The following is a 576,716-nucleotide window of genomic DNA, read 5'->3' as shown; positions in this document are numbered from 1 at the left end:
CAAATAATTCTGTGAAATATTGTCAAATCTGACCTTGTGTATCCTTTCAATCTATTACCCTTTTTCATTTGCCCAGATTGAGATAAAATTTAAGAATAATATTATACAATTTCCCAAACCCAGAAATGAATTAATAATTAAAAAAAGAGAATGAAGGAAGTCTGAAAAGCATATGGGGTTAAATATCTTGTGGCTATATTTCTCTCAATAGCTATTAGGGCACAAATCCATTTTGCTCTGTTTTGTTTTAAAATCAGTAGATAAAAATAGAGAATGCTAAATATTTAATATAAGTTGAGTTAACAAAATAAAATTTATCTTACAAAAAGAATCCTGTTAGGATATTTAAACAATATAAATGAATTGAAACTAAATTAGTGATTTCTAAAGGCTGTGGGGAAAGGAGACTGGGAAGTGACAGCTAATGGAAATGGGGTTTCTTTTCAGAGTGATGAAGATATTTTGGGAATTAGATAGTAGTGATGGTTGCACAATCTTATGAATATACTAAAAGAAACACTAAATTGTACACTTTAACTGGTAAACTTTGTGTAAAGATATGTGAACTATATCTCAATTTTTAAAATAATTCAAAAAAAGTAAATTATTATAGAACTCTCAGATGTGAAAGGCAACACAGACCACAGAAACAGAATTTTGGAGCTGGGATCAATAAGGGAAACCTACCTAAAAAAAAAAAATCATGGAGCCCAGTAAATTGGAAGAATATAGTTAATTTATGGCTACTCATGATTCAAGGGCAATCTACTCAAAGTGACCACATTTTCCAAAACAACAAAAAGGGCAGTCTAACAAAGTACAATGATTGCCATGGTTCTTTATGTACAACATGCTATTGAAACGCAGTTTGGAGATCCAGCTGTTGAAATTGGAATATCCAGACTTCAAGTACTTAGGGACACACAGGACAGAATGTTTAGAACACAACTATCCTAGAATGTCCAAAGTTATGGATTCATAGCTCTCAAAATTCTTCTTTGGCTGGAAGCAACTATAAAAAAATCAAGCAAAAACAAGCAAACAAAAAGATAGAGAAAACATATGAAAGAGCAAACAGTATTAAAGGAGAAGCTGAAAAATTAGTTCTCAGGAAAGAGGGACCAGGGAAACTCTCAGGTGGGTGTGCCCTGGGAACTAATGGAGAATTTTCTTCATGGACATAGCTCAGATCCAATCACCTCCCTTATAGGTGCCACTAAGCTTAAGCTTTGTATTCCTGGAGGAAAGGGCATTTGACTATCATTTAGTCTTAGAGAAAGTGGGAAAGTACCTGGAGTGACAGTTCCATATTGATGGCACACAACGGAAGAGTCATTTCCCAAGGAACTCATCCTAAACAACCAATGTCAACCAGAGCCACCAATCTTCAAATAGGTTAAAATAACCTGCTAGTATAGTATAGCAGTTAAGAGTTAACCTGCTTGGGTTCAAATTCTCGCTCCTTCTCACATAAGCCATGTCACCTTGGGTAAGTTATTTAACTTCTTTTTACTTTAATTTCCTTAGTTATGACATCAAGGAGATAATATTATTACCCATCTCTTAAGGTCGAAACTTAGCCCACTATCAGGTACACAGTAAAGAGTTTATATTTGTTAGCTATGACTATCACTAATATATGAAGAACATACATAATCCATTTATATAAGTATTTGCATTACAAAATACCCATTTAAAAGATTAGGGGCCGGCCCAGTGGTGCAGTGGTTAAGTTTGCACGTTCTGCTTCTCGGCAGCCCAGGGTTCGCCTGTTCGGATCCCCGGTGTGGACATGGCACGACTCATCAAGCCATGCTGTGGTAGGCATCCCACATATAAAGTAGAGGAAGATGGGCACGGATGTTAGCTCAGGGCCAGGCTTCCTTAGCAAAAAAGAAGAGGACTGGCAGTAGTTAGCTCAGGGATAATCTTCCTCACACAAAAAAAAACGTTTAGAGGATTGTGGAATAGCTATTTCTTGTCATTAGATGATAACAAATCAAAGTGATTTAATTATATTCATTTAACAAAATCAGTAATTTTATCCTAAATCAGATTGTGATTCTCAATTTACACAAATTAGCCAGCTTTTCTCGCAGTTCTATAGAGAAGCAGTATTTAAAGTTGTTCTCTTTTTTTAGAAAGGTCTTAACTAAATTCAAAATGCTTACCTTATTATCTATTTTTTGAGCTGATGTTGATTTAGTTCAGAAAGCAAACTCTATAGCATCAGCATTTACACAATCATTTATAGCCCAAAGAATGCCACACAAAAATGTATCATACTTTATAAGATTTAGTTGGGTCTTACTGTGTTAGCCTAGTAACAATAGAAATCCATAATTTCACTAGAGTCATTAATCATTCCTGCTCTTTTAACAATAAACTTGACAGAATGGATTGTCATATAGGAGTCAATTTTCAAATAAACATGATTAAATAAGCAACACAAAAAGTGAGTAAAGCACAGTAAACAACCTGTAATCTTCAGTAAGTTTATTCTGTTGAATGATCCTTTCTGAGTAAGGTCAGTGGAATCCTTACTTCTGCTCTTGCAAAAGTAGTCTCCTTATGGTGGCTTCCAAATTCTTAGCCACAGCTGAAGATTTTAAGTGTCCTTGCAGAAACAGAATTGATCACCTCTCTCTAGATTTAAAGGACTAACAAAAACACGACCATATCTCCACTTTCTGACTCCTCCCCACCATACCCACAGAGACAGTACTTCCAGCTACTCTTCCTTCCATCCAGAAAGGTAGCATTTGGAGGAGCCGCATGGGGTGGTTTTCGTTGAGCTGCTTGCATCAGTTAGGGTTCACTCAGGGAAGCAGAACCACCATGAGTATTCTAGAATAAGGAATTTATTATAAAAAGTGGACCCTCCACAAACAAAAGTCAAAGAAGAGTCCACTAACCAGCTTCAGCCCTGGAGAACAAAATGAAGCAGAATAAATCCATGGGGAGAAACGAATATTCCCTAACACGTATATAAAAATAAAGCTTCAATAGTTGAAAAATATTACCTATATTCCAGAAGTAAAGGTTGATTTTAAAATAGAAGCTGGTAGCTCTAAATAGCTACTATAATTGAAAAATTATTGTTTAAAAACAGTTATAAATAGGTGTGATTAAAATTCAAACCTGAATATTCTTCCTAACTTTTGAACAAATCTGAGGAGTGCGATTTTTTACAGTATTCACTAATTTACAGGTACAAATTGGGAGATATAATGGTAAAGGAATCTGGCTGTTCATACATCTTCCCAAATCATTCCTGTAGCCCACTACAAAGTTTGACATTCTTCTGTGGGGTCTCAGATGTTCGTAAAAAGTCAGCTCCCACCAGGTGCTACTGCTTCTCTGCCAGTTACACACTGGACTTTGTTGTGTCTGACGAGTATTAGCCATCTTACTCCAGGCACCTACAGAGACATCCACATCCAACAGGTTCCCTTTCTTGGTGCACAGAAGACCTGAAAGAAGCCTTTGAGATGCTCAGTTGCCCAAATTGAGGTGAAAAGACCTCCTCACTCTCATTTTGTCTTTTGTGTTGCATTCTGTGAAAGTGTTTCCCAAGCAGGGATGACTAGGTCCTCAAGGTTCCTCATGAAAACTCGCCTTTCTGCTCCTATCTCTAGTTCTTGCTCCACTCAGGTACCAGAATAAGGGGATGAATTTGGAGACAGACCACATAATGTCCTCTTCATTCTATACTCATCTTTCTCCTGGCATCCCCTCTGCCAGCAAGGTTTAATTCTCCGAAGCAGCTCAATCCAATAGAAATGGAATGTGAGTTATATATGTAGTTTAAATTTTAGTTTCTGAAGGTTTAACTTTTCCCTAAAATTGTGAAGAGGATCAAATGAAATTAATTTTATTAATGTTTTATTTAACTCATTATATCCAAAGTATCATTTGAACATTTACTCAATATAAAAATTATTAATGACATATTTTACACAGTACTAAATCTTTGAAATCTAGTGTCTGTTTTATACCTACAGCACATCTCAGTTTGGACTAGCCACATTTCAAGTGCTCAATGGTCCCACACTAGACAATGCAGCTCTAAAGAGCCAAGAACCCCATTCCACCTAGGAGGATGCTAAAACAATTTTATTTTCCCATCGTAAGTACAATTTATACAGATTGAAATAGCTGAGCAATTTCTTGAAAAATAATTAGTAAATGATTACCACTTAAGGTAGCTTTCATTCTTCAGATAGATAGATATTTCACTTTCTCACTCTTACACTATTGCCTTTGATACCTATAATTAACATTAATAGATTAAATTCAATGCTTCCAGAGTCATAGGACAGAGAGACCCTCAGCTGTAGGAAGTAGCTGGGTCCCTTTGTGATTTTCTTTGAAGGGTTGAGTCTAAAGTTCTTCCTACTCAAAATTTCTCATCAACGATATGTTAAAAATGACAATATGTACCGGTGCTACAACATTATTTTATGATAGGGAAACAGCTCCACTGACCAATCTCAAAATATCTAAGCCTTATTTTTAGACATTTATATCTTGTTCTGTATGAGCTTAATCATTTATTTAAATTCCCAATCTTCCAGCTAGCTGAGAACTAATTTTTTCCATGAGATGAGTTCAAATATGAGAATGACATTATAATTTAAATAAGGAAGTGAGGCCTTTAAAGTCACACTTTTAGCATGACTTTACAGCTATGCCTGTTGTCACTAGGTCATGCTGAATGTTAATGATTTGTTGTATCCAAAGTAATGACCATCCCCTTGTGTATAAGCTGCAGATGGTGCAATGAAGGGAAGGTGTCAACTCAAAGACAGAACTTCAGACTTTCCAATAAGTGATTCTTAAAGAGACATATGTTTGGCTTTTTATCTTAAACGTATTTTTTAAGGAGGATGGAATCCCTAACCTTAGCGATTTAGCACTTGTTTGGAGAATTATATGGGAGAATTTGTAGAAAGCGTCAGAGATGCCTTCCCTGGACATATGATCTGGGCCTTTAAATTCAATCTAAAGAAATAAACACCCAGAGAAGTTTAGTTCACGTCCTACTCATCTATGGTTTACTCGCATTGCACAGAAAAAGACTTAGACTGCCAGCTCTTTCTGCAGTAAGGAGCAAGGTGTTTGCATCTTGCGAGGTGATTTAATGGTCACTAAATAGCAGGAAAGAGTGCTCATCTCAGCAAAAGATGGGAACACAGAAGCTAAGTGCCATTGTTGAGTGCGGCTAAGTGGTCAGGACATTGGCCAGTAATCACTAGCCAGTTCAAAAGAATGAATTCTAAATTAGAGGATGAAAAGACCAAGGCCTTGGGGACTGGGTTTTCAGACAGAGTTAACATAAATCGAGAGACAGGTTTGGTTTGGCGAAAATACAGGAGGAGATATATTTCTAAGCTTCTGCTGTGTGAACCTTAAAATGTCTGCAAAAGCACTTGGATGCATTTCCTCCCAATTTCTTCACAGCTCCAGTGTGCTATTATTGCCATTGTTAACGGTAATATTTTCCACAGCACCTTTCTTCTGAAGTCTTTAGGACATCAGGCAAAAGCTTCCACATCCTTAGAATAACGCTTACCTATTAAGCATTACGAAATGTCAAATTAATGAAAAAGCATAAGCTGTTAGCTTGTGAGATCATCTCATGCGCTTCCCATAATAGCTAGTAAACATAGCAGACAAATCTACACTCGTTTGGCCAAGCTTTTCTGGAAAAACTTGAACATGCTACTGAGCAGTCATATGTGAAAGCCATCACACAAGACCTCTTAAAATGAAAAGATGTAACTGTTCTTATCTCCTCTTATTCCAAGCTCTGAACTTAGGCCAAGTATTAAAGACACCATAACCATGAGGTAAACTGGGAGGGAACTGAGTGCTAGAGCTCTTCACGTGAAGATGAAAGAAGGTCTAAAAAAAGAGAAAACAGACAGAAGGAGAACATTTCTTTGAAGAAAGTCGTTGCAGCTTGTATTAGTGTTTGCCCTGGCCATTTGACATTGACTATTGAGGAGCTACCTGCTTTTGTCACTGCCTTAATTTTTAGATTTCTGAGACTGTGCTAGATAGTAATAGACAACATTTAATGGATGGCTACTCCATGACAGGCATTTTTCTAAGCACTTTACTTGAGTTATTAATTCAATATCACAGCCTCATGAGGTAAGAGGCATTATTATCCACCCCATTTTTCAGATGAGGAAAGCCAGGCACCTAGAAGTTAAATGACTTACCCAGCACCACATGGCTAGCATGTTGTACAGCTGGAACTTAAGTCTAGACAGTCTGGCTCCAGGGTCCATTGTTTAACCACTACACTACTTTGATGAAAGTTTTAATGAATTTGCCAGGTACCAAGGAACCACAAATGGTTTTGCTATAGCTTTTTACAGATGCTGCACTGGAGAAAACAAAACAATCTATACTAGTCTCTATCTCAAAGAAATAAAACTCTATCTACTATCAAGGTCAATGACATCCCATTTGCATTCCCCTCTATCCTTCCTTTTGGCAATGTTTGCTTCTTCTTTTCCATTTACTTTGAATCCTGCTTCACCTCACATTATGTCTGCATTCACATGAACTCTAAGTATCATTCAATTGTATCAAGTCACATTAAGTCCTTAGGCTAAACTGAACATATGATACTTAAAAAAAATGATTTCCAAAACCAAATAGAAATTAATAATGTAAAAGTCTTGCAGAAATATCTATACTAAGAGAATCTTATGCTCTAATATCTAATGAGAGCATCACTCAAATGAGGTTTGCCCAAATATCAGGCAGTTTGACCCAGCCTATGTCAATTTATTTTCACAATTCTAAATCATCTTATTGTTGGCTTAAATAATTATCAACTTAGGGACAAGAAGAGTTTAATAGAAGTTTGGAACTCTAGCAATCAATACTGGTTGGCATAAAGTCCCACTGGGGAACAATGAAAAATGTACTTGCTGGATTTCTAACAATAGGTCAGGTTATTCTCATGGCATTTCTGAACAATGCAGTTGCTTCTGAAATATATGCTCTTCTTTCTGTAGGACAGTTGTTTTTGTTTCTTTGTTTTCTCAACATTATTTGGGAAGAAGGATAGGAATTAAAATTAACAGCTCGTAGCCTATGTTTTGACTTCCTTCTTCTGGTTAAGCTTCTTTATTAACAATAATTAAAAAGAATATGCTACTTTCTTAATGAGCTAACATTTTCTGTTTGGTCCAACAATATGGAAATACAATACAAGAAAATGAGGACAGGAAGAGTTGGGGTAATTAAATATTATCCCAAATTTACTCAAAGATATCTGGAAGTTATGGTTAAATATTAGTAAAGAGAATGTTAGAATGTGCCAGTCTACATCATGTGAATATTAAATACAAAGCTTCAGGTTTTAACTCCTGTCTCTTTCAGAATATTCACAGGCCAGAGGGAAATGGATCGGTGACGCAATAAATGGCTCAGAAGACTTTTTACACTTTTTTCAGGCATTGTGGAGTCACTGAAAGGTTTTAAACAGGGGAGTTTGGGTCCTAAGTTAACTTTGGAAAATTCACTTTGGTGGAAGATGGATTGGAGAAGGTTGAGGCTAACAACATGGAAACAAGTTAGAATGCAGTTGTATTAGTCTGATCATTCTCGGCGGGGCAGAGGGGGCAGTGATTTTGCCTCACTGGGGACAATTATCAACATCGAGAGATATTTTTGTTTTCACAGTTGTGGGTGAGCTGGCTACTGGAACCTATTGGGTAAAGGCCAGAGATGCTTCTAAACATGCTGTAATGCACAGGACAGCCTGCCACAACAAGGAATTATTCAAGCCAAAATGTTAATGGTGTCAAGGTTGAAAAATCCTGGATTAGTCCATGCAAAAGATAATAAGGGGCTGACCCAAGGATGTGAAAAGTACAAGTAGAACTATTTTTAAGACGTATAATCAATCAAACTCAGTGACTAATTAAATGCAGTCAGTGAGAGACATTAAGTGGTTTTGTAATTGGTATTAGGAATGGGTATTGGAAGACGTGTGTGGGTAAATGGTACTTACATGCAAAAGAGCAAGGGAGTGAATATAGAGAGAGTGTTTCAATAGAAAGTAATAGGTTGGGAACAGGACATTGAATTTGAGGTGCTTGTGAGACATCTCACCTGCTTCCCACTAAATTTTACAAGTCTGGAGATCAGATAGAAGTCTATTTTGAAGATACAGATTAGAAAGATATCAACAGATAGCAGTTGGAGTTGAGGGAATAGATAAGATACCAATGAGAAAGGGTGTGGGAGTAGAAAAATAAAAAATATTGAGGAAGAGTGAATGGAAAGGCATAGTTAAGTCTGAGAAGACAATCTGAAGATCTGGAAGAATGTATTCAGTTAGTACATCTCTGCCAGTCATGAATAGCCCCCAACTTTGAGCATCCATGGCGTCCCTAAGTCCTTGTATTCTTAGTAATTATTAACTACACAGGAATTCCCCTTATGTGAAAAGGGGAAGCAGAGGGATGTAGAATTGTTATTAGATGGACATTTAAAAATAAACAAATATTCAAAAGAAATGAACGTGAACATTCTTTAATAAATGAAAACACTTGCTACTGAAATTTCAGCAACAACTTCTAACTGTCAATAAAATGATTAATTGTGACCTGTAATCATATTGATTAATGATAACTTGTAATATAAGACTTGGTAAAGTTTCATGATTGAATGTTAGATTTTAGTGACTTTTTTTATAAAGCCAGCCCCTGTTTTTAGGAATGCTGACTTACTCACTCTAAGAAAAATCTCCATAAATTATTGCAGAAAAGATATAAAGTCTGGTAGAGCATTTAAATACTATTTCGTATCTCTGACCCAAAATTAATTTTCCAATTACTTTAGCAAAATAGTCAGGAAGTAATTAAGGATATGACAACATATCTTGAATTAACATCTCTTGAAATAGTAAATATCATGGTAAAAGATTGATCTCGATCAGTTGTACAAGCTGTATTTATCTTCTGTCACGGTTATTATTCTCTATTTCTTAGTAACATCTATCTTACCTGAATTTATTCTCTAACAAGTCAGACAGTGATACTTATTAACAATAAATAGGTTAGCATTGTTATATATAACTCAGCTAAAAAAGAATAAGCATCAAATTTGCTATTTTGGGCATCACACCCTAGCACATATTTTGCATGCCTACTCTTGCTTCCAAATTCTAAAATGTGAGTTTAAACAAGTGATTTAGATCTTCATTTATGATAATAATTCCATCATCTCTGTCATTTATGAGTCTGTTTTTATTGTTTAATTTTTCTCCTGGTAATGGGTCATGTTCTTCTTGCCTCTTTGCATTCTTATTAATATCTTATTGGATGCCAGATATTATAATATCACATTATTGCATGTCTGGAATGTGTTGCTTTCTTTCAAAGAATATTGACATTTATTTAGCAGGGAGTTAAGTAATTTGTGGATCTGCCTGATATTTCTGAGCCCTATTTCTGCTTTGTCTTGGTTGTTCTGGTATAGTTTTACTCTAGGGCTCTCCTTTAATTCCACTACTAAAGTATTATTCTTCAGGAGTCTATACTGAATGCCCTGAGTATTCAACAAGATCTCTCCAATCTGCCTTGTTGTAACTTGTGTATCCCCAAGTCCCATAGCCTCTGATAATTGTTCAGCTTATACATGCTTGCTGATTCTTCGCCAACCAGGTGGAATTTCATTCTATGCCTGTGAAGATTAACACTCAGCAACAGACTCAACATGACTCCTATGCAGATCTCTGGAGCTACTTCTCTGCATATCTCTCTTCTCTTTTCATACCTGTCCCGCATATTCTAGCCACCTTAGCCTCCATGAGCTCTGATTTCTGTCATCTCATTTCAGCAAGAGTGATGTGCTCTGCTTGAGAGCCTCTTCGTGGGTCATGATCGATAATACGCCTGCAGGCAGAAAGCTGGGGAAATCATAGTGCCATCTTGTTCATTTCCTTTTCTCATGGATAACAGCCCTGGGCTGCCTGTTTCCAATGTCTGAAAAGAGTTCCTTCCTAAATTTTATATAGTTTTCTAGTTGTTTGTGGTTGGAGGGCATGTCCAGGACCGGTTACTCTCATGGCAAGAAACAGAATTCAGAATTGCTTTCTAAGAACTTATTTATGAACAGAAATAAAGTAAAAGTAAAACTACATTTTTCTGGGTACAAATGGTAAACAGTAGCAGCTACAGAAATATCAGTTAATAGTTTTATGAATGATCTTATGAAAAATAAAATATACAGTGACATGTTCAACTTTACTGATGTCACCACAAATTTCCAAATAATGAAATGCTCTGCTGACAGGGAGAAATGATAGCACTATTTTGTTTTCACTCTAAATAACCTTTCATGATGACCTGATTGCTCTCGGGCTCTCTCTCCCTCTCTTTTGGCGCTTTCAAGAGTATACACAATATAATCACCTCTTTATTAATATGTAGATGTGGCAGGGGGTAGGGAGGCAGATTGAATAATGTAAGGAAAGCTTTAGCAACTTCTAACACATAAATTTGTGGAAAACAAATGGATCATAGTACCAGGACCATGGATAGCAACTCTAGTCTTTGTAATTCACCAACACCATGAAAATTGTAGTCACATAAAGTAAATATCGAGTCTGCCTCCTAGATGTCTGGCCTATTACTCACCTACCAACAACATGTAAAAGAGGAACTGGGGTAAGAACCTGGTTTAATGTTTGTAGGTTTTCATTTAAAAAAAAAGAAAGGCAGATGCCTACTTATTGGAATCTGAATTAAAGGTAGAGAATTAGTAGAAATTCTTCCTTGATATAGAGAATATCTATTTAGGCAGCTTAAGTTTTTTTTGCCTACCATTGGGGTTTAAGTAGCATGAGTGCTGTGAGTTTGACAACTACAAAAAGGAAATTTGATTTTCTTTTGTACTAGCATTTTCATTTGGACAGCTGTTTTGAACCCTGGTTACACATTAGAATCACCTGTTGATCTTTTTAAATATACTTATATCCTGACCTCTGCTCTTGGAAATTCTGATTTGACTGAACTTGGATGAGGCTCAGGTACAGGTTTTTTTTTTTTTTTTAATCTCCAGGTTATTCTAAAGATAACATAGATTTGAGAACCTCTCAAATTGTGTTCCATGGACCAATTATAACACTGGCATTAACGGTGAGTTTTTCTGAAATGCAAAATCTCAGGCCCTACCCAAGATCTACTGAATCAGAATCTTTATTTTAACACTCTTCCCAGATGATTCATACGCACAATTAGGTTTTGGAACTTTCTTTAGTTGACAAAGATATATTTTTTAGCTTCAAGGAATGCTGAATGTAAATTGTAGAGCATTTAGATCTGTGATAATGTCAAATTAGGCCTAGCACTAGAATCATATGCTTTTTTTTAAGAAATGCAGATTCCTAGGCTCCCGTGCAACTTTGGCCAATCAGCTCCTCCAAACATGGAGCTTGGATATCTATAAGTTTATTACACATTCCAGGTGGTTCTGAAAACTAGAGAAGTTTGGGAAATAAAGTAAAATAAGGACTTCATTTTTCAATATTTTGCCTCTACCAAAAGTCCTAACCAGGCAAAAAAGCAAGTTCTGTCACGAAAGTAATAAATAACGGTAGATGTATTATTTTCTGATACAGAAGTTGAGGATATTGTGACAAAAACAATATGAGATATATTTCATAGTTTTTTGTTAAATAAGTTTTATGCTTTAGATATTTTTGCTATAGGTACAATGAGGAAAAATATATGTACCTGGCCATTTAAAGGTTCCGTCATTTGGGGATTTTAGGCCATTACTATGCAATGCAGCAGGCAGTCTAACAGAGGCTGGGGAGTGAAATGGCAGTCTGACAGGAATCTCGGAGAGAAAATTGACAGGTGTAGTGAGTGTGAGGATGGTGTAATGCTGAACAGGCTGTTTTGTAACAGAAAAAAGAGAACATTTCAAAACTAGTTAAGTTAGTTATGAGACTTTAACTAGGTCAAAAACTTATGAGTATTTGTGAACACTTTTAACACTGTAAAGAGTGTCAAAAATTTATCATATGGTTAAATCTTAGGCCTCTGAATCATGGAGTCTGAGAAAATTCCTGGTTGAATAGAGAAAAGTAGATGAAAATACACCAAAATGGGCAGACTTTTCTCCATATAAATATGTTTTTATAAAAATTTTTAACATTTTAAGTTAAACTATAGATATAGAAATGGCTAGAAGTCATGAAAACTCTTTTGTCAGGTCTCCATACTCAGTGTATCCAGATACAAAACATGAAACTGGAATTAAGAAGAGCTGGGATTGACTTCTAGCAAAAGTACTTAATACGCCATTTATAAAATCACTTAATATTTCTGAGGCCCAGTCTCCTCATCTCTAAAACAGAAATAATGAGACCTCTCTTGTTGGGACAACCATATGTCTGATACCTTCTATCACTCACGGACAACAATCTGAGGATTATGATAAAACCTTTAGCTAAAATCTCAAAATAAATGTAAAGGCCTCACAGTTCAATGGAGTTACATATCACAAATAAATGTTACTGAATTTGTTCCTAAGGTAATAAAAAATTAGATACACCAAACTGGTGATATAACACTCAAGTAAGGTTGCAAGCACGTTAATGCCATGATGCCTGGCATACTGTGAAAGACGTACAATTTTGGGCATATTATGGTAATGTACAAAAAGAATCAGGTTAGTTCTTAGTTTAATTTTTAAGCTGCTAAGGCTTTATAGATATTTTTCCACAGTAGCATATTTTGTTTGATATTAATTGATTCACTCAGTCATTAGTTCAACAAATGCTATCTGAGACCATATTATGTGTCAAGCAAGAAGTGAAAGATTCAATGGTCAGGAGGACATTTAGGTGGGAAGAACAAACAACAAATGAACAAATAAGATAACACAATACAATGTTGTATAATAGCAACATAATATGGTGTATCACATACCACTGTGGATTGTGTACATGTTGTGAAGAAAACGAACAAGGCAATTAACTAGTAATGTAGTGTCATCAGAGATGACTGTTCAGGGAGATATTTCTGAGCCAGTGGCATTTGAACTTCCCTAATCTGAAGGATGGAAATATGTCAGCTATGAAGACAGGTGCCAAAAAAGTATTTTTAGGTAGAAACAGAAGTCCAGTGAAGTTAGACTATGAGGGAGAATGGTATGAGCTGAGTTTGGAGAATTAAGATACAGATCCAATATGCGGGACCTTGTAGGCTATGGAAAGTAGTTTGGATTTTTATCTAAAAGCAACGAGAAGCCATTGAAGGATTTTAAGTGGGAGAAAAGCAATAATTATAAAGCAAAAGACCAGACACAATCCAAAGAATCATAAACAGGTGATTGATTCAAAAAGTTATGGTATATCCACAAAATAGAATACTATGTACCTCTAAAAAGGAAGGAGAAACATCTCTATAAGGGCTATAGAGTTAGATCTAGCATATACAATAAAGTAAAAAAGTAAGGTGGAGAAAAGCATGTACAGTATGCTATCATTCATCTTCAAGCAGGGAGGAAAGCACAAATGCACACACATGCACACAAATATGCCTATATTGAAAAAGGAGGATAAACTAATAACTAATTTAAAAAATAGGGTACCTAGAAGGGGAGGAGGCGACGAGGGTGAAGGGGATTGCATTGGAAATGAGACCTCTCTGTACCTTATTTCGTAGTTTTGATTTTGGAATCATGTAAATGCTTTTATAATAATACAACAAAACAAATGTAAGCAGAAAGAAATCCTTAAGAACTGAAAGCAAAATAAAATAAATGAAATGAACTGCATATTAGGGCCTAAACCACACAAACAGGCTTTTACACTTGATCTTATCCAAAAGGCTGAGAAGCAATTATATCAAGTGATTTTAAAACATAGTAATTTATACATCTCCAGTGGGGTATAGCTTAAAGACAGAACACTGCAAAGATCTTAGACCATTTCTAGTAATTAAATTGTTATTCTATAAATATTTGTCTGTGTGCTTCTCTATATTTGACAAACAAATCATTTATACACACACATATGAGGATGAGAAAACAGTACTTACAGTACAATTATTAGGATCCAAGATTTTCACCATAAAAAAAAGATATGCAAATATAAGACTAATAAAGTCAAATTAGTATTGGAATTAGAAATTTGAATATGAACTCATGGTGTATTTTATCTTTATTTTTTTCCTAGTATCTGTCCAATGAGAAAGTCTAGAAACATGGACCAACACAGAAGCCATGAGCATCATTAGCACTTAAATTAGGGTCTTTAGATATCATTTCCCATTTAAAGGAATCAGAGTTTGGGGAAATTAGACTGCTTCTAGGAGCAAGCCAAGAAATGTACAAGAAGATTGTACCAGAAAGTGTAGAAGCATTTAGGTCATGTCATCAAAGCTCATGATCCAATCTGAAGTGTTTCATCTGGCCAAAAAAGGGATAATTTGAACAATAGCAATAACAATTGCAAAAAATACGTATTTAAAATATTATATTAGAATTTATAATTTCATAATAATACTCAATAAGAAAAAAATCTATCAGTCACCTTGAAGATGCCAGAAAACCAATCCATTCTTCTAAAAGTCTATAAATAAAGGGAAAGATTTCTCATTTATCTTATATTTCCTGTATAAACTCATTTGAGCATTAAAAGCTAGATAGTAAGAAAAAATTTTTCTTTATAGACACATTCCAGCAAATAAATGAAAAAATAGTGTAAAATTAGGATATAACCATTTTGTAACTCTCAAGAAAATAATGGATTGAGGCTACAATCATCAATAATAGCTAAAACTACTAATTGAATTATGGGTGGAGAACACTATTATAAATGCATCACACTGACAACATCTGAACCTGAGGATCACTTTTAACATCTCAAAAAGAGACACAACCAGAGATTGTGCGATTTTTAATGTGTTGCACTAGGAAATACAAATATCACCTATGAACTATTCTTGCCATGATATGAACCTGAATCTCATCTAGTCCCTAACGTAACTACCAGGTTTCAGAAAACATGAGTCAGAGGAGAACGTTAAGAGACTCCATGTTAGAGGGCATAGAATTATAAACATTCAGTATGAGGGGCACTCTACAGATCAAATGACAGGTCTATGCAACAGATAATTTGGAAAAAAGGAGAAAAGGGGAATATGTAAATTAAAAAGAGACAGGAAATAATCAAGTACATGTGTGAAACTTATTTGGAATTATTAAATAATGTTTTAACATAATCATGAAAATTTGAACACCGAATAAATATTTAATATTATAGGATTGTTTAAAATTGAGTCCAGGGTCCAGGCCCATGGCTGAGTGGTTAAGTTCGAGTGCTCCACTTCGACAGCCCAGGGTTTCGCTGGTTCAGATCCTGGGCACAGACACGGCACCGCTCATCAGGCCATGCTGAGGTGGTGTCCCACATGCCACAACTAGAAGGACCCAGAACTAAAATATGCAACTATGTACTGGGGGGATTTTGGGAGAAAAAGCAGAAAAAAAAAGAAGATTGGCAAGGTGTTAGCTAAGGTGCCAATCTTTAAAAAGTAAATAAATAAATAAAATAAAAATGAGTCATCTTTCAGCCACACATACTGACGTATTCACAGATAAAATAATATCAGGTCTGCGATTTGCCTCGAAAATATTTCAGGATGTGTTTGGAGAGGGGAGTTATGTGAAAATACAGCTAAAACGATTGATAATTGATAGTTATTGAATTTGGATGGTGAGTACACAGGGATTCCTTATACTATTCTCTCTACTTTTGAATATATTTAAAATTTTTCATGATGACATTTACAAGGAAAAAAATAAGAGGTTTGTGAAGCTCTCACTTGCATTTAGAAAATGTTGAAGAGCAGCATGGCTGAAAGCAGGAAGACCAGTTAGGAGGTTATTGTAGTGAGGCAGGAAAGAGATGATGGCAGATTATACTAGAGTGGCAGTGAAGATTGAGAACTAAGAAGATTTGATATATGTATAAGAAATAGAGTCAACGGTACTTCTAGTTGTTTGGATTGGAGGTTGAAAGAAAGAAGCCAACAGGAATACCTCCCAGGATTTCTGTTGGAGATCAGGGTAGCTGGTGATGTCTTTTGCTGAGACTGAGAACACTGGGAAGTGGAGGTTGTTTACATGGAAGTTTGAGCTGAGAAGTAATCAAGAGTTCTGTGTGGGGCATTTTAAATCTGAGACATCTATTACACATCCAGATGAAGATAGAGCACAGGGGAGAGATCAGTCCTCGAGACACACATTAAGGAACCATCAACATATAGATCGTGTTTAAAGGCAGAGGACTAGATAAGAACACCTAAGGAGAGTAGAAACAAAGGAGAAAAGCCAGATGGCGCCCTGAAGGAACAGCAACATTAGATGTCCTGTAGGGCAGAAGGGACAAAAAAACCAGGAAACACGGAGGGTACAGAATGAAAGCCGGAGACGCAGCTCAGTTTTCTTGTTTTAGTTGAGCTGTATTTCACTACTCATTTGTAGGAGGTGTTCTAATAACTGGACTTACTTATAAATAAATGAGCCCCGCTCCTTCAAAACCCCCCTGCAGGGGCCGGCCCGGTGGTGCAACAGTTAAGCACGCGGGCTCTGCTTCGGGGGCCGGGGGTTCGCTGGTTGGGATCCCAGGTGCCGACGTGGCACCGCTTGGAAAGCCATGCTGTGGTAGACATCCCACATATAAAGTAGAGGAAGATGGGCACAGGTGTTAGCTCAGGGCCAGTCTTCCTCAGCAAAAAGAGGAGGACTGGCAGCAGTTAGCTCAGGGCTAATCTTCCTCCAAAAAATAAAAACAAAACAAAAAAACAACCTGCAAAGGCAGCGCACCACACAAAGGTCTATTTAATGATGCAAATGTAAATCTCTTGATTACCAAAAAGAAAACCAAAATCAAAACAAAGAAGTCTTGGAATGTGACCGGGCAATAGTCATGCTTTGTAACTTGACAGAGAGGCTGAACATGACAGAATTAGTTCCCATTGGGGTACATATTTATTTACATCCAGCTTATCTAAAGTCTAAGCTAGTAAATCTAAAGACATTGAGCACTGAGTTTCCCTTATATTTCCCTGAATTCAGCAAGAACTGATTAACCCATTTAGAAAGAGCTGAACCTATCTTTATATGTAGCTAATTATGTTCTAATGCATACATACAGCAATGCCATGAGGCTGTCCATCTGCAAACTGCCAGAAATAAGCTGTCCAAATTCAGAGAACAGCTTATTTTAAGGCTTAAAAATGACACTGATTTAAAGATTACTTTCGCTGATTTGATAAACTGTAAGTTGAAACAATTACATTAGTGTAGCACGTCTTAATGCCAAAGATTTTTCCAAAAAGATGAAAGAAAGAAAAGAAAAAAGTAATGGCCTTTAAGTTGTATGTGTTAACAGAACAAAGGGTGATTTTGAAAGTCAGTTTTTTGACCGTCTTAAAAGTGCTGTGCCAGAATAAAGTGGATGGAAAAGAGAGTCTTAACTGTTAACCTCACCTGGGTGAATGATACCTTCCAGGACAATGTGTAAGAAAAAGACGTTCCAAGGATTGGGAAAGAAAAGCCATTTTTCAAGTGGTCTGCGGCAGACTTCTCTTTACCAAGAGTTGGTAAAAATAGCAAAGGAATAGGGGCACAGTTCAAAAGTTAGGGTAGTCAGTCTGTACAAATGACCCAAGTGGGAGGCAAGACTGCACTGAAGACAGGGCAGAATCCATCAACGAGGAGCCCAGGAAACAGAGAGAAGCACAAGGCCATGAAATAAGGCAGAGGAGAGATAATTTTGAGAATTCTGAACCTTTTCCAGGGGAGTCCTTTGACAGGAGGCCTAGCTTTATCCCTCAAGGGGCTGAGGACGATCAGATGCTAATGGCAAGTCCATTGCCCTCTCTGGGCAGCCAGCCAGATTGGACCAATCCATTCCCCTAATAACCTTCCTTTTTCTTCCTCCCAACCTTCCACCTTCAGAACCGGCCCTTCTGTATTTCCCTAGTGTTCCAAAAATGGGGAAATATATAGATGGTGTCATTCTTTCTCAATTTATACCACAATTTCAATCTTGACTTCACTAGAGTGTCCTCTTGTTGTCACCACCACAACCAGCAGAAATGAGAAAAAACACAGTCTGTCGATAATTCATATAATGGTCAATCCTTGCTTAACAGATTTTAATTTTAAAATAGGTTCAACTGGGCTGGCCCCGTGGCCGAGTGGTTAAGTTCGCGCGCTCCGCTGCAGGCAGCCCAGTGTTTCGTTGGTTTGGATCCTGGGTGCGGGTGGACATGGCACTGCTCATCAAATCATGCTGAGGCAGCGTCCCACATGCCACAACTAGAAGGACCCACAACGAAGAATATACAACTATGTACCGGGGGGCTTTGGGGAGAAAAAGGAAAAAAATCAAATCCAAAAATAAATTCTAAAAAAATAAATTAATTAATTAAATAAAATAGGTTCGATTACTTTTTTCATTTTAAATGAAATTTTTTTGGCAATAGGTAGATCTAACCTGAATCTGTTGGGTTCTGTATTTTTCAAGAATTCTGACACATTTTCTTTATTTCTTTTTATAACACATGCTGAGTGGGAATGGATCAGGGCCAGTCCTAAAATACAGGATTGGGAGCTCTTGGAATTTCAAAAGCAACATAGTCATAGCAAGGTTTCTAATAGGGTGAACATAAAATAAGAGATAAATTTTATTTTTTTATTATTTTTAAAGTTTTAATCACAGAAGGGCTGTGTTTAAATAAATGTAAATAAATCAAAATAGGGTATATTTCTGATTTGAATAAACACTGCAATTTAAAACAACAAAAACTCCCCAACTGGTGAAACAACTCACCCTAAAGTGCCCCAAAGAGAACTCAATGATCAACAATAATTGTTCTTTGAAAAAATTCTTGAAGTATAATAGTTCACAGTACAAAATAAATGTAAGATACAAAATAGCTTTACTTTGAATTTTCTAGCCTTGGTCAAGTTATTCTTGACGTTTAATTACATCTGAATCATTAAAGCTTAGAATATTTTTTAAATGGTGAAATAAATGATAACCCAAGTCCCTGAGTGATATCTGGCAAGAAGATGTGCCAAATAGTCATAAATTGGAGCCATGGCATTTCAAAAAAGAAAAAAAAATTGGAAACAGAAATTTTGCTGTTTGTAAGCACATTCACGTTGTTGGGTGGCTTTTTGATGGCTGCGAAAGGGGTGGTACATTTGTAGAACTTTAGCCTTGAAGAGAAGAGCCTTGGGTTACTTGAACTGACATACTAATGCTAAACAATTCTTTTCACCAAGCCATCATGAACCTCACATCGAAGCTAAAAACGCAGCAGGGTGCAGCCCACAAACAGCCTGGTGTTGTCAAATTGCAGGTAACCCAGGCAAGGTTTTTAGTCCTCTAATGCGTTCGCTTCCACACAAGGAACTGTAAAATAGGAGCTCTTGGATGCATTAGACGGGACCTTTCTCCTCTCAGTGAATAGCACTTTATCTTGCTTCATTCAGTGATCCAGGCAGCTCCACTTTACTCCCATTGCAGCTTTTCGTATGTAACACTATTTTTTTTTTCAGATGCATCATCTAAACAGTGCAAACCTATACATATTAACATTTCTGAGTAGCAACTCTGAGAAGACTTTCACCCTGACCTTTTCTTTCCCTGGCACAATCTCCATCAGGGTTTCCATTTCCAGGTTCGTTTTTGATATCACAGGAGAAGGTGTTGCTGTGTCAACCAACAGGTTTGCCTTTGGGTGTCTCTTCTCAGCTCTAGAAATTGTTCCTCCTCTCACAACTGATGGAGTGGAAAGGCTGTGAGAAAACAGACATCAGCCTAGTGAAATTTTTTCCTGCTTATTGTATTGCGCAAGTGCTGAAAGATCAAAATATAAGTTTAGGAACAAACCTATATTAGCTAAAACCCTGCATTTTCTACAAAATTCTAGCTTTCCTCTTATACATACCTCAAAATTACACACATGGGTAGTTTTATACTTCATTAAGAAGTGTTTTCTATAAAATTTCCTTTATTCAATGGCACACAGTAAAAGGAACTTGGCGGGGGGCGGGGGGTGGGGGGCGGAGGGCGGGGGGGACCCGGAATATCCATCCACAGCAGAGTGGGTAAATAAATGTTACACTCGTACATAAAATAGTATGCAAGACGAAACATAACGTGCTATACTTTCTCTTAATAAAAGATTTTCAAGATATATTAACTAGAATAAACCAAAGAAGCAGAATAGAACGTATAGCATGCCACATATTATAGAAATAATTATGTAGATATTTTTATATATATAATCTGGCAGATTAATTAGATGTATCTAAAAAGATACATAAGAAAATTCAGTTACCTTCTGGAAGTAAGTATAGGGAGCACAAGTTATGGGTTATTTTTTATTTCAATTCTTTCTGTCTGGCCTCTTTAATTTTGTTTGCCTTATTCCTATATTACTTATTTTAGAAATTAGAAATTTAATTAGAAATTTAAAAGAAAGCTATCTAGATCTTCCGAGCATTCTGACATCCAGGTCAATTCCACGGTTATTGAAAAGTAGTGGGATACACCGGGTACAGTATGCTATAACAGAAAGAAACTCCAGAACATTAGATATCAGTGAACATATCATATTATGATCATGTGTAAATCGCTCATCTACTGTACTCATACCTAATTTGCTTCATCTGTAAAATGTGAAAAAGTAGCTCCACCTATTACACCTTTCATTTAACACTCAATGTTATGATGGAAAGAAAACAACAGATGAAAGCTATTTATGACTCGTGTTGGGCTACAGAATACAGATGTGAGATTTTGTGATAGGGATCTGTTCACTTTCAGAGCTCACATTAACTGAATCTGACTTTATTCCAGGAGTTTCACATTTGTTCTTACTTGGTATTTTTCAGTGGGAAACTGTATTCCACTAACATATGATTAGTAAGAGGAACCACCATCACAGTAGTATATGCTCATCTAAAATTGAAAACTTTGGTAACAAATACATAAATGAATAAACTATATTAACTTAAAATATTGTAGTTAATAGATACATGACATTGTAATCAATTCTCTTCTAATCACAATAGAAGTTGTCATTTACTAAATACAAAGCATAGTCCAGGAACTTAACTGTGTAATATTCATTACTTATTTCTCATGATCACATTGATAGATAATTATTAGTAGTATCATTGTATGAGTAAAGAAAATGAGACTAAATAATCTTAATTTTCTTGTCCTGGGTCAGACACAGGTAGTAACTGAAGTCTGATTAAGATTCAACTCTGTCTAGATTCAAAGGCTAATCTTTTCCCATCCTAAACTACCAGGCACTGTGTTAGCTTAAACCAAATTTCAACTCAAACCAAATTCTCCACCTCCATTATCTGTTAAACACCACCAACAACTATGTGATGTTTACTCTAAGGACAATGATCTATTTTTAGTGGGACTATAAATTGGTACCATCCTTATGGAAACCAATTTGATAGTCCTTTCCAGGAATATTATTCATACTCTAAGAGCAGTGTTCATACCAAATGTTCAAAGATGGGAACGTGACTTTATACTCAGAGATGCTCATTGCACCATCATATACAGCAGCATGTTTAAAGAGAAAAAACTGGAAGCAACTCACATGTCCAACACAAATGTCTAACTACATAATACATTTTGGAATTGAAATATGCATGGAATGATAGGCAGCTTTTAAAATCATTCTTTTGTAAAACATTTAAGGATATTAGGAAAAGTTCACGATGATGCAGTAAGTGGAAGAAGGCACAAATATATCTGTGATAGGAGATATCCACACAAACATATGTGTGTATAAAATAGAAAAATGAAATAACCGTGAGCCCCCATGCTCCTGCCGTCCAGCCCTGCTGGGAACTTTGCTATAAACTGAGAAGGATGAAAAGAAGCACGAGGTAGACAGGAAAGGGAGGCAGGCCAGGGGTCCTGGGGGAGGGTTGGGGCGACCACTAGAAAGTTAATCCATCCTGAATCTGAACCGCTTAAAGAGTAATCATGCAGATGGAGCACTGCCTGATAGGGATTTCAAAGTTCTCACCACTTAAAGGGCTAGGCTCATGATTGAAAGAGACACATTCTATTTAAAGGCACAAGTGTGATTTTAAGGGGACAGTCTATTCCAAATGTATATCTTCTGGTAGAAGAAAAAGGGGAAAAGGAAGGAAGAAGGCTCCCTTAGCAATTGGGTGGTGAAGGAGAAGGAAAGATACAGGAGAAAGTTTTTAGAGTCCTGCCATACCAAAGTGTGGGGACATGGATTTGGCCACCCCGAGATATGTCTCTTTGGCATGATGATTATTTGAGGCTCGTTACTTTGCAGACAGGAAAGCAACTGAAAAGTAGAACTTACTTACCCTTTGTAAGAGACATTTGCATTGTAAAGGAATTCTCCATCTGTAAAGATATCTCCCTCTGTACCAGGAAGAAGGGGAGATGAGCTTATCTCTAGAAACTCTTACTCAATGGGGAAGGCAAGGACTTAAATCTGCATTTGGTTATTGTGCTTGTCTGGTAACCTCCTGTAACTGACTTCCCTCCCCCTCCCAACGTTGGCATTCCCTTAAGGATTAAGCATCTTTCCTTAGGCTAGGAACTGATTGCTCTGCTCACCTGTGACCACCCAGCTCAAGACAATCGACTTGCCTCCTGCTACGCCCTCCACGATAGCAGACCCTCTACCTGCTGTGTCCATCAAGCGCTGTGCTGACAGGGCAATCTTGTGACTATTGTGAAAGGGACATTTCAGTCATATGTGAAACACCCTGTTTGGGGGTATATCACCACTCTGTGCACGCCACTTCTTCGGTGCCCTTTCTTCCTTCGAGAAGAAAGGCCCCAGGCCATGGTCCTCATAAACCTTTGTTTAATTTTCTCCTACTATTCTGTCTCATGTGAATTTAATTCGTTCTACAGCCAGATGAACCCACATTAGGTAGAGGAAAAGTCTTCCTCCCCTACAAAAGAAAATCAAAAAATTCGACACTCTCCCCTCAACAAAACCAACCAAAAAAAACAAAAACAGCTACTAAAGCTACTGAATTTCATTAGACCGACAGAAAGGAGTGCCATTAAGCTAGGAATCTTATAAAACACCTCAATGTCATGAAAATGAACAGGAGGATAATAAAATCTATATAGAACTATGGCAGAAAATGAGTAAATGAATTTTAACACAAATTACCTGAATAATCCTTCCCCTCTCTCCTCTCAAAAACCAACAACCATGGGGCTGGCCCGGTAGTGCAGAGGTTAAATTTGCATGTTCCACTTCAGCAGCCCAGGGTTCGCTGGTTTGGATCCCAGGCACAGACCTACACACCACTTGTCAAGCCATGCTGTGGCAGGTGTCCCACATATAAAGAAGAGGAAGATGGGCACAGATGTTACCTCAGGGCCAGTCTTCCTCAGCAAAAACAGGAGGATTGGAGGCAGATGCTAGCTGAAGGCTACTCTTCCTCAAAAAAAAAAAAACCCAAACCAACAACCATGAAGCAGAAGAAGTCTACGCTCCAAACAAAATTAGTGTTTGAGAATGTAACAAAGACATTTTATGTCAGAAACTCAAAAACTAAGAACCAAAATAGATAAAAAAAACAGGGGGAAATGAAAAAATGGTTTATTAAAATCGGGAAAGAGAGAAGAAAAAGATGAAATTATCTCAGAAATGAAGAGTAAATTACAAGGTGCCCAAGAGAGAAAAGCCTAAAATGAAAATTTACCAGATGACACCCATAAGCAGGAAAACAACCAAGAGAATGAAAATGGTGTAAAGAAAGAAGTGAAATACACCAGAGAGAAAGTAGTAGAGACAGAAGGCCACCTGTAATCTAGTTAGCAAAGTGTTTCTCAAAGGAAATGAGCAATTCTGAAACTATGTGTTTACCAGATATGAACAAATTAGCAGTTCCATTGTAGGCAATGGAAGCCAGAAATAAGAGAAAGAAGCCACAAATCAAAGGAAGTTGAGAGGCTAAAATGAGGTGTATGGTGTCAGTTTAGAATGAGAAGTATCAGTATGAACTCATAGTTTTTTGTGTGCATGTACAGATAGATAATAAATAATAAATTAGACTTTGTGAACCACAAATGATTTATGTTGTATATGTGTCTGTGTATGTATACACACACATTTGTATGTAGACATGTGTGTATTTGCACATAAATATATGTGTGTATATATATACATACATAAAATCTTTTTCCCACCCGTTCTCAGCTCACTAGCCACACATGATAGGCCTTGGGCAGATCCCTACTGTAGGCCCAGAAGTAACACTTCACTTTTGCTTTTCATCTATTAGTGAGAACAAGCCACATTGACCCTACTAGATACAAAAAGACTAGGAGACATGGTTGACTTGCATGCTCATTAAGAGAATGGAGTTGGCCCACAACTCATCAGTCCTGCTGTCCATACCTTTGCACAGCTCTCGAGGAGATTTCCTTCGGCTTTACTTAGAATTCTTATTGGCCTTGGTTTACGCTAGGACTCCCACTTAAAGACATGGTATCGGAGGGTCCTGACATTTCATGATACTTTTCCTTCTATCACTAGCTAGTAAGGGGGGAAATGATTTAGTGACATCCTGGAGGGAATTACTATAATCCAAAAGGTTAAACAGACTTCATGTTTAATCACTTATTTCAGTGATTGAAAGAAGAGGGTGAACGAATAAATAGTTTAAGGAATCCACAGGTCTTAATCCACATTCAAAAGGGCACCAGTAGTGTTTCCTACCAGGTGTGGAGAAGGGTCTCCAGTCGGAGTATCAAGGAATCAGGTTTATTACACAGCTTTGAATTTTTATTCTATTTTTCCACCTAACAACCTGAGGGAAATGAGCAGATTTTGCATAATTGTGGCAAATAAATCCTCACCAGCCTCTGAATTCAGCAAATGGCAAGGTTAAGTAAAAAATAGAATACATCTAGATAATAATTTCAGTATATATGAACGGATAGATTTCTAGAATAAAAAATCAGCTGAACTTTTTATAAATAAATACATAGTTATTTTAAAGGAATCAGTAAAAATTTAAATTTCTATTTATTTCTATTTATTCACATCTTAGTAATTTCAAAGATGAAAGTAATTTTATAGAACAGCATTGGGACAATTACCAGAGGGGGAAATATTTGAAGAAACTGACAATCACTATGTTTGTTCTTTTAAAAAATGCCATTTGTTTTCTCCCAAGAGAACAAATGTTTGCTGATTTTTTGCTGTGCTGTCACAAGGTACTTTGTACGTACCCTGCAATCCCCAGTAAATGCCAACTGTATGATCTCCCAGGGAGATGAATTTAATTCCGCCTCTGTTTCTAATTTCCTCACCAGCCAATTCTTAATAGATAGAAAGTCTGAGCTTTAATAATGCAGGGCTATATAGACAGGAACATTATACAGCCTTCCGTAGAGAAATTGGGGGGAAAAAACTTAAGAAAACGTAGTTTAATTTCTTAGGGCTAGATCTTTGCTGTTCTCTGCTTACTTTGAGACTGGGAGTCTAAACCAACATTATTTTTTTGAGAGTCTTGGATGACTGAGCTCATATTTCTCCATACAGCTTGCCATCTATCCTCCTATAATCTTTTTTTTTGTTTTTAATTTGGTTACATCCTAAGAGAATCCTAATATTTTCGTGTCAAAGGTAAACTATAAAAGCTGCTGCTTGAGGGCAAGGACTGAGTCTTGCATGCATTTGGCACATTAACATTTTCTAGTGCAGTGGTTTTCACATAATGAAGGTGTAATAAAATGAGGCTGATTTCTTTTCTTGTACAAGATGCTTTAAATTGAATCAGTGCTCATGGTTATTGTGCTGTAATAAATTTCCTTCCCATTCCAAAATTCTTATCTTAGCTCTCACCATTCACCCCACTGGGAATATAACTCATGCTCACCTACGCATCCGGTCCGAGCAAAGCTGTACTTCTCTTTTGAGTGAAGTATTTAAAGTTGTACAATCAAAATTTCCAATAGCTTTCTCTTTCCCTAAAATCACGTTGTCCTTAAATATACATGTTTTTATGAACGTTTATATTGTACGTTGGATTTTTGTGGTCCTATTTTCTTCCAATTGACCATAAAGTCCTTAGAGAACAAGCATTAGTCAGTCTGTCTTCCCAGAGCACCCAGCAACAATACTTGCACATAAATATCCTACAAGCATTCATTCTGAAAAAATTAAATGACAAACATTTTCCCTTAATTTATTTCCCAAAGTGGAGATTAAATATTTGAATGATTATTTTAGTAAGGTCTAAAAATATTATAAAAGCTGAGATGTACAGACTTCTTTTTTCTTTCTTCTTTTTTTCTCGGGCATGACCACCGTGAACAAAAATGAAAGTGCTCTCCTAAAGATTAGATACTACATTAATTACTTCCAAGCTCCAAGATCTGAGGCTTTAAAAGAAGCCTTTTAATGAAAATGGTGCGTGCCCTATCTTCTTCTGTTGCTGGTCACTTTTCCCCTCACATTTCCTAAAAATATTTACAGAATTTAAAAAGATGAATAAATGAACATCAAGTAAAAATCTCTTCTAGCCACTCTTGACCTCAGACAGCTTGATCACAAGCTCTGGAATGAGCTCTGCTTCCCTGTGTGCATCATCCTGGCTGGTTAGGTGGCCGATAAAGTACATTGAGCCCTTGTCCTCAAAGGTGCATTGCTCAAAACCCTATGTAAGTGAAATAGCCAGACAAAGACAAATACTGCATGCATGGTTTCACCTATATGTTGAATCTAAAAAAAAAAAGTCAAATTTGTAGAAACAGAGAGTAGAAAAGTGGTTGCCAGGAGCTGGAGAGTGTGGGAAAATAGGAGTTGATAACAAGGTACAAACTTTCAGCTATAACATGAATAAGGTTGGAAGATTGGAGGAACTAATGTGTAACGTGGTCACTATAGTTAACTATAATTAACGCTGTATTGTATAATTGAAATTTGCTGAGAGAGGAGAACTTAAATGTTTTTACCAAAATATAAATATACAAGGTGACCGATGTGTTAATTAAATGGGAAGAATCCTTTCCCACTGTATACGTATATCAAATCATCATGATGTACACTTTAAATATATTAGAATTTTGTCAATTATACCTCAATAAAGCTGCAAAAAAGACAAACCTAAGTCAACAGGCCACCAAAGTCACTGAAACAAGAGGATGTCATCATAGGAGAAAACAGTAAAACTTGTCTCTTTTCAGTTCAGTGGTCCATCTTCAAAGATTATCCTCACGAGATTTCCCATCTCACTGCCTGGGAGGTACTGGAAGTTCAAAGATACCAAAATTCTGACCAAACAGAAAAATACCGCCTCTAAAATAAAAACACAACCAAAATAGTAAATGTGTTCTGGATAGGTCACTGAGTTTCAGACTTTCTCTACATTTATTTTATTTGTTGACAATTCAGTTTTCGTTTTTGTTTTTGTTTTATAATTTGCATTCCTCTACACAGAGATCAGGAAAGCAAGCAAAACACCTTGCCAATTCTAATTACTGAGGTCACAGCATGATTTTAGGAGGACTGGAGATGGCAGTTAAATTCTAAGATGACCTTGGTACCTTATATTATAGGAACTATGTCTTCCAAAACCTTGAAGAACTACCTAACGTTGAAAGTGATGTAAAGAGGTAGATTACGACTAAGAATGAATAAATATTACTATTATGTTTAAGTCCCAAGGCATAGTTATCGGTTAGAGACTTTTGCTCAGATACCACTATAATTATAATTTTTGTGAATTAATTTATATCTGCATAATACATATTACCTGTTAATATATATTATTTATATCTTAAGTGGGCATTTTTCCAATAAATTTGTAATTTCTGAAATGCTTATAAATTTGAATATTACAGGTATTACCTCAGCAAACAATTCCATCCATAAACAGATGAAAAAATATTGAGAGCCACAGGAAATAGTTTCTAAATGGTCAGAATTGACTGCCTATTTGTAAGTAGATACCTATTCCAGTGACTCTTGTAATATCAACATTCCTTATATCTACATAGAATAAAGCCCCTCATCGTGTTATCAGAGACACAAGTTCCTTCCACCTTTTTAAACCCCTGTAGCATATGAAGCTTTCTCTTCAAGGCTTCTATTTAAAGTCTTTTCTTTATTATGTTTCTACAGGGATTTCAAGGGCTGCTTCTAGATCTCTTTCTTCCTACTTCAGTTTTGAAAAATCCTACTGGGGTTTCTATTTTTGTGTTACTTCACCAGATGTCCAAACCATTTAAGACATGGCCTCTAAATCCTTGACAGCTATTTGAGGGTGTCAGTATGTTCTCAATTCATTTCATTTTTTGTCTGAGCTTGTCTTGCATTTTACTGGGGAAAGAATAAAACAAACATCTAAAGAGTGTCAACTGGGTACAAGTCACTGTGCTAAGCACCAGGGGATGATAATAATAAGACTTGTTTCCTACTCTTGAAGAACTCAGACAAATAGAGGAGGGTGTAATTTATGAGCATTTGCACAGAGTCTAAAAAATTAACCTCTACATTTTAGTTTAACTCTTCTCTCCTTTCTGAATTCCTGCTAGTCCATTCAGTACTAATGGCTTAAGGTATTCTTGCTTTTTAAAATTCTTTCTTCATTTTGCTGCTCCCTCTGGGTGAGATCCATTGTTTTGTCTTCCAGCTTGCTGATTTGTGCTTCTACCTCATCCATTCTGCTGTTGAACCCCTCTAGTGTGTTTTTCAGTTCAGCTATGGAATTCTTGTTTGTAACTTTTATGTTTTCTGCCTCTTTGTTGAAGTTCCCACTGTGTTCATCCATTCTTCTCCCAGGCTGGTGAGCATCTTTATGACCATGACTTTGAACTCTTTATCAGGTAGATTGCTTATCTCCATTTCCTTAAGGTCTTTTTCTGCGGATTTGTCTTGTTCTTTGATTTGGAACATACTCCTTCGTCTCCTCATTTAGCCTAACGCTGTACATTTGTTTATACGTTTTCGGGGAAACAGCCACGTCTCCCAGTCTTGAAAGAGTGGTCTCCTGTAGGAGATGATCCACATGGCCCAAAAGTGCAATCTCCTCTGGCCTCCAGAGCCAGAGGCTCAAGTGGTATTCTTTGGCTACAGTGCAGGGTGGGCGGAGCTTGGTGAATTTGCCCAGCCAGATTGTGGCATCGTTGCTGGGTTGGGGGGATGGGGTGCGGAATACACTCATACATGCGAGCAGGCTAGAGGAAGGGCATCAAAAATGGCACTCACCAGCTCCATCACCAGCAAGTTAGAATGAGATTGCAAAAATGGTTCTGCTAGCATTTCTGTCCCCATAGAAATTCACTGCAGGTTCCTGTTTCTCCAGCCGCTCCAGGGTTAGTAAGTGGGTCTCTCTCACTTATGGTCTAGGCACTTTTCAAACTGTTGCTTTGGCACTGTATCTCAAGGCAAGTAGGTCAGCGTGTAAGCCCTTTAAGAGTGGGTTCTCTCTTCCTTGTACTTCTATGTCTCCCCCTCAAATTGGTCCCTGTTGATTTTCAAAACCAGACACTTTGGGAGCTTGTGTTTCGGGTACCAGACGCAAGGGCTGGGTGCCTGATGTGTGGCACAGTCCCGTCGCTTGTCGAGGGCAAATTCCGTATTTGGGGCTCCATTCCAGGTTGTGGGACACCCCACCTGGGCAGAGTCGTGGGCAAGACCCAGTCTTTGCCTCTCCTGTCCTTCTCATGCATCTCTCATCCTTTCTTGTAGAGGCACTGCTCCTCCAGTTCTCAGGTCCTTTTCAGAGGAAAATTATCCGATAGGTAGCTGTAAATTTGTTGTGTCTATAGGAGGAAGTGATTTCAGGGTCTTCCTACACTGCCGTCTTGGACTCAGTCTCCTTATTTAAGTTATTAATTCCTACTTCACATCCTTTCTTCTAAGGATTATGAATAGTATATCTAAGCTGCCTAACACAGTGTCTGATTAATAAATACTAGTTCAGTTATTTTAATTAATTTTTATTTTAAAGACAAACACCATTTTATTTTTAATAATGTAACTATTTGTACACAGTACACACTATTTTGCAACATAGTATTTTTGAGTGAAACATAAATATAAACATCAATGCATCATCATAAATTATTAGCACATTAGTTCTAATAAATATTTTGATAAATTAAAATGTTAAATATCAACATATATTTAAAACATAAATTTTAAAACAAAGCATTTCATGTTTATCTCAGCTAGTCTTAAACGATATCAAGGAGATACTAATAGCCTTGAGATAATTCTTTTACATTTAACTGGTCACATCTGGTGGCTTTGAATAATCTTTCTATTCTATTAAATAAGTTACACCTCTATTTTTAGCTTGCTACTATTCAGAAATTTTGAAATCATTGTATTTCATCCTCCATGTTCAGTGTAGTGCCATGTATAATGGTAGGACATATTGTACAAAATCATACGAACACATTTAATAATAGACTGAACTTGAAGTACCTTTTATACAATTAACTTGAATAAAGCATCTCAGCATTCTGAAGAGCTAAATAATTAAATATGTCGGTATTATTACCCCCATTTTATAGATAGAATCATAGGTACAAAGATATTAAATAATTTGCTGGAGAACATAGATTTAGTCAATAGGGGGGCTAAATTGAGAGTAATACTCAGAATTTGCATTAGGAGAAAAAGTTCAGCAGAAATTTGTGCTACATCTGTATTCTACATAGGAAACTAAATTGAAATTATTACTGCTTTCATTATTAATATTCATTCAGTATCAAAAATATGCTAGGTACTATAGTATACATGAAATGAGATAAAACCCCCTAACCCCAGCCCAACTATATATCTAATCCTCCCAACTTATTACGAGTACATCCAAATGGATGTTTTATCACCTTAATTATTTTCAAGAAATGACACCAATAGCAAAGAATCTTATGAGTTTAATTGCTAAAGATAATACAGCTCATATTCATCCAAGTTGTACCTTTTCCCTTATTATAAAAATGAAGGCAGTATTTGAAAATGCATGATATGCTAAAAAAGAACAAAGGACACCATCTAAAAGCTGGATAGCCCTATTAGTCAAGCCATTAAGTCGAGTTGTGTTCACACATCAAGGGTAAATTTCAATCACCATTTTAAAAATTTCTTCTTATTCTGTATGGGTGAGGTACTGCGCTAGCCACATTTCATTCACTGTAAACAATCATCATAAACACCTGTGAGGTATGTATTATCCAGAATGTACAGGTGAGGAAAAGAAGGCTCTGAAAGGTGAGGAAATACGGCTAAGGACACATGGTTTGATGGTAAGCGGCACAGCTGGTCTTTAATCCAAGTAATTCCAGTTCTGCCCATTTCAACGTAATTATTGTCCTGTTGTATAATTTTGGAATAGTCTTAAAATAAAATATGCTTAAAATCCAAAAATATTTGTACATTGTCCATTTTTAGTTTACCTGTTAACATTTAATAAAATTATTGATATGCTTAGATATATTTTTACAATATTTATTTTGTGTTTTCTACTGGCAATTCTTTTTCTTGCCTTTTTTGGAAGAATTTTTTCTTAATTACCTTTCCTTTTCCTTCTATTGGTTTGGAAGTTATACATTCTTTTGCCCTTTTTTGGTGGTTATCCGCCAAATTTGTTAATGTATAATTAAAGTATAAATTGAAAGCTAATCAATGTCCCTTTTCTACTATATGAATATATCAGGATTTATTTAATGATCTATTATTAACTTTAGATTATTTTCAGGTGTTTAGTATTGTAAGAATTCTGTAATGAGCATCTGTCTATTTGTATAAATATATACCTATATGTTTGCACACCTGTGTGATCATTTCTGTAGTACAGACCCCTGACAATGTAATTATTATGTCAGAAGTTATATGCATTTAAAATTTTGATAGCTGCTTCTAAATACTATACAAAAATGACGAATAAAGTTATACTCATTGCTGGATACTTTATTTTAGCCTTTTAAAAACTGTCAAAAATATGCATAATATTTATCATTTTAACCATTTGTAAATGTGGTTTAAACATTTGTCAAGGGTTTGCATACATTTACAATGTTATGTCACCATCATCGCTATGTATACATAAAACTCATTCATCATTTCCAACAAAAACTCTGCAGTCATAAACAATAGCTGTCCCTTCCATCCCTCAATCTCTGGCATGGTAACCTCTGTTCTACTTTCTGTCTCTATGAATTAACCTGTTCTAGGTATCTTATAAAAGTGGGAGTATGCAATAGTTGTCCTTCCATGTCTGGCCTATTTCACTAAGCATAATTTTTCAAATCCTTCCATGTTGTAGCATATATCGAAATTTCCTTCCTTTTTAAGCCTGAAGCATATTTCATTATATGCATAGACCACATTTTGTTTATCCACTCATCTGTTAATGGACACTTTGTTGTTTCCACCTTTGGGCTATTGTGAATAATGCTGCTATGAACACGAGTGTACAAATATCTGGTCCGGATGCTGCTTTCAATTCTTTTGGGTATATACCCGGATAAGGAATTGCTGGATCATATGGTAATTCTATATTTAATTTTTTTCAGGAATTGCCATACTATTTTTATAGTAGTTCCACCATTTTGCATTCCCACCAGCAGTGCACAAAGCTTCCAGTTTCTCTATATTCCCACCAACGCTTGTCATTTTCTGTGTTTTCGTTGTGGTGATGGTGGTTTTGAAACAGCCATCTTAATGGATATGAAATAGTAAATTTGATTTGCATTTCCCTAATGACTAGTGATGTTGAGCATTTTTTCATATATTTATTAGCCATCTATATATTTTCACTGGAGAAAAGGTGTGAGGTGGTGTACTTTGTCAAATTTTAGAAGGGGATCTTTTTTTTTTTTTTTGAAGGCTTTTTTGGTGAAGAAGATTGGCTCTGAGCTAACATGTGTTGCCAATCTTCATCCTTTTTTTTTCCTCCCCAAAGCCCCAGTATGTAGTTGTATATCCTAGTTGTAAGTCCTTCTAGTTCTTCTACGTGGGATGCCGCTACAGCATGTCTTGATGAGTGGTGCGTAGGTCCGTGCCTAGGATCCAAATGGGCGAACTGCAGGCTGCCGAAGCAGAGTGCGCAAACCTAACCACTACACACCTAAAAGGGTTTCATCTTAAGTCAATATCTTTGCAAAATAAATTTTTAAGCAAATGTAAGGTTTTATCACAATTTAAAAAGTTTTAACAATAGAATAACTTATAATAATATTAAATATGAAATAGCAATTGATACTTTTTTAGCCCAGCACTTTACCATACTGAATATAATATACAAACAACTGAAATGGCTAAAGTTAAAAAGAATGATAAAACCAAATTTTAGTGAGGATGCAGAGCAAATCAAACTCTCATAGATTTCTGGCAGGAATGCACAAGTGTATAGTTACTTTGAAAACTGTTTGGCAGTTCCTTATAAAGTTAAACATACACATACAGCCCAGCAATCCCACTCCTAGATATTTTTCCAAGAGAAATGGAAACATATGTTCTCAAAAAGACCTTTGTGCTGTTTTTTCATAACAGCTATTTTATTCATAATAGCTAAAAACTAGAAACAACCCAACTGCTCATCATTTGATGAATAGATGAAGAAATTATAGTATAACCATACAATGGAATACTAGTCTTTAATAAAAAGACAGACCACTGAAACACACTACAAGCACTGATGATGTTCAAGTCATTATCATAAGTGAAATAATGGAGAGAAATTAACATATAGTATACGATTATATTTATATGAAATTCAAAAAAGGCAAAAACAGTCCTGAGAGAAGGCATATTGGTGGTTGTCAAGGAATAGGGGTTATAGGGAAAGCTTGACTGAAAAGGGACAGGAGGAAATTTTTTAGGATGATGGAAATGTTATAATGATTTGGTGTTATATAAAAATATATGTTTTTTCAAAGCTTCTTGAAGTATACATTTAAAATGGATGTTTTAATATTTGCAAATTCTACCTCAATAAAGCTGATAAAAACAAGCACTTCTAGAACATCTTCAGACTTTTCTCCAGAAAAATAACTGCATACTGGGTAGACATGGGAATAGCAAGAAATTTAGTGTTTACACAATATTGCACTCTGTTTAGTACGTTGAATGTTCTAACCCCAAGCTTCCCAGGAAATTCTGCGTTACCAGTAATTATGGAGTAATTCCACAGATATATGGTGCTGCTTACCATCAATCTAAAGAAAGCAAGTGGTGGAATGGTCATCTTCATTAATTATTCCTTCCCAAATTCTGCAGCGATCCATCAGTGCTGTGTAACAGGCATCCTTAGGTGTCTAAACAAGGAGCTAGCCATTCTTACATTACACCCAATAGCTCTCTCAAACTTATGACACAGAGGCCAAATTTGTTTTCTTTGATCAAAACAATTTTTAAAAATTAGAGTCAATATGTTTAAATTAGGAAACTTCACGTACAATTTTGCCTTCTCGAAATAATAATGAGTAGAACATTGTATACCACTTATTTTCTATGGGACTACACATACTGTTGTATGACTATTTGAGTTTTTTCTTTTTTGAATCACCTCATGATGTTTTTATCCAACTCAACGGGGTCTTTTCTTACTGATAGCTAAGAGCTCTTGATGTAGGAGACATTAGTTTTCTAGTCTTTTACTTTGTGAATATCTTTCTCAGTTTGTTCTTTGAATTTTGCCTTTCTTCATTATTCAATTGAGGTTTTAATCTAAATGTAGTCAAAACATTTTTTTAACTCTAGTTTCTGAATTTTGTGCCATCGCTATCTCATCCTGGACTCAGGAGTAATAACATAATCTATTTGTATTCTTTTCTTACATTTTTGTGATTTCAGTTTGGGAGTTAATCTTTATTTAATCTGGGAATCTTTAAGGTAAGGAGGGAGGTAGAGAGCTGAATTCTCTGCCTCCCATTGTCAATTGCTTTTTATCTTTTGTGGCTACAGGGACCTTTGTCTTAACAATATTTATTGAATAATTCAGTTTTCCCATTAATTGGAATTATCGCCTTTATTATATACTAAATTCATAAATATGCTTTGGTTTCTAAATTCGCTCTTCTATTCCTATAACCTGTCTCTATACCAGTATCATATTCTTTTAATTCCTATCTTTTTTTTATAGCCATTCTAACAAGTATGAGGTGATAACTCATTATGGGGGTATTTTTTTATGCTTTTTTTTTTTTTTTTGGTGAGGAAGATGGGCCCTGAGCTAACATCTGTTGCCAAACTTCCTCTTTTTTTTTCCTTATCCCCAAAGCTCCAACACATAGTTGTATATCCTAGTTGTAGGTCATTCTAGTTCTTCTATGTGGGATGCCACCACAGAATGGTCTGATGAGCAATGTGTAGATCCACACCCGGGATCTGAACTGGCTAACCCTGGGCCACTGAAGCAGAGCACATGAACTTAATTACTGGGCCATGGGGCTGGCCCAAATTCCTGTATCTTAAAATTGTGTTAAGCATCTAGTAGGGCAAATACTCATTTATATGGTTGTTTCTCAAGATTTTCCATGTATTCCTCTACATGAAATGTTGTATCATTTTATTAAGTTCTCTACTAAAAACAAATTAGCAAACAACAACAACAAAAAGCTATTAGTGCCCTAATTATGTTTGCAGTAAATGTTTCAAATAACTTAAGACACATCAATATCTTTAAACTCTAGATACGTAATGTTTCCTAAATTATTTGATATTATTACCGTAATGCCAGTTAAGACGCCCTAGCCCCAAGGGAAACCAGAGCTCTGAGAAGAGCTGTGTGAATTAAACCAGGCCTGTTACTTGAAGACAGCTAAGATCTATCACAAATATAATACTAATTTTTTTTTAAAGATTGACACCTGGGCTAACATCTGTCGTCAATCTTCTTTTTTTATTTTTCCTTTTCTTTCTCCCAGAAGCCCCCCAGTACATAGTTGTATATTCTAGTTGTAGGTCCCTCTGGTTGTGCCATGTGGGACACCGCCTCAGCATGGCCTGATGAGTGGTGCCATGTCCGCGCCCAGGATCCAAACCCGCGAAACCCTGGGCCGCTGACATGGAGCATGAACTTAACTGCTTGGCCACGGGGCCAGTCCCTAATTCCTTCTTAAAAGTATATTTGTTTTAAAAAATTATTTTTTAATATCAAAGGCAGTATCCTTATTTCCTAGTTCCACTGAGTTGGTATCTGTGAGTCCAGTGAATTTATCCCCAAAGTTTTGGCTCTCTGTAGGGGGGACATCTGTCTCAGAACTCAATGAGGCTGCCCCCTCAGACTCCCCGTCACTGGACTTTTCTGCTCCATAATCCTGCCGGTTTCTTTTGTGGCTGGAATTTTCATTCTGGTTAGAGTGATAATAATTATGAGTCCTGGTAGGGGCAATTGGATGCTAGCGTTACATATGTTGTTCCAATGGAAAGATCTGGGACTTATTCATACTTTGAATGAATTTCTTATAGCCAGGCATATATGTAGCTAAGTAGAAAAACCATGCTTTAGGAAAATCCCTTAAAGACATTTGTGAATGTATGTAACAACTATTAAGAGTATTTTTTCTTGATATGTATTGTAGAAAGTTAGAAGAAGAGTTGCATTTCTGTAATAAAATGTAATCGCCTTAGCAGTTAAAACTGTAACTTTGTGTTCCATCCCATTTTCAACGAAAGAGTCAAGCATAGAATAATTACCATGATTATTCATTTTTGTTCAACATCATCCATGTATTCTACTCAAATTTTCCTGATTTAAAACAATTGCTGAAGGAGACTTCCTAAACAGATTGTATTTCATTGTGAAAAAGATTCTATTTCTTCAGTACTTTAAAATACTCTATCTGACACTGACACGTCTTTTAATTCCACTTTGAAATGCTTGCATTTAAATCACATGATACAAAGAAGAATGTTGCTTCCTACCTACTAAGATATGCTCTGTAAAAGAAAATATACATTCTATCTTCTAAACACATCAATAAACCTTTGTAAAATCAACGTGAACATTTATGTATGAAATTTCACTTCTCAAACATGTTCACACTAAGGAGATTTTAAAAGCAATCATAAATGCCTGAGTTAGGAAGAAAATAAACTTTCTTTCCCTGAGAAAGTAATAAGTCAAGGGATTAATACTCACCTCTAGTCACAAGGTTGAATCCAATCCGGCTGGATATTGATTGGAAGTTGCTGCCATCTGACAGCTACACTGTGACCTATGTGAGCTAAGTTGCTGGTTATAATCTTAATAAAGGAGAGTCTTTACAATCTCAATAAAGAAGGCATCCTAAAAGCTGCTGCTACAATTAGAATTAATTGGTGTCCTTAGCTGCATTGGCAGAATATTGGGTTAAAATGGCCTCTTTTCATTCTCTCAACCTAACTAGTTGGAGAAATGTGATGAAAGTGGAAAGCACCATTTTCTATTCTGAGAGCAACAGAAGGCCAAAAAATGAAGAAAATCACCTCACCGAGCATGCATACATCCATTAATTCACCAAATCTTGGGCCACATGCCATGGTCATGAGAGAAAGAGGGAACAGAAAAATGGAGCAGTTGCAGGCCCTGTTTTTTGAGGGCTGATAATCTAGTAGGGGAGATAAAAGAAGCGCACAGACTGTATAGAACAAGGGAGAAAGATACATGTGCCATAAAAGAGAATAAGTGAAATGCTCTCCCCAGCACACACAGCAGGGAGCAATGACTTATGTCTGTGAGGTATGAGGTGGGGGATTTAGGCAGATGAAGAAGTAAAGAGGGAACACAAAAGTGAACCCAAAAATCCATTTTTGTTCATCTTTCTCGAAAACCAACAATTCATTCAACTCATTAATTCTTAGTCTTTGCACTATTAAACTCATGTCATCAAAAATCAATACACCACTACATTTGATATACTATTTTGAAAGTATGCCTCACATTATTAATTATGGACTTTTTAAAAATAAAAATGTAAGTATTACTGATTCACGTTGTCATTCCACATGATCTTCCAAAAAGAAAAGAAACCAGTTCACATAGAAGCTAGATTCTAACAAATATAAAATGATAACCTTTAGATCTTATAGCTAAAACACACACACGCCAAAACAAACATATATTATATAAAATATAATTAAAAATCATTTTCACTCAGGGCTGGCCTGGTGGCATAGTGGTTAAGTTTGCACACTCCACTTCAGCAGCCCGGGGTTCACAGGTTTGGATCCCAGGCGCGGACCTAGCACCTCTCATTGAGTCACGCTGCGACAGTATCCCACATAAAATAGAGGAGGACTGGCAACAGATGTTAGCTCAGGGCCAATCTTCTTCACAAACACACACACACAGGTCATTTTCACTCAACATCACTTTATTTTATCAGTGGTATTTTGACAAATACTAGTGTGTCATGAAGATCAAAATGATGGTTCATTTGCATTGTGTGCCACTCAAAACATTGTCATTAGTTGAGTGACTTTCTCATGATAAAGAAAAACAATTCTTTTCCACAGTAAATCAAAACATATATTTCAATTTGGATTAAATACTAACTCTTAGTAATCAAAAGACTATAGAAGATTAGCCAAATGATTTTTTGTAATCAAAATACAAAGGCATTATCTATTTCATAAACAATTACCATAAGATTAAATAGAGTTAACAAAATACCTTAGAGCATATGTAAACTCTCTTTCTTCAGGTAATTAGTTTGTCCCCTGGATAAGAAGTTGAAATATACTTTCATTGTTCAACTAAATTAACATGCAACCAGAGGCAAGAGATCTAACCTCTCAGAGACTCAGACTTTCATCTATAAAACTGAGTGAAGGGGTATTGTACCAGAACAGCAGCTTGCAAACTTTATTAAAGTAGAGCTCATTTTTTCACAAAAAGATATAACTCAAATCCCATAAATATAATTCTGATAAACATGAAGTGTCCATAGTTTGAAGGAGAAAGGGTACTTTCTAGGTCCTGCGCTCTCCCTATGGTATACTATCACACTGAAAATCACTACTCAAGTGGGCTTTTTTTAGAAGATTTAATGAAATAATATATGCAAAATACCTAGCATGGTGCTTGGCAAATTGATGGACCCTCAGTCAACAATTAGTCTTTTCTCCCTTCTCCCTGAACGCATCTCAACCACATCACTCCTCTGCACTATCATAATTTGTACAAGATTTTCTACATGCAAGTGACAACATCTTTCACCAGAAAACCAAAATCATGCATTCTCAAAGGAAGCAATATTGCCCTAAAAGGGCAAAATTTGGTTCTTGATGGGTACAAATAATTTTATACTTTTTATGTATAAAACATAGATATACATATACTGCATAAATAGATATACAGTATACCTGTGTTGTTGTTATTTCCTGGAAGGATAACTAGAGAAAACATTTCTAAGTAGATTCCTTGGAGGGTGACCATGAAAAAAAATGTTGAAAAAAACCAAGCTAACCTTTAAAAATTACATTCAGCAAAACTCAGAGCTGATCTTTAACCGGAGGAACATTTCATACACTTAATAATATCTACTAATGTATAAAACAATATATTAGATATTGTAAGAAATAAAAAATATGTAACACAGTCCATGAGCTTAAAGCACTTAGAATTTATCACCAAATGTTAAATTCATCACCACCAAATTTTATAAGCACCAAGTAGTACAAAGTTTCAGGAGTTCAGACAAGGGAGATTTTTTCTTGCTGGAGTGATGAGAAAGTTTTCAAAAGAGATGGTTTGTCAAGTGGTCTTTGAAGAAGTGTATTTATTCACATGAGGAACTGGAACATCCCAGATAGGGGGAATGGCATGAGCATGGTCTAAAAGTAAGAAAGGGCAGGACAAAAAGTAACACTGAAAGATGACTGGGAATGATATAGAAGGATGCCAAGCTGAAGAATCTGGATTTTATGTGATAGAGAATGGGAAACCAGTGCAGGGTTTTAAGGAGAGGAGTGACTTGATAGGAATGACAGCTGTCACCAGGATAAGTTAGAAGAGAAAGAGACTGGGCCTAGGAGACAATTAAGAGGCTACTTCTGCAATGAGTATGAATCTAGGAATGAAACAAAAATTTCTACTCAATGATGATAACAATGGAAATACCGAAGGCTTAGTAGAACTTACTGGTCCATTAGACGTAGGGGTGAGGAGGAGAAGAATGAAAGGTAGAAATCAAAGGACTTTAATGTTTCAATTTGGAATGACTAAGATAAGGATAGCATCACACTTTATGATTCTTTACAGTTTATTGCTCTATTCCTATAACTAACAACCTGCTCCATTCTCAAATTTGAAAAAAAAAACCGATTTTTTCTAGGTCAATGTCTTAGTCTGTTCAGGCTGCTATACACAATAGTAAAGATTGGGTGGCTTATAAACAGCAGAAATTTATTTCTCAAAGTTCTAGAGGCCGGAAAGTCCAAGATCAAAGCACTGGTAGATTCTGCATCCAGTGAGGGCCTGCTTCCTGGTTCATAGATGACCATCTTTTCATTGTGTCCTCACATGGCAGAAGAGGCAAGGGAGCTCACTGGAGACTCTTTTATAAGGGCACTAATTCTATTCATGAGGGCTCCATCCTCACAATCTATTTGCCTCCCAAAGGCTTCATCTTCAAATATCATCATATTGGGTATTAGGTTTCAACAAATGAATTGTGGGGGTACAAACATTGTCTCTAGAAGTCAGACAAGACAACTCTACAAATCATAGCAATTGTCAGCAACAATCATTATTTCTATCTACACAAGTTCATGTCTGAGACCTAAAGGAAAATTTCAGTGCATCCTATAGAAATACAGTATTTTCCTTTTCTGTTACTCTTGAATGGATTGCTTTTGGAATTTACCTTTTGGAAATGAACTCCTGAGCTAGTATTCACACTTTTTTTAAAAAGTCGTTTGATTGATTTGAAAAAATTAATGATGAGATTTAAACAATTTAAAAAAATGACCAAACTTCATATTATATAACCAGATTAAAAAGATATATGGTGGTATACATACAAGAATGAGTTTCCCTCGGCAAGCATTTGCAAAATTCATGCCTTGTATCAAATTATTTAGGGAGTTTTAAACTGAAAGACTAGTGAACAATGACAATAAAGTCATCCATTTAATTATTTTATATGAGTGCTGTCTGAATTACATGCAATAGTAAAATAACGTCTTACTTGTTTCCAGATACAATAATTTGTTGAAAGAGGTAAGGTTCAAGGGATAATAAATATGGGCTAAAAATGGAAATCATGGGGAGATAGAAAATATATCTTAGGTCCCAAAATTATTGGAACCAATCTACAAGACAGTTCTTCTACAGTTTAGATCATGAAATAAGGCTGAAAGAAGTAGATGACTGAGTTTATTGCCTCTCAAAATATACAATGAAGCAGCAACCTGAAATGAAAAAGTGGCAGCAGATGGTTCCAGATATACAAAGAAAAATATCTCAAACTGGTGGGACATAAATCCCTTAAAGATGACAAAGAAAAAGACAAGAGTTAAGTCTCATTTGCTTTCTCATCTCATAATATCATTCTATGCATTTTCTCTACTAACTAAAATATGATGATATTTGAATAAAGCAACACAGCATTTAAATGTATGCTTCCATCATTTTTTCTTGATCTTTGTTAGTAGAAAGGTAGCAAGTATCGCTGAAAAAAAAATATAGAGAAAAATTACTTCTGTACCAGCCATCATGACCTAATGGTGGATAAATCTTCTGTCTAGGTATGCAATTTATTGGATGTACAGAAAAATGAAATAGGTTTACTCACAGGTGTAATCATGAATATTGACACTGATCTATGATGTGCACCTGGCATGATTCTCACAGTCCTCTCCTTCTGGAATGACAAATCATAAGTTCACCTTGTAATTTATAACAGGCCAATTACTTCTAGTCCTGTCAGTGCCGTGAGCTCGGTGTGTGATACTCTGCACACATTGTACATTGACAATCAGCTTTCTGAGGACATGGGAACTGTGAAATATGCCTAGCAAATAAAGGTGATTTTGAGACGCCGTCAAGCTTTAACCTATGGCCTAAACTCAACCCCTTTTTCATGGAATATTTAACTTTTCACAAGAAATTGTGTGTCTGTATTCTTAATTAAGGCCAAAGCTGACCATCCTTGAGTCATTTCTCTGTTCACTATGAGAAACAAAATAGATACAATCTGTGCCGAGTTGATCTCCCTCTCCAACCCCAGTCTTTGTTGGTGGAAGAGTTGCAACTACCTGCTCTCACTCAAAAGGACAGACGATGTTTTTCCGTCAGCAATTTGCTACATAACAATTCAGCACTTTCCTTGCACATTGACCTTCCCACTTATGTCCAACCAGATAGTAGCAACTCCATCTAACAGTCTCTTGTTTTTGCAGGGATGTTGAATGGAGACACTTGAGGATAATTTAAGCTCCAGTTCTATTTTTTAATAGCCTTTGGTCTATTTATAAAATTGTATGAGCTTAGAAAAAATATTCAATCATTTCTAACTCAATTTCTTCATCAATGAACTGATAATACTGGGAAATAAATTTTTTAAGATTTTCTTTTTCTTTTTTCTTCCCCAAACCCCCCAGTACATAGCTTTGTGTGTGTGTTTTCTTTAGTTGTGGGTCCTTCTAGCTGTATGTGGGACTCTGCCTCAGCATGGCCCGATGAGCGGCGCCACATCGGCGCCCAGGATTCGAACCGGCGAAACTCTGGGCGGCCACAGTGGAGTGCAGGATCTTAACCACTCGACCACGGGGCCGGCCCCCCTGGTAAACAAATTTTTTAAAACTCAGCTATAAATGAAGCTTACATGAGAACTTTATAAACAATAGAAGAGACATTGGAAATAAGCAGGGAAAGAAAGGATTATTAAATAAATGGAATTGACAATCAGCATTTGATAAGAAAAATATATACCTTACAACAATAATAATTAGGATAATAATAACAAGGTAGATACTTTGAGAGCAGAATAAATGTTCAATAACATTTGAAGTTGGTGTTATGATTTTCACATATAGAAAATGAATAGTAATTTGGCATTAACAATTATCCAAGGAATGATTATGAAGAAAAAATAAGACAGCAGAGAGACTGGTATGGAATTAAGATTTCTTACATTTGTTTATATTGTTGCTTACCAGCTGTGAGAAAATTAATTCCATTTTCATTGAAGTGAAATATCATTTAAGCAAAACAAAGTATTTTCTTATAAAAAAATTTATTTCTGGAGTTTTCATATATATTCTGAATTCATATGAATGTGTTCCTTGGAGAGAAATATTGAGGTATACAGTCCACTAGCATCTCAAGAAAGAAAAAGAAATCCACTTAGTACAATAAATACTAAATCAATGTACTTAAAGACTGGTATTTTTCATTTTTTTGTCAGGAAGGTTTCAGCTCGAAATCTGTAAAAATGAACAAGTTATTGCAAAAGTGAAATGTGTCATGTTAAAAAAAATCCAGAGCTCAAGGTGCAGTACTCCTAAAAATAGGATTAAAACCATAAGAAGTGCTCAAATAGCTTCAAAGAATAATTTAATAGCTTAATAATACCCTGAATTAGATCATATTCTTCCAACTCTATTTTGAATGAAATATGACCAGGCCTAAAAAGTTGGCAACCCTGAACTATTGATGGACAATATAGCAGATAACTGACATTTCATTTCCACCATGGAGCTAACAACCTTCTCCACTCCGTATCGTATATATCTTTCATAAGGCCAAAACCAAATTCATCACTGTGAATGAATACTGTCATTATGACATTTACATGTCAAGACTTATTCAAGCTTGACTAAATCCCACAGTCCATACTAAATTTGTTGACCTCTGTTTACTCACTTTGTTTGTTCTAATTCAAGTAACTCTTTGCTGGAAAAAAAGGTATTGTAAAATAATTGCAAGATATAAAGCCCACTGGTAAACTTCAAAGATACCGTATATGTGTATCATTAAAAAATTTATAGTAGATGTGACTGCCATTTCTGAAGTATTCCAAATTCTGTATCTAACAACATGTGTTTTACATTATCAACCTTATGAGTCAATGGTCTTCCTTATTTATTTTGTTGTAGTTTCAGACAAGCATATTTCATCGTGGCTCACAAATTCATAAAAGTGAAAGATACTCTAGAAATTATCTACATTAAACAGAATAGATTAGGTAGTGCCATGGTAACAAATTACAGAAGAACCTCATTGCTTAACACAGTGACAGTTAATCATTCAAGTAAAGCCTAAACAATTCCCCAGCACAGCTGTCAGCCATGAGGTAGTTTTGCATTTCAGGTACCTTCAATCTTGTGGCACCTCCACCTTAATATGTAGTTCCCACAATCTCTGTGGACAGGAAGAATAGCATGGACCAAAATTGATACATGTCACTTCAGCTCTCCTATCATTACTTGAGTAAGTCACAGGGCTACTCAACTTCAAGGGGACATAATTATATTTCAGAATAGGGCAAAATGCAGAAATATTAGCAAGCTCTAGGAATGTTTACCACATCATCTAATCCACCACTCTCATTTTGTGGCTAAGCAACCTGAGATCCAGACTAAGGTCACAAGATTTGCAAATAGCAAAAATGGAACCATAACATTATTCACTACTAATTTCATCAAACTAGAGAATCATGAAAATTATGGCTCTTAACCTGGATTGATAGTGGCAGAGAACATTTCACTTTTTTTTGACTGTGATACTAAAGTAGAAATCCAAAATGAATGTTTTGGAAGTGAAGATCATTCAAGATGATGATATCTTCCAGGTAATCCCAGAATAGCTACCACTATCACAGGTAATGGTAATTGCACTGGAATAAATTAATAAATCTCCAATGGATTATATAAAGACAGTGCCCCTCTTTCTATTATAAAATATCTTTTCTGTATCCTAGAGCCAGACAGGGTCCTCGATGACTAATTGTGTATCACTCAGCCAAACATTCTTAATACTCACCAGATTGTCTCCTGAGAATAGTACATAAATACTAGAATTTCCAGACATAATGCAGGCTTTTAGGTCTTTAGAACATTATAGATGTTTTGTTTACTCTGTAAGCAAAATCTGGTGGTTATGGCGATACTTCCATTTCCTTTGCATAAACATCATAAAACTATTTAGATTTGAAATTAGTCTGAATAGGATGAGCTGATCAAACCTAAACTGGATACACCTCACAGACAATTAAATATTGTCATCAGTGGCCAGAACTAAACTTTGGCACCTGAATTCTACTCTTTCACAACACAAACAGTTGGATAAGGAACTAAGAGGTCCTATTAAGAAATTAAGTGCATTCTTTAGATGAAACTGTCATCATAATGCTTTCAGTCTGTGGAAACAAAGTCATAAAAATGCTGCTCATCCACTTATATTTGTTTGGTCAATTTTGCCAGTGTCCATTAACTTTTATTCTGAAAATCAAAATGCAAAAAAAAAAAAAAAATCACAAACAGTGAATTCCAGAAAGATATCTGTTTCTTAGGAATAAGAGCTCTCAGTCTCCCAAGTCAGTTTTGGAATCCCAAAGTCATTATAGCATAGCGACGATATGTATGCTCATAATGGCAAGTCTATAATGATGCAAAAACCTATAGAAACATTTGGAAAACTACTGCGGTTAACAAATGTTATTGGAATGTTGTTGTCAGTGAAATACCATTTTCCTTTCATAGTCCCAGGCCCTGATATTTCATATAAGTCTGATGGATCTAAAATGATGTAATAAGCATTATGGAAGGTAGTGAAACAAGTAAGCTATGACACCGAAGCTTCAATAAAATATAGGAACATTAGTTCATAATTTGTGATTAAAATGAAAAAAAAATGCACAAAATTTCTGCTTAATTCTTAGCCAACTATTTGTTGTTTTGTTTTAACTAAAATAAAAAACTTTTCTCCTTCTAAAAAAGGTTGGGGATCGCTATTAGCTAAAAATCTAATGCATGAAATTACAAATAGTCTGCCAAAACTGCATTTTGGTCTTTCTGTAGCAAACAGAGTTGCTATTTGACTCCAGAATGTGTCCCTTTCTTATTCTTGGCCAATCAAAGAGGCACAAAGTGGCTGAGACAGAAAAAAGGAAAAGAATTAAAAGCGTTCTGCATGATAATGTGAAGATCTGAATTTATTGTGAAAGTGGCAGCCTTGTAAATTATGGAGGCAATTAGGAATATATTTCTTTTCCTCCTGTGGGTTTCGAATGTACTGTCTCTGAAAATAAATGTTTGTCATTTGGGAAATGTGTTTGGGTGTAAGATTCAGCAGTTCCCTTGTACACACTTGATGAACAAAGAAGCATGTCTGAAACTCATGCTAGCGGTGAAAACTCTAAGAGGAGTGGACTTGGAGTGCCCACGCCCACCCTGGACTGTTTCAGGAACTGTGCTTATGTTGCCAGACTGTCCCTAGAGAGCCAAAGCACTATTGACTGAATACGCTAACTTGGAGAAATGTACTCCATACTGATGATGGGTTTGGTAAGGGAGCAGGGTTGCTTACAAAAGGAAGAACAATCTTTGAGGATAAAGGGTAAGTTTTCCCAAAAGGAAGACAATAACAACAACCATAAAGCTCAGGGCAACCTGAGGAAGAAAGGGAGATTTTTGTTGTTTGTTGTTGTTGTTGCCATTGTTATTTTTGTTTTCTAGATGCATAACTGAATACAGGAGAGAGAAGATGTAAAGTGAGGCATGCCTGAGAGTGGAACTTCTATGGGATTGTGAAGACGCCTTTCTCTTAAGTTATTGAGAAAGTCCTATTTAGGATATAATTTATAGTTTCCTCCTCTATGTTATGTTTCTTTCTTTTGTTCAAGTTTGCATTTTATTTAAACTCATATTGCTTTAGTTGTGCTTTTGTAGAGAAAAAATAGATGGGGAAGTGTAAAAACAAAAATTGCACTGGACTAGTTAAACAGGCCAGGAAGACTTTCTCCCAGACTATTGCAGCAGGGAAAAAAGACTATTGTAATAGTGGGGAGAGACTGAACTCAAGTCCATTGAAACAAAAGGTGGTAGAGTTTTGACCCGCTGGGGTTGGCTAGTTGGAAAGTGCTGGAGGACATTAGCTGGGAGGTTGGTCAATGTGAGAAGGCCATCAGTGTTTGCTAATTGATGTTTATTGAAGTTAGACTCCTACCCTCCCACCAAGACTAGCAGACAAGGGGCGCTATCTTTCTGAATGATCAAATTTCAAAGGAATGGTTCCCAGGTTCTTTGAGAAAAACATTCCTGGGTTGTAGAAGATTTACATCTCAAAGGAGCAGAGAAAGAATTTACAATTGCAAGTTTTCTAAAGTAAATGCTGTAAGAAGAGAAAAATCAGTGCCTAGAGTGAGGAAGAAATTTTTCTAAAATTTAGTCAGGCTGAGGGGAACCTTAAGGCTATCTTGGTCAGAAGTAAGGGGAGGTGTGACACACCTTCATATACCTCTCCTTTTCTGAGGTGATTGAATCCAGAAGTTGCAGGCAGTAGCTAGCAGCAAGGTGAGTTTTTCTTAGTGAAATCAAAAGCAGTAAGGAAGCACCAGAGGATGATGACGTAATATTTCTTATGTACCCTGGAAAAAGCATAAAATAAATTCTCTTCTTCCTTAATATTTTCTAGAAGAAAATGACTCTTGGAAACAGTATTGCAGAAGGCTGAGAGTTAAGCTGTAACAAAATGCAAATCTTTTTCTGATTATGGCAATAACAGTGGTACCCTACAGGGAGGGAGGGGTCTGCCCCAACAGAGAGGAGCATTTCATCATGACATTGTTTACAAATATTGGTCTATGGTGATGATAAGGAGTAAAAGAACTTTTGGTTGCTTTTATTATTTTATCGAAATTATCTGCAGACATACATTCCTTATTGCCTGCACCAGAGACAGACTTCCTTACTCTTGGTTCCTCACTGAGCAATAACACAGGCATTCATTCAAGAAATAGTTATTGAGGTCTAATAGCTGTCAATCTCTGTGTTGAATAGAAAGGATGAAAGAATGACCATGAGAAACTCCTCAGTAAGTGAACGATGAAGGAGATTAGAGAGGAGTTAAAGGGGGTTACAGTACAGCATGGTAAGTGCTGTGGTGAGTGCTCTGGGAGTACACAAGAAGATAGAGAGAGCATCCTGAAAGAAATAATATTTATTTTCAGTCACAAAAGATGAGTAGGAGGTAGGCAGTTAGAAGAGATAGCACACATACTCAGAAAACCATACATATCAAAAAAAGAAAGTAAATAAAACCACCCACAACCAAGGTCTATAGCATAAATAGGAGACAGGCATTATTACAAGCACTATTTACATGTAAGTGGGAGGAAGTATGTAAAGCAAGCAGATCCATATTTGGAGTCTATAGCTGAGCAGTAAGACAGGTAGAGATATCCCAGGCAACAGGAGAGTGCATCAGGATGCAAGAGGGGTGGATCACGGAAAAGAACTCCCCACTCCTAGTATGGAAGCACTGCGCTGAGATTAGATCTGAGATCTGGATAGTAGGGAGAAAGGGCTTGAACCTGTACAACCAGACATAGCCATCTTGGCAAAGGCACCTCTTCTGAAAAAGAAAGAGGTAACTTGGAAAGGGGAGGGTGTCCCTAAGAAGTTTAATGGTTCCGCGAAAGAGGAAGCAAGATCTGAAAATTAGAGCCAGCCGTGATGGCCCAGTGGTTACAATTCGGTGCTCACCACTTCAGCCGCCCAGGTTCAGTTCCCTGTCATGGAGCCACACCACCCATCTGTCAGTTGCCATGCTGTGCTGGCAGCTTACATAGAAGAACTTGGACTTATGACCAGGATATACAACCATACTCTGGGGCTACGGGGAGGAAAAAAAATAGAAGGAGATTGGCACAGATGTTAGCTCAGGGCGAATCTTTCCAAGCCCCCAAAAAAGAGAAATATATAAGCAAAGGGGCAACGCAGAATTCAAAGACAGCAATACCCCACCCTCCACCAAAAAATTAAGCATCCATCCAAGACACCACACTCATTGTACCAGCAGTGGGCGCCCTGGAGCTAAGTTAGCTGCCAAAATCCACCTCCACACACCAAAACACCTGTTATTACTCGTTCAGAAATGTTTTAAGCATCTAAAATGAACAAAAAATTTAGGAAATGCTATTTATCCTCTTCTTACAAGGTACTTAGAGCCTTGTGTAACTCCATCTCAGGTACACAGACAAACGATTCATGGATAAAGCGCCCCGTACACTAACTCCTTACCTCACCAGATATTCTTTTAAGCATGTGCACTCTGTCAATAAATATAGCAATATTTGTAATATGTTCATGAAAATGATAGTTGATAGCTCATTTATAAAATTCTTGGAGTATTAAAAAAAAACTCCTGAAAATGAGATCTCCCAAGCCCAGTTGGTTTCACTGGAGAGTTCAACCAAAACAACACCATTCTAAAATTTATATGGAATTTCAAAAAAGCTAGAATAACTAAAACAGTTTTGAAAAGAACAAGTGGAAGGAATCAGCCTCTCCAACTTCAAGACTTTTTATAGTTACAATAATGAGGATTGTATGATACTGGTGGAGGGATTGACACACTGAAAAACGGGACAGAATAGCAAATCATAAATAAACCCACATAAATATGCTCAGTTGATTATTGAAAAATGTACACAAATGGTCCTGGACCAACTGGACATTCACTGGCAAAAAATAAATAAAATTAAGAAGTGAACTTTGGTCTAAGTCTTACACTTTATACAAAAATTAACTCAATACAAATGGATCATGGACTTAACTATAAAATGCAAATTGTACTACTTTAGAAAAATAAGAGGAAAGTTTAATTATATCTGTTAAAAATATGCATTCCAAAATTATCATTTTTTTAAACTTTTGATTTTTGTTTCCCCCATTCCTTAAAGGGGAAAATATAAATTGAAAATAGAGGTTTCACTTGCAGATGGGGCTGAATTTTATTTAGTTCCTACATGGACCAAAATGGCGAATGGATTGCGTTCCCTTATCATAGACTTCAATATCTAGTTACATAAATGAACACACAAAAATTTGCATACCCTAAGAATCTATGTTTTGAATCACATTTCAGTCAAGAAACAAAGGCATTTCCTGTTGACCTCAAGTTTACTGACCCACTGGTTTGTTTTAGGAACAGACGAAATAGACTCAAAAACCACAAACTATCAAAATTTACTGAGATGAAATAGATAATCTGAATAGCCCTGTGACTATTAAGGAAATTAAATTGACAATTTTCACCTTCCCCTAAGAACTCGTTGGAGGTTTTCATTTACTGCTTTAACTATGGTCCTCAACCTGCTATTCCTGCCTCAGCATCCAGTTCACCTTCTTCATAAAAAGTCATGATTTGTAATTATGCTTTTATTTGTTTAAGTTACTAAAGTCTCCCTTCCACAGGAGTGCAAACATGATAAGGACAGGGACAAGAAGCTCCTGGTTTTTATTCAAAACCATATCATCAGTGCCTAGAACAGCATAAAACAAAGAGCAGACGAGAAGCAGTGAAGAAGTCAGAACGCATAATGCAAATTTTCGGCTTTTTCTACTGTATTACTCTTGGAACCTGTAAATAATCCTTCAAGACATCTCCTCTTCGTTATTAATGCTTTATCTCTCACTTGCCGAACTGATTCTTTTCCATCTTCCCTCTTTTCATTTAACTTTGAGGAGTCTGTGCAGAAGGAATAGAGGAATCAGCCTTATGTTGTAAGCCTTAGTGGTGTGCTGGAGCCCAAGCCCACCAGCCTGCAAGAGGGGATTGTATATATGTCTTCCCAACTCCTCCTTCAGTGACATCACATTGGTAGCTTCTAATTGGCCATGGTGGGAGTGTTTATGCCACAGAAACTCGTAAACACAACAAATCAGGACTCCTCCCCACCAAAGAAAAACAGTTGTTAAACACTTACCAGCACACCTCTGAAACCTCTGACCTGTAGCTAGAAATCAAATAAAAAGTTTTATATAAAACAAACTTGAAAGAGAAGGAGGAACGGGTTGGAGAAGACTGGAGGAAAAGAACTAACAATTATTGAGCACCTCATATATTTTCTAATTTAAACTTTCCAACAACCCTGAAAAAATAGGTGTTATTATTATTATCCCTAAATAGAGATTGGAAATCTAAAACTCAAAAGGAAAAACATTTTAAGGTTATAACGAGGTAGATGATGGATTTCAGATTTGAAGTCAAGTCTTTCTCTCTCCCACGCCTTTGATTTTTCCATATATTATGCTTTCTAAGGAAGTACTCTTTGCTATTTGAAAATACTTAAGGGATACAAATCTCTAGATTTACTTTTTTAAAAATTAAATTCAGAAATGTTAAAATAATCCATTCAATATTGATAAATAAAGCAAACCATTTACAGATGCCAAATGCATGGTTTTTTGTGTGTTATTATGCATTATTATAATTTAAAGAAAACAAAGAAATCTCTAAATCCAATTTGAAAGTTTTAGATGCTCTAAACCTGCTTTCTTTTTTCTTTTCTTTTCTACTCTTTTCTTCATCATAGCTGCACAATAGTCCGATATAGGAAACTTGATTTGAGGTTTGAAGATACATAAGTGATGATGAGACATGACTGAAAATTTCACAATTCAGAGAAATGCAGCCTTTCACAGAAATAAATAAGAATACACAAGTTAGAAGAGTAAAACCAAATCACAGAATCTGAACAAAATGACAAAAGCTAGATAAAGACCAAATTGAAGCTATTGGTCACACTAATGAAACTTTGATATCTCAGTCATAAAATACATAATTTAAATCAATCAATCATAAAATACAGGTTGAAAACTATGGTAGGGTCAGAGAGAAACCTGTCCGTAAGAACATCTAAAATATCAATAACTTGGCAGTTACACATGAAGGAAGATACATGGTGTTGACCACGTTTCATGGAGTTTAGTTGACCCACCACTAAGTTGAAGTTTCAGAGTTTTATTTACAGAGTGAAAAAAAATCAATATGTTTCAAACATTGTGATGGATGGCAGTAAACAGCAAAAAGAGAAACCTGTTATTTCAACCCATTTATTTTCTTTAAAATGTGGCAATATTAGACTGAATGAAGAAAAATTATAACAAAAGTTCTAAAATTCTACTACAATAAGACAAGTCTAACATAAACAACCCCTCAAAAAATAATCTCAAAGAAGAAAGGCTGAACTATCTCAAAATGAATGGAGCTGCTTAAATGATAAACAGTTTTAAAAGTATAGTCCACAGTGATAAGAAAGTTTAGTAGGCCATTCATAAGCTGAAAGAATACTCTTAATGTCAGGGCAAGCCAGGCAGTAGATGAACATCTGTTTAATGAGAAATGGCAACTAAGTGATATAAACTATTGATCAGATGGCAAACTGGTCTGAAAGAAACTCATTTCCATATATCTCACTCCTCAGATAAATCCAGTGCTGAAGAATGTCAAAGCAACTAAGCTTACTGGCGTATGTAAGTAGCAAAAGAATAAAACGACCCGGGCCAATATCCCAGTTATAGGCATTACTCCACTTAACATCCGTTCTTCAGCTTTTTAATACTGGTCTCTGTACAAAAAGGTGTTGCCAAAGAATGATGTTTATGATCCAAAGAAATTTAAGCTGATATCCCAGGGTACTCTTATACATACATTTTATCTTCTGTTTCCTAAAATACTTAGTACCAAAACACACCTAATTCAGCCAGGCAAAACTTGTATTAGCCAAAGATTTTTAAAAAATACTCAGCATATGGAAAATGAGTTTGAGAGAGATGGTGACAGTTGCTGTGTTTGTAGATTTATCAGCAGCATACAGCACAATAAACCATCTAAACTTATATGCCAAAATTCTCTGATATGATAAATGACAATCATTTAGTAGAGTTAACGTAAGATTTTTTTTAAACCAAGAGAAGAGCAATAACTGGCACCATCAGTAAAGAAAAAAAACTTGTAGCAATCTATAGTCTTCCCTTCTTTCTTTTCTTTTTTTCATTCTCCTCTCTCTCTCTTTCTCTCTCTCACTCATTTTTTTTATAACTCAAGTTTGAAATAGCAGCATGTTAAGAGCAGAATTTAGATGTTCATTTACATACATTTGCATCATTGGGGAAGAATTTTGCTACCAAATCAACAAATTAATACAATATTCTCCCTATGTTGTATGCTAGAATAAGAATTTATATTATAAGATTAAAAAAAATACCAGGAAGAGTCACTTAATTGAGTCACTGACAAATCAGTTAGAAACTTAACCCTTATTATGCCCAAATGTGAATCCTATAATATCCTGTTTCCCCAAGTTTAACACAATGGTGAGAAGTTTTAATCCAACGTCAAATCAGTTAACAAGATGGAATTCCCAAGACAGAAGAAGATTCCAGCATTAAGGGAATCTCTGACATTCTTTTGTGTGCTTCTGTGGTTACAGAGGCTATCTGTAGAATGTGAAAACGAATTGCAGATACCAAGAGAATGTCTTATGTTTTGTCGGTTCTGAAATGATCATCGCTTTACACCTCAGGGGATAATCCTAAGTGACACCTTTATGCCATATTAGTACATTTCCCGAAAAGACATTTTCTGGTAGTAATAAGAAGTTCACAGAAATCAAATTGATAAAGATTTGCTGCAATTCAATTCAGTTGTTAGTCCAAATGACAGACTAAAAACAATATGCCATTGAATTGTTGGGACAATTATTAAATAGCTCTGGATTTTAAATTTTAACACCAATGTTGAAATGCGATTGATGAGGTTTTCCTTCAAATCACATAATTAACCCTTTTTCATTAGTCTCATAACTTTTCCAGAGGAAGAGGGCAGAAAGAGGAGAGAGAAGAGAGTTAAAACATTGTTCCAAACATACAAATGGACTTGAGCCCAGAAAGCAAGAATCATGGGTTCAAAATCTTTCTACCACAAGAATGAAAATAGCTCTTACCTGGAAAAAGTGAGGTATTTGCAAAGCGAAAGGCAAAACAGAATTTCTTCATTGTGCAGCTGCATGGATCTGTGGGTGATAAATGGTTGGCCCTCACCAAATATCCACACGCTACTCTGTATTTCTCACCATCCCCATCCCCGACCCCTCTTACAGTTAGTTTGAGATCATATGACTAATGCGGGGTAAGGATAGGTGAATGGAAATAAGGTTTATGTCTTGCAGCCTGAGGCAATTAAGAACTAGTGTGCTTTCTCCTGCTACTTCTGTCCTTCACCAGCAGGAAAGAGGGAAGTCTACGTCTTTCCTGTTTCCAGTGGTGTAACTACAAGATGGAGAGGGCTGCACAACCACGTCAGATTCTACTCAGAAAGAAAAATACATGCTGATTAGGTTAAGTCACTGAGATTTCTGGGTTTATTTCTTGCCACATCCTACACCAGCCTGGCCTAATACAGCCTGAATAATTTGAAACACCTGACGTGAATCAGTCCACAAATTTAGATGTTGAAGAAATATAGCTTTATTTTTCTATAGCTTAGTTTATGTTCAAGCTCCCTGCCCATCATGCTGGGCATGTGAGAGACTTGAATATCAGTATTTCTTGACTTTCATCTCCCCAACCTCACCACTGCCCCACCAAGGCTTCTATTAAAGTTATTTGGGCTTGCAGTGGGTAGAAGTTACCTAGAACTTAGTCCCCTATCGCCCCAGGCTACGTCACAATGTCCAGCCTCGAAGCCAGCATAACATTTCAGATCCAGATGTCCCCTCCCTGTTTGTTATTTCTTTTGTTTGTTTGACCACATTTGACTTTTCCTGTTAGGTTGTCCTGATCCTCTGCTGGTACCCTCTGCCCCTGGATGTTCTGATAGTGATAGGGTTTTCTCTATGGGATCATGACATGTCCCAGACACACCTGTCAGTCACGTGTGCATGCCCCCTCTCCCTGCCTGTCTTCCCTCTCCGCTAAGTGTGGGAAAAATTTATACCTTGCCCAGGAAAAGTTATTGTCTTTTTATGACTGAACAAGACACATTATCCGTTCACCAAATTGTCTCCTTACTCAACTCTAGGATTTAACATTTCGAAAACAAAAACAGAGCCAACTGCTTGAAAGCAAGGAAAGGAAAAGGGTAGAAAAAGCAGCTGGGGGAAAAAATAAACAAACATAGATTGGGATTTCTAAAAATGTTATGTTGCTGCACAGTTCGTGATTTCCTTCCTGTTTCTTATTTCCTAGCAGAGATTTCTGTGTTAAATGCATATGTGACATGCATTTTGGCCTTAATATATGTTTTGAGTCTTAATCTCACTCATGCCTTTCACCTGCTTACAATCTAGCCAAAATAATTATTTCATCATTTCATGTAAGTGCCCTCTGAAAAAGCCCCGTCGTCTTTGCTCATGTTGACCCCTCCCCATTCCAAATGTATCTATACTCCAAGGTTCAACTCAAAGGCCATCAGCTCCTACAGACGTTGCCTGATATCCTCTGCAAATGGAAATAGCTCCCTTTTTGAACAGAACACTTTGTGTTTTGAATGTGTGCCAACTGAGTGACAACGAGCAAATGGCTTCCTAATTCCTCATTTGTAAAAGGTGGATAATAAACATCTACTTCATGGGATTAAATAAATAGGGGCTTATTGTTTGGATGCTCCCTAGACTATGGCAAGCATTCAGTAAATGGCAGTCATTAATATAATATTAATAATGTTAAATGGTATGTTTTATAGTATTTATCTCAATTTTTTGTTGTTTGTTTTTTTTTTGAGGAAGATTAGCCCTGAGCTAACATCTGCTGCCAAGCCTCCCTTTTTTGCTGAGGAAGACTGGCCCTGAGCTAACATCTGTGCTCATCTTCCTCTATTTTATGTGGGATGCCTGCCACAGCATGGTTTGACAAGTGGTGCATAGGTCCACACCAGCAAACAGAGGATCTGATCCGAACCGGTGAACCATGGGCCGCCAAAGCAGGATGTGCACACTTAACCTACTGTGCAACCAGGCCGGCCCCTATCTCTTCATTTTTTTTATGGTGAGGTTTCAACCTTTGAATTTCATCTCATAGAATTTGTGCTCTCTAGGGATGTATATTCTCATGACTCTTAACATAGCCATCCATAAGTGGTTATTTATTGAATCAATGAATCAATGAATGAATAAATCAAGAGGACAATTCAGTGATGGGGTTTAGTTCTGTGCTACAGTGTGACTCAAAATAATGGCACTTAGGTCTCTAGCCAGTTCGTTTTTCCTGTGAGATAGTTCCTTTCCCAAAGCATGATTAGCCACCAAAATATTCATTGTCTCCAATCACTGCACAATCCTAGTTGCCACAAAATCTATAGTTTTGTATGAAGGCAGCCATCCACCTTGAGGTATTCAACCCCCACATCCTCTACTCTATAGACCTAGTCATCACCAGGAACCCCAACCTCATAGAGACCCTTCACCCTGTTCTATGCATCACCTAAAATGACCTCATTAGGCATTTATTCCCCAGCTCTCAAGGCTCTTGGCCATCTTTTGAAGCTCTCAAGCTACCACTAACAAGTGTGCCCATCCTCTCATATTCTCAAACTGCTCTTTAAATAGTTCCTTCACCTTCTGATTCTAACAGAAATGTGAATGTCCACTGAGGAAAGTGACCTCACACACCCTTTAGGTAAAGGTGGGTTCCCCCCCTTATTCTTACCCCATGTACTTCAGGGAGTAGGAAGGGTATGTTTTTATTGAGGTGACCATTTAAAACTCAGACTTTTTTTTTCCTGAGGAAGATTCACCCTGAACTAACAACCACTGCCAGACTTCCTCTTTTTGTACGTGAGCCACTGCCACAGCATGGCCACTGACAGATGAGTGGTGTAGGTCCATGCCCGGGAACTGAACCTGGGCTCCTTGCTGAAGCAGAGCACGCAGAACTTAACCACTAGGCCACCAGGGTTGGCCCAAAACTAGGACATTTTTAAAAGTAAAAAGGGATGCTAAAAACTATACCAGGACAACAGGCATAAACTATGACTGTCTTGGGTAGTTATCCACCATTCCCACTTCCAAAATATTTGTCTCCTTCAGCTTTCAATAATTGTATTTTCTTGGACATGTGTGACATCATATTTTGACAATCCTTTACCTCTCCTGGTTTTTCTCTTCCTTGAAACTATCAGTTTTCTCTTCCTTTAATTATTCCCTGCACTGGAATTCATCAATGACTTCAGCAGCTCTCTGGCTGCCTTCCTTTCCTCCGGGACTCCTGTCATACTCACAACACCCTGAATTCCAACCTCCTTGACATCCTTATCTCCACTGATCCTTTTCTTCCATTCAACATTAGCCTCCCACTCACATGATCACTCTAGACCTGGAATTCACCGATAACACACATGAACTACAGATACAGATTTCAAACGACCCATTATCCTCCTATTCTTTCTGACGCTTACTCTAGTATTCCTGGTCCAAGAATTATCTAACTTTGTGAGAATTGGAATCCACTGACCATTTTTCCAGTATCCATCAACATATTCATTTTTGTACTTCTTATCTACACTGGTTCCATGGTCCAGCATCATATCAACTCCTTCGTAAGTATGTTTAACCAGCTCATCCTTCTTTTCCTCTGTTGTGCATTCCTGGAAAATTCTCAACACAGATTAAGTTATAAAAACCTATTTATCCTGCTTCTGTGCTCAAGATTCTGAAAATAGATCTAGAAAATCTAAAAAATTCTGCTGATAGATCTTCCTTCAGATTTATGAGCAAAAATCTCAAATGGACACCCAAACTTTGACAGTCCTACAATATATCCTTGATAATTCACTCTCTCGATCATGATTATTTCATACTCTCCTCTCTCCTCAAATCTCTCACAATTCCATTACTGACTCTTAGGCAATACCCTTACAGTAAACCTCATAGGGAAAATCTATTCAATACCTCATTTATTTTCTTTACTAATTACCATAACCCACCTCATAGTCTCATATTTCACTCTTTCTACTAAAATGGAAAAATCCTGCTGACATTTTCTATGACTCTTATTTTATTGTAATACTTTCTTTCCATAGCACGTTGTCAGATTTCATCCTACCTCCCTGGACACTCCACAGTTTCAGGGTCTGGACCCTTGACGTCTATATCAGCTTTTAAACCTCGAAACATCCATGGGCTCTTTTTTCAACCCTCTTCTCCACCTATCCCCTTCTCCTAAGTGGTCTCATTCAGTCTACACATACATTGAGGACTTTGAAATTTTTATCTCTAAAAACGCTCCTGCCTCCATCTCTATGCCTCCAATGCTTATTGCTTACTTTGCAAAATAAATTTGCAATATAAATCTTCATTTGGCATTAACACCATTGCAAACTTAAAACAGCCAGAATAGAACTGTTGACTCTTCTCTCTCACCTTGTGCACAATTATATGCCACCTCACACTCAAGCCTTCTTCATTGTTACTGAATCACCTCCCAGCCAAAAACTCAGCCGCAAATCTAGATTCATCCTTGATTGCTTTCTTCACACCTTATTAATATCTTACCCACTAATAATTCTGTCTAGTTTATCTTCAAATTGTAATGCCTCTTTGACTTCCTCTCATTATTTCCACCATTAATTCTTGCCTGAAATATTAAAACAACCTTCTAACTGGTTGTCATCCTGATGCCAAGTTTGACACTATGTGTCCATCCCAATGGCAGCCAGACTGATTTTTCCAAGTGTAAATCAGAACTTCTCACTCACCAACAAAAAACCATGGAAAGCCTTCCCACTGCAATTAAAATAAAGTCCAAATTCCTTTCTCATCTACCTTGCTGGTTCCATTTGCCTACATACACCATCTGGGTTACCATGCCCCATTCAAAATAGCAATATTTCTGTCAATTTAAAAGCCAGGCTCTCCCCCTTCCCTCACTGTTCCTTCCTCTTGCTTTGCTCTCCACAAGATCCTTTCATAGCTAGATATTTCACATCATTCAAATCTCATCATATTTCAAATGCCAGTCCCTCAGAGGGGTCCTCCTTATCTTCAGCTTCCTCTTGTCTCACTATCACATTTGCCTGTTTTGCTTTCTCAATTGAACATATTAATGTGTCATTTTAATATATATGTATATGTTTACCTGTTTATTGCCTATTTACCCTCCCCAATAAAGGCAAAAAAGTGTTTTTCTTGTTCTCTTTTTTATCTTCTACCCCTAGAAGAATGTGTTACATAGTCAGTGCTTCAGAAATTGTTTTTGATATTAGAATTTTTTTTAACGAGCTGGGAGTGATGATTTTAATGGAAATGTCAGAGAACTATACCCAAAGTAACAACAATAACAAAAAACCCTCAATATTCAGACAACAAGACACATGGGGAAAGGTTTGAGCATGAAACTGTAATTTTCCTAATTTGGAGACAAATATATATAAACAGTAGAATATTTTAAAGAAGAAAGAATGTCTAGAAGGCATATGTATTTTATAGACATAGAGATCCATGGACAAGTGACTCAATTTCTCTAATTTTCAATCTTCTCACCTCTCAATCATTTAACAAACATTATTGAGTATATACCATGTGTCAGGTACTGTTTTAGTTGGTAGAGACACAATATAGTTAAAACAGACACAAACTCTTGCCTTCCTTGAACTTACACTCTGCTTTTGCTTAGCGTCTCTCCAGCTGATTGGAATGTAAGCTCCAAGAGAACAGGAACTTCATCTATTTTGTCTACTGCTGTACCCGGGCCACCGGCACAAAGTCAGAGCTCAGAAAAATCCGCTAAAGGGTAAATACACAATTGTTGTAAGGTAACAATAAATAAGGCAAGTAGACTGTTGAATACAGATCCTGCATATTTTATGAATTTTGAGTAAGCTGAGTAACGGTAAAACACTCCCTGCCTTCTCTTCCCCCCTCAGCAACTGAAGACAAGATGCTACTCAATTGTTTTGAGAGATGCTATTTCTTTCGCCTCAAAATTATACCAGGGTCACTAAAATGAATAAACATCTACATCATAAATATGTGAAAAACTTTTTAAAAGAGTTTCACAGCTTGCTGTCCAGAAGTATTGTCACCTCACTCTACCCACACTTACCCAAATGACGCAGCACGCCACCTTCAATTAATGCCCAGGGTTAAATGTCAGTTGCATAAACTCTCTAATCTGTTATTTAGAACAGTTGGGACCAGTGGAACAAATGAACTCCTGCCTCTAGCAGCCCATAAGAAATGTAGTCTCCACCTCCTCATTATGGGACAGCTCGGTTCTTTGCCTCTGTAAACTGAGCCCACTGAGTGACAAATCAGAATGATTTCAAAGTTGGCTAGCTCACTGGCTTTATAGCAGCAAGCACCACAGTGCACATAAAAGACAGAACTTTTCCTAGACGTTACCTATGGTGGAATTCTCTCCAACTCTTTTCCGGAAAGCAAGAAAGAAACAACACACAAGATTAACCTAGATGCAGAAAGAGCAGTAAAGGATTCTGGCAATGCAGTTGGCTCTTGCAGGTTCGCATCCCCATGAGCAGAGGGCTTGCTTTACTGCTCCCTCTGGAGCACCTCTTACATAGGGTCCACACACTGTGAGTCCAGGAACTGTTTCTCTGGCTATATGTGGCTGACTGGTTATTTCACTTTCTTTTTGCTCTTCTCATCTTATTCTGTATCCCCCTGTGAGGTGAAAACAATCCAGATAGAACTAGACGGTCTTACAGGACTCATTATTTCATTTCCTCTTTCTGAATAATTCATAAAGAAAATCTTAGCCGGTTGCTCTTCCTGTGAGGTTGCCGCACATCCAGATTTCCCACACACAACATCTTCCTTCTGTAAACAAGAGAGCTCTGGATTCCAGTTCACCTCTTGACTCATCAGGGATGGACACGAGGTTTGAGTGTTTGTTACCAGATACTTCTACTTTATCCAGGCTGTCGACTCATAGCCTGGCAATCATCCCACACTTAGTTCTCCCTCTGCACCATTGCTCTTGCCTTACCTGGACTATTTATCTTCCTCCGTCGCCACTGTCCATCTCACGTCCTACCAACTGCTTGAGTCTACCTCAGCACTTTCTCGCTCTCGTAACTCTTCCACTGATTTTCAGTCAACCCCACTTATTTGTCTTAATCTCATATTACCATACTATATTCTTATATCCTTGTTAGTTTTTAACTCTAAGTATCCAAATAGGTATTTGTCCCATATTTCTAATAACCTAGTATACTATTTAGGGTTCTCCAGAGAAACACAACCAGCAGGGTGTGTGTGTGTGTGTGTGTGTGTGTGTGTGTGTATACACACACAGAGGGAGATTTATTTTAAGGAATTGGCTCATGCAATTTTGGAGGCTTGGCAAATCAAAAATCTGCAGGGTAGGCCAACAGGCTGAAGGCTCAGGGAAGAGTTGCAATTTGACTTCAAAGGCAGTCTTCTGGCAAAACTCCTTCTTCTGGCAGAATTCCTTCTTGCTTGGGGGAGGTCAGTCTTTGTTCTACTAAGGCCTCCAACAATTGTGTGAGTGGAAGAGACTCCCCCAACACTGCCACCAAATTATGGAGGATAATCTGCCTTACTCAAAGCCTGCTGATTTAAGTGTTAATCAAACCAGAAAACACCTTCACAGAAACATCCAGAATAATGTTTGGCCAAATATTTGGGCACCAAGGCCCAGCCAAGTTGACATATAAAATTAACCATCACACCTAGCAACAACATTTGTATAAAATAAGAAGTCAGTGTGTTGAATGTATGTGTGAATGGCCATTTGGGATTAGTAAACTAAATTCCTACAGGGTTTGACACCTAGTCATCCTTCCAGAGGGGACTCTCAGGAATGTACAGTATGTATAGATCAGATGCTCTCTCCTCTTCTTTTCACCTAACTCCTATTCATCCTTCATTCAATTGTAATTTTCCAAAGAAAACCTTTCCAGACCCTCCAGACTAATTTAGTTTCTCCAATCTTTTGTGCTCATAGTATAGAATACAATAGTTTTTGTAGCACTTAATCAAATAGTATTTTTCACATTTATTTGTTTTACATTATTTGATTGTTTGTCTTCTATATTTGTCTGTAAATTTCATGAGAAAAGAGACTATGTCCATTTTTGCTTACATTTCTATTCCCAGATTCTAGCAGAGTGTCTGGTACATAAAAAGTGATCAATAAATTTTTGTTACTTTTATTAAATTTGTATTAAAATGAATTTATAGCCAAAGAGATTAATGTTGCTTCTCTTATAGAAAGGCTTCTAAAAAGGCGGATGGCAGCCACACACTGCTAAAACAACCAAGCCAAAACAGGGGAAAAGTGAAGTTATAATTAATTCTGTATGAACAAGACTAACTCATCAGTCTATCATCTGCCTGAACTGCCTGTTTATGTTGTTACAGGCATGATAGCAACAGAAGAGTAACGTTACTGGCCTTGCAGTATCGGATAAAGCTAAGTATTTCATTAATTAACACAGGTGGAGATTATGCTACTTGCAGCTGAGAGAGAGACACAGAGGTGGAGAGAGACCTTAATTTTAAAGTTGTTGGGGCCAGCTCCGTGGCCAAGTGGTTAAGTTTGCGTGCTCCGCTGCCGCAGCCCAGGGTTCGGATCCTGGGCGCAGACATGGCACCGCTCATCAGGCCACGTTGAGGCAGCGACCCACATCCCACAACTAGAAGGACATGCAACTAAGATATACAACTGTGAAGGGTGAAATGGTGCACCTACAACACGAATGACAAACATTAATGTACAACTGAAATCACACAAGATTGTAACCTATCATTAACTCAATTTAAAAAAAAGATATACAACTGTGTACAGGGAGGGTTTGGGGAGATTAAAAAAAAAGCAGGAAAAAAAACAAACAAAAAAAGAAATAAAAAAATAAAGTTGTTGATCATAGATATAGTTTCCAGGCATCTGTTGCTCACTGGTATACAATTAATTAGTGATGTACGAATCAGTAAATATTTTGGAGTCAAAATTTTTAACACTTTTAAGGTTGGATATTCTGATTAGCATCCCACTCAAAAAAATTTTTCAGTCTTTGAATACTTCAAACTGTTTGCATAAATCATCCATAGAAACTTTCACTCTAGACAAAAATTTCACATCAGTTTCAACCTGGTCATTTTTTGTCCCTTTTCAAGATTGCTGCCTATCACTATTCTTCACCTCCTTAACAGCTGAAAATGGAAAGATTTGCCTATTTCAAACCTACCCAGTTTTGATTATTTTGTACACAAGGTAAAGTAGAATAAATAAAGCAGCTCAATGTCCCACTCTAATATTTTGATAATCTCTCACATCCCAATGTTTTGTTCCCTTACTCAGATTTTATGTTAAGTAGCTATTTCATTGCTATGGTCAAACTAGCTGGTTAACCTCTGTGGGTCTTGATTTCTTCATTTTAAAAATAGGAATAAAAAGAATAAATAACCACAAGGCTATTCTGATAATCAAGTAAAACTCTGTACCTAAAAGTCCCTTGTTAACTAAACAGTACTTTTTTAATTGAGTTATATTATTTCAGGTGTAGGGCATAATGATTCAATATTTGTATCTATTGCGAAATGATCACCACAGTAATTCTAGTTAACACCCGTCATCCCTATAATTACAAACTTTTTTCTGGGATGAGAAACAGAAGTAAACAGTGCTTTTCAAATAGCGGTATGATTAGTATAAATTGAAATATTTTAAATGATCCATTTGATATGTAATTGTCCAATCAAATAGTTATGAACATGCCTAAATAGCAACAATATTCAAAAATGTTATGTCTAAATTATCAGGCTATTTATCACCTCATAACCCCTATACGCTACAAATTCTTCATCTTAAACACAGTCTGTTCTGCTCCAATAAGTATTTCTTTAAAACAAATTGCTGTATCACTGATCAATAATACAGAAATAAAGTTAGTCAACAGAAGTTGACTTGATCCACGTGCACCCTTCCCAGGCACATTCATATTTTGCTCCAATAATAACTGCAGCTGAAGGCAAAGAATATTAACACACTGGAAAACAGGGAGCTGGGCTGGAGGAACACAATACAGTGTAAATGCCCTACAAGTGATCAATTTAGCAAACATACAGTGAAGACTTGTGTGTTCTCACTGTTGCATAGATATTGCTAACTAGAGAATTCCTCCATATATTCCTCAAGTCTAACTCACTTCTGTCTCACCTAGGCTCAGTAACACTTTTTACCTTCTATTCTACTCAATTTAACCAATCCCTTCAACAACCCTGTTAGTCATTCTCCAACCTTAGTGATAACAGCCATGCAGTTTTGTATTAAAGCACAGGCTTTAGAAGCAAACAGACTTGAAAGAGAGCTCTAGTCCCACCACTTGACCAATCTTGGGTGAATTTCTAACCTCTAGAAGCCGCCATTTGTTCATCTGTACAATAGAGCTAACAATATTATCTGCCCCTGGTGCACTGTGAGGATTAAATGACATAATTCTTGCAAAATATTATGCATCATAGCTACTGCATTTAAATTATTGTTGAGACAGAGTAAATATTAACAGTGTGTGTAGTTATTTTGCTGCTAGTAGTTGATTTCCGGTTTCTAGTTCTTTGGCTTTTTCTATATAACGTAAAGTATTTGTACACTTTAGGTTACGAAAATAAATGCCCTACCCCTGTGTGAACAAAATTCAGTTCATTGATTTTCATTCTATTTGCTGTGTTAAATAAAAAGTTCGACCTCAGTTATCTGCATATTATCTGCATATTTAAAACGGAAGTATTGCCTGATAGGGATTGCCATTCTAGATAATTATCTCAGCTCTTCACTTCACATCTATGTTTAGCCTTAATATCTCAAACTTCCTTGCCATACTATACTTAATTGTGATTATGTTCCACCATTTATCACTGATACTAAAAGCATCAAAGAGTGGATATCATTATCTTCAAGAAGATTTGAAAGCGTGTCCCAAACCTGATGCTTAGATCTAAACCACTCAGCATGTTTGGCAAAATACTCACAACACAGCTATCTGTTTTTGGAATAAGTGCCCCTCTCCATTCTAGTTAATTGAAAACAACTCTAAATTGCCCTCCTGAGCCTAAAGAACCAGGGATTAAGATATAGTAGCGGAAAAGTATCAGGGTTTTAAAGACTTATATAAACAACACAGTTGTTTGAGCGGGTGACAAATAAATTCAAGCTCCCCAGGACACACTTGTTTAGGATTTTCCCAATTAGGCATTTTATTTGATCTTCGGGTCTGGGTGAGCCACAATTCTCTAGAATTGAAGAGGAGATTAATGGACCAGAGACAATGGCTAATTCATCTCCAGGGCTTTGTTCATTGCTTGTCTTTGCTAATTTAATACTGTTATTTCCAAACTTAAATAAATCAAAATGAGAATTGGGCTAGGGCAGCACATCCCAATGAGCTACACAATCACAGGGTGATTCTTTAACACCCTCACCTTTACATTAAATATCTTTACTTGAAAATAATGCTGTCTTTTTGGAGAGGTGTAAATAGTAGAGGAATAACGCTTTGCATATTACCTCGATTAAGTCTGCTCATTGGTGGCAAGGAAGATGGAGAATGACTTTACGTATTTACAAGAAACTGAAGACACAGAAATTTCAAAAGGGTTTCAGTTTGGGGACCTGATCGCTCACAATAGCTTAGAGGAGAATAAGTACAATATGAGGGACAGATAAAGGAAGAAGCAGGTGTTTTTTAATAATGGCTCTAGAGTCTAAAATGGAGCACAGCAGGTTGCGATACCCTGCAGAGATTTTTTTTTTAAGTACATCATATCTGTGGACTAACAAACTTTGTTTTCTATTCTTGCATGCCCTCATCTTTGAATTTGGGAAATATTCATTTTGTAAGTGCACTTTCACTAGAGGGGAAATGATGCTTTTTCTATCCTGTTGGAAAATAAATTAAAATAACTTTCTTATCGTACCCCAAATCAAAAGACAGTAGCTAATTCTTAGAACCTCAGCAAATCAGTTCAGCAAGACAAAGAAAAGAAAAAGGGTGCTCACAAGAGCTTTAACTTCTAGTCCTTTCACCTTTTCTTCCCCAGAGTGTGAATTCTGAGCTAAGATGTTGCCAGCTGAACGCTTAGTCATCTTGAGGTATCACCGTTTTAAATCCATTTGCATTAGTCAAAAAAAATTTTTTTCAAGCTCACTAACCCCTTCAAAAGCTTCTTAGCCACGAAGCACTGTCTTTGGAGCGATATGGAAATGTATGGCAAAGTCCTCATAATTTTAACTCAAAAACGCTGTCCTTGTCATGCACAAATGGTAGGATCAAAGCTAAGGTTTTTCTTCTAAACATCTAACAAATGCCTCTATTTGCTTGTTCATGAAGTCTAATGGTTATGCAATGATTGAAAATAATTTAAAAGCAATCCATCTCCAATGAAAGAAAACATAATGATAATAATTAGAGTTTATTAGGTTTGTAGAGAATCTAACAGATTATCTCGTTTAAAAGCACTTTAAAAAAATGTTTAAGTTTCCCCTAACATATGGGGAAGGGAGAAACAGCTCCTCCATGGCCATGAAGCAAGTCCATAGCAGGTCTAGTTTTCTTTTTATTACTTTGTGCAAAGATTCTCATAAACTCTTAGTTGTAAAAGTTGTGTTTTTCTTTTCTTTTTCTTTTTGTTGTATCTAACCACAGAGAGAACAGCCTGGAAATCGAATATTCTTTTGCCATGCTCTATCCTGAGTACCTAGTCTATACAAAGTATGTAACATTCTGATGACACTTAAACAACTGTGATTTGATTAATCTTCTCTCAGTCCTATTTCCCTTTTTTAATCTTAACTTTCAGTTAAGTTCCTGTTTTTAAAATTTCCATTCTCAGGCAACATTCACACTTCATGAAAATAGCCCTGCTTTCCAAGGTCTAATTGAAACTCTACAGCTTGTATTACATCTTTTAGCAAAATGATGAAATTATTTTATTTTAGAAACAAGCAATGGAGAATTTCAAAGTTATCAATTTTCCCAATTAAATAAAGCTTACAAACACCCATAAAAATGCATCCCTTCTTGTATGCACGAAAGTTTATTGCACACCTGATAAATTATGAATTATTGTGGAGGTAGATACAAACTGTGGAAGGTATTAATCAGGTATGAAAATTTCTCCTTTGGGGATTTAGTAAAGATGATATTGTCTTTACAAAAATAACTAAAATAGAAAGCAGAAATGTCCATGCATTTTGAAAGGTGCAGAAAAATACTATGGGACTTCAGAATAAAAATATTTAACATATTTGAAATACTTACTAAATGCCAGGCAATATTCTAAGGGCTTTACTTGCATTAATTTCTTTAATCTTCACAACAGCCATGTGAGTATTCTTATTTTTATCCATGTTGTACTGATGAGAAAACTGAGGGCCAGAAGTAAGTGGTGGATTCTGGATTTTAACTGAGGCACAGCAAAATTATGTAAAGAACTAACATAATATATTGTCTCTCTTACAATAATGAAATATTATAGCTATTCTAGTTATAAATAAAACCAAAGAAAGCTGTGTGTCAACAGCTTTTGAACACATTATGTTTTCAGATAAACTATAAAATCACAAGGAAGTCATTTATTGCTTGCCTTGGAGTAGCTGGGAAACAAAACACAGTTGTTATCATTATTTGTACTCAACAGCAATTCTTTTCTAATCTCTACAGCATTTAAATACACATGAAACACTGTAGAAATGGGCCATATTAGTGGGGAAATTAAATGGGAAAAAATACTTTACAGTTTGTAGGAAATTCAAACAATAGCAAATACCTAATGGGGTGCAACACCAAAAATATATACATATCTGGAGAAATATCAGCATCAAAGTGATTTTTTAATAAATAAATAGAATAGGATAAGAATTGTGTTCAGAGTTCAATCATATGAAGAAACATAAGACTAAGGAGGGACATTTGAAACTCCCTCTGCCATGGTTTTTCTTTGTGTGGAAAAGAAGTCATTCTTTAGGTCATAGATGGAAAGAGTTGAAAAGTATACTCATTAGACCAAACATAACTTTACACCTAACTAGCTAAACTCCACAAACAAAAATACTAGTGTTCAAAATTGATCATTTTTATCTTCTTCTTCATTTATTTGTATATTCTTTTGAAGATATCCCTTAATAAAATTCAAGATGAAAATGCTGTCCACTGTTAATTATATTACTACAGTAGATCAGACTTAAACTATTTAGTAAGTTCAATATTTCAAGAACAAATTGAAAAAACCTTGGCTCAGATAAATTGTGTCTTTTCTCTCTAAGACCACCTGATGAGGATATGGTCTAGGAACTGATTAAAATTTATTTATACCCAAAGAAACAGTTTTCTTGATTAAGACTTTAATATTCTGTCACTCTTCACCGAATCTCTATAGAAACTACTGCTCTAACTTTTATTTTTTTGATCCCTGCTATTTCCGAAACTTAGGTAATTAAGCAGGAATCAAGTTTTGTAAAACAGAATTTTGGACAAAATAGATTTGTTCATTCAATGAAAATGCTGGATGTGTGCTGGAGACTGAGAAAACAAATACGAATTCAAGAAACAGGACATTCAAACTGGGCAAAAGAGAAGAAATTGATTAAGGAACAAAGGATGATGTAGTGCCCCGTAGCTATAAATTGTGAGGCACTCTTTCTAGCCCTCGCTCAGGGGACCAGAATCTAGGGAGCCCTGAATGGAATGGATCACCTTTCAGGAGCCAGAAAATCAATCTCAGTCTCACTCTGTCCCCACCCCGTGATCTCCTGCTGGTACCTCCCACCAGTTGATCCCAAGCAGAAGCCTCCTGGAGCATGGAGTAGAATGGAAAAGATAGAGATTGAATGTGGAGAAGCTAAAGAAAGATGTCCAGCACAAACATAGTATAGTAGTTTATGGATAATAAGAAGTAGATTATTGGATAACAGGAAAAGACAGACTGATAAACAAATTAAGACAATTCGGTATTACTGGTTCTGTAGTAGTATTGAACTGTGCACTTGACGCTCTAGGAAGCACTCAATCCTCACATTGCCTTCTTGCTATCAACCTACGTAATAAATACCCAAGAACCAAAGACACTGAAGGTATGGCAAGGACCCAGTGAAGAAGGATAAAAGAAAAGCAAGAAAAGCGAAGAAAGCTAAAAACACAAGAAAATGTAATGTTTGGTTTCCACGTGGAAAACCAACAGGGTAGTAAAAACCTCCCCTAAAAGTAAGAGCAAAGAATGCTTGGTTATTGACACCTCAGTCTGGGGCTGAATATCCATACTCACCCACAAAGAAATAGTCATTGTTCAACAGAATCGTCAACATTCAGAAAGTTGGAAGGCATCTTAAGAAAAAGTCTTTCTTTCCTTCCTTTATTCTTTCCTTTTATCCTCTCTTTTCTCCTTACGTGATTTTAAACATTTATAATATAGTGTGCTCTTTATAAGGCACTGTGAATAAAAGGTCAAACAAAGTAGACATACTCTGTGACATCATAAAATCTATATTTTCCTGGGCATAGCTGACTTGAACCAAACAAACGTAAAGTACAAGATAAAGTGTTTAATCCTATAATGGAAAAGTAGGGAGAGACCTGAAAGAGTGTAAGAGAAAATGACCAACCTGGTCTCGGGTGAGAGAGTAGGGAGAGGTGCATTATGGAAAACTTCTTATTCCTATTTCTATTTCCTGAGATAGCAATGTTTGAGCTGTGAATTAACCAGGTGAAGTGCTGAGAAAGAAGAAAGGAAAGTCAAATGTACATGTAAACCTAATGAATCTCAAAATCTGAACATTTCTGTGAAATATTAGAGAATATTGATATCATAAAGATATTTAGGAAACTATATAAAAATAAATATAAATATATATATGATATATATACAAATTTACTTACCTCTACATACAATTTTTCTGTGGGGGAAACTAAAAACAGTAGCTAATTTATAGGAATAAAGAGTCTGGAAGAAAAGGATAAGAAGCATGGTGAGAAATTACTTCAAGGATATTTGTAATATTTTCTAGAGATATACAACCCACAATACTAAAGCAAGTGGAGGATTTTTATTTCAGTCAGAAATTGAAGCAATTAGTAAAAGTGTGAAATCCATAATCATTTGTTGAGCTGCTTTTAAAAGTGTTTATCATCACATTTAGTAAATTTCACTATCATAATTGACCATATTCTTCTCTCACACATGGCAGGAAGAAGCACACATGCTCCTTATTGATGCCACTGGAAGGCACATGCACTAAACCCCAGGAGCAAAATTTAACTTCACTGCATATATAGGAAAATCACTGTACTCATAACTATGCACAAGTATAATTACTGAACAAGGATGAAATGGCATGCAATTAAGTGGAATACCCAGGGATCATCCAGGGCATAGTTACAGAATAGAGGAGACCAAAGGAATAGCTGTTTAGGGAATAGAAAAATCATCCAAGAACAATGTTCCTTTTCCCTCGTCTGTTGACTTCTCAGAGGAGGCAATAAATATGTCCTCATGGATTTAGATGAAGAACTACTGCCCTCCCAAACCCCTCTCTCCTCTCCATCTGATGACATCTAGATTCTCTCTAGTAGTAGACATTTAAGGATAAGAAACAAATCATCATAACAAAAATATGGGCTAGATTTGTTATGGCATTTCCAGCTCCCCAAAGTTGTATCTTGGTGATCACAGTATCAGGAGGTTAGGTCTAGAGTCACCAAGATGGTAGAAATTGACACACTAACATTATGTGTGACTTGATTACATAGCTATGCTATAAGAATGGTGACCATAGGTCCCAGTTTTCCCAAATGGTGTCAGTTTATGCCTATTGCTTCTGTGTAATTACTAATAGTACCCACTTTCATTTCCAAAGGTGTACCAATCCAGATGATAAATTAAATAGTCACCCTATCAATAAGGATAGTATAAGAATAGCATGCTGGAAAAGTATGCTATTAGGGTGAATTAGTGTTTTCAAGAGGATAAAATTAAATTCAAATGAATTCATCTACATTTTCTCTGTGCACTGCTTGGCAGCAAATGTGAATACCACAAGGAGAGATATTGAACTAAAAATTTGATACAATCTTTTATAAACTATAGATAATGAACAAAATTCCACTCTTCCTTTGGAATAGTAACCAGTTTGTTCCCCAGCAGCTTGAGAGATGAGTGCCATTTCTCAAACTTCTTAATCAAAATTTTAACTTGTATCAGATCAATTGGAATCATTGTGCAGTTTCATCGTTACACTTATCTTTATATGTATTGACTTGTTTCCTTTCCAGGGTCAAAGATGTTCTCATAGTATGCTAATATACAACAAGGAAGGCATATGACCTCCTTATCCCAGTGTTTAGTATAGCATGCCTAATCTTCTTCTCTCCGTGACACCTGAATAGACTTACTGGAATTCATGGGCATTTTAAGCAAATAACCATGGAAGAGGAAAACATTATATCCCACCTCACTAACTGACTTTCTATATAGACTATACTTGATTTTTGTCTTAATATACTTCTTTAAACTTTTTAAATTTTGCGCTGACATTTTTGTGAAGATATTGTGTTACTCATGTAAGATTTCCCTTGAAAGTTGATGTCTTACTGATATAACTCGTTTCATAAAGTAGAAAGGAAGTACAATTTGAACTTTAGAGGAAGAAGACAAATCCTCCACCTTCTGGGTCCTTCTGGTTGGGCTATGAATTAAATTGACATGAGACAGAATAACAGGAGAAAATCAAGCAAAGCTTTATAACATGTATAAAAGGGAGAAACCCAGGAAAACTGAGAAAATCCACTGAATGGCCAAAGCTGCCACCTTAAATATCATCTTCAGCTAAAGACAAAGGAGGATGTTGGGGATGGAGGGAGTCAGTTATGGGACATTACCAGAAAAGCACAGTAAACAACAATAAGGTTATTATGCAGATTTAAGTCCTGGCCTTCTTCATTGATAAGAGTTTCTAGAGATAAGGTCATCCCCCTTTCTTCCTGGTACAGGGAGGGAGTAGGTTTACAAATGGAGGTTTCCCTTACAAAAGTACAAGTCTCTTGTATGAGGGAGCTAGGGCTGATGCAGGTTCAAATCCTGGAATGGGAGCCGTGACTGCTGGCTGGAAGGATGAATTCTACTTTTCAGAGCTTCTCCCATGTCTGCAGTTTGTAAAAGTAACCAGCCCAAAGTAATCCTCATGCCAAAGAGACACATTTTGGAGTGGCCAATTCTGATTCCCCCACAAAACAAAAAGTGGCTAAATATCCTTACAGATCCATCTATTTTGTCCTGAAAATCATCATCTGTTCTTCTCTAGCAGGAACTAATAAGGAGATTTGAGGGAACTAAAAACTTATAATAAAAGAAAGTATCTGAAATGCTTTTTACCTACAGCTTAAGAAATAGCAGCTGAGACCTGGCATCAGCAGATCAATTCAACATGGAGATCTAAGGTGGGGGAAGCATGTGATTTATTTAAATAATATAGTATTAAACTCTGCATTTTATTTCACCCAGATAAATCAATGGATCAGATGTAAAGGGAAAGAGTGAATCAAGTTTTTCCTGAAACATAAACCAAGAAAAGAGTAAGACAAACAAAAGTATAGCTAAAATCTCTCATCATGGGGGGTAACATTTATTTCTAGGTAAATACGCCATGGTCTTTGGATTTGACTCCAGTACTTATTTATGTAGATGGAAAAAGAGAACCAACCAAATGTCCCCCTTCGCCACTTCCAGGAGTAACTGCTGAGAAGAAGCAATTACAGTCAAATTGCTTACACCTTAAACCCCAGGTGCTCTAGATGGATGGACAACCTCTACAGTGTGAGTCTGTCGCTCTGAGACTCAGGGGAGTGGAGGAGGCAAAGCCATGACAGATGTGTTTTGTAGGAGAGAAAGCAAAAAGACCTTCAAAGTTAGAGAACTCAAGGCCTGTGGGAGTGGGTAAGAGCCCTATTTCAACAACAAAAGTACATTTTCAAAAAAAACCAAACATGCTTTTGTCAGGGTAAAATGAAAATACGAAAGAAACAAAGGATGTGGGAAGGGAAGAATATTATATAAATGAAAAGGATGAGTCATTGTATGTACAAGTTTCCCAGCTGGACTGATGGTTATATATTCAGAAAATATTTTTTGAGAAATTGTAATGCACAAGGCTCTATGAGGAGCCAAATGTGAATCAGACACATAAGCACCCTGCCCTCATGAGCGAACTTGTAGAAGAAAAATGATAGCTAGCCTATAAATAAACAACAAAGGAATATAAACACATTAGTTGAACAACTAGCTCAAGAACAGTAATTGTCTTCAAGCAAAGACGCAGTGGTTTGAGAATTCTGGGATCACGCTCGCTGAGTTTAGATTCCTGGTTCTACCACTAAGTAGCTGTATGACCATGGGCAGGTCTCTAAAACTATAAAATGAAAATCCTGAGTATGATCTTCACATGATTATGCTGAAAATTAAATTAGATAGTGTGCATAAAGTATCTAGTGCCCTGAGTAGCTTGAACATTCATACAGAAGTGGTTATACTATTTGTCCTGACTGTTCATGGGGAAGCCTCCTATACCCCCAAGAGTGTTGATTTTATTATTTGAAAAGTTGAAGCTGCTAATTCCAACACATCTTACAGGACTCTAGTGTAAGGGAGGAAAAATAATTTTGCCTCCTCCCTTCTGGGTTCTTGGCTGATATCCCCCTGTAATAAAAGACAGAATAATAGGAGAAAAACAAACAGAAGTTTAATGACACGTGTACCTGCTGTATACATGGGAGATGCCCAGGAAACCTGAGTAACTCCCCAAGAGGGCCCAAGCCACCACCTTAAATACCCTCTCCAGCTAAAGACAAAAGGTCTTTTTAGAGGGTGAGGGAGCCAGTTATGAAAGGCCCTCAGGAAAAGCACAGTAAACAAGGATAAAGTTGTTATGCAGATTTGGGTCTTTGCCTTATCCAATGATAAGAATTTCTAGAGATGTAGTCATCCTTTTCTTCCTGGTGCAGAGGGAGACACCCTTACAAATGGAGATTTCCTTTATAAATGTAAATGTCTCCTACAAAAGGGTAACTTCTATGTTTTTCAGAGCTTTTCTTGTGTCTGCAGTTTCTTAAAAATAACCAGCTCAGATAATGCTCATGACAAAGAGGCATATTTTGGGGGTGGCAAATCTGCTGCTTTTCACTAGGAAGGTAATAAGTGATGTATTACAGATGATCTTTCCATTGCACTTGTTCAGATATGTTGTGTTATCACTACGGAAAAACAGGTACACACATTATATGAAATTTTTGGTGATAAAAATTTCCCAATACTAGTCAGTGTTTCTTGGATAGAGGTTTTTCTCCACCAAGATCAACCCCATCCTTGGATTTTTACAATAGGTTTTCGTTGTTTGCAAGGTTTCTATGCAAATCTCTACTGAGGAAATCCCAAACCGGCTATGAGCTGGTGTGCCTTGCCCTTTAATTGATTTCCGGATAGAGAGCACTGCCCAGGGAGTCAGGCAACACACACTCCTGTTGAGCCATTCTCCTTTATCTAGATTACCCTTGATGTGTTATCAGGAAACCCCACAGTGCTCTCTCTCTTCAGGGGATCATTTTTTCCTTTGGGTGGAGATGCCAGGGTTTTATAGATAACACAGTTGGGGGTTTTCATGGCCATACCTCTTACAGTCACAAACTGAGAAGCAAAATCTCTCTTGCAGCTAATATGTCAGTATCATAAATTCTAGAAATATCCCATTCAACAAAATATATTCTTTTAAATAAAACTCTTTTTAAAAAATTTTGTTTGTCAACACACTGTTTGATGCCCCGGATGATTTACTCAAGAGCAGATACTATCAGATACCTGTGGTTTCTCTGTACTTCCTCAGGGGGGCTTCAAAACCCGCCAGCTCAGATCTCAGCACTTCAAAGCATTTCCCCTGAAGCCGTGTTTACAGCATCAGCTAAAAAACAAGGTCCTGCTTTCCTTCACACACCTTTTCCCACATTAAAATCCGAGCTGCACCAAAATAACAACTCTCTCTGCATCAGCTGGTGGTGGATTTGAGAGTGACTGCCATGCATTTTAACTTTTTAAAATCGCAAACCACGAGCCAAGTGAAAAACGATCTAAGTGGACCTTTGCCAGATCTTATAGCCAATACTTTTCTCTCGATAGGATACAGCTCCACCTTATGGCAGGAAATTATTTAAAGAGGAGACAGGACCTGGAAGGTATAATGGTGGCACGCATTTTTTTTTCTCTCTAGAATCATACTTTTCCCTTCTCTTCAGGCGCAACTGCAGGTCTACATACAGAAGAGGCAGAGAAGAAGTTCTCTTTGTCATCCTTGGAGATCTGTAAACACCCGGCACTAAATCTAGTTAACAACTGCTCTGAGCACAAGAGTGGTTAAGGAGACAAAGGCAGGATGGGTTTATAAAGCTGCACAAGAACAAAAATCACGTACTTTGATATTCTGGTTAAGAGCACTGTATTAAGTTTCTCCCTGATACCTTATCTCTCCATTCACCTGTTTTTTGTGTCTTATCCATCCTTCCTCTTTGCTTGGTGCCAGTGTCTACATGCTAACTCCTGGAAACCAAGAATCATTTACTGCTTTCCTAAACAGTGAGTCAAGTTTTCTTTTAGACTCTTCAAAACTTTGCCATAAATACTTGCTATTCCTATATCCCATTCCTTTACAGCTGTAAAGTGTAAGCTGGCTAATATGATTAGTAAGGTGACAGCTGGTGAATTTGATTTTTTTCCAACTTTGTCATTGAGTATACTAGATACGCTAGAAATATTTTAAAATCTCATAGGGAACTTCTGAAACTTCATTACATTTATTCAAAGAGCTCTGTATTTGAAATTTTGGAGAAGAAAAGGGTATTAACTTTCGCTCCCATCCTTTCCATGTACCTGTTACTCTACTAGGCATTAAAATGAATTTTATCTGACTTAAACCCAGAGCCAATCTTCTAAAATATTCACATTCCCAATATACCTATAATATTCAAGTGATTTTTCCCAATGTCAAGCAGCTAATAAATCTTGCTACAATACTACACCACATTTTTCTACCACACCAATTGGCTGAGCCTTTGAAAAAATAGTTTTATGGTGAGTGAATATTTAGCATCTTTCAAATCCCATTGAAAAGATCACTACCTTGCCTATAAGCTTTCCCAGGGCAATAAAGTTAGAAGGAATCTTAAACAGAACCTCATATATCTTACTCTATCCAAATAGTAAGCATTTATTGAGTACCTGCTATAGGTAAGAAAGTATACTAGGTATTATAAGAATATAAACAGAGAAAGGATATGACTCCCCTCCTCAGTGATGCTAGTGAATTAACTCATTCAATAGACATTGATAAACAGCAGTCGTGTTCCTGGCAATGGGAGAGAAGCTGAGGCTACCTCTGCAGAAGAAGGCAGGTGTGTCAACGACTTCTGTTAAACTCACTACTAACTATCACACTCACGAGAGAAAGGATTCCATGGTCTCTAGGTGAGAAAGGGCAACTGGAGCTTTGAGAACGCTTCATTGGGGAGGTCCCCCTGGAGCTGGATCTTTAGGGTGATTCCCTCAGATGTCTTATTTCACATTACCGAGTATCCAGTGGAATAGCTTCATTCCAAATGGGACATTAAATGGGATTATATATGTAATCTATTTTCTGCGGTCATTACCTCAAAATATCTAGATTAGCATAGCACAAATCCTTATCTTGTAAGTTGGAGAAGGTCCAACAGCTTCTCTACACAACTTCTCTACGATTTCTGCAAATTCTCAGAGCACTTACTACCATCTCCTGGTCAGCTTTAAATCTAAGCTCCTGCTTCCACTCAGGTAGTTCGTTTTTGGGACAGTCTCACCGTCCTATGCTTGCTGCTCCTCCAAGATATAGAATCCAGTTTTTCCCCTTATTCCTATTATTCCCCTGAGGAATTTGTGAGTACATAATGCACACTGAGGAATGGAAGATAGGTTTGGGGAAATTAGAGGGAATTGATACATAGATGATGATGATGGTGATACATAGCTGATAGACGATATAGACAGACAGATCATCTCACAAAAATGCAAAAAGCCTTTAAATTGAACACTAGATATTTTGTAATTAAAAGTTTTCTGGGCCATTTCCAAAATACATCCTCTAAGTTCCTGCCAAACTGCTCAGACTTTCTTTCTCTTTCTTACCACAACTCTCCTCATCACCCACCAGAATTCCAAATTCTTCTCTGCCTTTTCGCAGGAAAATGTGGCAATTACTTCAAACTCAGCACAGTCTATCTTTACAAATTCATCCTTATCAAAGATTCTCAGAACACAAGAGCCTTTATTTTACACAAGCCATCAGCCTTATTAGGCAGACTTGGTTTTAAATAACAATATTTATTTTCCTCAATTGCATTTAAAAAGGTCTGTTCAAGATAACACAACAGGCCCCAAATGGAGTTGCTTATGCCAAGCACTACATCACCAAACTGAGGCTTAAGTTAATGACAGTTTCAGCTCTCCCAGAAATGGAACCTTAAACCAGTCAATCGGGAATTGCCTGATCAACATTAATTAGGTAATCTGCCTGATAAACCTCTGCCATCCCTTATAAGGAAAGTATTGTTGCAATAACCAGTCTGTTTTTTTGCCTAGTATAACTTCCTTGTTTCTGCTCCTCTCTGCCTATAAAAGTCTTTCACTTTGTACAGCTCCTCAGAGCTCCTTTCTGTCTGCTAGATTGGATGCTGCAGATTCATGAATCACTGAATAAGGCCAATAAGATCTCTAAAATTTATTCAGTTAGATTTTATTCATTAACAGGTCACAACAGTGTGTAATACATAGTAATCTCTTAGTAAGTGGTAGATATTAATAAATGGGTAAAATTATTCAATTATATAAGAATTATCATGATGATAATAGTTAAGACATACATAATCAAATGGATATGAAGAAATTTATGTTATACATTATGTCATAGACCTGCAATTATAATTTTATTCACCAGAAGACCTAATTTATCTGTCTGAAATTATATTTTTAATACTTAACGTGATATTGGATGTAGCACTTTGAAGCATGCAGCTGAACATCTTAGCTCCAGGAGTGAGGCACAAGCTGAGAGTGGCTACTTGCTAGACACAGGGCAATAATACCCCTTCCAAATTATTGACAGGATAAACATTTCCATCTTTACAATGGATGTAATTACTAAAATAATTATCTTTCTATCCATTGATTATCCATCTATCTATATACATTGTAGAGGAGGGCCAAAAATAATGTGGACTTGATCTTATTTAAAAAACAAAGTAAACATTAGAAAGACATTATTTCTCCTCTCTGCTCTCTTTTAGACCCTTAATGACATCTTCATTTTTACCCTCCCTATGTAATAACTTATATCATATACAAATCTCACTCATGTTTTGGCATCGAAGTCCAAGGTCAATTCTACTTGTGAAGTCTTCTTTATTGTTCCACATACATTGTTCATTCCATTTTCTGAACAACTGTAATCCTGGTTTATAATGAAATTTGGTAGTGAATCAAATGCTATCCTGTATTACTCAAAAATTGTGCCATGTACTTTAATTTTTTAGTTGTTACCAGTATGGAAACTCCAAGAGAGTATTTTGCTTCTTTTATATCTATCTCTACTGTATCTTGTTGTTTAGTTTTGTGATTGATAACTAAATAGTACTAAGTACACAGTAGCCTATGTATTTGATACATATAATAATAAAGTCTTATAGAATAATTTTTCAAAATACCAATTTAGAGAATAGGGAGACTTTTTCTCAATAATATCTCCTGCAGTGCTTTGAGAAAGCGTGGGTTAAAACATAGAACTAGCACGCCATAAATTCTTACTGAGTGTTTCTTGATTTTGAATTTATATTTAGAGTTCTGTCATATCAGCCAGGTATTTCCATGATGGTCTGCCTATTTATCTTCAGAGGTCCACTTGCTGAACACCTGAAGAAGTTATTCTGTGTGGTCTCAGGGCACAGTACTCCAGATAAAATCTTCCATGCTAGAGTCACTTTTCCACTTTCAAATCGTGCAAGTAGCATATGTAAACAAAATGCCAACAAACAAACAAATCTAAGAAAATGGTTAGAAAATTATAAGGAAAAATTCTCAGAACCAAATAATTTAAATAATTCATTTGCACATTTTGCTATTTTCTTAATTTAGAGAACCATTTATTTTGCAGTATTCAGTTAATTAAGTGGTAAATAGAGACCCAAAAAATGATATGTTTTAGTTTGTAGCTTAAACCTAATAAAATTCTTAGTCAATAATCTTTCAGGTAATAGATTAGTCAATAATCTATCAGGTACTACAAACTACATATTCTGTGATAAATAAGTATTCACATAATGGAAAGAAATAGAGAGAGATCTTTAAAATCTGTTTAATTTGATTTGGAATGTGTTTTGATTCATGCATGTCAGTTTCTTGACCTCAGCACTATTAACATTTTGGACTGGACAATTTTTTGTTGTGGGGGCTGTCTTATACATTGTGGGATGTTTATCAGAAGCTCTGGCCTGTACCCACTAGACCACAGAAGCACACCCCTCAGTCGTCTCCAAAAATCTCTTCAAATATTGCCCAATAGTCACTGGAAGGGTAGGGAGCAAACCACCTCCAGTTGAGAACCACTGATTATACAAATTTGTTCTGTTTTGTAAAGATTCACAACATTTCCCTTTAAATGACAAAGTCATTCTGAAGAACTCACACAACTTGAGTGATGTGCATACCTTATCAATGTAACCCAAATAAAACTGGACTACTTGTAGGCCAGGCTAGATGGGTAGACTGACAGACAGATGGATAGATAGATAGACAGACATACAGACAGACAGATAGATAGCATTTTGCACAAACTTTGCAAGGAAATGTAGATATTTACTGACAATTGCTTAAAGGACATTACTTAAAGTTTACTTGAAGGCTTTCAGGATTAAAAATAATGGTAGATCCCAGGATATGTGTCTTTTACTTGGCAGGTTCTATTTAGGATTTTTGAGGAAGCGTGTTGTTCTCATAACATATGGAAAGTTATTTTCTTCCAGCTTCAAGGCCCTAAGACAATTGCATAATGTAAGTACAATTCCAAAGTGGTTACAGGTCCTAACTAAAATGGTTAGCCCAAGCAAGCTCAATAAAATAAATTTATTTAAAGTTTGTTCTTAAGAGAAGGTCCTGTTCTGCATCGTCATTTACTTCCATAAATTCCTGTTATAATTCCATCTGAAAGTATTCAATATGCAGTTTTCCACCTTAGAAAGGGTAACCTACAACTCTTGTAAAAATAAAGGCCCAGTTGTTCATTTAATGTGCCTTCAAACTTTGATGTCTTTCTACTCAAGCAACTAAAGGTTTTGAGCTCTCGTTGTTATCCTTTACGTGAGAAGCAAGGAGATTTTATGCTTAACTCTTGAAGTATTGATTATTATTGAACTCTTTTTAATCTCATTCAAAAACTGCTAAAAATAGCAGGACTCTTCAGACCTTTGATTAACTTTACATCTGCCTTTGATTCTGTGGATATGTTTCTTAAGCTCTGTGAGTTTAAGGTAAGTCTCCAGTTATTAATATGCTTGCAAAATCTACATCTGTGGTATCATTGCCAGGATCAAGCAAGACAGCAATTTAAATGTATAAGAGAAAAATGAGGCTTGGACATTTTTTTACTTTCAAGCTAGATATTTTTATATTCTTTTTAAAGGAATTGGATCATTGCCCATTTGCAAGAGTGAAGAGGAAAATAATTACCCTTCTCTATAATAAGGTCATGGTTTTACTGTCATGAATCATGACAGACTTTAGAAGAATTATGAACTTGACAGTTATCAAGAAGAGGCGATTGACATTAATTATGATGACACAGGTACTTATTATTCTAGAACGGCTAAATAATTCTCCAATATTTAAGTGGTTAATATTAACTAATTCCATTCAGCAGAGCACTTTGTTCTGTTTTTGTCAACAATATTTTGAATTTTGTTAATGACACACTTGTAAAACTATCAAGACGTCACTATCTTAATAATGACATGATCTATGAGAATATTATACGGGGCTTTTTTAATGACTGTTTTGGAAAACTGGCATCATTTGCTCTGATATCTTTCAATAATAGAATAAGACTTACCATTTGTTTATTTTGTTGCCAAAACAACAGTTTTGCTTTTAATTAGCAGTATAGAATACTATTAGTATTGGCAATAACAATTAATTAATAATTGTTTACTAACAATTAATTTAACAATTAATTAATAATATTTACTAAGTAATTACTATGTGCCGGAAGCCTTTATCTTATTTATTTCAAGGCAATATTTTGAGAAATGTATTATCTTTTGAGATAGAGATGATCACTCCCAGAGATGGGCAAATTTCAACAACAGAGAGATTAAGTAACTTGCCCAAGATCATAAAGCTAGTAAATGACAGAGCTATGGTGCAAACCCAGACAACTGACTACCAAACCGCTGTAGTTTAATCATTGCTAATTACGTTCCCTGAGCTTTAGGATCCCACCAACAAATATAAAATTGAATCATCTAATATCCATCTCCTATCAAAAGGCATGTTTAGAAAAGAAATAAGGGAATCAAATAAGTGTTGCCTAACCACTCTCTTCTGTCCAGTCTGGGCTGTATCTTTGAGTCAAATCAGAACAAGCATTTGAGAGTTTTTCATGTTCTTGCATCTATGAGTCATTCCTAATCCTAAAGCATGGACTTCTGGGTTCTCAATTCACACCTAGAGTGTTCAGTCAGATCTCTACATTTTCACTGGTCAGAAATACAACATCTCCTAGCACTGTGCAACCATTAGAATCTCTGTTCAGCAGTGGAGTGTTTACCCAAAGACCATATGCAAACCTCTGGTGTTCCTTCTCTGCATTGGGCTCTCCTTTCTATTACTATACCTGCAAATTCTAGTTGACTCCGCAGGACCAAACTCTGATCTCTCTCTCCTCTGTAAGAACACTGGGTCCCCTCTCTTGTGATTCAGTTAAGAAAGTTCAGAAAGCTGTGGTGAATGCTGAGTTAACCACATTCACCTTCTCTCAAGCCCCACTGCCTTACATTGTCTATTGTCTAACACCAAAAAATCGTTGCTTTGTATGTTTTTTCCATTTCTTAGTTATCTATGGGAGAGAGTAAGTCCAATATCCATTATTCCTTCATGGCTGGAATTGGAAATCACTTTATTTGTTTTGAATCACTTAAAGAACTAATAAATTATCTGTAAGCATTTAAACAATACTGAAATAAACAGGCAATATCAGCCTGGCATTCTACTTTTTTTGTGAAACTACACGTAAAGAAATGGTCTCTATAAATTCGTAACAAAATTTAATGCACATTTGTTAAAGCGTTTGTTTATAGAAAGCAACCTTGATTGTGAAATAAACTCTAATTGTGTTAAATTTACCTGGATATGCTGCCTTTTCAATTTTGTTTATTATCTATGGCTACCCTACAGTTGTATATAATGAATATAACTAAAAATAGTGAGACACAACACAATACATATTGCATATAATCTATTAAAATTCACATTTTTAGAGTATTACATGATCAGTTGAATGAAAAAGATAATAAATAAGGAAGTACCAGCTGCCACTGTGAATTTTTAGCCTTGAGATTGCTTTGATACTCCAGGTATGAATAAGAAAATACTACATATGTACTATAGTTTAGGAGTCAACATTTATTTGTTCTACACACTTCCAGCTGAACCCCTGGGTCTTGTGAGGAATGAGCAAAGGAACTGTCTCCTGGGCTTAGAAAGCATCTCCCAGGAAAGCAGGGAGATGGAATGCTGAGAGATTGTGGTTTGGAGTCAGACTAATATGGGCTTAAATCTTTTATTGAGTATGTCACTTTAAACAAATTTCTTACTTCCCTGTGCCTTATCTTCTTTTTTCACATAATGGAGACAAAATTTCCAACCTAAATAGATTGTTTGAGATTTACACGATATAATATATACAAAGAATCTACCTCAATCCTGGCGCATGCTAGAAGCTCATTTGCTAGACGTTTTCTATTCTCTCCCCAGTCCATCACCACTGCTACAAAAAAAGTATATGTATACACACATACACACACATTATATATGCACATTTATAATGTGTATATATATAATATATAATGTAGATATATATTTGTAGAAGAGAGAGTTGGTTTTAAATCACATCTCTATGCTGTGAAACAAAATTAACCAACTTAGTGCCTCAATTTTCTAATCTGCACAAAAGATGTTATGTTCAGCTGCTCAGGAATTTTTTGAGGATGTATTTCCTGTCTGTAGGAAAATAGAGCTTTAGGAAACTGGGAGAAAGGAAAAATGAAGTTCTGTGAGATAATCTATTTGTCGAGGGCTTGCAGAGGAAAGGAAGGCTTTGGAATCAGCTTTAGCTGTCAATTCCATTTCCCTGAGTCTTAAATCTGAGTTTCTCTAAAAACCAGAAGCCCAGTATGTTTTTGTTTTAAAAACAAAACAAGTGAAAATCTTGAATATACAGAACCTGTGCCCACAGCCAGCGTGTGCCTTTTGGAAGCAACCTCGTGTTTTCACTCATTCTTACAGAATGTCCTGACACAGGAAATGTTTAATCTAAACTGTAATGCCTTTGAGGAGAGTGTCCCTTTGGAAGCAGGGAGTCCAGTTAGGCATCAATGTGAATATTGTCATTGTCGTTGGCAAGATCTTCTCACCTGATGGATCGAGGTGACATGTACACACTGTGCCTTTCAGCAGGAGTGCTCTTTGGAGCCGTAACACCCAAATACCTGAAATCTGATGACAACAAGCACAAATAAATATCTTCTCCTCTCCTTTCCTGCCTGATTCCCTGCTTTAGTCAGAAAGAAGGAGGTACTTTTAAATGAATGTGGGCAATAGTGAAGTTAAATTCTTGGTTAAAATGTTTTGATCATAAGATTGCATCATGGAAATGAGTGTGTGCACTTCAGTAAATATATAGCATTATCACAAAAGGCCTAAGGGAAAAAATATGCAAAGCAATAAAGTGTGTATCTCATGGGGGGCAAAAGCACAATGGAAAAATAATACACTTACTTTTAAACTGAACCCAGAGGTTAAAATTCGCATTCACTCTGAGTTGCCATTTAGCTGTCTTCAGGGCCCACACTGCAAGATCATGCTAAAGGATTACCAAGAGGCAGTGGAAGGAAGATTTGGAGTCCAAGAGACCTCAGATCAAGTCCTGGTTTGAGAACTTAAGTGTCCCTAACCAAGTTACTTAACCCTTTCCGATCCTCTGTTCCAGTGTCCTGAAAATGGGTGTATAACAATAATTGTATCTCACATGGCCCATAAAATGAGACATGATAATGGTTAAACAAAGACAACGTAAACTTTTTAACAGTACAAAAGCTAGTAACTCTTGTTTATGTGTACGCAGTACTAAACTTTAGAATATTAGCCATGTTAGATTCAGCACACTCTGAATTCCACAACAAAGCAAACTACTTTAATGTCCAGTTCACAGATGATCTTTAAAATATTTTAGTTTCTTAGTATTATTACAATTTAATAAAGGGTCTGCTTTACATAATTTATTGACCAAATTTCTACCACTAACCTACTACTTAGCACATCTCCTCCCCCTTTCCCGCTAACTCCTAGAGTTGGATATCTTTTATAGGATTACGGTATCTCATAAGAGTACTAAGGAAGATGTATATAATGAAGGGGTTTTTAAAATTCTGATTTGAAGTTTAAGAGGTAAAGTTTTAAGATTACCAGCTTCGTGAATTTTCTTATGGGTTTCAAGGCACAAATGAACACCGATATTGATTAGTGGAAGAATATTTCTTTCTCTCACACATATCCTTCCTCTACCTCCCCACATCCACCAAAGGCCTAACTTTCAAGTCTTTTTTTCTGTTGACTCTGTGGCAAAATAAACACAGAGTTCAGTAATTTATTAAACAAAGTTTCAGAAAATGTCTTTTGAGCTAACGTATCAAAGAAAAGAATCTCAGATCCCAAAAGTCACCCAGCAGAAGACAGAATTACCTTTACAAACTATGGCTGTGTGTAGGTGTACTTGATAAAGTGGTTTGGTTACAATTTTTGCAAAATAGAGAACCCCACTAGTACTATACCTCCAGGAGTTAACTCCACGACCTCAACACTTCCTTTAGAGTTCTCAAGCAAGAAAGACTCTCTTTGCCTATATTATTTCTACACCATGCAGCTAATCGTTGATGACACAGAGTGACATTTTACCAATCTCAATAACACCTGGTAAGTGCTTCCTGTTGATAGTAGTACTGTGTTTTAATGAACAAATAAATGGCTTATCTACCCTTCTTGGCAAGAAACTCCAGCTATTGAGGCGAAGCATCAGCTCTCCCTATGTTACTTGAGCTAATTGACTCTTTGGATGAAGTTAAATCACACTTATCCCCAGTGGGATGTATGTTTGCCAGTAATCAATAGCTCAACAAGATCCACATGGCAGGTAATTAAGTGGAAAGTAATTAATACCCATCAAAGGTTTTATTAACTGTTTGCCATTCCTTCACTCAAAAGTCCCACTGTACTGTAAATAAGAGAAGAAGAAGCAAGAGGAGAAGGCAGGGGGACAACTAGCTTTATTTTGTAGGAAACCAAATAATTGCACTTTTCTTCCTGGGTTAATTCGATTTTGAGGCTGGGAGCTGCTCCCCAAATTATCATTGTATTGGCTTGTTCTCCTTGTTCCATTTTTGCCATTACTCAAGGAAAAAATAGGACCTCAAATAAATGCAATATTGTAGGAAAACTGTTTTATTCTGATATTATGAAGAAAGGGGAGAAAATAAGATGCCACAACATTAGAGACCTGTGTGTTGAAGAAACTGGGTACTGATAGATGAAAGTTTGGAAAAACAACTCTACTTAAAAGGAAAGAGAAAGCTGTTATCTTGGTGAATAGAATGCTCTAGATGTCTTAAATTATTTTTTGTTGCTATCTTAGATTCTTTAGTTTATATTCATTAGTTGAAAATATTTTATTTTAATTGTTATTGAAATAAATTCTGCCTCCAAAACCTCAATTACATTAAGAAGGATTTTATGTTATGGGCTATTATCTTTTTTTAAACCTACCATTTGTGCCAACACCTTTTGGAGGAAATAGTCAGAGGACAAGAGTCTTTTCCTTATATTTTTTCTTCTTGTCCAACTTTTTTTATATGTGTGAGGAAGATTGTCCCTGAGCTAACATCTGTTTCCAACCCTCCTCTTTTTGCTTGAGGAAGATTGTCACTGACTTAACATCTGTGCTGATCTTCCTCTATTTTATGTGGGATGCTGCCACAGCATGGCTTGACAAGTGGTGCTAGGTCCAGGCTTGGGATCAAAACCTGTGAATCACCAGGCCAGCGCCTTCTTGTCCATCTTTTGATCTGGGAAATGAATTGAGTCAGTTCCCAAAGAAGTCCTGACTGTAAGAGGGACTCGAATAAGGTATGAAAATGGCATGAGAATGATGGATAAGTTAAGACGCACAAAACAAATTAAACCACTGGGGAGGCAGTACTTCATTTACTTGGAAATTTCTCAACTATTGACTTGATAAGACTTAGAGTTTTAAGGCCTGTATCATTGTACTTTCAACCTCATTTAGTTATAGCTGAAAAAATGTGGTGGCATATGTTAATGATAGACATGAGGAGAAGAGATTGTTCTCAAATTAATCTCTGTTACCAAACCTCTGTAACATCATACTATCTTCCCTTTCTTTTAGTTATTGAGACCCCAAAACAACTTTCTTTGGAAGTAGTAAAAGTACACACATTCAGGATGACAAAGGCTACTAAACACATGAATTCTTGACACCATGTTAGGGGCATATTTTACCCTGTTAAAACAGTTCTATGCATGTAGAATTTTATATTTCCAAACTAAAAAGAAAATGTTCTTTAGATATGACACTATTTTATTCATGAAAATGAGTATTTTATTGTAAGTCTGAGGGGATAACTGCAACTAAGCATGTCTGTCCTTGTGAAGTTGCTCTAGAAAGGGAGCTAAAACTATAGATGCTTTGAGTATTATCTAATTTTTCTATATATTACTTTTATGTTCAGAAAAATGTTATTTAACTTAATTTAATGTCATTTATATTGCTATTATTGAAATGTTTTTATAGGTATTCATACATTGATTACATCTATATAATATCAACAAAGGAATAATGTGGTCATATTATAAATGGTTTTTTACAACAAATGAATGTTTCCCCTTTTCACTTGAATTCTCAGAGCACTCATTTATTATTTTATGTACATGTATATGTACAATTACATGCATAAACATACATGTACAGTTATGCATTGCTTAATGACAAGGATACTTTCTGAGAAATGCATCGTTAGGCAATTTATCACCGTGCGAACATAATAGAGTGTACTTACACAAACCTAGATGCTATAGCCTACTACACACCTAGACTATACGGTAGAACCTGTTGCTTCTAGGCTATAAAGCTGTACAGCATGTTACTGTACTGAATATTGTAGGCAATTGAAACACAATGGTAAGCATTTGTGTTTCTAAACATATCTAAACATACAAAAGGTATAGTAAAAATATGTTATAAAGATAAAAACTGGTACACCTGTATAGGGCACTTAGCATGAAAGGAGCTTACAGGACTGGAAGTTGCTCTGGGTGAGTGAGTGGTGAGCGAATATGAAGGCCTAGGACATCACTGTGCGCAACAGTGACTTTATTAACACTATACACTCAGGCCACTATAAATTTATAAAAAAAATATTTTTAATAGTAAATTGACCTTAGTTTACCATAAATTTTTTACTTTATAAACTGTTTAATTTTTAAAACTAAAGAGTTTTTAAGACTCTTTTGTAATAACTATTGGCTTAAAACACAAACACATTGTACAGTTGTACAAAAATATTTTATTTCTTGTATCCTTATTCTATAAGATTTTATCTAATTTTTTTTTACTTTTTAAAATTTCTTGTTAAAAATTAAGATACAAACACACACATTAGCCTAGGCCTACACAGAATCAGGATCATCAATATCACTGTCTTTCACCTCCACATCTTGTCCCGCTGGAAGGTCTTCATAGGCAATAACACACATGAGCTGTCGTCTCCATTGGTAACAATGCCTTCTTTTGGAATATCTTCTGAAGGACCTGCCTGAGGCTATTCTTGAGAAGGTATCAGTCTTTTCAGAAATATGTTCGTTGTGGTTTGCTTGGTTTGTTCCTTTTTCCATCACACATTTGTTTGTAAGCAAATGATGCACCATGAACATTCCTCTCCATTAGTGAAAACCTTTCAATGTTGGGGTCCATGTTTTCAAGCTTTTTAAGGAATTCGTTGAGGTCTGCAAAAGTTTCTGCTAAATCTTTCACTGTGAATTTTCTTGGGGATTCTCCTCCTGCAGTTTCCTTTTCTCTTACCTTTTCTTCAGCTATGCATTCCTGTTCTAGTTCCAACAACTCCTCATTAGTCAGTTCCTCAGGAACCACCTCTAGGAGCCCCTCAAGGCATACTCATCCACATCCAAGTTAAAGTTGTTTGCCGTCTCAACCAGTCTTGATTTTTGCAACCTCCTCATTCTTGGTAAATCCTTTGAAGTCATAGACAAACTTCAGTATCTTCTTCCAGATGCCATTCATACACTCCTTGGTGACATCACCCCAAGCCCAAGCTGCTGCAGTCATAGCTGTTGTAATCCCAGAATTGCATCCCTGTCTTCTCAGTGTCTTCCTCAGTTGCAAGAATAGCCTGAGCAAAGTCCTCGTTGAGTAGTAGGCCTTAAAAGCTGCTATAATTCCTTGATCCATTGGTGGGATCAAAGAGGTGGTGTTTGGAGGAAGAAGCACCACGTTGATATTGGGATGAAGATCATCAGTAAAAGGAGGATTTCCGGGAGCATTATCAACAATAAGCAAAACCTTGAAAGATATGTTACTCTCCAAACAGTACTTCTCCATTTCACTGGCATAGCAATACGGAAGGGCATCTTGGAGGAGGAGCTGGGTCATCCATGACTTTTACTGCTCCTGGAGTACACTGGCAGTGTGTGCTTTTTGATATGCTTGAAGGCCCTGGCATTCTCTCCCCCAATCCTAATCAAGTCCCTGCATTGATAGATCTATTTTAAATCAGACTTCAAAAACTCATCAATATCCTGACTGGGGCTGCCTCTCTCTGAGATACCAGTAGTCTTTATCGAGGCAGTGCTCGCCTGTATTGCAATAAGCAGTATACTTGGCTGTGTCTTACCTACAGGAGGTTTTGGTAATATTTTGCAAAGCCAGTATTCACTGGAGGAGCTTCAAAACTTCTTCCCATCGGAAGTTAACTTGACCCATTTTGCAGACAAAGGGACAGATGAATTCTGAAAAGGGACAGAATTTAAGTGACTTGCCCTATATCAGTCAAATAAGGTGTAATTTAAGCTAGTGAAGGATGAGGTCTTAAAATTTTGTCTTTTGCCACCAATATGTTTCTAAGAATCTTGTCAATATTCAGGGATAAGCATTGCCTTCCAAGACAAGGATATGGTCCCTTCTCCTAGGCATATTTTCTATGAATTCTGATATTAGAAGAGAGAGCTGAAATGTTCTTAGTTTGACATGCACCTCACAGCTTCTCAGGTATAGTCTGTACTCTGTCAGCAGGGAAAAACACATTTAGAGGACTGCCTTATAGTTGGAATACTCAAAAGCATATCACAGGGAAAGGGAAGATATTCAGCTGACTTCTTTATATAATTTTTCCCATTTACTTCTCACCAAAAAATACCTAAGAGCTAGCTAAGATTACAGTCATTGCGTAAACGAGAAAAATCGATGCTCCATGAAGCTAAGTAACTGGTCACTGCTCATGCAGCTAAGGAACAAACTGGAACTGCAATCCAGATGTATCTGCTCTTCTGGAGTTTATCCTTGTCCTCTAAATTCTATACACTTCAAAGGAGAAACCAAATATCTCTGTTAGACTCATAAACCCTGTCTAATGGAGACATCCATAGACAACATGTTAATATTCTTGATGACTCTAAAAGTCCCTGTCTAAGTTCCAGAACCAGAGTTTCTGTGAGGCATCTTATTCACTCTCACCTTCTGTATTTCCACAGAAGAAGGCTGTGAGCAGGTCAGTCGTTGACCAGCCAAGATTCTCAAGTTGTGCTTGATCTGTATCCAAATTTGTTTTTAGCAGCATGGAACTCAGGCAACTTAACCAATGAGTAGGAAACTCAAGCAGAGGGAAAGGAAGTTCAGCTGAATAGACAGGGTTTTAAGAACGTGCAAGAAGGTGAACTCAGACAAGAAGATTTTTAAATGTCTTCAAGAAAATAAAATACTAACTTACATGCTGGCTTGTATTAATATTGAGAAAACACACTGGTAGGATCTCAGGTCTGCAGTGAGAAGGTAACATACTATAACGAAAAGCAATTTAGGTTCTGAATGACTGATTCATTCATCACAATCACCATAGTATCATTTCAGCTCCTATTTTTCACACTTATATTACTCTGCAGCCAGAATTTATTCCTTTGATAAATCTTCAAGGGGTTGCAATTATTAACCCCATTCTTCAGCTAAAAAAACTGAGTGTTGGAAAGACAAATTTCCCTAAGCTCATAGAGCTACTAAGTGGCAGAGCCTGGATTCAAGGTCAAGTCTTTAACCGTCATGTCAGAGTCTAAAAAGAAGTAAATCCTAATATATGGATTTCCACAATTAAATAATTTTAAAGATTGAGAGTAAATCTAATGCCCAATATCCCAACATTAGACTTCTGATAGGTAAAAAGGAAAAGACCCTGCTACCCTGGTCTAATTGTAAGCAATTACCAGTACAAAGAGAGTATTCCGCTGAGCTACTTATATTGCATGCTGCATAGTGTTAAAGAGGAACGTGGTTCCTAATACACCCCAGCACGGGAGCCACTCTATAATTACACTGCCAGCAGCCCTGTAATGAGGACTTTCTTTTTCCCCTCCAATCAATATAAATGCCTATCAATGTAAAATAACCACACAGCTTTCTACAATCTGCAGAGTAAAAAGCAATCCCAGGCTGACATGGTATCTATAATATATCTAAGCATATTGCTTTTTTTCAATATGCATTAGTGGTATTATTTAACATGCATTGAGGATGGCCAGCATGCAGGAATAATTAGAACAATGGACACCTCAAAGGGAACACATAGATGCCCCGCTGTACTGATAATGAAAGGTGCTATCAGAGGCAAATCACACCCAATTAAGACATAAAAAGGAGACATTATTAATGCTTAATTCTGACTGTGTCAAGAATCTCTGTTTGCCTTCCCTTATTGCTGATAGCAGCATTGCCTTGACCTTCCTGCAAAATTAATGGTAGGCATTACATTGCGTTATATTCACTGTAACCTACTAGAAATTTGTGCGTGTGTATTTATTTATGTGCCTTGTGATTTGTGTCTTTATCTTGACATATCACTTCACGTTAGCTTTGTTCATAATTCTTTTAAAAATGCAAAGCCTCAGAGCAAAACCAGAAAAAAGTCTTTTCATAACATTCAAAACTATTCAAGACCGGCTTAATTTAAATTTGTGTGAGCTGTATAGACTCGTGAGCTGAGTCTTCATTTGGTTTCTTGTGTTTTAAACTGTACCTTCTCACCTCCAGCCCAGTGTCCTCTTACCAATGTCTTCTCTTCTACATTCAGTCTAAAAGAACATCCTTTTGAAAATTAATTCATGCACATTGACTATGCCGAGAGTACACAACAATTTGGTAGTTATACACATTAATTAAATCAAATTCGTATTTACTGTGTTCAAAGCTATTAACATCAAGAAGCATAGAAATAGAAACTTCTCTATTTTTTCTCCCCTCTTCTTCAGTCTCATCTCCACAGTCTACTGACCTTCAGAACATTCTCCCAACATGCAAGGACTCAGTCCATGATGCACACCTTTATGTTTACACTTCCAATCATTCCCAGTGTTGGAAATACTTGAAAAATACAAATTTATAACCCTGTAATATCCTAGCTGCACAACTTCTCAATGTTAACAAACTTATTTGCATTCTTCCTTTATACATCGAGGTGTGGCCATATTGTGCCTCCTGTGTGTTTTGAATCTAATCCACCTACAAGATTTCAAACCCTGTAACCCTCTTTCCTAAACAGTTGCCATCCTTCCACTCCCCTCAGTTTGTTTTATGACATGCTAACTTGACTTATAATTACTTGTATTTATTACCTATCTTCTCTAATATATTGTAAGTTTCTTGAGAGAAAAATATACCATTTTTTTCTATTTATCTATGAGGTCTTATGCATAGGAAGTGGTATTTTAATATATGTGAAATAAATCACCATCTTGGAAAATTATATGAAGAGGTATCTTTCTGTATCCCTTGAATATTATTTTGGGGCTTATTTGCATGATCTGTCCCTAAGATAAGTCCCTAAAATAAGTCTATGCCATTTGATCGCAGACCTGCATTTTACCAGTAGTGTGTTTTGTAGGAAAGTTATTTAATCTCTTAGAGCCTCATTTCTCGTTAATATAGAAGAGACAATCTTTCCAATATTGTTATGAAGTGATAACAACAAAAAGCACCCAGTACAGAGGTTCAGCTGCTATTCTACTCAATCCTCTCAGTATATGAAGTTTCTTCTCAAAAATTTGAATACATTGAATACATTTTAATACACGAGAGATTACTTTTCTCCCTCATATTGTGAAAGAGTAAATTTGTTTTTTTTTTTAGTGATTGGCACCTGAGCTAACAACTGTTGCCAATCATCGTTTTTTTTTCTTTCTGCTTTTTCTCCCCAAATCCCCCCAGTATATAGTTGTATATTTTAGTTGTGGGTCCTTCTAGTTGTAGTACGTGGGACGCCACCTCAGTGTGGCCTGATGAGTGGTGTCATGTCCGTGCCCAGGATCCGAACCAGAGAAACCCTGGGCTGCCAGAGTGGAGCACGCAAACTTAACCACTCAGCCACGGGGCCAGCCCTGAGTAAATATTTTTTGATAATGCCTAGTTTTTATGAGAATATAAGGAAACAGGTCCATGCTTATACATGCTGGTGTGAGTGTAAATTAGTGTAAACTTTTAGAAAAGCCATTTGGCAATGAGAGAAAAGAAGATAAGAAAAAGAGAAAGAGGAGAGAAGGAGGGAGATGGAAAAGAAGGGAAATAGGAGGGAATGAAGGAGGAGAGAAGTCAAAAAAGGTTGAGAGAAGAGAGGGAAAGGGAAAAGAAAAGAAGGGTTGGAGATGGTAAAGAGAGTAGAGAGAGAAAAAAGAGAGAAGGGCAAATAGACGTAATGCCATTGACGAGCAAACGCTTCAGGATGGAGAAATAAGTGAGCCCGGGGTGCTGAGCCCTGCACCACACTGGGCAGTTGCTTCTCCCTCTCCAGCCGTCTCCCGTGCTTCTGTTCTGCTCTTTTCCCTGATGTCACCATCTGGCTCTGGTCCCAAAGAGGGGAGAACATGCAGGCACGTTCTCACAAAATCTTCTGCCCTGGGCTTTGTTTTCCCCAGCCACATTTAATATTTTTCATATTCTTTTGATGGTTACATGGGAAATGTAGGATCCACAGAAATTAGATAGCCAACTTCGTGAATATCAGAAAACAAAATAGAAACACTGTATGCTATTTTCTTATTCATTCCACACAGTGATTCTCAATGTATCGGTCGGTAAACCTGGCTGGCCCCATTTTTGCCACTACTTCTCTGTGTGCCTTGGGCTCGTTTTCCCTTTCTCTGTCTCGGTTTTCTTTCTTTCAACTGAAGGAATCAGTAGTTTTACTTTGAAATCTGAGTTTCCCAGAAACTCGAGAGTTCTGTGGTTCTTCAGGTAAAGACTGAAGTCAGAGACTCTTGCAGGAGGTGAGGGACAACCTAGTAAGCAGGGCTCAACAAAGTGGCTCTGCTCTTTCACATTCCATGTCTAATTTCCACTGAAGAAGACTTCTGCATTTTCTAAATCCTCGTCTACTGAGTGGTGACATGATGTGTCCTGTTGGGCAGAGGACATCCTCATAATCCTGTCCATCTTCTCTAACCAACCATATATCCACAGCTTAGCTTTCACTTGTGTCCACAGTTTGTCCAGCTCTCTCCAGCTTGTAGGTACTAATGGGTTCACACTGACTCAAAAATTACAGGCCTCATTGGTGGATGCACTTACCCCAATCAGGGAGCACCTCTGCTGCCTACAATTCCCTTTCCCCAAATTTCTCTTTGCATCCTCACTAATTATGTGCTTGGGTTTTTCCTCCCAGGCTGCTCCCCTCCTTCATATCTGCTACCTCTAAAGCCATATGAGGTCAGCCATCAACTCTGCCTGCAAGAATGTGGGACTCTATCAGTGCTCCAGAAGCTAAACTTTGAGTATCCAAAACAGCATCACATCCCCCACAACCCTGAGTGCTTGGAGTCATGAGATATTTTATGCAGAAGGGAAGTTACCACTCTGCCCCCATCCTGTGGTGCATTTTTTCCTCTGTGATTAAAATTATGTTTCTTGTACTTCCTAGGTCTTCTCTTTCTGGGATTAGTTCCTTCTGATTCTGCCTGCATCCTTTCTCTGCAGAGGACTCAGGCACAAACTGTGTGATGGTAATGGCATAGTACCAACCTCTGACCTAGATACCATGCTGTTTTTCCCATCCACCCCATCTTTCACAATGAAAGCAGTGCCCCCCAGAAGCTTCTTTTCCCAGGGGACTCATCACATGAAAGTAGCTGCCTTGGGACGCTAGGTTATCAAGCTTTTAGACACTTCCAGGCCCATATGAATCCCAGAAATGCCTGAAACCCAAATGTATCCAGGAAGGAGCTCACATATTCCCATTCCTTCAAGATTATACTCTTTTCAAGTTGGTGAAGGGTGAGTTTGATGGTGCTCTTCTCCCCATGATTGAGTTCATATACTATAAAATTCCTTAGAAACTTTCATGGAAGAAATAGACAAAGTGAAGGTTGGTGAGGTAGGCAAGAGGTGGAGGAGTTTGGGAGAGTTTGGATGCATACGTATATGTGAGTCCCCTTTTGTATGTACATAAATAAACATCAGTGACCTACGTCCTATGCAAATATTTCTACTTACTGATCCACCAAGGGAATCAATTTAGAGCACTAATATGAGAAAGTATAAGAAAGCTAGAGCTTACTGTAACATGAAAGTAAAAGTCTGAACCAAGACCCCCAAAGAATCATGAGAAAGAAAGACAAGCAAGTTAATCACGTCCCTGGCTTCCCATTGGCTGTTAAAAAGGCTTTAGAACTAGTTTTGCTATTTTCCTGAAGCAAATACCCTTGGTGCATATTAAACCATTTCCTGGGCATATCGTCTCTCCTAGGATGACCTCATTTCATTATTGTACGTGCTTTTTAAAACTGGATTAATTACTTTGTTAAATTATTAAATTTTACTGTGAAATATATAATAAACACAATTATATACATATTCACATGCAATTTATCCATGTGTATGTGTGTACAGAGCAAAAATTTTAAAATATTTTTAGAAGGATTGGATAGATAAAGTACGTTAGTTTAGCAGAGGAATATATATCAAAACCAGAATAATTTTTGTTGCATGCTTATCATTATTATCAAAATTGTCTAGGTGCTTAGAATTGTGCTATACAAAGCAACTAAAATGATTCCACATCATCTGAAAATAAAAGGTTTATTTTTAGGAATGAAGTTCATATGAGAAGATGTGCGAACAAAGAAACAAAAATGAAAGAAATGAGGTGAAATTTTAGAAACACTGAAGCTTACAAAATCCACAGGTAAATTTACCATAATATTTTTAAGTATGCAAGTACAGGAGAACTCATAGAACACCAACTCCAATCCAAGGAATATTGCTCAAACACAATAATTTTATGAAGTGTTCTAGTTGGATGGCAGGTAAGCAGGCCTACATCAATGTTTTGGAAAATATGATTAAGGCCCTCATTGAGTCATGACATCAACATAATATATTAGAATCATTTTTAATGGAATAGAATAGAACAAAACAAAATAGAAACAATAGAAAAGAAATGATAATGTCCCCGTATTGTCCAAGGCAAAAGTGCCTTTTCAAGAAACTTTGTTTCAGATGTATACATGTATGGAGATAGATATAAGATGTGTTTTCTCCTGTGGCCACTTGCCTAATGTTTTGATACTTCCTACTTCTTACAATATGAGTGAAAAACACTTTGCGTGACACCAATGAGGGGATATTCTACTTTGGAAGTGTTGTAAATTGTGACCTTCTGCTAGTACAAATGACAAAGCACTTCACAAATAAAACCCTAGAGTTGGAATAATCAACATGAAGTGATGATGTGGGCGAAGAAAAGGAGGAGAGGAAAGAGTGGTGGGGAGTGGCTGGCAGTGATAAAGAGCCACTTCAATCTATCATAGAAAAAAATGCAGCTATTAGATTAGCTACTGTCCACAACCAGTGGTTTCTTCTCCACTTCCACATCCCATACACGCTTTTTTCAGATGTGTGATTTCTCAGACAATACAGATTTTGACATTTCCCATAATATAGACTGGCTCAAAAATCATTACAATCAACAATCATTACAATCAACGGGGTGAAATGGCTGGAAGATGCTTAAATGCCCTTAGTGCAAGCTTCTCACTCATTGAAGCAGACCTCAGACCATCTCTCGCCGCTGATTAGGCCATCACTTAATGCATTGTAGCTGGGACTCTGACTTACTAGGAAAAGAGGAAAAAGGAAAAAAAGGAAAAGGTTGAATGTTTGAATACGAACTGAAAGGTTTCCTTTTGTCTGTCTATATTCTGTACCTTCACATCGCCAATATTTTCCTTCTAATATGCTGACAAGATATTTTTTGGATTCTACATTAGGGCAGGATTATACAGACATGGTGGTTGGCTTTTCAATGACAAGGGATGACTAAGCATGAAGTTTCCCACAAATGTGTATGATTTGAACATTTATTATGGAAATGAGCTATATGCTCATCTCAAAGGAGATCTGGAGAGACCATGCCGCATAGTGGGAGGAATCCTAGACTGTGAGTCAGTTCACCTGGATTCCCTAAATAGCAGTATAAAATGGACACCTTCTTGAATCTCTCTGGGTTTGGCTTCCTCATCTGTAAAACAAGGAAGGAACTTGGCTAAATGTTATCAGAGATTCCTTTCATTTTAAAACTCCTATAATTTCTCCCTAAAAGCACGGAACAAATACAAAAACTACTCACCAAATAACACATATGTTTCTCGAGGTTTCCCAGCCTCCTTTGGACTTGGATTGGACCCACATAGTAGTTCTAGCCACTGGGTTGTGAGCAGAAAAGAGGTACGTCACTTCTAGGCTTAGACACCTAAAAGCAGGTTTGATTTACAACTGCCAGATTTAGCAAACAAAAATATAGGATACCCAGTTAAATTTGAATTTCAGATAAACAATAAATATTTTTAGATAAGTACGTGCCATGCAATATTTGGGGCAAATTAAAAAGTTATTTATTCTTAATCCAAAGTTCAAAATTAACTGGATGCCCTATTTTATCTGGTAACTCTAGTTTGAATTTTCAAAACCTCTCCTCCTCTGCTGAAGCCACCCCAGAAGACACTTGTTGATCTGGAAACATCACTAGTTGTAGGAAGATGAGATTCCTAAAAAGCTAGGAGGAAGATAATTGCCTTGGAGAGTCCTACACAGAGCATCAGAATTCACAAGAAAAATAAATAAATCTTTGTTGGGTTAAGTCCTTGCAGTTTCAAGGTGTATTTTTTTCCCAGCTTTATTGAGATATAATTGACGTATTACATTGTATGAGTTTTAGGTGTACAACCTATTGATTTGATACATTCATATATTGCAAAATGATTACCACCATATCATTAGCTAACGCCTCCATCACATCTCACAATTACCATTTCTTTTTTGTAGTGAGAATATTAAAGATTTACTCTCTTAGCAACTTTCAGGTCTATCATATAGTATTATTGACTATAATCATCATGCCATACATTAGATCCCCAGAACTCATTCATCTTATAATTGGAAGCTTGCACCCTTTCACCAACATCTCCCCATTTCTCTCATCCCCAACCCCTGGTAACCACCTTTCTACTCTTGTTTCTGTGAGTTCGGTTTTTTAGATTCCACATATAAATGACGTCATACGGTATTTGTCTTTCTCTGTCTGACTTATTTCACTTGACATAATGCCCTCAAGATCCATCCATTTTGAGCAAATGGAAAGATTTCCTTTTTCCTCATGACAGAATAAAATTCCGTTGTGTATACACACCACATCTTCTTTATCCATTCATCTATTCATGGACACCTAGGTTGTTTTCATATCTTGGCTATTGTGAATAATGCTGCAATGAACATGAGAGTGCAGATATCTCTTTGAGATTCCAATTTCGTTTCCTTTGGTCATATACCCAGAAGTGGAATTGCCAGATCATTTGGTAGTTCTATTTTTAACTTTTTGAGGAACCTCCATCTGTTTTCCATAGTGGCTGTACCAATTTACATTTTCACCAACAGTGCACAAGGGTTCTTTTTTCTCCACATCCTTGTCAACACTTGTCATATCTTGTCATTTTGATAATAGCCATTCTAACAGATGTGAGGCGATATCTCATTGTGGTGCCAACAGGAGATTGTTTTCCTCTAGATAATTTTCTCCAATAAAGAGGTCTAGCACTCAAAACAGTTCAAAACGACTCTCCATCTCACCTTGGGGTGAGCAACTATATATATTCCAGTTTATTAAGTGAGAGATTCATATTTTAATCTGCTCTGTTTATCTAGAGTTGGAAAACTCAAATGTCTTCAGGCAAAAATAGGGATAATGTAAATCGGTAAAGCATTCCAGGAGTTAGAGACATAGGAAGCATGCACAGAACAAAAGACAGGCATGTGACCCAATTCCAATCAATTGCCCAGTGGGAATACAAACCCAGTGCTGCCAGAGATTCCTATTATTCAATGGAAGCCAGAAATTCAACAGCAATATTGTGTGAAGTCACCTGATAATATATATTGAGACTTGTTTGTTTGTTCATTTAAGTGCTGAGCCATGATACTACCGACTAAATAAAATATGCCTGTAGACTTCTATTTAGCTGCAATCTCTTGTTAGTTGTTAAAAATCAGAATAATCCTAGGAAAACTATATGATTCAAGACAGGAAAAAGAATTTTTTTAAATAAAAATCTATTTAAGATACTACCAAGGAAGGGATCTCTAAACATGTGCCTTTAGGAAAAAGTCATAATAGTAGAAAATATATTCTATTTCTCCAGTGACTGGAGATAATCAACAATGCATTACCTGAACACAGTCTGCCCACCATAATTCTACTTGAAAAAATGGCTGAGGAAGATTGTGAAGAAAAAGTGATTGTAATGGGAGAAAAAATTAATAAGCTTGACCCATAACATCTCCACATAAGACCAATAGAATTCAGCCTCTTTACTTCCAACTTCTCCCCTTGGACTCCATTCCGGCCACACTTATCTACTTGTTCCTTAAACATAAGAAGCCCATCTCTCATTCAGGGCCTTTCCTCTTGCTGTTCTCTCAGCTTGGAATTGCCTTCTCCAGATACATCTGTGAGCTTCCTCTATTCCCTTCATATCTTTACCTGAAAGCCACCTTGTCAATAAGACCTGCTCTGGCTATAATATCTAGGTTTTCAACTGGCCTTTGTCCCTCCACAGCCCTCCAACCTTGTTACCTGATCCTCTAGCATTTAAGAGTAGAGGATTTGTAGAATCATTTAGTACTCATTAGAGTCATAATAATATAATTTTCTTATTTCTTCTCTCCTATTCCAACTCTTTTCCTTTTTAGCTAGAGACACTAGTTTCTGACGAGTATCCTCAACTTATTTCCCAGCCCTTCTATTGATTTTTTATTTTCTGCTATATTTTTTAATTCCAAACACACACTTATTGATTTTAAATATTGCTTTCCTAAAAATAGCATCCCAGTCTTATTTCAAGAATCCAATATCTTATTTCTCTGAGAATATTAATTACAATTTTCTTTAATATTTTAATATTTTCTTCTGCCAATTGCATTTGTGTTTGTTTATCTTTTGGTCTTGGTTTTTTATCTTAGAGGCCTCCTGGCCATACTTGACCATCTGCTCATATTTAAACTTGAGGCTCTGGAAATCGTGATTGGATTCTCTACTTTCCCATACTTGGCTTGTCACCTGTGGGCTTCATTGGATGGGAATCTGAGTGGTCAACATCATTCTAGCCACCCTGTTTGTTGGGATGGTCAGTTTCCCACAAAGCGATCTTCCCATCCCTTGCTGGGAGGTACCAAGCCCAGCTGCTAGATGCTGAGTCAAACATAGGAAGGCAGGTGGCTAGTGTTTCACCATTCAGTAGGTAACCTTTCTTTCAAACTTCTGGTTTCAATTCTGCTTGCCCAGGCTTCTTCTGTGATTGGGATGAGATGATAGGCCAATGCAGTTGCCCAACTGTAGAAAAAGTGGACAGAGATGTGGGAGTCTAGTCACTGCTTACTCAGACTGTCATCCAATCATTGTGTTCAAAATCTATCTTTACCAAGACTGTCAATTTCTGAGCCTGTCTAGTGTTTTACATCACAAATCTGCTTGATTTTTGGCTTCCTTTCTTGCTAAATTATGTCCATTTTTTGTTCTACTGTTCTACCAGACCAGTTTCCACTCATCCCTCTGCCTCACAACTTTTCTCTCCTGTCTTTTGTTTTTATGGAATTATTTTGTTATTCTTTTAGTGACTTTCCTCTTTTTCATTGAAATTTTGAGAAACACAGATTTTAAACCTGGATCTGTAAAACTTAATAGTCAATGTACTTTACCATGAGAAACTATTGCCCAGCACAACTTTGGTGATAAAATCGGGACCCATAAAGAAGTGTTGACCAAAAGAACAATAACTTTGACCCAAAGAACAACAACATAGTACTTGGATAAGATGTGGTTTCAACTAGGAAAAAAAACTTCAATATGTCAGTTGCAGAGCTGCAATGACATGGGACATTGTTAGTCATTTGGGAGAAATTGTTTCTGAGGAAGGGGGAGGGAACATCATCTTTCCTGCAGAACATACTTCTCAGGAGGGGCTAGCAGAGAAAACAGGCGTGGTGGTGATACAGTATTCAGAGAAGGTCCTTTTAAAGATTGTCACAGGGCGGGGCCAGGGGGCGGGGGTGATAAAGACATGAAGGAAATCAAGAACCCAAGGTTAACTTCCTTAGGATGTTGAGAAAACTCCTGAGACTGAATGAGACTCACAGGGTGTGGAAATAACTGAGCAGGCAGTTGAGAGATCTGAGTTTGGGAATAGCTCTTATTTTAACCTGTTTTCCAGCTAAGGTTTGGTGTGGGGTGAGGGACTGGGTAGCATGAAGAGGCTAAATGTTATTTTGTTGGCAACTTTAAGCCCACACGTTTCCCAGTGAGTTAAAATTATGGTGCAAATGACATTAAGTGGTACAGAGTTGAGTACTGTTTTAGTTTAATAGCAATATATTTAATGTTTATAACCTGTATATAAAAACATGAATTTCAAAGGTGTGGTTACTTAGAATGTTAAAGGAAAATAAGTAATTGATTTCAAGAAAATACACAGTGAAAAATTATATTTGTGATAGGAAGATATAGCAAACATCTTAAAGGTGACCCATGAATGGGCCAAGTGCGGGAAACACTTGACTTTCTAACTTCCTGTCTCTGTGTGTATGTTCTGATTTCATGAATGCTTTCATTTCTACTTGTTTTTGAGGGCATTTGAGAAGACACGTTTTTAAAGTTGAAGAATAATTCAAAATACTAACATGAGCTTCCCATTTGTTTTAAGGGAGATTTTCCCCCTCTTAGAACAAGAAAAATAAGGCGATGTACAGTTTGTTAAGACCAGGGATCTTAGCAGAAACGGTTTGCTGTAACCACTGTTGAAACAGATTGGTTATAGCACCATGTCTAATAATACCAAGGAGAGCAAAACTATGACAGGTGTCCAACTTGGCAGCACTTCCCCAGAAAGACCATTTAGTTTTTGGCAACTGAAAAATAAAGCTTCATCAGATATACATAAGAAGTGATTCATAGCTCCTAATTTCCAGACCTTATTTTTCTTCCTCCCAAGGAGACAGGGAAGGCAAAACTCTACCTGTAGAGACAGCATTACAGGAACATGTTTTCAAAGCACTCCTCCTAGTCACTAATTCCTACGGTTTGGAGAATTTTCCTGTTTCTTCAATGGTAATGAATAACAATGTTAAGACAGATGCTCTCCTAGAACATCAGGTAGACATCAATCCTTGGTGATTTTAGGTGAAAATGTAAATTCTCAGATATAGCACTATTATAGTGATTAATCAGTTCAGTAGGGCCATAGAAATTACTATAGGCACTAAATGTGCTCCTTTTTCTGTTGTTGGAAAATGGCCAATCTTGAAAGGGACATTCTGTTATTTCAGGGCTATAGTACACAGCACTGGTTTGGGGGTCGTATCTAACCTCCAGCTAGTTAGCTGTTTGACTCTAAGAATGATGCTAAACTTCTCTAGGCTTCAGTTACCTACCTGTAAAATGAAATAATAAGGGAATCCAACTAAAAGGTATATGTAAATACTAAAAGGTATTGGAAAAGCAAGCAGCACATTTAAGATTAAAGGCATTATTTTTGCATTGATCTTACACATACACATTCCAAAGTCAGTCTGGTACTATAGTTAAAATCTGGAAATGTCAGATTTTCTCACATAGCCATGGCTTTATTAATGTCGCTTATTAAATTTCCACATTTTTTTCTGTTTTTCTCTATTTCATCCTCTATTATCTTCTCCTAAGACCCTGCAGTTGGGCTTCCATTGTTTCTCTGCACAGTGGAGGGTGATGGCAGGCTAGGTTTTTGTTATATTTCATTTTCAAAGATGTGTTCTCAGACCCTTAGATGTGGCACTGCATCTCTTTCTTGTATTGTCAACTTTTTAAAAAGCTTGATTCATTTAGCTGTGCATGGGCACGTTGCTAGAACGAGGCTCTCACAATCCACTTGGGAGAACAAATAAAATCTTCCAGCCTGTGCTGATGCATAATCAATAAGAACCTGGCCACTTGAGATTTTACTTATCTTATAGCTACCTCTGCAGCATAAATGGAGATTAGAATACTCAAGGATTCTGGGGGTATTCATAAACTTTGCTGAGGGGTTTTGGCTTCAGACTTAATGGAACCACCTTGAATTCTTTTATCATTTTTCATCAGAGGAGATAAATTCTCAGTCTAAGTTCCCTCAAGACGTCCAATGTTAGCACCCTGATTTATTCTTAAATTAGTAGGTTCACATCCTTCTCTCATCCCTGTTTCTGAGCAGTGCCCCTGAGAGGATATAAGAACATGGAAGTTTCCTGATTGGACAATTGGTGAAGAGTGCTGAAAACTTCTTACTATATTAGTTTATCTCTTCCATTTAACAAAACAGATGACTCAAGTGCTAACTGGATTTGTTCCCTAGGGCTTCCATAACAAAGTACCAGGAGCTAAGGATTAATTCGTGCCTTAGACAACAAAAATGTGTTGTCCCCCAGTACTGGAGGCAGAAGTCTGAGGTCAGTGTGTTCACAGGGCCACATTCCCTCTGAAGCCTCCAGGAAAGGATCTGTTCCAGGCCCGTCTTCTAACTTCTGAGAGTTCCTTGGCTTGTGGCAGTATGACTCCAATCTTCACTTGGCTTTCTCCCTGTTTGAGTGTCTGTTGCTGGCTCCAAATTTCCCCTTTTGATAATGACACCAGTCATATTGGAATAGGGGCCCACCCTACTCTGGTATGACCTCATCTTAACTAATTACATCTGCAAATAACATATTTCCAATAAGCCACATTCTGAGATACCGAGAATTAGGACAGCAACATGTAAATTTGAGGCGTGGGTGGACACAATTCAACCCATAACACAATTGAACACATAACTCCGTTTATGAGTTAATTACTTTATTCCAAGACCTAACCTCTAATGAGAGCTTTTTCTCAGTTGGGTCCCTGGTAGATGAATTGATAGCACAGGACTCCCAGGGATTTCACTCAGAGTACTGAGTGATAGAAACACCTGGAGGAACATAAGGATGATATTTGTTGACTCTGAGCTGACTGTACAGGTCGAAATAGCATATATCATTTCAGTGTTGTGGCTGAGGTTTACTGGGTATGATGTCTTAGCAATCCCAAAACACATACAAGCAAAGCACGTAAGGTTCTTACGTACAACTCAGAATCACAAAACAATAACACACGTGAGTCAGTAAAAAAGTCTAGATAGACCACTCTGTGAATGAAGATGTAAACTGAGGCGTAAAATTGTGAACGTGCTAACTCCAATTCAGATGAATTAATCATCAGTTGTTAAATCCTCTGATTCATATTTCACAAAAGATGGAATTTGACATAAATTTCCATCTCTTCCTCCAGCCCCTTTCACATCTTTAAACTTACAGGGAAGACTCCTCACCATTCACATTGGCGTATAGAATTTAGTGAAAGGGGCATGGATTTTTGGTATGCGTTTTACATACAGTCACAGAGATTTATTTGAGAGACAGTCACTTAAATAATTCCTTTCAAGGACTATCATTTACTGAAAATGATGTTTATGCCTAACAGAGTGCTTAGCACACAGTTGTTGCTGAAAAAAGTATTTGTTGAATGAATAAAAATGATTTACTTGTGCTACTTTAAATTTATTCCATAAACATTCATTCACTATGGACAAAATTTGAACTGGAGACTAAGAAAAAAAGAGAATAAGGGAGAGAAAAGGCTGAAAACAGAAGAGTGGGAACAATGACCAAAAAAGGAGGGAGGAAGAGATAGAAGGACACAAGGGGGATTAAGAGGAGACTGCAATTCCTCTGTTCTGTGCATTACACCGAGTTGCTCTTTGAGAGGTCATTCTTTTTTTTTTTTTTTTTTTTTAAAGATTTTATTTTTTCCTTTTTCTCCCCAAAGCCCCCCGGTACATAGTTGTGCATTCTTCGTTGTGGGTTCCTCTAGTTGTGGCATGTGGGACGCTGCCTCAGCGTGGTCTGACGAGCAGTGCCATGTCCGCGCCCAGGATTCAAACCAACGAAACACTGGGCCGCCTGCAGCGGAGCGCGCGAACTTAACCACTCGGCCACGGGGCCAGCCCCGAGAGGTCATTCTTACCAAAATATACTTATACTGTCAAACAGTACTTGGAATTCGAAATGGCTTTCAAAAATTCAACATATTCATTTAATGTTAAAAAAAAAATTCAAAGAGGCTGAGTCACGGCAAGAAGGCTTAACTCCTATTGGCTAATTTTGATTGCATTTGCAAGTACCTGATGAAAATGTGCAAATCAGCTCATCTCAGCGTTTCAGGCTTCCTGTTGATTGTGTGACCGAGTTGCCAGGCACATAACACATTTGTTTTACAGCACTGCGTGATACGCTCACAGTGTTTTACCTCCAGGACTGAAAGTCCTTAATTTGTTCTTTGAGGAACAGTCTGTTTTCATCAGGAGACACGCTTTTGTTGATCAAGCAATTCTACAGAGAGTGACATTAAAGAAAAAGAAGCTGGGGATCAGGGTTAGCGCGCAAGTATCTGCCGAGTGCCCATGAAAACATAGCAGTTCTTATTTTCCAATTAAACGCATTTATTAATTTTTAAATGAAGTTTCCAGAATATGCCTACATCCGGCACAACAGCAATCTCCAGGGCAAAGAAAAAAATGAAACAAAAGCAATGAAAAACATGATAAGTGAATTTGCAGTGAGTGCTCTGTTTAAGGGAAGTAATATAAGTGTCAAGGAGTATATAATATGTTTAAATATAGTTTTGGTAAAACATTACTCTCTGCTTAAGAATCTGTTATCATTTTTCCAAATCCAGTTTAAATATGTTGTAGGATGAGAAAACTATATGTACAGTAGATAGTGCTTTTCCAGTTGGTATTAGAATTCCTCTCAGGGAATACCTGGATGTATTCATTTGGTACATATATTTTTATTTGTCTCCTACGTATCAGCCACCCACCCCCCAACTCTACTCTCTGGAGACACTGGAGATTCACGGGTGAAATGACAGATGCTCTTCCTCCCCGTATACGGTCTACATTCTAGTCTGAGCTTATCTTGACAAGCCACTAGGCATGAAGGTGAGGTTCTAGGGGCTTGGGGAAGGAAAAAACAAAAGAGATTCATAATGTGCTCAAGATAGGAAAGGAGCAGGAATTTGGGGATAGGGGAAAATCCAAAATCAAGTAGAATGTAAGGGTTTAAGGGGAAAGAGAGGACAAAGAATATGGTAAAAAGCTTAAGCCTGAAGTAGTGAAAATGACTGAAAAACCAGATTGTCTAATATCCAATTTAAAAATATCTGTTGAGCAGTACCTGGTGTGAAAACCTTCATCATTATCTGTGAATAACCAGAACAATCCACTACACACCTGGAACTACTACCAGGCATGGAGTAGAGAGCTGACATTCAGAAGAAGCTAGACATGAGCAAAGATGTCTAGTGAGCACAGGACCACTCAGGGAAATCTTGGGTAGGTCAGAATTTGAGCTGAAAATCTGAGCTAATCTTAAAGGGGAAAGTGGGGCTACAAATGAAATCCATTACAGAATCTCTCCCTCTCTGTCTTTATGTGTGTGTACATGCATGTGTGTATTTATTTATCATATATGAACAGTTAACTTTAAATGAAAATTTAAATTTGAATCCCAAAGTCAGCAGCCAGCTATTTCTATTCAGTTTCCTTTTTTCTTTTTCTTTTTTTTTCTTTTTTTTGGTGAGAAAGATTGGCCCTGAGCTAACATCTGTGGCCAATTTTCCTTTATCTTTTTTTCTCCCCAAAGCCCCAGCACATAGTTGCCTATAAGTCCGTCTAGTTCTTCTAAGTGGGATGCTGCCTCAGCGTAGCTTGAAGAGTGCTGTGTAGGTCCATGCTCAGGATTCGAACCAGCGAACCCCAGGCCACCAAAGCAGAGCACGCAAACTTAACCACTACGCCACTGGGCCAGCCCCTATTCAGTTTCTTAAGTTGTAAAATTGGTCATGCTTTGCACAATCTGATTTCACAGAGCCTCAGTGTTCTCATCCATGCAACAAGGGGTTTCTCTTTCTATTCCACATTTCAGAAAACTAAATTTAACAATACACATTAACGGGGTCAGCCCTGTGGCTGAGTGGTTAAGTTTGCTCTGTCCACTTTGGTGTCCCACAGTTTCACTGGTTCAGATCCTGGGTGCGGACCTAGCACCATTCATCAAGCCACGCTGAGGTGGCATCCCACATAGCAGAGCCAGAAAGACCTACAACTAGAAGATACAACTATGTACTGGGGGGCTTCAGGGAGAAGAAGAAAAAAAAAGAGAAGGAAGGTTGGCAACAGATGTTAGCTCAGGTGCCAGTCTTTAAAAAAAACAAACACACATTAAAGCAATTTATAGATTGTTGCCTGCTAAACAAGTAATGATAGTAATAAGCTTGTATTTGTACAGCTCTGAACTCTTTATACACATGTACATCATCTCTTTACCATACCTCATCTTTTCTATTCACAACCACTCTGTGAGAGAGACCTTATTGATCCTATTGAAAGACAATAAAACAAAGCTCCGAGAGGTTAGTTGAGCATCTCAAAGTCACACAGCAAGTAAGTGACAGAGAGGCCACTTCCTACTTCAAGAGCAGCACTTTTCCACATCTGTTTCTTTGTGGCTATTTAATGAGACATCAGATATTCTGCAGTAGCATCAGCTTCACCTAACCCATCTTGCCTTCTGGTCACAACGAGCCAGCTGTGCAAATTTGTACATTATGCCAAAGATCCACTGTCAGAGATCTTGAACTATCCAATCTTGCTGTTTAGTTAAAAACAAATATCCAGAAGTATGGGGAAGGTAGACTAAAAAGAGGGAAACTGGAGAAGATGTTGAGGTTTCAAACAGAGCTCTTATTGTGCTGGGTAATTGCTTTTCATAGGTTTTTTTTTTTTTTTTTAAGCAGAAATTATAGATCCATAATATGCTAATGAACATTCACACTCACAGCAGGGGCCGTAATGACTCCGGTGGAGAAGCACACAGCTTCCATTCAGTTCTGAACAGGCTGCCAAATGAGACCATACCTAGTTTCAAGCAATCATAGATTAAATCATATCATCGGTAGCTTACTTGAAAATACACACACCCCCCTCACCACCACCTCCATAGACTAATATTTTAAATTACAATAAAGTAGAAATACAATCAGAGAGGAAAAGGAATCTTTAGAGAAAATGGTGAAATTGATCCCAAAATTAATTTTTAAAAGTTAAACAAAACAAAATATTAGGGATCTGATGGAAATCTCATTTTCAGCCAAGTTTACCGTCAATTACAATTCTTAGAAATGCCAGAACCTGAGAGACATAATGTCAGCAAAAAAAGTTACAGTCATACTGAGCATGAGACGGTCCTCTTAACACTCTCCCTAGACCGATCCAGCCTCTGTCTTCCCCAGAATGGATGGGTTGGAGTGCGGGTGTGTCTTACATACGTGTGAATAGAGTATCCAGTTCAGCCCCTGCCACCGTCCCCCCAATAATATAGTTGCCAACATTTCAGATCTGAGCACACCAGACTTAAACAATTTACTAAATGTCTCTCCCCATCATTTTGCCAACTGATGGGAGAAAACCCAGACTCAGTAAGTAGCTGATTATTTCTGCCCTTCCTGTGTCTCGGCTGTGTGACTGCAGGACAGGACAGCCGTGATTTCATGCAATGCTGTCAGAGCTTCCTTCCTCTGTTTGCTCTATTTAAGACTGAAATGGATTTGGCTACTTGTCATAATTTGAGTCTATATTGTTAGTGCCCTTCCCAAAGATGAAATCCTTTCTACTCCCTCGTCCCTCCTTCCTAGGAACTCCATGCAAGGCTGAGACAATTCTTTCTCAGGCCCAGATATATACATCTTATTTATCTCCCCAAATTAAGGCAGTTTTGTATTTATGTGTGCATAGATGTACAAGTGAATGCACATATGTGTCTTAGTTTGGATTCCTCCAGAAGCCAGCCCTGAAATAAGGATTTGAGTGCAAATAGTTTATTTGGAACATTATCCCAGGAAACAATAGCGAATAGGTTGCATTAATTTGCCTATACTTTCAGATTGCTGTGCAAAAGGGCAGATCTGGCTCCAGCTATCAAAAAAGCTATTGGGCAAAAAGGAGCAGAGTGTGGCATTTAGAAGTCACAACTCCATGCAGTAGATGGTAAGGTCCCAGGGAGTATAATGGGGCACAAGCAAGCAGCATTTACTACAGGATAGATACAACTCAAATGGGATAATAATGAAACCCATGTCATCAAGGTGCTATTAGGATGAAAAGGATACATACATATAAACTGCGTAGGGTCTATGTGGGATAACTATTCAATAGGCATTATTATGTTATGGCTATGGCTATAATTATCATGATTATGATGATATATATTTTATCAATTTGTTGCATATTCATTTTTATTCCCTTAGTAATCATTCATCTCTGTGCCTTTTTTTTTTTTTTTTTTTTTGAGGAAGATTAGCTCTGAGCTAACATCCGTGCCTATCTTCCTCTACTTTATATATGGGACACCTACCACAGCGCGGCTTGCCAAGCAGTGCCATGTCCGCACCTGGGATCAGAACCAACGATACCCAGGCCGCCAAAGCAGAGCATGTGAACTTCCCCACTGCTCCACTGGGCCGGCTTCTCATTTTTAATGTATCCCTTGCCTATTCCAGAAGTTATTTTAATGAAAAAATTTTAAATGTGGAAAATAAAAAGATAGACACATTTGGAATTATAGAATAGATTAATGAGAGAAACTGAAAACACATATAACAATGACCTGTACATTTGTCATGACTGGCTAGACACTTGTCTGTAAGCTGTTGAAAGGACAATGTAAAAAGAGCAAGACTGCAAGCCCGAACTGGCCTCTTGTTTAAGCTGAGCAGAGACGCCAAGGGAAGAAGTGGGAACCACTTCTGAAGTCAAGGGGCCTCACTATTTCAAGGTCCAAAGACAACATATGGAAAATTTGGGCCACATTTTCCCTAAAAATTACATTGTGTTACCAGAAATATAGAACACATCAACATATGATATGTTAGTCATTTCTACAGAAAGGCAGTGTGTGCAGTCTTGTGAGATTTCTCTTGCTTCTGAAATTCTGAATAACTTTAGTCTGCAGAAGGTAGGTCTGTTCTTACAGACTCACAGTCCACAGACGTTACTCATGGAAAGGCTGCTGTCATCAGGTCACACATGAATTTTAAAAGAAGAGGTAGGATAGTGGTTCTCAAACTTCCTTGGTTCATGGCACCCTTAATGTTTCTTACTACTTCTATGGCACCGAGACTGGAATTAATAGCTCACAGTTCCATTTATTAAATAGTTAGGTTTACGCAAGTGAAAAACTATTATTTATATATAATAGTTTTATATATATATAGTTTTATATATATAACAACGTAGTAACCTTTGAAAAGAAAATAATACACACAAATTTAAAGGAAAAATAATATTTTATTTATTTCTTAAATAATACTTATAATGGGATGTGCTTTCTGTTGGACTCTGCACGCTAACTCTACTTCCAACTTCCAACACTTGCATCCCTTCGACTGAGAATAATCTCTGGCCTCAGGGCTCATGTTTCTCACTTGCAATGGCAGGTGAGAAGTGCTAGGGAATTAACGTCCCCCAAGAGCACTCCCAACCAACCAGAAATAAGAGCTGGTGTACAAATACTGCAGCCCCCTTAGCCATTAAGGAGCGTAACTTTGAGGTGTTTGTTCTAGTCTGTCTCCCAGAGTTCCCCATTGGGATTAAGCTCTAGTTACCTACAGTGGGACTCTGCTTGATAATGTACCCTTTTATTGGCTGCCTTCCCTTCTCTGTCTAACTTTTCTATTCTCCTTCTAGTATTTCCCGGAATCACCTCCTAATCAATATACTACTGTACTTGAACCCTTGTCTCAGGAGCTTCCCCTTGAGGAAATCAAAGTAAGACAAATGAATTAAAGATCCACCATCGTTGCACCATGTGCTAACAATTCTTTCTTTATAAAGTTTCTTACTCTTTTCCTTTGCTTTTTATCCCAGATGCTAACCTGGAGTATTATTTATAATGACAGACATTGAGCTAATCATTATATTCTTACAGTGCCTAATCATACAATGCATCAAGCCCTCATGTTTTATACACTGTACTCAGTGCTGGAAATGCCGATATAAATAAGACACACAATGCCTTCTTTCAAAAGCTCACAGTCACCAGAGGAGAAAGACTTATGAACTGATGACTACTAATATACAGTGAATGTTCGAAAGCCCTCAGTAAATAGTTCTTGAATAGCCAAATAAATAGACATCTTTCTTGTCCCTATAATATTCTTTACTTTTTTCCTTGTATTCTTCTTTATCTCTTTATACAGCAGTGTCAGAAAAGAGTAAAAGAAGTAGGTACAGGTCATAAGTCACACGTTAGGACAATTCTCTTTGGTCATCTTTAGCAGTGAAAGTAGGGTCTATTTGGTCCATTTGGTTAGAATAATACATTGTGAGACCAAGATTATAAGTCTCACCTTGGGAAGACATATGGAGAAGACAGCATGAAAAGTTCGAATTAACACAAATTCATCACCACTGCTAAGGAAACAACCTAAAATTATCACTTGTGGTCAGATAATAGCATCATGCTTATTAGGAAAGGAGATTGATTCATAAGAGGAATCATGTGGAAATCTTCCCCTTCCCAACTTATTTCCACTCATTAATAACAAAGGTCCCTTGAGACAGTCCCCTTCAGTGATCAGGGATCAAGAAAGTGTTACCTAGGTCCACATGTGTTAAACTGAGTAGTACTTTGTCATATTAACCATGATTCCTCAGGAAGAATTAGGTTAAATAACTACATAGATAGATAGATACACACAGAGATGTGTATTGAAGGATATAATGAATTCATAATTTCTTGCCCACTATCAACAACAAAAATCAAATAAAGTTATTTTATTTTTTGGTGAGGAAGATTGTCACTGAGCTAACATATGTCCCATTCTTCCTCTGTTTTATGTGGGATGCTGCCACAGTGTGGCTTGATGAGTGGTCGATCTGTAAACCCCAGGCCACCAAAGCAAAGCATGAGAACTTAACCACTATACTACTGGGCCAGCCCCCCAATTTAGCTATATTTTCACCAAAGGTCTATGGTAGGTCTTGTTAAGGGAGTAGAAGGAAAATAATTCTACTACTACATACAATGACATAAAGCAATTTATAATGTGACCATGATCACAACTCGTGATCACAATTTGTAGACATCAAGTATCAGGAGCCAGGTGAGAGGGAGAAGACAAGGTGGCTGCCACTATGATGGCTTGATAGGAATGCCATATTTCCCTTAACCAATTTAATACTCCATTAGTTAGATATAGCTTACATTTTCTACCCCTGGGATTAAAGGAAAGGAGATTTAGAACTCAACTAGGAGGTTCCTTGAATGAGTCGTTGATAAGGAGAGGTTGTGCTTGTATGGCTATAGTTGCCACGTTGCTAGGGCAGCCCTCTCTAAATGATTCACATGGAAAACAGGAAACTCTTCATTGCCCATCCATCTCATTCAGCTTTAGACAGCAAGAAAATTGAGTTATCTACACCCATGCACACATTTACACACACACACACAAACAGGCAAAAACATTCTTAACCCCTTTACAAAGCCAGACATGGCACTTATGTCTCTGTCAGTTTTCAAAGACAGCCACTTGTTAAATCTAGGGAATTGAGTGAAGATGAAAAGTGTATTAGAATATATTCAACTTCTATGCATCATTGCCAAGGACAAAAGGATAGGAATCACTTTTTAAAAGTATACTTTAATTTTTTCTTTATTATTTAGAATGACCTTTCAGAAAATAGTAATAAAGTAACTGTCCCTTCTACCCCTTTGTTAGACTCAATATACCAAAATCGTAAACACCATACATTTTCCATTTTGTAGTATCTTCTGGTAGTATTCCTAAAAGGAAAGAGATGTAGGGTTTTATATGTTTGTATAATTTGGGGGATTTTAAATGTGCATGTTGAAGCAGGGGGAAATAAATAATAGGTATAGAAAAACCCTCCTATTTTGAACTAAGAGGGAAACTGCCTGAATTAATGACTATGTTGAAGTCAATGCTATCTTTTTCCCTCCTATGTTCAGTACCTCACACTAGGCTAATAAAATGTTGCCTAGAAGCAGTCATTAGAGAAAGTACTTTACTAAATAAGAATGAGTCACAATTTGTAGTGTATCTATTGTTTTAAGAGAATATTCCAAAGCACAATTTACATAAACCAATTAAAGACAACCCCAACAAAGTTGTTTACATGATAAAATCAAGCCATGGGCTCCCATAACTAAAGAACTAACAGTCCAAAAGTTTGTAGACATTTATACAGCAAGCCTAATACAAATGTTTCATTGCGATAAACACTATACATCCACAATTCTGATACTACACCCATTTTACCTATATTGGACAAAGAAAAGAAGCATTGGCAACTCTCCATACACAGATACACGCATACACTCACCCCTTGTTGATGTTTAGCACAGAAGAACTAAAAACCTCTTCTATTTTTTGCCCCTGCTCTCTAGGACCTGTAAGGATACCCTAAAGGGTGAAAAGTAGAACATCTAGAAAAAACAATCAACATACTGATCACAAATAAATGGCTTCTCTGGAAACAAAACAAAATAAAATATAAACAACGAAAACACTTCTTTTTTCCCCCGGAGAATAATTTGAAATACATTTTTGTTTTGAAGATGTAGAAATCATGACATCAGAGAACAACAACAAAAAAAAACTGTTGCAATTATAGTTATGGTCAAACGCCAATGAGTTGATTCAAAGTAGAACAGAAATGAGAAGAGAATTAAGACAGCACCTTTAAAAACATGATTCTACTAATCAAACTGGGAGACGAGACAGCAGGCAAATGCCAAGAAATGAGGGTCTGATGTCTGCCCTTTCCAGGACATTTGTGTTAAAGAGCAAGGGAATTTTTAAAATATGGGAGATAACAGTGCTTAGTCAAAGGAATCAGTGCATTTAAGATACGTATTGAAGAATTTTCTGTGACAGACAGGGGAGCAAACACTGTCACCAGACTGATTCAAGATAACTTACCACCAACTCTATAAAAGCTAAGTTTTCAAAATCATACAAAGAATATAGTTCTTTGTTTTAGTTTTGGTTAACTTCTAATCATCAGTTATCAATAAGGAAAACACATGAATTATTTTCTATTATTAAAAAACACTTAAATTTTCTCCACTTTGTTTCCTTTACCATTTTAATTTGGATTTCAGAGGATCATATGCAGCAACCAAGCCAACATCAAAGATGCAAGAGGTGAAATGGTCTGCTCAGTCTCATAAATGTTTGGAAACTGGACTTCAACCAGAATGGGCTATCCTGTTTGTATCTCTAAGAGAATTTAGCAGAGTGAATGCTTCTTTGATGCAGAGATAGAAGAGTAGCTGAGAGGGACATAAGAAGCTCACATTTCCATTTTTTTTCTCATCAGTGTCACAGAATCATCAACAATTAAGTGTCCTGGTACAAACCACATTACAACAATCAGCAAGCCAACAAAATGGGTCTTTTACTAAAATGGAGGTAGTCTGAGAAGCATGTTTTTCAAGCATTCCAGGGTAGTTAGCCCTTGGCTTCTCTGCTAGCATGGGAAAGGAGAGAGCCAGCCTTTATTATTGTCAACTCTGAGAAAATTGCTGGAGACATGGGGACCTCAGTTGTTGAGAGGTGGACTGAGTCTACCAATTCTTTTTAAACCCACATTTAACAAAGCTTTCTGAAAGTATTACATATGGCACTTATCAACCTATGACATGTGGCCAATAACAACAGATATAAATTTAACTTAGGAAATTAGATATGAAAGGCATACTAATCCATTAATAATTTGTATTATTCAACTCTAGAGACAATGCACAAGTAATTAGGCATGACATGGTCAGTGGACAGTTTTGACCACCAGCGCTGTCATGATCAAGGGTGCAAGGCAGGAACTTACAGGGAGGTAGATGGAGGAGTACTTTTTAGTTGTCGGGGAAGAGTCTTCAAAGGGACTTGATATTGAAAGGAAACCCTCTTGCATACATGTCAAGGTTACATAGGAATAGAGATGGTGGTAGCCAAGGAGAAAAGAGCTGCATTGCTGTTGAGAGATACATTTTCATCAGAAAAGAAAGTCAACAGTGGTTGAATAACATTGTTGAAGGAGTAATAATGTTGTCAGCTGCTAGAACTTGTTATCATTAGTAGGCAAAAGGCCCGCAGTGAATAACATAGAAGGGAATGCATACAAATAACAATTACAGTCTTTTCATCAAGAAACTTATGTACAACTTGAGACACCCACAAACAAATGAGTCCCTAAGAATGCATAGCAAAATACGTATAGTTACCAAAAAAAAAAAAAGTATGGAAGGTAATTACCATTATTGTTTAGAAAAGAAATTTAGCATTAACAAGAGAAGAGTCAACAAAGGCTATAAGAGTTATAAGAAGAGCCAGTCAATTGAATTTCAAAGTGAAAAAGGAGAGAAGTACATCCAGGTTGTGTGTAAACGTAGGTGTAAGCAGGTGTGATCACACTCTTTTAGAAGGATTTTGAGTGAATAGATTGGACTGAAGCACTGAGTTCTAGTTCATGAACTTCTTGACGGCCACGCTGAAATTGACATTATGCTCTAGAACAATATTGCCCAATAGGACACTCTGTAAGAAGGGAAATGCATTATATTAGTGCTGTCCAATATTGTGGGCCCACGTGGCTACGGAGCCCTTGAAATGTGGTTAGTGCAACCGAGAAACTGAATTTTAATTTTATTTAATTTTAATTAATTAAAATTTAAATTTAAGCAGCCACATGAGGCTAGTGGTGTCAGTGTTAAGCAGCACAGCTCCAGAGAGTAGGGAATCACTGTAGGTTCTAAGCAGGGAATGACAAGATAAAAACCATATTTTAGGCAGTTTAATTTGGCAGCATTGTTTAGGAAAGTTAAGAGGAAAATGAGTAGTTCTCTGGAGATTTTACTGAGTTTATAAATTGATCTAGGAGAATTGATGTCTTCAAAATATGTCTTCCAATCATGAATATGATGTATTGCTCCATTTATTTAGGTTTCTCAGTCTTTAAATGTCTCTCAACAGGTTTTACAAACTTATAGCAACATAGTTCATGATAATAAAAACATGAAAACAACCCAAATGTTCATCGAAAATAAAATGTGTAAGTAAAATATAATGGAATATTCTATTACAAACAAAATGAAAGAGCTATAGCTACGTGCACATTAAGAATAATATTAGATAAATGAAATGACACAGAATGATACACATAGTATTAATCCATTCAAAAAAGATACACTAGCAGGTGAAACAAAATTGTATTACTTAGATATGTAGTAAAATCATATAAAAAGCAAAGAAATAATTTACCATAAAAATCAGGATAATGATTTTCTCTACAGGGAAGGGATGAGGTTGCGAAATGGAGGGTTTCTAGGGTTATTGTTAACCTGGTTATTTCTCGACTGGGGGGTAGCACTTCATAATTACTCACTAAACTTTAAATATATATTTTATGTATTTACCAGTATATACATCACAATACACAAAAAATAGAAGATTAAACAAAATTTAAAGAGAAGTGAAAACAAAACTGAAACTAGCAAAATGAAACAGATGATAGTTTGCAAAAACCACCACAAATTCTTTGTAGTTCTTCCCATTCAAGGGGTAAGCTCTCTCTCCACTTGTCGATTCTAGGCTGGTCTGGTGACTTACTCTGGCCACTAAGACATTAGCAAATGTGATGTAAGCAAAGGCTTGAGGAGTGCTTTCCCTTTTCTTGCTTGTTTTAGAACCCGGCTGCCATTTGAAGAGGCCCCAGCTGGTCAACTAGATGCTGGAGACACATGGCCGACTGCAGCAGCATGAGGGAGCTGAGGCAGGACCAGTGAAGGAACCGACCAGCTGACCAGAGTTCAAATTGGCAAACCACGGAATCATGAGCTAACAACAATTCTTTAAAGCCTCTAAGTTTTGGGGTGGTTTGTGTTCAGCAAAAGCTAGTTATCAAAGCAGCAGACTATGTAGACATTCCCAGGGTCCAAAACAGAGCACCTTAGTACAATTGGGCGGTGATTCTGAATTTAGTATTTTCACAGCAAAGAGAAAACAGACCACACGCTGAAGCACAGTTTTCATTTTCTGATCCACCCATACCCACCAAAGGCAAAGAATACCGTGCTACTTTCCACCAACTGCAGGCATAAATTTATCACACCGATTCTTTCAAAACGACATTGGGGAAAGAATGGAAAATATAATTACCCACAATTTCACAAGTCATAGAATAGTTATCCAAATTAACTACTTTTGAATCACTCTCTGTAAAGACAAAAAGCATTATAATAAATAGTAACTTAAGAAAGACATTTTAGGACAGAGAGAAAATACGACCCAGATAATTTGCTTTCTGATAGTGTACTTTATTATAAGGAAAACACTATAGTAATTTTTAAATGAATATTTATTGTGTCCATTTGAATATCACTTTCAAATATCAATGTCTTAAGGCAGGCTTCTTAATGTGCTGTGTTATAGGCAATTCATGAGTAAATCTTCTAGAAATTACCAGTACTTCAGATAAGATAGGCTAGACAGTATAGTTAATAAACTGAGAGCTCTTTCCTTTAGGTATAAGAATTGAGAAGGACAAATTGTCTTTCTGAAATATACTCAAAATCCTGTACCTAATTCTCTTTACTTCTTTATACTTTTCTATTAGCTAATCTTACTATTACAGTTTTTAACTTTTACTTTTATGAAAATAAATTTCTATATCTATAGATATCTATAGCTCTACTCTTAATTTTCTATTTCAAATCAATTTGCAGCTATCTTTTCAATGTCTCTACCTGGATACCCCATTAATATCTTAGGCATGACATGTAATAAACTGAAAACAAAATTACCCTTCTGCACACATACCCACTAAATCAATCAGCAGCTATTTCTGAAATTCCTCTCTAGGAAGATTTTTTGTTAATTTCTTTGCCTAGGAAAACACTTCTAATATTCCAAAGCCCAGCCACTCCTTCTTTGAAAATGTGCCTAAATATTATTCTCTCTCCCCTCTACACAATTTTTAAAAAATATTTTCCTTTGCTCTATTATAGTCATTGCATACTTTTTTAATTCCTCTTAGCTTATCTTGAGTCTTTTGAGGGCAAAAGCTGTGCCCTACTGTTTGAATTCTCCCCAACGTTCAGCACCTTTCACCCATAGGAGGGGCTCAATAGACGTTTGTTAGGTTTAAAGTTTTAGATTCAGTCTTATATTTTCACCCAGCAGAAGGTCAACCTATTCCAGCATGAGCATGTGTCTGCAGATAGAAGTGAAATTAACATTTGGTTAAAATATTCTGAAGACTGTTGGCAATGTGGGGGTTAAGCTTCAAAAGTTATTCATGCTGAAGCTCTCATTCTCATATGGAATCTATATCGAGTTTGAGTAAAATGGGCTAAGTCGGTGGCCAAAGACTAATCTGGGGAAAGGAAAGAAAATGAGCAAAGAGTAGTTGGAAGCGAAGAAGAAAAATCTAAAGGAATTTAAAAGGGAAAAGAATATTTTAAAAACTGAGATTCAACTCATGTTGTCAAATCTGCAGAAGGACCGAAGAGAACAAAGACTGAGGAAAGATAGGAATGCACATAAGAATGTGCAGTGCTTTTAAATACTAACAACTACACAGACATTATTCTTTCACTTTAAAATATTGCGTAATTTCAGATTCATAAAACTGAACACTTGAGATTTGTGCATCTTATTGTATGTAAGCCATGCTTTAAAATCTGCTGTGTATAGTTGTTCAGCTAATATTTCCTTGATTTGATTTTCACTAATTTCTATATTTTCCTATAAGTAAGTAGATTAACACTTATTTGGACAAAATGCATTTTATTTAAAATAAATGAAGCCAAGAAAACTGAGTTTAGTATTCAATGTATCAATTGAGAAATAATTTCCAATTATTCAAGGGACCAAAAGGAAAGGGGGAAAGAGCAAGTATAAAGTGAAGCCAGTGATTCCTAAACAATAGCAATAGGATTTTGGTGTCCATTAGTATTAATAATAGTAATAAATCAAGTAATAAATATATTCTAGAGATTCATAAGAAAACTCTATTCTGCCGTATCATTTGAAAGAGAATGTTACAAGAACTTAATTGCCTATGAGAACAGATAAATACCAATATGAACCTATTTTTATATTAAATTTAGAAGTTTATTGGTTTGTTTTAAGGGCAGTTTCATTGCATGTATTTAGAGATAACTAAAGGCAGAGTGGTCATACAGATAAAGTTATTATTTACAAGCAAAATAAACATTGTTCAAATGGTTTCCTGTAATTGTACACAAAATTTCTATGCTATATAAACTTATCAATTTTCCTTAATATTATTACTTACAATGGTGTCAAAGGCTATAAATATCTTATTTATATTTTAAAAATCATAAGGTTTAAGAAACTTTGCTATACATTGGTTATAATTTATCCTGCTTGACAGTCTTTCATCATCCTATTTCACACTTGTGTAATTTCATATTGATGATGAGCTATACTTATTGGTTGGTATCAAAATTTCCAATATTGATAAGATTCTGAAATATGGTGAGCTTGCTAAGACAAAAGTAATGATATTTGCAGAATACCTGATTAATAAAAGGAAATTTTCACCTCTCCCCCCCAAAAAAAGTACAAAAAAATAAGATTTCAAAATAAATATACATATTAAAAAAATAGAGAATGCTTACTTGAGCCAGGGTCCAGAGTTCCTTGTATTTTGTAAATTTCCAAAGAATACATGTGAAACTAACATTGGTATATGTCACCTAGATGGTTTAGGAAATAGTATAGCAAATAAAAGAGAGATTGAGATTTTTAAACATTCTAAAATATGAATACAATAATCTCAGGGGCTGATAGAGGATTTAGAAGAGAAATCTTGCCTGCACTCTCTGAAGTTTTCTGTTTTTCATATTTAGTCACTCTCAGATTCCTTTAAGTGCTTTTCCGTGAAAGAATTAAAAGGGAAGATTATAGGACTGTTTGGGGAGCAACCAGGGGGAGGTGGGGATGTTGGGGAGCTGCAGCGTCTTGAGAGAGAGAAGGAGAGGCTCCTAAAGAAATGGGGACAGAGCGATTACTACCAACTACGGAAAGAAAATAGACATATTCTGATTATCAGAGGCCTGAGCAAAGGATATCTTGGAGAGCTCTTTTTTCTGGACCTGAAAAGGGAATATGGGTCTGACAAGCCAAAGGCTTGTGTGCAATCTCCTGACATGTAGGAAAACTGCAGTGAGAGTCCACAAAATAATTAATCCTGGATGCTGAGAAATAGGTTCACCAGAAGAACTTGTCTTTGCTTTATTCTAGATTCTGAGTCTGAGCTCATGGTCAACAAAAGCATCTTTCCCTTCGGTCAGTAACACTTAGCATACATCGAAAATGTTGACTCCTTTCTGTTTATGTAGCTATGAACGTGTTACACGTGTCTTTATGTAGTTAAAAACAAAAACAAAAACAACCCTTACCTTTACGTCAAGCGACGTTTTCGTAAGAATTTGCATTGTGTCCTTGTTAACTTCTCTACCAACATTAAGAAGTAAAGTTGTACCTATCAGGACTTCGTGGTGTAAAATTTAGGCACCAGAGTAGAGTGTATAGGCCCCCTTGAAAGCTTCTCCCTTTTTTGCCTCCACTAATGGATGTAGCATCATTAAAAGACAGGACAGAAAGGTGCTGTTTGACAAAATGAACGTGGTTATTGGGAAGCAGCCCCGAAGCAGTACTTCTGAATTGGGGGCCTTGTGGATGTCTCCATCATGCAGATGAAACTTCATGATATATTTAAATCCTTTTCCGCAAACATTTCCCTGATTCCTTGCCAAACCGGCACTGAATTTAGTAATCCGGACAGATTACCATTGGGGCTCTATTTTTAGGGTCCTTCTGTTACCGTGGCAGTTGCAGCTGATCGGATTACAGCTCTATCCTACCCATGTAAAATGCATCATTGCTTCAAGAGAAACCTGCACTCCACTCCCGTAATTATAATGTCAGCCTCATCGCTGGATATTTCTCTGAATTTATTTTGTAGTTCCATTGTGGCCAGTCAGTTATTAACTCATGAGATGGCGTGTTGTCTTTCGTTTTGCTGTGTGCCTTTCAACACTAGTTCTCTATTGTGTGTATGTGTGTGTTGGGGGAGGTTGGGTGATGGAAAATGCATGTTGTGGGTCACAGAGGACATATATAATTTCTCTGATTCTGAGGGCAGAGAAATATGTAACCCAGGCCCCACGCTCTCCTATAAATGACAATACCTCCATCTAGTGGTGAAAATGAGCTTAGGCGTCATTTTACCTTCCAGGAAAGAGGCAATTTACAAATTTGTCTCAGTGTAATTTGTGTTTTGCTTTTAGAATACAAAAATTTCCCTAAAAAGAGTAGATGTCCACCAAGCCAAACTGCACCCTTCCTGCAGTCTTTGCAAAGGCAACATAATTCCGTTTACTTCAGAGAAAGTTTGGCTTCCAGAACCGACTGTCCCTTAATATCTAGGTGAACAAAGTTTGTCAGTAACCTGTCATGATTTTTCACAAAGCATTGGAAGGGAGGCAGTTCTAAAGTGTAATGAAATAACAAGTTTAATTAATTTCTTATGGATTCTTGTATTTGGTCTAAGAAGTAAATTACCCAACAGATTTCTCATCTCCCATAAAACTATCTTTTATTAATTTCAGAGTATTTATGAAATAGCACCACACTGAAGCAGCATACATTTTACACATATAAATAAGTAAATTACATTATTTTCCTTGAAGGAATAGTGTTAACAATTTCCTATTTCATAAGTTATCGCAACCTCAATCAGATTTTTTGCAAAATAAGCCAGTGATTTGACTCTTTTACAAAGTTCATGATTACATTATTGTTATTTGTTCATGCAAACTCAGGATTTTTTTTAACTGATCTTAGAATTCGTATCAAGTTATACAGTTTGTAATAACACATTTATTTACATTAAGTATAAATACGTAGCTATCAGACAGAAAACCAAGATGCCTGTGAGATGACCACTGAGCTTGCAGCAGAGCCCCACTAGGTGGCAGCACTCATGGGCCCATGTTCCAAATCCCGGTTCTTGTACTTGAGGTACCCAAATCCCAACTTTGTGGTGTGCAACAGATATTCGGTCTTGGGAAAGACTGAGTCCCATAACTCAATACAAAAGAATCAGATCTTTTAAGTCAGAATGCCAATTGAACTCGTGTAAAATTGAAGATACTGCTTTCTCGTAGCTGTGATATGGAAATACATAGAGAGCGACATGTATAGCAATAAATACAGACATACGGGCATAAATGCTTATCTATTTCTTAGCCTTGTGTGCTGAGCAGATCTTGCTTCTTAAAAATCATTCTCCCTTAAAAGGAACCAGGGCTCTTTGGAGAAATGAGTGATTCCAGGGCTCGTATAGGGAAGTACAAGATGAGCCAGAAAATATGGAACTTCTCAGAGAATGATGGAGATATGTCAAAATGACACAAGAACCAGCCCGAAGAGGCTCCCACAGTCCAACTTCAGACAATATGCACATTAAAATAAATTTTGATATTAATGGATTATAAGATGCCAAGGATATGAATATCAAAGATAAACTGAGGAACTGTTTCAGAGTAAAGAACACTAAAAAGACATGACAGTTACACACACTGTGTGCTCCTGGATTAGACCTTGAGCCAGATATTTTTGGGTGGGGTGGGGTTGGTGGGTGACTATAAAAGACTATTGGGACAATTGTAAAATATAAAGTCAGTCTGCAGATTAAACAGAAGTATGGATCGATGTTCATTTCATGATTTTGGTAATTATACTACGGTTTTGTAAGAAAATATTCTTGTTTCCAGCCAACACATGCTGAGATATTTAGTGGTAAAAGCTAAAAGTTACTTTCAAATGTATCAGAAAAAAGTAAGTGTGTGTTTGTGTGTAGAAAGAGAGAGAGAGAACAGAAAAGAGGTAAAATGTTAAAAGCAGGGGATCTGAGTGAAAGGTACATGCAAGTTCTTTGTACTATTCTTACAACTTTACGGTAAGTCTGAAAATTTTTTTTAAAAATTTAGAAATTTAGTTTTAGAAAGCAATATTGACACAGTTCCTGGCACATACAACTTTCATAAATGTCAAGCTTAGAATTTATAGTTTTCACAGAATATTGTGAATTAATCACTTGGTATGATAATCTAAAGTAATGTTCCTGCCATTCAATGTTTAACGATTCACAAGGTAAAAAATAAAATATTTGTGTGTTATGTTTAGGTTAGAGGAGACACTTTAAAATGATGCTTACAGACTTTTAGTTCAAAAACTGAAATGAGCACAGAATTTTTCTTTTTTCCTTCTTATGATCTCCCTGAAATAACAGTAAATATACATGAGAAGCATAAATTACTTACAGTGGTAACGGCAAGAAAAGATGTCATCAACCACATAAATGTTGCATTACTGTAACATAGAAAGCTGGTAAAATCCTGTGGATGGATAAATCCAACTAGAGAAAACAACTGAAAACATGAGCAAGAGAAAGCTGAAAAAAAAGATAGGAATAATTTCTTTCTACAGAATCCCAAAGTGGCCAAGCCCAATATTGTCAAAAATGGAGAGTATAGTGCAGGCAGGGATTGTAGTCAGAGCAATTAGTAAAAGACTGAATATAGAGTGGCTGAGCCTCTGTGTTTACAGCTGGCTGTGCTATGTACCCCCAAATAAGGGCACAAAGGGAGAAGGTAATCTTGTGGATCCACCCTTCTCCAGCTCACTCTTGGAGTACAAACAAGTCAGGATGTTGGGCACAGAGGAGAAGGCCAAGACATTGAACATTTGTTGTCTGGTGGGCCTCTTGGCCAACCCTGGGGCCATGTACCTCTACACTTCTTGCTATGAGCAGAAAATAAATGCTTACTTGTTTAAGCCATAATTCATCAGGTTTTCTTTTATCTGGAACCAAAAGCATTCCAAAACTGATCCAATCTTCAAATGCACCAATGCAATCATTAGAAAAACTCAAAAAAATGATGTAATTAACATACATTTGTAGAAGTGGGTAAGACTGGGGAAATTAAGGAAGATACCTTCATCTTTTGCAGGAGGGATGTTAGTAGATACTTTCTAAAGTTAATAAATTAAGAAATAAATGTATAGGTTTATAATAAGAATTATTGAGTTAAAACATCAGAAGAAGGAAAAATACATATTTTCAAATGGATTGACCCATAGAGAGCAGTGCTTCCTCAGACAACACAAGAATAAATTAGGAAAAAAGACTTAAATGCCACCATTTTAAATAAAAGCAATGCAAAATGATATACGTTGAGAATATAAGATGAGAATACTTATTTGTACAAATAAAAAAATGCATAAAGAAGTACACACAATGATTTAAGGTATTTCCTAGATGTCTGTTTTGCAATTTGTTCTCAAGAATGGGCACAAGAAAACCAAAATATATTTTTTTATCCTCTGCACAGCTGAGAAAGAATAAAATGTTCACAGTGTAAAGCAAATAATTTACTTAGTCTTTAGGAATAGATTTAAAGATCCCTGGAAAGAAGTAATTGAATAATTATCTGATTTCATATGCTGTCAATGGGTGCTCTTTTTTCTCCGTTACATTTCCATTTTCAATATTCTCTGTTCATCTCTTCTCATTGTGTCAGGTACATAACCTCAGCTTGATGCTAATGGTCTTAAACATTTGAAAATCTCCCTTTAGAATGGGACTTGACTTTGGCAATCTGCAATAAATCCAAGAGTCCATTTGCACAGCACCGAGGACAAGAAGCAAAGATTATTTAAAAGCAAGAATCATTCATCCAAGAACAGAGATGCTGTGTCCCAGACTTCTATTTTCAAATTACTGAGTTCTAATGGCAGTTGTTCATTCTTTTTTTTTTTTCTTTTGTTGCTTGAGGAAGACTAGCCCTGAGCTAACATCCATGCCAATCTTCCTCTACTTTGTATGTGGGACACCTCCACATCATAGTTGATGAGTGGAGCAGGTCCGAGCCGGGGATCCGAAACTGTGAACCCAGGCTGCTGAACCAGAGCATGTGGAACTTTGCTTGGCCATTGGGCAAGCCCCTCAGTTATTCATTCTTATTGATAGTTTACAATGTTAATAGCCAGCAAAGTGTTTCTGCTGATAAACATTACCTTTATCTTTTGTTTGTTTGTTTCCACCCCAGTGACAAGCATTGGCAGCAATCAGTGCCCTCACTCCATTTCTATTTGTTACCATGTAACCACGGACATTAGTTACCCTGGGGCCATCCATCCAGGTGTTCAACAGGTCACTAGATGCGCAAGACTAGAGCTCTGGGGAATCAGTGCTCACACATTAGATTTGCAGGTCATTACAATATGGATGGAAGATAAAAACATATATGTGGATGATATCATGTGACCATTAGTGAGCCAAATATACTACCTTGGATAATACCAATGCTATCGACTGAACGTTTGTGTCCCCACCCCCACAATTCACACGTTGAAATCTAATCCTCAAGATGGTGACATTATGAGGTGGGGCCTTATGGCTGAGGTCATAAGAGCAGAGCACTCATGAATGGGATTTAGTGTTATTATGAAAGAGGCCCCAGAGAGACACTTCACCCCTTCTGCCATGGGAGGTTACAGCAAAAAGACCGTCCTCTATGATCTAGGAATGGGGTCCTCACCAGACACTGAATCTAGACTCCTGAGCCTCCAGAACTGTGAGAAATAAATTCCTGCTGTTTGTAAGCCCCTCAGTCTATGGTATTTTGTTATAGCAGCTTGGACAGACTGAGACAACCAACAGCACTTAAAGAATAGACAAAAGAAGAGGAATCCACGAAAAATGAAGAATGGACAGAGAACTAGGAGACCCAGAGGACCAAAGGCATGGAGGAGGGGAAAACAAAATAGAACATGTCAAATGCAGAAAAGCAGCCAGGAAAATAAGGACTAAAAACGGTTATTGTGTTTATCGATGAAGTCCCTACTGGTCGGCCAAGGTCATTTCAGGAGAGAAGTGAGGAATAAATGGGAGTGAAAAGACAAACTATCACTGAGAAGATACACTTTCAGGAGGTATGAACGAGAAGTGGGCCAAGAACAATTTGTGTGATTTCTAAAAATCTATACTCCGTTAATCTCACGCAATGTACAGCCGAATTAGGAAAAATGGATGTCGGCTTTCTAAAGCCTCACTTCACCTAAAATTGTATAAAATCATTACTGTGTTACACGTGTAGTGTACACATGCAGCTTTTCTCCATTGTTGATGATTTGTGTTCTTTCATATTCCTTTAAAAGAGTTTTTCCAGGGACTGGCCCCAAGGCCTAGTGGTAACAAGTTCAGCACACTCTGCTTCTGTGACCTGGGTTTAGTTCCCAGGCACGGACCTACACCACTCGTCAGCTGCCATGTTGAAGCGGCAACCCACACGCAAAATAGAGGAAGACTGGCACAGATGTTAGCTAAGGGCCAATCTTCCTCAAGCAAAAAGAGGACGGTTGGCAACAGGTGTTAGCTAAGGGTGATTCTCTGCAGCAAAAAAAAAAAAGTGTTTTTCCATACGTTTCATGCCTATGGCTTATGTCTCATGGGCTAGACTATAAACTCTATGAAGAAAGAGAACATGCTTTCTAGTTCTCTTACGTTTTCTTATACCTAAACAGTTCTTTGTACACGTTAAGAGGAAGTTTCTAAAGCCATCACTAGATGGCGGTAAAGATCAAAAGTTGAGTGAAACCCAGGCTGAAAACTTCAGAGTAATAATTTTGAAATAAATTATGGATCTGAGTATATGAACTTAATATATGTTATATTTCCAAGTACTATAGCTAATACATATCTGAAAAAGTGCGCTGACATACTGTTAGTGCTTAAAAAGCAGATTTTCTTGGGGAAACAATGGAAATATTGGAGCCAAATGTTTAAAACACACAACTTAATAATCACACGCCTGTTTGTATGCCTGTGCCCTCCACAACTCCCTAGAGACAAACTTATAAACCTTTTACACAATATGAGAATATTGCCTAAAATATTAAAATCCAATTCTATGCCTTCTCTCAGAAAATATGCGCTTGCCCAACAAGTAGAGAAATTGCTTCATTTAGTATTTTAGCATTCTTCATTCCAGCATTTTCTTCATTTTTCAGGAACAATTGGCTAATACAAAAAGTATAAAACAGTATTAGGATGGTGCATAATTATTCTCATTATATTTAATGGCATAGAGTTTTTTAAATTTAAAATAATTTCACATTTCCTAATCTTTTTGCCAGCATTTTATTTTAGAAAAGCTATAGTCTTCTTTGCTATCTTTAAGCATATTTATCATTTTGCTTCTTTGCATAATGTGCATAATTATGATAAAACATTTGCATTATGAAGGCTTTGTACTCTAAACAGCGCCTTCGTGCCCTTTGATCAGAGATCAAGGGAGCCTCTAACACTTGTGTGGGCGTATTCATTCACCTCCAAAAAAGAGTCACAACAGTAAGATGGTTCAGCGGTTAGTCCAGTGGATCCCACGTTCCTCCTCTCAGCTCGATTTTGAGGTCATTATTCACTAAACGGCTCATGTGATGATCCATCCATTGCTTAATTGGAGTGCGTGGCTTATGCTTATGGTGGCACCAGATGCCAGGGGCAGTCACTGACACAAACGCTATTTTTGTTTTCACTTTGTTTTGTTTTTTAAGATGGAAAATTCTTGAATCTTTTAAATGAAGATGGGAAAGAACGAGTAAAGGGAAAGATTTAAAATACAAATAAGCAATAAGGAGGCCCAAGGGGTATAAAGACTTCCTTATTGGATGCATTTATGTGTCCTTTCCATGGAATCCATCAAAATACCAAGAAACAAAGAGAAACACTGGGCTAACTGTGTCCACTTAAAAAAACTTTCACTTCATAAGTGGTTTTACTGCAGTGTTCCTTTACATAGGAAGTCAAATTTCTGATTTTAAATACAAGTGGGATTTTTTGGTTTAATTTTTCTGTCTCAGAAAAAGACATAAAACTCACCCAAAACATAAATCAATATTTATTTGTAAGTTAAAGAAAAACCTTAGAAAAACTATCATACATGACAAGGTCACAATTTCCACATGAATCATAGCTTAGATGTAGAGCAATGTATAACCCCTTATTTTGTCTCTGGTTAGTTAGATCTTTCTTGCAAATTCCCAAATGTTGAAAGGAAAAAAATAACTTTGAGTCTTATCTTGTTTAAAATCCAAGAATGACAGTCCTTCTAGGAACAAATGGCCAGTCTCTCACATGCTATGTTAACCAGCTACAGACTTTGGCCTCCGATGTCAAGTTCCCCCCACGTAAATGAGAGATGTTAACCAGCAAACAGACGTGCCAGAGGACAGTAGGCCAGAGTCCTCAGTTCTTCACTGGACAATGACTTCTTTCCCCCCAGTACACCTACAGAGTAGACAGAGGAAGCAGAAGAGAAACTGAGGAAATAAGCTCTTTTTTCTAGACAGACGGGGGAGTGTCTAAAAGCAGATTAGCAGGCCAGACTAAAATTCACACTAGATGGCACTGAAGTTCATTTTTCTCCCTTAAACTAAGTACCAGGGTTCATGAGGAATAGATTATTTTTAGATAACATAAAGGAGCTACATTCAGGGTCGGCTTCATGGGCATACAACCTGTGCAGTCACACAGGCTCCCCCACCGACCCCGTCCCCCCTTCAGAAGAGTCCCAAGTCTGGTTTAAGGGTCTGCTCTCACCATCTTGAAATTCTTAATAATTTTGGGACAAGGACCCCCATTTTGTCATGTAGCCATACTTGGCTATATTTTCTCTGCTCCTTCAAATTATAATGTGACTTCAATTTTTTATTCCACTAGAGATAAGCCAATAACTTTTTCTTTTTTCTTTCTTCTCTTTTGAAAATTAACATAGAAGTTGGTTTTGCCATGACTATGCAGAAAAATTTTTCATATGTTTCTCTGATTTTTTTCCCCCTATGGATATAGATTTAGAAAGACAAAAGTAGAGAACTGAACATAGAAAATTTACAAAGAAAATACACAGATGCTAGATAAACCAGCATAAAGATATTTAAAGTACTATAAAAGTTGAGACATTTGAAATCAGTAGCTGGTTTGCCTTCTGACAATACAAACTTTCCAGTGGTCACAATCTTCCTGAAAATGGACCGACAATAATTGTTTCCAGTTAGAAGCAAGAGATTAGACACTTATTTCCAATAGACTGGCCAAAACAAAACAGTCTTCTTTCCAGATGGATCGTTTGGTAGATCACTCAGCTTGGCATTAAGCTTGAATTTCTATGGGCTCCTGTGGTGGGGCCTAAAACAAACACTGAAATTCTTGATGTGCAGATATCAAGCCATTTGATATGGCCAAGTCATTTTCATTTCCTTTCCTTTCTCTCGTATCTAATTTTTTGCATTCTACTCTGCTCCTTTTCACAGACAGTTTTTCTACTTTTACATTGGGTCCATTTGTAGTTCTGTATTCACAGAAAAAGACAGTCAATAAATAAGCTTTCTACTACTTAAAGGGCTGGCACTACTGAATTTAATAATCAGCAGTGAGACAAGAATCTGAAGAATATAATCCATTACTTAGTTTACCACATGCAAGAAATATCGCTCCATTTATCTTTGCAGTAGTAGTAATGATCTAATATTTCCGATAATATAGGATATTTCTTAATGCATTATCCTATTAAAGAAGCTTTCTTTGTTAGAAATGTATTGAAAGCTCCTCAGAGTAGCAGCAGTTACTAGGTATTTGTATGTATTGACTGCTTCATGTGTGCCAGATGCTTATTATCTCATTTAGTTTTCATCACAACCATCAATATACTTATTTTACTAATAAGCAAACTGAGACATGGAGAAGGTCAGACTTGACCAAGCCCCGCAGTCAGTGAGTGGTGAGGCCGGGATTTGAATCAAGCAGCCTGACTGATTCTGAATTATGTTTGTGAAGACACTGACCTCCTCTGAGTCAGTCTTCAGAGCCAAAAAGTAAACAGTGATAATAATTGCAAGAAGTTGCATTGTTTCCTCGTGAAACCTAAAGAAAGGATTTGGAAGGTGCATCGCTTTGCCTCCTGGGTCAATAACCCAAGTTTCTACCACTGAAGCTAAGAAAAGGATCTTTTCCCTTGACTGCATTTTGAGTTTCCAGATGCATTTTGAGTTTTCAGCCTGAAGCAGGTACGTAAACTCCAGTACAAGGATTTCTTTTCAGACCATTCCATTTTTTCAAGTCGTTTCAGTTTGGAGCTAAGAATTAACTTAATCCGGGTTTAATCACCACAAGATCTAAATCATCTACAGCAAAAGAGATGGATAAAAAAACAAAAATTCATTCAATCCTATCAACTGTTTGGCCTATCATTACCAATTATCTTAGCATTTGGAAGCAGTGATTTTTTTTCACTTTCTCTTAGGTGGTTTAATGTTAGCAGTCCCTCCAGTTTCTCATGTACCTATTAAGCACCAGTCACTTTAACTCCATTATGTCTAGTCCTCAGAGCAACTCTGTAAGGCAAGCGGTCATAATATCCTACTGATGAAAAACTGTAGCTTATAAAAGGCAATTACTCTCTTCAGAGTCACTTAATAAGTGGTGGAGGCTTCATTTAAATTCAGATGTCTCCGACTCCTTCTGTATCACACTGCTCCCATATTATGAGGAACGCTTAGCAAAGATTTACAAATGTCTTCTCTTCTCTCATTTCTTTGCTAGCAATGTTCCATGACTTTCACAAAGAAAAAAAAATCATAATTGGTCTCAACCTTCATTTGCTGAGTGTGATCTTTTGAACTATGAAGTAGTAATGCCAAAAAATTGAACATGTCTTGTCAGCACCTCCAAAAATATTTCCAAGCTGGTTATATATTTCTTGTATTGAAATAATCAGAATAGGAGAAGCACGCTTTTCTTTTTTAAAGCAATGACCATTTGTGGATTTGCATAGCCACTCTGTGGAGGATAGTGCAAACGATGCCACACGGAATGTAATGACATGTTATTGTCCTACATGTGGCATATTGTCTTTTCCAAAAATGGTTAGCACCTTATCTCTATTCTTCCCTAAATCATCTAGGACCTACCTTCCCACTTCCCTTTTAAGATGTGAAGTATAATTACTCTCCCCTTGAATCTGAGCAGGCTTGCGGCTTGCTTGGAACCAAAATCACGGGGCAGAAGGAATGTATGATTTATGAGGCTAGATGGTAGAAGATGATGGAGCTTCTGCCTTACATGCCACTCAATAAACAAAGGATGAAATAGCTTTGCTTAGATAACATTCATCCATAGAACTGTTTGTGTGTCGCAATTAAAACACAAGTAACTATAACCCTCAACTTATGGAAGTCATGAAAGCTTCATCTTTAGTTCATGAATGAAGAATAGAGCCACGTGCACCAAACAGCAGACACAGGTGACACACGTGGTCTTAAAGGAGGTGTAGGATTAGTATTAGATGAGTGGTTCTTTAAATCTAATGTCCCAGTGACGTAAGAGAGAAGTCTCAGGAATCAGAAGAAAACTGTGTCCGTGATGCTCCCATGATGCTCTCCTGATCTTTCTGGCACTATTTACTCTCCGTCGATCTGTCTCAGGTGAGCCTAGATCTCATCTATGCCATTCTTTCAATAGTGTTTACAAATCGTGCTCATTCAGCCTATCTTACAATTTCCACTCTGAAACCAAAATCCCGCATGTCAATGGAAGCTATTTTCCTATAGTAGAATCACTCCATTCCTAAGGAAATCTTACCAGAAGCACACCAGGCCCTGAGGTAAAGCAACTTTGCTGCTGTGGTTGCGGCCACGATGGCTTCTCTAGAATGAATCTGTTTCCCAAGAGGTTGGAGTGACCCAGAAAAGAGAACTAGAGAGAGCATACGGCATGACAATATTCTACTATTTGACATTTGAGTGCAACTGATTGAGGCCCACCAAATGCCTTACAAGTGAACAATAAACATTTTGAGTTAGCGTCTAACACAAACTGTCATTTGTTGTCATAATTTTACTTAGTGTCAGAAATTTTACCAGACAACAGCAATACAATGAAAAGTCAAGGAAAGAAAAAGGAAAAAGAATAGTCTCTGCCAACAAGTAGCTTGTGTTCTAGAGGAGGTGACTACTATTAACTGAAGATCACTTAAAACCAATGTAAAATTACAACTTTGGCATGTACTATAGTGCAGAGGTATATAGTGCTAAAAGCATCTGTTGGGTATTTAAACTGATAGCTGTAGGATTTGTCAAGTTAGCAAGGACGGGATGAGAAAAGATAGTGTTTAGGCTCAGGAAATACAAGGTCGTTGAGGCAGGAGGGAGCATAGTAAGAAGTAGGGATTATAGAAAGACAGCATGGGTGGAAAACAGAAAGCATGTTGCCCAAAAAGGAAGGGAGAGGTGGGTTGAAGCTGGGACATGCCAGGTCCTGGCCTCCATAAGAAGCCTAGTCTTTATCCTAAAAGCAATGGAGTTTCAACTGTGCATGTGTTTGAGTGTGTGTGTGTGCGTGTTCCCACGCGCACGTAGATGTGTGAGATGGTGGTGGTGATGATTGATTTACCAGTTTTACACTTACATTTTGCAATTTATTTAATATTGTATTTAATCATGCCATTATTATTTTATGAAAAGAAGTACAAAGTGGAAAAAATGAAATGCAGATGCTAGTGGGAAGTACACATCTCATAAACTTAATCCAAGGGAAACAGAAATTCTTAACTTAGTCCAAAGTAACACATCTTTGGGTTCAACCAGGTTCTTGTTGAACGAAACGCAGTTGACTTGTGTTTAATTCTGATAATAAATGTCAAAAACTAAAAAAAGTATGAAAAAATATGTGATTAGAGGTAAACATTTAATGCATGACAATGGTTATTTGTCTATGGAAGGAGAGAAAAGAAAGAATGAGATATGGAGATAAGAGTTTTATGCAAGAGATTTATGCAAAATAAACAATAAACTAATTTTCAAAAATGTTGTAACTAACACAAAGAATGAGTAGAGATATGTTTATAACAGTTTTAGCTTCTAGGATTAGATCCCCCGAAACACCATAAATGTAAGATACTGTTTAATTTTCCCTCACTGGGTAATCCAGAATACAAAATGGACCAAAGGATTCATCTAGCTTTGCGTGCCCAGCATCCAGGCATTGATTTACACCAAGGCTTCATGGCTCTGGCACTATTGACACTTCAGGCAGGATAATTTGTTGTTGTGTAGGGCTGTTCTGTACACTGTAGAAAGTTTACCAGCGTCCCTTGACTCTACCCACTAGATGGCAGTAGCGCACATCCCCCAGCTCTAGCGATAAAAATGTCTGAACATTGTCAAAGGTCTTCCAGGTGGCAAAGTTTTCCCTGGTTGAAAACCACTAGCGTAGAGCAGTCATGATACTCTGTCCCCAATCTGACCAGTGAATCTTAAAATGAGTCTGCTAAGGTATGGATGGGAAAGACATTTCTAGAAAGGAAAAAGATTAAAAGAAGAAATACAATTGGTACTACCTCTCTTTGTTCTTCTCTTTCTTCTTGCCTTGAACCCAGACATTATGTTTAGAGCTCTGGCAACCACCTTGAAGCCATGAGGTAACCATCATAAGGAAAATGCCAAATTATCACAGAATTTCCTGATATCATTCAGTCTCTGACCCAATTCATATAGCAGTCTTCCTCTAGACTTCATGTGGAAAAAGAAATCCTGTTTACTTGGTAGCCATTTGTTAATCATCTTTTCTGTGAATTATAGAAGACCACAAAATTAATTGATACATATATAAAAACTGTCCCTATGTATTCTATATGAGGCATATAGGAACATGGAGAAAAGAAGAAGAAAAAAGTCTAAAAAGGAAGGATGCTCAAAGAACTTAACCTATATACTCTGGTGACAGGTGTTACCAGAGGGGTCACACAAGATACAAAGTGACTGTGATGATTGTTTGCTTTATTATTTAATAATAAAAAGAAAAACAAATGAGAATAGATAAAACTAGTTAGAAGCAAGGAGTAAGTAGCTTATGAGACATTTTAACCATGGATGAAGTACTTAGAGCATGTGTGGTAAGCCTAAATAGGAAGGGATGCAAGACCAATTAATACATGGGGATGGATGGCTGTGCAGTATTCAGTATTTTCTCTTATGTACTGTTTCTAGATTTACGTAGTCGTTGCAATATCTTTGCTATATTCTTTGAGAAATTGATCATTGACAGTATTCAGTGTATAGTCTCTGTGCTCTTCCATGCTGAAGTCAACGAGTGCTCTGTGTATGTGCGTGTGTGTGTTAACAAAATCTCTATAGGTTACAAAAACTCACGTATCAGGCAAAAAAGGAAGGATAAAAAGTTTTTTTGCAAATGCAAAATGCTGGCTACCTGCTTTTTGTGTTTGTTCATTGATCTGTGTATTTAAAAATCTAAGTGTATAGCAGCTATTAGGGACTGAGTCAGGAACCAGAAAATCACCAACAAATAAAACAAACACAGTCCCCGCCCTTCCGAAATCTGGAGAAGCATGAAGGCAACTGAACAGCAGTCATAATGCAGCGTTATGGGAGCACAGAGGAGGCAGAACTAACTGGGATTTTGGGTGTCAAGGAAGACCTTTGAAGAAGAGCTGAAACATTGGTGTAAGTTAGAAAGGCAAATACAGGGAATGGGGAGTTTTCCTAGCTTTTGACCATGTCATGCACAATATTGTCCGAGGTTTAGCTTAACACAGCAGTTTACCAAGAAAAATATCTCACCCACATGGAAAAGACTTATTTCTTAACACTGGGTTTAATTTCAATATTTTGTTGTGGAACCTGAGACTATATCTTTTTCTTCCTCTTTTTCTCATAAATCTTGACAATAAGTGCATTTATTTCTAATAGTTGATATTTAAATCTCTCAATTATTTTTACTTTAAACCTGGCCATTAAAGGAAAATGTACTATGAAAAAGGAAAATTGACAAGGTAAAATTGCCTTTCATAGACAGGTTTATTAGATTTGCCAATGCCCCCCAAATCACTTTATCTGTAAGCAACAGGGGATATTTTGATTTTTACTTATCATTAAAATAGCATCCTTGTCAAAACACCTGGTGCCCGGAGGAGGTTCTCATTCAGCCTCATTCCTTCCTTGTCTTGTCTTCCCATAGGTAACTTTGGTGAGATGGTTTGGGGTCAGAAGACTTGTGGTTGAATTTATGTTCATTCATTTACATACTGTGTGAACTTGGGCAAGTCAAGTGAACTTTGGGAACTTTAGATTCCTCATCTGTAAAAAGAAGATAACACTTTACTCACAGCCTTGTTTAAGGACTGAATTAAAAAAACTTTAAGCATATAAGAATAGTTCATAACAATGATAGATTCTCAATAAATAAAAGTTTTCATTCATTCAACAAGATGAAATTCCACTTAATTCTTCAAGTGTTCTCCATTTTGTAGCTTTTCCTCATTCTGTTATTCTCTCGTATTTTGCTAAAGTACTTCGTATATGTCTGTATTATACCCATTATTACATTATACTGTCATCTTTTGCATGGCTCTTTCTCTCTAGACACATTATAAACTTCAAAAAGTCAAGAACTCTTTTTTAGATAGACTTTATTTTTTAGGACAGTTTTAGGTTTACAGCAAAATGGTACATAGTTCATATACACCATTTTTTTTCCTATCTCACAGTTTTCCTATTATTAGCATCTTGCATTAGCTGGTACATTTGTTACAATTGATGAACCAATATTGGTACATTATTATTGACTAAAATCCATGGTTCACATAGGGGTCACTCTTTGTATTGTACAATTCTATAGGTTTGACAAATGCATAGTGTATATATCCATATTACAGTATCATTCAGAAAGTTTAATTATCCTAAAAATGTCCTGTGTTTCACATATTCATCCCTCCCTCCCTCCTCCTACTTATCTTTTTACTGTCTCCATAGTTTTGTCTTTTTCACAAAGCCATATAACTGGAATCATGTACGTAGGCTTTTCCAGTTGGCTTCTTTCACTCAGCAATATGTGGTTAAGTTTTCTCTATGTTTTTCTTCCATATCTTAGTAGCTCATTTCTTTTTATGGCTGAATAATATTTCACCGAGTGGCTACACCACAGTTTGTTTATCCATTCATCTTTTGAAATACATCTTGGTTGCTTCCAAGTTTTGGAAATTATGAAGAAAGCTGCTTTAATGGTTTGTGTTTAGGTTTTCATGTAGCCCTAAGTTTTCAACTCATTTGGGTAGGCACCTAGCAGTGTGATTGCTGAATTGTACAATAACACCACATTTAGCTTTGTAAGAAACTGCCAAACTGTCTTCCAAAATGGCTATACCGTTTTGCATTCCTATGAGCAATGAATGAGAGTTCCTATTGCTCTACACGGAATGGATTTTGACTATTCCAACAGGTGTATTAGCATCTCATTGTTGTTTGAATTTGCAAACCCTTAATGAAGTATCTAGTAGTTGAGTATCTTTTCATAGGCCTCTTTGCCATCGGTATATCTTCTTTGCTGAGGTGCCTATTCAGATCTTTTGCTCATTTTTAAATTAGTTTTTCTGTTTTCTTATTGTTCAGCTTTAAGAGTTCTTTATATATTTTTGGATACCAGTCCTTTGTCAGATATTTGTTTTGCAAAGATTTTCTCCCAGACTGTGGCTTGTCTTTCATACTTTTAAAGGTATCTTTTACAGAGCAGTTTTTCATTGTAATGAAGTCTAATATCAATTTTTTTTCATGAGTCATGGAGATCTACATATTTTTATCTTCTAAAATTCTTTTATATCATTACTTACTTACTACCCTCCTATTGAACTGTGTAACAACCTACCTATCCTGGTGTCTGGAATTTAGTCAAGAGCCTCTCAAATAGTTTTTGATAAAATAAGTAGTTTAGCACCCTTGGAAAGTATTATCAGACAGGGTCCTAGCAGGAAACTGCTGGCACAAGAAGCCAGGAGTTTTGGTGACAGTCCTAATTAAGGGACTGTTTATAGAGGTGTGAGCAAGGTAGAGGAATTGGCATGGAACAATGCAGCATCCAAGAAGCAGCCCCAGGGCCCGAGGGGCAAGGAGAGGAAAGCGTTGAGAGCTGGAGCCATTGACAAGAAATTGTCACTGTAGAACAGAGATGCGAATAAATCTCCATAGAATCAGGGAAGGAGAAGGAATATCCCCTCCGGATCTCCCATCTTCTACCAGGCCCTTTCATGGGCTGAGTTAACCCGAAGTGAGAAATCAAGAGGCCCTGCATGATAAGGTCTTCAGATGTTACCTTCTAGAGAAGAGCAGACAATGGGCAGTGATGGAAAGGAGGGCCAAGAGAGAACGCACTTAGGCAGTTTCTTTCAAATTATTTGGAAGAGGAAGAGGTGTGGAGGCAATCTTGACTGGCAGAAATAGTCATACTACCTTGACGCTATTTTTAGAATAGTGCTGACAAAAATGTCTTGATAAATCCATCCTGCCTCCGCGTACCAGCCCCGGGGTCCCTCTGATTTCCCGCTCAGGTACTTCTTCTCACACAAGGGAGGGATCTTAGGTGATAGCAAAAGAATTAAAAACTTCAGAGACTGTAATAAGCAGCCTATCTGCCAGCCTCAGCTTGGCTGGTATGTTATGGGCCAAGTCATAGCGATTGTTCCACAGGATCCATGGGACAAGTGTATGGGGAAGAAAGTGGAGGACAGGGATGAGGGTAAATAAAGCCACAATCAGACGAATGCAGCTGGGATGGTCAGAAATTCACATACCCAACTCAATCCTTTTGAGGATGCATAAATTAGATTACCACTTATGTGGTAAGAATAATCGCAGAGGAAAATAAACGATTTTTTGCCAAAACTGCACAAGTAATTCAGTGGAGGAAGGATAACTTTTCATCAAGTAGTGTGGGAGTAATTAGACATCCATAAGCAAAAAAAAAAAGAACTTTGACCTAAGTCTCACGCTTTACACAAAAATTAGCTCAAAATGGATCACAAATTTAAATGTAAAACAGAAAACTATAAAACTTTTAGGAAAAACAAAGGAGAAAATTTCCAGGACCTAAGGTTAGGTAAAGAGTCTGTAGACATGACACCAAAAGCACAATCAATAAAAATAAAAATTGAGGGGCTGGTCTCATGGCATAGCAGTTAAGTTCAGCACGTTCCACTTTGGTGACCCGGGTTCGTGGGTTTGGGTCCCAGGGGCAGACGTACATCACTTGTCAATCACACTATGGTGAGGAAGATTGGCACAGATGTTAGCTCAGGGCTAATATTCCTCAGCAAAAAAAGAAAGAAAAAGGAAAAATTGGACCTCATTAAAATTTAAAATGTTTGCCCTGAGAAAGACTCTATTAAGAGGATAAAAAGACAAGCTATAAACTGAGAGAAAATATTTGCAAATCAAATATTTGACATGGACTAGTATCTAGAATATAGAAAGAATTTTCAAAACTCAACAATGAAAAATAAACAATGCTAAAAGACAGAATAGTGACAATACCAAATTCGGCAAGGTTGTGGAGAAACTAGATCACTCATGCATTTATTGTGGAACAGCTAAAATGGTACAGTCACTCTGGAAAACAATTTGATAGTTTCTTAGAAAACTAAACATGCAACTATCATTTTTTAAAAAAGAGAGCAATTTTTATTGCTGTTGCCATTTCATCCTTATACTGGTTCATGAAATATAGCAGAGTGTCCAGTGGTTACAATGCTGATGCAATAAATCCATTATTATACAGAAACACTCTTTCAATAATCTGTACCCAGATGATAAAATGTATGGAGCCCATTTTCTAACTCTGTGAATATTTTCTTTAATTTAATACGGAAAATCTGTCTCATTAAATGATTATAATTTAGGATTCAGGCTCCTATCCCTTGATACCAAATTAAACCACTGCATTACACACCAAAGAAAATCAGAATAGAAGAACCAATGACACACCAATTGTCTTATAAAATCATTTTATTTTCTGCTACACAGACATCTTTCGCAGCTAATAGTACCAGAACAACCTGTTTATGGGGTTTGATAGTTTGGGGTAAGTATATTTTTTTAAAAAAAAACTTATCTCTATCATACAGAATCGTGATATAAAAGTGATTTATAGGCAATTTTTTCTAGAAAGAAGTTAGCTAGACTATAATCCTGTTGAAGAACTTTCTTATTTGTCTACGATATGGAATGAAAAGATAGGCTTAAAAAGTCTTCTGATGAAAATGCTTGAGAGCGTGAAAGGAACGTTTAGTCTCTTCCACAGAGAGCCACCAGGATCTTTTCGTAATCTCCCTTGGTTTCATCCTGTTGATTAAAACATAGAGTAGGCTTAATCCCACCTGAAGCCATTAATCAACATAAGGTATTTTTAATTATAGAAGAATTTTTGTAGTGGTAGATTAACAGTTGTAGTACATACATCACACTACCTCAATTATCTAGAATCTTTGATAAGAATATCATTTATTAGATTAAAGAATATAATTAATATAGCTGATAACTGATATTTGTTCATCAATTATTTTTTAACGTTATAACAAGATAACTTGAACACGCATTTTATACATTTTGTGTATAAAAAAATTAAGGAGAAACTTAGAATAATAAGTTCCTAATCCTCTGATCAATGTTTGATACAAATAACTCAGTTATTTATTAATATTTCTCTACTAAATATTATCAATATTTCTCTACTGAAATATTTTGGTTGCTAAATATATGTATGGGAAACAATATTTCCAAGACTGCTAGAAAATTTGTGTAGTTTTTCACTACAGAACTCACTGGTAAATTTTACCAGTGAAAGTTCAATTTACTTATAAATTATGTATCTTAATATAACAAACTAATCTTACACACAAAATTTATAGATATGGTAAGTCAGCCTTTCTCTTTGAAGAAGTTGCAAAAAGGATAGCCATTTGTGGGGGTAACGTTATGAAAATCACAACATACCAGGATGGCTTGGCAGAGTGAGATACCATACAACTTCTGATAGCATGCTTTGATATCATTCATGTCGACTTCAGAACGGGACACCATAATCCTGATCAATATCTTATCACGAGTTCCAGCACCCTGTCCAGAACAAATAAATGATGGTAAGTGTCTCTCATATCCAGAAACATACTCTTAATAAAGCAGGATATAGGTTTGAATGTGAAGCTCTTTTGCTCACCTACGTAGTTTCCATGGAGAAATTATCTCCACAGTGGAATACACACACATGCGCACACGAATGCACTTTACGCAAGTGGTAATAAAATGACAAGAACCCAACTGCTACATTAGCTGTAGGTAAGAGCTTCTACAAACTCCTAATTGGTCTTCTACTGTCTAGTCTTTCCTCTTTCTAAATTATTCAATAATTACAAATAAGCGAACTTTCTAAATTACAAATCTGATCATCTAATTTATCTATTTAAGGCCCTTCAATGGTTTCTGTTGCTTTTAGGAGGAAAACCAATCATTTTATCTGGGCTTACAATGCCCTGCCTAATTCTACAACCTTTTCTTCCCCCATGCACCACCACTCTTTATTTATTATTTTTAAAGGGTCATGCTACCTCCTCTTGCTGGACCAGGCTTGTTTTATCCCTCCATCTCTTCCACCCCTCCTCTCACCTGGCTAATTCCTATTCAGATATCAGGTCTCACTTTGGCTGATAGCACGGCTACATCGATTTCCAAAGTCAGGGGCACAGGTCCCTATTCTGCTCTTCTACAACACGAGGTTTCCATCATTACCCATCTAATTACCCCACTAGATAACAGCAGGCGTGGGGTCAGGGACTGCACTGCCTGCTACTTAATGGTACAATCTCTATCATTGCATAAGACCTCTTTCCTGTTAATTGCATGATTAGATCTCTCTCTCTCTAAAGACTTCCTTATTTTGGATTTGCAAAGGAAAAAAAAGAGACAGCTTAATAACTTTTCTCAATGCAAGTATACAGTTCACATCCTATATAATATGATGCAGGCTAGAGAATAAAGGTAAAGGGAAGGGGTTGAAGTGGCTCAGATGCGTCTTAATACTTCAGTAATCTTAGAATGACATTTTAAAGTCTTAGAATGACATACTAATCCATGGCGTGGAAGACCAAATAATAAAAAATACAAGTGAAACTTAGAAAGGGAGAGATGGTAAAACTCAACCTTAGCAGAAGTAGGTTACTAAAATCACTCATTAAAAGCAAAAGTAATAACCCTCCCTCTGCTGACTGAAGTTTTATGCACATCAAGAGTACCCCACAAATTACTTACAAGCTCACCTTACTATCTTACCTATAAAAAGACACAACAAATCTAACAGAATTTTATTCCAACAGGGAAGTGTATTACCACTTGCATTGGATGGAACAATTCTTTTTAATGGGAAGATAGTAAAATGCGTGATTTTCAAACAATATGAGCTTTTCTGTTCTCTTCACAAACAATAGTTTTGCCCCCAAGCAAAGCATATAAGTAGAATGTTACCTTCATGGCGTTATGAAGCTTCTCAGCAAAGAACATTGGTTTGCTTGTCGCACACTTCACTGCAAGAGAGGCACATTTTAGTTGACATATTTACCACAAAAGAAGAAAGACGCAGATGAAAGAAATAAGAAATACAGTTTTGCCTGCAAGATTCTATTCTCCACTCCTGTTCCTTACCTTCCTCCCAGTATAAGCTATTTGGTTTATAGGAAGCTATTCTGTAGATGGTAGTTTTGAAAATTCTTTCCCCTGATAACATCACCTGTCTCCTACTATCCTAAATCCATCCAATAGCAATTTCAGTAGTTCATGCTATTCTGAGTACACTCTTCTTGGGCATGGGGAAACCAGTGGGTGCTAAGGGCCAAGTGGGCATACAATAAACTTTTCTCATGTTATAATAAAAAAATTTTAAAAAAAAGTGGAGTACGATTTTCTTTAAATGTAAGGCAGCTGCCAAATAAAATACTAACAGATGTGTCAATTAGTATGAGTCTCTACCTTGCTACTCAAAGTGCGATCCATGGACCAACGAATTGGCATCAACTGGGAGCTTGTCAGAAATGCAGAGTCCCAGGCCACCCCCGACCTACTGAATCAGAATCTGCATTTTAACAAGCTCTCCAGGGGATTCGTGGACACAGTAATGTTGGACAAACACAGCTCTAGAATGCAGGTTCCCAGCTCTGACTGGTCATCCGAATAACATGGCAGAACTTTAAAACCTTTTCCTTCTGAAGACCTTTTTAGCAGCTCCCGGAGACCTACAGAATCAAACCCTCTGGACTTGTCCAAGATTATTAAATTAGCAAGTGACAGAGCAGGATTTGAATCTGCATTTATCTAATTCCAAATCCTCTGCTCTTACTGACTGTTCTGACCTTTCTCCTGCCTGGTGCATCGCTTGGCATAAGTAAGTGCTCAGTAATTATTTTCCACCTGCCTGTCTTTTTGAAAAAGGAAATAATATCTGCTATTATTAAGAAAGTCATTGTATACCTCTATCTAAGTTTTCATTGCCATTATCTTACATGTTACCACAATCTGAAACACAGATGAACTATATTTGAGGGGTTTTTTTGCTTTTTGTTTGGTTTTATTTTGTTTTATAAATTACGGGACAGCATTGACAATGCACATTCAACTTGGAGAACTCTTCCCCTCGGGGACCACATACCAATAGCTGTGAAGCAGTTCTCGACGTCCCCCTTCATCTCCAGGTCCAGAACTTTGTTCATGTCATGCTTACTGTACTTGGTGTACATCTGAAACACTGAATATTAAATTTAAACTAAGAGATGTACAAAACATTCTATTCTCTAGCAAACATTAGGAAAATCAGGCAACTGACTCAAAGTATTCCTTGGGGTGACTGAACTTCAAAACACATTTTAAAGCTCATTACTCAGCTGAGCACAGTTTGTATGCTTCATCTTCCCGTAGGAATGTAACTGACATGACTATTTTGGTGCTCCGGTATATTTTGGGGGAAATTTTTGCAAGTGTTGACATTTATTAGAAATGGCATGTGATTGACAACCATGACACTTACTTCATCAGAGCTAAGTGCCACAGCAAATGGATCTTCCCTTAGATAAAGATCTGGGTGGTAAATTTCCCTTAATTTTAACATTAGAAATCAGTGTGACATTATAAGGTAATGAACTTTAGGTAACGATCTCCACTTTCGCTTTGCCTTGGCTTCCAGGAGGCTCAGAACTAAATCTTGTGCTCAGAGGTAAGAACTCTTTGGTTTTTGTTTCAGGATCATCTATACGCTCTTTTCTTTACTTAGCCTTTTTGTTTTCTTCATTGCAATTTGGTTTGATGTGTTAGATATTTTGTCACACCTATTCCAGATATTTGAGGGGAACAGAAGTAGTGAAAATAATGAAATAATGTTCTACGTGCCCAAGTCACAAAATGTGTTTCCAATACTCTAACATGATGGCTATACAAAGTTGCATAAATGCACCAATAGCAACAAAGAGTCAGGAGTGCTACATCCATCTGGTACAGGATGACGCTGATTAAGACTTCTCGCTTTCCTTTTTCTTATTTGTAGCAAAAACAATTTGCACTTTCCATAACCAGTTTCCAGGAAACCTTTGTCTTTCTTCTTACCTCTGCGCAGATGAGGATAGCTTCTGGTGGTCAGAATGGTATTGAACACGTTCACATCTGTCCCTTTTCTCCTTTCTCCTGCTTCGTATAAAGCCTGTCAAAACACAAAAATAATCACTTGACTATCTACTGACTTGATAGCTGCACGAGAATGTTAGATCTCTTCAGAGATGTTCTTTCTAGGCAACTGCTTTGTGTCAAATACGATCACAGCAGGCAATGCTAAGGATGCAAGTTCCTCAGAGATAGGGACCTTGTTTTGTTTGTATCTTCCACAGTATCTCTCGAGCTGCCTCACCAACACTGGAGACTGAATATATGTTTGCAGAATAATTGTATGCTGAATTAAATTGCTTCAAGAATATGCTCTACATCAAGACAACTCCAAGGGGCTCTCTAAAAAAAAGAATTTTTTTAATCTTAATTGTTCAAAGTAATTATCAGCAAATAGTACTAATAAATCAATAATTCAACCATAACCTAGATCTTAAATTTTGATCTTAGAATTTGTGGATTCAAATTCTGACTCTGCAACCAATTCTGACTCCACAACTTAATAGCTCTGTAACCTTATATAAATAATTTAACCTTATTAAACTCCAGATTTCCCTCTTCCGTAAATGAAAAAGATAATCCCTGACTTGTTGTCACAAGCAGGCTCTGTTAACTTTGAAATGTTAATTACCATCATCCTCCTGGGTCACACTAATCCATGGAGATGCCATAAATACACATCTAAGAGCCCAGAGAGTCTTCAGATGGAAAGCAAATTCAGAAATATCGCAAGCAAATAAGAATAATTTTATTATGGGCAATTATTCAAATACTAACTTTTATTTTTTGATATGCTTGCACAATTTCTATTAAAATGGTCAAACTTCCAATGGACATAAGAAGTTATTTTGGGCTTTTCAAGCAAACTGATCTGACATGTATGCATTTATTCGACAAATACTTAATGAGTGCCTATTATGTGCAAGATAATATAGTGGTACAGTGAAGGGAGTGGGGATGGACAAATACATTTCCATCCTTACTGACGCACTGTGATGAATTTATAAAAAGAACACTATCCCCCATGAGGAAGGCATATGCAAATAATAGTTGCCATTTTTTTTTTAACAGCAATTCCAGGCCCTAAAATGGCAGGATTTTTCTAACTTTGCCAATGGCTCAGTGTATAAATAACCAGCAACCTCACTGAAACAATATGTAACAATATACTTAAAAGTATACAAATGTTATCATAATTTTTTAAATAATGATATCACTGCCATAGTATTTTCACAATATAAACTTACATGTATAAACTGTTCCAATGTTCACTGTTAAAACAATGTTAGATGTGCTTACTCTTTCTACTTCACTTAATAAAAAATTACTTTTCCTTATCTTATATCTGGTAAAATAAAAATTTGGACTTTTCTCAATCAGACAGTTCTTGGGAATGACAAATCAAATTCTCATTGTTCTCTTTCAGTGCTCTCTGGCTTTATGAATATGGAGATGGAAATGGAATAAGGAGATGGAATAAGAAATATGGAAAAGATGAAGACCACATTTTTCTTTCTTGGGCTGTTTAAGTACAGGACAGTGTGCATCACTCAGAGAATGAATATGAAGTGCCATTGGCATCAAGGAGGCTCTCAGATTCGCTTTCCTGTGGAGGCCATCAAGTGACAACCTCACCTAAGGTAGGACTTATGTGAGGTAGGTAGGTTGATCCAGGAGCATTTGTAAGCACTCACTTACCCTGGCATCTGAATCAGCCAAGTCATCATTCACGCCAAAATCCTCAGATCGGTCACCCTGAAAAAAATTCCATTCTCTTGTAAGTTGTTTTCTTATATGTAATCAGATGATTTACCTAATTCCTTTAAAATCAGATGAATAATATCCTCGGAGAAAAAGAGAGTCAATTGCTCATTTCTAGAGAGAGATGAAATCTAAGAGTTTACTCTTCACAAAAGAAGAGGCATCTCCTGAACTGAGTTATACCTTAGCAAGAGAAAGCAAAGCCTTCTGGAAATCTCCAGATGTGTCTGAGGTGATGTCTTTAGCCAGATCTCTCTTCAGTTCTGAGAAAGAAGAAAAGCATATTCTGTAGTAAACTAGTGATAAATAATGGTGATAAAAATAATTTCTGACATCTCTATATTGGCTCACAATTTGCAAAGCCAAATGTTCAATGACTTACAGGACATATTTCAAATATGGTTTTTTAAATAAAAATAGAGAATTCAGAGCAAGTAAAATTTTAGATCATCAAATTTATTTCCTATAGGGCAATGAGAGCAATTTAAATAATACTGTGAATGAAAATCTACAGTCTTAAAGATTTTGCTAGCAGGATAGATTGCATAAGTATACATTATTAATTAATTCTGAAAAAATACATGTCAGAATTTAAGCAAGGAGATGAATAGAAGACATTTAAGAAAATAAACCAGAGGCACTTGCTTGAACATGGATGATTTACTTTAAAAACTATAAATATATTGTATATAGTATAGTTTAATTATGTGCATATATGTGTACGTACATATAGATATAGATTTAAAACTTTTCTTTATCTAAACACCCTTCCTTAACTGTGCAAAATAATGCTCAATTAGAAAAAAATTAATTGAATTTATATTTGACTAGAAGACAGGGCAATTTAATAAGCTATCATTGGACTATATCTTGGATGTAATAGAGAAATAGGACTTTAACCCAGCTGTCTTATCAAACAAAAAACTAATAATAATGCCATTCTTGATTATTATCACTGATAAATGGATCTAAGATAAATATTCCTACTGAGATAAGAATTGCAGAAAATGAGGTTAGAAGCTTCCTTATTCTGATTTCTTTGAAATTCCTCTGAAAACAATATGCAAGGGCTGTTGCGTTCTGTGCTTGGTGTGAAAATGAAGCAGAAAGATCCTTTATGAGGTCACATCATCATAAACCAGTAAAGCTGGGGGCTCAAGAAATTAGAAAAGAAAAATAGCAAAAGACCCAGTACTGCCCAGGACCCAGTTGCATCTCTCTCTACAGTGTTGATCATATCATTTAAAGGAGATGTTTCACTGAGTAGATAAGGTGAGCCATGGCTGGTCTATCATCCCCACGACCTAATTAGAGATAAAGAATAAGTCGCCATTTATGTTCATAATGGTAAACTTAGTTTCCAGCAGAAGATTATAAGCACCTAGTTCTTTACCTTTTCAAGGACAAATGGAGAATATTTTGTTTGGAGATTTTTATTCTTTTGTTATCTTTTCAAAATAAAAGACAACAGGACATTTCTATGAAATAAATATCAGAATAATAGGAAATGTTTTTAGAAAATTCTTTAAATTTGATGCTTTCAATTGACTTTTCCATTACGATACTGTGTGGCCATTTGTCCTGGAGGGACATTTTCTTTTAAGTGCAAGCTTGATGAGGGCTGGGACATCATCTCCCTGATCAGCAGCTGGAATGCTGTCTAGGAACGGTGTGTGCGTGTGGTAGACACGTACCCAACAATGAAGATACATTTTAATATAGAGAGTTTCCAAAGCCTCCATAATTAACATCCACATTCAATTTTAAGAAAAGTATATCAGATTTCCTTTCCAGCTAAGGCCCTTGGACTGTTGGACATGAAAACTTACCTTCTCTATAGACTCTGTTAATTTCCCTAATTTCTTTGTTAGTTCTTGATGTCAAAATTTCAATCAGAGTGTCTTCATCAGTTCCAAGGCCCTGAATTGAAAAAGATGAGAAGAAAAAATGTACGAAAATCTTCATTCAAGAGCACCAACTAGTTTTTTGTGTCCCAAAATTTGTTTGAATCTGGAACTTAGTCAATTTCCCACAGTATTTAGTAAATATCCACAATATTTAATAATTGCAATAAGCTCTATCTATTATATTGCTTTAAAAACAAAATGGATTTAAAGCTAGTATTTTGGACAAAAGTTTAAAAAGTAAGTTTAAAAGTCCTTCAGTGACATCATTAGGAAAGTAGAAATAACACAGTCGTTAACGCCAACATTTGTTCATTCATCTATCTATTAATTAATTTATTCACTTTATTTCCATTGATTGACAGGCCATGTACTAGATGTTGAGGATACCATAGGAGGTGTATGTGGACTTGACCTATACCTTCTCTTGAGGAAGGAAGTTTGTTTTGTTAAAAAGAAAAAAGAAAAAAAAAGCAACAGGCCCAGGGTGGAGTCACTTGCCCCCAGACAGCAAACCAACACTTAATTGCAGTTTCAACCTCTTCCAGGAATGTGACCTTAAACTGATCAGCCTGGAAATTCCTGATCTATGCTAGTGAGGTAATCTGCCTCATAAAACCCCTGCCACTCTCCCCACAAAGAAAGGGGACCTTGTCTGAGACAATCCTTTCTTCTCTCTTGTTAATAACTTTTTTGTCCCTCCCAGTTTCTGCCTATAAATACCTTCCATTTTGTACAACTCCTTGGGGCACTTTTCTATTTACTAGATGAGATGCTGCCTGATTCATGAATTGTTGAATAAAGCTAATTAGATCTTTAAATTTGCTTGGTTGAATTTTTATTTATCAACAGCTTAAATCAGGTGATCTACCTTCATGGCAGCACGGAGTTCATCAGCATCAAACCGGGCTGGTGTTTTTAATAGAGCCAAAGCAACATCCTCCAGGTGACCTGTAAGGGCTTTCTTCAGAGCTTCATCCAGGGGCTGAAGAGATTAGAAATCAGAGATTAGAATCAGGACTTCTAATTAGTAACACGCTAAGTGATACAGCAATGTGGTGTGACCTGACCTGTGGGTACTCTTACTACTAATTGCTAAAACAAACATCTTATAGAGCTCCTTCCCTTTAAATACAAGAGTACTGAATATTTAGAATTTTATCTTTACCTTTTAGATCTATAGAAATTCGAATGAAATTTTACTGCATTTATTGATAACTTCTTAAAGGACAGGGTTCTCACTCTTTTACACAGGGAAGACATCACAAAGCTCAAAAGATAAGGGACTGTGTATTAACAGTATCAGTAGTAATAATACTTTTAAAATCATGTATTAATATGTTTTCCAATCTTTGATGTTTGTACCACTCAAATAAGCGCAATAATCAGATAGGGACATTATATAGTTTTTTACTTGCACTCCTTAAGAAAACTACCATATTTAGTATAAAAAATATAAAGTTTACTTTTAAAGTAGAACTATATGTATAAACTTTACATTTAGACTTTAAACAGTTCAGCTTAAACTTTAGCAGAAGATACATTTTAATCAGAACATATTCCTTACCACCAATAGTAATCTTAACGTTTATATTCACATTAAAGATTTGTCTCCAATACAGAACACAACATCTGCAAAGACCCAAGATGACCAATGTATGAAACCAGTAAATTTGCTAGAATTTATTAAATTGCAACCAAGTGAATAAATACTGTAATCCCAGTCTTAGTTGTAATAGGAAACAGCAGTTAGAGATTCAAAGACCTAGGTAACTGCTTCAAAACCTACTTTTAAACATAAATATAACTGAAACTAAATATCTAAATTTACCACTCCAACCTACCTTTCCTTTTTCCTGGAGATATGCTGCTTTGATCTGTTGACGCTGCACATTGTTTCTCTTCGTTAGAATCTCAATGATGGTTGCTTCATCCACACCTGGAAGTAAAGGACCACTAGGCTTTTAAAATCAATTCTCTTCATCCTCAATAACTGACATAGGATGATTCATTATCAAGATGCTCCAAATGAAATTCTTAGCAAACTAAGAAATATAAATTATATCAGCCAGGTTAGAGATGTGAGGCTATCTGTCAAAGGGAAGCACTTCAGATGACATTCCATTAATTCAAATGAGAATGGAAGAGGAAATTTTCCCTGGTCCTCAGTCTTGCAGTGTTTGATCCTAGTTCAAAGCCTATGAGCAGAAGTGTTGATTTCAGCGTCAAGTTTCTGCTAGAAATGAGCTGGTAGGGATATCTGTTGTAACGCTAGAGATTCTACTGATTTGACTAAAATTTCCTGAGTGCTGAGAAAGGAAATAAATCTTCATTTGACAAGTAAATCTTTTTATCTTCAAAACAAAACAGACTCCTTGCATTGCACATATCTGTTTTCCAATAGCCATTCAAACAGCCATTCTGAAATGTCCAGGAAGAGACTGTTTTGGGAAGACATAATTAATTACCTTTCACTGTGATCGCTTTGTGCAAGGCATCAACATCCGAGGACGGATTGAAGCTGGGATAGGGGCTCACTGCTGACCCAGGACCACCTTTGGATCCTTTCACAGCTTTCTGTGGAAGAGAGAGAAAGAAATTAATGCCTATTCACTCATATTGGTTTCTATTTTAATATTTAACTAAGTTATTTTATTGTCACTTGACTTACAATGTATTCCTGCTCTTCATTTTCAATAAACCAGGCCTGCTTGAGGAATGCTGATACCATTGACATTTTTAAAGAAGTATCTGGAAATAAAACAGGCAGATGCTTTTACAAAACACAAACCCACCACAGATATACACCACTCCACCCTCTCATATACACAAGACGTAGAGTAACCTTGACCTTACTTTCCAGGATTACTCTTAGAAGCATAATAAAATCCTAGATGTAAGTTTTTTAAAAGGAACGTCTTACCCTTGAACAGAAGCCCCTAGCCTCCACTTGGAAAGTTGGCTCTTTCTTGGCATATCAGCCCTAACGTTTAGGGATCAGAAAATTTCTACAAGTAAGCATGTAGGCTGAAGGGAGGAGCTGATGATTCACTTCATTGTTCTACGTTTACAGACCACCCCCTATATGTCAAGCACTGAGGGTACAAAAACACTGAAATATCGTCCTTTGCCTCAAAGAACTTAAAGCTAGTGTGTGCTCTCAGGAGGAAAACACAAAAGTTAAGGAAATCTCTCAGAGGAGGTGCTGGCTGCTCTGATCCTCTCTTGAAGACTAGAGATTAACCTGGGAGAGAATTTAAAGACAACAAAACTGAGAGAAGCTTGTTATATTGAGGAAGTTGAAAGAAGTTTACTGGAGCAAGAAATGTTGACAGAAGCCAGAACAAAGAAGTTTAAACGCATCCACAAAGCTTTGGGAAAATATTAATGGATTTTTTAAAAGAAAGCGGCATGATTCCACTTGTATTTCAGAAAGACCGTTCATCCCGTACCATAGAGAATGGCTAAGAGATGGGCGAGATGGAAGACAGAGACCGTTTAGTAGGCCATTAGAGAATCTATGCAGGATTAATGAGAGTCTGAACAAAAGAAAAGGCTAGAGAAAGAGCATAATGTTTACACTTATAAGGAAAATAATCTGTGACAATCTGTAGGAGTGGATTCAGACTCAAAATTTTATCTATAAAAAGATATTCAGATGATATTTCTCCACCGAATAATTATTTCCTTTTCCATTCCTTGGTATACAATTATTTCAGCATCTGCAGTAATTGTTCTCCTCACATTTCTTCCTATTTGAGCTGTCTAAATACTAGTCCTACCTGTTTTTCCACTCAACACAAAAAACCCAGAAAGGGATTACTTTATATGAGGTTCTTTGCTCTAACAGGAAGCATCCAGGTGCAATTGCAACATGTATGCCCTCTTTTGGTAAACTCTTATCTGAAAGAAAATTTCTTGAATTTCTATCATGGTTTAACAATATTTTTATGTAATAAACTATGCATATTTTTAAAACCTGAAGTATGTTAAAAAAAATTAATGTGTTCACTGTTCTATCCATAAAAGAAACCATCAATGATCCTTTTTGTCCCGGCTGTGTTTTTAGGAGGCCATGCTCAGGGTCTAGTCTGATCTATCCCTCCGTACCCTTTTTTGATCCCTCTGGAGACTACGCTCATGAATACATGTGAAGGAGATGGGAACGAAAGCACCCAAAGTTTTAAATTTTTGATATGAAGCTAAATGACTCATGGGAGTAAAGCCTATAACCTGATTTCTTAACAACATGTTCAGACATAGTATTTCACCACACACTTGCTGAAATGAACTGCAGTTCCAAGTCAATGAGATTAAATACATGAGGGAAATAATACCCAAATCAGAAAATATCTCCACTTAATTATCATGGGGATTGTTCAAATTACTATTCTGTCATCTGTGAGAAGAACCAATATATTGTGCAGTCAATCTCTTCTCCCATCAATTGGTAAATCTGAAGTTGTTTCCTAAGGTAAAGTCATGATGTGCAATTTTGGGCAAGATTTTCGTTTCCATTACAGTCATCATCTGGTGCAGTTTCTGTTGGCATGTGGAGTTTCACTTCCTATTGATTAATTGGCACACACAAAACTTCCAGCAATTTCTGGCGAGCTATCAGGGATTTGAACTTTCCATTCTATCATCTCATCCATGCCCTTCATGAAGTAGAATCCTCAAAATAAGTGATATGATCGGTCACCTAGCAAAGTACTTTTCCATCAGTTATAGAAATACGTGTTCCAATATTTCACTCTTTTTAATTAGAAAATAAAAACTTCAAAGGAGATCAAATAAGAGATCAAGGCTATTGTCAAGTGTAATTTTAAAAATGAGTCTCATAACTTCAAAGTAAATTTTATGAAAACTTTACTGTATTTCACTCATTTTTTTCATTTCTAAAAAGTGCCTATAAAATGCACCAATTTCTTTAAAAAAATAAACTTCAGAAAGCCTGGGAAAATGATATCGCTCTATTAATTACATAACACAAAATAACAAAAGTAAAGGGGTTGAATAATTTATTTGACACAACAGTGTCCACAGAAGAGACAGCTTTGTAACATAGCCTCTGAGTTCTAGATTTTAGTCTGAAGTAATTTGTCTGAAAGCATGGCCTGGAAAAGAAAAGGGGTTGAATAGAACCTGCCTCCAGAAAGCAATTAGAGGAAAATGGAATCTCAGTTCAGCCAAATTATATCTACCAACTCTTAGTAAATCTTAAAGATACAAGGATCGTGGCAGGATGTAAGGAACTGCTCTAGAAGAAATAGATTTTATCATGTACTGCCAGTTAAGGGCTCAGAGTCAACTGCATGTATTAACAGAAACTCAAGGGTTGCAACACACCTTACAAATACCACAGCAAAAATATTTTTGGCCAAACTGTAGTGCTAAACCATTCTGTCTGTTCAGTATCTATCCTCCGCATGAAAACTAGCACTTTGTACTTGATAAAACCCATTCAATAATTTGAAGGATCTCTTGCTTAACTGTAAATAAATAATGCATGCAAATGTTTTATAGACTGCCAACCATTTTACAAATGTCAGATATTATTACTATTTAAAGAATAATTTGGTCTAGAAAATAGAATTGTACAGTCAATAAAAATAGTTTAAATAATTTGAGTTCACAAAAGGTCTTTTTTTTTCTGTCTTTCTTTTCAGTTGCAATGTTTAGAGCATGCGCTGAGTATTTAAGACTTTATTTTATTAACTCACCTTTGCTCAATATATATTTAATCTGGCTACCAAAGAGCTCCAAAACCAAGTTTAGCACGGTCCTTAACATCGTCTAATTTGAAGATGAAACTGGCTATTTATACATAGGCTGACCTATATGGAAATTAGTAATATTCCACAGTTCTTCTAATAAATGATCTTTTTGTGAACAAGCACTGCCTACCAATCTCAGGTTATCTGTGGATGAATGTGTAGCTTTTCCAGGGATTAGCATTTTTTGTATATTTATGTCATAAGAGAGCTCTCTTCATCTTATGCAGCAAGAAATTAAAGAAGGTAAATATGCATAAAAATTATGTCCAAGATGTTAGAGAGAAAGCTGTAAGGTCCAGGTATTCCAGAAATGGTACATTAGCAATTGTACCAACTCGACAATTTGAGAACACTGAAGCTGTTGTATCAAAGTTAATTTCCTGATTTTTCAAAACTGCACTGTGGTTGTGTTCTTTATTTTTTAATATAAATACACAGAAGTATTTAGAGGCATAGGGACATCATACCTGCAGTGTTCTCTCAAACATTACAGAAAAAATAACTATATAAAGCAAATGTGGTGAAATGCTGACAATTGGGGATTCTGGGTTAAAAGCATGTAGTAATTCTTGCAATATTTTTGCAACTTTTCTGAGGGTTTGAAATTATGACAAAAGAAAAGCCTAATTTTTTTTAGATTGTAATTTGTCTCTGTCAACCTCATGAAAGTCTACTTCCAGAAGCTGTAACAGAGGAAGCCAAATTTTGTGGTTTATCACGCCTTCCTGGTGACAAGCTAGAACGATCAGAGTTCTACAATGATAGCAGCAGCAATTAATCCTTGCATAGGACAACATCTTTATCCCACATTTTCTATCTTGGAAAACAGAGTGTAGTCTTCTGGCAGTTCTAGAGATTAGTGGCAAGCATCAAGGCATACATAAATCCATTCCTTCTGATTCCAAAGCATTGTAGACTCAAGATCAATGTTATTTTTAATGCTCGTACTTCAGAAGCAAATTCATTAATGGTTAACCCAAGGGCACTGTGGCAGGTTTCACCCCAGCCCTAGGGAGTTTATTTTTCAATGCTTTGGCTGATGCTCAGTTTTTTCCTTGAATGTGTATTTCACAAGTCCCTCCCACACCTACCTATGCGAGAAAAGGCAATTAGACTGTACAACGGTGTGACTTGTGAAGAACCACTTTATGAAAGATAGTCTCGTGAATGCTCTGCCCTTAGGCCTCTGGATAGGGTGTTCCCTTTGCCTACCATGCTGTTTCCTCCTCCCTGTCTACTTCCCTTTGAAGCTTCCGCATGGACCTCATGACATCCTCCAGAAAGCCTTCTTTGACTCAACACTGGGGTGGATGACTCTGTGGTCTCCCACAGCATCCTGCGTTTACCCCTACACTAGCCCCTACCATTCTGTATCAACACTTTCTCTTATCTATGTTCCCCAGCAGCATGCTCTGAGGGCAATGCTAGTCTATTCATCCTGTACCTCCAATCCCTGTCAGAAGGCCTGGTGTTTAGCATGTTAAGTATCACTGAATGAATAAATAGCACATCAGTGCTAATTATGGAGGAAACATATCTATACTAATTTAACAAGTATTTTCTACCCACAACTATAGGATATAAAAATGAGATATAAAAATGAAAATCAGAGTTCTGAGCCCTATTTTGATTCTCTTTAACTGACTATATGACCTCAAGAAAACATTTAACTTCTCCAGGGGTGGTCTTCATTTATAAAAATGAGCGTTAGAATAAGTAATGTCTAAGATCCATCACATCTCTGAACTGCCAATCTTAAATTTCACCTTAAGTGGATGGAGGTAGAGACAATTAGCATAATGAAGGAAGGTATTATATAAATTGTATCTATTCTGATCTTTCTGATAAAAATCTATCCCATTTTAAAGAAAGAGAAACTCACTCCAAAAACTGAAAACTAATAGCTCCACTGGTTTAGCTCTGATTTTATATATAAGCCATAAATTAATGAGTCTAGAGAGAGTCAAGAACAACCAGTTCAGCAAGCTATCATCACATACAGAAGTCAACCGTTACAGATCTTTTGATTGAAAAAACATTTAATAAGCAAAAAATTAGCTGTTTCCTTAATGTTATTATTAACTATTTTTGTCAACATCTGTCAAATGTAGACTATCTGCCAGATGTGGTTGAGACTGGGGCCAGGGTAGTAACAACTTCTGGAGAAGAGGCCATTTCAGAATTAAGAAACCAGCTTTTTACCACATTTGAATCATTTTGCAACATGCCTTCTCTTCCAGCTACCAAAAAAGCATTTCTGCGGGCAGAGGGGAATATTACGTTTTCAAAAACCATACATAATTTTTGACATAAACAAGGCCAGAAATAAGTACACCTTTCTTAATTAACTAGTATTAAAAATTAGATATTAGGGCTTTTAATTTAACATTCAAAATGGGCTAAGAGAAAAATTCTTGAAGGAACATTTGTAATGAGCAATAGCCAGATTCAAAATCTCTTACCATTGCACATATTTCCAACACCAGTAAAAACGCTACTTTAGATTCACTTGGGGCTTTTCAAAAGAGTTTTATGGCCATTATCTCAATCAACGATCAAGATACTCTTAAGTAGAATAATTTTCAGAAGGCCCTACTGGCATTCCAAAGGGATAACTTATCCGATACCACCCAGGAAATATTTCCTTTCCCCTTAAGTTTTCAAACCAGTACTTGAAAATCCTGTGTATGACACACAGACTACAGAAAAAAGAATGTGGCCACACCCTCTTGAAATGAAAAGATTAAAAAGCGGATCCTCTTTGTTTACACTGCATGAGTAAACTTAACATTAATTTCAAAATGTTAATTACAAAGGGCATGATTACCACTATGAGGTCTGAATCTATTTACTTTTCCTTACAAAAGAAGAAAATAAATTGTGTAAGCCCTGCTATTTTGAAACAGCACCCTGAAACCCACCTCTGGGGCACGTCTGTTCTTCCGGCCTGGCCCCCCACCAGCACCCACCATCCACCACGATTTCCATGGAGGAAACTCACAGCTCTAAGAAACTCATAACTTGGAGGAGGAAAACAATCTTTCTTTTCCATGGTAACTCGCCAACAGTAAAATAAGCTAGTCTTAAGCAAACTTTCCATTATTTTTAAAATTGTCTATCTTAACTAAATAAAACATTACAATTTGTGATTCCAAAATGTAAATTCCCAATGTAATCTTACAGAAAGATGTATCAAACCATATCAAATACAACTAGCCTTAAATCCTACAGAAGGAGTAACATTAAACATTGTGATGGGAAAAGTTTTCAAAACAACCAAAACTAACTAAAAGGAAAACCAAGACTCACATTTTTTTCCACCGTCTTCCAAAGAACTGAGGAGAGGTTCTTCTCTGAGGGTTTCACACTACAACTGGAGCCTTGGGCTTCTGATTTTATAGAATTTGAAAGGAGGCCACACCTAGCAACCAGAAGTTAGTAACAGGCTGCCTTTTGTTTGAAATACAGGACTCCGCCTTGGCCAAAACAAAGTGAAACAAGTCTTGCAAAACTACTCACTCAACCGACTCTTAGCTGACGGCACAGAGGAAATGAAAGGGAAAGGCAGATTTTTTCCCCCTCTTTAGTTAGCACTGTTTTTTCCAGAGGGGATAAAATGCAGCAGATTTTCAAGTACGCAGTACTATCCTCCCCAATCCTGATACCAATGATTGGCACACTTTTTTAGTTAAACAAGTTATGAAATGGAAAATATATACACTTCAAAACAAAACAAAAGAGGCAAAAATCCCCCTTCGGTTTGAATCCCAGCCCCATCACTTGTGACTATGTGACCCTGGGGACATATTGAATTTCCCTGAACCTGTTTCAACTTTTGTAAAAATAGGGATAATATTATGTAGGTTACCTACCCACTAGAAATCTTGTGACAATTGAGAAATGAGGTACATTGGTAAATTTTAACATTATGCAGTGCTAAATAATTTTCTATTTGTATTTAACCATCGTTTTTCCCACCTTCAAAATAAAAGACTTTTTGTACTCAAGTATAGCTTGTTGATATAAATAAGAAATATAAAAGAAATAAAGCTCTGGATTGTCTCAAAATTTTAAACAAAGTTAATGTCAGAAATATGATCATTATGACATTCAAAAAAAGTATTAGCATTAGAGAAAGGCCTATCTACATTAATTCTTTTGTTTAGAGTCAGTTATATATAAATAGTTATAGATAAACAAAGTGTAATATAAGCGTTGACATTGTAGAGTAGTTGAACAGTAAATCAGAACTCTAAATTGAACAGATGAATGGGATAGCTGCTATTATGGAACAGGTACCATAAAAAATTCCCCACCTGATACAAAGAAAGAAAATTTATTCTGGTAGCTCAATGGTGATTTATTTTTATTCTTCATGAAAACTTACAAAAATTTTTATGATGTTTCCATTGAACTCTGCATAACTATGGACTTTCATAGCATTATGGTTCAGTTTATACTGCTTTTTTTTTTTTTTTTTTTTGGTGAGGAAGATTGGCCGTGAGCTAACATCTGTGCCAATCTTCCTCTATTTTTTGTACTTGGAACAACACCACAGCATGGCTTGTAGGTCTGTGCCTGGGATCCAAATCCACAGAGCCTGGGCCACTGACGTGCAGCAGGTGAACTTTACTATGCAATCATGTTGGCCCCAGTTTATGCTACATTTTAGTGGTTTATTCTTTTTCCTATTTTCCTCATAGATATCTCAGGTAATTGTATACATATATATATATATATATATATATATATATATGTATATGTCAAGTTTAGAAAAATCAGTGAAACTACTGTCTTAAGATTGTTGGTTTTTATAACACATTCTAAATTCTCAGTACTAATGTTAATGAAGTCAACACTTCCTGAAGTAGGATGATCATCTAATCTAAATATTTGAGAAAATGCCAATCTATATTTTTGGCATCTACCATAAGTATGTGTTGAACTAATTAATTAGCTACTAACTAATTAGTTGATTGATATCACTGCAAATCAATCTTGACAGATGTAGATCAGCTTTCTAATACTACATCTATTTTGTCAGGTAAGAAAGGAATAGATATTTACATAAAATTTGTTTTCCTATTTGTATTTATATTTCTAACTTTGGTAATGGAAATGTTGGAACATTTCTGCACAGTGACATTCTTGCAAAATGAAGAAAAAAGTCCATGTACCTTTTATAAAATACAACTATCTAAAAGAAACATATTCTCGTTTTGTTTTGTGTTTGTGCTTACCAGTAGCATAAACCCAGAGGAGTGGCTTTATATATTTGGATTTGTAATGCATTGGGAAACCTATAATAGCAGCAGTAAACGCGAGACTTGTGGCAGAATTAAGAAAAAAAGTTAGAACATTTTTCCAAAATTAACCTCCAGCTGTAACTCTAAAGGCAAAGAAACTCCCAAATATAAAAAGAGAAGAAAATCACTAGTCATAGAGGAATCTTTCTGTGAATAATATGTTGGAAGCTTTTCTTTCTCCCACACAATAATACTGTCAAGTGGATTTGTGAAAATAAAACATCATATATGTTACCATTAACAGCTAAGGGATAATCATGGGTTAAATGTTTTCTGAACTTGAAATGCCACGTACTACAGCTCTGGAGAAATGACTCACCCCTCTTGCTGTTTCTAGAAGATGATGATTCATCAGCTCAGTTTACTTTAGAGTGAGAGCGCAGAAACTAAAGGAAGAGAAGAAAAGAAAAAGAAGATAGCTAAAAGCAACCACTGCAGGTTATATTTTCACAGCATATTAATTTCTACTCCTTTGATGTGGACCTGATAGTGAAGAGGAAACAAATCAGTGAGACAACACGTGGATCTCTCACACATGTCATACTTAACAGAGCAAAAGTGTTTAGTAAGACTGTAGCAAAACATCTGATTTTAGGAAGGCGTTTCCCCCACCTCTCTATATCTAAACAATACTTTTCATTTGGAGAAAAAAGTATATTCAGGATCATCAAGAAGAGCATTTCGTTGAAATTCCATAATTTCTCTACAGCTTCCTCACACCCACTATCCACAGCTGATGAAAATATTGTTTTAGTTTGTATTTCTAGTGTGTTCACAGGTTAAAGTATTTTGAGAAATAGTGTTCTAAATGATTATCCCTTTACTTTTAGATAAGTCAAATAATTATCTCACACAGGTGCACGCACACACTGAGTTACGTGGATTACTATTATTATTATTATCATTATTACTCAGTTATTCCCAACATCACATGAAATAGAGAAACATTTTTTCAAAGTAAGGAAGTTAATGAAGTGGTCAAACAGATGGCGAAGGTGAAAGGTGGGCGCCTTCGTTGGACCTCACTTAATGAAAAATAAACAAAATTGTCCTTGTGTAACAAGTGGAAGGAACTTCATTTTTAACACATCAGAATGGAGGTGATTGGTTGAGAATGTGTCGGATTACCATTTTGATAAATTATCTTGCTTTCTTGGTATAGATTCAACAAGAAAGAATGAGATGTACCACTGTTTCCCAAAGAGTAAACTATGATTGGAATTTCCTGAGGTTGGAATTTCCTTATCCCCATGGACTTTGGAAGGAAAACAGAAGTTTCTCATTAAGTCAGGCCCCAGTAAGACAAATTTTTGGTTTTGAGGGTCCAGATACATCTAGAGCAATGTGTTTCAAACTTTTGGTCAAAATCATTTGAATTATGAAGTCAATTTACTATGTACTGACCAACATTTAAAGAAATAAAATAAAATGGAACAATACGGAAACTATCAGAGTGTCTCACGTATTACAAAGTGAGTCTTATTTTCTGAAACTTTGGCTTATAGTGTTATGTGTATGCATGTGTGTGTGAATGTAAGGTGTAAAATATAAACGTATTCCAACTGAAGGTTGTATTTTTAAACGTTTGAGAAAGACTGAAGATGACTACTAAAGTAGATGTACCCAAGAAAGGTGAAGAATATTGTATCTTCCTAATGATATAATCTAAAGAATGTAATTGTGTCATAGGAATCATACGTACATATGAAAATCAAAATGTTGCTTGTATTATCAAAAAATTGAAAATAACCCAGTTATTCATCAATAGAGGAATGGATAAAAAAGTGATATAATATGAATGAACTAGATATAAAAACATGACATGCTGAAAATATATGTTGACCAAATAGAGCAGTGGCAAAGAATAAGTATGATACTACTTAAGAAAAATTTTTAAACATCAAAACAATGGTATATATTTTAGAAATGTTTATGTCTGAAATAATATCATAACAGCATGATTGAGAAAAAAACTTACTAATCCTGGATAAGGGTTAACCCTGAGGAGAAAGGAAGGTGAATGGCCTAGAGTGTGGGTTTTTCACCATACCTACATCTTTCTATTTTTTTTTTTAAATAACATTCTGAAGTAAGTAATACCTGTTAAACTTGAGTATTGAATACAATGATGTTTATTATGGCCTTCTTTGGAATTTTCTGTATGTTTAAAAACTTCAAAATTGTGTGTGATGAAGGAATCAGTCATTATACCTGACTTTGTCATTCAATATCATATTTGTACGATTCATCTGTATTACTGTTTACTTTACTATTGTGTACATTATTGTCTTTTCATTATTCTCACTGCTCTATGGTATTCCATTGTATAAATATATCACAATTTTTTTTATCCATTCTTATCTTGTCAGATACTGGAATGTTTTTAATTTCTGGCTATTGCAAAGTCTGCTGCTATAAACCTTCCTATGCATATCTTCCAGCACTTTTGCTAGTTTTATTGGGTATGCGTACATTCAACTTTAGTTAACAGTGCTTTGCTGAAGTTGTGTCAAGTTACACTCCAAAACTGCAGTAAATGAGAAATCCAATTATTCCTTACTCTTCTCAATATTTGATATTGTCTTTTTCATTTTAGCAATTCTGGTGTTGTGAAGTGGTATATTACCATCGAGTTTTAATTTGCCTTTCTCAAGTGACTAAGGAAGTTGAGCACCTTTTTACATATATATTGGTCATTGGGTATTCTCTTTCTTGGACTGCCAGTTCAAGTTTTTGGCCCATTTTTCTAATGGGTCATCTGCCTATTCCTTATTGATTTGTAGGAGTTATTTTTATGTTCATATTCCTTTTTATTTTCCCTGCTTTATCTCCCCAAATCCCCCCTCTACACAGTTGTATATCTTAGTTGCATGTCCTTCTAGTTGTGGGATGTGGGACGCCACTTCAACATGGCCTGACAAGCGGTGCCATGTCTGCGCCCAGGATCCAAACCCTGGGCCACCGCAGCAGAGCGCAGGACTTAACCACTAGGCCACGGAGCCGGCCCCTATATTCATATTCTTTATACAATGTTCACAAACAGGAAAAACATCAATTTTAATTTTCAAGAGTTTTTGATTCTCCCGAGCATATAGTCTACTTGAATTTACTCAAATGCCTCTGTGTTAGCATGGTCACAGAAGGGGCTGCCTTTCAGGTGCTGACTTCATGGGACATGAAAGAAGTCAGCACCGATTGCCATGTTCTTGGGGCCTTAATGCAGGTCCGTGCTACTGAGCTGGTCATCAGCAACTGAGATCATTGGAATCAAGAACGAGGTGGGGCCTCTTCCCATTTCACTAGATTTTCTGAAACCTTGTATTCTGGTGTAATCCGAGGATAAGAGAAAAAGTACTGAGCGCTCACTCATATTGAACTTGCTGCTATTTTCAGGGTGTGAGTTTTGAGGTAAATGTTAATTTGATTATATTTCTTCCATCCTAGTGTTATAATTCCAATCGCTATCAAACAAAAACAGCTAATATACTTGTGCTAAGATCTTCCGTCTCTTCCTCTTTACGTTTTCTTTTGTGGGTGAGAAATCTTCGATAAGAGAGAAACTCAAATTCAATGGTGGCTTAGTATCTACCACTGTGTGACTTAGGAAGAGTCAGTGAATGATTTGATGAGTCAATTCTTACACTCCTACCAGCAGAATCATGTCAGGATTAGTAATTTCACGTTTTACAAGTTTTTTTAATCCTTGAATATGGTATCCTCATTCCTCTCTATATTATCCCTAAAAAAGAGAATAAGGTAGTCACATTGCCTATTGTAACTAATTTTATCCCAATAAATTTTCAAGAAGTTTTGGGGGAGGAAAATTAAGATGTATGTTAAGGTCAAGATGTCACACTCTGCTTTCTAGGTTCAAGGAGAGCAAAGGAGCTATTCAACTGCCAAGTTATGAAATCTCAGGTTTCCTAATGCCAGGTTAACTACTATACATTTTGCAAACAAATTCATCTAAAACTCTTAGTAATTTGTATTCTCACAGCAATTTTTCCATTTCTGTCAACCCACTTGTAGCAAAACTTTTCTGATAAAAAAAGAAAAAATATATAAACTCAATTCATGACAATATTTGTTCGAGTAATAGACATTATTTGCTCAAAAGCCCAACTGACAGGAACACTCGTTGATTGCTGATAGGAATGCAAAGTGCTACAGCCCTTTGGAAGACAGCCTGGCAGTTTCTTACAAAATTAAACACATAAATCAAGCGATTGCACTCCTAGATACTTACTCAAATGAGTTGGGAAACATGTGTCCACACAAAACCTGCACACAGATGATTATAGATTTAGTCACAACTGCCCGAAATTGGAAGCAACCAAGATGTCCTTCAAGAGGTGAGTGGATAAAAACCAACTTTTGTACGTCCATACAATGGAATTTTATTCAACAATAAGAAAAAATGTGCTATCAAACCAGGAAAGACATGAAGGAATCTTAAATGTGTATTGCTAAGTGAAATAAGACTATGAAAATGCTATAGACTGTGATTCCAACTTTATGACATTCTGGAAAAGGCAAACTCTAGAGAGAGTAAGAAGATCAATGATTGCCATGGGTTAGGGGGAGGGAAGAGGGAATGAACAGGTGGAGTACCCACTTTGAGAATTTTTTTAGGGCAGGGAAACTATTCTGTATGATAGTGTAGTGTTACGTACAGGGCATTATGCATTTGGCAAAATCCCACCGACGTGTACATGAAGAGTGAGCCCTAATGTAAACTACGGTATTAGTTAATAATAATGTATCAGCATCAGTTCACCAATTAAAACAAACATACCACACCAATGTAAGATATTAATAATAGGGGAAACTGAGGCCAGGAAAAGAGGAATATATGGAACTCAGTTGTTCTGTAAACCTCGAACTGCTCTAAAAACTAAATTCTATTAATAAAAAAAGCCCAGTTGACTATATAAATCCTAAGATTGATGGACTAATTTAAAATCATTATATAATCAAGATCAAAAAAAGTCACATGTGTATTTTAAAATACAGCAAGTCTTCACATAAGTATTGTCAATCCCCATGGGTTTACGACATGAACAAAAGATTCATATTCTTAAATTTAATAATGATATTACTTTCAACTTCTATTTGAACTTAATAATTTAAGGCAATTCAATGTGGGAACAATTAGAAAAACTGTATCCCCATTTTATGCTACATGAAAAATACATCCAGATGGATCTAAGATTTAAATGGAAGTAATTACATAAAAGAAAAAAAAGTTTTTTCAAGATGTTCTATAAATACGAATATAATCTCTGGGTTGGGAGACTATTGTCCATGGATGGAAACCTAACATTAGTAAGAGAGAGTTGTTTTTAATACAGACAAATAAAAATCCACATGTGGAAAAATATAAATAAACAAAATCAGTAGGTTCTCATTTTAACTTCAAAATGTATTTTCATGCATTAATGAGGGGGTGATATCTACATTATACGAGGAGTTCTTATAAATTGCTGAGGGAAAAAAGCAAGCAACCTAAACAACAACAAGAATGGGTGGAAAACATTACTATTCAGAGAACAAATCCAAATGGCCAAACAGGAAAAGTCATTCGAATTTACAGTAGTGAGGGAAATACTGTTTAAAGAAAAAATTAATATCTATACATACCTATCAGACTGGGGATAGTTTAAAACTTTCTATGACATCTTAACCAGTGAGACTATTAGAGAAAGATTCTTGCATGCATTGCCAGCGCTTGTGTGTCTGGAAAGCAATGTGGCAACAACTATCACAATAAAATGGATGACGAAGAAGATATTCCAGAAGGGCTGAAAGTAAACCAGGGGAAAGTAATTCTGAAGAAGCAACAAAAAGCAGAAGGAGAAAGTGTCAGGAAGGAAGATGCAAATACTATTGCTGAGGCTACAGAATGGTCGTGAAGGAGCATTAAAAATGGACCTTGAATTTGGAAACTCAGAGGGAGATGGTAGCCTTAAGGATAAGAGTTTTGGAAATGTGCTGGAGAGAAAGTGGTTTGAGAAGATCATAAGAGCTGAGAATGTGGAGTTAAGTTTAGGCAACTCTTAGACAGACACATATACTTTCATGAATGGTGGGGAAATGGAGAGCAACAGGGTATTAATTGTGAGGCAGGATTGGAAAATCTGAATATGTTTTTAATGGAAAATAAATTATTAAAGAAAGAGAACTGAAGATACAGGAAAAACAGGGTAGTTAATAGAACAAGTTTCCAGAAGATTTGAGAGGGCAGAAGAACCAGTGCAGAGAAAGAGTTACTACCCTTAGGGATGAGGGATATCTCTGTCACTGAAGATCTCCTCACATCCTCCTTTTCCAGTTGAAAATTTGATGGGAGGAAAGAGAAGAACAGCTAGTCCTCGGGTGGGACAGATTTACTAATTCTGAGGGTCAGAGACAGAAAAGCAGTGGCAGGAAACCTCACCCATGTTCAGAGGGAAGACAATATGAAGACACAGGGAGAAGGTGGTCATCTACAAGCAAAGGAGAAGAGTCTGGAACACATCCTTCCCTCATGGCCCTCAGAACGAACCAACCCTGACAACACTAGGTCTTGGACTTCTAGCCTCTGAGAACTGTGAGACATTACATTTGCATTGGTTAAGTCACACAGTCTGTGGTACTTTGTCATGGCAGCCTTAGTAAACTATTACAGATTTATTATTTAACTAAGGACACCCTTACTCAAATGCCCCTGTGTAGGCTTAAAATCCCGCTAACACTCCATATACAATTAATATTTTTTCCTTGTAGAGAATTAAATGGATTAGCAAATTGTGAGTGTTGACTGCGATTTTTAGAATTCCCACTAAATTCGTGGGCCCAGTTTCCAGAGATAATTTATACATATAATCGAGAAAAGATGTAATGTATGACAGATTCTTGTGAGAAATCTTTCTCTTTCTGAAAGATGTTCCTCCTTGCCTCCTTATTCCTATTTATTCCTCTCCATTGACCCTCCCTCCATGATTTAATAGAGTTGGGACTACACATTTCCATGGTCTTAGGGGAAGCAATAGGTCAGCATGGCTCTCTCATGAAGCAGGTGCCCTGTCATATCTGCAGAATTGTAGCTAAAGATCATCAGCAAATCCCTTGGTGTGCACCCCCAAGAACACGAGGGCCAGAACTTCTTGCAGTTGGAAAAGAAATTTCTCTCGCCAATGGAGAATAAAGATAAATTTCGTTTGCACTATTTTGGACAAATAAGCGGTAGACAGTAAAATAACCCTTTGGCTGATGTTTGTCTCTTGATGTCCTGAAGTATTGATTATTATGAAGAATTTTAAAAATATCTGGTCTAGAATATATGGTTATCTCTGATTTTGACAATGCCCTGGAGCAACCTATTTCACTTTCCTACTGCAAGACAGATATGACTATGGTTTAAGAGTAACAGACAATGCTTGAGCTCTGCAACAACACATCACAATTTTTCTACACGCATAATGATGGCATGGGATTTGAGACCAATTTTAGTAACTGAATGATCCAAATGTCTTGCAATGCTATCGTTGTACAAAAATGTTGGAAGTGACTGCTGTGTAGCTAGCTAGTATATAATAATCATTCTCTTAATTTTTTAGATATTTTCTGTTTTTTATACTTCCGTACAAGTATGGAAGGTCATGAAACTAACATAAAATAAGCATCAAAATATAAGATAAAAAAGGGGGAGAAAGCTGTACACTTTTTATAACCAAGATCATCTTTAAGCTCAAAGCCAAACATGCAAATTCTAACATTTTCTCTAAATCTGCTATATAACCAGGAGTCTTTTGAAGAAACTAAAAATAAGCAAAATTTGAAAAAGAAACAATTCTAAATTCCACATGTGATAGCCAGGTTCTAAAGAACCCCAAGAAATTTAAATTTCACTAATGGGTTTACAGTGGACAATCCAGAGAATTAAAGATCCCAAGCTTCAGCAGCAGCTCTTCTTTCTATTTGAAACTATATCCTGTTGCTTGGTTAAGGTTCTGCATTTTTAAGAGGCTGTGGCAGGTGCTTGCAATATGCACATTTCAGTTTAATTTCCATCTGGGTGAACAAGAAGTCAGCTGCCTGGAGCTGAGGCATATTTGCTGTGGACACAGGTAAATTTGCTTAAAGCACTCTATGTGTAAAGAGAATAAAGGCTTAGTTGGGTGAAGAGGGAGCAAAGAAAAACTCCCTGGGATTAGAAATGATGGGTTAGGCAAATATTCTTTAGAGTATTTGATATTTGCAATATGGAAATGAAACACAGCTCAGAAGAACAGCCTCAGGGACTTCTCAAAATGCAGTGTCTCCTAAACTTCCTTCAAACTGAAACATCCAAGTTACATTTCTATGTAGCTTGAGTGTACTAAGTTTAATATCGCTAGGAGATATTTCTAAAAACTCTATAGATGAGGTTTTGTGAAAGCAAGCAATGCATTGAAGAAAACTATTGCGTGGTGAATGTCACTACCTTAAAAGAGAGCTTCTAAGAAAAGGAACGAAGAAGCCATTTTGTGAACAAACTTGTTTTGCAGAAGGAGTTAGCAAAGTTCAGGATGTCTAACTGTGGTTTGATGAATCATGGCTTTAAAATTTGCCCCAGAGTGGGGGGAGGGGGAGGGACATTTGCAGTCCTGTCAGAACCTGAGTAGTGGGAAAATCGTACCGTTCCTTTCCTTGAAATACCTGTATTTTTCTTTAATAGGCAGTTCGACTTTAACATGGCAGATGCTTAAAACCGGAACATGAACTTTAAAAGAAAACGAAAAACAAACAGAAGAAGCTTTTTTCAAATTACTCATTTCACTTTAAGGAGAAGTGGTAGAAAAGCCACATTTTTCCCCCATGGACTGGCACTCAGAACTCCTTAAAATACTTGTGTCCTGAAGACACTGCAGTGCTTAATAAATTACACTCAAGTTATTTCAGCTACTGAAATATATTATTTTTTATTTCTGCTGGTCTCATGGAGGCTCAGAAATGACTATAAGACTTCTTTCTAGGGCAAGGCATTCTCTGACTTGGAGCTTCTCTCTGTTGAAATCCTATTCATATTTTAAGACCCAGCTCAAAAGCCAGGCGCAACTTCAAATCTCTATAGAAAGATGTGCTGCTTCTCTGGGAAGCAAACAGCACATTGGTTGGATCTTGAATACAGAATCATTTCACTTGAATTTTCAGTGTAACTATTTTATATTGTCTCTCTCCCTTACTAGACTAAATTTCTTCAGGACACATTCTTATTCATACCCAAATTGTCCACGGCGACATTGGCCACTCTGCAAACTACAGGAGAATATACACACAAAATCAGACATTTATTCAATTATTTAGCAAAAGATTCAGCTCTACCCAGTCTCTATGTGTTAGTTCTCCAAAAGGTGTTAGCAATCTCATGTGCTAGGTGCTCTTCCAGGTACTGGGGACTCGGTGAAAAACAAGGCAAAAAAAATCTATCACCCCCAAAGAATTTACATTCTAAAGACACAAGTTGTTGCATTATGTCAGAGAATCCACTCTGAAAAGAAAGCTTACTCTTTTTCTCTCTATGGAATTTCCAAATGGTCTACTCATAAATAGGGCAGACTTCAAAATTATATTTTTGCCTTTTGAGGTGATTGCAGCCAACGGATCATAAACGGAAGATTGATAGCTAGTCACCCTCTTATAAGCACAGCCAACGTCTTCATTTTGAAAAACAAACTAAAGTAGCTTGATAACATAAGGCAATAATGGTTCAACCTTTGAAGGTATCTAAATTCAATTCTCTGCCCCTTGTGGACATGCTGTGAAGAAGTCATCTACCTCTCCGTAGCGTAGGTCAGTAAAGGGCTAGGGGAAAAGAAGACCTTGAAAAAGCCATTATCAGCATTGTGTCCAAGGGTGAAAGTCAAATTCAGGAGGAATAACTTGTCGTACATGGGCCAATAAAAGCAGGAGCACACAAGAGGAGAATCAGAAGACAAATCAGCTAAAGCCACTATAGTTGTTCTCAACAATAGAGTGGTAAGAGGCCAGACTATTAAGTTCTATGTAAAGGACCAGTACAGGATGGACGGTAATAGGGAATTACTAATACTTACTGAGTTCTCGCAGTGGGCCAGCGAATGGCAAGTAGGCTTTACTGGGGAGAAGGATAGAGGAATAGACTCAAGACAGAGAGGGAAGATCTTGGGAAGGTAAGCATCACAGGATCCTCAGCAATTCACCAGGGGAAAACAGCATTAGGGGCAAGGGAAGTGTTTCAACTAGCTTGTCATCATTTTACAACTTAATTAATCTCTCCTTAATATAAATAATATCTGTGGTATTGTTGATTAGTGTTTTTAAACATAAGTCCCCTGAATTAGTCAGGATTGCTAGTGCAGAGGTTGAACTCGAAGAAGCTTAGTCAGAAGGGGAAAGTGCGCGAGAAAGGTACTGGGCTGTCTTACATAACTGAAGCATAGATCAGACACAGAACCAGGAATCTGAGTGTTGTCAGAAATTTCTTTCTCTTTCTCTTATCTCTGCATTAATCAAATTATTTTTGCTCCTAATGGTAGGAAACGTGACAACCAACATTCCTGTCCTTCACACTTCTCACTGCTTCTCTACCAGAGAAGCATTTTTTCTTCCACTGTTATGGAGGAGAAAAATCCTAGAAAAGTGTTCTGATCGCCTAGTTTAGATCCCTGGCCTATACCTACAACAGTCCACCATAGACAGAGAGTTGATGTGCTATGATTGGAAGACTTTACTAGAATCAGTTGGTTGGTTTCACCCAAAAGAAGATAGAGTTGTTCTAAGCATCAGGAGGGATGCTGCTTAGACAAAATAACAAATGTTCACAGCATTCTTTCAGGAATGCAATCCACTGTCTTCCTCGGTACCTCCGCTTCCATTGTCTGGAAAGGTTTAAAATCTTTAACCTCGTGTCTAAAAGTTATTGCCTTTATTTTCCACTTGGTATAGCTGAAAAGTCTTTTATGGTTTATACAGTGATTTATGGGTACTATGGAATTTAAAAAGTATGTTAAATTTCTGTACTTTGCTCCTATCACGTAACAAGAGACATGGAATAAATTCTTCTTTTGGTACTGACTTAATCTGAAAAAAAAAAATCAAATCCCACTTTCAGTATAAATATCTCATTATTATTCTATCATCAAAGTTAATTGGTTTAAAGCTTTATGCATCCGATGTTTTTGCAAAAGTGGTATAAATTCTGCAACTACTTGTCATGAACAGCTATAACGTGACAATATTAGAAAACATGTAAATAAGGCCTATCTTCTTTTTGCAATTGTCATAGAACTTCATCTCATTTGTTCTTTATTTTAGTGAAATAGTGTGAAGATGGAGCAAATATAGTCTCTATCAGTGTGTTACCATCAACATGATCTTTTCATTGTTCTTTCATTTTTTACTCTGATCACAATCTTTTTCACTTACATAATACATCATTATTTGCAAAGCCCCGTTACATAATTCTTCCCATTTTATCATGGTTGACTGCCTTGTACTTTCTTAGCTCAGCTCAATGCAACATAAAACAGCCTTCAGGCTAGAGATTGATTGACTTCGAATAAAGTATGCTTTCTTGCATAGGTATAGACAGAAATAAAACAAAGATTAGAACTGAATTTTCATGACCTTCCAAAAGATGTACATAGAACTCAAAGGTAGCAAATTTGGGATAATGAGAGCTTATTAAAAGCATGCTCTTTGTTAGAAATTTTATGACTGGTTTGTAACTCCCCCAATCTCTGCCAGTTTACTGCTTAGCTTGGAGGTCCATTTGTAGTCAGAGCGGACAAGAAATACCCAATTAAGGTTTACAATCTACGTCCAATTCTAGAAGATCCATCCTAATGATGGAGACAGAGTACTTAGGAATGTCTATCATTTTACACTTAGGAAAAGCATTACTTTTCTTATGGAATCTGAAATTTATGTTCAGATGAGTTTTTAGAATCCACACTTAAGCCAATGGTGTATTTGCCAAAGGGACTAATTCAAATTGTTTTATAGTTATAACTCTAAATAATATATTCGTCATTGATCACTCCAGAAGAAGGTTGGATTTAGCTCCTGGAGAATAGAAAGCAATTGTCCAAAGCTTTGGAAGCTTGGTGTGCAGTATTAAATTTAGGTTTTCTTTAAAATAAAAACAAAATCAAAAACTTTTATTTTGTTTCAAGAAATAAAGAAGATATTTTCATAAAAAAAGAAAATAATCTTTTTATGAAGATTAGCACTTTGCTTTTTTTCTTTTTATAAATTGCTAAGAAGATTAAGCAACATCTCTCATTTTAAAATCTTCTTATTCTCCTGATGGTTGATCTTTTCATGTTGCTTTTTGTGTGTGTGTGTGTGTGAGGAAGGTTGACCCTGAGCTAACATCTGTTGCCAATCTTTCTCTTTCTGCTTGAGGAAGATTATCACTGAGCTAAGATCTGTGCCAATCTTTCTCTATTTTATGTGGGACACTGCCACAGCTTGGCTTGACAAGTGGTGATAGGTCTGCACCGTGGATCTGAACCTGCAAACCCTGGGCCACCATAGCGGAGCACACAAACGTAACCACTATGCCACCAGGCTGGACCCCCATGTTGCTTTTTTGATGCCTGAAGTATATGTGTATATATATCATACATATTCCATCAGTGCTGAGCATACATATAAAAATATGTATAGTGAAATAATAAAATCATTCCTATTTCTAAATGACCAGTTTAAGCAATTTCCATGTTCATTAAGAGCCTGTTCTTGTCCTGGTTCTGGATTTATCCTTCAAAGAAATTTTATCTTGCATGTTCAGGGAGAAACTCTTTCCCTTAATATCATTTCTGAGGAAAACACAGAACACATTTTTATAAAGTAAAAATATGCATTTCACGTCTTGCTTTAATGTCTAAAGAGACCTAAAAATGGGAAGATAATGAAATGGTTAAATATTATTTTTGTTTTATTTTATTTTACTTTTTCCCTTTTTCTCCCACAGTTAAGCACTAAGGCCCTGATGACTTGCCTCTTCATCTCCCATCCTACGTCCTCAGCTTCACATGTATCCTCAGCCTAAAAAGACCAGTTTTTCTACCGTTTCCCAAGTAACCTTGGTTCCTACTCTAGCACATTTGCTCATCCGGTTCCCAGTAAAGACACTCCCCTTTTCTTTTCATAAATCTTTGCGTTCTTCAAAGTCCAGCTGCAACCTACAGTATATACTCCTTGACTATCTAATGCAGTCCTTTGAGCAATCAATCATAGCCTTGTTTATATTAGTACTTAATGTTTCCATAGTCTTAGAAACTCCTCTAGAGAATCCACTGTGTTTTTAATGCCTCTTTAATTTAAACCTTAAAAAAATCCTGTTATAAATTATTACCATCTTTATTTTTCTGTTGATAAAAATCAGATGAGGCTCACAGAACTTCAGACATGTTTTTATCCTAAAGGAAAAGTGAATTAAGTGACAATATTGAAAGCAAGTCAGTTTGTTTGGGACTACAAATGACATATCTACCCACCACCTAGAAGTGAGCTTAATGCACAGTAGATGTTTGAGCTGTTATACACATATACCCATTCAGAATTAGAAGAAAAACATTAGAAAACTATAATTATGACTTAAGAGGAGGATTGCACTGAACTTCTTTTGAATGAATTTGGCGTAAATATATAGTTATTTGTATGGTTATCTATGTAATTGTGTGTTTGATATCCATCTCCCCAAACAAATCAAATTCTTTGATTTATTCCTTATTAGTTCCATTTCCTAGTACAGCGCCCGACACATAGTAGGCACTAATAAATTTTTGTTAAATGAATAATGAATTATGAGGTATCTCTATATTAGAATGAGCTCATTGGTCCAAGGAACTTTTTAATAATAAGTAATCAGACAGGACAATCTGGTTTATCCTCCGTGATTGGGAAGCAGATAATATTCTCTTACAGTAGCCCAAAGGAAATCTACTAGCAGTGCTTGGATGGAAAAAGGTGAGCCGATACTGACTGTCACATAATACAACACAGGTCCTGTGATTGAGCAACAGATGTGGAAAAATTTGTATCTGTGAAATCAATTCTAGTTTCAGTTTCTGCATTCTAACATTCTTTTTTAATCCCTTTCTTCATCATAAGATGAAATCCTTCACTGTTAATTAATGATATGGTAACAATGAAAAATGGCTTTCTTATTTAATAACCTATTGTTGACATGTCATTAACTGACAAAATTTGGAGTGACCAGAATGGTATTTAAAATGATTTCATTGTAAGGAAAAATAAATATTATTTGGGCATAATTTTAAAAGATGGGACTGGGAGGTGGGGAGGCTGGAGAGGAGCATACGAAGGGTGAAGCCAACTAAGAGAATCAAAGATAAAAGAAGCGCTGTTAAAACCTTCCTGACTTGGATCAGTGCCTGAGTAAATAAATACTTTATGTGGAACCAGTGCAGAGCTATTAGACATCGAATGAGTAAGGAGGGAATTCAGTCCATCATGGCAAACCTGAATTACCACTCTTTGTTTCTTTAATGCTCTAGCTGGAACAAATGTCCTTAAAACTGAAGTGTGCATTTGATTTTGTTTTTAAAACTCCATATATTTCTAATAATTTCTGCTGATATAAAGTATGTCTACTATCAATCAACAGTCTTTATGTACCCATGACTCTGAAACTCTGAAACATAAAACTTTACAGGGCGTTGTGCCTCAGTGAGCAGGTGGCAAGGTAACGAGGTGATTGTGTTTATGGCTGACCAGCTGACTCCTTGTGGTTTAAGACTGAAACTCAACAGATCCAACCCTCTAGTGTATGCTCAGGCACATATTGAGATCCCTGAGGCACACGAACTTTCCTCAAAAGTGCAAATGGAAACCAAGGAGGCTAGAGTGGGATGTCAGCAGCCCCGTGCCTGTCCCTGGTAACTTGCAGAGAATAAGTAGCTCTCATTCTCTAAGTTTCTTACACTGAGTGATCCACTCTGCTGTAGTTTTACATAATTAACAAGTTTTGATTATTTAAGTTATAAAACTGAATCGGTTCTGTTCTGATGTATTACAGAGAAATGGCGTGTGTGTGTGTAAGATTTACACGATGTCAAGGTGCTTCGATGGCAGTAACTTATATTTTCTCACTATTTTTGACCAAGAATATTTGACAGCATTTCATTTGCAAAACACATTGCAATGGTGGCCTCTGCTACTTGAACTGGATTACAGGAAACCACAGTTACCACATTATGTTCATTTTACTCTGATGCCTGCATAGCAGCTTCATTGGCCCTTCACTGAACAACATTGTGTAGACTTTTCCGAGAAGAATAAGGCAAATATTGATTCAGGAAGATAGGTCTAATGATGTGATGGTGTTTATTTATAGTTGACCAGCTGACTCCTGGTGGTTTATTTAATTTAAGGCCATTTTATTTAGAAAATACAACATTACAACTGTGCTTACTAAAACTAGAAAGTTATCTATTATTAATTCGCTATACTTATAAGATATATCAAACAAGGAGTGCTCCAAACTACTTGGTTGAATGGAATATATATAAATTTAGGCTTACTTTTGAGTATACATGACGAAGTTGTCTTTGTGCCAAGAATTATGTCACTGTGCCAACGAAGTATATCATTGACCACCTGGAACTTTATCTTCTGACTGCCTGATTCTTGAGCTGGGACAAAACTACCCCAAAGGCAGGGACATTAAAAAGTGCATAACATTTTCTTCTCAAACGTGTAACTATAAAGTCTTTTAAATCAAAGAGATAGAAATGAAATCTCATCTGCTACATCTGTCAAGGATGAAACTTTCAATTGATTTAACACTTTAGTGCTTTCAAGACTTTCTCACATACATTTATTCCATCCTCACAATTGTACTGTGGGAAAGGTAGGGCAGGTGATATTATCATTGTACATGTTTCAAAACTGAAACTCAATGAAGCTGAGATTTAGCAAAAGTCAGTGATTAGTGAATAAGGGAGTCACGACTAGAATCCAGATCTTTTACCTTCTTTGAGCGCAGACCTTGGTTCCCACCTTAGCTTAGACATTTAGAGACATAAAATTATCTAAAATTCTAAACTATAGATTGACAAAACATTATAGAAAGCAAAATTATAGATTGATAATAAAATCCAAAGCTGAGACTGGAATGTGAGGACTTTAGTGACTATGAAGCTATCTACATACACCTTTTAATACTGAAAAGTCACCCAGTAAACTCCTGTGTCTATATTCCTAACCTCAGAGTAGATAGAACCACAGGCATCCACTTTTTTCCCTCTTTGTGGGAGGGTATGGGAACCTCAAAAGGACTCGTTTCTAACTACTACATCATTATTCAATTTCCCATATGAATCTTGAAAAACCAGCTCTTCTGGAGTTAGCACTCATGATATATTCATACTTTTCAAAGTTTTCTTTCTTTTTGAAACTTTTGTCCCTCTCAGTAATTTTTCATACCTGACAGTTGAAACAAAGCTAGGTGATGAAACAATGAGACAGTTTGATTTACTCGTTGTCTTCATAATGACAGAATGAGATGCAAAGGCCTCATGCGTGCCTACTTTTTGTCCATTCAAGATCTTTTCTCTGCGTTGATTGTTCTTGAACTCTACAGTTTTTCATAATTGTCTTTGACTTAGTATCTGAAATTCTTTCGTCCTTGGATTACCTTTTACCCTTCAGTTCCTATGTCGAAATCTTCTTTATTTCTTTGCTTCTATTCACTGAAATCATTGACTATGAATAAATGCTTATGTTCCAATTTTCTGAGAGTTCTTCAGAAAAATACATAAGTAAGCTGACTCTCCAGATAACTTTCTTTGTATTTTTGGTTTCAAATAAGTTATAACCCCTACAAAATTTCCAAGAATAACTTCTATTGATTACAGCAAATGTAATACAAAATGCCATTATTCCGTCCTTGAAATAAACCAACCAGAAAAATGCCAAAGCATGAACTAAATCAAATATATAGATATCCTGGTTTACTCTGATCTCACATGTATAGGAGAGTAATCCAACTAAATGAACTTCTAAACACTCTGCCACTGTGTATCTGAGAGGTATTTAAATAATTGATGATACTATTGCTGAGATTTTTTTTTTTTTGAGGAAGATTAGCCCTGAGCTAACTACTGCCAATCCTCCTCTTTTTGCTGAGGAAGACTGACCCTGAGCTAACATCCATGCGTATCTTCCTCTACTTTATACGTGGGATGCCTACCACAGCATGGCTTGCCAAGCGGTGCCATGTCCGCACCCAGGATTCGAACTGGCGAACCCCGGGCAGCCAAGAATCGAAACGAGCGAACTTAACAGCTACACCACCCAGCCGGCTGAGAATTCATGTTTTATTCATCTTTCTAAAAATTTAGAAAATTTTGTGATGTAAAATACTTTGCTCACGTCAATGACATGAGTGATACAATTTAGGGGAAGTATTAAAAAATTCCATCTTCAAGATCCTGCTAATTATTGAAGAGCAAAAAATAAATTATTCGATTTTCATCATCCTCAAACTACTGATTGTAGATATTTTTTTTAAGATTTTATTTTTCCTTTTTCTCCCCAAAGCCCCCCCCGTACATAGTTGTGTATTTTTAGTTGTGGGTCCTTCTAGTTGTGGCATGTGAGATGCCACCTCAGCATGGCCTCATGAGCAGTGCCATGTCCACACCCAGGGTTCAAACCGGCAAAACCCTGGGCCGCCGAAGTGGAGGGCGTGAACTTAACCACTCGGCCATGGGGCTGGCCCCAGATTGTAGATTTTTTAAAAAAATCATCAAGATGATGACTGCAAAAGGAAACTAACTTACAATTTCTACAGATTCTGGGCTTAATAGAAGAATGATTTTTAAGAACCAAACTTTAGGAAATCCTGTATTTCTTTTTAAGGAAATAATTTTGGGAAAGAAAAAAAACCCAACCAATCTACTATGAGTTCATCACTTTCAAAGAAGATTTGGAAATTTCTGATGGGTCACTGGCAGATTTTTTTTCCTTAACAGTGTGGTCACTGGCTTATATTTCGGCATAATTTCAAGCAGAGGCGAAATGCAGCTAAGAAAGCTTCCAGGAAATCTCCTGTGCTATGTCATATGACACATGATTGATGTGAAGATGAGTCTTCTCTGAGCATATAGCAGGACATATGCGGAAACACAGGGAGTATCAGCCTGGAATTACCTTTTGAAAGTATCTGAATTGTGGATGGTATTTCAAGTGTCATGAGCACAGTAAGCTGCTTTCGTGAGCAAGAGGCAGAATGCATTCTGAATACGAATACTGGGCTTGCTACAACTGGCTCATCAGGGTGGGGCCTTAAGAAGGACCAAAGAAAAACATGCACAAAATGCAAACATCAAGTCAGTTGTTGGCCAGGGTCCTGAACGTGTTATTAAGAAATAAATCTCTTAGTTCACTGTAGGGTGTACAATGTGAATAACAAATTCTCATCAGGAGAGCTAATTTTTATTGGCACTATGTCAATTTTGTGTATTACTGATAGAGTTTTAAGTAGAAAGGCTGCTAATATTCCTTTACTATTTTGTGTACTAAATTGGACATTCACAAAAACTCATACATTCCAGTAACTATCTTTACCTGAACTCCAATGTAATGAAATGTTGAGTTCTGAAGTTTTCTTTACTAAACTATTTTTTATCTAAGCTATCTATAGTTTAAAATGTTACATAAAAGCTAGAAATAGTAAGAAAGCAGAAAGAACCTTTCACAAAAGTAAAGGTCATAATCCAATATTACAGAATCAGTTATTACGGAGTAAATGTACAGGTTACAGAATAAAGCAAGAGCATTAGATGAAGATTTAAGGCTAGAATTAATTAAACTGCTTCCGATCCTGCTTATTTATTTCTCACTCTGTGATTTTCCGTATGTCTTATGCGGCGAACCTGAACATTTTCCACAGAGAAATCCTCTTTTCCATCCAAAATCAGCTGTCATATTTTTTCTATCTTCCAACTTTCCTTCAGCCTATCTTAAGTAATAAAGGTAGAAGATAACATTTATTGCTCACATACACACTGTAGAGCATTATGCAAAAAGTTTGTAACATATAATACTGGAGATAATTCTCATAGCAGCCTGTGGACTGAATACCGTTATCATCCATACCGTACACGAGGCCTCACGTTGGTTAAATCACTTGTTGAAGGTCTCACAGTCAAAGCAGGAGAACTTGAACTTAAACTTGGAGCAATTATTCTCTAAAGACCCTGATCTGAAAAACCATGCCATGAGCAATCCAAGTGCAGGCTTCTTTTTTATAGAATGCTACTTTTATTTTAATTCTAATATAGTTTAGGGTTAAGTGAGCTTCAAAATTAATCAAAAAGTTAATCATACCAGAGGAGTGAAAGTGTATGTTTAATACACACACAATTTTTTTCTGTTGTTACCATTTATTCCAGAAGTTCTTGGGCAAGAGACTTTATGTCAGCTCCCTCATCTATAAAACAGAGACGGTGTCACTTACTTTTTTGTACCCCTCAAAATTATGTGGAAAAGAATGATGATGTATAGTTTAAGGATGATAAGATGACGAGAAGCAAGATCACGTAAGAGCTAACAGCAGAGGTTCTGGACTCTAATTGCTGGAGAACAAATCTGGTTTGATACTTACTAGCGATGTAAATTTTAACACGTTTCTTCATCTCTCTGTGCCTTGATTTCCCATTTGTAAAATACACATAGCAATTAGTATTCCATACAGTTGTTAGTGGATTATATGAGAAAATATGTGTAGAAAATTTAGCACAATATCTGATACACAGACATTTCTCAATAAATATTCATTTTATTTCCTTACAACAAATGAACTGAAGACCAGATTAAAAATAAGGACAAAACTAGTCCCTAATTAGACCATATTAAGGAAATAATTTTCCAAGATAAAAGTGAGTTGTAAAATAAGACAAGTTTAAGTTTTCTTTTGGAAATGGTTATTTTACCATTTGCCTTTTTTTCATAGTGAAGTTATTTGGGGAAATGGATTCATTTTTTGCATTTCTTTGACGTTCTCTGGACTTCTTTCTATGTTTTAAAAGACATATGATACTATTTCCCTAAGAGTTTGGCCCTTCAGGAAAATAGATTGGAAGAGATCCTAAGAAGCTGAAAGAAAACAAGTGAATTATTTATTATTGCATTTATCCTAATTGTGTTTACGAGCTGCCATTCAGAACAAGCATAATGTGTAGCATTTTACTGTCAGAAAACTGCATGTCATAAAACAGGAATGAGGGGAGTGTTATAAGCCATTTGATGAAAAACACTGAAGGAAAAGAAGCAGCATGTTAGAAAAAATTGCCAATTCTGCTGTAGACTCAGAAATACTGCTAATCCTAGGAACCAAGGTGGAGAGAAGGATGCGAGGGCTTTTGCCGCTGTAGAGTTTAATACTGGAAACTCTAGGAGATACAAAGTCCCAAGGCTGAGCTTGGAGCCTGTCGCAGCTTGTTTTTCTTCAGAGTCTGTGTGCTGTCAAGGTCCTTCCTCGGTGGTTGCTACAGAAATAATTATACTTCCGAAATTTGAGACTCCGAAGCAGACAGATGTTAACCTAGAAACGCTGTCCTTTTTGAGTGCTTGCTCTAATATCTTTAGGATTAAAAAAGAGATAAAGGGGCCGGCCCTGTGGCTGAGTGGTTAAGCTTGCACGCTCCGCTTCAGGGGCCCAGGGTTTTGCCAGTTTGGATGCTGAGTTCAGACCTACACACCGTTTATCAAGTCACGCTGAGGCGGCACCCCACATAGTGCAACCAGAAGGACCCACACTAAAATATGCAACTATGTACTGGGGGGCTCTGGGGAGAAGAATGAAAAAAAACGAAACAGGAGATTGGCAACAGATGTTAGCTCAGTGCCAATCTGAAAAAAAAAAGGGAGAGAGATAAAAACAAAAAGCATCATTATTTGAACTGAAAATTTAGAAATGTGGGTTTCTTAGTTTGACCAAGTATTCTATTTCAGCACAACAAAACAGTTAAGTGAGGGCTATTTCTGAAGCCCTCAGAGTAATCAGCAAATGCTAAAGAAAACAAGAAGTAAGAGGCCTTGTCAAGTGGAAAAATGTCTGATTTTAACCAAGAAGCTGAGGATAAGTATATCTTTGAAGGGATGATATCATACTGTAAATGATCTTTTAATTTTGTAGTACATGCTGGAATGTCACTACCTTGAGAAAAAACACACACAAAAACACTATATTTTGGCTAACACCATATTCACTTTGATTCTTTCTTTTGAAAGTTTTTTCTTGTGAGATTTACCTTATATAAAGGAGATTTTGTAAGCTGTATACATATGTGTGCATGCGTGTGTATGTGTGTGCCTGTGTGTATATAGACAGATAGATGCCTTTCTATTCTTTCTCTTCTATTCCATCTATCTTTTGGTCTTTCCCTTAACCAGTACCACAATATCTTAATTTCTAAAGTTGTGTAATGAATTTTTATATCAGATAAGGTAATCCCAACATCTTCTTCTTCAAGACTCTCTGGGCCGAGACATGATAATGATTTTCAGCCATTAGGAAACAGCTAGGCACATTTCCCATTTTGGCATGATAATTTATGGAAGGATCCTGTGATAGCAACTGTAGCTTTTTGGTCATTATGAGGTAATAGATGACAGAGTTACAAAAGGACCTAAATTGAAGACTGTGCATCTGTTCTACACTGCCTATTAATTTTCCTTTGACTCATCTGTTGTTGGAAACTTACAATTCCAGCTTAAAAGAATTCTGAGTTTAATCTACAGGTAGCCCCAAATTAATCATTCCATATTTAGTACTCTTACCTATCTCAAGGATTTCAAGTAATTCTGCCAATTAAGAATCTAAGACAAATGTATGGGTGTGATAATATTTGCATTTTATATAGGAATAAACAAGTCCATTTCTAGTTCAAAGGATGCAAGAAATTAAAATGCTAAATGCAAAATTCGATTAAGAATTTGTTACGTATACAGCATTGTAATAAGTTCTGGGTTATAAGATTAACCCTATTTGCAAGGATCTAAGTATCAAGTTGGAAAAATGGATTTTTCTTTATACAAAAAAATTTCAACAACCATTAAGACTGAATACAGTAAATGTTAAATGAACAGGATAGCTGTTTAGAGGAAGGGGTGGCTCCCAAGAGATGGAGGTCATTGGGTGAGGCTTTATTGAAGCCTTAAAACAGAGTAGCACTCACATGGGGTGAAGATACAAAAGGGTGTTTCAGAGATGAGAATCACAGTTAGCCAATACAAAGAGACTAGAACGTGCACAGTGGGCTTGCTGATTGCAATTTCAGATTATAAATGAACTATATGCAAAATATGTCAAATTATATTACAGAAATCTCTACACTATATGCTTGTGACATCCTTCTGTAAGTCTGAGAACTAGCTCAGGTTTTTAAGCTGGGTGAGAGATGGATATTCCGCAGGCACTAATAATACCAGGCTTCTGCTCATGCAATTTTAATCATTGTTTATTAGGTAAATCAAGTCATGCTCCTGTCGGTTGTCTGTCTGTTTTTTCTTTAGAAACACGTTGGTGTATTAACCATCACCATAGATCCCTAATGGTCGAGTATTGTCACTTGACCCCTGTTATTCTGGAGTGTTGCCCTTCCGACTGACAACAGAGAGAATAATATTATAACAATATTGCCTATCATCAACCCTGGTCTGGTCACCACTGAGCTTCCCAAACGTGCCAGTACCTCCATCACTAGCACATTCCTTATAAGCTTAGCGATGAAAGTGATCTTCGGCCCTTCCAAAGAAGGTAGTCGGTGGGTAGGCTCTCAAGTGTTATACAACAGAACCATTCTAGCATGCTTACTTCTCTGACCCTTTTGATCCCTTCCTCAAAATTCTGCCAAGGCAGTTCTATCATTTCTGCTTAATTTGATATGAGCCTTTTGTTGCCCACAAGCTTCCAGTAACCATCCCAGCAGTATATTAAGATTATGTCCAGGTACTCTTGCAAGGGAGTTTTCAGTAGTGAGAGAATGCTCCCTTGTTGGCCAGTTCTCCTTTATGGAGTTTATCTTCCACCACCCCCACTGCCCGCCCCACTCCAACACTATCAAGATCTACTTCCTGGCATGTTCTTCCCACAGTTTCTCTTGCTACAACTAATCACGTCTTGAAGTTCCTTTTGAATGATACCTTTTTGCCTCTAGCATGGAAGTACTTCCCTAGTTGGTCCATGCTGAGACTTGACCCCAGTTACATAACGAGAAGACAGGAGAGGAAGTAGGGTCAGACTGTGAAGAGAACAAATATTATCTTCCAAGGCATCCATCTCTGTGGAGGTTTTGGCATGGTCTTCAGACAAGAGAAGACTATATTCTCGAGCAAAACAAAGTAGGCCATGCCTGCAGGCCCAGGGCTTCAGAGGAATCTGGGTATCCCGTGTTCTTGAGCACATCCACCCATATGTCCTCATCCAGTCACGCCCCACTCCTTCCCTATCAGGGTTCTGATTTTAGCCTAAACGGCTAACCAAGGCTGTGAATTCAGCCTTCATTATAGTTCTGCTGCATTTACAATAAAGTGCAGTATCCAATCTGCAGTTCAGTCTGTCTTCTAGCTGCAGAAATTGTGAAATCTCTTTAAATACTTCCCTGGAGGACTTTTAACTTTCACACAGTGCCTTCTGCATTAGTTTCCTAGGGCTGCTATAACAAAATATCACTAGGTTGGTGGCATAAAACAATAGAAATTTGTTGTCTCACACTCCTAGAGTCTAGAAGTTCAAAATCAGAGAGTTGACAGAGTTGGTTCTTTCTGGGCACTCCAAGGGAGAATCTGTTCCATGCCTCTCTCCTGGCTTCTGGTGGTTTGCTGGCAATCATTGATGTTCCTTGACTTAGAGATACATCACTCTAATCTCTGCATCTATCCTCACATGACATTCTGCTTGTGTGTCTCTGTCCTTGCTTCTAAGCTCTCCTCTTTTTCGAAGGACACCAGTCATATCGGATTTAGGGCTCACTCTAATACAGTTAAGCTTGTCTTAACTTCAGTACATCTATGAAGGACCCTATTTCCAAATAAAGTCTTATTTAAACGTTAGGATTTCAGCGTATCTTTTTGGGAGACACAATTGAACCCACAGCAGTATCACAAAGACAAATAAAGACAAATTTTGGGATGAGAATTTGTGTATAAATGATTTATTAGGATATGACCCCAAGAAAAATACAGTAGGAGAGTGGGGAAATGGGGATGGTAAGGGAAGAAGACCAATCAAGGGTAATCAAGTGGTATCCAGCTGAGGATAATTTTTGCTCAACCCAGCCATGGATTTCTGCGGACAGTATAGATCATAACTCTGAGTTGGAAACCGAACCTCCTGACACCTTAATTTTGGGCTTCCAGCCTCCAGAACTGTGAGAAAATAAATTTCTATTGTTTAAGGCACCGAGTCTGTGGTATTTTGTTTTGGCAACCCTAGCAAACTAACGCAGTAGCCATTGACAAGCATACTGATGCTGGCTCATGGAAGTGAGAGCACGCTGGGGGCAGGTGTGCATGGAGTGGAAGAGGAATCTGAGAGAATACAGGAAGATATGCCTGGTGTCTGCTCTGGTCTTGACCCTTCATTTCAAGTGAACCATTTCTAGAATGCGTGCTTCTTGTCTCCACAACTTCAGCCTTTGCTCCATTAGACATTCAGATTTCCAGGTAGGCCATAATAAGGGTTCCACTGGGACCTGAAGCTGTGACTCATACTTTATCAAAGTGGGCTCTGAAAAATTTACCACAGCTCACTTTTATTGTTTTATTTCTTTTTAATAACTTTTTATTAAGGCTTGCTTTTATAGAATGGAGGCAGAAACAAGTGTGTCTGGGTCTTGGGTGATTCATTTGGTTGCATCTGATGTTTCTACACCGTGATAACAGTGAAAGGGTAAATGCAACAATTGCGGTAGAATGAGGACAAGGTACCAAGAGCACAGGCCCTTCAAGGCTGAGGAAATGGGCCATTCCACAAAGTGATCAACTTAGACCAGGCACAATGTTAACCAAGGGTGGGGAAAATCTAAAGTAGCTAATGGAGGAGTGAGAAGAACCCTTATTTGATTGGTTACTATCGAAAACTCTTTGCTTAGTTCAGTTTATTTTAAATTCTATGGTCATATCTGCACTCACAAAGGGTTTATATCACAGTCCTAAAAATAAAATTCATAGCCAAGTTTGAGGAACTGTTGTCTATAGATGGGAAAATATACTGAACAATCACACAAATGGCAGAACTTCTTTGCTTCTATAAAGGACTAATTATGAAACACAGTATAGTCTATTAGGTTAAATCTGATTTTATATGCTTTTATGTTTCCAAACCTAATTAGTATAACGTCTCAATAAACTGGTATTCTACTATATAATGCAATGTTAAAGTTGATTGTACTTTAGTCGTTTCTTTATCATAACTCTATTGTTTTTACAATTTTTATCTTTACTTGGGGTTATAATTTTATATGTTCTTTACCTAAAGAAAAGATTTACTGTGGATCTGTAACTCACAAATTAGTATAACAAATGTCTTTCTTATTATACACTTAAAGAAAAATGTCACAGTAACAGTAATTCAACTTTCAAACTTTTAAGAATAAAATATAGAGATGCAGTTCTAATTTTAGAAAAAGGAGCAGAATGATAAATGTGATATTACAATGTGTTTTCAAATTATGAATACTTTGTGTAAATATACACAAAAATCAATATTTTCATTCTGTCAAACATGGCAATAAATGTAAAATCACTTAGTACTATTTTTAATAATGGAAATTGACATTTTTGCACGTGATTCTTTAAGATATATAAGAAAATTATAGATTATCTATAATAGATGAATCCATTTGGAAGCATTATTCATAGCCATAGAAGGGAAAATATTTCAAAAACATTTCAACTGGTGGTAGAATTATCTTCAACATTTTTTAGTGCTGAAATTAACATCTAAATAAATCTTACATTATGTTCTGTATGAATAATTATTTTGATGTTAGTTTCACAAATGCCTTTTTCATACTCTGTGTTAGTTAACTTTTAAATCTATTAATTAAAACAGCAGAGTCTCACCTTGTAATATAAATAAAGGGACAACTTTCTTCCCAGAGACCCAAGCTAAGTTGGTATTCAGAGCCCAGAAACAGAATATAGATAGAATATTAATCTCCCAACTCAGCCAACCTCCAATGAACATTTGCAAGAAAAAGTGGATTAAACAAAATTCTTAAAACTGAATAGCTCTGTGCTTGCAGTGCATTAGCTCATGATGAAAGATGGAACAAAAATTACATAATTCTTGCATAATTGGACACTGTTAATAGATGGTGGAAATATTTTGTGAAAACACAAATTAGCATATATTCTAATATTATCTTATTTAAACCTATTCTTACTCATGTATCTACCATCCTCCTCATTTTCTCTGACCTGCAAAATCTTTCTTTTCTTCCTCATCCCTCAATATCCCTGATTGTCTCCAGAAAACCAAAGAGACCGAGAATAGCTACTTGGAAGACATCCTACCTGCCTTTTCATCTAGGCAACCAGTATCAATGGAACCAGTCAGAATGTGAGGGACTGAAGATATAGGAGTGAATAGAAGTCCGTATACCTGTCAATCAAGCCATAAACAAACTAAAAAATAAATAAATAACAATCTTAAAATCCTAAATCTTCTTACTCCACAAGCTTGAGTAAGTTATTTTACCTACTAAGCTCAGATTTTTTTAAACCTATAAAATGGGAATGATAAATTGCTTACAGATGGGTGTGTGCGTATATTCTTTGAGAATAAATTAGTCTTTATTAAGAGGGAATTATAAGTCACAATTAGACTTGGCAAGGAGACTTATGTAGACAGAAATCAGACACATGAAACTAAACATATACTTTACTCAGATTTTTTGCTATAAATTGATTTTATTGACAAGATTACATATAAAGAAAGATATAAATTATGATGATCCAGTGAACAAAGAACCTTGTTATCTGACTGCTTGGGCTGAGGCACACATGCCCCAGAGAAAATTAGAACACGTCCTGTTCTTTATCATAACTTACAGGCTCTTTCTCTGGCTTTCCTGACATTCACGTAAAGATGGTAAAGACTCTCCGACTATAAAGTCATTTTACCAAAAAGACCATCATTTTGTGTTAACTTCAAAATTTAGAAATCATAGTTTAAGAAAAAAAGAGTACTGAAATCGTAACTGTCTAGGGTGTGAAATGATGTTAGTTCACAGATTTTTGCCTTTTATTATCACTGAGCTTGTAAATAAACTGAAGAGTTCTTTCTTTCTTTTCTTTTTTTTGATCTTTCAATGGATCTGAAACCTCTTACAGGAGAGAAAGTTCTTTCAGCAGCTGCTTGCTCAGGCTGCTCATTAAAGTCGGCTTTTGTTTGCATGCTGACTTTAAACACAAGGCAAAGTTTGTTCCTTCCACATTACCTCATAAGCTTGTTGTGAAGTTAAAATGAGATCATCCATGCAAAACTCTGCACATTGCCTAGTTTATAGTAAATGCTCAATAAATGTTAGCTACTTTTATTATCTGATCCCTTTCTCTATCCTCCCTGGGCTTACAGAGTTTGGAATCCTAATACTTTTTGCCTTGTTATATTTGCAATAGCCTCTCAAAAGGTTTTCCCATATCTAATATAACCTTCCACCACCTTTCATACGTATTATGTATTGCCACCAGATTAAATGTTCAGATTAATAAATCTGGACCATTCAGGTTTCTGATCAAATGTCTTTAATGAGTTCACACCTTAATCAGGTATTCAAGACCTGCCACTGCTTAGATCCATTCTAATTTTAGTTCCCCTTATGTGCCATAATGAACACTATATTCTGGTTGAAATAACTCGTTTGCTGTTCTTTTAAGTGACCCAACATTTCCTTTCAACCTGGAATGCCCCACTGCCTGCCCCACCCCCAACAGGCCGTATCCACACACCCCATCCTCATTATTCTCTCAGCTGAGAGCGTGTCTTCTTCCTCCTCTTACTTTTCTCCTGGTCCTTATCACTTTCTACCTTCTACTTCTACCATTGTTATTTGTGTACCTGCTTTATCTCTCCTAATAGGTCCTTGAGTAAAGAATCCATATCAGGTCCATGTTTTTTTCCCAAAGTATCCACAGTGAATAAGTATTTATTGACTAAAAGAATGAATGAACTTTTCAAATCCTTCAGAGCAGAAAAGGGAGAAGGTCGAACATGAAGCCCAAATCATGTTTTACTACAAGCCTGGTTTCTTAAGCAGAGAGGTGCTGATTTAATTTATGAAAAGATTTCTAGAGAACAAGGGAGGTAATTCTACCCTAAAATATCTTCCAACCTCCAATATGCTACCAGCAGAAAGCCACTAGAAGTTGATTTCCTTCGTCTTCCTATTGGCTTAGGTCAGTTTAGGTTTAAAGAGACACACCCTTGCTAAATAAAGTTGCTTGCTAGGTTACAGAACATGAAAGAGACAAGGAAGGGTAAAATGACACCGAAGGTGGTGGAGAATATGGCAGAAGACACACTTTGCCAACATTGAACTTTTTAAACAGATGATCCTATTTCAGTATTTGGCAGCAATCTAATTTTTTGGTGGGATGTGTCATAATTTACCCACCATGAGGCAGACTGCCTATTTCCAAGAACCTGCCAGGGGGCAGAATCAGAGGGTGTGACAGAATCTGGAGATAATTTGAGGAAGTATGAAAGCAGACAAGAGGTGATTTGAAGCTCAGAATGGCAGGGCAAGGAAATAGAAGGTGATGCTTGAGCAGTTCATGTTCTTTCACCCGTGCAAATTCAGAAGGCACTGCTGAGTCATACCAGGTATGGGCAGTCATATGGAACCCTGGGAAAAGCCAAGGAAGCAATTATGTTAAATCGAGAAGAGAGAGTCACTAAAACAGGCTCAAAAGGGAAACGACCCATGTCAAACTAGGAGGAAGATTGGCAGTTGCACAGCAGCACAGGAAACGCATGAATAGGACCCACACGACCTTGTGTTAGACACTGCACAGCTCCATGCCACTTGTATTTACATTTATCTCATACAAAAAGGTCTTCGTCATGTCTTCAGAACTTTTTATATTTATGACATATTATTCATGCTGCCCAGATATCTCAGATTTCATCAACCTGAGACCACGAAGTACGTTCCTTTTATTCCTAAATCATCACGGCAGCAGTCCCTCCACCTCCTTGGTAGAAAGTAATGACCACGAAAGTGTAAGGTCACCTAAGGTGTCTCTCCAGTCAGTTTTCAGGTACAGTGAGGATATGGGGTCTGTGACCAATGCTGTGCTGGAGTGGGTTCCCACAAGCTCACAAGAGCCAACTGTACACATCTCTTCCCAAATCCATGTTCAGTGAATTTATGTTGGTAGCTTGAAATTGGCTATGGTGGCAAATATTACAAGCTAGGGCTTTTTCTCATCCTTGGAGAACTGGCTGTTAAATATTACCAGCGCGCCTCCAGGTTTGCCCCAGTCTTCCTTTCCACAAGCTCTCACTTGTGATTCAATTCTACTGCCTATGAAGCCAAGTGGAGAAGCCCCACCATTGCCACTCCTTGCCCTGAGTTCAATAGTAATCCCGATAGTATTGTTTCCAGATGCTTCCAAAGCTTCCAATCTTGGGATTACCAGAACATCCCCGGATTCCATGCAAAGATGGGGAGGAAAACCTATCTCAGCTCTTCATTTTGTCACCTTGGCTCTAAAAACACTTAGTATTCCTGTGGTTTGTTAGTCTACCTTATTGACCTCTTCACGGTGTCTCAAAATGAATCCGACAAACTGTGTAGGAGATAAGCATTATCACAACCTTCTCTGACTTGTTTTATTTCTTAAGAGCCTCCTGCCAACTGCCAAAATGTGTTTCTCCTTCCCCAGGGACAAAACAAAAGCAAACATATATATATCAGTAGATGCAAATAACATGGGATGTGTGAGGCTATGGGAAAGGAGAGAGGAAATCTCTGATGACAGGAGGTACAGATGGGGTCCAGCTTAGTCAACCAGAAAGCACGTATGCCATTTAAATTTATTTTTAAAAGTTATGCACTAATTGGGCTAGATATATCTCTTTTGCCCCCTTTCCCAGATTAACTCTCCACCATTTTCGCTCTGCTCTACGCTCTGGGAAATGAACACCTAGGGGCTGCCTCATTGGTTCCCTTTCCCTCTAGACTCCTGTTGAGTTTGGCCAAAGGAAGATACTAGCAGGACTTGTTCTTGTTGGATGGTCTTCTCCATGTAGCTGCTTTCTCTGGGTTCTCATGACTGTTCTCTCCCTGGTCCCTCCAGTCTAGTGGTAGAAACAGCTCCTTGTTGCTGCTAATCCCAGGGTACAGCACCATCCCTCATTGTTTTCCTAAAATCTTACTTTATACTTTTTTAAAAAAAATTTTCTCTATTAAAATCTCATCAATTACCGTTTGAATATGCCATCTTTTACTCTGCTAAGATCCTGGGTGCTATGCCAATTAAACCAAGTCATAGCCCACGGAGCTCAATCTTCTTCTCACTAAATTTCTATTTAGTATGTTTATGAATCATATACTCGTGTTGTTTCAACAATTGAAAAGAAAAGCCCAAAGAATCATTCTGCCAAAGGCGATTGTTTATTTGAACTTAATTATTGTATATCTACACTACCTGGAATTTTATGAGATCTTATCAGAGTTTAGCAATTTTTTTCTGAATGCATAACTCCACTTGACGTAAATAGGTATTGAGAAAATCAAGGATAATGGAGGAACATTGAGGACACTGAATCTTTAATACATGTAAAATTTTTTTTTTTTTTGAGGAAGATTAGCCCTAAGCTAACTACTGCCAATCCTCCTCTTTTTTGCTGAGGAAGACTGGCCCTGAGCTAACATCCCTGCCCATCTTCCTCTACTTTATACATGGGACACCTACCACAGCATGCCTTTTGTCAAGCGGTGCCGTGTCTGCACCGGAGATCTGAACTGGCAAACCCTGGGCTTCAAAGAATGGAAACGTGTGAACTTAACCACTGCACCACTGGGCCAGCCCCTGTAAAAATATTTTTGATGTATATTGGCATAATAAAAATCCAGTGAGCCAGCCCTGATGGCCTGGTGGTTAAAATTCAGCACGCTCCACTACGGTGGCCCAGGTTCAGCTCCTGGGCGTGGAACCACACCACTCATCTGCCAGGAGCCATGCTGTGGTGGCAGCTCATGTAGAAAAACCGGAAGAACTTAGAACTATATGAAACTATGTACTGGGGATTTGGAGGGGAAAAAGGAAGAAGGAAAAAGGAAGAAAGAAAAAGGAGGAAGATTGGCAATAGATAGCCTAGGGTGAATCTTCCCCTGCAAAAAAAAAAAAAAAGAAGAAGAAGAAGAAGAAGAAAGAAAGAAAAATGAGATATTTCTCTATAACAAAAAGAAGAAAAATCCAGCAATTTAATCAGAGTATTAAAAATACACTGATGAATTGGAACAAATAGGTTCCATCTCAAGAACACTGTCTCCGAGTTTAGTTACATTAAAGCGAAAATCTGGTGGTGTAATTTTGGTTTAATGTAGGGAAGTGTTAGAAAATCCACTCTGATGTTAACAGGATCATGACTCTCACATTATTTGGTTGAGTAGATTCCAGAAAAATATTTTCCTACTCATATATTCTCAGAAAACCAACAATTGGAATAATTCAAATCAGGAAGTAACTAGTATACATTTTAGGCTGTCTAACCCCTTATCCTCTTGGCCATCTCTGAGTCAGTCATCAAACTAGGGAGCTGCTCCACAGATAAAGCAGTCTCTAAAATGAGAAAGACAGGGCACCCTTGCCCTGACCTGCAGGCGGAAGACTAGGAGAAAGGATATGTGACATGACTGACTCATTGTGAAAATGTGGGAAGGAAACACTGTTTCATTTTATTGTATCCCAGTGACTACGTAGTTTGTAAAACCTATGGATTGAACCAAATAAGGTTACGTTAGCTTAAAATTTCCTCTCCTTATGATGTAATTTATACTATCTTATTTAATGGTTCTAAACAATGCACTCTTGTAACTCTGTGTGTAAATGTAAATAAAAAATAATGTGATAAAAGTGGGGGAAAACCCAAGAACAAAAAATTAACAAGATAAATTAAAAAAGAAAAAAATATATTTAAAAAATACTAATGTGAGTGCTTAAAGGGAAAGACCTAAGTTATTACCTTACCCACCTCAACCTCCTAGGGGCCTAACGTAAGGATTTGAACATATAAGGATTTCAAGATCCACTTTTTAAATTTAATGCAAATATTCAAAATAAAATTAAAATCAGACTGGCTGTTTCTGAAGAAGTTCCAAACTTAAGCATTTGGTTTTCTTTACACATAATGAAAAATTCATCTGCTTACAGAATCTTGGCAACTCCAGGAAATTCAGTGAAACTCTCAAGGTGCTGAAGATTACCGAAAAAGGATTGTCATCAGAGCCATCACACAGGTAGTCATTGTCCCTGATGCTCCCCTGACTGGAATTGCTCCTGATGAAATGCAAGCTCATCCACCCTGTGTGACTAAAGGTATTAAAAGCTATGAAGAATATGGACAGGGTAAGCCATGATTAATTGCTTAGTGCAATGAAACTAATCCAACATATACGCGAATCTTAGTATTTAATGCTCAGTATAAAAAAGGAACTTGTGATGTTTTAACACACCTTTAAAACCGTTTATGCAAATACAGTCATCCTTCTGAATCTGCAGGTTCCACATCCCTGGATTCAACCAACCACGAATTGAAAGGACTGCAATGGTTGCGTCTGTACTGTATTATCTTGTCGTTATTCCCTAAACAATACAGTGTAACAACTATTTACATAGCACTTACATTGTATTAGGTGTTATAAGTAGTGTAGAGATGATTTAAAGTATATGGGAGCATGTGAGTAGGTTATATGCAAACACTACACCATTTTTATGAGAGACTTGAAAATCTGCAGATTTTGGTATCCATGAGGGATCCTGGAGCCAATCCTTCAGAGATACCAAGGGATGACTGTATATTCTTTTACCTTCCTAAGAATTTCCACTCATGAGCTCTCAACTCAATAATAACGGTATTCTAGAGAAATTAAACAATCTAACTTAATCAGATATAAACTTTCCCAGGTTGTCATTTATCTAGCATGAACAGGTTTAACGAGATCTATTGTACTGCTGTTTATTTAGAGCTGCCCATAGGTCGATAGGTTAAAATATGTTCCTGTTTCTTTTCAACAAACAAGGAAACGCATTCACCCATACAGTAGTCTTCCCTCACCCACCATTTCACTTTCCGCCAACAACTGCAGTCCAAAATATTAAAGGTAAAATATTAGAATATTAACTGGAAAATTCCAGAAATACACAATTCATAAATCTTAAATCATGTGCCATTGCAATGAAAGATTGTGCTGTCCCACTCCATCCTGCTAGGGACATGAATCATCCCTTCATCCAGTGTACTCATGCCATATTCACTAAACACCTGTTAGTCACTTAGTAGCTATCTGCGTTATCAGATTGACCATTGAGGTATCGCAATGCTCGTGTTCAAGTACCTTTATTTACTTAATAATGGCCCCAAAGAACAAGAGTAGTGATGCTGGCGCCTCAGATATGCCAAAGAGAAACCATGAAGCACTTCCTTTAAGTGAAAATGTGAAAGTTCTCAATTTAATAAGAAAAAGTCGTATGCTGAGGGTGCTAATATCTACAGTAACTTTATTTCAGTATGTTGTTCTAATTGTTCTATTTTACTATTAGTTACTGTTGTTAATCTCTTACTGTGCCTAATTTATAAATTAAACTTTGCCATAGGTATGTATGTACAGGCATACCTTGGAGATACTTCTTGAAGTTTTGGGCCAAACCACTGCAATAAAGTGCATATTGCAATAAGGTGAGTCACACAAATTTTTTGGTTTTCTCTCTTTCTTTTTTTGAGGAAGATTAGCCCTGAGCTAACATCCACCACCAATCCTCCCATTTTTGCTGAGGAAGATTGGCCCTGAGCTAACATCTGTGCCCATCTCCCTCTATTTTATATGTGGGATGCCTGCAACAGCATAGCTTGATAAGTAGTGTGTAGGTCCACTCGCAGGATCCAAACCGGGAAACCCCAGGCTGCCAAAGTTCAGTGCGCAAACTTAACTGCTACGCCACTGGTTTTTTGGTTTTCCAGGGCATATAAAAGTTATATTTACACAATACTGTAGGTTATTAAGTGTGCAATAGCATTATGTCTACAAAAACAACATATGTACCTTAATTAAAATATACTTTATTGCTAAAAAATTTGAACCATTCTCTGAGCCACCAGCAGATTGTAACCTTTTTGCAGATGGAGGGTCTTGTAAAAAAAGCAATATCTGTGAGGTGCAATAAAACAAGGTACGCTTGTGTAGGAGAGGAAGACTTTTCCTCTATCCAATGTGGGTTCATCTGGCCAGAGAACGAATTAAATTCACGTGAGCAAAAAAACTCACCACTCTTGCTTCCATTGGACTCTGCCGGCAGAGATCTGGGAGACTGACATGGTAAGAACTCTTACCTCTTGCCGGCTCTCATCAGGGGTCCGGGATCTCTCAGCCACAGCAGTCCAGGAGCAAGCAGTGTCCAGCCAGTGAAATTTTATTCCGTCCAAGTCGCCAAACTGTAGGGGAAGAAGACATTTCCTCTATCCAAAGTGGGTTTGTCTGGCCAGAGAATGAATTAAATTCACATGAGACAGAATAGCAAGAGAAAATTAAACAAAGCTTTATGAGGACCATGGCCCGGGGCCTTTCTTCTCAAAGGAAGAAAGGGCACCAAAGAAGTGGGGTGCATGGAGTGGTTATATACCCCCAAACAGGGTATTTCACATATGATTGAAATGTCCCTCCCACAGTAGTCACAAGATTGCCCTGTCAGCACAGTCAGTGCTTGATGGATACAGCAGGTAGTGGGTCTGCTATCTCAGTGGGCGTAGCAGGAGGCAGGTCTATTGTCTTGAGCTGGGTGGTCACAGGTGAGTGCAGCAATCAGGAAAGATGCTTAATCCTTAAAGAAATGCCAACGTTGGGAGGGGGAGGGAAGTCAGTTACAGGAGGTTACCAGACAAGCACAATAAAATGCAGATTTAAGTCCTTGCCGTCCCCATTGATTAAGAGTTTCTAGAGACAAGGTCATCTTCGCTTCTTCCTGGTACAGAGGGAGATATCTTTACAGATGGAGAGTTCCTTTACAATGTAAATGTCTCCTAACAAAGGGCAAGCAAGTTCCACTCCTCAGAGCCTCCTTCCCTGTCCCAGTTTATCAAAAGCAATCAGCCTCAAATAATCCTCATGCCAAAGAGACGTATCTTGGGGTGGCCAATTCCAGTCCTCACACTTGCATAGGGAAAAAATCATAGTACAGTCCATGTCACTTAACAAAGGGAATATGTTCTGAGAAATGCATCATTAGGTGATTTTGTTGTGTGAATATCATAGAGTGAACTTACACATACCTAGATGGTATAGCCTACTACACACCTAGGCTATAGGGTGCTAATCCTATGGGACCACCCTCGTATGTGCGGTCCATCTTCGATCAAAACGTCAATATGCAGCATGTGACTGTATATATAGGGCTCAGTACTATGCGAGCTTTTAGGCATCCACTAGGGGTCTTGGAACATATCCTCTGTGGATCAGAGGGGCCTGCTGTATAAATCAAAACATCAGAGACCATTGAACCGAGGTGCCAGGACAAAACTGAGAATCAGTACAGGGCCAAGTTTATAGCAACAGTTTCTGACAAAGGTGAAGGGTGATTCAAGTATAGAAATGGTAGAATTTGTAGCAAAATTGGTGATCTGGATCAGCAAAGCAAGATAGGAGACATTTTCAATCCCATTGTGTTATTCAGGAAAAATAGGTTATGTTTTAGTAACAAAATGAACCCTGAAATCTCACCAGCTTAATATATAAAAATTTCTGTCTCCTTCACACAAAGTTGGCTACTCTCTAGAGCAGTGCCCTTCCCAGTTACTACAGATATCCGGGCTATGTCTATCTTGTAGCTCCATCAGTAGAAATTCTTGGTTTCCAGGGTGGTTGTGTTGGGGGAAAAAAGAGACCTGGGGATTGTTTGGACTTTACATTGCTGAGGCTCAAGAGTGGCATGTGTTCTAAGGTGCAGACCATGGAAGTCATCAACTATTTCACGTGCTTTCCTACATTTCCCAGTCTCTATGTAGGTAGTTTGAGACAATGAGATTACTTCTAGCCAATGGGTTATGAGCGGCAATGGAGTGTTGCCTCCAGGATGAGGCATTTAAGAGCCAGTGTGAGTTCTTCAAGCTTTCTCTCCCCCTGTCATGTGACTGTAGTTCCAAATGGCCAAGTTACAGGATTAAAAAAAAAAAAAAGACCCTGATCACCAAGTCACTGTTTAGGAGGGAGCTGCCCTACAGAGCTACTGGGCACACAAATGACTTTGTGTGGGCAAGAGTGAAGCAAAGTTGTATTTGCCAAGCCTTGAGATTTGGAGTTTATTTCACAATCTAACTCAGCCTATCTTTACTGATGTCCCAGTGAAGATGAGTGCTTCAGAGCTCAATTCTCTGATGGAGGAGGTCCTAAGGAGCTCAGTTTCCCAGTCCTAATATTGTTGAAAGATGCATATACAACTCAAAGTGACAGTAGTACATAAACAGGGATAAGGCTATGTGACTAGAAATATGTCTATCCAGTTTAGAAGCAGAGATACATTTTGAATATGACAGCTAATTCTAATTCTAACTAATAATATAGATTGTACATAGTTTGAAATTACTTAATGGGAGACACACATCCTTGCCTCTGGGAGGCATGATTGGGAACCTCGTGATTGGGAAATATACAATCCGAAAACCAGGACAATACGTTTATGATTTTGCTTTCAGTGTTGAATCCTTTGGTTTCTATCAAGATATATGAAGTCAGGTTTATGACTGAAAAAGCCACTTTTTCCCTTTCGTGCGATGAGTCAGAGGCAATTGGCAGGAGGTGAGAGCTAAACGTAGATTAACAGAGAAAGATTTGCTAAGCTGTCAAATACTCTCCTTTAAAACCAATAGCAGGAAACAAAACATCCAAGTGCTGCTTTAAATTTATGGGACTATTGCAAACCTAGGAATTTTCAATACCTAGTGCAATGTAAGAGAGAAGTCTTGAAGATACCTCTTAGAGAAGAATGGAAAAATCAGTCATGTTATGAAGTGATTGATAATAATAAAATATTTCTTTCCCTGTTTATATTTCCTTAATAATTGTTTTTAAATATCTTAGTCTTTTAAACATGTTACCCTTTGTTGTGGTACAGGAAAAAAATGACAGATGAATATTCAGAACCTCTTACATCTCTCACATAACAGGAGAATTTTTTCCTTTGTCCCCTTAATATGGGGCTTGGTTGTGCAGCCTGAATAATGAGTGAGGAAGGAAACAGTAAGACCAGTAAGTTGAAACCCCTCTGATTGATTTTCACTGCTCAGGACTGAGAGTTTTTGTAGAAGAGAAAGCGGGACAAGGCACAGACCAGAGAGACAAGAGATTGGGCTCGTTGAAAGGAAGAGATTTAAGAAGATTTTAGAAAGTGGGGGAGAAGATTGGGACTAAGTCGCCACATTGTGATGAGTGGGTCTTTGGGGCAACTGAAGAATAGATGAAGAGGATTTTTAATGTTGGGTCTGTGTTATGGATGGAAGCCTTCTTTCAGAGAGGATTCAGCAAAGATTAAAGACTCTCTCTCTCTTAATAAAAGATGATTTTTCTAAAAGTAATAAAATGCTGAAATGGGCCAAAGAGTGATTAACTTTATAGATTTTTCTGACTTTTAACAAGATATTTTAATTTTCTATAAAAATATATTTAACCAGCTGTCATTGTGCTACACCAAGCCAATAGGAAAACATCAAATAGTGATGGATCAATGTGGTCAATCACTTAAAGAAAATTCTCAGGATGACAGGCTGGGATCAGAATATATATTTCAATGAGAAATACTTCCACTTATAAGTGACAGAAACTGTGCCCAACAGGAGCTCAAGAACAGAGGGATACTTTTCTTACATAACAAGAGATCTGAAAATAGGCTTCTGTTGGCATTTGTTGAGCAGTTCAATGGTGTCAGTCCTAGCAACTGTGTTATTTTCTTTACCTTTCTCTCATGATTGAAAAGTGTCTCTGCCACGTTACAGTGGCAGGTCCTTAAGAGGAGAGAAAAACTAGTTTGGTCCTTATAGCTCATGGCAAAGGAAAAGGATGACACAGGAAGTGGAGTGGCCCTGAGAAGACAGTGGAATGGCTTTTGTGTAGATCAATATTACCTACTTCAATCTTATTTCTAGGGGTACCCCACAAAGAGCAATATTTTTGGCTTTTTATGACTTTCTTGTGAGTATCCTCACCATTCAGATATTGCCAACTAACCTGGTTAATATCAGATTGAAACCAGAGTTAGGGAATAAGGATGTATCTGGGCCCTGAGGCATCACTTACCCCTTCCATCCACTCTCCTCTCAAAATAAAAATCATTTCATGAAACAGTATTGATATAAGCAATTTGGCATCTATTTGTACAGCTAGAAAAAATCAGGCTCAGCATGCTCTGCTTTGGTGGCCCAGGGTTGTGTGTTCGGATCCTGGGCATGGACCTACACACCACTCATCAAACCATGCTGTGGTGATGTCCCACATATGAAATAGAGGAAGATTGGTACAGATCTTAGCTCAAGGACAATCTTCCTCACCAAAGGAAAAAAAATATCAGACTCTCTAATTCTCAAAATGAACTGCCTCTCAGTAAGAGGAGAAAGTTGTATCATCAAGGATTTTATGTGCAATATGCAATAGCTACTGTATTTTATAATTCTAAGATTTTTAACAACATCAAAAAAATGGAAGTTCTGTAGGCACAGATTGAGTGGGTCATGACTTAGTTTGGGGTCATGACTAAAACCTTTTATATTTCCACCTGGATGATAGAGATCTGAAAACTTGAGAGGTTTCCAACTAAACAGAGTAAAATCGATATAACTTCTGCTCCCTACTAACTAAATGCACCTTCAGGCGCATCTCAAATAATGCAATAAATTTTAGCTTCCAGCATCCTCATTTTGTGTGGCGGCACTTTTTTCTATGCACTGTTCACATAAAGCTGCTCCAGTCTGCCCCTGTTCAATGGATATGAGCATCTTTCATCTGAGACATTAAAATCCTGGGCCATAGTGAGGAAGTATTTGTTAGAGTATTTTTATCTTCCTTACTGTGTGGAATTTATTGCCACATCTCTCATTTAGGGTTGGTCTGAGGTTAGACCTTGACCGCTTCCAGATACACTCCCATGAATGTTTTTCACCTGAGTTTACTTGTCCCTTTTGAAGTTGAAGAGCTGGGAGTGCCCTGAATGGATAGGTTTGGCATCAACAGAAAGCTGAGTTTTTTCAGGTGGCTTGTCAGATGAAAAGAACAGAATACAACTGTGGAAAAAGGTATTTTATTGCACAACATGCAAGTATTTGTATTAACTTGCAGAACACGTTTGATAAAACACACCCAAACCAAGATAAGTAACATATAAATAGCCTATTCTTCCTACTAATTCTAGCACAATAAAGAATGTTTCAATTTCCTCATCATTACAGAGAGTATTCAAAAAACAGTTTTTGGTGCTGTACTGATAAAATATAAATCTGTCAAGAACTGATATACAAAAGGCGGAGCAAACATAGGAGTAAACCATATATGAAGAGGTGTTCTACTGATGCAAGTCAACCAAAAGATCGTTTTCCAAAAAACATTCATATTCTTTTATCTGTTATTGATGAGAATGAGTATGATAAAAATAACAGCTACTCTTTATTGAGTGACTTAAAAACTATCTGGTGAGAAATAAATTTTAATTTGTTTTCTAAACCACTTTATTGAGGTATGATTAACATACAAAAAAACTGTATGTAGTTAATGGTTACAACTTGATGAGTTTGGAAATAAGTATACATCTGTGAAAGCATCATCCCAATCTATCCTGTAAACTTCTCCATCACCAGCAAAACTTTCCTTATATATATTTTAATTTTACATTAGCCCATTGAATCTCCACACCAACACTAAGCAGTAGGTATTGCTTTTACCAATTTACAAATGAGGAAAATGTACCCTGAAAGGAGTCATCATTTGCCTAAAGTCAAACTGAATGTTGTAGAACTGAGAATGGAATTCAAGTTCTTAATTCTTCAAAGCCTATTTAGCTACTGTTCTTTTTTGCTTCTCAATCTTTAGAGTGTATTCAAAGAAGATAGCGGAAAGGAATGAAAACATCTTGTCTATGTATCTGCTTATTGCAGCATTATTTATAATAGAAAAAATTTTGAAATCATTAAAATTCGTGGAGAGTATCAATAAGTAAAAATGTTCATAGTAGGATTGTCAATGAAAAAAAGCTCATTATACAAAAGATAGTTGATCCATAGCAATAAGCAATAATTCTACTTCTATGGGCAGAGATTTGGAGAAATATGAACAAAAGAAAAATATTTATGATGGTGAAGTGTATACAAAGTTTAAGCATTTTAAGCAATCATGCAGTGCCTTCACTGTCTTATATGTGGACAACAGAACAAAATAAATAAAGGCTAAAAGTCTTCTTTTTAAATATAGTAATAGGAATTTTCACTCATAAATCCAAATTAAAGCAAAAGTTACAAAACAAAACAAATGTCTCTCCCTTCACCCTCTCCCTAGTGCCATGTTTCTTGAAAATTATCTTCTAGGTTCCTGATGGTGGGAGGTTCACAGGTATAAATTATCAATTGCAACTTTAGACCAGCTTTTTGGAAAGGGGCACTCTAAATCAGGATTGATTACCCAAATACAGACCTGCAGTGAGCGAGGGAAAGCATCTGTATCCAGGGAACTTACAAAAACGTCAAGGTGAGATAGAGAGACAAGATAACTTCTCAGAAATAGAAGAGCCTCTGAAGGAACCAGATAAATGCCAAACAAAGAAACGAGGGCCAAGACCTTGGAGAGAAGGGAGCACGAATACGTTCAGTGCCACTTTGCTAATTTCCAAGGAGAAGTGGAGAAGCAAAGATGTCAAGCAGATATTTTAAGTCTTAGGGGAGTGGGAGAGAAAAGAGATGAGATAGCGTTCAGATACCAGTAAGTGCTCTAGTAAACTTCCCAGACTTTTAACTTGAACCCTTCTTACCAAGAGCTATTTCTAAGGAATAGAGGGAACTGGAAAGAGATCAGCCCTCACAGAGGATGAAATTCAGCTTTAAATCACCTCAATGCTTTATTGGAATGAAGTGGTCTTCTGCTAATGTAAATGCCTGCAAAAGCAAAATAAGTCCACTGTGGAGGAAGATAATATCAAGAGCCTTAAATTATCACCTAAATTTTTCCTACTAAATTTCTGGCAAATTACCAGACATGCCAGGACACAAGACCAGATAACTAAAAACCAAAAGAAAAAAGCCAGGCAATAGGGAGACACAGATGATTCAGATATTGGAATTCAAAATAAGTGAGAAGAATAATCTAAGAAATTAGATGGTAAGGTAGAGATTTTCAATAAAATACTAGAAACCAGAAAAAGAATCAAATGAAAATCTTAGAACAGAAAATAAATAATTAAAATTAAGAACTCAATAGTGCTTTTAATATCAGGTTCTCACAAGTGAAGATAGGAGACAGGAAATGGAAGACAGGCCAGAAGAAAATATCTCAAGGCAAAAGGATGGAAGGAAAATATACAAAATAATGTAGGAAACATATGTTAGTGACATGGTGAAAAGTTGCTGTTGTTTGGTGAGGAAGATCAACCCTGAGCTAACATCTGTTGCCAATCTTCCTCTTTTTGTTTAAGGAAGATTGTCCCTGAGCTAACATCTGTGCCAATCTTCCTCTATTTTGTATGCAGGATGCCAACACAGCATGGCTTGATGAGCAGCGTGCAGATCCACGCCCAGGATCTGAGCTCACGAACCCTGGGCTGCCAAAGAGGAGCACAGGAACTTAACCATTATGCAACCGGGCTGGCCCTGAAAAGTTCTAACATACATGAAACTTGAGTTCAGAGAAGACGTAATGGTGGGAGTAACATCTGAAGAGATAATGGGCAATAATATGTCACAACTCTTGTATGGATTAGAAAAAGAGGGTATGCATTCCAACTCATTTTATGAAGCTAGTATAACCTTGATATCAAAACCTGAGGAGAAAGATCACATGAAAGGAATATAGAGCTATCTCTTTCCTGAACATACATACAAAAATTTCAACCAAAATATAGCCAAATGGAATACAGAGATACTAAAAGAATGGTATAACATAACCAAGTTTGGGTTATTCCAGGAATTTAATGCAATTAAACATATAACATGGCTGCCCCGTGGCCGAGTGATTAAGTTCGCACTCTCTGCTTCAGTGGCCCAAGGTTTCGCCAGTTTGGATCCCAGGTGTGGACATGGCACCATTTGTCAGGTCGTGCTGAGGCGGCATCCCACATAGCACAACCAGAGGCACTCACAACTAGAATATAATGGGGATCTCTGGGAAGAAGAAAATAAAAAGATTGGCAACAGTTGTTAGCTCTGGTACCAATATTTATGAAAAATAAAAAAATAAAAATATAACAAAATAATGTAATTTACTAAATTAACAAAATAGAAGAGAACAATTATCTCAAACAGATGCAAGTATCATTTTATAAAATTTAACACACATCCATGACACACAAAACCTCTCAACAGTTAGAAGAGAACTCCTTCAATATGATAAAGTTTAAGTACTGAAACATCACAGCAACCAAAACATAATGATACAATATGGAAAGTTTTCCCTGAAATTAAGAAGAAGACAAGGAACAAAAATGTCCACTATCACCGCTGCTGTTCAACATTGTGACAGAGGTCCAAAGTAAATAAATGAAAGGCATGTAAACTGCAAAAGAAGAGATAAAACATTATAATATGCAGTTGACATGGTAGTGAAACTTCCCCCCTTAAAAAAATCTGTGGTCAACCTATAGGATTTGTGAATGTATTTAGCAGTGTTGTTGGATACAAGGTAAGTATTTAAATATCAATATATTTCTGTTTACTGGTAAAAAGCAATTATAAAACCAAAGTAAAAACAAGTATATGTTACACCAAAATTTTAAGACTGTATTCAAAGCTGAATCAAATAATTGTTGAAGTAGTGATAGGATATAAATTACCAAAGAAAAGTAAAGAATATAATACTTTATGTATCAGAGATCTTCCTTCACTCCCAGCTTCTGGTGGCTCCCAGCAAGCATTAGCATTCCTCAGCTTCTAGCTGCATCACGCTGCTCTCTGCCTCCGTATTCACACGGTCTTCCCTGTGTGTCTGTGTGTGTGTGCACGGCTCTTCTTATAAGGATGCTAGTCACTGGATTTAGGGCCATCCTTAAACCAGCATGATCTCATTACATCTGCAAAAATGCTCTTTCCAAAAAAGGTTACATTCTGAGGCCCCAAATGGCATGAATTTGGGGGGGACATTATTGAATCCACTATATGGTAGGAGGATATAAATTACGAAAAATAATGTAACATAATACTTCATTATGTGTCAGAGATACATTTTTCTCTAGGCTAGAGAAAAAGAGGTCAATGATTTCCCAAAGTTAGCTTATTTTAATTATATATTGATACTTGTTTTTAATAACTAGGAAGTGAGATATATATATATATATATTTTTTTTTTTTTTGGCTGGGAAATATTTGCCCTGAGCTAACATCTGCTGCCAATCTTCCTGTTTTCTTCCTCCCCCAAACCCCAGTACATAGCTGTATATTCTAGTAGTAGGTCTTTCTAGTTCTTCTATGTGAGCTGCTGCCACAGCATGGCTACTGACAGACAAGTGGTGTGGTTCCACACCTGGGAACTGAACCTGGGCTGCCAAAGTGGAGTGTGCAAAACTTTAACCACTAGGCCATCAGTGCAGGCTCAATAATGTTTCTAAAATCTAATTTAGTGAAAAAAAATTAAAGTCAGTGTCAGAAAAACAGAACTTTGTTTATGGCATTATCATCAAGTGGCTTTGGAATTGAGCAAATCATTTAGCCTCTCCCGGCTTCAGTTTTTTCATCCGTAAGATGCAAACCTTCAACTATGTGAGTTTTGCAGTGATGTGTTCTAATTCTAATGCATATATATGTAAGTCAAACTGGTAAATAGAAAGAGCATTGAATTCTTAGAAGGATTCTTAGTCTAGTATTTAGAATGACTCTTCAATGTAATCATGAATGTGATTATGCAAATAAATGTATAATTCACTGATGATTCATTGATGAATAAAATGTAGATATGTTACTTATTTGAGCAATAGCTGATAAAAATCTTGAATAACAAGAAAAATACTGGAATAGAAAGTACTAATGTGATTTGTGAATGTTTAAAAATTTATAGTTATGTAAATGTTTACTTTATTTATTTATGCTTCTCAGCAACCCAGGATTTTTCATTATGTTTATTTTTATTTAACTTTACACCAACAGTGGCCTATGAAAACAACTTGAAAGTAGCTAATGAAGATACTCAGAGGCCAGTTGAGCTGAAAGTCTTCCCAAGAAAACAGCCCTATATTCCAAATGCTTTAGCTATATCCTCTATCACCAAGGTAAGTACATTCTCCATGAAAGAACAGGGTCCAGCAAACATATTTTGCTTTGTTTTGTTTTTGCTGATTTGTGTAGAAACAAATGCATGTAAGTGTATACAGAGAATCTAGGCACATAGGCAATTCTTTAACATTTACCCATTGAGTCATTGACTGACAACTACCTAACTAATACTATAAAATTCATCCTAGAAAACCAAGCAAATAAAATAAACAAGTGTGGGCTCTTACAAACATTTTGTAAATATGTAAAACCAAGCTCAATAACAAAGATCCTTTGTAGTGTTCTTTTAAGGGATGTCTTCCAGACTGATGATACCTTAAATATCCCTAAAACACCAGCTCAAATGATGCCTTGGATGGAAGATAACACCTTTTTTTCAACCTGGTAAATCCCTCCTTAAATGTAAAGGTAATTTCCATTCCTCCAAAGAGTTTGAATATATTCTACATCAGCATTACCTATCGAGAATTTTTTAATTTCAGAATCAGTAGACAAGAATGCCTTTGGAAATCACTGAGTAATGACTGGAGTTGGGATAATTTTCCATTGTGGCTTCTTAGTCGTATTCTTTAATGATTTCTTACTTTTCCTTCTCGACAAGATCTTCATCACTGGGCTACTTGCAGTGGGATATTAACAATTTAATCACATCTGCAGAATAAAATCCTAGAGCGAACTGTTAAATAATACATTTTTCTCCAGAATAGCTGTGGACCAAGTCAGCGAAGTCTGTGCTGCCTCATTGCTAGGTAGTGTTGCCAAGTAACCTGGGGGTGGTCATAAATATAGTAATAAGTATATGTTTGGTGATTGATGTGGGAAGTCTTTATGAAAATAAAAGTAATAATAGTCTCACAAGTCAGGTTTGGTTATCCTGTTGTGGCACATTCTTATGCAGTAGATCATGGAATATTGGAATAGTGATGTCCAAAGGCATTTGCAATTCCAAAATTTAAGAACGCCACTATTCACCTTCCAGAATTTTCAAGAATGAGTATACGTACCATTTAGTTCATACAGAAAAATAAAAAACAAATGTGAACAAGAATACACCCGGAAAGTCAACTGAGCTAATTAAATATCTGAAACATTTGTTCAATATACCAACCTTGTAGCCCATAATTGCAGATTACAGATATTTGGAGTCACTTAGAAAAAACCAGACACTTTGAATAGAATATCCAAAAATCCTGTGGAAATTATGTGTACATGCAACTAAATATTTTTTCCAATTTCATTTAAAGTAAATTTTATTTAAATTTTCCAAATTAATTGAAACCTTTCAATTTGTTATATACTATGTAACTTGGCTAAAAATCTTATGAGATATCTTGTTAATTATTGTATTGAATGACTCTGGTTGTCAATAACAACAAATTCTTTGCTTTGTGTTACATTGTGAAAGATTATATTTACGTCAAGTTGATGATATAATCTTTAATAATAAAAATAGAAATACTATATTTTCTCAGTGCTAAGGTGCCTTTTCTCTTTCACAGTTTCACTTTTTTTTGAAATTGAGATGCACCTTGTAATCGATATAAATATTTAATGTAGGTCGTGAGGCAATAATTTCTTGTAACATAGGAAATGCGGCATGGAATAAGCCTTTAGTCTGTGTTAGGTGCTGTACTTGGCTTCAAAATAGTATGAAGTGAGGCAAAGAGCGTTGGGTTTAGAGATATAACCAATTTCTGCAACTAGACACATCGCTAAGATTAAAAAGCAAAAATCTTGAACTAGCAAATAATATTTTTCATAAGCTGGAATTTTGGAGAGGCTACAATGATGACAATTAGTATAAGTAAAAACTCAAGGCTGGCATCGTTGTCTGTTTGGTTCATGGATATAGCCCTCGAATCTAGTATAACACGTGGCATGTAATAGAGGCTGAAAGAATAAACGTTAAATGAATATGTGAGCTGCTCAGGATTTATAAACATCTAAATATTTGAGTCAAATTAGATAAAAGTGATAAATATAGTTCTTATTTTGTACCAGGCCAAGTTCTAGTTGCCTTCCTCATATGAAGTCATTTAAACTCGTCAACCTTATGAAGTAGATGCTGTTTTTTTCCCCGTTTGAAAACTTTTTTCCCATTTTGCACTTCTAAATAAATAATAAAATTAATATAATAATATTTAACTACCTTTAAGGGACTAGTCATTCAACCTGTTGGACATGATATAGATCAGGTTAAGCAAGAGTTGATGAACAAAATCAAAGTGGTATTAATTTGGAGATTACATGTTAAAAATAGGATAAGAACCCATCTATAACACACAAAATCAAAGTGTAAGAATTGCCAATATAGATAGTAGTATCTTTACAATAAGCTCATTATGAAATAATGTCTTTGGCAAACAATTATAAATACACCCAAAAAAATTTATGAATAATGACTCCATTTAAACAGAGCTTATGCTTTTGTTTCTTATTATGATATATTTTCTATGCAATTTCCAAGAATTAAATGAAATTATTCAATAACTCACCTTCCATTTTGATGAGTGTCGACAAATAAGACCCAAGTTAGTTTTTGAATAACATATGCTGATGGTAATCTTGATTAATGAAAGGTTTGGATTTAGAACATCTTTTCTGGGGCCGGCCTGGGGGTGCAGCGGTTAAGTGTGCACGTCCACTTCGGAAGCCTGGGGTACGCCGGCTGGGGTCCCGGGTGCGGACATGGCACCGGTTGGCAAAAGCCATGCTGTGGTAGGTGTCCCACATATAAAGTAGAGGAAGATGGGCATGGATATTAGCTCAGCCCAGTCTTCCTCAGCAAAAAGAGGAGGATTGGCAGCAGTTAGCTCAGGGTTAATCTTCCTCAAAAAAAAAAAAGAACATCTTTTCTTACACCCAAAATGCAATCATAAGGCATTATGATTAGACATTGTAGTAAATGCAAAATCAGTATCATTAACAAAGCCACAGTGGGGATATGTGGACAGGTTTTGTTTATTGTTCCCTAGTCAGCTTCTTGATGAATCAACCTCATAGTCTCTGTCAGTTTCCAAACATTCTAGACAGGTGACGAAACACTGACCACCTCAGGTTCCCAGAACATTCTGCTGTAGGCCAGGCCAGACCAGATCAGAGCAGAACAGCAGGCTCTCCTTAGACTTCTTAACATAAAGATAACAGATTCTTAGAGTGCCATCAGAGCCTTTACCACATGGTGAAGTTGAGCAAGATTTTGTTCTCAAGTACAGCCCGTGAGAATGAGGAAGAGGAAACTTATCTCTGAAGAGAGAATAATCCCATATACTTGGCTTGTACCAGAACTGGGTGAACAATTGATCAGAGGAGTAATTTAGAAGAAAAGATAAGTACATAGGAATTAGAGTCAAAAGATTGATGTTCAAATGTCAACTTAACCACTTATTAGTAGTGTGAGACTTTAGATGTCTATCTTTTCAGATAGTGATTCTCTTACCTGTAAAATTTGATTAAGAAGACCAATTGTGAAGATGCTTTTTGAGAATTAAATAAGAAAATATCTGAAAAGCGTTTAATATAGAGCCTATACATAGTAGATGACAAAAATTTTTGAGATGAGTCTTGAAAGCATTGTGTTACACTTTAAAAGGTTAGTTTATATGTCATATGAGCTTCTCTTTTCCTACTTTTTAATTTTTATATTTTTTCTCTGAATTTTTGCAGATGACCAAGGACATGAACCAAATGCAACATACACAAAAACAAATAACTAAGCAATGAAGTTTATGAGAAAAGAAGGTTGAAGAACAATACACCTTTTCTACCACAGCAATGCTATTGTACATAAGTGCTAATGATTTACCACTGACCCAATTTATTATCTAGCATTAGAACCACCTTTCTTTTCAAAAGTATAACATGCGCTATGATGTGTCTTATGTTACTTCTTCCTAGGTCTTAATTTGTCTGATTGGCCTATTGGCACATTTACTGATCAAAATCTATAGTTTTTATTTCAGTTAAAGGTACTACTGAGGTTCAGGTTCTCACAGAAAATGAATCTGTACCTACATAGTCATGCTGCAGTGGCAGACGACAGCTCCCTCTACTGACCAACAGTGTAGAGGAAAGCACGCATATCTGATCCTACCTCTAAAAGCATTAAGAACTTACTTATCTTGTGGGTCTATAAGTGGGATGATATCTAGACAAATACACACATATATGCATGCATGCAAACATACACAAAAACACAGGTTATCCACATTTTCGCTCCTGCCCCAATATACATAAGCCTGACAAATGCTGAGGATAGTCAAGGAGAGTTGATACAATTGAAAGGCATCCTCTTTTTGTATATAGGAGCACAATCCGGGTAAACTACTGTGAGTATTTAATAACAACCACGTAAATCTGCATCTCAGTTACCACGACTAGATTTTAATTTCATCCAGGTATGAAGAACTCAAGAATCAATAATGTCTGCATTAACTTGAAGTGCAACTAAGTTTTTTTTCATAATATTCATTAGCTTCTAACAGTTTCAGACTCTTTTTAATTTATTGAACTACTCAACTAATATTTTTCAGTTATCTACTCTGGGCCAGGCAAGATGCTAAGTATTGGGGATGCAGCAATGAGCCAACGAAGCAAAATCTCTTCCTTCATGGATATTATATTCTAGTGAGGAGAGATAAATGTTCATGTTAATTCATACGCAGTTTCTAAAGTCGTCCATGTATAAAAACATTTCAAATAAGTAAAAGTGAGTTATAATCATTCCCTCAATGATTAATGATTTCATAAAAAGTACAAAAAGTTTACTCTAAAAATTTCTGGGCCTTTTCAAAATGGGAAAAACCCTTCAAGTCCAGAACTTGGCTCAACCTGTCTTTTCATCTGCTCCCTCACTATCCTGAACTATACACAGCTGCAGGGTGGGATGCGTTCCTCTGGAAGGATACAGCCAGAATTTCCCCTTGTTGCCTCAGAAAGTTTTGGAATTGGAAGTGTGGGGGTGTTTAGGCCCTGAGGTGAGTGGCAGGGGGAAATGTTACTCTTGGATCTCTTGGCGAGGAACGAATGTCACCTGCTCCTAAGAGCCTTTCTCTCCCTCAGGAAGTCTGGGTGGTGGGCCACGTCCCCACGCCTCAGCTGACCCTAACGAAAATGGGGAGCAGTCCACCCTTCCCCTTCCTCTACCCTTCCTGGAGCAGAAGGGAGGAGAGAACTCGCAGCTCTGAAAAGGACCAGAGATAGGAATATTTTCCTGAAAACGGTAACTTACCTTCATTTAGAAAAAGTTGCTGATTCCTGAGTATCTCACAGGTGAGCAGTCAGTGCAGGTGTGTGTATGGATGGGTTTTGCGATTGTGGACACTGGAGTGGCCAGGGCAGGGTCCAGGAACTGGGTGGGTCCCGCCGAAGAATCTGTTATATGTGGGGTGTTAATCTGTCTGGAAGGCACATTCTGAGCTCAACAATGAGGTCTCCCTGCATGTGAGGACACCTCAAGGAATGGGCAGAGCCGCTCCCGAGGGAAACTTCCTCAGGATGCCCAGCTTGGTAGAATTATTGCAAGACCAAGAGATCACCTGTCTATCACTTGTAGGAATGATCAGCGGGCAGCCACCCAGAATTTGGGGCAAAAGGAGACAACAAGTAGGGAAAAAGGAATGGTGGAGTGAGTGGAAAAGGAAGGAAAAAATGAGGAGGGGAAGAATGACCTTATCATCACTCCTCATGATCCCTGAGGGTCACTTCGAGCTCAAAATGTCCCTTCCAGACAGATTAACACCCCACATCCTGGCCATCCACTCCACCCAGCACTACCTTACCTAGGCCTCACCTCCTGGAGACTAATCAGGGCTGGGGGGAGCACAATGATACCACTGCAGCTAAGAGAACTTGGGATAGTCTTCGAGATTGAAGACAGTATCTCCAGGAATGTTGTCAAGGAGGTTGTCCTCTCATTTGGTGCCTGCCTTCCCAGCCATGCTGCATCTTACACCAAGGTTACAGTAATTTAGGGGTGTGTTAGTTACTATATAACAAATACCCCAAAAGTTAGTGGCTTAAAAAACCAAGTATTTATTAATTCATAGTTTCTGTTGGTGAGGAATCTAGGCAAGGCCTACCTGGGTTCTCTGCTCCAAGGTCTCTCACCAGGCTGCAATTAAGGTGTCAGCTGGGGCTGGGGTCTCATCTGAAGGCTTGACTGGGGAAATACACACTTCTTTGCTCACTTCTATAGTTGCTGGCTGGATGCAGTTCCTCAAGGCCTGTTGGACTGAGAGCCTCAATTCCTGGATGGCTGTTGGCTGGAGTTGGCTGGAGGCAACCTTCAGTTCCTTGTCATGTAGGCCTGTCCAACATGGCAGCTTGCTTCATCAAAGCCAGGAGAGAGTCTGCTAGCAGGACAGAAGTTACAATCTTGTAAACTAATGAGGGAAATGACGTCCCATCACCTTTCCCTTATTCTATTAGTCAGAAGCAAATCACGAGGTCCAGCTTACACTCAAGGGGAGCAGTTTATACCAGGGTGTGACTAGCAAAAGAAGGAATCTTTGGAACCTTCTTAGAACTCTTCCTAACACAAGGGTTTTTTCTTGGACATCCCACTGAATTCACTGAAGCAAAAGTGACCAAAGGGACCAAGTGGATCCTTGTGCTCACCCATATCCACGTCATCAAAGCTAAAGCTGTTTAATGGCTAAGCGGAGTAACGTCTGGTAAGAAAAACATCAAAGAGATTGAGGCATCCAAAGAAGGAGGGAAAGGTGGCATGGAGGTAAAGGCGGTGTGGGGTCATCATGAATGGTAAAGTGAAAGGAGCCCTTAGAACCACCTGCCTCACCACTGCCAGTATTCAGACTTAGAGGGGAGGAAAAATTAGGTGCAAGACGGCTCATCCTCGCTCCGCCACCGTATCTCCACTCTGCTCTAGCTGCCCGACTATAGGCCTAAAGAAGCAACCTTCAGTTCCCATAGAGAAAGCCAGGCTTATAGAGGAAGCAAAACATACAGCTTGCAAGGCTTAACTTCTGCTCTTATTGATATATTTAATATAGCACATCCGTCATTTCAAATTTGCTTCTCACAGCTTGAACATCAGAGTGAATGAATCACACAATCGATGGCAAAGCCAGTACTAGGGAATTCAGCATGTAGCTCCCATTCCGGGATGTTTTCCATGAACATGGATGTTTTCCATGAACCCATTGCCAAAGAGCTTCTAACCAAGGGAGAGGTGGTGGCTCAAAAGGGCTGACTTACTGGCTGGGGTCACAAAACAAGTCATACCTGGTGCCCAGATATTTGCTTCTATTCAGAGAAACACTGGATGAGGCAACGAGACAGAATTCGCACACTCAGCACATCTAGGCAGTGAACTGTCCAAATGAGGTGACAGTACCACCCAGGAGTGATCCCACACTCTTGTTCTGCTTCTAGTACTGTTTTCCTTTTTCCCAGATTCCAGTTCCTATGGGAAAGCAGGACTCTTACCAAAAAAAGGAAAACATATTAGCTGAACAGTGACTGGAGAGATGAGGATGAATTTCTCTAGAAACAGATTTCATGGGCTTGCTGCTTATACCCAGAGTTCAGTGCTGTGCAGCTTGGGGGGTGGGGGTGTCATTTACATGATATTCTGTGGCACCTGAGGAATTTTCAGTGACATAGAATGTGATGTGAATGGGTTACCTGCATTTTTATACCCTCAAGCCCATACTCCAAACCTAACGTCAGGGCAAATAAAATGCATGAATTGACTGGTACCTTGATGTGGCTTGGGTATGGGAACCCCAGATCCCAGCTTCAGGCACTGTGAATTTCTCTGGTACCAGGTGCTGCCTAAGGGAATCAGCTTTCTTGAGGCAGCCTTCACATGGATTAACACTCAGAACTGTGCCTTGATCTGCAGCCACAATGAAGGGGCCCAGGCTATGAGAAGGGGCTCTTCTCTCTCTTTTTTTTTTAAAAAAAGATTGGCACCTCAGCTAACAACTGTTGCCAATCTTCTTCTTTTTTTCTCTTTTTTCTCCCCAAATCCCCTCAGTACATAGTTGCATATTTCAGTTGTGGGTCCTTCTAGTTGTGGCATGTGGGACGCCGCCTCAACGTGGCCTGATGAGCAGTGCCATGTCCACATTCTCTGCCTGAGGGGACTCCAGATGGAATAAAAGTTACCTTTCCTCATTTGTCTTACAGGAAGTTCTGGGCTTCTGGGTTCAGGAGTTATTAATGGCTTTCATGTTTCCTGAACCCAAACAGAAGTTGTGAGATACCTGTTGTACAGTCCTGTCCAGACCCTCATGTGGGAGGAGACTTTAGCTGGCTGCTCCAAGGAGAGAGGAGATAGGGGTTGACACAAGTGCTGGGGTGAGAGAAGGAGAGTTGCCTAAAGGTAGCAGTGGCTCCAAGACCCTGAGAATCAGGATGTAAAGACGAGTCCCTTAGGTCGACGGGTTCTGTGTGGAAGTCCTCTAAGAGACAGCACAGTGTTTTAAGGGATGAAGTGATGATGTTGAGATGACTAATCATCAAGCCCCATTGTAGCCACCCCTGACACAGGAAGGGTTAATAATCACTGGAAAAAGCTTGCCCACAAACTGTGACCCGGAGGTGAGAAGGCTGGTTAGCCAATGACGGGTAAGACCTCCATGGGGAGGCAAACTAAGACAGGCATCAGCCGCCTGGGGGCACGGATGGAGAAACGATATCGATATCGGGAGCAGGAGGGCCCGTGGCCTGAGAGACCTTGCCTGCTCTGAGATAAAAATATAGGAGCACAGCAATAACATGATAATATCAAAACAGACGCCGAGGGAGGGCTGCTTGAGAAATCACTAAGAATTCTTGGCATTCGCTAATTATTTCATGCAGAACACCTGTGTATGTTTAATAGATGTAAGCTATGTATATATTGAAACGCTGGTCATAATAAACTCAGAGTAGCCATGAGCCGTCTCCTCATCTATCCTGATGTGTACATTGGATTGCAACACTGACAACTATTACATCATGAAAAATACAAAACCTGAATCAAGGAAAATAATAAACAACAAACAACACAAATATTACATTAAGAAAGCAGTGTGGCAACATTATAAGCTTATAATTATAGCGTTATGGTCCAGATCATATCTCACGAATATAGCCTTCTCCTTTTGTCTTCTGTCCTTTGCTCTAAGGATCCTATCACCAGGAGCATTCCCCGCTGCTCTCTGCCTTCCTAAATCCTGTCTCATCAGGACCCACAACATTAACTGACTAATTTGGAAGAAGTGTGATTAACAGAATTATTCTAGACCTGAAGTCCCATGTTAACACTACAGCATCAGATTTGATTCTCGATGGACACCAAGTCACTCAAATTCCATCTCAGTTTTTACTCTGTAGATTTGTTCAGTATACGGTTGATTAAAGGACCATTCACCCCAGTTTGGCAGATAATTCAACCAGCCTCCAATCCAAAGTTTGTACAACTTTGATTTGTAATAATTACAAACAGTAATTACAGAAACAGTGAAGACATTCATTGCTAATATTGTAACTCTTTGGGAACCTGATATAAATGCAGTTTTAAAAAAACAGGATATTTGAAGATAGTAAGTAGTTCACTTTGTGAAGAACTGACATGTACTTGAGTTTCGATTTATACTGATTTATGTGCAGTAGCTCAGTGAGTTGACAGGTAGTAGGGGGCTAAACAAGAATAAGACTGGAAAATTGGTGACAAAAAGGTCTAGAAGAGACATATGTGGATGGAATTCTAAGAATAGGTATTGAATGGGGTTTATAAATGCTTAACGGAGAATAGGATATCAGAAGGAAGAGAACAAGTGAGGTGTTGGGTATTTATTCCTTTGGCTCTCCGTGCTGAGCCATGTAATGGGCATTCACAATGTTTCTCTTCCTAAGACCACAGCTCTCATAAGGGTGGCCTCTTGTGCTAAGTTCTGATAATGTTACCTACTCTCACTACAGCCCTGGGGGTGATAATAACTCTCTACCAACACTAGTTACAGGATGCTTCACTAACCCTACCCACATTTTTAGAGCCCTATTTATTAGACTCTCCTCAAGTGTCCCATGGTTTCTTGACAACTGACACCTGTTTCTTGAGGGGACCCTGACTAATAGGCCCCACAACAACCCTGATCATAAACTCCATGGGGGTAGGGAATTTACTCTCTTGTATTTGATGTTGCTATCCCAGCACCTAGAATGATGTCGATTGTACAGTCAGTTTTCAATAAATGTTTGTTAAATGACATATGTTGTGACCACTTTCTCTCCTTCTTGATCTTTATGTTAAAGTCTATTATGATTGATTTAATATAGTTTAACCAGCATTCTTGTGCTTTTATCTGTAATTTGCTAAAGAATGACAAAGAATTATAAACGTCAGCAAAAAGCAAGCAAACTTGTTATGTGCATGGAAATCCAAGATCTTTAACACAAAAATTTATGAAACAATAAGAGAATTCAGCAAGAAGCAATGTTAATGTATAAAACCCAACAGATTTCCTATAAACATCCACCCCTGGAGTACCTGTGCAGACCCTCAGTAGAATCTGCACACTGAGCCCCAGGGGCGCCAGGATGGGGCTCAGGGGTTGGTGGGTCCGGCAGCTGTAAAGGAACAAGGTGGAGGTCCCAGGTTGAAAAATTATAAAATTATAATTTTACAGCTATGTAATTTAACTACTTCAGTCGTCATGTCTTTTTCTTTTTACAAAGTCAATTTTCCTACATAACTCCAAATTTTTTTCACACCATCTAAGTAATATTTTAATATTTTCCATATCCAATCCGTATTCAAATTTCCCCAATTACCTCCAAGTGACTTATGAAAAAAAATGCTATTTTAATCGGAGCCAATAGCGGACTACACTTTGCATTTGACAGCAGAGCTCAGGCTTAACCCTTAACCTCTTCGGGCTCCGAGGACCCTGGGAGGGAGAGATTTAAGAACACCGTCCTCCCGCTTTCGCGGAAAGGCCAAGTGAGACTTGAAATGTAGACGCGGAGGCCTATGGGAAATGTAGTTTTAAATAGGTGAGGTTCACCGCCTGGACTCTGGGAAGGGTCGCCACGCTCCTTCTGCGCATGTGCAGCCGTAGCCTCCTCGTTCGTCTTCTCAGGGCTCCAGAGAAGCGTTGGGGAACTTTGGGGTGTGCTCGGAAAATGCAGGGTGCGCAGCTAGGGCGAGGGACTAGCTGGGAAGGGTGTGCCTGTGCTTGGGGATGGGAGCAGGAAGTGTCTGGGACCTCGTCGCCCCCCGCGGCGGTGTATAAACCCGGGCGGGCCGTCAGAGCGGGTAAGGCCGATGGGGGAGACCCCGGCCCTCGGGCTCCCGGGGCGCAGGTGTTCGGGGCGGTCCGGGGTGCCCGAGGATCGTGTGACCGGCCCGCCTGCAGCCCGACCGGAGAGAAGCCCGTGTCGGCGGCGGTGGTGCGGGAGGGAGGAGTGCGTTTATCAGGCGGACGGTGACCGCGGGTCTGCGGTGGAGCCCGAGCTCTGGAGCACTACAGGCCCGGTCAGTGCCAGCTCTGTCACCTGTAAGCAGGGGCGACAGAAGGAACCTGGGCGAGAGTCAGGGTTCTCCTCTATAAATATTAATAATGATTGTTTCATGGCTACGTTCGGAAACATAGATCACTATTTTAGACAAGTGCCAGGTAGGAAGCCTTAAGTAAGTGACAACTGCTGTTATAGTTAGAGGACGCTTTGTTGTTTTACTGGATAGTTTAATGTACCCTGACAACCACTTCACCAGAAACCGAGGCTCGGGTCTATGGCCTGGTGTGCTCGAGTCAGGAGCTCCCAGCCAGGGAATTTGGATTCAAGGGCAGGTGTGCTTCGCTTCAGTCTCAGGCTTTGTCTGATGTCACACCTGCCTAAGGCTGGCGTTACAGCCTTCACAGCACTTAGGAACATGGCCTGTCCCTGCGTCCCCAGGGATGTAAAGGAAAGGATGTGGATGGAATCCCACCGTGTGTCACATGTATCCTGGGATTTCTAGTGTCTCTTCAGGTCCCTTGGGTCAGACAGAGGCGCCTGGCCCCCTCTGCATTGTCAGGCTTTCTGTCCTTGAAGTCGAATGTTATAATGAATTCCAAGAGTGAGGCCTTTTGCCCCTAAAATGAATTTATTTCTCAGATCCATGTCCCAGTTGCCTTGAAACAAACCAGCCCTTGTGAGGCGGGAAGCAGGGGGCCTCTGTGAGGGAGTCTTACCTGGAAGAGAGCGCCCCTCTGACCTTAGACCTCTCTCCAGAGCTTCAGAGCAGAGACAAGAGCCCAGAAAGGAGCACATGCTAGATTTGCAAGATCAGAAGCAGGTCTTGATCCTCCTGCCCAGAATGAACCAGACTTGATGATGATGCCACCTTCAGGAGCCACCACACTGTGTGACAGTGGGGCACTTGGGCCGTCCCTGGGAAGAACAGGCGAGCTGGGGTGGCCCAGGGGCAGGCTGCTCAGGAAAGGCTGCTTTGTTGGAGAGGCGTGAGGGCAAGGTCTGGGGGTAAGGGACAACCAGGCAGAGGGAGGAAGTTCTGTCTCCAGTCCCCTTAAATGGCCCCCGCTATTTACAGATGCGCTGCTGTCACACATGTCCACCACCACATGTGACATCAGTGACGTTATCCTGACGTCACAGGATCCAAGAACGATGATCTGTGAAGAGTTTTCCAAGGTCACCTACTTCTAACCCTTTTGAAAGATTTAAAGACATTGGGCCTGAAAACTTCAGTGACTTGTCCAGGGAAACGCAGTTTGTGACAGTTCACTCTCTCACAGGTAAGTTACCAAAAGCATCTATCAAAAGGGCCTTTTGAGAAATACTTCCCAGCTGAAATGAACAATTAAAAATTCCTGCCTTAAATCACCCCATCTCTTTTACTAGGCTTTCCGTGGATTGTGTAGACCAGGGGTTAAATAATATTACTGAGAAAAATAGATAAATGATGCATACTGAGTATTTTTCTGCTAAGTTAACTTTAATGAAGGAATAGTGTCCTGTCGTTTGGCGTGCTTTAATTCAACTAATCGGTTGTTTTTATTTCTTACTGTTATTCAGAAGGACGCATGCGTTATTGTTAAATCAGTCGAGTAAAGTTTATGTTCACTCAGTAAAAAACTGCAGATTTCAGCTCCATGGTCATTTCAGAATCACACAAAGACAGGTGTTGCTGCCTGTCCATGATCCTTCTTGTGCCTTTTCAAGGCCCAGAGGGCCCTGTGCCTATGGGGAGGATGATCCCCAACTGGGGTGCTGAGATTTGAGGAGGTGAATCTAAGAGCGGTAAGACAGCTAAATCTCAGGACCCCTGTCTTCTTTCTGTCCCCTCAGCTGAACCACAGTCCTCTGTACTCGCCCAGGAGCCACAGAAAGTGCACATCCCTCAGGTGAGCTCTTTATTCATTCCCCACTTTATATTGTAATGGATTTATAAGGTTTAGCAGGATCCACACATTAAAGGAAAAGGAGAAGTAGAAATAGTAGAAATCAAGTCAGTGTTGAGGAAAAATATACGGTGTTTTACTATTAATTGTGATGTAAGCTGTTAGCTTTGAGTGGGTAACCTTGTCAGGGGAAGTAGTTTCCCACTAAGCTACCTGTGTCAATCTCTTTACTTGTGATTGGGCTATTCAGATTCTCTGTTTCTTCTTGATTCAGTTTTGGGAAGTTGTATGAGTCTTAGAATTTATCTGTTTCTTCTAGATTGTCCAGTTTGTTGCTATATAGTTTTTCCTAGTATTCTCTTATAATCCTTTATATTTCTGTGGTATCTGTTGTAATTTCTCCTCTTTCATTTCTAATTTTATTTATTTGAGCCTTGTCTCTTTTTTTCTTAGAGAGTCAGGCTAAGGGTTTGTCAATTTTGCATATCTTCTCAAAGAACCAGTTCTTTGTTTCACTGATCTTTTCCACTGTTTGTTTGTTTTTTTTTTTTGGTTTCAATTTCATTTATTTATGCTCTGATTTTTCTTATTTCCCTCCTTCGGCTGACTTTGGGCTTTGTTGGTTCTTCATTTTCTAACTGTATTTTAAGATTGCTTATTTGAGATCTTTCTTGTTTTTTAAGCTGGGCCTGTATTGCTATGAATTTCCCTCATAGGACCACTTTTTCTGCATCCCATATGAGTTGGTGTGGTGTATTTTCATTTTCATTTGTCTCCAGATATTTTTTGATTTCTCTTTTAATTTCTTCAATGACCCATTGGTTGTTCAGTAGCATGTTGTGTAGTCTCCACATATTTGTCACTTTCCCAGCTTTTTTCCTGTAGCTGATTTCTAGTCTCATAGCATTTTGGTCAGAAAAGATGCTTGATGTGATTTCAATCTTCTTAAATTTATTGAGGCCTGTCTTGTTTCAAAACATATGGTCTGTCCTTAGAATGCTCCATGTGCACTTGAGAAGAATGTGTATTCTGCTATTTTTGGATAGAATGTTCCATATATATCTATTAAGTCCATCTCGTCTAGTTTTTTCATTTAATTCCACTATTTCCTTGTTAACTTTCTGTCTGGATGATCTATCCATCGATGTAAGTAGAGTGTTGGGGTCCCCTACTATTATTATCTTGTTGTTCATATCTCTTTTTTGGTCTGTTAATTGTTGCTTTATGTACTTTGGTACTCCTTTGTTGGGGACACGTATATTTATAAGTGTTATGTCTTCTTGTTGGAGCATCCCTTTTATCATTATATACTGCCCCTCTTTGTCTCTCATTGCCTTTTTTATCTTGAAGTCTACTGTGTCTGATATAAGTATTGCAATAACTGCTTTCTTTTGTTTGCCATTAGCTTAGAGTATCATCTTCCGTCCCTTCACTCTGAGCCTGTGTTTGTCTTTAGAGCTAAGAGTGTTTCCTGGAGGCAGCATATTGATGAGTCTTGTCTTTCAATCCATCCCACCACTCTGTCTTTTGATTGGAGAATTCAATCCATTTACATTTAGAGTGATTATTTATATATAAGGGCTTAATGCTGCCATTTTATCACTTGTTTTCCAGTTCTGTATTTCCCTTGTTTCTCGCCTTGTGTATTTTGGACTGCCAGTTCAGTTTGGTAGTTCTCTATGATGGTTTTCTCAGTGTTCTCTTTTTTGTGTGTGAGGAAGACTGGCCCTGAGCTAACACCTGTAAGCAATCTTCCTCTCTTTTAGCTTGAGGAAGATTGTTGCTGAGCTAACATCTGTGGCAATCTTCCTCTGTTTTTTGTATGTGGGATGCCAGCACAGCAGGGCTTGATGAGAGATGCATAGGTCTGTGCCTGGGACCTGAAGCTGCAAACCCTGGGTGGCTGAAGCAGAGCATGCGAACTTAACCATTATGCCACTGGGACAGCCCCTCAGTTTTCTTTTTTTTGTATCATTTGTGTCTCTGTTCTGATTATTTGTTTAGTGGTTACCATCAGGTTTGTATAAAAAATCTCATAGATGAGATATACCATTTTCTGATAGCCTCTTATTTCCTTGGTCTAAGCCAGTTCCATCCCTTTCCTCTTCCTCTGATTTGTTGGTCATAACATATTCTGTTTTGTGTTGTGATTTTGTGGTTAAAATCACAAGATTATAGTTATTTTTGATGTTTTCCTTCCCTTTATCTTTAATGTCATAATTAAGTTTTTGCTAACCTGTTCTGGTAGAGATCTGCAATTTTCTGACTTTGGCTGCCTATTTATCTCCTTGCTCAAGGCTTTGTGAACTCTTTTTTTTCTTTTTCAGGTATGAAGGTCTGCTTTAGCATTTCCTGTTTGGGGTGTCTTGTGGCGATGAACTACCTCAGCTTTTTTTTATGTGGGAAAGTTTTTATTTCTCCACCATATCTGTGGATATTTTTCCCTGGATAGAGTATTCTTGGCTGAAGGTTTTTGTCTTTCAGAATTTTGAATATCTCATTCTACCTTCTCGTAGCCTGTAAAGATTCTGCTGAGAAATCTCCTGAAAGTTTGATATGGTCTTTGTAAGTTATTTTCTTCTGCCTTGCTGCCTTTAACAATATTTCTTCTTTGTCACTGACTTTTGCCAGTTTTCCTACTCTATGCCTTGGAGTAGGTCTTTTTTACATTGATGTAATCAGAAGTTCTGTTAGCGTCATTTACTTGTAATTCCAGCTCCTTTCCCAGGTTTGAACAGACTTTCTGCTCCTTTCTCCCTCCCTTCTCCATCTATAATACCCATAGTTTTTATGTTGCATTTCCTAATTGAATCGGATATTTCTCAGAGAATTTCTTCATATCCTTTTAGTCTTAATTCTCTCTCCTCCTCCATCTGAAGCCTTTCTATATTTCAGTCCTCCAGATTGCTAATTCCATCTTCCATAATGTCAGCTCTGTAATTCAGGGTATCCAGATTTTTCTTTCTCTCATTGTGTTTTTCATCTCCAACATTTCTGATTGGTTTCTCTTTATAGGGTCAATCTGTTTTGTGAAGTATTCTGTTATTAATTTTATTCCTGATTTAATTGAACTATCTGAATTTTCTTTCTAACTCGTTGAGTTTTTTAATGTTAGCTATTTTGAATTCTCTGTTGTTTACATTGTAAATTTGTGTGCCTTCAGGATTGATTTCTAGGTGCTTTTCATTTTCCTTCTGGTCTTGACATTAATATATTTCTTCATACTATTTGATGGGGTTGGTTTGTGCCTTCACATAGATAGTATCTGGTTGCAGATTCCACCTGCCACCACTGGAGGAGGTTCAGGAGCTGTGTATTCTGAGCCTGCTGTGATCCCTGGTATCTGTGCTTGTCCTTTGGAATCTATGCTGACAGGACCCATCTGCGATTGCCTGCTTGTAGCTGCTGCTTTGCTAATGTATGCACGGGCACTCTAGAGGGGGCCCCTTGCTCTGGCTGACTGGCTGAGCTTGTGAGCCCAGCAGGGGGAGGGGCACTTTTTTTACATGTGCGATCCCGTGGGTGTTCTCTCTTTGTCCTCACTGTCTGTCCTCCTGGCGTGCTGGCTTCATGAAGACAACCCCACAATAGCTTAGCCTCCTCTGTGGAGCTTTCCTATGGGATGTGAGGGAACTTGGAGAGCGAAGGCATTCCCACAGAGTCTCCCCCCAGCCCCCTCTTTTCTCAGAGCTGTGCATGGTCCTGTGCCCTAGGTCATTGCTGGGGAGGGAGAGGAGATCCCCTTATTTCCTCCTTCTTCCTCCTGGGGGGTCCAGCACCTCCACCTTCAGACATATGGCTGCGTGGGTCTCTCAGATGTCTTTTGTGTTGTGTGCCTGTCCTCTGTTGGTTTATGAATGTCCTTTTCATTGTTTCTTAGGGAGGAGAGTCTAAGGGAAGAGCTCACTCTGCCGTGATGCTGATGTCATGCCTGGTCATTCTATTTTTAAGTTTTTGAGGAATCTCTGTACTGTTTTCCACAGTGGCTGCACCAATTTACATTCCCACCAGCAGTGTATGAGGGCTCCCTTTTCTCCACATCCTCTCCAACCCTTCTGTTTTCTTTGTCAAGATTGGCACCTGAGCTAACATCAGTTGTCTACCTTTCTTTCCTTCTTGTTCTCCCAAAACCCTCCCAGTACATAGTTGTATATTCTAGTTGTATGTCCTTCTGGCTGTGCTGTGTGGGATGCCACCTCAGCATGGCTTGATGAGTGGTGCCGTGTCCAGGCCCAGGATCCAAACCGGCAAAACCCTGGGCTGCTGAAGTAGCGCACATGAACTTAACCACTCGGCCATGGCACTGGCCCCTCTCCAACACTTCTTATTTCTTGTCTTTTTAATAATAGCCATTCTGATGGGCATGAGGTGATATCTCGTTGTGGTTTTGATTTGTATTTCTCTAATAATTAGTGATGTTGAACATCTTTTCATGTGCCTGTTGGCCATCTGTATATCTTTGGGAAAATGTCTGTTCAAATCCTCTGCCCATTTCTTGACTAAGTTTGTTCTTTTGTTGTTGAGTTCTTTATATATTTTGGATGGCAACCCCTTATTGGATAAATGATTTGCAGATATCTTCTTCCAATTGTTAGGTTGTCTTTTCATTTTATTGATGTTTCCTTTGCCATACAGACGCTTTTTAGTTTGATGTAGTCCCATTAGCTTATTTTTTCTTTTGTTTCCCTTTCCTGAGGAGACATATTCAAAAAGATACTGCTAAGAATGATAGCAAAGAGCTTACTGCCTACGTTTTCTTCTTTGGAGTTTTATGGTTTCAGGTCTTACATTCAAGTCTTTAATCCATTTTGAGTTAATTTTTGTGCATGGTGTAAGATAATGGTCTACTTTCATTCTTTTGTGTGTGCCTGTCCGTTTTCCCAACAGTATTTATTGAAGAGACTTTCCTTTCTCTATTGTATGTTCTTAGCTCCTTTGTTGAAAATTGGCTGTTTCTAAATGTATGGGTTTATTTCTTGGCTATCAATTCTTTTCCATTGATCTGTGTCTGTTTTTCTGCCAGTATTGTGCTGTTTTGATTAATACAGCTTTGTAGTATACTTTGAAATTAGGGAATGTGATGCCTCCAGCTTTGTTCTTTTTTCTCTAGAGTGCTTTGGCTCTTTGGGGACTTTTGTTGTTTCCTATAAATTTTAGAATTCTTCTTTCTATTTCTGTGAAAAATGTCATTGGGGTTTTGATAGGGATTACATTGAATCTGTAGATTGCTTTAGGTAATATGGACTTTTCCCTATGTTATTTCTTCTAATCCATGAGCACCGAATATCCTTCTATTTCTTTGTGTCTTCTTTGATTTCTTTCAACAATGTCTTATAGTTTTCAGTGTTTTATAGTTTTATAGGTCTTTCACCTCATTGGTTAAATTTATTCCTACCCACTTAATTATTTTTGTTGTGATTGTAAACAGGATTGTATTCTTGATTCTTTTTTTCTGCTAGTTTGTTTTTAGTTTTTGATGGATTCTTTAGGGTTTTCTATATGTAAAATCTCGTCATCCACAAGTAATGACAGTCTTACTTCTTCCTTTCCAGTTTGAATATGTTTTATTTATTTTTCTTACTTGATTGCTCTGGCTAGGACTAAGAAAGGTGAACATGGGCATCCTTGTCTTGTTCTGGCTCTTAGAGGGATAGCTATCAGTTTACACCATTGAGTATAACGTTAGCTGTTGGTTTGTCATATATGGCCTTTATTATGTTGAGGTACTTTCCTTCTATAATTATTTTATTGAGAGTTATTATCATAAATGTGTGCTGAATGTTGTCAAATGCTTTCTCTGCATCTATTGAGATGATCATGTTATTTTTATTCTTCATTTTGTTACTGTAGTTTATAACATTGAGAAAGAATACTCTTGTAATCCTTTGTATTTCTGTTATATTGCTTGTGATTTCTTCTCTTTCTGATTTTATTTATTTGAGGCTTCTCTCTTTTTTTCCTATTCTACCTAAAGGTTTGTCAATTTTGTTTATATTTACAAAGAACTAGCTCTTAGTTTCGCTGATCTTTTCTATTGTCTTTTAGTCTCCATGTCATTTATTTCAGCTCTGATTTCTAGTAGTTTCTTTGTTCTCCTGACTTTGGGCACTTCATTTTTCTTCTTTTCTGATTCTTTTGGATGTATTGTTAGATTGTTTATTTGAGATTTCTCCTGTTTCTCAAGGTAGGCCTGTTTTGCTAGGAACTTCCCTCTTAGTACTGCTTTTGCTGTATCCAATAGATTTTGGTACACTGTATTTTCCTTTTCATTTGTCTCCGGATATTTTTCCATTTCTCCTTTAATTTTGTTGTTGTTCCAAAAGTTAATGAATAGCACGTTGTTTAGGCTCCACATATTTGTGACTTTTCCAGCTTTCTCCTTGTGGTTGATTTCTAGTTTCATACCATTGTGGTTGGAAAAGATGCTTGATATCTTTTCAGTCTTCTTAAGTTTATTGGGAGTTGTTTTGTTTCCCAACAAACAGTGTATCTTTGAGAATGTTTCATGTGTACTTGAGAGAAAATGTATATCCTGCTGCTTTTGGATTGAATATTATATATGTGTCTATTCAATTCATCTGGTCTAGTGTTTCATTTAAGGTCAACGTTTCTTTGTTGATTTTTCTCTCTAGAAGACCTATCCATTGATGTAAGTGGGGTATTAAAGTTCCCTACTCTTACGGTGTTGCTGTCAGTTTCTCCCTTTAGATCTGTTAATAGTTCTTTTATAGACTTTGGTGCTTCCACGTTAGGTGCATATATATTAATAAATGTTATGTCTTCTTGATGGATTATCCCCTTTATCATTATATGATGCCCATCTTTGTCTCTTGTCTTTTTTTGGCTTGAAGTCTATTTTGTCTGATAGAATTATGGCTACACTCACTTTCTTTTGGTTGTCATTTGGTTGGAGTATCATCTTCCACCCCTTCACTCTGAGCCTATGTTTTTCTTTAGAGCTGAGATGGGTCTCCTGGAGGCAGCACATTTCTGGGTCTTTTTCTTAATCTGTCCAGCCTCTCTGTCTTTTCATTGGTGCATTCAATCCATTTACATTTAGGATGATTATTGATGTATAGGGACTTAGTATTGCCATTTTATCTTTTGTTTTATGGTTGCTCTGTATTTCCTTTGTTTCTTTATCCTTGTGTTTCTCACTACAATTTCAGCTTGACGGTTTTTGGTGATGTGTTTTTCAGTTTCCTCTTTTTTTATGTTTCGTGACTCTGCCCTGAATTTTTGTTTTGTGGTTACCATGACGTTTGTATAAAAGGTCTCACAGATGAGATAGTTCTTTTCCTGCTGATAGCATTTTTGCTTCATTTGACTAGGCAAGTTCTGTCCTTTTCTTCTTCCCTTGCTGTTTTTGTTATCAACATTATTTCTTTCTGTATTGTGAATTTGTTACCAAATTGGAATGGTTATTGTCATTTTTAATGCTTTCTTTCCCTTTAACCTTTACATCATAATTGTTTACTAACATGTTCTGATACAGAGTTGCAGTTTTCTGATTTTATCTGTTTATCAACTTGTTTAAAGCTTTGTATCCTTTGCCTTTTCATTTCAGACAGGAGAGCTCTTTTTGACATTTCTTATAAGGCAGGTCTAGTGGCGATGGACTCCCTCAGTTTTTGTTTCTTCCTCACACTTTATTTCTCAGCTGCAGCAGTGGACCCCCAGCTGTCGCAGCACCAAGGGCACAGAGCTGATTATTACAGTGTTGATTAATACAGTCCCTACGTAGCTCTCAAATACTTGTACTTTTCTGCATCCTTTCTGAAACCACCCTAGTCAAAGTAAGCAACCAAGTAACTGGATGACTTTAATGACCTCATGTCTCTGATCCTCAATGTCTTGGTTTGTGAAATGAGGCAGTTAGAAGGAACACCAAGTTTCTTCCTTCTCTATATTCTGTGATTATCAGAATCTACAACTATGGAGAGACTCAGGGAAAAATCAATTCCAGTGCTTTGGGAAACCATCCCACCTTCTCCATTTAAATTAACTCTTGGGGTGACTGAGATTGTGCCTCCTATCCTCTCATAGCACTGCTCTTAAGGACAGCCTCAGAATCTTCAAGGCAACTTAAAAGAAGGCCCTTTCTCTTAAATAGGAATCTGCCTTATGCCATGTTTTGAGCTGTAGAAAATATTTTAGAATGAGAGCCTAGCGTTGGTAACAAATTTATCCACATTGTTAATTCATCTGAAAGCTCCTATTCTTGAAAATGTCCCATGTGGGGGCAAAGAAGTTCCATGTAAAGGTTTAGTCCATTTTTGTTGACAATCTCTTGAGTGTATGTTAAAAACCTGGATAACAGGATAATGTTAATGGAGATTGGGGGGAGGGACAGTGATGAATGAGTTTGGTTGATTTTCAGCAGTAGTAAGGTCAAAATGAAAGCATTAGAAAAGAAGAGTAGAGATTCAGGTCAGGGCTTTCTATGAAAAAAAAGTAAAAACCATAAGCAGATGGAAAAAGTTTAAGTGACACAGTATGGCAGATTCCACTGATGAGTTTAATAGGCAGCCATTTTAGTGGCAGAGAGAGTAGACTGAAAAGTGAGGAGAAGTTTGGAAAATTCAAGGGACAAGAACCAGAAAAGCAAGGGGTCCCATCCTGCCCTGAGGATTCTTTTGGTTCTGAAGTGTGTTAGCCCAGCTGAGTGAAGACATGGGGAGGACGTTGTAGATCCTCTAAAAGCGGCATCCATCAGCTGCAGGAAGATGTGCCATCTCTCCCCAAAGCTCATTAGCAGATCGAAAGTGGGATGCTGCATTATTCTGATTAGCATTAATTTTATAATTCTAGGCATAGAACTTTCCTCCACATGAGTCAGCCTTCACACAAAAACACAGACTCCCATGGTGTGGATAAAACACAAGTAACCTTACTGCTTCTTCCCATCTTCCAAGGACCCAGTGGGAAGGAAAACGTGGTTCCCTAGCAAAGAGGGGAGTTAAGGGCTGGAGTTTTCCCGCTCTCCAAGCTGGGTGCAGGTCCCACAAATCGGGGAGAAGTGCAACGCCATCTTTCTGGCAGACCAAGACCTTGGGAAAACTGGGTCCTTCTGATCTGGTTAGGGAACACACAGTACTTCCAACAGCCGCTGCAGCAGGGCAACAGCCACATTACAAGTGAGATGAGGAACGTTACCTCAGAGCCTCCCAGGGAGAGAGCATTTAGGCTCCTACCGTTTATTGGGATAACTGGTTCCTGGCCCTTTGGAATATACCCAGTCATCCCAGGGCTAGACTTCTCAGGAAAAGTAACTTGCCAATCCCTTTAAAATTTGCAACTAAAACCTATCTACACTTTTATTTGTTACATATATTGTTGGGGCTTCATTTCAAACTGCTATATTACAAAACTGTTTCAGATAACTTGAAATCCATGGCAGTGACTTTCAAATTCTTTTGATGGCAACTCACGAAGAAAATCTATGAATTATTTTTTATCGTAAATCAGTATATACGCACACACACCAAAAGAATATAAAAATTTTATGAAACTGTTCTTAGCTTTTTACATGTAATACACTCTAATATCATCTATTCCATTTTGTTTCATTGTTTTTTAAGTGCTTGTCACACCCTCTAGAATTATTTCATAATCCACTAATGGGTCAGGACCTGCTGTTTGAAAAACAGTATTTTAAAATTATTGGTTCCAGGTACCCTAGCCGGTAGTCTGGTATCCAGATTTTTAAAAGGCTTATTAAAATGCATCATCGAAAAGCAGTATTTGCTAAAGGACCCTCAGTCTCTATAAAGAGCACTGTCTTGGGGATTCCAACCATAAGTTACCAGCTTTCCTTTGCAGAACTGAGATGCGAGCTCAACACCAAGTGAAAATGACATAAAATCAGAACAAAGTTGGAAAAGGACCACCTCCAAATGCAACGTGTGGTGCTTCTGGGAAACATGCAGCAGCCTAGAGTGAGGTGAGGGGGACAAAACAGAAAGAAAAAAGATTAATGGAGAAAAAATCAAGCTTGTAACTGCTGTCTCCAGGCTTCACAAGGTGCCCTTGTACTTCCAAGCCTAAGAGACAGAGTGACGTTCAGCATGACTCCATAATCCTGTGGCCTTGAGAACCTCAGCAGACATCAGTTAAGTCATTTAAGGATAACTGCAAATTAAATTAGTTCATCCTAATTACGCAAAAATGAGAAATTCAAATAAGCAAGGTAATTCAATTCTGAATTAAAAATTTTTTCAATCACTTGACATCTCAAATCAAAGCAAATGGGTAATGTTACCAATTATATCAATTCGACTCTATATTTCAATACATAAACATATGATGAACAACTAAAATTCTTATGTGATATGCATTTAACTTGTTAACATTTATGCTACAGTAGGGAACCACACTCGAGAAACAGGGTCATGTCCTTGAAAACCAAAGAAGGTTATCACAAAAGAGTCTTTGTAAGAATCCAGCAACAGAATGAGTCCCCAAAATCTATTAAGTAAACTGTCCCACAGGAAAAGTGAGGCAGATCACACTAGTAAAGGCAACACTATGGAAGCTTCTGAAATAGTTATCAAGGGAAATATTGGATACATAATAAAAATATTTAGTTTTAGGAAGCAGTATGATAGGCTCTGATATGGTTGCACTTATGAGTACAGGACTTTCATAGGAAGGAAAGAAATGGAAATTCACTGAATGTCTGTGTTTTGTCATGCATCACTAAATACCTTCGATTACATTATAGCATTGGAAACTAGGAAGCAGAAATGTTAAATAACTTGTTGTAGGCCACACAGTAATAAATGACAGAACTAGGACTTAAACTCCATCTTCTAATTACACATCCATTATTCTTGTCACATCAATGCCACTTTATCCTGAACTAGTACTCAAAATATGATAGTGCTTAAAATATTTGCTTAAGCATTTCTTAGGATTTCTGATCAAGGTCAATTCAAATTCCAATTTCCAGGTTAATGAATAAGAAAGTGACCTTTAAAAGGAAAGAAATAGGTAAAAAATATACATGCATTCCGGGTGGCATTATGAATCTTCAAACTTTCGATATTCTTTGTGTCTCGTGTAAGGATGAGAAAAGTTATCTATTGCTGTATAACAAACCACAACAAAGTGGAGTAGCTTGAAACAGTAACTTGTTCTTGTCTCGTATTGTTCTGTGGATTGGCTGGGATTCGCTGGGCAGTTCTTGCTTGGGGTCTCCTAGGAAGTACAGTCAGATGTCAGCTTGGGCTGCAATCCTCTTTGCCTCTATTGTGCTGGATGTCAAGATGGTTCATTTCTGTGTTTGCTGAGGATGCTGGCTGTTATCTTATTCGGGGCTGCCAACTGGAGGGCCTGCATGTGGCCTCTTCATGTGACTTGGGCATCTCTCAAAGTGGTGGCTGGGTTCCAAAAGAAAGCATCCCAAGCGGAAATATTCCAAAAGACCAGGCTTCTTACAGCCTAGCCTCAGAAGTCCCAGAAAGTCACCTCCACAGCATCCTATGGGTTGAGCCAGTCACTGAGGCCTAGGGGGAGGGATGTAGACTCCATCTTTTGATATGAGAAGCAGCAGGCAATAAGGGAGGGAAGGAGACTGCCCATCTCACCTTAGTCTTTAGCCTCCCATCTGGCATCTCTACTTTACCCAACTGAGTTAGAAGGGGAAATAGATGATACAACTACAATAACAGAAATTATTGTGTGGTATTTTCTCTATCTCTTTGGCACTCTCTCTTTCTCTGGAAACACAGCACTTCTTGAATGAATGGATAAATGAGTCTCTCCCTTTTCCTCTCTACTCCTTTTTTGCCTCCTCACCTTTCTTTTCTTCTTTTTAACTGCAGATGAAAGGTTAAAAAAAAATGTTTTTAGCAGCAACATACTCTAATTAGTAAATCTTACAGTTAGTTTCTACTCAGATCTCCCATTTGATGTCTACTTGCCTGATTCAGTCATCGTCCTATAAGGGAAGGTGATAAGAATGCAAGCAAAGGAGAGAAGAGAGGGAAAAATGGGAAAGCAAAAGTAGATTATCAAGGGAAGAAGGAAAATATAAATGGGAAGGGAAATAAATCAGGAGCACTGAACATCATTAAGCCCAAATGGCTGAAAAGACAAAGGGAAAGAAGCAAATTTTTCCCTTAGGATGCTGCATCCATCCTTCCTTCCTTTCCAATCCATGGCCGCCATCGCGAGCCTAGTCTAACCTTATTTCTTAAAGCCTGAATTTTTGCTATATCATCTTACCTAATCTCCCTGCCTAGTTTTTACCCCTTAGAAATCATCAAAAATGGGGCCAGCCCGGTGGTGTAGTGGTTAAGTTTGTGTGCTCCCCTTTCGCGGCCTGGGGTTCGCAGGTTCCCATTCTGGCACAGACCTATACACTGCGTATCAGGCCATGCTGTGGCAGGCGAGCCACGGATGAAATGGAGGAAGATGGGCACGGATGTTAGCTCAGGGCCAATCTTCCTCCAAGAAAAGAGAAAGAAATAAAATGAAATAAATCATCAGAAACACTCCTTTCCTCATGGTGCTCTCAATTACGAAAAAAGAAAAGAGAACAACTAAATGACTTCTGAAGGATTAAGTCCAATATAAACAATTTAAGAATTTTCATAATCTGACCTAACTTTCCTTGCCACTCTTGTTTCTCATGTCTCCCGTATGTGAAACCATTAACTCAGCCAGAGCACTCTACTCAATGTATCCAAATACACAGAAAAATGAGACTAGATCTCACTATTGCATCATGAAAAATACAAAACCTGAATCAAGGAAAATAACAGACAACAAAAATATTACATTACAGAAAGCAGTGTGGCGACATTATAAGCTTATAATTATAGCGCTTATGGTCCAGATCACTTCTCACGAATACAGCCTTCTCCTTTTGTCTTCTGTCCTTTGCTCTAAGGATCCTATCACCAGGAGCATTCCCCACCGCTCTCTGCCTTCCTAAATCCTGTCTCATCAGGATCCACAACATTAACTGACTAATTTGGAAGAAGTGTGATTAACAGAATTATTCTGGACCTGAAGTCCCTTGTTAACACTACAGCATCAGATTTGATTCTCGATGGACACCAAGTCACTCAAATTCCATCTCAGTTTTTACTCTGTAGATTTGTTCAGTATACGGTTGATTAAAGGACCATTCACCCCAGTTTGGTAGATAATTCAACCAGCCTCCAATCCAAAGTTTGTACAACTTTGATTTGTAGTAATTACCAACAGTAATTACAGAAACAGTTAAAACATTCATTGCTAATATTGTAACTCTTTGGGAACCTGATATAAATGCAGTTTTAAAAGAACAGGATATTTGAAGATAGTAACGTACACCATGATTGACAAGATTTTGTGGTGAGTGTAGTTTATTGTCAGGTATAATTAAAGCTGTAGATACTATTTTGAAAGTACAGACTTTAGGGGGCAAGGGAAGAGAGTTTTTGAAGCAAAGTACAAATTAGGAATAATTACAGTGATGGTTATGGAATATCAACCTCTATTTCATCATGATGAGCTCAGTCTCCTTCAAAATTCAGTTGAGTCCGTGAAAGCATTAGTGTAAGACAAAAGGCAGCTTTGGCAAAAATACCTTTGAAATATTAAGGAGTAGAGTGATTGGCAGTCAGCAAACATAAAAGTGGACGAAAGAGTAAATGTCTTGATCACCTACGGAAATTGTACACTTCAAGTATCTTATTAAAAAACCAGTTTTTCATGTCCAATGTTGAATGCACCTGCAATTGTTGTTTTTAATCTATTTTGATGCCCAAACTGGATATAACTAAATGTTTTATGGGAGTTTATAAAGGTGATGAAATTATAAAGAAAAGTAAGTGAAAGATTATCAGACAGGAGAGTGGAGGCTTCTGGGGTGATATCAACACTGTAGGATTTGACATGAGTGGTGGGTCTGTGGGTGCTCACTTCATTCTCCTTGTTTATGGTTTATGCGTGTTGCTGTTTACAAAGCAGTTGTGTAGAAAATCCGCCGACACTAATACCTTCGACAGTTCATTAGCCCAAGGGTGTCTGTTATGCTTTAACCAGGGCTTTGCTCAGGTGCCCTTTTGCCCACGTGAAGCCAGTTGTGCATTAAGAGATGACACAAACATCTCTTGAAACAAGAGATTTCTTCTTGTTTTCTAGAAGAAATAGCGAAGCTGGTCTAGCGCTTGGTGATATTTCCAAAGAGTCCTTTTGTGAATGGCCGTGAGAAGATGTCCTCCTTCAGCCAAGGATGAAGTCTTATACTTGGTATTATTTAAAGTACCTGATGCCATGCTACACAACTAGTGTGTGTGCATCCATTCGTCTGACAGATATTTATTGACTCACCTACCAGCTGACTCCCTGGGAAGCCAGAGCAGTTTGCCAACTAATATGGTTAATTGGGATTTGATAAGTGCTGTAAAGACACCAGAGATTCAGCAGTTTCTCCCAGCTATCGAACTTATTTTGGCTAATGGATAGCACTCCCACTCCCATTTCAATGTTACAAAGGGATGCTAGAAGAGGATTGACCAGTCAGAAGGTGGAAACTTAATAAAAATTGAGAGTCAGAGATGGGAGGGAATGAAAGCAGCAGAGGAAGAAGGAGGCAGAGACTGGACGGCCAGCAAGGCCTCAGTGCCCTGCACAGTTTAAGCTGAGCCAGATGTTCTTCCTGTTTCCTTGCTTGATCTTTGCTTGATCCTCCCTCTTGCCGACGCCCTCACCTGGAGGAGTCAAGCCCAGCACAGATGCCACTGAGACAGGTCAAAGCCAGGGAAAGGTCCTGGGATCAAAACTTGGCTAAGTATGATCCAAACTTCCAAGCAGTCAGAAGTAGAAAGAGCCGGAAGATAAACCTAACCCATTTTTGAAGGGGTGCCAAAGGTGAAAAGCAGGAAAACCAAAATTACTCATCAAGTCTAAAGGGGGAGCACAGAGCCAGAAGCTGAGAGGAGAAGAGAAGTCAAGCAAGTCAGTGCCAGCCAGGTAAAAACAGAAATAGAGAGTTGGAAAAAAAAAAAAAAGCAAAGCGAAATGAAGGGTCCAAGACAATAATTGGGAGCATTCCTTGGGGTTTGATAATGGATTTTATGTGTTAGCTTAAGTTGAAAGCAAAAGATGTGAGCGGGTACCTTCCTTAGTTGAGAGGGGTCGAGAGGAGAGTAGGGCAATGAAAGTCCTATTAGACAATTTTGCAAGTTCTAATAGCTTTTGACAGGTACAAAGTTGAAATTATTGATCTTAAGATTTATTTGTTACCTTATTTGTGGATTTAAAAAAATGCGTCTGTTTTATATATGCAGTACTGTGAAAAGTGCTTTGAAGAAGTTAAAAGCACTGTCTAAATGTAAGAGAGAATTATGTATGCATGTAGTCCCATTAACCTTGGTAATTGAGACTTAGTTGTAGATTTAAAATTCAATTAGTTTTGATAGAACAGTAGCTCACACTTTTCTACTGGGTAGAGCCAGACAAGGCTTAGAAAACGTGCCTTTGGTAGATTTTATTGTTCAGCCATCAAATCAAGACAAAGCTTACAATCCCTTCAGAGGCTAAAAGGGTGGCAGTAGTGGGGATTTCTCATCAACAAGTAAGAATAGGCAAATGGTCTTAAATGATTGAATTTTCTTGCTTCAAATTTCAGGACAATGAGAATACAGTTTCCTCCGAAAAAATCTTAGGCTGATCTTGGAAGAAAGACCCCCTGGATCATCTAAAAATAAAGTTTTCTATTTAAAGGTTGGTTTTAATGTTCATTATAGCCCTATGTGCTACCAGAAAATGGTTTGCCTTTTTGTTTTAAACATAAGGAATCAATGTAACGCCTTATACCTGATAACGTGTGCTGTTGTATTTGGTCCTCCCTACAGCTCTGTCCATAGATATTATTGTTGCCACTTTATAGATGAAAAAACAGAAGCAAAACCATTAAGTGCCTTCCCCAAGGTCTTAAAAGAAGTCACCAAGAAGGTGGTGTGGCTCAAGTCTCCTGACCCCAGTTTACTATTCCCCACAATAATGTTGAAAAACCACATTGGAACGGGAAGACTCATTCCAAGTACTGCTGTCACACCAGCAAGCTTCAAAGGTCAGGCAGATATTTTACTTTACGGTTAAATTGGCCACGTTTGCTCAGTGTGTACTATATCCCAGGCCCTGTGCTTTGCCCTGGAAGGATTCAGAGAAAGTAAAAGACGGATTAGACTTTCCTGGCTCTTACAAGCTGGTGGGAATGGGAGACACATACATACAAACGTGGAAGGGCAAGGGGGACAGTGCACTAAGAGAGATACAGAGCTCTGTGGGAGCAGGGGAGGAGCAGTCTCTGAACACGTTCCAGGAAAGGGGTCGCCTTCCATGCCAAGATGAACTTTGCATGAATAAAGATTTAAGTGAGGACAGATTGAGAAGAGTGAAGAGGGGAATGGGGTGTCGACCAAATTTCATCCACCTGCAATTTTACCTACTCAAATTTTATCTACCATGGCAAGAAGTTAGTGTCTAATATTTTAAAATTACTTTTAAATACAAGTATTTGCGTATTAGTTATATAAATAGAGGTGTGTACCAGAACAACTATGATAGAAATGGCTCAAGTGGATTCCATGGGGAATGAAACTGGGGGGATAGGAAGGATTGGGGTTTTGAGGTGGGGGAGGGCCTGCCGTGGTTCTTTATAAAGCCTCAGTACTATTTGGTTTTAAAGGCACAAGTATGGATTCCTTAGATAAATATTAATTTTTAAGTGAGCCTTAAAGAATGAGTAAGGTTTCTACAAGGAGAGGGAGGAGGTGGGTATTTCTAGCAGAGAACCCAACATTAACAGAGAGAGGCGGCAGGAGAGCAGAGGGAAGAGCAGGTAACCCATTAGGATGACTGTGGAACACACCTCCCTGCGTGGGGACACATGAGCTGGTGCTTGATTGCAGAAGGCCTTCGATAGAAGGGCACACACAGACACACACACACACACACACATGCACACTCATGTGGTTGTAGGCTGGAAAGCAATAATGTGTAGTGGGCAAAGGGGTGATATGCTCAGAACTGAGCTTTATGTACAGCAGTGCCTCTCACCTTGGAGATTACCTTGCTTGTTAAAATTGCTGGGCCCCACATCAAGGTTTCTTCTTGAGTAGGTCCAGAGTGAGGCCCGAGAATCTGCATTTCTAATAAGTTCCCTGGCAATGCTAATGCTGCTGGTCTGGGAACCACAATTTGAGAAGCAGTAATAGAGTAATCTAGCAACAAGGAGAAGTCGAGACTAGAGTAGTGGGAGAATGAAGGTCAAGGGACTGTTCCACTAGGACAGAGCAGAAGGAATGGGGCCCTGATGGGGAGTGATGGTGAGAAAGTCCAGGACAGCAATCAAGAGAACAGACTGACTGCTTCAAAGGATAGAGGACCATTGGGCCATGTTCTGGGTCACACCAAATCACAAATCACTGTTAAATCTCCAGTGCTTGGGCCAAGTATGCCAAGAAGCACCTGAAATTCATTTTTAAAGCAGCAATCCTGTCTGGAAATTAAGCTGTGAGTTTTACCTTGCTTTCCCTTTCTTCCCCATCTCTAACCTCATTCTAGTGCAATTTAGCTTACAAAAGCATCTTCCAGGGAGAGCGTTCATATCTGCACGTGGTCAGAAAGTGTATCTGTCTGTATATATAAAATAGTATTAAAGTGTGTTTCCTTATTATTTCATTTTAGAACATCCCTGTAGCTAAATGGTTTTCAAAGTAAACATGGAGAACAGAAAGCATCCATCTGTACCTAGTGGGGCAAAAAATGACTGAATTTCCATACCATATGAATACCCCATGAAAACACAGAGGAATCCTTGATCCACCCAACATTCACTGAGTATCTGCCTCGTGGCAAGCACCGCGGATGTGCTTGGATACAAAGATAAATAAAACGTGGGCTCCACTCCCAGCAGTTCAACGTTTAGCAGTCTTTGTCCCACGCTCTTAAATCTTGCTAAGGATTGGGTTTTGTTTGTAATAGAAATTCTAAAGCAGGGACAGAAGAAGTTATCTTTTCTAAATTGCCCACCTCTGTTGTCTAATTATTCCACTGAGGGAAACACTTGGTCCTGAGTTACTTCGCTGAGCTCAGATATGTTTTGCTGACACACAGAGTCTGGGCAGCATCCAGCCCCCCGTTTACTCCCTGGTCTTTAAGTCTAGTAAGTATTTTATCATTTACACCTTTCGATGTCCAAAGAGAGTGCCGCTCGGGGTTTAAAACATGTAATTTTCTTTACTACCTCCCCAAATAACGGGGTCATTTCAGGACCGGGACAGTTTGGCACTGGGACGTGTTTCCCAGAAGTACTAATAGTTCGAGAGGGGAGCAAGCGTCTTCACAGCTGCAGGTCTGGGTGCCGAACTTTCTACTGTCGGTGAGAATCATGTCCCAGTGAAAAGGTAGAAGTGAACCAACCCTCAAAGGGATAAGGTGACAGGGAGTGGTGTTTACTTGAGTCAGAGAGTAACTGAAAATGACTTCTGCAGCTGGAATAAAACAAAGGGTTGAAGGTCAACTTCCTCTTTGATTTTGGCTAGTCAGCAGTTCAAGCAGCCTTTTCAAATGTTTCGTGTCTGCTGACTTGTCCAACTCTATAAAAGACCCCACATCTTGCACCAACCTGTACCTCTTGGGCACTGGAGCGAAACAAAAGGAAAAATGTTCCGTCTTATTAGAATTAATGAAGTCATGCCACTCACATCCGTCCACGTTACTCCACTTTGGCCACCACCACTGTGGTCCATGCTGACATCATTTCTCTCATAGATTACTGCAGTGGCCTTCTCACTGGTCTCTCACATCCTGTTTACCCCATCCAAAGCATTCTTCACGTTAAATCACTGTAATTCGTTAATTCACAGTGTTAATTCACAGTAATCTTTTGGAAACTCAAATAATACAACTAAAATCTGAATACCCTACACATATAAATAAATCCTAACTTAAAAATTTCCCCTGGCTCCCCATTGCTCCAAAGACTTAACTAGTTGATTTGGCCCGGAGAACTCTGCTTAATCTGTGCCCCCCACGCTTTTCCCTCTTCTTGTTGCATCACATTCCTCCCTCCTCACTCTCTCTGCTCTCATCACCCAGATTCCTCTGCCTGGAGCACTTCTCCCTCCCTGCTTTGCCAAGTTGTCTCCTACTCGCCTTTTACCTCTTAAGCCTGATCAGCTCCTGAGGGATGGGTGAGGACGACCCTCTTCTCCTTTGTTAGGCCAAATCCCCATGTTTTAAACTCCCTTGGCACCGACAACCAGCTCATGAACCCTTCATAAAATGTAACATGGGACATTTACACAATCTTGTCTGATTAATTTCTGCCTGATCTCCCCTCTAGACTGTAAGATCCATGAAGGCAGAGACTCTACCTTTTTGCTTACCATTGTATTCCAGAGCCTGGCATAGTGTCTGGCACATGTTAGGTACTAAATAAATTCATTCTGAAGGAAGGAAGAATGCATGAGTGGTAAATTGATACTTCTAAAATAATACAGGAGGCCTAGCATTTTGAATGAGTGCTAATAATGGGTAGCACATATTAAACTTCTAGTGTTAGGTAAACACTGTTCAAAACTCTTTACTCATTCATTCCAGTTCCGAGGACCAACCCTATCAGTACACGTCAGTATCTGCACATAATAGATGGGATCTGAGACTCAGGCTACTTGTGCAAGGCCAGGCAGCCAGTGTAAGGTGAAGCCTTAACAGTTGTCAATATTGTTACTCTATTTATTACTATTCTCACCTTGGTGGACTTGCTAAGAGTGCCATCGTCAAAGGGGGTGGTGCTGGGCAGGCACAGCCCTGCCCCCAGGCCTCTGAGTGCCTTCTAAGGCTGGGCCTGGCATGAGAGTTTGGGGGCCCAGGGGCTGTGAGGGCCTGCCCACCGTAATGGAAATGGCAGATGGAGGAAAGGATCCTTCGGGCAGGGCAGTGGGGAAGGTCACTCAGGCATCCAGAAACCTTCCTCAGAGCCTGTCTTTGAATTAGATCTCAACTCATATCTTCCAGAAGCCTGAGGGGAGACGTCTGGCCATGTTGCTGGTGGCTTCACCCTCAGGAAGCCAAACAGGCTCTCAGAGTCTCTCAGGCCCTGCCCCCGGATGTGGCCCCGCCCCAGAGCATGCTGGGCAGGACCTCCCCGTAGATCCCTCCCATTGCCAATGTATTCCTGCAGGGGACTCTGAGCTCTGCTTGGTGTTTCCAGCTGTGATGAGGTAAATGTAGTCTTGGTCCTCTGGAAAAGTAGATAATTAAGGCAGATAGCCCACACATGTGAAAGTGTTGTGACTTGGAAAGGGCGGGCAGATCCCAGGTTGGGAGGATTAAGGAAAGCATTGAGGGAAACCTTTCAGTATGGTGGGAAGGAAGGAGGAGAGAAGAGATGGAGGATCTCATTTTGGTTTTGGTTTGGTTTTGTTTTGAAGTTTTTATGCAGAAAAGTTCCCATCTGATGACTTCTCTGTTTCCCTCTGGTGGTCCAGCACATATGATCAGTGAGCGAGGAGTGTGGACAAGGTGTAGGAAAGTGGAATTGTTTTGAGAACTTAGGCAAGAGAGTTGACTGAGAAAACAATCACAGAAGCTCCCCCGAGACAGGGCCTCTGTTTGTTGCCTCCACTGGGTGTCCCAAGTGCTTGGAAGAGCGTCTGGCACATGGTAACACAGGAGGAATGACTGGATTCTGAGGCAGTGGTGGAGCTGAGCAACAGATGTAGAACAGAAGTTTATGGGGCACAAAGACACTTGTGTGATTTTATCCAAGAGGAAGCAGGCCCTTATTTGAAGGCAGTGCTAAAACAGGCAGAGTTGGATTTTGCTAGACAGGACGAATGAAAGAAGGGGGTAGGCTGTTTAGAGCAGAGCAGTATATTTAGGTTTAGGATTAAGTGATGCCCCATGAAGTTTTCCTTGGAGAGGGAGGAAATGAAGACAAAGGTTGTCAGGTGAGCAGGGGAAAGTATAGAGCGGCTTGTAGTTCCTGAATAGGTTGAGGAATTAGCACGCTGAGGGCATAAGCTGAGAGGATAAAGGGTGGAATGTCAGACTGTATTTTTTCAGAACACACAAGTGTTGCTGGTGATAAGTTCTAGGCTATGGCCATAACTGAACTGGAATGAAGGTAAAGGACTCTAAGATGAGAAGGAGCAGACAGTGAGAGGTCAGATCATTGGATGGTCTATCCACATGGATGTTGGGGCCTCTGATTCCTTCCACTTTGAGTTCCTTTCCTGTCCTCCACAGAATTGGCATTTCCTCTAACTCTAAGCTTCAGTCCATGGCATGACTCTGGACAAGAAGGCAGAAATGGGGTGGTGAGAGAGAGGGCTGAAGTAGACATCCGTTTTGTTTTTGTTTTTATTTTGACACTCAGCATTCACTCACCTTCTAAGAATAGTCCTTCTTTTGCCCTCTGGGGATCTAACCCCGTTGTCAGTTTCAGTCCATGTCAAGTGGAGTTGTTTATCTCTAACGCTCTTACTTTAAAGGAGGGCATTGAACTCAGGCTTGGCCAAAAAGATTGGTGCATGCTTTTGGCAACAGTGATTGGTCAGGGATGGGCATGTGACCCAACTGGAGACAATAAGGCACAGTGGGACTTTTGAAGGGACTAGTGGGGGAAACAACCCATTTTTAGCTGCGCTTTTAGTTTGGAAGATGTAGCTACGAACTTGCCAGACAGACTTACAAGGTAGCCAGTCCAGAATCTAGAGCAGAGAAATGGATAGAAACTGAAACTTGATGACATCAGCTGAGCCCCAGTATGAATCCTCCTGCCTGAGGGCAGCCTTACTCCCAGACATTTTTCAGGTGCCTGAGTCAACAGATCCTGTTTTTGAAGTCAGTTGAATTGTGCTTGCCATCATTTACATCCAAAGAATCCCTCACAGCGTAAGGGGGCTCTCCATCCCTGGCTCCCTCTTCTGTGCTAGCACTCTGAATATAGATTACCTTCTCTGTCCTTCAGGTCGTGCCCTTCTATAAAAGAGGGTAAAGAAACCTACTTCAAAGCATGGTAAAGTTTAAATGGGATAATATACATAAAAAGCATAAATTTGTTTCACAACATTGAAGTACAATAAGCAGTATTTCATTTTTCTAAATTAAATTAAATCTGGCTCAAAGACCCCATTTTAAAGGGTAGGAAGATATACAATATTAGTCATTAATGGGAGCTTTTTGCCTATTTAGTTAAGTATTCACCATCAAATATGTAGGTAAGAGCCTGTGACCTTGAGTCCATCTTGGTTGCCCCTGGGATTTTCATTGCCCAAGCCCTTCGGGCCCATTGAAAGGCAAGTGGCTGCACAGACTCTCTGCTAAGTGTGAGCAATGCCGTGTCTTGCGACAGCTCTCAAGATGATGGGGCTTGATGATTAGTCATCTCAGCATCATCACTTCGTCCCTTAAAACATTGTGCTGTCTCGTAGAGGACTTCCACACAGAACCCATCCACCTAAGGGGCTCGTCTCTACATCCTGGTTCTCAGGGTCTTGGAGCCACTGCTACCTTCAGGCAACTCTCCTTCTCTCGCCCCAGCCCTTGTGTCAACCCCTATCTCCTCTCTCCTTGGAGCAGCCAGCTAAAGTCTCCTCCCACATGAGGGTCTGGACAGGACTGTACAACAGGTATCTCACAACTTCTGTTTGGGTTCAGGAAACATGAAAGCCACTAATAACTCCTGAACCCAGAAGCCCAGAACTTCCTGTAAGACAAATGAGGAAAGGTAACTTTTATTCCTTCTGGAGTCCCCTCAGGAAGAGGGTAGAAACAGCATTATCCTGCTTCAAATGAAGGTTGCCTCAAGCTGGGCAAGAATCCCTGCAAAGGAAAATTACCTACTCTTGTCAGCCCAACCCCCTCCCACAGTGAAGCATTGCTAAACTTGCATAATACTCAGTTCCTTCTCTACCTCCTGGCCCCCATAGAAGGAAGGAACAGACCCCGAGTCTCCTGGGAGAGATAGGGAGGCAGCCTCCACAAATCTCTGAGCTTCCACTTGGCCTCCCTAAGGAAGACCAAACGTGTCCTTCTAACCCCAGGAAAATAGCCTAATTTAGGCTCTGATCCAGGGCCGATGGAAGTTCCAGAGGAAAGGCCTCAAGAGGGACCCCGGGGCCAGCCCCGTGGCCAAGTGGTTAAGTTCGCACGCTCCGCATTGGCGGCCCAGGGTTTCCCTGGTTCGGATCCTGGGTGTGGACATGGCACCGCTCATCAGGCCACGTTGAGGCGGCGTCCCACATGCCACAATTAGAGGGACCCACAACTGAAATATACAACTATGTACTGAGGGGATTTGGGGAGAAAAAAGAGAAAAAAAGAAGAAGAAGATTGGCAACAGTTGTTAGCTCAGGTGCCAATCTTTAAAAAATAAAAGAGAGAGAGAGAGAGAGAGAAGAGCCCCTTCTCATAGCCTGGGCCTCTTCATTGTGGCTGCAGATCAGGGCACAGTTCTGAGTGTTAATCCATGTGAAGGCTGCCTGCAAGAAAGCTGATTCCCTTAGGCAGCACCTGGTACCAGAGAAATTCACAGTGCCTGAAGCTGGGATCTGGGGTTCCCATACCCAAGCCACATCAAGGTACCAGTCAATTCATGCATTTTATTCGCCCTGACGTTAGGTTTGGAGTGTGGGCTTGAGGGTATAAAAATGCAGGTAACCCATTCACATCACATTCTATGTCACTGAAAATTCTTCAGGCACCACAGAATATCATGTAAATGACACCCCCACCCCCACCCCCCAAGCTGCACAGCACTGATCTCTGGGTATAAGCAGCAAGCCCATGAAATCTGTTTCTAGAGAAATTCATCCTCATCTCTCCAGTCACTGTTCAGCTAATACGTTTTCCTTCTTTAGGTAAGAGTCCTGCTTTCCCATAGGAACTGGAATCTGGGAAAAAGGAAAATGGTACTAGAAGCAGAACAAGAGTGTGGGATCACTCCTGGGTGGTACTGTCACCTCATTTGGACAGTTCACTGCCTAGATGTGCTGAGTGTGCAAATTCTGTCTCGTTGCCTCACCCAGTGTATCTCTGAATAGAAGCAAATATCTAGGCACCAGGTATGACTAGTTTTGTGACCCCAGCCAGTAAGTCAGCCCTTTGGAGCCACCACCTCTCCCTTGGTTAGAAGCTCTTTGGCAGTGGGTTCATGGAAGACATCCATGTTCATGGAAAACATCCCGGAATGGGAGCTACATGCTGAATTCCCTAGTACTGATTTTGCCATCGATTGTGTGATTCATTCACTCTGATGTTCAAGCTGTGAGAAGCAAATTTGAAATGACGGATGTGCTATATTAAATATATCAATAAGAGCAGAAGTTAAGCCTTGCAAGCTGTAGGGTTTGCTTCCTCTATAAGCCTGGCTTTCTCTATGGGAACTGAAGGTTGCTTCTTTAGGCCTATAGTCGGGCAGCTAGAGCAGAGTGCAGATACGGTGGCGGAGCGAGGATGAGCCGTCTTGCACCTAATTTTTCCTCCCCTCTAAGTCTGAATACTGGCAGTGGTGAGGCAGGTGGTTCTAAGGGCTCCTTTCACTTTACCATTCATGATGACCTCACACGGCCTTTACCTCCATGCCACCTTTCCCTGCTTCTTTGGATGCTTCAATCTCTTTGATGTTTTTCTTACCAGACGTTACTCTGCTTAGCCATTCAACAGCTTTAGCTTTGATGACGTGGATGTGGATGAGCACAAGGATCCGCTTGGTACCTTTGGTCACTTTTCCTTCGGTGAACTCAGTGGGATGTCCAAGAAGAAAGCCTTGTGTTAGGAAGAGTTCTAAGAAGGTTCCAAAGATCCCTTCTTTTGCTAGTCACACCCTGGTATAAACTGCTCCCCTTGAGTGTAAGCTGGACCTCGTGATTTGCTTCTGACTAATAGAATAAGGGAAAGGTGATGGGACGTCATTTCCCTCATTAGTTTACAAGATTGTAACTTCTGTCCTGCTAGCAGACTCTCTCCTGGCTTTGATGAAGCAAGCTGCCATGTTGGACAGGCCTACATGACAAGGAACTGAAGGTTGCCTCCAGCCAACTCCAGCCAACAGCCATCCAGGAATTGAGGCTCTCAGTCCAACAGGCCTTGAGGAACTGCATCCAGCCAGCAACTATAGAAGTGAGCAAAGAAGTGTGTATTTCCCCAGTCAAGCCTTCAGATGAGACCCCAGCCCCAGCTGACACCTTAATTGCAGCCTGGTGAGAGACCTTGGAGCAGAGAACCCAGGTAGGCCTTGCCTAGATTCCTCACCAACAGAAACTATGAATTAATAAATACTTGGTTTTTTAAGCCACTAACTTTTGGGGTATTTGTTATATAGTAACTAACACACCCCTAAATTACTGTAACCTTGGTGTAAGATGCAGCATGGCTGGGAAGGCAGGCACCAAATGAGAGGACAACCTCCTTGACAACATTCCTGGAGATACTGTCTTCAATCTCGAAGACTATCCCAAGTTCTCTTAGCTGCAGTGGTATCATTGTGCTCCCCCCAGCCCTGATTAGTCTCCAGGAGGTGAGGCCTAGGTAAGGTAGTGCTGGGTGGAGTGGATGGCCAGGATGTGGGGTGTTAATCTGTCTGGAAGGGACATTTTGAGCTCGAAGTGACCCTCAGGGATCATGAGGAGTGATGATAAGGTCATTCTTCCCCTCCTCATTTTTTCCTTCCTTTTCCACTCACTCCACCATTCCTTTTTCCCTACTTCTTGTCTCCTTTTGCCCCAAATTCTGGGTGGCTGCCCGCTGACCATTCCTACAAGTGATAGACAGGTGATCTCTTGGTCTTGCAATAATTCTACCAAGCTGGGCATCCTGAGGAAGTTTCCCTCGGGAGCGGCTCTGCCCATTCCTTGAGGTGTCCTCACATGCAGGGAGACCTCATTGTTGAGCTCAGAATGTGCCTTCCAGACAGATTAACACCCCACATATAACAGATTCTTCGGCGGGACCCACCCAGTTCCTGGACCCTGCCCTGGCCACTCCAGTGTCCACAATCGCAAAACCCATCCATACACACACCTGCACTGACTGCTCACCTGTGAGATACTCAGGAATCAGCAACTTTTTCTAAATGAAGGTAAGTTACCGTTTTCAGGAAAATATTCCTATCTCTGGTCCTTTTCAGAGCTGCGAGTTCTCTCCTCCCTTCTGCTCCAGGAAGGGTAGAGGAAGGGGAAGGGTGGACTGCTCCCCATTTTCGTTAGGGTCAGCTGAGGCGTGGGGACGTGGCCCACCACCCAGACTTCCTGAGGGAGAGAAAGGCTCTTAGGAGCAGGTGACATTCGTTCCTCGCCAAGAGATCCAAGAGTAACATTTCCCCCTGCCACTCACCTCAGGGCCTAAACACCCCCACACTTCCAATTCCAAAACTTTCTGAGGCAACAAGGGGAAATTATGGCTGTATCCTTCCAGAGGAACGCATCCCACCCTGCCGCTGTGTATAGTTCAGGATAGTGTGGGAGCAGATGGAAAGACAGGTTGAGCCACGTTCTGGACTTGAAAGGTTTTTCTCATTTTGAAAAGGCCCGGAATTTTTAGAGTAAACTTTTTGTACTTTTTATGAAAAAGTAAAGTGTTTTAAGTACAGGATATCTGAGTAAGGTCAAATACAGGACCCAAGATAAAACTGAGAAAGCCACTGTCAGCCCCCTACAAGGGACTGGTCATCTTGCAGAAACCAAAAGAGGAAATCAGTCAGAGCTGACTTCCCTCCTTCCTTTCCTTGAGCATAAGCCCTGGGAACCCCAAACCCACTCCCCCAAAGCACCACACAGAGAACACTACTCTCTCTTAGCAGAAACATTTATTGAGGATGATCAGTATCCTTGGTTGTGCTAACCATGGTTCTCATCAGAGGATGTGTTCTCTTGAAAACTGCAATGCTTTCTCAACAAGGACTGAATGATTTCTTTGGGGACATTTTTCCTCCCTGGAAGTGTTGGAGAAGCATTTCCTGTTTGAATACAAGAGTCAGATCTCTGAACACAGTGCTTTCATTAGAGGTGAGGGTGGCCGGAGGGACGTGGCATACATCATGCATGCAGGTGGGTCTTGGATGGGGCACAGACTCCCTGTAGGGTGGGGAAGGGGGTTGACTCTGGCATAAATGCTGGTTCTTGAAGGCCACAACTTTCCAGGGCTGTCTGATCCTGTCTCTTTTCTGTCTAATCCTTGTACGAAAACTCTTGTCAGGAGGGACAGCATCTTGGCTGCAGGACGTGGTCCTTGCCCCTTCCCCTGGCTGTGGGTCAGAGAGAGCCCCGTAGTTGGAGGGATGTCCCTCGTCAGGCTCTACCTGGGCCTGCAGTTCCCCCTTCTGCTGACTTAACTCTGCAGCCTCAGGTTCGTACCTACATGCCAGTTTCTCCTCTAGGAGCTTCCCGATGGCTGCCATGAGCTCATGAGCTTCAGGAGGCCCACAGCTCACGAGAGCTGCACTTTGAGCTGGGTCTCGGAGCGGTGCAAAGGTTGACGTGAACTTGGCTTTTTGCTGGGGACTTTCCTGCCCTGTGATTTTTTTCTTGGAATTAATCCACTGAAAAAACTGCCTCATTTTTTTTCTGAAGTAACTTTCAGGAGGGAACTGTTCATTCTGTGACAGATACGGGGAAGTGCCCTCTAATTCTCTGTCCTCGATAGAGTGGCTCTTCTTTCTGGCTTTAGACGTCCCAACTCCTGAATCCTCGCTTCCACATTCTCCTGCTTTGGAATCCAGAGGTCTCACTGTTTTTGCAGCTGGTGGGAGATTCCGATCCTGGCATTTCCATGAGACATGCTTAGAGGCCCTGGGTTCCCGCCAATCCCCATTGTCCTCCAAGTGGACTTGCAGCACCTGGGAAGCTCCCATGTCCCCACTGGACACGCTCTGGGACTGAGTCAGTGAGGAGTCGGAAGGCAAGCTGTCTGAAGTAAGGGATATGTCAGCGGGAGAGCCTTTAGGCTGGCTATGTTCCTTGCTGTTCAATTGAAACTTCCACTCAGTAAGGAGCTGTATTTTAATGTCTGATGGTTTGGTATCTTGGGGAACTGGTATTTTTGGTGAGGGACATTCACTGGTCAGGGTAGTTTCTACTTTGCTCATATTGATATTTACCATTTGGGAGCTTCCCAACTTGTTGGTTGTCAAGATGTCACAAGATTGTGATGTAAGAGTGCACAGCTCCTCAGCCTTGAATATCTCCCTGAAGTTCATGGTGGACGTGGAAAAATGTTTTAAATTCTTCTCCACCATCTTTTGTCCCTGAATCATGTCCTCTCTATCACTGGAACTCACATTCTCATCCCTTGGCACATGTCCAGCCCCGGCTTGCCTTGTGGGCACCTCTCGGCTGCATCTGTTATTGTCTAGTGCAGTCTTCCTCTGACTCACTTTGTCTGTAAAGCTGTGTGTGAGGATCTCTGAAGTCTGTCTGCCATGCTCGATTGCCTGGATGTCCTTGGCAAGCTCCTGGTCGATAGAGTGGGATGGTTTTAGGGCCCCCTGTCCTTCGTTGCCCACAGATGAGGTAGCAGGGAGTGGAAGATCCAGGATGGGGACTGAATTCATTGTTTTCACCTTATTTCCCTGAAAACTTTTAGAGCTTCCCTCAAGGGGCTTGGAAACCTCAGCGTTGGAATCCACCCCAGAAATATAGGTGGCTGAGGAGAGAAGTCAAATTGGGGAAGAGGACATGTTTTGGCTTCTCTCAACCTATAGGATTTTATGGATTCAAGAACTTTGAGGGGTAGGCCCCACCTCTGACTCACGCGAAATCTTATAATATGGGCTTCTAGCACCTGTCGGGTGTTGGGATCCACAAAAGAAAGCTCTGGAGTGGTCATCTGGGGGTGGACCCCACCTACTGTAATGTTTTTCAAATGTCTGTTTTCCATCTTGTTCTGGGAACTCCCAGAAGGAGAGGATGGGTTGTCCTCAGCCAGCCATGAATGACACACCCTTAGAGGGATCCTCCCCACAGTGATCTGCCAAAACTTCTGGCTTAGATGTAATCTAAGAATGGTTTTCATTTCATTCTGGTCTGTGTCCTTCCTTGAGACATTTAAGAGTTCATTCCCTGAGTAATTCCTTGAGTGACACACACAGCTACTTTTTGTCTCTGAGGCAGCCCTCAGACTCTTTAGTAGGTAGCATTCTGAGACCCTTTGAGGACTATCTTCTGGGCTCTTCTCTAGGATATATCCAAGATTCCTCTTCATGTCCTGCCTCAGTTGAAACTTTGTTGAGATCGTCTCATGGAAGCTTCCTGGGAAACTCAATTCAGTCTCTGCTAGATCCTTGCTACTCTGGCCCTGAAGCTGACGGAGCTGTGAGTGACCATGTCTGCCTTTTTGCCGAGATGTTTCTGTGCATTTACACAGAGACTCTAGATTCCTACTGGCATGGAGGCAGCAGTGTGAGAATAGCCTCCTTGAAATGTGGAGCTCCATTTTATCCTGGGGTTCACTGGTGATATGAAAATGGCCAGGAAGGACAGAGACTGGTACATAGGCATGGGAGGACTCGCTGACCAGAGGAGGGGTGAGAGCTTGAGGACAAATGGCTTCTTGAGATTTTTGGAATGCAGGGACTAAACCCCACAGACTTTCTTGTTGCTTCTGCAACATGTGCCATTTGAGGTGTTGATTTTCATTTGAGCTATGAGAGTCTGACTGAATCTGGGATCTATGGAAAGACACTCCATGGTCCCTAATCTGGGATGGAGAAGAAGATGGTAGGATTGAGAGTGGGGATTGAAGGTGGGCATGGGGCTGGACCTGAGTGAAAGGTGGGGGCTGGGATTGGGGGTTGGTCTGAGAGAAGGGTTGCGGATGTACATCGGGGAGGGGAGGAGGGTGAGAATGGGGAAGTGGTGGAGAGTCTTGATCCCACATCTTGACTGCAGAAGCATTACAGATTCTATTGAATAAGACAAAATGAGACCCTAGTGGGGCACTACTACTAGAAACCAGGAGAGTGGCCACCAGGGACTCACTGTGCAGAGAGGGAAGACCCCAAAAGAGCTGGGTATATTTCTGCTGCAAGTTTTCTCCCAAAGTCTTGACATACAGTAGCTGTTGACAAATGCTCAGCTGCTCTGGTTTGCCTGTGATGTCCCAGCCAGTTTTGGGGGCTGTGGTGTCTTGTACGTCAAGTGGCTGCAATGAATTCCCTGAAGACATCCGTTGGTTTTCTGAGCACATTTGTTTTGAAAATAGTCCTTCCTCCTTTTCTTTCTTCTCTAAAATCTGGAAATCCATTCTCTTTTTTATTTGTCTTGCCAAGAATGCCTGGCCGTTAAGGCCAAGGAAAGAATGGCTGCTGGCCTCCATGTGATTGGTAGCAGAGTCTCCCCAGAGATAGGTCTCTGGTAGACGGAGGGAAACCTGCTCTCGTTGAAAATGAGAGTGTGATAATGTGGGGAGGAACATGTTCTTGGCAGGAGCCTGACAACAAGAGAATTCTGAAATGGACAGACTTGAATGGCCAGTGCCTCTGACTGTTGGGACATAAGTGGACAACCCACCAGGGCTATCTGGAGATGAGTTCTCTGGAACAGACTTCAATAAGATGGAAACCGATTTAGATCGAGTCACGGTTAAAGGGTGGTCTGTCGGTGGTGAGACAGACAGGCTTGGTGGTGCGTGATGACAAGCTATTGAATCATTGGGATTGATTATCTGGGACAAATTTGGTAAGGCGTTAATATCTTGGGAAAGGGTGCGGTCAAGAGAGAAGATCGTATTCAGAGACAGAGTGGCCTCTGGTTGGAGAATAGGACCCGTTGCCTGGGTGTCATGTGGTGGGGAGGGGGAAGGGCAAGGGGTTGGAGTGGGGAATGGTCTGCTGGGAATTTGGACTCCAAGGGAGGAAAAGGCTCTGGTGGCATAGAGTGACCCAGTGGTGAGGGTGAAAGAAAGTCAGCTAAGGGTGTCGGGTTAGGTGAGAGGACGGAGGGGGGCGGTGGGGAAGGGTCAGGTGGAGAGGTTGGTGTTAGGTCTCCTGGAGGGACTTCTGAGAAGGCAGAGGACAGAGTGAATGATGACTCAGTCCCAGAAGCTGTGGAAGCCAGAGAGGACACAGAGGCGGTATCATCTTCCAGGTCCTCCAGGAACAGCAGCCGATTGATCTCAGCAGTTGTGCTATTACACACCTCACAGGAGGGGTCTGGACATAGCAGTTGACGAAAGCAGATGGTATCGCGATGCTGGCCCCGGGAACTGAAGGAGACAGGAGATACATAGCGGCAGCCAGGACCAGGACAAATATATGGGGCCCTGGCAGGTCTGACAGAGGTAGGGGCACCCATTGCATACTGTCCTTTCACATCCCCCCACTTCCTTGAGCTCACAATCTATGTTGTTTCCTTCTCCCCAAGACTTTCACAATCTGGATTTCAAAATCTGAGGATTTTCCCTCCCTTATCAATCTCACGTTTCACTGAGGCCCTAGAAATTCTTAGACACTGCTAAGAAGCGGGATACAGGAAAGAAGGATTGTGTTTAGTCACCTTTGCAGCAGAGAAAGCACCTTCTTTGCCTCCTCTGCTTCGCTCTGGCAAGCTCTCCAACCTGGGAAACCAGGAAAGTGATGAAGACAGAAGCAAAGAGATCTTTTAGGAGGCAGAGCAGAATGTTCTTTATGGTACCCTTGGTAGATTGGACTTGGAGAGCTCCAAGAATTAGGATTCAAGATCGCACGGTTAATGATAATAATAAAGCTCACGTGTGTATGTTGCTTTATCATTCACAAAGGGCTTTCATTCATATATGTATGTCATCCCATGTGAGGCTCAAAAACACCATGTGAGGAACATAGGTCACTGGTTACTTCAAGGAAGAATCTGATCATCCAGGAAGTCAAAGTACTTTCACAAGGTCAGGAGACAGAAGTTCTGACTCTTGACATCTCATATGGCCACTTATTGGGCAACGCCCATTGCCCAGGTCCATCACTGCTTCATGCCCAGATGTGGGCAGAGCAGGAATCTGAGAAATGTTTCAGGTTCTGACTGCTTTCCCATGAGCCTCTCCTCTGAGGGCTCTGTTTTCTGAGAGGGACTGTATCTAGCGACTGACATCCTCAGAGACCATGGACCTGAGACCTCATGGAGAGGACAGGAAGGGTCACCCTTGGAGAGCTCAGGTGGGATAGGTAGAACCTTACCACTTGATGTTCCACCTTTTCTTCTCCTCTTGGCTCTGCCCTGACACTGAGAACAAAAAGAAAAGAATGAGGGGCTGGGAGTCATTGGTCTCACTTCTCTGTTTAGGAAAGCCAGATATTTGCTATCCAAGAATAGTATGACTTTATTTTAATTCCTATAATTTTGCGTTCCTTCCTTTTATTAATTTTTAAAGGTGATAAAATACTTTCAGTTTTTCCTTCTTTGAAAACCTCGAAGGAGGATTTTTGGCTATGAGGTCCACACTTGATATTCTCAGTCAGAAGTCCTCTGCTCAAGGAGGGCATAGACTCTGAGGCCCACAGTCACATCTGTGCTTCCTCAGATAGGCCCCTGTATCCTGGGACAGAGCTCTTGCTCCGGCATCTGCTCAGAGACTCAGCTCTGTTCTCCTGATCTGCCCAACATGAAAGAAGGCTTGGCAAGGGGCACCTGACATGGCAAGATGACTCATGATCAAGTGCTGGGAACGGTGTTCTCCTACCCAGATCTGAAACGCTAAATAACTGAATCAAGGACTACAGAATCCCTGTTTGGGATTTTATTTGGGAACCTACCCAGATAGTCTGTGAGCTTTAAATGGAATCCTTAGTCCTCCCTGAAGCCCTAGTTCTGCCTGTTCTCTTCCCCTAAGAGAGCAATGGTCTGTCCTCTCCTCAGACTTCCCATTTTAGGTGTCTCTCTGGCCCAGCCAAACTCATTTAAAAATGTGAGAAAGGGAACAGGAAAATAAAGAATTATTCTTTGAGGAGTGACTTTTGGTTCCAGCTCCAACACTTAAAGAGCTTGGGAGTCTTCACTATGGTCTTTAGAAGAAGCAAAAGCTGAGAAAACTGAAAATCAATGGCTTTTCTTGAAGTCACCAGAGAATTGAGGTTGCAGGGCAAACTGCTACCCAAAATCTTCAGAGAGGGTGAATGCAGAGAATCACAGTTAAGATTAGCTTACCTGGAGCAGAAGCCACTAGAGCCATAAACTGGTAGAAACACGTAAAAGACACTGACAAACTGCTGAGGATGCATGTGGGCTAGCATGAAAGTGAGAAACTCCTGGAGGACCATTTAAGGGGAGGCCCCACCTACTCGTGAGTTTTACTTCCAGGAACCCTACTGAGTTCTCACAGTGAAGAACCATGAAGAAACTCTGATGTTTCTGGCACGGGATGGTGGGGGAGAAAGGTTACCATTTTGAAAGGATTTTGAAATATCCCCTGAGTGTGCTCTGTAATAGAAGCCTCCTCAGCAGGGGAAAAGACTACCAAGCCTTATCCCACGTGGGTGAAGGGCAATTACCCAACTGCAGCCCCCTGTAGACTTCCTGTCTCATCTAAAGAGTTCAAAGAAAAGAAAAAAAAAAGCTTAGAAACACTTGTGAACGTCACAACCCAGGGACACAGGCCCACTAAAAGATTTAATTATATCCCCTCCCTTAACACCTTCCCACCGCGTCCCCAGGGCTGCAGTATAGTGATGGGATCATAGCTGAAAGAGTCGCAAGGCATAGGCTCTGTTTAAGGAGGAGATTTAGGGGAACCTAAAGACACAAGAAACACAAAAACAAGGACACTAGAGGAAATTGAAGCCTCTGACATGCACAGCTACGGTAAATATTAAACACAGCCCAACACCTAGCCAGATGAGCATAGAACTTCACACTAAAGGTTTATTTATTTCAGTTCCTATTTCCTAATACAGCATGTCTGGCTTTCAACCAAAAATTACAAGGCATGCTAAAAGGCAAGAACAAACAGTCTAAACAGACCAAGCAAGCATCAGATCCACATTCACATTGACACAGGTTTTGGAATTATGACACATAGAATCCAAAATAACCATGATTAGTATGTTAAGGGCTCTGATGGAAAAAATAGATGGCACACAAGAACAGATGAGGAATGTCAACAGACAGAGGGAAATTCTAAGAAAGAATCAAAAGGGAATGTGAGAAACCAAAAACACTGTACAAGAAATGGAGAAGGCCTGTGATTGGCTCATCTGTAGATTGCATACGGCCAAGGAAGGAATATGTGAGTTTGAATATATGTCAATAGAAACTTTGCAAACTGAAATGCACAGAGAAAAAGAAAACAAATTTTAATGCCCAGAATATCCAAGAACTGTGAGACAGTTTCAAAATATGTAGCATGTGTAATTGGCGTACCAGAAGGAGAAAAGAGAAAGAACAGAGTAGAAAAATATTTGAAGTAATAATGGCCAAGGATTTTCCAAAATTAATGACAGGTTAACCATAGATTGTAGAAGCTCAGAAAAGACCCCAACAAGATAAATACTAAAAAAGTCTAGACTTGGACATATCGTCTTCAAACTGTAGGAAACCAAAAGATAAATCTTGAAAGAATCCAGAGGAAAGTAAACACCCTACATCTAGAGGAAGAAGGATGAGAGTTGTGGGATTCTCATCATAAACCATGCAAGCAAGAAGAGAGTGGAGTGAAATATTCAAAGTGTTGAAAGAAGAAAAAACACCACCCACCTAGAATTTTATATCTAGTGAGATTATCATTCAAAAGTGAAGGAGAAATAAAACCTTTCTCAGACAAACAAAAACTGAGGGAATTCATCAGCAGCAGACCTGCTCTGCAATAAAGATCTTTTAAAAGTTCCTCAGGGAGAAGGAAAATGATAACTTGGATCTTCATTAAAAAGAGGAAGAGAAGGAATAAATTAAGGTAAAATGAAACTTTTGTTTTTCTTATTCTCAATTGAGCTAATAATAATAATAGTGACAATGTATTGGGTTATTATAGTATATGGATAAGTGAAAGGAATGAAAACAATGTTACAGAGGACTTACATTAGTTATAAACGTATATTACAAACTCTACAGCAACCACTGAAATTTTTTTTAAAGAACAATTGATATAGTAAGAGATGAGAGAAAATGGAATCATATAAAATGCTTGTCTAAAACCAGAAAATGCAGAAAAAGAGAAGAAAAAAGAAGAGATATAATGAATAGTAAACAGTTATAGACATTGTAGATATGAGTCCTACCGTATTTTTAAAAAATCACTAAATATAAATGGTGTAAATTCAATTAAAAAACAGAGACTGTCAGTGGATAAAAAAAAAAAAGACCCAATTAAATGTTGTATACAAAATGCCCACTTTAAAAATAAAGATACAGATAGATTACAGATAAAGACAGAGAAAAATGTACCATGCTAACACTAACCAAAAGAAAACAGGAGTAACTATATTAATTTCAGACAAAACAGACTTCAGAACAAGGAAAACTATCAGGGATGAAGAGGGGTATTACATAACCACAAAGGGTCCGTGCTCCAACAAGACACACAGTCCTCAACAGGTATACATCTAACAACGTAATGTCAAAATATGAGGCAAAAACTGGTAGAACTGCAAAGAGCAATAGTTGAATCCGTTGTTATGTTTGGAGATTTAACCCTCTCTCTCAGAAATGGACAGATTCAGCAGGCAGAAAATCAGTATAGATGCAGTTGACCTGAACAGCACCATCAGTCAACGTGATCTAATTGACATTTTGTAGAGTACTTCATCCGATAATACACATTCTTCTCAAACTCTCATGGAACATTCACCAAGATAGACCACGTTCTTGGCCACAAAACACACTTTAACAAAAATAAATAGAGATTGCACAAAGTATGTTTTCAGACCATAATGGAATTAAACTAGGAATCAATTACAGAAGGATAGCTGGAAATCCTAAAATGTTTGGAGATTAAACAACACGCTACTAAACACATTGGTCAAGGAAGAAGTCTCAAAGTATTTTAAACTAAATGAAAATTAAAATAGAACTTATTAGAATTTATAAGGTATAGCAAAAGCAGTACTTAGGGGGAAATTGATAGCATTGAATGCATCTATTTGAAAAGAAAGATTTGATATTTCTGAGGGACCTGATTTACTTACCTGATTGATGTCCCTCTCTTTCCGAAATTTTGGGAAACATGGACTCCTCTTTAGGTAGCAGAGTGACAGAAGAAGGAGCCCCACCCCACACAGGAAGGCAGGGATGGGAATACCTAGGAACTCAAGCTGGAGCTCAGCCATGGTGCATTAACATTCCTCAGACAAAGAGGGTGATCTGCATCACCAGAAGTACACTGCCACCTCAGGCAGCTGGGCATTAAGAGTGCACATTCTAGACTGGAGTTCCAGGCCCACATCACAGAGCTTTAGCATAGACACCAAAGGTTCTTGAAGGTCGGGGAGGGGGAAACACAGAAGTGATGAACCCACAACCCTTCCCCCACCATCCAGGCCAGCAAATCAGTCCACCCCTCTGAGGCCCTTTAGATACTTCCAACTTACCTTCCAACTCCACATATTCACCATAGCATATATTTCACCTTGGTGAAATTTTCTATTTATTCTGTTACCCAGCTATTACCTAAGAGCCTTTTATTGCTTGGTGATCTCCTTTTGGACCCCCACGTCATCTTTGAAAGTCAGTCCTGTGCCCAGGGATTTACATCCCCAAGATCTACTCGGCCTTCAACTAAACCTTCCCCTCATACATAATGTGTTTTTACCTGTATGAAACCACAAATACACTCAGCAGCAGCCCCACCTCCCATTATCTCCTCAAAAGAATCCACTATCACCAAAAAGCATGAGAGAACAGAGTAGCCTGTATCAACCAACAGAAAGCCTGAGAAAGAGGGCCACAAGGGCGTGGCACATCCGTGGACCCAGGGCAAACAACTTGAAAATGCTTGGTAGTTCTTCTTTTCCCCGAATCCCTCTTAGGCTAGTCAGCCTCTAAAGGTTCTCAAATCTGGGCCCCTCCACCCATACGGTGTCTCGCCCTGCTGCTCCCTCTTTTTCTCTGCCAAATCCCCTCCTCCCAGCAAAATTTTAAACTTTTCCATTATTTTACAGAGCAGTTGTGCTGGACCATGACCTGCAGGGTCAAACTCCTCTTGATTTAGGGACTAGGCTTCTCTTTAGCATAACTTCTAGTGAGCACAGTTGTAATCATATTTTTGACAGTACCTTTAGATTTTTTTTGAATCACACCTATGGTTACTTCTTCCATGAAAGGTTTTATGATTTTTTCCCCATCTACTTTCTATCTTTTCCCCAAAATTCCCATTGACATCTCTGTACCTTTTTAAACAATAATGTCATTTTTGTTGATGGTGTATATATATTTATTTCATCTCCCCCCACACTAGCTAGTCATTTAATAGTTATAACTTTTACAGCTTCATTGTTTAGTGCTAAACTGCTGGAATGAAGCCCTGTGTCGTGTCCTCCCTTTGCCTGCCCGCATTCCCTCGCTGAGTCTGATGAATCTATCTGGGCCGCAGACACCCAATCCTTTCCCTCCCATGTGAGAGGGTTTACCAGTAATGACAGCTCCTTTCTCTCCCTGTCTTCTCCCTCATCCACAGCTTCACCATCATCTCTACCCAAAAGGAAGGTACACTTCAAGCCCACCCCTCTCATGTACCCTCCCTCGACTGCAGGAGGTCTCTGTTCAGACAAATCCCTCTATGTATCTTTGCTTCTCTGGCATTGTTTTTTTTATAGCAAGTCTGGTCCTGACTGCCCCTAAGGTCCCCAGGACTCATGATTGTAAAATCATCCTTTAAAGTCTGAGCAAGATAAGCTCCACCAACAATAGTTTCAGGTGGGGCCGGCCCCATGGTCGAGTGGTTAAGTTTGCACACTCCGCTTTGGTGGCCCAGCGTTTCGCTGGTTTGGATCCTGGGCGCGGACATGGCACATTCATGGACATGTGTGTGTGTGTGTGTGTGTGTGTGTGTGTGTGCTGATATAGAGAGAAAGGGGAGGGAGGGAGCGGAGACAGAGACCAAGTGGAGAGATATCGAAAATGGGTCAAAATACTAACGGGTACACCTGGATAAAGGGTAGATGGTTGTTTACCATCCATGCAACTTTTCCACAAGTTTATCTTTAAATAAATACATTTTAAAAATGGACCATTGGCTGTTGTCCCAAATTTTGCCTAACCTTTGAGATTTCTGGCTTTGATTCCCGCAGCTGCCATCGCTAGCGTACCCAGACCCCAGAAGTGTGCAATGGTGACTTTAAAACAGTTGTCACAGGTTCTGTCCCAGGCAAGAAACCCTGGATCCTCTTTGCACATTTAAAGTGTGCTAACATTTCAACAGGGTTTCACAAAATACTGGAAAAGAGCATCTCCCCCAAAATTTTTTTTCAAAAAAATTATACATAATATAAAACAAAAACCAAAGGAAAGAACAAAATAGTCAACATGTGTACAGCATGAAACCCTTAATTTCTTCCTTCTCTGGTGCCACTGGGTCGTCCGTCTTCTGGGGTTTTGTGGTGTGAGTTGGTTTGCCGGCACTTGCCTCTGCTCTGCTAGTCAGTTACTGTAACTCCTGCACCGGATTTCCGTCTTCAAAAAACGTGTTGACATCTTTTGTCATATCTTCTCCCCTTCTTGTCATCCTCAAGGGCCTTATTCTTTTTAAATCCTTTACTTGTTTTAGCAGCTTTATTGAAATATAGTTCACCTACTATACAACTTACCCATTTAAAGTGCATAATTCCATGATTTTTAGTACATTCACAGGTGGGTAACCATCACCACAGTCAATTTTAAAACATTTTCATGACTTCAAAAAGAAACTTCATAACCTTTAGCTGTCATGCCCCTGTCCTCTCATCCCCCCAGCCCTAAGCAACCACTAGTCTACTTCCTCTCGCTCTAGATTTCCCTGTTCTGGACATTTCGTATGAATGGAATCATATGAGGTTGTGACTGGCCTCTTTCACTTCTGCGTAATGTTGTCAGGGTTTGTGCATATTGTAGCATGTATCAGTACTTTTTATTGACAAAAAATATTACATTGTGTGGAGATACCGTAATTTATTTACCCATTCGTCAGTTGATGGACGTTTAGGTTGTTTCCGTCTTTTGACCGTTATGAATAATACTGCTATGGACATTTGTGTACAAGTTTTTGTGTGGACATACGTTTTCATTTCTCTTGAGTGTATAGCTAGAAGTGGAATTTCTAGGTAATATGGTAATTCTGTGTTTAACTTTTGAGGAATTGCCAGACGGTTTTCCAAAACAGCTGCACCATTTTTCATACCGACTAGCAGCATAGAAGGGTTTCAGTTTCTCGGCCTTCTAACACTTGCTATTATCTAACTTTTTGATTCTAGCCATCCTGTGTGTGCAGTGCTATCTCACAGTGGTTTTGATTTGCATTTCCCTGATGACTAATGATGTGGAGCATCTTTTCATGTAATATTTTACTTTTGGGGAAGGAGAGGAGATAAAAAAGTGTTTGATCTCCTGTGTTTAACTCATCATACAGTAGCTCGTTTTAAATGTATTACAGGAAAAAAACTTTCTTCTAAACCTTTGAAAACACTTGCATGGTGATGTGAAGTCCTTATCACATGTACAGTTTTCTCCTTCTGTGCTCTCTACGTGCTGCAGTCACTGTGTGACTGAGGGACCGCAACACCGTGCACTGCATTTGCTTAGGAAGATTCCTTTCTGCGTGGGGTGGAGAGAGGAGTTAACTCAGTGACTTCTCAGGCTTGACTACAGGGCTGAGCAGAACTGATGGCCAGAGCATCTGAAGCTCAGTGCGTTTCCTCCCCATGGCTCTGTCCATCTGTTTTGGGTCAGTGAGCTCCACAGGTAGTAAATGTCAAAGAAACGTGAGAGCTGTGACATGGGCACAAAGCATACACCTGAGAGACGGATGGCAGGATGTTCCCATGGGCTTTTGCCCCTTAACCATAGTGTAGGAGACGGGCCGTATCACACGTGCCAGATGATGACTGTGAAAGTGGGGTAAGGGGTACATGGGAAGTTCCACTGCTCTTGTGCATTTTTAAACATTTCTGTAATAGAAAGCTTAAAATAATGAAAGAAGCTGGGTGCCTCCTAAAGAGAGGGAGGGGACGAGAGGATACCTGGCAAGGGGGCTCAGTCCGTCAAGACGAGGGTTTAGCTCTCTCAATAAGGACATTTCAGGAAGTGTAATCATTGAGGTTAGGAAGGAAACCTCTTTTCATATAGCAGGAAAGAAGGAAAGGAGGAACGGGAAAAGGTTTCTGTGAAGGTTTATTGACGGAAAGTTCCTGTCTCATGACTTCTAGTTCCTCTGTGATCAGTGGTCCAGCACAGCTACTGAGCAAATGGAGACAGCCTAAATTTGAGGAAAGTGGAGGAGATTTGAAATAAATTTGAGTGTCCCTGGAGAGAGAATGGAGTAAGGAAACAGCGACCTAAGCTCCATTTGTCTTGTTCTCATGTTAGTAAGCATGGGATAATTCTTTGTGGAATGAGTGAGTGATTTCCAGCTAGTGCTGGGGCTGAATTTACTGTGGCATCGGTAGACTCCATTGTGAGATTTAATCCAATAGTGATCAATTAGTTATAGGAAGGCATTTCTGGGAAAGGCAGAGAGATGGGATTTTGCCAGACAGGAAGGATTAAAAGGGATTGGATGGGGCCCATTAGTAGCGGAGCTTTTTAAATGTTGGTTACCTGACAGACCATCAAGTCTACCCCGGAGAGGGAGGAAATGTAAATGAGAGCTTGACCGACAGACAAGGAGTAAGTGGAAAAATGAACGGCCTGGAGTTGAAAAGTTAACAAGGGGCATATGAATCAGAAGAATGAGAGACGAGGCCAAAGGGTGGAATGTCCGACTGTAATAATCTGGATGGCTGAAGTGTTCCTGGTGATAAGCTCTGGAGTGTGGCAGTAACTACACTGGAATGGAAGTAAAGGACCCTAAGATGAGATGATGTAGAAACTGAGAGGCTGGTCTTTGGCTGGTCTATCCACATCGATGGTAGAGCCCTCCATGGCCTCCTCACCTCTTCACGTCTCCTGCCCTGGGCCCCATCCCCCTCCCAGGACCTCCTCAGAATCTGCATTCCTTCTTTGACCTCAAGTTTCAGACATTGTGGGTTCAATGGCATAACTCTGGACAAGAAGATACAAGTGTGGAGTGAGAGAGGCTGTAGTGGACACCGGTTTTGTTTTTGGTTTTTAACACCTAGCATTCACAAGCCTTTCTGGGAAAACTACCTCCAGTGCCCTCTGGGATACTCACCCCATTTGTGTAGTGTGTGTGTGTGTGTGTGTGTGTGTGTGTGTGCATGCGTGCGTGCGTGTTCGGTTTTGTTACAATAGTTACCATTATACTTGTATCTTTTCTAATGTCCTCAAATTCCTTTCCCTTACTCGGAGTCTTATTTCGTTTGTCACCTATATCTTGACCCCCTCTTATTACTTATAGAACAATCATTTTATTCTATTTTTCCCTTTTTCTCCTCCCTTCCATTTTTAAAATCATGTTGTTTTTAGAAAACAAAATTGGTATTTTATTTTTCCACCCTTGTAACCATCTTTATTTTACTTAGACATCTACAACTTAATGTATTTAACGCTCACCATCATAATGCTTTTTGAATTTTGCCCCAGTTGACACTCAGCCAATTTTTGAGTCCCAGTCTGTCTAAGTGGAGTTGCCTTTCCTCCAAACCCCTATTGTAAGGGTGGGTATGTGTGCAGTCCATGGTGAGACCCCCATATATCTTTAACCTGGTGCATAGTCTGGGACTCACCTCTGGTCCATGAGCTGCAGGTGTTCTGGGGGAGACCAGCCATGGCTCCACCAAGGCCGTGAATATCAGAGGCGGCACTTCCATCCTGATAGGTGAACTGTACACACTAAGGGCAAGGTCTTGTATATTCCTATTAAGCATAGATGGAAGGAAGGCAGCAACATCACCTTCCCCAAAGAGGGGGATGCCATGCCTGATGACCTCCCTGCAGATATTGTTTAGTATTCAAAGAACAGCCCCGTGCCTTTTTGGAAAAAGGCATCAGTGTGCTGTGCAGTGCCTGGATCAGCCTCAAGGTGGTGATGCCCGGATCAGATTGAGGAGGGGGCGGGGGGAACAGGACAGGGTCACCATATGGATGATGAGGCATAAAGCTTTGTTCTACCAGCAAGGTCCTTCTTTCCCCTCTTCATTTTTTCTTCCCTCCTCGCTTACTCCAAGTCATCTTTTCCTTACTCTCAGCTTTATTTTATCCTGGGAGGTAGGTGGCTACCTGGTCAACATTGTTACTACTGGCAGCTGAGTGATGCTTTTGCTCTGCAACAAAACATCATTTGGCAGTCTGAAGAAATACCTACAGAGGGGAACCACTTCCCCCAGGTGCCTTTCCAGTAGGGAAACCTCAATGTAAAGTTTAAAGTATTCTTCCCTAACACATTAATAGGACTCACATGACAGATTCTTAAGGAGTGTCTGTGCTGTTCCTAGCCCCTCCCCCACCAGCCCAGGATCCACTGCAGCAATACCCTCCCCCACCCCCCAAATCCCATTCAGGGTTCACCCACCTGTGGGGTCCTCTGGTCACTGACCTCTAAATCATGATGAAGCCACTGTTTTTTCTTCATTGTTTTATGAATTGCATACCTATTCTTGACCCTCTTCGGATAGAGAACACCTGTCTTCCCTACTCTCTGAAGGATGTAAAACATTCAGTGAGCGGGAGGTGTGGGCTGCTCTACACTTTCGTTAAGGCTAAGCGAAGAGGCAGGAGGCAGAGCCCACCTCCTCAAACTTCATCAGGGAGGAAGTGGGCTTTTGGGGGCACGTGATATGTCTTTGTCAACAAGAGCTCCAGAGCACTGGTGACCGTTTAGAAGCCAGAGGAAGCAATCAGTAAGAGCTGAACTCACTCCTCCTTTTCCCTAAGCACAAGCCCTGAGTTACCTGAAACCCATGCCCCCAACACAGGACACAGAAAAGACATCACTATTATGAGAGAATCATTTATTGGGGAGAATTAATATTCTCCACAAAGAAGGAATTGTTTTGCGGTGGGAAATTTTCCGCTCTCAAAACGCTGGAAAAGCGTTTTCTGTTGACATAGAGACGGATCCCTAAACATAGTGCCTTTAGCAGTGGTGAGAACAGCTGGAGGCCCCTGGGCCGGCTTGACGCCTGCAGGTGGAGCTTGGATGGGGCACATGCTCCCTGCGGGGCACAGATAAGGGACGCTTCTGATCCAATAGCTGATCTTTAAACGCCATGACTTTCTGAGGGTGTCTGTTCTGGTCTCTGATCCGTCTAGAACATGTAGGATAATTCTGGCCAGCAAAGACAACTTCTTGGTGGCAGGACTTGGTGTTTGGCACTTTACAGGAGGGAGCCCTGTAGTTGGAAGGATGCCCCTGGACGGGCTCTGCCTGGGCCTGCTCTTCTGCCCTCTGCTGAGATTTCACAAACTTCCTCAGGGAAGGAAGGGGCTCTTGAGGGCGGGTGACCTCTGCTGCACAACGCTGCCCCAGTTTCTCCACTGGGAACTTCCCAGGGACTGTCCTGGTCTTCTGAGCCGTGGTGGTCCCAGTAACGGCAGCTCTCCCTTTAACCAGGCCTCTGCTCTGTGCAGATGATATGGGGCTGCCCTTTTCCTGGGGATGTTCTTGGTTTTTGCCTTTTGTCCCAGGACGAAGCCATTGAAAAATGTGGTTCATCTTTTTTCTGAACAGACTTTCAGGAGGAGGCTGTGCCTTCTGTGATGAGGTCTGGGAAGACTTGCTCCCAAGCGTCTCCTCTGATGCTGTGATCTGAGTAGGGAAACTCTTTCTTGTAGGTTGAGATGTCCCCAACCCTGCATCCCCTCCACCAAGCTCTTCTTTGTTGGGGCCCGGAGGGCTCACTCTCATTGTAGCTGGTGGGAATTTCTTATCCTTGTACCTCTTTAGGTCTTTCTTAGGGACCCAAGGCCCCTGCCGCTGCTGCCTGCTAATCCCACTGTCCTCCAGATGGACATGCAGCACCTGGGAAGCTCCCATGTCCCCACTGGAGACACCGTGGGCATGAGTCAGTGAGGCCTTGTAAGTCAAGCTCTCTGAGGCAGGGGACCTGTCAGTGTGTTGGCCTTGGACCTGGCTCTGATTCCTCTTCTCTAGTTTCGACTTTAATTCCCCAAACAGATGTTCCTTAAGATCTGATGACTTCGGGTCTTGGGGAACTTGTCTTTTTAGTGCAGGGCTTTCAATGGTCCCGGTAATTTCTATTTTACTGTGATTCTCACGCATCATTTGGGAGCTTCCTGGCTTGCTGGTTGTCAACACATTACCAGTTTTTGACTGCAGAGCGTTGAGCTCCTTGGCCCTGAATATGTCCCTGGCCGTGTTGTGCACGGAAAAGGGTTCCGACTTCATCTTTTTGTCCTGTCGCCCTTCTCTTCTATCACTGGGACTCGCTCTCTCATCCTTTGTCTCATGTTTGGCACCAGCTTGCCTTGCAGGCAGCTCTGGGGGGCATCTGTTGCCTAGCTGAGTAAATTTCTGACTCGCTTTGCCTGTGATGCCACATGTGACAGGCAGATGAGTCTGCCTGGCACCCTTACTCTTCTGAACAACCTCTGCAATCTCTTGGTTGATACCAGAGGGTGATTGTCTCGGCACCCCTTGTCCTTGCCTGCCCATAGGTGAAGTAGCAGGGCAAAGACGATCCAGGACCAGGGCTGAATTTGTTGTTTCCGCTTTTTCTTGAAGAACAGATTTAGAGCTTCCTCTATGGGGCTCGAAGCACTCGGATTTGGAGTCCACTTCCAAAGTTGGGTTATTTGAGGGGGGACAGTAGAAATAGGGCAAGGACTGGGATGCAGCATCTTCCAATTTAAATGCCTGTATGGATTCAAGGACCCTGCAGGGAAGGCCCCACTCCATCGTCATACGAAAGCTTTTAATATGGGTTTCCATCATCTGTTGTGCACTGGAATCAATGAAGCGAAGCTCCTGGAAGGTATTCAGGGAGGAGTCCCCACCCACTGAAGGTGGCAAACTCCTCTGTGTTATTTGGGTGCGGGATTTGTCAGAAAGCAGCAATGTCTGCTTGCTAGCATGCCATGAACTGCGCACCATCCCAGGGAGCCGAGCCTCACTGATTTCCTCAAACTTCTTGCTCAAATGTGCTTTCAGGACATTTTCAAGTTGTTTCTGATCTAGACTTTCCTCCAAGGCCCTTGAATTTTTCCCTGACAGACTTGCCACGTGACTATTTAGGTCTTTCTCTGAGTCATATGCCAGATCCTTATCTGAAGAGCTCTCTGGGTCACTCAACAGATGAGCTTTTGGGCCATTCTCTGGGCTATGCCCCTGATCCTTCCCCATCTCCTTCTCTACCTGAAGCAGTTCTGAACCCCTCTCATGGAAGCTTTTGGATTGGCTCAATCCAACATTTAGATCTTTGTTCACCGAGATCCGTGAGAGTCCACGATTGCTCTCTGACTTAACTATCTCTGAGAAATCTCTTGGAGGCATCATCAGTGACAGACACTCACAGATCCTGCGGGGCAGGCCCCACCGGTGTTGGATGAGCCTCTTTCGAAGGTGATGTTCCAGTTTCTTCCTCAGCTCATCACTGAGAGGAAACTCTACGGGAAGGATGGAGATGGAGGCATGGGCCTGGGAGGCCTGATGGTAAGGAAAGTTGGGAGCTGAAGAACAAAATTCTTCCTGAGATCTTTGGACTACAGAGGGGGAACCCCACAAACTTTCCTGTTGCTTCTGCAACACTTTCCATTCCAGTTGTTGAATTTCAGATGAGGTGAGAGACTCTGATTCATCCTGGGGTCTATGGTGACACACTCCACAGATCCTTATCTGGGGTAGAGGACCAGATGGTAGGATTGGGAGTGGGGATTTAAGGTGGGCCTGGGACTTGACCTGAGTGAGAGGTAGGGGCTGGGATTGGGGCAGGGTTTGAGGCAAGGGTTGGGGCTGGATCTCAGGCAAGGATGGAGGTGGAAGATGGAGAGGTACTGGGGATTCTTGGCCCATGGGGGCATTTGAGATGGTATTGAAAAGGAAGATTGTGGTGCAGTCACTTGAGTCACGGATAGCAGAGGGCAAGGACTCGCTGTGCAGAGATGGGAGACCCCAGAAGAGCTGCATGCATTTTTCCTGTAAATGGTCCTCCAAGATTTTAGGATATGGGGGCTGCTCATGCATGTGCAGCTCCTTTGGTGTGCCTGCACTGCTCCAAAAAGGAAGGGAGAATGCTGAGTCACACTCATCAGCATTTGACTCTAGCATTTTCCCCGAAGGATTTAGTGGGTAGTCTGGCCTAAGTTTCTTTGGAAAAGAACCCTTTTCCTTCTCCTTTTCCCTCCACATCAGGAAATCCCTCCTCTTTTGGACTTGTCTCTCCAGGAGTGCCAGGACATGAGGGCTGAGAAATGAGAGGTTACCAGGCTCTATAAGGTTAGCTGTAGGGTGTCTCTCCAGAGAGGACTCTGAAGAATGGAGGGCAAGAAACTCTCGATTAAAATCACATGGTGCCAAGGTGGAAGGTGCTAAGAACAAGTCTTTGGCACAAGCTTGCCACCAGGATAATTCTGAAATTGACAGGCTTGAATGGTCAGTGCCTCTGAATGTTGGGACATAAGTGGACAACCCACCAGGGCTATCTGGAGATGAGTTCTCTGGAACAGACTTCAATGAGATGGAAACCGATTTAGATTGAGTCACAGTTAAAGGGTGGTCTGTCGGTGGTGAGACAGACAGGCTTGGTGGTGTGTAATGACAAGCCAGAGAATCAGTGGGATTGATTATCTGGGACAAATTTGGTAAGGGGTTAATATCTTGGGAAAGGGTGCGGTCAAGAGAGAAGATCGTATTCAGAGACAGAGTGGCCTCTGGTTGGAGAATAGGACCCGTTGCCTGGGTGTCATGTGGTGGGAGAGGGGGAAGGGCAAGGGGTTGGAGTGGGGAATGGTCTGCTGGGAATTTGGACTCCAAGGGAGGAAAAGGCTCTGGTGGCATAGAGTGACCCGGTGGTGAGGGTGAAAGAAAGTCAACTAAGGGTGGCGTTGGGTTAGGTGAGAGGACGGAGGGGGGTGGTGGGGAAGGGTCAGGTGGAGGGGATGGTGTTAGGTCTCCTGGAGGGACTTCTGAGAAGGCAGAGGACAGAGTGAATGATGACTCAGGCCCAGAAGCTGTGGAAGCCAGAGAGGACACAGAGGCGGTATCATCTTCCAGGTCCTCCAGGAGCCGATTGATCTCAGCAGCTGTGCTATTACACACCTCACAGGAGGGGTCTGGGCATAACAGTTGACGAAAGCGGGTGGTATCGAGAGGCCGGCCTAGGGGCCTGCGGGAGACAGGAAGTAGAAAACTGTAGCCAGGACCAGAACAAGGAAAGGAGGACCTGCTGGCCTGTCAGGGGAGGGGCCACCTGAAGCCTGCTGCCCCTTCACAATGCCCCACGTCTATGACTTCACCATACACTCAGCAGCCCTCACCCCAAGGCCTTCATTCACATACCCGTTCCTATGGCAAACCCCTCCCATGACTACTGCAGGCTGTAGTGAATCCCTGGAATTGCAGAGAACATGTTAAAGAGGAATCAGGAAAGAAAAGACTAGTCACCTTTTCAGAATAGAAATTAGCCTCCTTTTCTCCTCTGTTTCCCTCTGGTAATTTCTCCAACCTGGGAAACCAGAAGAGTGAATTACATGTAATAAAGGCAGAAGCATAGGTGTTACACAGGAGTCCCTTTAGGGGAGACCCTTGGGATATTAACGGGATATTAACTCCGAAGGCCCCAAGAATCAGTAGATGTGGTCAAACGGTCAATGATAATATTAATAAGGTTCACATGTGTTTGTTGCTTCATTTATAAAGTACTGTCACATACATTATCCCATGAGATGTTCAAAACCACCATGTGAGGAACATAGGTCAATGGTTACCTCAAAGAGGAGTCTGATCATCCAGGAAGTCAACGTAGTTTCACAAGGTCAGGAGACAGAAGTTCTGACTCTTGACGTCTCCCATGGCCACCCAATGGGAAACACCCATTGTCCAGGCCCATCACTGCTTCATGCCCAGAGCTGGGCAGAGCAGGAATCTGAGAAATGTCTCGGGTTCTGACTACCTTCCCATGAGCCTTTCCTCTGAGGCCTCTCTTTTCTGAGAGGGACTCGATCTAGCGACTGACATCCTCAGAGACCAGGGACCTGGTACCTCATGGAGAGGACAGGAAGGGTCACCCTTGGAGAGCTCAGGTGGGATGGCTGGAACCTTACCACTTGATGTTCCACCTTTTCTTCTCCTCTTGGCTCTGCCCTGACGCTGAGAACAAAAGAAAAGAGTGAGGAGCGAGGACTTAGTTGTCTTGCTCCTCTCTCTAGGAAACTCAGATATTCATCCAAGATTAATATCACTCCCTATTTTTATTACTAGCACTTTGTGTTCTTTCCCTTTCTGAATTTCTAAAGGTGATAAGATACTTTCAATTTTTCCTTCTTTGAAAAACTCGAAGGAGGATTTTTGGCTAGAGTCCACACTTGATATTCTCAGTCAGAAGTCCTCTGCTCAAGGAGGGCATAGACTCTGAGGCCCACAGTCACATCTGTGCTTCCTCAGATAGGACCCTGTATCCTGGGACAGAGCTCACACTCCGCTGTCTGCTCAGAGGCTCAGCCCTGCTCTCCTGATCTGCCCAATACAAAGGACGGTTTGGTCGAATGACGCCCGACATGGGAATGTGACTCATGATCCAGTGTTGGGAACAGTGTTCTCCTACAGAGATCCCAAACTCTCTAAATAACCTAGTGCAGGGCCGCGAAATCACTGATGGGATTTTATCCAGGAATCCTCCACCACACCCAGATGGTCTGTGAGTTTTGAATGGGAAACAGTCCCAGCTGAAGCCCTAGTCCTGCCTGGCCTATTCCCCTAGAAGGATAATGTTCTATCCTCTATTCAGACTTGCCATCTTAGGAGTCTCTCTGGACCAACTCATTTAAAAATGTGGGACTACAAATGCAAACAACAATAAAAAATCCCTGTTGGTGGCTTGCCCAGGGATCCTTACCTTTTGGTAGATTTTGGTTTTCCAGAAGGTTGGTAAAGATGGAATCCCCACCAGGAAGCACAGGAACAGAAGAAGCAACCACAACCCACACACGATGGTGAGGCTGTGGTCACTATCTAAGAATGTTGAGCAGATGCTCAAAAACAACTCAATACGGCTATTCAGAAATGAGAGAACATTCCATTGACTGAACTCCATTTTCTGAATCGCAAGGCTGCCTGAGGCAACTGAGCTCTGAGAGTGTCCGCACTTGCCTATAATCCCAGGCCTGCATCACAGAGCACTGAAGAGTCACAAAGGGTTTCAGAGGGTGGGGGAGGGGACATGCAGAGGGTGTGCCCATGGCCCCTTCCCCCCACCAGCCCAGCTGATCTCTCCATCCATCCTGGGCCCTCCAGGTCCCTCTGCCCTACCCTGCCATCCTATTTTCCAACTCTGTCCTTTCATCATATCATACACTTACATTAATGAAATTTTCTGCCTCTTCCACCTGTACTCCAGATATTACCTGGGCCCCCTTTACTGTTTGGAGAGCTTGACTTTGGTTTCACCAATTCCACTGCCTCGAAAGTCTGAAATGCTCCCTGGAATTTTGGCTTGTACCCAGACATTTACACTCAGCATCATAGATGTCCTCAAATCCATCTTTCCTTTAGAATGTTTTTGCCTTACATGAACGCTGATATAGAACTTAAAGTTCTTCTTTACTCATTTAGTTTTGTGAATGTTGAATAACAAATTTTAGTTTTTTGCTTCAGTCAGCCTTTACCATCTTCAACCAGTGGGGCTGACTCAAATAATTGAAATGAGTAATTCATTATTCAACATTCACAAGACTAAAATCAGTACAGGCACACATCACTTAATGAAAGGGATGTGTTTAGAGAAATGCATCATTAGGCAATTTCACTGTTGTGTGAACATCACACAGTGTACTTACACAAACCTAGGTGGTAGAGCCTACTACACACCTAGGCTATGTGGTGCTACCCGTATGGGACCACTGTCATATATGTGGTCCATCAGGGACCAAAACATCGTTAATATTGTTACGTGGTGCATGACTGTGGTGGATGACAATGACAAAATGGACTACCATTTTCAAGGCTTCTAAAATGGAGCTGGGAGGCCATTAAGGAAGTTAATCTCCAAGGTGAGAACCACTGCTGTACGTAAAGCTCAGTGCTGAGCATATCACCCCTTTGCCCAATACCCTTTATTGCCGTCCTGCCAACAACCATATGAGTGCGTGTGTGTGTGTGTGTGTGTGTGTGTGTGTCTGTGCGTGCCCTTCTATCGAAGGCCTTCTGCAATCAAGCACCAGCTCATGTGTCCCCACGCAGGGAGGTGTGTTCCACAGTCATCCTAATGGGTTACCTGCTCTTCCCTCTGCTCTCCTGCCGCCTCTCTCTGTTAATGTTGGGTCCTCTGCTAGAAATACCCACCTCCTCCCTCTCCTTGTAGAAACCTTACTCATTCTTTAAGGCTCACTTAAAAATTAATATTTATCTAAGGAATCCATACTTGTGCCTTTAAAACCAAATAGTACTGAAGGCTTTATAAAGAACCGTGACAGGCCCTCCCCAACCTCACAACCCCAGTCCTTTCTATCCCCCCAGTTCCATTCCCCATGGAAACCGCTTTAGCCATTTCTATCATAGCTGTTCTTGTGTTTACCTCCATTTATATAACTAGTACCCGAATACTTGTATTTAAAAGTAATTTTAAAATATTAGATACTAACTTCTTGCCGTGGTAGATAAAGTTTGAATAGGTAAAATTGCAGGTGGATGAAATTTGGTCGACACCCCATTCCCCTCTTCACTCTTGTCAGTCTGTCCTCACTTAAATCTTTATTCATGCAAAGTTCATCTTGGCATGGAAGGTGACCCCTTTCCTGGAACGTGTTCAGAGACTGCTCCTCCCCTGCTCCCACAGAGCTGTGTATCTCTCTTAGTGCACTGTTCCCATTGCCCTTCAACGTTGGGGTTATCTATAGAACAGGTCACAGAACTGTGGTCTTTCCTGCTGTGTGCCCGATATTGCTAAACCCTGCTCTTCTTCCCTGTCCCTAGCCATCTCTATATCTCTCTGCTTTGCCAGTCTCTGGGTGGGGGGAAACCAAAGTGGGTAGTTCATGTGTGCCCTGAAAGGCTGGGAGGCTGGTCGTTCACTCTGCTCTCTCTTTCCCTGAAAGGAGAGCTCTTTCTAGCTGAGGAGTTCCCTCTTAGCACTGAGTAATGCCAGCTTAAAGGACGGGGTGATGCAGGCAAAATGAAGCTGTTCTTCTTTCTCTTTATGTGTGGTTATTCTCACATTTTTTGTTCTGCTATGTTGCTAAAGTTTCTTAAGAGGGCTTTAGAGCTCTCCCAGAACTCTTTTTGGTCATGGGTAGGTCGCAGTCTAATTGTTGATCTTTCTGGGAGGAGAGAGGCTAAGATCTCCAACTCCCCCATCTTGGTGACATCACTCACTAACACATCGTTAAGGATTTTTCATTTATATTCATGAGGGATAGTGGTCTTGTCTTTGCATGTGATGTCTTCACTTGCCATTGAAATCAAGGTAACTGTGGCCTAATAGAATGATGTGAGACCAGCTCTCTCCTTCTATATTTTCTGAAATAGATGGTGGGAGATTGGGATTATTTTCTCCATTAATAGTCAATGGACTTCACCAGTTGAGTCATCCGAATCTGGGCTCTTCTTCCCTGAAAGGGTTTTAATTACTAATTTAATTTTCTTGTTTGTTACAGATCTATGGAGATTTTCTATTTCTCTTTGAGTCAGTTTTGGAAATTTGGATCTAAGACTTTGCCAATATCTTATAAATTGTCTAATTTGTGGCATAAAGTTGTTCATAATATTCTCTTATAATCCTTTAATTTCTCTGTGGGTGGCCCTTTATAATTTCTGATTTTGGTAAATTCTATCTTCTCTCTTCCTTGGGGATGCTAGCTAAGGGATTGTCAACTTTATCTGGTAAACAGCCAATTTCTGGTTTTATTGATCTTTGTGTTTTGTATTTCACAGACTTGTGTTCTAATCTTTTGTATTTCCTTTCTTTTGCTTGTTTTCAGTTTGGTTTATTTTCCTTTCTTTCCTTTCTTAGGGTAGGAACTTAAATTATTGATTTGAGACTTTCCTCTCTTCCACTATAGGTGTTTAATACTATAAATTTCTCTCTAAGTACTGCTTTAGGCACATCCCATAGACTTTGATATTCTATTTTTTAAATTTTCATTCACTTCAAAGTACTTTCAAATTTCGTTCCCAATTTATTCTTTGACTCATGTGTTATTCAGATGGGTGTCATTTAAGTTCCAAATGTTTGTGGATATCCCAGATATATTCCATTCTTGATAGCTCACATTCCATTGTGGTTGGAGAACATATTTTATATTATTTCATTCTTGCTAAATCTGCTGAATTTATTTTATGGCTGAGTACACGGTCTATCCTGGAGAATGTTCCACGTGCTATTGAAAAGAATGTGTATTTTGTAGTCATTGAGTGCAGTGATCTATACACGTCACTTAATTTAATTTGGTTGATAGTGCTGTTCAAGTCTTTTATAACCTTGCTGATTGTCTTTCCTCTTTTTAATCCATTATGGACAGGAGGCAGTTGAAATTTCCAAGTATTGTTGTTGAATAGTCTCTTTCTCCTTTCATTTCTGTCAAGTTTTACTTCACGTAGTTTGAAGCTCTGTTGTTACATTTGTAAGCATTGATAATTTTTATATCTTTCTGATGTATTGACATTTTGTCATTTGGATATGTCCCTCTTTGCTTCTAATAATATTTCTTGTTTTAAAATCTACATTGTCCAGTATTAATACAACCCTCTAACAATCTTTTGGTAACTATTTGTATGATATGTCTTTTCCATCCTTCTGGTTTCAACTTCTCTTTGTCTTTGAATCTAAGATGTGTCTTTTGTAGATCACATATAGTTGGATGTTGCTTTATTATTCATTTTCCCAATCTCTGTCTTCTAATTGGTTTTTTTAGACCATTCACATTTAGTGCAGTTATTGATAGGAGCAGAGTTACATTTCCCATTTTGCTATTTGTTTTCTATGTCTTCAGGCTTTTTTGTTCTCTGTCCTTCCTTTATTAACTTCTTTTGTGCTAAATAAATCTTTCAGTATATCATTTTAATTCCTCTATTGAATCGTTTTTACTGTTTTTCAGCTATTTTCCTAGTGTCTGTGCTAGGGATTCCAATATGCATTTTAACTAACTATGGTCTATTTCAAACGAATATTAACTTAATTCCTATGAAATATAGAATGTTTCCTGCAATGTAACTCTATTACTTCCCCTCTTGTGCCATTATTTTTATAGATATTATATCTATATATGTTACAAAACCAATACTACAATGTTACAATTATTTCTTTGTACAATCTCGTGTCTTTTAAAGAATTTAACAGAAGAAATGAGAAAATATATTTATAGATTCTTTTTTTTAAAACCCAGAAATTTATTACTTCTGGCTCTCTTAATTTCTTCCAGCTGATTTGAGGTACTGTCTGATGTCATTTTCTTCCAGCCCAAAGAATTTCCTTTAGTATTTCTCACAATTCAGTTCTGATATCAAGAAATTCTTCCAGTCTTTTTAAATTTAGGAATGTCCTTATTTTACCTTTATAATTAGTGGATAGTGTTGCTGGATAAAAACATTCTTCGTTACCATTTTTCCTTTCAGTATTTTGAATATGCCATTTCTCTGCCTTCTAGGGTCTATTTTCTCTGATGAGCAGTTAGATATTATTTATGTTGATGCTCTCCTGTACACGTTAAGTTGTTTTTCTCTTTCTTCTTTTAAGATTTTCCCTTTGTGTGTGGCTTCCAACAGTTTGACTATGATGTGTCTAGGTAAAACTATATCTTTGTATTTATCCTACTTGGAGTTCAGTAAGCTTCTTGGATGTGTAAATTAACATGGTTTCATCAACTTTGGGAAGTTTTGGACATTATTTCTTCAAAAAATTACAATAACTATTAGATCCCCAATTTGAGGAGGTGTATTAGATGAGATTTGGGACATTTACTGGGAAAGTCTAGGAACCTGGAAATTGGAATGATTACATGTATTTGGATTCAGATATAGCTGAACTCATTGGGCACAATGAGTCTCCCTTGATTTCATAAGCAGTTGTTTCTCCCTGTGTGAGGCTGTTCCTTCATTGCTGGTATTCAACTATAGGATGAATCTCAAAATCATTATCCTGAGTGAAAAAAAAGCCACACAAAAATACACTGTATGATTCCTTTTGCACGAAACCCTAAAAAGATAAAACTAATCTAATATTGACAGGCATACAGAGAAACAGTTCCCAGATGGAGGTGTCTGAACAGTTTGAAAAGTGATCCAATATACTGGGGCTCTCAATGGATTGCCTCAATTACTCACTCAGATAAGGTGTGAATACAAGAATATCTTCAAGAGGGACATTATGTTCCTCAATATTTTATAAAATGATCACTCCCCATATGAGGGTGAATGCCAGGTAAGTACACCTCCCCCAATTACTGCTAGGAGGGACTCAGTGTGAGGTCAAGATTAAGGTGAAGAAATTGTATTCCTTCACTTACGTGGATTTACCGAGCATCCAGGAAGCCCAAAGTTATTATCAGAGGAGAGGGACATGGTCAAACATATACTCCTGCTTGGTCAGAACAGATATTCTCTACTCTGTGCACTTTGCCTGGCAGGTGTACGCTTGCCTCTGCACAGCTTTGAGGCTTATTAGACAGTTCAAGTTTGTTGTACCTGCCACACTCTCTGCAATTTTAAGGCCTTTAAGGTATACTAAAAGTCACTGCTTTGAGGAGCTTAGAAAAAGAAGTGAAGAGTAACTGAATTCTGACAGTGTCTCTCTCACTTCTCTCTCTCTCCAAATCCTAAGGGGTGATCCTAGTATAAGTTACCCCTGAAAGAGGATATTCACTATCCTCAGGCCCTGTCCGAACTTCCTTACTGGCTCCAGGCCCATAATGGGAATAAAAAACCAGCTATGTTCAGAGTAAAATTGCAAGAAATCCAGAAATTAAAAAACCAAAAACACAAAAGGAACTCAAGATCTTGCCCAATAAAGCAGAAACCAGGTAGCACATAAGGGGGTGGATCCTTACCATATTAGATTAGGAAGGATGAATTGTGTTTGGATAGGCTCAAATTAATCAATATGAGTATACTCCCTGTGGACTCAGGAGCAGCCCACGTTGCATTTCATACCAATGAAATATGTATTTTCTCTAATGGGATACTGACAAATGTTTTTTTAAAACTCTTAGAGTGTTTCTCATGTGCAGCCATCTTTTGTGGTGACATGAAGGGATTGGTGGTGGTGGCTCTTTGATCACGAAGTTCATTGAAATGAAATAGATGGGTATTCTACTAAGATGCTTCTTGAGATATATATCTATATACGTGTGAAATTCTGGATCTTGTGGGCAGAAAACGAACACAAATCACCACAACAGGGATTCAGATTCTCTTTCTAAATCCTTGATATATCCTACTTTATAGACAGGAGGCTTTGACTAAAGGGAAGGCTGGGTCCCTTTGACAAAATTCCTCATAACTTGGTCACAAGAATATACAATTAAACATTCCCCAAAAGTCCCCAAGGGAGACCTGTGGCCACATACCCATCCACTCTCCTTCAAACTGGGTTTACAGTGTATGGTGGCATCATTGGAAATTATGGCTGCTACAATTACAGTCTCACTTAGGGGTGGTTCTGAAACGTGTGGTGAAAAAAATCTTCCCAGTGGGTAGAGTTTAAGGAGGTATATTTAGTTCACTTTGTGAAGAACTGACATGTACTTGAGTTTCGATTTATACTGATTTATGTGCAGTAGCTCAGTGAGTTGACAGGTAGTAGGGGGCTAAACAAGAATAAGACTGGAAAATTGGTGACAAAAAGGTCTAGAAGAGACATATGTGGATGGAATTCTAAGAATAGGTATTGAATGGGGTTTATAAATGCTTAACGGAGGATAGGATATCAGAGGGAAGAGAACAAATGAGGTGTTGGGTATTTATTCCTTTGGCTCTCCGTGCTGAGCCATGTAATGGGCATTCACAATGTTTCTCTTCGTAAGACCACAGCTCTCATAAGGGTGGCCTCTTGTGCTAAGTTCTGATAATGTTACCTACTCTCACTGCAGCCCTGGGGGTGATAATAACTCTCTACCAACACTAGTTACAGGATGCTTCACTAACCCTACCCACATTTTTAGAGCCCTATTTATTAGACTCTCCTCAAGTGTCCCATGGTTTCTTGACAACTGACACCTGTTTCTTGAGGGGACCCTGACTAATAGGCCCCACAACAACCCTGATCATAAACTCCATGGGGTTAGGGAATTTACTCTCTTTTATTTGATGTTGAAATCCCAGCACCTAGAATGATGTCGATTGTACAGTCAGTTTTCAATAAATGTTTGTTAAATGACATATGTTGTGACCACTTTCTCTCCTTCGTGATCTTTATGTGAAAGTCTTTTATGATTGATTTAATATAGTTTAACCAGCATTCTTGTGCTTTTATCTGTAATTTGCTAAAGAATGACAAAGAATTATAAACGTCAGCAAAAAGCAAGCAAACTTGTCGTTATGTCAATGGAAATCCAAGATATTTAACACAAAAATTTATGAAACAATAAGAGAATTCAGCAAGAAGCAATGTTAATGTATAAAACCCAACAGATTTCCTATAAACATCCACCCCTGGAGCACCTGTGCAGACCCTCAGTAGAACCTGCACACTGAGCCCCAGGGGCGCCAGGATGGGGCTCAGGGGTTGGTGGGTCCAGCGGCTGTAAAGGATCAGGGTGGAGGTCCCAGGTTGAAAAATTGTAAAATTATAATTTTACAGCTATATAATTTAACTACTTCAGTCGTCATGTCTTTTTCTTTTTACAAAGTCAATTTTCCTACATAACTCCAAATTTTTTCACACCATCTAAGTAATATTTTAATATTTTCCATATCCAATCCGTATTCAAATTTCCCCAATTACCTCCAAGTGACTTATGAAAAAAAATGCTATTTTAATCGGGAGCCAATAGCGGACTACCCTTTGCATTTGACAGCAGAGTTCAGGCTTAACCCTTAACCTCTTCGGGCTCCGAGGACCCTGGGCAGAAGAGATTTAAGAACACCATCCTCCCGCTTTCGCGGAAAGCCAAGAGTGACTTCGAAAGTGGACGCGGAGGCCTATGGGAATTGTAGTTTTAAATAGGTGAGGTTCACCGCCTGGACTCTGGGAAGGGGTCGCCACCCTCCTCCTGCGCGTGTGCAGCCGTAGCCTCCTCCTTTGTCTTCTCAGGACTCCAGAGAAGCGTTGGGGAACTTTGGGGTGTGCTCGGAAAATGCAGGGTGCGCACCTAGGGCGAGGGACTAGCTGGGAAGGGTGTGCCTGTGCTTGGGGATGGGAGCAGGAAGTGTCTGGGACCTCGTCGCCCCCGCGGCGGTGTATAAACCCGGGCGGGCCGTCAGAGCGGGTAAGGCCGATGGGGGAGACCCCGGCCCTCGGGCTCCCGGGGCGCAGGTGTTCGGGGCGGTCCGGGGTGCCCGAGGATCGTGTGACCAGCCCGCCTGCAGCCCGACCGGAGAGAAGCCCGTGTCGGCGGCGGTGGGTGCGGGAGGGAGGAGTGCGTTTATCAGGCGGACGGTGACCGCGGGTCTGCGGTGGAGCCCGAGCTCTGGAGCACTACAGGCCCGGTCAGTGCCAGCTCTGTCACCTGTAAGCAGGGGCGACAGAAGGAACCTGGGCGAGAGTCAGGGTTCTCCTCTATAAATATTAATAATGATTGTTTCATGGCGACGTTCGGAAACATAGATCACTATTTTAGACAAGTGCCAGGTAGGAAGCCTTAAGTAAGTGACAACTGCTGTTATAGTTAGACGACGCTCTGTTTGTTTACTGGATAGTTTAATGTACCCTGACAACCACTTCACTAGAAACCGAGGCTCGGGTCTATGGCCTGGTGTGCTCGAGTCAGGAGCTCCCAGCCAGGGAATTTGGATTCAAGGGCAGGTGTGCTTCGCTTCAGTCTCAGGCTTTGTCTGATGTCACACCTGCCTAAGGCTGGCATTACAGCCTTCACAACACTTAGGAACATGGCCTGTCCCTGCGTCCCCAGGGATGGAAAGGAAAGGATGTAGGTGGAATCCCACCGTGTGTCACATGTATCCTGGGATTTCTAGTGTCTCTTCAGGTCCCTTGGGTCAGACAGAGGTGCCCGGCCCATCTGCATTGTCGGGCTTTCTGTCCTTGAATTCAAATGTTATAATGAATTCCAAGAGTCAGGCTTTTTGCTCCTAAGATGAATTTATTTCTCAGATCCATGTCCCAGTTGCCTTGAAACAAACCAGCCCTTGTGAGGTGGGAAGCAGGGGGCCTCTGTGAGGGAGTCTTACCTGGAAGAGAGCGCCCCTCTGACCTTAGACCTCTCTCCAGAGCTTCAGAGCAGAGACAAGAGCCCAGAAAGGAGCACATGCTAGATTTGCAAGATCAGAAGCAGGTCTTGATCCTCCTGCCCAGAATGAACCAGACTTGATGATGATGCCACCTTCAGGAGCCACCACACTGTGTGACAGTGGGGCACTTGGGCCGTCCCTGGGAAGAACAGGCGAGCTGGGGTGGCCCAGGGGCAGGCTGCTCAGGAAAGGCTGCTTTGTTGGAGAGGCGTGAGGGCAAGGTCTGGGGGTAAGGGACAACCAGGCAGAGGGAGGAAGTTCTGTCTCCAGTCCCCTTAAATGGCCCCCGCTATTTACAGATGCGCTGCTGTCACACATGTCCACCACCACATGTGACATCAGTGACGTTATCCTGACGTCACAGGATCCAAGAACGATGATCTGTGAAGAGTTTTCCAAGGTCACCTACTTCTAACCCTTTTGAAAGATTTAAAGACATTGGGCCTGAAAACTTCAGTGACTTGTCCAGGGAAACGCAGTTTGTGACAGTTCACTCTCTCACAGGTAAGTTACCAAAAGCATCTATCAAAAGGGCCTTTTGAGAAATACTTCCCAGCTGAAATGAACAATTAAAAATTCCTGCCTTAAATCACCCCATCTCTTTTACTAGGCTTTCCGTGGATTGTGTAGACCAGGGGTTAAATAATATTACTGAGAAAAATAGATAAATGATGCATACTGAGTATTTTTCTGCTAAGTTAACTTTAATGAAGGAATAGTGTCCTGTCGTTTGGCGTACTTTAATTCAACTAATCCTCTGTTGTTTTTATTTCTTACTGTTATTCAGAAGGACGCATGCGTTATTGTTAAATCAATCGAGTAAAGTTTATGTTCACTCAGTAAAAAACTGCAGATTTCAGCTCCATGGTCATTTCAGAATCACACAAAACAGGTGTTGCTGCCTGTCCATGATCCTTCTTGTGCCTTTTCAAGGCCCAGAGGGCCCTGTGCCTCTGGGGAGGATGATCCCCAACTGGGGTGCTGAGATTTGAGGAGATGAATCTAAGAGCTGTAAGACAGGTAAATCTCAGGACCCCTGTCTTCTTTCTGTCCCCTCAGCTGAACCACAGTCCTCTGTACTCGCCCAGGAGCCACAGAGAGTGAACATCCCTCAGGTGAGCTCTTTATTCATTCCCCACTTTATATTGTGATGGATTTATAAGGTTTAGCAGGATCCATACGTTAAAGGAAAAGGATAAATAGAGATAGATCAAGTCAATCTTGAGGAAAAATATACGGTGTTTTACTATTAATTGTGATGTTGGCTGTTAGCTTTGAGTGGGTAACCTTGTCAGGGGAAGTGGTTTCCCACTAAGCTACCTGTTTCAATCTCTTTACTTGTGATTGGGCTATTCAGATTCTCTGTTTGTTCTTGATTCAGTTTTGGGAAGTTGTATGAGTCTTAGAATTTATCTGTTTCTTCTAGATTGTCCAGTTTGTTGCTATATAGTTTTTCCTAGTATTCTCTTATAATCCTTTATATTTCTGTGGTATCTGTTGTAATTTCTCCTCTTTCATTTCTAATTTTATTTATTTGAGCCTTCTCTCTTTTTTTCTTAGAGAGTCAGGCTAAGGGTTTGTCAATTTTGCATATCTTCTCAAAGAACCAGTTCTTTGTTTCACTGATCTTTTCTACTGTTTTTTTTTTTTTTTTGGTTTCAATTTCATTTATTTCTCCTCTGATTTTTATTATTTCCCTCCTTCTGCTGACTTTGGGCTTTGTTCATTCTTCATTTTCTAACGGTATTTTAAGATTGCTTATTTGAGATTTTTCTTGTGTTTCAAGCTGGGCCTGTATTGCTATGAATTTCCCTCATAGGACCACTTTTGCAGCATCCCATATGAGTTGGTGTGGTGTATTTTCATTTTCATTTGTCTCCAGATATTTTTTGATTTCTCTTTTAATTTCTTCAATGATCCATTGGTTGTTCAGTAGCATGTTGTGTAGTCTCCACATATTTGTCACTTTCCCAGCTTTTTTCCTGTAGCTGATTTCTAGTCTCATAGCATTTTGGTCAGAAAAGATGCTTGATGTGATTTCAATCTTCTTAAATTTATTGAGGCCTGTCTTGTTTCAAAACATATGGTCTGTCCTTAGAATGCTCCATGTGCACTTGAGAAGAATGTGTATTCTGCTATTTTTGGATAGAATGTTCCATATATGTCTATTAAGTCCATCTCGTCTAGTTTTTTCATTTAATTCCACTATTTCCTTGTTAACTTTCTGTCTGGATGATCTATCTATCGATGTAAGTAGAGTGTTGGGGCCCCCTACTATTATTATGTTGTTGTTAATATCTCTTTTTAGGTCTGTTAATATTTGCTTTATGTACTTTGGTACTCCTTTGTTGGGGACACGTATATTTATAAGTGTTATGTCTTCTTGTTGGAGTGTCCCTTTTATCATTATATACTGCCCCCTTTGTCTCTCATTGCCTTTTTTATCTTGAAGTCTACTGTGTGTGATGTAAGTATTGCAATAACTGCTTTCTTTTGTTTGCCATTAGCTTAGAGTATCATCTTCCGTCCCTTCACTCTGAGCCTGTGTTTGTCTTTAGAGCTAAGAGTGTTTCCTGGAGGCAGCATATTGATGAGTCTTGTTTTTCAATCCATCCCACCACTCTGTCTTTTAATTGGAGAATTCAATCTATTTACATTTAGAGTGATTATTTATATATAAGAGCTTAGTGCTGCCATTTTATCACTTGTTTTCCAGTTCTGTATTTCCCTTGTTTCTCGCCTTGTGTATTTTGGACTGCCAGTTCAGTTTGGTAGTTCTCTATGATGGTTTTCAGAGTGTTCTCTTTTTCATGTGTGAGGAAGACTGGCCCTGAGCTAACATCTGTAAGCAATCTTCCTCTCTTTTAGCTTGAGGAAGATTGTTGCTGAGCTAACATCTGTGGCAATCTTCCTCTGTTTTTTGTATGTGGGATGCCAGCACAGCAGGGCTTGATGAGAGATGCATAGGTCTGTGCCTGGGACCTGAAGCTGCAAACCCTGGGTGGCTGAAGCAGAGCATGCGAACTTAACCATTATGCCACTGGGACAGCCCCTCAGTTTTCTTTTTTTTGTATCATTTGTGTCTCTGTTCTGATTATTTGTTTAGTGATTACCATCAGGTTTGTATAAAAAATCTCGTAGATGAGATGTACCATTTTCTGATAGCCTCTTATTTCCTTGGTCTAAGCCAGTTCCATCCCTTTCCTCTTCCTCTGATTTATTGGTCATAACATATTCTGCGTTGTGTTGTGATTTTGTGGTTAAAATCACAAGATTATAGTTATTTTTGATGTTTTCCTTCCCTTTATCTTTAATGTCATAATTAAGTTTTTGCTAACCTGTTCTGGTAGAGATCTGCAATTTTCTGACTTTGGCTGCTTATTTATTTCCTTGCTCAAGGCTTTGTGAACTCTTTTTTTTTCTTTTTCAGGTATGAAGGTCTGCTTGAGCATTTCCTGTTTGGGGTGTCTTGTGGCGATGAACTACCTCAGCTTTTTTTTATGTGGGAAAGTTTTTATTTCTCCACCATATCTGTGGATATTTTTCCCTGGATAGAGTATTCTTGGCTGAAGGTTTTTGTCTTTCAGAATTTTGAATATCTCATTCTACCTTCTCATAGCCTGTAAAGATTCTGCTGAGAAAACTCCTGAAAGTTTGATAGGGTCTTTATAAGTTATTTTCTTCTGCCTTGCTGCCTTTAACAATATTTCTTCTTTGTCACTGACTTTTGCCAGTTTTCCTACTCTATGCCTTGGAGTAGGTCTTTTTACATTGATGTAATCAGAAGTTCTGTTAGCGTCTTTTACTTGTAATTCCAGCTCCTTTCCCAGATTTGAACAAACTTTCTGCTCCTTTCTCCCTCCCTTCTCCCTTTATAATACCCATAGTTTTTATGTTGCATTTCCTAATTGAATCGGATATTTCTCAGAGAATTTCTTCATTTCTGATTGGTCTTAATTCTCTCTCCTCCTCCATCTGAAGCCTTTCTATATTTCTGTCCTCCAGATTGCTAATTCCGTCTTCCATAATGTCAGCTCTGTACTTCAGGGTATCCAGATTTTTCTTTCTCTCATTGTGTTTTTCATCTCCAACATTTCTGATTGGTTTCTCTTTACAGGGTCAATCTCTTTTGTGAAGTATTCCGTCTGTTTATTAATTTTATTCCTGATTTAATTGAACTATCTGAATTTTTTTGTAACTCGTTGAGTTTTTTAATCTTAGCTATTTTGAATTCTCTGTGGTTTACATTGTAAATGTGTGTGCCTTCAGGATTGATTTCTAGGTGCTTTTCGTTTTCCTTCTGGTCTGGACTATTAATATATTTCTTCATAGTATTTGATGGGGTTGGTTTGTGCCTTCACATAGATAGTATCTGGTTGCAGATTCCACCGGCCACCACTGGAAGAGGGTCAGGAGCTGTGTATTCTGAGCCTGCTGTGATCCCTGGTATCTGTGCTTGTCCTTTGGAATCTATGCTGACAGGACCCATCTGCGATTGCCTGCTTGTAGCTGCTGCTTTGCTAATGTATGCACGGGCACTCTAGAGGGGGCCCCTTGCTCTGGCTGACTGGCTGAGCTTGTGAGCCCAGCAGGGGGAGGGGCACTTCTTTTGCATGTGCGATCCCGTGGGTGTTCTCTCTTTGTCCTCACTGTCTGTCCTCCTGGCATGCTGGCTTCATGAAGACAACCCCACAATAGCTTAGCCTCCTCTGTGGAGCTTTCCTATGGGATGTGAGGGAACTTGGAGAGCGAAGGCATTCCCACAGAGTCTCCCCCCAGGCCCCTCTTTTCTCAGAGCTGTGCATGGTCCTGTGCCCTAGGTCATTGCTGGGGAGGGAGAGGAGATCCCCTTATTTCCTCCTTCTTCCTCCTGGGGGGTCCAGCACCTCCACCTTCAGACATATGGCTGCGTGGGTCTCTCAGATGTCTTTTGTGTTGTGTGCCTGTCCTCTGTTGGTTTATGAATGTCCTTTTCATTGTTTCTTAGGGAGGAGAGTCTAAGGGAAGAGCTCACTCTGCCGTGATGCTGATGTCATGCCTGGTCATTCTATTTTTAAGTTTTTGAGGAATCTCTGTACTGTTTTCCACAGTGGCTGCACCAATTTACATTCCCACCAGCAGTGTATGAGGGCTCCCTTTTCTCCACATCCTCTCCAACCCTTCTGTTTTCTTTGTCAAGATTGGCACCTGAGCTAACATCAGTTGTCTACCTTTCTTTCCTTCTTGTTCTCCCAAAACCCTCCCAGTACATAGTTGTATATTCTAGTTGTATGTCCTTCTGGCTGTGCTGTGTGGGATGCCACCTCAGCATGGCTTGATGAGTGGTGCCGTGTCCAAGCCCAGGATCCAAACCGGCAAAACCCTGGGCTGCTGAAGTAGCGCACATGAACTTAACCACTCGGCCATGGCACTGGCCCCTCTCCAACACTTCTTATTTCTTGTCTTTTTAATAATAGCCATTCTGATGGGCATGAGGTGATATCTCGTTGTGGTTTTGATTTGTATTTCTCTAATAATTAGTGATGTTGAACATCTTTTCATGTGCCTGTTGGCCATCTGTATATCTTTGGGAAAATGTCTGTTCAAATCCTCTGCCCATTTCTTGACTAAGTTTGTTCTTTTGTTGTTGAGTTCTTTATATATTTTGGATGGCAACCCCTTATTGGATAAATGATTTGCAGATATCTTCTTCCAATTGTTAGGTTGTCTTTTCATTTTATTGATGTTTCCTTTGCCATACAGACGCTTTTTAGTTTGATGTAGTCCCATTAGCTTATTTTTTCTTTTGTTTCCCTTTCCTGAGGAGACATATTCAAAAAGATACTGCTAAGAATGATAGCAAAGAGCTTACTGCCTACGTTTTCTTCTTTGGAGTTTTATGGTTTCAGGTCTTACATTCAAGTCTTTAATCCATTTTGAGTTAATTTTTGTGCATGGTGTAAGATAATGGTCTACTTTCATTCTTTTGTGTGTGCCTGTCCGTTTTCCCAACAGTATTTATTGAAGAGACTTTCCTTTCTCTATTGTATGTTCTTAGCTCCTTTGTTGAAAATTGGCTGTTTCTAAATGTATGGGTTTATTTCTTGGCTATCAATTCTTTTCCATTGATCTGTGTCTGTTTTTCTGCCAGTATTGTGCTGTTTTGATTAATACAGCTTTGTAGTATACTTTGAAATTAGGGAATGTGATGCCTCCAGCTTTGTTCTTTTTTCTCTAGAGTGCTTTGGCTCTTTGGGGACTTTTGTTGTTTCCTATAAATTTTAGAATTCTTCTTTCTATTTCTGTGAAAAATGTCATTGGGGTTTTGATAGGGATTACATTGAATCTGTAGATTGCTTTAGGTAATATGGACTTTTCCCTATGTTATTTCTTCTAATCCATGAGCACCGAATATCCTTCTATTTCTTTGTGTCTTCTTTAATTTCTTTCAACAATGTCTTATAGTTTTCAGTGTTTTATAGTTTTATAGGTCTTTCACCTCATTGGTTAAATTTATTCCTACCCACTTAATTCTTTTTGTTGTGATTGTAAACAGGATTGTATTCTTGATTCTTTTTTTCTGCTAGTTTGTTTTTAGTTTTTGATGGATTCTTTAGGGTTTTCTATATGTAAAATCTCGTCATCCACAAGTAATGACAGTCTTACTTCTTCCTTTCCAGTTTGAATATGTTTTATTTATTTTTCTTACTTGATTGCTCTGGCTAGGACTAAGAAAGGTGAGCATGGGCATCCTTGTCTTGTTCTGGCTCTTAGAGGGATAGCTATCAGTTTACACCATTGAGTATAACGTTAGCTGTTGGTTTGTCATATATGGCCTTTATTATGTTGAGGTACTTTCCTTCTATAATTATTTTATTGAGAGTTATTATCATAAATGTGTGCTGAATGTTGTCAAATGCTTTCTCTGCATCTATTGAGATGATCATGTTATTTTTATTCTTCATTTTGTTACTGTAGTTTATAACATTGAGAAAGAATACTCTTGTAATCCTTTGTATTTCTGTTATATTGCTTGTGATTTCTTCTCTTTCTGATTTTATTTATTTGAGGCTTCTCTCTTTTTTTCCTATTCTACCTAAAGGTTTGTCAATTTTGTTTATATTTACAAAGAACTAGCTCTTAGTTTCGCTGATCTTTTCTATTGTCTTTTAGTCTCCATGTCATTTATTTCAGCTCTGATTTCTAGTAGTTTCTTTGTTCTCCTGACTTTGGGCACTTCATTTTTCTTCTTTTCTGATTCTTTTGGATGTATTGTTAGATTGTTTATTTGAGATTTCTCCTGTTTCTCAAGGTAGGCCTGTTTTGCTAGGAACTTCCCTCTTAGTACTGCTTTTGCTGTATCCAATAGATTTTGGTACACTGTATTTTCCTTTTCATTTGTCTCCAGATATTTTTCCATTTCTCCTTTAATTTTGTTGTTCCAAAAGTTAATGAATAGCACGTTGTTTAGGCTCCACATATTTGTGACTTTTCCAGCTTTCTCCTTGTGGTTGATTTCTAGTTTCATACCATTGTGGTTGGAAAAGATGCTTGATATCTTTTCAGTCTTCTTAAGTTTATTGGGAGTTGTTTTGTTTCCCAACAAACAGTGTATCTTTGAGAATGTTTCATGTGTACTTGAGAGAAAATGTATATCCTGCTGCTTTTGGATTGAATATTATATATGTGTCTATTCAATTCATCTGGTCTAGTGTTTCATTTAAGGTCAACGTTTCTTTGTTGATTTTTCTCTCTAGAAGACCTATCCATTGATGTAAGTGGGGTATTAAAGTTCCCTACTCTTACGGTGTTGCTGTCAGTTTCTCCCTTTAGATCTGTTAATAGTTGTTTTATAGACTTTGGTGCTTCTACGTTAGGTGCATATATATTAATAAATGTTATGTCTTCTTGATGGATTATCCCCTTTATCATTATATGATGCCCATCTTTGTCTCTTGTCTTTTTTTGGCTTGAAGTCTATTTTGTCTGATAGAATTATGGCTACACTCACTTTCTTTTGGTTGTCATTTGGTTGGAGTATCATCTTCCACCCCTTCACTCTGAGCCTATGTTTTTCTTTAGAGCTGAGATGGGTCTCCTGGAGGCAGCACATTTCTGGGTCTTTTTCTTAATCTGTCCAGCCTCTCTGTCTTTTCATTGGTGCATTCAATCCATTTACATTTAGGATGATTATTGATGTATAGGGACTTAGTATTGCCATTTTATCTTTTGTTTTATGGTTGCTCTGTATTTCCTTTGTTTCTTTATCCTTGTGTTTCTCACTACAATTTCAGCTTGACGGTTTTTGGTGATGTGTTTTTCAGTTTCCTCTTTTTTTATGTTTCGTGACTCTGCCCTGAATTTTTGTTTTGTGGTTACCATGACGTTTGTATAAAAGGTCTCACAGATGAGATAGTTCTTTTCCTGCTGATAGCATTTTTGCTTCATTTGACTAGGCAAGTTCTGTCCTTTTCTTCTTCCCTTGCTGTTTTTGTTATCAACATTATTTCTTTCTGTATTGTGAATTTGTTACCAAATTGGAATGGTTATTGTCATTTTTAATGCTTTCTTTCCCTTTAACCTTTACATCATAATTGTTTACTAACATGTTCTGATACAGAGTTGCAGTTTTCTGATTTTATCTGTTTATCAACTTGTTTAAAGCTTTGTATCCTTTGCCTTTTCATTTCAGACAGGAGAGCTCTTTTTGACATTTCTTATAAGGCAGGTCTAGTGGCGATGGACTCCCTCAGTTTTTGTTTCTTCCTCACACTTTATTTCTCAGCTGCAGCAGTGGACCCCCAGCTGTCGCAGCACCAAGGGCACAGAGCTGATTATTACAGTGTTGATTAATACAGTCCCTACGTAGCTCTCAAATACTTGTACTTTTCTGCATCCTTTCTGAAACCACCCTAGTCAAAGTAAGCAACCAAGTAACTGGATGACTTTAATGACCTCATGTCTCTGATCCTCAATGTCTTGGTTTGTGAAATGAGGCAGTTAGAAGGAACACCAAGTTTCTTCCTTCTCTATATTCTGTGATTATCAGAATCTACAACTATGGAGAGACTCAGGGAAAAATCAATTCCAGTGCTTTGGGAAACCATCCCACCTTCTCCATTTAAATTAACTCTTGGGGTGACTGAGATTGTGCCTCCTATCCTCTCATAGCACTGCTCTTAAGGACAGCCTCAGAATCTTCAAGGCAACTTAAAAGAAGGCCCTTTCTCTTAAATAGGAATCTGCCTTATGCCATGTTTTGAGCTGTAGAAAATATTTTAGAATGAGAGCCTAGCGTTGGTAACAAATTTATCCACATTGTTAATTCATCTGAAAGCTCCTATTCTTGAAAATGTCCCATGTGGGGGCAAAGAAGTTCCATGTAAAGGTTTAGTCCATTTTTGTTGACAATCTCTTGAGTGTATGTTAAAAACCTGGATAACAGGATAATGTTAATGGAGATTGGGGGGAGGGACAGTGATGAATGAGTTTGGTTGATTTTCAGCAGTAGTAAGGTCAAAATGAAAGCATTAGAAAAGAAGAGTAGAGATTCAGGTCAGGGCTTTCTATGAAAAAAAAGTAAAAACCATAAGCAGATGGAAAAAGTTTAAGTGACACAGTATGGCAGATTCCACTGATGAGTTTAATAGGCAGCCATTTTAGTGGCAGAGAGAGTAGACTGAAAAGTGAGGAGAAGTTTGGAAAATTCAAGGGACAAGAACCAGAAAAGCAAGGGGTCCCATCCTGCCCTGAGGATTCTTTTGGTTCTGAAGTGTGTTAGCCCAGCTGAGTGAAGACATGGGGAGGACGTTGTAGATCCTCTAAAAGCGGCATCCATCAGCTGCAGGAAGATGTGCCATCTCTCCCCAAAGCTCATTAGCAGATCGAAAGTGGGATGCTGCATTATTCTGATTAGCATTAATTTTATAATTCTAGGCATAGAACTTTCCTCCACATGAGTCAGCCTTCACACAAAAACACAGACTCCCATGGTGTGGATAAAACACAAGTAACCTTACTGCTTCTTCCCATCTTCCAAGGACCCAGTGGGAAGGAAAACGTGGTTCCCTAGCAAAGAGGGGAGTTAAGGGCTGGAGTTTTCCCGCTCTCCAAGCTGGGTGCAGGTCCCACAAATCGGGGAGAAGTGCAACGCCATCTTTCTGGCAGACCAAGACCTTGGGAAAACTGGGTCCTTCTGATCTGGTTAGGGAACACACAGTACTTCCAACAGCCGCTGCAGCAGGGCAACAGCCACATTACAAGTGAGATGAGGAACGTTACCTCAGAGCCTCCCAGGGAGAGAGCATTTAGGCTCCTACCGTTTATTGGGATAACTGGTTCCTGGCCCTTTGGAATATACCCAGTCATCCCAGGGCTAGACTTCTCAGGAAAAGTAACTTGCCAATCCCTTTAAAATTTGCAACTAAAACCTATCTACACTTTTATTTGTTACATATATTGTTGGGGCTTCATTTCAAACTGCTATATTACAAAACTGTTTCAGATAACTTGAAATCCATGGCAGTGACTTTCAAATTCTTTTGATGGCAACTCACGAAGAAAATCTATGAATTATTTTTTATCGTAAATCAGTATATACGCACACACACCAAAAGAATATAAAAATTTTATGAAACTGTTCTTAGCTTTTTACATGTAATACACTCTAATATCATCTATTCCATTTTGTTTCATTGTTTTTTAAGTGCTTGTCACACCCTCTAGAATTATTTCATAATCCACTAATGGGTCAGGACCTGCTGTTTGAAAAACAGTATTTTAAAATTATTGGTTCCAGGTACCCTAGCCGGTAGTCTGGTATCCAGATTTTTAAAAGGCTTATTAAAATGCATCATCGAAAAGCAGTATTTGCTAAAGGACCCTCAGTCTCTATAAAGAGCACTGTCTTGGGGATTCCAACCATAAGTTACCAGCTTTCCTTTGCAGAACTGAGATGCGAGCTCAACACCAAGTGAAAATGACATAAAATCAGAACAAAGTTGGAAAAGGACCACCTCCAAATGCAACGTGTGGTGCTTCTGGGAAACATGCAGCAGCCTAGAGTGAGGTGAGGGGGACAAAACAGAAAGAAAAAAGATTAATGGAGAAAAAATCAAGCTTGTAACTGCTGTCTCCAGGCTTCACAAGGTGCCCTTGTACTTCCAAGCCTAAGAGACAGAGTGACGTTCAGCATGACTCCATAATCCTGTGGCCTTGAGAACCTCAGCAGACATCAGTTAAGTCATTTAAGGATAACTGCAAATTAAATTAGTTCATCCTAATTACGCAAAAATGAGAAATTCAAATAAGCAAGGTAATTCAATTCTGAATTAAAAATTTTTTCAATCACTTGACATCTCAAATCAAAGCAAATGGGTAATGTTACCAATTATATCAATTCGACTCTATATTTCAATACATAAACATATGATGAACAACTAAAATTCTTATGTGATATGCATTTAACTTGTTAACATTTATGCTACAGTAGGGAACCACACTCGAGAAACAGGGTCATGTCCTTGAAAACCAAAGAAGGTTATCACAAAAGAGTCTTTGTAAGAATCCAGCAACAGAATGAGTCCCCAAAATCTATTAAGTAAACTGTCCCACAGGAAAAGTGAGGCAGATCACACTAGTAAAGGCAACACTATGGAAGCTTCTGAAATAGTTATCAAGGGAAATATTGGATACATAATAAAAATATTTAGTTTTAGGAAGCAGTATGATAGGCTCTGATATGGTTGCACTTATGAGTACAGGACTTTCATAGGAAGGAAAGAAATGGAAATTCACTGAATGTCTGTGTTTTGTCATGCATCACTAAATACCTTCGATTACATTATAGCATTGGAAACTAGGAAGCAGAAATGTTAAATAACTTGTTGTAGGCCACACAGTAATAAATGACAGAACTAGGACTTAAACTCCATCTTCTAATTACACATCCATTATTCTTGTCACATCAATGCCACTTTATCCTGAACTAGTACTCAAAATATGATAGTGCTTAAAATATTTGCTTAAGCATTTCTTAGGATTTCTGATCAAGGTCAATTCAAATTCCAATTTCCAGGTTAATGAATAAGAAAGTGACCTTTAAAAGGAAAGAAATAGGTAAAAAATATACATGCATTCCGGGTGGCATTATGAATCTTCAAACTTTCGATATTCTTTGTGTCTCGTGTAAGGATGAGAAAAGTTATCTATTGCTGTATAACAAACCACAACAAAGTGGAGTAGCTTGAAACAGTAACTTGTTCTTGTCTCGTATTGTTCTGTGGATTGGCTGGGATTCGCTGGGCAGTTCTTGCTTGGGGTCTCCTAGGAAGTACAGTCAGATGTCAGCTTGGGCTGCAATCCTCTTTGCCTCTATTGTGCTGGATGTCAAGATGGTTCATTTCTGTGTTTGCTGAGGATGCTGGCTGTTATCTTATTCGGGGCTGCCAACTGGAGGGCCTGCATGTGGCCTCTTCATGTGACTTGGGCATCTCTCAAAGTGGTGGCTGGGTTCCAAAAGAAAGCATCCCAAGCGGAAATATTCCAAAAGACCAGGCTTCTTACAGCCTAGCCTCAGAAGTCCCAGAAAGTCACCTCCACAGCATCCTATGGGTTGAGCCAGTCACTGAGGCCTAGGGGGAGGGATGTAGACTCCATCTTTTGATATGAGAAGCAGCAGGCAATAAGGGAGGGAAGGAGACTGCCCATCTCACCTTAGTCTTTAGCCTCCCATCTGGCATCTCTACTTTACCCAACTGAGTTAGAAGGGGAAATAGATGATACAACTACAATAACAGAAATTATTGTGTGGTATTTTCTCTATCTCTTTGGCACTCTCTCTTTCTCTGGAAACACAGCACTTCTTGAATGAATGGATAAATGAGTCTCTCCCTTTTCCTCTCTACTCCTTTTTTGCCTCCTCACCTTTCTTTTCTTCTTTTTAACTGCAGATGAAAGGTTAAAAAAAAATGTTTTTAGCAGCAACATACTCTAATTAGTAAATCTTACAGTTAGTTTCTACTCAGATCTCCCATTTGATGTCTACTTGCCTGATTCAGTCATCGTCCTATAAGGGAAGGTGATAAGAATGCAAGCAAAGGAGAGAAGAGAGGGAAAAATGGGAAAGCAAAAGTAGATTATCAAGGGAAGAAGGAAAATATAAATGGGAAGGGAAATAAATCAGGAGCACTGAACATCATTAAGCCCAAATGGCTGAAAAGACAAAGGGAAAGAAGCAAATTTTTCCCTTAGGATGCTGCATCCATCCTTCCTTCCTTTCCAATCCATGGCCGCCATCGCGAGCCTAGTCTAACCTTATTTCTTAAAGCCTGAATTTTTGCTATATCATCTTACCTAATCTCCCTGCCTAGTTTTTACCCCTTAGAAATCATCAAAAATGGGGCCAGCCCGGTGGTGTAGTGGTTAAGTTTGTGTGCTCCCCTTTCGCGGCCTGGGGTTCGCAGGTTCCCATTCTGGCACAGACCTATACACTGCGTATCAGGCCATGCTGTGGCAGGTGAGCCACGGATGAAATGGAGGAAGATGGGCACGGATGTTAGCTCAGGGCCAATCTTCCTCCAAGAAAAGAGAAAGAAATAAAATGAAATAAATCATCAGAAACACTCCTTTCCTCATGGTGCTCTCAATTACGAAAAAAGAAAAGAGAACAACTAAATGACTTCTGAAGGATTAAGTCCAATATAAACAATTTAAGAATTTTCATAATCTGACCTAACTTTCCTTGCCACTCTTGTTTCTCATGTCTCCCGTATGTGAAACCATTAACTCAGCCAGAGCACTCTACTCAATGTATCCAAATACACAGAAAAATGAGACTAGATCTCACTATTGCATCATGAAAAATACAAAACCTGAATCAAGGAAAATAACAGACAACAAAAATATTACATTACAGAAAGCAGTGTGGCGACATTATAAGCTTATAATTATAGCGCTTATGGTCCAGATCACTTCTCACGAATACAGCCTTCTCCTTTTGTCTTCTGTCCTTTGCTCTAAGGATCCTATCACCAGGAGCATTCCCCACCGCTCTCTGCCTTCCTAAATCCTGTCTCATCAGGATCCACAACATTAACTGACTAATTTGGAAGAAGTGTGATTAACAGAATTATTCTGGACCTGAAGTCCCTTGTTAACACTACAGCATCAGATTTGATTCTCGATGGACACCAAGTCACTCAAATTCCATCTCAGTTTTTACTCTGTAGATTTGTTCAGTATACGGTTGATTAAAGGACCATTCACCCCAGTTTGGTAGATAATTCAACCAGCCTCCAATCCAAAGTTTGTACAACTTTGATTTGTAGTAATTACCAACAGTAATTACAGAAACAGTTAAAACATTCATTGCTAATATTGTAACTCTTTGGGAACCTGATATAAATGCAGTTTTAAAAGAACAGGATATTTGAAGATAGTAACGTACACCATGATTGACAAGATTTTGTGGTGAGTGTAGTTTATTGTCAGGTATAATTAAAGCTGTAGATACTATTTTGAAAGTACAGACTTTAGGGGGCAAGGGAAGAGAGTTTTTGAAGCAAAGTACAAATTAGGAATAATTACAGTGATGGTTATGGAATATCAACCTCTATTTCATCATGATGAGCTCAGTCTCCTTCAAAATTCAGTTGAGTCCGTGAAAGCATTAGTGTAAGACAAAAGGCAGCTTTGGCAAAAATACCTTTGAAATATTAAGGAGTAGAGTGATTGGCAGTCAGCAAACATAAAAGTGGACGAAAGAGTAAATGTCTTGATCACCTACGGAAATTGTACACTTCAAGTATCTTATTAAAAAACCAGTTTTTCATGTCCAATGTTGAATGCACCTGCAATTGTTGTTTTTAATCTATTTTGATGCCCAAACTGGATATAACTAAATGTTTTATGGGAGTTTATAAAGGTGATGAAATTATAAAGAAAAGTAAGTGAAAGATTATCAGACAGGAGAGTGGAGGCTTCTGGGGTGATATCAACACTGTAGGATTTGACATGAGTGGTGGGTCTGTGGGTGCTCACTTCATTCTCCTTGTTTATGGTTTATGCGTGTTGCTGTTTACAAAGCAGTTGTGTAGAAAATCCGCCGACACTAATACCTTCGACAGTTCATTAGCCCAAGGGTGTCTGTTATGCTTTAACCAGGGCTTTGCTCAGGTGCCCTTTTGCCCACGTGAAGCCAGTTGTGCATTAAGAGATGACACAAACATCTCTTGAAACAAGAGATTTCTTCTTGTTTTCTAGAAGAAATAGCGAAGCTGGTCTAGCGCTTGGTGATATTTCCAAAGAGTCCTTTTGTGAATGGCCGTGAGAAGATGTCCTCCTTCAGCCAAGGATGAAGTCTTATACTTGGTATTATTTAAAGTACCTGATGCCATGCTACACAACTAGTGTGTGTGCATCCATTCGTCTGACAGATATTTATTGACTCACCTACCAGCTGACTCCCTGGGAAGCCAGAGCAGTTTGCCAACTAATATGGTTAATTGGGATTTGATAAGTGCTGTAAAGACACCAGAGATTCAGCAGTTTCTCCCAGCTATCGAACTTATTTTGGCTAATGGATAGCACTCCCACTCCCATTTCAATGTTACAAAGGGATGCTAGAAGAGGATTGACCAGTCAGAAGGTGGAAACTTAATAAAAATTGAGAGTCAGAGACGGGAGGGAATGAAAGCAGCAGAGGAAGAAGGAGGCAGAGACTGGACGGCCAGCAAGGCCTCAGTGCCCTGCACAGTTTAAGCTGAGCCAGATGTTCTTCCTGTTTCCTTGCTTGATCTTTGCTTGATCCTCCCTCTTGCCGACGCCCTCACCTGGAGGAGTCAAGCCCAGCACAGATGCCACTGAGACAGGTCAAAGCCAGGGAAAGGTCCTGGGATCAAAACTTGGCTAAGTATGATCCAAACTTCCAAGCAGTCAGAAGTAGAAAGAGCCGGAAGATAAACCTAACCCATTTTTGAAGGGGTGCCAAAGGTGAAAAGCAGGAAAACCAAAATTACTCATCAAGTCTAAAGGGGGAGCACAGAGCCAGAAGCTGAGAGGAGAAGAGGAGTCAAGCAAGTCAGTGCCAGGTAAAAACAGAAATAGAGAGTTGAAAAAAAAAAACAAAGCAAAGCGAAATGAAGGGTCCAAGACAATGATTGGGAGCATTCCTTGGGGTTTGATAGTGGATTTTATGGGTTAGCTTAAGTTAAAAGCAAAAGATGTGAGCGGGTACCTTCCTCCCTTCTGACATTATCTCCCACCTTATCAACAGTCCATTGTAACCAAGGCATTAACAGCACTTACCAAACAAAGTCTAGAAGCCCTTTGGGCAGTCTTGCTAAGAACCGTCTTAGTCTAGACTGATTTGGCCTTGAGGATGACCACATCTCCTCAGGACAGTTCTCCCTGGATTCCTCCATTGGCTATTTAGGGAAATGACGCACTTGGACAAATGGTCTACCTAAATGAATGATTCAGGTCTGAGCAGCATGAGACACTGGCAGATAGGAATGCCTCCCTTAGCAGCAGGAAATTCAGCACTTAGCATGTCCCATGCGGCATGCTCTCCCAGAATACTTTTAATATGATATCCCAGTGTATTTAACATTTTAAAATTACTCCATTTGGTTAAAATCAATTAGATTTTTTTGAGGATCTTGGTCTTTCTCCAGCCCAGTTTAAACCATAATTTCCTGAAGACTAGGATTATCTCGCCGTGTTCTTTTTCACGTCCCCGTCGTTTCTAGTCAAGCCTCAAAATGTGAAGTCTGCACTGTGGGTTCATAGCACCTCAGAGATCATCTCGATTCTCCCCATCCCACAGTGGGAAAGTGACCTCAGTCAACGTGGAGTAGAGTGTTTAGTATCAGCCTTAAAACAAGGGCTTTCTTTTTTATTGTCTTTTCTTCCTGTCTGCTTTTCAGAGTAGAAGCAACAGTAATTTAAACTTTTCTGCTATGTGACCTACGCTCCACAGGTACCTTATAATAGCTGAGCCAGGGCTTAACAAAGGAATTGGGTGTGTGTGGTATTTGTGTGAGCATGTGCTTGTGTGTGTGCGTGCGTGTGTGTGTGACAATCTGATGGCCGATGTGGGATGGGAGATGGGAGAGAATGTTTAGGCACTTGTGCATTTATATCAAAGAGATGGTAGGACCCACAAAAAAGAATTCATTTTTTGTGATGTTAATGTTATATTTTGGGGGGAGGTTTTGGGAGAGGAAGATTTGCTTCTAAGGGGTGGACTCATATCTCTGTGTGGGGAGGCTCAGTTATAACGACAACTGAAGTCTCTCCTGGCGTTGGGATATTTCATTCTCGTAGGGAGAAATGCAATGCTCATCCCTCCTCCCTCACACCCCCCCACCACTTCCTTGGTGCCCTTCCAAGGTAGGGCCCTTGGTGCTGGCTGCTCAGTCCTCCCCCAGGGGTGGCTTTCCAAGGCCAAGAGGGCCAGAGAGGGCTGCTGCCAGAGATGCTTCCGTTCTGGCTCCTTCTCACTCCCTTTCCTGTCTGCTGGGGCTTTTGGTGGCAGCACCTAGTCCCGACGGGGTTAGAGTACCACCCTGGAGCGGATGGTGTGTGCACCAGCAAGCATCCAGTCAATTCATGAGTCATCCTCTGCGTGAGCTGGCCTGTGATGTGCCGTTATCTTCCTGCTCCCATTTTACACTTCACACACCAGCTTTCTCTCCAGACAGTTGTTTGATCACTAACTACTTCGAATATCATGACCATAGGCTCATTTATTTTTTTCTGTTTTAAAGGATGGTGCTGGTGTGCACAGGGAGCAGCCACATCAGTTTACACATTTGCCAAGGTATCCGATTGTGAGCTGCCTATCAAGGTGCTGACTTTAATACAAGCTTATTACCGTGAGCATTATTTAGCATTTATGTGGCTCCTCACAATTGTTTACCCATTATTTCTCAGCGCTCCCCTGTCCAGGTGATCAGTGTTAGCAACCCACATTGTAGAGGCAATAAATCTGGGGTCCTGGAGAGGTTTTAGTAATATCCCCAGAAGGACACAAAGCGAATAACCACAGAACAGTGACTTTCCTGGAACCCCTTGAAACTGGCCTGGACCCCTCTCCCTCCAGCATACTTGGCGAGTTCACTCATTCCATCATCTGGTTTGCAGACCTGCACAAGGTGGGCTCTTCTCGCAGATTGCAGCTCAGATACCCTGAGGCCTTCCCTGGCAAGCTTATCTACAACAGCATCCCCTCCCCAAGGCTCTATCACATTCCTGTGTTTATGGACTCCACAGAGCTTAGTGCCACCTGAAGTTATCTCGTTTATGTGAAGTTGTGTGTCTTTGTGTTTGTTGTCTGTCTGCACCATTCAGGAAGGTCATCACTATGAAAATAGCAGTCTTGCCTGGGTTGTTCATTGCTGTGTCCATCCTCTTTGTTGAAAGCACCTGTCATTACAGTAGGCACTCAATAATGCTTGTTGAGAGGATGACAAAGACAGACCCTGTAAATACTGTTACTCACACGTCATTTTCTTTGCCTTTTCATCTCTTTCTGGATTTTCTGGCCCTAGTCACACATACAGTCAGTTATTCTCAATTACGCTGGAGCTAATGATCCAGGCTGTGGATGGCCCGGGTCCTTGGCTTCCTTCCCTCTCTGGCTTCCTCTCCTCTGGAGATTCCTCCAGATCTTTCGGTCTTTTCTGGCCTTAGTTGAGAGGGGTCAAGAGGAGAGTAGGGCAATGAAAGTCCTCTTAGACAATTTTGCAAGTTCTAATAGCTTTTGACAGGTACAAAGTTGAAATTATTGATCTTAAGATTTATTTGTTACCTTATTTGTGGATTTAAAAACATGCATCTGTTTTATATATGCAGTACAGTGAAAAGTGCTTTGAAGAAGTTAAAAGCACTGTCTAAATGTAAGAGAGAATTATGTATGCATGTAGTCCCATTAACCTTGGTAATTGAGACTTGGTTGTAGATTTAAAATTCAATTAGTTTTGATAGAACAGTAGCTCACACTTTTCTACTGGGTAGAGCCAGACAAGGCTTAGAAAACGTGCCTTTGGTAGATTTTATTGTTCAGCCATCAAATCAAGACAAAGCTTACAATCCCTTCAGAGGCTAAAAGGGTGGCAGTAGTGGGGATTTCTCATCAACAAGTAAGAATAGGCAAATGGTCTTAAATGATTGAGTTTTCTTGCTTCAAATTTCAGGACAATGAGAATACAGTTTCCTCCGAAAAAATCTTAGGCTGATCTTGGAAGAAAGACCCCCTGGATCATCTAAAAATAAAGTTTTCTATTTAAAGGTTGGTTTTAATGTTCATTATAGCCCCATTTGCTACCAGAAAATGGTTTGCCTTTTTGTTTTAAACATAAGGAATGAATGCAATGCCTTATACCTGATAACGTGTGCTGTTGTATTTGGTCCTCCCTACAACTCTGTCCATAGATATTATTGTTGCCACTTGATAGATGAAAAAACGGAAGCAAAACCATTAAGTGCCTTTCCCAAGGTCTTAAAAGAAGTCACCAAGAAGGTGGTGTGGCTCAAGTCTCCTGACCCCAGTTTACTATTCCCCACAATAATGTTGGAAAACCACATTGGAACGGGAAGACTCATTCCAAGTACTGCTGTCACACCAGCAAGCTTCAAAGGTCAGGCAGATATTTTACTTTACGGTTAAATTGGCCACGTTTGCTCAGTGTGTACTATATCCCAGGCCCTGTGCTTTGCCCTGGGAGGATTCAGAGAAAGTAAAAGACGGATTAGACTTTCCTGGCTCTTACAAGCTGGTGGGAATGGGAGACACATACATACAAACGTGGAAGGGCAAGGGGGACAGTGCACTAAGAGAGATACAGAGCTCTGTGGGAGCAGGGGAGGAGCAGTCTCTGAACACGTTCCAGGAAAGGGGTCGCCTTCCATGCCAAGATGAACTTTGCATGAATAAAGATTTAAGTGAGGACAGATTGAGAAGAGTGAAGAGGGGAATGGGGTGTCGACCAAATTTCATCCACCTGCAATTTTACCTACTCAAATTTTATCTACCATGGCAAGAAGTTAGTGTCTAATATTTTAAAATTACTTTTAAATACAAGTATTTGCATATTAGTTATATAAATAGAGGTGTGTACCAGAACAACTATGATAGAAATGGCTCAAGTGGTTTCCATGGGGAATGAAACTGGGGGGATAGGAAGGATTGGGGTTTTGAAGTGGGGGAGGGCCTGCCGTGGTTCTTTATAAAGCCTCAGTACTATTTGGTTTTAAAGGCACAAGTATGGATTCCTTAGATAAATATTAATTTTTAAGTGAGCCTTAAAGAATGAGTAAGGTTTCTACAAGGAGAGGGAGGAGGTGGGTATTTCTAGCAGAGGACCCAACATTAACAGAGAGAGGCGGCAGGAGAGCAGAGGGAAGAGCAGGTAACCCATTAGGATGACTGTGGAACACACCTCCCTGCGTGGGGACACATGAGCTGGTGCTTGATTGCAGAAGGCCTTCGATAGAAGGGCACGCACAGACACACACACATGCACACTCATGTGGTTGTAGGCTGGAAAGCAATAATGTGTAGTGGGCAAAGGGGTGATATGCTCAGAACTGAGCTTTATGTACAGCAGTGCCTCTCACCTTGGAGATTACCTTGCTTGTTAAAATTGCTGGGCCCCACATCAAGGTTTCTTCTTGAGTAGGTCCAGAGTGAGGCCCGAGAATCTGCATTTCTAATAAGTTCCCTGGCAATGCTAATGCTGCTGGTCTGGGAACCACAATTTGAGAAGCAATAATAGAGTAATCTAGCAACAAGGAGAAGTCGAGACTAGAGTAGTGGGAGAATGAAGGTCAAGGGACTGTTCCACTAGGACAGAGCAGAAGGAATGGGGCCCTGATGGGGAGTGATGGTGAGAAAGTCCAGGACAGCAATCAAGAGAACAGACTGACTGCTTCAAAGGATAGAGGACCATTGGGCCATGTTCTGGGTCACACCAAATCACAAATCACTGTTAAATCTCCAGTGCTTGGGCCAAGTATGCCAAGAAGCACCTGAAATTCACTTTTAAAGCAGCAATCCTGTCTGGAAATTAAGCTGTGAGTTTTACCTTGCTTTCCCTTTCTTCCCCATCTCTAACCTCATTCTAGTGCAATTTAGCTTACAAAAGCATCTTCCAGGGAGAGCGTTCATATCTGCACGTGGTCAGAAAGTGTATCTGTCTGTATATATAACATAGTATTAAAGCGGGTTTCCTTATTATTTCATTTTAGAACATCCCTGTAGCTAAATGGTGTTCAAAGTAAACATGGAGAACAGAAAGCATCCATCTCCACCTAGTGGGGCAAAAAATGACTGAATTCCCATACCATATAAATACCCCATGAAAACACAGAGGAATCCTTGATCCACCCAACGTTCACTGAGTATCTGCCTCGTGGCAAGCACCGCGGATGTGCTTGGATACAAAGATAAATAAAACGTGGGCTCCACTCCCAGCAGTTCAACATCTAGCAGTCTTTGTCCCACGCTCTTGAATCTTGCTAAGGATTGGGTTTTGTTTGTAATAGAAATTCTAAAGCAGGGACAGAAGAAGTTATCTTTTCTAAATTGCCCACCTCTGTTGTCTAATTATTCCACTGAGGGAAACACTTGGTCCTGGGTTACTTCGCTGAGCTCAGATATGTTTTGCTGACACACAGAGTCTGGGCAGCATCCAGCCCCCCGTTTACTCCCTGGTCTTTAAGTCTAGTAAGTATTTTATCATTTACACCTTTCGATGTCCAAAGAGAGTGCCGCTCGGGGTTTAAAACATGTAATTTTCTTTACTACCTCCCCAAATAACGGGGTCATTTCAGGACCGGGACAGTTTGGCACTGGGACGTGTTTCCCAGAAGTACTAATAGTTCGAGAGGGGAGCAAGCGTCTTCACAGCTGCAGGTCTGGGTGCCGAACTTTCTACTGTCGGTGAGAATCATGTCCCAGTGAAAAGGTAGAAGTGAACCAACCCTCAAAGGGATAAGGTGACAGGGAGTGGTGTTTACTTGAGTCAGAGAGTAACTGAAAATGACTTCTGCAGCTGGAATAAAACAAAGGGTTGAAGGTCAACTTCCTCTTTGATTTTGGCTAGTCAGCAGTTCAAGCAGCCTTTTCAAATGTTTCGTGTCTGCTGACTTGTCCAACTCTATAAAAGACCCCACATCTTGCACCAACCTGTACCTCTTGGGCACTGGAGCGAAACAAAAGGAAAAATGTTCCGTCTTATTAGAATTAATGAAGTCATGCCACTCACATCCGTCCACGTTACTCCACTTTGGCCACCACCACTGTGGTCCATGCTGACATCATTTCTCTCATAGATTACTGCAGTGGCCTTCTCACTGGTCTCTCACATCCTGTTTACCCCATCCAAAGCATTCTTCACGTTAAATCACTGTAATTCGTTAATTCACAGTGTTAATTCACAGTAATCTTTTGGAAACTCAAATAATACAACTAAAATCTGAATACCCTACACATATAAATAAATCCTAACTTAAAAATTTCCCCTGGCTCCCCATTGCTCCAAAGACTTAACTAGTTGATTTGGCCCGGAGAACTCTGCTTAATCTGTGCCCCCCACGCTTTTCCCTCTTCTTGTTGCATCACATTCCTCCCTCCTCACTCTCTCTGCTCTCATCACCCAGATTCCTCTGCCTGGAGCACTTCTCCCTCCCTGCTTTGCCAAGTTGTCTCCTACTCGCCTTTTACCTCTTAAGCCTGATCAGCTCCTGAGGGATGGGTGAGGACGACCCTCTTCTCCTTTGTTAGGCCAAATCCCCATGTTTTAAACTCCCTTGGCACCGACAACCAGCTCATGAACCCTTCATAAAATGTAACATGGGACATTTACACAATCTTGTCTGATTAATTTCTGCCTGATCTCCCCTCTAGACTGTAAGATCCATGAAGGCAGAGACTCTACCTTTTTGCTTACCATTGTATTCCAGAGCCTGGCATAGTGTCTGGCACATGTTAGGTACTAAATAAATTCATTCTGAAGGAAGGAAGAATGCATGAGTGGTAAATTGATACTTCTAAAATAATACAGGAGGCCTAGCATTTTGAATGAGTGCTAATAATGGGTAGCACATATTAAACTTCTAGTGTTAGGTAAACACTGTTCAAAACTCTTTACTCATTCATTCCAGTTCCGAGGACCAACCCTATCAGTACACGTCAGTATCTGCACATAATAGATGGGATCTGAGACTCAGGCTACTTGTGCAAGGCCAGGCAGCCAGTGTAAGGTGAAGCCTTAACAGTTGTCAATATTGTTACTCTATTTATTACTATTCTCACCTTGGTGGACTTGCTAAGAGTGCCATCGTCAAAGGGGGTGGTGCTGGGCAGGCACAGCCCTGCCCCCAGGCCTCTGAGTGCCTTCTAAGGCTGGGCCTGGCATGAGAGTTTGGGGGCCCAGGGGCTGTGAGGGCCTGCCCACCGTAATGGAAATGGCAGATGGAGGAAAGGATCCTTCGGGCAGGGCAGTGGGGAAGGTCACTCAGGCATCCAGAAACCTTCCTCAGAGCCTGTCTTTGAATTAGATCTCAACTCATATCTTCCAGAAGCCTGAGGGGAGACGTCTGGCCATGTTGCTGGTGGCTTCACCCTCAGGAAGCCAAACAGGCTCTCAGAGTCTCTCAGGCCCTGCCCCCGGATGTGGCCCCGCCCCAGAGCATGCTGGGCAGGACCTCCCCGTAGATCCCTCCCATTGCCAATGTATTCCTGCAGGGGACTCTGAGCTCTGCTTGGTGTTTCCAGCTGTGATGAGGTAAATGTAGTCTTGGTCCTCTGGAAAAGTAGATAATTAAGGCAGATAGCCCACACATGTGAAAGTGTTGTGACTTGGAAAGGGCGGGCAGATCCCAGGTTGGGAGGATTAAGGAAAGCATTGAGGGAAACCTTTCAGTATGGTGGGAAGGAAGGAGGAGAGAAGAGATGGAGGATCTCATTTTGGTTTTGGTTTGGTTTTGTTTTGAAGTTTTTATGCAGAAAAGTTCCCATCTGATGACTTCTCTGTTTCCCTCTGGTGGTCCAGCACATATGATCAGTGAGCGAGGAGTGTGGACAAGGTGTAGGAAAGTGGAATTGTTTTGAGAACTTAGGCAAGAGAGTTGACTGAGAAAACAATCACAGAAGCTCCCCCGAGACAGGGCCTCTGTTTGTTGCCTCCACTGGGTGTCCCAAGTGCTTGGAAGAGCGTCTGGCACATGGTAACACAGGAGGAATGACTGGATTCTGAGGCAGTGGTGGAGCTGAGCAACAGATGTAGAACAGAAGTTTATGGGGCACAAAGACACTTGTGTGATTTTATCCAAGAGGAAGCAGGCCCTTATTTGAAGGCAGTGCTAAAACAGGCAGAGTTGGATTTTGCTAGACAGGACGAATGAAAGAAGGGGGTAGGCTGTTTAGAGCAGAGCAGTATATTTAGGTTTAGGATTAAGTGATGCCCCATGAAGTTTTCCTTGGAGAGGGAGGAAATGAAGACAAAGGTTGTCAGGTGAGCAGGGGAAAGTATAGAGCGGCTTGTAGTTCCTGAATAGGTTGAGGAATTAGCACGCTGAGGGCATAAGCTGAGAGGATAAAGGGTGGAATGTCAGACTGTATTTTTTCAGAACACACAAGTGTTGCTGGTGATAAGTTCTAGGCTATGGCCATAACTGAACTGGAATGAAGGTAAAGGACTCTAAGATGAGAAGGAGCAGACAGTGAGAGGTCAGATCATTGGATGGTCTATCCACATGGATGTTGGGGCCTCTGATTCCTTCCACTTTGAGTTCCTTTCCTGTCCTCCACAGAATTGGCATTTCCTCTAACTCTAAGCTTCAGTCCATGGCATGACTCTGGACAAGAAGGCAGAAATGGGGTGGTGAGAGAGAGGGCTGAAGTAGACATCCGTTTTGTTTTTGTTTTTATTTTGACACTCAGCATTCACTCACCTTCTAAGAATAGTCCTTCTTTTGCCCTCTGGGGATCTAACCCCGTTGTCAGTTTCAGTCCATGTCAAGTGGAGTTGTTTATCTCTAACGCTCTTACTTTAAAGGAGGGCATTGAACTCAGGCTTGGCCAAAAAGATTGGTGCATGCTTTTGGCAACAGTGATTGGTCAGGGATGGGCATGTGACCCAACTGGAGACAATAAGGCACAGTGGGACTTTTGAAGGGACTAGTGGGGGAAACAACCCATTTTTAGCTGCGCTTTTAGTTTGGAAGATGTAGCTACGAACTTGCCAGACAGACTTACAAGGTAGCCAGTCCAGAATCTAGAGCAGAGAAATGGATAGAAACTGAAACTTGATGACATCAGCTGAGCCCCAGTATGAATCCTCCTGCCTGAGGGCAGCCTTACTCCCAGACATTTTTCAGGTGCCTGAGTCAACAGATCCTGTTTTTGAAGTCAGTTGAATTGTGCTTGCCATCATTTACATCCAAAGAATCCCTCACAGCGTAAGGGGGCTCTCCATCCCTGGCTCCCTCTTCTGTGCTAGCACTCTGAATATAGATTACCTTCTCTGTCCTTCAGGTCGTGCCCTTCTATAAAAGAGGGTAAAGAAACCTACTTCAAAGCATGGTAAAGTTTAAATGGGATAATATACATAAAAAGCATAAATTTGTTTCACAACATTGAAGTACAATAAGCAGTATTTCATTTTTCTAAATTAAATTAAATCTGGCTCAAAGACCCCATTTTAAAGGGTAGGAAGATATACAATATTAGTCATTAATGGGAGCTTTTTGCCTATTTAGTTAAGTATTCACCATCAAATATGTAGGTAAGAGCCTGTGACCTTGAGTCCATCTTGGTTGCCCCTGGGATTTTCATTGCCCAAGCCCTTCGGGCCCATTGAAAGGCAAGTGGCTGCACAGACTCTCTGCTAAGTGTGAGCAATGCCGTGTCTTGCGACAGCTCTCAAGATGATGGGGCTTGATGATTAGTCATCTCAGCATCATCACTTCGTCCCTTAAAACATTGTGCTGTCTCGTAGAGGACTTCCACACAGAACCCATCCACCTAAGGGGCTCGTCTCTACATCCTGGTTCTCAGGGTCTTGGAGCCACTGCTACCTTCAGGCAACTCTCCTTCTCTCGCCCCAGCCCTTGTGTCAACCCCTATCTCCTCTCTCCTTGGAGCAGCCAGCTAAAGTCTCCTCCCACATGAGGGTCTGGACAGGACTGTACAACAGGTATCTCACAACTTCTGTTTGGGTTCAGGAAACATGAAAGCCACTAATAACTCCTGAACCCAGAAGCCCAGAACTTCCTGTAAGACAAATGAGGAAAGGTAACTTTTATTCCTTCTGGAGTCCCCTCAGGAAGAGGGTAGAAACAGCATTATCCTGCTTCAAATGAAGGTTGCCTCAAGCTGGGCAAGAATCCCTGCAAAGGAAAATTACCTACTCTTGTCAGCCCAACCCCCTCCCACAGTGAAGCATTGCTAAACTTGCATAATACTCAGTTCCTTCTCTACCTCCTGGCCCCCATAGAAGGAAGGAACAGACCCCGAGTCTCCTGGGAGAGATAGGGAGGCAGCCTCCACAAATCTCTGAGCTTCCACTTGGCCTCCCTAAGGAAGACCAAACGTGTCCTTCTAACCCCAGGAAAATAGCCTAATTTAGGCTCTGATCCAGGGCCGATGGAAGTTCCAGAGGAAAGGCCTCAAGAGGGACCCCGGGGCCAGCCCCGTGGCCAAGTGGTTAAGTTCGCACGCTCCGCATTGGCGGCCCAGGGTTTCCCTGGTTCGGATCCTGGGTGTGGACATGGCACCGCTCATCAGGCCACGTTGAGGCGGCGTCCCACATGCCACAATTAGAGGGACCCACAACTGAAATATACAACTATGTACTGAGGGGATTTGGGGAGAAAAAAGAGAAAAAAAGAAGAAGAAGATTGGCAACAGTTGTTAGCTCAGGTGCCAATCTTTAAAAAATAAAAGAGAGAGAGAGAGAGAGAGAAGAGCCCCTTCTCATAGCCTGGGCCTCTTCATTGTGGCTGCAGATCAGGGCACAGTTCTGAGTGTTAATCCATGTGAAGGCTGCCTGCAAGAAAGCTGATTCCCTTAGGCAGCACCTGGTACCAGAGAAATTCACAGTGCCTGAAGCTGGGATCTGGGGTTCCCATACCCAAGCCACATCAAGGTACCAGTCAATTCATGCATTTTATTCGCCCTGACGTTAGGTTTGGAGAATGGGCTTGAGGGTGTAAAAATTCAGGTAACCCATTCACATCACATTCTATGTCACTGAAAATTCTTCAGGTGCCACAGAATATCATGTAAATGACACCCCCACCCCCACCCCCCAAGCTGCACAGCACTGATCTCTGGGTATAAGCAGCAAGCCCATGAAATCTGTTTCTAGAGAAATTCATCCTCATCTCTCCAGTCACTGTTCAGCTAATACGTTTTCCTTCTTTGGTAAGAGTCCTGCTTTCCCATAGGAACTGGAATCTGGGAAAAAGGAAAACAGTACTAGAAGCAGAACAAGAGTGTGGGATCACTCCTGGGTGGTACTGTCACCTGATTTGGACAGTTCACTGCCTAGATGTGCTGAGTGTGCAAATTCTGTCTCGTTGCCTCATCCAGTGTTTCTCTGAATAGAAGCAAATATCTGGGCACCAGGTATGACTTGTTTTGTGACCCCAGCCAGTAAGTCAGCCCTTTTGAGCCACCACCTCTCCCTTGGTTAGAAGCTCTTTGGCAGTGGGTTCATGGAAAACATCCCGGAATGGGAGCTACATGCTGAATTCCCTAGTACTGGCTTTGCCATCGATTGTGTGATTCATTCTCTCTGATGTTCAAGCTGTGAGAAGCAAATTTGAAATATCGGATGTGCTATATTAAATATATCAATAAGAGCAGAAGTTAAACCTTGCAGGCTGTAGGGTTTGCTTCCTCTATAAGCCTGGCTATCTCTATGGGAACTGAAGGTTGCTTCTTTAGGCCTATAGTCGGGCAGCTAGAGCAGAGTGGAGATACGGTGGCGGAGCGAGGATGAGCCGTCTTGCACCTAATTTTTCCTCCCCTCTAAGTCTGAATACTGGCAGTGGTGAGGCAGGTGGTTCTAAGGGCTCCTTTCACTTTACCATTCATGATGACCCCACACCGCCTTTACCTCCACGCCACCTTTCCCTCCTTCTTTGGATGCCTCAATCTCTTTGATGTTTTTCTTACCAGACGTTACTCCGCTTAGCCATTCAACAGCTTTAACTTTGATGACGTGGATGTGGATGAGCACAAGGATCCACTTGGTCCCTTTGGTCACTTTTGCTTCGGTGAACTCAGTGGGATGTCCAAGAAGAAACCCTTGTGTTAGGAAGAGTTCTAAGAAGGTTCCAAAGATCCCTTCTTTTGCTAGTCATACCCTGGTATAAACTGCTCCCCTTGAGTGTAAGCTGGACCTCATGATTTGCTTCTGACTAATAGAATAAGGGAAAGGTGATGGGATGTCATTTCCCTCATTAGTTTACAAGATTGTAACTTCTGTCCTGCTAGCAGACTCTCTCCTGGCTTTGATGAAGCAAGCTGCCATGTTGGACAGGCCTACATGACAAGGAACTGAAGGTTGCCTCCAGCCAACTCCAGCCAACAGCCATCCAGGAATTGAGGCTCTCAGTCCAACAGGCCTTGAGGAACTGCATCCAGCCAGCAACTGTACAAGTGAGCAAAGAAGTGTGTATTTCCCCAGTCAAGCCTTCAGATGAGACCCCAGCCCCAGCTGACACCTTAATTGCAGCCTGGTGAGAGACCTTGGAGCAGAGAACCCAGGTAGGCCTTGCCTAGATTCCTCACCAACAGAAACTATGAATTAATAAATACTTGGTTTTTTAAGCCACTAACTTTTGGGGTATTTGTTATATAGTAACTAACACACCCCTAAATTACTGTAACCTTGGTGTAAGATGCAGCATAGCTGGGAAGGCAGGCACCAAATGAGAGGACAACCTCCTTGACAACATTCCTGGAGATACTGTCTTCAATCTCGAAGACTATCCCAAGTTCTCCTAGCTGCAGTGGTATCATTGTGCTCCCCCCAGCCCTGATTAGTCTCCAGGAGGTGAGGCCTAGGTAAGGTAGTGCTGGGTGGAGTGGATGGCCAGGATGTGGGGTGTTAATCTGTCTGGAAGGGACATTTTGAGCTCGAAGTGACCCTCAGGGATCATGAGGAGTGATGATAAGGTCATTCTTCCCCTCCTCATTTTTTCCTTCCTTTTCCACTCACTCCACCATTCCTTTTTCCCTACTTGTTGTCTCCTTTTGCCCCAAATTCTGGGTGGCTGCCCGCTGATCATTCCTACAAGTGATAGACAGGTGATCTCTTGGTCTTGCAATAATTCTACCAAGCTGGGCATCCTGAGGAAGTTTCCCTCGGGAGCGGCTCTGCCCATTCCTTGAGGTGTCCTCACATGCAGGGAGACCTCATTGTTGAGCTCAGAATGTGCCTTCCAGACAGATTAACACCCCACATATAACAGATTCTTCGGCGGGACCCACCCAGTTCCTGGACCCTGCCCTGGCCACTCCAGTGTCCACAATCGCAAAACCCATCCATACACACACCTGCACTGACTGCTCACCTGTGAGATACTCAGGAATCAGCAACTTTTTCTAAATGAAGGTAAGTTACCGTTTTCAGGAAAATATTCCTATCTCTGGTCCTTTTCAGAGCTGTGAGTTCTCTCCTCCCTTCTGCTCCAGGAAGGGTAGAGGAAGGGGAAGGGTGGACTGCTCCCCATTTTCGTTAGGGTCAGCTGAGGCGTGGGGACGTGGCCCACCACCCAGACTTCCTGAGGGAGAGAAAGGCTCTTAGGAGCAGGTGACATTCGTTCCTCGCCAAGAGATCCAAGAGCAACATTTCCCCCTGCCACTCACCTCAGGGCCTAAACACCCCCACACTTCCAATTCCAAAACTTTCTGAGGCAACAAGGGGAAATTATGGCTGTATCCTTCCAGAGGAACGCATCCCACCCTGCCGCTGTGTATAGTTCAGGATAGTGAGGGAGCAGATGGAAAGACAGGTTGAGCCACGTTCTGGACTTGAAAGGTTTTTCTCATTTTGAAAAGGCCCAGAAGTTTTTAGAGTAAACTTTTTGTACTTTTTATGAAAAAGTAAAGTGTTTTAAGTACAGGATATCTGAGTAAGGTCAAATACAGGACCCAAGATAAAACTGAGAAAGCCACTGTCAGGCCCCCTACAAGGGACTGGTCATCTTGCAGAAACCAAAAGAGGAAATCAGTCAGAGCTGACTTCCCTCCTTCCTGTCCCTGAGCATAAGCCCTGGGAACCCCAAACCCACTCCCCCAAAGCACCACACAGAGAACACTACTCTCTCTTAGCAGAAACATTTATTGAGGATGATCAGTATCCTTGGTTGTGCTAACCATGGTTCTCATCAGAGGATGTGTTCTCTTGAAAACTGCAATGCTTTCTCAACAAGGACTGAATGATTTCTTTGGGGACATTTTTCCTCCCTGGAAGTGTTGGAGAAGCATTTCCTGTTTGAATACAAGAGTCAGATCTCTGAACACAGTGCTTTCATTAGAGGTGAGGGTGGCCGGAGGGACGTGGCATACATCATGCATGCAGGTGGGTCTTGGATGGGGCACAGACTCCCTGTAGGGTGGGGAAGGGGGTTGACTCTGGCATAAATGCTGGTTCTTGAAGGCCACAACTTTCCAGGGCTGTCTGATCCTGTCTCTTTTCTGTCTAATCCTTGTACGAAAACTCTTGTCAGGAGGGACAGCATCTTGGCTGCAGGACGTGGTCCTTGCCCCTTCCCCTGGCTGTGGGTCAGAGAGAGCCCCGTAGTTGGAGGGATGTCCCTCGTCAGGCTCTACCTGGGCCTGCAGTTCCCCCTTCTGCTGACTTAACTCTGCAGCCTCAGGTTCGTACCTACATGCCAGTTTCTCCTCTAGGAGCTTCCCGATGGCTGCCATGAGCTCATGAGCTTCAGGAGGCCCACAGCTCACGAGAGCTGCACTTTGAGCTGGGTCTCGGAGCGGTGCAAAGGTTGACGTGAACTTGGCTTTTTGCTGGGGACTTTCCTGCCCTGTGATTTTTTTCTTGGAATTAATCCACTGAAAAAACTGCCTCATTTTTTTTCTGAAGTAACTTTCAGGAGGGAACTGTTCATTCTGTGACAGATACGGGGAAGTGCCCTCTAATTCTCTGTCCTCGATAGAGTGGCTCTTCTTTCTGGCTTTAGACGTCCCAACTCCTGAATCCTCGCTTCCACATTCTCCTGCTTTGGAATCCAGAGGTCTCACTGTTTTTGCAGCTGGTGGGAGATTCCGATCCTGGCATTTCCATGAGACATGCTTAGAGGCCCTGGGTTCCCGCCAATCCCCATTGTCCTCCAAGTGGACTTGCAGCACCTGGGAAGCTCCCATGTCCCCACTGGACACGCTCTGGGACTGAGTCAGTGAGGAGTCGGAAGGCAAGCTGTCTGAAGTAAGGGATATGTCAGCGGGAGAGCCTTTAGGCTGGCTATGTTCCTTGCTGTTCAATTGAAACTTCAACTCAGTAAGGAGCTGTTTTTTAATGTCTGATGATTTGGAATCTTGGGGAACTGGTATTTTTGGTGAGGGACATTCACTGGTCAGGGTAGTTTCTACATTACTCATATTGATATTTACCATTTGGGAGCTTCCCAACTTGTTGGTTGTCAAGATGTCACAAGATTGTGATGTAAGAGTGCACAGCTCCTCAGCCTTGAATATCTCCCTGAAGTTCATGGTGGACGTGGAAAAATGTTTTAAATTCTTCTCCACCATCTTTTGTCCCTGAATCATGTCCTCTCTATCACTGGAACTCACATTCTCACCCTTTGGCACATGTCCAGCCCCGGCTTGCCTTGTGGGTACCTCTCGGCTGCATCTGTTATTGTTTAGTGCAGTCTTCCTCTGACTCACTTTGTCTGTAAAGCTGTGTGTGAGGATCTCTGAAGTCTGTCTGCCATGCTCGATTGCCTGGATGTCCTTGGCAAGCTCCTGGTCGAGATCAGAGTGGGATGGTTTTAGGGCCCCCTGTCCTTCGTTGCCCACAGATGAGGTAGCAGGGAGGGGAAGATCCAGGATGGGGACTGAATTCGTTGTTTTCACCTTATTTCCCTGAAAACTTTTAGAGCTTCCCTCAAGGGGCTTGGAAACCTCAGCGTTGGAATCCACCCCAGAAATATAGGTGGCTGAGGAGAGAAAGTCAAATTGGGGAAGAGGACATGTTTTGGCTTCTCTCAACCTATAGGATTTTATGGATTCAAGAACTTTGAGGGGTAGGCCCCACCTCTGACTCACGCGAAATCTTATAATATGGGCTTCTAGCACCTGTCGGGTGTTGGGATCCACAAAAGAAAGCTCTAGAGTGGTCATCTGGGGGTAAACCCCACCTACTGTTACATTTTTCAAATTTTTGTTTTCCATATTGTTCTGGGACCTCCCAGAAGGGGGGGATGGGTTGTCCTCAGCCAGCCATGAATGACACACCCCTAGAGGGATCCTCCCCGCAGTGATCTGCCAAAACTTCTGGCTTAGATGTAATCTAAGAATGGTTTTCATTTCATTCTGGTCTGTGTCCTTCCTTGAGACATTTAAGAGTTCATTCCCTGAGTAATTCCTTGAGTGACACACACAGCTACTTTTTGTCTCTGAGGCAGCCCTCAGACTCTCTAGTAGGTAGCATTCTGAGACCCTTTGAGGACTATCTTCCGGGCTCTTCTCTAGGATATATCCAAGATTCCTCTTCATGTCCTGCCTTAGTTGAAATTTTGTTGAGATCGTCTCATGGAAGCTTCCTGGGAGACTCAATTCAGTCTCTGCTAGATCCTTGCTACTCTGGCCCTGAAGCTGATGGAGCTGTGAGTGAGCATGTCTGCCTTTTTGCTGAGATGTTTCTGTGAATTTACACGGAGACTCTAGATTCCTACTGGCATGGAGGCAGCAGTGTGAGATTAGCCTCCTTGGAATGTGGAGCTCCATTTTATCCTGGGGTTCACTGGTGATGTGAAAATGGCCAGGAAGGACAGAGGCTGGTACATAGGCATGGGAGGACTCGCTGACCAGAGGAGGGGTGAGAGCTTGAGGACAAGTGGCTTCTTGAGATTTTTGGAATGCAGGGACTAAACCCCACAGACTTTCTTGTTGCTTCTGCAACATGTGCCATTTGAGGTGTTGATTTTCATTTGAGCTATGAGAGTCTGACTGAATCTGGGATCTATGGAAAGACACTCCATGGTCCCTAATCTGGGATGGAGAAGAAGATGGTAGGATTGAGAGTGGGGATTGAAGGTGGGCATGGGGCTGGACCTGAGTGAAAGGTGGGGGCTGGGATTGGGGGTTGGTCTGAGAGAAGGGTTGCGGATGTACATCGGGGAGGGGAGGAGGGTGAGAATGGGGAAGTGGCGGAGAGTCTTGATCCCACATCTTGACTGCAGAAGCATTACAGATTCCATTAAATAAGACAAAATGAGACCCTAGTGGGACACTACTGCTAGAAACCAGGAGAGTGGCCACCAGGGACTCACTGTGCAGAGAGGGAAGACCCCAAAAGAGCTGGGTATATTTCTGCTGCAAGTTTTCTCCCAAAGTCTTGACATACAGTAGCTGTTGACAAATGCTCAGCTTCTCTGGCTTGCCTTTGATGTCCCAGCCAGTTTTGGGGGCTGTGGTGTCTTGTACGTCAAGTGGCTGCAATGAATTCCCTGAAGACATCCGTTGGTTTTCTGAGCACATTTGTTTTGAAAATAGTCCTTCCTCCTTTTCTTTCCTCTCTAAAATCTGGAAATCCATTCTTTTTTTCATTTGTCTTGCCAAGAATGCCTGGCCGTTAAGGCCAAGGAAAGAATGGCTGCTGGCCTCCATGCGATTGGTAGCAGAGTCTCCCCAGAGACAGGTCTCTGGTAGACGGAGGGAAACTTGCTCTCGTTGAAAATGAGAGTGTGATAATGTGGGGAGGAACATGTTCTTGGCAGGAGCCTGACCACAAGAGAATTCTGAAATGGACAGACTTGAATGGCCAGTGCCTCTGACTGTTGGGACATAAGTGGACAACCCACCAGGGCTATCTGGAGATGAGTTCTCTGGAACAGACTTCAATAAGATGGAAACCGATTTACATTGAGTCAGAGTTAAAGGGTGGTCTGTCGGTGGTGAGACAGACAGGCTTGGTGGTGTGTGATGGCAAGCCAGTGAATCAGTGGGATTCATCATCTGGGACAAATTTGGTAAGGCGTTAATATCTTGGGAAAGGGTGCGGTCAAGAGAGAAGATCATATTCAGAGACAGAGTGGCCTCTGGTTGGAGAATAGCATCCGTTGCCTGGGTGTCATGTGGTGGGAGAGGGGGAAGGGCAAGGGGTTGGAGTGGGGAATGGTCTGCTGGGAATTTGGACTCCAAGGGAGGAAAAGGCTCTGGTGGCATAGAGTGACCCGGTGGTGAGGGTGAAAGAAAGTCAGCTAAGGGTGTCGTTGGGTTAGGTGAGAGAATGGAGGGGTGCGGTGGGAAAGGGTCAGGTGGAGGGGATGGTGTTAGGTCTCCTGGAGGGACTTCTGAGAAGGCAGAGGACAGAGTGAATGATGACTCAGTCCCAGAAGCTGTGGAAGCCAGAGAGGACACAGAGGTGGTATCATCTTCCAGGTCCTCCAGGAACAGCAGCCGATTGATCTCAGCAGTTGTGCTATTACACACCTCACAGGAGGGGTCTGGGCATAACAGTTGACGAAAACGGGTGGTATCGCGAGGCCGGCCTAGGGGCCTGCAGGAGACAGGAAGTAGAAAACTGTAGCCAGTACCAAACAAGGAAAGGAGGACCTGCTGGCCTGGCAGGGTAAGGGCCACCTGAAGCCTGCTGCCCCTTCACAATGCCCCACATCTATGACTTCACAATACTCTCAGCAGCCCTCACCCCAAGGCCTTCATTCACATACCCGTTCCTATGGCAAACCCCTCCCATGGCTACTGCAGGCTGCACTGAATCCCTGGAATTACATAGAACATGTTAAAGAGGGATCAGGAAAGAAAAGACCAGTCACCTTTTCAGAATAGAAATTAGCCTCCTTTTCTCCTCTGTTTCCCTCTGGTAATTTCTCCAACCTGGGAAACCAGAAGAGTGAATTACATGTAATAAAGGCAGAAGCATAGGTGTTACACAGGAGTCCCTTTAGGGGAGACCCTTGGGATATTAACGGGATATTAACTCTGAAAGCCCCAAGAATCAGTAGATGTGGTCAAACGGTCAATGATAATATTAATAAGGTTCACATGTGTTTGTTGCTTCATTTATAAAGTACTGTCACATACATTATCCCATGAGATGTTCAAAACCACCATGTGAGGAACATAGGTCAATGGTTACCTCAAAGAGGAGTCTGATCATCCAGGAAGTCAACGTAGTTTCACAAGGTCAGGAGACAGAAGTTCTGACTCTTGACGTCTCCCATGGCCACCCAATGGGAAACACCCATTGTCCAGGCCCATCACTGCTTCATGCCCAGAGCTGGGCAGAGCAGGAATCTGAGAAATGTCTCGGGTTCTGACTACCTTCCCATGAGCCTTTCCTCTGAGGCCTCTCTTTTCTGAGAGGGACTCTGTCTAGCGACTGACATCCTCAGAGACCATGGACCTGGGGCCTCATGGAGAGGACAGGAAGGGTCACCCTTGGAGAGCTCAGGTGGGATAGGTGGAACCTTACCACTTGATGTTCCACCTTTTCTTCTCCTCTTGGCTCTGCCCTGACGCTGAGAACAAAAAGAAAAGAATGAGGAGCGAGGACTTAGTTGTCTTGCTCCTCTCTCTAGGAAACTCAGATATTCATCCAAGATTAATATCACTCTATTTTTATTACTAGCACTTTGTGTTCTTTCCCTTTCTGAATTTCTAAAGGTGATAAGATACTTTCAATTTTTCCTTCTTTGAAAAACTCGAAGGAGGATTTTTGGCTAGAGTCCACACTTGATATTCTCAGTCAGAAGTCCTCTGCTCAAGGAGGGCATAGACTCTGAGGCCCACAGTCACATCTGTGCTTCCTCAGATAGGACCCTGTATCCTGGGACAGTGCTCACACTCCGCTGTCTGCTCAGAGGCTCAGCCCTGCTCTCCTGATCTGCCCAATACAAAGGACGGTTTGGTCGAATGACGCCCGACATGGGAATGTGACTCATGATCCAGTGTTGGGAACAGTGTTCTCCTACACAGATCCCAAACTCTCTAAATAACCTAATGCAGGGCCGTGAAATCACTGATGGGATTTTATCCAGGAATCCTCCACCACACCCAGATGGTCTGTGAGTTTTGAATGGGAAACAGTCCCAGCTGAAGCCCTAGTCCTGCCTGGCCTATCTCCCTAGAAGGATGATGTTCTATCCTCTTTTCAGACTTGCCATCTTAGGAGTCTCTCTGGACCAACTCATTTAAAAATGTGGGACTACAAATGCAAACAACAATAAAAAAATCCCTGTTGGTGGCTTGCCCAGGGATCCTTACCTTTTGGTAGATTTTGGTTTTCCAGAAGGTTGGTAAAGATGGAATCCCCACCAGGAAGCACAGGAACAGAAGAAGCAACCACAACCCACACACGATGGTGAGGCTGTGGTCACTATCTAAGAATGTTGAGCAGATGCTCAAAAACAACTCAATACGGCTATTCAGAAATGAGAGAACATTCCATTGACTGAACTCCATTTTCTGAATCGCAAGGCTGCCTGAGGCAACTGAGCTCTGAGAGTGTCCGCACTTGCCTATAATCCCAGGCCTGCATCACAGAGCACTGAAGAGTCACAAAGGGTTTCAGAGGGTGGGGGAGGGGACATGCAGAGGGTGTGCCCATGGCCCCTTCCCCCCACCAGCCCAGCTGATCTCTCCATCCATCCTGGGCCCTCCAGGTCCCTCTGCCCTACCCTGCCATCCTATTTTCCAACTCTGTCCTTTCATCATATCATACACTTACATTAATGAAATTTTCTGCCTCTTCCACCTGTACTCCAGATATTACCTGGGCCCCCTTTACTGTTTGGAGAGCTTGACTTTGGTTTCACCAATTCCACTGCCTCGAAAGTCTGAAATGCTCCCTGGAATTTTGGCTTGTACCCAGACATTTACACTCAGAATCATAGATGTCCTCAAATCCATCTTTCCTTTAGAATGTTTTTGCCTTACATGAACGCTGATATAGAACTTAAAGTTCTTCTTTACTCATTTAGTTTTGTGAATGTTGAATAACAAATTTTAGTTTTTTGCTTCAGTCAGCCTTTACCATCTTCAGCCAGTGGGGCTGACTCAAATAATTGAAATGAGTAATTCATTATTCAACATTCACAAGACTAAAATCAGTACAGGCATACATCACTTAATGAAAGGGATGTGTTTAGAGAAATGCATCATTAGGCAATTTCACTGTTGTGTGAACATCACACAGTGTACTTACACAAACCTAGGTGGTAGAGCCTACTACACACCTAGGCTATGTGGTGCTACCCGTATGGGACCACTGTCATATATGTGGTCCATCAGGGACCAAAACATCGTTAATATTGTTACGTGGTGCATGACTGTGGTGGATGACAATGACAAAATGGACTACCATTTTCAAGGCTTCTAAAATGGAGCTGGGAGGCCATTAAGGAAGTTAATCTGCAAGGTGAGGACCACTGCTGTACGTAAAGCTCAGTGCTGAGCATATCACCCCTTTGCCCACTACACATTATTGCTTTCCAGCCTACAACCACATGAGTGTGCATGTGTGTGTGTCTGTGCGTGCCCTTCTATCGAAGGCCTTCTGCAATCAAGCACCAGCTCATGTGTCCCCACGCAGGGAGGTGTGTTCCACAGTCATCCTAATGGGTTACCTGCTCTTCCCTCTGCTCTCCTGCCGCCTCTCTCTGTTAATGTTGGGTCCTCTGCTAGAAATACCCACCTCCTCCCTCTCCTTGTAGAAACCTTACTCATTCTTTAAGGCTCACTTAAAAATTAATATTTATCTAAGGAATCCATACTTGTGCCTTTAAAACCAAATAGTACTGAAGGCTTTATAAAGAACCGTGACAGGCCCTCCCCAACCTCACAACCCCAGTCCTTTCTATCCCGCCAGTTCCATTCCCCGTGGAAACCACTTGAGCAGTTTCTATCACAGTTGTTCTGGTGTTTACCTCTATTTATATAACTAATACACAAATACTTGTATTTAAAAGTAATTTTAAAATATTAGACACTAACTTCTTGCCATGGTAGATAAAATTTGAGTAGGTAAAATTGCAGGTGGATGAAATTTGGTCGACACCCCATTCCCCTCTTCACTCTTCTCAATCTGTCCTCACTTAAATCTTTATTCATGCAAAGTTCATCTTGGCATGGAAGGCGACCCCTTTCCTGGAACGTGTTCAGAGACTGCTCCTCCCCTGCTCCCACAGAGCTCTGTATCTCTCTTAGTGCACTGTCCCCCTTGCCCTTCCACGTTTGTATGTATGTGTCTCCCATTCCCACCAGCTTGTAAGAGCCAGGAAAGTCTAATCCGTCTTTTACTTTCTCTGAATCCTCCCAGGGCAAAGCACAGGGCCTGGGATATAGTACACACTGAGCAAACGTGGCCAATTTAACCGTAAAGTAAAATATCTGCCTGACCTTTGAAGCTTGCTGGTGTGACAGCAGTACTTGGAATGAGTCTTCCCGTTCCAATGTGGTTTTCCAACATTATTGTGGGGAATAGTAAACTGGGGTCAGGAGACTTGAGCCACACCACCTTCTTGGTGACTTCTTTTAAGACCTTGGGAAAGGCACTTAATGGTTTTGCTTCCGTTTTTTCATCTATCAAGTGGCAACAATAATATCTATGGACAGAGTTGTAGGGAGGACCAAATACAACAGCACACGTTATCAGGTATAAGGCATTGCATTCATTCCTTATGTTTAAAACAAAAAGGCAAACCATTTTCTGGTAGCAAATGGGGCTATAATGAACATTAAAACCAACCTTTAAATAGAAAACTTTATTTTTAGATGATCCAGGGGGTCTTTCTTCCAAGATCAGCCTAAGATTTTTTCGGAGGAAACTGTATTCTCATTGTCCTGAAATTTGAAGCAAGAAAACTCAATCATTTAAGACCATTTGCCTATTCTTACTTGTTGATGAGAAATCCCCACTACTGCCACCCTTTTAGCCTCTGAAGGGATTGTAAGCTTTGTCTTGATTTGATGGCTGAACAATAAAATCTACCAAAGGCACGTTTTCTAAGCCTTGTCTGGCTCTACCCAGTAGAAAAGTGTGAGCTACTGTTCTATCAAAACTAATTGAATTTTAAATCTACAACCAAGTCTCAATTACCAAGGTTAATGGGACTACATGCATACATAATTCTCTCTTACATTTAGACAGTGCTTTTAACTTCTTCAAAGCACTTTTCACTGTACTGCATATATAAAACAGATGCATGTTTTTAAATCCACAAATAAGGTAACAAATAAATCTTAAGATCAATAATTTCAACTTTGTACCTGTCAAAAGCTATTAGAACTTGCAAAATTGTCTAAGAGGACTTTCATTGCCCTACTCTCCTCTTGACCCCTCTCAACTAAGGCCAGAAAAGACCGAAAGATCTGGAGGAATCTCCAGAGGAGAGGAAGCCAGAGAGGGAAGGAAGCCAAGGACCCGGGCCATCCACAGCCTGGATCATTAGCTCCAGCGTAATTGAGAATAACTGACTGTATGTGTGACTAGGGCCAGAAAATCCAGAAAGAGATGAAAAGGCAAAGAAAATGACGTGTGAGTAACAGTATTTACAGGGTCTGTCTTTGTCATCCTCTCAACAAGCATTATTGAGTGCCTACTGTAATGACAGGTGCTTTCAACAAAGAGGATGGACACAGCAATGAACAACCCAGGCAAGACTGCTATTTTCATAGTGATGACCTTCCTGAATGGTGCAGACAGACAACAAACACAAAGACACACAACTTCACATAAACGAGATAACTTCAGGTGGCACTAAGCTCTGTGGAGTCCATAAACACAGGAATGTGATAGAGCCTTGGGGAGGGGATGCTGTTGTAGATAAGCTTGCCAGGGAAGGCCTCAGGGTATCTGAGCTGCAATCTGCGAGAAGAGCCCACCTTGTGCAGGTCTGCAAACCAGATGATGGAATGAGTGAACTCGCCAAGTATGCTGGAGGGAGAGGGGTCCAGGCCAGTTTCAAGGGGTTCCAGGAAAGTCACTGTTCTGTGGTTATTCGCTTTGTGTCCTTCTGGGGATATTACTAAAACCTCTCCAGGACCCCAGATTTATTGCCTCTACAATGTGGGTTGCTAACACTGATCACCTGGACAGGGGAGCGCTGAGAAATAATGGGTAAACAATTGTGAGGAGCCACATAAATGCTAAATAATGCTCACGGTAATAAGCTTGTATTAAAGTCAGCACCTTGATAGGCAGCTCACAATCGGATACCTTGGCAAATGTGTAAACTGATGTGGCTGCTCCCTGTGCACACCAGCACCATCCTTTAAAACAGAAAAAAATAAATGAGCCTATGGTCATGATATTCGAAGTAGTTAGTGATCAAACAACTGTCTGGAGAGAAAGCTGGTGTGTGAAGTGTAAGATGGGAGCAGGAAGATAACGGCACATCACAGGCCAGCTCACGCAGAGGATGACTCATGAATTGACTGGATGCTTGCTGGTGCACACACCATCCGCTCCAGGGTGGTACTCTAACCCCGTCGGGACTAGGTGCTGCCACCAAAAGCCCCAGCAGACAGGAAAGGGAGTGAGAAGGAGCCAGAACGGAAGCATCTCTGGCAGCAGCCCTCTCTGGCCCTCTTGGCCTTGGAAAGCCACCCCTGGGGGAGGACTGAGCAGCCAGCACCAAGGGCCCTACCTTGGAAGGGCACCAAGGAAGTGGTGGGGGGGTGTGAGGGAGGAGGGATGAGCATTGCATTTCTCCCTACGAGAATGAAATATCCCAACGCCAGGAGAGACTTCAGTTGTCGTTATAACTGAGCCTCCCCACACAGAGATATGAGTCCACCCCTTAGAAGCAAATCTTCCTCTCCCAAAACCTCCCCCCAAAATATAACATTAACATCACAAAAAATGAATTCTTTTTTGTGGGTCCTACCATCTCTTTGATATAAATGCACAAGTGCCTAAACATTCTCTCCCATCTCCCATCCCACATCGGCCATCAGATTGTCACACACACACGCACGCACACACACAAGCACATGCTCACACAAATACCACACACACCCAATTCCTTTGTTAAGCCCTGGCTCAGCTATTATAAGGTACCTGTGGAGCGTAGGTCACATAGCAGAAAAGTTTAAATTACTGTTGCTTCTACTCTGAAAAGCAGACAGGAAGAAAAGACAATAAAAAAGAAAGCCCTTGTTTTAAGGCTGATACTAAACACTCTACTCCACGTTGACTGAGGTCACTTTCCCACTGTGGGATGGGGAGAATCGAGATGATCTCTGAGGTGCTATGAACCCACAGTGCAGACTTCACATTTTGAGGCTTGACTAGAAACGACGGGGACGTGAAAAAGAACACGGCGAGATAATCCTAGTCTTCAGGAAATTATGGTTTAAACTGGGCTGGAGAAAGACCAAGATCCTCAAAAAAATCTAATTGATTTTAACCAAATGGAGTAATTTTAAAATGTTAAATACACTGGGATATCATATTAAAAGTATTCTGGGAGAGCATGCCGCATGGGACATGCTAAGTGCTGAATTTCCTGCTGCTAAGGGAGGCATTCCTATCTGCCAGTGTCTCATGCTGCTCAGACCTGAATCATTCATTTAGGTAGACCATTTGTCCAAGTGCGTCATTTCCCTAAATAGCCAATGGAGGAATCCAGGGAGAACTGTCCTGAGGAGATGTGGTCATCCTCAAGGCCAAATCAGTCTAGACTAAGACGGTTCTTAGCAAGACTGCCCAAAGGGCTTCTAGACTTTGTTTGGTAAGTGCTGTTAATGCCTTGGTTACAATGGACTGTTGATAAGGTGGGAGATAATGTCAGAAGGGAGGAAGGTACCCGCTCACATCTTTTGCTTTTAACTTAAGCTAACCCATAAAATCCACTATCAAACCCCAAGGAATGCTCCCAATCATTGTCTTGGACCCTTCATTTCGCTTTGCTTTGTTTTTTTTTTTCAACTCTCTATTTCTGTTTTTACCTGGCACTGACTTGCTTGACTCCTCTTCTCCTCTCAGCTTCTGGCTCTGTGCTCCCCCTTTAGACTTGATGAGTAATTTTGGTTTTCCTGCTTTTCACCTTTGGCACCCCTTCAAAAATGGGTTAGGTTTATCTTCCGGCTCTTTCTACTTCTGACTGCTTGGAAGTTTGGATCATACTTAGCCAAGTTTTGATCCCAGGACCTTTCCCTGGCTTTGACCTGTCTCAGTGGCATCTGTGCTGGGCTTGACTCCTCCAGGTGAGGGCGTCGGCAAGAGGGAGGATCAAGCAAAGATCAAGCAAGGAAACAGGAAGAACATCTGGCTCAGCTTAAACTGTGCAGGGCACTGAGGCCTTGCTGGCCGTCCAGTCTCTGCCTCCTTCTTCCTCTGCTGCTTTCATTCCCTCCCGTCTCTGACTCTCAATTTTTATTAAGTTTCCACCTTCTGACTGGTCAATCCTCTTCTAGCATCCCTTTGTAACATTGAAATGGGAGTGGGAGTGCTATCCATTAGCCAAAATAAGTTCGATAGCTGGGAGAAACTGCTGAATCTCTGGTGTCTTTACAGCACTTATCAAATCCCAATTAACCATATTAGTTGGCAAACTGCTCTGGCTTCCCAGGGAGTCAGCTGGTAGGTGAGTCAATAAATATCTGTCAGACGAATGGATGCACACACACTAGTTGTGTAGCATGGCATCAGGTACTTTAAATAATACCAAGTATAAGACTTCATCCTTGGCTGAAGGAGGACATCTTCTCACGGCCATTCACAAAAGGACTCTTTGGAAATATCACCAAGCGCTAGACCAGCTTCGCTATTTCTTCTAGAAAACAAGAAGAAATCTCTTGTTTCAAGAGATGTTTGTGTCATCTCTTAATGCACAACTGGCTTCACGTGGGCAAAAGGGCACCTGAGCAAAGCCCTGGTTAAAGCATAACAGACACCCTTGGGCTAATGAACTGTCGAAGGTATTAGTGTCGGCGGATTTTCTACACAACTGCTTTGTAAACAGCAACACGCATAAACCATAAACAAGGAGAATGAAGTGAGCACCCACAGACCCACCACTCATGTCAAATCCTACAGTGTTGATATCACCCCAGAAGCCTCCACTCTCCTGTCTGATAATCTTTCACTTACTTTTCTTTATAATTTCATCACCTTTATAAACTCCCATAAAACATTTAGTTATATCCAGTTTGGGCATCAAAATAGATTAAAAACAACAATTGCAGGTGCATTCAACATTGGACATGAAAAACTGGTTTTTTAATAAGATACTTGAAGTGTACAATTTCCGTAGGTGATCAAGACATTTACTCTTTCGTCCACTTTTATGTTTGCTGACTGCCAATCACTCTACTCCTTAATATTTCAAAGGTATTTTTGCCAAAGCTGCCTTTTGTCTTACACTAATGCTTTCACGGACTCAACTGAATTTTGAAGGAGACTGAGCTCATCATGATGAAATAGAGGTTGATATTCCATAACCATCACTGTAATTATTCCTAATTTGTACTTTGCTTCAAAAACTCTCTTCCCTTGCCCCCTAAAGTCTGTACTTTCAAAATAGTATCTACAGCTTTAATTATACCTGACAATAAACTACACTCACCACAAAATCTTGTCAATCATGGTGTACGTTACTATCTTCAAATATCCTGTTCTTTTAAAACTGCATTTATATCAGGTTCCCAAAGAGTTACAATATTAGCAATGAATGTTTTAACTGTTTCTGTAATTACTGTTGGTAATTACTACAAATCAAAGTTGTACAAACTTTGGATTGGAGGCTGGTTGAATTATCTACCAAACTGGGGTGAATGGTCCTTTAATCAACCGTATACTGAACAAATCTACAGAGTAAAAACTGAGATGGAATTTGAGTGACTTGGTGTCCATCGAGAATCAAATCTGATGCTGTAGTGTTAACAAGGGACTTCAGGTCCAGAATAATTCTGTTAATCACACTTCTTCCAAATTAGTCAGTTAATGTTGTGGATCCTGATGAGACAGGATTTAGGAAGGCAGAGAGCGGTGGGGAATGCTCCTGGTGATAGGATCCTTAGAGCAAAGGACAGAAGACAAAAGGAGAAGGCTGTATTCGTGAGAAGTGATCTGGACCATAAGCGCTATAATTATAAGCTTATAATGTCGCCACACTGCTTTCTGTAATGTAATATTTTTGTTGTCTGTTATTTTCCTTGATTCAGGTTTTGTATTTTTCATGATGCAATAGTGAGATCTAGTCTCATTTTTCTGTGTATTTGGATACATTGAGTAGAGTGCTCTGGCTGAGTTAATGGTTTCACATACGGGAGACATGAGAAACAAGAGTGGCAAGGAAAGTTAGGTCAGATTATGAAAATTCTTAAATTGTTTATATTGGACTTAATCCTTCAGAAGTCATTTAGTTGTTCTCTTTTCTTTTTTCGTAATTGAGAGCACCATGAGGAAAGGAGTGTTTCTGATGATTTATTTCATTTTATTTCTTTCTCTTTTCTTGGAGGAAGATTGGCCCTGAGCTAACATCCGTGCCCATCTTCCTCCATTTCATCCGTGGCTCGCCTGCCACAGCATGGCCTGATACGCAGTGTATAGGTCTGTGCCAGAATGGGAACCTGCGAACCCCAGGCCGCGAAAGGGGAGCACACAAACTTAACCACTACACCACCGGGCTGGCCCCATTTTTGATGATTTCTAAGGGGTAAAAACTAGGCAGGGAGATTAGGTAAGATGATATAGCAAAAATTCAGGCTTTAAGAAATAAGGTTAGACTAGGCTCGCGATGGCGGCCATGGATTGGAAAGGAAGGAAGGATGGATGCAGCATCCTAAGGGAAAAATTTGCTTCTTTCCCTTTGTCTTTTCAGCCATTTGGGCTTAATGATGTTCAGTGCTCCTGATTTATTTCCCTTCCCATTTATATTTTCCTTCTTCCCTTGATAATCTACTTTTGCTTTCCCATTTTTCCCTCTCTTCTCTCCTTTGCTTGCATTCTTATCACCTTCCCTTATAGGACGATGACTGAATCAGGCAAGTAGACATCAAATGGGAGATCTGAGTAGAAACTAACTGTAAGATTTACTAATTAGAGTATGTTGCTGCTAAAAACATTTTTTTTTAACCTTTCATCTGCAGTTAAAAAGAAGAAAAGAAAGGTGAGGAGGCAAAAAAGGAGTAGAGAGGAAAAGGGAGAGACTCATTTATCCATTCATTCAAGAAGTGCTGTGTTTCCAGAGAAAGAGAGAGTGCCAAAGAGATAGAGAAAATACCACACAATAATTTCTGTTATTGTAGTTGTATCATCTATTTCCCCTTCTAACTCAGTTGGGTAAAGTAGAGATGCCAGATGGGAGGCTAAAGACTAAGGTGAGATGGGCAGTCTCCTTCCCTCCCTTATTGCCTGCTGCTTCTCATATCAAAAGATGGAGTCTACATCCCTCCCCCTAGGCCTCAGTGACTGGCTCAACCCATAGGATGCTGTGGAGGTGACTTTCTGGGACTTCTGAGGCTAGGCTGTAAGAAGCCTGGTCTTTTGGAATATTTCCGCTTGGGATGCTTTCTTTTGGAACCCAGCCACCACTTTGAGAGATGCCCAAGTCACATGAAGAGGCCACATGCAGGCCCTCCAGTTGGCAGCCCCGAATAAGATAACAGCCAGCATCCTCAGCAAACACAGAAATGAACCATCTTGACATCCAGCACAATAGAGGCAAAGAGGATTGCAGCCCAAGCTGACATCTGACTGTACTTCCTAGGAGACCCCAAGCAAGAACTGCCCAGCGAATCCCAGCCAATCCACAGAACAATACGAGACAAGAACAAGTTACTGTTTCAAGCTACTCCACTTTGTTGTGGTTTGTTATACAGCAATAGATAACTTTTCTCATCCTTACACGAGACACAAAGAATATCGAAAGTTTGAAGATTCATAATGCCACCCGGAATGCATGTATATTTTTTACCTATTTCTTTCCTTTTAAAGGTCACTTTCTTATTCATTAACCTGGAAATTGGAATTTGAATTGACCTTGATCAGAAATCCTAAGAAATGCTTAAGCAAATATTTTAAGCACTATCATATTTTGAGTACTAGTTCAGGATAAAGTGGCATTGATGTGACAAGAATAATGGATGTGTAATTAGAAGATGGAGTTTAAGTCCTAGTTCTGTCATTTATTACTGTGTGGCCTACAACAAGTTATTTAACATTTCTGCTTCCTAGTTTCCAATGCTATAATGTAATCGAAGGTATTTAGTGATGCATGACAAAACACAGACATTCAGTGAATTTCCATTTCTTTCCTTCCTATGAAAGTCCTGTACTCATAAGTGCAACCATATCAGAGCCTATCATACTGCTTCCTAAAACTAAATATTTTTATTATGTATCCAATATTTCCCTTGATAACTATTTCAGAAGCTTCCATAGTGTTGCCTTTACTAGTGTGATCTGCCTCACTTTTCCTGTGGGACAGTTTACTTAATAGATTTTGGGGACTCATTCTGTTGCTGGATTCTTACAAAGACTCTTTTGTGATAACCTTCTTTGGTTTTCAAGGACATGACCCTGTTTCTCGAGTGTGGTTCCCTACTGTAGCATAAATGTTAACAAGTTAAATGCATATCACATAAGAATTTTAGTTGTTCATCATATGTTTATGTATTGAAATATAGAGTCGAATTGATATAATTGGTAACATTACCCATTTGCTTTGATTTGAGATGTCAAGTGATTGAAAAAATTTTTAATTCAGAATTGAATTACCTTGCTTATTTGAATTTCTCATTTTTGCGTAATTAGGATGAACTAATTTAATTTGCAGTTATCCTTAAATGACTTAACTGATGTCTGCTGAGGTTCTCAAGGCCACAGGATTATGGAGTCATGCTGAACGTCACTCTGTCTCTTAGGCTTGGAAGTACAAGGGCACCTTGTGAAGCCTGGAGACAGCAGTTACAAGCTTGATTTTTTCTCCATTAATCTTTTTTCTTTCTGTTTTGTCCCCCTCACCTCACTCTAGGCTGCTGCATGTTTCCCAGAAGCACCACACGTTGCATTTGGAGGTGGTCCTTTTCCAACTTTGTTCTGATTTTATGTCATTTTCACTTGGTGTTGAGCTCGCATCTCAGTTCTGCAAAGGAAAGCTGGTAACTTATGGTTGGAATCCCCAAGACAGTGCTCTTTATAGAGACTGAGGGTCCTTTAGCAAATACTGCTTTTCGATGATGCATTTTAATAAGCCTTTTAAAAATCTGGATACCAGACTACCGGCTAGGGTACCTGGAACCAATAATTTTAAAATACTGTTTTTCAAACAGCAGGTCCTGACCCATTAGTGGATTATGAAATAATTCTAGAGGGTGTGACAAGCACTTAAAAAACAATGAAACAAAATGGAATAGATGATATTAGAGTGTATTACATGTAAAAAGCTAAGAACAGTTTCATAAAATTTTTATATTCTTTTGGTGTGTGTGCGTATATACTGATTTACGATAAAAAATAATTCATAGATTTTCTTCGTGAGTTGCCATCAAAAGAATTTGAAAGTCACTGCCATGGATTTCAAGTTATCTGAAACAGTTTTGTAATATAGCAGTTTGAAATGAAGCCCCAACAATATATGTAACAAATAAAAGTGTAGATAGGTTTTAGTTGCAAATTTTAAAGGGATTGGCAAGTTACTTTTCCTGAGAAGTCTAGCCCTGGGATGACTGGGTATATTCCAAAGGGCCAGGAACCAGTTATCCCAATAAACGGTAGGAGCCTAAATGCTCTCTCCCTGGGAGGCTCTGAGGTAACGTTCCTCATCTCACTTGTAATGTGGCTGTTGCCCTGCTGCAGCGGCTGTTGGAAGTACTGTGTGTTCCCTAACCAGATCAGAAGGACCCAGTTTTCCCAAGGTCTTGGTCTGCCAGAAAGATGGCGTTGCACTTCTCCCCGATTTGTGGGACCTGCACCCAGCTTGGAGAGCGGGAAAACTCCAGCCCTTAACTCCCCTCTTTGCTAGGGAACCACGTTTTCCTTCCCACTGGGTCCTTGGAAGATGGGAAGAAGCAGTAAGGTTACTTGTGTTTTATCCACACCATGGGAGTCTGTGTTTTTGTGTGAAGGCTGACTCATGTGGAGGAAAGTTCTATGCCTAGAATTATAAAATTAATGCTAATCAGAATAATGCAGCATCCCACTTTCGATCTGCTAATGAGCTTTGGGGAGAGATGGCACATCTTCCTGCAGCTGATGGATGCCGCTTTTAGAGGATCTACAACGTCCTCCCCATGTCTTCACTCAGCTGGGCTAACACACTTCAGAACCAAAAGAATCCTCAGGGCAGGATGGGACCCCTTGCTTTTCTGGTTCTTGTCCCTTGAATTTTCCAAACTTCTCCTCACTTTTCAGTCTACTCTCTCTGCCACTAAAATGGCTGCCTATTAAACTCATCAGTGGAATCTGCCATACTGTGTCACTTAAACTTTTTCCATCTGCTTATGGTTTTTACTTTTTTTTCATAGAAAGCCCTGACCTGAATCTCTACTCTTCTTTTCTAATGCTTTCATTTTGACCTTACTACTGCTGAAAATCAACCAAACTCATTCATCACTGTCCCTCCCCCCAATCTCCATTAACATTATCCTGTTATCCAGGTTTTTAACATACACTCAAGAGATTGTCAACAAAAATGGACTAAACCTTTACATGGAACTTCTTTGCCCCCACATGGGACATTTTCAAGAATAGGAGCTTTCAGATGAATTAACAATGTGGATAAATTTGTTACCAACGCTAGGCTCTCATTCTAAAATATTTTCTACAGCTCAAAACATGGCATAAGGCAGATTCCTATTTAAGAGAAAGGGCCTTCTTTTAAGTTGCCTTGAAGATTCTGAGGCTGTCCTTAAGAGCAGTGCTATGAGAGGATAGGAGGCACAATCTCAGTCACCCCAAGAGTTAATTTAAATGGAGAAGGTGGGATGGTTTCCCAAAGCACTGGAATTGATTTTTCCCTGAGTCTCTCCATAGTTGTAGATTCTGATAATCACAGAATATAGAGAAGGAAGAAACTTGGTGTTCCTTCTAACTGCCTCATTTCACAAACCAAGACATTGAGGATCAGAGACATGAGGTCATTAAAGTCATCCAGTTACTTGGTTGCTTACTTTGACTAGGGTGGTTTCAGAAAGGATGCAGAAAAGTACAAGTATTTGAGAGCTACGTAGGGACTGTATTAATCAACACTGTAATAATCAGCTCTGTGCCCTTGGTGCTGCGACAGCTGGGGGTCCACTGCTGCAGCTGAGAAATAAAGTGTGAGGAAGAAACAAAAACTGAGGGAGTCCATCGCCACTAGACCTGCCTTATAAGAAATGTCAAAAAGAGCTCTCCTGTCTGAAATGAAAAGGCAAAGGATACAAAGCTTTAAACAAGTTGATAAACAGATAAAATCAGAAAACTGCAACTCTGTATCAGAACATGTTAGTAAACAATTATGATGTAAAGGTTAAAGGGAAAGAAAGCATTAAAAATGACAATAACCATTCCAATTTGGTAACAAATTCACAATACAGAAAGAAATAATGTTGATAACAAAAACAGCAAGGGAAGAAGAAAAGGACAGAACTTGCCTAGTCAAATGAAGCAAAAATGCTATCAGCAGGAAAAGAACTATCTCATCTGTGAGACCTTTTATACAAACGTCATGGTAACCACAAAACAAAAATTCAGGGCAGAGTCACGAAACATAAAAAAAGAGGAAACTGAAAAACACATCACCAAAAACCGTCAAGCTGAAATTGTAGTGAGAAACACAAGGATAAAGAAACAAAGGAAATACAGAGCAACCATAAAACAAAAGATAAAATGGCAATACTAAGTCCCTATACATCAATAATCATCCTAAATGTAAATGGATTGAATGCACCAATGAAAAGACAGAGAGGCTGGACAGATTAAGAAAAAGACCCAGAAATGTGCTGCCTCCAGGAGACCCATCTCAGCTCTAAAGAAAAACATAGGCTCAGAGTGAAGGGGTGGAAGATGATACTCCAACCAAATGACAACCAAAAGAAAGTGAGTGTAGCCATAATTCTATCAGACAAAATAGACTTCAAGCCAAAAAAAGACAAGAGACAAAGATGGGCATCATATAATGATAAAGGGGATAATCCATCAAGAAGACATAACATTTATTAATATATATGCACCTAACGTAGAAGCACCAAAGTCTATAAAACAACTATTAACAGATCTAAAGGGAGAAACTGACAGCAACACCGTAAGAGTAGGGAACTTTAATACCCCACTTACATCAATGGATAGGTCTTCTAGAGAGAAAAATCAACAAAGAAACGTTGACCTTAAATGAAACACTAGACCAGATGAATTGAATAGACACATATATAATATTCAATCCAAAAGCAGCAGGATATACATTTTCTCTCAAGTACACATGAAACATTCTCAAAGATACACTGTTTGTTGGGAAACAAAACAACTCCCAATAAACTTAAGAAGACTGAAAAGATATCAAGCATCTTTTCCAACCACAATGGTATGAAACTAGAAATCAACCACAAGGAGAAAGCTGGAAAAGTCACAAATATGTGGAGCCTAAACAACGTGCTATTCATTAACTTTTGGAACAACAAAATTAAAGGAGAAATGGAAAAATATCTGGAGACAAATGAAAAGGAAAATACAGTGTACCAAAATCTATTGGATACAGCAAAAGCAGTACTAAGAGGGAAGTTCCTAGCAAAACAGGCCTACCTTGAGAAACAGGAGAAATCTCAAATAAACAATCTAACAATACATCCAAAAGAATCAGAAAAGAAGAAAAATGAAGTGCCCAAAGTCAGGAGAACAAAGAAACTACTAGAAATCAGAGCTGAAATAAATGACATGGAGACTAAAAGACAATAGAAAAGATCAGCGAAACTAAGAGCTAGTTCTTTGTAAATATAAACAAAATTGACAAACCTTTAGGTAGAATAGGAAAAAAAGAGAGAAGCCTCAAATAAATAAAATCAGAAAGAGAAGAAATCACAAGCAATATAACAGAAATACAAAGGATTACAAGAGTATTCTTTCTCAATGTTATAAACTACAGTAACAAAATGAAGAATAAAAATAACATGATCATCTCAATAGATGCAGAGAAAGCATTTGACAACATTCAGCACACATTTATGATAATAACTCTCAATAAAATAATTATAGAAGGAAAGTACCTCAACATAATAAAGGCCATATATGACAAACCAACAGCTAACGTTATACTCAATGGTGTAAACTGATAGCTATCCCTCTAAGAGCCAGAACAAGACAAGGATGCCCATGCTCACCTTTCTTAGTCCTAGCCAGAGCAATCAAGTAAGAAAAATAAATAAAACATATTCAAACTGGAAAGGAAGAAGTAAGACTGTCATTACTTGTGGATGACGAGATTTTACATATAGAAAACCCTAAAGAATCCATCAAAAACTAAAAACAAACTAGCAGAAAAAAAGAATCAAGAATACAATCCTGTTTACAATCACAACAAAAAGAATTAAGTGGGTAGGAATAAATTTAACCAATGAGGTGAAAGACCTATAAAACTATAAAACACTGAAAACTATAAGACATTGTTGAAAGAAATTAAAGAAGACACAAAGAAATAGAAGGATATTCGGTGCTCATGGATTAGAAGAAATAACATAGGGAAAAGTCCATATTACCTAAAGCAATCTACAGATTCAATGTAATCCCTATCAAAACCCCAATGACATTTTTCACAGAAATAGAAAGAAGAATTCTAAAATTTATAGGAAACAACAAAAGTCCCCAAAGAGCCAAAGCACTCTAGAGAAAAAAGAACAAAGCTGGAGGCATCACATTCCCTAATTTCAAAGTATACTACAAAGCTGTATTAATCAAAACAGCACAATACTGGCAGAAAAACAGACACAGATCAATGGAAAAGAATTGATAGCCAAGAAATAAACCCATACATTTAGAAACAGCCAATTTTCAACAAAGGAGCTAAGAACATACAATAGAGAAAGGAAAGTCTCTTCAATAAACACTGTTGGGAAAACGGACAGGCACACACAAAAGAATGAAAGTAGACCATTATCTTACACCATGCACAAAAATTAACTCAAAATGGATTAAAGACTTGAATGTAAGACCTGAAACCATAAAACTCCAAAGAAGAAAACGTAGGCAGTAAGCTCTTTGCTATCATTCTTAGCAGTATCTTTTTGAATATGTCTCCTCAGGAAAGGGAAACAAAAGAAAAAATAAGCTAATGGGACTACATCAAACTAAAAAGCGTCTGTATGGCAAAGGAAACATCAATAAAATGAAAAGACAACCTAACAATTGGAAGAAGATATCTGCAAATCATTTATCCAATAAGGGGTTGCCATCCAAAATATATAAAGAACTCAACAACAAAAGAACAAACTTAGTCAAGAAATGGGCAGAGGATTTGAACAGACATTTTCCCAAAGATATACAGATGGCCAACAGGCACATGAAAAGATGTTCAACATCACTAATTATTAGAGAAATACAAATCAAAACCACAACGAGATATCACCTCATGCCCATCAGAATGGCTATTATTTAAAAGACAAGAAATAAGAAGTGTTGGAGAGGGGCCAGTGCCATGGCCGAGTGGTTAAGTTCATGTGCGCTACTTCAGCAGCCCAGGGTTTTGCCGGTTTGGATCCTGGGCTTGGACACGGCACCACTCATCAAGCCATGCTGAGGTGGCATCCCACACAGCACAGCCAGAAGGACATACAACTAGAATATACAACTATGTACTGGGAGGGTTTTGGGAGAACAAGAAGGAAAGAAAGGTAGACAACTGATGTTAGCTCAGGTGCCAATCTTGACAAAGAAAACAGAAGGGTTGGAGAGGATGTGGAGAAAAGGGAGCCCTCATACACTGCTGGTGGGAATGTAAATTGGTGCAGCCACTGTGGAAAACAGTACAGAGATTCCTCAAAAACTTAAAAATAGAATGACCAGGCATGACATCAGCATCACGGCAGAGTGAGCTCTTCCCTTAGACTCTCCTCCCTAAGAAACAATGAAAAGGACATTCATAAACCAACAGAGGACAGGCACACAACACAAAAGACATCTGAGAGACCCACGCAGCCATATGTCTGAAGGTGGAGGTGCTGGACCCCCCAGGAGGAAGAAGGAGGAAATAAGGGGATCTCCTCTCCCTCCCCAGCAATGACCTAGGGCACAGGACCATGCACAGCTCTGAGAAAAGAGGGGCCTGGGGGGAGACTCTGTGGGAATGCCTTCGCTCTCCAAGTTCCCTCACATCCCATAGGAAAGCTCCACAGAGGAGGCTAAGCTATTGTGGGGTTGTCTTCATGAAGCCAGCATGCCAGGAGGACAGACAGTGAGGACAAAGAGAGAACACCCACGGGATCGCACATGCAAAAGAAGTGCCCCTCCCCCTGCTGGGCTCACAAGCTCAGCCAGTCAGCCAGAGCAAGGGGCCCCCTCTAGAGTGCCCGTGCATACATTAGCAAAGCAGCAGCTACAAGCAGGCAATCGCAGATGGGTCCTGTCAGCATAGATTCCAAAGGACAAGCACAGATACCAGGGATCACAGCAGGCTCAGAATACACAGCTCCTGACCCTCTTCCAGTGGTGGCCGGTGGAATCTGCAACCAGATACTATCTATGTGAAGGCACAAACCAACCCCATCAAATACTATGAAGAAATATATTAATAGTCCAGACCAGAAGGAAAACGAAAAGCACCTAGAAATCAATCCTGAAGGCACACACATTTACAATGTAAACCACAGAGAATTCAAAATAGCTAAGATTAAAAAACTCAACGAGTTACAAAAAAATTCAGATAGTTCAATTAAATCAGGAATAAAATTAATAAACAGACGGAATACTTCACAAAAGAGATTGACCCTGTAAAGAGAAACCAATCAGAAATGTTGGAGATGAAAAACACAATGAGAGAAAGAAAAATCTGGATACCCTGAAGTACAGAGCTGACATTATGGAAGACGGAATTAGCAATCTGGAGGACAGAAATATAGAAAGGCTTCAGATGGAGGAGGAGAGAGAATTAAGACCAATCAGAAATGAAGAAATTCTCTGAGAAATATCCGATTCAATTAGGAAATGCAACATAAAAACTATGGGTATTATAAAGGGAGAAGGGAGGGAGAAAGGAGCAGAAAGTTTGTTCAAATCTGGGAAAGGAGCTGGAATTACAAGTAAAAGACGCTAACAGAACTTCTGATTACATCAATGTAAAAAGACCTACTCCAAGGCATAGAGTAGGAAAACTGGCAAAAGTCAGTGACAAAGAAGAAATATTGTTAAAGGCAGCAAGGCAGAAGAAAATAACTTATAAAGACCCTATCAAACTTTCAGGAGATTTCTCAGCAGAATCTTTACAGGCTATGAGAAGGTAGAATGAGATATTCAAAATTCTGAAAGACAAAAACCTTCAGCCAAGAATACTCTATCCAGGGAAAAATATCCACAGATATGGTGGAGAAATAAAAACTTTCCCACATAAAAAAAAGCTGAGGTAGTTCATCGCCACAAGACACCCCAAACAGGAAATGCTCAAGCAGACCTTCATACCTGAAAAAGAAAAAAAAAGAGTTCACAAAGCCTTGAGCAAGGAAATAAATAAGCAGCCAAAGTCAGAAAATTGCAGATCTCTACCAGAACAGGTTAGCAAAAACTTAATTATGACATTAAAGATAAAGGGAAGGAAAACATCAAAAATAACTATAATCTTGTGATTTTAACCACAAAATCACAACACAACGCAGAATATGTTATGACCAATAAATCAGAGGAAGAGGAAAGGGATGGAACTGGCTTAGACCAAGGAAATAAGAGGCTATCAGAAAATGGTACATCTCATCTACGAGATTTTTTATACAAACCTGATGGTAATCACTAAACAAATAATCAGAACAGAGACACAAATGATACAAAAAAAAGAAAACTGAGGGGCTGTCCCAGTGGCATAATGGTTAAGTTCGCATGCTCTGCTTCAGCCACCCAGGGTTTGCAGCTTCAGGTCCCAGGCACAGACCTATGCATCTCTCATCAAGCCCTGCTGTGCTGGCATCCCACATACAAAAAACAGAGGAAGATTGCCACAGATGTTAGCTCAGCAACAATCTTCCTCAAGCTAAAAGAGAGGAAGATTGCTTACAGATGTTAGCTCAGGGCCAGTCTTCCTCACACATGAAAAAGAGAACACTCTGAAAACCATCATAGAGAACTACCAAACTGAACTGGCAGTCCAAAATACACAAGGCGAGAAACAAGGGAAATACAGAACTGGAAAACAAGTGATAAAATGGCAGCACTAAGCTCTTATATATAAATAATCACTCTAAATGTAAATAGATTGAATTCTCCAATTAAAAGACAGAGTGGTGGGATGGATTGAAAAACAAGACTCATCAATATGCTGCCTCCAGGAAACACTCTTAGCTCTAAAGACAAACACAGGCTCAGAGTGAAGGGACGGAAGATGATACTCTAAGCTAATGGCAAACAAAAGAAAGCAGTTATTGCAATACTTACATCACACACAGTAGACTTCAAGATAAAAAAGGCAATGAGAGACAAAGGGGGCAGTATATAATGATAAAAGGGACACTCCAACAAGAAGACATAACACTTATAAATATACGTGTCCCCAACAAAGGAGTACCAAAGTACATAAAGCAAATATTAACAGACCTAAAAAGAGATATTAACAACAACATAATAATAGTAGGGGGCCCCAACACTCTACTTACATCGATAGATAGATCATCCAGACAGAAAGTTAACAAGGAAATAGTGGAATTAAATGAAAAAACTAGACGAGATGGACTTAATAGACATATATGGAACATTCTATCCAAAAATAGCAGAATACACATTCTTCTCAAGTGCACATGGAGCATTCTAAGGACAGACCATATGTTTTGAAACAAGACAGGCCTCAATAAATTTAAGAAGATTGAAATCACATCAAGCATCTTTTCTGACCAAAATGCTATGAGACTAGAAATCAGCTACAGGAAAAAAGCTGGGAAAGTGACAAATATGTGGAGACTACACAACATGCTACTGAACAACCAATGGATCATTGAAGAAATTAAAAGAGAAATCAAAAAATATCTGGAGACAAATGAAAATGAAAATACACCACACCAACTCATATGGGATGCTGCAAAAGTGGTCCTATGAGGGAAATTCATAGCAATACAGGCCCAGCTTGAAACACAAGAAAAATCTCAAATAAGCAATCTTAAAATACCGTTAGAAAATGAAGAATGAACAAAGCCCAAAGTCAGCAGAAGGAGGGAAATAATAAAAATCAGAGGAGAAATAAATGAAATTGAAACCAAAAAAAAAAAAAAAACAGTAGAAAAGATCAGTGAAACAAAGAACTGGTTCTTTGAGAAGATATGCAAAATTGACAAACCCTTAGCCTGACTCTCTAAGAAAAAAAGAGAGAAGGCTCAAATAAATAAAATTAGAAATGAAAGAGGAGAAATTACAACAGATACCACAGAAATATAAAGGATTATAAGAGAATACTAGGAAAAACTATATAGCAACAAACTGGACAATCTAGAAGAAACAGATAAATTCTAAGACTCATACAACTTCCCAAAACTGAATCAAGAACAAACAGAGAATCTGAATAGCCCAATCACAAGTAAAGAGATTGAAACAGGTAGCTTAGTGGGAAACCACTTCCCCTGACAAGGTTACCCACTCAAAGCTAACAGCCAACATCACAATTAATAGTAAAACACCGTATATTTTTCCTCAAGATTGACTTGATCTATCTCTATTTATCCTTTTCCTTTAACGTATGGATCCTGCTAAACCTTATAAATCCATCACAATATAAAGTGGGGAATGAATAAAGAGCTCACCTGAGGGATGTTCACTCTCTGTGGCTCCTGGGCGAGTACAGAGGACTGTGGTTCAGCTGAGGGGACAGAAAGAAGACAGGGGTCCTGAGATTTACCTGTCTTACAGCTCTTAGATTCATCTCCTCAAATCTCAGCACCCCAGTTGGGGATCATCCTCCCCAGAGGCACAGGGCCCTCTGGGCCTTGAAAAGGCACAAGAAGGATCATGGACAGGCAGCAACACCTGTTTTGTGTGATTCTGAAATGACCATGGAGCTGAAATCTGCAGTTTTTTACTGAGTGAACATAAACTTTACTCGATTGATTTAACAATAACGCATGCGTCCTTCTGAATAACAGTAAGAAATAAAAACAACAGAGGATTAGTTGAATTAAAGTACGCCAAACGACAGGACACTATTCCTTCATTAAAGTTAACTTAGCAGAAAAATACTCAGTATGCATCATTTATCTATTTTTCTCAGTAATATTATTTAACCCCTGGTCTACACAATCCACGGAAAGCCTAGTAAAAGAGATGGGGTGATTTAAGGCAGGAATTTTTAATTGTTCATTTCAGCTGGGAAGTATTTCTCAAAAGGCCCTTTTGATAGATGCTTTTGGTAACTTACCTGTGAGAGAGTGAACTGTCACAAACTGCGTTTCCCTGGACAAGTCACTGAAGTTTTCAGGCCCAATGTCTTTAAATCTTTCAAAAGGGTTAGAAGTAGGTGACCTTGGAAAACTCTTCACAGATCATCGTTCTTGGATCCTGTGACGTCAGGATAACGTCACTGATGTCACATGTGGTGGTGGACATGTGTGACAGCAGCGCATCTGTAAATAGCGGGGGCCATTTAAGGGGACTGGAGACAGAACTTCCTCCCTCTGCCTGGTTGTCCCTTACCCCCAGACCTTGCCCTCACGCCTCTCCAACAAAGCAGCCTTTCCTGAGCAGCCTGCCCCTGGGCCACCCCAGCTCGCCTGTTCTTCCCAGGGACGGCCCAAGTGCCCCACTGTCACACAGTGTGGTGGCTCCTGAAGGTGGCATCATCATCAAGTCTGGTTCATTCTGGGCAGGAGGATCAAGACCTGCTTCTGATCTTGCAAATCTAGCATGTGCTCCTTTCTGGGCTCTTGTCTCTGCTCTGAAGCTCTGGAGAGAGGTCTAAGGTCAGAGGGGCGCTCTCTTCCAGGTAAGACTCCCTCACAGAGGCCCCCTGCTTCCCACCTCACAAGGGCTGGTTTGTTTCAAGGCAACTGGGACATGGATCTGAGAAATAAATTCATCTTAGGAGCAAAAAGCCTGACTCTTGGAATTCATTATAACATTTGAATTCAAGGACAGAAAGCCCGACAATGCAGATGGGCCGGGCACCTCTGTCTGACCCAAGGGACCTGAAGAGACACTAGAAATCCCAGGATACATGTGACACACGGTGGGATTCCACCTACATCCTTTCCTTTCCATCCCTGGGGACGCAGGGACAGGCCATGTTCCTAAGTGTTGTGAAGGCTGTAATGCCAGCCTTAGGCAGGTGTGACATCAGACAAAGCCTGAGACTGAAGCGAAGCACACCTGCCCTTGAATCCAAATTCCCTGGCTGGGAGCTCCTGACTCGAGCACATCGGGCCACCGACCCGAGCCTCGGTTTCTAGTGAAGTGGTTGTCAGGGTACATTAAACTATCCAGTAAACAAACAGAGCGTCGTCTAACTATAACAGCAGTTGTCACTTACTTAAGGCTTCCTACCTGGCACTTGTCTAAAATAGTGATCTATGTTTCCGAACGTAGCCATGAAACAATCATTATTAATATTTATAGAGGAGAACCCTGACTCTCGCCCAGGTTCCTTCTGTCGCCCCTGCTTACAGGTGACAGAGCTGGCACTGACCGGGCCTGTAGTGCTCCAGAGCTCGGGCTCCACCGCAGACCCGCGGTCACCGTCCGCCTGATAAACGCACTCCTCCCTCCCGCACCCACCGCCGCCGACACGGGCTTCTCTCCGGTCGGGCTGCAGGCGGGCTGGTCACACGATCCTCGGGCACCCCGGACCGCCCCGAACACCTGCGCCCCGGGAGCCCGAGGGCCGGTGTCTGCCCCATCGGCCTTACCCGCTCTGACGGCCCGCCCGGGTTTATACACCGCCGCGGGGGGCGACGAGGTCCCAGACACTTCCTGCTCCCATCCCCAAGCACAGGCACACCCTTCCCAGCTAGTCCCTCGCCCTAGGTGCGCACCCTGCATTTTCCGAGCACACCCCAAAGTTCCCCAACGCTTCTCTGGAGTCCTGAGAAGACAAAGGAGGAGGCTACGGCTGCACACGCGCAGGAGGAGGGTGGCGACCCCTTCCCAGAGTCCAGGCGGTGAACCTCACCTATTTAAAACTACAATTCCCATAGGCCTCCGCGTCCACTTTCGAAGTCACTCTTGGCTTTCCGCGAAAGCGGGAGGATGGTGTTCTTAAATCTCTTCTGCCCAGGGTCCTCGGAGCCCGAAGAGGTTAAGGGTTAAGCCTGAACTCTGCTGTCAAATGCAAAGGGTAGTCCGCTATTGGCTCCCGATTAAAATAGCATTTTTTTTCATAAGTCACTTGGAGGTAATTGGGGAAATTTGAATACGGATTGGATATGGAAAATATTAAAATATTACTTAGATGGTGTGAAAAAATTTGGAGTTATGTAGGAAAATTGACTTTGTAAAAAGAAAAAGACATGACGACTGAAGTAGTTAAATTATATAGCTGTAAAATTATAATTTTACAATTTTTCAACCTGGGACCTCCACCCTGATCCTTTACAGCCGCTGGACCCACCAACCCCTGAGCCCCATCCTGGCGCCCCTGGGGCTCAGTGTGCAGGTTCTACTGAGGGTCTGCACAGGTGCTCCAGGGGTGGATGTTTATAGGAAATCTGTTGGGTTTTATACATTAACATTGCTTCTTGCTGAATTCTCTTATTGTTTCATAAATTTTTGTGTTAAATATCTTGGATTTCCATTGACATAACGACAAGTTTGCTTGCTTTTTGCTGACGTTTATAATTCTTTGTCATTCTTTAGCAAATTACAGATAAAAGCACAAGAATGCTGGTTAAACTATATTAAATCAATCATAAAAGACTTTCACATAAAGATCACGAAGGAGAGAAAGTGGTCACAACATATGTCATTTAACAAACATTTATTGAAAACTGACTGTACAATCGACATCATTCTAGGTGCTGGGATTTCAACATCAAATAAAAGAGAGTAAATTCCCTAACCCCATGGAGTTTATGATCAGGGTTGTTGTGGGGCCTATTAGTCAGGGTCCCCTCAAGAAACAGGTGTCAGTTGTCAAGAAACCATGGGACACTTGAGGAGAGTCTAATAAATAGGGCTCTAAAAATGTGGGTAGGGTTAGTGAAGCATCCTGTAACTAGTGTTGGTAGAGAGTTATTATCACCCCCAGGGCTGCAGTGAGAGTAGGTAACATTATCAGAACTTAGCACAAGAGGCCACCCTTATGAGAGCTGTGGTCTTACGAAGAGAAACATTGTGAATGCCCATTACATGGCTCAGCACGGAGAGCCAAAGGAATAAATACCCAACACCTCATTTGTTCTCTTCCCTCTGATATCCTATCCTCCGTTAAGCATTTATAAACCCCATTCAATACCTATTCTTAGAATTCCATCCACATATGTCTCTTCTAGACCTTTTTGTCACCAATTTTCCAGTCTTATTCTTGTTTAGCCCCCTACTACCTGTCAACTCACTGAGCTACTGCACATAAATCAATATAAATCGAAACTCAAGTACATGTCAGTTCTTCACAAAGTGAACTAAATATACCTCCTTAAACTCTACCCACTGGGAAGATTTTTTTCACCACACGTTTCAGAACCACCCCTAAGTGAGACTGTAATTGTAGCAGCCATAATTTCCAATGATGCCACCATACACTGTAAACCCAGTTTGAAGGAGAGTGGATGGGTATGTGGCCACAGGTCTCCCTTGGGGACTTTTGGGGAATGTTTAATTGTATATTCTTGTGACCAAGTTATGAGGAATTTTGTCAAAGGGACCCAGCCTTCCCTTTAGTCAAAGCCTCCTGTCTATAAAGTAGGATATATCAAGGATTTAGAAAGAGAATCTGAATCCCTGTTGTGGTGATTTGTGTTCGTTTTCTGCCCACAAGATCCAGAATTTCACACGTATATAGATATATATCTCAAGAAGCATCTTAGTAGAATACCCATCTATTTCATTTCAATGAACTTCGTGATCAAAGAGCCACCACCACCAATCCCTTCATGTCACCACAAAAGATGGCTGCACATGAGAAACACTCTAAGAGTTTTAAAAAAACATTTGTCAGTATCCCATTAGAGAAAATACATATTTCATTGGTATGAAATGCAACGTGGGCTGCTCCTGAGTCCACAGGGAGTATACTCATATTGATTAATTTGAGCCTATCCAAACACAATTCATCCTTCCTAATCTAATATGGTAAGGATCCACCCCCTTATGTGCTACCTGGTTTCTGCTTTATTGGGCAAGATCTTGAGTTCCTTTTGTGTTTTTGGTTTTTTAATTTCTGGATTTCTTGCAATTTTACTCTGAACATAGCTGGTTTTTTATTCCCATTATGGGCCTGGAGCCAGTAAGGAAGTTCGGACAGGGCCTGAGGATAGTGAGTATCCTCTTTCAGGGGTAACTTATACTAGGATCACCCCTTAGGATTTGGAGAGAGAGAGAAGTGAGAGAGACACTGTCAGAATTCAGTTACTCTTCACTTCTTTTTCTAAGCTCCTCAAAGCAGTGACTTTTAGTATACCTTAAAGGCCTTAAAATTGCAGAGAGTGTGGCAGGTACAACAAACTTGAACTGTCTAATAAGCCTCAAAGCTGTGCAGAGGCAAGCGTACACCTGCCAGGCAAAGTGCACAGAGTAGAGAATATCTGTTCTGACCAAGCAGGAGTATATGTTTGACCATGTCCCTCTCCTCTGATAATAACTTTGGGCTTCCTGGATGCTCGGTAAATCCACGTAAGTGAAGGAATACAATTTCTTCACCTTAATCTTGACCTCACACTGAGTCCCTCCTAGCAGTAATTGGGGGAGGTGTACTTACCTGGCATTCACCCTCATATGGGGAGTGATCATTTTATAAAATATTGAGGAACATAATGTCCCTCTTGAAGATATTCTTGTATTCACACCTTATCTGAGTGAGTAATTGAGGCAATCCATTGAGAGCCCCAGTATATTGGATCACTTTTCAAACTGTTCAGACACCTCCATCTGGGAACTGTTTCTCTGTATGCCTGTCAATATTAGATTAGTTTTATCTTTTTAGGGTTTCGTGCAAAAGGAATCATACAGTGTATTTTTGTGTGGCTTTTTTTTCACTCAGGATAATGATTTTGAGATTCATCCTATAGTTGAATACCAGCAATGAAGGAACAGCCTCACACAGGGAGAAACAACTGCTTATGAAATCAAGGGAGACTCATTGTGCCCAATGAGTTCAGCTATATCTGAATCCAAATACATGTAATCATTCCAATTTCCAGGTTCCTAGACTTTCCCAGTAAATGTCCCAAATCTCATCTAATACACCTCCTCAAATTGGGGATCTAATAGTTATTGTAATTTTTTGAAGAAATAATGTCCAAAACTTCCCAAAGTTGATGAAACCATGTTAATTTACACATCCAAGAAGCTTACTGAACTCCAAGTAGGATAAATACAAAGATATAGTTTTACCTAGACACATCATAGTCAAACTGTTGGAAGCCACACACAAAGGGAAAATCTTAAAAGAAGAAAGAGAAAAACAACTTAACGTGTACAGGAGAGCATCAACATAAATAATATCTAACTGCTCATCAGAGAAAATAGACCCTAGAAGGCAGAGAAATGGCATATTCAAAATACTGAAAGGAAAAATGGTAACGAAGAATGTTTTTATCCAGCAACACTATCCACTAATTATAAAGGTAAAATAAGGACATTCCTAAATTTAAAAAGACTGGAAGAATTTCTTGATATCAGAACTGAATTGTGAGAAATACTAAAGGAAATTCTTTGGGCTGGAAGAAAATGACATCAGACAGTACCTCAAATCAGCTGGAAGAAATTAAGAGAGCCAGAAGTAATAAATTTCTGGGTTTTAAAAAAAAGAATCTATAAATATATTTTCTCATTTCTTCTGTTAAATTCTTTAAAAGACACGAGATTGTACAAAGAAATAATTGTAACATTGTAGTATTGGTTTTGTAACATATATAGATATAATATCTATAAAAATAATGGCACAAGAGGGGAAGTAATAGAGTTACATTGCAGGAAACATTCTATATTTCATAGGAATTAAGTTAATATTCGTTTGAAATAGACCATAGTTAGTTAAAATGCATATTGGAATCCCTAGCACAGACACTAGGAAAATAGCTGAAAAACAGTAAAAACGATTCAATAGAGGAATTAAAATGATATACTGAAAGATTTATTTAGCACAAAAGAAGTTAATAAAGGAAGGACAGAGAACAAAAAAGCCTGAAGACATAGAAAACAAATAGCAAAATGGGAAATGTAACTCTGCTCCTATCAATAACTGCACTAAATGTGAATGGTCTAAAAAAACCAATTAGAAGACAGAGATTGGGAAAATGAATAATAAAGCAACATCCAACTATATGTGATCTACAAAAGACACATCTTAGATTCAAAGACAAAGAGAAGTTGAAACCAGAAGGATGGAAAAGACATATCATACAAATAGTTACCAAAAGATTGTTAGAGGGTTGTATTAATACTGGACAATGTAGATTTTAAAACAAGAAATATTATTAGAAGCAAAGAGGGACATATCCAAATGACAAAATGTCAATACATCAGAAAGATATAAAAATTATCAATGCTTACAAATGTAACAACAGAGCTTCAAACTACGTGAAGTAAAACTTGACAGAAATGAAAGGAGAAAGAGACTATTCAACAACAATACTTGGAAATTTCAACTGCCTCCTGTCCATAATGGATTAAAAAGAGGAAAGACAATCAGCAAGGTTATAAAAGACTTGAACAGCACTATCAACCAAATTAAATTAAGTGACGTGTATAGATCACTGCACTCAATGACTACAAAATACACATTCTTTTCAATAGCACGTGGAACATTCTCCAGGATAGACCGTGTACTCAGCCATAAAATAAATTCAGCAGATTTAGCAAGAATGAAATAATATAAAATATGTTCTCCAACCACAATGGAATGTGAGCTATCAAGAATGGAATATATCTGGGATATCCACAAACATTTGGAACTTAAATGACACCCATCTGAATAACACATGAGTCAAAGAATAAATTGGGAACGAAATTTGAAAGTACTTTGAAGTGAATGAAAATTTAAAAAATAGAATATCAAAGTCTATGGGATGTGCCTAAAGCAGTACTTAGAGAGAAATTTATAGTATTAAACACCTATAGTGGAAGAGAGGAAAGTCTCAAATCAATAATTTAAGTTCCTACCCTAAGAAAGGAAAGAAAGGAAAATAAACCAAACTGAAAACAAGCAAAAGAAAGGAAATACAAAAGATTAGAACACAAGTCTGTGAAATACAAAACACAAAGATCAATAAAACCAGAAATTGGCTGTTTACCAGATAAAGTTGACAATCCCTTAGCTAGCATCCCCAAGGAAGAGAGAAGATAGAATTTACCAAAATCAGAAATTATAAAGGGCCACCCACAGAGAAATTAAAGGATTATAAGAGAATATTATGAACAACTTTATGCCACAAATTAGACAATTTATAAGATATTGGCAAATTCTTAGATCCAAATTTCCAAAACTGACTCAAAGAGAAATGGAAAATCTCCATAGATCTGTAACAAACAAGAAAATTAAATTAGTAATTAAAACCCTTTCAGGGAAGAAATGCCCAGATTCGGATGACTCAACTGGTGAATTCCATTGACTATTAATGGAGAAAATAATCCCAATCTCTCACCATCTATTTCAGAAAATATGGAAGGAGAGAACCTGTCTCACAGCATTCTATTAGGCCAGAGTTACCTTGATTTCAATGGCAAGTGAAGACATCACATGCAAAGACAAGATCACTATCCCTCATGAATATAAATGAAAAATCCTTAACGATGTGTTAGTGAGTGATGTCACCAAGATGGGGGAGTAGGAGATCTTAGCCTCTCTCCTCCCAGAAAGATCAACAATTAGACTGTGACCTACCCATGGTCAAAAAGAGTTCTGGGAGAGCTCTAAAGCCCCCTTAAGAAACTTTAGCAACATAGCAGAACAAAAAATTTGAGAATAGCTACACAAAAAGAGAAGGAAGAACAGCTTCATTTTGCCTGCATCACCCCATCCTTTAAGCTGGCATTACTCAGTGCCAAGAGGGAATGCCTCAGCTAGAACAGTTCCCCTTTCAGGGAAAGAGAGAGCAGAGTGAACGACCAGCGTCCCAGCCTTTCAGGGCACACATGAAGTACCCACTTTGGTTTCCCTCCACCCAGAGACTGGCAAAGCAGAGAGATATAGAGATGGCTAGGGACAGGGAAGAAGAGCAGAGTTTACCAGTATCAGGCACACAGTGGAAAGGACCACTGTTGTGTGACCTGTTCTACAGATAACCCCAACTTTCTTGGCTTTCACCACTGAAGAAACCAATGGCAGCGCAGCCACTGCAGACTCCCTGCAGATTTTACTGGTTTTCACCCTGTAGGTACCTATTCGTGTTAGCTGATGCCAGCATGAGTCCCTTGCTGCTCCCCACTCCCGCTCCTACTGAGGCCTGGGATCCATACAGGCAGCCTGCCCAGATGTCTGAGGCTACAGAATTTAGACCCCCATGGCTGACCTTCCCCACTGTCCTTGTGCTCAGGCCTAGCCCCTCAATCTGTGCATTGCATGCCGCTGGCCTGATTGCCATGTGTGTACCCACAGCAAGATCTTACAGCCAGTGAAGCAAGCACACTTCAATAGCCAAGGCCCCCACAGCTGCTTGTGAGCCCAGATTTGGCCCTATCTCCTGTCACTGGCCTGCACCACTGGGCTCACCTAAAACTAGCCCCCAGAGCTGCCCACCTATACGCCCCCAGCCTGACTCTCATAGGTGGCCTCCACTGCCATGTGCACACCTGTGGAGAGACAATGCAGCCACAGGAGTGCACACTAAGAGCCAGGGCCCCCACAGCCACCTGTGGGCCTGGATCCAGTCCGATCTCCTGTCACTGGCCTGTACTATTGGGCTCCTCTGTAGCTGGCCCGTTCAGCTGTGTACCTGCATGTCCCCAGACTGACTTATCTCTCTGGCCTCCACTATCATAGATGTTTCTGTGACATCCTTTCAATAATAGATAGATCAACCAGACAGAAAATCAAGAAGGAAACATTGGACTTAAACTATACCTTAGACCAAATGGACCTAACAAGCATATACAAGACATTCCATCCAACAGCAACAGAATACACATTCTTCTCAAGCACACATGGAACATTTTCCAGAAGAAATCATACTTTAGGTCACAAAACAAATCTCAACAAATTTATAAACATTGAAATCATACCAACTATCTTTTCTGACCACAATGGTATGAAACTAGAAATCAATAACAGGAGGAAAACTGTAAATTTCATAAATACATGGAAATTAAACAACACACTCCTGAACAACCAATGGGAAAAAGATGAAATCAAAAGGGAAATCAAAAAATATCTTGAAACAAATGAAAATGGAAACAAACATACCAAAACTTGTGGGATACAGCAAAAGCAGTATTAAGAGGGAAGTTTACACTGACAATGACTGAATTAAGAAAAAAGAAAGATCCCAAATAAGTAATCTAACTTTAATCCTCTAGGAACTAGAAAAATAAGAACACCCTAAACCCAAGTTAGCAGATAGAAGAAGATAACAAAGGTCAGAGCAGAAATAAATAGAGAATAGAAAAACAATAGAAAAGATCATTTAAGCTAAAAGTTGGTTTTTTTAAAAAAGACAAACGGAATAGACAAAACTTCAGCTTGTTTTAGAGAAAAGAGAGAAGGCTCAAATAAATCAATCAGAAATGAAAGAGGCATCACAACTGACACCACAGAAATACAAAGGATCACAAGAGAGTACTACAAGCAACTATATGCCAACAAATTGGACAACCTATAAGAAATGAATAAATTCCAAGAAACATGAAACCAGTCACATCCACATCACAAAGAAACAGAAAATCTGAACAGACAAATATGGAATAAGGAAATTGACTCAGTAATGAAAAACCTCCTAACAAAGAAAAGCCCAGGACCAGATAGCTTCACAGCTGAATTACTCCAAACATTTAAAGAATTAATGGCAATTCTTCTCAAACTCTTCCAGAAAATTGAAAAGGAGGGAACACTCCCAAACTCATTTTATGAGGCCAGCATTACCTTGATACCAAAAGCCAGATAAGGATACTGCAAGAAAAGAAAACTATAGGCCAATGTCCTTGATGAATATCGATGCAAAAATTATCAAATTCTTAACAAAATACTGGCAAATTCAATTCAATAGCACATTAAGAGGATCATACACTGTGATCAAGAGGCATTTATTTCTTTATTTCTGGTTCAACATCCACAAATCAATAAATGTGATATGCCACATTAATAGAATGAAAGACAAAAATCATATGATAATCTCAATAAATGCAGAAAATGCATTTGACAAAATTCAACATATTTTCATGATAAAAACTCAACAAATTGGGAAGAGAAGGAATAAACCTCAACATAATAAAGGCCATATATGTCAAGTTCACAGATAACATCATACTCAACAGTAAAAGTTTGAAAGCTTTGTCTCTAACATCAGGAGTAAGACCAGGGTGTTTGCTATCACCACATCTATTCAACATAGTACTAGAAGTCTTTGCCAGAGCAATTAGGCAAGAAAACAAAATAAAAGGCATCTAAATCAGAAAGAAAGAAGTAGAATTGTCTCTCTTTGCTGATGACATAATCTTGTATATAGAAAATCCTAAAGACTCTACTGAAAAATGATTAGAACTAATAAGCAAATTCAGTAAAGTTACAGGATACAAAATCAACATACAAATATTAGCTGCATTTCTATATACTAAAAATGAACTACCTGAAAGAGAAATAAAGAAAACAGCAGCATCAAAAACAATAACATACTTAGGAATAAATTTATTCAAGGAAGTAAAAGATCTATAGTGAAAACTATGAGACATTGATGAAAGAAATTGAAGGACACAAATAAATGGAATGATAACCTGTGTTCCCTGTGTTCATGGATTGGAAGAGTTAATATTATTAAAATGTTTATATAATCCAAAGCCGTCTATAGAGTCAAATTCCAGTGACATTTTTTTTTTACAGAAATAGAAAAAAAAATTCTAAAATGTGTATAGTACCACTAAAGTCCCCAAATAGCCAAAGCAATCTTGAGAAAGAACAAAGCTAGAGACATCATGCTCCCTGATTTCAAACTATATGACAAAGTTATGGTAACCAATACACTACGGTACTAGCATAAAAGCAGACACGTGCAACAGAATTGAGAGCCCAGAAGTAAACCCATGCAGATATGGTCAACTAATCTTTAACAAGGCAGCCATGACTACTAAATGTGGAAAGAACAGTTTCTTCAATAAATGATATTGGGGAAATTGGATACCCACATGCAAAAGAATTAAATTGGACCCCTCTCTTATACTACTCACAAAAATTAATTCAAAATGGATTAAGGACTTAAATGTAAGGCCTCAAACCATAAAATTCCTGTAAGAAAACATGGGAGGAAAGCTCCTTGACAGCAGTCCTGGCAATGATTTTTTGGATATGACAACAAAAGCAAAAATCAACAAGTGGGGCTACATTAAACTAAAAATCTACTAGGCACAAAAAAAGAAACTATCAACAGAGTGAAAAGGTAACCTATGGAATAGGAGAAAATATTTGCAAACCATATATCTGATAAGGGGTTAATATCCAAAATACGTAAGGAACTCATACAACTCAATAGCAAAAAAACAATCCAATTAAAAAATGCACAAAGGACCTGAATAGACATTTTTTCAAATAAGACATACAAAATAACCAACAAGTACTAGAAAAGGTGCTCAATAGCATTTATCTTCTGGCAAACCCAAATCAAAACCACAACAAGATGTCACTTCATGCTTGTTCAAATGACCATTATCAAAAAAAGAAGAGACAAATGCTGGCAAGGATGTGGAGAAAAGGGAACCCTGTGCACTATTGGTGGGAATGTAAATTGATGCAGCCACTATGGAAAACAGTATGGAAGTTCCTCAAAAATTAAAAATAGAACTAACATATAATCAATAATCTTACTTCCTGGTATATATCCAAAGGAGAGGAAATCACTATCTGGAAGAGATATCTGCACTCTCACGTTCATTGCAGCATGATTCACAAAAGCCAGGACATGGAAACACCCTAAGTGTCTACCAACAGAATGTGATGTGTGTGTGTGTGTGTGTGTGTGTATCTGGAATAGAATATTATTCAGCCATCAAAAAGAAGGAAATCCTGCCATTTGTGACAACATGGATGGCCTTTGAGGGCTTTATGCCAAGTGATATAAGTCATACAGAGAAAGACAAATACTCTATGATCTCACTTATATGTAGAAGCTAAAAACATTGAACTCACAGAAACACAGAGTAGAACGGTGGTTGCCTGGTAGGGAGAGGTGGGGGGAATGGGAAGATGTTGGTCAAAGGCTACAAAGTTTCAGTTATAAGATGAATAAATTCCGCATCTAATGTACACATGGTGACTGTAGTTAACAATACTGTGTTGTATACTTAAGGTTGCTATGAGAACAGAGCTTTAATGTTCTCACCACAAAAACAATAAAATGGAAATTATGTGAGGTGAAGGAACTTTAGCATCCTTGCAGATGGGGGGCATTCGGGAAGGAGAACAGAGGAAGAAAAACATATGCAGAGAAAAATTGCGAGATTGGTCTGGGAGTGTTGAGTTTTGGGTGCCTTTGTAATAGCCAATACAATATATTACAATTGAATATACACAGAAGGGAAACCACCAGACTACTGAGTTATGAAAGTTTAGTAAAGAGAGTGTTTCCAAGACAGAGTTATCATCATCCATAGCCGCTGTGAGGCCAAATGAGACAAAGAAGGAAAGGTGTGCATTAAGTTTAGCTATTAGGGGGTCATCGATGACCTTGGCAAGTGATGTTTCAGTGGAGTGGTGAAACAAGAAACCAGACTGCCATGGGCTGAGGAGTGAGTGGGAGGTGAGGAAGTAGAAAAAGCGAATGTAAGCAAGTATCGAGAAGTTTGGGACAATCAAAAGGAGAGAGAAGTAGGGCAGCACCTGCAGGGGAAGATGGGGAGGGAGGGTTTTATGTGATTCGGGAGAGAGTTGGGCAACTTTCAGTGCTGATGGTAAGAGGCCTATTTTCCTACTGAAGAAATTTTTCTCTTCTCTGGCTCCTGCCTTCTGCCTAATGGTCTGTGTGGTTCCTGGAAATCTCAGAGCAGATCTCTGAGGAGCATCAGAATTCTCCCTCGCTACTCCATGATCAACTAACTCTCAACAACCAGCTCTTGCTATCAATTCATAAGCCCACATTCCCCTCTGACAACTTTCTGGATGCTCACACTCACATTAGATCAAAACGTCTCTCAAATTTGTTAATGGGGGTAAAGAGAGAAAAACTAATCTTCCCACATTTCAACTTGGCCTGTGTATGAATTCAAAGTGAGAAGCTAACATTTTAGACCAGTTTTTAAACATTTGAAGAAATCATTATTTATGGTCAGTATTTTTACTCTTTTTTTTTTTTTTTTTTTTTGAGGAAGATTAGCCCTGAGGTAACATCTACCGCCAATCCTCCTCTTTTTGCTGAGGAAGACTGGTCCTGAGCTAACATCCGTGCCCATCTCCCTCTACTTTATATGTGGGAAGCCTACCACAGCATGGCTTGACAAGTGGTGCCATGTCTGCACCCAGGATCCAAACCAGTGAACCCCGGGCCACAGAAGCAGAACGTGCAAACTTAACCACTGCGCCACCAGGCCAGCTCTATGATCAGTATTAATCACACATTTAGTTACTGTCTCTCTTTATATTTACTTCACTATTATTATTGATTGCCTACTATATAGCAGGTGTTAAACATAAAACACTCAAAGATGGCCTGAAAGTCTTGATTTTTAAGTATTTTATGTTTTGAAATAAATTTCTGTGTTTATAATGATTTCCTACATTTTTGGTACAGTGTTCTTTGCTTTGTCAAAACAGTATTCTTTAAGGCATAGCTGAAACTTTTTTTTGATGCTCTACATCCAAATCCCTTTCTGTTTCTAAAACAGGCCCTGCTGTGTGATTCTTACTAAGAAAAATGGGCCCCGCTTCTTACTCAGGAAGCTGAAGAGGCCATATACTTTCTCCCGATGATCACTGAAAGCGGAGATGTGGACGACTGACCCAGAATCAACCAGTGGGTCCTCTCACCCAAGGTGTTCCATCTGAGGGTGTGGTAGAAAATCCGAGGACACTGAGAGTCACTCTTGGTGTTGGCAGCAGTGCTGAGTGTCCAGTGGTGTCCATGGCTTTGACCTGACCAGACTGCTCCTGGGAGCTGGCCCTGGCATGTCCTCAGCTGCCGGGCCTCTCTTGGTTCCCATCTCTGCTCTGAGCCGGCTCCCTGTGGAGTCGCTGAGCTCTCTGAGACCCTTCTATGAACCCTCTCTTCTGCTTAGGTTAGCCAGGCATTTTCTGTTGTTTGCCGTCAAGAACCCTGACTGATCCAGAGGGTCACATGGAGTATAACGCAGCAACAAAACCATTTAGAGTCAGCTAACGTTTATGGACTGCAGGCATTGTGCTAAATGCTTTAGATAAATGATGTCACCAAGTCCTCCAAACGACAGGGTGAGGCAGGAGTGTGAGTCTGTTCTTTCAAGTATCATCTTAAGGGCCTCCTCTTCTGTGAGGGCTTTTCTGACCTCTGCCGCCTCTTGCAAGTGGACTTAATTCCTCCTTTGTGCCCATTCTGTGTCCTAGAAAGAAGAGAGAATGTACATATGTATATACATACACCCATTCTCTCCTCTTTATATATATATAATATTACATATATGAAGTATACATATAATATCATGTAACATAATATAATGCTTTCCATATAATATGTAATACTTTTTATTTCCTTCCCTCTTATTATGTTCTTCCCATGTATTGTCAGATACTGGGCTTCACAATTCACTCACATTATCTCATGCCATTCCCACCAGAACTTTATGAATTGGATTTATTATCTATTTTACAGACAAGCAAATGAGAACAGGAAAGGTTAGGTAACTTTTCAAGGCACTACTTCTCAATCGCAGAGTGGAGATGTGCATGTGGTCCATTTGTTCTGTTCTGAATCCCCACCCTCTGCTCTAATGAATGGCCCACATGGCCTCAGTGCATCCTAGGGGTGGTGCTTCCTCCTGCTCTGGACTGAGGCACAGTCTGCGTGTTGCTTGTCTTTTTTTTCTCACTGGTCTGGGAGGGAAGGTAGATCTCTGTTCCTTATGGCCCATCACCCATTGCTCTGTCTGTGACAGACACCATGAGCCCAGGACTGTACTCCGTCCCAGTGAGCCATCTCAGGAACCCCTCCCCTCTTTCCATAGGAAGTCGCTCCCAGGTGGTTAGAGATGAATCCTATTTGCCAGTCCTGGCCTAGATCAATGGCTCTCACATAAATGTGCTGAGCAAACTGTTGTTAGCATGCTACTCTTTTCTTCATTTTACAGATGAAGAAATAATAACTGGAGAATTAAATAATAAACCATTCACCTGCAGATATTCGTGCCCACCTCATTGGCTTTTCATGAGAATTAATTGAACTAATGCACATAAAACTCTTCAAATCATTTCTTGCACAAAGTGAGTTAGTTATTAGCACTACTCCTCAAAAGCACATGGGTTTTATCCAGAATAGGTAAATCCACAGAGAAAGAAAAACTGTTGGTGGCTGCAGGGGCTGGGGAGAGGGAGGAATGGGTGTGACTACTTAATGGGTGGGTACAAGGTTTCCTTTGGGGTGAGGAAAATGTTTGGCACTAGATGGAAGTGGTGGTTGCACAGCATTGTGATTGTACTCAATGCCACTGAATTGTACACTTCAAAATGGTTAATTTTATGGTATAGGAATCTGCCTTCAATTAAAAAAGAGTCAAAAGGTTGTAATGGATGGGGCAGGACCAGGGAGACCCTGAGAGTGAGTGCTGCCTTACATTGTGCCCCCTGGGCCCCTAGCTCACCTGTCTAGTCCCTGGCCTGGTGATGTAGCCAGAATTTGGACCCAAGCCTTTAGTTCTCTAACTGAAGTATTCTTTCCACTTCAATATGTAGCATTAGAAATCAAGGAAAGTCCATCCTCACTGGTGGACAGTTGTGATCTGTGTGCTGATAACTGCAGAAGGAGGAGGAGAGTCCCCACCTCAGGCAGGAAAACAAATGAATTGTTAAGGCCCTTTATAGTTTACGAAACAGTTTTAGAGAAAAAAAATGGGTTGTAAATAATAGAAATGCCTGTACCTGAGTAACCCACTTAATGTGCATAGTAAACGGGACTCAAGGGGAGGGGTGGGCCAGAAGGGAACTCCTAAAAGTTCACAGTCAGAAACTTCTCAGGGGGCCAGCCCAGTGGCATAGTGGTTAAGTTTGCACACTCCGTTTCGTCAGCCTGGGATTCAATGGTTTGGATGCCTGGTGTGGACCTACATACTGCTCACCAGGCCATGGTGTGGTGGCGTCCCACATACAAAATAGAGGAAGACTGGCACAGATGTTAGCTCAGCAACAATCTTCCTCACACACACAAAAAAGAAACTTCTCTCCCTGCACTTGAGTCTGTGTTACTGACTGCAAAGGAAACTCATAGCCTTCAGAACTGCATCTATTAAAAGCAAAGTGACATCATTCTCCTCCCTGGTCTGTAAGCAGCTCCACTGAGTTAGTGGCATTAATGGGCCACCAAGTCTAGGCTAACTAGACCTTAGAGTACAGTCATGACTTTGCCATTAAGCAGGAAGTGACTGGGAGAGTCCTCATGAAAACAAATAAAATCTCAGATCTTCTATTGCTAATCTCCTTGCAGTTTGCTTTATTTATAACTGTGTAACTGTGTTGCAGCAACAACTTATTTTGTAAACACAGCCACCTCACTGCTCGTTAATAAACAGGAAGATACTGATAAACAGCCACCTCTCATTTTAAGGCAACTTGACCTATAGAACTTGGCTAAGAATTAAGTGGCAGAAGGAGGTTTTCATTTATTACATGTTGTTCTTGTATTTGTTTTAAAGGGATTCTGAGATGGCCTTGACCTGATTTCTGGGTCAAGTGGAAAGCCAGTGTCTAAGTGGGCAGCCCAGATGTCTGCCATCTGTCTCCTTGTGGTCTGGCCCCGATGTACCAGTGGACCAGAGGGGAGGGCACAGGGGTTATTTCCATTGCTTACAGAACCTTTAAGACCTCTTAAAAATCTTTTCAGATTTTGTTCTTTCTTTTGGAATAAATTATGAAACTTCTCCCTCTCCCACTGGAGACATAGAGACAAACAGCACAGTTTCTGCCTCCAAGATCTAACAATCTAATGGGAAGATGGCCTCCAGGAAAGCTAACTGTAACATAGGTGATGAGAACCATTCTAAGGTTTGGGGCCTAGGTACCACGTGAGGACAGGGGATGTTTAATTATGTTGGCCAGACTGGGGGTGGGGGGTGCGGCATGGGGCAAGATTAGTGAGGTTGAAAGAAGACATATTTTCCCTGGACCTTGAAGGATTTTCTTGGACAGTGAAGGGAGTGTGTGTGTGTGTGTGTGTGTGTGTGTGCGTGCATGTCGTGGAGACAATAAAGAAAGTTTTCCAGAGCAATGGACAAAAACAGAGCTCTGTGCTGAGTTGAATTGAGAAGGAGACACTTTCATGATTGGGATGTGGGAACCAACTAGAAGGCAGGTTGGGGAAAGAGTTCCCTATTTCACCAGTGAGAAAGAACAAAGATGTGGAAGGTTTAGGTGGCCCACTTTAAGTTCACAAAATAAGAATGCAGAGAGTAATGAAAAATGATGCCAAGGGGACAAATGATCCTTTGAGGGGCTAAGAAGGACTAAGCTTTCTGTTTTCCTAGGAGTACACATGACTTTGTCATGATTTTAGACTGTAAATATCAGACAATACATCACTGAGGGCCTGTCTCAGCAAAGATGTGAGAAGAGCTGGTACTTTAAAAGTCTGTGCAGACCTGTCCCTGTGGGTGAAAAGGGCTGAGGCCGTGGCCTCCATTTGTGAGCTCACAGGGGATCACGGTGTCTTCAGCTTTCATTTTCAGCATTTTTATTTCCAGATTTGTTATGGTGATTAATTTTTATCATATGTTTATCTATATTTATTTTAGGTGAATAACATTTGCAGTTGAACACATTTTTTATACTCTTAAGGCTGATTTCATTGACCCGAGGTTAATTTTTTGTCTTTGAGGAGTATAATTCCATTTTTACCAAGAGACTCAATGGGGAAATTCTACTTTATCACCAGTTTTATGAAATTTAAGTATCCTATATGGCAATTATAATTATATTTGTCCGAATTTAGAAATTGAAATATATTATATGTGCTGAACATCTGCCAGTTGCCAACCCCAGTGAGCTTTTCACCCGTCTCCATCCTGCTCTGTGCCCAGCACCTTCCTTGCCACCTGATGTCCGAGGTGCCAGCAGATCAGAGGGAAGCTCAGCTCCATCCCTCTCTGGGCACGGGCGACCACTCCCTTGCCTGTCCCCCTGCAGGCCTTGGGGTGCTAAGGGCTCCCCATTGTTGCTAGCTCAGGGATTCACCATCTCTGTTTGGTTCCTTACCCCTTAGCCCCGCCCACATCTGTCTGTCATCCTCAGTCTCTCTCGTTGAACATTTCCCATTTCCTGCAGGATGTGACTGAGACGTTATTCAGGTGTGTTCATGAAAGTATATTGAAGACACATATATGGTGCTCTGCATTCGTGTGGTGAGTTTATTAAACAAACTGAATTCAGTGGGGGTACGATTAGGAAATAGCTTTTTTCTTTACGTTAAAATATAATGTAGAACTTTAAAAAAAAGTTCCCACAACTAACGGTGTTCTTTAGGACTTTCTGTTCCTTACCTCGGCTTAGGCAGAGTCATGCTTGGCTATTATTGAAGAGTTATATTTTCAGGTATTAGAAAACCTAGTTCAACCTAAAAAAAAAACCAAACTTTCCATCCTGCATACAATTTAAAAGTTTCCCGCCAGCTCTCCACCCGCTCCCCAGCTCAATTCTGACTCAAGTCTTGGGGTTTGGCAGTGGGAACGATGGGCGATATCTGTTCTTTCACCCTTTCCTTTCCTCCCCTGTCCCCCTAAACTCCAATATTGTGGATTTCCGTAAATACCCCACTTGGGAGTAAGACAGCAGCCTCCCCTCTGACAAGCATGGCCCTCTCTAAGTGATTCACCTGAAAAGCTTTCCTCAGCGGGCTTCAGGCCAGTGAGAACGTCCCTCTCTCATCTCTACATATAAATTCACCTTTGAAGAACTTTCTTTCTAATGAAAGTCTAGTTTCCTCTCCATAGGCTGCTGGGGAGGTGAGTAACGTATGAGTTTGGCCTCTTTAATGATTCCTGAATGGCCGTGTCTAGTGACTCCATAGGAGGATGCTGTCACCTGTTTCAAAGGCTTTGAGTCTTTAGCTAAAATTGTGACATGTCAGGAAATGTCTAATCTCATATCCTGTTATGTTTGTATATATTAAAAGGCATATTAAGGAAAGAAAAAGAGGACTATAGATGGAAGGAAGAAAGCGAGAAAAAGGAAAAGTCAGTGAGAAAACAGAGGGAGAGAAACACAGGGGAAAGTGGAGAGAGAGAAAGAGCAAGAAACAAGACCACTGACCTGGGTGTCCTGAAATTCTTGTTAATGTCTTGTCTTGTGTTAGATGACTCTCGGCCTGTCATTGCCCTTGGATGCTAAAGTATATTTTATTTGGAAAGAGTTCAATGTAGTAAAGCAAGTGATAATTTCAAAACGAAGAACAGGCATTTAGGAACACCATACTAAATTGCTAAAAATTATTATTTTTTTTTTTTTGAGGAAGATTAGCCCTGAGCTAAATACTGCCAATCCTCCTCCTTTTGCTGAGGAAGCCTGGCCCTGAGCTAACATCCGTGCCCATCTTCCTCTACTTTATATGTGGGATGCCTACCACAGCATGGCGTGCCAAGCAGTGCCATGTCTGCACCCAGGATCCGAACTGGCGAACCCTGGACTGCCAAGAAGCGGAACGTGCGAACTTAACCACTGCGCCACCAGGCAGGCCCCTAAAAATTATTTTTTGATTGTTCCTCTAACACCCATTTCAGCTTCCTTGAGTGACAATCATGGAGTTTAGGAGGGCCTTATCTTCAGATCCAGAGGAGAGCCCTGCTTGATCTAAGCCACTCAGAATAAAATGATCCCATTTCCTCACAGTGATTGATATGGTTTAAGCCAATTGGAGCATAGCATTCCCCTAGCTACAGAGATTGTATCTGGGTGGTCCAATCAGAGTGAAGCTTGGGACTTTTGTATGATGGTTCTAAAAACTGGCCTTGGCCATTGCTCTGCCCTTGGATGTGAATGCGGAGACACCACGAATGCGGCTGGCAGTCATTTTATGAGGCCAGCCCAAGAACAAAGCCAACATCTGAAGGCAGACAGAACTGAGAGAATCAGAGAAAAGTTGAGCCAGAGCCTGGACCAAACCATGAAAATCCTATGGCCTTCTCAGTTACAGGAGCCAGTAAATTCCCTTAATTGTTTAAGCCAGTTGAATAGCTTTTCTGTTATTTGCCACAGAAATGATCTCAATTGATAACACTTTTTTTAGTTTGAGTATTTAAACTGAATTAAAACAAACAATCCTCATTAAAAGACAACACATTTATAGCTTCTGACTATTGAATACGTTTATAGTTTCTGTTACATACACATTGTAAAGGATCAAGACTGAAATCCCATGGCTGGCCTAAGTTCGCATGCTCTGTTTCGGCGGCCTGGGATTCGCAGGTTCAGATCCTGGGCATGGACCTAGCACCACTCGTCAAGCCATGCCCTGGTGGCATCCTACATAAAATAGAGGAAGATTGGCACAGATGTTAGCTTAGCCACAATCTTCCTCAAACGAAAAAAGGAAGATGGGAACAGATGTTAGCTCAGGGCCAGTCTTCCTCACAAAAGAAAAAAAAACAAAAAACCCAGAAAACTAAGATCCCCAAAGCTGAACCTCACTGCCTCATTCACACAGAATAAGGACTAAGGAATTTCAAGGAAAACAAACTTTTGCTATTAAAGTTGATTGAAGATAAAGGAAAAATTATAGTCGAGCCAGAGCTAAAAAAGTCTGAAATAACGACAGCTATTTTGACATAGACTTCTGCCAAGCTAGGCAGAATAAAAATGAAGGAAAACTGACACCAGTTTAAGGTCTGCTATGTATTTGCCAGTTACTTTCACACACATTATCACACTGAATTCTTATAATAATCCTTTGAGATTGTTATCCCCTCCCCACCACCCCCCATTTTACATTTGTGGAAACAGGCTCAGACAGGAAAAGTAATTTGTTAAAGATCATATAGTTATTTAGTGTCAGAGGCAGGATCTGCTCTTTCTACAACCTCACTCTTTCTTTATAGGATATAGCTGAAATGACAGGGTCTGTGATGCCAGCCGGGGTTGGAACAACTTAGCTGAAACCATCATACGGTGGTGTTGGAATGCAGTGAGCAGCTGCTCCCTGTGCTGGAGGCCTGACTATTGCAGACTTTAAGCTTTAGCTTTTCGGTATTATTTAATTTACTTGGGAACAGCCAAGACAAGGGAAGCACTGGATTCAGTGGTTTGCTTCCACAGAACCTAACCAAACATGGGACGCCTTACTCTGATGCACTGCTTCCTTCTCGTTTTCCTAAAAAGATTCACCAGCCCTCTGCCAACATGGTAAGTGTTGGGGGAAATGAGTTTCTGAGTTGTCATTCTAGGAATTGCCTTTTGCAGCTGAAACTTCACCACTTAGTCACGCCCTCCCCTGCCATCTGCTCGGCTCTGAAACTGCTGCCGAGGCTGAGGAGCTGCTTCAATTCCAGAGAACCAAATTGGTGATAGAAATGCCATGCCATGAAATCTCTCATTTTCCCAGCGGTCGAGCACTGGCTCCAGAGGACCACGCCTTTAGGCTCTCCAGGTACTATCGCAAGGTACCCGGTCTTCAAAGGCAGCCCTTTCGTCAACAGATCACTGTTCACAAAATTTCATCTGCACCACCCTCATAACGTACGCTTGCAACTCATCTAGTCCTCAGCACTGGAGCCAACCGTGTCTGAGAGAATTTAAGGAATCCTCTATCAGTTTTGATAGTGTAATATCATCTTAGTAGCTTGGTGTATGTGACAGTGACTTGCTGGCATACAGTAGGCATTGTTCTGAAACTGAGAACGAAGAGGTTAAAAAATCTTCGCTAGAGCAAAAACCTCTGAGATAAGCTTTGCTAACTGCAGCTGTGCACACTCAGCAGAATAAGTGTTGTTTAAAACAAATCAGGTTTTTCTGTCCCTCTTTAGTAAATGAGTGAGCTGTCTTTCCCAGAAGTTCAAGGTCCAGACATCAAGATTAAGCCTCACAAGTCCAAACGCAGGCTGAAGATAAAAACTAACCAGAAAAGTCCAGACAGTCAAGGGCAAAGAAATTCAGTCTTCAAGGCCAAATGCAGGCTGGTGGGAAGATGCCAACAAGCAAGGCCACATGCTCTCCCTCCTCTACCTAAAACCCCAGATAAAAACTCCTATCTTTTTCCCTTCGAGGAGGTGGATCTGAGTTCTACCTCCCATCTCCTCGTCTGGCTGCCCTTTGGTAATAATAAACCCTCTTTCCTTGCCATAAGCCTGACATTTCAGTTATTGGCCCTTACTGTGCGGTGGGTAAAAAAAACCTGTGTTTGTGTTCAGTAACAGTTCTTCAGGTCTAATTGTTAGAGTCTTCCCCAGTTTTTGTGAGCAAACCACTGTCTGGCACTGCTGTTCTAGAACGACGTCCCTGTCTTTTCTCTCTGTGTTCAAGTCTTTAGTTTAACAAGGACTGAAGTTCTTTTATTATCAGTTCAGCCCCTATAAAGCCCTGAGTAATCCTGATACTTGCTTCATGTCTCTCTAACACATACTCCCTCATTTGTTCATTCAATTTGTGTGTTAGAGAATTTTTGCCATGTGTCGATGCTAGTTGTAGAGATTCAAGATGTCTTAAGTCATGGTCCCTAGAAGCAGAGGCCAAGATGGGAATTTTTTTTTTTCTGTTTTATCTCCCCAAACCCCACCCCTGTACATAGTTGTATTTCTTAGTCGCAGGTTCTTCTAGTTGTGGGATGTGGGATGTTGCCTCAACGTGGCCTGATGAGTGGTACCATGTCCGCGCCCAGGATCCGAACCCTGGGCTGCTGCAGCGGAGCTCGTGAACTTAACCACTCGGCCACGGAGCCGGCCCCAAGATGGGAATTCTTATGCAAGTGGTCTACTAAGGGAATGCCATAAAGGTGGGAGGAAAACAGAATGGGGCAGGGGAAGAGGCTGGGCAATGAGATGGTTTCAGGGGCCACCTGGAGAATGAATTGTACATACAGTCCATTCCTCCATCACAGCGGGGGCTTGGCTCTCAGACCCCTGCTACCAGTCACTGATGACTATGAACCCCCCTGGGGATGGGGTGGGTGGAGGCTAATGTAAAACCCCAAGCGCCCCAGACAGTCCTGTCAGGCAAGGACAGGTCCTCTGGAGACTTGAGGTGTGAGCCAGTAGCAGCCAACCCCCTGACATCTGGGGGATGAGTGCACCCCAGTGACAAAGGGTCTGAGTGGGGAATCAAGAGCATCTGCTGCACAATGATCCCTGGTACTTAGTCTCTGAGTGATTCCATAGAAACAGGTGGTGATAGAGCTCTGCACATGAGGAGCAATAAACCAAGCTGTGTATGAGTATGTTCGGGGGCAGGGGGCATGGGAGAGGAGAGGGGGTGGTTATCAAGGAACATTCTCTAAGGCAGCGAGTCGTACATTGAGTCCTGAAGGGCGAGACAGATGACGGGAGAGGAGGAAGTTTCAGGCAGAGAGTGTGAGCGTGAGCATCAGTGCCCAGGGCTGCATCATGGCTTTTGTGAGCCCTGGGCACTTAGGCATCTCCTGGGCCCCCTCCTCCATAAAACTTATATAGAAAATGATATCTTATGACTGTGTTGATATAAGTATGGATATAATCCAGGTTGGATTTTCTTTAGATTTTAAGACATTGAAACATTTCCACGGGCCCATGAAAGTACCTTGGCCCTGTGCCTCTTGTGCCTAATGGATATGTGGGCCCCGTTAGTGGAGGGAGGAATGTGTGGGAAGGCAACCCTGAGTGGTTCCGTGCTGCTGGAGGCTGAGTGTGCAGCTCTTTCTGTCTCCCTGCCTTTCCTCCCTTCTCCTGCCTGCACCTCAGCTAACCCTCATCACCTTCTCCTCCTAAGACAAGCTCTACTGAGACAGGACTGGGTTGGATAATGTCTCCTCCACAGTCATATCCACTCGGAACCTCAGAATGTCGTTATTTAGGAATAAGGTCTTTGCAGATGTAATCAGTCAAATTTACTTGAACCTCCTGGAGTAGAATGAGCCATTAATCCAAGAACTGGTGTCCTTATAAGAAGAGACGACACAGAGAGAAGAAGGCCACGTGATGATGGAGGCAGAGATTGGAGTGATGCAACCTCAAGCCAAGGAGTCTCGAGAATTGCCAGCATCCCCGAGATGCTGTAGAGAGGCATGGAACAGATTCTTCCCGAGAGCCTGTAGGGGGAGTGTGGCCTGCCGACACCTTGTGTCGAGTTGCTAGCCTCCAGAGCTGCACAATAACTAAAATCTGTTGTTTCAGCCACCCAGTGTGTGGAACTCCATTATGGCAGCCCTAGGAACCCAGTCCAGACTGTCTCTGCAAAGCATCTCCTCTGCATCTCAGGTGTCCCTGGTTAGGACTCTCTAGGCACTGTTGGGCCCAGACTCATAAACTCTGCGCCTTACTTTCAGAAGTGGCTGTCTGCTTCCCAGCACTGATAGCTAGTCCCTCAGTGCTGAAGAGCAAGAGAGGAAGGTACAAACTGGGGAGGCAGTGAGGTAGCTTTTATCTCACCAGAGCGGCCTCTTTCCTTCCTGCATTGCATCACACTTATTATCAGCAGTGCTCGATGCTAGAAGGAACTGGAGCAATGTCTTCAAAGTTCCAAAGAAAAATGTTTGCTTTTGGGGTCAGGAGGAGAGAAAGCTAGGTGCGTCTATTATTTAATATCTTTCTTTTATCCCTGATTCAGAAAGAATAGCCATAAATACCCTGTCCATAAAACCAGGCTTGTCCAGTTTTCTAGCCATTTAACAAAAGATTTATTAATGTGTAAAGCAATTGGTTGCATTATACTACATGCAAATGTGAAGATGACACACTGCAATACCTCATAAACTATGTGCTACTGGAGGGGAAGGACCATAGCTTTTTCTTCTTAATGCTCAGCATCCGGTACAGGGCCCAGAACAACGTAACTTTCCAGTGAATGTTTGCTGAATGAATTAGTCTGCAATTGCCTTGATCACCAAGGTGATTTAGTTCTTCAGGGTCACTGGGCAGATGTCCCTCCCTGCATCACATGCACAAGTCCTAAAGGTGGATCTTTTGGTTGAGACCACGATTTCACTGGTGGGAGTGTATGAATGAATAGCTATGTTCTCGTACCTCCAAACAAGTTCTCAAGATCAAATTCTCTCCACTTATAAGTCAATACGCTTGACTAAGGCACTGTCCTTTATATACAGTAATACCAGTACAAAATTATAATCTTACAATGAAAAATTTTTGTTCGTGATTGAAAATACTTCATTTCTAGTAGGTTTACTGGATATGGAGAGTACTTTTAACATTTGTTGAGTGTTTACTATGAACGAGGACTATGCTAAGCACTATATATGCAATATCTCACTCAATCATCACAACCTACCTATGAGGTTATTATTATTGTCACTTTACTGATGAAAAAACTGACATTAGACAGATTGACTAACTTGCCCATAAGTGGCAGACCTGGGATTCACATAGTTGTTTTCCTAACTGCAAAACACTCTGCTGGTGAATCTCCAGCTTTAGCGTACTAAAAGTTATCTTGGGGAGTTTGACAAAAATACAGATTCTTAGGTCTCACTCCTAGAGAATCAACAAGTCTAAGGCAGGCTCGGGAATCTATATCTGCAAGCATCACCCAAGTGCCTTGGATGCAAGTGGTCCAGGGACCGCACTCTGAGAAGCACTGCTGTAGACTATGAGTTGTCAAATATACAGTGTGAATTACTTTTTATCTAATTTCTTCTATTCAACATGATTTTCCCACTCATGGTTATCCAGTTGTTCCAGCAGTATTTATTGTAATGATCATTCTTCCCCCACTTCGTCTAGGTTCATTTCCATCATAAATCAAGTGTCCATATATACATGGGTTCTGAACATGACCCTCCAGTTTATTTTTTCTACATAATTCTTATCATCATCTATTGTAAACACTCTTTGAGAAAACCCACTGTGGATCAAAGGGCAAGAAACCTCAGCAAACTTCATGGATCATTTTATGATTGGACATATTATCTGTAAAGTTTAGAGGTGGTCATTTACAAAACAATGCCAAGAATTTCTTGGGATCCTCATTTAAATACGTCTATTTGGCCTACCAAATACAATTTCTGGTATTTTTAGAAATCCATCTAGAGCTCAGTAACACCCAAATATTACTCTTTTTTTCCTCTCCGTTTTCATAGCTCTCCTTCCCCAAAACCTCTTTTACCAAATCAGCAGTACAATATTTTGGAAAAGAAATCATCTTTTATTGGGAGCATCTTATCTTACGCTCAAATGTCATTAGGAAAGAGAGATAAAATACAGACATAGTAGCATTTACCTCTTGGATGTCCTGCTTTTGAACAAACTTTCTCCCTCTCAGCAATTTGTTATTGCCTCAAATACGGTGCCTATTGTAAATTTGGCTTCATTCAACCTGATTTAAAAATGAGAAAAACAATAGATTGTACGTATTTGCCCACTGTAACAAAACACTTCCCTTTAAATATGATTTGATGCCAACAAGTAATTTTGATACCCTATCAAGCAAACTCTTAAACCAGCTTTTATTTTTATATTATTATATGATACAGGTTAAAAGGATTGCATTTGTGATGAACTGCAGGTGAGGAAATTGTGGCACAGAGATATGAAATCTTTTAGCTAAAACCATGAAAGAAACTGTATGGACAATCTGAGATTCCACTGCATTGCTTTTCAGTGAGTTCTGAGGTTGGAGAGAGTTACCCAGCTGGATTCCCAAGAAGGGCAAGAGCTTTCCATCAGCAATGGTTCAGGCTCCCAACACCAAGTTTCCATTTATATCTGCATCATGAGCAGTCGAGCAGTGACTCAGCTGGTCACGGGAAGTGTGTGGGCTAAATGAAGCGTTGCTATCTGAGTGATTACAGGACGGCCAACTCAGACTCTGAACACTAAGACCTCAATAGCACAGAAAGAGTGTTTCTCAAGTACAGGGGGTGAGATAAACTCAGACTGGCTGTGTGATCTGTATACATCCTTTCTGCCTTCTCTGTCAGTGAAAAGCCCAACCACTAAGTGTTGAAGGAATTTCAGTTGTTCTGTAGTCGGCCACACAACTCTTGGGATCTCAACTGATAGTTTAATTGAGAGTTAGTCACTTGTGGAGAAGCAAATGGATTTGTAGGTCTAAGAAATCACCCACAGCCGCTGCACACATGGAAGAAGTTCATGGGCTTCTTCCTTCTGCACAGAGTCTAGTTTCTCCACCTTTTGAGCGTAATTGGCTGAAATTTTCCTCTCTAGCGTGTGCAATTCTCCCAAAGATATGCTGACCACACTTGTATTTTCCCTGTGGTAGCACAGTTGTATTTGATCATTATATTAGGGGAAAAGGTCCTTTTGTTAATTGTTAATTGAAGCTGATATTTTCTTGGACAGCCACATCCCTGACAGGCCAAGAGACAGAGCTGGGAAAGGATGCTGAACTTACCTGGGAGAGGAATGGGAGTTCCCTTCGAAAATGTTTCTCAGGTTTCCCTGATACTAAGAGTTACCTGGATATTGGTTAAACATTAGATTTCCAGGCTTCTCCTTTGGGGATGCTGATTCCAGGGGGTTGGGATATGTCCCTGGAATATGTATTTTAACAGCCATGTGACTGTTGTCCTTAGGGAAGTGTGGGAAACACTGTCCTGTGAAGCATGATTTTGAAAAGGTGACCAGAGACGGGAGTCCCTGATTCCCACGTATCCCCCATCATTCCCCTGAACGCATTTCTCTCGTTCTGATCACCTTCCCAACCTTTATCTGTACGTCCCACTAACTGCCTTTCAGTCCCACTTGGGTGCATTCTTCTTACCTCAGATTTGTCGTGTCCTCGTCTCTTCACCTCAGCCCACAGTTTCCACCCCATCTCAAGTCATTCCCTTCCCACACACGCTCAGGCACAGTGGTGCCTCACTATCTGCTCTTCCAGGATATCCCAAGATCTTCAAATCTTTCGACTTTTTTCACATTCCATTTTCTGCATGGAATGGCTTCTCTCACTAGTTTGCCCGTTGCACTTTTATTTCTCCTTCAAGAGCTCAAAGGCCACTTTCTTAGAAGTCTGTCCTGCTGCTTCTAGAGGCAGAGTTAATTCTTGCCTCTGTGTTATCATCGTGCTCTGGATTTCTCTTACCTACAATGTACGTTGTGTTGTAATTATTTGTTTACTCTTCTGTCTCTCTCAGGGGGCAGCAAGGACATGGACAGTGTCTTCATCTCTGCATTACAGCACCAGCAGAGTGCCAGGTACGTGGTAGGGATTTTATAAATATTTGCTGAGTGAACTTTAAACCTTTAATAACTATATACTAAATGATTATTATCAAGTAAAAAAATACAGATTAATCTATTTATATAAGTCCACATATTCACATCCATCCATTTATTGAGACAAATATCTATTGAAGCCCTATTATATGCTAAGCATTAGCGATTTAGTGATAAGCAAAAACTAGACATGATCCAGGGCCAGCCTGGTGGCATAGGGATTAAGTTCACAGGCTTCTCTTTGGAGGCCCAGAGTTTGCCAGTTTGGATCCCAGGCGTGGACCTACGCACCACTTATCAAGCCATGCTGTGGCAGGTTTCCCACATATCAAATAGAGGAAGATGGGCACAGATGTTAGTTCAGGGCCAAGCTTCCTCAAAAATAAACTAGATGTAATCCTTGCCTCATGGAGGTTTGAGCCGAGAGAAATGTATTAATAAAATAATTATGTGATGAATAAAAGATTTGCTACAGTGAAAAATACCAAGAAGGATAAGCATATGGGGGCAACGAAAGCACATAGTGGGGGTGGGGGGTGACAACTGATCTGAGTGCTGATAATGAAAAGGAATCATCTAGGGAGAAAGGGGAATGGAGAGCTTTCTAGCCTCAGGAAAATGCCTGTCCAAAGGCCCTGGGATGGGAAAGCATGTGGTAAGAACGAGGGACTGAAAGGTGGATAGTATGTCTGGAGCAGACAGCAAGAGGACTTATGGCAGAGAAAAGGCTGTCACGTAGGGCATACGGGTTTTCATAGGTCCCATGAAGAGGTATTGTCTTTATTCTAAGTGCAGTGGGAAACCAGTAAAAAATTGGAGTGATTTTGATGAGTGTGTTGTTGCATTTTTGTGAGGATTTATACTGGCTAAATGATGATTTGCTTTACTGTTTATTTTTGTTTTGATCACACAAACTTCTTCAGGACAGGAACCATGTCTTATATCTCAATGTTCCCAGCATCTAGCGCCATATAATAGAGTGGGTGACCAAGAGATATGTGTTTCTTGCTTGATTTCAGATTCTTGAGAGTGGGGCTTTATGTAAACACACTTAGAATAAAACTTATTTAGCCAAATCCATTGGATCACTTATAATGACGTAACAATTTGTGTTAAAATTGTGAGAAATGTGTTTGATATGGTAAATGGACAGCTGGTTAGCCACAATTATCATAATCAACAAAGACTGTTTCTTAAGAGTTTGGGAAGCTAACAGTCAGAGTTAGTTTCAGAAGAACCTGCTTCCTTTGTCCAATAAAGTTATTTGATCACTCATGATGCTAGAAGTTTTACTATTACAGAATCGTTACTAGGGCCCTAAAGACCCTTTGGTCTTTAAAAGTCCTCTTTGAAAATGTAAATACCTAATTGAGGGTAAGAGATATATTAATACATATTAATTGATGTTTGGGATATTTTGATGGTGATTCCAATATAAAGGAAATATATGTAATCATGCACCCCTTAACGATGGGGATATGTTCTGAGAAATGCGTCGTTAGGCGATTTTGTCATTGTGTCAACGTCATAGAGTGTACTTACACAAACCTAGGTAGTATAGCCTACTACACACCTAGGCTCTATGGTACTAATCTTACAGGACGACTATTGTATATGAGGTCCATCACTGACCGAAATGTTATGCAGCACATGACTGTGTTGGGGACAGAGCAGGGGCATTGGTGATGTGGAAGTGAAGTCTGCCAGCTGACCAGTTCCTCAGTTTTGCTTCTGTTGTCACCTCTAGAAATAAAAGTCATTTTGAGAATGATGGCAAGTAGCTGAATCTGTCTGGACTTTGGTTTCACAATAAAACAGGGAGTAATTTTCTTCCTAACCTCTAGGAAGCTGTGAAGTTGGGAGGGCTATCGTAAAAAAAGAGTGCACTGGAGGAATTGAGAGCTGGCAGCGTAGTGGCTTTTCATTGGTTGAGTCTTGTTGACTGAGCTTCTTGTCAGTCAAGAAGAGGCAGTCTTTCTTCTGCCATTGGGCTCTGCTCTACATGGAGTGTGTGAGAGCTCCCCTTTTAGGCCCCCTGACACCATTTTAATAAGATAGAGACAGATGTTTATCAATTTCTATAGTATACTCCCGTAACAAGGAAATGTCATAAGGAAATGGGGTTCTAGGAAGATTAATTCTGCTGCCGTGAACAAAGGCCATTGACAGAAAAAACATCCTCAACAAATAAATGTGAAAATGTTCTTTCTTGTTATAGCAAAAATAATGCAAATTTTCTAAAGATGCTGACTTTTTGCTATATTTTTTAATGTAATTTTCCCAATCTGCTGTTGTTTTTAAAAAAATTGTTTATGCTACTTTTTCTCCACAAATAGAAGTTTTAAATTTCATGTAATCTGAGCAGTTGGTCTTTTGCTTTATGATTTCTTAAAAGAATTTTAAACTTAGGAAGTCATTCTTGGTTTTAAATTCAAGGATCTAATACCTTGTTTGAGTGGGCATTTGGAAAAGGATGTTTTAAAAATATTTACTTTTTAATGTATCTGAGGTTTATTTTGTTATACACTGTGAGGGATGAGTCTAAATTAATTTTATTTCCCTTAATTTTCTATCCAGTTATTGCTGCACAAGTTAATGATGTCTTCTTGGTACCACAAGAGCAGTGGCTTGAGAATGAGTTAACACTGAGAAAGCAGAATCAAGGGATGGCAAGTCAGGAGCTGAATCTACTCTGGTACTGTGGAGAAATATAAGCCAATAAATTATAATTTTTGCTTAAGCCAGAATTCATCTGTTTTTCTATGGTCTGCAAGAGAGAGTCCCATGAGATGCAGTGATTAATTTGCATATTTCCCCATGAACTCTCAAGCAGCTTCTCTTTCACTAGTCATCTTTCCAAAACACAGATCTTGTAACAGGCTCTGAATACCGGCTCTGATATCAGTTCCCCTACATTGAACCCAACATATATGGGGTTCAAACCGAAAACATTCATCCTGGTTCCCTGCTTCTTTAGTTACAGTCATATGTAAATATTTGTTTCTTTAGCCTCTGACTCCCTGAGTTTTACAACCAAATAGAAGTTACAAATTGTTAAAGCGCAGATGGCCTCAAGCTGAGCTCCCGCTAAACTTGTGGCTAATCACAGGTCCTTGAAGTTCTTTTACAGAGAAACCAATGTCCAGAGAATATCAAGAAACTGAAGCTTCCCAGAGCTTCCCGGCACCAGAATCCACCATCCGCCACAGAGACAAAAAGCCAAGGACGCCCATCTCTGAATTCTCTTATCTCGCCCTGCAAATAGCCTCACAAGACCAGATGCAGACTGGTGGGAAAACGCCAGCCAATAGGGCTACATGCCCCCCTCCCCTACCTAAAACCCCAAATAAAACCCCCTACCCATATCTCAATGGGGAGGTAGCAATTCTTAAGGCACTAGCCATTGCTTTGCTCCCTCTTCCTGGCAAAGGCAAGAAAGCCTTTCCTTTCCACTCAAGACTCTGTTCTTGTTATTTGGATTGGCATCGAGTTCAGAGACCAAACTTTTGCTAACAATATGGGTATGCCATTCTTCTTGTTATGAAAACCTAGCTTCCCACTGCCCTCAGCACAAGTTCAAGCTTCTTAAACTGTCATTCAAAATCTTTCAGGGGCCGGCCGTGTGGATGAGTGATTAAGTTTGTGCGCTCTGCTTCAGTGGCCCAGGGTGTTGCTGGTTCAGATCCTGGGTGCAGACATGGCACCACTCATCAAGCCATGCTGAGGTGGCCTCCCACATAGCACAACTAGAAGGACCTGTAACTAGAGTGTATAACTATGTACTGGGGAGCTTTGGGGAGAAGAACAAAGCCTTTCATAATTGAGTCCCCTTCTGCTTTCTCAGCCTAATTTCTTGCTGCTCTCATTGTCAGGCACATACCCTATGCTTTAGCATGACCAGACATGTACTTTCATATGTTATAGGTTTGCTCACGTTCCCTCTCCCTGGATTGTGTTTCCTCTTCCCATACCCTTTTTTTATTTTTATTTATTATTTTTTTTAAGATTTTTTTTATTATTTTTTCTTTTTCTCCCCAAAGCCCCCCGGTACATAGTTGTATATTTTTAGTTGTGGGTCCTTCTAGTTGTGGCATGTGGGATTGAGCAGTGCCATGTCCACGCCCAGGATTTGAACTTGCAAAACCCTGGGCTGCTGAAGCAGAGTGCGTGAACTTAATCACTCGGCCACGGGGCCGGCCCCTTCCCACACCCTCTTTGACTTTCCAAGAATAGAACCTTGAGAGCATAAGGTGTCCATTATGTTCAAATATTAAACATTAGGCATCACCATCATTCCTGTTGATCCAAGAGCTCATTTTGAGACTATTGCCAGGAGGCCAAACTGATGCCCCCAGACATTTGATAAAAACTGCATTTAGACCCCAAAGATCTCATTTCCTAGGGAGTCTAACATAGTTCTACTACCAAAATCTCAGAAAGTCACAAGCTTAGACAAAGTGTGACTTTAAGTTATTGCAAAAACGAATAAGCAAGAAACAAGAACACACATTCACACCAAAGCACGTACACAAATGTTCACAGCAGCTTTATTCATAATAGCCAAAAAGTGGAAACAACCCAAAGGTTCATCAACCAATCAATGTATAAACAAAATGTGGTCTAGCCACTCAATGGAATGTTATTTACCGTGAAAGAAAATGAAGTAATGATACATGCTACAACATGGATGAAACCTGAAAACATTACACTGAGTGAAAGAAGGCAGATACAAAAGACCACATATTGTATGATTCCACTTATATGAAATGTCCAAAACTGACAAATCTATAGAGAAAGTAGATTAGTGGTAACCTACGGCTGGGAGGAATGAGAGGATTGAAGGGTAAAGGCTGAGGGGAACAAAGTTTCTTTTTAGAGTGATGAAATATTCTAAAATTGATTGTGGTGGTGGATACGCAACATTGTGAATATATTAAAGGCCATTGAATTGTACAGTTCTAATGGGTGAATCATATGATGTGTGAATTATGTCTCAATAAAGTGCTTTAAAAAAAAAAAAGAAAGTTTGCAGGTGCTTTATTCATAGTTGTCAAAACTGAGAAGCAACCAAGATGTCCAAGGTGAATGGACAAACCAACTGTGGTGCATCCAGACAATGGAATATTATCCAGTGCTAAAAAGAAATATTTTCCAGTGCATTCTGGAAGAGGTAAAACTCTGGAGACAGTAAAAATATCAGTGTTTGCCAGGGGCTAGGGAGAGGATGCGATACAAAGGCAGAGCACAGAGGATTTTTAGGGCAGTGAAATTACTCTCTATGATCCTACAGTGGTGGATACAAGTCATTCTCCATGTGTCCAAACCCATAGAACACATGACACCAAGAGTGAAGCCTAATGCAAACTATGGACTGTGGGTGATAATGATGTGTTGATGTGGGTTCATCGATTGTAACAAATGTCTCACTCTGGTGGGTGAGGTTGTGCGTCTTGGGGGCAGGGGGCATACGGGAACTCTGCATTTTCTGCTCAGTTTTGCTGTGAACCTAAAACTACTCTAAATCATAAAGTCTAAAGAAAGAAGAAGAGGACGAGGAGGGGAAGGAAGGACAAGAGGGAGGAAGAGGAGGAGGGTAGGCGTAAGGGGGAGGAGGAAGAGGAGGAGAAGGTGACCTCACAGGATTCATCTCACTTCAGAGCACCAGCTCTGAAGTTTTCCCTGACCGCTCTCTCCTCCCCCTCCAGCAGGAGAATCAGTTGCTCCTTTATCTGTGTTTTCACTGTGTTCTTATTCCTACTTCTTTACATTTCCTACCAATTTATTATAGTTGTGTGCAGGTCTCACTTACTGAACTGTGACCTGCCTGAGGGCAGAGGCCCTGCCTTATGTTGTTGATATTTCTACTAGAAACACTCCAGAGCAGAGTTCAATAAAGGTTTGTTGTGTGGATGAACGAAGGACATCTTACAGCTACTGTTTTAAATGCATTTTTAAAGGATTTCGCCCCCACATCTTTCCTTCTGCAGGGCTTTTGGTATCCTGCAAACAGCTGCCTCCATGTGGCTCATCCCAGCGACAGAGATCAGGATGTGGGAGGGCTGTTTCTAGAAAATTGAGAACAGATAAGAATCTTAAACTAATGACTTATCCCTGTTGAGTCTCCTCAATAGCAGCACGTTATTCCAGTAGAGCTTGTGGAAAACACTCCTCCTGGGAGACATAAGCAAGCACAGTCTGAAATCCAGGACCAGACTTCTGTGGTGACATCGGTCCACTGGGAAGATGTCAGGGGGTTGTGGGGAGAAGATCTCACTCTACCAATAGCCATCTCCTCCAGCTCTGCATGGCTGCCTGAAATGCTCTGGCGAGAGCTTTGTTTCAGGGCTTAGGGGTGAGAGAGATGTAAAGTGTGTGAGGTGCATTCCTGGAGGGGTGACCTTTGAACTGTCATTATTCATTTATACCTTACTGAGAGGCACATGGAATATAGTTCTTGAAGGCAGGTTTTAAGAGGGCAGTAGAGAAAACCTATAAAGATACTGGTGCTGAGAGGGAAAAGAAAAAGTTACCTGAGAGGTGACAGACTAACAAAAATAGCTTTTCTATACCTCCCACATTTACCAGCATTTAATGGACAAAGTGACTATTCTTAGCCACACAACTGCTTTAATTTTAGGACTAAGGCACACTTTTTTGATGAGGAAGATCGGCCCTGAGCTAACATCTGTTGCCAATCTTCCTCTTTTTGTTTGAGGAAAATTGTCGCTGAGCTAACATCTGCGTAGGGCACACCTTTTATTTTAAGAAACCACTTATTAATCTCGTTTAAAATAGACGAGTTGAGGATGTCGGGGATTTAGTAGTCAGGGCTCTGCAGCTCGGTGAATGATCTGGGGAAATCACTCACCCTCTCTGGGCTTCAGTTTTACTCACTGATAAAAGGAGCACAATAATACCCGGTCTGCTTGCATCCAGGGTGATTGTGAAAATCCACTGGGATCGTTGGAAGTGAAGCGCTTTATAAATCAGACACGTAAGTTTCTGATTTACAGTTGATGTTATTGTGGGAGGGGCAAGTGCTATGAGCCTCTCCTACTAAACATCGATGGGGTTTCTTTCTGGTGGTACAAAAAGAAAAACAAAAAAAGTTGTACCTTTAGAATCTTGTTCCTTGTTTAGAAAAGGAAGCATACCAGCATTTGGGGAAAAGCCTTTTTATTGACACTTCGGGTAGATTTAACTGAAGGCACTCGGTGTGTGTTAAGGATATCTAGCCAACACGTGCCCTTGTAAAGGAGGCAAGCTGCTCTTTGACCATCTTTGTTGATTTGTATCAGAAACTGGAGAGGGGAGAGCTGCAGGGACGCCCTCCTGAGGAGCCCGGTGTGTTGGAGCAGTTGTCACCCACAGTGTCTGTCCCTTCTCTGATCTCTTCCGCAGATATCCTTGGCAGTTCCCAGATGTGCCTGGGCCTCTCCTGTGCAGTGGTGTCACTCTTGACCTGTGCAGGGCTTTTCCCTAAAACCGCAGCTCATGGTTCAAGGACAGAGACATGACCTACAGGTACTTGTGTCTCCTGGTTTCCAGCAGTAAATATTTACTAAATGAAGCTTGGCTCAGGCTGCCTATCAAGGCGAGGAGGAAGTGGCACCTCCCGGCAGGTTTTGTCCTCCAGGCAGGACACCTGTTCCTGCATAATTGAAAGGAGACTCCACCAGAGTGAAGGCTGTCTCACCCTTTCACAGAGATCAGGTGACAGTGCTGGGCTGTGGGTGTCAGAGCAAGGGCATCACAGCTTAAGAAAGACGTGAGAAATTAGGAGACCCGTCAGAGGACAGCTGTCGTGAAGATAAGGAGTTTAGAAAAGAAGATGTAGGAGGAGGGGAGGGAAGTACTGGGATTATTTAAACCTGACAGGAGGAGCCTGAAAAAAGCGAGACAGGTGGTTGATTTTTGAACATACGTGGGGTGGTCATACAGAGCAGAGCTTCTCAGCCTTTTTCATGGCAAGGCGCTCTTAGAAAGAGATCATATTTACAGGGCCCACAAGGGCTCTCGGAGGAGGCTGCACAAGACGAGATTCTGCCCTGGGCTTTGACACTCCTGGGTCCCACCTGCCACCCAAGGGCTGAGGGATCAACAGCTTAGCACAATGCAACCTATCCTGGCCTTTGGGGAGTATATGGACTGAATGTTTGTGTCCCACCAGTTCATATGTTGGAGCCTAATCCCAATGTGATGGCATTAGGAGATGGGGCCTTTGGGAGGTGGTTCGGTCATGAGGGTGGAGCCTCATAAAGAGGATTAGAGTCCTCATACAAGAGACCTCACAGAGCTCCCTCACCCTCTTTTTCCACCACGTGAGGGTGCAGGGAGAAGGCAAGTGTCTGTGAACCAGGAAGTGAGCCTGGCCAGACACTGAATCTGCTGGTGCCTTGATCTTGGACTACCTAGCCTCCAGAATACGTGTTTGTTGTCTAAGCCACCCAGTCTATAGCAGCCCAAACTGACCGAGACAGAGATTTGTACACCTGTCACGAAATTGATGTAGAAGGCAGGGACTGCACTGGAAAATGCTGGATTGGTTTGTGAAAGGATATGTGTGCGTTTGTATGTGTGTGTGGTGTGTGTGTGTAGTTGTTTGTCCCAAAGTATTTTATGCAGTTTAAGCTTCACTGACTTTAGAAAAATAAGTGCTACAGACTCACCTCCAGATCATTTGAAGGTTTAGTTATTTATATTTATTTTATACAGTCATGGGCCACATAACGACGTTTTGGTCAACAAGGGACTGTGTATATGACAGCCGTCCCATAAGATTAGAACCATATAGCCTAGGTGTGTAGTAGGCTATGCCATCTATGGTTGTGTAAGTACATGCTATGACTTTTGCACAACGATGAAATTGCCTAACGATGCATTTCTCAGGACTTATCCTGTTCATTATGTAATGCATGCCTGTAGATTAATTTGCATTTTCTACAGTTTTATATGAATGGAATCATACAGCATATACTCTTCTTGTTTGGCTTCTTTCCCTCAGCACAATTATTTTGATATTCATCCATGTCATTATATCCCCCTTCCTTTCTATTACCCAGTAGTGTTCCATGGATGGATATATCACAATTTGTTTATCCATTCGCCTGTGGATGGACATGTACGTTGCTTCCAGTTTGAGGCTGTTACAGATAATATTTGTGTGTAAGCCTTTGTATGGACATAGGCTTTCTTTTCTCTTGGGTAAATACCTAGGAGTGGAATGACTGGATCATATGGTGGGTGCATGTTGAACTTTGTAACAAACTGCCAAAGTGGTTTCAAAAAGTGGTTGTACCATTTTACAATCCCACCAGCAGTGTATGAGAGTTCCAGTTCCTACACATTCTCTCCAATATTTGGATGGTCAGATTTTAATTTTAGTCTTTATAAATAGGTATTTCATGTATCTCATTGTAATCTCAATTTTAATCAGCATTGCCCTAATTACTAATGATGTTGAGCACCTTTTAAGTGCTTATTTGCTATTTGTGTATCTTTGGTAAAATGTTCAAATGTTTTGCCCATTTTAAAAATTAGGGGGGGTCAGCCCTGTTGCCTAGTGGTTTAAGTTCATGTGCTCTCCGTTGGTGGCCTGGGGTTCACGGGTTCAGATCCCAGGTGCAGACCTAAACCACTCATCAGCCATGCTGTGGCAGCCTGCCACATATAAAGTAGAGGAAGATTGGCACAGATGTTAGCTCAGGCCGAATCTTCCTCAGCAATAAAAATAAAAATTGAGTCATTTGCTTTCTTATTTTCCTCATTTTACATTCTATATTTTTATGCATGTTATGGTATTTCATTCATTTATATTGAGTATAGTATTTCATCATATGAATCCACTCCACTGTTGATAAACATTTGGGTTTTTCAGATTTTTCAGTTACAACTAGTATGCTGCGAACATACTTGTTCATGATTTCTAAGGCACATGTGAAGAATGTCTATATAAGATGGAATTATTGAGTTGTAGGGTATGTTCATCTTCACCTGGACTACCTAATGCCAAAGTTTTCCAAAGTGCTTTTTACCACTTTACACTCCTTCTAGTAGTGGACGAGAGACGCCTTGTGCCACATTCTCAACAATAAACATAATGTGGTCTGACCTGAGCAGTGTGAAATGGCATCTCATTGTGGCTTCAGTTTGTATCTCCCCAATGAAGTTGGACATCTCTTTACATGTTTATGGACCATTCCTGGAGCAGTAATCCTGGCTCTTTCCTCTTCATGGTGTCTTTTGTTGAATAAGTTCTAAATTTAAATGTGGTCTAAATTATCAATCTTTTCTTTAATTGTTTATCCTAGTTTGTGCTTTTTTGGTCTTGTTTCAGGTGGAGGCCCTTTTTCCACCACGTCTGCCTTGAGACCATCCGGCCTGATCCCAGTCTCTGCTTGGGCCAACTTGGATCTCCAGCCTTCTGTAAAAAGACTTTTGCCCATTTTAAAAATGGGTTTGGCTGGCTTTTCTTACTGGTTTGTAAGAGTTTGTCATGTCCTGGAAAGTAATTTTCTTGTGGGTAATAGGTGTTGTAATTATTACAAATATCTTCTCCCCTTTTGTGTCTTGTATTTTCACTCTCTATGGTACCTTAATTTTAACGTAGTAAGTTTATCAACCTTTTCTTTTCTGGTTTTCATATATTACAACTTGTTTAAGAAGTCCTTTCCTGTCCCAAGTTCTAGACGTTTTATAGTTTTTTGTTTGGGGTTCCACATTTAAATCTTTCATCCTTGTGGAACTGATTTGTGTGGATGTGTGATGCAAACAAAGACTCAAGTTCGTTTTTCTTCTCCATATGGAATAATTAGTGTTATCAGCACCACATACAGAATACTTGTCCTTCTCTCACTGCTGTCCAGTACCTGATTTGTCCTAAGTCAAGTCTTCATAACTACGCGCAACTGTTTGGGAGCTCTATTCAGTTCAATTGGTCCGTTTGCTGTCTGGGCCAACACAACAGCGTCTTAATGACTGTAGCTTTGTGATAAGTCTTTGATATGTCGAGCAATCCCCCACATCTGTTCTTCAGGAGAGTCTTAGCTCTATTTGGCTTTTTGCTCTTTCATAGAGAATCATCTTGTAATACTATGTTATCCTTTTTGAATTTTTATTATAATTGCATTAAAACTATTTGGGGAGAATTGTCATTTTACAATATGGAGCCCAATTCCTACTCAAGAATATTACATAGCTCTCTAATTATTTAGGTCTTTTAAAAAGTCTTTCAATAAAGTTTCTAATTCTCACCATAAGGAGCTTTTACATCTTTTGTTAGGTTTACTCCGAGGCACTTTATAGTTTTGGTAAATAGTATCCTCCCTCTCTTTTAATTTTTTTCGCCTTTTTCTGAGTTATTGTCGCTACTCCTGGGCTGTCTTTAAAAAGCTCTGGAAGTAGAACTTGAAATTAGTTTACCCTAAGTTGTAAATAGTGCCAGGTCCACTTCTTCAAGAATTTGTCCATTCCATCCAAGCTGTCAAATTTGTTGGCACAATATTTTCTTAGTTTCTCTATTTTCTCTCTCTCGTTAATTCGGGTTGACTGCACTCTACTTTCTCAAGTTCTTTTGGTATAACCAAAGGTCATTGATCTTAGCCTTTCTTCTTTTCTAATATAAACGTTTCAAGCTATAAATTTCCCTGTAGCACTTTTTTAGCAGCATCCCACAAATTCTGATATGTTGTATTTTCATTATCTGTTAGTTTAAGATACTTTCTAATTTCCCTGATTTCTTTTTTGATCTATGGATTATTTAAGTGTTAATTTTCCAAATATCTGAGGTTTTCCTAGACATCTTTTTCTTACTGATTTCTAGCTTAATTCCATTCTCATTTAATTCATATTCTGTGTAATTTTTAATCCTTTTAACTTTATTGAGATTTATTTTATGACCCAATATATGAATTATCATGGTGCAGGTACCATGAGCTCTTGAAGAAAATATATATTCTGCAGGTATTGGGCATGGTGCTCTATTGTGTCGCTTAGGTCAACGTGGTTGATAGTGTTTTTCAGACGTTATATGTCTCTACTGGTTTTTGGTTTTTTTTGTCCAATTGTTCCATTAATTGCTGAGAAAGGGGTGTTAAAATCTCCAACTATGATGGTGTATTTTTCTATTTCTCCTTTAAGTTCCATAAATTTTTGTCTATGTATTTTGAAGTTCTGTTATTAGGCACACAAATATCAATTGTAATGTCTCTGATGTGTTAACCCTTTGTCCTTATGAACTATTCCTCTTTATCTCTGCTAATGCTCTTCATTTTGAAGTTGTCTTAATTTGATATCAATACAACTGTTCCAGCCCCCTGATGCTTATCATTTGCATAGCATATATTTTTCCCATCCATTTACTTTCAACTTATCTGTATCTTTATATTTAGTGTGTCTCTTGGAGACGACATATATAGTTGGGTCTCACTTTTTCTGACACTCTAACAATCTCTGTCTTTTAACTGGAATGTTTAGTGCTTTAACATTTGGTATAAATGATTGATATGGCTGGATTTAGGTCTACTGTTTTACTGCTTATTTTCTGTTTGTTGCCTTTCATTTTTGACTCTGTACCTCCTTTCCGGATTTCCTTTGGATTAATTGAATATTGTTTTGAATTTCATTTTAATTTAACCTATTAGCATTTTAGCTATACCTCTTTTGTTAATTTTCAGTGGTTGCTCTAAGGATTGCCATATGCATCTCTAATTTTTCACAGTCTGCTTAAAGTTAACCCTGTACCACTTCACGTAAAGCAGAGCTCCTGTGACCCTTCACCCCTCCCCCCGCCCCGTCCCAATGCACTCCTATATTGACCCAAAAAGATCTTCCACCTATCCTCTAATTTCATATAAGGAGCACTCTGACCTCTTTCCCCAACACTTCTTATGGACAATGACCCAGAACTCATCATTAGTAACAACAAAGCAGCAAAACAGGGAGACTTTTCTCCGCGTCTTCTTGGTAACGAAGGGACGCGCACTCACGGACCTATTCCGCTTATTTTTACACTTGCCCGTTTCAGACTGATGGAAGCCTCACAGCAGTTTAGGGTGGGGAAATGCTTTAAAAATTTTTAGCACATACTCATTTGCCAGACTTTTTACACAGCTCATTTAATCCTAAAAACTCGGTGGCAGATATTATTGCCAGTTTAGCAGATAAATCTCACCCCTGAGCATCAGACCCCTGTCAACTTCTCAATGAGTCCAACCCTCACCACCCTATTTAAAATCGCAACTCACTCGGCACTGCCTGGGACTCTCGAGATTCCCCTTGCCTGTTCTTCTTTCTTTCCCACAGCACTTATCACCACCCAATCCATCATGTAAGTCACTTATTCATTATTCTTATTGTCCTCCTCTCTACAAAGCACCTTGATATACTCAAGCACTTAGAACAGCGCCTGGCATGTATTAGCGGCTCGGTATGTATTTGTTGAATGAATGACTCTTCATCATTATCACTCGGATGTTTCACAGGCATCTCATACCCTGTCCTGCAGCATCCCCCATGTACCATCAATCATCTAGGTACTGCTATCAGAAGTATAACTGTACCCCTTCACAATCTCATGTTCATTCATTAATTTATTCTTTGAATAAACATTTTGAGCATCTTCTATGGACCAGGCAAAATTCTAGACACTGGAGTTTCAACAGTAAACAAAACAAAAATCCCTGCCTCGTGACTCTCCCAGTGAACCTTTTACTGGGGGAGATAGACAATAAACAAGTACGTCTGTCAAGTGCCGAGGAAAAATAAAAATAAAGGATATGGAAAGTTTATATAAGGTGGTCAAGAAGGGTCTCTCTAATAAGGAGACTTCTGAGCAGAGACCTGAAGAAAATGAGGGGCAAATTGTCTATATATGATGAGAGGTCATAGGCAGAGGTAATAGCAAATGCAAATGTCTGAAGCAAGAGTAAGCCTGGCATGAGCTTGGGACAGCACAAAAGCCAGTACAGCCTTTTTTCTCTCAGTATTTCATTTTGCATAGTTTCTATCACTATGACTTCAAGCTCACTCACCTTGTCTTCTCTTGTGCCTAATCTGAGGTCAATCCCCCCCTCCCCCCACCATACACTGAATTTTTCATCCCAATGTACTTTTCATCTCTAGAAGTCCAATGTGGGTCTATGCTTCTATATAACTTTTTGAACATATTGAATACAGTTATGCTAACCGTTTTCATGTCCTTCTCTGCTAATTCTAACATCTGTGTCCATTCTGGGTTGATTTTAATTGATTGATTTTTCTCCTCTCCATTGATTGTGTTTTCCTGTTTCTCTGCACACCTGGTAATTTTTGATTGGATACCAGATATTGTTAATTTTACTTTGTTGGGTGCTTCTTTTTCTGGCCTTGGGGAGTTAGTTTTCTCATACCTGTGCACTGTGGATTACTCCAGGGGAACCATCTTCAGATCTCCATCATTCTATGTGCAGCCCTCTCCTCTCAGGTACTCTGTTCTGCAAACTCTAGCATCCTTGGTCTCTCTGGACTGTCAGCTCTGTCTCCTCAATTCAGGCATTCTGCCAGGCTTTGCCTGAGTTTCCCTTCACAATACCATGTCCTGGAAACTCTCTCAAGGCAGTGAGTAGGGCTCACCTGTTTCCTGTCTCTCTGGGAACACTATACTTTGTTGGCTGATGTTCAGTGTTGTGAAAACCATTGTTTTATATATTGTGTCCAGGTTTTTGGTTGTTTTAGGTGAGAAGGTAAATCCAGTCCCTGTTCCTTTATCTTGACTAGAAGCAGAAAACTCCTTCCTATAACATTTTACTTTAACTTCAAGGGTATATTGTTGTGTAACTTTTGACTTCGAGATATGATGCCTGTTTCCTTATTCATTGTAGAAAATTGTATTTCTTCATCGTATATTATGGGAAATTGAACTTCAATCTATTCATCAACCTTGTAATATTCAAACCACTGACTATGACATGCCTGATCTTATTCTGTAATGAACTCAACCAGTATAAAGAAAATTGCATAAATTTCCTTAGAGACTGGAAAAATACCCGTTTTCCTTTTTGTATTAAGGTACAAGTTAATTGTACCTTACAAAGTACAATTGTACAAGGAATACTTTAAAAATGAAGTGTAGGTCCTTGTTTGTGTCTATATGTGTGTTTGAAAAGTTCTGCTCATCTTTCAGATCTCAGCTCTAATGTCATTTCTTCAGGGAAGTCTTCTCTAAGTCAACACCCTCCTACTGCTCAGAGCCCCCTGTGCCTGTTTTTTATAATGGTTACCTCAATTCTTACCATTGTGCAATTACTTATTTGACATCTTTCCTCTACTATATAAGCTCTGTGGTAGGAGAAATACTATCAGTCTTGTTGACCTCTCAATTCCCAAGACCAAGTCTGGTGCCAGACACAATGCAGGTTCTCAAATAGATATTTGTAGAATGAATGAAAAAGTGAAGAGCACACAGTAAATACTGAGGCTGGGATACTGGCTAAGTCTATCTTCCTCCACTTTATTTCATCCTCCCCCACAGTGTCTGTGATGGTAAATTGCTGGAAAAAAAAAAAAGACATTGCATCTTTCAAAAGATTTTAGTACAATTTTCAACATATCAGATTGACCATCATTAAGATGTTTAATAATAGGTTGTGTTGGTGAAGATATGGAGAAACAGATACTCTCCTTACTTTGAAGTGTTTTAAAGTGTAACTCTTTAAGAGCCACCTGGCAACATCTGTGAAAATTTAAAAATGCACATGCATATTCAGCAATTCTACCTCCAGGAATTTATACTCCAGATATAGTACTGACAATGGACAAAAAGATGTATGTATGTACATGACTATTCATTGATATACAATGCTGAATAGGAAAATATTGAAAACAACGTAAATGATGTTAATTGTTAGTAAAGTATGATGGGTGTGAGTCTGTGTGTGTGTACGGTGTAATGAAATGCTGTGCAGCTTTTATTAAATGAAGTAAATTTATCTGTATGGATATGGAACAATTGGTAAAATAAGCCAAAAAAGCAAGGTGCACAATAGTATATATAGATCACAAATATATGAAAAAGCAGAGGATATACATAATATGTATATTATATACATGTATACGTGCACACGTATATGTGTATTTTTTTGGTATTGCACAGAATGTTCCTAGGGGGATACTGTTATCAATAGTCAGTGTTGTGGGATGTGGAGGAATATGGGCAGAGGGCATATGGGACATATCTTTGGGTCACTTCAGTGTCACTGGTGTCTTGTGTGGGTTCCAAGTTTCTTCACCACAGGCCAATACTTAGTTCCTGGCTTCTATTATCTTCTGTTGGGAGACAATTTTCCACGGGTCTCTTGATATCTTCCACATCATCTTTTCAAGGACATGTGTACACTGAACAGGCTTGGAAGATAAATGGAGCAAAGTGCAGGTTTGTTTACTGTCCAGCATATTATCTTCTACTATGGCAAAAAGTCAGGCAGACTCACTGCTGCCTGTCATCAAAGATGAAGGTTTTCTAAACTCAAGGTTCTCCTGTAACACAACTCAACGCATGAACAGGCATCACCTAGCACTCCTTGTGTCACTCTGAGATCTGGGCCTCAGGGAACTAGTGCAAGATTAATACTCTGGCTACTGGGAATAATAAACTGTCCTTTGACTTTGACATAGTTTTGTGTCTTCTGCTGCTATTCCTGAAACTGTGGCAGGCTAACCTCCTAGATTGACAGTGGGGTACAATTTCAGCCCCTCTATAAGTGATGCCTTCAGCCTCAGGTGAAATGCCACATAGAAGGCCATGGGATCCGACCTCACCAGTAGCTTCTGAGCCACATGGCACAATCTTGAAGCACAGGGAGTTCTCTTTCCTGGAGCAAACTGTGACAAGTAGATAAATTGTCACTCTCTCCCTCTGATGGACTATTCTTAGGGAGAGTGTTTCTTCCCAGACTGTCCAGAGATGTCCCCAGGTAACCAAGTGACCCTATTTCCTTATGAAGGAGTAGCTGGCTTGGTAACAAACAACCTTGTATTTTCTCCTCATTCTTCTGTGCTGCTTCTTTATAATCTAAAAAAATCATAATTTTTCTTAAGCCATCAGAACTGATGTTGCAAGGTAACTAAGTAAAGTGAATGCTAGAGAGGGACAAGGCTCTCCAAGCAGAGATGACACACGACTTTTTCCCATTTGGCAGAGCCCAGAGGTGGCTGTTTTATAAGCTGCTAAGTAGTAATCTGCAAAATGTTTATATTCTTGGCAGTTGTGGGTTGGGATCTCAGTCTGGAATAGCTGAGAGTCAGACATAAGGGATGTCAGTGCTCACTCACAGGATTTTTTTCATGGCCATCCACTGGGAGCTCAGGAGAAAGACTGGGGGCAGGGCAGGAGACTGGAAGGGATGGCTACACACTACAGCTGCTGCTGAGATGGGACAGGCATAAAAGCCCACCTGCTTCCCTGCACCATTCCCTGCTATAATAAGCAGTAAGAGATTGATGGAAGGTCAGAAAACATTCTCCCAGGGACAGACATTGCTTCTGGGGGAGGAGGAGACGCAAACTCCCTCTGCTTCAGGGGAGGGGTAGGAAGCCCAGTCACCCCCAGGACAAGGGCAAAGATCCTTTATTTCTGGAAGGAAAGTAGAAGCAAACTCAACATTTTGGGGAGAAGAGCAGAAAAAAATTGGCTCCACTGATAGTGCTCCTAGGGGTGGGCAAGAAATTCCTGTTCAAGACAAACCACAAATACAGGAAGAGGATGAGAATGCTGAGAAAGACCTACTTATGAGGCCCAGGTGCACAGAGCCTGCCTAAGACCGAGACTAGACTAAGACAACAAGAACTCCTACTGCCCCTCCCATGAACCTAGCACAGGCTGATGAGGAACAGCAGTCTACCCCTGGAGAGGCAGGATCATGGAGAAGCCCTCTGTGGCACAGGCAGGCAGAGACAGCTGGATGCTGGAGAGGGACCAGGAACACCACGGGGGAAACCCCTCTGGCATCCCATCATCTACTCTAAGAACAAGGTAACACAGCTCACTGCTGGTGGAATTTGAAGCCTACAATGGACCGCAGATAACAATGACAAAATACACACTCAAGTTCTTGCAAGATTCACTCAACCTCCCATACTGGCCTAACAGGCATATATTTATATCTGGGCATAAATACTGTTTACCCTGTTTCTGTTTTTTTCCTACATATAACAAATTGAGCTCAATATTATGAGACTCAGGAAAAAAGAAAAAAAAAACCCAAAACCTTGTCAAGAGATGAAGCAATTAACAGAACTAGACTCAGAGATGACCCCAATATTGGGATTATCAATCAGGGACTAAAATTCCTATAATATATTAAGGGATACAGTGGAAATGGCACACAACATGCATTGACACATAGGGAATTTCAGCAGAGAGATGAAACTATAAAAAAGGGATAAATGGAAAGGCTAGAAATAAAAAGAACGGTATCAGAGATGAAAATTCTTTCAACACATTCATTAGTAGAACAGACACAGATGAGGAAAGAGTCAAGAAACTGGACGATAGGTGCCGGGGTCCAGCCTCAGCAGAGTCCAGGTTCCCGTGGGAGAAATGGCGTCGGCGAAAGTGTAAGTGCTTGACGTGAGACTCGAAGCAGTTGCAAGCAAGTCCAATTTATTTCGGGGACAGGGTACACTTATATAGGAAAAAAATCACACGAGGTTGTCTAACTATTGTCGTCATGGGAACAATAGGTGAGGGGCAGTGCGTGACTAAAGGTAATAATCAAAGGTGGTTGTCTACATACCAGATGTGCAGCATACATATCGATTGTTTAGGAAGAGGTTACATAGTTTCAGGGTCTTCAAAGAAGTTAGGAGGGCAGCGAGTATATAATTAACGGAATATAGACCCCCGCATCCTTGGGGGCTGCTGTTTGTTCTTTGAGATATGTTTATTGCTAGTTCTGCCTGTTTTTACAAGGCTTCCAGGACAGAGGGAAGACGTTAATCAGTAATAGGCTTTAGAAAGGAGGACAAAGGATTCTGCTTAAAGAATTACGTTCCCTGGAGAAGTGCCTTGCACGATTCTCCTTCCATTGCCAGACCTTGTCACAATACAATGGCAGCTAGATTGGGGGAATGCTTCCCACAGATAGGTAGAAAGAAACTTCAGTTTGAAACAAAAAGAGGAAAAAAAAAAAAGAGCGAAAAACAAAGATAAAAATAAGAAACCACCAGATTGGAGCATCCAGGAGTTGTGGGACAATAACAATCTAATGTATGTGTAACAGAAGTCCCAAAAGGAGAAGCAAGAGAGAATAGGGCAGAAGAAATATTTAAAGAGATGAGGGCAAAGAATTTTTCAGAAATAATAACATCAAACCACGGATCCAACAAACAGGATAAATTCCAAAAACAAATTAAAAAACCACAGACACCTAGTAGTCTACCTACTGAAAATTACAGAGGAAACAGTGAAAGCAGCCAGAGAAAAAAGAAACACATTCAGAGAGACAAAGAAGTACAGCAGAGTACTCATCAAAACAATGGAGTGACATCTTAAAGAAAAAAAAATTCAGCCCAGAATTCTGTACTCAGTGAATAAATCTTCCAAAAATAAAAGTGAAATAAAGACTTTTTCAGACAAACAAAACCTGAGAAAATTCATTGCCAGCAGACCTATGATACAAGAAATGTTAGGAAGTTCTTCAGGTTCAAGTATGATACCAGATGGAAACTCGGATGCACACAAAGAAATGAAGAGGGCTGTGCAACACACTACCACAAAACTTTGTGACCTAAAACAACAACATTTCCTCAGAGTCTGTGAGTCAGAATTTCAACACTGGCTTAGCTGGGTGGTTCAGGGTTGCTGGCCAGAGTTGCTCATGGGGTTGCAGTCAACATGTTGGCTGGGGCTGTCGTCATCTTAAGGCTTGACTAGGGCTGGGGGACCCACTTCTATGCTCATTCAATTCATATGACTGTTTGGAGGAGGCCTCAGTTCTTCACCATGTGGGATTCTCCACAGGGCTATTCGAATATCTTCATGACATGTCATTTGGCTTCCCCAAATGCAAAGGATCTGAGAGGAAAATAGAAGCTGCAATGTCTTTTATGACCTAGCCTTACAAATCACACATTTCCATCAGAGTCTATTCGTTAGAAGAGAGTCACTACTATCTGCACTTCAAGGGGAGGGGAATTAAGACTGTCACAGATAGAGGAGAATCGAAGAATTTGTGGACATATTTTTAAAGCACCACACGCCAGAAATTATAAAAATAAAGATAAATGTCATTTTTATTGCTTTAAAAGAATTCAGTCTAAAGCAAAAAATAGTTACAATGTATTTGGGGGTTTATTACATCCATCAAAGTAAAAGGTATGACAACAATACCATGACTGGTAAAAGAGAGTAATTGGAAGGATATTCTTTGTTTTTTTTTTCCTAAAGGTTTTTTCCCAGTTTTTTTGAGAAATAATTGACATACATCATTGTATAAGTTTAAAGCATACAGCACGATGGTTTGATTTATGTATATCATGGAATGATTACCACAATAGGTTTGGCTAACATTCATCTTCTCATATAGACACAATAAAAAGAAAGGAAAGGAAAACAAAAGGGGAAAAATTTTCTCCTTGTGATAACTCTTAGGATTTACTCTCTTAACAACTTTCCTCTAGATCACACAGCAGAGTTAGGAAGTATATACTTGAAAGGTTCTTGTAACCATACATGAAGTGGTACAATACTATTTGAAGGTAGACTGTGAAAAGTTAAAGACATATATTGTAAATCCTAGGGAAACCGTTGAAACTTTTTGTAAAGAGCTATAACTAATAAGCCAATAGTGGAAATGAAATCAAGAAAATACTCAGTCCAGAAGAAGGTAGGAAAAAGGAAGAATTGAGACAAGTAGAAAACCATCAAAATGCTGGGTGTAAATTCAATCATACCCATGATTATGTTAAAGTGTAAATGGTTTAAACACCCAATTAAAAGATAGCAGATTGAATAAAAAAGCAAGACCCAGGTACATAGAGTCAATAAGAAACCCACTTTAAATACAAAGAAAATATAGGATAAAAGTAAAAAGATGAAAAAAAATGAGTACCTGCAAAAACTGGTAAACAAGGCCTATTGTTTAAAAATACTATCATACCAATATCAATTTCATGGTTTTGATCACTGCGTTATGGTTACATGAAATGTTATTTTGGGGGAAGCTGGGGGAAGGGCACACAGGAACTCTCCACTGTTTGCGTAACTTTTCAATCTTCTACCAGCATCCATGGAACCATAGAGGCTAACTCATTCCCTTGTAAATAGGGTAAAACCAAATCCCACACTCAACTGCTTTGTTGACAAGGATGGGATGCTGACAGGGCTTTCCAGGAGAGGCGGGACAAGGCCCTGCAGGCCATTCAGAAATATAAGACTCCCTACACTCCAGTAGTGAATGTTCCTGCCCAAATGGTAAATGCAACAGGGAAGCAGTGAGTCTCCTATGTCCTGTTAATGATGCTGAGCAGCTAGAGGTAGGATTGAAATGAGTCACCCACATGGCACCTTGGTTTCTGCTTATTCTTCTAGACAGGAAGAGGAAGGGATCCTATCACAACAGCAGAGCAGCAAGCCCTGTGGCCCCAGCCACAAGGCAGTATGGCTGTGGCTGCTGAGGTGAGGAATCTCCGAAGCTGAGACTAAGGTCAGGAACGCAGACTTTGCTATTCAATATGGAGCTTTGAGTGACCTGAAAACAGAAATTCATTTGGTGAAACTGAGTGTGGGTGGTCAAAAGTGAAAGTGAAGAAAGGTGAAGGATTGCCTATTAGTGCAAGGTCAAATACCTGGTTCCTGCCACAGCCGAACTCGGCTGGTAATGAGGACAGGGCTCTGAGTGCCAGCGTGGCCAAAGGTGGAAGACTATGGACCAGAGGACAGTGGCAAGTACATGGGCAGAAAGTAAGGGGCTCTGGAGGCTGGGAGCACACAGGGGAGGAAACAGCAGCAGTGCTCAGGCATTAACCCTGGAGCCACAGATCAATGGAGAAAATCACATTGCCTCCCCACCACCATGGCTCCCACTCCCCATGGACTAGCTTCCCCCACCAGCTTGCACTCCCATCTGAGGGTAACTTGGTGTCTTGGAGCTGTGCTACAGCCCCTGATGCACATATTAAACTTCTTGGTCTACGTTCCTGTAGAGGAAAAATGACACTTGAATTCAACTGACAGTATGGACAAGGCTTGTAGTGGGGAAGGGAAACTGAAATAGTTAGGGCCTGACCCTACCCTGACCCTGAGCTGACAGGTGTTGGAATAGCTGATTAAAGCAAGCAGCCAAAATGAAAGTAACTGTCAAGTACCGCAATAGCAAGAAGCTAAACCAGACAAAGCACGGACTCCTCCCTGTTCCATTTTCCCCCACGGAACAGCACACCAGTCAAGGGTCAGGTGGAACAGCACAGACGTGGTGGCCATTTCATAGATGAGAGAACTCGGAAAAGACTCCTGCAGGTTTATGAACACCAGGTTGGAGATGGGGAGGGGAGAGAGGAGGAAGGGCTAGGAGTGGAAAAAGTACTGAGTCAGAGTGAAGAAAAGTGTCTGAAAACTTCCCCCCTTCCCCTCCTCTTCATAAGCAGGTCTCAGCAGAGGCACCGGAGAAAGGCCTCTGTTAAAGTCCCCTGACAAAGAGGCCTCCGAATGTAGGCCTGTGGGCAAAGACTGCAGCTGTGCATGAAAGCATGGCTGCTGGGGGGCCTGAGTCCTTGACTTGAACTCCCTTCACAGACTGCAATGCAGTGGCTGTGCATCAAGTCTGGTACAGTGAAGGCAGCTTTCTCCCATGAGCGTGTCAGGTAAGCTGACCTTTGTACTCAGCTATGTGTGGGCCTGAAAAATCATATGAAGGTTTGGGACCAGGAGCCAGACATCTCAAAAAATAACCTGTCACCAAGGCCCCTTGGACCAATTCAATGTGTGTAATGGAACTGACGTATTATATGCCTGCACTTTCCCTTCCCCTGAGTGTCACGTTCAAGGACTACTGCATGCACTGTCCAGCAGAAATAATATAGAACCCCAGGAGGAGAGAGAGAAACCACAGCTTCAAACATTTAATGGCTGCCCGAGTACTGAGAGAGTCATGGCCAGGTACTACAACAGCACCAACTGCCTGACACAATCACCAAATACACCTTTGTACAAAAGAAGGCAGCTCTTAACTCGCTACCAAGGTTTTGTTGAAACTGAATGCATGTGTCACGGAGGCCTTCTAACTGTTTGGCTTGACATCCCTTGTTAAAGGGGTGAGTCAACTTGGACTTGACGACTAACAATGTGAAAAGGACCCAAGAAGCCTTGCAAGTCAAACAGAAAGCATATTCAAGAATGTAGCTGGCCTGGCCCTAGTAGCTTTTTGGTGCTTTGAAAAAGTAGCAGCTATTCTTTTGGGGGTAAACATTATGACCCATTCTACTGCCTAAAGGAAAGCTGCTGGCTCAGCGAGGCCCCTGACTCACAAACATTTCCTAAACTCCTGGGCCTAGATCACTGACTGGCTAAGCTGAGACCTGATGGAGTCCAATGGGCGGCTGCCACTGCTCGGCCTCAGTGCCAGGTATGTAAAACCAAAAGCAGGCGTGATCACGCCTCTCAGTGGACAGAACTCAAAGCAGTCCTCATGAGTCTGGCCAATCCTCCTCTTGACGAGCCTCGCTACATTTTCACTAACTTTTGGGTTGTTGCTAACAGCCTGTCTGGTCTGCCAGATGAAAGCCTACAGATAGGGAGATTAAAGAAATCTCTGTTTGGCCATTAAGCTTAGGCAAATCGCTCAACTTCCCCAATAGTTAAAGAAATTAATATTATAATTAGATACTACTTTTGATCATATTCACAAAAATGAAAAGCTTAGCAATATTCAGTATTGGCCAGGGAATGGATGCAAAGTTATTCTCTCAAACACTGTTGATGGAATGTAAATTGGTAGTCTTTTTGAAAGGCACCTTGACTAAAAATGCATACACATTGCATGATTCCATTTCTAAACACCTATTGAAGAGAAATAACCACAGGTAAGATGCATGTACTACCATGTTTGCACAAGTGAGGGTAACCCTCTATTAAATTTTACTTGTGCCCTCTCTCCCATTACCTACTATTATATTTCTTTACAATTCCCACCAAACTTTTGGAATCTATATCTATAATTTTTGACTTTTTCCCCCAGGACTGCACTGAAACTTTTTTCAAAGGGTCATTATAACATTATTAAAAGTAATGTCCTGTTACCAATCTTCATCTCTTTCTATCACTATATAGCAGTCAAAACAAACTGAAATCACATTTGTCTACCATGTGCTTTCAAATACTCACATATAATATTTTATATATAGCTCAGATGACCTCATAAAACCCCTTTGAAACAGGTGGTATCAATCCTATCTTAAAGCAGATGAGGAAAGAAACTCAGAGTGCCTTGTCCGAGATCACCAACAACAGTTCAGGAAAACAAATCCAGAGTATCTTAGTGCCAGTCTAGTGCTCGTTCTAATATTAAGATGGTCCTGGAACTCTCTTCTACTGGTTCCTTTATACTTATTTTTCTATTATTTAAGAAAACAAAAGATCAAGATTAATTAGGCCTAGCATACTCAAAGACCAAGTACTCATATTATTGACTTTTTAGAAGCACATAAAAATAGGCAATCCAAGGGTTCAAAAGTATATTTGTTCAATTAATTAAAATTCCAAAACCTATGGTTACCACTAATTTAGACAGAAACAACCAAGCAAATACTGTTTCATAGCAATTGGCAGACTTTAATATTCATGAAAAATTAAGTCCATCATACACATTAAAAATAGAGGAAATTTCATGCAGACATGAAGCTTCCAATTCAGCCTTTGTGGCAACTTTTAGAATTAGAGTTACACATAAATACATTACATTTTACAGTTCCCAAATGTCATAATTTTATATTGTGACTTATACAGCTTCTCTTTATATTTTACATACCCCACCTTGGTCACTTGATTAACATAGCCTAGCCTGCACCACTTCAGATTACGGAAATTTTTTTTTAAAAAGCAAGCACAATGACCTATTTCCTTTCACTTAATGGAAATAAATGAAAACATGTGTTTACAGAGCTAAGTTAAGAAAAAAAATTAAAAACTTTAAGGCTTACACATTTTGGTAGCTAGAACTATACCTAAGAAATATAAAATTAAATCCTCCAGTGACACTTCTATTATTTATTGATATCACAATTTTTAAGTTTAGAATATATAAACTGCAAAAGCTGTAAGAGAAAAAAGTGATGCAAATTTGTGTAGCACATTTAAAAAATAGTATTCATGATATGAGGGGGAAATTAAAAACAACTGAAATAACTGATTTCAGAATTAACTGAAATGTAAGCTATAATTTAGAAATTAAGTAACATTATTAAAGAATAAAACCTGATGGCAAAATTTTTAAGTAATAAAGCCAACCCATCAGTGTTAATCTATTGTTGCCTCTGTGAGCAAAACAAGATAATTTGTTTTGATATAAGTTATAAAAGAGTGAAAACTAGTCAGCCTTTCTATATTACTCAAAAACAGCACGCTTTCCTTTCCTCTCAATGGATTTTTAAAAATATTTAGACTCCTTTTAAGTTTCTTTTCTAAAAAAAACCAAAATAATAATCAAAATAATTTGGGGTTTTTTTCCCTCTTGCAATTAACTTCAAGTTCATTCATATGGTAGGTAATGAGAATTCCCACTATATAAACATCTACAAAGTATTGAGGGACACAAAAAAGAGAAGTAGTTTAAAAAAAAACTCAACAGCTTACAGGCTTCCATAACTTGACAAGTCGAATTTACTTCATTGGAATCCTTTACTGCACAATGGCGTAAAGGCCACAAGAGCTGCCACAGTTTACGAAGAAAAGGTCCTACTAGTAAGATACCAAATCGCATAGTGACTCCCCTAACCTGACAACAAAGGTCTAAAGATTTACAAGTAAGTTTTCCTATTGAAACATGACATTAATGCTATCAGTACATTATTGACATTAAGTCTATCTAATCCAAATTGCCACAGAGGTCATTTCATCACAATCATCTGTGAAAATATTCAAGAGTACTTCCTTTTCTCCAAGAAAAGGTTAAAACATTAAATTAATCATGTCTTCTTTCCAACCTACTGAAAATAGAATAATAAACATAAAAAAACACAAAGGAAAACTCCCTCCAATAAAGATCTGCTAGAGGTAGAAATTTAAAGCAGCGAATACTGTTTCAGGTCCAGCTATCAGGAAACAAAATTGGTGTTAATCTGAAATTATATAAATGGCTGCTGCTTATGATACTGAAGACAAAGACCATGGGTAGTAGTTTATCCCTGAATTTCATACTCAAAATTCCCCCACATTAATACCATCATGACAGTTTTTACTAGTATATAATTGTTTGAATGAAAAAAAGTGCTTGCTTTTGTAATCCAGGCAATCTAAAGAGAAGACAGTGTAGTAAACACCTCACTGACAAACTGCATGTTCATTTATAGTTTGAAATCACACATATCCAATGGGCAGAGTTTATTCTTATTTCCCCAGTTTCCTAGTAGTACCTTTAATGAAGGTTTTTGTGCCTCTCTTAGAATGCTGAGGTCTCACACATTTCCGAGTGGTCCATGAGGAGTATGCTTTCAAAAAGTATTCAGTTTAGTGTGGCCAAAAGACTTACAGATTTCTCAATTACTTGAATGAGTTTTACTGGCCTCTGATCCTATTAAATTTAGCACTTCATAAAAATGAAATGCTTGATGCTTCTCTAAGTTCAGCTGAGCTAGAAAAAAATAAAATCATATAATTTGAATGATAAAAGAACAGACACATATTTTATGTACAGATTGCTTGGGTTCAAAATGAACAAAAGTCCCAATTCCAGGTGCTGAATGTGACAGAGGACCCTTAAACTCTTCTAAAAATAACATGTGCAATGCATACAAAACAACAAAAAAGGAGATTATTGTGGACTTCAATACTATTAGTCATTAGCATGGCAGACTTGCAACGGACAGCTTCATGAAGACACTGGAGATAAAGTTTTTTCTACTGAAAGACAATTCTGGGCTTCAAGGAAAAAGCACACTTGAAGACCTTTCCTCCATTTTTACTTGTGTAGTACAAATATGCATGGCATAGTATATTTCTGAAAAAGCAATAGACATATTAAGAAAATAGACGCTATTTCTAAATTTTGTTAGGAATAAGAAGGCACCACTGATTTGAGGTTGTGTCCTGTCATTGTGATAGCTGATTCTGAGTTGTTTATTTCAGCAATTGCTCTTATTAAACTTTTTTCCTGGTGATATCACTTGAGACTGTGATTGTGGTTTACGGACCACAAACAAGACACATTCATAGTAGTATTTCATCATAGAGAGATCATTCACAGTATATGTTGACAAGACAGATTCTTTTTCCACCTGTAATGCAAACAATAATCATAATGATGATGACGACGATGATGATAACACTAACAAATACTGACCACATTTCAGTGCCAGGCGCTCTTTTAAACATATTCTGTATATTAATTCATTTATTACATAAAAATACTCCCATAACATTGGCACTATTAGTAATTAACTTTACAAAGAACAGGTAGCGCAAGGTCACACCACTAATAGGTAGTGGAACTGGGATTTGCACTCAGAGTGTCTAACTTCAGAGCTTGAACTCTAAACTACTAATATATTTCTTTTCTCTATCTTTAAGAACAAATCTGCTGTTTATAATGAATGGAATGCTACTGAATAAACATACAACACAATAGTCAAAGTATCATAAAACCTTATAATAACGTACATGATAAAAAAAGATTGAATAGTACAAAGGCTCATATAGCGAACAACATCCCCCTTAGACCTGCCCTCCCACCCCTCGTCTGCTTCCCCAGAGCCTAGTCCACGTGGTATCTACCAGCCTACAAAGGTCAATATTATGATAATGGTCAGCTACCATTTATTGAAAGGTGATTACACCAGGGATTCTAGTTTTCCATTTATGTACACATTATCCCAAATCCTTATAATTCTAAAAGCTAAGTATTATTATTTTTACTTTATGCATGAGAAAACAGAGAGGTTAAAACGTGAAGCCAGTAACTGGCATAATATCACCATTCCTATTTAAGTGTTTTAGAAGTTAAACTTTGGCAATACTTCATTTCATCCTTACCTCTACCTGGAATCCATACTGCAGGACGACGTTTTTTATATCCTCATAGCTCAATTCTATGGAAAGTTCATTTGCCAAATTTTCAAAGTGGTATAGGAGAGGACCTAAGGTTTAAAGATACTATGAATGAATTGCTTGAATATAAACATGCACTAGTAGCTGCGTTAGACTGAACTCCACGTTGAATAATAAGTTGGGTAGTGGATAAAACAATGTAAAAAAGAGAAGCAAAGAAACTTTAAATTTGCTAAGGACAAGTATCCAGAAGCCTGAAACTCTGGTCCAGTAATTAACACTTGAGTGCTGGGCCTACATTCATGGGGAGCGAGTGCCTCTGGGATACTGACCTTGGATTTTGATTCTCTTCATCATAGCCCTTACATCTGTAACTCTTAACTCACTGAAGGAGTAGCTGAATCAGAGAAGGCTAAATCCCCAAATTCCAGAGCTATAGTTTAATTATAATTCCATAAGTAAATACAAAACTGCAGCTACAAACTGGGTATCACATGAAAACAGAGAAGGGCCCTCAAGCTAGCCTGGGTAGGAAAGAGTGTTGGGGTCAGGAGAAGTCATAGGCAAGACTTCCTGGAAAGAAGAAGTGACACTAGAGCTGGCTTTTTAAGTGCATAGTTCATATCCCAGCCCTTACACCTACTAAATGTGTGCCTACGGACAAGTCACTACCTCTGTGCATCTGTGACATGACTTTAATGTGAGATAATACATGCAGAAGGCACTAAGTAAATGATAGCTATTACAACTTATTTTTAATGACAGTCCCCCTTACTATTTTCTCATTCTATATATTCAAGGACCTATTATCTGACTCAAACCAGATTTTCCAATCTTTTAATCTTTCACGTTTTGCCCAATCCATCAGGCTTCTCCAGGCAACATTAACATTTCACAGTTATATTAACCCTGTCACTGGGTTAATTATAAGTCCCAACTCACCACTCCCACTCCATCTCCACTCCTCATACAATGTACTAATCACAGGAGATAAAAGTTAACAACTAGGGGGCTGGCCCCGTGGCCGAGTGGTTAAGTTTGCGCGCTCCGCTGCAGACGGCCCAGTGTTGGTTCAAATCCTGGGCGCGGACATGGCATTGCTCATCAAACCACGCTGAGGCAGCGTCCCACATGCCACAACTAGAAGGACCCACAAGAAAGAATATACAACTATGTACTGGGGGGCCTTGGGGAGAAAAAGAAAAATTAAATAAAATCTTTGAAAAAAAAAAAGAAAAAGTTAACAACCAGGACAAAGTTTCTTCTCCCAAAGGCTCACCAGTCTGGAACATACTTAGAGTTAAAAAGTTTTTCTTCTTCTCCCCTCTGTTTTCACCCTACATAAACCACTAGAAAAAACGACTATAAGTATAACTTATACATCAGTGCTCTTTTCAAAAGATAACAATGGTTCCCTATCAAGCTTCCCTGTCCATTTTAAATTCCTGTTAGTTTTATTAGTACTAGTGAAAACGACAGTAGCTACCCTTCACTGAGCACCTGCTGTGCCCTGGACCATCCCAAAGCTTTTCCATAAGAATGCAGAATCTCGCAGCAAAGTCTTTCCAGCTGTAAAGCGTATGCTGTTCCTGCTCAATTATTTTGAGAGCCTCCCACAATATTGTTTTATTTTATCTACATAAACACACTCTAATGATTCTTACATACTCAGGCCATACTTTACATGTTGTGTTCCACCTAAAAAGCTGCAACTCTCAAGCTTCAGCCATGCTCCAAAACCTTGCTGAAATCAAGTTTTAATATAAGTTTCCAAATCTACTGCTCATTCCCTTAATAGAGCATACTTTACATTAATTTAATGCAATGGTGCCTTACTCACTGATTACTTTTCATGTAATTAGCACTGTTTTATAACTAGATTACAAGCCACGTGAGTAAAGGAACGTGTCTTAAGTTTCTTTTGAATCCATCATACTGTCCGGCATAGCAGTGAATGTCCAGTTAAGCAACTGTAATTTTACCACCCAAAGACAACCAGGACAGTTGTCCTCTATTTATTACAGTGCCCTATTACAAATGATACTTCAACAAATGTCCTGTGCATATTTCAGATTTTCCCTTACAAAGACATTCCTTGAACTAGAATTTCCAATTCAAAAAGAATAAACATTTTTACTGACTTGATTCAAACTGCCAAAATGCTTTCCAAAAGAGATCTAACAGTTTTCACTCACAATTACAATGATGAGTACTTGTTTCAACACCTTAGCAAGTGGTGGGAACGCAATGCGGCAGTCACTTTGGGAAACAGCGTGCCGGTTTCTTGTAAAGCTATACATACACGCACCAAATATGACCCAGCAATTCCACCACTAGGCAAGCACCCAAAAGAAATGAAAACCTGTGGCCACATAAAGATTTGTACTCAAGTGTTTATACCAACTTTATTTATAACAATAATAATTTGGGAACAACCCAAATGTTCATCAGCCAGTGAATGAATCAACAAAACACAGTGTTGTCATACAACGGAATACTATTCAGCAATAAAAAGAAACAAACTGCTGGTACCTGCAACAACATGGATGAATTTCAAAAGCGTTATCAAAAAGCAACTTACTGTATGATTCTATTTATATGGTAGTTGGAAAAGGGAAAACTATAGTAACAGAAAAAAGAATAGTGATGTCAGGTATTGGGGGTGAGAGCATAGAAGTGACTACAAAGGGGCACAAGGGAACTTTTCGGGATGATAGAAATGTTCTCTATCTTGATAGAGGTATTGGTTACACGATTATCCAGCTTTCAAAATTCATCAAACTGTACACTTAACAAAAGGGGGAATTTTATTATATGCCCATTATACCTCCAAAAAAATCTGACTTAAAAAGAAAAAACACAGTAAGCATTTTTATTAAACAAAATATGTGCTAATTTGGCAAAGGGAAAATGATAGGCCATACACAGTTTCATCTGCAATTCCTTGAGGGTGAGCAGTTTTTCCTATTTATTACCTAGCTGCTCACTCCTTAAATGAAAGTTTACCAAGCACCTAGCAAATGCCTGGCACTGGATATATACAGATGAATAAAACACGGGGACACGCCTTAAAAAGTTCTTTATTTTCTCAACTCTCATGTCTCTTCACGTTCTTTTAGTGGACCTAACAGAAGGAGCAAAGAAATATTTTTTCCTGGACCAGAAATATAATGTAAGCTCACAAGCAAAAGCTGAGATAAGTGAAAAAGCATAAACATAAATCAAACCCATCTCTAATCCTAACTCTCACAGACAATCACTTGAAAACTTACTGTATCTCCCTGCAGTCCTTCTTTGGTGCATTAATATGAGATACTACAGGTACAGTTTTGCATCTTACACTTCATTAGGAACACCACTTTATTTCATTAATTATTTCTGGAGAATGGTTTTCCTGTATGACTATCCTATGACTATTTATCCATTCCATTACTGTTAGAAACGTAGGTTCAGTCTAAATTTTTGCTGAGTATGTTTGTCCGTTAATCAATCTTTAGTCTTTGCCCATAGCTAATTACTTTCATCTCACAGACTCTGACAAGTATAATTCATCTAACAAATATATGTAATAGTGAATGCAATTATGTAATAGGCTAGACGGCAAATATTTTAGGCTTCATAGGCCACAGAAAGTCTCACTCACATCCAGTCTTGCACTGCATTAACGATGTTTCTGTCAACAATGGATCACACATACAACGGTGATCCCATAAGATTAGTACCATATAGCCTAGGTGTGTAGTGGGCTATACCATCTAGGTTTGTCTAAGTACATTCTATGCTGTTCGAACAACGACCAACAACACATCTCTCATAACATATCTCCATCATTAAGCGGCGCATTGTATTCTTATTTGTGTCTCCCCTTCCCAACCCTTTAAAAATGCTAAAAATATTCTTAGCTGGTGGGTCATTCAAAAAAAGGCTACAGGCCAGATTTGGTCTGCGGGCTATAGTTTACCAAACCCTGACCAAATGTACAAATTGTTAAGATTTTTCCATACATATCAAACTGTTTTTCCTTAAGAAAGCTTTATTACTATATTCCCACTAACAGTATATAAGCATACTCTACCTCATTGTACCTTATCTAAACTTTAAGCAACAATTTTTAAAAACTACCCAATACAATAGGTGAAAAACGGCATCTCATTTATATTTATTTGATTAGCAATGAAGATGAACATTTTTTTCTGTATACAGGTCATTTGTTTATTCTTTCATAATGTGTATATTTATGTTATCTGTCTATTTCATTTCTGGATAGATTTCGCTTAAAGACTTTTGCTTTTTCTCCCTTTCCAATATTTTTTTTAATTAAAAAAACAGAGCTCCTTGTAAAAGAAAAGGAAAACAAAAATATATAAAGGAACTTTTGCTTCCTATAAAGGCAGGTGAGGCTATTCAGACCAAGATCCTTTGAAAACAAGCAAAATCGGTGGATAGAATTTATGTTTTAAAATCTCAAAAATATAGAACACCTGGCAAATTAGTAAGAAATTATAAGAAACCCGGAAGTTTAACCAGTGGTAAACGTATATGCCATTTTAACCCTGAGGGTATCTGACTGTTCAAGTGGAACTGATCTACAATTTGACAAACACTTTGGGCAAAGGGGATAAACGACAAAGCCCAGAGCCCGCCCGTGGCAGGGAGTCTGACAAATCACCCGACATTACAGCTGGAATCTTAAGGACTATCTTCAAGGTGAGAGTAAGAAATAGGTAAACTTACTTCTATCCTTTAACCCAAGGGGAATGCAGGAAAGGCTGACCTAGTGCTGACTTAAACAAGGGGAAAAAAGAGAAAAAGTAAGCCATTCCAAAGAAGATGTAAATCATGGTTTAACCCTTGGGTAGATCTGCAGCCTAATTTTAGTTTAATATTTAAATTTAATTTAGAATTTAATATTCTATTGTTCTGGTCTGACAATGTCTCAATCTTCTGGCAGAAGCCAATGAAAATGCCCTTGGAGAGAAATACCTTCAACCTAGGTTTCAGGAAATCCCCAAAAGTGACTTCTCAAGGGCATTAAGCAATAAACAGTCAATGTCAACAGCCCAGGGAAACAAAGAACCATGAGCCAGAAACAGCGCAAACAGGAGAAAGCAGAAACTGACCTCAAAGACTTGAGATATTAGAATTATCAGATACATATCAGTATTTTTAAAGAAATAAAAGACTATCTTGAAAATATATGCAGAGAACAGAAAATTTTTAAATGACATAGCTGACTAAAAAAATGTATATCCAAATAAAATATACAATAACCAAAACTAAAAACTCAATGGATATAAAGTTAAAGAGATAATTTGTGAATAGAAAGGTGGGTCAGAATAAATTACCCAGAGTGCAGCAAAGAGACAAAAAGATAGTAAGTAAAGAGAAGTGGCTAAGATATATGGAAGCTAGCATGAGAAGTCTAAAATACATTTGATTGACTAATAAGTCAATTTACAGATTCAGGTAGCCCAACAAACTGTACACAGGTTTAAAAAAGAAAAATTCACATCTAGATATAATATTTAACCCGGAAAAACTGCCACTGAAATCTTAAAACCGAAATCTGAAAATCTTAAAAAACAAAACTGATTACCTTCAAAGAAGCAACAGTTAAAATAGCTGAATTCTCAGCAGCAAAAACAGAAGCTAGAAGACACTGGAATGATATCTTCCCTGTGTTGAAAGCTATCTGCCAACCTTGTACTCTATACCTAGTGCTGCTTTGGAACTAAAGGTATCAGTATGAACTCATGATCTTTACAGACACAGACAGACACACACATATCTCCCACTCTTGTCTGCTGAGAAGGCCTAGAAACAACAGCAGCACAGTGGTAAAATCCAGATTTTCATTTTTACATACCACTCCCCACTAAAAGGAACCTGGGACCCTTGGAAAAAATGGCTCATCTCAGGGCTGGGCAGACAAAGCACAAGATAAGCCTAGAACACCTGGTTATGCCAGAAAGGAGGTGTTCAAACAATGACAGGAGTATGTCAAAAGGACACAGGAGCCAGCTTGAAGGGGATCCCATTTACCAAATTCGGGACAAGTTGATTTAAACTATTTATATCCTTAAGGTTCTAAAAGTTCCAGTTAAGAGACAGAGATTATTAAATTGGATAATAAAATAAAACTTAACAGTATGCTGTATATAAGAGACACATAAAGATATAAAAGGATTTAAGAGGTAGAAAAAGACACGCCACACAATTATCAACTAAAAGAAAGCTTATGTAGCTATACTGACATGCCCACTTAAAGACAAGACACATAGTTTGTATCTGTGCAAGAGAGTCGTATGCACTCAAGCCTCAGCAAAACGTTTTGTAGGCAGAGTAGGGAGGTGTTGGGTAGGGGTGGGTGGGCTTTTGGTCACTGCCTGATCATTTTCCAATGCAGACTTTTAATTAATTATCTTCTTTTCTGTCCTACATTTAACCTTCACTCTACTAGGGCATGCTTCATAAACTCTGCTCCTTTCTCATTCACTTTTTCCAGTGAATTAAACTTCTGGTCTGCTGCCTCAGCATAGACGAAATGGGCCTAAAGTAGGCATCTTAGTTACTTGGTTACATAGGAGTCAAATGTTCCCTATACATTTTCAACTATTTTTCCATACAGTCCCTCATTTTCCCAAGTTATTTTAGGTCAACTGGCTCTGTTCACATTGGTTTCTTTGCAAAACGTATCCACATACCCTATCTTCTGAAAAATTTTTACATTCTTTTGTCCCCTGATAACATCCCTGCCATTCACTGTCCATGTGTTTTATACCTTTTTATATTTTTACTGCCACTGTAACAAGATCTCAATGAGGAGATAATATATTGTTCAATCATCCACCTTTTATAGGAAATCTCTCATGTTTTTAAAAATCCTGTAGCTTTATAATGCTTTAAAATCTGATAGGATCCATCTCTCATTACATTTTACTAAGATTTCCTTTGGTACTTTAACCTGTTTATTCTTCTAGATGAAGTTAGATTCACTTTGCTAACTGCCTGCCCTCCACTACTCCACTATAAATCTATCAGTGCATGCACACACAACCCCCCCTGTTATACCCCTACTTGTTAAAACAAATTATACATAAATGTGTTTAAGGGGTACTGGTCATTATGAAAAACTGAAAAACAGGAGGCACAGGCATTCTTCTGCATTTCACCAAATCATAGCCTTTCTCAAAGGATATATGCACAACAGTTCCCTTAAAAACTAATTTTTCCAAACCTGGGGAAGATTCAAGAGTACCTTAAACCCCCTTAAAGCATTTTATAAGTTAATAATACTCCCAACTCTGATTTTATATAATGTGGGCAATATTTTCAGTATAATTTAACTTCCAATGTAACTTTTTTCTATTCTAGAATGGCTGGCAGTTATATTTCTCATTATATATGAATATGTGGACCTTCTGGTCTCTGTAAGCACATTAGGGTGAAATCGATCCCAGGGGGCTGATGTTCTCTCAGTTTACAGATAAAATTAATTTTCCAGGTCAACATGGCTAAAGCCAAAACCATAGGAATGTTACAAATTTATCAATATAAATGCCATGTTATTACGTCTCCTGGCAGCCCAGTCAACCTCCTGCAGCATTTTAACATTACTTTGTTCCCTCTTTCAAATTTTGAAATAATACATTCATTCACACACATAACAATCACTAAATATCCACTAGTTGTCAGGCTCTGTACTAGGTGAGGAGGAAGCATTAGATTCCTGCCCTCAACGAGCTTAGAGACTAGAAGGGGAAACAAACATATATGGGTAACACCACCATAATGTGTTAAATGCTACTGAGAGATTCTGTGAGAACATAGAAGAGGAATGCATGATATTTAACCCAGCCAGAAAGGATCACTTGAGCAGAATGTTAAAGAGTGTCAGCAAAGAGCCAGATGAAAATAGAGGGGAAGGAGAAAGGGCTTTCTAGGTCAGAGGACTAGCACTTGAAATCAGCACAGAGATAGTAAAAAAATAAAATAAAATAAAATGAAAAGGTGCTCACCATCACTAATCCTCAGGGAAATGCAAATCAAAACCACAAAGAGATATCACCTCACACCTGTTACAAAGCCTACTATCCAAACAACAAGAAATAACAAGTCTTGGCAAGGATGTGGAGAAAAGGGAATCCTGCGCACTGCTGGTGGGAATGTAAACTGGTGCAATCACTATGGAAAACAGTACAGAGAGTTCTCAAAAGCTTAAAAATAGAAATACCATACAACCCAGCTATCCTACTACTTGTTATTTATCCAAAGAACTTGTAATCAACAATTCAAAGAGACTTACGTACCCCTATGTTTATTGCAGCATTATTCCTAATAGCCAAGAAGCAGAAGCAACCCAAGGGCCCATCATCGACTGAGGATTGGATATAGAAGACATGGTATATATAATGGAATACTACACGGCCATAAAAAAGACAAAATTGTCCTATTCGCAACCACATGGATGGACCTTGAGGGTATTATGTTAAGTGAAATAAGCCAGACAGAGAAAGACAAACACCATACAATTTCACTCATATGTGGAAGATAAAGTAACACATGGACAAAGAGAACAGTTCAGTGGTTACCAGAGGGGAAGAGGGCTAGGGGGCAGACATAAGGGGTGAAGATACACATTTATTGTGTCTTCACAATTGAATTGAAACTTCACAATGTTATAAACTATTATGACCTCAATAAAATAAAAAATAAATAAATAAAATACAATGAAATACAACTATCATATGATCCAGCAATTCCATTTCTGGGTATTTATCTGAAGAAAATGAAAACACTAAGTTGAAGAGATACCTGCACCCCCACGTTCAGTGCAGTGTTATTTACAATCACTAAGATATGGCAACAACCTAAATGTCCATCAATGGATGAATGGAAAAAGAAGTTGTGGGATATATATACAATGGGATATTATTCAGCCATAAAAAAGACTGAAATCTTGCCATTTGTCACAACATGGACAGACCTTGTGGGCATTATGCTAAGTGAAATAAGTCAGACAGAGAAAGACAAATACCATATGATCCTGCTTATATGTAGAATCTAAAAGAAAAAAACCCTCCAAGCTCATGGATACAGAGAAAATACTGGTGGTTGCCAAAGGTGGGGGGTGGGCGAAATGGGTTAAGGGAGTCAAAAGTTTTATTTTATAACTTTCATTATAAAATACATAAGTCATGGGGACATAATGTACAGCATTGTGACTACAGTCAATAACACTTTGCATATTTTAAAGTTGCTAAGAAAGCAAATCTTAAAAGTTCTCATCACAAGAAAAATAATTTTGTAACACTGTATGGTGACAAACTTTAACTAGAATTACCGCAGTGATCATTTCACAATATATACAAATATCAAATCAGCATATTGTACATCTGAAATTAATATAATGCTGTATTTCAATTACACATACCTCAATTGAAAAAAAAATGAAGCTGGGACACAAGACAGAAGAAAGATCACAAAAGGCACTGCACTCATCCACATACACAGTTTAGGTTACCAAGAAAGCTAGACTTTCATGCAGGCAGCCTGAGAGGAATAGATCTGCATGTTGGGAAGATCACTCTGGTGGTAATATGGAGACCTGAAAGGGACATGGAGGGCTGGAGACAACCTGAAGGCAGGAACAGCCCTAAGGTAACTACTGCAGTAATCCAGGTAAGCAACGATGAGGGCCTGGACTAAGGTACCAGAATGAGGTTAGAGAAATGGTTCTCAGTCAGGGGAGATTTTGCAATTTTGGCTGGTACAACTGGGGAAGTACTACTAGAATCTAGTAGGTAGAGGCACAAATGCTGCTGACCATCCTACAGTCTATAAAACAACCCTCCCCACCCCCAAATGAAGAATGATGCAGTCCCAAATGTCAACAGTACCAGAGCTGAGAAATCCTGGGATAGAAAGAGATCCAAGAGCTATTAAGGAGCTTTAGGAGATACAAAATGTAGACTGACTGGGTACAGATGGTGAGTAAGAAGAGGGCTAAAGGAGGACTCCCAGTTTTCTGGTTGGGGGAATCTGAGTAGCTGATGGAACAGAAAAAGCATGGGAGAAGCATAGGCATCATTTTTTTGAAACATGCAGATTTGGAAGTATCTGTGGTGCATCCAAGCTGGACACAGTGGCTTGGAGCATAAGAGATATTTGGACCAGAGATACAGAGACTGGGAATTGAAAGAGGACGAGAAGCCATGAGATTGGGTAGGAATAACATGGAGTAAAGGACAAGCACATGACATAAAAAGCAAAAAACACTGAATAGATACCTGGAGCACACGGATATTTAAGGGAAAACTGACTGTGAGATTATTATTATTTAAACTCTTTAACTTATACATGCAAAGGATTTTATTTGGAAAGTATTAACCTTCCAAATAACTATTTTTAAGGACTGTGTTTCTCCATTATTCCAGTTCTCAAAATCGTTTTGAAACTCTGTGGTAAGAAGAGTGAGCATTCTCCTAATTGACCTCCCATCAACCACCATGCCCCATTACATCTGATGACCACGACAGATCACAGGCCGTGCCCCAACACGTCTACTCTTATCAAACAGTATGCTTATCAAGGGCCAATTTTACTTGTTTCAGGTAGTTATAATTATTGTTATTACATAACTTCATAAATATCAATAGACCAATAAAATAAATGCTCAAAAAGAGAAGTTGTTTCTATGAAAGTTAAGTCAAATGCTTTGGAAATACACAAAACTTCACCATAACACAGTAACTGAGGTCTAAAATTTTAATCACATAAATGCACAGTCAGATTAACACTAGGTTATAAACTGACCCAGCATGAGCCTGCAGAGCTGGCTCACTGGTGATTCAAAAGGTTGGATCTGGGCTCTAAGCCTGTCTCTGCCATACATAAGCTCCAGGACGTTTCTGCAAGTTACTCAACCCAAGACTCAGTTTCTTCTACTATAAAATAGCAATAATGTCATTTCAATATAGATTTGCTCTGAGATTAAGGGAGGGTTGTTTTGAGATTAAACAAGGTATTATAAGTGGCTAACACAATGCCTAACCCACAGTGAGCAAATACCCAGTAGGTAATGTTATCTTTCAATCACTCTTTGGGAAAAGGAATACTTTTCTTTTAAAGAAGACTCAAGTTTGAGATATTTATTCCACATGATGGTTAGATTTTACAGTTGCTCTCATCTGTCCCATGGAATTCCAAAGAGAAGTTTGGAAAAGACCTACTACCAACTCTAGGCTTAGTCCTAGTGGCAGAATCTCTAATAATGTCAAATCATTAGAAGAGAGCAGGTGACAGAACCCACCAACAAAACCAGACTGATGCTGACGGCCAAGTACTCAAACAGTGCATATCTAACTTTTTATGTAGTATAATAACCCTCATGTCTTTCTTAACATGGATTATACACCTCACTAAAAAAAGACAAGTATATTTACCTTGATATTATCATTATTGTCCCTTTATTTTAAAGAAAGAGGATAAAACTGGCAATTTCCCTTAGATTCTGGATGGAAGGGACCATGTCGTATTCCATTTTTTATTTCTAGCACCGAGCAGTAGGATGCAGTAAGAAGCGTTTTGCATAAATGACATTCTACTTCTATTCTTTCTTAAACTCAAGGTAGTCACAAGAGTTACCATACCTACTCTTTTCCCAGTATGTATATGTACTAGGGAGGTTTCCACAGGAGGGGTAAGTGCTTTCCCTCAAATGTTTCATTACAGAAAAAAAAAAAAAAACTTTCTCAACAGAACAGAGAGCTGTCTCCATGGAGCGGCAGGTGGGGAATGTGAGGGAATGATTATCATCACATTAATAATTAGTACTCTTTGAAATTACAACAGCTATGAGACTGGAATAGTATGAATAAACAACTTTGGGGGCTTCCACTGCCTTTGGAGGAACAAGCTAGGATTGGAGGAACTCCACCGCTGGCACTACAGTTACTGAATGTAGAACAGCTGTAAGTACTCAGATTAATGTGTAAAATTCTAATAAACACTGAGGAACTTACCTAGATTTATCCAAATTCCACCTGGCTTGAGTATTTTCCATATTGTGTCAATATAATCAATTACATTGTGAGCTGTGTCTATGAAGAAACAGGTTGCAATACAGTCCCAGGTATCTATTCAAGGAAAATCAAATTACTACATTTGTTACATTATTTTGCCTTTTCTTTTAATTAATTCTATAAATGTACCAGTTACCTCTTACAGAATATGAATATTTAACTGCAGGGATATAGAAGCTAAACTCTTCTAATCAACTACTATACTCAAGGTAGCCAAATAATCATTTATGAGATGCTTTGTAATTCATAAAAATTTTTATTAATAATTTGATAAAACAATCAATTTGGAAATCATTTTTATCACCTATATCACTACACATCTTTACTAAATGATATTTATAAGAGTTCTGTTTATAATCTATTCAACTTCTAGCCTTCATTTAAAATCAGTTAAGACGAAATACTAGTCATTTAAATTTTAAATTGTGATTTAAACCAGTATTAACTACCAATTCCAAAAGGTTTCAGAAAGACTGCATGTACTTATTGCCAACTGAGAAATGAATGGTATCAAAACACTTAAACATCCACCAGTACTTCAGAGAATCTCCCGTGCAAAGGCGGGATGGGGCAATCAGAAGCAGTGGGTGGGCACCCAGCAGACAGCACTGTTTGCCTCTCGGAGGCTGTGGGCTGGCACAGGGATAGAGACGGGACTGAACTGTACACGTGCTGGGACAATAATGCCACGTGATCCAGGCACAGATTACTTTCATCATCTCTTCTCTCAAACCCTGCTCCAGAAGACAATCAATTTCACTTGCTAAAGTGATGTTTTCCATTATTTCACTCTTATTTTGAGACCTTGCTCCCTAACTCATTCCCAAGACCTAACATCTTCCATCTCTCTCTTTCTACCTTCAGAGCACACGTTTTCCCAATGTCAGAGTTCCAGGAAAAATAAATAAGAACTTTACTATCTTGTTACTCCTCTGCTCCAACCCCTCCAATGGCTTTCCATCTCTCACAGAGTACAATTCAAAGTCCTCGCTATGGCCTACAAGTCTGCCTCACCAAACCCTCTCCAACCTCATCTCCCACCAGTGTGCCCACCACTCACTACACCCCAGCTAAACTGACCCCCTTGCTCTTCCTAGAGCAGAACAAGTGCCCTCCCCACCCTCCAAACCTCCTTCCCTCACCATTCCCTCTATCTGCAACATTCTACCCCCCATAGCTGAATGGCTTGCTTCTTCACTTTTTTGAGGTTCTCTATTCAACATGTTTTTTTAGGTTCTGCTCTTACAAAGGTCTTCCCCCTTCACTCTATATAAAACAGCAGCCCCTCCCCCTAGTCAATCATTATTCCCTCTACTCTGCCTTATTTTCCTTCCTCACAATATTAACATGTTATTGCCCTTATCTCCCTACGAGAATGTGAGTTTCCTGTGTACAGGGGCTTGGCTTTGCTCACAGCTCTCTTTCCAATGCCTAGAACACACCTGCTACTTAGCAGGTGCTGAACAAATATTTGTTGAAAGAATGATCTTGGTGACCTCTCAGTATTCTATTTTTCTTCTTCTCCTGTTTCCCCATTACCATCTCCCTTTCTCTAATGCCTAGCTCAAATTTCTTGAACAGTTTGCCAGGCTGAAGTCTAAACTTCATAGCCTGATTATAAAGGTCGTCCACAATCTGGAACCAACCTACTTTTCTGACCACTATCTCCCATTAAACCCCCAGACAAACCTCCCTTTCCCTTCCAATCAGGCAGTTTCTCATTCCCGATTACCTTATCCATTCACGTCTTCTTACCTCTGCCTGCCTGGAGTGCCTCCTCTCTATCTTCAAGTTACAGCCTCTCCACAAAGAACTTCCTTCTCACACTAACCTACTTTCATCTTTATTACTTTATGCATTTGAACTTTGTTTATATGCTGTCTTATATTATGTTGTCCAACACATTCTAAATTTCTTAACTGTAGGATCTTAGACTTCTTTATATTTCCTATCATTGCCTTACATGACCTTGAAAATATTCTAAATTGTCAATAAAGTATACCTGATACTCTACCATCAAAATGATTGACCAAAATTTTGACTTAGTATAAAATTAGCTCGTTAAATTTAGAACAAAGGGCAAGACCTTTAAAACGCTTGCTTTGGACTTACTGCATTCTGAGTATATCTCCTGAAAATCTCCAGCTGTCATAGAAAAGTTAGAACCGGGAGGAAGACTGTGGGGGTCAACATCAGGGAAAAAGATGGGTCGAATCTGATCAGCTGACCTCCGGTTATTGCTAAACTGATGGATCCAGGGATAAAGCTTATATTTATTAATTTCAGAACATCTGCAAAATATGAGCATAAAATTCAGTGTTAACTAAACATTTTACCAAGAAAATCTACTTTAAACACTAAAATATAATCTGTTTGACTGAAAGTTTACTTATATAATTCATTAATACTTAAAAGTGTTACCACTACATTCCACTCAATTATCTGAAAATGCACATATACACGTAGATGAGTAATCAATCATGGATTAAAAGACAGAAAAAAATGTTTTAAACGAATTCAGAGATACAAATGTCTTGTTCTTTCTAATTTTTAAAAACGTATTTCCAAACTCCAAACTCAAGCGAAAAACGGTCCAACTACTTTTTCAAAAACTGGTATTGGTTTTTTTTGCTACCTATTTTAATTATTTTGTATAATCCTCTCCTTTTTACCTTCTCACCATCCCTTAACTCATACTGCCACCGAGACGACACATTATTTTAACAAGGCAGCTATTTATTTTTTCTCTAACACACCTCTTCTGGCTGTAAAAATAACTCTTTTCCACTACCTTCTAAAAGAGGCCACAGAAGTTCTGAGAGATCTTTCCAATTCAGTCATGTGAGCATAATTGGCCATTTTCTAGGAATTTGATTAAAAGAACTACGATTGCTACACTGAGCTCTTATTCCACTGAAGAAACAAGGGGGTGAAGAAGTTTAAGGAGCAATGAGAAAATACTTCCTGGATCATACTAAGTCCTGAAATTCAGGACAGAAATCATTTCAGCTTCATGGAATGCCCAACCACTTTCTAAAAAGTACGTTACCCATTCTGTTTCAACATTCTGTTAACTAGGCAACTGATTAAAGTGGAAATTTGTATTAGCAATCTGATTTAAGAAATATTTACGATATATATAATTAAACACTATTATTTATCTTCAAATTCAGAACTGTTCAAAAATAGGTAAGTCAATCTGATTCTAAGAAATTACTATTTCCAGCAAAAAGTAAATTAAATACCTGTTGAGTACAAAGTTGGAAGAAAAGAGCATAAAAAAACTCCATTCATTTCCTTGACAAGCATAACCTAGCATAGCTATTTCCCAGGCCAGTCTTCCTAGTCCAGCACCAGGTACCAGAATATTTACTTTAGAAGGATCCCTGAAATGAAATAAGGCAATTATGTCCAACCCCTCAAAGAAAAGAAAAAAAAGAAAAAAGACAAAATCCACATTAACAACTAAAAACTTAGATATTCAATAATAATAAGCTCACTCAAGATTCTGACTTCTTAAAACTGAGAAATACTTCTAAATATCAATGAAAAATAAAGATAGGAATTATCATATGTTCAGATATCAGAGGAAGGTTTTATCCCCAAAATATTATTTTTCAGAAAAAAGGGAGTTGCCTTATATCTGAAGACTTATAAAGACACTCATATTCCTAGCAGCTGTCACCTGAACAAGTGTCCTGGGAAGATAAACTATCTCAAAGGGATCCCAATACAAAGAGATTGAACAAAAATATTTTATCATGACACAGTAAAACAAATTTATTTCTAAATTCTATATCTAATACAATGGCTTCTGTAACTAAATACATTAAATATACGTAGATTTTAATGTGTCAGGTTTATCTTTAAAATCTTATATATTTCAAGTGGCAAAAGAATTTGGAGAGGGGATATTCTCATGGGGAAATAGGTAACTGCCTTCTAATTGAGCATACACAATGGCAAACACATCATACCAAACCAGAGGTTCATAACCAAACTGTTCTCCATTTATTTGCACCACACTACCATCACAAATTTCCTTTGCTGTAAGACCCATGGCCATTCCACTTTCAAACTGCTAAAAAGCCTTAGCAAAGTGAGGACCTTCCTAAGGAATTCTGGCAAATCAATATAACCCTAAGGAAACCAAAATGGTATTCTTATAGGAAACCAAGAAAATTGTATAATCAGCTGGCATCAAAGCAATTAAAAAGGAATTTCACTATTGTCTGTATTCCCCAAAATTTAGTTCATAAATCAAATCCCATATACAAGTCTTTTTTATGTTCACACTGTGTGGTCTTTAAGTTTGATGTGCTCCAAACAGCAACAGGGCATTTTACTGGTAGCCCATAGGACAACTTCTGCATTCCCACTTTGAAATGTAAAAGAAACAGAACTATGGGCTTTTGAAAATTTAGTCTACAAATAGAGTAACATGGGAATTTGCCCAGGGTCATTCAGGCTTAAATATCTATAAATGGAACACGTATTTGTATAAAAACCTTAATAAAGTCTGTTTAGTTTGCTTTATTGTTGAATTTTATATATATAGTAAGGCAGAAACCTAATTTGTTGAAAATGATTATTGACAAGTAGACACTGATTAGTAAGATATCCTTTAACAACTGATGTGGGCAAACCAATGCCAAGGTGACATATAATAAAAACAAAACATAGAGTGCTTTCTTCTCATTCCAGATTATATACAATGTTTGTATGTGTGAATAGCTTAATTTTTAATGAAGAGAACGGGTATATCCTCTCATTTTGTTCAGTCCTACCTACATTGGTTATCTAACAATATACACGTTTTTAATATAAGAATTTGAAAAACTCCTAGTTGTAGGACTCTAGCAACCTCTTCTGTAAAGGACCTGCCACTATGGCACCCCACCCAGGCCTCTGTCTTTTTCCACTCCCTAGCAGACCCACCAAAACCCTTACTCTCCTGAATTACCTCTTTTCTTTTCTCAGTTCCCATTTGCCCAATTAAAGCATGCCTTTCCCAAGCAGATGTTATCAGCATAGATTAAAAAGAAAAAATCAAAGTAATACAACAGAAAGCAAAATGATTTGGAAGTAAATTCACAGAGTATTTAATCTTTATAAAAGTAATCATTAACTAACAATTTCTGAATGGCTGATGATCCAAGTAAAAAATTATCACGCAGAAATTAAAAATCATGCTAACCTTACGGGAAAGTGGTGTTAATAATGGTAACTTTTGGTAACATATGGAAAGTTAACTTTATGACTTTTATTATCAAATTCTCCCTAACTAATCACACCCATGAACTGTCTTCCCCTACCTTGTGGCATAAAGTTTCTGAACAAAACTACTATTAAAAGGCTGTCATCAAGCCATGGAATGCAGATTATACCAAGGCCCCACCTTAAGAGTTAGTAGAGATTACTATAGATGTACAAATTATTTGTATGACAAAAAGGGGCATTTTAGTGGGCATATAAAAGGAGACATGGTAAAACAAACTCTCTAGAATTGAAAAAATATCAAGAACCAAGCAATGAATCGGTGAAATGGAGAGAATTTTCCCCTAAATCTTTGTTCTTATGCAGATCTTTTTTCATTGGTCTTTATACAAAGGATATTATCAGCATAATAGAAAGTCTCTCTAATTATAATGTGTACGAAACTAAGGCACTCCAAAAGGCTGTTTCTGCTATGAATTCATATAAAGTCTAGGGCATTTCTATGGAGGTATTTCTGTGGAGAATAAGAGAAATATAAATCTAAGTATAGATCTTTATGGTGAGCTGACTTTACACCTGGCTAAATCTTAGAAAATCAGGAATAGAGGCATATAATATGTGGCTCAGTAATCAAATTGCCTGCTCATTCTTAACAAAACAGTAGGCAAACAAGTTTACCTAGTTATTAAGGTCCAACTATGGAGAAGCAGTCTATTTACTAAAAATGTGACAGTACCTGATAACAGCAGGAAAAATTTCAAAGGTTTATTTCAGACAAGCAAGAATGGAGAAGGAGGGGAACATTTCCAAGGACAGAAGAGACTGCCTGTGTGTCCGAAGAGTCTGTGGATCACGTCTGCACCACACTTTGTGCTCCAACTATTTTACCAGCAGTGAACGTTGTGCCCGAGGGAGGTTTCCTTTACTCTACACAGAACGATCTCTGCACCACAGTTGCAGATTAGCAAACTCCACCACAAAAAATTCTTTCTCTTGTTGTGTCAACATGACGACACTTAGCTGATCCTGGGTGGTAGCAGTATGCACAACTTTAAAGCACCAAAAATGTTTGCTTCTGTTTGAATCACAGCAATTCACTGTCCAAAACAGTAAAAGCCACTAACCACTTGTGGCTACTGAACCCTTAAAATGTGGGTAGTTCTAATTGAGATGTGTTGCCAGTGTAAAAGAAATGCCAGATTTTGAGACTTAAAATAAAAAAGGAATGCAAAACATCTCATTAATAATCTCGTATACTGATTATACATTTAAATAATATTTTAGATATACTGAGTTATTATAGTTATCATTAATTTCACTTGTTTCTATTTACCTTCTTATGTGGCTACTAGAAAATTTAAAATAATATGTGTGGCTTCCACTGTATTTCTATTGAATAGTGCTGGTTCATACAGAGAAAGTGTAAAAACACTATGTTAAGCGAAAAATAATTGTGAAAGGATACCACAAACCATATGTGAATTTTAAAAACATACAGAAGAATACAATGTATTGTTTAGAGGTATATAAACATGCAGTTAATGTGGAAGGGTAAGATAAGAATAATAAACAAATTCATGTCAGTTGCTATCTCTGGAAGGAAAGAGAAGAATGTACTCTGTGTGGTTTGCAGGGCAGATTAAATTGCATCTGTGGTGTTTCTTTTAAAAAAATACCAAAAAAACTGAAGTAAATATGACAAAATGACAAGGTTTAATAATAGAGGTATTTGTTGAAATATTTTTTATTCAAAGTAGAAAATGGGCTAAAAATCAGGTTAGTGTCTAGCTCCTTGGTCCCAACTTCCTTCTTCAGCCACTCCCAACAAAGAATGCACATATCATCAGTCAGACAACTCACCAATTCTAGAAAACATTTGCTCATTTTAATCTGTAGAGCTCCTACACACCCACAGAAACTCAGTTTAAATTATCATCTTATCTATGAAGTCTTTCCCAACTATCCCAGGCAAGGCTGGAACTCACTTCTTGATGCTTTTAGTACTTCATTCATACCTCTGTTATAGTTTATATACCTAGTTCACTTCTTTCATTTAATACAGAGGTCAGCAACTATGACCCACAGGCCAGTCACCTGTTTTTGTAAAAAAGGTTTTATTGGAACACAGTCATGCCCATTCATTTCTGTATGTCTATGGCTGCATTCCCATGACAACAGAGCTGAGTAGTCCCCAGAGACCACACTGCCTGCAAAGCCTAAAATATTTACTAGCAGGCCCTTTAAGAAAAAGCTTGCCAGCCCCGATCCAATGTATCTTGAGTCTCCTTCCCTATCAGTACAGAGAGCTTCCCTAATCTCTTTCATGACTAAGTATTCCATTCCATGACTGTACCAGAAAGTATCAAAATGCTCTAATTAAGGACACTTAGATTGTTTCCAATCTTTTATTACTATAGTGTTAAAACTAACCTCCTTGGCATAAATAATTTTCCACATGCAGGAGTATATCTGTAGAAAACTTCCTCAAAATTGAATTGCAATTCAAAAGACATGTATTTAAATTTTAAGTATTAGCAAGTTGCCCTCCCTAAGATTTTATTAATTTATTCTTCCTTCATCAACATGTGTGTTTCCTCACACCTTTAGTAATAGCAATGTAACTTTTTAATCTTTGCAATATAATACGTGAAAACGGCATGTTAGCATGGTTTTCATATTTGCATTTCTTTATGAGACTGAGCATCTTTTCTACTAGGTTATTAGTCTTGAATTGTTTTTCCACCGAGTTATTACTCTAGATTTGTAAGCACTTGAAATCTGAAACTAAAGGAGCTTAAGATCTTGATTTGAAAGAAATCTGAAATATATATTTGTCTTTGGTCTAAGGGGCCTTTCAGGATGAGGGAGAAATCTATTTTCAGTCTCTAAACTACTCTTGCATTATTTGGCAGTCTACATTTCCTCCATTTTCTTTTTTAAAAAGGTTTCTTTTGGGGCCGGCCCCATGGCTGTGTGGTTAAGTTTGTGCGCTCCACTTTGGCGGCCCAGGGTTTCACCGGTTCGGATCCTGGGCGTGGATCTAGCACTGCTCATCAAGTCATGCTGAGGCGGCGTCCCACACAGCACAACCAGAGGCACTCACAACTAGAATATACAACTATGTACCGGGGGGCTTTGGGGAGAAAAGAAGAAGGAAGAATAAAAAGAAGATTGGCAATAGATGTTAGCTCATGTGCCAATCATTAAAAGAAAAATAAAGGTTTCTTTTAAGAGCTAAAAGAATCCTTTTATGAATTATAATGTACATTATTTATTTTAATCTGAGTGGAAAAATACTTCTTTAAAACTCAGCATATTTTTTCCTAATGCCCAACTATAAAAGAAAAAATATATTCAGCTAGTCAACAGTCTACCAGTATCTTCTTGGAGTGTTAGACATATACTGAAGTGCAAAGACATAATAGATTTTCACCTACAAACAAAATATCACTTCAAATTCTTCTAAAACAGAATGGGTTAACAAAAATTAAGATCTAAGAAAATACATCCAGCAGTTTTCAGGATTCATAAGAGAATATGATTCTACATGGTTGTGATTTCTCATTTCAGATAGGACTCAAATTTAAGAATCTCTTTCCTTAGCAACTATAAACTTTTTTGGACGGAATTCTTAAATTTAAATGATTAGACAGTCACTTGAAAAATTAAAAATCTCAATACAACACTAGTCAGACCATCAACTGAAGTTATTTTACTTGCGTTTATATTTGAGAAAAAGGTTTAAATCCTGAACTCATATGTAAAATCAAGAAAAATTATATTGCTAATTGCAATTAGCAACTGCTTACTAGAGTAGAGTCCAAATCTATTTAAAACCCAGACAAAACAGAGACTAATAACTACTGAAGTGTTTGGCATTCAGCACAATTAAAACAGCACTTCCTTAATTAACAAATAGACCCTGATGCAGACGTCAATCATTGGCTTCAAAGCTGCTTGTGCTTGCAAATTCCATCATTTAAAAATTCTAAACAGGGACAAACTGGACAAATTGGTAAGACAAATGTACTTTCATAGGAAACAATATTGTAAGGATCACAAATATAGTTAATTCTATGCATATTTAAGTATATTATCTTTTACAGACAGCTCAGTTAGCAAAAAGACCTTTACTGAAACTTCAAAAAGAAAAGAACACAATCAAAAGGCTAGCTGAGATAAATTTGAGTTAAATCCAGCCTGAGTATAAAGACATCAAATTCCCATGCGTGTGCTCTGCAAACAGATTCTAGAAATTTCTTTGAGACCCAGACTTGACCAGGATTTATCTAGAATCAACCTGGATGCTGAAGGGCTATAACTAATGTTCCTTTTCCAGGACTTGAAGCTTACTTTTTATGGCAAAGTTTAATATGGATATGGACTTTATTGTGTTTCATTAGTTTTATTTTTTAAGGTTTTTTGATAGCTCATCTTACTTACTATAAGGAATCTAATCTAAATTAAACAAGCAAAACAAATGACATAGGAAGGAAGAGGTAATTTTCTCATTGGGTCGAAGAATGGCAACAAAGAGTTTGATAGATACTTTGGCACACTTTAAAATTTATATATCCTTGTCCACTTTTATAACATGTATTACTTTCAGGGAAAGAAAGTGGGTGGCTGGGTAACAGTTATGGGAAGGAGACTTTATATCCTTTGAAAACTTTTAAGTTTTGAACCCTGTGAAATGTTTTACTTATTTAGAAAAATTTTTTTAAATTATTCTTTTTTAAATAAGCTATTAAAACCATTCAGAGTTAGTTCATTCTTTTCTCACCAGTCCACACTCTATCTGTCAATTACTAATAATAATAGCAGATGAATAACAGAAAAATAATACTCTATACTAGCTCACTAAGCACCTCTAACAATGACAAGCATGCCCTTTAGTACAGCTGACGCTATGCTGATTGGATACCATGGTAATACACACAATTCAACGATAACTGAGTATAATAACACCATGTTTAAAGTGCTAGAAATGATACTGACATAAGCATTTGACATTCAGCGTTCCAAATATACCCAAACTTGGGTACATTCCAACTGTAAAGAGTCTTACCTCACAACTTACTTTTCAGAAACAATGATATTTTGAATTTTGAGAAATACCTGGACTTAATGTTTATAGAAGTTATTAAACTATTATCTATTATTTTATAGAGGAGAATGCTAAATATATACACTGAAAGAGTACCAACTGAAACTTTAAGAATATCCTTTTTGAAGCAATGTTTATAAAAATTCATAAAAGAAACATTTGTAAAAACTATGAAAAATAAGAAAATGTAAGAGATTAGATCATAATTCTAATCATTGTAGAATATTTAATGTAGGACCACTGATAAAAATTAACAAACTGTAGCATTTACTAAAGTAAACAAAGGTAGCCTGTAAGAACTAAGTAATTTTTATTTATTCCAACTTAAGCCACAAGTCTTCAAAACAAGTCTTACTGAGGAAGACTTCATATCTTACAAAGAAAAATTAAACTATATCTCAATGTTGCCACCTCAATCCACGGGAAAGAGGCAAAGATCCCTCCCAACGAAGAAAAGTACTGCACCAGATGATTCACAGGTGAATTCTACTAAATATTTAATGAGGAATGAACATCAATTCTTCTCTCTCTCCCAAAAAGTTGAAGAGGATGGAACACATCCTAACTCATTGTATGAGGCCAGCAAAATTAGATAAAGACATCACAAGAAAAGAAAATTCACAAGAATTTTCAGAAATGAAAAAGAAATCAATATCCCCTATAAATACAGATGTAAAACCTCCAGAAAACAGTAACAAATCAAACCCAATAGCATATTAAAAGGATTATTCACCATGACCAAGTGGGATTTGTATCAGGAACGCAAGGGTGATTCAACATTAAAAAATCAATCAACATAATATATCATATTAACAGAACAAAGGAAAAAACCACAATTGTTTCATTTAACTCAGAAAAAGCATTTGACAAAATGCAACAGCCTTTCATGATAAACTCTGAGGACACTAGGCAAAGAGAAAAAAATCTTCAATATGATAAAGGATATTTATGAAAAATCCCCAGCTAATATCATACTCAGTGGTGAAAGACTGAAAGCTTTCCCTCTAAGACCAGGAACATGATAAGGATGCCCCCTTCACCACCACTATTCAACACTGTGCTGGAAGTTCTAGCTAGAGCTATTCAAATGGGAAAGGAAGAGGTGAAAACTATCTCTATTCGCAAATGGCATGATTCTCTATGTAGAAATTCCCAAAGAAACCACAAGAAAGCTACTAGAGCCAATAAACAAATTCAGCAAAGATGTAGGATACAAGATCAACACATAAAAATCAGTTGTGTTTCTATACATCAGCAAGAAACAGTCCAAGAAGGAAATTAAGAAAGCTATTCCATTTGCAATATCATCTAGAAGAATTAAACATTTAGGAATAAATCTAACCAAGGCAGTAAAAGACTTGCACACTGAAAACTACAAAAGATTGCTGAAAGAAATTAAAGATCTAAATATATGGAAAGACATCCTGTATTCATGGATAGGGAGACTGAATATTGTTAAGATGTCAATACTATCCAAACTAATCTATATATTCAACAAAATCCCTAACAAAATTCCAACACTCTTTTTCACAGAAATGGAAAAGCCAATTCTGAAATTCATATGGAATTGCAAAGGACCCCAAATAGCAAAATAATCTTGAAAAAGAATAAATTGAAGGACTTACACTTTCTGACTTCAAAAACTTACAAAGCTACAGAAATTAAAACAGTATGGTACTGCTCTAAGGGCAGGAATACAGACCAATGGAAAATAATACAGAGCCCAGAAATACACCCTCACATATGTGGTCAGCTGATTTTCAAAAACAGTGCCAAGACATTCAACGGGGAAAGGACAGTGTTTTTAACAAATGGTGCCAGGAAAACTGGTATCCACATGTAAAAGAATGAAGTCAGACCCTTACTTTACACAAAAATTAACTCAAAATAGATCAAAGACCTAAACTTAAGAACTAAAACCATAAAACTCTTAGGAAAAAATATTGGGGAAAATCTTCATGACATTGGATTTAGCAATGATTTCATGGATATGTCATGAAAAGCACAGGCAACAAAAGAAAAAACAGATAAACTGAAGTCACCAAAAGTATAAAATTTTGTACCTCAAAGGACATTATCAAGAAAGTGAAGAGACAACGTACAGAATGGGAGAAAATATTTACCAATTATCTGACAGAGGATTAATACATGTAAAAAAAAGAGGCAAAGATCATACAATCTAATCTTCAGAGTGATAACATGGCTGGAATAATGACTGATTCAATTGTGCTTCCAATGTTATTTACTCAGCTATTTCTGGGTCTCACACCCAGAACACTATAAATCTGATTCAAGAAATATTTATAGAATTGAAAATCAGGAAAGTGTCATAACTGTCATCAACAATGGAATAAAATTAATGAACTTCTGTGAGTGATACAGGAATCACAAGTATATAATGAACCTATTATCCCTTCAATTGTATATTCAGAAGGTAATGATAGCACAGCCTGTCAAAAAATTATTGGCCATATGCAGAAATATGGTGGGTGAGTTTCATGATACTTTTCAGCTAAAGACAATCTACATGGCAGACATACATATAGGTATTCAAACATTTAACATGGAATAGCAGCCATTACATGTTAAAGGCTGACGAAACAACAAAAGAGCCTCAACCCTATCCATTGCAGATGACAATACCAATATATCAATGGTTTCTTGTGGACACAGTAGTTCACTTACTGCTGAAGAAGTAACTATATTTTCATGCCTTGAGAGTCTGAGCATATCTTAATACTGCAAAGATCTTCCTATTAATCTACTGGAGGAAAGATGCTGAAATCAATGTGCACAAAGTAAGAGGTGAGATGCACATGAAAACTTAGAAGCTATTTCAAGTTCTAGAAAGTGACAATATTGCCACATTGCCACACTTCTAGATGCAAGGTTTACAGACAAATTTATCTTAAGTGATTGTTTGAAGCAGCTAATACATGTAAGAATATTAGAAATTAAAAACACTTAAGAGATTCGCTCAGCCCCCCAACACTAGCAGCCTGCCAGAAGGAGGGGAACGCCTTTTTCCTCGTTGTCAGTATTATTTACTTCAGTTTCTACTGTTCTTCTACAGACAATGTCTGGCACTCAATCAAAAAATTACAAAACATGCAAAGAAGCAAGAAAATGTAACCCATTGTTATGAGAGGAAGCCATCAACAGAGCTGACCCACAACTGGCACATATGTTGGAATTTAGACATGGATTTTAAAAATAACTATAAAAAATATGTTAAAACATCAAGTGGAAAAGGTAGAGTACACGTAGAAACAGGTAATTTCAGCGAGATTTCTGAGAGAGAACACACACACACGGAAATATATGTATATATGGATGTGCTAGAAATTTTTTTAAAAATACAGTATCACAGATAAGGAAGGAAGTCTTTCAATGGGCTTATCAACAGACTGGCATAATAAAGAATCAGTAAGGTTCAAGTAACGTCAATAGACATTAACTAAACTAAAATATAAAAAGAGTTAGGGAGGAGGCGGAGGAGTGTGGAAAAAGAGCCAGCTGAAACCTGAGAGACAACATCAAACAGTTTACTATTTATTAACTGGAGTCCCGGAAGAGAATGAAGCAGAGAAAAGGGCAGGAGAAATATGCGAAGAGATAAAAGCAAAGAATTTTTGATTTGGTGATAAATATCTACTACTCAAACCCCAAAAAGCAAAGTAAACCCCAAGGACAAACACAAAGAAAACCACATCTAGGCATCTCATAGTCAAACTGCTGACAGACAAAGATGGGGAATGGGGTGAAGAGAACAGGGAATTACTGCTTAATGGGTACAGGGTTTATTCTGGGTTAATGAAAATGTTCTACAATTATATAGAGGTGATGGATGCACAATATTGTGAATGTACTTAACGCCACTGAACTGTTTACTTTAAAATGGGTTCTTTTGTTATGTGCATATCACCTCAATTTTTACAAATGAGAGGAAAAAAAGACATGAATACATAATTCTCAAAAGATATAAAATGGCCCTTAAACATACGAAGATGTTCAACTTCACTGATAAGAGAAATGTAAATTAAAACCATGTCAAGAAACAATTCCCTACCCATTAGATTGGCAAAATTTCAAAAGCTTGATAACACAATATGCTTGGCACGGCTGTGAGTAAACAGGCACTTTCATACATTGCTCATAGGAAGGCAAAACAGTACAACCCTTATAGGAGTATGTGGCAACAACTGTGGCAGACAGACTCTAAAGTGGCCCCCAGCTCCTGGTGTCCAGGTCTTTTTATAATCCCCTCCCTTTGAGTGTATGCAGGACCTATGACCCGCTTCTAACCAACAGGTGTCACTCCTGGGATTATGCTGTATTATAAAAGACTCCATTTATAGCCTGCTTGCTGGCTTGATGAAGTAAGTGGCCATTTGTGAAAGCCCACAAGACTGCCTCTAGGAACTGAGGCAGTCTTCCAGCCCAGTTAACACGAAGGCAGGGGCTACAACTACAGTGATACGAATACTGCCAACAACACGAGAGAGCTTTGAAGTAGAAATTTCCACACTCAAACCTCTAGATGAGAACACAGCCCAGCAGACCTCTTGACTGCAGCCTTGCAAGACCCTACAAAGAGAACTCAGTGAAGCAAGCCATGCCCAGACCTCTGACCCACAGAAACTGTGAAATAGTAAATGTGTGCTATGCTAAGCAGTTAAATTTGTGGTAATTTGTTGCACAGCAATAGATAATACATTACCCAAGCTACATACACATTTACCTTTCAGATGTAGCAATCCCACATCTAAGAACTTACACTAAAGATACACCTCCAACAATACAAAAATATACATGCATAACAGTATTAACTACAGCATTATTTATAATTGCAAGATATTGCCAACTACTTAAATAACCAAATATAGGAGATTGGTTAAGTATTCCGAAGCTATTAAAAAAAAAAAAAGGACCACGGAAGATCTCCATGGACTAACATGTAGCTATTTCTAGGATGTATCACTAAGTGAAAAAAGCAAAGTGCAAAATAAAATATACAGCATGCTACATTTTGTGTATAAAAATAAAGAGATACTTAAGAAAGAACACATTTGTTTACTTTTATAAAAACAAAAACAAGGAGGATAAATGAGAAATCAATGACATTGATTACCAACATGGGGTGTGGGATTGGGGGTGGGGGGGGTGAAATAGGGCATAGAAGGAATAGGGGAGGGAACGACACTTTTTCTGAATATCACTTTTTTGGTCTAGTTTTGTATAGCTGATAGTCCACGAATCAAAAAATAAAAATAAATCAACAAGGATGGGGTGGGGACACAAAACCCTAAAACTGAGAGCCAACAGAAACAAATAAGCTATTTATTTTATTTGAATTTCAAATAAAAAACATAACCAGACTGAGAGTAAGGTGGTTGAAGGGGAGCTAATCTGAGAGTATTGTGAAGAATATTTTCATTAAATACCCTCAGTTTATGGGGAAAAATAATTGCTAGCAAATGCAGAACTCCTTCTGGTAGTTGTTTTTCATAGTGGTATGGAGGTTCTCAAACAATTTTGTTTGTATTGTAGAAGTGAGCGAATGAGCAAATGTACTGACATTGTCAGAAGCCAGGGTTCTCACTGTGGAAAAAGGCACACACATGCAGAGAATGGGGAAAACCAAGGAGGAGCCCAATGGGGTTGGACCGGAATTGGAGGTACGAGTACGAACTCATTTCTTTTCTTTTTTTTTAAAGATTGGCACCTGAGCTAACAACTGTTGCCAATCTTTTTTTTTTTCTTTCTGCTTTTTCTCCCCAAATCCCCCAGTACATAGTTGTATATTTTAGTTGTGGGTCCTTCTAGCTGTGGCACATGGGACGCCACCTCAGCGTGGCCTGATGAGTGGTGCCATGTCCACGCCCAGGATCTGAACAAGCAAAACCCTGGGCCGCCATAGCGGAGCTCTCGAACTTAACCACTCGGCCACGGGGCCAGCCCCTGAACTCGTAATTTCTAATGTGTGTGTGCACCTGCATCTGTTCTGTCCATTAAAAGGCCCAGAAGCAATGATGTCTTAGTAACAGTGAACATGCCTAGTGCCAGATCTTTGTTTCTACATATGATTTCACATTAAAAGAACCAGGTCCTTGGAAAAATACCCAGTTCCAGGACTGAACTGGGGAAGATACAAGATGGGACAGAAATATCTTATTGTGCTAGAAAGTAAGAAAGTGCTCAAAAAAATGATTGGGACATACCATGCCAAAAGGACATAGGAGCCAAATGAAAGAACTCCTGCTGGCCAAATCTGAGGCAATTTGAATAACAAAATAAAAAACAACAGTAAAGGATTATAACCTATTAAATAAAATAGGGACCACGAGTCCTTCCTGATAATAGATATACAAATACAGTAGAATGCGGACTGATAATTGTAGAGTCAGAAAATCACCATTCCACAACCATCACAGCACAGGTTAGATCATGCAAGAATCATCAATGGATGATAATTCTAGGAAGGAGAAAGTCTGAGGAGTAGGATATTAATTGCATGGTCTCAATGTAAGAATCATCAATGGATGATAATTCTAGGAGGGAGAAAGTCTGAGGAGGAGGATATTAACTGCATGGTCTCAATGTAAGAATCATCAATGGATGATAATTCTAGGAAGGAGAAAGTCTGAGGAGGAGGATATTAATTGCATGGTCTCAAAGAGTCTTCCCAGAAACCGTTTATTAGTTGAAAGAAGAGAAACAGTAACTAAACAATGGGAAAACCAAATAACATCTTGATTTGGTGATCAAAACTAAAATCATCAATGATGGGCTATCAGACATTGTATGTCTCTGAATGTAACATCCTGAAAAGGACACAACATCAATAATGTATTATTTTGAAAGGTGACATATAATCTTGTTCTAATCATGAAGAAACACTAGACAGTGTCAAATTGAGGAATATTCTACAAAATAACTTCCTTAAATTCTTCAAAAACATCAATGTCATGAAAGTCAAAAAATGCCAAAGAACTGTTCCAGATTAAAGACTAAGACATTACAATTAAATGTAATACAATATCCTGGATTGAATTCTAGACTGGACAGAAAAATAAGTGTTATAAAAAACAATATCTAGATAATTTATGAAACTTGAAAATAGACTATAGATTAGAAAATAGAATTCAAAGTTAAATTTCCTCAATCTGGTACTGCACTGTTTTTATGTAAGAGGATATCATTGTTCTTAAGAAATAAGTATTAAGCAGTAAAAAACATGATATATACAAACTGATCTCTTGAATGGTTTAAATAATTGTGTATATATGTGGTTTTAGACACACATGTAAAGTAGGGGGAGGAGGGAGGGAAGAAGGAAAAGGAACTAATAAAGCAAATGTAAAATATTAAGAATTGGTGAATTTAGCTAAGAGTATATGGGAACTCTGCACAATTCATACAACTTATCTGTAATTTTGAAGTTATTTCAAAATAAAAAGTTTTAAAGAGAGAGAGAGAAGAGACACACACACATATGTACTGAAATTTCTGAAAGGATATACCCAAACTTAAAGATGTCAATCAATGAGGAGGGGAAGGAGATGAGGGAAGGAGCCTCTCTACAAAGGTCGTTTAAATGACAGGCTGAATTCCACCCAGTGGTTCTCTTTAATATAAAGCCCCTAAGTCAGGGGTTCCTAACCTGGGATCCATGGACCCAAGGGGTCTAAGGACAGAATTCACTGATCTATGAAGAGGATAGGGAAAAAGTTACATTTTAATTTCATTAACCTTTAACTGATAACTTATGAATGCAGGCAGCAACAACAGTAGTCTTAGTAGTACCTGGGACTTTATCACCAATAGAATTCACATTTATTTTCATTTCACATTAGTTGCTGAGATTCTCAAAATAACACATATACTGTTCAGTATTTTCAAAATACAGTAATACTTGCTGCTAGGTTTTATTTAATCTGAAACGTGATAAAAAGCAGGTTATATCACAAATTTGCTTTTTAAGTATTTTGATAACTATTTCAAAATAACTAGTTTCTTTGTAATCCTCTATATTTTACTTTATTCATCTATAAATGGTATTCTGAAAAGCAGACCATGGGCTTCAGACTACTCATGGTTTTCAGGGCATAAAAAAGTTAAGAGTCTCTGCTCTAAGCTATAGATCCCTCATTTGCTTACAAGTATGTCATAATGAGGAAAATTAAAACAGTTCACAGCTTCTTGCTCTGCCATAGAGCAAATTATAAAAAGATAAACATCACTGATAATGAACATTCAATCTAACCTCATTATTTAATTTCTGGATAGAGTAATTTCCCATCAGGGCTAGAGCAAAAATTACTCAAAACATTAACTGTCACTTCAAACAAAGCATCCAAGAACAAATATAGCACCACACACCCACACATGAAAAAACACAGGCACACCGCAACTATAAAAATGAATCAAGACTGCGAAATGTCTTCCAGAGAAATTCGGTGCTTATATATCTTAAAGAAATTGGTTAAAAATAAGGCACTATTTACCATCTCTCTTTTGGAAAGTTTTTTAAAATTTCTTTAATGATTGGCTGGTAGCAGGCATCCCTTTCTGCTTTCCCAGTTTCACTCCAGTCTCTCACAAACTGTTTCAATGTGGATTTTAACTTATCCATGTCAAATGTAGATGCTGGCATAATCTTTCCATTCCCCTGTTTAAAAAACAGAAATCAATTAGCTTCTAGAAAGCAATCAACCTTGAATATGGTTAAATAGACATGCTCCTAAGGGCCTATACACAAAGTTTAGTGGATAAATCTCTAGCCTCTCAACTCAACTGGGGTTCAAGTGCAGCTTGAGATCCTAAATGAAAAGACTTTGGTGGTCTCACTTGCACCCTCAATAGCTCGTGGTCCTTTAACCATGAACCACCATATAATAAAGCAGTCTTTACTCAGGAGAGGACCAGGACTGAGCTCTGTGGAGACCGAACATTCTAAGAGAGGGAAGAAAGTCCCTCCAGGTCAGAGATGAGGCAGCATGGAAAAGCTCACACTGGAGTGGCCCAACTATATCTGTCCTGTGGATACAAAAAGAGGACTTCAGTTTCTATTACTGCCAGTCCCTTGAGATTAATAAGTGAATGTAATTTCTTAAAGTAAAAGATGAATATAAATAGATATAACATACTGAAAATAATAAGGTTAGTCAGGTAAATTAATTTTACATAGCTAGTAAAGTTCTTTACAGAATTGTAAGTCACTAACTCTCTATGCCAGAACAGCAGGAACACTGTATGAAAAGTGTATCAAAATGCCAACAATTACCTTAGTATTTTTAGGGGGGAAAAAAAAATCAGCGAACAAATTCAGTATCTGGAATACTGTCCTATTAAGCCTAATCAAATGACTGAACATATAAGAGAAAGCATCTCTGACTAGAGCAAATCACCCATGCAAAATTATAAAAATGAAATCCAGAAAGACCTCAAAACAAGAGGTTAAACCCTGAAATAAAAACAAATATAACAAACTTTCACATACATCTTCTCCATATTCTTTATTTTCAAACATATGTATGCAATCATTCACAATGGTCAGTAGTATTTCTTGATTGTGATCAATGCATTTCCGGATCTTGTCCAAGTGAAGAAGAAACTGAGGAAGTAGTTTCTGCTGATTAGCTGGAAGTGATCGAAATTGTCTCTCTGTCCGGTTCACTCGCTCATGCATACTGGTGCTAAAACATAAAAGGTGTTTTTTAAATTGGCAAAAGAATTCTCACCAGAGACCAATCTTATTTTAAGATTGTCTTTCTGTACAATTTTATAATGGATACTGTCTTGTCATTTACAATCTTTTGGTTTCTTAAAGGATATCAACTTAAAAAGTTTTTTATGTTTTCACCTTATTACAAATTCTCTAAGCAACAAACCAAAAGACAAATAGTTCATAACTAGTAAAACATCTGCACCAATTAGAAGAGGGAAAAAAGGAAACATAAAGAGGATTAATGTACAATAAGTTTATTTTTATGATTTCAATTTCCAAACAACATTTTCAGCAAAACCACCTCCATCAAGTAGCAGAATGCTGCTCTGAAATTACTTTAGAATATACACAAAAGGTGTCTTGAAATTAACTAAGAGCCAACCAAGACAAATTTTTAAAATACCATTAAAGAGCGTATGCACTACAAAAGTAGTAAACAAATGAAAAATTGAAATTCTCTCGTGTTTTACAAGGCAACATTCACAATCTGCATTCAAAAGTTTCTAGATAACTCTAAAGGTCACTTTGGGGACTACCCATTTATAAGATCTGAAAATAACATCATTTTTAACAGTTAAATATTACACTCAATGAAATGCCATTTTACATCAACAAGATGGGTAAAATTTCAAAACCTGTCCAAATGAAATACTGGTAAAAACGTGGGATAATTAGAATATTTATATACTGATTGATGGTGGCTGCATAAATCAGTAAATTAGCATTTTGGTAAATAATTTAGCATTACCTAGTAAAGCGTAATATGCACAACACCTATGACCCAGCAATTATTCTCCTGGACACATACGCATCAAATTCTTGCAAACTGGTACCATGAAGCATGAAAAATCTTCGCTGCAGCACTATTAGAAATAAACAAAAAATCTGAAAACAATCCAAAGGCCCATGGGCAGTAGACTGAGCGATGAAGTACAGCACAGTCATACAAAAATGCAGTTAAATCAATAAACTACAGCTACACACAACAATATGGACAAAACCCAGGAACATAAATATTTGCTGAAAAAGCAAGTTACAGAAAAGTACGTAATGTATGATTCCATTTTATGTAAAAATAAACAATATATTGTAGGGACTGAACATACGTAGAAAAACTACAAGAAAGGCAAGGAAATGAAAATTCAAGAAAGTGATGTTCTTTGAGGGGAAAGGGATAGGATAATGTTCTTTTATTAAACTAGGTGGTAGGTTCATGGGCGTTCATTGCATCATTCTTTACACTTTACATATACAAACAAACAAATAAATGTATATGTTTCTTCTAAATGATATTTGGCATTTAATATTAAATAAAAATGATGAATAACTGTTTTTCATTTGGTTGTCTGAATCTCTAATCATCCAAATAATTCTCTTATTTTTACCTTCTTATGACAAACCACTAATTTCTGAACAGTAATATTTAAGGAAGTTCTGAAGAAGCTCTTGACAAAACTTAAGCAAAAACCTGATCATATTTCAGAAGCCTGTGTGTGATGCTACTCTGGGGACCTTAAGGGTAATGTGAAAAGATCAAGTTGGCAGTGGCTGCATTGATGTCTGCTTCCCCGGCAAACCCCGAGACGTTGTAACAGTGAGCTCTGGAGTCAAACAGATTTAGACAGACATCCAAGTTATGCTACTTATTTGCCCCGTGACCCTTAACAAATTACTTCCTTTCTCTGTGCCCCAACTACCTCATATACAAAAACAAGGTAATACATAACAATGATGATGCTGATTACAGAAGCGATCACTGGTTGAGATTTAATAAATGCCAGGCACTAAACCAACTCACTTAACATGGATTATTCTGAAAAATCTCCACAAAACCCCATGAGGTGGGTACCACTGCACTCCTCTGCCTACCCAATGGGGTTTCATTGAAAATGTAACAAAATAATGCACACAAAACACTGAGCCCAGTGCCTGAAAACATAGCAAGCACTCAAATATAGGAGGTATATCTAATTTATATAACTAGTACATTCACAGTGAAAATACGAAAAATGGAGAAAGTAAAAGCACTCAGGGGAAAAAAAGCTACTAATAATCTCTTTTCCAGAAGCAAACACCTCTAACTTTGGAATATTTCTCTGTTTTGTTGTTGTTTAAGACAAAGTCAACCAGCAACTTTCTAGCCAAAACGTGGCACACATAATAGCAGATCACTTGGAAGTGGTTAGGGATGGAGTATCTCAGGCCCCACCCAAGACCTACTGAAACGTAAAATCTGCCTTTTACCAAGATCTCCAAATGATTTACATGCACATTAAAGTTTTAGAAGCACTTATAACTCTTCATCCTTATTAGAAGAATTTTCCCAGGTCAGAAAAAAGTTCTCAAATGACTATAACGACTGTTCATCATCCATCTTATGCAACCAAAATTTACTTAGCTATTTCCCAAACCAGATTGGGCATCTAGATACTTTCATTTATCTCTATAATGAACTTTTTGTGTTCAAATTCTGTCTATATTTTAGTGAGAAAAAATTACCAGAAACTCCCAAAAGAAGAATTACCAGGTCAGAAAGGATAAGTATTTTTAAGGCTCTTGATACAAACTGATTCTCAGAAAGAGTGCATCAATTTACATTCCTGGCAGCAGAGTATGACACTAAAGGAACTATTTAAAGTGGCCATAATGTGTTAGGCAAACAGCAGAGTTGCAACAGTTTTCCACTCACTGTCAAAAGGTTAAACAGTCTTATAGTACTTCACTTCTCATATTCCTGGGCACTGGATACCCCACAACCTCCCTCTCACCACACCTCAAAACTCAACATATCCAACTGAACTTATCACGTCACACCAACAAAACACGGCACTTCTTCCTATATGGCTGATATTGATGAATGATACACTACACATTCATTCAAGTCAGAAACTAACGAGTCATCCTGACATGGCTCTTCTCATGGCCCACACAATCAATAAGCCCAAGATCCTTTTGATCCTACTTCATAAAACTAGCTGCAAATTATCGCTCCTCTTTACCCCAGGCCCTTGTTATGTCTCCCAAAGATTACAGAGAGGCCTGCTACCTAGGAATGCTGTCCCCAACGTAACTCTCCTCACCACCCCAATAAGATGAATTCTCCTACAATAAAAGTCTCATCTTTGTCACTACCTAATCTCCATATTTCAGCATATGTGAAAAGCAATCATTAAATGTTCAGTTACGCTCCCTAGGTGCCACTTTTGGTTCCCCACGGAGACTACCTATTTCTATGATTGCAGGGGAGCCTGAGGTAAGTTATGGATTGATCAGAAGAGCCTCGAGTCCCCACATACTTGCTGTCAATTCCTGACACACGTTTGGTAACTACAAAAAGCTGGATGAGATGCAGCATATCGCTTAACCCTTGGTGACTTAATGGTGTGCAAAGCTGTCCACAACATACATCCAGGGACTCCTGCGATATAAGTGAGCCTTACCAAAGTTGAGAGATGAGTCCAAACCTTACTATACTATTAAAATTGGGGTTAATTTCATTATCCTGGAAATACTTACACTATCAATGTGCTTTAAGATGGGGGTGACCAAACTATGGCCCACCAGCTACTTAGTCCGTTTGTAAAAAGTTTTACTGGAATTAGCCATGCCCATTTGTTCACACACTGCGTATGGTTGCTTCCACACAAGGGCAGAGTTGAATAGTTGCATAACAGACCATCTAGCCCTCAGAGTTTAAAAAATTCATTGCCTGGCCCTTTAAAGAAAGTTTGCCAATCCTGCTTTAAAGGAATGTTTTACAACCTTCAGACTCTCCCTGGTTCAGAATTCGGTCAGCATCAAGATGCCACAATCCTCCAGCGGCTAAGGGGAGAAAGTGAAGTCAGCAGCCATATTTCCTCAAGGGTTGGCAGTGACTCCAACTCTGACTTAGTCACCTTTCGCCAGGGTGGGTGGTCCAATGCTGGGTCTGAGCCATGCACCAAGGTCATAGACCCACTCCTCTGCACCTGCTGGACTACTCTAGAATTCCAAACAGAATCTATCTTTTCAGAAGCAAAGTCTGTCTCAATCCATTTAAAATATTTATTAAATACTCAAGGTTAAAATTGTCTTACTAGTATCACTGCTTATTAATACTAGTAATTTACTTACTAATAAGGATAAAATTTTAGTGAACAATTTTGAATTTCAGGCCAGACTCTACCATAATTTGGTTGTGTAACCCTGAGCAAGTTGCTCACCTCTTTATATGCCCATCCCCTCACCTATGACAACAGACTCTACATCTCAATTTTAAAAATTTCATCTAGGGCCCAGCCCTGTGGCCTAGTGGCTAAAGTTACTCATGCCCTGCTTCGGCAGCCTGGGTTCATGGGTTTGGATCCCAGGCACAGACCTACTCCACTCACCAGCCATGCTATGAAGATGTCCCACATACAGAAAAATAGAGGAGGACTGGCAGAGATGTTAGCTTAGAGCTAATCTTCCTCAGCAAAAAAAAAACCCAAAAAACACCTCATCTAACCACTATTTCTAAACGTAGGACATTTCTGACAAGGCCTTTGACTTTTCAACTGTATTATTTTCATGTGACTAGGTATCATTCAACGAGAGGGGTATTTTAAGGCTAACAACGTTTTTTCTACTCAGTACAATGCTATAATCATTTTTACTTAGTCAGAATATGTCATCTAAGCAAAATCTGTGGGAAGCACAAAATTAGAAGCCACTGGAAAGAGAAAATATTAATCAAAAGATATTTCTTGCCCTGTGACCTTTAATCTTACTTTCCTATATACTGACTAAAAGACATTTAGCAGTAAAACCAAACTCTGCAAAGTTTGGAAGTACTTGCTAAAAGTCTACAATAGGACTGTCCATCAGAACTTACTGAAAGATGGAAAGGCTGACATGTGCACTGTCCAACAGAGCAGACACTAACCATGTGTGGCTACTGAGCACTTGAAATGCGGCTAGTGAAACCGAGGAAATGAATTTTAAATTTTATTAAATTTTAATTAATTTAAGCTTAAATTCAGCCGGATGTGATTAGTGGCTACACTATTAGTGCAGGTCTAGATCATAAAACGTTGGACTGTAATAATCCAGTGTGTTTTCTGCTACACAATGCTTTCCATACCCTCAGTCCTTTAAGTGATATTTTTAAAAGCATATTTTTAATTGTATACTATTTTCAGTCTAGGGATTTGAAGTGTTTCATCAAGAGAGTACATGAAAATAAAGAGTTGTTTTTAAAGAAAATGAAATTTCCCTCAACCCCGTATTAACTGGTAAAGAGGGATAAGAATACTGGAAATTGTATCACACCCACTAGAACATGCACACAAGCACCTTTTTCTATATTGCCACACTTGGGTCCTAGTTCCAGGTCAAAGACCCCCGGCCCTCCTCTCACCCCAAAAGGCCCATATGATACCTAATAATAAATATCAATTCTAAATTAGTCCTCATACATTATAACTGGGTACGAACATTTTAATTAATTGTGTCCATTATACTCCCAAGACATTTCCCCATATTTTTTTCCTATATTTTTCAATAGTAAAATGTACCAGACTTTTTCTGCACCTACCACTCTTAGCCATCTAATGTCCCTCCCAGCAAGTTCTTCCCAGCACAATACTTGCATCAAATTCAATTCTCTGGTTGTCTGCCCTCCCCCCTCTGTTGATACTAAATAAAATCCCCATATTAGTAATTCCCTTTTGGGCTCCATAAGTAACGCAGCCCACGGTTCCCATTCCTGAGTTTAATTAGTAAATTATTTCATCAAGATTCTGAACTTCAAAAATTCAAGTCACCGATGTAATCAGATTCTAAATAACTTTAAGCTTTCACTAAGCAAGTTTCTAAATTCAGAATAGTAACAAACTAGTTTACCCATTAGTCACAAATAGACTATTTAGGAAGGACAAATGTATTCCTCTGCTACTACTCGTCTTATTTGTTAAAAACAGAACTTCTACAACATATGCCAAGCACTGGTGATGAAAAAATAAGTAAGGCTCAGTCCCCTGCTTTTGAGGAGGTCACAGTCAAGCAACATAAAAAAGTTTGCATAAAGCACAGCAGGCACCCATCTAAGGGAACAGTTTTTAACTTGCGCAGGAGATCACGTCTGTCTGATTTTCAGCTGCAGCCTCAGAACATAGCCGTCAGCGGACTCATCTCTTATATGAATTAAAGTGCCACCTTTATCTGAAACTCTAGTTGATTTCAGTCCCTTTCAGATTTTGGGATTATAATTTCGTGACTAAGCTATTTTACCACCTATCTAAAAAGAAGAAAAGTGAAAGTCAAGAAGTTCAAAAGTCCTACCATGCCCCAGCCCACAGTGAGAATTTGATACACATTTGCAAAATAGAAGACCATAAAAGCAACTCCTACTGCGCCTACTCTCATTTCCCTCCTTCATAATTAGCATATTTTAGTACATCCGGCCCACCTCCGACCTTAATTTCATCCACCAGTTAATGACCTGGAGCAGCATCATTCGCTCGCTCACCACAAACGTGCCTGTACGTTCACAGAGCCAAGGAGGGTGGGATGGAAATCTTATGCTGCTCTCACAAGAACTGGTAACAGTTTGGGGAAAAACGTCCTACAGCATCCCACGTGTAGATGAACTTGGGCTCTCCACGTGTTCAATTTGGAGGACATCGACAACACATACAAATCATGCGCTGCCCTGCACGATTTTACCACTATCATCTTCTATCTGAAACTGTTGCAGCACTTTTCCGGTAACCCCCATCAGCCTCAAAGCCAAACCTTTAACGAGGGAAGGAAGGCAAGAGAGCTAATCTGATCCTGAGGTCAGAAGGCAGGACGCTGGGCAGCAGTCGGCGCGGCAGACACGCGGGTGTGCAGGGCCGGGACGGGCTAAGGTGGTGCGAGGTGACTCGAGGGCCCGGAGGTCAGCTCGGGCGGCCGTTCCGGGCGCCGGAGGCGTGGCCACCGTCCCGGCGGGTGTGCCGCAACCAGCGGGGGCCCCGACGGGCGAGACCCGGGTCCTTACCCGTAGTAGCGGAAGGCATTAATGATTTTCCAGAAGTGCTCGCGCTCGAGCCTCTCCTCCTCCTCCTCCTCGGTGCTGCGCGCCGCCGCCGCCGCCGTCGCCGCCGTCGTCGCCGCAACCGCCGCGGCCGAGCCCAAGCGCCCGGCGGAGTACTGCACTTCCACCTCCTCGCTCCCGCCGCCGCAACTGCGGCCGCCGCCGCCTCCGCAGCCCTCGGGCAGCCGAGAGGCGGGCTGCGGAGGACGCCGCCGTCGCTGCATCGCCGCCGCGGCCCTCGGCCTGGCTCGCTTGCGTCTCGCCGCGACCGAAAGCGTGGCGGCGGCTGCTCGGCCTTCCTCTAGACGGCGCCCGCCGCAGACATGCCCCCAGCTCGCGGCGCGCTCCGCCCCCGCCGCCCTCAGGCCTCCATCCGCGCCGGGCTCCGCCAGGTCTTCAGAGCGCCCGGACCGAGCGCGCATGCGCATGCGCGGGTGCGACGGAGGACCGCGGCCGCCCTCGCTCATTTGCTGCCGGGCTTCGGCGACGGCGCGCTGACGTCACGACAATGCGTCCGGTGGGCGGGGCTAACGGCCAGGTGGGAGGAACGAAGGAGGAGATCCCTAGTCGGGTGGGGCGGGCACCTGCCAGCGGTCGTGTGTGTGGGGTTCGACGTCTGCGGAGGCTGGATTGCGGGACCGGAAGTTGAACTAAGGCTAAAGTACTAGCAAAACAGGGAAAAGCAGAAAAAAAGTTCAGCTTTGATGAATTTATTCGGAATTCTTATTTCAGAAAGTCTACAAGAAAGGTCTTGCGTTCATCTTGAGTTTTGTTTCCTAAATGAGTTATTTTTAATTACATAAGGGGAGAGGGACACCATCATCTTTCCAGTGTTTAGGGACCTTTGAGAGTCCTAATCCTGCCCTGATGGTAGCAGGTGAAGAAAATGCAGGAACCTAACTCTATGTAGGACCCGTGCTGGGGAAGACCCTGCAAGTGCACAGGAGTCTTAATGCCTCAGCGTTGGCGCAGGGACAGCCACTAGCATCTAACGGTGGTCCTTAGCAATACCAGACTTAACCTCTTCCTCTTCGTCACCTGCATTCACCTTTTGCCTCATTTCTCTCTGGGGTCAGGACTAAAACGGCTACCAATTCTTAGGAAGTTACTCATTCCGTTCAATTTAAATCAACCAGCCAGCAAATCAGTCTTACAAAAAAAAAAAAAAAGTAACGTTGAAAGGGAAAGATTGTTTTATTCAGAAGACTTAAACATGTCCATGGACCACAATTTCGGCTGAAAAGATATAATCATATTGCAAATAAAGTAGCTTCATATTTCCACGATTTAAATTAATAAGTGAAATAAAGGCAATGCTAAAAGTATACTGTGGTTATTCCATGTTAATGTTATATTTTTATAGAAAATTTTTATAAAATTTCAGTCTTTTTTGAATAATAATGCAGTAATACATGGTTCAAAATTCAAAAGGAAAGTGCGAAAGGTTACAAACGTGGAGTTTCTTTATCCCTGTCCCTAGCCACCCATATCTCCTCCCCAGACACAATATTACCAATTCTTTGCATATTCTTCCAGATTTTTCTATCCAGGGCCTATTTTTCTTAGAGACTGGTGTTTGGAAGTTCTGCATAAATTTTCATATTATTAACTGTTACCACTACTGTTTTCATATACACAAACATAAATTATACATGTTGTAATTTGTGACATGTATTGATATATGTCCGAATGGCCTAATTGATAAAGGCCAGAATGCCACGGATAAGGATAATCAGCTACACACTTTTCAACATCCTGGGAAGTATAATAAACATTTTCAAATTAATTTCCTATGTAGAGACTTGCTTGGTTCTGTTTCATAATGTGGTGAGAATCTTAGGGTCTGTGTCATTAAGGTGTTCAACTTTAAACTTAATTGCAATTTTGCAGATGAGCAAACTGGGGAAGCAGACGTTAACTAATCATCATGGGGCCACATAGTAAGTTACTGGCACTGTGCCCACCTACATAGCTCATGTATCTTTATTTTATTAGTATTTCATTATGGCACTGACTGTACCTTTAAAATATTATGCCAACATTTGTTTCACATTTTACATTTTTCAAATTGTTTTTCCTTATTGTATCACCTTCTTTGCTCCTTATTTCAACTCTGTGGGGGAGGTGTTATTATTGTCTTCCTTTAACAAAGGAAGAAACACACTCAAAGAAATTAATTTTGTGGCCCAGGGACAAATAAATAGCAGAGCTGAAGTTCATTTATTCATTCATTCTTCTCAACAAATGCGTTAATGGCCTTCTGTGTTTCTTGCCCTGAGCTAAAGGCAGCTAGAAGCTAGTAGAAGCATGGGCTTCTCATTCTCCCTTTGACAGTTAGTAACAGTGACCTGTTTGAAAAGTTACTTGAGGCCTTGATTGTATTATTTCTAAAATGGATATAATATTACCCTTCTTACAGGATCATTGGGAGGAATAAAATGAGATAAAGATTGAGAAATGCCTGATATATTGGCTCAATAAATGTTTTCTCTTCTCCTTTCAGACGTCTTTAGAATAAATTTTTGGCCTTGTTTTAAAGCACTTTTAAGGCTTCTTTGACCTAACTTCTTTGCAATGAGTTTCTCCTATAGAAATCTTCCCATCCATGGAGCCATTGGGCTGAAAGTTTTGAAATGTTTTCATCAAAAGGAAGTCAATTAACCTCCAAGAATTAATGACGAAAAACACCATAATTCTTTTAGTTATTCTAAAGAACTGTGAGTTAAGCAGCGAAAGCTCACACATTCATACGTTCATCACTGCTGAAGGGAATGTGAAATGGTACAGCCACTGTGGAAAAGAGTATAGTAGTTTCTTACGAAACTGAACATGTGCATACCCTACAACCCAGCAATTTCGCTCATGGACAATTATCCCAGAGAAACGAAAACACATGTTCACACAAAACCTGTATAAGAAAGTTCATTCAGCTTTATTTGTAAAAGCCAAAAATTGGAAAGACCCAAATGTCCTTTAGCAGATGAATAGTTAAACGGTGGCCATCCATACCATGTAATGCTACTTAGCAATAAAAAATGAATGAACTATTGAGACACTCCATAATTTAGATGAATATCAAGGGAATTATGCTGAGTGGAGGGTGAGGGGGAGAACCAATCTCAAAGGATTACATAATGTATGATTGCTTTTATATATTTTGTCTTGAAATGACAAAATTATAGAGATGGAGAATAGATTAGTGGTTGCCAGAGGTTGAGGGTGATAAGGAGGGAGGGTGGTGGCTGTGGCTGTAAAAGGGTGGCACAAGGGAACTGTGTGATAGAACTGCTCTGTGTCTTGACTATGATGGAAGTCACACAAATCTATGCACACGCCATACACAAATAAATGAATACCTATTGAACTGGTGAAATCTGAATAAGATCAGTTGATTATACCAATGTCAACTTCCTGATTGTGATATTATACTATAGTTATGCAAGATATTGACATTGGGGTGAAGGTATACGAGATCTGTCTGAATTATTTCTTACAACTGCATATGAGTCTACAATTATCTCAAAATAAAAAGTCTTTATAATGACACATAAATTTGTATCATCTATTTATTCTTATAGATACATTTTTACATTAAGCCCAAGACAAGTTTCTAAGTAAATTAAATACTTTTCTCATTAAAAACATTTCAATTATGGAAATTGTCAAACTTACATAAAAATAGAGACAATAACATAAGAAATCTCTTATGTTATTATAACTCTTCACCCAGTTTCAATAATTATCAATAGTTTACTAATCTTGTTTTATCTAAACTCATCTTGTTGATTGTTCACGAATTTTTGCAGGGGTATTTTAAAGCAGTTCTCAGATATATATTCTTTTTCCCATACACACTTTACTGTGCATAACTAAAAGGAATTTTTTAAGGATAACCATCATGCCATTATTATATCTATCAACAAAATTAATATTAAATCTTATCATCTAATACCCAGTTCTTATTCAAATTTCCCCAGTTGCCTCAAAGTTTTCTTTTTATAGATAGTTTTAAAAAATCAGAACATTATGCCTACTCATCTCTTTTATTCCTCAATCATTTGACCTGCAGAATATCCCATATTTTGGATTTGGTTGATTGTTTTCTCCTGGCATCATGTCTTGCTTCTTTTACTCAATATCACGTTTTAAAGTTTTTTCCATGTTGTTGTGTAAAGCTACAGTTTGTTCATTTTTGTACTATGAAGTATCCCTTGGACAAACATATCACACTTTATTTTTTATTAGAAGGCACCTTATTTTTTTCATGTACCTCCCAGCTCCCTTAACCATTTTTGTTTTTCTTCAGACCTAACATTGCACTTCTGTGATGGTTAATTTTATGTGTCAAGTTGACTGGGCTAAAGGATGCCCAGATAGCTGGTAAAACATTATTTCTGGGTGTGTCTGTGAGAGTGTCTGCAGAAGAGATTAGGATTTGAATCAGTAGACTGAGAAAAAAAATGTCCTCACCATTGTGGGTGGGCATCATCCAATCTGTTGAGGGCCTGAAAAGAACAAAGAAGCGGAAAAAGGATAAATTTGCTTGAGTTGAGACATCAGTGCTCCTGGTTCTCAGACTTTCAGACTCAGTCCAAGACTTATACCATCAGCCTCCCCATTCTCAGGCCTTTGGACTCAATTTGCTTAATTTCAATTTCCTTCTCAATAGCGAATCAGCTAAGGGAATTTTTTTTATCACTAAGATTCTGTTTGAAGCTACTCAAGTCATGCAGCTATTAAATGGTAAAGTCCTTGGGCCAGCCCTTGTGGCCTAGTGGTTAAGTTCAGTGCACTCTGCTTTGGCAGCCCAGGTTTGGTCCCTGGGTGTGGACCTACACCACTTGTCTGTCAGTGGTCATGCTGTGGCGGTGGCTCACATACAAAAAGAGGAAGATTGGCAACAGATGCTAGCTCAGGGTGAATCTTCCTCAGCCAAAAAGCGGTAAACTCCAGATTTGAAAGCAGACCTATAAAGCCCAAGAAACTATCAACCATTGGATCTACTGCCACTACTGAACTTGGTTTTAACTTAAATAAGTTTCATGAAGTCCTTTTACTTTTGGAAACCTTATTAATTTGCAAGCAATTGTTAATTTCAGTGATTTAACATTCTAGGTGGGCAAGAGAAGATACATATTTTGCTGACCAAAACTGAGAGACTAGATTGCCCAAGGAAAATGTTTAAGGAGAAAAACAATTTCTCACTCTTTATGTTAAATATTTTTATATCAGCAAAGACTCAGACAGTTATTAATCTGAGGACCTCAAGGATAAACAAGAGAGTAGCTAGTGGTTTTGTTGGCTCAATACCAGGGTCCCCTTATAATCATCATCATCAGTCTAGAATTTACGATTTTTATTCTTGGAATTCCTTCATTAATTATGCTCTTTATGAGTACTGTCTTTGTCTTAGAACTAGCTAGTTTTGCCTTTGTATTCTTTGTTCTCGTAGCTGGATCTAGGTTAAGGATACCATAATTTAGTCTTTAAAAAATGAGCACAGTCTCCGCTACAGAACAGAGCTATGACTCCTATAAATTGTCTCTTTGTACCTTTAGTGAATCTTTACATTCTTAATCACGGGAACCAGTATCCAGTTGCAATCTTTGTATACACATTGCCTTAATGCTCTCAGTAGTTATTCTCAAACTTGGTATGAGAATTCTATTACTATTGTTAATATTTTTTAATTTAAAATTAAGTAAGATTGGGGCTGGCTCGGGGGTGTAGCAGTTAAGTGTGTGCGCTCCACTTCAGGAGCCCAGGATTCACTGCTTTGGATCCCAGGTGTGGACCTAGCACTGCTTATCAAGCCATGCAGTGGCAGGCGTCCCACATATAAAGCAGAGGAAGATGGGCATGGATGTTAGCTCAGGGCCAGTCTTCCTCAGCAGAAAGAGGCGGATTGGCAGCAGATGTTAGCTCAGGGCTAATCTTCCTCAAAAAAAAAAAAAAAAGAAGAAGAAAACAGTTAAGTAAAATTGATTTTTGTGTAAATTATAAGTGCTAACTTAGTTTACAAAATAAATCATTGATTTTCTACTGCTAGGAATCACTATTTCTTTCCAAGAGCACTAAAATAGTCACTACAAAGATTTCTTCCCATCCCATGAGCGGCTTAGTCATTTTTGTTGTTGTTGGGGAACATGTCCAGTTAAAATGATACATTGAACTGGCACTATTCCATGCTTCCTCATCTGGAAATCCAGGGCCACGTTACCCAGAGGGCGTACTCATGCCTGTTTAGGATACCAGCCAAGCAAATGTACCCCAAAAAGCATCTGGGAAGAGTTGTATATCTATTACTTCCCAAAAAAGCATCAAAGAGGCAATTATGGGGAGAAATCAGAACTTGTTTGGACTTCTTTATACTTACTTTACAGATTATTTTTGTTTGTTTGTTTGTTTAAATTACCTATAGTGGTGAAGATAGGAATATCCTATTTTTAGGGTAAAAGGCTTATCAAAGTCATTTGAAAGCTCTGCCAGAACCTTGGATTTGAGCTTTGTTTGGGGACCTCATACCAGTAAGAAAGACACTTCTACTTCCCTCTTCTCTGCAGAGCCAGTCTCTAAGATCTTGTTCTGGTTTCACAATCTGTCCCTTTTCTGAAATGATTAGTAAGGCATACTATTGGGCTATTCTACTTGAATTACATCTCATCATGACTCCTGGCCCTCCCTTTAAAAGTCCTACCATGGTCTGGCCTGGTGGTATAGGGGTTGGGTTCGTACTCTGCTTCAGGGCCCAGGGCTTGCAGGTTCCGATCCCAGGCACAGACCTACACCTGCTTGTCAAGCCATGCTGTGGGGGCATCCCATATACAAAATGGAGGAACACTGGCACAGATATTAGCTCATGGCCAGCCATTCTCACCAAAACAAAGAAGTCCTGTCAGTCTCTGGGAGGTTTCCCCTTGATCCAACCTTTAACGATCTATACCTATTGTCTACATTTGCTACTCAAAAGTGCTACAGTTGCTACCAGCATCATTGACATCTCCTGGGAATTTGTGAGAAATGAAATATCTCAGGCCTCACCTGCTGAATCTGAATCTGCATTTCAACAAGATCCCCAGGTGATTCATAAGCACGTTAAGGTTTGAAACTTTAGAAACAACTCAGAACATTCACATAGGAATCCTTTTCTGATAGATTCAAATCTCCTATGTACCTTTCTCTCTCAGGGCGTATGTTAGGTAGGATGCTCTCAGCGAGATGAACAGAACACTCAGCTAAAACCAGCTTAAATAATAAGGATCTTCACTATCTTAAATAACATGAAGTTCCAAGGTACAACAGCCCCAGGTTGAGTTATCCATATCATCAACCCAGTCCTTTCCATCCTTCAGCTCTGCTGTTTTCAGCATGTTAGCTTAATCCCTCACAAACACAAGATAGTTGACATAATCCCGGGGGCTTCACACCCAGAGGCAAGAAATCCCGCAAAGAAGAAAGTCTGTTTCCTCCTGTATATGTCTCCTTTCTTCAGAAGGGACACCTGTCCTGGAAGCTTCCGAGCAGGCTTCCCATAGTGCAGCATATTCCCATTTCTAAAGTAATCATAGGCAAAGGACATAGAATTAGCTTGCCAGCTTAGACTAATTAGTATCATCTTCATAATCCTGAAACACGTAATACCTAGTATCTACACCAGTCAGAACTCTTTTTATCTCTTGTTAAGAAGAAAGGTGAATGGTGGGGTGGGGATGGGGGAGTTTGCTGCTACGAAGGCAACTGATAATAACTTTATCTTCACGTTTAAACAGAAAAGAATAAGCAGAAGTGACAAAAATTCTCTTTAAGGAATGAATCTTCTCTGAGTTAATACATACCCACACTATAAGCATAACTAAGTAAATACATGTGTGTAATTAATGTTTGGCTTCATTTTACTATTGTACTCTGTGCTCTATGCCAAATGAAATTTTAGTATGTACTTTACTTGCTGATAAACAGGCTTTCATAACAATTATTTGGGGGCAGGTTTTGGCCTAGGTCAAAAATCTGGTCTATTGCAACACTTCCTAACTTATCTGCCAGCCTCCAGACTTCCCTCCAGTGCATCAGTTATATGAAAGACTTCAGAGGATTCTTTTTTCAATAAATAATTTTCTTTTTCAAAAGTGAGTTGATTATGTTGCTCTTCTGATTCAAGTCCCTCAGTGATGTTCCACCGCCTATTGGATAAAGTCTAAGTTCTGTAACATAACATATAGCATCCTTCCTAATGAGCCACAGGTAATCTTTCTAGTTGTGTCCCATGAATGCCCTCCCATCCCCTCCCCTTATCACACCACAAAGAGTCACTCCTTCCCCTACAACCTTAGAGCTCTCTTTCACCTGTTACTGCGTCTCTCATAATGCTTTGTAATTAGTTGCTAAAATAACTGGCTCTCCAGCAGAATGTGGGCTCATTTAAGGCACAGACTGTCCCTCCTCCTGGTACTGTGTCTGGCACAGTGTAGGCAATCTCTAAGCATCCAAAGAGCATATAGAAAGCAAAGGTTGGCAAATTTCTGTATAGAAACAGATAGCAAGTATTTTCAGCTTTGCGGGCCATAAGGTCTGTCACAGCTACTCAACTCTGCTGTTATACCAGCCAGGCAACCACACAGAACACAGAAAGGAATAGGTGTGGCTGTGTTCCAATAAAACTATCTAAAAGGAAACAGGTAATTGGCTGGATTTGGCCAGTGGGGCATAATTTGCTAATCTTGTTATAGATAAATGTTAAGAATAAATAAGATAAATTAAAGAATTTATTAAGATAAATGTAAAGAATAAAAAAATTTACGTTGCCATAAATATCCTTCTCCCTTTTTTCCACATCACTTTAAGGCCCTTGTGGACCTCGAACATTATCTTTAGGTCATTCTTTATTGACATATCCACCAAATGATAGTTCCCCAGTGTCTGGACCTGTTGACCCCTTTCCTGGATCTATCGAAGAGTGGAAGTAGGTAGGACCGTATACAACCCAGAGCCATAAGCAGGATATTTCCCACAGACCAGAGAGTCTTAAAGTTCACCCTAAATTTTATAGACTCAGCAGCCACCCCGGAAGCCCTTGGGGCTGAATCAATTCTTCTGAGTATCAATTAGCTGAAACTCTGGATTTAAAAGGTAAAACTTGAAGCTAGAATCATAGCTAAGGAATTTCCAGAATTTCACTATCTTCCTAAAATCTCTAGAAAAATCAATGTATTTTGGCTCGAGGTAGCATTTCTTTCCCACTCTTGATGTTTTCATCCATGCAAAGGGAGTTCAGTCAAGCAACACCCCTTGACTTTCTCTGCTCTACTCACTCTGCCTGGGGACAGTGGGGTGTTTGATCTGATTCATACATTTGGGAAGAATAAACTGGGCATGCTCGACTCAGCTCCTGACCTTATTCTTTTTCCTCTTGGGAGTAAACTTGCTTGCAGTAAGCACAATTTCTTCTCTGTTACTTGTGCCAAAAAAACCTTCCCAGTTGGTAAAGTTGTCTTGGTCCAATGCTGCCTATGACTATATGAGTAAGTCTGACTAATTCTGGATGGAGTTAGGGGGCCCATTGGACTCTTATATCAAGATACATTCTCCAAGGTAGGCTTCATCAGTAAGAGAAGGGACATTTTGGCTATTGTCTGCTTCTCCTTTGTCTTATTGGTCAATTTATTCTGAACTCATGTGGGAAAGACAGGAGTGTATTAACTATATTTTCTTATTTTCTGTATTCTTGATGCTCCGCCATCTGGGACCTCACTGACTGGGGAGAGATTGCCTCTCCCAGGGTTAGCTAATTCCTAGAGCTAGCAAACAACTCCCCTGCAACTTTCATATGCAAACCAACCAATCTAGAACCCATATGCCTCAACTACCTTCTTTATCAAACTTTCATACACTACGCCAATATTCTGCCCTAATCACCCCAGGGCCAGGTACCAGACAACTCCAGAGCCTGCTGAAATTATTCAAACTAGCCAATCCTAAGCTAACTCACCCTGCCTTGCCTTGTCTTTCCTGTGGAAACCATGATGAAGACTGGCGTCTATGCTTTCCCCTCACTCATTCTGCTTCCTCAAACTGGTGCTTCCTCATGGGGCCCTGCACAATGTGGTATGCCCCCTCCTGCCAGAGACTGAGAGTAACAAGCTATCTTTTCAATGACAGCCATTTCCTGATCTCTTGGCATCAACATACCTAAATAATAATAAAAGCTACATTTTAAAACAAAGAGTTGTTATTAGGCCCCTCCAAAGGCCCCAACAGATATTTTCAGAAGGTGATGTGCAAAGTGTGATTTTATACCACCATCTCTGATATCATTTTTCCTTCCTTTCTGCCATATGTGTTGTTAAATCAGGACGATGGGGACAGAATTACCCAAATAGCTGGGCCCTCATTAGCAACAATTTTCCCAGTTTTCATTTATTCTTGACATTCAAACCATTGGCTTCCTATGGAAAAATAATTTATCTAAGAATTTATCAGTCAATCTGCATCTTAAGTGTAAAAAATTCTTAAGTGTTGTGAACACAACAGAAATGTAATTCATGGTCCAAGCTTTTAAGAAGGTTATGGTACAGTGGGGAAGCAAAACTAGAAAATATTAAACAACTGAGATGATTAGTGTTAAAGCAGTATGAGTTAAGGAAGGTATAATGGGAGTTAAGGAAAGGGAAGAACAGTTTGAAAGGGTGTGAGAACTAGATCTCATAGGATAAATTTAACTTGAAGAAGCACAGAGGTGGGAGTACTCTTTGTAAACCAATTCACATTGGTTTAAGCCAAAAGGGAAAAAAAGGATTTATTGTTTCTTATCACCAAACGATCAGGCATAGGTAGATCTAGAAGTTCAAATTATATCATCAGGAATCTGTCGGTTGCTATTTCTAGTAGTGCCAAAAGAGCACTATTATTTCTAACAGAAGTTCCAACAGAAGGTCTGGGCAGGGCTCTCATTGGACCAGGTTGGGTCATGTGCTTTTCACTGAACCAGCTGCTATGACCAATGGGTTGTGATTCTCTGATTAGCCAGGCTTGGATCATGTCTCCACCCTAAAGCTGGCTGTGAAGTCAGCCACATCCAAACCTACAGACTGAAGGTAAGGGTCTGATGCTTCCCAAAGGATACCCTGAAGGTAAAATTGATTCTGGACAGAAAAGTACATACAACAATCTTTGGCATAGTGGGGAAATAACAGACCCTCCTCTCGAGCAAGGTCGAGAGGAAGGCAAAGACCAGTCTGATTATAATCCATCTGAAGAAATAGAAGAAAACAGATTTCAATAATTCAGATGGTATAAAATTACTAGAACCTTTAAAAGTCAGACAAAGAGTTTGGATGAGTCACCAGACAATGGAGATTCATTTTAGATTCTGAAACAGTAGAGCTATGGTGAAAGTAGTATTATAGAGTGATTAATTGGACAAGAGCCAAGGGATAAACTGTTGTCAGGAAGACCAGATGGGCAGATTGTTCAAATAATCCTGAAATGGCATGATAAAGATTTACGCTAGACGGTGGTAGTGAAGGGAAGAGACTAAGGTAAATCCAGATAATATTTTCAAAGGAAGAAAAGACAGAGTTGAATATAGGGGATGAATAAAGAGAAGAATTAAAAGAGATGACAAAGGTTGTAGCCAGAGTTACAAAGATATTACTAACAGAAATTTATAAGGAGAGTGGGTTTCTCCTTCTTCCAGTGCCCCCTACTCCACAAGCCTGCTCTCTCATCCTATGATTTCCATCACTAGGTTGGATGAAGACTGCTGGAGGTTCTAAGTACTGAAAGGTTATGGTACCCCACCTGCACCATCATATGTGATTCCAAATAAAAATATTAAATGCTAAATAAGCATAAGTAGTCCAACAGTCATGATTTGTCACATGATGCTATCATGAAGCTTTGTTTACAATCACAAACATTGAGCTTTTGACAATTTTTTTCTCATTAGAAATTTATTTGCTGATATCCTAATTCACATTTAGTTTATGTAATCCAGCTCTACTTTTTAGTAATAATGTCCTTATTTTTCACCCTCAGATTGAAAACATATTTTTAGACTGTGGATGTTATTTGTTTCTTTCATTTAAAGACAACTTTTAAACGGTGTCCTAAAACAGCCAAAATTCTTTTTTAAAAATTTTCAAAGGAAATGAAAATGAAAGGAAAGGGCATCGAAGAGATATCTGTACTCCCATGTTCATTGCAGCATTATTCACAATAGCCAAGACACGGAAACAACCTACATGTCCATCAATGGATAATGAATACAGAAGATGTGATATATACATGTAAATAAGAATCCTGAAATTTTTATTTATAAATTCTAGCTGTTTTCAAAATAAAAGCATATCTATCTAATCTTAGTACTTATGATCATTTTATAGAAGTACCGATTACATATAGGCAGAGGGAAGAGAAGAAGGAAGAAGAAAGATGAAAAGCACCTCACACAAAGCCATCTCTTGAATGGGGAGAGGACTGACGTTAGCACACAGGCAGAGAGATTCATTTTTCCTGTCCAGATTCTCTTCTCTGGTTGCTAGATCACAGGATGGATTTTTCTCTGTCTTCTTGTTGTTCTTCTTCCTCCTCTTCTTCTTTTTTGCTGCAGAAGAGTGGCCTTGAGTTAATATCTGTGCCAATCTTCCTCTATTTTGTATGTGGGATGCCACCACAGCATGGCTTGATGAGCAGTGTGCAGGTCCATGCCCAGGATCAGAACCGGTGAACCCCAGTCCACCAAAGCAGAGCGTGTGAACTTAACCACTACGCCACTGGACTGGCCCCTGGATTCTTAATTCTAGAAAACTAGAGAGATTCAGTGAGTTAGTGGATAGAAAACAGAGAATGTGAGAATTATCAAGGGAGTAAAAGTCTAGAATGGAAAAAGAAAGCTAAGTACCAGCTCACAATTTCAAAACTATTGACTACTGGGTTAGTGGAGCATGCCATTAGAGTTATACTTGAATGTCTTGTTACTAACCTTCCACTTCTACAAATTTTAGGCTTTTTCTCTATGCCCTTAAATAAGAGCTAATATTTAATGAGCACATATCCTGTGCCAGATGACTAAGTTAAATGGCATTTGCATGGCTTAAAAATTTAATCTTCACAGCAACTTTATAAAGTAAGTTTACCATTACCTCTGTTTTACAGACTAGGTGACTAAGCCTTAAGATAGACAATAACTTGGTTGAGGTCTTCTTCTGCTCTGTATGACGGACACCAAAGCTTTGATTTTCATTACCATATTACACTCTTGTCCAAATAAATACAGAAACTCTTAAATATTTTTTAGCTAGGTGACAATGTTCCAACCTGAAAACTAGCATTTTTATTGCTAAAGAAGAAGGGGCAGATGGAAACTGAGAGGCATTCTCTGCCATATTCAGTAAATCACCACAATTTTTCCTCTAATGTTGGAACAGATCACTGTTTCTTCAGCTGAGCACCAGATGAAGTAACTGGCTCGCATTTATGGGTTGTATTTTCTAAAGAATCAAACCACATTTAGCACTGTGGGATGCTCATGATATATGTATTTTTGGGGGGCTGGAGAGAGATCTTGTAAATTCACATCCCATGGTACCTGCGAGGCATACATTCTCTCTCTCTTTCTCTCTCCACCCCTCCCCCCGCCCCCATCCCTCTCTCCCTCTCCACTAAGCCTATATAGTTGATTGGAATTTGATGTGATGGCATATGTTTCTTTTTTATGGTCTCTTTTCTACTCACCTTTTGAAACAATTTTGGACTTCAGAAAAGTTGCAAGGGTACTAAGAGAATTTTCATATTCTCTTCACCCAGCTTCCTCTGACATAAACATCTAATGTAATGTTGGCACAATGATCAAAACTAAGAAGTCAGTAGAGCAGGATTAACTTCAGAATTTATTTGTATTTCACCAGTTTTTCCACTAATGTCCTTCTGTTGTTCCAGAATCCAACCCAGGATCTGGCATTCCATTTAGTCATCATGTCTCCTTTTTGTCTGTGTCTGTCTTTGACAGCTCCTCAGTCCTTCTTTTTCTTTCATGATCTTGACACTTTGGAAGAGTCCAGATAATTGTTTTCATAGAATGTCCCTGACGTGGGCTTATCTGATCTCATAATTAGATTGAGGCTATGCATTTTTGGCGAGAATACCATATAAGTGACGTGCCCTTCCCAGTATATCACATTAGGGGATACATGATGTCAATGGTATGTTTTGAATCAAGGGAGTGGCATGATAAAATTTACAATTTGGAAAGATAACCCTGGCAGCTAAGTGCAGAGTGAACTGCGTAAGGGAAGCTTGATGTCAAGGCACTAGATAAGAGGCAGTTATAATGGGTTGGGCAGGGGATGAAGGTAGCCTGAACAAAGGCTGTGGTTGTAGGGACGGGGATGAAAATCTAAATATGAGATTTCTGAAGTAAAACTAATAGGATTTGGGAGCTGTTTCCACAAGTGAAGTGAAGAGAGAGAGGAACTGAGGGTAATTACTAGGATATTAGGACATCAGGTAGATGGTTGACTCCATTATCAATTGGTGGCCAAGATCTTTGTAATTCAGATTCCCCAACAAAATTTTAAAAAAATCATTTGCTGGTATGTGACGGCTGTAGAGGCTGCTTGTGCATTTGTGAAAAACATATAGAAAAAGATGTCAGCTCTTCATTTACTCTTGTCTTCAAGTTTCAGGTTTGGAAATGCAGCATCTTTGGTCTATATCTACATGTGAAGACTAGGCAGAAGTGTCAGCATCTCCTCATGGCCCTCATTTTCTCTGGGTAAAAGGGAATTTTCATATGTACTTGATAAATATTTGTAGAGTATTGCATGAAAGAGTTAGTATGTCTGACTCAGGAGAAGGGAGACAAAAGAATGTGATGGGAGCCATTGCAAATTGTTCTCCATGGCCAGGAATATGTCATATAAACTGGCTCTGGTTTTAACCCAGAAGAGTGAAGCCAAGATGCAAACCCAAGAAGAAAGTAGTGAAGATTAATCTTTCTTGCTCATTTCTGTTAGAGATAGAGGGGAGAAAAAAACCCTCAGTTTTCCCAATGTTGGAGAAGCCTTACTGACCTAAAAGCTGGTCCTAATGATGAGGATTTAGGCTGGTTAATTTTAAAAACTGCAGATGAGAGGGAGGCTCCGAGGAGTGGAATTTGCTTGCCCTTTGAGAGACGTTTGCATTTGTAAAGGAAGTCTCCATCTGTGGGGGTTGTCTCCCTCTGCACCAGGAGGAAGGCGGGATGGCTTTTTCTCTGGAAACTCTTAATGGGGAAGGCAAGGACTTAAGTTGTTTACTGTCTCGCAACCTCTGTAACTGACTCCCCCCCCAACCATCCTACCCCCAACATCCTCCTTTGTCTTTAGCTGAAGGTAATATTTAAGCGGTGGCTTCTGCCATTTACTTAATCCCGTTTGATTCTTATCTAAAAGTTATAGGACCACCCAATAACCAGAGCCTACCGGCAGATACCATTTTAACAACTCTTTTTACATATTCTTTCCTTTGTCTTGTAAAGAGATAACTCATATACCTATGCCTTAAATTTTGCCTTACTCTTCACCCATGTTCGCAGCAGCAGCAGAGTGGCAGCAGCGGTTCCTCCTGCCCATAGGTCCTGTCCCCAGGCAGCAGCTCTGAATGCCCATGGGTCTTGTCCCCATGCTATTCCATACTATTCTCTAAATAAAAGAGCACTACTGCCAGATCTTGAGAGTCCAAGAAATCTTTCTTTTGACTCCTCGGCTCACTGACCTCACATCACTAACTCTCACAGTGCATCATCGAGGCAAGAAGGAAGAATAGCTAATTTGAAGCTAATGTGTTATAATTACATGTTAACTATTTATACTTCCCAATAAAACAGAGGTTTTTAACTGGGCTGCACATAGAATCATCTGCAGAGCTTTAAAAAAAATCCAGATGCCCAGAACCCATCCCAAATGATTCTGATACAGTAGGTGTATTATTCAGAATTTCTTTAGTTGGCAATGGCAGAAATGCAACTCAAATTAGCCTCAGCCAACAATTTGGAGTGGGTTGTGTATTAGTTATCTAATGCTGTGTAAAAAATTACCCGATCACTCAAAATTTGGCAGCTTAAAACAGTTACTTTGTACAGTTTGTGTGGATCAGGATTTGGGGGTGGCGTAGCTCATAGTTCTGCCTCAGGGTCTCTCATGAAGTTAAAATCAAGGTGTCAGCTGGCTTTCCGTCATCTAGAGGCTTGACTGGGGTTGGAGGACCCATTTCCAAAGTGGCTCAGTTACATGGCTGGCAAGAGGGTGCTGGCTACCAGGTGACCTATTTTGCCACATGGGTCTTTGCACAGGGCTGCTCTAGTATCTTCACAATATGTTGGCTGGTTTTCCTCAGATGGAGCGATCCAAGAGAACAAGGTGGAAGCAGCTTGATACAATTTTATGGCTGAGATTAAGGTGTCTTTCAGTAGGAGGAGGGGGATGGTATTCATAGGTTGGATGATACATTGTTGCAAAGACTGAGGGCCATCCTTATACAGAGTTTTAGATCCTAGAGCAAATATATCATAAGTTCCATCATACCAATTCATTTTTTTATAGGGTGAATTGATTAAAATGAGTATCAAGGGAAAGATTGAAAGGGAAAGAATAACAATTCTAAGAACCCCAAGGGTTATGTGTGACTCCCTTCTAGCCATGGTGATAAGCTTCAATCTGGCTTAATAACCTTTTAACATCTTTAACATTTGCAGAGCACTTTAGAGTTTCTCAGATGATTTCATAACATCTTATTTGATCTTAAGAACAATCTTAGGCTTGTAGGATGGAGTCAAGAGGGTTGAGACTGAAAGATGGAGCTAATAATAGTGAACACCCACCAGGTGCCAGGCATTTGACTGGATGCTTCATTTTCATCAACCCTTTTAACCAAACACCATGAGGTCGATATTAACGATTTCGACTTTGAGGGAGACTTAGCTTCCCTGGGCTCAGAGAAGTTAAATGACATGCTTGCGGTCAAGCCTCAGGGCTGGAATGAGAACCCCATGCTTTCTATTCGGCTGCTTCACTTTTCAGCATGACCAACCATTGCTGCCTATTTCTCCACATGCTACATCCTTGACTTAATCTTCATCTTCTGGCAGCATGGGACTCTCCAGGAGTCAGAGGACTCTTTAATTGCAGGTCCAGACTTGTATCCTAAGAATAGGCTTTGTGTGTGTGTGTGAGTACTTCATTACAAGCCTCATTACAAACCTATTAGAAAGAAAAAAAGAGGACAGAGGAAAGCATATTGGCTTGGAAAAGAGAATTAGTTCACAATTTACATTGAAGTAAATTCAATTCTCAAGGAATGTCTACCTTTGTTTGAATTTTTTAGAAATCTGGCTCCAATGTAGACTACTTGAGTGGCCTCAAATGACATCTTGGCATCTCATTTTCCTTTGTTCTTAAGTTGGGTAATACTTCCTATGATTAGCCTAACCTTCGCGGATGTGGCAGGATAGGTGGCCTGAAAGATGGGAAGCACTTTGTGTTCCTACATGTGTTTGGGTGAAATAGTGATTTTTAGGAAGTAAACATTATCTCTGTTACTAATGGCCTCAAACTTTCTAATTGCTCTTATAACTCACCGATCCGCCTACATGTGACTTGAGTCAAGATTTCTAATTCTAAGAAGTAAACATTACTTCTCCACGTTGTCTGTGGTTTACTAAAAGCAATGATAATAATACCTGAGATTATTCAATATAGATGTCAACTCTCCCACCAAATAAATTTGCTATTTATAGAAGCTGTTGACCAGCTAAGCAATATGTCCTCAATCCAGTATTGTCAGAGTGGTCATAGGAGTGGACTCCTTTTCTGAGCCTGGACCACCTCTGCTTCAGTCAAGACCACATCAAAATAGAGGTCTGGAGGATTTCTCATCTTACATGGCCCACATATTCTGGCCTCCAGAACACTCAGCCAGTCATATCCTCAGTGAAGTCTTATCCCTTAAACCCCTCATTCTACTCTTGTCAATCGAGTAGTCGATCATTCCTGTTATTATGGTAGAGTGTAGTGGTTAAGAGCATGAACTTGGAAGGCAAATTTGAATTTGGTTCTGCCACTACTTGTGTGGCTTTGGGCAAGTTATTTAACCTCTTTGTGCTTCATTTTCTTCATCTGAAAAATAATAGTATCTTCTAACAGGGCTTAATGAATATTAAATAAGATAATACGTAGGGAGCTTAGAATGGTGCCTAGTATGTGGTAAGCACTCTACAAGTGATAGCTATTTATATAACTGCATGTATTTTTCTTTTTTTAAAGCAAAAACTCTTTCTTTTTAAGAAAAAAGTACATTTTCCATTTTCTATTCTTGGCATAAATTTTAATTCTTTCCAGTGGAACCAAAACCTTCTGAAGCCCTTTCAGTGTCATCCAAAACTTAAACTGCCTCTGTTTCTGAGTTTAAAAAATCAGTTCACAAATGAGCTGTGCAATTTGATCACCCTTTTTGACTTCAAACTTCTTTGCTAAAATTAAACAGTACAACACCAACATTTCCTCTATGATCTTTGTCTATGAAGTGTTTTTCAGCCAAGCCAGAATGTGGAGCCATTCCTCCATAACAGCCAGAAGGAATAGCTATCTGAATGTCGGTTTGCACAAGGGCTTTCTCCATAGGTGGTACTGTCTAATCATAGGCACTGTACCGGTCATAGCCTGTGGTCCACGTGGATCGCTTGTTGGAGCAGTGGCAGCTACAAGAGCCTGGCATATCTGAGCCTCATACCGCCCTCCTCTACAGGGACCTGCTTGCTGGGGGAGATGGCAGGTGTCTCTTCAGAGCAGGTCATGGCAGAACAGAATGCCAGGGGAAGCAGGAGCAGAGGAAATAAGAGGGTGCAGAATGTGCCCAGCCTCTGTGAACACACCAAGTTTTTCCATATATTTCTCATAAAGCTAAGTTACCTGCTAAGAACTTCAAGACTCAGGAAAATGATTGTTTAATCAGGGCATCCAATAAGGATTTATATGCTGCCTCTGTGATTAGTATTACTGGACCAGACAGAGAAGACATGAAGATCAGCATTGACCTAAACTAAATAGCTTTAAGCGCTGATGTCATCATTCCCTGATGCCTTTGTGCCTTATTCACCTCATTCTCCATTTGTAAAACAGGAAGAGGGATAAAAAGTGAATACGAGGATAAGCAAGTTCCAGAAAGTCTGCTAGGTCTCTCTTTTGCCTGGAGAGACAGCAGCAACTCAGTCATGGAGATAAGTTCAAGGAGTATGTGGAACAGACATGACCTCTTGAATTGAGTAGTTACAGATCCCAGGTACTCCTCTCTCAGCCGCCTCTTGTGTTGACTTATGTGATATTGTAATAAACTGAGCATAGAATGTTCCAAAGTTAGAAGGCTACTCTGATTGTTTCTTGGAATTTGAACTATGAAGCCCTTTCATGGAATTTAAATTGGGTGGCAAAGCTCTGTGAGGGTATAATTGCAAGCTAAATGCAGTGACAACAGCAAGCCAGGTCACAGGGCTTTAGGACTAGCCTCATGAGACAGTATAGCATGGTGGTTAAGAGCTCACTATTTGGGGTCATGAAGACGTGAGTTCCAAACCTGGATCCAACAACTGTCAGCAGTGTGACTTTCGGTAGTTACCTTACCTCTCAAAGCCTCATATTTATATGGTTGTAATAAGGATTAAATAAAGTAATGTAGGTAAAATACTGTCAAAATGTACTTTTCAAAAAGTTAAAAACATGACTCTCGTGCAAATATAAAGTGAGCATGTGTCAAAGATTCATTTAACACGTTAATGAGGGAACTGCTAAGATGGTAAAGCTGGTTTAAGGAACATCACTGAGATCAAAGCATTATCGTGGCTGAAAGAAAAAGGCTTGACCAAGAGAGCTAATTTAGATACAAAACTGGTTCCTGAACAGAGAAATAAAACTGCAACTTTTAGGGTTATCTTTCTTATTCGATAAATCGTTTGCATCTCTACTGGACAAGCTTAATTTTCATCACTAACATCAGTTGTTCTCAAGTGGGGGTAATTTTGCCCTCCAGGGGACATTTGGCAATGTCTGAAGGCATTTTCACCTGTCAAAACTGAGGCAGGGGTGCTACTGGCATGGGGTAGGTAGATAAATAGGGATGGTGCTAAACATCCTTCAAGGTAGAGGACAGCCTCCCACCAAAAGAATTGTCTAGCCCCAAATGCCAGTAGTGTTGAGGTTAAGAATACCTGGCTATCAGTTTCTGCAAGATAACATCTACCCTTATGAGATTTAAAATATCTTAATCAAGAGAAAATAAGTCAAACAAAGGTACATACTCCTAGAGAACTGGCTAATCCTTGGATGAGTAGGCTAGACAATGCTTAGATAACCCAGGAAGGACATGCAGTAGCCTCTTTTACCTATTTCCAAGCTTTGGCAAATTTTCTCTTGTTTTTTGGAAAATTTTCTTAACAGCACTTGACACCATACCTAGCACATGGTAAGTGCTCAGTAAAGGTGAGTCATTATCTTAAATTTAGGGCCACTATATAAAAGTCCACTGCTCATACAATAAAATGAACCCAGTACCAGAGTTTAAGTCTTTGGAGAACATTACAGAACATCACCACTGTTGGAAATTATTTTCCTGTTGAATTATTTCATCATGGTCACTCTGAGGTTTTAAGAAAATCCTTCTCTATAACCTTCAGACCAATAGATGGCAGATTATGTTAAAAAAGACAAGTCATGTTAAAAATTTTTCCTGAACTCCTCACTCAAAAAACCAAACCTCTCTTCCTGCCTGGGAAACTTTACCATCAAAGTGAGAATATCCAAGCTACCCTTAAGGAACTCATTTAATGCCTGCCCTAGAAAGAGGAACGGTAACGTAAAGATCATAGGATTGCAGGCTGTGGCCTTGCTGATTAGCCAAGATGTTTTCATTCTATGAGCATGGTACCCCAGAGATCAGAGACGGCAAAAGTTAAAAAAAAAAAAAGCAGTCACACAGTTGCTCTAATTCATCTTCTGTAAATCAGTTGAATAGTATACCCAATAGTGGTATCAATCTGGGTCCAATCAGGAGAGAGAAACCGCAGAGTAATGTGAACAAGAAAAGTTTAATATAAAGAATTTTATAAATTCTTTACATAAAATATTTAAAAAAATTTAATAATTATATAAATTTAATAAATCATAAACAGATATATGATAGTTATATGTTAGTATATTGATTATATGTATATTTTTTAATGTGTAAAATATAAAATACATAGAAATAAATAATTTAATAAATGATTATAAATTTATTATATAAATAAAATGTAAATAAGAGATTGGCTAGTAAGAAGTAAACAGAACTCTACAGAAGACAGACTTAAGGAACAGCCACATCCTCTGGGGATGAGATGGAACACCAATGAATGCCTGCCCCCCCCCCACCTCCCCCACCCGCACTGAGCGCCAAACCTTATGGGAGAAGCCACTGCCATGGCTCACCGAATGGCAGGGAAGTAGCTGCGGTGCCAGGATGGCAAAACTTGGAAATTCATCCTCTGGAATTTTGAGGAAATCCACCCTCTAGGGGGCCACAGAAAAGCCGCTCAAGGGGTGGTGCCTCTCTAGAGGCACTCTGCTATGGTTGCCTACCCCCAGGAACCAAACCACAAAATCCTTTCTCCTGCAATGTCTCTCCAGCCTCCCTTACTGACAAAGCTTAACACAGTTCCACCTGGCAAAGGAAGAGTACTTAAAGGGCCCAGCTGCATTTTTACAATTGAGGCAATGAGGAAGAATTTGGAGCTAAGAGTGAATCAAATCAATAACTGGCACACAAGTGATTCTGTAATATCTTTAGGGGCTGATAACACTTGATCATTTCAGGCTGGTAGTGTCCAAATAACAGCCAGTGTGGGCCATCCTGGGTCTGCAAGCTGCCATTTTTCCACTATAGAGCAGAACTTCTGAAAGTGGGGTCCCTTGGTCTGCAATATCGACCTCACCTGGAAAGTTGTGACAAATGCAAATCTCAGGGCCCCACCCCAAACCTACTTACTGAATTAGAAACTCTGGGGTTGGGGCCCAGCAATCTATATTTGAACAAGCCATCCAAGTGATTCTGATGCATGCTGAGGTTTGAGAACCACTGCTTTTGTAAGACTAAGGTCCAGGAACTTGCTGTGCAAGCTTGAAGGGAAGAGTCAATAGGATTTCTTTGAATCTTAGTCTCAGTTTTTAATCTTGAAGAAGATAACCTAACTGCTCTGGCATCTGGAAGGCAGCAGGGAGCACATTATTACATCTCTACTTTTGCATTGACAACATGTTTCTGGACTCTTGGGCATGACTGCATCAGATATGCTCATTTTGGTAAGAAACTCTGTTTTTGATGTTCTCTTATGTGCAGATCATGCTACTTTGATAAGGGCCCCAAAGCTGCTACTGCAATTTTCATCTCTTTCTGTGCGGACACAGAAGTGGGCAGTAAAACCTATTCTACCTTTCCCATATCCTTGTTTTTTCCTAACTCTCCACCATGGATGGAGTATTGAAAGAACAGCTAGAGCCACAAAGCTACGGTCAGCATAGCCAGACAGTGGCCCGGAGCTCACGAACTCATCCTTGTTCCTAGCCCCACTGATAAGCTCAGGAGTGGGCTTGCCTCCTCAACTGGGCTGCCACAGCCAGAACAGAAAGCTTCATTTTTCCCTGACACAGCACTCGCCTTTCCAGCCTCCTCAATTTGTTCTCTCCAAACGAGAGAGGGAGAGATGATGTATTCTTGCAGGCGATTTTTCTGCCATCCATCACTTTAAAATTAAAAATGTGTGTGTATGCGTTTGTGTGGTGTGGGGATTGTGGTCTGGCCCCGGTCCCGCCACTAACTAGCTGCATGGGGTTGGCAGGTCACCAGCTCTGGTTTTTATTTCCATACTGAAATATAGAGCGTTGGACCAGCTGATACTACTCCAATATTTTATGGTTCTATGTACTACCAGCATATCCTTATAAGGTAAATCACGGGGCTTGAATCTCACCCTTTAGTGTAACAGTCCGTGCATGAGGTCCTCTTTTAAAAGCTCTCTTCTGAGTTTAATATTAAGCACAGGGAAACCTTCCTATAGCAAATTCATCCTAAAGGGATTGAGGTAATTTATGCACAGAAAGTAAAGACTTCAGCAGATTTGCTCCTTTTCAATATATAAAGAGCATGTACCTTTCTCAATAGATACAATATCCATTAACTGCTTTGATAAGATTAACTATAATGTGAAACTTCACATACAGAAATGGAGCATTGGTGTTCTTTATTTCAGATTCCTGATTTATGTCTCACTGAAAGTAATAAGCAAAAAGATAGTTATTTCCTCCCAAAATGATTTGAATGTTTCCATTTTTAATATCTCTTAAGGTTTTTTTTTGTCTCCAAGATAAAGTCTTTCTCTGACCTATTTTCACATGCTGAAACAGGGAGAAAAGTCAAGGGTAATGATTTGCAATCAGCAAGGACATGCCTCTCTGTGGGGGAGAAGAGGGTATTTCAGAAATTCTTAGAAATGAAGGTTGAAAAATCATATTTAGACTTTTACTCTAAAAAAAGAAATTCCTACTGTTTTGATAACAGTAATTCGGAGTTACAGTAATCTGTTCTTGATAAAACCATGGCCAGGGTGGGTATGCAGAAAAAAATGTGGTGGTAGACACTGTCAGTTTCTTACCTAGTTCCTCCTCCTTCCTTGCTAAAAGAGGCTTTTGTTCCCGTGGCAACATCCGCAGGCAGTGAATCATTATTGGTCCAAATCTATCATGACATCCTTTTCCCAGCCTCCCTTGCAGTGAGAAGTGGCCATGTGAGCCAGTTCTGAGACATACCGGGAGTGCGTTGAGAACACTGTTGGGTGATTTTGGACAGCACGTGGCTGTCTGTGCCTCCCTACGCTTGTCTTCCTGCCTTGATAGCTGACATCATGCCAGGAGCTTCCACTGCCTTCCTGTGACCTCCAGGTGATAGGTCCACAGCCAAGGATGAAAGACCTGGCTTTTTCATGACATTTTTGAGTTGCTGCTAAAGTAAGGGTGTCAGATAAAAGACAGGACACCCAATTAAATTTGAATTTCAGAAAAACAGCAGTTTTAAATATGTAATATTTAAGACTTATAGTTTATCCGAAATTCAAATTTAACCATGTCTTCTAATTTTCCCCCCCTAAATCTGACAACTCTATGCACAAACCCTGGACTGCTTGTCTTGGATTTTTTTTGTTATGTAAAAAATAACCACCACCAGCACCCAGAGAGTGTAGGGTACTATTAATCAAGTAATATAATGCTTGCATATGAACTCATTCCTGATATAATAGTTATTTATAAAAAAGTACCAGGGGCTGGCCCTGTGGCGTAGTGGTTAAGTTCAGCGCACTTTGCTTTGGCAGCCTGGGTTCATATCCCAGGTGCAGACCTACACCACTTGTCAGCCATGCTGCGGTGGCCACCCACATATAAAGTGGATGAAGACTGGCTTAGATGTTAGCTCAGGGCTAATCTTCCTCAAGCAAAAAGAAGAGGAAGATTGGCAACAGATTTTAGCTCAGGGCCTATTTTCCTCAGCAAAAAAAAGTGCTTAACATTTCTTGTGTGTTCATCATGTGCCAGACACTGTGCTAGTTAGCAGGGATGTGTTTGTAACTAAGTCACAGAGGCAGGTCCTGCCTTCCTAGAGTTTGTCGTCTAGCTGGAGAGACAGCCACTAAACAACTGCTTCTCTGAGTGGCAGTATGATTTCAATTATTCCGATTCCAATTATGATCAGTGCTCTGAAGGAAAAGTAGGGGAGCTTAGAGAGCACCTATGCAGGGGATCAGAGGTGGGATCTTAGGGGCGATCTGAAGAGAATGCTTGTGGAAGTTTGCAGCAAGCACTGGGAGCAGCACGTGTGGCCGCCCTGAGGCAGGAAGGGTCCTGGTACATTTGAGGAGAGGGGCCCCAGTGGCTGAACAGCCACGGATTGGGTGATGGGAAATGAGGTGGAGAGGCACACAGAAGCTAGATCAGGGAACACCTTGGAGGTTCTATTAAGACTTTTGACTTTATTCTTACTCTACACTACCCACCTATATTAAATAACTGTTGATATCCCCATCTTAAAAAAGAGGAAATCAGGACTTTAAATAGCTTGATCAAAGTCATATAGCTATTAAATGGATGAACTGTGATTTGAGCCAGGGTTGGTTGGTTTGTTTCTTTGTTTGGTGTGTGACCAAAAACCCCCTAATCATCACTGAGTGCAAGCTAGTTAGAAATACAGAAATAACGGGAGATGATCAAATGAGTCTGGGGAGAATGTTTAAAATTAACGTAACAACATATTTTATATCTGTAAGGATTGAGAGGGGTGTGAGCTATCCATGTTATTAGTAAACACAAAGTTGATCAGGACCGTAGATAACTTAAATCCTAGCATCTAAAGAGGCCTCAAAAAATTAACAATTTAGATCTCCTGCCTGTGCTTTTCAACGCAGGTTCCCCTGTATTACATATCATTGAGGTAACTTATTTCTGTGACTTTAGACCATTGGTTTGACAAGAACAAAACACAGGAAAACACCTCTATTTGTGACAAAGTCTCAACAATGATCCAGTGGTTTTAGACACACACACAAAACAACAACAGCCACAACAACAACACATAAAAAAGATACTGCAGTAAATTGTTGATTTATTCAATGTGACTACTACTTCTGATAATGCCATTATGTGCAGGAGGTAGGCATTGGTATGGGATGGTAACCAATATTTTAAAGAAAAGCTAAAAATAGAAAAATATCAGGGTGTATCACATATAAGGTAAGTGTTTTGTGATACTTGATACGCGTGTGTATATATACACATATATACATATATATACATATAGACACACCCATACAAATATACACACAATAGATTATATATATACTGGATTGTGATATAAATCACTTCTTACTCTGGGTCCCATTTAGAAAACTCTGACAGTCATTGGGCTAGAGAAACTGACTCACTGTGAGCTATGCTATATCTTGCACTCCGTGGAGTGAGAACAACTCATTAAGGTAAGTTCCTGTCCGCCGTCATGGATGAATATGTCCTGTTCCACAAGTTGGTAGAATCATGTGTGACAGAATAAACAAACAAAACAACAGCCATCATTGTACCCATGTACATATTGTATCCTGGGGAAGGTTCTTGATTTTATTCCTTCACCCCAGGAAGGATTTGGTGCATTCCATCTTTATGCTGTTTCTTGCAGACCTTGGGAATAAAGATAAATAGAAAGGAAATTAATGGAGAATTCTGATGACAGGGATTCTGGAGCCAGAAATGCTGGTTTTCCATAAGAACTAAATAGATCCCAAGTCTCTTTATTTATTTTTTTTAATGAGTGAAGCATTTTTTTCCCTTAAAGATTGGCCCTGAGCTAACATCTGTTGCCAATCTTTTTTTGTACTTTTGTTTTTTTCCTCTTCTCCTCAAAGCCCTCCAGTACATAGTTGTATATTCTAGTTCTACTATGTGGGACACCACCTCAGCATGGCTTGACAAGTTGTGGTAGGTCTGTGCCCAGGATCCGAACCAGTGAAACCCTGGGCTGGGAATGAACCTCACCACTCGGCCAGGGGGGCTTGCCCCAGAGTCCACGTCTTATTCTTTTAATGCTTGCATTAAATTTAAGCCTCTCTTAAGTTATCAGATATCCAATATCATTTTCAACTTGTATAATAATCCTTGGCTTCAAGGAATGAAATAGTTTCAGATCTAGAAGAATATCACAAAGGGTGAATAGCTGCAGTAGAATTCTTGGGGTGTTATCCTTGATTTGAGGAAAGAAGTATTTTTACCTTCAGTCTTTTTTCTTAAACTAAGGAAGGCTAGCTGAATATTTGGAGACTTTGGCTTAGAAACTCAGTGAGAAACCTACCACGTTCTTATTACACAGATCATGCTGGAGAAATCCACATATTTTTGTATAGCATTTCATCTTTGAAGAATGTAAAATGTAAAAATGGTTATACTTTTTGACCAAGCAAGTGCCACCCCTGAAAATTTTTATAATAATCAAGAAGAATAAAGCAGCAATATGTGCAGATATTTTTACAGCATGTTTTTGCCAATGTGAAAAACTTGTGATAACACTTAAATATCCAACAACTGGGAGATAGTTCAATAATCTTGTTAATTTGAACTATCATACTAGATAATTACACTACTGTTACTTTATAATTGGAAATTATATTTTAAATTCAATATAGAAAAATACCAAAAAGAAAAATATAAACATTTGATTATTAAATTTTTATTTTGCCATTTCTTATTCCTTTGATTTAAAACAAGATGTGACATGTTTCTTCTGCACTAAGATATCAGTGTCAAGTCTTATAATTTACTTTCAGTGAGCAAAACAGAACTCTGCCTTGAATCCTTTAACTAGGAGAGCTATTTAGTTTTACTCAGTTTCATTATATAATGGACTTTAAACCTTCTTTTTTTTCAAAGATTGGCCCTGAGCTAACATTCATTGCCAATCTTTTTTTTTTTTTTCCATTTTTCTTCTTCTTCTCCCCAAAGTCCCCCCAGCACATAGCTGGATATTCTAGTTGTAGGTCCTTCTAGTTGTGCTACGTGGTATGCCGCCTCAGCGTGGCTTGATGAGTGGTGCTAGGCCGGCACCCAGGGTCCGAACAGGTGAAACTCTGGGCTGCTGAAGTGGAGCGCATGAACTTAACCTCTCGGCCACAGGGCCAGCCCATGAACCTTCTTAAATATTAAATACTAATTTAAAAACAGAAAAAAGCATGGCAGTTAGTATGTAAACCAAGTAACCACATAAAAGAGACTGTCGTGGGGGCTGGCCCCGTGGCCGAGTGGTTAAGTTCGCGTGCTCCGCTGCAGGCGGCCCAGTGTTTCGTTGGTTCGAATCCTGGGCGCGGACATGGCACTGCTCATCAAACCACGCTGAGGCAGCGTCCCACATGCCACAACTAGAAGGACCCAAAACGAAGAATATATAACTATGCACCAGGGGGCTTTGGGGAAAAAAAGGAAAAAATAAAATTAAAAAAAAAAAAAAGAGACTGTCGTGAATAGCAAGAACACTGGATGTATACTCACTAACGTGTTAGCATGGCAGATTGGTAGCAATATAGATGATGATTTTCTCACTTTTGCTTTTACATTAAACCTTTTAAAAAATAATTAATAGGTTTTATAAAGAGATGGAAGTAAACATTTTTCAAGGGAGTTTGAATGTTCCTGGTGTCCAGACTGCCTTGTTATAATGAGAACAGGTAATGATCAGTTTTGCCTCAAAGTCTGGATTTAAATAAGGATTGAATTAAATATCTAACTTCATATCCTTACTCTCCTGGGTCATCTATTGTTTCATTAATAATTAAATTCAATCTCTGTTGTTTCCTTTTCATTATCATTGCTTTATCACAATTATGATTTTATATGCTTAAAATGGAAAATCAGATAAGCAGGTTTATGAGATGTTATGAGAAGCCTGAAGAGCAGTCAGTTGAAACTCTGAAAGGTCTCAGTGCCAGCTCAGTGCCAAACTGAGGGTCAACCAGGCTATGCTGAGGACCCACCAGGCTGGCTGTGCCAGGGCCCAGTGGTTGGAAGAGCTGGGAAAGGTGGTGGGTTACCACTACAGATAACACGGTAACTTATCTATGCAACTGGAAAAAGAACTAACACAGATCTTGGTGGTAGGAAAAGCTGAACTGCTCTTGAATCTATCACTTCTAACATTTGTTATTCTTTTTTAACTTTATCCAATATTTAGAAAACAAGCAAGATAGCCTTAAAAGGTAGAGTTGAATACTTCCTTACAAACCTCTGGACTGTAGGCCAGGAAAGAGGGTGTCACACACATGGAAATGTACTGTCTTGTGGGTTCTCAGCGCCCGTCAAAACCTGCCAGCTATTCTTGGGCCTTGGACCAGATGGTGAGAGCTGGCATTAGGTATGGAATTAGGGGCAATGTGCCTGAGCTACATAATCAAGGCTCCTTTCATTTTATCAGCAGGTAGATCATGTGGCCACACTCCAGTGTATGAGTTAGTCACTAAAGGAGAATTGGACCTGAGCACTGGCCATTAACGAAAGGATGGGAAGGTGTATGTGTCCAGTGGCTGAAATGCCCCTGGAAGTATCTCATTAGGGCCAGAAATGGAGCCAGTAACTCTCAGCGAAGTGGCTCTGGTTCAGGTACTATCATTTACGAAGGCTGAGCCCCTCCCTTCACCCTACACTCTCTATACCCACTCATGCCAGTGTCCTGAGTGTCATTACACCTTTCACCTAAGTAACAGGCCGCAGGCGTAGGCAGGCACACCTAGCAAGGATTTTCAGTTCCACTTATAAGAAGAAATTTGAAAATGGTCCTGAAATTTCATCAGATGGGTTCATGCCTACATGAAGGACTGATCTCGAAATTGGGAGTGTGTAGGATCGCTGGGCTGCCTGGCTGGGCTCAGTCCCCTAATCAGATAGGAATTTACTGAGGACATAGGAAAGCTAATTCTTATTGAAAAATGATGACATTTGGACCAGGGTAGTTGCTCCTCACCAAAAAAACATGTAATATACTTCACTGCTGAAGTGACTCATACTAACTTCTCTTGAGCCAGATGATGACTGCATTTTGCATGTACTAGCCATGAGAACACTTTTAGTTCAAACATAGCAGCAGCTGGATCAATAGTTTTGTTCTCCTAGCATGCATTGTCATCCTTCTTCCTCTGGTTCCTACCTCCTGCCCTGCTTTCCCTTTGGGGGATTTCTCCTCTTAAATCAGGAGTCCTCAGGAGAGGTATTCAGTTACAGGATAAGTACATGATCCAGCCCTAGCCAGTCAGAGTAAGCCATCTCCCTGGTTTAGCAAAAGTCATGTGACCCAAACAGGACCAAGGTCTCCCCTGGGACTTTTCAGCTGGGCTAAGATGGAAAACTGCATTTTAAAAAACTGTTTAAAATAAAGAATCTTAAACATATGCAAAAGTAGTGAGAGATACACAAATGCCTATACCCAACATCCTGCTCCAATATTTATCAACTCATGGACAATCTTGAAAAAGGATAAACTGTCTTTTTCCACTGAGGCTGTTGGACTGAGGAGAATGGTGCTACCAAGAGACATCATGTGTATCAATGGAGAGAACCTGACGTCAAAATAAACCTACACAGAAAGTGGAATTGAGGCAGAGCCCAGAGGACTCCACCTGAGCTCCTTAATCTGGCTGAGCCGGAAGCCACTGCCACTGCTATAGTTCCTTCTGCTTAAGCCAGATTTAGGAGGATTTCTGTCACTTGCAAAATGTGTCACCTAACATGAAAACCTTAAAGGAACACTCAATAAATAATTTTTAAAATCTTGTGTTTATTTTTGAAGTATTTGGGAAATATAAATTCAGGGAAAATCTTTAAGAGGAACAAAGAAGAAGAGCTCTAGACATATGAAAACAAGACCACCAGCAACTCTACTTCACTCTGCCCAAAGGATAATTTCAGTCCCACTGAAATAACAGCCATCTACTAAAAAGTTTAAACCAAATACCACAAATATCAGTAAGAGATGCAACAAAGGGGGAATATTTTCACCCTTAAAAACTCACAGACAGGGGCAGGCCCCATGGCCGAGTGGTTAAGTTCACGTTCCACTTCGGAAGCCTGGGGTTTGCTGGTTCAGATCCTGGGTGTGGACCTATGCACTGCTCATCAAGCCTTGGTGGTGGCATCCCACATAGAAGAACTAGAACGACTCAGAACTAGGATATACAACTATGTGCTGGGGCTTTGGGGAGGGAAAAGAAAAAGAGGAAGATTGGCAACAGATGTTAGCTCACAGCCAGTCTTCCTCACCAAAAAGCATACCTCAAAAAAAAAAAAAAGGAATGCACATATGCACAGAATTTAAAAAACAAAAACACCTCACAGACAAAATAATCAAGTCCCCAAACCCATTCAGATTCTCTGATTCTGAATTATCTTCAAAGCAATGAATGAATGGATACAACTGCTCCGCCATTAGCATTCTGGTATGCCGTTCTTGGGTAAGTCATGAACCAGTTTCCTGGCTGTTCCCTCACCATCCACTTGGATAGGACAATACTCACCCTTTTGCTTTGCTAGTTCTTGTATTACATCTTCATACACTTGTGAAAAGACGTCCTCTTCAGATTTTGTTCCATCTAGGTAAACTGAGAAGGGCAAAAGAGAGCAGGTCAAATGCTAAGAGGCTTATATTAGTAAAGGATGCTGACTCTGGCACCTGACATCTCTTGAGAATACCAATAGGTTTAACCAAAGAACCCAGCAACCTAACTTAGAAATAAATTAATAGCCATCAGAGAGAAACAGATCACAGCTAGGTACAATAGGTAAAAAATTTTGGTTTATTACAGAGAAATTCACACCAGCTCATGTGAAAATCATTAAAGAAAAAAGAAAGAATCAGTTAAGTGGCATTGTGCATATGACACTTTAGGAGCACTGAAGAGGTGTCTTCCCAAAAGAATCATTTAAGGGAGTAGTTCTCCAACTTATGCATCAGGATCACTTGTGAAAATTCTTAAACCATGCTGGGGTCTGGGTTCCGTCTCATGCACTGAATTCGAGTTCTCCATGCCCAGGAGATAAGTTTTTTAACAAAACCGGCAGAGTCAGTTTTGGAGAAAAGGTAGAAGTTATATAGGTTAAAGGAAAGAAAGGGCCTTCTAGTCAGAAAACTGCAGAGGCAGGGAGGGAGCAGAGAACGTTGCCTGTTGAGGAAAGGATGCACAGTTTGGAAAAGCTAGAATGAGGAGAGGCAGGAACGGTGCAGAGATGAGATTTTAGAGCAAGGCTGTGCTCTTGTCTTTAGAGGTCTTGATATCTGGTTGTTTGGATTTGATCCTGAAGAGCTGGAGATTCTTTGAAGGTATTTAAGCACGGTAAGAGCATGGTTAGATTTGCATTTTAGATGGAGGGGGAGAGAGAGGCAGTAAGAAGAGGACGTCCCTGCAACCAGTGGTCCAAACTGGAAGTGCTGCAGCAAGAATATCAGCAGCAGCTCTGGGGATGGGGAGGAGGGGATGAACTGGACTGAAGACGGGATCATAACAGCTGCCAAAGCGTGAGGAGGCCCCGTGTGCTTTCTGCACGCTCTCATGGAGCTACCACAGAGGCCATGAGGCTTCTCACAATACGATCAATTCCTTTTATTCTGAAAAGTATGCATCAGTTCTGATTCCTCTGCCTCCATCCAAAGGCCTTCTCTCTCCGGCCTCCTATATCCTCTCCGTGTTGAGCTCTGGATCCCAGCAATCCGTTCTTAGCCCAGATCCATAGAACCAGGCATCTCGACCTCATTATGTGCAAAATGGAGCTGCATTCCTCCCTTCCAAATCTGCAACTCCTTCACTTTTTTCTGTTTTCCAGAATAACACTTGCCAGTTCCCAAGGTGTTGTCCTTGACACCTCAATTTCCTGCACCCTCCATATCTATTCTATCACTCAGTTCTAATGACTACATATGACTAATATCGCACCCTCTACATCCACCCTCCACACAGCCAGAAGGAGCTTACTAAAACAAGAATTTTGATATCAACAATGTCCTTGCTTAAAACCTCTTTGTAGAGGGTGTCCCACTTCTCTTAGGATAAGAACCTAAGTCCTTAAGTGGTCAGCGGCCATGTAGGGTTTGGACCCTTCCCGTATCACAAGCATCACTTCTTGCCTTTGGTTTTCTCTACCATAAATACACCAACCTTCTTTCACATGCTGCTCATTCCTTCCTGGCCCCTGGCCTTTTCATGTGCCATAGCTACTTTATGGAGTGATCTTCTATCCCCCCAACCCACCTCCTTTTGTCCAGGTAAACCCACCAGAGTGTGGTTTAAATCTGGCTTCCTCAAGGAAGCCTTCCCTGATTGCTGGGACTTGGGCAGTCCCCTGGAGCTCTGTGTCACAGTCAGCCCAGCTAGAAGGACAAACTTGTGCAGCTAGTGTGTTTGTCTGTTTTCCTGACAGAATGTTGACTCATAAGAGCAGGGACTGGGTCTGCCTTATTTCCCTTGATATCATCAGGGCAATACCAGCACATGGAAGGTATTCAATCCATATTTGTTGAATGAATGACCGTCTAGAAGGTGACAAGTGTCATAGAGAGAGAAACAGAAACCAGGAAGGCCAGTTGTGGAAGAGGGGGAGTCCAGCGTGTTCTGGCTTAAAGTGTCCTTTATAATCTAATACATGAGAAAATGCCTCCCAAAGTCCTTTCTTTCTTTCTTTCTTTTTTTTTTTTTGTGAAGATTAGCCCTGAGCTAACATCTGTTGCTAATCTTCCTTGTTTTTGGCTTGAGGAAAATTAGCCCTGAGCTAACATCCGCTGCCAATCTTCCTTGTTGTTGGCTTGAGGAAAATTAGCACTGAGCTAACATCTGTGCCAATCTCCCTCTATTTTTTTGTATGTGGGAGGCCTCCACAGCATGGCCAGTGAGTGGAGTAGGTCTTCACGCCTGGGATTCAAATCCATGAATCCAGGCCACCGAAGCGGAACATGTGGCAATTTAACCACTTGGCTATGGGACCAGATGTAAAGCCCTTTCTTTTGTGTACTTTGAGGCAATGACAAATAAAAGGCCTTCCGTGGAGGGAGAAAAAGGTACTTACCAATTTGCCACGTGATGTCCTGTATCTCTTGTCTGTGCTTTAGATACATGGGCCACACATGGCCATCAAAGTACCCTGGGGGGTCTGGAGGCTCGTAGACCCTTGTACTATCAAAATACGTAGGGAACGTTAGGTTGATGGAAATGCACAATTGATAAAGTAAAACGATGGTCAGGATAATGGGGAAATCACGCAGAGATTGAATCTAAACAGGATTAAGACTACACATTTTAGACTCAAAGCCAGTCACAAAGACAATTCAACGGATTTAGTTCTCTAATCTACAAATTACCTTTGTAATTCACTGACTATCACTCATATTATCTTTTTCCCCCTCTAGCACTTTACGAAAGAATTAAGAGACAAATACCAGTGTAAACAATGTTAGAGACACTGATATATTGGATAAAGCTTTAAACTAACTGGTGTTCTTTGTGGCTGTAACAGAATACAGGCTCACTAATTTAAAATCATAATCAACAAGGGATTGCTTCATATGAAGATTTAGGGAGATGAGCCAAATAGCTTGTCTAAAGGCCTTTTCTTAGAAAAGCAATTTGTGTTTCTCCATGTTGATGACCATTTATAGAAAAAGGTTTTGCTCTTTGTGTAAAGAGTTGAGGCTCCCCAGGTCTGAAAAACGACACATATACATTGCTCAATGAGGTTGTTTACTCATTTTTCCTAAATTTTGTCTTTTGAATTACAATCCACAAAGGCAATTTCAAAACTTACCTCCTCCTCCTCTTACATTCTTCATATGGAATGGTCAGAAAATAGCTTCTGTTCCATACACTGTCAAGGGGCCTAAAATAATAGCGTATTTAGTTCATAAGGTTTTTTCCCCATTTATTCAGGGTCAATATCAGAGTGAGGAACGCTTACTTGTAATTAAAGAGAAGGAAACCTTCGATGATTAATACGGGAATTTCCTCAGAGCTTCCACAGTCTGCTGATGCCAGAGAGTGTTTCGAGCTTTCCATCCAGCAGGAAATGGCAGACATCATTTTTTCCATGTTAAGCGCTTCAAGCACTTCAGACAAACATACAAAAATAAGAAATCAATACAACAAAAATTTTATGATGCAGCTTTTTATGACGAGTATATCCAGGGGTCTATAAATGTATAAAATAACACTTTATTTACCCTTCAAAACACCTAATAACAAATATTTTAGATAAATTTAAACTCTAATATTGATAAATTGGTATGTTTGAGACATTTTATTATGGAGAATTCTAAACATATACAAAAGTAGAGAGTGGAGTATAATGAACTCCCATGTCTCCATTATCAACTTTGAGAACCACAAACTCATGGCTAATCTTGCTTTACTTATAACTTCTACTCCCTCCTGACTATACAAAAGTTTCACATTTTTGGATGACAAAATATCTATAAATAAGTTTAAAGGATAAATGATACACTGGGAAAATATGTGCAATGTTTTGGCAAAGAACTACTATCTTTAATATACAAAGAGCTTTTACAGATAAATAAGAGGAGGAACAATCATAAAAAGAATTTACAAAGGATACGAATATGCCATCTTCAAACTCTAAAATGTGCATACTTTTAGAGCTTACAATTGTAATTCTAGAAAAGCATCCTACAACACTGATTCTCAAAGTGTGGTACCTAGACCAGCAGCAGCAACATCTGAGAACTTATCGGAAAGCAAACTCTCAGCCCTACTCCAGAACTACTGAATCCAGCCAGCCAGGCTTAAAGGATTTTTAGCGGAAGGTTTTAAAATGATTGATTAATTCATTTAATAGACACAGAGCTATTAAGATTTTTTCTTTGTTCTGGTTGTTTAGGTTAGTTGCATTTTTCCAGGAAATTGTCAATTTAAATTTCCAAATTTATTTGCATAAAATTGTTCATAATACCCTCTTATCTTTTTAATGTCTGTAGAATCTGTAGTGATATTACCTGTTTTGTTTTTGATATTTGTAATTTGTGTCTTAATTTTTTTCTTGATCCATCTTGTTTTACCTGTTTGGGGATCACTCAGATTCTTGAATCTGTAGGTTTATGCCTTATGCCAAACTTGAGATGTTTTACACCATTACTTCTTTGAATACTTTTTCAGCACCACATTCTTTTTCCCCTCCTTCTGAGACTCCAATAATAAGAATGTTAGATCTTTTGTTATTGCCCCACATTTCTGTTCATTTCTTTTCAGTCTATTTTCTCTCTGCTGTTCAGATTGAGTAATTTCTATTGTTCTGTCTTCAAGTTCACTGATTCTTTCTTCTGTTGTATTTCTTCTGCTGTTTGGCCCATCCACTGAATTTTAAAATTTCAGTTATTGTATGTTTTCAGCTCTAAAATTTCTATTTGGTCCTTTTTTACATCTTCTATTTTTTTTATTGAGGCTTCTAGTTTTTCACTCGACTCAAGAATGTTCACAATTGCTTGTTGAAGCCTTTCTATGAATGCTTCTTTAAAATTCTTGCCAGAGAATTCCAACATTTGTGTCATCACGGTGTCAGAGCCTGTTGGTTGTCTTTTATCATTCAAGTTGACAGTTGCCTGGTTCTTGATATGACAGGTGATTTTCAGTCTCATCCAGGAAATTTTGAGTATTATGTTGTGAGGCTCTGGATCCTACTTAACCTTCTTTTTTGCAGGCAGTCACCCTGTTCAAGTGTAGTGTGCAGGTCCAGGTTGGGGTGGATGTTCAGCTCCCTGCTGGGCCTCATCTGTACTGGAGTGGGAGAAATGGCAGAAAGCAGAGTGCTGGTGTGGCTTCATTGTGGCTCAGTGAAGATAGAGGTTCAGCTCTGTACTGAATCCTGCTGATAGTAAGTGGCACTACCCAGGTGAGGAAAGTAGAGCGCCAACTTGCCCCACCTCACATTGCTGCATTCTGCCTCTTTGCTGCCAGGTAGGTGTGAAAGTTCAGTTCCCTGTTTGGCTCCAATGATATGACCCCTGTGGATGACGTGGAGGGCCAACTCACCTTACCTTGCTGGTGCCAGATGGGTCCAGCAGTCTAGCTCCCCACTTGGCCCTATTACCACCATGAGGGGAGGGTGGTGTTTCCTTTTGTGTTTGGTTAGAGTAGGGTAGATATTACCAAAATGATTTTCTATTCTGCTAGGCCACCTTTTTTCTAGTCCTTTGACTATAGAGAACAGGTTTCTTGGAAGTTTTCATGTGTACCTAAGGGTTCCATGTTGCACACTTCTCTGGCATGCCTTCCCAGATAAATGAGAAGCAAAAAGAAAGCCCAGAGAACTCACAGCTATGTCATTCCTCAAGTTCCAAAGTCTCTAGTCAGTCTACTCTCTTCTTTTCATCTTCCAGAGTCTTCCTTCTTTGTTGTAGTCCATCCAGGGTTTTTAGTTATAAGAGGAAGGAATAGTGAGGAATGAGGCCAATCCATCTTGGCTGGAACCAGAAGTACCATTAGTTTTAATATATTTCCATTATCACTCAGTTAAAAATATTTTCTAATTTTCATTGTGATTAATTCTTTCACCTATGGGATATATAGAAGTGTTTTGCTTCAGATCAAATGCAATGATGTTTAGGATTTGCTTCAAAATAATATAGAAGGAGAAAGTGGGTGGGGGTACAGATGAAATGTAATTGGCTAAGAATTCATCATTTTTAAAGCTGTTTAGTGAACTCGTGAGAATTCATTATACTTTTCTGCCTACTTTTGTACATGTTTAAAATTTTCCATAAGAAACAGTTTTTAAAAATCAGAAAGAAAGAAACATTAATTTTCAAACACTTGGGAATTTTGTACTCACTCTTTTATTACTGATTTCTAATTCAGTTTTCTGTGATTAGAGGATATCCCTGTATCATTCAATCCATTGAAATGTATCAGGACTTGCTCCATGTCCTTGCGTATGTCTTCCATTTTGGTCAATGTTCCACATGTTTTTGAGGAAAACGTGTGTTCGGCTGTTGTTGGGTATGTGTTCTATATATGTTAGTTTGGTCAAGTCTGTTAATTGTGTTGTTCAAATCTCTTATACCCTGATAAGTGTTGTTAGCTTGTTCCAATAGTTACTGAGTATTAAAATCTCCCACAATAATTACAGATTTGTCTATTTCTCCTCTTAGTTTTGTCAGTTTTTGCATAATGGATTTTCAGGTCATGTTAATAGATGCAGACAAATTTTAGATTGTTTTGTCTTCCTGTTTAATTGATCCATTTATCTCTATCTCTAGTAATACCCTTTGCCTTAAAGTTTACTTTGTCTAATATTAGTATAGTTATATCAATTTTCTTTCAGTAGCTGTTTGCATAGTAAATCCTTTTCTATCCCTTTTATTGTCTACTTTTCTATATCCTAATATTTAAGTCTATCTCTTAAAAGGAGCTTTTTTTTGGTCCAAAAATCCAGTTTGACAATCCTTGGAGTATTTTATTTCATTTAACTTAACGTAGCTACTGATATATTTGATTTAAATCTATCCGCTTACTATCATTTTTTATTTTTCCACCATCCTCTGATTTTTTTAGTTCTCTGCTTTTTACTTCTTTTGTATTTATCAACTGTATTTTAATGATTCCATCTATTTATAAACTTGATAGCTACACATTTTTAAACTATTCTTTTGGTGGTTATCATAAGGATTTCAACATTACTTTGGCTTACTTTAAATTTATACATTTACCTAAAAAGTTTAGATTTTTCCTTAAGATAGATTCCTGAAAGTGGGACACTTGAACACATGGCATGAACATTTTAAGGTCTATGGGCCTTATGCTCAGTCTCCTTTCCAGAAAGGTTGTACCAATTTATACTCCCATCCATGACAGTTTTTGTTTTATTGAGCCTGAGCCATCATTAGATAATTATCATTGCTTTAAAAATCTATTTATTAGGTAAATGGGAAAAAAAGTAAGTTATAATTCTTTGACTACTTCTAAGGTTGACTTTTTATTGTATATTGATTAATCAAATAAGCTTTTGCTTCAGTGAATCACTTATATCATTGGACATGTTTCAGTTGGGATATTAGTGTTTTTCTTATCAGTTTGTAAGAACTCATTTAAATTAGGATTCTTTTTTTTTCAATGCTTTTTTTGGTGAGGAAGATTGGCCCTGAGCTAACATCTGCTGCCAATCTTCCTCTTTTTTTTTTCCTCCCCAAAGCCCCAGTGCATAGTTGTATATCCTAGTTGTAAGTCATTCTAGTTCTTCTATGTGGGACACCACCACAGCATGGCTTGATGAGCAATGCACAGGCCTGCACCCAGGATCTGAACGAGCGAAGCCTGCGCCACCAAAGCAGAGCACGGGAACTTAACCACTTGGCCACGGGGCCAGCCCCAGGAATAATTCCTTGTTAATTGTTGAAAGTAGTTTTTCCTCGTTTAACTCCTACTTTGTAATAATCTTCCTTACTAACCTTTAGAGGAGGGGAAGAGAAGAAAAAATATCCTGGCTGTAGCTCAAGACACAAGGACAGACAGCCAGTCAAGGATTTTCCTTCTTAAGACTATCATATGTGTGTAAGAACTGATTACACAACATTTCTCCTCCAAGGTTACCAAAGTTAAAAATAAAGAACATAGGGGCTGGCTCAGTGGCATGGTGGTTGAGTTTGTATGCTCCACGTCATTGTCCTGGGGTTTGCTGGTTCTGATCCTGAGTGTGGACCTAGCAACACTTGTCAAGCCACGCTGGCAGCGTCCCACATAAAATAGAGGGAGATTGGCACAGATGTTAGCTCAGTGAAATCTTCCTCATCAAAAAGTAAATAAATAGGGGCCAGCCCCGTGGTGCAGCAGTTAAGTGCGCACATTCCGCTTCTTGGCAGGCTGGGGTTCGCCGGTTCGGATCCCGGGTGCAGACGTGGCACTGCTTGGCAAGCCATGCTGTGGCAGGCATCCCACATATAAAGTAGAGAAAGATGGGCATGGATGTTAGCTCAGGGCCAGGCTTCCTCAGCAAAAAGACGAGGACTGGCAGTAGTTAGGTCAGGGCTAATCTTCCTCAAAAAAATAAATAAAACAGTGTATTAAAATAAATAAATAAATAAAAGTAAAGAACGTGTTTTACAGCTCTTTAAGAGAGTTCTCTCTGTTGCTAGTCTGCACAAGCACTCGATCATCTTGTTAACTATAAAGGTTGATAAGATCTTTAAATATAGTTTATTAGCATGATATTCTTTACAGGAAAATAGATGTTTTTTCTGATAGGGTTTAATCCTTTGGCTTCAAAGCAGTTTAGATTGGGCAAGGGAGTGAGGTGAACCCATCTAAAATATATTCACTAACCTTTTTGAGCAGTCAAAAGAAAAAAACAGCTTCCCAGTAGCTTGGGCTCTGGGAAGGTAAGCTCAGAGGATGGGCAATGGGCACTTAGAGTCTGCCCCAGGCAAGACTGGGGGAGCTGGAGGGGAGTATAGTAGTTATGGGTGCCCCAGGCAGGGATGGGTGAACCCACCTCCCCCAGATTCAGAAGAAAAATCTATTGTTCCAATGTTTTTAGTTTTAAATATAAAACTGGGGAAAAAGTTTCATTTATTTAAATAGCTGAACATAAATCAGAAAGCTTTATATAAGCAGGTTCAAAGTACAGCAATATATTTCAGCACATTTTGAGACTGTCTTCATAGATAGCGAAGTTACTTGGGTTTGAAAAACAGAATCAACAGCAGCCCGTAATGCTTTACAAGCTCAACTTCTTACCATCATACTGCAGAAATCCATTTTCATCTGTCTCTATCTCAGATTCTGGCTGGAAAAATAATAAAGTACCCATCAAAACTGTGCAGTGCAGAAATAATACAACTATAGAATGAAGAGGCGATAAACTTTTAAGAAATGCTTTGGATGATGATGGTTAATAAAATCAAAGACCAGCACCAAATAAGTGGTGCCATCTAGTGGATAAGTGACACTACTGCACTGAGCCTCCCCCTTCACTACAAAAGCTGCATCACTCAGCAAAGGCTTTTTGGAAGTAATTCAACCAACTTTGCTACCAGAGCTTTTCTGTGTTAAATAAATTATCTAAGAAGTTTTTTAGATACCTTGAAGAAATCATCCTGAGATATGACAGTGCAGTTTGGGAGATGTTTCTGCAAATTCTTAGCCAGTGTTGTCTTCCCACCATTTGTCACACTGAACCAAAAAAAAAAAGAAAACTTGCAAACACCACGAAGGAAGATGTATTAAAAAACATAAAACATTTTTAAATGATCTTAGAAAAATGATATTTAAAACAATATGTAATATCTAAGAAAAAATTATTTCTTTAATATATAATGCTTTTTCTGTTGGCAAGACCATAGGATAAGAAAATCTGATGTAACAAATAAGAAATAAGCTGGGAAGGATGGAAGAGAAAGGTACTACTGGGCAAATGAACGGGGTAATACTAAGACTTAAAAATACAGCTATCGTGGGGCTGGCCCCGTGGCTGAGTGGTTAAGTCGGTGCGCTCCGCTGCAGGCGGCCCAGTGTTTCGTTGGTTTGAATCCTGGGCGCGGACATGGCACTGCTCATCAAACCACGCTGAGGCAGCATCCCACATGCCACAACTAGAAGGACCCACAATGAAGAATATACAACTATGTACCGGGGGGCTTTGGGGAGAAAAAGGAAAAAATAAAATCTTTAAAAAAAAAAAAATACAGCTATCGTGTTGGAAGTGAAAGAATTTTTTGTCTATGGCGAAATATTCATAGGGCTCATACACAACACAGAGAATGTGAAGAGCACATGTTGGCACAAGTATATCGAACTGCACAGGGTCATGTGACTTTGTTTCAATGCAGGAGGGGCAGCTTATTGCAAGCCCACCTACTCTGAATTCACATTTCCTCTGGGTGCCTTCTTCTCCCCTAATCTCTCTCCACTCTGGGGCTAAATGGGAGGTCCACTGTAGCTTATCACATCTAGTTAGTTATGTGTTCTTTCTGGCTGGACTGTGACATCGAGGGCAAGGGAGATCCCAACTATCTCCTGTGTATCTAGTTTTCCAGCATCCAGCACCATGCATAGCAGATGGGAGGCACTTCTCTAGTCAGTCATTCAACCCCAGAGTTCTTCTACCTGGGCTGGTGCACTTTCAAAGAGTCTATGGCAGATTTGGGGTGTTTGTGAACTTGAATGGAAAAGAAATTACATCTTTACTTCCACTAAATTCAAACAGAATTTTAGCATTTCCTTTTTATAAACATAAGCCACAAACAACAGTATTATTAATAGTACCTGTGACTTTGTCACCAAGAGAAATCACAGATGTTTCCATATCATGTTGCAGTTGGGGCAGACGCCTTGAAGTATTACTTACACTCATCATTTCAAATTTATGGCAGTTTTTACACCCATCCCTGGACGTTGTTATTTTATGAGTTAACAAAGAAGTGTATATATGGCAATGCTACACGTTTGTTTTTTAAAATATTTTTATAACTATATTATCATAACTGGTTTTCTTTGTATTTTATTTTGTTCATTTAAAACCACTACTCTCAGAACTCAAGACTTCACCATACCATCAAATGTCCACAGCACAAAAAACCCCTGACTGCACATTTATTTTCAAGAACCAGTGCTTAATACCAGATAAAATGAATCACAATGATTATAATCTAGAAGAGGGAAAAGGATCTATTTATTCACTGAAATTGTTTATTGGATATAATTCAATTATTACCCAAATACCTTACACCTACAAAGTAGAAGGAACTTGATTCACAAGTTCTTTTTCATTTAACCTTAAAATACACAGTTGGGTAGGATGTGGGAAATGTCCTTGAAAACAGGGCAAAGGGGATGTGTGTCACCCTAAACACTGAGAAAATACTGTTATGAAATTTTTTTCCCCTTTAAAAAAATGTCTATAAGACATATTGAATGTCCATAGTTCACTTACTGAATTTTGGTTTAAAATAGATAGTAAACAGGGGTAACTTTATTACTGTATGAGAAATTTGGCTAGAAAATATGTCATTTTCTAGATTTCTCTCTTTGTTAAGATCATGCAGTTGAACCAACAGTAATTAGATCCCTTTTCACTGGCTTAGCTGGAGCCAATGAGAAATAAGCACCTCATTTTTGTAAATTTGGAGGAGACAGACAAGCTAGAAGGCAGTCTGGGTCAGAGGGATGGGAGAGGGTGACAGCACTACTTATCAATCTGGCCTCGGATCTACACTTGGAAAGCAACCATCCTGGTCAGGTAACTCAACTCTTCTCCTTCAGTATGCTCATAGCCACCACGTACCAGCAGGTTCACAAGCTCCCCGCATGTGCTGTCAAATAGCAGGGGAAGAGTGACCAGATAGGACCATGTTCCAGCCTAGGTTCTGGGGAAGGAAAATGTGTGAGTACTTGAGCCATTTCCTCCTTTGTTTACAACACTCAAATAAATGCACAACTCCTGGCCCATTGATTTTTTATGCGCTAGGCAACAAGAGGGGTCATTGTCTTTGGAACATGGCCGTTGGCCAGGGAGAAGTTAAAAAGGCTGTTTGTAATTACTCAAACAAGTGGAGAATCCAGACTGCAACAGGTAGATATTAATATACCCATTTCCGGCTGAGGAAACTATGGATTGAAAAGTTGTATACTCATAAAACTTGCCCAAGGGAACACCTAGCAAATAATAGAGATGGATACAAGTCTGACCCTGTCGCCCATGAATCTTATACTTTTTAATATCACGGAACTTTGCAAGAATCTGATGAAGGCTATAAACCCTCCCCACAGAAAAATGAACATCTTCACACATGCGCTAAATTTTCAGGAGGTTCATGGATACCCCTGAATCCTTTAGAACCCCTCCTATTCCTGGTAGTCTCACTCAAATAATCTCTTCATAGGGCAGCAAGCGGTGAGTATGCGAGAAAGATACAACACAGTGAGTTTGGAGGAAGGAAGAAAGGCAGGAAGTGCAGCTGAGGCTGGCAGGGGCTTCACAGAGGCAGCAGCGGCACTAAAATGAGATGCTGGAAGAGACAGGGAAGAGGAGGCTGTCTTAGGGAGTTATGGGTAGTACCTGATGCCCATGGCAGGCTTCTAGACAGAGGGTGCTGTATGGGAACATTGAGAAGAGGGGAATTTTACTCACATGCACGCAGAATGAAAGTCGGACTGGATCCTTTAGCGGACTTGGCAGTTGCTTCCCCAAGTCCACCCCTTTTTGAGGTCTGTTTGGGACTGACTCCATTCTCGACTCCACAGCAGGGCCCCACTGGCCTAAACCAATCAAGGTCATCCCATCCCTTTGCCACAGTGACTGTAGGTATATGACACAGCTGGTCCAGTTAAAGGGAGACCCATGACCTAGGGGAAGAGAAGTACTTTTTCTCCCCCTAGTGACAGGCTAAGAACAAGCACGACGTCCCAGGAGCTGCTGGGAGCTCCTTGTGACCAAAAAAGTAGAGCCAATTCTAGGATGAATCCAAATGGAGGAAGACACAGAGAAGAGATGGAGAGAAACCAAGTCTTTGGTGACACCACTGAGCTCCTGTATCAAACCTTTCCTGCAGCCTGCATGCTCCTAAAGCTAATACATTTTTTTTTCACTATTTATGGTTGGTTTTCATATATCAGGAAATTCAGATTTCATTCTAGATAATTGGAAACCACAAATATTGTTCATCAGGTGAGAGAATAATTTAAAAATTTTGTATGAAGATTAAACTGGTAGAAGTACGTAGGAAAGATTAAGAGGGGAAGCCTGGAATTAGGGAAAGAGGGCCTGAATTAGGATGGTGGCTGTGGATGTGGAAAGGAAGGGGTGGACAAAAGAAGCAATGCAGAGAAAAACTGAACTTTGGTTCTGATTAGACGGGAGTGAGACAAGGCAGAGTTCTGACATTTAATTCATTTGATTTTACTTCTGATTACTTATTATAGTAATATGATACAATAATACAATGATCTGCCCCAAATTACACACTTTTAATTTCAATAGTCTCAAATATTTTATTAACTGGACCACACATAACGTGAATGTACTCAGAAGCAAGATGAACATAATACAGTAGAAAAACAAATAACGTCTTTTTGTGTTGTTGTTGATGCCTTATTTGTGTGCCCACCTCTGGTACCACAGGTAGGGTGACCACATAATTTAGGACACTTTTGAGGGAGAGGGGCAAACGATTAGTAATGATGTCAGGGCAACAAGGACTAGCTCAAGATATAAGGTCATTCTAAGCATGGGGAAAAAGGAGTGGAGGTGAGGCGGTCCTTATTCCACATGTCCAAAGCTGGGCATAACAGGAAAGAAATGACAGATTTTCTCCTATGTCACACTGGAGGAGCAGCCATACGGGGGACAATAAATCACCCCGAACCAAGGTAACATCTGATCAGGCCTTGCCTCTGGTGTCAGCTCCAGAAAATAAATGGTAAAGTAAGCAAACTTGTCTACTGACTCTCCTGTTGCTGTTTTTAGCAAACTTTCCCATCTCCTGTTGGCATTTATGTAGCCAAGGCTCCACTGTTTTCCACCAACAGTGGCCAGCTCTCTCCTCCAGGACTCAGGAATCCTTCTCACTGCTTCTCCTTGCCCCCCACGGCCACAGGAGAACACCCTTTAGACATCCTGAGTATCTTGACCAGCTGTTTGTAGCAAAATTACTCACCCACTGATTCCAATGACAAATGTTTTCATAATTAGCTTTGAAAGTCACGTCTTCCTAAAATATCCTAAAATTTAAAAAAAAAAAATCAAATGCTTATCATTTAGATGTCCAAAGAGGTAAAAGAAACAGTCCTAAAGTAGGAGGGCCCGCTGAGGTGGAAAGATGACCATGACTTCTGGGTTACCCCACCCTGGAGCACCCACATGCCGTGGAGGAGCTTCATGTACTGGCTTCTCCCCGCCACACTCTCCCACTAAGTGCCAACAGCTGGTACATGCTGAGGGCCTGTAAGAAAAGCCAGGGGAACTGAAAGGGGCCCCAGGGCCAAGCACACACCCTTGAAGATCTCTCTTCAAGGGTGTGGGAGAGTTGCTAGGCCACAAAGCACATTACAGTTTCAAGCTCCCCTTAGTTTAGCCAGGGCGCCTCTCCCTTGCAAGATTCAATTATCCAGAGATGACCATTCCCCCCACGGCAGGAAAGTCACAGAGCTGGCCTCTCTGCCCTCCTGAAATGGGGAAAGACACTGCTGGCCAGAGGCAAGAGGAATTTAATTCTCTCTAAGGGCACTATTTCCTCACCCAAAAGCCTAGGTCTAGGGCCAGAGTAAAACTTATTCAGAAATGGGCCAGAGAGCAAATATTTGTGGCTTTGTGGGGCAAGAGGTGGTCAAGGTTATTATATAGGTACTTAACGTTACAAGAGAGAAAAATTTCCACAAATGTTTTGATGAAAGTCAAGACATAATAATAATTGAGTACAATTTTTTTCATAATGCACATCTACTAACGAGAAGAGTAGAATTCCTTATTGGTGGGGAGAACATCTCCCTTATTGGATTTCAAAGTTAGTGTTCCCTATCATGAAAGGGACGGCAAAGGTTCAGGCAGAGGGCCAGGTTTTAGCCATGGGCCAGTGTTTGCTGACCCCTGCTCTAGAGGGTGGGGGGCAGTTTCACACTTGGCCCCCACAGGTTCACCAAAGCAATCCTGTGGGTATTCCAGTGGATCATTTCCATCTCTTTAAGTGAAAAGGTGAAGCTCAGCTGCAGGAAACCTTAGAACAGCAGTTCCCGAAGGTGGCCTGTGACTGACACTGCTCTTCATGGCTGACTGACCCGGTTGGGTGGTCAGGGACCCCAGTCTGTACCACCTGGGGTGAGCGGTGGCTGAGCTGGAGGCTCCCAACCATCCTCGCAATTCCTACCCCTGCCCTGTGTCCAGGCTCCCCCTGGTGGCAGAGGGTGGGGAGAAGAGCCTGGTGGAGAGAGCACTGTTCTTTGGCTTCTTCTCACTTTATCCAGAATATTCCAAATCCAATTGTTTAAGGCTCAGTTCCACTTTCATTAACAAGCCTACGTGAGATAAGACTTCAGTAATGACTGTAATAAAAATAAAATAGAAAAAGACGGACATCTGTGTTTCACTGTTGACTGTATATCTCCATCCAACTTACCAAAGTGGATTAAGGAACAACTGCATACGAACAGTCTGCTAATATAAATTTTTACATTGTAACTTTTCTTCTTCTGAATTTTATCTTACCCTATTCTTCTTTTCAATATGTCAGTGCAAGACTGCCAACTACCTTTTCTGGGAAGGGAAAGGCTGCCCTTTATCCTAAGATGGTATCTTTCTTACTTTTTTGGTGATAAATGTCCTTTCTCCTATGAAATTATGCTGGCAGTAGATAGTAGATTGATGTCCTCCCTTGCCCCCCCCAAAAGAAAATCATAAAATACTGTCATTCCTTACCCCCCTCCCCCCCCCCCCGCTTATTTTTGGATAGTTTGTCAGAGCACAAACTCTCAAGCCCGGAGAAGCGCAGCCTTAGTGATCACTTAGCCCACGCCTTCATTTTGCAGAAGTCGAAACTGGCCCAGACAACATAGTGACTTGCCCAGGGTCACCCACGGAGAAGATGGAAAAGCCAGAAACGAAACTAAACGAAGCAGGCTAACTTTTCCCCTTTCCAAGCTGCTAAAAAGCACTTTATTGCCAGGAGCAAAGAAAGGATGTTGCACATGTGCTGGCTTAATTGTGAGGCTTTCGTGTATAACTGATGTCATTTTTATTGATGTATTATTGATGGGGTGTATATTTGCTGTGCACACTGAATGGCAAGTGCTGGTCCCCTGTGCTTCTTGCCACATTTGTGCGTGAGAATATTGTTTCAATTACACAGCATGTAAATAACAAGTAAGTGTGGTTGTGGCACTGGAAATAGGCTTGAGGGGGTTATTTAGGTAGAAACTCTTGGAATTGAGAAACCAGGAGTGAGGAAAGGTCAAGAACCTACTTAGGAAATCCCTTGGGCTTAAGAGGGGACTCCCACAGTCAAATGCAAATTTTTACCAAAACAGGAATTCTCAGCTTTATATTAATCAGCAGTCTCAGCCTGTCCAAGACAGTGTTTGGGTAAATGTTGGGCACAGGTCCATTAGCAATGAACAGGTGACAATGTGGTGGGAGGGCTGGGAACTGGGAGAAGCAGAAGCAAGAGACTGGGCTGAGGGGCTGGGGTGAGGGTAGGCGTAGCAATCCCAGAAGCCATTTATTTCAAAAACAGTGTTGGACGCACAAGGCAGCTTCTGGTGAACTCCAAGTTCAGGCTGTAATTTCACTGCCTGATGCCCTCTTTAAGAACTACTTTAAAATCACATTTAAAAAGCTTGCAATTAAGAGTTGCCAGGCTCCAAACACAGCAGCAGCAGACCCCATGAAGCGAACACAAGCGTGACTTACAAACCGTAAATCACTGCAGGTCTCTGGAGGGACAACCATGTGGACTTTCCAGCCTCATCAATCCAGGGCTTCTGATTACTAGGAACAGACACCGCCTCCAATCACGTGGGATATTTATGTACTTTATTCTCCCAATAATTGAAAAGCTTTCCTCAACAGCAGAGAGTATCATGCACAGCGAGACAACAGACTAAGATCGCCAAGAGCAAACTCAAAAGGAGTAATTTCAAATTTTGTAATACTTTTTTTACCCTAAGTAAAATATGCTGTGTCCTTTTTTCATAACTTGCGTGCTTACTAAATTTATTTCACTACTAAACGTGGTACATTTTAGATTCTAAACTGCAAGATGGCCAGAGGTGGCACGTGCAGAATCAGCAGGTTATAAGGAAGACTGCAACTCCCTAATACAAACGGATGACAACTTGTTAACAAAATATTGTGCTTTTCAATGCGTCTAAAGAGAAGTCGTATTTTTTAAAGAGTGACATGTTTTCAGACTTCTCACTCACTTATTTTATTCAATAGATATTTTGAATATCTTCTTCCATGCCGCAGGGAAGTCTTTTCCTCTTGTCGCTTAAACTTTGCTCCCTTTGGTAAACAGAAATCTCCCAAGGCTGGAGTTTCTGAATATGAAATCCATGCCCTTTCTCTTGGGATCACTCGACCTTTCACTAACCCCTATTAGAAACTTTGAAGCTTCACTTTACGTAGACTCTCAGGTAAAATCTTTTCTTTTCCATTTTTCTTACCCCCAACATACAACTGGTTTCTAACACTGGGTGTGCTCACGCACGCTGCCTTTCTCGCACGCTCCAGTCTCTGCCTCCCACGGGCGAGTCAAGCTGCTGGGTCAGGGGTCGGCAAACTTCTTCCCTGAAGCGCCAGACAGTAAATGTTTTCAGCTTTGGGGACAGCCGCTCAACTGTTGTGAAATGAAACCGGCCACAGACAATACATATGCAAATGAGCGTGGCTGTGTTCTAATAAAACTTTATGGACACTGAAATTGGAATTTTATGTAATTTTCACGTGCCACAAAATACTCTTCTTTCAATTTATCTTCGGCCATATAAAAATGTAAAAACTAGGGTCGTAACGCAACGTAAAAACGCAACTAGGGTCGGCTCCAGCGCAGGAACCCTCTGGAAGCAGCACCTCCAGGCCCCAGCGAGGCTGCGCGGCGCAGGGGTCAGGCAGGTACTCACCGGGCGCCAGGGCGAGTGCTCACAAGCAAAGGGGCAGAGGCGATGGCCGAGCGCGCGCCTGTCACTAACTCGCCGCAAGCCCCAAAGCTGGCTAATTGAGTGGCCCACCTCCTTTGGCCCCCCGCCCCTCCCGGGTCGGAGGCGGCCCAGGTAGAGGGCGCAACCGAGGGTCCCGTTCCCCCCGGGCGGGACGCAGCGCCCGCTGCAGCACCCCGGAAAGGCCGAGCCGGGACGGGACTCCGGGGAGCGCGGCCCGGCGCGCGCCGCTGCAGCCTCCAGCCCTTCCTCGTTGGGGGCGCGCGCGGCCGGGGCGGCCCCGGAGCACGCGTGCGGCGTTCCTGCTCCACTCCGGCTGGTTCCGTCGCCGCGCGCGCCGCCGTGCGCGCCGCCCGCGCTCCCGCCGCGCCGAAGCTGCCAGCCCGGGAGCCAATGAGCGCTCGGCGAGGCGGCGGCCACTTCCTCGTCGGCCCGGCAGCGCGCTCGAGGCGGCTAGGGCGGCCGCGGGGCGGGGCTGGGCGCTGCGCCGGGCGGCTGTGCCTGCGTCCGCTGGTCCGGCAGCCAGGGGTGGGCGCTGGTCCCTGAAGGCGCTCCACGGAAGACGAGACAAAAAGAAACTTCGGGGCGCACGGAGTGCCAGCTGGCGAGGCCTTGGGTCGGTTTTTCGTGCGTGGTCTTTGGGTTCAGCCGCTCCAGGAAGCGAGATGTCGAAGCCGCCACCCAAACCGGTCAAACCAGGTAAGGAAGGTGCTCCCCGGGTCCCCTGGCCGCCTCGGTGCCCTGCGCTTCCTCTGCCACTTGGCAGGACAGACCAGGCACGTACCCAGCCCGAGCCACTCTTTCGAGATGCGATCCACCAGGATGGGAGTTGTTAGCTTTGTTGCATTCGCTACAGGGAAGGGATCGTTTTGGATAGCAAGAGGATTTCGAGGATTTTTTAAAATTTTATTTTTAAAGAGGAGTCACCCTCGGTTTTGCAACATTGTCATTCGCCGCAGCTTTCCAGCGGGTGTGATGGCTACGTCCCATTGAAGCTTTCCTGGAAGACAGAACCACTGATCTCTTTAAAAAAAAAAATTTAAAAAAATATGTCTTGAAATGTTTGGTCTTTTAGCCACTTCCTCTTTTATTTCACTGTGTGTCACTGTCAAGTTAGAGTTCTTGACCGGCCAGCGCGAACGGGAAGTGCGCTTCTTGCAGGGTGGGGTGGGTGAGCGAGTCTCCTCTGGGACTTTTGAGAGGAGCCGCGTTTGAAATTGACCTCGGAATCTTGGGAAAAGCATTTAGAGAACTTTGTACTTGTGCTCGTGGCGAGAAGAATCTAGGCTGCGGCCGAGTAATCTCGGCTATTACTATTCGGAAGTGTCACTTTATCATTGCAATACAAGTCCTTTGCCTCCGCTCCCACCAATGAATTTGGCGTGCTGAACTGGGGAGGGTGAGATTACCAAGTTCTTCAAAGCAGTTTTCTTGGCCTATAGTCCTTGTTCATTTTTGAGTCTATTCTTAGCATAATTTCTGTGATGTGGAGAAAGGAGAATTTAAAAGGGACTGGCGTATTTCAATTCAATACTGCGACAAACTCCTTCGTGCGTTCATTTGGTAGGTGATTATGGGAAACCTAGGAAATGAAAGATAATTGGCTCTGGTATACTCTTAGATTTTTTTCTTCCAATCTCATGTAAATTCAGCATACCGCAGGCTGAAATTTCTCCGTTGATATCAGATTTCGAAGTAACCTTGATTGCAAGAGGGTAAAATTTCAGTAATTTTTTTCTTGACTTTTCTTAACTTTAGTCAAGCACTAGAACTTTCATGATTATCCAGTTTTCTTTCTTTGCCATCATACGTGGCAGTTTCAAGTCATTTTACTAGAAAATTATGTACATACTCATATATGTGGCATAGTGATTCACTGAGGACTTAAATTTTGGTGGGGTGGGGTGGCTGTGAAGGAGGTTGCTGGGACTTTGGCTCTGCTGTGAGCAGAGATGGGGCGGGGCTAGAATTGGGCTCTGTGCTTCTCTAGATGTGAAATCTGATGAGGAATTTGCACTGTAAGTGCTTATGTAGGAGGTGGCAGCTTTCTAAACTCATGTAAATCAGGACCTCAAGTATCCAACAAAGCCGAGTTGTTTTTTGATAGCTAAACAAAGTACTTGAAAGAAGGTCCTGAGAAGCTGTTTGTGAGGGTTTTTTTAACTCTCTAGACAGTAAGTGATGGCTGTGCTGCAGCTGGAGGGACAGTGACAGTGATGTGTGTGTTCTCATGCACACACGGGTGTGGTTTAGCGATCATACTGATATCTACTTGGAGATCCACTCCCAGGAACCATTTTTGTCTGACACCACAGCTTTCTCCTTCTCTTCAGCGAAGCAGAAAGCAAATGGTTGAACATGACCACTGTTGAGAGAGAGCTTTGACTCCACACTAGTTTATAAATGAGATCCAAACTCAAATAAGGTCACCACAGAGATTGGTTTGTTAGTTTACTAGTTTATAATGAGAAATATTACTTTGAATCAGACTTGAACCTTTGTGTGGCCTGGCTTAATTGAAAACAAAAGCGTCCTATTATAGTATTGGCCCACATTTCCTGTGTTCCCGGCGCTGATCTGATCACGTTTACATGTATTAACTCGTTTACTTCTCACAACAACCCTAAGAGGTCAGTATCATCGTTGTTCCCATTGCGCAGGTGGGGGAAATGGAGGAAAGCACAGAAAGGTTTAGTAACTTGCCCACGGTCAGCAGCTGGATGGGGAGGAGTGGGCAGAACTAGAACCCAAGTAGTCTGGCTCCAGAGTCTGGGCTCTAACCACAGAGTTATTCTGCCTTACATCTCAGGGCACCATTCACATGCATGGTCATGTGTATTCAGAGCTGGTGTGCAGGAAGTGGAAAGGAAAGCGCCTCTGGTCCTCAGACTTTCTTGTCACAAATGCACATAGAGGTCACCCCCAGTTGGTGGCGCCAAGGCGAGTGGTGCTCTGCTTTACTGTCTTGTCCTGCAGGCAAGCCAATGGGTAAAAACGTCTGAAACAAGCCTGGAATTGGGGGTGGGGGCAGGGTATTTAATTTTTTGTTTATACCCTGCCTCATCCCAAATGAGAGTAAAAAAAAAGATAAAGAGAGCAGGGTCACATAGAGGGAGGGAAGAAGAAGAAGAAACTAGAGGAAAAGTTAGCTTATAGGCATGCCTGTTGTAAGGTCCTCCAGAGGTTCTAAAGGATCCCAGGGTTCGTAAAATTAAAATGTATTGCTTGCTCTGAGAAGAGTTATTTAATGGCACTGAGATGTGAGACGAACTTCTCCCATGGGTTCTCTGAAAACGTTGCAGTGGACTGGACATCTCTCCTCAAAATACAAGTGGGACTTCACAGTGGTGCTCCCTAAAGCTTCCTGCAAATAAGATCCAGGCAAGACAGCATGGCTGACTTCCATAGGCAGTGCTAAAAGGAGGGGAGCAGGTGAGGAGAAAGGACTTCATGAGAGATTTTAGTAGCGAGGGCCGTTAAGTTATAATGTGGGCTAGTGTATCTATTGGGATCATTGGCATATGCCTCATGTAGGGACCAGTTTTGAAAGGAAGGTCCTTTCAAAGTCCTGGTCAGATGCTGACATGAGAACCCTGCCACTTCATGTCCTTTTGCACTTTCCTGAGGTTGTACCAGGATTTGGGTTTGTGGCCACATCCAATATTCATTTGCTAAACAGTTCTTAATATATGCAGCTAATATTGTAGGCTCTGTGCTAGACGCTGGGGTTCCAATGAACAAGAAAATAAGGTCTCGTCCATGAAGGTCTTGAGTCTAATGGAGAAGATTTATGTATCTACAGATAATAGCTTAGGTTGTCCTATATCTACAGTTGGATGGCCGGTCTTACCATTTCGTTAAAAAAAATCTTGTAATTAAAGATAAAAGTAATGTATTTTTTATTACGGAAAATTTAGAAAATATAGAACAGCAAAACAATGCATATATAGATAAATATAAAAATCATTCCTGTTTATCATCTAGTGATAACCACTGTTTTCTCTCAGGTTTTTTTTTTTTCCGTCTTTTTCAAATCCATTTCATTCAAAAAAGAAAATACAAACAATTATTCTCAGAACAGTGTTTCAGTTTCGGTTTTAAGTGTCTTGCTGTTGTTGGCATATGTTTCCTACTGTCTGTATAGTATCGCCTCCAGTCTGCTTGAAGAACAATTCTGTCACATTTCCTTGCTTACTGATTTTTTTCTTTGGGGTCACTTTTGGCCACTCAGTGTCCGTCTTTGAAACTCTTGCCTCTCGTTGTTACATGTGCCACCGTGGTACTCACTCTGCTAAAATGTGTCACATTCCATGGGCTTTAGCTTGTTCTTTATGGGACCCTCTTTTCCTACTGAACTCTTGCAGCCTCTCAATTTTATGCGTATAACATTTTTGTTCCTTTCATCCACCCTCTGAAGCCTTGAGGTTCCGTTAGGGTGAACCCGCCTGGCTTGTCAGGTTGTTCTTACAAAGACTTTTTAAAAGGAGACTTCTTTCTGAGACTTGGTGTAAAGATGGGCCAGAGGATATTGAATGTGATTTGGACTAGAATCATCTCACCCTCAGCCAGTGTGATAACCCTCCTCTGTCACTGGAAGCCTGATGCTCTCCCTTGCTCAGTTCTTTTAAATGACTTCTTGATTTAGGTGGTGGAAGTAACGTGGCATAAATATTTCACGTGTCTTATGAAAATAAATTCGTGGGACTTTGAAGAAGCAAATGTCAGCGTTTTGGGTTCTTTTGCATTCACAGTAAAAACATCATAAACTTCAAAGATGTGACACATGCTGTTTGTGTAGCACCTTTGAGAGGAAAAAGGTCTTCATCTAAGATAATCTGAACCTTTGTGTAGTTTTTTCCCTCCGAATAAATGAATTAGTTTAAGGTGAGAGTGTGGGATTGGCCTGAAATAGGCACATGAATGGTTTCTATAAACTTGATGCTCCATTTTACCTCATGGCAGAGTAAAGTTTGAGAAGCATCTTGAAAATTCCAGAATGATGATGATGATGATGATGATAGTAGTAATAGTTAACATTTATTTGGCTCTAAGTGTCAGGCACTGTGCTGAGCACTTTTTATGCTCTGTCTCATTTAATTATTCTAACTTTCCTATGAGTTGGATCCCAATATCCCCATTTTATGGGTGAAGTAGAACTTAGTGAGGTTGAGTAAAACTACTTAAGGTCTCAAAGCTAGCAAGTGGTTGGTTGACCTGGGAATGGAACACAAGCCTTAAGTGTATGCATTTTGGGCAGAGAAACAGACCTATTTTTGTTGGTCAGCCACTTTTATTAACTTCTGCAGTTGTATTATTTGCTTTTGCTTTGTGTAACTTCCCTCTTTTGTTGAATCTGTATTAGACTGTTAGGCACTTTTTGAGCATAGAGTAATCTTTTATTTCTTTGTAACTGCACAGCAACTAAACTTTTTATGCGTGACAGATACATAAAAAGTCTTGATACATAATGAAGTTTTCGTCTGGAAGAAGGTGAGGGAGGCTGTCCTTCGGCACATCTTGTAGCTTGACTATAAAGTAGCAAAGGCAGGAGGCGGGGTTCTTCTGGAATACTTCTGGAAGGCACTTCTTCTGGAAATAATGAGGTCCTCTCCCTTTTGTATTTCAACACTTGCGTGGCTTGACTTCAATGTGACTAGTGCCATGAGCTTTTCTGACATGCATCTGTAAGGGAGGGAAAAACCCTTCCTCTGTCTTGTTATGCTTTGCTAGGGGTCCTGCAAATTAAACTGACAAAAAGAAACAAAGTAAGAGGAGAAGAAGGCATACACATTTAATTGATGTTTTAAATTTTTCCTGCATAGGGGCTATACAAAATAGAAGTGAAAACCCAAAGAAGTGGTTAGACTTGGAAGCTTATGCACCATTTTAACAAAGGGCAATACATTGTTGAGAAGTGACTAGTCAAAGGAAAGCGGGGTTTGGGCTTCTAGCAGCAGTAAATTGTGGAAAGGTAAATAAATATATGGGGAAACTAATGGAAGATAAGGGTTATTTTAGCAAGGTGTATATATGCAGACTCATCTAGGTGCTGTCTCCGTCAGTGGTGTTAAGGGTTGTTCTCCTCTTGTCTGGTGGGCAGGTCAGGGGTGGGGGGAAACACTTTCACAGGGGGAATTTTGGCCTGCTTTTAGACAGATCGAGGGAGGGCAGAGAGTTCTTCCTGTATCTACTTTTTCTCAGTTACCTTCAGCTCAAAATCATCCTTATACCAAAGTGGCATATCTTAGGTTGGCATATTCCAGACCCCTTCACCTCTTCGCTCTCGCCCAAGAAAAACCATTGCCAAAGTCGTTCTCACTTGCTTTGTGCCCAGGGGAAGACAGAGTACATTAGAGAGAGGAGGAGAAGACACAGCTTTCAGTGGGCTGATGTAAGCTGTCAAGTCAAGTTTCTCTATCAATTTGTCAAGCATACCTCAATAAAGCTGGAAAAAAAAGATTCTCTATCAAACAAATTAAGGGAGTTAGAGGAAAAATTACAGATATCAGTATAGAGAGAGCTTCCTTGTTCGTTTGAACAACTGCATAGTATTCCATTGTATTTATTTAACCAGATCCATATTAACGCACATTTAGATTATTTCCACTCTTTTGTTACAACAAATAGTGTTACAACAGCCTTGTTGCTTATGTGTGTGAGTAAATCCACAGGAGAAAGTCCCGGCAGTGGCATTGTTGTGTCAATTGTCATTTTCGTAGACATGTCCAAAATGCTCTCCAAAGAGGTTGTACCCATTTACCTTCCTGTGAAAAATGTGTGACCGTGCCTTAAACAGAAAAATTACAATGCACAGACAGGAGATATTTTCAAAGTGTGATCAGAGGGCTGGGAAGTGCAAGGCAAGGAGCTTGAGGAAGCTGAAAAGGTGTCAGAAGAGGGGAAATTTAAGCAGGGTCTTAAATGCTGAGTAAGACTTTGCTAGGCAAAAAAGACGGAAAAGTCATTTGACTTGGGCAAAAAGAGAGAACTTGGTATGTCCTCCTATCCGTGTTTGCCTGAAGGCTGAGCCTCTCTCAGAGAAGCCAGGGAGACACACATGGAACTGTGAACCAGAGAAATTTGTTTCAAATTAAAGAGAAAGCCATTGGTGTAGTGTAACAGTGTATGGAAAATGGTACCTCCATACAGAAATCGAGAATTGAAATGTCCACATGTCAGCCATCTACATATCTGCAATCTGTTTGTCAGAGTGTTAACAATGGCTGTGAGTGTTTAGTTTGCAGCCATGGGTTAAAGATGGTCACAGCTTCAAATCACTTAAACCGGTCACTGGTGGGACTGTCGTGGCGACCTCCTTTGTATTAATTCTTGCCAGTCATTTCTCGCTTTATGTTTGGGCATCTGTAGAGTTTTTAGAAAGGCACAAGGCAAATTCCTCAACTTACTTTGGGGTAGGATTGGGGGAGAGTTTTGTATTTCTGCATTTTGAGAAGCAAGGGATTTTAAAACTCTTTAGCATCCCTTAGAATTTGATAGACTGCTTTGGTTTTATATTCTGGGGACCAAAGAATGCGCTCAATGTGGATCTTTTCTGCCTAGTGTTCCAGATTCCCAGGGAGCCTGAAGGCAATTTGTATTCAAATTAAGGAAGACCCTAGAGACCCACTCAGTTGATGCCCCTGCTGGAGGGGCTGCCTCAGGCCCTCAGGAGGATGTGAAGGCAGCCCTAGAGAGTCTCTCTGGCATCCCTCCCCTCCAGGGATTTTGCTTGGTTCTGAGAAACTCACGGGTTCTGTTTCCAGATCCCCTCATCTGGGAGGACTTGAATCAACCCATTCGCATGAGACAGAGAGATGACTTCCACCTGGAGAGTATTCTGGAGTGGCTGTGTCTTCAAGAACCTCCTGACCAAATCCGTGCTTTGGGGGAGGATGCCTCCAAATTCTATCTCTCTGAGCCTGGGTGAGGGCGGCCGGGCCGAGAGAAGCCCCTCCAGCCTTGTGGCCCAGTTGGCAGGTATCTCAGACTCCAGAGTTGGAGGGTTCCATGGAGTCTTTCCTTGCTTGAAAACCAGACTCTTATGACTAACGCTAAAATGTTGCCTCTCCAGGTTTACAGGGTTTTCTGGCTGCTCTGGGGTCTGTTTTTTTGATGAGTCAGTGCAAGTTCATTGACAGCAGCCCTGGAAGGATGTAAGTGGAAGGTATTCTCACTCTTTTTTCAGGCAAGGGAACTGGCTGTGAAACACTGCGACAGAAACCATTTTCTCCTGTTAGTTTTCTGAATGGGGTGCCAGACTTGAGATTGGTTTCAACCTTATTTTTCTGTTGGGGAATAAATCATTCTTTTTTATTCCTCTGCACTCAGGTTTTAAATCTCTGTCACCCAAGCAGCTGCCGACTAGAACCTGGACCTATGTTAATATGCGAATTAATATGTTAATATGTGAAGAAGGAGTCGCTGTTTAGGGTGACTGCTGACTTCCTCTGTCGAGGAGCCTGTCCCATTGACAGGTTGCTTCTGATCTTTGCCTAACACCTTCCCACTCTCCAGGACCAATTCTGTACCTTAATATTGAGGCTGTAAAGGGTCCCTAGGACTTGACACTGGCTTGGTAGGAGCTCTGTTTACCACAATGGGCTCCTGCCTATTTCCTGATTCATGCTTGGTTCTGGGTCCCTCTGATGTCTAGACTCTCTTGTTGACTGGCACCGGGATGTCTGCTGCCTAGTCCGCCCTGCACTCTTGCCTTTGGCCTGCTTTTTCCCTGTACTTGGCTACATGCCCCCTACCAGGTTGGCTAACACATCTGTGCCTTTCTGATGCGCTGTGACCCCAAGATTGGTCTGGGTCTGGGTCAGCTCTTGGATGGATTTACCCTTGGGTGCCCTTCCTTCTTCAGACCTAACCTTTGGCAGACCTGAATGCCGTAGCCAGTTGTTGTTTGAGCTCTGATTGTGGCATCTCAAGGGTCCAGGGCCACATGCCCAGAAAGCTTTACCAACAGAATCTTGCTTGGGACTGTCCTGATGTCACCTGGAACTTGGTTCCTCTTCTCTCAATTCCACAGGACTCTGAAAACGACCTCACTGCTTCACATCTGATGACTAGTTCACCTTGTGTGCTCAACTCTTCCCAAAGGTGCTTACCTTAAAAAGTAAAATAAGCTAAAAACAAGATTCCTGAAAGGAATTCTGTTTTCGAATGAAGTACTCTTTTTTTTTTTTCCCCTCCCCAAAGCCCCAGGATGCAGTTATATGTCCTTCTAGTTCTTCTATGTGAGCCACTGCCACAGCATGGCTACTGACAGACAAGTCATGTGGTTCTGTGTCTGGGAACCGAACCTGGGCCTCCAAAGCAGAGTGCGCTGAACTTTAACCACTAGGCCATCAGGACCAGCTCTGAACTACTCTTTAATGATACTACTTTAGGCATAAAGCTGGGCTAATAGGGTGGATCTTCTAGGACCAAGCTGTGATTGGGAGGAGAGGGAGGCAGAATATAGTGGCTTTGGGATGAAGTTTTGGCCCCACTTTTTTATGTTAACTTGCTAGGTCACCTTGATAAGTCAGTCTCTAGACTACTCTGGACTTCAGTTTCTTCATTTGATTCTAAATCTGATTCTAAATCTCATTGCCCGAGACTGGCTTTTCACATAATTTCCCAAATCTCTAAATAATTTAGTCCTGTGCTTCTTAGAGAGCCCTGGGATATTTTTGATGATCCCCTACCCATCTTCCTGCTGCTCCCAATGCTCAGTGCCATGTGGATACAAACACGTGGAAGAGTTAAATACTTTAAGGGCTTTTTGTAGGGCGCGGAGGAGAAAGAAAGAGATGAAAGGATGGGGTGAGTGTTAGGGTGGGGACCTAATATGTTCCTAATTAGGTCTGATCTGATTTCTCTGAGGCTCTGGCTACACCAGGCAGGGAGTTGTTTTGCAGCAGCCTGGAGGAAGAGAACACTGGGGTGGCACTGCAGAAATGTGTCTGGGCTCTACATGCACGGATTCCAAGGAAAGCCTCGCAAAATGTGGTTGTTTATGAATGGCCATTAACACATTGAGGCCCTTTATGTTTGGAAAATGTATAAAGTTGATTATCACTCAATGACGTCAATTCCATAGTCTTGACCTTCAAGAATATGTCTTCTGCTAGTTTTTAGAAATTAACTCTGTGTGCAAAATTTTGTTCAGAATCTTCTTTCTCCCATGTTCTTTTCTCCTGTCTTTTTTGGAGGTGAAAGTTTTAAGCCATGGATTCAGCAGACCTTGCTTTATAGAAATTCTCATCTTTCATTCCAGAAAGAAGGGTTTTCAGTGCTTTTCTCTGGAAGAAGGATGACAATTCTTCCTCTGAGACTGGTCCCCAACCCACCTATTGTTCTGTCAGTTACATGGATCTCCCACAAGAAACCAAAAGCCTCTCTCTGTCTTTTTTTTAAGAAAATAACATTTCTATATTTATAGGGATTCTGACATAATGAGAATTTCAAGAACATAGAATTGTACTGATTGTGTAGGGGAGGAAGAGAATTCCTCTACCCACTCTAGGTCCTTCTGGCTGGGCTACAAATTAAATTGACATGAGACAGAATAACAGGAGAAAATCAAACAAAGCTTTGTAACATGTATACATGGGAGAAACCCAGGAAACTGAGTAACTCGCCAAAATGGTGGAGGCTGTTCCCTTAAATACTATCTTTAGCTAAAGACAAAGAAGGGTGTTGGGGGTAGTGGTTTGGGACTTCAAAGGGGAGGAAGGCAATTCACATGGAAATGGAAAAGCAAATGTTTGGTAGATAAGAATAAGCTTAGCAAGGATCCTCACAGTCTGTTGATACCCAGAGTCATCTGTGGTGATGGCCTGTCTAGGGACAGACCTTTTATCTTAAATTCTTTCAGGCAGTTGAGGGGGAGGTCAAAGTTTCTTTCAAGGTCTTTTGTTCTTGAAAGTAATAAAGGCAAGGCAAAGAGATCCATTTTGGGGGGGCCAATTCTGATCCCGTACAATGGGAGTAAGTTTATTGCTATGACTTTAGAACTCAAAACAAATTCTGTTCATAACTAAAAATTATTATAGTGCTCTTGATTATTAATTTTCCACTAAGTGTCTTTAAGACCATAGGTGAAGAGCTACAATTTGTTAGGACAGATGACAAGAGAAGGTGGGTTATTTCTGCTTCTGGACACAGGGCACAGAGGGAGGGCACATTCCTGGTAATTATTATGAAACCTGCAATTTCCATGACTGCTGTGTGTGGGTGGAAAGCCACTGCCCTAGAGAGCCCTGACTTTTCCCTCTTCTGTCTCTGTGGGCAGAGGTTATTTTCACTGTCAACCCATCCATATGGTAAAGAGCAGATAGTTCTGCAGGCTCAAGGGTTTGGGAGGGGACCAGGGGTATTCCTAGAAGTTTAAGGGCAAATTCCAATGTCTCAATCCCCTGCCTTCCTCCCACCCATGACTCCTTGTTCATAAAAAGATAAGTGATCTTCTGGGCATACATTAATGAAAAGGAATTAAAAGCAAATCCATCAGCAACTTGCAACCCTCAGGAATGGCTTTGAAAGATGCCTTGGGCTTTGGAATGACTGAGGTTAGTTACTGAATGTCAGTGTATCAGGAGTGTTGTCCCAGCTCCCACTAGGCCTTGAGAGGTAGGGAGATTTTCACAAGAGTGATCCTGTAATTACCCTGTTTTAATTACAGCCCTAGAAAACCACAGCTTTTCATTTGTCTCGTCTTGTTATTCTCTAGGGGAAATCCTAAGGACTCTATTCTCTTGGGCCCCTCTTCTTTCTCCTGAAATCTGATCTGGTTTGGGAAAACACCTGACCATTTCTTTGGGTTAGGATTTCCCCCTGGCCTTTTCTGGGAGTCACTCAGACTCCTTGGGTCTTCCCAGACCCTCCAGATTTCTGGCTAGCCCCTGCCTTCCATAAACAACCTTGACTTTCAGGACCATGCTAGTTGGGAGAAGGAACTCATTGACTGGGGCGTCCCCCTGCCTCGGCTGCCTGAGCTGAGGCTGCAGGGAGATGCCAGGGCTGGCCCTGGAATGGCTGGTGGGGGTAGCTCCCATCAGAGTTGTCACGTCCTACCTTTCCAGGGCCACCAGGCAAGGCTCACTGCTTTCATAGGATAGCAACGTGACTCTTAGGAACACTTTATAAACCTTTTGAAGGAGCACTGTTATGTTACCTGAGAGAGGATCCAATTAGGGCAACAGTTTCCAGTTTAAAGACTGTCGTCTTCTTAGTGAGTAGATGATCTTGGAAGAAATGAATGTCTTAGACCTCATGTTGGTTTCCTATAGATGGCCCCTCTGAACCCACTTTCCTGGTTCTGGTTCTGTTATAATTTTGGAATGTGGACTTTTGTGGAGTCTCTCAGATACACTGCAGAAGAAAAGTGGATCCTTTTGTTTTCTGAACTGAGAGGGGCTCAGTTTTCAGTTACTGCTTATTCTTTCCTCTCTAGTTACTTTTTCCTCTTGTGTTTGATAGTACATCTTGCACTTCCAGAGCGTGTGTTATTATGTGAGAGTTCTAATATTAACTAGAAATAGTAAAAAGCCCTCAGCTACAGATTTGGCCCCTGTGTGACCAACGTAAGCGTCAAGTGAGCACCTCACTTAAGCTCAGTTCTATGTTTCTAGAGATTCTCTTTTCTTTTTCTTAGATACAGTGTATGTCCTTGTTCCTACTTCAGGTTTTAAAGAGATTCTGCTCTAAATAAAGGAGACGTTTTTATCATCATGTTGTCTTGCTAGCATGTGTCTCTATAGAGGGCTGAGACCAAGGCCATTTTCAGTATATTCTGAGAGCATTTTATTATTGCCAAGAGTACCAGATACTCTAAATCTGAAAAATTTCCATTTGGTCTCTAAACACTGTTAACACACATTCATATATTAAATGCTCTGCCCTGGCGTTTTTTCAGACTGCGAGTGGTGACCCAGAAAGAAAGAGAGAGGGAAGGGGGCGGGGATTAGAACACGAAGAGAAAATATCAGAATCACTCAAAGTAAGGATAAGTATTTTTTGTGAAACTTTTTTTAGTTTCGTGAGAGAATGTGTGTGTATTACCTGGGTCCTGATGTGCAATGTTTCTTATTGTGGGTCTCGGAAAAATTTGAGAAACCTCTGGCCTCTCTGTGCTCGTGTTTCCAGCCTACTCTCTCACCATTTCTCCTGCCAGGCTTCAGGCACATTGATCTGCTTGGCATTCCTGGACCACCCTTCCTGCCTACAGCCCCTCCGTCCGCATGCTGCTCTGTATTCTGGCTCTGCCTCCACTCACCCACCCCCACCTTGGAATTGGTGTCTCCTGTTATCTTTCCAAAATCAAAGTTGATGCCACATCCTCTACAGCATGCACTGACCTAAGAGTGTTACTTACACGTCCCCTGCATTCTCACTTTTGTGAGCATACTTGCCGTTGCTGCTGCTTGTCTCCTCCGATTTTTTTTTTTTTTTTTTTCCCCTGGTGAGAGCAGGGAAACAAAGAGGACTCATTTAAAAAAATACTCTGCTGGGGCCATCCCTGTGGCCTAATGGTTAAAGTTCTGCAGGCTCCGCTTCGGCGGTCTGCGTTCGCAGGTTGCAATCCCGGGCATGGACCTGCTCCACTTATCAGCCATGCTGTGGAGGTGTCTCACATATAAAGTAGAGGAAGATTGGCACAGATGTCAGCTCAGGGCTAATCTTCCTCACAAAAACAAAAAAAATAGAAAAAAAATACTCTGCTGATAAATGAAGTAAAAATAACTTGTAAGTTGTCCTTCAATAGGGCATTAAAAGAGAACATGTTTTCCTGGTTATATATGGAATTCCTATTCTTTGTCGACAATTTAGAAAATAAAGAAGAAAATAAACATGACTCATAGTTCTACTACCCAGAGATAACTGTTAACATTTTGGTGGTGTTTCCTTCCCATTTTTCTTCTATGCGTGTCATTGACGTAGTCAGTCATATATATGGTATTACCACCAGCCTTTTTTACATAATTGTAAAACATATACATAGCCCCAAAAAGCTAATTTTTAAAGGACCTGATAAACCTTTTTTTATTATTATGGTAACCTATATTCTCACATATGTATACAAGTACATGTTCATGCATTTTTGTTTTTTCTATAATTCAATGTTCATAGCTGTTATGGACTGAATGTTTATGTCCACCCCCCAACCCCCTATTCATATAATGAAGCCTTAACCCCCAATGTGATGGATTTGAGGGTGGGGCCCACATGATGGAGTGAGTGGCTTTATAAGAAGAGGGAGAGAGATCTCCGTGTGTGTTCGCACACCAGGGAAAGGCTGTGTGAGCACGCAGTGTGAAGAGAGCCTTCTGCCTGCCAGGAAGAGGGTTCTCCCTGGAGACTGAATTGGCTGGCACCTTGATCTTGGACTTCCCATCTCTAGAACTGTGATAAATAAATGTCTGTTGTTTAAACCACCCAGTCTGTGGTATTTTGTTATGGCAACTTGAGCTGACTAGGACAATAGATAATAGGTTTCAAAAATGACAACTGAAAACTCACATTTAATTCTTTAGTGGCCACTAAGGGATATAATATTAGATGTTACGCTTTGTTTGCTTAACAAAAGCATTAAGTTTTCTCTGCCGGGGAATTTTAAATTATAAATTCCCTAATATATGGGAATAGGATTTTGATAATTCTGTCTTGTCAGTGAGAACAAAGACACAGGAATAAGCCCCCAAATAAGGCAAAAATTCGTAATAATTAACAGTAACTAACACTTATGGGCACAGTCTCTAGAACAGTCCCCAGTATATTATGTGTATTAATTTGTTTAGTCTCACTTAATCCCAGGTATCAGCATTAAAAGCTCAGGTCTCTGAGCCACATCCACAGTGTTCAGAGTATGGCTCTCGGAGCCAGATGGCCTGGGTTTAAACCCCATCTTTGCTGCTTCCTGGCTGTCTAGACCTGACATAGTTGTTCACTCACTCTAACCTCACTTTCCTTGGCTGTAGAAGAGGGTTAATAAGGTATTTACGTCCCCAGGATTGTTGTGAGGATTAAATGAGTTGCTGTAAGTTACCACTTTTGATGGTGTCCGGCACGTGGTGGATGTCTGGTAAATGTGAGTTTAGATGGGTAATTCAGTTTGGGATTAGAGATTTTAGTGTTAGGGAATTTTCTGTCTTGATCTTGGAGGTGTGGACTCATCTGCCCCGCCAGTCGTTTCACACAGGACGAGGCTGAGACCCGGACTGCTTATGGGTCAGTGAGAGGCAGATTTGGTCCCACAGCTCTTCATGTTATGGTGTAATGCTCCTTTGATCTCACTTGTTAGTTATAGGAAACGTGGACCATAGGATAGGGGTTGACAGACTTTTTCTGTAAAGGGACTGATAGTAAATATTTTAAGCTTTGTGTGCCACAGATGGTCTCTGTTGCCACTGCTCCGCGCTGCCATTGTAGTGTGAAAGCGGCTATGGATGGTACATAAATATTAGCCGTGTTCCAATAAAACTTTATTTATGGATGCTGCAATTTGAATTTGAGATAATTTTCATGTGTCTCAAAATATTATTTTTTTGATCCCCTCCCAACCGTTTAAAGATGTAAAGCCATCCTTAGCTTGCGACTCACACAGAAGCAGGCATTGCCTTGGACTCAGTTTGCTTTTTGCAGATGTCATGGCCAGTGTAGCCTTTTTTTTAAGTTCTAACAGCTAAAACAAAGAGTTTTCTTCTATTCTTCCCTGTGGTCTCCTCAAACTGACTTTGGAAGCAGTTCTTCTTGGGGTGGAGGGTCTTTAGGGGCCATTGCTGCCTCCTCTAATTTTTAGCCAGTCAAGACATAGTTGGCAATGAGCTTGTCGTTTGAAATTTTGAACTCCGCTCTTTGGGACTTTTATGTTATACTATGGAGAAGAAATGAAAATAACCAGCAGTTATGGCCCCTGAAGATGTAAAAGTAACCAAGTTTTCTGAAAGGCCCTGAGAAGTATAAGCAAAGGAAAAAAATGGATAAGAAAGGCATACTGTTAATAAACAGAACCCTCTTGTCAGAAAACACACTGGCTACTGTTTTTAACGAGTCTGCCATTCCTGCAGCTGAAATCAAGACACGTTTCAGATTCTTTAGGTTTTTTTTTTTGGGATTGCTTAAGGGGGTGGCAGGAAGAGGTAGTGTTAGAGTAAGGAGAAATGAAAATATAATGTTCGTAGTCTTTTTTCTTAGTTATATCCTTTGAAGGTATTTATGCAAATAGAATTCATTGGATTTGATTTAACTAATCCAAGAATATAAGTATGAAGGAAGAAACTTATTCTTTACATTGGACACTCTTGGACACTGCTGCGCTCACATGATGATTTTCTTTGCAAGGATTATAGCCTCTGTGTTTTATTTTCAAGAGCAGTGGGCTTTTGTGCAATGACATGAATAGAAATCTTCAGCAAAAAGCCTGTTCTGAGCGAATCGTCGCATTTATGGGCAATGGACTCCACAAAGCCCAGGGGAGCCCTGTGTTGGCCCAGCAGAGCACAGCTGTTTCCTTTCACCCCAGCAATCGAAATGATGGCCTTGACTCTTGGATATTCTCACATAGACTCCTGTTTTGTTTTCGAGCAGAAAACATCCTGTTTCATCATGAGTGTTTCATAAAATAATTTAAATAGGCCTTGTAGAAATAACAATACTTTTACTCACCCTGTGACTACTTGGAGGTGGCGACACATTTTTTCCATACCACAGGATATAAATTAAAAAGATTCATACTCCCTGCATTTTCTTAGACAAATATGAGAAATATATGTGTATATATGTAAATTCTTATTTTTCCATGATTCTCCTTTATTCAAATAATTCTCTTCCTCTTCTTTCTTTTTGAAAGCTCTATTGGTTATAACTATCAGCTTTTGGGGGAGATGGGAGAATATTATTTTTTATATGCTAGCTGAATTTTGAAATTCACAAAGTAGAGGAAATATTACCCCTTCTTTAGAGAGTCCTGTAGCAAATCTCTAATTTGATCAGATAGTCTAGAGCAGTGGCTTGCAAACTTTTTTGACCTTGATCTCCTGTAAGATATATATTATACTTAATGAGCTGGGACGTACAAAAATATACACACACACAGAGACATATACACACAGATGACCATAGAGTACTCAGAAATTCACCTTCGCCTCAAATTTCTCCCTAAATCTGCCATTCAGCTTTGCTTGACTGGCCAGATGGTGAAATGCCTACTTTGGTGTCATTTCTGGCACATATCAAGACATGTACTTGAGAAGGGACTGCAGCTTGCATAGGTAGTCCTCATGCCTAACTGGTGTAGCAGCACCAGTACTGCACACAAGCCAGGCTGTTTGGATTTATTATCTTTTTTTTTTTAAAGATCGGCACCTGAGCTAACAACTGTTGCCTTTTTTTTTGCTTTTTTTTTTTTTTTGCTTTTTCTACCCAAGTCCCTCCAGTATGTAGTTGTAGGTCCTTCTAGTTGTGGCATGTGGGATGCCGCCTCAACATGGCCTAATGAGCGGTACCATGTCCGTGCCCAGTGTCGATGAAAATAATCTATAATCAATCTATAAATGAAAATTTGGGAGAGTTTATTTTGAGCTAAAATGTGAGGACCATGGCCTGGGGCCTTTCTTCCCAAAGGAAGAAAGGGCACCGAAGAAGTGGGGTATACAGAGTGGTTATATACCCCCAAAAAGGATGTTTCACATAGGATTGAAATGTCCCTTTAACAGTAGTCACGAAACTGCTCTGTGGGCACAGATTGATGGACACGGCAGGTAGGTCTGCTGTCTCGGTGAACACAGCAGGGTGGCAGGTCTGCTGTTTCGAGCTGGGTGGTCACAGATGAGCTGGGTGGTCAAAGGCCAGTGCAGCAATCAGTTCCTAGCCTAAGGAAAGATGCTTATCCTTAAGGAAATGCCAATGTGGGGGGAAGTTGTGCCTTTATCTTAAGGGCATTTGTTCTTGCCATAGGAAATGTTTAAAGCAGTTATACAATGCATGCTTGATGGCCATGTCAGGCCCTTTTGGAAAAACAAAGTCAGGCCGAATTAGGTTTACACCAAATGGCTTCCTCATATACTCCAATATATGCTATTGCTTGCCATTTCTATTTGTCACCAGGATCCGAACCAGTGAAACCCTGGGCCCCCTCAGCAGAGCCCTCAAACTCAACTACTCAGCCCTGGGGCCGGCCCCTGGATTTATTCTTATCTTAGTACTCATTTTGAAAGAAAGTTAGTACTGTAAATGCAGCTTATTCAAAATGACCCCTTTTGTGTTTATAAATGAAATTCTCTCAGTCAATTGAAATATAATTGTATATTTATTATTAGAGAATAAAATACTGCCATTATCAATGATGAATGTGAGGCTGTGAATTTTATATGTCCAAAAATTATTATGTAAATAGTAAAAATTATAGATGGAGAATTGATATTGAGAGAGTGCAATCCCTAACAATTTTAGGGAAGCCATTGTCTCCTTTGTGGGATCACCTTCAGGGAAATTGCATCAGCGTTAAGGAAATCTTCAAGCCCGGGAGATGAAGAGGAGATAAGTCAGTTCCTATTAGGGAGAAAGGAAAGCTTACTAACTTGGTGGCAATATCACCGTAGGCGACAGCCATGCTGGCAGAGCTAGCACCGAAATATCTTGCTTTTCCACAAACCTCATTTTAGAGAGAGTGTTTATTTGGTCTTGCAGAAGTTTTGGCAGGCTGCACTTGATGGTGCTGAGGAATTATGGATGTTGCCCTTTTATAGCAAACTTTAGAAGTGGACCTACTAGAAACTTTAATAATAGAATTATAATCTTAATCAACTTTTGAACAAAATTTCAGATTTATTCTTGTACCCCAGGTGTATTTCCTCAGATGTATTCTTATAGCTCATATTCCAGATGTATTCTTGTATTTATTCCTGTATCTTGTGATGAGGATTTTTAGGCTGCTTAATTTTAAAACAGTTTATGATGAGGATTTTTAGGCTGGTTACTTTTAAAACTACAGATGAGATTCAGGCTCCAAGGAGTGGAATTTGCTTGTCCCTTTGTTGGGAAAGATTTACATTTCTAAGGAAAACCTCTATCTGTGAAGATGCTTCCCTCTCTGTGCCAGGAAGAAGGGGGATGGTCTTATCTCTAGAAACTCTTAATCAATGCCAGAGGCAAGGACTTAAGTTGTTTACTGTCTGGCAACCTCATGTAACTGACTCCCCCCCCCCCAAATCCTCCTTTGTCTTTAGCTGAGGATAAAATTCAAGCGGTGACTTCTGCCATTTACTCAACCCGGTTTGATTCTTATCTAAAAGTTGTGGGACCGCCAAATGGCCAGACCCTACAGGCACTGATACCGTTTTAACTTTTTTACATATTCCTTTGTCTTGTAAAGAGATAACTCACATACCTATGCCTTAAATTTAGCCTTACTCTCCACCCAACTTTGCAGTAGCGGAAGCGGCAGCAGAAGCGGCACCGGCAGCAGCTCTGCCTGCCCATGGGTCCTGTCCCCATGCTATTCTATTCTCTAAATAAAAGAGCACTACTGCCAGTTCTTAAGAGTCTAAGAAATCTTTCTTTCGACTCCTCGGCTCACCGACCCCGCATCATCTTGTAGTTCATTCTGTAAAGGCAACATTTGACTTTGGCAAATATTGATTTGAATATTTGGGTTTTGGCATTATGCCAACATGTGAATTTGGTAAATTTCTAAAATAAACATCCATCTGTCTATCTGTCTGTCCAGTCCCAATGGAACAAAAATTTCACAAAACTATAATTACTTCTATTGTATATAGTGTTTACAATCTACTCTGATCTTTTTTGTTCTGTTTAATATTTTTTAAAGCCATTGAATTAGTTTCACAATCTACTAATACATCATGATCCACAGTTTAAAAATGTTGAGACTCACCTGTGTTCTGGTAATAGTGACGCCGTTGGGAGGTGTCATTTTTGCATGGTCATTTTGTATTTTAGTCCCACAGAAAATGTGAGGAGGGTTTTCTAGTTACATTCGTTTCCCAGAAATGCAATTTAGGATCTCAAAGGCATGTTAAGACGCATAAAAAGTGAATTAATGCTGCTGCCAAACATTTTTCTATAGTGGTTGTACCAGTTTACATGCCTGCTAGTAGTGTCTGAGAATTCTAGTTCTGTGTCCTTAACACTTAGCATTGTCAGGATTTTTCGTTTTAACTATCATAGTGGGTATGTGGTAGTAATCATAGCCATTTTAAATGAAGTCCATCTGAAGTGTCTCATGCCTCTGAACATTTTTAAGTAGAATGTAAATGGAAGAGTCGATCTGTTACAGAATACAAAGGTCTGACATTTTGAATAGTCATTCCTCTTGCTGTTTATTCTATGTCCCTTTTTAATGCTGCCTTGGTGGCTCACTCTAGAAGCTTCTGCTCCACTCCTTCACCAACAGAGAATAAGTAGATTAGAAATTGTATGTTCAGGGGGCTGGCCCGTGGCCAAGTGGTTAAGTTCACGTGCTCCACTGCAGGCGGCCCAGTGTTTCGTTGGTTCGAATCCTGGGCGCGGACGTGGCACTGCTCATCAAGCCACGCTATGGCAGCGTCCCACATACCACAACTAGAAGGACCACAGTGAAGAATATACAACTATGTACTGGGGGGCTTCGGGGAGAAAAAGGAAAAAAAAAAATTGTGTGTTCGGGTTGGTAAGCCCAGGTGCTTCTAAGTGCTGTTTCAGGGCCTTGGAGGTGCACCGATACATAATCTGTTTGCAAACCTCAGAAACAGAAAATTCTCTTAACCTTTGCCCGTACAAGACCCTGTCCCTCCGCATGCCTCAACTGCTGTGGACAAGGATTAGTTTATTGGAGTCTGAGGTCAGCCTAACTCCTGAGGAAAATAAAGCATTTGGCTGATGACTAGTGGACTCGCCCCTTCTCTATAGGGGCAGGGTGGGGTTGCTGAGAAAAGGGAAGGGCGTGCCTGGCTAGGTGAGGAGCCAGCAAAGTGAGAAGCCAGCAGGGGCCTGCTGCTGCTGCTTTCATGGGAGTTCGCTTATCTTTCTATGTCAGGAGGCCAGCCTCACTGAAATCCTTAATACCCTTCATGTGCCGGTTCCTGTGAGATTCACATAAAGCATCAGACAAAAGATTGGGCGTCTTTCCAGTCTTAATTCAGGTTAAATTCCAGGGTGATTTCAGGTAATTTGTACAGTCTTCTCAGCTCCACTTTCTCTCTGCTATTTGTAACCAGACTTCCATGAGAAAGTGATCAAGCGGGAGGCTCCAGAAGAAGGCATCCAACTTAGCCTGCCTGCATATACAAGAACATAGCTGTTTTACTTTTGTGAATCTGCCTTCTTTAAACAAATGTGGAATTGGTCAATGTCTGGTCCTGATGATTTATTAAGATGTTTATTATTATTCTTTTAGATGTCTGCAGGGACAATACTGTAGAAACACTGAGTACCCTGATTTCTTCCCTTCTGTAGTCTAAACCTGTAGACGTACAGAAGTAAAACATCAGTCGCAGTTGCATTAAATGTGATGTAAAATGATCAATGAATTAAGTATCGTTATTCTCTTGAGAGACTATCCAGGGTTGGTAAACTGTGATCATGAAAGTCATCTATTTTTCTTTTTTATTGAGTTCTTTCACACCTTCTGGCTGTTTCTTTGCATTCTTTCATTTCTGCTTGACTCAGGTTTGAGGACAGAATAAATTAAGGCCCAGAACTTTTATAATACATGGATTAAAAGGGGTCCACAGGAGCCTAATGTCCTAACACTAATTTATAAATAGGATCGTGTATGTGAAAGTGTTTTCTACAGCCTTACACAGAGTGTTCCCTTGCATAATAGCCTAGCAAGCTGCCTGATGTTCAATATTTAGTATAAATCCAAATGCAGATAATCCCACTTCCTTTGAATCATGAACATTTTAAGTAAGGCAGTTACCAAAGATATAATTACAAAAATCCGTGGCTTAGTCACACTCCAAATATTTTTTTTCGGATTCTTTAATTTATATTGAATTTTATCTAAGCTCATTAAGTTGACATTGGATCTTGTTTCCAAAGTTAACTGTAGCACATCTCATTGCTGCCATTCCCTCCAAGGAGCAAGAAAGTTCTCTCATTATTGATTTGGTCACAGCGGATGGGTTCCTTGTGTACCTTGTCTTGGAAAGTGTGAAGTCATCAAGATAGCTAATCTCTGCTCTCAGAGACACAACAGGCTTAGCAGAAAGTATTTCTCCTGGCAGCTCTTGCTTCTATTTCCTTTCTCAGGCCTGTGCGTGTGGGTAAAAAGCAAACTCAAATGAAAAAAAGTTTTCACTTTTGCGTCTGCCTCTTAACCTCATTGTAGTAGAGTGGGAAAGACGTGGCACTAGAATTTAGATCACAGAAATCGTATTTTCTTGCAGACACGCTGAGTAACAAGATCTGAGCTGCTCTTCTATATTAGGGCGTTTAGAAAAAAGAATGATTCCCACTGCCCCCCCATGAAAGTATCTTTACTGTTTTCATTGACTGGAAAAACAACACGTGCTCAGTGTAATGAATATAAACGATACATGTAAAGTAGAATGTGAGGGTTCCCAGTAATTGGTGCTATCATTCAAAGGGTCTGTGTGTTAATGTAAGCAGGATGGTACTTGGCGTACTGTTCCATAACCTGCTTTTTTCTCTGAATTTTTGCAGACTCTTTGCTACGTCAGTGTCTGTAGATCTGTCTACAGCATTCTTTTTTAATGACTCTATCGTGTGGATGGATCAGAGTTGACTTACATAGTCCTCTCTTAATGCACATTACATCATTTCCCATTTTCTGGTGTTCTTAACCCGCGTCATTCAATATGCTGGCCAGCCGCATGTGGCAGTTTCACTTAATTAAAATTAAATAATGTTTAAAAATCAGCTCCTCAGTCACACTGGCCACATTTCAAGTGCTCGGTAGCTACATATGACTAGTGCAGATGTAAAACTTTTCCGTCATTGCATAAAGTTATACTGGACACAGCTGTTCTGAACTACTGGTTTTCACACTTTTTTGAGTGCATGTTTCCATTCCTCGATTCATCCATTCTTCATCCATTCAACGAATAATTAGTAAGTGCCTCCTATGTGCCAGGCATGGTGCTAGGTATTTGGGTATCTCATTTAAAAAACAAAAACTCCTGTCCTTACAAAGCTTACGTTCTATCAGCAAAAGGTTTTGAATACTCACTCCCAATAAATGTACATGGAGTTATAAGTTGTATGTGTCTATTATGCTGTCATATTGTAAAACATGTTAAAATAGGAATGAAAAAGAATAAGATAAAAATGGAAATAATTTCTGAGGTGGTCTGCCTCCATCCCATCTTGGGGGGCTCCTGTTCTGAATGATGCTCTTACACTGCACGGTCATCTCGAAACATTCTTCCAGTGCCGAAACTGAAGTGTTATCACATTTTGAATAGGTATTCATTTTATCTTGATGTAGCTTCTAAATCTATTTATTTCATAAAAAGACCTTTTTTTTATTTTGCCATCTGTAGGCTTTTTCCGACACTGTTTGAATTTGTTCTCTTACATACATATTTATTTAGCAAGCATTTATTAAGTTCATACTGTGTATGCCAGGTAACTGCTGGGAAATTGAACAAGTTAGGATTTCCTGCTCTTAAATGAAATAGGGCAGCAAATCAGTGTTTCTGATATGCGGTGTTACAGAAACGCAGCACAGGAGTGTGTAAAGAAAGGTACTGTTTGGTAGAATGGAGAACAACTTTCATCTCTCATGAACACGACCTCCTCTTTGCTTAGTTACTGCATTCTTTTCTCTGTTTTGAGACTTAATGGAATATAGTCTTCTCCAAAAGGTACTATTTTTCTCCATGGTATTTCTTTTCTTTTGGAAAATATAAACTCCTAAACCATTGCTTTAAGAATATTACACCACTGTCAATTGTCACGTTAAGTCTCTCTTTCTATGAAGACACTCATCTTTCTATTTTTAACTTGTATCTTAGGTTTGGAAGGGCTCTGTATAGGACAGAAACTGAGTACAAATTAATATATAGCTCCTGTTGTTTGAGAGGAGAAAGCAAAATCATCCCGCAGAGGTGTGTGTTTACTCATGCTTTCATTTAACAAATATTTAAAAAATACCTCCTATGCAGAAAAAGCACTTAATTCCAAGATAAATTTCCCACATGGGCTTTTAATTAGGGAATTTTTGAAGACTATAATGGATAGTACCACTTAGAGCATATTTAGAGATGAAAAAATTGATCACCTGTTGTTTTTTCTCTCTCTTTTAGGGCAGGTTAAAGTGTTCAGAGCACTGTATACGTTTGAACCCAGAACTGTAAGTATTCAGTTTCTAACTTTAAAATTGGCATAGAGGGGGCTGGCCCCGTGGCCGAGTGGTTAAGTTCGCGCGCTCTGCTGCAGGCAGCCCAGTGTTTCGTTGGTTCGAATCCTGGGCGCGGACATGGCACTGCTCATCAGACCACGCTGAGGCAGCGTCCCACATGCCACAACTAGAAGAACCCACAACGAAGAATATACAACTATGTACCGGGGGGCTTTGGGGAGAAAAAGGAAATAATAAAATCTTAAAAAAAAAAAAAAAAATTGGCATAGAAACCTGAGGTGATCTCATTTAGGTACTTCCTCTGGCCTAAATGGCCTGCCTTTTCTTTGGTAGACATAAATAATTCGTAAGAGTGGATGTTCGGTCACTTCCCACTGTGTTCTAGAGGTGTGAAAACTAAGCCACTTGGTTGATCTGCACGTCCTCCCTGTCTCATGGTCACGTAGTCATCTTGTGCTGCTTCTCCCCCATGTGGTGACACCATCTGCTTTAAAATCACCAAGTGACCTGCACGTGACCCCGTCTTAGTCATCTTCCTCTAAATCTCATGCTAACCTCCCCCGATCTCCCTTGACTCTCTATCTCAAGCTACATTTTAATGGCATCTCTGGCAACTGCCCAGAGCAATTTTTTTATGTGTCTGCTGTATGAATTTTCCATTGTTATAGTTTCTGGTATCCATCCATAAATCCACCTATTATGTGCCAGACGTGGGTCCAGGTCTTAGTGATATTGCAGTGACAACGGAAAGGATGCTCTTATGGCGCTCACATCCCAATGGGAAGGGACAGACAGCCAGTTGACAAATGAATGTCTGTCAGGGCCTGATAAGTGCTATGAAGAAAACCAAGGAGGGTAAGGGACAGTGGGGTTATGGAGGGAGAGTGTTATTTTCAGTAGGGTATTCAGGGATGGCCTTTCTAAAAACGTGACATTTGAGCAAAGACCCGAAGGAAGTGAGGGAACAGTAAGTGCAAGGAGATCCTCAGTGGGTTCTAGAAACAGCAGGGAGGACAGTGGGGCTAGGAAGATCGTGGACAAGGGTGAGGGAAATAGGGGATGAGTTCTAGGGGCTGGGTCCTTTTGGGCCTTGTGGGTCTCATTTGGATTTTGCTTAAGATGAGAAGCAGTTGGATGTTTTTGAGTATAAGAGTGATTAGATAGTTAAGTTTTAGAAGAATCACTCTCTCTGAGGTGTGAAAAACCATCTAGGAGAGTAAGACTGGAAGAACAGTCTCCCCTAATGGGAGTCCGGACACTTAGGGGGCAGGTAAGAAGGAAACCAAGAAGGAACCCTGCTCTCATTGACTCTTTTACTCACTGGAGAGGAGAGCCTTCCCACTGTGGGCAGCCAGCTTGCTGCGGCTTCATCTGGGTTTGTCCTGGACCCTGTTGTGCCCAGAGCAGGCACCACAGGACAAGTGGCACTGAATATTGATTCACTGCCATCAGGCTGGGTCCTGCCTTCAAGTCCCAAATCTGTCATTTACTCACTGTGCAAATATACTTAACCTCGTGGCCATCACTTCCCTCATTTGAAATGAGAACAATGTTAACTTTCCTGCAGTAGAAACTTGCTGTGAGCATGGAATGAGGTCACTAGTTAAGGCCTACCATGTGGTGAATGCCGCCAAATGGCAGCAACTAACATGGCTAATACAGAGTATGTGTGTGTTCAGATGAGTTCTCCCAAGACTTTGTAAACAAAATGTTTCTGGAACAGGTAAGGGATTTGGTGGGTGGAGATGATGCTGGGTTGGTGAGCCGAGGAGTCGAAAGAAAGATTTCTTAGACTCTTAAGAACTGGCAGTAGTGCTCTTTTATTTAGAGAATAGAATAGCATGGGGACAGGACCCATGGGCAGTCAGAACTTCTGCTGCTGCCATGGGAACAGGACCCATGGGCAGTCAGAGCTGCTGCGTGGGGACAGGACCCACAGGCAGTCAGAGCTGCTGCTGACATGGGAAGCTGCTGCTGCTGCTGCTGGCATGGGGACAGGACCCATGGGCAGGTAGAGCTGCTGCTGGCATGTTGCTGTTGCTGCTGCAGCTTCTGCAAAGTTGGGTGGAGAGTAAGGCTAAATTTAAAGCATAGGTATGTGAGTTATCTCTTTACAAGACAAAGGAATATGTAAAAAAGTTAAAATGGTGTCAGTGCCCATAGGGTCCAGCCATTTGGCGGTCCCACAAATTTTAGATAAGAATCAAACCCGATTGAGTAAATGGCAGAAGTCACCGCTTGAATTTTATCCTCAGCTAAAGACAAAGGAGGATTTGGGGGGGGGGGGAGTCAGTTACATGAGGTTGCCAGACAGTAAACAACTTAAGTCCTTGCCTCTGGCAGTGATTAAGAGTTTCTAGAGATAAGGCCATCCCCCTTCTTCCTGGCACAGAGAGGGAGGCATGTTCACAGATACAGGTTTCCCTTAGAAATGTAAATCTTTCCCAACAAAGGGACAAGCAAATTCCACTCCTCGGAGCCTGCTTCTCATCTGTAGTTTTAAAATTAACCAGCCTAAAAATCGTCATCAGAGATAAGTCTCATTTGTTTATTCTTCTCACCAAGAGGCTCTGGTGACATCTCTCCTGGGTCGGTGATGGTGGGGAATGGGCAGTTGGTTAGTCTGCTAGGGCTGCTGTAGCTAAGTACTGCAGACTGCATTGCTTAACCAACAAAAATTTACTTTCTCAGAATTCTGGAGGCTAGAAGTGTGAGATCAGGTTGTCAGCGGGGTTGGTTTCCTCTGAGGCCTCTCTCCTTAGCTTCTAGATGGCCGTCTTCTCCCCGTGTCCTCATGGTCTTCTGGACTTGTCTGTGTCCTAATCTCCTCTTCCTAAAAGGACACCAGTCAGATTGGATTAGGGCCCACTCTAATGACCTCATTTTAACTTAATTACCTCTTTAAAGGACCTATCTCCAAATACTGTCATTCTGAGATACTGAGGGTTAGGATGCAACATAGGAATTTTGGGGGAACACAAAAAGGTAAGGAAGTGTGAGGCCCAGACAGTGTCTTTGTTGTCTGCTCAGAGAGAGGGCTATCATTTCATGCCTCTGATTGTCCTAATCAGTTGTTTCCTAGGTTTTATGACCCTTGAGGTGATGGTAGTGGGAGAGGGGAGGCGGTCATCGGCTGCCCTCTGGGACCTGCCCTCTGGGGCAGGTCTGTGAATAGACCATTCTCTGCCACCTCCCTCACTCTAGAATGGGACCTGCAGTTACTCAGTTTGAGACCTGAGGTGACTCCTCACTCTTTCTCCTCCTCTTCCTTTGGTTCCGGTGACCTTTAACAAATGTTTTTGATTGGTTGATGTATTGATTACTTTAATCTACCTCCAGTTCTGCTCCAGATGGAGTCTCTCCACTGCTTTTTATCTTAGTTATTATTGAATACGCAGGAGAAAATAGACATTTATTTGTTAGGTTTTTTTGAGTATTCTGTATTTAACATGCTGTTGTATTTTGTATTTTTTTTAATATCCCTGGTCCCAAGGATCCTAGGCTGCAGAGCAGTGCTACTGATTCATCCTGTAGGTACTTGATGGTCTGTAATGACTGCCACACGCCCCACTGCCCCTCGACTCCACCTCTTTACACCTCCCCTCAGTCCACATGTTAAAAGGGAAGCGTCTGTCTGGACAGGTAGCCTTTAGCTCCCATGGGCCTTCCTGACTAGTTAAGTGCCCATGCTGTACCAGTTATTCAATATTTTGAATATCGTCCTAGAATTAGGTTAGTTTTACATTCTTCTTCTGAAGGAGAACTTCTGTCGGACAACGCTGGAAGCTCAGTCTGGTCTTTCTCCGCTGTGACCAGTAGCCATCTTTGGTGGGATAGATCTCCCCCGGTACATCCTAAACTGACCTGGCATTCTTAAGGTCATTGGACCAGGCAAGATAGAAGGGCTGAGCTGGACTCTGCGGGACCATTGCCAACGCGTACAGTACCCCAGGGAGGCCTGGGTCCAGTTTTTAGCTACTATTCCACCCTCAGGAGATGGGGACAGCAATGCCCACCTCCAGTCTTGGTGTCCACTGAACAGATAGAACACTTGACGGCTTATGGCTCCTGGTTCTTCCTGCCAATCCATCTCTCCTCTTTCTTGCTTGAAGGCAAGGTAGTCCTGGCACCACCCAGCCCTGTTTGGTTCTTATTTCTCACCCAACCCCCAGTCCAGTAAAGTGTCATACAGAGACCTGGCTGGACTGGATAGACCAGTGTGAAGATATGCTGATGGAGAGAGAAGAGCATTTGCAGTGTGCTGGGGGTGTATTGATTTCTAAAGGGAAACTAGTGGGACCCTGCTCTATTGTGTAATGTTTGCTGGGCTTTGCTAGGTCTATAGCGCTATGTGTGGAAGAGGGAGCCCTAGAATGGATTCCAAAAGCTGAAATAGGAGCACAGCCCTGCCGCTCATTCACTGTGTGGTTTGTAGCAAGTTCTTCAACCTCTCTGAGCCTGGTTGTGAAACGGAGATTATACCCGTGACCCAGCCCTGCCTGACGGGCTGTGGTGAGGATCAAATGAGATAACTATGCTTTGCAAGTGTAAGGTGCTGCAGCTGGTTTTGTTGTACTGCATTATGTGGAGGTGGGGGGAGTTGGAAATGACAGCTATTTTCCATGGCCACCACTTTTTAACCGTGTCATGACACCATGATGACCAATAATGGCTATGCATGACCCTTCTGAATGAGAGAAAGCATAGGTGGTGGTGAAGAGCAGGGACTCTAGAATCTGTCTGTCATGATTAAAGTCTGGGGTCTACCATGTACCTGCCCCAAGGCCTTGAACAAGTTTCTCATCTATAATGTGGCGATAAGAACAGCACCCACCCCACAGTGTTGCTGGTGAGGGTTAAACTAGTTAATATTTGTGAATGTCCAGACCAGTGCCTGGCAGCTAATAACACTATAAAGTGTTAAATAAAAACATCAATGGGGAATTTGATTTGTTTTTATTAATTTTGAGGGGTCCAGGTTGATAAATCTGAAAATGTCAGAAGTATCCCACAGTCTTTCTAAAATTTTTCATAAAATGTGTATTTGCCTAAACCAACAAAATTAATGCCTTGGGAATTATATGTTACCAAGAATATATGGAATGGGAGTGAGACTACACTTAAAGTTTGTACTCATTGCTGTAACGTCCCCGGGACCAACAATTTACTTGTTCTGATACCTTGTGGTTCTTCAAGGAGAGAGGGAAGGAGGAATGTGGTTAAAAACCAAAGAACACTCTGGAAATAAAGTGCTTCCTTGATTGTGTCACTATTTTCCCATTTCTGTTCCACGAATAGGATGCCAGGAATTTAGAAGTAAATCCTCACTGAATAATTTACACTGTGTCCTGCAAATGGTTTCTTAATGGAAAGTGTCAATATTTTAGGCAAAATCTATCTAAATTTTAAAAGCAGAAATTACCTTGTTGTCTGTACTGCCACCAATAGTCTGAAGAATTTGGTAGCCCACCTGCTTGGCTAGGTTAGGAAAAACTGCCCCCAGTTTCTTTGGAAGAAGGTATTTTATGGGTAGTAGTATTGTGCGTCTGGGAGCTATTGATTGAAAAGAGAATAAACTATCCACTCTCCTTTCTCAGGATGAAAAAACAGTGAGATCTTTTTTCACCTGACTGAAATCGACCGCCTGTTGTTGTTGCCTTAGTTGAAAAACAAGTCTGACCTAATAGGTCGCTTGTGGCAGACGCCACCACTGAACGGCAGCCATTAATTTTAAAAACCGAAACAGCACTGAGAAGTATCGAAATGACTGTACTTAGTGATATTTTCCTGATGATGCACTTTACCAAACCACGAAGGACGTGGATTACTTAAAAGATGTTAAGAGTTTAAACTGTTCTTGGCTCTATGGCCTTTTTTTAAATTGAGGTAAAATTCACATAACATAAAATTAACCATTTTAAAGTGAACGATTCAGTGGCTTTTAATACAGTCACAATGTTGTGCAGCCGCCACCTCTGTCTAGTCCAAAACATTTTTATCACCCCAAAAGAAAACCCTGTATCCACTAAGCACTTACTTCCCATTCTTCCAGGCTTTATTCCCCTTTTTATGAGAAAGGCTAATCATAGGAATTGTGTCTGTGTGCTGTGTCATCTTAAGTTACTTGTTCGATTCTTTTTCAAAAGTGCCTTTTTGTTTCAAGGGTGAATGAGCTTATTAAACGTGGAAATTTAGGCAGACTTGACTTTTGTGATTTTAGAAGGAGGCCATATCTGTAGGGAGAGATGAATCTTTAACTTTGATGAAAGCACTGATTGAGAGGATTCATTGTTAGACGTAAGTGGGCAAGGTTAGCTCATGGACAGGTACAGGGCAAGAAGGGCCTGGGATGGTTCCAAGACTGGAAGGATCTCTTCAAGGCATTGAACTCTTTCAAAACTGCAAAAAACTCAGAGTCACTCCAGAAAAATGCTAAGTTTTCACATATATTCTGTTTTCCTTACTTCTTTATATCCTACTTCATTCTCCCCTCCCATCCCTTACTGTCATCTAAAGGAGAGATAGTCAATGGTGTTAAAATTGCCAGTAAAGGCCAACCGCACTGTTATGGGGATGGCCACTGCGTCTGGCTGGGATGCTACGGTGGTAAGTGAGCTCTTTTCCGGCCTCTCTCAGGGTGATCCAGTTTGCTGCAGAGAAATGCTACAGGAAATAGTTTGTTTCCTGAGTCACTTTCAATATCTGTCATATATTGGTGGTAATATCGATGATAGAGCATTAGAACATTTTAGAGAAAGATTAGAGGAAATCTTAGAGGGCTTTACTTTTTTTCTCCTTAATGCCTGTTTCAAATAATATTAAAGTGTGTCATTGAGTCTACATAGTTTCAACTAATTTTGCATAGCTTTTGCTGTGTGTAAGGCCAGTCTCTGTAAATCCAAGTTTAAATGCAACAAATGCTTCAGTAAGTTGCCTTTTAAAGGGACTCAGCCATTTTTTGGTATCATTAATCATCATTTGCTAACTTTTATATCTGAATTCATGATATATCTAAATATCCATGTTTTGTGGTTGTTTAAAGCATGATAGAGCTAATATAGTCCTCATTTATATTTGGGGGAAATAGTAGTAATAATAATATAGTTCATCTTGAAATTAAATAAATTACTAGTGCAGAGTCATATTTATTGCCCTAGTCTGCAACTGAGAGAGGAGATAGATAAATGGAAAAATGAATGGATAAAATAATTTGTTTCTCTAGCATAGTTTTTATTTGTATGGAACGGTGTCCAGTAACAACAGTAGCAACATAAACATTTCTCAATATCTGAAACTCACTCTCAATAGACATCATCATATTTATTCATAAAGTTATGCTGGTAAGTGTTATCTTCTGATGGGAAAAAGAAGACGCTTAATTAAAGTGCCTAGCTGTATTCAGAGAGTTTGTAGTACGTTTGGCTGGTACAGGCCAGAGCAGGTGTTGACTGTGCAACCCCTTAGAGCTGCTTATGGTCGAGATTGTCAAGTTACTGCTTCACATCTTCCACCTCTTCAGCCGTATTAGTGGTTGAATTATGTATTAACTCTGCTCGTATATGAAATATTCCTTCTCTCTGAACATGAAGAGATGGGATAATGGTTTTCTCAAGATAAGCAGATAGCAGATGTTGATATGAAGGTGTTCAAGGATTGAAACCTAATCATTTAGGACAGAGCACCAAGCTTTTAGTTATTTTTCATGGTTTTAATTCTAGACATTTATCTTTTGTGAAAAATATGTATCACCTTTTAGAACTCTACAAGGAAGAAACTTTATTAATGTTCTGTTTCCATATAGAAATGTCCTGCTTTCACTGTGGAAGAATATCAGGGATGTGTGTTGTGGGGGGGATGGGGGGGTGGTGCTGAATCCTTATTTGTTACATGTGTAGTTCTTTGAAGTTCATCATGGGGAAAATTCAGCTTCCTACACATGTATTAATTTGTTAATAATGTTTTGTTATATGGTTTATATGCTGATTTAAGTATATAAAAACCACATTGTCTATAAGGATACACTACGATTTGGAGTCTATATAATTATTATCATAATCACTGTATTCTAAATCAAAAAATCACATGGAGTCAAACTTGTAAATATCTTTTTCTTTTAGCCAGATGAGTTGTACTTTGAGGAAGGCGATATTATCTACATTACTGACATGGTAAGTCCAGCTAATATTTTGTAATACCATGTATGAACTAAAGATATATAATATGACTATTTTGTATAGCCATAATATTGTACATCATTTAAAAATGTATCTATATAGAAATACATATGCCCAAGTCTATTCATTTTAGCACAGTTTGTAATAGCATAAGATTAGAAATAGTCCTTATGTCCCTCGGTAGGAAAATATTTGAATAAACTTTGGTATGTCTGTAAATGGAGTATTATACAGCTATAAAAAGGAATGAGGAATATCTCTATATACTATTATAGGATAATTTAAGTGAAAAAAACAGGGTGAAAAAATATGGATAGTATGCCTTCATTTATCTAAGGAAGGGTGAGAGGACACACATATACCTATTTTCCTCAATTTAAAATAAAAAGTCAAAGGAATAGTCATAAAATAAAATTTAAATACAGTTTCTTCTATGTGGGGGAAGGGAAATAGAGTAGAGGAAACATAGATGGGAGATAGACTTTCAAAAAATTATACCTTGTTATGGAGATCAGACTTTGGAATCATGTAACTTTTGCATAGTTATAAAATTAAGTTAGATGGTAAAAATCACTTCCTGAAAATTAAAAGCAGAATGAATCAAATGAATTTAATTGTACCCCAGGTAATTGGCATAACCACACAGAGAGGAACTATTCTAAGGGATTTTAAGATTTTAAGAGCCCAACTACAAATCTTTGGTAGAATATATATGAAGGACAAAAAGAACTGCCAAAAAAGATTGTAAACTGTTTTTAATCATAATCTTGTTGGAGAAGTGATGGTATTGCTCTTCTGAGATCTTTGCATGTGTATTATGGTTTAGAGCAAATGAATCATTAGGTCAATGATGTTGAAAACTGGGATTTTCAGCCTGCAAGAAAGCATATACAGATGTAAGATCAATGAGGTTAAATAAAAACCCTGTAGCTCTGCATTTGAATTGGAAGTATGTTATATATTTTCTAAAATAAAACAAAACAAAAATACTTGCTGCTCTGTCCTTAGAAAAGGCCTAAACAAAATGACCAACCCAATAATAATATGTTATTTCCCATTAAAAGGAACAAGGCTCCTTTGAGAAATGTGCAGTACCAGGTTAGGGAGAGCAAAGGTACGAGATAATCTCAGAACATTTTGTTATTTAGAAAGCAGGGAAACTACCAAAGATTGCTAGAGTCGTGTTGGAAAGACACAGGAACTAAGTGAAAGAGGCTGCCACTAGCCAAAGATAGGACAGTTTGAGCAGTCGGGGCAGCAGTTCTCAAGGATTGACACATTTCCTGTGATTAAATTCATGAGTTCCTAATGATACTGCAAAACGAACAAACATCATTGGTCACCCTGAGAGAATGCGAGGGAACCAAATTTTTATTCTGAGAACTGTTTAAGGAAAAGAATCAACATTTATTCTGCCTTTTCCCTATGAACTTCATCTCTGGGTAACCTGAGAGTTGATGAGGGAAATTTTCTCTTTAAAGAGATATTCTAGGTATTTAAATGAAGAAGAAGTGATAGAATTAGAATGTTACCCGTTTTGCAATGCCTGTGAAATAATGGATCCTGATAATGCTTGTCACTGGTTGCTAACATTACAAAAAGAAAGATCGCCAGACATTGTGGGTCTCCTGATGGAAGAAATCAATACTACCTATGAAATAGTCTTGCCAAAATTGAATCTGAATCTAATTACCCCCTAGAACTAATGACCAATTTATAGGCAATATGGGGAACCAGAGGAACACATTAAATGATTAACACAATGATGAAACAGGCAAAATCCACACTGTTTGAAACTCTACAAAACAAACTGGTTTCTTCAACAAGTATATTGTGAAAGAGTAGGAAAAAAGAATGGAGGAGGAACCATAGACTAAAAGAGACTTATAAGGCAAATCAATCAATCATATTGCATGACCTTTATTTGGATCTCAAATTATTGGCCAATTGGAAAATTTGAGTATTGATCTAGATATTTGATGATATTAAGGAATTATTGTTAAAAAATTTTTAAGCTGTGATAGAGGTATTATAATTATGTCTTTGAAAGAATCTTTATCTTTCAGAGATACATACTGCAATATTTACAGATGTGAAATAATATGATGTCTAGAATTTATTTCAAAATAATGTGCAGGGGAAGGAAGTTGTGGATGAGGGTATATGTGCAACAGTATTGGCCATGAGTAAATAATTCATGCATTTGGGAAATAGGTAGATGTAGGTTCATTATACTGTTCTTTGTGTAAGTTTGAATTTTTTAATAATAAAAAGTTACCCAAAAATGAAGGTGAAATAGTTCTTTAGAACCCCACCCCCCATTTCCCTCCTCCCAAAATCTTGAAGCTAAGAGAAATTAGACTCTGGACAAAGAAATCCTATAGAGAGTCTAAACTGGGTGTAATTTTTTTCTTGTTTTTCGTAAGATCTCTGTTTGATTTGTTTAATTGTTGAGGCTCTGTGATGAAGTATATTTGATGTGTTACAGGCAGATGTGACTTTGTAATTTGGTGATAAGGGGAATGGACATCTATAGGTAGGGAGTGAGGATGCTTGACCATTGTGACCAGGCCCAATGGACATTTTGTAGGGCAGGTACATTCCAGGAACCTAATGGTTTTAAAAGTGACTGAATGTAAATTGATTTGCTACCACTTAATTTAACTCTTCTTTCACCAGAGTGATACCAATTGGTGGAAAGGCACTTCCAAAGGCAGGACTGGACTGATCCCAAGCAACTATGGTAAGCTTGGCCATGGTGGCTTTACTTTGTCTGTCCTTTGTGCACTGTTGGTTATCTGGTTCCTGAGGCCTTTCTGCTTGCTGCTGTGGCTGAGAAATCAGTGGAGTTATGGCCAGTCTATGACATTTTCTGCTCCATGAGCCTCCTGTTAGTAAAATGGTCATGGACATCGGTGGGGCTTGAGCTTGACTTCTTGGCTTAAGAAAACACGTTGTAGCATTCTTGAAAGAACCCACGATTTCCAAGGAAAGGCTTATGGTTTTACTTGATTCAACTCTTAGGAACATTTTTCTGTCTTTTTTTTCTTTTCCTGTTAAACCAAATTTCACCCATGGTGTCTTAAACTAACCTTTCTTTTGTGATGAAGTAATCCTGCCTTGTTAATTCATGTTTGGGGCAGTGATGTTCTTCAAGTGTGTATCGGGGCAGTTTGGGGAGCTTGAGCAGTGAGATGTGGCCCCTGCCGTGAAGCTGCTTCTGGTTGAAAGGTGGACGAAATAGACTCACTTAGAAATCAAATCAGCAGAGTAAAGTTAAAAAGAGCACAGGATTGGTAAACAAAGATCTTGGGTTTTAATCCGTTTTCTTCCACTTCTCATAACAAGAGATGTTAGTGAAGGCACCTAACTGCTCCCCCGGGACTATTTCCCCATCTGCATATTGAGAGGGTTTGATTTAAATCACTTCTGAGGTTCCTTTCAACTTTAGAGTTAGATGAGACCTTCCACCAATAGGCTGGCATCAGGCACAGTTCCAAGTACGGAAGGGGAACTTAGAAAATTTCAAGGAAGACACTGCAAAATTCCCAGGCGGGGATGGAGGTGGAGGGAGGGGAGCCAGGGCTGAGGCCTGGGCCCCAACACGGGGGCCTCACTTGGCCCCGGTCTTAGGGTGATACCCTTTGCAGCTGAAAAAGACTTTAAACATTTCTACACTCCTCTAACCTTTGAAATCCCTCTTGTACCTCAACCATGCATGCCATTTCCAGCCATTCGTAGAGACTGAGGGCAGAAAGTCCTCCTCTGTTGCGTTGGCTCCTACGTAGCCAAGGGAGTGTCCTGTTACAGCCCTTTGTGGCAGGCAGGGGTGGGCCTGAAGTCGAATTTGAACAGCAGTCTTCTGCTGGTCCCTCCTACTGATTCTAGGACAACAGCGAGCACACCTTCCTCAGAGGCCCGTAGGTTTGCTGATTGCCCTTTCTGAAGACAGGAAGCAGACTTCCCACCCAGGCACACACACAAGGGAAACAGAGTAATTTTCAGCCATCTTCAAATTGAAGTAGGGTGTTTTACAGAACGTAAAAATGAACATCAAATACTTTCTCTTGCATTTTTGTGACGAAGTTTGTTTATTAAGTACTTGAGTAAACTGCTGTGCAGGTCCTGGATCTGTTTGGTTTTGTTTGTACTTCTAGTTAATTGCTGTGCTTGTTTTTGTTTATACTTCCAGTTAATTACAGTGTTATTGCCTTGTTGCTAAGGTTTCATCTAACACATAATTCAGCTTCATTTAAAGCAGAAAACATCAGTTTGATTTTCCGCTATTTTTTATCTACTTTAAGTAAGGGAAGCTGTATGGTGGAAGGCCCAGGCGCCCCGGAAGCTGGGGGACTATGATGAGGGAGTGGCTTCAGTGTGTCATTTGGGTGGCACTCTCAACATTGAGTTTGCACTTTTTCTTTTCAATCTAGTGGCTGAGCAGGCGGAATCCATTGACAATCCATTGCATGAAGCTGCAAAAAGAGGTAGGTGTGATTCTTTTTGATTGAGTAAAATGCTCAGATTTTAATTTTATAGTTTGATGACTGTTGGCAAATGTATACACCCATGTAACAGACACCTAGATCGAGATCTAGAACATCTCTGTCATCCCAGAGAGTTCCCTTCCTAGTTAAATTTCTGCCTGCCCCAGAAGCAGTCTCTCTTCTCTCTTCTATCATCCTAGTGAAATTTTAATTTTAATTTTAAAATTTCAGTCAACAAATAGTTTTCAGTGCTTTACCTACCTGTGCTTGGTGGCGAGTAGAAAGGCATGGTCTGTGACTCCCAGAGCTTAAAATCTGGTAGGGGAGAGAGGTGTGTAACAGCTCATTATAAGATGATGTGATGAGTACAGCAGTTGAAGTGTTTAGGTTAAACAGGCTGTAGAGGCCAGAATGAATAACTGGAGGTCAGGATGGCAGAGGCTGCTTGGGGGCACAGCATTTGGAAGAGTGTTAGTGCAGTGCAGGTGTGTGTGTGGTAGGGTGGGGCGGGTGAGGGAGGGTGCATCCGGGATGGGGCTTGTACCTGGGGCTTTATCCTGTAGATCAGTGCTTCTCTTCTGGGGGTCATTCCTCTCTCCAAACCCTGGTACTTTTGGCAATATCTGGAGACGTTTTGCCTGTCATGACTTGGAGGATGCTACTGGCACCTTTTGGGTAGAGAGGCTGGGCGTTGCTAAACATCCTACAGGACAGCTCCCACTGCAAAGAATTCTCCAATCCCAAACATCAGTAGGGCCGCTGTCGAGAAACTCTGCCATAGATAATAGGGAGTTTTTGTAAATCCTTACTTTCATTCTGTTTTAGATATTTTTGAAATCTGAGCGTGCAAAAGGAAATCGTTGGTTTAGGATGGTGCGTGACTAGAACTACTAAACTGACACTTAAAAAATTCTTCTTAAATTAGATAAATACTTAGCATATAAGGGCAGCAGCTTTGAGTAGGTTATTTAGTGTATCTTTTCTTGTAAGAACTAAAAATGCATTTTAAATATGAATATGAGTAGTGTCTGCTTATTCTTGGGTTTGTTTTTTCCCCAAGTTCTAGAATTTGAAAAAGGAAAAGAAGTATATAAATTTTTTGCAGAGTAAAAATACCCTAAGTAGATCCATTTAGGCAACTCTTCCCATTAACCTACCATTAAAAATTGATGTTAATGCTTTCCATTAATAAACTGGAAGGCAACATGTACCATAATAAATGCATTACTGAGCAGGTCTTCATTTCAGATTTGCTGATTAATCCATTGCAAATGGGAATTTATGCAGGATGAAATTGATTAAATAAAGCAAAACAAAAAAATAAGAGACTTTTTCTTGTGTTTTTATAAACATAAAATTTTTTCAGGCAACTTGAGCTGGTTGAGAGAGTGTTTGGACAACCGAGTTGGTGTTAACGGCTTGGACAAAGCTGGAAGCACCGCATTGTACTGGGCTTGTCACGGGGGTCACAAAGGTATTCCATTTTCTTTATTATCATAAATGTGTGTGCGGCTGAAAATGTGCTTCACCCAGGGGAGCTAGAATTGCAAAAAAGAAAAAGAAAAAGTTGATTATTTTTTTCAAATCCTTTAGAACATCATCCAAAAGCCTTGTTCCTGGAAGCTCTGTAAACCAGTGGGTAGAATGTGGTCAGTCAGCCTCACTGCGTCGACCTCTCTCTTTTGAAAGACTGGAAACTTCCTTTCCTCTCTCAGGCTTGGAATGGTTACAGGAAAACAACAGTAATATAAAAACAAACCCCACTATCTAATCTTGCAGAAGAAAGGGGCAGAATTGACTCAGCTTACCTGTTCCCAAGATACGTTTTTATGACTTACATTTTAAGTTTAGTGCAAACTGTTAGATTCAGGAGAAAGACAGCATTTGCTTGAGTTAGTGATTCGGTTGATGTCTTTCTCTGTTATAATCAATAATAATGACAAATGGAATTTCTAGATGTATTTCAGCCTTGCCAAAAACCTACCACACCCACTCTTTTTTTACCTCTCTCTACAACACACCCCAAAAATAAACCCAACAACAATGAGAAACAAAGAACCCAACAAATTAAATGGCAAAGCCAAAGGAAAACTTTGGCTGTCTCCCAAAAGAACCCTATCTGATTTTAGCTAATAAACACAAATTTAATTATATGAATATTAAATATCATAGCAAATGTAAAAATATTCTTATAGATGTCATGTGAAAATGCAAAAGCCAAATTACTTGAAAAATATTTTTCCCCTAAATCATTCTACCTTTTAGAATCTTAAGTCTTCTGTTTACATAAATATTGAAAAATTTGTTATAATGATTTTCTTGAAGACTCTTCTAAAGAATCCTCCTTTTTAAAATTATTTTAATAAATAATATAGTAATAATAAATAATAAATAAATAAATAAATAAATAAAATAAAAGACTATGCCTAGTCTTTTCAGGCTTTTACTTTTCATTCTTAAAAAATATCTTTTCTATTTGCATTTCAGATATAGTGGAAATGCTATTTGCTCAACCAAACATTGAACTGAACCAACAGGTGAGCTTGCGTACGTGGAAGTCAGTTAACACACCTGCTGTGTTCTCTTTGTGCAGTTTATGGGCACGTAAAATCCTATCTCAGTATCTTTCACTGACCTTTTCCCATTTATTATCTTTCATAAAACTTTTAATCAAAATCCTACAAGCACATAGTTAAACTAAAGTTTAAATTGTGTAAAGCCCCAAATGCCTATGAACTCCTCTTGATATATCACTTTCAGCTCTGAGCTCTTCTCTTTCTTCTTACCTTCATGTTCCTAAGGATTACATTTATGGAGCTATCTCAAAATTCATTGCTTCGTGTGTATTTTGGCATCCTGTCTGGTAGGTGAAGATTTAAGCTTCTCACCTGCCCCACTCTCCTCTTCCAGGACCGAGCCTTTCCTCCTCTGGTCCTCCCAATGTATCATGTCATAGTTGTTGGTTATCTTACTATATGATGCTTACAGTACTAGGGCAATTTAAATATAGTTCACTGCTTGTATAACTTTTTGGTTTCTGTACTTACTGACTTTTATTTAGCTTTTGTGTGTGTGTGTCTGACTAAGACTTCTACACTGTTTTATACTCTCTTGATAGACTTTTCCAGAATGTGTAAGATAATCAACTGCTTTCTTTTTTCTCCCTGGAATGATCCTTCCTGAAGACCTCATCCTCATTCTCTTATCTGAGCAACTGGGCCTCTGCTGCCCTTGGCTGTCTCCCCGGGAAACCCTTCACTCTCTCCTATGTCGTGTCTTCGCTTTCTGGATGCTGTGTCTTCCATTTTTAGAAGAACATCTTCAAGTAGATTCTTGAGTATGGGGGGTTTGGGGTTGATTATTTGGCTGACAGAATTCGAGGTTGAAAATGATTCCCCAGCGTTCTGGCATGGCTCCGTGCTATTCTAGTTTTCAGGGTTGCTTTTGAGAGGTTGAGGCCATTTCGATGCCCATTCTTTTGTGTGTCATCTGCTTTTTCTCTCGCTCAAAATCTTGACTCTATCCTTGGTGTTCTGAAATCTCACAATAATGCACTTTAGTGTGGATCTTTGCCCAAGAATGATGACGAACTCTCTTGGCTTGGAAAAATGTCTTGTATTTGTTTTTTTGTAGCTTTTATCTGACCATTTTCTTTATTCTTTGGTTCTAGAATGCCCTTTAGTAGTTAGTTATGTTGGACCTCTTAGATTGAACCTCCAATTTTTTTAATTTTTCTCACTTTTATCTTTATGTTTATTTTGGTTACCTTTTTTTTTTTTTGAGGAAGATTAGCCCTGAGCTAACATCCGTGCCCATCTTCCTCTACTTTACATGTGGGACGCCTGCCACAGCATGGCTTGATGAGCACTGCGTAAGTCCACACCCAGGATCTGAACCGGCAAATCCTGGGCCGCCAAAGTGGAACATGTGAACTTAACCGCTGTGCCACTGGGCCAGCCCCCTTGCTTATCTTTTTAATTCCTCACAGCTTTGTGTTTGTTTTTTATTGCTATGTAACAAATTACCACAAATTTAGCAGCTTAAGACAACACCTATTTCCGTGTATTTTCTGTGGGCCAGAATTCTGGGCAAGGTGTAGCTGAGTTCTCTGCTAAGCATCCCACAGGCTGGAATCAAGGTGCTGGCTGGAGCGGGGTTCTCATCTGGAGCTCAGGTCCTATTCCATACTCACTGGTTGCTAGGAGAATTGAGTTTGTTGTACCTGTGGTACTGGGGTCCTCAGCTTTCAGAGACACCTCTCTCCATAGACAGTTGACAACATGGCTGTTTGCTTTCTACCTCAAGGCCAGCTAGAGATTGTGTCTCTGATGCCACACCTTGTTTTGGGAAAAGTCCCACCTGATTAGGTCAGGCCCACCCAGTAAATCTCCCTTTTGATGAACTCAGCATCAACTGGTTAGAAACCTAATTATGGGAGTGATATCCCATTGTATTCACTGGTTTCACCCATATTTAAGGGGAGGGAATTATACAGCGGGTGTAAACTAGGGGGCAGGGATCTGGGGGCCATCCTAGAACTGTCTACCACAAGCTCTTTTTTTAACTCTGTTACTTTCAAATAGCATCTTTTTCTTGTTTCATTAGGTTATAATCATTTTATATCTGTTATATATTAATTATAGCTTTTTAAAACATTTTTTGCTATTCGCTATACTGTGTCTTTTTCCTCTAAGATGCACTTATTTTGTTTGTTTTGGTCTTTCCTCAAATAGTAGAGGCTTTCCTCAAATACCTAGTGTCTTTGGCTTTCCACTCATGTGTAAGTGTGATTGGAAGTGCTGAGTGTTTCGGGGGCTTGCTGGCTGGCGGGCTTCTCCATGGAGTGAAGTGCTGAGGTCCTGGCTGTTTTGCTGGGTTATACCCATGCCACTATGAGTTCTCCTTCCCTCCCCACCTGGGGGGCTGTTCAGCTTCACAGAGAAGTATCCTCCAGCCTCCTGCCTGGGGCTCCATGCCAGAATGTATACACTGGGCAGTGGGGTAAATAAAGGCAGCTGGGAGAGGGATCTTACTGCTCAGTTTGTAGGTTTTTCAGCTGGCCTTCTGCTTTTAGTTTCCATCATTATTGCCACTTCTCTTGTAGCTAGTGTCCATGAGTTTGGAAACTATCTGGTTAATTTCTCGGCAGGGTAATTCTACCCTCTGTACTGTGTCACCTGGCAGCACAGAGACAGGAAGGTGATCTGGGGTTCTGGGGTTCTAATTACTCCTTATAAACACTTTTGCCCAGTACCCTTGTTTTCACCCCTATGCCTTGTTCCTGCTCCAAGGTATCCAGGCATCTCCAGTTCCTAATTCATGCTAGGTTTCTCCGAGGTCAGATCTGCCTGCTTCCCTGGTGTCTCCCTCTGCAGGCATCTGCATCTCTGCTTGTGCTCTGCCAAGTCAGTTTCTACTTCTCCATCCCCTTGCATCTCCCTGAATGACTCATCTCTCATCTCTCGAGTCTTCTTTCTCTCTTTGGAATTTTTTATGATTTTATAACTTTGTTCTCACTTTAGGTTTGCTTAGATTAAACCTAAATTCATGTGTGTTTTCAATTCACACTTCATTTTAAAAAATACTGCTTTCTCTTTTTATCACTCTAGAACAAGTTGGGAGACACAGCTTTGCATGCTGCTGCCTGGAAGGGTTATGCAGATATTGTCCAGCTGCTTCTGGCAAAAGGTAAAGTGTATGCTGAGTTTATCTCATCTTTGCTTAGCCTGAAAAATAGGCTACATCAAATTATACCTTTTGAAATAGTAGGAAGAATAATAGGCTCTTTATTTTAAAACTGGGATTTTAATCTCTACTCTGACTGTATCACAGAGTGAGATGTCTTTATTTTAAATCAAGGAAATTGTTGAGTTTATTTGTGTAAGTTTTTAGTTATAAAGTAAAACCTTGGTAAGCTTTAAAATTACGTATATTGCTTTTAGTAAGAACTTATTGTACATTTCTGCAGGATTAAAGGGCCTTAGAAGGAAAGCACACTTGTGCATGTGTGTGTTTGTGTGTGTGTGCATGTGCACATACAGAGGGGATCCTCTCTGAGAAAGCTGTGGGTAAAGTTGCTGAGGCCCCTGTTTACACAGGAAAGTCTTGATTGATAAGAAAGAATGTTGTGGCTGCAGTGTCCGGCTTTGGGGTGAGCAGGTGCTAGACATACAGAGAATGAAGTGCTAGATGGATAGAGAATGAGTGAGGATCCTTTTTTCCCTGTTTTTGCACAAGTCAGAGTGAACAGTGGAGTTATGGGCTGACCATCCATGCATTTGTCTGTCCCATAAATATGAATTAACCCTTACAGAGGGCCAGGCATATCACCCTGTGCTATACTGTGGTTCAGAAGGCGATCCATCTAGGTTGCTTGAGTCTCCAGACCACAAGTCATGTGGCGGCACTATCATTAGGGATCCTCGGAGCAATGTTGTAGGATATATGAGAGGAAACGTTTTTGATTTAAAGTATGTCAGTGATGTAAATGCCAGGTCTAAGAGATCAGACACTGTGCGGACCACTATAGTGCCCCTCAAAGATTATACAGAGTTCTGCTGTCTGATACGGCAGCCGCTGGCCATGTGTGCTGCTGAGCCCTTGAAGTGAGACTAGTGTGAACTGAGATGTGCTGTAAGTGCACAACGTACACCAGATTTTCAAGACTTAGCCAATAAAAAAGTAAAATATCACAATGATTTTTATATTGGTTACATGATAAAGTGATAACATTTTGGGTATACTGGGTTAAATAAAGTATATTATTAAAATGAATTTCACATTTTGAAAATGTGGCTGCTGGAAAATTTACAATTACATATCTGGCTCGCATTGTATTTCTATTGGGCAGCACTGGTCGACAGGGACACAGGCAATGGGTGTGTTTCTTTGCTCTAGCATTGCTGTCTCTGAACATTTCCTGTCAGGATAGAAATCATGTCTATGAGTTCTATAGTGTAATTTATTGTAAGATATGATTCGTCATAGACCTCTTAACCCTCAGGATTTTTGACCTGTAGCACAATGAGCGAATGAGGATTTCCACATAACTCCAGTTGTGGATAGATCTCAATCTGCTCAGGAGAAAGAGATTTTGACACACAGTTACCATATTCCGAATTAAACAATACTGTTTTTTTCTTGACTCAGTATTTTTGTACCTTCAGGTTTTAGAACATTTTTTTTGTTTGTTTATTGAAGAGGATGTGGTTGCAAAGGAAATGGTACTCTCATACCCTGTAGCAGAAAGTGTAATCTGGTGAAGCCTTCTTGGAAAGCAATCTGACAGCAGCTAGCAGAATTCCACATGTACATTTCAACACCACTTTTAGGAAACCATCCTTCAGAAATACATGTAGACAAAGATGTTGGTCAAGGAGGCTCATGGCAGTATTGGTGGTGATAATGAAAATTAGGAACAGCCTGGAGCCGGCCTGGTGGTACAGAGTTTAAGTTCACGTGGTCTGCTTTGGTGGCCCAGGATTCGTGGGTTCAGATCCGGGGTGTGGACCTACGCACTGCTCGTCAAGCCATGCTGTGGTAGTTGTCCCACATATAAAGTAGGGGGAGATGGGCACGGATGTTAGCTCAGGGCCAGTCTTCCTCAGCAAAGAGAGGAGGATTGGTGGTAGATATTAACTCAGGGCTAATCTTCCTCAAAAAAAACAAAAATTAGGAACAGTCTAAGTGCCCCTCAGTAGAGGGATGATTAAATAAATTTTGGAACATCCACAAAATGGAATACTTATAAACGTTTAAGTAGACTGAGTTGTAAGTATGCATCCTACTAAGAAATGAGTACCATTATATATTAAGTTAAAAAAACTCTTGGGTTCAAAAGGCACAAATTTCCAGTTATAAAATAAGTAAATCATGAAGGTGTAATGTACAGCATGGTGACTATAGTTAATAATACCATATTGCATTTTTGAAAGTTTCTAAGAGAGTAGATCTTAAAAGTTCTCATTGCAAGAAAAAAAATCTCACAACTATGTGTGGTAATGAACGTTAATGACTTACAGTGATCATGTCACAGAATATACAAATATCAAATCATTATGTTGTACACCTGAAACAAATGTTTCATGTCAATTATACAGCAATAAAAAGGCTCAAATTACAGACCAATCCATGTATTATGATTTTGTGTATGTACATATATGTCTGTGAAGGCCTTCGTGCACATAAAGGAGACGAGAACTGATGTCCTCTTGTTGGGAATGGTCACCTCTGCAGGAGGTAGAAGATGGAGGAAGGAGGGAGTTTGCTGGGGGATGAAATGGGACACAGCCTTTTGTTCAGCGCACTTCTTTATTTTTCACTCTTTCACAGTGAGAATGTATTCATGAATTTTGATGTAATTTTTAACACAAAAAAATGACAAGGAAAAAAAGCAGGTAGAAGATGGGCTTTGGGAAGAATGGGTTGCCTCTAGATTTTATTGTTACTATTCTGCTCATTTGCATGAGAATATATTTCTAGATATAAAATATTAATCCCCTCAAACTCAACTCACATGGTCTTTTCTAAAGACCTCCTTGAACAGAAGCAGCAGCCAAGGGTGTATTGAATTTAATCCCCAAAAACTCACGCTGAGGCACATGTAACCACTGGAGTCTAAGTGATTTAGGATTTACCATGGGGATGGTAACTCCTTACTGAGAAGGTCACATGCAGTTCTATAGGGACTTGAAAGGAAAGGCTATATTTTAATTGCACATAATTATCGCAAGTGCAGCAACAAGCTCCCTGATTAAAGATGCCCAAATACATTATAACTGTTTTGAGAAAGTTTTCCTATTTGGAAAAGCTTATTTCTTCAGCAGAATTGTTGTCTAGTTAGTTTTGGTGGAAAATGATTGGCTGCTGCTGTAGGGTCTTCAAAAATGCCTAATTTACTTTTCTTGTCTTGGGGAAGGTGCTAGAACAGACTTAAGGAACAATGAAAAGAAGCTGGCCTTCGACATGGCTACTAATGCTGCCTGTGCATCTCTCCTGAAAAAGAAACAGGGAACAGGTATTTGGTTTCAATTCTCTCTCCTCTGGTGGCATCCTGACTAAGACTTATCAACGTAGTATGGGGAAAAGAGTTTTCTTGGTGATTGTGAAGTTAGATTTTATATCCTTGGTCTAAATCAGACACTCCGACATGAAACAGTACCCTCATGCAAACAGAAATTTGAAGAGATATTGATCTTTTACTATTTTTGTATGTTTCTTTTGTTCCTTGCAATCAAGTTCTAATCACCTTGCCTTGCATGACAGTCCTTAGCAGAGAACCGTGGTCTCCATCTCCTCGTTTCAGATATGTTTTTATGAGTGGTTATCTCCTAGTATTTTTTGAGTTAATCACTCAACAGCTCCATGATTATCTTTTGTTTCTATTTGAAATGAGAGTATCAATAAACTATAATCAAAATTATTCTAGACTTTGTCAACATTCTGGTATCGATTGAAAGTACTATGGGTGGTTTTTAAAGGTAAAGTTTAGGTATACGTTCTTAAAGATAAAAATAACTATTGATGTGGGAGAACAGGTTTGAAAAAAATGAAAAGTTTGTATGGTTGTTTTGAAAAGGTGTTAAAGAAAAGGTGTTAGACATACCTGCATCATTCCTGATTACTATTCAGAGACAGGCTATTTATTTGACCTCTCAGTACGAAGCCTATTGAACATGTGCCCCTAGATTCATTCTAATGTGGTAATTCCTCAAGGAAATGCTGGGAGGGTGTGCCTTGAGCTCTTCCCATCCACCTCTCCTTTTTCCCCTTTTCATTCATCATCAGCCTCCTGGCCCATGAGAAACCCAGAGATGTAGGAAAAAGAAAGGTAGAAGATGATTTGATTGGAGGGAACACTTATTCTCTTTTTTTTTCCTCACTTCTCGAGCCTTTCTCTACTGTATTATCTTATGTTTGGCACTTTAATACCATTTTGAAATATAAACCAATAATTGATAAATTTTTTCCACCATTTTTTAGAAAGGAACTAGCTCAATGAAGGGCTTACTTCTTGTAAGTCTTTTGCATTGCTACTCATTCTTCCAAACCTTGTTAGTATTGATTTAGAGTCTAGAGTTTAGACTGATCCATGTTAGTGGAGAATCACCAGAACAACTTTTTGAGAAATTTCCCTTACAGAGGTTAAGTGCATTTGTTTCCATTTTAACTTGAGGCTGTTATCACTTTCAGAGTTCTCGAACTTCTGTAATGAGATACTGATTTCTGTTTTTATTGTTTGAATCAAATTCCCATTAATTTTTGAACCCTTGGAAAACTGTCTTCTCTCCCAGGTGTCCTTTGATTTATGAGAAGAGGTAATGTTAATGCTGTCCCATATTCCATTTCTAGCAGAAACAACAAATAAAGCCAGTCCCTGGTTTCCTGCTTTAGTCAATCAAAAATAGCAAACAGTCCCCCACTCTTCATGGCTCGCCAAGGGAGCTTCCCAGAATTATCCTCCTTATGTCATCAAATTCCCATCATAGCCCTCCTCCTGAGTCTGTTGTTTCTTTTGTTCTTTATCCCAGATATGTCTTGTTCCAGACTTTTATCTCTTTTAACTTCAGTTCAGAGGTAGTGTAAACCATTAAGCAGTTTTGGATTCCTTAATTATTCAAGCCATGGATGCTCTCTCGCAGAGCAAGTCTTTCTTTAAAGTAACTACTCATGCACAGATGGATGTAAGTTCTAAGTGAGCCTGAGATGGTACTCCCCAGCTACATTTTGACTGAGAAGCCGTGTTTGCAGCCATGTGGGAGAGACATTTTTACTTGAGGTGGACCTCCTCCTGCCTGCTGCCTTGGCTGGGTCAGGAAGTAGGACTGTGGCCTAACTTCCTTACTCTGCCACTGACTTCCTGTTGCTATATGAGTGCCTCCAGAATGTCCTGACCAAGAAGTAAGGTGTCTTATGAGCTGAAGGTTATCAGAGTCTTGTGCATCCCATGAGCTTGGTCGTGATAGGCAAGGAAAATAGCACACCTGCTCAGCCCCTGGAGAGCTGCAGCCAGAAGCCCCCACATGAGTAGCTGGAGCCTGGGGAAGCAGGTGGCAGACTCTTCTTTTTTCCCCTCACTTTTCTAGTCTTTGTAGAATAAGGTGGGGAGATGGGTACTCTTCCTCTCTGCTCGCTCCAAGTGTCTTTAGTCAGCCTTCCTAAATTTGTATTGATTAGATAATGGATTCGTTAATGAGGTCACCTTGAGGCCTGGCACGCAGAGCCAAGACATGAATTTTCGTGTTACTTTTTCTCTCTTTTTTCTTGCTTCATTCCCCCAATCATCCAGTTTAAAAAGTTTTAATTTGTATTTTGATCCTAGTTGGAATGAGAGTGTGAATATTGGGCCTTATAGCTAATTGCCAGCATGAACTCTAAGCAGAAAAGGTGTATTCTGATATTGTCCACGTTTAAAAGCACGTCTTGGATTCCTTTAGGGACAAAACAATTCATATTACTTGTAGTTACCACGAAGGGTAAATCCGGGATATGGGGGGTAGGATCAGGGCAGTACGTGAGGGTTGAGCCCTTAAATCCTTTTTCTAATTTTTAAAAATTGGGGTATAATTTACGTTAAGTAAAGTACTTAAATCCTAAGTGTTCAGCTTGGTGATTTTTTTTTTTTTTTACTGTGCTTACACTTACTCACCACAACCCAGATCAAGATAGAGAATATTTCCTACTCCCCAGAAGCCTCCCTTAGCATCCTCTGCTTCTCTCACCAAAGATTAGTTTTGCTTTCTCAAATTTGATATAAATGGAATCAAACAGTATGTACATTTCTGTGTCTAACTTCCTTCACTTAATGTTATGTCTGTGAGATTTATCCACTTGATCGTGTTTATCCGTCCACCATGTATTTATTGACTTGTTGATTTATTGTTTGATTGTCTTAAGTGCTGGTACTTGACTTGGAACATGTAAATCCAGGGCAGTGAGATCGAGGAAAAATGGGAGTGAGGTAGGGAGGATGGCAAGTTTCTGGGAGATAGGTTATCGTACTGTACTGGTCAGGCCCCAATATGGGCTATAAAGAGATTGGGCTCGGCACTCAGGATTCGCCATATGAGAAGTTTCCAAAGAAACTATGCCTCAGAGCTGTCCACTACAGGAAGGGAGGAGAAGGAATTTATTTGCCAGGCTCATTCCTGTCTCTTGATTTCCATTCGGTCAGAGTTTGCTCCACGGCAAGTCACCTTTCTCTTGCTAGCAGGAGAAATGAGGTTAAAACAAAGTGCAGAAGTAACCACTGAAGGACAAAATATCTCAAATGGGCAAAACCGAGGATTGTAGTAGCAGAGTAGAAAGGGAAAGAGCTTTGCTGTTTGTCTTTAGCTTGAAAAGCTACTTTTGCCAAGTTCACAGCCAGTCTGCAGTTCCTCGGTGTGTGTGGGATAGAACAAAATATATTCCTCCCAATTCCCCAGAACCTCTCTTAAGAAGACTGGAGAAGAATATAGTCAACCTGGAGACTTCTGGCGGTTTGAAAGCCGATGTAAAATCATTGAAGCTTGCCTCTGTTCTGCTCACATCCACTTGTTTGTCTTTTATCTTTTCTTCTCTCTTGTGTAAGATAAATCGGTTTCTACCTCTGTTGTGCTGATTCCCCCTTGTCCCTTCCTTTGTCTGAGTAATCATTTTCCTAAACCTATAAAGACTCTTAAAAAGACTACAATATCATTAGCATACCTAAAATTAGTAATAAGTCTGTAATATCATCAAAGGTTTTGTCATTGTCCAAACTTGCTATTTTTCTCATACAGGTTTGTTTATTCTTTGCTTATTTATTTATTTACTTTGTTTGTTTAAGTCAGGGTCCAAATAAGGTCAATTTCTAATTGATGGGTATGTCTCTCGTAGTTTTTTTTTTTTTAAATCAATGTTTCCTTTCCCCTCATCAACTGTTTGGTTACTCAGAGGAATAGTTCATGTAGTAGGGGCAGAATAAGGGATTGATTTTTGCCCTTTATTTAAGAGTTTTCAAAATAACGCTCTGGTTCCCTGTGATTCTCTGAAAGGGACCGATGAATTTTCTTTGGTGTACGTTGAAATATTTGCTGTGTTTTGATCCATTATGGTTAGTATCTGTATTGATAGCCTGTCTTTGGCTGGTGGAGGTCTCCTCAGGTTGGTTCCTGAACCCCTTTAAAATGATACTGTCTTTAAAAGGATCCTTGCTTTAGGACATGACAAGAGGTTCCAGGTCCACCTTTTCATTTTCTGACCCAGATTTCAAATGACTTATATCTCCAGTGAGCTTAGGGATGTAGTATTTAGAGACTATCACCTGGGTGTTATAACATCGATTTATTGAGCTCTAACAGAGTGCTTATACTTGCATTTCAGTTTTCCCTTAAAATTATATGAAGCATAACCCGTTGCTATAGGAATTTGACTAGGCAGGTGAATAGGTGAACAGTTAAAGATCAGATGCCTTTTGAGCCCTATTTGAGGTTGATTTAACATTTGATGGGGTTCAGCTTTTTCTATTTCAAAACTTTCATTTATTTATGTTTCATTTCAGTCTTTTGCTTCTGAGTATACTTTTTTATCAGTGTTTTCTAACATGAAACTGAACCTTCTGTTTTCATTCTCTTTCTTTTCTTTTTTTCCCCCCTACTATTAGTTATCTTTCTACCCAGTGACCTTGCCTTCAGGTAAGGCCACGGGCTGCCGACTGACTGAAGCCACGTGTGCACTTGTCACTGAGAGAGGAGGTTGGAAGCACAGTTGTCAGAGTGGAGGGGCTTCTGGTGTGTTCCACGTTGGTCATGGCGCATGTGGCTGGTCACATTTTGTGCGAGATGAACTAATGGTACCTCAGCACCATGCGCTTTACTTTTTGGCATGTCTAAGGAACGTGTGGACAAATGTATTTGTAGATGGATACGTCTCTGTGGCAGCAGAAACTGAATAGTTAGGCGGAAAAGCAAAAGTTGAAAAAGATCCTCGGAGAAAGTACAATCCTTGGATCTGAGGAAAGATTACAATTTGTTGAATTGTCAGGAGCTTTGAAAGTGAAAACAAAATCCAAGCAATTTGTAATTTCTCTCTTTTTCTTATTTCCCCCTATTTCTTTTAGATGCAGTTCGAACATTAAGCAACGCTGAGGACTATCTTGATGATGAAGACTCAGATTAATTCCCCTCCAGAGCTTTGAGATCTAAAACTTCTGTTGCTTTTGCCATTCCAAAACCTTGTCTTTGCCAGAGAGTGTTGGTAACTGTCTAAAAAAAAATGTCTATATGAATGTGGCAGTATTGCACTGTTTGAGTAGAACGTGTGAATAAATAGTTCTCACCTTCGGTTTGCCAATAAGTGACTGGATACTTTACTGTATAAAGTACATTTTTGTTCACCACAGTAGAACAAGAAGAGATTATTTCTATTTATCAAGCTAAAGGAATTTTAAGAATTTTTTTCTTTAAAAAATCAAGATGGTTTTTTTAAAGTTCTTTACCTCAAGGATTGAGATATTTTGAATGGATTTTTCAAGGGGGGAAATGCTTATTGTAATAATAAACCAAAAGACTTAACAGAAAATTGTCAGCTGTTCTGACAAAAATAAACATTTTAAGAGACTTTATCCCTTTCGTCTGTTTTTCTGGTATCACTCTTTGCTGGTAAATAAATAAAGCTTTTTATATTTATATTTAGCTAAAGACTGATTTTATTTCTTTAAATTATATTTTGTATCTGTTAGCACAGAAACATCAAAATAGCCAAATTTCTCTTCAGTCTCCTGTATCTGCTTTGATTAAAGTCGACAATAATCTTAAAAAGATACACTTCTAATGAAATACATAACTTTAATAATTATGAGACTTTCAATTTTATCTCCAAGGTTATATATACATAGTATGAAGAAGCTCAGCAACTCATTACAGTTTGCTTAAGTTTTGAAAGATTAAAAAAATTGATTTCCTGGGGCTGGCCCTGTGGCTAAGTGGTTAAGTTCCCACTCTTTGCTTCTGTGGCCTGGGATTTCACTGGTTTGGATCCTGGACGTGGACGTGGCACTGCTCATCAGGCCACGCTGAGGCGGCATCCCACATGCCACAACTAGAAGGACCCACAACTAAAATATATCACTATATATTGGGGGCATTTGGGGAGAAGAAGCAGGAAAAAAAAAAAAAAAAAGATAGGCAACAGTTGTTAGCTCAGGTGCCAATCTTAAAAAAAAATTTGATTTCCTTATGGAAGAAGCCATAGTCTTCCATAATGGAGTGAGGATCCAGGAGCCATGAAGTTTGTTTGTATTCAGTTTTTCACTTTGATAACGTTTGTTTTCTTAAATCATGGCTCCAGCTCATAATGATTCAGATTCTTTTGCTAAAACATCAATTAACATGTCAGGGAGCCTTCTGTACCACTGAAGTGACACTTCATTTGAGATTCTAATTTTGGCTCACTATGGTGATGATATTAAAAATGGCCTGGCCATTGGCATTGTCTAGATTCCAGGCCCTAGGCCCAGAAGTATATTTTGCAAGAAGACTTTGATACTAATTTCAGAAAACACATTGGTGAAGAGAAGGAAATATTTGAAGAAGGAAGTGGGTTAGCTCAGGAAACAAATAACTGCCTCAATAACGTGTCCTCTGTCTGTGGCTGTTTGATTTTTCTTTCTGTGGGTGCCTTGAGAAAGGATCCCCTGAGAAGCCTATTCAAGGCCTTTCAAATACCCCAATTACATTTTAGTAGAAAGAAATGTGTATAAGTAGTGACAGCAAAGGATGAGCACAAAATCTGAAATTAATAAAAAAGGGCATTTTATTCTGAAAACAAATGTGATTAAATTTGAGTTAAACATTTATATTTCTACATAACCATAAACTTGAAGATATGAAATCCTTGTTGAAATCATATCTTTTCCCACAGAACTTTTAAGGATTTGTTCTTTAAAATGGGGTTTGTGTCTTAACAAAATGCTTTGGACATCTCCAACTTTTTGCTCTTGTATACTTTGCGCCCAGGGTAGTTCGGATAAATGCCAAACAAACACTTAATTTCTTAACATGGGCAGAGAGAATACAGTTTGTATGAATACAGATCATTTTTATGAAAACACTGTACTTGATGTAGATATATTTTTTATGTATTTGAGGAAAAAAATAGTGGAGGCTTCACTGTCGTTGCTTTTAAAAACATTATCAAACTGAGAATTCTAGAAAGTTGGCCAACTGTCATTTTTTTTGGAGTAGAGGGCAGACTTAGGTATATGCACGAGTTTTTGGTGAAACAGGACAACGCATTTAGCTGTGGTTGAAACTCCATGGGAGAATTTACTTTTGCTTCTTGTTTATTCAGCCTAGCTGGTCTGAGCTTGCTCAGATTGTTTAATGCTGAAGTCAGCAACAAACATCGGTTCTAAGAACTTGCCACTGCTCTGACTGTAGAGGAGAGCTTTGATTATGTTCTGGAAATAATGACTTTGGAGGTTTTGCTGTAACCTGAGCTTTCTGACAGTCACTGTGGCCTGAACTTCTTCCCAGTGGATGCATCCGTGAGATGAAGATGCCTTCCTGTAACTTGGGCAGTGAAGTACTTGTCCAACCATTGGCCTAGTAACCTCATGCAAAAACCAGTTTTTATCAGTTTCCCATTTTAATTTCCTTCCTGGGACTGGTCTGTTGCAAATTATTTGCTGTTGGACTGCCATGCATTAATGTCAGTTTCCTTGTCTTTTTAGCGAGCCCCCATTGGCTTCTTTTTTCACTAGAAACGTTGAGCAAAGCAGTCATGACCCTGGTTTTTTCTTTTAATCTTAAAAAACAAACTGGTAATAATGCTGAAAATGAAATCTCAGATAATTTTAGGTAGAGCAAAATATGTTTCCATATAAGCTTTCTGCATAAATCTTCTTTATTGTGTAGAATTTCTGATTTAATGGTATTTCTTCTTTGGGAACCCTGCATTTCTCATCTTTGTAAATGATGTTTTCTTTGATAGGCTGTAAAGTTTGACATTTATGTTGGATCATGAGTATTTCCCTGTTGACTTTGATTTGTGTTTGTTCCCCTGAATTTTATATTGTAAATATGTATGTAGTAGCAAGACACAGAGCAGCTATATGTTGTGCAACCAAACTTCGAAGCGTCTGATTACTAAAAGTTGAGGTTTTGGTGGGAGAAGTATTGTAAAAGATTCTGCTCTCCCTGTTTTAACTGAAAATACAGCTTTGGTGAACAGTTTTCTTAAGTGAAGGGAAAATTGCAGACCACAAATTTATGGTTTCTGTCTCCTTATTTCTTAATAACAAGCCTTTACATCTGCCCCTCCCTTAAAATGACATAAAATTAAATAAAACTACCATTTATTAAATGCCTACTCTGCCAGTTCCTGTGCTAGGCACTTTCATAGACATGATGTCATTTGATCTTTACAGCAACCCCAGGTGGTGAACATTAATGCCCCTATCTTTTTACAGAGAAGCTGAGGTTTGAAGAAGTTAAGTCACTGGCTCAAGGTCACACTGCTTGAAGGTGGAAATGTAGGTCTGCCAACTTCTGAGCTCAAGCACCTGCTGCCTATTGCAACTGGCAGATGACGCCATTCACATTCTGCTAGAAAAATATGCAGAAATAGACCAGCTCCTTTTCCAACTCAATCTGTGGATGTAGCATCTAATAAATGCAGCATATCTGCTAATTTAATTAAATATGTAATTTAAACTAACCCTAAGAGCTTATTTTTAATAAAGAATCTCCTTCCCTCCCCACTCCAGAAAAATTTTGGCAAAACTTTTTGGTTCTTGGTAACCCTGAAGAAATAGGATTCATTGAAGCAGGTTGTACCCCTAAGTTTCCAAAATTTCCAACGCTCTCCTCATGAAACTGAATAAGTATGAAGGAAGGAAAGCCTAGACTGGCAGTTGTTCTCCTTGAGCTGAGTTTGCACGGCTAAATTCAACACTTCCCTCAGACGGTCTGAGAGCTCCTCACATATTTCCACATAACCATGACGGTAAATATGTCACCAGGCTGGGTCAGAGAATGTTGTCTCACCTAAGTCTGGGAGCTCACTGTGGACATGTCGGTAACCTCATTCTTCCCCGGCAGCTCTGCTGTTGACTTCTGCCAGTGGCCATCTGCTTGGAGCTCCCAACAGGCTCAGCCTCCCACCTAAATTTGCTCTGTTGCCAGCTGGGAGCTGGAGGGAGGCCAGGTTCTTGGATGTGGCTGGAAAAGACAACTGAGGAAATCCAAAGGGATGAGTTAGCCTGAGAGGAAGCAGGAAGGAAACTGGAAGAAGAGACAAGGAGGAAAGAGATTGAACAGCAAAGGAGAAATGGTGACCTTTATAAAGATTACCCATAGTTCTGATATGAAATCATAAGAAGGCTTCAAGAAGTGGCTAAGAGTATGGGTTTTGGAGTGGAACTCTGGTTTCAAGTCCGGCTTTACTGCTGATTGCTGAGTGACTTTGGACAGATTACCTAAAACACTCAGATTCCTTAGCTGTAAAATGGGGGAGGTAATAGTGCCTACTACCTAAAGTTAGGAGGATTAAATAAAATGATCTATGTGAATGACTTAGCATAGTGTCTGGCAAGAGTAACTGCTCAATAAATATTGGCTATACTCATAAGCCTGAAGGAGAAAGTTTTCGTTAAAAACAAATAAATGTATTATATAAAGGATGTGTCAACAAATGTTTTTCAAAGGCACCACTGTAATTGTGAGGAGGATTTCCTAAAATACTTTAAAAAGGAGTGGAGAACAATGTCGATTCCTTCCTGTCATTTAGGTGTGTTTACATGTGGTAGTAGTGTTTTTCAATGTAAATATACTTTTTGTGAGTTACAGACAAGAGTTATTTAACTGGAAAAGACCTGGTTGTTATTGTTATTATTATTAAAATAATGCAAAGGTCAAGTGAAGAGAATGTCTTTGTCACTGTTTCAGTTTTTACATTGTGACTTTGGAGTCATTTGATGGACTCGAAAGACCATGTGTCCGGTATTTGGTATGTGATGATTTTAAATCGGAAGAGTATTTGATATTACCATCTTGCTCTTCCATGTCTTCAAAATGGAAACAATTCATTTATTCAAATAGATAAGCTTTGCAACTTCATACATTTACCCTGTAAGATAGAAGCTTCAAGAATTTAGTCTCCCAGGGGGCCAGCCTGGTGACAGAGTAGGGAAGTTTTTGTGCTCCGGTTGGTGGCCTGGAGTTCACTGATTCGGTTCCGGGGTGTGAACCTATGCAGTGATCAAGCTGTGGTGTGGCGGCGTCCCACCTAGACGAACTAGAATAACCTACAACTAGGATATACAACTATTTACTGGGAATTTGGAGATGAAAAAAAAAAAAACGGGAAGATTGGCAACAGATGTTACCTCAGGGCCAATCTCCTCAAAGGAAAAAAAAAATTTAGTCTCCCAGCATCAATGATAAAGAGACGAAGATGCTTAGAAGTTACATATACAATCCTCACTAATTTTGAACAAGAAGGCCATAGAACAAGAGCTAAATTGGATATTTCATCCTTTCCGATTCTAGAAGGGCAAATCCTGAGGCCACAGGAAAATGCCTTCTCGTACTAGGAGGAAGTCTAAGATGTGGAAGCGAGGCCTGTTTGGACACAGGTTGGTATGAAGAATCAGCCAAAGCCTGTCATTGACTGAAACTAGAAATAGCTTCAGAGAAATCCATGGCCCTGAAAAGCCCTCAGATAGACAGGATGCGTCAGCACGACACCAGGGCTCAGGGAAAACCTGGCCTGCAGCCCTCACCCTGTCATTTCTGAGCCCCGTGAGGATCAGGTGATGTTGGCTCCTTGTGGGAATGCAGTGTCATTGCTGCATCAATTCTCTAGAGGACCTCGATCTAGGACCTGATTTTTGAGAAACTCAGTTTACAGCATAATCTGCTGTGGTTGCTGTGTCAACTTTCCAGAGTGATACCCCTCATCTGCAGCAGGACACATGAAGAACTCCTGCGCTTAATCTCAGAACTGGGGATCAGGTAGTGGTTCTCAGGATGAAAGGGTGCCTGGGGGTCTTCTGCTCTGACCTTGCTGAGAAAGTGAGTGGGGTGTGGTGTAGTGGGAGGTTTTTACTGTATCTTTAGATTTGCATTTTTCAGTGCTTGGGGTATTGCTCTTCTGTGAGTCATATGCTTTTCACATATTTTAAATCTTTTGTCACCACTTACAGGTACTCTGTGAAATTTGTAAATGCCTTTCTTCTCTTTCTTAAAATTGGAAATTGTGCCTTATCTCTCCCTGTCTATTTTTTATTAGTAGTTAGCAATGGTTTCTTCCATACTGTAATGTGAATTCATTAATTAATACTACTACTTCTAACTATTAAGCATTTATTCTCCACTAGGAAGTTTCTTTCTTTTTTTTTTTTTTGAGGAAGATTAGCCCTGAGCTAACATCTGCTGCCAATCCTCCTCTTTTTGCTGAGGAAGACTGGCCCTGAACTAACTAACATCCATGCCCATCCTCCTCTGCTTTATCTATGAGACACCTGCCAGAGCATAGCTTGCCAAGCGGTGCATAGGTCTGCACCGGGGATCCAACCGGTGAACCCCGGGCCACTGAAGCAGAAGGCGTGAGCTTAACCACTGTGCCACCGGGCTACGAAATTTCAGTAAGAAAACTAGGACTGCTACTATGAAAATTGTGTCCTTGGATGTTATTTATTTAGTCCAATATCTGGCCCCTCTCCCCCGTTTTTAATAGACGGAGCCTGAGGCCCAGAAGTGACTTCTCATTAGAAATTAGTGACAATTAATGACAGAGCTGATCACCAATGAGGAATCAGACACAAGGGATTTGAGATAGCTGCCATGGGTATTTCTTTCTAGATCGTGTTGCTGTGTGAGAGATCATTTTCCCACTGAGGGCATTTTTCCCTTTAGTGGATTTTCCAGGTCCTCTATAATTTAGCGTGCTCTCTCCATCCTCCCTTTTCTTTTTCTTCAACTACGTTTTAGCCACACAGGGGGAATGGGAAGGACCTGACCATATCAACTTTTTTTTTTTTTTTACTTTTATCTCCTGATAAAAGGTTAATATGGCAAGAAATTAAAATGCTAGCCAAAATGAAATTTGAAATGATTGAGTTTATTATCCATGTTTTGTGGCTGGCCCTATTACCTATCCTAGATGAAAAGGATCTGAAACCCTTGTGTCCTAATTTTTATGGTGGCTGAGTTACTACACTATTAAGATGACTCAATTCCATGGAGTATGTCCAATCACAGAATATCAATGTTCATTGTGCTTTCTCTCTATTTCATTTATCAGCAATGAATATTGCTGAATATTTAGCAAATATTCATGAACATTTTTGTGTTTAAGGTGCTTCCTTTTTAAATTGAAGAATAATAAATGTGTTGAATGATTTTACTTAGTTCTTGTCTAGCAGTGTTGTCATTTAGACGCACTTAGGAATCTTAAGAATGAAACCATGGTAAATAGGTAATGTTTCAGTAAACATTGTGGCTATTATGTTTTCCTTTGAACCAAGAGCAGTAAACTTTGTCATGACTTCAAATGAATAAGCATACAAAGCAGGTTTCATTTCTTCAGTTTTTATTGATGTGCTTTGCTTATTTTAATGGCTTGCATATATTTTTTAATTCCAGTGTTAGTGATGATTTCACATAAATTCATACCAATATGAAAAATCTCAGTGTGTTCAAATTAGTTTTGTGGGTCTCTTCTGTTGCATACAATTGTGGTTTAACACTAAAACAGTAACGATATACATCCAGTACTATCAAATTTTCCTTTTTACTGCAAGCAGTATAACAAACTTTATTCTCTATAAAAGTAATTTTTATTTCTCTTTCAACATAATTTCTTTACTGTGAGAAAAGCCACCAATACTTAATTTAAGAATCCTTCAATCATGTATTATTTTCTTATTCTGTACTTTATAAAATCCATGAAAATTCTTTCCTCATCTCCACACTAATAAGGAGTTTTTCTTTGTGATCTGAGGGACTATTATTTGATCTTTTAAAAAATTGGATGACATCATGCTGTTGCTTAAAATACTTTTGTTATTTACAGTTGGAATGACCTGTTCTCAAACATTGTTTTATTGCCCTGCATGTATTTTTTTAAAGAAAAATTGATTTCATTTATAAATTTTGATGAAAGCAAACTAATATTTAAATGTAATTGTTGGACAAGAATAAAATAATCAGTAGCTACATTTCATCCTTTTAGATCTTTGCCTCTAAACCTGTTTGATTTTTTCCTTCCCTGTTCCTTCATCCCTTACATCCAGATTACAATCCAGTCTTGTCAATCCTAACTCCAAAATGATGTTTCTCAAATCCGTGCTTTCCATTCCATTTCCACTACTACTGCCTGGATTCTGAAGGGGGAATCTGTAGCCCTATTGTGGGGGTACCATCTGCGTAGAGCTTGCTGGAAAGTAAAACAAGCTGGGAAGGGATGTTCTTGGAGATTTGGGGATAAACTGCAGATAAGAGACAGCATAATCATAATGAAGAAGCGCCAAAGTTATAGCAAGGAAGATGAAGACGTGCCCCACATTTGTAAATGAGGCAAAAAACTCAATTAGGGGGAAAAAAATGAAGAAGTGGACCAGACTAATCTATGTGGTCTCCAGGGCACCCTGCAGGCCTGAGTCTAGCTGCTTGGAAAGGCTTGCTGTGCTAGATGGCCAGGACCCCAGTTCAGGCTCGCCCCAAATTCCTTATCTTCCAACTAGGCACACTTTCTGCCCTCAGCACTTTCTGCTCCATTCCTTCCCACACACTATTGACATGCTAATCGATCTAAATGGCCATTTTCTACTTCGAATGATCATCTGCCTTCTCTTGCTCTTCAAACTGAGATCTGAGGCAACCTCTGCTCTGAAGCATTTTCTGTTTAGTTAAGCTGGAAATGATCTCTTTCTCCTTTAATTTCCTACCTTTGCTGTTTTTACTTTTCAGTCATCATATATCAAATATTTTTGTGCCATAGTTATTTTGTGTTTATATTCATGTCTTAGCTCTTTGAGCTCTTTGAGGATAGGGTTCATCAGTGCTTCTGCCTCAGATGACATAATGCCTGGCATAGAGTAAGTGCTTAAATTAAAAAAAAAGTTAAACAGTAAAATTTACTCTCCCCCCGTTTCTATGTGAAGTTCTATGAACTTTAACACATGTATAGATCTGTGTAACCACCACCGTAATCAGGATACAGAACAGTTCCATCATTCCCAAATAACCGTGCTATCCCTTTATAGTCATACCCTCCCCCTACTCCATCCCCTGTCAATCACTCCACCTCCTGTCAATCACTGATCTGTTCTCCATCCCTACAGTTTTATCTTTTCCAGAATGTCATATAAATGGAATCATACAGTCTGCAATCTTTTGAGACTGACTTCTTTCACTCAGCATAATACCTTTGAGATTATCCAAGTTTGTTGCATGTAGTAACAGTTCCTTTTTGGTTGCTGAGTAATATTCTATTTTCTGAATGTAACACAGTTTGTTGCTGAACATTTGGGTCGTTTCCAGTTTTTTGGCAACTTCAAAGAGCTATAAACATTTATGTACAAGTTCAGTAAGCTGTTTTTTTGTTTGTTTATCGACAGTATACCAGATTTCCCTTTAGTTTCGTCTTTCACCAGGGTGCGAGGCAGCAGGAATGGTCCAGGTGCCTGCCTTCTAACCTCCCCGTCTGCTTGGAACTTTTCCTGCGCCCAGGACCACCCTGCCTGACTCTCACATGTTTTTTCCTTTCCTGGTCATTTACCCAGAAAACACCTTCACTTCCTCTGCAACACACCCAAGGCCCAGGTGCACAGATCTCCGTGACAGCCTGGATGATAACTGAGCTACATCTTTAAACCCGTGATTTCCTGCAAGCATTTGGCAGCTGGGCCTACCCCGGGAGGCGGAACACGCAGGCGGCACCAGCAGAGATCTGAACGCAGGCGCCTGCAGAGCACTGGGCAGCGTCCGCACGACCCGGTGCTCCCGTGCTGCCCCGCGCGCTCCCGCCCCAGCCTCGTCACCTCGCGAGATCTGGGCATGAAGTCCCGCTCCACCGCGTGCCCCACGATCCGGCGTGGCTGGACAGGAGTTGCTTCTGCCGCTGGAACACTGTGTCCCTCCGCCGCCAGGCTCGTGAGCTTCACGTGCCGCTCCTTAGCTGCGGTGAGCACCCTTGCAAAGGCAACATTTCTGATGGCGAGTCTGCTGGCTGCCGGCTTCCTTCTCCTTCGTGTCCTCCGCCTCCCCAGACCCGAGCACAGGCCTCCAGATACGGCTCAGGCGGTATGGACCGCCACCTAGTAAGTGCTTTTTGAACAGATGAAAAAATTATGAGTGTAGTTTCCACCACTTGATATTATGAGCTGACATATGTAAGCAAAATTTGTGACAGGCCTCCTTGGAGGCTGAGAAGGAAAACTGTTTCCTTCTACTGTACACACTTCTGACACCAATGTGTGCGGTTTCCACAGCAAGCAGTTCTCCGACTCTGGACACCAACAGGGTCTCCTATGATACAATTTAATTCTGACACTACCTGGGGTTAGTGCCAGACCCCACAAGTTAAGGGCTTAGTCCTACATACTGCCCCTCCCCAACCGACTTTAGACACCAATCACTAGTCCAGGTTGTCACCTGTGCTTCTGATTTGCTGGTTATAAATCAAATGGGCCTGTGACCCGACACCCCCCGCCGCCCCAGCCCTCCCGCCCCCAGTTTGATAATTTGCTAGAATGGCTCACAGAACTCAGGAAAACAATTTACTTACTGGTTTAACAGCCAGATGCAAGAGATGCATAGGGGAAGAAGGAGCTTCCATGCCGTCTCTGAGTGCCCCACCCTCCCAGCACCTCCGTGTAGTCACCAACCCAGAAGTTCTGCAAACCCCTTTGGGTAGGGTTTTTTTATGGAGGCTTTGCTACATAGCCATGCTTGATTAAAACATTGGCCATAGGTGATTAACTCAACTTCCAGTCCCTCTACCAGCCCCCCAGGTGAGGGGTGGGGCTGAAAATTCCAACCCTATAATCACATGATTAGTTCTCCTGTCAACCAGCCCCAATCCTGAGACTCTCCAGGAACCCCTAGACACATTAGTCATGTCATTAACATAAAGAAGACATCACTTCAGAGATTCCAAGGGTTTCAGAAACTGTGTGTCAGGAAAGGAGAAGGGAGACCAAAGGTATATTTCTTATTATGTACTATATATATAATATTGATATATGTTATATACACGTAAATATGATATAAGATTATATATGCATATATAATGAGTAGTTCTAAAATAGACATACAATGTTCTTTTGGATTTCAAGAAAAGGTAGGATTATTTCTGGCTGATTAGGGGTATCACTGAGGCATAATCAATATTATTTGGATTCTGAAATCAAATAATTACTTTCCAAACACAGGTTTGAGACTGCAAATCAAGGAAATGCATGAACATGTATAAAAATTTGTTTATTTTGTGATTTATATAGAATTGACCATTTTTGGAATGCTTGCAAGAGGTCCAAAATGTCAGGTTGTAGCATTGACAGAATCATTCTCTGTGATTCAGAAATATGAAACTCTTTAAATACAGGTTTCTTAAGAAGTTGTCACTGTAGAGATTCTCAGACATTTCAAATAGACCAAGACATTCTCAGAAAAAGTCAAATAGTGCAAAACATTCTGACTTCGCCTTTTACTAACAGAAGGCAGTATGTTTTATGAAGTATGGCATAGAGAAAAATAATCCATCTTTAGAGAAAGCTGAGTTTTAGTCCTGGATTAGCTGCCAAGACTTCAGGCAAGTCACTTAACTTCTCTGAGCCTCTATTTCCTTGTCTCTAAAATAAGGGTACTGTTGGCTACTAAGCAGGATGATGGTGCAGATTTCAAGAGATAATGCACAGAAAATGCTTTTTGTATTATTCATTCAATAAATGTTAAGGTCCTGCCTTCTTTCCTTCTCTGAACTTTAACTTCCTTATCTTTAAAACTTTGTTCTCTTGGGTCAAACTGGAGTACAAAAGAGGATGTGGGACATAATGTTTTACTTGCTTATCTGGAAATTTGTGTGCTTGAAAGACGTACCTGTTCACAATTCACCCAATCAAAAAAGATAATAATCCAGAGCAGGAAACATTCTATAAATCATCTGATCTTAGTCTTACATTTTACAGATGAGAAAGTTTTCATATTTGAAGTTGCATTGGTTTTTTGTTTTTGTTTTTTTGGTGAGGAAGATTGTCCCTGAGCTAACATTTGTTGCCAATGTTCCTCTTTTTGCTTGAGGAAGGTTGTCTCTGAGCTAACATCTGTGCCAACCTTCCTCTGTTTTATGTGGGATGCTGCCACAGTGTGGCTTGATGAGTGGTGCCAGGTCTGCACCCAGGATCTGAACCTACGAACCCTGGGCTGCCAAACTGGAGTGCGTGAACTTAACCACTACGCTACCAGCTGGCCCCTGAAGTTACATTGTGAAGTGTAATGGGGGAGGTTAGGAGTAGTGATCCAAGCTTCCAAATTAAGGAATGTACTTCATGATAAATAAGGAATAATGATATTACTTGTCTAAACTTGAACTCAAAGATTCCCAACTGCTCTATAGAAATTAGTTTTTAGTCTGGAGTCTACTTTTTAGTTGTTTTAAAGGCTTTAGTTTTTTTAGAATCACATCAAAATTAAGAGGAAGATGCAAAGATTTCTCATATACTACCTGCCTTCCCCATTGTCAACATCTCCCACCAGACAGTACATTTGTTACAATTGATGAACCTGCACTGACACATCATAATCACCCAAAGTCCATAGTTTACATTAGGGTTCACTCTTGGGTTTGGACAAGTGTATAATGACATGTATCCCTCATTATAGTGTTGTACAGAGTGTTTTCACTGCCTTAAAAATCTTCTGACCAGGGCCAGCCCTCTGGTGTAGTGGTTAAGTTTGGTGTGTTCTGCTTCAGTGCCCCAGGTTCATGGATTCGGATTCTGGGCGTGGACCTACACCACTTGTCAGCCATGCTGTGGTGGTGACCCACATATAAAGTGGAGGAAGATTGGCATGGGTGTTAGCTCAAGGCTAATCTTCCTCAGGAAAAAAAAAATCTTCTGGGGCTGGCCCCGTGGCCGAGTGGTTAAGTTCGCGCGCTCCGCTGCAGGCGGCCCAGTGTTTCGTTGGTTCGAATCCTGGGCGCGGACATGGGTCTGCTCGTCAGACCACGCTGAGGCAGCATCCCACATGCCACAACTAGAAGAACCCACAGCGAAGAATACACAACTGTGCACCGGGGGGCTTTGGGGAGAAAAAGGAAAAAATAAAATCTTTAAAAAAAAAAAAAAAAAAATCTTCTGACTCCACCTATTTATCCCTGACCCCAACCCCCAACACAAAACCTGGCAACCACTGATTCTTCTACTGTTTCCATAGTTTTGCCTCTTCCAGAATGTCATATATTTGGAATCATACAGTATCTAGCCTTTTCAGATTGGCTTCATTCACTTAGTAATATGCATTTAAGCTTCCTCCCTGTCTATTCATGGTTTGATAGTTCATTTCTTTTTAGCACTGAATAATATTTTTTGTCTGGATGCACCACAGTTTGTTTATCCATTCACCAACTGAAGGACATCTTGGTTGCTTTCAAGTTTGGTCAATTATGAATAAAGCTACTGTAAACATCCATGTGCAGGTTTTTGTGTGGGCGTAACTTTTCAGTTCCTTTGGGTAAATAACAAGAAGCATCATTACTGGATTGTATGCTAAGAGTATGTTTAGTTTTGTAAGAAACTTACAAACTGTCTTCCAAAGTGGCTGTTCCATTTTGCATTCCCACCTGCAATGAATGACACAGTTCCTGTTGCTCCATGTCCTCACCAACATTTGGTGTGGTCAGTATTTTGGATTTTGGCCATTCTATGAGACTGACGTGCTACCTAGTATGCTAACAAGGCACCTTGGCCATTCCAATAGGTGTATAGTGTATCTTGTTGTTGTTTTAATTTGAATTTCCCTGATAACATATGATGGGGAGCATCTTTTCATATGCTTATTTGCCATCTGTATGTATTCTTTGGTGAGGTGTCTGTTAAGATCTTTGGCCCGTTTTTTAAGCTGGTTGGTTATTTTCTTGTTATTGAGTTTTAAGAGTTCTCTTTATATTTTGGATAATAGTGTTTTATCAGATATGTCTTTTGCAAATATTTTCACCCAGTCTGTGGCTTGTCTTCTCATTCTCTTGACAATGGCTTTCACAGAGTAGGAATTTTTAATTTTAATGAAGTCCAGCTTATCATTTATTTCTTTCATGGAGCATATCTTTAGTGATGTATCTGAAAAGGCACCACTATACCCAAGGTCATTTTAGGTTTTCTCCTATGTTATCTGCTGGGAATTTTATAGTTTTGCATTTCACATTTAGATTCATGATCCATTTTGAGTTAAATGAAGGGTGTAAGGTCTGTGTCTGGAGTCCACTTTTAAAATTAATTCGTATGCGTGTTCCTAAAACACAGAGAAGATGGAAAAGCCATAGAACTTTAATCAATGTATCAACAATGGTCAGGAGGAAATTTAGAACTGGGTGTTGAGCAATTAGTATTGCTAGGAGTCCGTTGCACAAAGGGTTTTATTATCTCTCTGAAAGGTCAAAATTTGATGGTAGTGAACATCATTATTTTCCAAAGAAGAAAATACTAAGTTGAATTTAATAACCTGTAGGTAAATAGGCTTCACGGCAATCGTTGCCAAAATTATGGAATGAATTATAAAACAAATAATGAGTTTCTAGAAAAGTAAGACATTCTCTTACATAATTATAACACAATCAAGACACACTGAAAATTTAACCCTGTTATAGTACTAGTTTTCCAATTGTCTTACTGATGCCTTTTATAGCATTTTTCTTCTTAAATCTAGGATTTCTTTTTCTTTTGTTTTTACACAAATAGTAACATATTTAGTCCTCACTTTTCCCCCCTTGTTTATTTTTTGTTGTTATTTAAAATTTTATCTTGGTGATAGCTATTTCTCTTTAAGATGGCCCCCCCTTATTCTTACATAAAGGGTGTCATATTTTACACCTTTTGGGAGAGGTTATTTTGCTTCTGTTGTTATTGTTTAAAAATTTATCTTGGCAGTTATTCTCTATATGTACATGAGAGTTTTATCACTTTTTTTAATTGCCAAATAGTATGGCTATTTGGCAATAAGAATACTGTTTAGCAAATAGTATTTTATTCCAGTGTATGGCTGTAGCCTAATGTATTTGACCAGGCTGCAACTGATGGATATTTAGGTTATTTCTAATCTTTTATGATTACAAACAGTGCAGTGATAAATAACATTATAGGTATGCCATTTTACACACGAGTGTGTCTGTTTCTAGGATGAATTTGCAGAAGAATTGCTGAGTATGTACATATATTTCCATAAATATTGTCAAATTACCCTGATAGAATAATTGCTCTATGTCAGCAGTGTATGAGCATGCCAGTTTATCCAGAGCCTTGCCAACAAAGGATTTATTAAACATTATTGTGATTTTTGGGCATTATTGATAGGTCTTCTGTCTCCTGAAGGCTTTTCTCTCAAGCTCATAGGAGGGCCTGGATTCCTCTATTTAGTTTTACCACCCTTAAATCCATTCAGGATAGAGCTGCTCAAAATTGTTTTACCACTCTACTTAAAATCCTGCAATGACTTCTCTACAGGACAAGATAAGGACTTCTCAGCCTGGCTTACTCTAGTTTTTCCTTGTCTCTTTAACCTTATCCCTCTCTACTCATCAATACCCACCACTTCTTCCCCACCTCTGCTTTAACCTTGTCCAGTCTTTAACCTTGTCCCAATGTTTGTCTCACCTCCAGCCTGTGCAAAAGCTGCTGTTCTTGCCCAGAATGCTTTGACCCTTTTTGATCTTCTTTCTTTACCATCCTGGTCTGGATCAGGTACTCTTTTTGTGTGCTGCCCAGCTTCTCAAGTTTACATCTCTCCCTGAATTTATCAGGGTTGGCGTTAGGCTTGTCTGCTTCTTCTAGTAAATTTCTTGAGGTCAAGGACCTTGTCTTAATGTTTGTTGAGTAGAGCAGTAGCACAGAATTTGGGCCAGGAAATGTTAGTTAAATATATACAGTCATCTCCTAAAAGGCGTATATTCCCAGGATATATACCTGCTCACATTCTTTTGTTAGTGTAGATGTGTGGGTTTTTTTGAAGAAGAAGATTAGCCCTGAGCTAACATCTGCTGTCAATCCTCCTCTTTTTCCTGAGGAAGACTGGCCCTAACATCTGTGCCCATCTTCCTCTACTTTATATGTGGGACGCCTGCCACAGCATGGCTTGACAAGCAGTGTGTAGGTCTGCACTCAGGATTCAAACCAGTGAACCCCACGCCCTGAAGCAGAATGTGTGAACTTAACCACTGCACCACTGGGCCGGTCCCAGTGTAGATGTGTTTTTATATATATATATATATATTTTTTTTTTGGTTTAATTTCTTCTTCTGTTTTGAGTTCCTCAAGGTAGAAAATTAGGTTATCGACTTGAGGTATTTTTTCTTCTCTAATGTAATTGTTTACAGCTATAAATTTCCCTCTGAGCACTGCCTCCACTGCATTCCATAAATTTTGGTGGGTTGTGTTTTCATTCTCATTTGTCTATAAGTATTTTCTAATTTTCTTTGTGATTTCTTCTTTGATCCATTTGTAATTTAAGGATGTATTTTTTAATTTCCACACACTTGTGAAATTTTCAGTTTTCCTTTGTTATTGATTTATAGTTTCATCCCAATATTGTGATCAGAAAAGATATTTTGTATGATTTCCATCTTTTAAAATTTATTGACACTTGTTTTGTGGCTTATTATATGCTCTATTCTGGAGAATGTTCCATTTGCACTTCAGAAGAATGTCTGTTCTGCTGTTGTTGGGTAGAGTGTTACATATGTATGTCTGTTAGATCTAGTTATAGTGTTGTTCAAGTCCTGTTTCCTTACTGATCTTCTGTCTAGATGTTCTATCCATTATTGAAGCTATGTTAAAGTCTCCAACTATTATTGTAGAGCTATCTTTATCCCCCTTCAATTCTATCAGTGTTTGCTTCATACATTTGGAGCTCTGTTGTCAGTTGCATAGACGTTTATAAATGTTGTAATTTCTTGATGAATTAGCCCATTTATCAATATGCAATGTCCTTCTTTGTTTCTTTTTAACAGGTTTTGACATAAAGTCTATTTTGTCTGATTTTAGTATAGGTATCCAGCTCTCTTTTGGTTAATATTTGATGGAATGTTTTTTTCTATCCTTTTTCTTTCAATCTATTTGTGCCTTTGGATCTAAAATGAGTCTCTTGTAGACAGCATATAGTTGGATCATGTTTTTTCATTCATTCTGCCAATCTCTGCCTTTTGAGTAGAGAGTTTAATCCATTTACACTTAAAGTAATTACTGATAAAGAAGGACTTACTTCTGTCGTTTTATTTGCTTTCTACATATCTTATACCTTTTTTGTCCCTCATTTCCTCCATTATTGCCTTCTTTTGTGTTTAGTTGACTTTTTTAGTAGCATTTGGTTTGATTCTCTTCTTGTTTCCTTTTGTGTATATTTAAGATATTTTCTTTGAGGTTACCATGGGGATTACATTTAACATCCTAAATTTATAACAATCTAATTTGAATTAATACCAACTTAAATAGCATCCAAAGACTCTGCTGCTATACAACCCTGTCCTCCCTCTTCTCATATTGTTATAGTCACAAATTATATGTTTATACATTGTATGTCCAGTAACACGGATTTTTATTTTTTTTTAATGCATTTGCCTTTAATCCTGTAGGAAATAAAAAGTGGAGTTATAAGCCAAATGCAGTAATACTTGCTTTTATATTTGCCTGTGTATTTACCTTTACCAGAGATCCTTATTTTTTATATGGCTTTGAGTTAGTGTTTAGTGTCCTTTCATTTAAACCTGAAAGATTCCCTTTAATGTTTCTTGTGGGTTGATCTACTGGTAATGAACTCCCTCACTGTTTGTTAGTCCAAGAATGTCTTGATTTCTCCACTGTTTTTGAAGGACGGTTTTGCTGGATTTAGACTTCATGGTTGACAGTTTTTTTCTTTCAGCACTTATAATATGCCTTCCCACTGTACAGCCTGCATGGTTTCTGAAGTCAGTTGTTAATCTTATTGAGGATCCCATGTACCTGAAGAGTCACTTCTCTCTTGCTGCTTTCAGGATTCTCTCTTTGTCTTTTAATAGTTTGATTCTAATGTGTCTAAGTGTGGATCTCTTTTAGTTTGCTGCTTGGAGTTGGTTGAGATTCTTGGACTTGTAGATTCACGTATTTTATTAGATTTAGGAAGTTTTAGCCATTAGTTTCTTCAAATGTTCTTTCTGCCCCTTTCTCTTTCTCAGGCTCTCATAATATGTATGTTGATTCTCTTGCTGGTGTCCCATGGGTCCCTTAGGCTCTGTTCACTTACAAATTTTTGTCTTCTTTCTGTTTCTCAGATTCAATAATTTCAATTGTCCTATTATCAAGTTTGCTGATTCATTTGCCTGCTCACATCTGCTTTTGAAGTCCTCTAGTGATTTTTTTTCTTTTCAGTTATTTTACTTTTCAGCTCCACATTTTCTGCTTGGTTCCTTTTTATAATTTCTGTTTTTTTATTGATATTCTCAATTTATTCCTATGTCCTCTTCCTGCTTTCCTTTAGTTCTTTATCTGTGTTTTCCTTTAGCTCTTTGAGCATACCTAAAACAGTTGTTTAAAGTCTTTGTGTAGTAAATCTGATGTTTGGGCTTCCTCAAGGAGAGTTTCTGTCAGTTCATTTTTTCCTTTGAACGGGCTATACTGTTGCACTTCTCTGCCTTGTGATTTTTTTGTTGTTGTTGTTGAAAACTGGACATTTGCTTATTATAATATGGTAACTCTGAAAATCAGATTCTGCTCCTTCCCTAAGGTTTGCTGGCTTTTTTCCCTTGGTTGTTGAAGACTGTAATCATCTGCTTAGTGACTTTTTGAAGCTATTATTGCAAAGACTGTCTTTCTTATTGTGTGAGGTCACTGAAGTCTCTGCTCCTTAGCTGGTGTTCAGCTAGTGTTATGATATATTTCCTTAAATGCCAGGAGCTAAAAACAAGACAAAACAAACAACAAAGAGAGAGAAAGAGAGACAGAGAGAGAGAGAGAGACAGAGGGAAAAACCACCTCTCCCAGTCTTTGCAGTTTCATTCTGTGCTGGTGCCCTATTTTAACACTTAGCAGGCTGGCTCCTAACCTAGGGATCGGTCAAGGTGAAAGCTTAGGGCATTCTTAGTTTTTTTCTCTGTATGTATCTTTCCTTGGGCATGCATATGGCTTTCTAAATTCTGAGTGTACATGGCTGCTTTGTAATGTCCTAATTTCCCCCCAAAATTTTCCCGAATTTTTGCCTTAGGCAGTCTATTGTATACTTAGACTGTAACCTTTTGCCCCAGGTATCTGAGAGTTGTTAGTTTGGCTTGCAGTGTTTTTGAGCAATGCTTGCTACTTTTCTGGCCTGATTTCTGAGTTAGGCAGAACAGAGATGACTGTCTTGCATCAGTCCTTCTGGTTATCCAGACTGGTTAGAACAGACATACCCAATTTGTGAATAAGGTCTGCTCTGCTCCCTCCTGAACCCGGGAAAAGAGTCCCACACTGGGAATACAGGTAGCCACTGCATCAAGACCAAAACCACTGCCATGCCAGGGCAGGGATAGGCAAGAGCAAGTAAAATTGCCACAAAATTTAGCTAACATTTTGAAGCCTTTTTCTTGTTTGCTGGAATTCTGACAAAGGTGGTTCTGACAGTTTCTCCTTGTTTTCCAGTTTTCTGTGGGAAAAAAGTGTTTGGAACTGCCTACTCAACCATTTTGCTGATGCCACTGTGGGGACCTGGAATTGGCCACCCCAAGATATGTCTCTTTGGCATCAGGATTATTTGAGTCTGATTGCTTTTGATAAACTGGGACAGGGAAGGAGGAATGGAACTTGCCCTTCGTTAGGACACATTTACATTTGTAAGGTAAATCTCTATCTGTAAAGTTGCCTCCCTCTCTGTACCAGGAAGAAGAAAGGCGATGACCTTCTCTCTAAAAACTCTTAATCAATACCAAAGGCAAGGACTTAAATCTGCATTTTATTGTGCTTCTCTGGTAACCTCCTGTAACTGACTTCCCTCCCCCTCCCAACGTTGGTGTCTCCTTAAAGATTAAGCATCTTTCTTTGGGCTGGGAACCGATTGTGGCGCTCATCTGTGACCCCCCCCCCCCCCAGCCTGAGGTAACACACCTGCTACCCCGCGGCATTCTCTGAGACAGCAGACCTATCTGCCGTTTCCATCAAGTGCTGTGCTGACAGAGCAGCCTTGTGACTATTGTAAAAGTCAATCACATGTGAAACACCCTGTTTGGGGGTATATAACCACTATGTGCACCCCACTTCTTTGGTGCCCTTTCTTCCTTCGGGAAGAAAGGCCCTGGGCCATGGTTCCTCATAAAGCTTTGTTTAATTTTCTCTTGCTGTTCTGTCTCATGTGAATTTAATTCATTCTCCGGCCAGACGAACCCACATTTGGGGAGAGGAAATGTCCTCCTCCCCTACACCACTTAGTGCACATGTTTGACTCTTCAATTAGACTCTGTGTTCCTGGAGAGCAGGAGCTGTGGTTAATATTTATAGTTATCTTCTTTTTGGCATTTAGTGCACAGTTTTTAACGAAATTGGATTGAGTATACATTCACCTTGAACAGAGCTGTAGATATCATTTGCTGAACACTCAAGTATTAAGTCATTTGTTCACTCACTAAATATTTGTCGACCTCCTCTTGTATTTGAGGCAATGCTCTAGCTGAATTCTAAGGATGAATCTGAGAGACAAAATCTTTTCTATAAAGGATCTTAAATCTAAAGGAGGGGAGACAAACAATAAATTCTTAAATAGAGCAGCAGATCAGTTAATGTTTGTTTTGGGAGGAGTTTCTTTTGGTAGTGGCCTCTTAGATAATGGGAAACTGAGACTAGGCTCTGGGAAAGATCTAGAGACAACCTCTCTCCTCTCCCTCATTCCCACCTGGACCCTTTGACCTTAGAGAAGGAAATTTAGACATTCAAGGAAGTGCTGAAGAAGGGCCTTCTCATAGTTTTCCAACTGCTTTGTTATTTGGTTGGAGATTCTGAAATCTAATTTTTGGCTCATCCTCATTGTTTAGGTTTGACTTAAGGTTTCTGTAGTTTATCTCCTATACTTCTCCTCCAGCCCCCACCCTCTGACTTGAGGATGTCATAATGCTTTATTTGGTATTTCAAATGTAGATAGTTATATCTTCAAAATTTGTTCTCTGCATGCCTAACAATTGAATTTCTTGAGGATAACAGTAGGGATATTAAATTACATTTCAATTTTTTAAGAGTAGTTGGCTAAGATACCAGCTGCTTGTCAAACATTTTTTTCAACAAATGTTTCGGGAATTCTTACATGCTTGGAGAAGATTTTTGTATTTGATTGACTTCTCCTTCATATCTAGGTTATTATACAACAGACTACAAATAAGAGACAAAATGAAAAAAATCACAAAACAAAACTGTCATGAAACAAACAAAAATAACAGTGCTAGTCTCCTCTCCTCCCCTAGTTATGCTATTTTGAATCCTAGCTTTAAAATGTTGACTCCTGTGGGCTAATGCTGTTATCTCAATGGAGTGTAAATGCCACATGCTTACACTAAGTGAGTAAAAGAGTGTTTTTGAAGTTATCCAAAAGGATTGAAGAGACTCAATAATTTTTCTTTTGCACAAAATCAGCATTAAGGTCAGTTAATGGCAGACAGTTGTGCCATTATATCATATTTTTGGATTTAGTACTATCCTTCAGGGTATTTCAAATTTAAATAAACAGTTGAACAAAGCCATAGAATAATGGTATACTTTTGTAGTTTGTTTTCACTGGATTGGCTTGGTCCAAATGCTGAATATTTGAGGATAGATAGCTCAGCTATTAGTGTGCCCCATCAGAAAACCTCTCTCATTTATTTATTCATTTAACAAATATTTATGGAATGCCCAGTGTATGCCAGGTATTGGTGGTGAATAAAGGTGACAAGGTTCTTGCCTTTATTGAACTGAGGTCTGGTTTAGGAGACAAACAGTAAACACATAAATGAATAGTACGAATTGTGAAAAGTGATATGCAGAAATGGACAGGTGCTGTGTTCGGGAATAACAGGGCTACTTACTTCAGTTGAGGCAGTCATTTGAGAAGATGGAGTTAAAATGAGATTGGATGAGAAGGAACTCTCCAGGCAGAGGAGTGAGGGATGATGAAGCTTTCAGATCCAGGGGAAGGAATGTGCCTTGAAGCTGGAAAGAGCTTGTTCTATTTAAGATACAGAAAGTAGGGCTGGCACAGAGTGAAGGAGAAAGAGAGTCCTTAGGACAAAGTTGGAGAGTTCGGCAGGAGCCAGATCATCTAGCCAATTCTTGAACTGGATCATGATGGCATAAATACAGAAATTGAAAATAAGCATGTAAAACCTTTTAAATGATTTGACAGGGTGGTTTTATATCTATTCAATCTAATAAAAAATTAGACTTGTATTTTGATGTCCTTTTTTCTGGTTTCATTTTTTCTAGTAATTCATTTTTATTATATCTTATAAAAGTATCCATCAGAGAGGGACTGGAAGTTAAAAAAAATATAACCTGGTCCTTTACCATAGATAATAGTTTGAGAAGTGCTGCTGTGGGTGTCTTATAGGCCCCAGGAAAGAGTTAGATCTTCTTTTTGGTGCAAAGAGAAGTTGTTGAAAAGTTTTAAACAGGAGAGTCACACGAATCAATTTATCTTTTAAAAAGACAACTATGGAGCTAGTTTGACTAAGATGCATGTCAAAAAGTGGACTCCCTTGCCATATGGGGGACATATTCCTTAGGCATTTTATTGACATATGAACAGGAAAAGAACAATGGAAAAGAGGATTACCGAGAACAGAAACACTGCCTCTTAGAAATAGTAAGGAATGATACCTAAGCTGTTATTACAGTTGAATAGGAATTCTGTAAGCCTTTTTCTTCTTCAGCCCTTTGAGGGAGGAAAAATGGAAATACATGTGTAAGAAAAAGAAATTATTTTTCAACAGAGCTATAGTGGTTGCCATGTGGAGAGTGGATTGAGAGTTGTTGAGGTGGAGGTGGGGAGACCTGTTATGAAGACCACTGCAGTGTCCAGGGTAGCTTGCATTAGGGTTCTGGCAGTGAAAAGTTAGGTAGTGGATAGATTCTAGATATATTTTGTATGTGGACTCAACAGAACTTGTTAATGAAGATTGGATGTGGTGGAATGAGGGAAAAGTAGGAGTCAAGGATGATTCTTGAGTGTCTGACTCAACAACTGATTACATGATAATGTATCATTTACTGATGTAGGGAGGACTCAAAGGGCAAGAGATTTGGGGCAGGGGTGGCAATGAGAGCACAAGGAGCAGTGTGGGTGGGGGCAAAATCAAAAGATGTGTTTTCTATATGTGGAATTTAAGATGTGTGAAACATATAAGTGTAGATGTCAAGCAAGCAGTTGGATATATGATAGTGGAGCTCTGAGGAGAGGTTCTGGTCTCAAGATGCACATTTGGGGTGATAAGTGTATAGGCGGTATAGATGGTATATAATGATATAGAAAGAGAATAGTTGCCATTGCTGGAGCTTGAAGAACTCCAACCTTTAGAGGTGATGTCATGAAGAAGGGCCAGCAAAGGAAGCTAACTTGGAAGGAGTAGACAGAGAGAGGAAGAAACAAGAAGAGTGCAGAGTCATTGAAACCAAGGGAGAAAAGAGTTTAAAGAAAGTGAAAGGAATGGTTTTAATTGTGTGAAATGCTGCAGAAAGAAATAATAAGATTAGGAGAGAGGTTGTCCTAGTTTTAGGATTATAATCTTAGCAACATAGAGGTCACTGGTGACCTCATAGTTAAGATTCTAATTGTTCTTCCTGTAAAATAAGACACTTTTTCTGTAAGAATGGTCTATGTGGAGATGGTGAACTTCAGTCTTGTGATAACCTTTCCCTTAGCCACTGAAGTCCTTTCCCAGCCTAATGATACAAGCACTCCCATCAACATGCCAAAACTGGCTCTTACCTAGTCCTGGCATGCCCAAGGCAGAGTTTTGTAGGTACTGCATAAATGCTACTAAGTTCAAGGTTTCTACCAGACTCTTATATATTTCTTCTGCTTTAAAATACTGTTGCTTGTGCACCAACTTTCCTGTGCTCCCAAACCAACAGATGTCACATCTTTTTGTGTCCAATTCCTGTATATCTCCATTTGCATTTGTTTGTATAGCACCTTTAGACTTTTTGCCTTGACACAAATGTGGAGCTTCTGTAGGATGGTTCTTCCAGTAATTACTCTTCAATGGCACATCCTGCAATTGCTGACAAGAGTTGCTTCTCTCCCAAATTCTGCTGGATGCGTCTGTTGAACCTCTAACCTGTTGCCCACCTGGGAAGGAATGGTTTTTGCATGTAGATTGTAGAATTGTAGATTGCAAAAGACGTCAGAAAAACAGGAAGTGACTCTTACTCACACTTTAAATGATATAATCCCAGAGTGGGAGGATTTTTGATCTCATATGAACAAGCTTTTCCTGACCAACAGTTGTAGGAATCCCGTCTGTAATGTGCCTACCAAACAGATATCCAGACCCTGCTGCTAGCCCTTCAGGGAGCCAAAGGCTGCTACTTCCTGAGGCATCTGTTCCATTTTGGAACAGCTCTAAGACAAAGAAAATGTTTTTATTGAACCAAGGTCTACTTTAACTTCCACACACTGATTCAAGTTAAAATTTTTAAAAGAAGTTTTTTTTTTTTTTATTTTAAAGATTTTATTTTTTCCTTTTTCTCCCCAAAGCCCCCCGGTACATAGTTGTGTATTCTTCGTTGTGGGTTCTTCTAGTTGTGGCATGTGGGACGCTGCCTCAGCGTGGTCTGATGAGCAGTGCCATGTCCGCACACAGGATTTGAACTAATGAAACACTGGGCCGCCTGCAGCGGAGCGCGCGAACTTAACCACTCAGCCACGGGGCCAGCCCCTAAAAGAAGTTTTTACTTTGGGAGTAAGTCTACCTTTCTTATGGCAGCCCTTCAGATATATGAAGGCAATTTTTATTGTTACCCTAAATCTTCTTTCCCCTTAAAAAATGGGACTGGAAAATAATCCAGTAGGTTGTCGCTGTTCTCTCAAGGCTGGTCACCAGCGTCCTCCTCTCTCAGGCATCTGGATCACCAGTTATTATGCTTTATCCAATGGAAGCAGAGAGTGCTGGGTACGGGCTGGGATGAGAGGAAGGGGTTTGATTTAATGTTTGAGGAAGCTCTTCCCACCTTCGGCCTGACAGCCATTGCAAGAGACAGCTGGTGCAGGGAATGCTTTATGATATGCCTCTTGAGAAATCTGGACAAGTGATTATTTAAAATATGTTTCAACAAGTTCACACATCTCTGAAAAACTATCATTAGCACCTGTGGTGGTTATGATTGTTGAAGAAGCCTGGGAAAACATTCCCTGAAGCAATATAGAGTTAATAAAAGTGATGAAAGTTCTGTCAGGAAAGCAAAATATATGTTTACTTTTTGTTCCTATGCTGATTTTAGGAAACTAAAAGCTATCTTGTGTCCTATGTTTGGTCCAGTAGTAACTCTAAAGATTGTAACAGCTCAAAGAGTGTGGGGGTGGTTACTGTGTTAAACACTTCACATGTGTGGTAGATTCAAGATAACCACAAACTTTTTTAGCACCCCACTCAGTGAGAGGTAGGGTTTCATTCTCTTCCCCTTGAATCTATGCTGGCTGTTGTGACATGCTTCATCAGTAGAATGCAGTAGAAATGACTCTCTGGGACTTAGGCTATGTTAAAAAAAGGCTTCTGGCTTTTATTCAGGCCTCTTGGAACAGGAACTCTTGCAATCCAGTTGCCGAACTGTCAGCATAAGTTGCGCTGTGGAGAGGCCCACTGGAGAGTAACTGAGGCCTCTGGCTGACAGCCCTGGGTGGTCTCCCACCCGACAGCCATCCTGGAATGGATTCACCTCCAGCCTCAATGGAATCACCGCAGCTGATGCTTTGTGGAGCAGAGATGAACACTCAGCCAAACCCTTACGAAATTTCTCACCCACCAAATCATGATCAAAATAAAACTGCTGTTTTAAGCCACTAAGTTCTAGAGTTGTTTGTTACGTAGCAGCAGATAACTAGACTGCATTCATTAACTTATTCAATTCTCACAATCACCCTATGAGGGAAGTACTATTATTTATGCCATTTTATTGGTAATGAAATTGCGCCAGAGGTGTTGAATAATTTGCCCAAGATCCTGCAACTATGCCAGGGTGATGGGAATTGAATCAAGGTCTTTCTGACCCCAGAGCCCCATTTTTAACTTTCAAGCTAAATTATTAACATAATCCCACTGTTTGGATCTCAGTTGACATGAAAAAGTAAATTTATGTTAATTGGGCATGTTGAACTTTTAGTTTTTCACATGCTATTGCCTCTTTTTAATCTTAGCATCATGGTGGTTTGTAAGCAGATAAGGAATTTTGGAATCCCAGACAGTTAGCATAGTCACTCTCCATGGGTCCAGTGCTCACGTAGCCACATCAGCTCTGCGGACCACATCTGGGGTCACCGAGGTAAGCACAAAAAGGTTCTGAGTAGTGAGAAATGGAACAGAAACCACAACTTGCAAAACTGTGCCATAACTTGCAGAGCAGGTAAACTTGTACCAAACCATGAGATGCGACAAACTAAGCTCTGACCTCTTTAACACCAGCTCATTCAAGATAAGGTCACAAACTGGACCTAATAGTAACTGCATAAGGACTTGTATCTTTTAGGGATAAAAACCACTGATAGTTCTCACTCACCTAGTTTATAAATTCTGACTTATCCCTGTTCAGACCTTGCTCATTATCTTCTGCCCTAAAGCCACCTGATAACAAACCCTGTCCCCAAAACCTGTAAGTCCCCTTCCCTAACTGCCCTAGTTGGAGATGTGTCAAGTTCTCATGGCGTGTGTTCCCCTTGCTGCAGGAAGCTAGTAACTCCATCTTTTTTTATTTGACCACAGGTGTGTTTTGGTGATTTTTGGTAGGTGGACTTTAATAGCAGAAAAAAAGATATGAGGGAGCCTAGCTTAGGTGACAGAAAACGAAAAATCAGACATCAAACCTTGAGGAATGTATTAGTTTGCTAGGGTTGCCCTAACAAAATACCACAGACTGCATGCGTTAAATAATAAAAATTTATTCTTCACAGTTCTGGAGGCTGGAAGTCCAACATCAAGGTGTTGGTTTCTCCTGAGGCCTCTCTCTTTGGCTTACAGATGGCCATCTTCTTACTGTATCCTCTCATGCTGTGTGTGTGCATCCCATGTGTCCCTTTGTGTGTCCAAATTTCCTCCTCTTATAGGGACACCAGTCAGATTGGATTTGGGCTACCCCAGAGGCCTCATTTTACCTTAATCACCTCTTCAAAGGCCACTTCTGGGGCCGGCCTGGTCGTGCAGTGGTTAGGTGTGCATATTCCGCTTCGGTGGCCAGGGGTTTGCTGGTTCGGATCCCGGGTGCGGGTGTGGCACCGCTTGGCAAGCCATGCTGTGGCAGGCGCCCCACATATAAAATAGAGGAAGATGGGCACGGATTTGAGCTCAGGGCCAGTCTTCCTCAGCAAAAAGAGGAGGATTGGCTGCAGATGTTAGCTCAGGGCTAATCTCTCTCAAAAAAAAAATAAAAAGGCCACTTCTCCAAATATAGTCACATTCTGAGGTACTGGGGCTTCAACCTGTAAATTTGTTGGGGGACACATTTCAGCCTATAACAAGGAATGTGCATGCTTGGGGCTATTTTGGGTAGGTAAGCTGGCTTGGGTTTGGGGGTACTGAAGGAGTGGCCTTTTTTTCCTTGATGCTCTACTCTCGTCATTCAGCTAAGTGTGGGCCAAACCTTGGTTGAGACTCCCTCAGCTGGAGGATTGTGAACAACACATCAGTTGACTCACCAGGACAGGCTCCCTGAGCAAATTCCATAAAATGTATCATCCTAGGTGGTTTTGCCCTCTGTGATACAGATGATGGATAATATTCCCAAGTACAATACACCCTGTGTGGTCAGTTCCTGTCACCCTCAGGCCAGCTCTAACTGCCCCTTTCTTTCTCAACCAATGAAGTATATTAAGTGCAAGTGAATGATGGTGATATTGTTGTAGGGATAGCAAGACCATTCTAATTCATTTAAAAAAAACAAATAGTTTGCAAACTTTAGCTATTTGAAACCCAGCAATTTGTTGTCTTGGTGTCCTCACATCCTCCAGCCTCAGGAGACTGCCTGATCCTTTAATAATGAGTACAATTGCTCCGACATTAGTTCCATGTGCTGTTGGGATCCAGTGTCCAGTGTTCTCTCAGCATCTCCAGAAACTTCTATTTCTTCAGATCACAGCCTGCTCTAATTTGTGGCTTCTTCTGCATCCCCCTAGTTCCTTTCCTTCTGTGACCTCCTCTTCCCTAAGGGCCTCCTCTTTTTGTGACTACCAACACAGCCCTTGGAAAACCCTGTACTGACCTCAAGCTCGCATACCTGACATGAATCTTCTGTACACATACTCCATACATTTTTGTCAAAACTGCACTTTCTTGTGGTCTGATGATGCCACCTTTTCCATTAGTCAACTCTCTACAGATTTATTCTCATGTTTATATTTCTTTTATGATTTCAATGGGATTTGGGAGGAAAGAGAAGGAAATGTGTATGCTCCATCAGTTATCTTGAACTAACTGCTATTTCAAAGGCAGAGAGGTATATAATGATTACATTATAAGTAAAGGAATTTCAAAGAATTAAAATTTCCATGTCAACATGCCTGATTCATTAAATCACACCCAGGGTTTCTGATTTAAGTTACAGTTATAAATTTCACTCATTTTCATACATATGAAATTTCTGGAATTATTCTTTTCAGCAAGAAAAATCTTGCTCTTTGGAAAATCTGCATAGTCAGCCTAATGAACTCAAAATAGTTTTCATAGACTTTCTAGTGAAATAAATATTTCAATCATATATTTTTCTAGCATTTCTGAAATAATGTGGGAAAAAGCTGAACAACTGAAGGACAGAGTATGTAGTTTATTTGTCTAGGTATCTCGTAGAGACATTGACAGCGTCTGACACACGTTAGATACTCAATATGTTTTTACTATCAGTTCCTACATTGGCCACTAGAGAGCACTAGTTGCAATCATTAAAAAGTTAGAACTCAAAATTTATATGCAGCATTAAATTGTCTGTAGTATTAATTCTAAAATCAGTTTTGATCACACCTTATGTGCAACATAATTCTGATATTTCATCTAAGGAAGGCAGCTTTATTTGGAGGCTACCCTGGATTTTCTTCTAAAATAGAAATGCGAGGTTTCCAGTGTGAATAAGACTATAAGGAGAAGAGTCAAGGAATAATGGAAAGATTATTCTTTAGAGAAGGTGTAGAAAGAGAAAAAGTTTAAATAGTGAAAAAGAAATCGAAAAACATAATCAGATAAAAGAAGAGAAGGGAGCGAACAAGACTATGAAGAGGAGAAAATGAAAAGAGAGTGGAGGATTCGTGTAAAATTAAGGAAAGTATCTTTTGACACGGACTTTCCCCATTCATTCTTCCTCTACCAGTGCTTCTCAAACTTGACTGTTGTAGTGAGTTGAATGGTGCCCCCCCAAAAAGAGATATGTCCCCAGAACCTGTCAATGTGAGAGGAAATGGTGTCGTTGCAGATGTAATAAAGTTAAGAATCTCTAGGTAGGCACTAAGTCCAATGACAAGTGTCCTTGAAAGAGATAGAGAGGAGAAGGCAGAGACAAACAGAGGAGAAGGCCATGTGAAGATGGAGGCAGAGGCTGGAGTGATGCCTCCACAAGGACTGTCCACGGCCCCGGAAGCTGGAAGAGGCAAGGAGCAGAAGGAGCCTTTGGAGGGAGTGCAGTCCTGCCAACACTTCCAGAACTGTGAGAAAATAAATTTCTGGGTTTAAAAAAATTTTTTTTTATTAAAGATTGGCACCTGAGCTAACAACTGTTGCCATCTTCTTCCTTTTTTCCCCCCTGCTTTTTCTCTCCAAATTCCCCCAGTACACAGTTGCATATTTTTTAGTTGTGGGTCCTTCTAGTTGTGGCATGTGGGACACCGCCTCAGCATGGCCCGATGAGCGGTGCCATGTCCATGCCCAGGATCCGAACCGGTGAAACCTTGGGCTGCCGAAGCAGACTGAGTGAAATTAACCGCTCAGCCATGGGGCCGGCCCCAATTTCTGTTTTTTTAAGCCACGCAGTTTATAGTAATTTGCTATGACAGCCTTAGGAGATCAATACATGTGTGCATCAGACTCACTTGGAGGGGTGGTTCCAGCACAGATTGCTGGCCCAACCCTCCAGAGTATCTGATTCAGCAGGTATGAGTCAGGGCCCAGGATGTGCATTTCTCACAAGTTCCCAGAGGATGTTGGTGCTGCTGATCTGGGAACAACACTTGAGAATCACTGTTCTAGACCTATGGTTTTCAACACTGGCTTTACGTGACAAACTCGCTTGGGATGCTTTTAAAACTCCCAGAGATTCTGATTTTTAATTGGTTTGTAGTGGGACTTAGGGATCAGTAGTTTTAAAAACTCTGCAGGTGATTCCAATTTATAGCTGGCCAAGAACTCCTATGTTAGACCTGCAATTTACTTTAAAATTCCTCTGAAGTAGCCTGCAATATGAAAAAGGACATTTCTGGGCCAGTGCAGTGGTGTAGTGATTAAGTTCCTGCACTCTGCTTTGGTGGTCTGGGGTTCACAGGTTTGGATCCCAGGCATGGACCTATGCACTGCTCATCAAACCATGCTGTGGTAGCATCCCACATACAAAATAGAGGAAGATTGGCACAGATGTTAGCTCAGCAACAATCTTTCTCACCAAAAAAAAAGAAGAGAAAAAGAAAAATGGCATTTCTATGAAAGGATATAAGCAGTGGCATTGAATCATTAATAAAAAGTTAACAATGATTATTACTTTATCTAGTTATTTATTTTTTATTTTTTTGTTGTGGAAGATTGGCCCTGAGCTAACATCTGTGCCAATCTTCCTCTATTTTGTATGTGGGATGCTGCCACAGCATGGCTTGATGAGCAATGTGTATGTCCGTGCCCAGGATCTGAACCTGTGGACCTGGGCTGCTGAAATGGAGCTTGTGAACTTCACCACTACATAAGTGGGCTGGCCCTATTACTTTATTTTTAAGAAGTCAGGAATGAGAATAATCTATTTTAAAATGATTTCCTAAAATTGTAAGAAGATCTTGGAATGATAGTTCACTCTCAGAGGATGTGGGTCAAAGGATGTGCTATTATTTGCTGTTAGCATATTATACTGACAAATGGTTTGTTACAATTCTTCTCTGCAATAAGTTCTGAGTAATATCCCTAATGTGATGCTATGTGAGACTCTGTGATGTTAGAAATGCACATCTTGTAGAGTAGGATTTAGAGCTTAAACACCTGGGATGTAAAAGATGACATCCTCAGTGAGGCGGAATCAGCACATAGAGGGTTAAAAGCACAGATTTTGCATAACAGGTTAGGATTGGAATCTTACCAGTTCTACATGTATAACCTGCAGGAGGTTACAATTTAAAAGCATTTATTTTATCGTCTGTAAAATGGATCTTCATGCTTAAATGATATTAGTTTTCCAGTTTTAAATATATTCTATTGATTTTCTACTAGAGAAGTTGATGTTTCCTCTCTCTCGTACTCCCTCAACACCAGTGCTCTCCACTAACCCCATCTAAGCTTCTGCTCCCATCCTCCTAATACAGTCATATTGTACATTTTTGGTGAAATCAGTATGCATTGTTTATGTTTTTTTGACTACATAAATATTTTTCACAGCATTATCATTAAGTGTAATGTGATTACATTTCTTTTATAACTTTTTGGGGTTTTTTTCCTGGAGTTTATAATTGCTGAGTTTTTTCCCCTTGTGTTTCGTTTCTATGTGCCTATCATTACTTCTTCCCCAGACATTCTGACAGAATGGTAAATGTCCTTTCTGATCAGCCACACCCACCAGATAATCTTAAAGAACTCTTTTGGAGCCTTTCATTCTACGGCTCCAACCTGGGATCTCTAGGCCGTTGCAGAGCTCCATCCAGGAACCATTCTCTCCTAAATTCTCCTCACCTTTCTCCTTCTTTAACTTCTTGTTTTTGGACGTTGTGACTTTGTGGTTTGCATCCTTCTTTTATTGGAATTTATACTATAATAGCTTTCGGAGAAGCAATGCTTGGGAGATAGATTGTCTGAGGAGTACCTTGTATTCTTAAAATATCTTTATTTTATCTTTTGTTTGATAATGTGGGTGGGAAAGAATTCTAAGTTGGAAATAATTTTTTCCTCAGAAGTTTAATGACATTTTCTATGCCTCCCTGTACCGTCCCCCCATCTCCTGCCTTATTTTTGCTTTTTGGACATCTGATGACATTCTTATTTCTGAATCTTTGATATGTCCTCCTTTCTTTCTATTTAAACTTTTAGGATCTTCTTTTTATCCCTGGTATGCTAACGTTTTCTGATGACGTGTGTTGGTATTTTTGGGTACTTGCATGGGTCTTTTCAAACTGTAGATTTATTTTCTTCAGTTCTGAGAAATTTTCTTCTATTATATCTTTTATAGCATACCCTCTACTTTTGCTTTGGTTTGTTTTCTTTTTCTGGAATTTCTGTTGTTCAGATGACAGTGCTCCTCAGAAGCTGCTGTAATTTTCTTGTCTTTTCTCTACTTTCTATCAGTATTTTTAAAAAAAGCTTAATGGAAGATTTTTTGCCCTAATCTTCCCAGCCTTCCTTTGAACTTTTATTTTTAAATTTGGTTATGATGATTTTAATTTTCAAGAACTCTTTCCTTTTTGTTTGAAAGTTCACTTATTTTAAGAATGTCTTGTTCTGTTGTGTGAATGTTATACCGTCTCAGTTTTTGAAGTTGTTATTACTTAAATTGTTTTAAAGTTCTCTGTATTGTCAGTGTTTCCTCTGAATTCCTTAATTCTGTTTTGTTTTTCTCCTTCTGTTTTTCCCTTTAGAAGCATGCCAGTTATTTACCTGTGGTCTCTAAGCTGAACACCTACTCTTCTGTACTTGGTTCTGTACTGCTGCTTCTGGGAGTCTACAAACTACATTTCCCAGGTTCCTTTGCCAACTTGCTTCCTTTTAGGTTCTGTCATTAAGAGGCATTTGTGAGCGTTCAGAAGTGGGAGGAAAAGATACACTCTCTGTTTCTGGTTTCCATAATAGCAGATGGTTGCTAGAAGTTGCTGGTGATTGCTGTGGGGGCTTTGGGGTTGTGGGGACATACTCCAGGGGTCCGTTAAGCCACAGTAGCACCTCTTTGTCATTTCTCCCTTGTTTGGGGAGCCTTTCACTGCCCTAGGCTGCTCCTTGTAAAGGGAATGAAGAAAGGTAAGTGGCCATTGATTTGCTATTTATGAAGCAAACACCTCTCTTTTTCAAGGAAATCCACTTCAGAAACAGTCAATGGGAAATCAATTCACCTCACCAATTCTGGACTCTTTTTGGCAGAATTTATATAAACTTTACTCTATCCCTCTTGAACAAGATGGATAAATAACTCAATATACTATATTTTTTATATCAACTACTGGAGATAGAAGCTAAGGGAATTTGTTGGATTGGAAGTAGATTGGTAGCATCTACAGAAAACTTGCTTACAACATGGCATTCTTCTTGGCCAGGACCCATGGTTCATCAGGAAAATGTCACATTTGAATTTGAAATATGCATTTGAGCCATTTATTTCTCTGTTTATGAAAACACATTCAGTTTTACTTTTCAATCCATACTAGATTATACCTTTCAAAGGTCATGGAGTCTTGCTTGAATTACATTTGTCACCAAGTTCATTTCTGCTTATGTGTGCAAACCCAGGTAATGTATGTGTGTGTGTGTGTGTGTTAATCATTATGCAACATGATTAGTGCTAAGCACTGTGGCCATATGGCTCACCAGAGTTTTTCCATATTAATTACCTTTGTAAGTCAATAAAGAGACAAAGATAAAGGTAGAAGAATTAGAGTGAGAGCTGATTTTTTCTTTTTGGACTTAATACAGTTTTCCCCCTACTTAGTTAAGTAAGGAAAGTTGGAACACTCTCAAAGAGGCTCTGGCCCACAGGCATTGAGTCACAGAGTCATTCAGGAGGGATTCCCAATCCAAGCCATTAGGACAATGTAAATTGGACAAGAATCACTTCTTTTTCTTGACCATATGTCTCAAAAGGCATATCATTTAATAAACTGTCAGTCAGTTGCTTTGGAGCGAGAGTTGCATTCACTTGAATTGGGCAATCAACATAAACTTCTGTGTGTGTGTTCATGGAATCTTTATGTGTTTATTTCTGTGTTTGTGCAGAATCCATGTATAGCAAATCTGATGTGATCCAAGTCTCCTCAATTTGGTATAGAGAAAAAAATATTAATTTGGGAATCAGAAAAATTGGAATCTAGCTCCAGGTCAAAGCTAATACTTGTACATAACCTCCCTGGAGTCTTAACCAGAAGAATGTTCATCCATGTTATTGTTTATAACAATGAAATCTAAAAAAAAATCACTAAATTTCCAACAATTGGGAATTGTTTGAATAAATTACGGTGCATTTACATAATGGAATTTATGCGGCCAATTAAAATCTTGTTGTAGAGTCATAGTTACTGGCATGAAATGATGTTTTCATATATAGATTTGCTTCATATAATGACTGTTCCTTTAATGATTTTTTTTGCCATAATGGCTATTTAATAGCTATACCACTTTTCATACAACTCCAACAAAAAGTAACCTTTTTCATCCAAGAAACACTAAATAGATATATTATGAGAAACATTATGCTTGTAGGGTAAGGAACACTCACCAGTTTTCTCAACACTATAGATTCTAATCAAATAATACAATATGAAAACAGTGAATTTGGGCACCATGTTTGGTGATTCCAAAATGATTGCTTTGTGTGTGTTCACTAATAAGTGGGATAGAGATAAAGCATCTCTGTGTGTTCTTTCCATATCTTACTAAGGACTGGCAGATTTTGCCTTTATTTTGCCCTAAAAGTGGTTTTCAGTGTTCTAACTTATTTCTATGTCCCGTTTCAGTGCAAAATTATATTATGCAAAATAATAACCATGAATCCCCAAAAGTTTGAAAAGTTGGTAAAGAAAATGGTGTGTAGAGTAGTCATCTTCCGAAAGAATTACTCCCTCACAACTGTCCCAGCCAACACCCACTATTAAGACTCTTCTTCCTCATTTTGTGAGAATAATAAAACTTTATTATATTTTAGTCAATGTACAAACCATATTAATATACTTTCATATATTGTTGTCCATTACTTATATAATTTGTTTTCATTTGTTAGCGATCTGAAAATTGTTTGGGTACCATAGGTTGAGATGAAATGTATCATAATTTTTCCCATTAAAATTAATGGAAATTTAAAAATTACTGTTTTCTCACTTAGCAAGTTTTTCCAGAATTAAATAATCTTATGCAAGGGGTATGTGAATGATTAAATTACATAAAGCAGGTTGCAACTTACAGGAAGCAAAAGATAGGCATAGTAGAAATATATACATACACATAGAAACAGATAGTAAGTTGAAAAGATATATACGAATATTGTCCCCAGTGATTATGATGTTGGATGATGGGTGCTTTAATTTTTCTTATATCCAATTGCTTTTTTCCTGTCCTTTCCTTCTTCCTTCTTTTATTTGCTAAAGTGGCAAGATAATATTTTGAGATATAAACTAATGTGTCCCTCCCACCTGCCCCTCCTGTAGATTTTGTACCTCTGTGTCAGTCTGAGGCATTATGAGACTCACCTTCATGCCCCAGGGATGGGCTGACAGAGCTGACTGCGGATAAAAGAAGAGTTAACTTTTACCTTTTGTATTTTTGAAATCACGAGCTGGGAAAGACAGGTAGTTTGGAAGACTACACAAGCAGTTAGAGCCGGTTTCTACTGAATAAAGACTGGATAATATCTGCCTGGTCTTGGGTGGGCCAGAAGAGAATCAGAGGGAATTGAGAAGGTAATGGGTCCTAGGTGGGCCAAGTTCTAGAATTGGGAGGGAGGAAGAGAGTGGCAGAATCCTCCACTACATTTGGGGACTTGAGACCAGGAAAGAACTTGCAGAGAAATTAAAACTCACAGGTAAACAGAGTCATCTCAAAATAACACTAGCCGTGATCTTGCCAGCAGTTGATTTAAGCTCTTCACATTTGGATGATTAATGAGGGACGGAAAAGGGGAGGAGAAGAGGGAGAGGGCCAGGATTAGTTTCTTCCCAGACTCTCACCGTAATCCAGAGATTTGTATCTCAGCAATAGATTAATAGAGCCCTGGGTCAATGCAGATCATTTGATTATAATAAGGTACAGAATATTATTATCTCCAGATCACAAGAATGGCGATCAACATTACAATACACAAAGATAACTTTCCTGGAATTTGCCTGGTTTCAGAATGCATTTGTAGTTGCTCTCAAGCCGCTTTGCAAATAAACATAAGTAACAGTTTTGAAAGCTCAGAGATTCACTAGGGTTCATTTCTATTAAAAGCTAATCTGAACAAAATATACCAATCTAGATCCACATGAGGTTAAAATGTGACTTCATTTCTAACCTGCCAAAGAGCCTAATTTAAAAAATAGCATTGCACAAATAAAGTATCTCTTTATGCCTTCTAGTAATGAATTCTGTCTTACTATTTACATCTATTTAAAAAAATTACAACTCAAGGGTAAAAAATTGTGCAAGTATGCATTAACTTTTATTTCTCGTGTTATTTTGCTTCCATTTCTCTCAAAGTTTATTCTGCTAATTCAGCCCTTAACTCTCTGCATCCCAGCTGTGCCCCCACTGCTCCACTGAAAGTCCTTTTCCAAATCATCAGCATCCTCCTTGCTGCTAAACCCGTGACCCACTTCTGTCCTTTTCTAACTTAATCTCCCATTAACATCTGACACTATTGCTCAGACCTCCTTCTTGATCCCTTCCCCTCCTTTGCTTTGTCCACCATACTTTCTTGGATTTTTTTGTTGGTTTGTTTCACTCTCAAATCTTTCTTAAGACCTCTTCTTTTTCCTTTTCCCATTCCTTAAATATTGGCTATATTTTGACTTACGTCCTCAGGCTTTTTGCTTTTCATTCATCCTCATTCTCTTCCTGAGAAATCTTATCTATTTCGAGGCTTTAATTATCACTTGTGTGCTGATTATTCCCTAATCTACATCTCTGGTATGCCTTTTCCTCCAGAGCTCCAGACTTCTGTATCTAACTGCTTAATGGGCATCTCCACAGGGATACCCATAGTCTCTCAATCTGTATCTGCCCAGAACTGAACTCGCCCTCCCCCTTAAGCCTCTTTCTCCTGTGCTTCTTTATCAGTGGCTGTGCTCCAAGCTATCTAGCGACCAAGTTAGAGCCCTGGATGTTCCATTGGACCCCTTCCCCTCCCTGAATTCCCACCTGTATTAGCCTGTTTGGGCTGTTATAACAAAATATTACAGTCTAGGTGTCTTAACCAACAGGCATGGATTTTCTCACATTCTTTAGGCTGAGAAGTTCAAGATCAAGGTGCTGGCAAATTCAGTTTCTGGTGAGGGCTCTTTCCCTGGCTTGTAGATGGCTGTCTTCTCTTGTGTTCTCACATTGGGTGGGTGGGTGGGGGAGAGCAAGCAAGCAAGAGCTCTCTGGTGTCTCTGTTCATAAGGCCACTAATCCCATTGGATCAGGGCCCCATCCTTATGACCTCATTTAACCTTAATTGCTTCCTTAGAGACTCCAACTCCAAATCCAGCCACTGTAGGGGTTAGAGCTTCAACATATGAATCAGGAGGAGGGTGACACAAACATTCAGTCCATAACACCATCTGTCAATCACCATGGTCTTTTCAGTTCTTCCTTATAAGTAGTGTTTGAAACACCCACTTCTCTTAATTCTTGTCGTCATTAATTTAGCTCCAGACACCATTATCTTTCACCCTGTTCACCACAGCAAGCATTCTTACTTGTCTTGCTGCTCCCAGTCTATCCTTGTCCCATCTAGTCCCTGAGATGCACCTAGGGCACCCATTCTCAAATGCAAATCTGACCACATCGGTCTTCTCTTAAATCTTTTCTATACCCCTCCATTACTCTCATGATAAAGCCCAGATCCCTAAAATGGCTCACAAGGCCCTTTGTGAACTGGCCCTTACTTGCCACCGTGGTCTCATCTCTCACCACTCCGTACCTCGTGATTCATGCTCCAGCCTTAAAAAGAACCTCAGTTCCCCCAAAGGACTACACTTCCTCTCTCTCTCTCTCTCCCAGGCCTTTGTCCTTATTGTTCTTCCTGCAGGAGCAGCAGTTATGCTCTCCCTTTCCTCCCCCCACCCCACTTTCTTCTTCCTTTCTCTCCTCTCCAGCAATTCCAGAGTTTCTAATGTTTCCTCATCTCCCAGGTCTCAGTGTTGACATCACTTTCTCTGGAAAGCTTTTCCTACTCTGTCAGGCTGGGTTGCTGTCCTTCCTCCCTAGGTTCCTTTACTTACCCCTCTCATTGCTGTGTCCCAAGAGTCTAGCACGGTGCCTGGCGCATAGCAAGCCTTCAATCATTACACGTGTTCAAGTGAGTAAATACATCTCACCTAAACTTTAGGCAAGTTAATCAGTCAATAAAGCTGTTGTGTTCTAGTTACAGTCTCTTCCACCTCTGAGGGAAAACCAGATCCATATTATGCCAATGTGTTGTCTTAGGGGAGTTGGCTGGAGATATCATAGGACAGAACTCAGTGGGGTAGGAGGCAACAGCTATGGCTGTACCGAGGTCAGGTCAGCCACTGTGTGGAGGAAGTTTTTCTTTGCATACCCTCATCTGCTGCCCAGCCTCTCTCTGACAGCTTGCCATCTCCATGCAAATGAATGGCTGCAAACCTGACTGATATTTAAAACATTCAACTGCTATGCTTATATATATAAGTGAATAAAAAAATGGAAAATGTATTTCTTATTCTCTAGCTAAACCTTATGTCATAAAAGTGCTATAAATACTAGTGTACATCATTCATGCAATTATTCTAATAATTTCCAAATTATTTGTTGATAGAAAAAATTCATTTTTGTGGCTGTCACTGACTAAAGAATGTTCATTTCCAAGACATGATTTCACACAGGGAAGTACATCAAGGTCTACTCATTAGCTTTTTTGCAGCCAGAATTGCCTGCATTGGATGTGCATCTAGATGCCAGCACCTGCCAACAATGGGACTTGGGGACCCTATGTTCTAGCTCCATCCACAAGGCCCCCACAAAGTGCCTGCCCATCACTTGCTCTGTTGTTTCAACCCAGGTCCACGTAGAGCAGTGGGGGGACCTGGGGGTGCTGCTGTCTCCACCACTGCCTGATCGGCTGGGCGGCCACCAAGGGGCTGCCCTCACCTGCACTACCAATGCTTCCAGACCTTTCACCTGCCGTTGTGGTCCCAGCAGGTAACAAAGCGTAGAAGTAGTAAGGGCTTGAATGGATGAGGTATCCCTGTTGGCCCAAGGACCCACCAACAGCCTGAATGGATGGCTTTTGGTGGAGCAGGAGGGTTTGAACATTATGGCCCTTCTCTGCTTAAGAACCTTTCCTTATGTAGGAAATACTTAAGTATGGATCCCTTGGCTGGCATGGGGAGCCCTGGGTAGTATATTCCAGTTGGTCTCACTTCCCTAAGTCCTGTTGTTTTTTCATGTGCTCTGTGTTGCAGGCAAACTGGAGGACACCCTCCCCTCCCACCACGGGCTCATGCCTCTCTTACTATACTTGGACTGTTGCCTGTTACTGAATTGCTCTCCCTCTCTCTTCCCTTTTAATTCTGCCTGTTAATATTTTATCCCTCCTTCAAGGCATATTTGACATACTGCCACCTCCTATGAAGGAATTCTTGATCCTCCAACCAGATTATAACTGTTCTCTCATTTGACCTTCCATTTAGCCCTTCTCTTATGACCTTGACCCTACTGGACTTTATATTTTTAAATTGTCATTTGCATACTTTTTTTTCAATCCTTTTCCTTTTCCTAGACTGAAGATCCCCAAGAGAAATGTGTTCTATTTTCCCTATTTATCCCTTTAAGATCTTACTGTAGTACCTTTGACATAACAGATATGTAACACTTTTTTGGTGGGAATTGGAATTATTTTTATGGGATATGTAGAAGTATTATTGAGGAAAAGTTCTAGAAGCAATGTGAAAGCTCCTGGAAGAAATGTTTCTGGTCTCTGTATTTCTCTAAGCCTTAGATGCCTCTTCTATTGGAACGTGGATGATAAAAGTACGTCTCCTGGTTTGTTGTGTGTATTAAATGAGGTTGTATATTACTTAGCACACAGTCTGCCATGCAACAAGTGATCAATAAATGGTGATTGTTGTTGTTGTTACCTTGATCCACAGTAGGATCTTCCTAATAGAGCTGTCCAAAGATGGAAGAGTCCAGTCTACTACGCAATTCTTCCTTCTTTCCTTGAGGCTATTTGTTTATTCTTTCATTCTACTTATATTCATGGAAGCTTATAGTGTGCCAGGTCTGTGCTAGGGGCTGGAAATCCCATGCTTAGAACAAACCAGATATGGTTCCTGCCTTCATAGAGCTGAGAGTCTAGAGTTAGAGAGGGATGTTTATCTAGATGTATGTTTATCGGTTATGCAAGGAGAGGTACATGGCACTGTGTGAGGCTGGTTTAAGGAGCCTTGACCTAGTGAAAGGAGGTGTCCCTGAAGTGTTCAAGCACACTGTCCAACCACCTGGAGAAAGTACTTTAGGAGGTGCTTCGATCAGGCTGGGAATGAGATGAGGTGAGTGAGGCACTCATCTCAGGTGCAAAATTTAAGGGGACACAAAAAGACTCAATAACCAAGATAACATTTCAATGCGATATTTAAAAAATCGAAATTAATGCATAATAATCCATGGCGAACAAAATACCACAATTTTGAATAAAGAAAGGATTAGTGACAAGGCTGTGCCTTAGTGGAGTCTTAGGCAAGAGGAAAAATCAAATACCGATCCTTAGTCTCAGCCCTGGGTTTGAGTAGATAAGAATAAAAGTGACTTCCTACGCAGAGAGTCTGGAAAATTACACACATTCATGTGGGAGTTTCTAATTCATCCAGCAGAGGGCAGTGATACCTAAGTAAACAGTTGGAGCCTTTCGCTATCTCATCATTGTCATCGTCATCATCAAATTCTTGGAATTACTTTAAAGGTTAAAAGTTTTTGCAGTGGAAAGAGGATGTACCGTGGAAACTTTATATAACTCTGGTGTTGGAGGACCAGCAAACTCTTATAAACTGATATCAAGCTTTCTTTTTGATAGATATATTTTTGCAGATTTGATTTGAAATGTAGTCAAATCCAGGACTTATAACCATTGATAAAGAGCATTCTGTAATTTTGGGGGCAAATTTTTGGAAGCAGTAGTTAATATTTGGCTGGTTTTCTCTTTATTCCTGCTTTTCCTTCTTTCAATATTAGAATTAGAGATTTGGAAGGGAAGTTGGACTTTATGTGGAAAGAGATCATTTGCCAGATGAGAAAACTAATGCAATAGAGGCTGGTTTGTTTACTCGTTAATTCATTTGTTCGTTCAGTCGTTGTCTTATTTATTCAAGGCTCTCACAAGCATTTATTGTCTGCCATATGACAAGTACTGTGGTGGCACCATGGCACAGAGACTAACATAATCACAGTTCTTATCTTTGATGAACACTACTTAAGAGTAGGAAACACTGGCAGAAATACATAATGATACTTAGGGTAAGAGAATGTGCAGAGTTACGTGCCAAGTGCTCTGGGAAGTCAGTTGAGGAGCAAACTAAGAAGGCGTCATTTGTCTAGTTTACTGTTATGAATACTTTTAGGATGCAACATATGAGGTTTAGTACTTTGTTTTTATTTAACTGTGACTTTGACACAAAGCATACCCCTAATTAAACCTTACAAATTTCCCAGGTTCTAGGTCAAGGGGAGCATCCATCAGATGTGTTTATTGATGATCATCTGATAATTAGGACAGAAAGGCTGGCTTCTAGAGAAATCATCCAGACAAGTAGTTTGTAAACTGTGCCTTAGGAAACTCTAGGGCAGTGTTTCTCACAATGTGGTCTGTATCACCTGCATCAAATGTTTTGGAGCACTTGCTGAAAGTCCTGATATCCTTTCTTGAGACCTACAGAATCAGATGATAGAGGAATGGAGGGAGAGAGGGGAACCCACAGTTACACAAGTGTTCCTGGTGATTCTTATGCATATTGGAGAGCTCCAGGAACTGGTCCCTCTTGCCTCTCCCAGCTCATATACACCCTTCAACCAGAGCACCTTCTTTACAAATTGTAACCTCCATGAGGTGTGAGGTTTTATGTCTGTTGTGTTCACTGCTGTATCCCTAATACTTTGAACCATGCCTGGTGCACAATAAATATTTGTTGACTGAATACATGAAGATATATAAATTGGGTTCCTACCTAAAAGTTAATTTTGAATAAAAGTTTCTACCATTAAAAAACACAAAAGTTCCAGGACCACCCCAGTGGCATAGTGGTTAAATTCCCATGCTCTGCTTCCGCAGCCTGGGGTTCACCAGTTCGGATCGCTGGCATGGACCTACACACTGCTCATTAGGCCATGCTGTGGAGGAATCTCACGTACAAAATAGAGGAAGATTGACAGGGATGTTAGCTCAGGGACAATCTTCCTCAAGCAAAAAAAAAAAAAGAAAAGAAAAAAGAGGAGAATTGGCAGCAGATGTTAGCTCAGGGCCAATCTTCCTCACCGAAAAAGGCCAAGTTTCCATTTCATTCTAACAATAATCTGTAAGGCACAAGTCTCACCCTAGCACTTATTGCAGTAGAGATTGTGATTTGCCAAATGTCAAATGTCAGTTACTGGTGTGCTTGATTTCTGGTCCAGCTGTCCTGACTTGTGGGCTAATGCTCCTAATGCTGGCATGTCCGACACTCTTGATTCAAGCTAAGCACAGAGGAAATGTTGTATATGTTACTTTGTCAGGGATGGAGCTGGGCTAGGTTCTTCTACTTGGACCCTTACATTCAGTTCAGTGGCCTTTCCAATTTTTATCTTGCTTTTGTGGCCCCCGTGCTCAGTTCTACAGTTGGAAGTTAGTCATTCATTCATTCTTTTATCTGTTCTCCCATGTATAAGTATTGATTGAGCATGTCTGTTTAGGAATACCTTTATCATTAATTTAGCTTTACAGATACAATTGGGTAGTCTTTATACACTTATGAAAAGAATCTACTTGTTTTATAATGCGACCTCCAGGTCTGTGTGAGTGTTTGGGTGCATTGCTAAAAGTGAAGTCCTTGGGTATCAAAGGGCACGGTCTACTATTCCTGGTTCTCTCTTCTCAATGGAATAGAGATCAACTATTTTTTTAAAATGAATTGTAGAGACACACTCTCTTTGTGCAAATTGGGGTTTGAAAGTAGGAAGGAGGTAGCAAGAAGGGAAGGGAGCAATACGGAGTAAAAACAGCCTGCTTGGAGATGTTATTTTTTTATGTTCCCCCAAAAGCCCATGCTGAGGCAAGGACTTGGGTGCAAGTAGCTTCTTTGGGAAGTGACCCCAGGAGGCGCTGTGAGAGACTAGGGAAATGAGACAGGGAAGGGAGAAAAGATCAGTCCTACCCTTGAGAAGGCATGGAGCAAGCCTCCCTGAGTCACCCTGAGCAATGAGGAATTTGAGGTTATCCACCAACTCCCACCCTCGTTAGTGAAGGGTTGCTCCTGGAGCATTCACTTCCTGGTACTTCCAGTCTGTGCCTTTCCTCCCTGTGTGGTCAGTGTATGCCCTCAAGAGGACAATGCAGGGAGCCAGTGGTGAATGAGAACTGTCTGCAAATGGCCTCTGGGCGGGTGGAGGGGATAGGACAGGGCTTTGAGAGGATGTATGTATGCATATGCTTGATTTCTTCTGGCTCTGCAGCAAAGCAGTAACTAGTTTTTGACAACAAAGACAAACTTTTGTTGGTTTTACACATTTTAATCATGAAACAGATGGACATTTTGGTAAGTTTTCTGAAAGGTGTAAAACATTTTGCTTAAATATTTTCTAAAGGTAACCAAAAGTACAAACCCATACAACCTTAAACTCCTAAAACCAAGTGCCACTGTTGATAGCAGGATTCTCGTTTCAGGAGCATCTTATCATGCCTGACAAAGGTATACAATGGTATAAATCTATGTCTGTGTTTTTGTTGTTCTTTTTGGGATCCTGTATGGAGGCTACAACTTTTTACAGTGGTTTAGCTCACAGTACATTCTGTCCACAAAACACGTTACTTTTGAAGTTGTGTCTGGTACTTACCTGTTTAGTGCTGCCCAGAGTGTATAAAATCAGAATGAATTTAGTATTTTCTACTAAGTACTAAGGTACCTCATTTTTATCTCTGGTTCTTTTTGTTCTTAATTCTCTGAAAATAACCCTTAAGAATAGCTCTGGATGCAGGATGGCAAAATAAAGGTACTCTTGTTTGCATAGTCTGAAATTTCTCAGTTAAATATACTGTAGTGTTTTGCCACATGTCGGTATTCATTTGGAGTCCCTTGGACATCTAAAAAGGCTGAGCCAGATAAGAAACATTAAATATGACCTTATTTTCTACATTAAAAAATGAATTTTCAGAGCAGAAATTTGTATGAAGCAAATAATCAGATTATTTTCTTTATCTCTAAGTGTTTCCCAGATGGAACAGCCTACATAATAGTATATTATGCAGCTTGAGTTGGACGTACATCAAAACCATTAACTTATGTTAAAAGCTCCACTGGGAAGATGAGAACTAGAGTCAAGATGAAATTTATTCTTTGAAGAAGAATTCCCACAAGGTAAAGCCAAATATGGGGAAGAAAACATCTTTTGAAAAAATATTTATCGACTATATTTAATATTCTTGGATTTTTGTTAGACAATCTAAAGCAGAGAATTAGTGATAGAATAAATTATTAAGTAGATGAAATTGGGAAGAGAATGTTTATCTCGGCCCTTTTTTACTCATGACATCTTGCCTATTGTTAGAAGAATAACAATTGCTGCCTGTGTTCATTAAGACTCTGTGGCATGTAAGTGATAGAAATCCAACCTTCCGCATAGCCAAGCGGTAGGAAGGATGGATCTGGACAGAGGGATAAGTGGAACCAGGGACTTGAACAATGTCACGTTTCTCTTATTTCCTCCATTCAACTTCTCTCTGGGTGTCAGCTTCATTCTTCTTTCTTAGCACAGACTTTCTCCATATGGCAGGAGATATGACCATTGATAGTTCCCAAGATTTACATCATTAATTTCTCTCACTGAAGAGAGTTTGACAATGTGCATAAACAAGTAGTTATGAAACACTCACATACACACAACCCTCCCTGCGCTGGGTGAAGGCACTTACCGATTTAGTGTGGGACCCCTCAGCCTCAGCCAGAGACTCAGGTTCCATCACTTACTACCTACCACATTCCAGGCAGGCTACACATTCATGATCTCTAATCATGGGAGTCTTGCAAGGTAAGTCTCACTATTCTTCTTTTCCAGATCAGACAGAGAGAGGTTGATTCACCCAAAGGCTCACTGCTAATAAGTAATGGACCTTGGATTTGAACCCCAAGTCTATCTGTGCTCTTTCCTCTGTGCCATGCTGCCTCTTTAAAAAGTTTTTTTTGACTACAAAAGATCTATAATGCGGTTGGGTCACCAACATGCCCTTTTGCCTGTTAGATATCCTCAGAGTTCATCAAATTCATTCTGTCCTTGAGCAGAGGAAGGGAATTCATCGAATTTTTTTTTCAACTTCTTTAAGTGGTAAAATGCTCAATTATTACTCAGATGAGTTCTACTTACAGAGATAACTGGGCACACCAGCCTCAGTAAGCAATGATATCATGAAGTGTTTTTCATCTGAGAGTCAGGTCCTCAATATTTTTTCCCCTTAGAAGTTCATTGAGCCTGACAACACTGAACTTCCAGTGAGCCTGCAAACACTGGCAGTTAAGATAGTCCCTCACCCTTTGTCTTCTGGGAAACAGCTTGCAACAAAGAATCACACTTCTCCATAGGACTTAGATAAGACTTGCTTCCACTCTTCACTCTTTCTCATGACTGCAGTAAGACTCACAGATGACTCTCTTGTTTACTTGTGATGAGGCCAAACATAGACCTTTCCCCTTTCAGCTAAACCTGCTGATAATGTCAGATACAGACTCTCCATGAATGTTTTGTCTCATGAATGATTAGCTCAACAGTTCCCTTGAAAGTAGCTAGACACAGAGATAAACATTTCCTAGTCCACACGGGAGGAAACGTTCATGTGTGTGTGTGTATGTGTGTCTGTATGAGAAAGAGAGTCAATGTCCTAAAAGGAATGTTGGAAGTTGTCCCAAATATGAGCAGCACACCTCCGATTTTAGAACAGAAAAGTCCAGTATACGTGGGTGCTACTGTCATAGATTGAGAGGTATACCAAGTCACCTTAGACGGAAACCTCATCAGTTGTTGTTGCCATTAAGATTCATGTTGAGGATCAAGATAGCTGTATGTTCAGATCCGCCTAAATTTTCTTTCGTTTTTCGAGTCCTTATGTAATTAGTGTGCTCTGTGCCTTGCTCCCGCCACCTATATGGTTGGAACCTGTATATATCAGGAGGATATGAAATTCAGTCTTTATTAAGTATAAATTCAAAGAAATAATCTGACAAAAAATTGTAATTGATTACAATCAAATCTTAGAGATTCTCAAAAAACATCAAAAGGAATCCATTTTATATCCCAAAGTCATGCTTCTTATAATTTTTTTTTCCAAATCCATCTTTTTTTAATTTTCCTGAGAAAGATTTGCCCTGAGCTAATGTCTGTGCCAATCTTCCTCTATTTTTTAGTATGTGGGCTGCTAGCACAGCAACGGCCATTAACAGAGTGGTGCAGGTTTGCCCTTGGGAATGGAACCCAGGCTTCCAAAGTTGGAGTGCGCTGAACTTAACCACTAGGCTACCAGGACTGGCCTGCCCCACCCATCTTTTAGTCACCCAAAAACCTTTCAGTTAACTTCAACTTTTTTCTTCTGTCTCCAGACACCATGAAGACAAGTAGGTAATTAATGTATAAATATACATAGTGCGCCCTCCTTTCCCATCCTCTAGGGAAAGTTCTGTTTTCGCCTGCTCAGTTTCTTGGCTTTTGTGATGCTGAATCAAGGTGAGTAAGAACTGGAAAAACCAGGATAGGGCTGAGGTTTACTTGTGGGAGAAAAAAGCGTAGTAATTAAAGGAAAGTGCATGCATCGGTGTGTGGAGGAGGGGAGTGGAACAAGAGAAAAATCACAGCCTTGATGTGACTCGGTTTTCTCAACACAGAACT

At 39.5% G+C, this 576,716-nt stretch overlaps 5 protein-coding genes, 3 long non-coding RNA genes and 1 pseudogene across 53 annotated transcripts; 4 read left to right on the top strand and 5 right to left on the bottom strand.

The window, feature by feature from the left end:
• Positions 1–139,335: 139,335 nt before the first annotated feature.
• Positions 139,336–157,309, bottom strand: ANXA1 (annexin A1). The gene is made up of 13 exons (XM_014848738.3): positions 156,794–157,309; positions 150,379–150,458; positions 150,176–150,284; positions 149,552–149,646; positions 148,579–148,692; positions 147,633–147,723; positions 145,987–146,066; positions 145,741–145,797; positions 143,989–144,082; positions 143,042–143,137; positions 141,865–141,923; positions 140,341–140,463; positions 139,336–139,689 (listed from the first exon to the last, which is right to left on the bottom strand). The coding sequence occupies exons 2-13, from the start codon at positions 150,442–150,444 to the stop codon at positions 139,633–139,635; spliced, it is 1,041 nt and encodes a 346-aa protein (XP_014704224.2). The 5' UTR covers positions 150,445–150,458; positions 156,794–157,309; the 3' UTR covers positions 139,336–139,632.
• A 5,694-nt stretch (positions 157,310–163,003) lies between these two features.
• Positions 163,004–207,297, top strand: LOC123276670 (uncharacterized). The gene is made up of 5 exons (XR_011497402.1): positions 163,004–163,142; positions 191,218–191,412; positions 192,661–192,742; positions 203,378–203,499; positions 207,170–207,297. It is a non-coding gene; the product is annotated as an uncharacterized lncRNA (long non-coding RNA).
• Positions 207,298–214,495: 7,198 nt separating this feature from the next.
• On the top strand, positions 214,496–329,478 carry LOC139041699 (uncharacterized). 20 transcript variants are annotated; one of them, XR_011497390.1, is made up of 13 exons: positions 214,558–214,772; positions 216,051–216,255; positions 216,809–216,864; positions 219,189–226,804; positions 232,487–232,581; positions 232,713–232,930; positions 241,831–242,100; positions 274,038–274,323; positions 275,727–275,931; positions 276,487–276,542; positions 294,603–294,697; positions 303,917–304,186; positions 320,723–329,478. It is a non-coding gene; the product is annotated as an uncharacterized lncRNA (long non-coding RNA). The 20 variants fall into 20 exon arrangements; XR_011497396.1 differs by lacking the exons at positions 219,189–226,804; positions 232,713–232,930; positions 274,038–274,323 and adding exons at positions 242,808–242,950; positions 278,858–291,494 and having other exon boundaries at positions 214,496–214,646; XR_011497389.1 differs by lacking the exons at positions 219,189–226,804; positions 232,713–232,930 and adding an exon at positions 278,858–291,494 and having other exon boundaries at positions 274,038–274,186.
• LOC123276616 (spermatogenesis-associated protein 31D1-like) lies at positions 259,471–265,247 on the bottom strand. Its single transcript, XM_070495770.1, has 3 exons — positions 265,137–265,247; positions 264,478–264,538; positions 259,471–264,199 (listed from the first exon to the last, which is right to left on the bottom strand). Exon 3 carries the CDS (start codon positions 263,869–263,871, stop codon positions 259,993–259,995), a length of 3,879 nt encoding a protein of 1,292 aa, XP_070351871.1. The 5' UTR covers positions 263,872–264,199; positions 264,478–264,538; positions 265,137–265,247; the 3' UTR covers positions 259,471–259,992.
• On the bottom strand, positions 305,052–432,492 carry CARNMT1 (carnosine N-methyltransferase 1). 17 transcript variants are annotated; one of them, XR_011497379.1, is made up of 10 exons: positions 428,919–432,492; positions 421,691–421,886; positions 420,696–420,859; positions 405,110–405,250; positions 403,977–404,155; positions 401,805–401,918; positions 333,142–333,346; positions 332,531–332,586; positions 317,579–330,215; positions 314,377–314,470 (listed from the first exon to the last, which is right to left on the bottom strand). XR_011497379.1 is itself a non-coding variant. In XM_044767564.2 (9 exons), the coding sequence occupies exons 3-9, from the start codon at positions 421,877–421,879 to the stop codon at positions 388,860–388,862; spliced, it is 1,044 nt and encodes a 347-aa protein (XP_044623499.1). In that variant the 5' UTR covers positions 421,880–421,886; positions 422,667–422,781; positions 428,672–428,823; the 3' UTR covers positions 381,801–388,859. The 17 variants fall into 17 exon arrangements, 14 of the variants coding, with proteins under 14 accessions (XP_070351865.1, XP_070351861.1, XP_070351863.1 ...); XR_011497380.1 differs by having other exon boundaries at positions 322,599–330,215; XR_006525917.2 differs by lacking the exon at positions 317,579–330,215.
• On the top strand, positions 354,177–381,671 carry LOC139041700 (uncharacterized). The gene is made up of 3 exons (XR_011497401.1): positions 354,177–354,576; positions 361,469–361,529; positions 364,128–381,671. It is a non-coding gene; the product is annotated as an uncharacterized lncRNA (long non-coding RNA).
• Positions 432,493–447,311: 14,819 nt separating the features above from the next.
• Positions 447,312–448,964, bottom strand: LOC106847286 (deoxyuridine 5'-triphosphate nucleotidohydrolase pseudogene; annotated as a pseudogene).
• A 5,570-nt stretch (positions 448,965–454,534) lies between these two features.
• Positions 454,535–478,420, bottom strand: NMRK1 (nicotinamide riboside kinase 1). 11 transcript variants are annotated; one of them, XM_070495779.1, is made up of 10 exons: positions 478,282–478,420; positions 476,963–477,040; positions 474,219–474,282; positions 469,647–469,737; positions 469,303–469,351; positions 463,520–463,667; positions 463,370–463,441; positions 462,635–462,741; positions 460,096–460,179; positions 454,535–455,227 (listed from the first exon to the last, which is right to left on the bottom strand). In XM_070495779.1, exons 3-10 carry the CDS (start codon positions 474,245–474,247, stop codon positions 455,208–455,210), a joined length of 600 nt encoding a protein of 199 aa, XP_070351880.1. In that variant the 5' UTR covers positions 474,248–474,282; positions 476,963–477,040; positions 478,282–478,420; the 3' UTR covers positions 454,535–455,207. The 11 variants fall into 11 exon arrangements, with proteins under 11 accessions (XP_070351880.1, XP_044623515.1, XP_044623516.1 ...); XM_044767580.2 differs by having other exon boundaries at positions 478,174–478,308; XM_044767581.2 differs by having other exon boundaries at positions 476,967–477,040; positions 478,174–478,308.
• Positions 478,421–478,539: 119 nt separating this feature from the next.
• OSTF1 (osteoclast stimulating factor 1) lies at positions 478,540–529,837 on the top strand. Its single transcript, XM_014866492.3, has 10 exons — positions 478,540–478,908; positions 502,467–502,513; positions 510,640–510,690; positions 513,376–513,439; positions 515,130–515,183; positions 516,550–516,657; positions 517,671–517,720; positions 520,793–520,871; positions 524,101–524,199; positions 529,264–529,837. The coding sequence occupies exons 1-10, from the start codon at positions 478,875–478,877 to the stop codon at positions 529,320–529,322; spliced, it is 645 nt and encodes a 214-aa protein (XP_014721978.1). The 5' UTR covers positions 478,540–478,874; the 3' UTR covers positions 529,323–529,837.
• Positions 529,838–576,716: the final 46,879 nt, after the last annotated feature.

Source organism: Equus asinus, chromosome 23 (genome assembly GCF_041296235.1).
Source record: "Equus asinus isolate D_3611 breed Donkey chromosome 23, EquAss-T2T_v2, whole genome shotgun sequence".
NCBI classification, from domain to species: Eukaryota; Metazoa; Chordata; class Mammalia; order Perissodactyla; family Equidae; genus Equus; species Equus asinus.
This window is presented reverse-complemented; position numbering and strand designations above follow the sequence as displayed.

Excerpts from the sequence above, each read along its gene's own strand:
- ANXA1 (XM_014848738.3), bottom strand. The coding sequence starts at position 150,444 with ATGTCAATGGTATCAGCATTCCTCAAGCAGGCCTGGTTTATTGAAAAT. Across the intron at positions 141,924-143,041 it reads GAACTGCTTCACAGCTATTG|TGAAGTGTGCGACAAGCAAA; the intron begins GTATGTGGTCCC and ends CCTCTCTTGCAG. Across the intron at positions 139,690-140,340 it reads CACTCTGCCAAGCCATCCTG|GATGAAACCAAGGGAGATTA; the intron begins GTATGTTGTGAT and ends TTTAATCAACAG.
- LOC123276616 (XM_070495770.1), bottom strand. The coding sequence starts at position 263,871 with ATGCCACCAGAGCCTTTTCCTCCCTTGGAGTCCAAATTCCCAGCAGAC.
- CARNMT1 (XM_070495764.1), bottom strand. The coding sequence starts at position 310,550 with ATGCTTCTGCCTTTATTACATGTAATTCACTCTTCTGGTTTCCCAGGT. Across the intron at positions 310,167-310,443 it reads CTAATTTCTATTCTGAAAAG|GCCCCTAGGCCGGCCTCGCG; the intron begins GTGACTGGTCTT and ends TGTCTCCTGCAG.
- NMRK1 (XM_070495776.1), bottom strand. The coding sequence starts at position 474,247 with ATGAAAACATTTGTCATTGGAATCAGTGG. Across the intron at positions 469,738-474,218 it reads TTTGTCATTGGAATCAGTGG|TGTGACAAATGGTGGGAAGA; the intron begins GTGAGTAATTTT and ends TTTTTGGTTCAG. Across the intron at positions 460,180-462,634 it reads GGACATCACGTGGCAAATTG|TTTACCTAGATGGAACAAAA; the intron begins GTAAGTACCTTT and ends TGCCCTTCTCAG.
- OSTF1 (XM_014866492.3), top strand. The coding sequence starts at position 478,875 with ATGTCGAAGCCGCCACCCAAACCGGTCAAACCAG. Across the intron at positions 516,658-517,670 it reads TTGTCACGGGGGTCACAAAG|ATATAGTGGAAATGCTATTT; the intron begins GTATTCCATTTT and ends TTTGCATTTCAG. Across the intron at positions 520,872-524,100 it reads CCAGCTGCTTCTGGCAAAAG|GTGCTAGAACAGACTTAAGG; the intron begins GTAAAGTGTATG and ends GTCTTGGGGAAG.